Source organism: Rhinolophus sinicus, linkage group LG02 (assembly GCF_036562045.2).
Source record: "Rhinolophus sinicus isolate RSC01 linkage group LG02, ASM3656204v1, whole genome shotgun sequence".
Lineage (NCBI taxonomy): Eukaryota > Metazoa > Chordata > Mammalia > Chiroptera > Rhinolophidae > Rhinolophus > Rhinolophus sinicus.
Window position 1 is genome coordinate 159,298,673 of NC_133752.1, and position 576,716 is coordinate 159,875,388.

Below are 576,716 nucleotides of genomic sequence, written 5' to 3' on the forward strand. Positions count from 1 at the left end.
AATTAGAGTTATCACAGACAATAGGCTCAGAATAAGAACTTAAGGCTTTGAATGTAACCAGAAATGAGATCTAAAATGTGAAGGGGGAAAAAAATACCCTGTTTCCACAAAGTAGACAAGAAAAAGTAAAACATAATTGCAACCTTGCACAAGTATTTTTGATATAAAGTTTCCAGAAGGCAGCAATGAATCATTAATGACCCTGCAGTACTATAAAGTTTGTAGTTTCCTTTATATACTTATGACTACAAGTATTCTTTAAAAAAATCCAAATGTATATCTATATATGGGGACAGGGCACATTTAAAAGGCTAGTTCTTAAAAAGCATTTGGCAATTTTAAAAAATTGGGGTGTTTAAAAAATTGGGGTAGGTCACCCAGTGAAGGTAAGTACACCAAACTGTATGTAGCATTGAACTTCGTGAAAGATGAAATGAAGCTTCATAAAGTAGTGCAGATGTGCTTTAATTGTTTCACCATCCATACGCTTTGCAAAATGCTTTTGATAGTTATTTAAATCCAAGAAACAATGCCCACTTCCCCCACACACATACTTTCTCTTCCGTATACTGAGCAATGAGTTACATTATCACTTCTAGAAGTTAATTCCTATGTCCTTGTGGCTAGGGGAATTCATATTAAAATTTCAGTATAAAAACATACCCTGAAGAGTTTTATTGCTTGCATACACGACAGCATTGCAGATACCCTTATTACAAAAGTGGCTGGTGGCATTTTACCTTATTGAGTCCCACTTAAAACCTGGAGATAAGTCTGCACTACATTTCATACTTAATATACCAAATGGTAGACTTCCAATAAAGCAAAATTTAAGTTTAAAAAACTGGAATGCTTTATAGTGAACAGCAGTTTTTATCAAAGAAGTATTTTTTTAAGTGTGGAGGAAGGGCACTTTAAAGAAAAGATAACCTGGGAAGCACCAAATTAAAGAAAATAAAGCATAACACCCATATGGAATGTGGGTTTTAATAGGAAAGCAAGCAATTATTTCTTTTAGGTTCAATTTGTCATGACTGTTTAGGTGTCTCAGAAAGCAAAAGGCATAGATTGTTCTTGTAACCAATCACACTTTGAGGTCTTTTGGTTTAGTTGAGTGTTTACTAAACGGCTGACTAAGAGTATTCCTTTGCTTTACTCTGAGTAAAAGCATTAGTGATTCTTTAATAATAAACAGGTAAGGCTGCTTCATTGCTTTTTTTTGTGCTTAACTAAAGAACATGGGGTGACTATGAAGATGGTGACTGGATAAACAAATTCTCTTCTTACAATACCATTTCTAATTTTTAAAACAAATTAAAGATAACATTAAGAGCATGATAATAAATATTCTGTTCACATGAGTATCCTTTCAATATTCTAAATTAAATGACATTGACATTTATTGAGCCAAAACTTGAGTGTGTCCATGTTACTTCCATTCCAGGAGAAGCACTTACTGGGAGGGAAAGTATAGTTGACTTGCTGTTCAGAACAGTTTCAAAAAAAATTTGGCCCATAAATCTTCTACTTGGCCCTTACATTTCAATTGTTCTATACAGATTTACAAGTCAACTTCCCCTGATAATCATTCTCCATTTTTATTGCTTCTCTTTTCTTGAGATTAAGAAAAGCAAAGCATCATCTATAGCTATAGTTCAACTTTCTCAAAACCACCCATGAACACACACACACACACACACACACACACACACACACACACACAGTTGGCAACGAGAAAAGAGAAGCAATATAAAATATTTCTTAGTCTGTCCCTGATTTAATAGGAAAAGGTTACCTTTATCTCTTTTTGGCTCCAAGTATTTGGTTTAAGGTAAATGATCATGGCTGGTATTCCTTTCATGGAGGAAGGCAACCTAATCATGTCAGCCATAATTAAGTTTTTCTGTTTTTCTGCTCCTTTGGGGTGAAGAAAAATAGGAGATATTTCAAATATTTCTTAAAAGGGCCAGAATAAATGAGTGGAAATTTGAAATTCTGAATGAATCCATTCTATACTTAAGGTGTAATCCCCAAAGGCAGAAGATAGTGGGGTCATTCTTGTGGATTTCTTGATTGATGTATTAAATGTGATAATTGGGGCATAACAGGATAAATGAAAAAACAAACAACAAAAACCTAGCTCTAATTTGAGAAAAGGATTAAGCTAAATAGCCATGTGAGATTTTAATGTAAGATTTTAATTATAACTATAATATAATGAAGAGCAGCCTTCGTCACAGGAATTATATTTTGTCTATCAAGATTCCCCAGAAGGATAAAAGGGAAAAAAATGCTCAGACTCTCTTCAGTCATCTTGTACCTCCCAAAAACCTATCATTAAAATATTGGTTTTCAGTATTGCGTCTCCCACCCCCCTCTTCTTTAGTGAACGGGTTTAAAGAGTTGAGCATAAACTTCCTTTAATATCTATCCACCCCCCTCAAACAGAGGTTATCACATGTGAATTTTGTTTCATATCTGACCAAGGAATAGGCCCACACAGTTATCTTAAGTGTTAATTACATATAGTCCTCTTTTAGCCACGTTAACTGTCTTATGGAAAAGAAAAACTTTACAGTAAATGTAGTTTCCTTATGTCCCGTTTTCTGTGTGAGGTCAGGTATCTTGTATACAGTTCAGGTTTTGGTGAAATTTTTTGTGCATGCTGATATTAACTGCTGCAACAATTAGAGGATTATAAAAGACAAAATAACCTGTATGACTTGGACCATCCCAGTGGCCAAAATGCATTTTATCTCAGAATAATCAAGACTGAAGCATTAATTAAATCCTCATCTTATACTTAAATACTAGGAATTATTAGCACCTTCAAAGAGAGGCACTCTTTTAATAGGCACAGAACAAAAAAATAGTATTTTAAAAATACTGTTGGAATTCACTAATATATCCCATGCCACATAAATTACTGCTTTTTCTTATTATAAAAATATTAATACTTTTAGATGTCAATCCATTAAACATAAATCACCAAAAACATTTCTTAAGTTTAGAACATTGTTCAATTCCAAGATAAAACATGCTTTATATTTAAAAAATAAATTAGAGACAAATATGAACCTAAAGCTGAAGAGAAAAGCATATATATATATGTGTATATATATATATATATATATATATATATATACACATACATACGTATATATAATATTTAATGCTATATATACACAATTGCTATTTACTTAAGATATTTTATTCTTAGGACTATTTCTACAAAAACAATTATCTTTTCTTAGTACGTAGAAAGTTTGAACACCAACAATTTGTCCTTCTTCTTTTGTTATTAAAGGACATATATTATTTATGCTGCTTGAGCTTTATAAACTAAATTAAATAAGTTAATATAACAGCCTAAACTGTCCCTGTATTCTTTTAAACCATGGATCTATTTTGGCAACATGGAGGTATATCTTTCAAACTGTTACAAGTCCTACATGTGATAGAGAAGACATTAAAAGGTTTCTTAAATGAAAGTGGCCTATTCTAACCTGATAGTGAGACAATCAATTGATACCATTTTCTTCAAGACAAAAGTACATTTTCAAGGAATAGCTCATTCAAAACTGCTCCATTTTTCACATTATTTCCAACTTTTATCGGTAGAATGGCTCTGCACATTAATTTCACTGGAGTACATAAACGTAGGAAAATAGTGCCCTAACAGATGCAGTCATGAGCCTATATTTTTCAACATAAAGTGCTAAGAGATGAATAAGGAGAACTGGGAATGTCTTGAAGCTGTAAGTCTTCAGACCCCCACACTATGGTTGGTCCTGGAGTTCAGCAATCTGACTTTTTAGGGTCAGGATGATCGTGCAAGGTGACTGAATGCTCGTTAGGTCCTTCTGGTGTCTCACCTGTGACAGCTAAAAGGATGATTTTCAGCCACTTCTGCTTCAGTTCTTCACTGTCTGCAGCAAAGCTGTGCACAGACTTGGACTGGGTAAGTTTGAAACTGTGTGGCAGGTCTGCACTCCTTGGCATATCGTCCACAATGTAGCCCAGGAGTGGAATGGTGGCCTGGGCTCTAACATCCTAAAGAAAGAACATGGTATAGAAGAATGTGAGATGTGATAGCTTGCTATGCATGTCCTCTTGTGAGCTGGCTCCCTTAAAGCTCTTTTCCTACCACCAGGCCACACAGACTTACAAGGTGAGGTCTCTATGCACAGGAATCGTGATCCAGCACTTAGCATTGCCCCTGCACCTGAGGCCACTAACAATGTTGGCTGGATGAATTAATGGATGAGAGCTGACACTCAAACCAGCTAGGATTCATTGGCCCTACACCTCCTCCCTGTGAGGGAGCCTACTCAGCTCTTCATTCAGTGAAAAAGGAAAGAAAGGGATAGTCATCTTACTGCATAAAAGCAGCAAATGTTAATGATTCTTTCATTACCAGTTTTATTTGGTGTCTCATTCATTCCTCCATCAATTTATTTATGGACAGGAAAAAGTTATGGGAAAAACAATGAAACACAATAAAATATATACCTTGGCTTTTTAAGTTTATTTCTAACATAAAATAGTTTTACTAGCCCTTAATATCGATACAGGCTAAAAGACAACAGGTACATTTAAAATTTTATATATTTCCAGGTGAATGTATAATTGATTTAAGTGATGTTTGTTATTTAAGCACCACACAATCCGCAGCGCCAGGCACCGCTCTGGTTAGATGCTAAACCTGCATGTCTGTTGTTCCCACAGATTTATCTCAGATCCATGCACACATGGGTCTCAAAAATTTATTACTAGATAATGTTATTCTAAGGTTGCTTTAAATTCCTCTGCCTCTCAGTTTCTCTTTCAGGTATTCCTTTATCTGGGCGGTGGCAGAGGGGAGGTGGGGGTGAAAGGCTTACTATTTATTTCCTGTCATTAAAAAGGCTCCTTCTCCTTCTTGCTTCTCCCTCTGCTTCACCCCCTTCTCCCTAAGTCCTTTTCTAATTCAACTCACCTTTTTCTCAACCCCACAATGAATGGGAATGAGAAGGGGAGAATGATCCAGAGGGTGAAGAAATTATTGGCTATGAAAGGAATCAAGCAGCTTAAATAAACTTGAATTTTAGTTACTTCTTATTTTTTCAATTGCAATGAAAACAGTGAAACCATCTGAGCTCTCTTGTTCCACTGAGGCGTGATGGAAGCATTTTGAGTTCAGTGTCTGCTCGCGTCCCCCCTGTCCCTGACAACCTCTGTCCCTTTAGACAGGTGCAGTTTAGATACCTGGGGGGCACCGTACATGTACAGCACAAGAGGGTCTTGTTTGGGGATCACACACCAAGCTTTCTGCCAAGGTTTTGACTTCTCCATATACTGAAGAAAGCTGCATACCACGCTGTTTCCAGATACTTCTGCTGATTCAATCTAGAAAAATACAATGGAAAGAAAGAGTGAGAGTGAGAAAGAGAAAACAAACACAAAATGAACAAGAGAAGTGATTCAATGTAAAAAAAAAAAATTCATAAAGTACAATGTGTTTATATAAAATGTCTACTGGGATAGTCCAAAAAAAGTTCATCTACAATTATTACTTAAATACTCATCTAGATTTATTACTAGCATGAGAAAATATTTAAGCCAATTTTAAGTCTCTGTATTACCAGACCTTGAATTTAAATAAAGTTAAAATACAGTCATTTACTGACTGCTTACTATGAAGTCATTTTTCTTAGCTCTCTACATATAGTATTTCATTTCATCCTCACACCAACACCAAGAAGTTACAAATTTCATTATGTATGAGATTCAGATATGAAATAGCTTCCCCAAGATCCATAATGAAATTTAGGAACTGGTGTGCTAGGATTTGAGTCTGGATCCAGAGCCTAAACTTTTAACCACAATGCATACCAACTTCGACTATGTAAAAATGCAATAACAAAAAGGCAAATACTGACCAGCAAACTTTGTCCTGGAACCTGAGATAATTTAAACGTTTTAAAAATTACATTAACTCTTTGTAGAGCCATTTACAGTTTTCTGCTTTGCCCCCTAATAGATTATATTTATATATCTCACTGGCTAAAAGAGAACAAAAGAATTTGACGAAATGATGGTTTTTATTACACCATTATGGAAAGCAACTGGTTTGCTTCTATTTTCTATTGTTCAAATTCTCAGGGTAGTGTTATTCAGCGTCGTCCACTGAATAGTGCTGGTTTGCAAACTGTTTTGTTACTGGTTTAAGATAAAAACATGGAGAGTAAGAGGAAGCACTGAGACACTGTCATAGCAATTTGACCTTGTGATGACACCCAAGCACATGATTGTGTATTTTATAAAAATTCTGAGCTGTGATGGTTTGTAAATTAAATGGCTGGTCATCACAGAGAGTTTAAGAAGCACTGGCTGGCAAATTGCAGTCACCAGCCCACCATCTATCTTTACTTGTACTGCCTGTGAGCTAAGAACAGCTTTTACAGATGAACATTTAAAATCGATTTGCTAATTGGAAACACTAACTCTGGACTCTAATTAATGAAATGTTATCTGCCCTCCCCTCCAAAGAATTCCATTCTTCCTCTTACCATAATAAAAAATTATACTAAATTATATTTTACATTTGGCCAATAAAAATTTGTGAAAATTTGTTTTTTCTCTTGTCAAAGAAGTAATATTCTCAGTTTTGCCTCTTGGCTTGCAAAAACTAAAATAGGTTCTGTCTGGCCCCTTACAGAAAAAGTTTGTTGACCCTTAGTCTAGCACAAATAACAAAATAATTGACACAAAGCAAGTTTCAAATATGCATGCATGAGTGTGTGCTTATGCACATATACATACTTATCTTCTATTTATGGATTTCACATTGTACATTTATTTGATTAAATGTGTTAGCCTAGTAAGTAATTGATTTTTCCCCAAGTATAGGTTTTCCTGGAAATCTACCTAGAGATTTTCATTTCATAGATACAGCCTGAAACTCAGCCCTTATAACAAGTTAAATTATGTCTGTAACATCTGTTGCTGCTGTTAAGTAGTGAGGCTGTGGTCGTGGGAGCCAATGAAGCGTTTCTTTCCACCCCCTCTGCCTGAGAAAGTCCCATTTTGGTCTGCCATTCAAGTAACAGCTACATACCCTAGAATTCAGAGTTACATTTTTAGTTTGTGGGCCTATACTTTAACCTTAAATGGATCTTGAAGTTTATGATCCTTTCTCAGTTACCCGAAATGAGCTTTGTATGGCTGTAGAATGTACATGCTCAATATACGCTCATTGATTCTTAATAAACCAGTATGCCTAGGACTTTAGATACATAGAATTTTGACCATGATCTTATTCTTCACAGACTTGCCAGGCTATCTTGAACTTAGGCCTTATCATTTATTCCTTATGTTGTTAATATCTCTGGGTGTAAAACTCATTTCAGATATAAGTTGCTTTCTAGTTCTGAAGCTTAGGGGTCTGAATTTATTCCAAAACATGAGTCAAATTCACTTGTGAGACATTTCAATATTTCAATGCAGGTATAAGATCATTGTCATTGGCTATTAAATGATTTTCAGGACAATAAGTTGGAAGTTTTCCATGTAATAAAGTAATACTTTAATCTAAATTTTAATAATTCCATGCAGTGGTTTACAAAGCCAATATGATGAAACTGAGAAGAAAGCTTTTCTATGAAAAAAATATACTATAATAATTTGGGCATTAGAAGAGACAACAATTAATACTCTAATATTTGACTATAGCTACTGTCAAAAACACAATATATTTCACTCTCAAATGCATGTTGGTTTAACATAGTACTTCCCCTCTTTCTAGACAACCACGTATGGCCCCCAGATTCAGCAATATAGAACAAAAGTATGAACCTTGCTTGCCATTCTCCAAATACTAAGAAATAACCAGATATGTTATTTGTATTCTTCAGGGTCAAAAGACAATTCTATGTTCCTTGTATAAAAACCCAAATGATATCCAACATTTAATGTTTCATACCTCTAAAATTCCTTTCCTTTTCTTTTCTTCACTGTCTGTGAATCCACTTATTATTTGGTAACAGTCTTTACAAACTTTGTTCAATTTACCACCATCATACTCAAGTTGAGCTTTGTAATCAGAACACTTCCAACAAACCACCTTCAATTAGAAAAGATAATGAAGAGTGAATAATCCTATTTAAAGAATAAGATTTAAACAATAATCAGTTACAATGATAATAAATGAGAAAGAATTAAATATAAAAGGCAAATTTTTATTAGACTAAGAATATCTTCATGAACACTAGGAGTATTTATCATGGTAGTATAATGCTGTTTGTGATGGGCTCTGCTTGCTCACCTTTCTCTCTTTGGCCTGTAAAGGTGGGAGATCTTAGAAGGTTTGGTCCAGACCTTTACTCTTCATACCTCCGGATGTTTCATCAATATTCTCCCCAAATGAACTCACGATCTTCCTTGCCCTCAGTTCTCCCCTTACACCGCACCCCACCTGTTCCCCTCTCCTAGGGCTTCCTATCACAGGAGATGGGACGCCCATCTAACCAGCCATGCCCAGTCAGAAACCTAGGATCATTCCCGACGCCTTTCTACAGCTCACCCCCCGAGACTCATATTACAAAGTCCTGCTGATTTTACCTCTTAAACAGTCTTTCAATCTGTCCATTTTTCTACATCTTCCTTGTAATTACCTGAGTCCAAGCTATCAGTATCCTATCTTGGATGATTATAGCCTTGTGACTGTTCCCTGTAGTAGCATTCTTACTGGCCTCCAAGCTATTTTCCCTCCAAGCTATTTTCCAAGCAGCATCAGATGTTCTCTTAAAAATACTAATCTGATATGCTTCTCCTCTATTTAAAATCCTTCAGTCTTCCCTTTGCTCTTGGATAATTAACTTTTTTTTTTTTAAATTGGGGAATATTGGGAAACTGTGTCAAGTCATTGCTTTTCAATCTAGTTGTGGGGAGTATTGTTTTCAATCTAGTTGTGGAGGGCGCAGCTCACTGGCCCATGTGGGAATCGAACCAGCAATCTTGTTGTTAAGAGCTCACCCTCTAACCAACTGAGCCATCGGGCTGCCCCACAAATTTTTAACTATAGTCCACAAAGTCCTGCATAATCTGTCCCTGTTACTTCCTGTATCTTTAGTGGCACTGGCTTCTACAGTCCCGAAAGTACTGTGCTCCCGCCCTCTCTCATCTCTGCTTCAGTGAGTTAACTCTTGTTCATCCTTCAGATGTTGACTCAAAATTTTACTTCTTCAAGGAAGACGACTCTAACTTCCAGAATAGAGCACAGCTCTTGTCACCATGCTACTCTAAAGTTCCCTGTACTCTTTTTCATGCACTGATTACAGGTTATAATCATACACTTTTGTGATTCTTTGAATAATGTTTGTTACCTGAACTAGGCTGTAAGCTCTATGAGATTGTCCTTGTATATTTTGCTCATCAGTACACAATAAACATTTACAGAATGCCAAGGAGTGAATGACTATAATGAATAGATGCTATTTCTTAATGAATGGTATTTTCCCTAATTATTATAGGATAATTTTTTTAAATCTTCTAGTTTAAAAAAGGTATCCTCTTGCTTCTAGAAGCATATTTCCCCCCAATTTATAGTGGATAAACTCTATTTAAGAAATAAAAATATTAGTAAAACTGCTGGTTTAGGTTCACAGCGTGTAAAATTCATGATAAAAAACTATTTACTGTTTTCTCATAATTACAATGAAATTACTCTAGGATTTTGAATTAGATATGTCTGTATCTGTAAATTCCTATCAACAAATATCTTATATTCAAATCATACCATAGTATTTTGATGATCTACATTCAAATATATTTTTGTTTGTTTACAGAAGGCAAGTATGTCAGTACCTGAAATCATTTCAAGCAAACTCAATGATAGATTTTTTAAAAGTCTTATCCTGAGGGAATAAAAGATGTTTGCTATCAATTTAATTTTGAATATAAAACTGTCTCACTGAGTTGAAACTTAGGAAAAAAGAATAAATCTGTAGTGTAAGACAAATCTAAAAGAACTATTAATAAAAAATTACTGCACTTAATCATACTAATACTATATTAGACCATAACACTGCAATACTCTCCACTATGGTTACTCGTTGCTTTTTAGAGAAAATGTAATCTTCAACTTGGTTTACAAGGCTCTCCAAAGCCTGCTGCTACCTCTCTCCAGCTTCATTTTGTGCTTTTTTCCTTATCATTCTTTCCATATGAAACAACTTAAGTGCTGAAAACCTGTTACGTGCCTTCTCTAGCTTGAGTTGTGAGAGAAACATTATTGCCATTAAATGAACGAATGTGCCCTTTTAAATTTGTAATGGACACCCGCAGTCCACCTGTTTCCCTGATAGGCTTGCTTTCCCTGCTCAGAGACAACTATTTCATACTTAGCCCTCCTTCTGCAAGCCGCACCCCCCAACCTCCTGCCCCTTTCACTGTCAGCTGATGACTCTTCCTCATACTTCAGTGAAAATATACATGTCATCAGACCTAAATTCCCTCATTTTCCCCCACTAAATTAAAAACACACCGACATTTGTGCCCATCTTTACCTTTTTCCTTTCTGTTACAATGGAGGGAAGTTTCCATCAAAATCCTGAACTTCCATTCACGCTAATAGGCTCCATTATGATGAAATTGAGAAAAAAGGTTCCATCTCTTCTTTTCTCAAAGCCATCAGCTCCTTTGGTTATTATTTCTCTAACTATTTACTATGTCACACTTCAACTTATTCCTTATGCTCTTGCCACGTAACCTTCTGGCAGTCTCAGGACTAGCCCACCCTCTTTCTTACTTCAGGGCTTTTGACATACAGAGTCTCATCACCTGAACTTCTTCCCACTTCCCTTGTTGTGGTTTTTAGCTCTTTCTCACCTTTTAGGCAACAGCTGAAATACCAACCCCTCAGATAAGTCTTCATGTTTCTAGCTAAAATTGGTTCCAAAAACGCCTTCCTTACCATTACTCTCCATTTTTAACTTCTTGATTGCTTCCTTATTGCATTTACAGTAATTTGAAATGCATACTAATCCATTTACTGGACATTGGTCTACTTTCGCTATTAGACTGTAAGCTGTGTGAAGCTGGGTATCATTTTGCTTACCAGTTTTCAGGGCCCAGCACAGTGCTTTGTACACAGTTGTCACTAAAATACGTTTATCAATGAAGTGATTTACTGAATGATTTTTTGGGGTCTTTTCCAAGTACATGATTTTATAACACTTAACCTGAATGAGCAAGAAATCTCACTCACATGCCCACATGCTCGACAGTGATGCCTTCTCCTTGTCAGTGCATTGAAAGACTCTTTACATTTCATACACATTGTCACTTCATTATCTCGGATCCATCTTGGGGCTCTTTTTCCTAGCTCAGCAGTCTAAAAAGGAAAGAGAGATTCAATTTTTAATAGAAAAAAAAAACTGTCACATTCATTCATTCATTCATTCAAAGCACTTTAGTAACATTGCTCATACCATGTTCTGAAATTCTAGACCCAGGAAGAAAAGTAAAAGATTCAAAGAAGATTAAGCAGTATGCAAAGGCCCTCGGTTCTAGCATTGCAAAGAGAAAAGGCTGGAGAACAAAACGACCAGATAGATCTTTTGTAACTGCAAAGAGAAAACAGATAAAAGTTGAAAACTTAATTCAACTTACAGAAACCTCTGAATGAATGTCATTATCCTTTGCAATTGCATTTCTGAAGGTTTCGTGCCTCTGCTGGAAAGCATCGATGGTCTCCTGAAGGGCCTAAAATATAAGTAAAATTCAAAGCTCACATTAGAACATCACATACAAATTAATGAAACTACTTTATTAAATAAATATTTATGGTGGAAATCACCTTAACACTTAAATGACCTTGATCCGATGACTACAACTTGTGCACAATGCAACAATACCCTGTTTCCCTGAAAATAAGACCTAGCCTGACAATCAGCTCTAATGCGTCATTTGGAGCAAAAATTAATGTAAGATCTGGTATTATATTATATTATATTATATTATATTATATTATATTATATTATACCGGGTCTTATAGTAAAATAAGACTGGGTCTTACGTTCATTTTTTTCTCCAAAAGATGCATTAGAGCTGATTATCCAGCTAAGTCTTATTTTCGGGGAAACACGGTATGTGCATGTTTGTGTACACATATAGAGGTTACCAAAAAATGAAAATAGAAATCAGGATTACCTTGATCCATTCTTCTTTGTCTTGTTCAGAACTAAAACAAAACAAAATTAAACTGAATGCAGAGACCATTAATGAGTTACACCTGGTGAATAAAAGTATGCTTTAATGTTGTTTCAACTTTCTGGAAAATTCAGGGATGTCCAAGAAGGAGTTACAATCAAAATTAAACAGAATCTCTGGCAATTGAAAACTAAATTCTTAAACAGAATTTTAGACTATCCATTGACTTTGGTACACATAATTTTCGATGACGAGAGATACATTTAACTTCTGTTAATAAACTGCCCTGACATAAAGTTAAACAACCACCATCAAGTTGTATATAACAGGTAACTGTAGAGCTAGCATTATACTGTATATACCACTAGTCTTCCAATACACCTTTATAAAAACAGACAAAAATGTTAAAGGCTACTAGTCACAGCCCATCTTTAAAAAGATTATAATCATCCTCGAGAATCTAAAATACATTTGTATGACCTTAGGGAGCTATTGAACATTTCCTTTGATAAACAATTTAATTTTATTTTGTTAGGAGGCTTCAGGCAATACCATACCTAACCGATTATATAATAGATAAAAGCAAAACAAAAAAAATTTAATACCTGTAGGAAGGAAGTTTCACAGATTAATAATCCCCATTTAGGGAACCCAAGAAACCTTGATAATCTCTCTTCTGTTGTTCAGACACAACTCTTGGGTTTGCATATTTGGAAGTATGCTGATTTGGAAGTATTTAACAATTTTCTGTTGGGAAAAAATTTCTCTGACTATAGTCAAATCCCCTGTTTTCCTGTTAAGACAAGTTTTATTTCACCTCCCTTGCAGGTAGCTTATGTAGCTGACTGTTGTTATATACTATGCTAAAAAAATACCTCTTAGTATACTCTGGACTAAAATGTCCAATTGAGGGATTATTAAGAGAGTCAAAGAGTGGGTGGGCTCTGTTTGCATGTGTTTGGTAGGTTAGGGCTAAGTTTGAGTTCCAGCCTGAATGTCACATGACTTGATCCCACAGATATCACATACGCATGAGTCTGGCAGGAGGTGTGCTCCTGTGACACCATCTTTCCAGCAAATTTATTATTAAGTGCCATGGTGTGCTGGAATCTGTGCCTGTCAAATGGAAGAGTCTGCTTATTGTTCATCTGGGGAATCTTGGACCAAGAACTCTGGTGGTGGTGGTGGTGGTGGTGGTGGTGGTGGTGGTGGTGGTAGGCCTTCAATATTGTCCCTCAAAAAAAGATTTCTCCATACTGCTGTGCTCTGTCCCCACAAAATCAGTTCTGTTGCCCTGATAGCAGTTATTTGCTAGTTGATTTCAGCCTGTTAAATGCAAAGAAACTTGACAAATCTTTAGTGTTTTTTGTTTTACTTTCTCAGTCATGGAAGATTTTTTTAAAACTTTTTTGTTTAATTTACTTATCACTATATTTTTATATTCATTTAACAATGGAAAACCACTGAATAAAAACTTTATATAAAACAGGAATACTTTATAAGCCTTTGAATATGGAAGAGTGCACAGAGTATAAGAAGTAGTCAGTCCTGAGGCTAGCTCATTTAGCAAGAAAAGCAGAACACTTTTTTTCCCAGGTGGTCAGAAGTGAATTCTCTTTATATGTATCTAATTTGGGGTTCCATGTAATCCCTATAACATTCTACCTTTCTGGAACCACTGTTGTTTGTCCATTCTTGAGAGAGTCATTATAGACTAGATGAAAAGTAATCGCTTAATTTAGATCTTTAATTCACCATATAATCATAAATATAACTAGAGCAATGATATTAGGGGCATAAGAAATTTAAGGCAAAAGGACCACGTTTTCAATACTAATTGGAATATATCCAATATTGCATATTGGAACTCTACAAAGTGGTAACTACCTATATTTAAGAAAATTCCTCATGAATTAGCCCTTTCCTAAAAAGAAAACAGCCCAACCTGTTAATGGAGGACCAGAGTCCCCATTTAGGCAACCCAAGAAACCTTGATAATCTTTCTTCTGCTATTTAGACACACCTCTTGGATTTGCAGATTTGGAAGTATGCTGATATTTTAGAGCCAGCAGCACCTTTGTTCTTCTGCCATGAAGACTTCTATGGTGATCAGAACTATTGGTGAGGCCTTGTGGCCAGGTCCAATCACTCAGTCAACATCATACATTCTTCTCTGGGGTTTGATGACTGGGGCCCAAACCCCATCATGATAAGGTAGAAAAACCATGGTATTCAAAGCCAAGCCCTCCACCATTTTAACTCATGCTTGAAATGCCACTTTTTAACTTTTAGAGTAATCCCCTGGTTGCTCCCTCAGTAATGCCAGGCTCAGTACATATTTTCAGTGGGAAATCAAATAACTGGGTGGCTATTTCTTCAAACCTTCCCAGCCTACCCCATCTTCCACAACTGTAATTTCACCAATTCCCTGACTCCAGGGCATAGATTCCTGCTAAACTGATTTATTCTTTTGAAAGTCTGAAGTTTAAGCTTTTAGGTAGTTACTAAGCGTAAATATCCAGGATGAATTCACCTGAGCAGCCAGAACCACATGCTATTGGTGCAAAGGAAGACACGAGCTCTCTGACTTTCCATGGATTCTAGAGTATTGGAACTGTCGAGCTGGGATTGGTACTTTACACTCTGATCTGTGACTTTTTGGAGTATCCCCATTTTCGCCATGCTAGGTCTTTATGAGGATAAATGAGTGATAGTCTTCAAAAGCAATTATTTTAAAACCTGACAGCACTCTGTCTCCCAGTGGTTCATGCATGAGGTAGCTGTACTCTACCACAATGGTTCTCATGTTTTTTTTCCAAACATGGTTATGCTAGCAGACAGGATGTTAGGATTCCAATTCTTTCTCTCCCACTCAATAAAGCATATAAGAGGGGACACCCTTTCCAGAAGTCCTGGTTGCTAAAGGCCATTAGAGCCCCAAATGGCCTCCTCCATGTATCCTCCAACTGTGGCAGAAGAATCATTACCTTTTCCACCCTGCTTCCTCCAAATATTCTCTCCATCAAAGTGCCATTAAGTCCCATGAATGCAGAGCCTCTGAAGAACTGATAGTTAAAGCTTCAACTTTTAGCATGGAATAATAAGCATCAATAAACATTTGTGGAAAAAAGGAATGATGGAGGGAAAAAGGTGTAGGGGAGAACCTTTTCCTACAAGATTCAAAACTCTGGCTTGAATCTAACAACTTCATTCTCTGAGCACCTTGTAAATCTGAAGAGCAAATATAATTTACTGAATGCTTACTTGAAAACCACTATCCTAGGCACTATGGAGGAATCACAAGGGAAAACACAATTCCTGCTTTTCAAGAGCTTACATCTTTCCACTTATGTCCAACCAGATTCCCAGAGGTCTGTAGCATTCACTTGGGAAAGATCCTCAGAATTATTCTATCCTATGATTCATTCTGATGCTTTTGGAAAACTGTGTGATAGAAATGGTTCTCTTACCTGGCTTGAAGTTCTAGTGTTCTCTCTTTCCCAGATACCTGGAAAGTGTGTGGATATTCCTCATTGTGAGTCTCTATAATTTGCATTCCATCAATGCCAACCCTGGTTCGAACTGTGAATTTAGAGCCCACCAAGCTGAATCTTGGCACACAGTATAGCAACATGTTGTTGAACTGCAGGGAAGCAAAACACATATGAATAAACAAGAAAACAAAGGAGAGAGAGAAAAGTGAAGAACATTGAAAGTAGCCTTAGACAATATTCCAAGGAATTTCCAAGGACTACATTACTGTCTATGTGAGCAAAATTATTTAAATACTATATTGAGATTTTACACTTATATCAAAATTATCATATTTTAGAATTTATCGCGTATACTTCCCTTCGTTGATCCATAAATGTTTTATTGAATTTAAGTAAACCAATCATTTTGTACTATTAAAAAAATTAGGCCGGCCCGGCGGCTCAGGCAATTGCAGTGCCGTGCTCCCTAATGCTGAAGGCCGTCGGTTCGATTCCCACATGGGCCAGTGAGCTGTGCTCTCTACAGCTAAGATTGTGAACAATGGCTCCCCCTGGAGCTGAGCTGCTGTGAGCAGCTGGAGGTCGGTGTGAGCTGCTATGTGCGCTGCTGGGTACTGCCATGGGCTGCTGTGTGCTGACGTGTGCTACTGTGAGCAGCCAGTGGCCACGCTGGCTGGCAATAGTGAGTGGCCAGCAGCCATGAGTGGCTGGCAGCAAGAGCTGCCCTGAGCTGCTGACCAATGACCAGCGACCAGTGACCGACTGCCTGGCGGGGGGAAAGGGGGTGAAACGCAAGGCTCATAATACCAGCCAAGGAGCTCTGTCCTACAACTAGACTGAGAAACAATGGCTTAAAAAAAACCGGGGGGGAGGAGGGACGGGGTCAAAAAAAAAAAGTTAGTTCACTTGAATTCAGCAAGTTTATTAAGAATCAACTGAAGTTCTCAAGCTATTCTCAACCATATAAGTTGAAGTCCTCAGACAGCAAAATTTCTAATTGTTGTGTCTTCGAGAATAATTCTATAATAGCTGCTAGAGCAATATTTAGCTATTATTTTTATCAGTGTGTTTAATGTTACGTTAAAAACAGCTAAAATTATTAATTTCAATTTCATTAGAACATGTCGGGTTAGGACATTAACTTTATGTAAATAACTAAGTCACTGTTTTATATTGGCCCATATCTTGCTTAATAATTCATCATGTATGAATTAACAGAAAAGTCACCTATTTTAGCAAAGAGTCTTTAAAGATCTTTATACGATCTACTTTTAAAAATGAAAAGCTTTATTTTCCAACTGAATCCAATTATGTATTGTGCCTCATTTCTAGTCAACAATGAACAGGACCTGCTAGTCAGGCTCAAGCAATGATTTCGGGAGGGCATGGAATTCACACTGAATCTATCAAAACATGGAAAGGGATGAAAGTCTAAATACCGGGGGTGCCAAAAAAATGTATACACATGACTTGTATTCATCTTTTGTTATCGGTATATATTATTACAATTTTATTACAGCTTTTCCCTTTCTTAAAATGTGTATACATTTTTTTGGCACCCTCTGTATCTAGGTTAATTTGTAGGCAGACTCCTAAAGAAGGGCCATACCTATCTTCCTACTTCATATTTGTTTCTTGCGCTATTTCTAGAGTTACATATATTTTTCTAAGACAAGAGCAACCAGGGCCTTAAACCCTTGTGTGCGATGTGACCTTTAATGTCTCAGGATTATTATCTGTAAAAGTCACAGGTTGTTGACAGGATTAAATAAGGAAAGATGTTCTGTTCTACCAGGCCCTCTGTCTGGCTCCACACAGCCATAAAGATAAGAAATGTTGATGGATATTTAACACATGTCAACATGTCTATGTGACACCATCTCTCGTACTCATTCAGAAAGCCAATTTCTCACCAGTTGTTCCTCATATATTTTGCAACTTCCTGTAACCAGTGTCATTAAATTTCATTTCCACAACTGGATAATTAAGGGACACAAAATACATTTTTATCAGATATATCTCAGTACCACATTTTGCATCTACACTTCTGGAAGAGAACACTAATGACCTATGCCTTATTCCTAACTGTCCTCTGTAGTCTAACTATGGCGATCAGAGCCTCATTGAAAATAATCTGAGAGGTTCTCATCACCGTCCCAGCCTGATTAAGGCAACAGCTAATCTGTTACTTGCTCATGTTACCATTTCTTTCTTCTATCAAGGCCTTCTCAGGAGGCCATTTGGTGAAGGCCGTGACGGGTACAGCAGGACCTGCAGAGCCACCATCAAAATGGACAGGACTCACACTTTCAAGATAGCAACAACCACCACATTTTCTGCAAACTGAGTGACAAATGTAATGTTATGGCATAAAATTTCCAAGTTGTCCGATACTTGTACTTAAGTTCACTTTATAAAGTTCAGCAAAGTTTTGTTATTTTATAGAAACACAAGTCCACGAAAGTGGAAGTTCTTATGCATTTGCTTTGTGGAGTTATGGAGGTCAGATAAGATGCCAGACCATCTTATAAGGAATGGTATGTTTCTCTTTCCCTTTCATGCTTTCAGTATTACATTCCCCCTACTATTGTCGTCCTAAGTGGGACTTCACATTCCAAATTGTCACTAACTATATGTTAGCCTTTTATAACTCAGATCACAATTCAATGCTAATCAGTAAGTACCCTTTTTCTTCTTCCAAGAGGTGCAGGTGAGACCTCTTAAAGAATATAAAATATTGCTTACAAAGTAGAAGAGACCATATGTGTAAAGGAATTAGGTAGCTAGCTAGGCCTGTTCCCTCTGTGACCTTGCTCGAAGGTGAGACCTCTTAAAGAATATAAAATATTGCTTACAAAGTAGAAGAGACCATATGTGTAAAGGAATTAGGTAGCTAGCTAGGCCTGTTCCCTCTGTGACCTTGCTCCTGAGGTAAAGCCACCGCCACCTTCTCTCTGGATTTCCACTGGCACTGAAAAAGGAAGTTACAGCAACTATAGCACCAAGTAGATCAACTTTTCCTTTCAGTGCAGGACGTTCCTTTTTATCACATGCCCACTGTGCAGAAGTAGTTATTGACAGGCAATCTCTGGCTGGAAAGGCAAGTCTAGAAATGCTAAGCTGTGTCAAAAGCTAGAAGCAAGTCTCAACTGTATTAAAAAGTACTGGAAGGGTCCCCCTCCTTGATCTCCAGTGTTATTTAACTATTTCTTTCAAGTCTCTTAAAATATATTTATTTGATGGCAATAATTCAATTTCATGTCTCACCAGTGACTGTTTCATTCAAGTTTGTTTTAGAAAAAGCCAAAATCAGATTCTAAATATAATTAGACTTTCCAGACAAATGTAACATCCCAGAGTAGGAAATAGAAAAGTAGCCCTCTTTTTCTTTCTAGAGAGAAAAGAGAATAAAAATGGGACCTCTGAAGTTTCTACATATAAAAAAAACACCCCAAGAGGCTCTATGGGAATAATGTGCTGGTGAGAGAAGAGACTCTGTGACAAGTATAGTACTAGAGGGGGAGGATTAAAGCATGAACACTGCAGGGAATGCTTCTAAGATGGTCTTCAAATGATGAATGTGGCTTTCCTACAATTCTTGCTGTATGACTCCATTCTCCCAGGAGGCAATGGCACGATATGTTTGATAGCTTATAATAACGGGAACAAGATGGGTCCTTGCCTCAAAGTTACTATTACTGTATTTCCCCCAAGGCTCTTTGCCATCTGTCCTCCAAAAAGCTGCTTAATTTGGCTCTACGTCAAGGTATTCAACCTAAAACTATTTCCAGAATTCTCAAATGTGAAAATTAAACTAAGGCAACTGGTTAGAGAGAGTTAAAACTATAGAAACTGTAACACTAATGTGGAAGAGGGGAAAAGACTAAGCACCTAAAGGCAGGGTAAAGACAAAGGGAAGACACTGATTCCCAGGCATTTTGCCCAGAATAGTGTATTAAGCACGTCTGTTTAATCTGCATTTTTGATGCTTCATGGCCTTGCTGACACTGGAGGAACTGTCCCTCTCGATTCCTAGAGACAGCAAATGAAACCTGCAAACACACCTTTCATATGGAAACCAACCAATCCAGAGCCCACACCCCCCAGGCTCCTCTTTCATCAGGCTCTCGCTCTGAGTCAGCATTCCTCTGCCCTAATCACCCTAGGGCCAGGTCCCAGACAATAGACCCTAATTCCCAGAGTCTGATAGTTATTTACATGAGGTAATCCTAAACCTATTTCTCCTGCCCTGCCTTTTCCTTTTTCAGAAACTACAATACTACAATAAGGCTCTACTCAAGCTTTCCCTCTGCCTCATGACTCTGGTGCTTTATCATGTAGCGCTCCCCCCCCCCCCCCCATGGTTTGGCATGTCCCCTCTTTTGGGAATCTGTGAGTATAACTATCTTTGCAATGGCAATTGTCTCCTATATGGTAGCTTCACCACACCTGAAAAACAAAACCTACATTTCAAAATAAGTAGACCTCTGAACTATGACAGGACATCGAGTGTCCCTGATTTATATTTCGTTCACTTCATAACCTCGGAAAGGTGAAGTACTTCTGTTGAGCTCAAATGTAGATTTTTATAGTTAATTTGGATAATATCTATACATTTTTAAATGTTACTGAGATATAATTGATATACCATAAAATTTACCCTTTAAAAATGTTTGATTCATGGTTTTTCATTCAGGGTTTTTCAACCCTGCGCCCATTTCCTCCTCTCCACCAGCCCTAGGCAATCACTCCTTACATCCATCTTTATACATTTGCCTATTCTGGACATTTCATATAAATGGAATCATATGTGTGTGGCCTTTTGCGAACAGCTTGACACAGTGTTTTCAGTTCATCCATGTATCATGTATCAGTATTTTAGTCCTTTTTATTGCCATATAATAGTACATTGCACGAATATACCACATTTTCCTTACCCATTGATCAGTTGATGAACATTTAAGTTGTTTCCACTTTCTGGTTATTATGAATAATTTTCTTATGAACATTCATGTACAAGTTTTGTGTAGCCACATGTTTTCACTTTTCTCGAGTTATACAAACTTGGAGTAGAACTGCTGGGTCAAATGGTGACCATATGTTCTTTTTTTAAAAATGAGAATAACCCTCTGCGTGACAATTTGATCTTATAAATTTTCCTTCCAGACAACAGACACCTCGAATTCCCCCAATGACAACTCATATTACGGTGGTGAGATGATTGCTTTGCAGCAGAAATGTCAGATGTGAGTAACATCCTGAGACTGAAATGTGTGCCAGTCACTGGGCAACCTCCTTACCAATGTCTCTGTTTCTTTGCCTATAACAATCATAATAATAGCTTACATTTACTGAGCTATTACTCAATGTTAGCTTATTGTTACTCAATGTTAGCTATTACTATAATCATCATCATATCATTAGATATAAAAAGGAGATGGAATTACCAGTGACTAAAAATAAATAGCCTGGCTACCCGAAGAAGAGCTCTTACATTTGAGATAAGCCCCAGACTAATTGTCATTTCCAGGAAGTGAAGGAAGGGACAGGGCAGGCACTGACTGCAGTGAAAAGGACTATGTAGCAAACTCATGCATTTTGTTTTGTTTTTTTAACTTTTAAGTTTATTTTTGAGTGTGTTTTTCCAGGACCCATCAGCTTCAAGTCAAGTAGTTGTTTCAATCTAGTTGTGGAGGGTGCAGCTCACACTGGCCCATGCGGGGATCAAACCGGCAACCTTGGTGTTACGAGCATCATGCTCTAACCAAATGAGCTAACCGGCCACCCTAAATTCATGTACTTTTCATAAGATATTTCAGGCACAAGTTTTCCAAACTTGCTTATATATTTCTTTACACTAGAAAGATTAAAAGCAGTGCTTAGAGAGGATTAGGAAGAGAACTGTTGTCAGGAAATAGTATGCCAACAAAATATCCAGGAAATGGTACGCTTTAGCCTACAACAATGAAAGGAAAGAGAAAATCTGAAACAAGAAAAAGAGAATTCCAGAAAGCATATCATACCCCACAAACACACTGATAGCTATGATCATTATGGAAAGGTTAAACTGTCTTCAGTATGTGTTACTGAAGTAAATTACATAGGATAATTACCGAGGAAAATTAAAGAAAATACTTCCAAACAAGATTTGTGTCCTTGAAAGAACAAGTTTCAGGTACTGAGGACATTTCCTTATGTGGAATCCTGACAGTGGTGACTGTGCCAGCTTAGCTATAATTGCTTTGGTGAGCAAGCAAGCACCCTACTTGCCCAAGATGTATGTAACAATGTTTAAGAATTATTCTTACGTGATTTACCCACACTACAATACTCACTAAGAAAAGGTAGCGTTCTTGTGCTGATGTGTTCCGAGCAGCTAGTTTGAGGATCTGTCCTTCTTTTATTAGTTCATTTGAAGGATTTACAATGTCTTCTTCTTCTCCTAACATTTCATAAATCTCTAAGAGTTTCTTTAGGTTATCCTAAGAAAAGAAAAACAAAAAACAGCAAGGTCAAATATAAGGAGGTTTCACCTTAGTAGCTTTAATAATATAACAACCTCAGGGAGAACACAAATAGTTCAGAAGTAACTGGAACTAAACATAAATTTAGGTATAAAATGTATCAGTTATGAGGAAATTAAAACCTGGAAGAAAATATTATTATAGGTAACACTAACTATTTTGTAAACAATCTTTTTTGTTCATCTGTACCAATTCATTTTGATTGAAATCTGTAAATAATATTAGTCTACATTGTTGACAATTATCTAACTATAGAAGACTCCTGTCTCCTCTGAAAAACCACTTACCATTTTTCTTATTGCACTATTAGAATGGCTTGCTGCTGTAGATATAATTTCAAGTGATTCTAAATGGGGACAAAAGAAAATAAAATAAATATATGTTGTCCATACTATGCTACTAGATAACTGACACACACTATACCTGATAATAAGAAGAAATCTGGAAAAAAGAAGAAGGAAAAGAAGAAACCTGAGACCAAAGATACAAAATAAAAGCAGGGGCAATTTCCATTTACAAACTGGGTCCTTTCAAAAGTTCATTTATAAGCAGATCACTTGGAACTTAAAGGATATTTTCTCATAAATCATATACAATGATTAGGCTCATAGGTACATGTAATCCATACATGTAATCCCAAATCAACAGACACCATGTACACCAGCTTCATACCAGGCACTTTGCCAGGTGCTTTCATATATATTATGTCAATGAACTCTTATACAACCTTGAATGGAAATTCTATTAGTCCCATTTGGCAGATGAAAGAAATGGAGTGATGTGACTTGGCTAAGGTCACACAACTATGATATTAAAGAGCCACATTTGAACCTAAGTCCTCCAACTCAAATTTCTATAACATTTCAACAGTATTATTTTATTCATTTTATGAGCAAATTAACTACCAAGCATAACCCACTTTCTTTGGGAAAACACACTCGCAGTCCTAGCCTAGGTCAGGTGAAAGAGAATCTTCTGACACCAATGTGGATAGAGGGTTTTGTGGTGGGGACAGGTGGTAGCAAGAGATGGGAAATGGGAACTCTTTGGAACATGCAAGGTAGGAACTCTGGGACTGCTGGTGAAAAGCTGGGGAAGCTGAGGCCTCCTGCGCGTTCAACCCCAGGGATTGCTCTCAATCCTAAATCACGTGCTGCTCTCTTCCTTTCTTTACTATCTTGTAATTACTTGTCTGGTTAATTCTGTTATCACAACCACCTTATCGCCTCTGGACAAAATTTTCTGTCTTCTTTGTTCCACTGCTGAACGAAATGAACTTTTGTGGTTTTCTCCTTTACTTTCAGGTCTCTTAAAGAGCTTCTTTTATTTCTTTAGAAGTTTAGTGTAAGTAGCAATGGGAAACTGAAAAGAGCAATAAAATACGCTACCATATTGTTACCATTTCATTTTTGACATTGGCAACTTAGAGGAAGGCAAAGATGAGTGTGGGACAAACTGAATTTGTATTGATATTTTGGAGAACTATCCTGATATGGGCAATTCTGTGCATTCCATATAGGATCCACGGTAAAGGGAGACAAAACAAGAGGCTGGGGCCACTGCTCAGGAGACCTGTTTGAGTAGCAGTGGTGATTTCCACCTCCAATCCCACCACGAGCTCTGCCACTAAGACCAAGCACTCAGGACAAAAGAGTAGAAAGTGGAAGAAGGCGAGCAAGGAAAGTTTTCAACTGGAGAAGGAGAAAGGGGAGAAGTTCCTGTGGTCACTGATTCACGTGAATGGTGGGAGACTCAAATCAGAGCCTGTGTTCAGAGAAAGACCCAAGCTCCAAGATCAAAGATTGTGTTTTGTGCTCCTCGTCTCTAATCAAGGTTCACTTACAATAGAAGACAAGACATTATCAGGGAAAGCAGCAAGCAGCAATGCCTTAAGATTGTACACCAGTATTGTTGGTACTTGTTGAAATCTATCCCATTTCTACTTCTTAACTTTCATTCTTCCCTTAACGGCTAATTGATTTTTTTTAAAGTACCCAAGAAAGTGAAATTATTATTGAAACTCTTGAGCCTTAGAAAAGCCTTTCATTCTAATCTAATGAAAAAATAAATAAATAAAAGACAACCAGCAGAATAGGAGTCAAGTTTTCTAAGGAAAGATGTTAACCGACACTAAATAGCACCATTTTCTCTTCTGAGCAGGTAGAGCTAACCTTTGCTTAGGTTATTTTTACACAGTAACTGCCATCTTAACTTTCTTGGTCTGCATCAACCTATCTAATTACCCAGCAGCCCTAGTAATTCTGAATGGTTGTATTCTTTCTGTGACAAGGTAATTGTGTATTACTATTCTAGATGTCTCTAAGACCATAGTTTTATATTTTAGAGTTAATGATTAACATGAAACCAGCATGAGAAATGTGATTTGCATTGCTCTAAACCTGTGATTTGGGCTCAAAAATGGTTGCCTGGTTGAGGGCCTGATAACAATTTCCAGTGAGGTTATTTTCTGACACCAATATTTTACTAAAGTGGCTATGAGACCTATCTTGCGTTGGAACCACAAGACTGCGTGGCCGCTGAATTATCCCACAATGGAAAAGAGGCAGGGGAAAGCATTTACTTTTAGCATCGTTCCAGTCTGGAGAATCAGGGGGCAGTTTCCTTAGGTAGTCCTTAAGAAGCAACTCATATCGGGGAATCCGCTGGACAGGTTCTAGCATGTGATGCTGCAAAGTCAAGCTCCCACAGACCTTTTGTTTCTGTAATGAGAAAGGTTTGTAAAGAAAGATTTAAAAATTAGGTTAGCCAGTCTAAAAACACACTGAAATACGGAACTTTCATCAAGGGCAATATTTCCCTAAAAGTGTGTTCTGTGCATCACCTACATTAGGTATATCGGGGATGCTATTAAAAGTGGAAATTTTGAGCCCCATCCCAATCTATGAAACCACAATCTCTGAGCCTAGGGCCCAGGAATATGCATTTAATAATACCCCAGATTCTTTCACTAAAGGTTGACGACGACCAATCTAGTGTAAGAACAGAAAGGAAAATCAAGAAGAATATTAAGCAAGAAAATTCCAGATTGCTGTCAGCCACTTAAATTAGACACTGCAAGGGTTTGTGAGGCACATTATTAAATCACACTCCAGAGATTAAAAAAATAAAAACCCATCTTTTCAATGAGCTTCACTAAGCACAACTGTATTAAATTACTTTGGATTCAGCAGAAACTATTTCACAATAAGGCTATCATAAACGTCATTTCCTTTTAACTTAAAAAAGACTACAAAGAAGAATGACAAGATCTGAGCATTTTATTATCTGTCAGAAAATTTTAATTGTTCCTTAGGTCATGGAATTCTTTTCCGTTAGAAACCAAACTCTGTAAATAGAGCTACTTTTCTTAAGGCAAAATTGAGACAACAGCACTCACTTTCAATAAACTGTTAACATAAGAGAGGGAAACGATTACTTAAAAATAAGATGTGTTCTTTTCATATGAAACAAAGCGTGAATCTCATTAAAATATTTATTGAACTCATACCATGATCAAGGCACTGCAGGCTATAAATGTTGTATTAAGACATGATACTTCCATTTAAAGCAAACAAGAAACGAAAGGCGTCACAGAGAAGGGAGCATTTAACGTGAATTTGGACGAGGGCAGGCTGTGGGGGGAAGAGAAGTGAGGAAGACCAGGGGGCAAGTGCAGAAAGAGGGACCTTGGAGAACAGGTCCAAGACAGTGGGGGCATGAAACATGTTCAGCAAAAGGGAACAACTGAGTTTTGTTTGCAAATAATGTGTATATAGGGAAAAAGGGGATGACAAAGAAATGGTCATGTGGGGTAATAATGTCAAACTGGCTTTACACTTGCTTCATCTAATGGAGGTTTTCCTGCAGGGGACTGATATTAGAGCTGAGATCTAGTAAACTCAACCTGCCACAATATGGCTTTAGGAAGATGTGGGAAAACTAGTTTGGAAATTATTATTGTAGATCAGGAAAAGTAAAAAGGGCCCAAAATTAGCATGGAAGCCAAGGGCTAATGGCTTTCCTTAATAAACTGTAAAATTCTATAAATGTTGTAAGTTTAGCTATCTCATTTGATTTCTCTAACAAACCTATTATGTGTGTAGGCATGTATGTATGTATATACCGATATGATATACTGTATGTGTGTATTACTGACCCCAAAATTTGTACATGAAGAAACTGTGGCTCGGAGAAGTTAGGAGAGTTTTCCAAGGTCAAGTACCTATAAGCAGAAGACTAGGCTTCTAACCTAGGTCAGTTGATTCTCAATCCACCACTCCTTTCACAACCCACTCATTTCCTCATAATGTGAAGAAGACAGACATTGCAGAGACAGAATTTTAAGATTTGATAAAACAGTAATGACCACTGTCGCCAGAATCATGTAGTGAAATATCCAACAAGCTCCATGCTAAGCACCCTGTATATATTATCCACAGGCAAATATAAAGAATGAGGAAACACAAAAGGCAGCAGTCAAGGAGCAATAGTATCCCACCCCAAGAATCTTATGTGATCTAAAGAATTCCTTTTCAATCTCTAAACTTTAACAAGGGGTAGTTATTAACAATTCTGACTAGAGAATGAAACAGCGATTCCTATGGTATTATTAAAATGTATTACCCAGGTGTGGTGAAGTTAAAAAAAAATCAGGACGCATACACAAAGTGACAAAAAGTCCCTGAATAATTACGTTTCCAAAATGTCAGGGTTTATAGACAATCATTCTTTATATTCAATTATATTCATTCCAACATCTCAACCTCTGAAAGAAAGCAAGAGACATAGAACTGAATGGGAATTCAGTTTGTAAATTTATGTGGACCCTGATAAAACCAGACTCTCCTGGTCTCAAAAGCAAATGGAGAATTTACTGCTCAGTACATGGCATATGCTCAATAGTATTTTAACTTTGAAGACATGATTTTTGCAAAATTCAGAGTAGAATGGAATTTGGTTAGGTGTCTCAGATTTCTCAATCTAAATTTTAGATCTCCTAGACTACATGGTTTGTACAGAAAATTTAATTTATAGCCCCAAACAAAAGAGTCCTATTACCTGAATTTCTTCAACTACTGACTTGAACTGGGGAATACGTTCTGTCATGTTTTTAACCAATTCCATTGCGTTATCAAATCCCTTCACATATTCTCCGTACATCTTAAGAAATGGCGCCAACTTCTGAAGGATGTCACCAATTCTAGGGGTAGTTTCCCTGTATAAAATACAGAAACAAGTCATTAAGATTTCTTATAGCAAGAGTGGATTCACAGGACTTCAAATGAAGTAATCATTTCTCTACACACACCCTGTGCTTTACCACATCCATTTTGCTGTGAGATTTGTAGAGAATGAAGGAAGGTAGAGAATGAAAGGAAGTTCAGGAATGACATAGGAAAGAGAAATGCTATGGAATTCTCAAAGCTCCACGTTACCCCTAGTATCTTATCTCCACTAGTCAAAGGATAGTTTGGAGAGCAGAGATGAAATCCTTTACAGCTAAAGCTGAAAATGTATCACAACTTTTATTAGTGGTCTTTAACATAAAAATTTAGCACAAATGATTGGCTATAGCTCTGTGCAGCATTAGTATTTCAATTTAAAAGTTGAATATCAGCATTGAGTATGACTGCCGTAAGACATTATCATTTGCTATCTGCTCCTCTTACCATTCTTGCATCCGTTTCTCCAGTTCTGGCAATAGGAATTTACTATGGAAGACATTTATTGATGAAATATTAGAAAAGATTTTATTCACCATCTCTGCTGGAAATGAGCCTCGATTTGCTTCTTCCAATAGTTTGCAATAAAATACCTGAGTAAGACAATAAAACAAACATTACTTCGAATTTATTGGTTAACCACTCAGAACTGTGTTAGGCACATATTGGGTTCTTAATAACTGTTGAATGAATAGAAAAGGTCCTGGTTCAAGAAATCAGTCATTTTTGAAATGTGGGAATGAGTATATGCTTTGATTGAGAAAAACCATGAATTAGAATTAGGAAACTGAATTGAACCTAGGCTATGCCTCTTTCTGTGGATGTTAACCTTTTCTATACCATAGAATTTCCAGTTGAGGTTAACAGGATTTACCCTTTCTATCCATTGGTAAAGAGATATAAAAAACTTTACACATAATAATTGTGGTATTGTCTGCTACTGCTTTTGTTTTGAATGACTTCTTTGGCACTTGTTACATACTGCCTTCATTATCATTTTTTTGGCATAAATCTCATTTTCCCTATTAAAACTGTACACTCCTTAGGGAGGAAGGACATCATGATTTAGTCCCCACAGCAGAATGGGTAGGTGCCTAATATATATCTGGTCAGTGGATAAAAAAAAATAATATTTTGTTCTCAAGATGTTTTCTTGCCTTTTAGTAAAAAATTATAATGCATAACTTAAAACACTGATAGGAGGATAAAAAGCTATTCTCCTGCACATAATAACAGGTGTCTTAAAGATAATTTTTAAAATGTGCAGTCTTAGCTATGCTCCACTCGGGCTACTACTATACCTCTTGCCATTCTGTTAAATGGAGGCAGAAGGAGGTCTGTTCCTTCATAATGTCCAGATGGTTGTTAATTTTCTAAATCCACCTCCACTGCCTTTTCTTGGGAGGCAAGAAGAACACAAAATTATGTCCTTAGAGACTCCAATGGATAAGATATTGTAGAAATTAAGACTCTAAAATTCTAAAAGGTTAGCTACAATAGTTAAACAAGCTAATATGGCTGAAAAAAGAAAACAATTCGATAAAAGGAAAAGATACATCTCCATTATGGGAATACCTAAAAGTCTGAGTTTTGTGATCACCATGAGGAGAAAAGTTGTTTCAAATGTGCAAACTCAAAATAAGTTGATGGGCAACTTCCTCTTCTAAGAAGAGTAGTCTGTATTAGCAGACAACTTACCAACGAGTTTGGTTTTTTGTCACTAAGACAGGATTAAGAGGCCTTTGTTTTCAACACTGATTCTTATGACAGATTTCAAAACTTGCTTTGCAAATGTACATTTGAAATGATACGCAAGGCTCCACTATGATGAAAGTACAAAATGATAAAGTAGATTCACATATTTGACAAACACTTTTTGTGCAACTTTACACCAGACACTGTATTAAATGTTTCATATAAGGCTGAACAAGTGAACTCTCACAATCCGTTCTAGCCCTGTGACTGTAGCAACTCGGATCACTCACATAGGACTGACCAGCAAAGGAGCTGAACAGAATCAGTGACATTCATGTCAGCATTAGAATCACCAATCTCTTATTCAGATTTAATAGTAACATGGTACCCAGAATCACAATAAGTGGTTAAGGAACAGACTAGTGGTTAGGGTTGAAAGACACAGATAAAGGCACTTGTGACTTGTACAGAGAGTACTTCAGTCTTTCTTTACAACGTATAAAAACCTTTATACCCTAGTAAATTCACTGACAAAGCTGAAAATGTTAAAAATTTCCTTTCACTGGCCAAAGTCAGGACCTTCTTGTAGTTTCTAAAACACTTTAATTACTAAGTTAATATACAGGGCCAAAAAAATAATTATAAAAAACAAAATATTACCTGATCTAAGAGGTCAAGTCGGTTGACGTAAGCTCTTTCTGTAAGCAAAAGTTCATTGGCTATTTTGTGAAGTTTTTGCTCATCTGTCTCCTAAAAAATGGAATAGATATTCACATATTAGGAAATAAAGCTTGGGCAGTATTTCTTAAGTAATAAACACCTTACCAAATGGTTTGATAAAAACAGTTTTCTCAAGCTTCTCAGGTACACAATTCTTTTCAGCCATTAAGGAACATCCAGACAGAAATGAACATTAGAAATGAGCGATTTGCTAGATATAACCTGTGACAACTTCTTTAAATTATCACTTCTTCTTTGATCTCTGTGGCAGTTATCACTATTATCCATCTTTTCCTTGAAACATTTTTTTATCTTTTTCAGTTCTCAGACACTATACTTTCTTCATTTTTTCCCTACCTCTCTAGGGCTACTCTTCAGATACGATTTCTTCACTCTCTCAGACATCTTCTCTAATTATTAGCTCTATGCACAGAACTTTATGCTGTTGCAAAAAAATTTTCATCGTGGAAAATTTCAATCATACAGAGTGTGTCAAAAAAATGTATACACATTTTAAGAAAGGAGAAAAATACTAAAATTGTAATACTCAGTATATACCAACAAAAAAAGATGAATACAAGTCACGTTTGACGTCTACAATTATAAGAGAGGCTCAAAGTGGTTACCATCAGCATCGAGACACTTCTGATTTGGACGAGCTACTGCTTGAGCAATATTGACCAAAGTGTCCACTTGTATACATTTTTTGGCACCCCTGGTATATAAAACTAGGGAAAAGAGTAAAATGAACCCCCACGTGTCCATCACTGAGATCCAACAATTATCAATTCATTGTTAATCTTGTTTCACCTATGCTTCCACCTACCTCCTACTACCCATATTATTTTTAATTAAATCCACACTTTATTATTCAGTTTATATTTACTTAACCCTTAAATATATTTGCAGAACCTTGCTAGTTCCATGAGGATGGGAACATTTTTCCTTGTGACTGCTCCATCTCCTGTGTCTACTACAATGCTTCAATAAAACATTGGCACTCAATAAAATATTGCTGAATGAATAACAGTCTCGCATATGTAACTATTGTTGGACATTTATTACCACTTTGACATGGTGTCTGTGTAAGACCAAACTCATCTTTTGTGGGAAACCTCTATCCTACCACCATCCCCGAACTTTACCAACCTGGAAATGGTTTTATCTCTTTCTAGCTGTCTTTGGCATCTTGAATTCCTTTCAATTTAGTTCTCTACCACAAAATCCAGTCAGCTACCAACTCCTACTCATGATATTATATCTTTAGCGTCGGTCCTTTAAGTTCTCATAACAGCCACCCTGTTTTGCTTCTACCATCAACAGTTCCTTAATGCTCTCATTCTATACGTGGGATATTTCTAAAGCTCTGCTTTCCCAGATAATCCTATTTTTCATAGAAAGGAAAGCCATCAATCATCCTCCTCTCACTGACAGGATAAAATCTAGATTGCATACACCATTCATTTCAGGGCTGTTCAAACCTCATCACTTCCTCTGACTTTCTCAGTCTATCTTTACAGGCACCCTTCACTCCAAACACACTAAACTATCCACCTTTATCCAAACACGTCCCTGGCCATCCTCAAACCTTTCTTCTATTCTCTGCCTGGCATATGCTTTTGCTGTATCTCTCTACGTGTTTAAGACTTATTTTCCTTTTGATGACCCGCTGGATTTCCATTCCTTATCCATGAAGCCTTCTTTATGCAACACTGTTGGGCTTGGTCCTATTAGAATGCATTTTATATTTTATACCTAAACATCTTTTTTATTTAGAAATTCTTACCTAGGTACTTTGCTGAAATACCATTTTCACTCTAGGAGAGTATGAAGTGTAACAAGAGTTTAGTAAAAACTCCAGTACCAAAGCAGACCAAACCTACTTTAAACCAGTATTTAATTTGTGTAAATGCTACATTTTAAACTGTGTATAAAATGCTAGAAGCTGTACGACTGCTTCACTGTGTTCAGCATATACGTATGAGTATGATATCTACTTTATGCTTTATATGTAATATCCATTCTAATGTGGAAAATTACCAAGTTGCTTCTTACATCCTCACTTATATGAAGTCTTTAGGTAGAGTTATATAATACTGTTTCAGTAGTATTCAAATACTGAGCTATGCAGTCAGCAAATTCCTATAATCAGAGATAAAGCCAATAAAACCCCTTATTGTGTACGCCAGGTTGAGTATTACCGATGCCACGTATTCGTAGCCTCCTGATTAATATAGAAAACAAATACTATGAAACAGATGCAGTGTATTCCATGAAATTGAAACACTTTCAAGCAATTTTTAAACAATTACTACTTACAGAGGAGAAAGTAAATTATTTAATGAACTTAAAGTAACTTTCAACCTGTAATAAGTGAACACAAATACACAGTAAATACATGAGAAATCTTTCAACATTTCAGAGGAAGATAAAATACTATTTTATTCTACATCCTCACAGGAAATATTGACCTGCATCAACTACAAGCCATTGGTGGTTGTTTTGGTTTTCAATGCCAGATTTATTACAAACAATAGTAAAATTCACCTTTTTGGTATATGGTTTTAGGAGTTTTGATAAATGCTTATAATCATGTCCCCACCACGACCACTTCCACCACAATCAAGATATAGACCATTTCCATCGAAACTTTTCTTAGGTCTCTTTGGAGTCCACCACACTCCTCTCCCAGCACCAGGTCCTGTTCTGTCCTGTTCCCGAATGTCGTGTAAATAGAATCCGACTGTTTGTGCTTTTTTGAGTCTTGCTTCTTTCACTTATCAAAATGCATCTGAGATACTTGCCTGTTGTTATTACTACCAAGCAGTGTGTTCTATTCAAGCTCCCAGTTTTATTCTAATAGTAGTGATGTATCTTTTTGGCTTTATTCTTTTACATACGATGTTCTGATTCTAGTTCTGACAAAAGGCTTTAAAGAAAACAATCCAGCAGCATGTGTGCCATGATAATACATCTTGTATGAGTCAGAGAATTCTTTAACTACCAGGTCACATGGTCTATTATTGCTACACAATGAAGTCACCCCTGAGGCCTTCCACAACCTACAGGATCTTAGACAGGGAGCTTATGAGAAACGATATTTTGCTGACTGCAGATAATACTTTAGCTGAACGAGGCAAATTGTGGGTATCCTGGTCATATTTGTAAAATCCAAGGGGATGCCAGCCGTTATGAGCAAAAGCAATGTTCCTTTCACACAGATGGTCTTCTAATGTTAGGTCTCTGACCTTGCCAAAGCCAACATAAAGATAAGCAAAAGTAAGCTTGCTGACACAGTTTAATCACTCACATACAGGTTTGTGAAAAGTTACTAGGGATTTTGTGGTTGAGGTCAGGAAATCACTGACACATGGAGCCCTGATTTAGGTTAATCACAACATCATCATAAGAACAACTAACACTTTACTTACTGACTGCTTGTTATGTGCCAAACACTGGTGTAAGTATTTTACATAAATGACTTATCCTAACAACACCTCTATAAAATAAGTACCATTATTCTTATTCTACAGGCAGCACATATACACAACAAAACAAAAATCCCAAGGCTCAAAGAGACAAGGAAACTTGTCTGAGGTCACACAGTTAGAAGGTAACTGAATCAGATTCTAACCGGTGGTATGTGATTTTAAGTAACTATTTAGTAAATAGTTGGCTCTCACTGGAATCCTTCTTAGCAACAAAAAACCAAGACTATTAAATGCCTGCGAGTGAACAGATTAACAAAATACCAACTAGCCATTGAAAAAACAGAATGTGTTTCTTACTATGCATTTTAATTTATATATTATTTTTTCAACAAAAATTTTACTTAAAGCAGACTTTTCTGCCTTTTTAGCAATAATTCTCAGATATAGAAAAATTCAGTTATATTTGATGCAATAATATGATGGTTTCCAACTTTAAAAAAAATTAGTTTAGTTACTAAAGACTTACTTTACTGAAACTCATCTATGAGTACATTAAGGGAGAAATACATGATCCTTCTGCATGCACAGGGCTCTTATTACTTTATCAGACATTTTTAAATAACAAAGTAGTTTTAAAATTGTGGATGCATTGGGGCTTCAGCCTGATATTTTTTAAATAGAAAGCTAAATAGGTAAAGTTATATGATTTCTTACTATTTGCCACTTCGAAAACACATAACCCCTACTTTGTGCTTAGCACTTTACTAAGAAATCATTTATTCTTGTGATTCTTTGGAAAACTGTAACGGTTACACAATATTGATTTAATAAGAAAAACCTATTGGCTTCTCTTGGAAGTTAATACACAGGCTTGACTTTTCAAAATAATGATAAATATACTATTAAAAAAGCATCTTTTGATATCCCTCTATAAGATAAAGGTATTTTTTTTTACTTGCAAATACATACTGTATATGGAAAGCTGATTCTCAGAGTATTATTGCCTTAAACAATAATACATTAGAGTACACCTAAAGTACCAGAACTGAAAAAGTTAAGAAACACTCTTCTTATGATAATAGATGATATTCTCTGCTTCTGTAACTTCTCTTTGCTTAATGAATGCACTTCCTAGGCTATCACCGTGTACCTTCATACCTCCAACAACTTTTTGCAGAGATCTGTTCTGTTCTCACCGGGGTTAGTTAGGTTCAGCCTAGTTAATCGTCACTGTACCTGCTGGCTCACGAATGTGCTCAGTGTCAGTTCTGCCTCCTTATTTGCAGATGTCACCATCTTGTACAGCTCTTTTCAGACCTTTTGACATGACTCTTCCATATGGCCCGAACTGGGACAAAGAACCTCCACTGCAGTTCGCAGAGTTCATTAATAACATTGGCAGAAAGGGCTTCTGTGGAGCCAGTGAGTCATTCTTTAAAATCTTAGTGCCATACGCCCTGCCACATGCCTCAAAACCACCAAGTGGGGGAGCAGATATTTTGGAAAGAATTTCACAAATCCTAATGAACATTTACTGTTTCCTGAAGGATGCTTTAAGGGCAAAATCTTCAATTATTTTAAAAGGAATCAGACATCGGTATTATGCTCTATAGCTTCAATTACGCTTTATAACTCTTCAAAACATGTTCTCATGTGATTTTGTTTTAAGCAGGAATAGTTTTGTTCTTTTTTTTATAAAAGCACTGAATCAAAATTACTAAAACTTCTTATAGCCTTTTCCATGTATTTGAGAAATTACATTAAAAACAATATGTATATAAATTATCGGGGGTTTATAGGACCAGAAAGAATGTTCCTTGTTCCTGGGGAGTTTCTACCCTTTAAATCTGCTGTCAGTTAATTATATTCTCCCATGGAGAAAGACGATGTGGCTTTGTGTGGGCACACACGTCTCTATGCTCCCTGAAATCCATTCTTTCTTAACACGGTAAGTCAACTTAGGGAATAAACACTCGATTTTGTATCACAAGTCACGAGATGCATCAAAATTTTGATATGTCATTTTAAATGTATTTCTAGACATCAAAGTCTCCAATATGGCTCCAAGTGATAATTTAAAATTAGATTACGGTGATATGTGAATGTCACATACATAATTGGCCTACCATCTCAAAAGCTCCTTAAAATTTCTAACCTGTGTCAGACACCTGCATTTTGGTACTATTCCTCACTATACTAAGGAGCAGAGAACTCAAGTGAAACTATCACAGGTAAAAGACAGTGACAAACCCCACTATTTACTGAGTCCTTACTGTGTGCTAGGCACTATTTTACATGCTTCACATGAATTATCTAACATAATCCTTATATTACCCCCACAAAGCAGGTAGCATTATCTTTTCATTTCATAGGTGAGGAAGCTGTGTCCTAGTGAGGCTGGGTAACCTGCCCAAAGTCATACAACTAGTAAGTGACCAAGCCAGAATCAAAATCCAGGTCTGGAAAACAAAGTTCTTGCTCTGTTATAGCCTTGTAACTAAGTGAACTTCCTCTGGATTTGGGGAACAAGAAAATGAGAAAGTAAAGGAATAAAACACAGATTCTGTGTTTGATCAAGATCATGTAAAAATGCCATAAATAAGGTCATGTGGTCTCAGGGTAGATTTGCAATCAGCAAGAAATTTAATACCAGGTTCACATTACAAGAAAAAGAAAATATACAACCCAGAGACATTATTCCTTTTGCAGTACTTCATAACGGAGTTTACGCCTCAGAAGCATAGACAGTTTATTGTAGCATGATCTTTCAAGAAGCTTTGGGTGCAAAGTCTAAGCCTATTTTTTAACCCAGCACCAATATTTTTACTATCTTATGTCCTCTACACTATTTTCTCAGTTCAAAACAGGAAAATAGGTGAGTGAGAGCTCTTAACCTGAAGGTTTTAATTACATCCTTTTGAGACAAGTTGGGGAGGAAGAAACAGAGCTTGCACTGAGGAGGACAATTTGGTTACTTGCACAAGATCAGACAGGAAGTAAGTGGTAGAAAAGAGAGAACTTTGCTCTTATACTCAATTTACTATCCATTGGACTAAACGGTCCTTTGGGTTTTGCAGAAATTAAAGAGCAGACACCAAGAAGAACTTAATAAATGCAATAATAACTGAATTAACCTGTCCCAAGTCTAGGTAGAACATCAAAGAAATTAGGTCATTTATAAATATTTCCAACGATAATTGCCTGGAGTTAAAACCTTGTACATATATATGAGTGCCTTATGTGGTAATAGCCTATTTTTTTCACGCAAGAGAAATAAACAAAAATATAGGAAACCTAAGTTAAAAAAGAAGAGGCATGCAAACTTACCTCTGTGTGTCCCACAAAGGAGTACACCTCAGTTTAAAACAGAAATGATAGAAGGTACTGACTGAGATATTCAAGAGGTAGGATGTGTTAAATTTTGGATCCAATAAGGGACATATCTCAGGTCATAGGTCTATTCATCTTGACTTACAAATGAAACATCATTTTATTTTATGTTTATTTAACAAACATACAGCTAATACTATGTTTCAAGATACCGTTCTAAGATCTTTACAACTATTAAATGATCTGTGCCTTGTAACAATGCTATGAGGTGGGTATTATCTCTATTTTGCAGATGCAGAAACTGGGTACAGAGAGATTTAAGTGGCCTGCTCACAGTCACACAGCTGATAAGTGCCTGAGCGGGGATTCAAACCTAGAGAATCTGGCTCTTGAGCCTGTCTTCCTGACTGCTAGGTTACGATGTATTGTTTTCTTTTTGTTTTGTTTTTGTTTTTGTAAGCCACATACAACAACTGCTATGTTTTCACGATCTGACCTTTCCATATCTCTCACACCCACACTAAACCAATGTGAACTCCATGCACCTGACTTTCCCAAATCTTCTGGTTCATAGCAACATTCTGTTAAACCCCATCCCTGATTCCGTTATCCTCCTGTCCTCTTGGCACTGCTGACTTGTTGGTCCTAGTAGCTCACTTCCATTCCAGGTTTGGTTCTTTTCTTTTGTGAGTTCCAGGCCACTCAGCAATGCTGGAGAGACTTCTGATTGGTCTCATTACCTTTGATCTGGGCCCTCAAAGTCACAGTCACAAGTTATCAAAAGAGCTAACCTTCTCCACTGTCCTCAAGCTCCCTGACCTCTACAGACACTTCCCAAATTGACACATCCAGCAACGAGCCTCCTACTCACATCTGTGTTACACTGTGGTCTCTTTGTACCTCACTCACTGAGTTCCCGACTCTCCACCTGACTTCTCCATTTGTGCTCACAACATGCTCCTTTCAGTCATGTTCCAGAATCTTAGCTTTATCTTTGAGTTCTCCTTTCCCCCCTACCCTGTGAAGCAATAATCATTTATTTATCTTACTCCTCCTTCTCAACTGTCTCCAGTTTGTACTCACTGCAGTGCCTTGAAATAGTATATGTGCAATATAAATTCACATCATTTAATTCAATTACCCAGGTTCACTGAGCTAGTTAGCCATAACGTCCCAGTAAAGGCCTAGGTCTCCAGGTTTACCTCTAGTTCCTTATTCTAAATGATGACCATCTTCATAAGGTCACTTATACTCCCATGTCCTCCACCCTCTCAAGCCTACTGCTTCTCACAACACTGCTCTCTCTTCTTCTTTTTTCTCGCAGACAATTCATTATGTTCCCCTTTTGATTATGTTTGTGTTTTAGGGCTCAGTCCTTAACCTTCTTTCGGTTCCTACACATTTTATTTCGGCATTATTAATCATGCCCTTATGTACATCCTCTTACATTCTTATCTCCTTTCCTGAGCTCCAGATCCATATTTCCACTTGCTTAATTAATATCTCCAAATGGGTAACTTGCGGGTGCCACAAACATAGTACAAAACTAACCTAATCCACAACTCGACTCCCTCCCCTCATTCCAAGCACAATTACTTTTCTTCCTGTCTTCCACCTCAACTATTTCATTAACATGTTAGGAAAACAAGGCCTGGAGAATGACTTTAAGATGCCATATCCAAAGTCACCTACCAGGTAAGTGACGGAGCTGGACTTCGAACTCCTCTCTTTAATCTAAAAGCTTCATCCTTAACCAATAAACCATAATGTCTCCAGAATATTCCGTTTTTGGTTTAGACACCTTCACCTGGATTTCCTAGAAGTCCCACAAATTCAGTATGTCTAAATCTAATTCAACTTTTTTGCCCCTCAAATATGTTGCTCCTTCTATTTCCTTGCAGTTCAATAAACGGTATACCATCTGCCACTTCATCCAAACTAGGACTTGAACAGGATTCATCCCGTACATCTAGTCACAAGTCCTCAGCAATCTCTCTTTCTCATTCTAAAATCCTCTGCGGCAGCCAGGACCGCATCCTCTCACACCTGGACTCTGTAGTTGCTGATTATATACCTTGCTCCATCTGTTTTTCCTATTATCTGATTCATTTTTCTAAAACCCACAGATGTATAATCTAAAGTACTGCTACACTTTAATTAAGTGCCCCTGAGACCAACTAGTATTAGGCTTATGGAAAGTTTGAAATAACATGGAAAAATACGTATGTTTAATCCAACAAAACAGGATGCAGAATGACCATACATTGTGGAATCGAGTATGTTTTTAAAAAAAAAAAAAAAAAGAAAGAAAGAAAGAAAAATCAGCACGGAAAAACAAGCTGGACTGTTAAACACCAAAGCAGTTCTCTCTGGGTGGTTGAACTATGGGTGATTTTTGTATTTTCTATGCTTTGCTGCATTTTCCTGATTTTCTGTGAGAATTATTAATTTTAATTCAAACTTTCAAAAATATTTTTTAAAAGTCTCCATTGCTTTCAGGGGGTAAAAATACAATGTCGGCAATACAAACCCATGGCAATTTGTCCTGAGTTTACATTTTCTTTTTAAGCCTATCCCTCTCCTCACATTCATTTCTCTAGTCCTCTGACCTCTTATTATGAGGCCAAAAAGGACCCCCAAATATGGCATCTATCTTCTTGCCTCTGCTCATTTCCCCCACTTTCTCCCTTCCTAGACTCACTCTTCTTCCCTACCTCACCCCATTTCCAACTGCTCAGACCACCCAGCAACCTCCCATTTTTTCTTCATGCCCAATTTAACTGTTTCTCAGCAGCCTGCCCCTCAGCCAGCCCTCCTCCAGGCACAGTGGTTTCCTCATCTGTGTTTTCGAAGCACTTACTGTACCATGTTATGGTGATTTATTTATGTTTGTCTCCCCTCAGTAGACTGAGGCTGTGTAGGCGGGCCTTGTCTTATTCATGCATTTCTAGCACCTCGGAGAGTGAATCTGGCACATTGAATTTTCAAACAGAATAGTTGGTTTTTTCAGGTATAGGTTTTCCGAAGTACATTTTTTCTCACTTCTTCTTATACCTTCCCAATATACTACATAGAGTCAACACAAAATAAAGAAGTTTCTGAGTTTACCATTCAGTTTTAAGTGAATAATAAACAAAGCTATCCTCAAGACTTTTATGAATTATCCATATGGTTAGTGGGGCAACTTTTCCATGATCCTACACATGGTTTTAAAACGCCTACAACTTTAGTTGGAGCTTTCATTATAATAATCGCAACGACAAAAGGCTAATCAGTCAAGCTGTGATGGCTTAGGGACTGGCCCTGATGCCTGATGGCCAGGAGTCAACGCGGGATGAGCTGACCCCCACCCCATCAGCCTCTACACAAAAGTGCAGAAGTGGCTGATTATTATCTCACTTCTAACCGGTTACGTCTACACAAGGAACCAGTATTCCGCATATCCATTTATCAAGGTTTGACCTCTATGAGACCGTCCTAGGGTGGCGATAATGAGCGGCCCGCCATTTGCCCAGGTAGCGCAGGTGCGAACACAATTACCAGGCTCCGCGGCGGTAAAGGAAGCCGCCACTTTCAAAAAGCCCGTCTTTTCTTTCGTCCCCAGCTTATAAAAGCAGCTCAGCAGAGCCGGCCCCCGTCACCTCCTTCCTTTCCTCTCTGCTGCCTCCCTTGTGCTTGAGCATAAGCTTGATAAAATTTGTCTGGAAAATCTTTCTGCGGTTTCCTCTCGATTTCTATCTTGGGGGAGCCAAGAACCCTAACATTGGTAACAAAGCTGGATAATTTCTTTGCTGTTCTGACTTTTCACTTTCTTGGAATTAAAGCTGGGTTGGCAAGAGAAGACACGCTAAGCAGTAACTTACTATTTGTTGTCAAATCTGAGAAGACCTCAACAGTTGTCTTTAGTTTTCAAAAAGTGAACAGCAAGAAATTTAAAGCTTTACAAAAAATAAAAAAGAACTTGTTGCCCATCATAAGACACGGATAACCAAGGTAAGCATTGTTTTAACTCCCAGAAAAAATTGATACCTCCCATTATAGCCTTTCAAATGAATCAATCATTTTAAGAATTATAATTAAACTTAGTGAGGGGAATGTGACAGAAAAAGAGGAAAAGTAAGTGAACTTGGATTATAGCACTGGTTTTCTAGTCACGATTTGTATCTGAATTTGATTCTCTGTCATATTTTTCCCTAGGAGATGATTATCTTTTTAATTTTTATTTGACTATGTTCAAAAGTTATAAACCCTCAAGCCTTATATAATAAATAAAATGGTAATTTAAAAACCAGAAATAACCAGCAAATAAACATTTTAGTTAAAAAGAAAATGCTTCTATAAATCTCTACTTTGTAGACACCTCCTTCTTCATCTATCCCCCACTTTATTATATAATTTCATTTTTAGTGAAATGAGAAACTTTTAAAAAAATCTGTTTCCAGGGAGTGATGTAATCAGTATGGTGACATAGGTTGTTCCTGACTTCACTCCCCACCTACAAGGAAGAAAAGCGAACAACGATTCAAAAACAAGACACCCCCGAGAGAACCCTAGAATGCCAGGCTGAGGCAGAAAGCAACCCCTGGACCAGAGAGACCCAAGACAGGCTGCATTAGAGCGGTGGCATGGCAGTACTGAAAACAGCTTGCCACATGCCTTTGATTTCACTGAGAGTCCATCTGCCACTGCATTCAATAATGATTCCCCCAAAAAATGTGGAAGAAAAAGGAGAAAGAAGACAAATAGCAGAAGATTGGGATGAAATGCAAGAGTGTTGCCCAGCACGTGTAGTCCAGAATCTGGCCTGGTACTAGGTTACTTCTAGTCATGAAGTCAAAGCCTGACAATACAACTAAATCCCTTTTCCTGTAGGCAATGAACTGAGTACAATGTAGTTCACTCAGCATAATTACGGATATAGGTTTAGGAAAAAGTCTTTGATATGAAAGTAAAAGCCAAAGATCCTAGGGCAATTTATATTTTAAAAAAGTTTTGGACCAGGGACTTGAATTAAAAAAAAAGGGGGGGGGGGGAATCTTGCTTATACACAGTTAATTTATTTGTAAAAATTCAATACCTTCCTGGGGGGTGTGAAGAAAGAAGAAAATGGCAAGAAATCAGAGACTTTGGGGAGATTTCTTACACTGAGGAAAATATCTAAATCTATTTTGGTATTATATTTTATCAGGTATGAAATCATCCCAGGGGGTATTTTAACTCTACATAATAAAATTACTCTGATACAAAAATCTGTTTCTGTTATTGCCTTAATAAAACCGCTATTATTAGAGTTTTAATACATTGCTACTCTGATCTTATATTGCCAATAACAGAGATTTGTTATTTACATAAACTTTAGTCTTAAAAAGCTCACATCTACACACATTTATATTTGGATTGTTGTATGAAATATAGAGGAAAATATGAAATCTCAGAAAAACCTACCAATACAACCCACTAAAATATATACTAGACATTAAAAGGCTCATGAAAACTAACACAATCTATGAATGCAGCATTCCATATTAGTGCATTTCTACTAAAGTTTACCACCTATAAAGCCTACAAATCTGAGAAAGGGGGACCACAGTTAATGAAATTCATTCTAAAATGTACTGACCCATTTACCCAAGTCTCCTAATATAGTTTAAACTATTTATGATAATCCAATTTATCATGCCAAGCAGGAGTTCTATGCTATTACAACACCCTTCCCCACATCCCCAAGTATGGATGCGGGCCAGGCACATGTGTGCACCCTCAGAAGACAGTCCTTTGCCTCCACCTTCCCTGGAACTTACAGGTTTTAACATGTTTCCTTACAGCAACATGTCTCCTTTAGTAGATTTCAATCCTTTAATCTGCTCTAATACGTGATTAACTTTAATTTAAAGATGCTGTTCACACCTTGGGTGGTGAGGGATAAAGGCATCACAAAGTGTTCATTTTCCTTTGGTTCTGAGGTGGTGTTTTTTTTTGTTGTTGTTTTTTTAATTTGCTTATTTTGAGGTTTCTGGGTAGATTCTAGGTGCTGTAAAATGTTTAAACATTAGAAAAGTGTAGCATCACTAAAGTATAGTAGAGACAATAATAGTTTCAATGAGCTAGGTATTCTTTACCTTTTACGTGGTAAAAATAACAGTACTCATCGTTGAAAGAGATTCTTGATCAAACTACATCGGATAATCAGTGAAACAGTTACACAAGCTGAGACTATTCTTAAGTTTGTTCTCAATTACTAAAAATAATTGTTCAAGATATATTTTAATATGTATCTACTTCCTGAACCATCTTTGCCACTCTGTTCTACTCCTACCTTACATCCCCCAACCCATCATTCTCCCACTCCTGGTGGGCATTTAGGAAACATCCATTTAAATTTAATTCTGGTTAAAATGAAACTTATTTAAAACTATTCTGATGTAAATTTCTTTATTGAGTTATATAATGATTGAAGTAATTTTTTTTCAATTGTCTGCATAGTGAAACTCAAATATTCCATTATGTCTTAGAAGTTGAATACATTAGTTTAAAAAGCATCCGACAATCTGAAGGGCTAAGCTAGCAAAGGAATCTACCTACATATAACAGCATAGAATCATTATATTATCACTGAAAAGGGCCTTAAGATTATACTCAGTTTATATCCTTTAACTAAAGGCACAAAGAATTTAATTGACCTGTTCAAGGTCATACTGCTATTTAGTGGACAAGTCAAAAGCAGCATTGAGATTTCCTGGTTCCAATTGTTTACTTCAGTATATTACGTAGCATTAATTTTTTTTAATGTTTTTATTCTTAAATTATGGTAAAATGTACATAACATAAAATTTACCCCCTTAACTCTAACATCTTTGTTTGCATTTTGGAACAAGGAAAGGCAAAGAACAAACATCAAAGCAACAAAGGGGAACAACATATTGTCACCACGTAGAAATTAAATCCTGACACTCCTTTTTAGATGGGACATGTAGTACGTGGATTAACAGCTCTGCAGAGAAAAACATTTTTTCTTCCCACATATAACATGTACTTCAATTCTCATTTAGGAGAAAGGCCAGCTATACTAGAATATGTTTCAGTAGTTTAATGAGAAAGCCCTATTAAGTGTCTCCCAAACCAAATAAGATTCAGCTCTAAAAATGTATACATAATACTATATGACTGAGGGGAAAAAATAGCACCCAGCAACCACAGGCATCATCCCCAACTAAAATATTTCCCTTGATAAAAACAGCTCTTACTGTTTTATAAATACTTGCTGGTGGCATCCTCCCAAAGGTAAAAGGACAGATATTAAGTAAGCGTCTTGAGTTTCTTGGTTCTAATCTTCTCTTCAGTTCTCCATGGTTCAAGCAGAGGGACACTAAAACTTAACACTCTATCAAGCTGTTTTGAGATTCACTTTGCAATGTCCTGTTTTTTGTTTTTTTTTATTATTTCAGATGTTAACAAGTTTGACATACTTTCTCTCACCCACTTCCTTACAACTATCTATTCCAGGGAACTCCCTGCTTGAACGTCAGCATTTAAAATTAATTTACTAACCTCAAGAAAATGAACCATTGGCTCTTTGTCTATGTGGAATTTTTTTTTCAGTGTCAGTAAAAAATGTATCATAAAGTGGATATTACTTTCAAGTTCAATCACTTTTTACTCTAATATTTTAGTAACAGTTCTTTTGATTTTCTGCCATGTCAGTTAAAACAGAGCACCATAAAAAAAAAAAAAACCACACACAAATTTAGGACTTGGATTTGTCACTTGCAAAATTTTCTATAATAATCAAATTTTCAATTCTAAACTCTCCTACATAGATTATTATTTATAATTGATAAGAGAGATTAAGTAATGGAAACTTTTTTCTTGTCTTCAGAGACAAACAACTATCTATTCCAGGGAACTCTACAATGATGCTTACACCACACCTTTGATCCAAGAAATTCCAAGTACTTTGTAAAAGTCATATTTATTAATATTTCCAAAGCACTACACTGACATGAATAAAGAACACAGATGCAATGGTCTTGTCACTGGAATGGTATCAAAGTTTCTGCAGTAACACAGATAAAGTATAACCACATTTCACTGGGAAATCAGAACTTTGTTAGCATGTGAGCAGAAATGCCACTCAGGTGGTTCATGGAATTACCGCCCTTTTCAGAAAGGATTTAAACTTTTAGTTTGCCCCAGTCTCACCTCTCTCTACTATAGTACTCATGGCTGCTGTATTCATTGACATTTCCCACATTTAGGCATTCATGTTTGTGACTTCCTGCATTAGGGACACAATACTGGCATGGGAGTCAGGCTCTGATTGTGATCACACCAGTTTTTCTGGGACTGTTTTTGCTTCTATAGATTAATTGATAAACTAAGGTGATTTTCAAAGAGTCTTTTAATTATAAAATTGTGTATTCATTGGAATTTTTTTTTTAATTTAGAAGCCAAGAAGTGTAATAGATATCTGCTGAATAATTTCTAAGTACTTCCATATTCATGTCCTTTCAAGAAACATTCGCTAGCACAAATTAATCTTCCAGGTCTATTTCTTTTACTAGATTAGAAATCTCAGAAAAACAAAGATTATACAATTTCCTCTTGCTTAGCCCATAAATATTAGGGATGCAGCCCTAATACCTAGAGCAACAACGAACATTTTCTTCCTATGTAAATAAAATGTTTGTGGTTTTCCTATATCAAAGTCTTCACACTGTTCCGACACTTGAAATCATAATAGGTCAACAGAAATGACTATGCAGAGAAAAAGTGAAATATCTCCTCACGGAGTAGGGGAAACACCCATTAGCAGCTGAAGCTTAAAAATTGTTCAACTGGTGGTAGGGGTGATCTGACTCATTCATTTCACCGTGCTATGAAATAGAGTTTTAAAACTGTAGTGGGATTCCGGAGGAAACAAGACAAGTGGTGTGAACACCAGGAAGCAAAAGAAAACAAGTATATGACCATGAAGCGAATGCTTAGTCTCAGAGATCAGAGGCTTAAAGAAAAGGACAGGTTAAAACCTAAAAAGAAAAGAAAAGAAAGATCCCAGTGTACTCCAGGGAGGAGAAGTCCCCCAACATCTTTCCTGCTTATTCTTCCAGTATAACACACAGCGCGACCCACCTTGGCACATCCTGGTTGATACCAGCTTTATCAAGGTTTCCATTAAATTCAAACTAGACTTGGTGCAGTCAATGATGGACTGTCTGTATGCCACGTGTATCCCTTTATAACTGACTGTGTAATGGCTGAAATTGAGAAATTGGGACAAACGTATTGAGTGGCTCTAAGGATTGCCAAGAATCCAAGATTTAATGATTACCATGGAGGCGACTGCTTAGGACAGACAGTAACTCAGCGCAAGTGTTACATTGTGGCCACAGTTGACCAGGACCTTAAACGAAGCATCAGGACGATCCCTGCAGTTCCCACCATGTACGTTTCTAACCATAGGTACAACATGGAGCCGATGCCAGATGACTATGGAGACCCGCGATTCTAATTCTTAAAAGACAAAATTTCTCTGCTTTCCTTCACCCAACTTTCTCTGTTGCTAGTTTATGAAACATGCTATAGGGTGAATTATTATTCCACTCACCCATTTGCTCTGTGATGAGCTGAGTATGGTTAAAGACACTCACTTTTTGATGTTGTTTTGGAACTAGTATTTTTGTATCACTTTAAAATTTGTTGCATCTTTTTATAAATCTGATGACTGCTCACAAAAACAAAAACAAAAATAAACAAAAACAAACAAACAAAAAACTGTACTGGAATGGTCAGTGCTTCCTCCTACTTATGAGCTAGTCTCATGCTTTACCTTCATCTCTTGGTGCTGGTCCAGCTGTTCCAATTCCAGAGGGCTCTCTCCATTTTCCCTTTCTTGTACCTTGGCTTCTGTGTCTGCGCTTTCTTCTTCCAGGAGGAGGACTGGGCCTACACTTGGAGTCCTGCAGCGACTGTCAGAAGCATTCCCAACACAGTCATTTTTTGTGGGTGACACAGGGCCCATGGTATTTTCATCTCTTTCTCCATTCACTAAGTTCAAATCGAGTAAGGGTTCTGAAGTTTGAATAGGAGTATCTGGGCTAAGAGGGGCTGTTTTATCCTCCTCACATTCCATCTGGTTTTGTGCTGCCACTACACCGTTAGCCACACAAGTCTGTACACCCTGAGTTGGCTCTGGATCATTTTCCTGCTTCTGTGGTGGGTTCTGGGAGAGGAGTCTTTGCTGAGGTGTGGTTGTCAGTCCATGCCTTCCTGGGGTTCTAGGAGCATTTAGGTTCATAGCAGAATCTTTCTTCAAATCACCATAATTTGATAATGTACTAAAAGATAAAACACAAAGGAGGTGTGAAAACATTGGCATGGACAAATTCTAGAATAAAAACAAGTTTATTTCAGCACAAAAGGGATATTTACTGAAGCCCTTTTTTCACTTTTGATGCTTTTAGAAACATAGATAAGAATATTGCAGCGCAGTTCTGTCTCACAGGATGCTAACCACACTTAAACAAACATTTCAATAAAGATGATAAGCCTGAGCTTTACCTGTATGATGAAACATTTCCTTGGGCTATTTATTAATTGTTAGTATCGACTTAGATATGAGAAATCTTTGTATTTAATAAAACCATCTTTACCCAGGATTTTCATTTTCTTAACATTTTAAAACTAAATATAGTCAGCCCTCAATTCATAAACAGGTTAGAAACCAAAAGTCATTTTTGTTTGGAAAGAGGAACACATATTCTCAAAAACTTTCTTACACATGCTGCCACAGCCTCCTCACCGACCTCTCTACTTCCACTCCGGATCCCCTCCAATCTAGTCTGCGTCAGCCACAGGGATCAAACCCTCTGAGGGCTTTCCCGCACACATCCAGGTAAACCTGGCATCCTGACCATGGCCTCCGAGCGTCTATATACTCTACCAGCCCGGCCTCATTAAATTCCATTCCTCCTCAGTCACGTGCTCTTGCCATCACTGTCTCCTCGCTGACCCCCACTCCCAATAAGCAAATGCACGTACCTCTGAGCAGCTGTTCCCTCTGCCTACAACACCCTTTTCCAAGACATTAGTGTGGCTTGCTCCTTTCCTAGCGTTCAGCTTTCTGCTCAGAGGTCACCTCAAAGAAGCTTTCCTGGATTAGTCTGTTACAGCACACTCCCCCACTGACTACACATTTTATTTTTGTTTTCTTAAAAGCCCTTATTATTACTTGACATTAGATAGAACCAGAGTAGTACGATGGAACCTAACTGCCAATATATTATAATGTTCCTGTGGAAATATTTGTACAGCATTTTAATCTAGGATTCCAGGGAGGAAAAACATCAAACTCTGGGCTGCAGTCTTGGAGAGATTCCTATGACCTAATGAGGAGAAAAGATAAATATAGACTAATACTCTGTGCGGGAGCAGAATGTGCCTGTCTTGTTCTCTGCATTGTCCCCACTTCTTGGCATAGCACTCGCCATATGGAAAGTGCTCAATAAATATTCAATGAGTAATAAATAACTGTGATTTGGATGATGATCATGGCACTAATTCAATATTAGCAGCTAACATTTATTAAGTGCCAGAACCTATACTAAGTCCTTTATACTAATTATCTTGTTTCATCCTCATAATAATTCCAAAATTGGGATCCCATAAATCGAGGCTTAGAAACTTACATAACGTGGTCAATGTCACATGGCTCACAAATGACAAAGCCCAAGTTCTGAAACCATGAAATCTGATGCTAAATCCCCTGGTCTTAACTGCACATTATAATATACTGGACCATGAAGGATGGAGTGAGGAGCAGGTGAGTTGGCTGCATACAAACATGGGAAGAAAGTGCAGGGCTCACATCGTCCCCATTGCAAGTGGAGGTCACAGGGCAGAGGGAGGTGGGGGCAGGGCGCAGCAGCAAAGGCCATGGATAACGCTGGGATGTGGGTTACATTCTTCCTTCACCCACCCTCCCAGACACTGCTGAGCTGGACTGGAGAATGGAACAGAGAATAGCAACAGATGGCAAGAAAGAAGGGACATGGTGTAGTTTAGTGCCATAGGAAGGGAAGGAAAAAACCAGTAGGGGAAAATGTCATCTACATAAAAGTTTAAGGTTGTCAAAAGAAATGAATGTGACACACTCCACCATTGACATGTGCCGTCTAGGAGAGTACACCCTTGGCCTAATAATATCCCGAGCAGTCCTTTGAGGTCTGAGTCACACTGTCCTCCTTTTCCTGGCCATCAATGTCCAGCCACCCAGTGCAATGACCCCCAGGAAACTCTCTGTACCAAACTTTGGGCTTGCTTAGGATTTTTGGAAAGGACTGTTTTGGATGAGAGGTGGGAATTTTCTGTAATAAGTGAAATCCAGGGCATATGTGTGGGGGATGAGGTAGGGAAGGAAGGTTAGTAAAAGTAATGGTTGAACCAGTAGGTATGAGATTCCTGCTGCAATGGAGCAAAACAGTTGGCCTGGCAGTGTCTTTGGGAAAATCCAACGTTCAGTTTTGTGGGGAAATGTTATTTCTTCCTAAATTCTTGAAGTCTTTCATAGGTTAAAAAGACTAGTTTCTCTTACTCTCAAAAAAAAAGAAAAAGAAAGAAAGAAAGAAAGAAAGAAAGAAAGAAAGAAAGAAAGAAAGAAAGAAAGAAAGAAAGAAAGACCATGATAAAAAAAAAATATATTAAATTAATTTGCTCCAAATCCATCCTCTAAGTCAATCATCTTAATAAAGCAGAGTTATTTAGATTATTGCAAAGAGCAATAGCATAATATGTGGATAAGGTTGTAGTACTGAGGCGTGGTCTTCTGTGACCCCACTGTAACAGACATTAGTTCTTCTTGTCAGTTTACTGTAGTAACTCAGAACCTGCCAAATCTCCCTCTGTTCTACAAAGTGCTGGTTTAAGCTGCAATAACTGGGATAAAACTCAAGAGCTACACTGCATGGACATCACGGCACAGGAAATACAAACTTCCCATTCAAGTCCTATAGACCTCATGCAACACTAACCCCTTCAGACACTTTTAGTGCAGTTCCTCCTGATAACACCTCACTAAGAACATGTAACTATCTTTTGTATTGGCAGTGGAGTCTGCCACAAGTAACGGCCTTTCTCTAGATTTGCCGAAATGCTCACTTGATATACCCTAGCTTCACTTAAAGCAAGTTTGCTTTAAAGGTCCTAAGTTATAGCAGCACACTGATCCTTAGAACCCAGCCTTCAAGCTTTGCATCAAAATATGACTTTGAATCTGTGAAGTCTGAAAGAGTACAAGAAAACTGGTATTAATAAGTGGGAAAACTGTGTGCCTTTCATGTAGGGAGGGGAATGCAAAGAGTGGGTTACCAAATTTGTGAGGTTCAGAGGACTGAGCCTTTGGAATACTGCCCCATCCAGGGGATTCAGGCTCTGGCATGCACTATAAATAGGGGTCAGGGATCCAGTGACTCCTCATATTAATGCAGTCACTGGACATGGCTCTGGAACTCTGCAAATGTGAGTGGTCACTCTGTGCAATTAAATCAACTTGCCCGGAGAAACAAAACATTTTTAAGTGGAGTTAAATATGCTAGAAAAGATGACTATACTTTAAGAGAGCAAAGGTATTAAAAATCCTTCTCAGAGGGGGAGATGTTGAAGTTTAAATAGTCACAATTCAAGTTCCCGCAGTTGATTGGGAATGAAGACAGGCTTCTGAACTAATTTTCTCCAGAACTTGCTCCTAAATGTAGTCTCATTTTAAATGAGGGACACGAGTTTTCTCATTGGGCACAATTTCCAGAAGATTTTGAAAGCATCTTGAAGCTATGATTCATTACATAAATAACAATAAATCCTGCAAATAAATAATAAAATCACCCAACGGAGACCACTCCCAAATATTACCAGAATGGAAACATGTGTCTTCAAGGATGAAAGCAAAGTTATATATACAGTTCTGTTTAATTATATACAGACTTTTGGTGACATATAAAAATTAAATGCTTCTGATAAATTTTTTTTTCAAATTCTGTTTGTCAGTGATGGGAATTCTAAGAAAAAACAATTGAGGGTCACGTAAGTAGGAAAGCAACTTATGTGAGTTTATTTTTATCTTTAAGTGAGAAATATACAGTATTTCACTCATCTAGAATATATAACCGTATCTAATAAATGTAAGACTGAATTTTAGCATGATTTTTACTATTGTCAACATCTCTTCACAATACCTAGTACAGGGGTGTGGGGAGAGGGGAAATAGGGATTGAATGGATATAGAAGACCTACATTAAATAAAGTGGGTCAGAATTCTGGGATGGGACAGGCTCACTGGACAGGCTCCATTGTAAGTGAGAAACAGACAACCCAGATACCCAGCAACCAACAGTGACCCACAAAGAGTAACACAGAGTGACATACACAGATACAGGGGAAGTAAGAGAGAGCATATCTACAGCTCTATATAGCATACAATGAAGAAGCTACACATAGGTAATGTACAGTAAGTGACAGTTCATATTAGGGTAAGATTAAATATTTTTTAAAAATCACTTTTCTAAAGGCCTACCAAACCTAATAGCAGAAGATCTATTTTTGATTTAGAAAACGTATTAACTCCATCATCTTTTTCAAAAACCAGCTTTCATCTCCCCCTTGCCTTCTCCCATTGTAAATTAGCTCTTACCTGCCTCCTTCAAAGCGACTGATGAGATCTGATACTTTACTGGATTTTTCTTTTGAGACAGGTTTAACTTCCTCCATCCTTGGTGCTGCACTAGATAAAGCTTTATGCCTGGGGGTTTGGTGTATACTGGACAAAGGTGAATTTTGCAGATGTAATGGCTTTGGAGGCACTGTAGAAAAAGAATTAACAGAGTTCAGTATTTCCTTCACACACACACACACACACACACACACACACACACACACACGAAATTTGGTACCCTGGGTATAAAAATCTTCAGCATTATCAAATTTTTATAAAGAGGTCTGTCAAATTTGTAGTGAACCTTAACCAAAGGACTTTTCTCTATCTGGACATTTACTCTGTGTCCTATAGAAATTCCATCTCCAAGATTCAGGCAGATCCTTTAATTTTAGGTCATTATAAATATGGTATTGTTAAACACCTAGGGATCTACATAGAGCTACAGAATTACAGTCTATTAGAGATAACATAGCAGTTGTTTAAAGAGAGAAAAGAAAGTGCTAACATTGAAATTAATTCCTAGGGAGACACTGTTTGCTACAAAGCACATTTTCGAATAACAGAGTGAATAACAGATATACCACAATCCAGAGCTAGTAAGTTAAACAAAAAAGCCAACAAAGCAATAACAACACTCATGTTGCATCACTATAGGATCTTCCCATTTAACCAAAGCACCTTATCTCATTTGATTTTAGATAAAATTTTTTACTTTACAGTCCTCTGAGGTAGGTCCTATCATTCACCTCTTATGTCTAAGAAGGCTTAGCGAGGTTAAGTGATTGGCCTGGGGTAAAAAGACTAATCTGATTTTACGACTAGTATCCAGACTCTGGCTCCTTTAATCATCAGCATTGCTCCTCATCATAAATCCAGCAAAAGGCAGACATAGAAGTTCCATTATTATTATCTGCTACATTAATAGCTAGCTTGCATCCATGTGCCACAAATCGTTTGCTTATTGATAAGCCCTTCATTCAATTAACAGAATAGGAACAGATTGTTTCCCAAAACACTAAAATCTACAGAACTTCCCATAATAAATGAGAAACTTTGTAGATAAGAAAATATGCCGTTAAGAGCTTAATTTACATTCTGGACAAAAGATTATAACATGTATGTGTTTTTTCTATAACCGGTTTTAACAAATCAAATAAATCATCTTTTTTTTTTTTTTAAAACCTTTCAACTCAGTTGACGGCTGCCTGATCCTCAATGGCCTAGAGCTCATCATTTCTGTGCCAGTTATCAATTCTTACAGAGAAGAAAAAATACATATATATCACAATGAGCTACAGGTGTAACAATTAATTCGCCTCATTACTTTCAACACAAATGAGAAGAAAATCACAATGAAAAAACAACATGCTTCTTTTTAAGAAAATATTATTTTCCAAGATATGCTTGGGGGGGGGGAGTGGCTAATATAGTATCTATTGGGAAGGATGGGGCTTATATAAGTGTGATATTTCTTCATTTTAAGGAACTATTTCCTGTGTAGAATAAATACATACAAAGATAGTAAACCAGGACAATATTCCACCAAAAAAAAAAATAGTTTTAAAATTAGGAGTAATTTCAACCTTCCTAACTAGAATATTCAAAGAAGGAAGTGAGTGTGTTCTTTATAATTCTGTGTGTAAAGATTGTTATAAAATAACTCACCCTAATCTACAGTTCACACAGTAAACATTTATTTATCATGTGCCAGATACTGTTAGATGTTTGAAAGACACAAAATGATACAAATCAGCCAGTCAGTTTTTCAGAGATGACTCCACCAACCTTTCCCATCTCAGTAATGCCTACCTTTTAAAATCTTTCATAACACTGTGTACTTTTTTCGAAAGTGCTATAATAATTATATGCTTATTAATTAGTAGTAAGTAGTAAATAATACATCAGCAATAAAATATTAAATACATAATAGATGTAAAACTTTCTCTTCTACAACGCTGGAATTCTGTAAGGGTAAAGAATATGTGTGTTTTGATCATAACTATGTTCCCAGTAACTACCTGCACAGTGCTTGGCAAATTTGTGAAATACATGAAGGAACTAATTAATTCCATCATCAAGGAGCTGATAGTCTAGAGCGCAGTTTAATGATGTTGATAAAGGTGGGCAAAGAGGAGCAAAGAGGAGGCATCTATTTTGGCAAGACAGACAATCCAAATGTATAGTAAAATCAGTAATACACACATTTTAAATAAGAGAGCACAAATGTTACACGAGTATGACAAAAGTCTCAAGATGGTACCTGAATGGCTCATCACAGTCTTAGAGGAAAAAAATGCATACTTTGCTCAAATATAACTGACAAGTGAAAATGATTTCTCTCTCTCTCTCTCTCTCTCTCTCTCTCTCTCACCATTTCTGATCTTTCTTTTAGGCTATGGAGGTTCAACATTTGGAAATGCTCTCAGAACATCTCCTAGGTGTCTTATCAGCACCTCCAGTTCATTATGACTAGAACAGAACTAACTACTTCTTCCCACAGCCAAAAGGATGTAAACAGGAAAATCAGTGTTCTACCTCATTAATAATTAGGGAAATGCAAATTAAATCCACAATATGATACTACTTCATCTCCATCAGATTAACCAAAAATTTTAAATCTGATAATAATGTCAGTGAGGATATAAAGCAATGTGAAATCTCATACATTTTGAGAGGAAATATAAATTAATACAACCATTAAGAACTTGACATTGCCAAAATATATATCCTACAGAAATCTTACATATCTATATTTTACAGGGTTTTTAAAAATATGTTTACTTTTTCATTAGTTCAACAAATATTTATTAACTATCAAGTGCATAGGTCAATTAAGTTCTATGCACTTGATCATATCAATGAACAAAAGGAAAGACAAGAAACCAAAAACATAGTAAATCATATATCAAAAGGTGTAAGTGCTAAGAAAAAATGGGGAGGGGTTAAAAGAACAAGATGGAGGGCATCTAGAGTGTACGCAGTAGGGAGAAAGGGCAGATTGCAGTATTAAGTAGGGTGCTCAAAATGGGCCTCTTTGAGAAATTCTGATTTGACCAAGACTTGATGGAGCTGAGGGAGTTATTTGGGGAAGAGCATTCCATCACGTAGACTAAGGAAGGCCAGTGAGACTGGAGCCAAAGGAGCAAAGGTACACAAGAGTACGTATTGAGGTCAGAGGGAGCGCCTCGTAATGTACAACCTTGTGGAGAACTGGAAAGATTTTGACTGAAAGAAGTCACGGCAGAGTTCTGAGCAGAGGAGGGACATGACATGACTTAAAGTCCAACAGCCTCATTCGGGCTACTGTGTTAAGAACGTGGGGGAGCAGGGTAGTAGAAGAGTTAGGAGGTTATTGTAAAAATTCAGGCAAGAGACAATGGTGTTTAGAAGGAGACGGTGAGAAACCTTTGGATTCCAGGTATATTTTACAAGTAGATTTCCTGATAGATTAAATGTGAGGTCTGAGAGAAAAAGAGGAGTCAAAGATGACTCTGAGACCTCTGGCCTGAACAGGAAGGATGGGATTTGTCATCCACTGACACAGTAGGTAGAGCAATTTTTGGAGGGAAGATCAGTAGTGCAATTTTGGACATGCTAAGTTTGAGATATCTAGATAGCTATAAATAAAATAGGCTCTATTACAGCCAATTATACAGACAGTACATAGAACTACACAATCTAATTATTTAAAAATTTCCAACTACTCACACTAATTAAGAATGAAAAGAGACACTAATTGCAGTTTAAGTTTGGACTAATTGCAGTTTAAGTTTCGGGATGACCACTGCATTTCAATCACTCTTATTTTACTATGAAAAACCATAGCTAGCTATATATTAATGCATTATCAGTTTATAACAAATAATACCTTAGGAATGGAACAGTACACATAGAATGCTTTACTTTAGAAGCAAATGAAAAAGGTTTGAGTACATTTACTTAAATTATACAAACAACAATGTGGCTTTCCAAGTTCATGAAACTTTTTCAAACGTTTAGGTTTAATGATTGAGAATTGACAATACATGGGTACACGGGTTTTATCAAAATAATTAACTATGGGGAATGTTGTGGATCAAAGCCTTTAGGAGAAAAAAAGAAACATTAGTTTTAATTGCTAAGAAAGTTATTTTGAGTTATGTCTAGCATGGAAGGAAATAGGACAATTAAAAGTGGCCAACGAGAAGAAAGACTTACATTTGAAGTTGCTCAGTAATTTATTTGTTTTTTTGACTGGGAGGATTGGTATGAAGTGAATAAACCATTGTTTTCTCAGGCTCTAGGGTGTTTTCCAAGGCTGAGCGGAAAATAAGCCCTAACTATTAAAGGAACCCATTTCTAAATGTACTGGACTCCAATTTAGATGGAAATGCAAGCTTACCTAATCTCTAATCTAAAATTTAGCACTTTTACCCTTTTATATACTATAATTATTTGAAAAAATTTACTTATTCGTAATTAAAAACACAAACATACACCTGATATTGTTCCAGACACATTACTACCTAATCAACACTAATAAAGTTATTCGGTATTGTCTCTCCTTTTTTAAAACTCACCAAAATAAATTGAAGCTGTGCTCTTATTAGCACTCCACATGAGAAACAATCCAACTAGATTTCATTATTAACTATTTTTAGGATCTAGACCAGAGTTTCACAAATCGCTGACATTTCAGATTGGATAATTCTTTGTTTGGGACGGGGGTGTGGGGAGGCTGACGTGTGATCTGTAGGATGTCAAGCAGATCCCCAGCCTCCAGTAGATGCCAGTAGCAACTCCCACAAGTTGTATCAAGCAAAAAGGTCTCCAGACAATACCAAAGGGCAGATTGTCTCTAGTTGAGAACCACTGGTCTAGAATACGAGTCTTCAATTAAATTAAAATTGTATAATGGCTGTTGAAGCCTCAGCAGCGTCACCATTCATAACTCGAAAGGGATTTGCACAGCAGTGGGAATAGAGATGTCATGTGAGAATCCCTCCACGGGCACAGGAGTCCCTATTGACATCCTCTTCCCTTCTCGGCCTTGGTCAGCCAGATATTCTTAAGGGTTTGGAGAAATGAAAAGTAGCTTCTCTCCACCAGAGGGTGGGGAACATTTATTACTGGTCAATAAGTCAATAAGTAGTACCCAACCTATTTGGCAGTAGACCTCACAATACCAAGATGTAGCCCCACTTCAGGGACACTGGTGTTTTTATGACACTCATTCTAAGTTGTAAACAAAGAACAGCAGAAACAAAGCAAGTGGTGCAAACGTGGTGATGGAGAAGGGATTCATTCCACAAGCATCACTGAAAGTGTGCTGCACTGTGTGCTAGGAATGGGGGGAAGCCTTAGTGCAACAGGCAGAAAAAACCCAACAGAGATGCGTCAAATATATAGTAGGTCAGATTGTAATGAATGAGAAAAAATAAAGTAGGGATGGGGAAATATGAAATGTCCGAGTTGGGGGTGGGGTTAAAATTTTAACTACGGGGGCCAGAGAAGGGCCAAAAATAAGTGAGAATATTTTGAAAAAGGAGTATAAAACACTCTATGTAATTTATTTAACACAGTCACGCCCCATAAAGCAACATTTTGGTCAATGAAGGACCGAATGTATGACTGCAGTCCCTTAAGATTAAAGTGGAGCTGAACATTTCCTATTGGCTATTGATGTTTTAGCCGCCAGGGCATCAGAGCTTATCGCATTATTCAAGTGTCTGTGGGGATGTTAGTGTACACCAAGCCACTGCACTGACAGTCCTACAGAGTATAGCACATACAATTACGTACAGTACATCATACTTGATAATGGTAATAAGCAATTGTTACTGGTTTATGTATTTACTATACTATACTTTGTATCATTATTTTAGAGGGTACTCCTTCTACTTATAAAAAAAGTTTGCTGTAAAGCAGTATGCCTTGTTATGCTGCAGGCATCACCCTCATACTTCTTGTGTTTACTGCGTTTCTTGATTGTATCATTCTCTCTTGTGCTTGATTTAATCTCATGTTGCTTTGTACAGCAAATGCCAAACAGTCTTGGAGTGTAGGAGTAATAGACTGTACCACAGAGCCTAGAGGTGTAATAGGCTAGACCATCTTGGTTTGCAAATTCACTCTATGATGTTTGCACAACAACGAAATCACCTAATAATGCATTTCTCAGAACGTATCCCCATCGTTAAGTGGCACATGGCTATAACGAGAAATAGTCCCTGTAGTTATGTAAAATTGTAGTTATGTATATATGAACCCATATTCAAATCAAGACAGGAAATAAATATGTAATTTAAGGAACAATATATTGACTTTAATATAACTACAAACAGCAAAAGCAAGGTCAAATGCTGTCTCCCCAGAGAATATGCTATTTCAGCACATAGTAGCTCAGGGAAGACACTACTATACTTTATCTCTATGAACTCTGAAAAATAATAGAGTAATGCCATGATGCTCCCCAAAAAAGGCTTTATAAATAATAAAATTCTTCCTTTTGATCTGGGCAATTACATAAAATTAAATGGCATTCATTTTTTACATTCTTACACCATTTGATTTTTGTCAGCTTGGATCTAAGGAGCAAAATGGAATTTTGTGGTTTGCAAATAAGCAGCTTAATTAAATCAAGAGCAAAACATTTCTATGTTCATATTCACACCAATGTTATAAAGAGGTGTATGGTCGAAAGAAAAGTTATAATGGACTATTCATTTGAATCACCAATTATTTCACCTTGCTTGATACCGTAGCCGTACTTCATACCACCAATATAGCTAGTAGTGAGAAAAAAAGAAAAATATCCCAAGATGTGGAAGATTCCATCTTAAATCCTTTTTAAGGGTCTCTTTCAGAAATCTTTAAAACATAAGAACTTTAACACCAGCTCTTTTATAATGCATTTTCTATAATACTTTCTTCCTTGCAAGAACAGAAAAAAAGACCAAAGCAAATACAAAATAAACCAAATAGAAATTGATTTTTCCAAAGTACAGTCATTCTACAAATTCTCAGTATTGTTTCTTGGTTGACTGTTCAGCATTACCAATGTAAATAAAACTCTATTAGGAAGAAACTACATGTTAAACAACACTGGAGCTTAGCTCTATACTGCATTTCAGAAGGCCTTGTTGTCATCAAAATTATAATTTTGTGCTCCTCAAAGTTAATACCCACTTTACTAGAAATTTATTTGTAAAAGGAAATGGTCACTGAACAAAACAATTATTCAAAGAGTTCTACCATTGTAATTGTTTTACCATTTGTTGGCTACTCCATTCCTGAATGGAGGGACACATTAATTTGTGTGATTACTTTACTAAGAAGGCTTTTCAAGTCTGGGTTCCTTAATAGTGTTGTCACCTTTTTGCTAAATCTGTTAAGCAATGTTTTGGAATGATCTGTTTCACAGATCCTCTGACAGCTAGCAAGTTATAATGCCTTCTGACAGTACTTGCAAACACATTTATTTGTTATGCATTTATCACACAAAAAGTTAAGTTAGGCCTGCTACTAAGTCAAAGATAATGCATGAAGAGACCACAGTGCTCTTCAGGGGACATGGAGCCAATTTCTGCAATATTAAAAGAACCATGAGAGAGTAATGATAAGATGTTTTGGGAGCAGAGCAAATAACTCTGTCTGAGCAGGTTCACAGACTGACTTTTCTTCTGAAAAAATAAACGCACCCAATTCCTCCCAGTTATAGCTTAAACCTTTTTCTTAGTGGCCATTATTCTTTCTGGGTAGACCTCATTGATGAACAAAGTACCCAACCTGTTAAAAGAAAATTCCTGAACAGCTGTACCTTGTGGCTTTGGACTTGCAGCCGTGTGTTTCGCTGGCGTTTTTCCATTTATTCCCTGAGCCTCTTCATCAGATACATTCTTATCATCCAATCTGGTTGTGCTCCTTTTCAAAAAAGGTGAAACTATCGTCTTTGGACAGATACTGCTGCCTGGGAGAGAGTTCAAAAAAAAAAAAAGGGCAGGTAAATGCAGAGGCGGGGCAATACGATGTCTCGTGACTTAAATTTCTTCTGACTCCATAAAACAAAACCAATCACAGTTATAAGACCAAGCCTAGAAATACTTTCTCCATGTGTGCTGGCCTTGAGAAAGTTTTCCTGGAGAAGATCTCATTCCTTGTGCTTGAGAAACCTTACAATGCATACTGACAGAGAATGCTACACGCGCATGCGCACGCACACACCCACCTCCTTTCCTTGCAGAGCCGTGGAAAGGGCAGAGTGCAGCTGCCACGCTGCAGACAAGCAGGCTAAGGAGAGGATGGGAGGGCCCTAGCGCTAATCTGTTAAAAGCTTTCCTTTCCAGCATCCAGTCAGTGAGCTACTCAAAAGAACAAAGCAGGAAAGCACCAACATGACAGCTGATATGAAGGCTCTGAGAATGGCTCAATAAGAAATGAACAAAATGAAAGAGAAATGAACAAATACACACACATACTCCTCTCACTCAGTAGCTTACTCCGACTCCAAATCAACATATATAAGCTAATACCCATGTAAAAAAAAATAAAAAAGAAGAAAAAAGAGTGGTGAGATTATATGGATAACACTCATATATTTACAACTCAGAACCCCCAAATATGCTTTAAAACACTAAAATACTCGTGCATCATGAGATAGACGGAGACGAGATTGATTTTTTTGTTTGATTTCTGACATAAGAAGTTAAATGTTGAATTTCAGAGACTTTTAAAGAAACCATATGCCAATGTGTTCTTTTTATACTCATATTAAATTTCCCTTTCATCTAGTTGACATGGTGATATTAATAACAGATTGGACCTTACTTAGGAGAAAATAAAATTTCTACCAGAGAATTCACTGTCACTAAATAAAAGTATGTCATTTAAGAAACTACAATTTGGTTAAGAAACAAAGTTTCATTTTTACAGAATCCAAATAGCTATAAAAGAGAACTATTAGAGATAAAATACGTTTATTATTCAAAACAAGAAAAGCTAATGAAACCCAATTTCTATTGAGTAAAAAATTTCCCTTTTATTTCAATTGATTATTAAATAATATTGATTTAAAAACCACACTATTACTTTATTATTTTCTGTGCTCCCCTTACAATTTATCTTGGTAAAACAAATTTTAGAAGCTATTAATTACAAGTATTGTAATTCCAAGCATTGTCTGAGAAGTTGTTAGAAACCCAGTGGTAAAGCAAAATAAAGCATACCATTCTGCTAAAATGAGCTGCCAGCTGGAATAAGCATTATTTAGCCAAATATGACAAAGGCCTTGAACGCAAGATTAATGGAAGATTATTTGACAGCATATTACTCAAATTGTAAACAGAAGAAGTAAAAGCTCAAATCTTTAAATGTGCTGTTTTATCTATCCTCTTAGAAAAACCATGTGAAGTAGGAAAAATATATCCCTAAAATCTAAGGCATATCATCTAACCACTTAGGCTTTTAGGGGCAGGAGAATGTTTGTTCCACAGTGACTCCCAAGAATGGTTTGGTAATCCTACAGGCCACCTGCTGGCCTAGTGAAGGATGGGCAAACAGTGAAAAACCACAGCTCAGCTGCAATGTGACTGACTGTAAAAAATGAGACACTGTAAAAGCAAGAATGCAGCTTTAGTGACAATTTATAGAAACAAAACTATAAAAAGTGGGCAGCTAATGGGATAAAAGAGAAAGCAAATGAAATAGAATCTTTAAAAAAAACCAGATATCTGCTACTATTAAGAGAAGAAACTGCTTTAATAATTAGCCTATTTAGAAACAAAGCATGTCTTAAATAATCATTTGAAATTGGAAACTCCATACTTAATTTCTGGATAGCAAACTTACAGGTAACAATAGGTTTTACAAGTGTCATTTATTACAGACTATCTCACATGAATGTGCTGAAAAGCCTTCAGTAAGAGATCAACTTCAAATTCACTTTCTTATAAACCCATTAAAGTCATGATTACAAATCTTTTGCTCATGACAGTAAATCCATGGCCAAAAATTTCATTTCAGATCATTGTTTAAAATCAGTCTCCAAACTTCTGCCATTATTGCATAGCATGAAAATATGGTAAAAGACAGAAAACACATTCTTAAAAAGGTTTTTTTTTAAAAAAAGTAATTACAGATATATGCAACAGAGACCATATGTGGCTGCAAAACTAAAAATATTTACTATCTTTACAGGAAAAGTTAGCTGACCACTGATCTAGATCAAACACATCTAGGTAAAGAATGTTTGCCTAAAGGAAGCATCATTTCATTAAATACTTCATCTTCTAACTTCTTGGATGCTAGCAACAAAAAGTTAAACTTCTTGCTTGTTTATGACTGACTCCGTCTACTCACTTTTGGAGATAGTTCTTATTTGGGTGCCAGTTGCATAACGGAATTGAAAGCGAAATTGTAACCAGATGGCCCACCCATTCAAAAAAATTTGTATCAGTTATAGAGGCTTTTAGATTCTAATTTATGGAGGAGAAGAACCCCAAGGAGTAATTAAACAGTTACCTTGGACATAAATACAACTAGTCACATTATATTTGCACAGGGGGAGGAATCCTGTTTTTTTCTTCAGTATTGGTAATCTTTTTAGCCTCTGGTCCTAACTAACTATTTTGAATTCCTCTGTTTGGGGTTTCTCACTTTCACTTGCTCAGTCTTATCTCCTAAAAAGAATGTCCCAGACATAGGCAAACTGCAAGGGCTCCTCAGATATTCTCAATTAATCCAGCCCCATCTTTGACTGCATTAGGCTCCCTGTTCCAACTGGAGAGGTTGCCCCTATGGCTTAACTTTCATTTATTTATCTTCTTTTGCAGGACACTTGTGAGTGGCAGATAATACCTCTGACTTTGTCTGCTATTTGCAAAACGTTTTGTTGTTCATTTTGCCAAATCATTCTTTTTTTTAGTTTCGGGTATACAAAACAATGTAATACTTAGACATTTATACCCCTCACAAAGGGATGACGCCCCTCCCCCAATCTACTGCCCCTCTGACATAGTATATAGCTATTACAATTCCATTGATTCTATCCCCTATGCTGTTCTCTACAGCCTGTGACTATATATTAAATTACAGTGGACATTCAGTATTATTCAGCTTCAGCTTCAGGTGTACGGTGCAGTGGTTAGGCGCCTACCTACACTGTCCATGAAATGGTCTCCCTAATAAGACAAGTGTCCATCAAATACCCTACAAAATCTTTACAACATTATTGATTGTATTCCCCAAACTGACTTTCATATCACCGTTTGCCAAATCATTCTTGAATGGCTCATTCACATTTTAAGGTTGGACTTATTCATTGGCTGTCTATTCGAAAGCAAGGTTCAATCAGTTCTCTGATTCTTCAGGTCTGATCTCATTCCATGGTATCCAGGACCTCAAATCGCATCTTTATGGCCTTGCTCTGGCTGTGTCTACACTGCCTCACCCATCCATAACACCTCTCCCAACTGCACCAAGTGTCTAGCCCAGAATATCTCAATGGACTCCACTCCTCAGAACAAGAGGATCTCTTAAATTTAAGAGGACAGAAGTAGTTTTCTAGGGCAGACAATCTTTTCAGTAGTACATTGTCCAGAAGTGAAGAGCTACCTTAAAAACACAAAATAACTTCATTTTGAAATAATTTTAGATTTACAGAAGAGTTGCACTCAGGTTCCTAAATTTAGCATCTTACAAAACCATGGCATAATTATCAAAACTAAGAACTTAATATTGATGCAATACTAAATCACAGATTTCATTCAGATTTTACCAATTTTTCCACAAACATCCTTTTTCTGTCACAGGATCCAATCCAAGATACCATGTTGCATTTAGTTTTCATTGTCTCCCTTAGTGTACTCCAATCTGTGAGTTAATCAGTCGTTGCTTGTCATGTGTGACCCTGGTGTTTTTAAAGATCAGGCATTTTGTAGAATGTCCCTCAAATTGGGCATACACATGCAATGGAATATTAGTCAACCTTACAAAGGAATGGAATTCTAAAGCATGCTTCAACATGAGTGACCTCCAGGCGATCGTGCTCAACAACACAAGCCAATTGAAACAAAAATACTGTACAATTCCATTTACATGAGGTACACAGAGTAGTCAAAATCAGAGACAGAACATAGAATGGTGGTTGCCAGGAACTGGAGGTGTTTGAGAATGCAAAGTTATTGTGTAATGGATACAGAGTTTCAGCTTTGCAAGATGAAAAATGTTCTGTGGATGGATGGTGGTCATGGCAGCACAACAGTGTGAATGTACTTAATGCCAATGAATTGTGCACTTAAAATGGTTAAGATGGTTAATTTTGCTGTGCACTTTTAACATAATTTTTAAATTTTTATATTAAAACTAGCATATCTCTTGCTTAATGAAATCAAGAAATATTAATACATACATTCAATCGCCTACTTAGCATCTCCACTAGTATGTCAGAGCTCTCTCACACTCTACATACCTAAATATGACTCCCTCATCTCCCAACTCTCACCCAAAACCAACTGCCTTTACCGTCTTCTCCATCTCAGTGAATGGAAACTTCATGTACGAGGAAGCATCCTCAAGTGCTCTCATTTTCTCTCACACTCCACATCCTCTTCATCAAGAAATTCTGGTGCCTGCCATCTACCACCACCACCTCCACTGCTACTATTCTGGCCTCAAGTACCATAATCTTTAACTGGATTGCAGCAAGACCCTCTACCCAGTCTCCCTGCTCTAACCCTTGTCCTTAGTACAGTTCATATTTTCAACCAGGACCAGACCGATCCCTTTTATAGCCCAAGTCTGATCATGTCACTACTGGGCTTAAAATTCTCTAATGGCTCCATATTTCACTCAGAGTAAAAATTCAGCCCTTTACAGTGGCTGACAGGCTGTGTGTGATCTGGCCTTCATCCCCTTTCCACTGACCTCAGTGCTAGGATCGCCCCCTTGCTCACTCCACTCAATCATTCTGGTTTCCTTGCCGTTCCTGCAATAGGCAAAGCACACCTCAGGGCCTCTGGGATAGCTGTTGTCAATAGGAGCTACCCTGACAACTTTACCTACCATAAGTGCTCCTCTTATATTTTACAGGTTATTTTTTCCAAAGCACTTATCACCTTCTAAGAAACTACATTATTTATTTTGTTTGTTGTTTATTGTGTGTCTTGTCTGGGAACATAGGCTCTGGGAAGGCAATGATCTTTGTTTTCTGGTGTACCCCAGGGGTATCACCTGTCACATAGTACATGCTTAATAAATATTTGTTGAACACATGAATTCTACAGACCTTAGGCAAGTTCCTCTTCCATGTGTTTACATCTTTAGTTGTTATTTCATGAGATACATTTTCTCAATTCCAACAGTAACTAAATATGTAGCTGTTTTAAAGCCCATTCCACACAAAATTTCCAACCTTTCCATCCTTATCTAAATTTCAAAACATTCAAGGTTATTTCTACACAAATTCTAAACATCCAGAAAAACACTTGTACCCAAGTGATCTCCCTTACAACTCAGATTTCTAAACATCTGGAATTGTGGACTCCAGATGTTTGTCTTAATAAAAACAGCAGCAGCCAAAAGTCCCAGCAACTGACTGAAATGTTTCCACTTAGTATGATCTGTGATTTTGTTTACATTTACTAGAGTCACTCACTAAAATGCACTATGGGCTGCCAATGTTTCTGACTCATCCTCTGCTGCTACCCTAAAATTACAAAATGTTATACAGTCAGGAAACGCATATTGCTGGAGGCCTTTAAAGTTCAAAAGCAATGTGAATTCAAAATAAGCCTTGAAGGTAGGTAACTATAGATTATTCAATATTTCTAAAGGTCCCACAGCTGAATGGCAACAATAAAATGTGTAAAAAGGCAACTGTTATCATAGCATTTTAAGCAAATGCAACAATGTATGCATGCAATGAGATAAAAGAAATGTGCAGCCTCTAAAAACACAAAAATAATTTGCTTTCAAACTAGAAATATTTATTTTATTTTGCTAAAATATTCTCCATAATTATTTACTGAATGATTTTTTTTTTTTTTTTGCTACCCAGAAGAGATGAAGAAGATAACAATAAAGTTTCCAAAGAATGCTATTGTTTGTGGTCCGGTAACAGTGTTAGATGAACTGAAACACCTTTCACTAAGCTTGTCAAAATTCCAGCTTTGAGTAGTCACTCACAGATGAGGCCCACGGTAGGAGACTACATATATTAGAATCATTATAATTTAAACGTGGACTCTAGGGGTCCGAATCCCTGCTCCTTATTTTCAGGGTGACCATTTGTTAGGCACCATGAATCCCTGCACAGAAAGTACTGGAAGTGCACACGCCATGATGACGTCTGGATTGGTGCCAAGACAGGCTTGTCAGTGTCTTCTGCTGTGCCTTGGCTCAGCATTTGTTAGAGACGGAACTCCCTCCTGAATCCCCATGTTGGGAAGGGAGCTGGAGGTAGCTCTCCCACCCTAAACCATACTGGCTGAAAGTTCCCCTTTTGGCTACATTCAACTAAGAATGTCAGTTCAAGATTACAGAAAGCTCTTACTATTTAAAGCACAAAAATTACTCTGTATCTGCAGCCGACTAGAACAGGAAGGTGGGAGTAGAGAAAAACCACAATTGATTACATGTGTTTTTCTTTGCTTACTTGCAAAAGGTGGTTCTAGTTGCCAACATCTTGAGTTGGAGGAGGTTCATAGGCAGCCTGCTGTGCTTTATCTGATACATTGTTTCTAATTTATAACAACACCCATTTCTTGGTTCCTTCTACTGCTAAGCATAACTAAGAGGAAGAAACTGTACCCTAGATTTATTTTTTTATTTTTTCTTTCCCCTTCTTCTGCCTCTTCCTCCCATTCCCATTCCGGTTCCAGCCTCTGTTCTCAGTCTAGTTGTGTAGGACACAGCTCCCTGGACCGTGTTGGTATTATGAGCCTTGCGCTTCCCCCAGCTGACACAGTCGGTCATCGGTGGGCAGCTCACAGCAGCTCACAGCAGTTCTCGCCAGCTGCCGGCCACTCACAATGGCTGCCGGCTGCTCACGCTGGCTGCCGGCCGCTCTTGGCAGCACACAGCAGCCCGCAGCATCCCAGCTCCAGGGAGAGCTGTTGTTCACAATCTTAGCCGTAGAAGGCACAGCTTACCAGCCCCTGTGGGAATCGAACCTGCCACCTTGGCGTTAGGAGCACAGCACTCCTACCACATGAGCCACCTGGCCAGGCCCTGTACCTTAGATTTATTGAAACACCCTGTATTACTGCCATGCTGGTGATGAGAAATATCCCTTAGAAGCTGCCCATCGATGCAATAAAATAACTGCTGGGTTTTGAAGCCATCATACTTTTTGTCAGAGCCTAAGATTCATTAGTGTTAAGCTTTGATATTAATGAATATACCACAATGATCTCTAAGTATATTATTGTCCAGATGGATCTGATAACTAATGTTAGATTTCCCTGATATGATCATCTGTGTCGAAGGGCAGCTCAGATGCTATGCAATGCACACCTGTGCAGCTTTCCTGGGTCCCCAGAAGCGTGCCATCTGTCTTTTTCTATGCCAGTTGTACTAGTTATTGTATATTATTAAACACTAAATATATCCTTATGGCAATTCAAATATTCTTCAGTGTACTTCAGTCATATAACTACTATTAATATCATTTGCCTAGGTTCAAATCCTGGCTTCTCCATTTACTAGCTGGGTGATTGACTTACTTTCTCTGTACTTCCATTTCCCCATCTGTAAATAAGAATCATAAGATTCATCGTAGCACCCCCTTATAAGGCCGTGAGGATTATCATTTGATTAATGCCAGTGAGGGTACTTGAACAGTAGCTGGCACATGGCAAGTGCTGTATAACTATTTGCTATTATTATTACTTATAGGACACTCAATATTTCACAATAGCAGGGCAGTGTCTCTCCTTCCAGCCTCCAGGCCTTTACTTCCTTCCTTCCTGTCTGCTTATATTTACTCTGACCACGGCCTACATTTTGGTTCACCTCCACCTCATACTTGTTTCTGCTGGTTTATTTCTCAGCACCTGCCATGTGCTTCAGTGCTCCATTCCTCCACTTTCGGGGATTCCCAACAGACTATTCTGGATAAATTTTGGCCAAATAATGACTCCTTTGCAAATTAATTCAATAATGAATTATTTACAAGTTTATGGTCTGGTATATCAACCATGATTCTTTTATTCACTAACGATGATAACAGTATTAGTAATGATAGAATGGCTGACATTTGGAGAATTTACTGATGATAATTTTAATCCCAAATGATTTATTCATATTATTCACTCTTTACCATGATTGTAAATGTGTGTCCTGGATTCCACAAACTTATTTCATTTTTTTCCTCCATTTGACATTTCTTCATTTGACATTCATCAAAATTGCTGGTTTTGACAATGAATCACTTTCAGAAAAGCACATTTAAATATGCTTATGACCACTTAAGGAAACTCAAGTATTTAATTTTAACAGCTCTCACAGTTATGCCCCCAAAGTACAAACTGTTCTGTAAGCACCGAGGATATCTAATGATGAACTACAAAGACAGTAATAAAACCTATCAGGCGTCTACTTTTTTCCACTCTTTATTTTTCCTTTTTGGTCCTACTTCAACGTATTCAGTGATAACTCCCTAATGAAAAGTGCCAGGTACTCTGTTAATTACTGGGCACAAGAGGACAAAATAAGACATCATCCTTATCTTTGTGTAATCCATGGTTTAAAGGGGGAAAGAGATGTACAGTTCCATAGTTATCTGGAAGAGCTGCCTCCCCACCCCCCCCCACCCCCTTGCTAACTGCGGTTAGGAAGCCATGGCACCTGTCCATGCACAGGCTAAGACCCTGCACTGTGGCAATGGCTGAGGGTGAAGAGGGGGCATGGCTGTGGGACACACTGAAGAGACAATCGATGGGGGGGGGGGGCTGGCTGAAGAAGGAGGGACAGAGAGGAGTAAAGGATGACTCTTATTTAGCCTCCTGGCTGACGTGACATGGAAACTGCATTTCGATTAAATAAGAATGCGAGAAGAACAGTTTTGTGTGTGATAAGTTTTAGAAGCCTGTGAAACTGTTCAGAAGGAACAGTCTGCCCTGATGGTCATTAGATAGTCATTAGGTTCAGTCATCCTTAACTCTTTTGCTGCATTAATTGGTTTCAAGCTTTTCCCCCCCAAAAATGTGTCAGAAATCCCCAAAAAACAAAAAGTTGATATTTTGACCATTTTATGCACTTAATAACAATTTGAGCTGCTTTGTGTATAAATGACATTATTTTTATGTATAAAATTTTTGGATATATTCATTTGGACATATCAGACCATCGAGGCAAAAGGGTTAACACTACCTCATTTTTCAATGTCATTGTTGAAGTTTTCAGATATATTCCCTTTGATACTTTCTTTAAAATATCATTTCATTGCCTTTTAAGGGAGGGTGGGGGAAAGCCTATTTGCCCAAGGCAAGGACAACTGTACAGAGGATCTGGTCCATTTTGTTTGTTTGTTTCTGGTCTCAGTAATTATGGGTTAAAACATTTTTCCTTCTTCCTATAAAGACTGACATCCTTAATTTTATTAATAGCAATAACAAATATCAGTTAAGTGATTAGGCTGGAGAGAGAAAAAAAGCACTTACTAAGAGAACAATTTCTGGGTGTTTGCCAGTTCCTTTAGGAGGACACAAGAGCCTAGGTGAAAAGTCACATACTGTCACCATCTTCAGGGCACACCCCACATGACCTGGGGCAACTCTTGCCAACGTGTGTTCTGTGAAACACTACGCTAGCAATAGGATTCCTTCTCTCTGCCATCCACTCCTCCCACTCCCACCCCCCCCAGACGACCATGATTCTATATGAAATATTTGTGACCTACCAAATTTACAGTTTTATCTTATACGAGTACACTCAAGATGCCCGTGGGTGTATTCGAGGCTGTGAATAGCCCTATCGTAGGAAAACATTAATTTTGAACCCAGTGTGTGCCTAGGAAACCTTTCCATTATATATTATGTCAACATCCCATGGAGCTAGTGTGTCTTGGAACACATTTTGGGAACAGCCACCCCCCAGGGACTCCTTCCCCACGTCCTGTCAGCTCTTGCCTTGGCTCTTTCCCACACTGTCCCATCTCTATTACTGGTACCTGCTCCTGACTTCCCGATAATAATCTTGGCTGCCCTCATGACCCCAGCTCTCAAGTTATGAACCGAAACTCTAACCTGCCCTTGGATTTTTGGATGTGACCCTGCTGTCCCCCGCTTCGAGGCGTCACAATCCCACAATGTTCTGACCACAAAAGCAGCACCAGGACCCGGCCCGGGATGCCTGAGTTCTGCTCTGGGAAGTCTAAACATGGAGTAGCCCCTTGGCTTAAAAAATCAGGTGAAATCACTTTCTGTAATTCTCCCAGTCCACTGTCTCTCCATTCTTTGTACGGTACCTCCTGCTTCCTCTCAGCTGCAAATCTGCAGCCTAGTAGACTTGGAGGCATACAATCTAGTAACACAGAAAAATCTCCTAAGGGATTTTCTCTTAAAGTGGTTATAAAACAGGACATACGGTGTTACAGATAATTGACAATGCAGCGAGCAGTCATATGTAGAACAGTGAGGGCAGTTTTATTTCATTGAGACAAGTGCTATAAGAATGTGTGTATTTGCTCCATTTTGCCAAAGACTCCACTCACCACATATAAGCATAGTGATCTTAAATCTAAATGAATTGAAATATCGTTTTATGAAACTAAACATACTCTGAATGTGAAAGTACAACACTGGACTTTCATTCTGTGGAGTCACAAACAGACACAACTGTTCCTTTGCTCTGTGCCCTCCCTGTGGGTTCAAACCCCAAGAAAAGGCAAAATACTTCAATTGCAAGCTAGACTTCTTTCTGAAGACTTATAAACCATATACCAACAGGGCATTATATAGGCTATGATCCCTGGGAAAAAGCAGTTTGCAAAATGGCCTTTTCTCAACTGATTTGTTCTCTATAGACACCAAGAAGAGTCTGTAGAAATGCATAGCAATGCATAGCTTCAGGCAGGCATACACTGATGGTAAGGGACATGTCCTTTGGTTACATACACCCCAAAATATTCATCCTGAATGTCACAAAAATATTAACAATCGTGATTTGGGATTTCACAGTGTTGTAAAACTTACACCATTTACAACAAATTTGCTTGCAAATACGACTACTGTTTTTACTACTTTAGTACTAATGGTAGTAATGAAAGCTAACAATATTGTTTAATCTGTGGCAAGTGTGTAAGTATTCGCTCCTCTCAAAATTCCTATGAGATAGAGGCCGGCCGGCATTTTTATGTTTATAAGAAATATGAGTAAACGAGATGAGTTAACTGACGTGGCTGATATGTGATGTCACATCTACGTATAGTTTGTAAGTACGTCTGGACAGGGACTCAGCTCATAACCCTTTGGCTTTCGCTCAGCAGGTAACCCAAGTGATTTTATCTCTGTTATAGTACAGCTCTTTGGCTCTGACCTCCTATGCTTCTATTTCAGCCAATACTGCGTAGCCAGGAGCTTCAAAATACCCCCCCACACACACACACACACGCAGTCCAATTTATGAAACATGAGATAAGAACGTGAATCTGGATTTTACAGATCAAGGCACGGTTCCAGGCTTCTTTGCCTCTTCACAGCTATGACCCTCCTTTTCATTTGCTCCTCAGCTCCTCAGATTTCTCATCTCTTTGCTCTACTGAGGCTGATGAAGTCTCTCCATTACCCACTCTGAGATGTTCTCTCTGGAAACCAATGGGCATACTCCCTTCGGTTCACTCCATGTTATTTAGTCGAGTCCTAGTCTAGTCTAGTCCACGTAGTCCTCTGGGCTACATGGCTGTCGATTCTGCTCAGCTGGACCCACACCTCTTCAAGGAGAGGTCAGAAAAGACCTCATGAGGCACTTTCACATAGCTCATACCACATTTCATCTTCAGCATCCATGAAAGATATATAGGACAGATATCCACATATTATAGTTGAAGAAAATAAGGTTGGTAAATGGGGTAAATCCAAGAGTCACACCAGGGCTTTGATTCTAAGGTCGATGCTCTTTCTCCTAAACTGCTGTTGGCCCCGTTGTCAGGCCGACTGGCGATTTGCACTGGAAATGGGTTCATGATCTGGAGCTGTATTTTCAGTATTTGTAGGGCTGTGAGGACTCATCAGTATTTGCTCCATTTTTGTCAAAGAACCACTCACCCCATACAAGTGTGATAGCAATCTTAAATCCAAATTAATTGAAATATTGTTTTGAGAAACTACACATGCTCTCTATATCATTAATAACACCCTAGTCACAAAAACAAGTTTAAAAAATACTTTGAGTTTTTAAGTAAAGTCTTAGAATCTGCTCTAGGAAATTAGGACAATAATAAGTACCCTCAGAGCAAATTAAATCTCTATTCACTTCAAGAATTCTACCAAACCCAGCAATTATAACCTGCCACAGACCTTTAAAAATTGAAGGGCATTTCTTCTCCATAGCCAGAATACATGCCAACTTTTTCCCCTAATCAAAGACTAGTTATAAGGGCATTCCCAGTTTATACGAAAAGGTACCAACTGGTAACCTTGAAAATTCAAAAGAGGGAGATTCTTTCTGATTGATGGAGAGTATGGAAAGCACTGCTATGAAAGGAGAGGTTTCTGAAACAATAAAATTAAAAAATTTTATCGACTTCATAAACTCTGAAAGAAATAAAAACAGATGTAAGAAAAGAACTTGAAGGGCAAAAGATCGGTTTTTGGTGTGTTTTTTTTCCTAAGAGCTATAGCCAACTCATTTGCTCAAGATGTCTGGTTTATAAATGAACAGAATCTTGGCTTTTTCTCTTCCTTCTACCCACGGCCAAACTATTTTCCATTTTATTCACAATAAAATTATCTGCAGATCCAGAGAGAAGAAAATCAAACTGGCCAGTGTTTCATAAGGTTGGACAAGGATGTTGCTAAAACCAACCATAATTGTTTTTAATTATCTTAGTCGCAAGCTACCAAGAACAGGCTACTGTTTCCCTTCACAAAAAGGAACACATGCTTTCCCTAAGTAAGTCCCCTGCCCTTGCTGATTTTCATTAATTTTGTAACTGCTTTTCTGTTTTATTTTTCTGAACTTGATTTATCTAAACCTGATTCCCAGCAGCTAAAACATTCCAGCCTCACACTCTCTGTAAACTGATTTCTGTGTGTCTAGTAGGTACCTACTTCATAGTGCCTACTTAAAATTACTGGCCGACGTCCACTTCTCAGCCCACTGTCCTCTAACACTTTGTTTTGCAGTTATTGACACTGTTCATGCAGGTTTCAAACTTAAATTTAGCTTCATGGCAAAGATGGAGAAAATTAACTCTACCAAGTAGGAAAAGCTCCTTAGGGCCAGCCACTCCGGCATCCTGAAAGCTAATTATTTTAGCTTTTAGTGACATGGATGCCACTGTCATCCATGGCTAGGATCAGCCAGACCTGCTGGGAGAAGCAAGGCTATGCTTATCTGGGAAGTGCATTTTTCCCCCTAGGAGAAAACAGGGTGGATTAGTAAAACTAAAGGTTGAAAGGTCAAAATTATGACATGACTTGCTTTGTGACCATGAGAAAGTTATTGAACTTCCTTATAGAGAAATTTTGACTGCTATTGTGTCATTGCTTAGGGACAGGTCACAGGTAGGTAGATATAGACCTCCGAATGCGTCTATTTGACTGGGGGCAATTTCTAAAGACACATCTGACAAAATAAAGGACTTGGTGACAGCCTCTACTCTGTCCCAACACTCTTTTTTATTTTGATAAAAATAAACTTTGTCCTTTAAGATAAACATTAATATAAACCCCATTTTCCTAAAAAATTTGATATTTAACAGCTTACAAAGTTAGACATTTGCTTTCCTTACTCCCTGCTGTGTAATCAGACCAGCAGGCCTCATATTTTTTCCCTGGCTAGATTCTAAACCAGAGGCACAATAGCATTGTGTGTTCAGCTTCTAACAGTGTAGGGGATTGTTTCGGTCATACAAAACTTAAAAAACAAATACTGCATCTAACTTATCTATTATTTCCTATATTTTTTTCTGGCTGACAGGGGAAGGAAGTTAGGAAGAAAAATAAGCCAATTCATCAACATAACCATGTTTCGAATTCTGAATTTTAAAACTAGATTACATAAGACATGTCTGGTTAGGTCTAATATGATTGCTCCTACAAAGAAAAAGTTTAACTATTTTATTCATTCAATGATGATGCCAACCTTGTTACTCCCTTGTTTAAAATCCTTTAAAGGGACTGCAAGATCATAGGGGAAACCTCTAATTTGAATAAAGGATACTTCACCCTCAGACATCAACCTATCTTCATATATATCTATTCCCAGCCATGCACCCCTCATGCTCCAGCCAAATTCCAGTTTTCTCCAGTTTTCTGTATGTTTTTGCCTGTGTTGGTTCCCTTAGCTTGATAGTCTTTAGACACATTAATAGAGTTCCAATATCACCTTTTTTTGAGGTCATTTCCTTGAATCAAATAAACAGTCAGTTGCTGCTCCTCCCTTTCCACTCTCCAAACACATACTTTATACTTCTACTATGACATTTGTCACGCGCAATCACTGCTTTTATATGTCTATGCTGGAAACAGACAAACTTTCTTGAAGTGAGGAGTATTGAAGGTTTTAGGATTGTGTCTAGTAAATACAGTTATATTTCCTGTCATTCAGCAAGTCTTGTTACCATTGCCCTGCGTCTAATAAATTAATCTATTTTGGACTAGAGAGGTATACGAAATATCTTCTTTGCTCAGTAGTCTTATTCACTACTTTGCTAATATACTCTCTAAATTAGCAACACTGATGGAAGTCAATCAAGGAAAAACTTTTATTGGGCAATGTTAAAAGAAAGGAACTGATGATATCCCATATAAATTGGCAATTCTAACAGTTCAGGTCATTAAGGGGCATATATTTACAAAAATTACAAAAATAATCATTTTCAAGCTTTGTATATTTCTTTTTACTATATACTCAAAGTAGATTTCATATTTCTAAGAAGTTGTGTGACCTAATAATGTGTCATCATCAATATTCAGATTGAGTACATTATCAGATAGCAAAAAATAGTTCACAAAATTTGACTCTTAGTTATAGAATTGTAAATGCAGGTCAATTTCCAATTATCCAGATGAATTTAGAAAGAAATTGCATGAAGTATAAATTCCATGTTTCCCCGAAAATAAGACCTAGTGCGACAAACAGCTCTAATACGTCTTTTGGAGCAAAAATTAATATAAGACCGGGTCTTATTTTACTATAATATAAGACCGGGTCTTATATTACATAATATAATATAATATCCGGTCTTATATAAGATAATATAAGATCGGGTGTAATATAATATAATATAATATAATATAATATAATATAATATAATATAATATAATATAATACCTGGTCTTATATTAATTTTTGCTCCAAAAGATGCATTAGAGCTGATTGCCCAGCTAGGTCTTATTTTTGGGGAAACACGGTATATAAATAATTCTCACACATTAATTCATATACTGGTTTTCTACCCCTTCAAATTAAGAACTACTAAAAGGAAACATTTATTTTCTTTCTTTTTCTGTCTCTATGGAAGAGTTTCAGAGTCAAATGCCTTAACTGCAGGAGGAAAAAAAACAAAAAAGAAAAACTGGTGGCGGGAGTACACTCTTAGTACAGCAAAACATCTTAAATAATTTTTCTTCATCTTGCCACAATTTTCTTCATGCAAACAAACTGTTTTCCAAATTGCTTGGGCTTACACTCCACAACTTCTCCCATCTGTTTTCTTCTCTCCCAATAGAGCCCGTAATTTGTAATCCAAAACCATTTATTGAGACCATCCATACACTTAGGTCTAATTACCCATCCTCCTTAGTCTCAATACTTTATAATTGTGATCAACTTGGCTTCTTAGACCAACGAGAAGAAACTCATTACTGAGACTCTGCTCAGCAAGGGAGGTCAGAAACTAGTAAGCATATTTATTTTTTAAAAGATAATTGAGGGGAAGAAATGGAGAACACTACAAATATTTATAATTTATTAACAGCTCTTATAGTCCTGCTCATTTAGCCTTAAATTTGCAAACAGAAAATGAGAAGTATATTCATTCATTCAATAAATATTAATGAGGTATCCAATATATGTATCAGTTACTTTTCTAGACCCTAGAGATACAGCAATGAAGCATGCAACAACATAAGAAAAGCATTTACATAACATGCTAGATGTTATAAAGTGTTATGAGGAAAATAAAGCTGAGTAAAGGAGATGGAGAGAGTGCTATTGGGTGAGGGGCTGCTATTATTTATAAGGAGTTCAAGGGAGGTGTCCCTAAACAGGTAACAGTTGAGTAGAGACATGAAGGGAGTGAGGCACAGACATATTTGGAGGATTAGCATCCGAACAAAGGATAAAACTACAAAATCCTAACAGGAGCCCAGTTGATGTGTTCAAAGGGAAATAAGATAACAACACGGATAGATGAGAATGAGCCTGGAGCATACTTGGCATTGAGGTCAGAGAGTTAAGGCAGGCAGAACAGGTAGGGCCTTGCACCTCATTGAGAGAGAGGCAGAGGCTTTGCCTCTGAGAGAGATGGAATCCACTGAAGGATTGTGAGCAGGGGAGTGACAGTGATCTGTTTTCCATTTTTAAAGGAGTATTCACGCTGCTGGGTAGAGAACAGACTTTAGGAGATCAAGGGTAGATAGGAAGCTACTAAAATAATCTAAGGAAAAGTTCAGCGCAACTTGAACCAGAATAGTCGTAGTGGAGACATTAAGGTATGGTGAGGTTGATGTCTCTTACAGCAGGCATTGTTGACAGATTGGCTATGTGTAAGGAAAAAGCTCTGTGGCGGACAGATGGCTCAGTTGGTTAGAGGGTGAGCTCTGAACAACAGGGTTGCCAGTTGGATTGCCACAGGGGCCAGTGAGCTGTGCCCTCCACAACTAGATTGAAGACAATAAGCTGCCGCTGAGCTGTTGGAGGGGCGGCTGGATGGCTCAGTTGGTTAGAGTGCAAGCTCTCAGCAACAAGGTTGCTGGTTCAATTCCTGCATGGGATGGTGGGCTGCACCCCCTGCAACTAAAGATTGAAAACGGCGACTGGATTTGGAGCTGAGCTGCACCCTCTACAACTAGATTGAAGGACAATGACTTGGAGCTGATGGGTCCTGGAGAAACACACTGTTCCCCAATATTCCCCAATAAAATTAAAAAAAGAAAAAGAAAGAAAAAAGATTCAAGGAAGACTAAGGGGTTTGGCCTGAGCATAAGAAATAACAATTGTTATATAATGACATGGAGAACACTGAGCCCACAATAACTTACTGTTATTTTTTTGTTGAAAATTAAAAAACAACTCTTGTCTGTATTCATTCTCTAAGAGGGGTAAAGAGTGGTTTTCCCCAGGCCATGTTTTAATAATCACCCTGTAAGATGACCAACTTCCACGACTAACACTATTTTTCTTCTCAAAGGTGTTTTGCTTCTGCCTGCTTCAATGTATGGCCAACCGACTACAGATCCTGGGTCAATTAGCAAAGGAAAAATACCTTAGAAGAATCTGATCCAAGCAGGGCTTCACAAGTACTGTGGTAGGGGATCAGTCAGAGAACAATGATATCGGGTGAAGACCTCTAAAAATATTATTTCAGACCTATACAAATAGCTCCCCATTTTATAAAGAAAGAGCACAGAGAGTTAAGGTGCTCTTAACTCATCAGAGGGTAGATCAGACAGGGGGCAGGGATGGAAAGGTCCTCAAGCCCCTAAGAAAAGGCCATTTTATTTTTGGAATGAATGTTTTTCATTGTCTAGGGAGAGGTGGTCAAATTTAAATCTTAATCTTGGATTGCAATTTAAGTTACATGTGGTTTGGATGAATATCATAAACCATCTTATCATCCCTGCAAAGACTGAACAATACTGTCATTCGTCACACTCTTTTTCACTGTTGAGTTTTCCTGTGCGTTTCCCTACAAGCACAGGTTTTTAAAAAAGGAAAGTTTCTTCAAGTTTTTAAAAAAGGTAAAAACTTTGCAAATAACATGTACACTAAATGTGCACATTTAAAAAATTTTCTGAAGCAACTTGGGCAATAAAATAACCCAGTTGTGTGGACAGGAAGTGCTATCATTATTAAGGTCTTTTTAGTTTGAAAACCTTAAAAGGAACTTTGAAATTCCACATCGTCGTGGACACTCACTGCAGGGCGTTTGTCCATTATCACAGAAAATTCGAGGAGCAGTTCTCCCTCCACTTGAGAGCTGCCTTCTTGGAGGGAATACTAATTCTCTTCAATCACTCCAACCTGTTTGAAGATGGAATGAGAAGGGGCAGAAGCTGTTTCTGGGAGAACTTTACTAGTGGAGGAAGAAAATACTTCTTTTTTGCCACTTTAAAAATTGTCATTATTTAGAATGCAATGGCAAACCATGCAGAGATCATACAACCCTTGAACTTTATGCAACAATAGCGGAACCCCTGCAAAGAAATTGAGGCTTCTGCCTGGATGATGGAGGAAGCCGGGGCCAGCTACTCAATCTCTAGCTACTGCTAGAGCCTGGGAATAGAGCCAGCCGAGGCTATGCAGCTGCAAAGGGAGCCTCAGCTTCGTGCTGCAGTACTGGAACCGATGCCCCCTTGAGATTCCACAAAGTGCAAGCCCCTCTAAGACCAAAAGAAGGAAGGAGTGACACCACAAGGAAGAGATGGGTAACTCGGAAGACTGACTGTTCTAAGGTACAGTTCATCTTGTTTAGCAGTGCAGACATTCTTCAGGAAGGTTTATTATTCGTGCAGTAACAAAGGGAAAATTGCTGCTCCACAAAATGAACCCATTTCAGCTTTTAAAAATATTTTTAGCAGAAATTTCCTGTCACATGATTATATTTATACCACAGTGTAACATCTCATTCCTCCTTCACACAATCAATTTCTCCTTGATAGACTGTAGAATATTGGAGGAAAAAGCAGTGGCTTAATACCACTAACAACTTTAAATAACAAATCCATGCTTGTCTCTCCCATGTTATCTTATAAGGAAAAAGGAGTCACAAGCCCCTGAACTTTGCTAAAACAAGAAAATTGGGATGGTGGAGACTTTTTTTTGTCTGTTTGAACAGAACAGCTTTCCATGCAGTAGCACTAGAAAACGATTACTCGTAAACATTTCTTAGCTTTGTTCAACACCAGTAACAGAAGAGGGGGGGAAAGGAAACTTCTGCTTTTTTCTCTACATTCCTCCCTTTGGTGACTGAATTTTCAAACTTGTCTAAATGTTACCAAGAATGAGTCAGAGAAAACAGAACTATTAAACAAATTTGTATTTCGCAAGCCCAGAAGAAGCCTCCTGGAAGAGCCAACCCCCATGAATACAGTACATAGTTTTAATGTTCAAGTTGAAAAAATAATGTGAACCTTATTAACTTTAAAACAAAACCATACTCTTCTACTTCAGTTTCCCTCAGCATGCTGTTATAAACTGACCCACACACATTGGAAATAAAAACACCAAAACCACGAGAAAGATACACTAGAAAATGAAACCACTTACCTTGATCAGTGGACATGATTTCACATATACTGATGATGAGCCTACTCGGGTTTGGTAAGAAAATATTTGGCTTTGCTCTTTTAAAGTTCATGTGATAAAAATCTCACTCCTGGCCTTCAAGCCTCTGATAGATTGGAGATCACACTCATCAGCCAGCAGCTCAGATCGGAGCACTTTCTACTTCGGGGCATTCTTAGACCTCCTTGCTCATAGACAACCTCATGCATAATATGCCACACCTCCCCAGAGGAAGGGCCGGGGCAATGTTTTTCAGGAGACCAAGTATGTGAGGATGGAGAGACTTCTATTACAGTAAAATAAACAACAATGGAGGCACATGGAAGCTTCAAATGCACTAGAAACACATTTGGGAATAGGATGGTTTATAAATTGACTAATTCCTTAACCATTAGTAATGCTCTAAAAAAGCCAACATGAAAACAGTTTGTTTCTACTTTAACTGAATCCATGCGCTGGACCAAAGAGGTTACAGATTCAGGATTCACAGGCTTAAGATGTTAAAATGTCACTTTGAATGATCTCAAGATGCTATTTTGCCAACTATGACTTTCCATTTTAATACAGTTCATTGATCTTGGTGAATTAATAGTGCGAAGTGAATAAATATCATTCATACGTTTCCTAAGGAAAGCAAGTTCTACATGTTATTTCAGAACACTGTTTCACTGGTAAAGTATTTATTCCTCATTGTTATATCTTTATAAGTTTGTATCAGTTAATCAGTACTTTAAATTTTTCTCATGGCCCTGAAAAAATGAGAAAAGGTCAATTGCAATATTTATACCATCACAATGAAGTAACTCAGATCACCCTCATGGCGGAAAATAACCTCTCCAACGCCCCCAGCCCCCTTGGTGTGTGCAGGTGCAGTGGTTCTCACATTGTAGGGTGCACCAGGTCACACATTTTAACACACATTGCCTGGTCCCATCTCCAGAGCTGAATTCAACCAGTCTGTGGTAGAGTCCCGGAATTTGCTTTTCTCACAAACTCCCACGGGATGCTGACACTGCTGCTCTGGGACTCCACCTCCAGGACCACACTAGGGGAACCACTGGGGCAGAGACTTGCTTGTTTGGAGTCTTGACTCACTGATGGCCTAAAGCTCTGGCTCAATTGCACCTGCTTAGGAATGGCTTCAAGTCCAGGCAGGAGAACAACACTCAGGATGAGGTATGAGGGGGTCTTACGTACACATTCAAATGGGACTCGGAGGAACTGCTCATCAGGATGTGGACTTATCAACTTCGGAATTTTAATAAATTTATTGGCATATTAGGCATGAACAGGTTTTACAACTAATCTAAAAAGAATAGACATTAGAGAAAAGGAGTCAAAGAAAGAGAAGAAACCTGAATTGTCTTTTATTTCCTCCACAAACCCTACCCATGTGTTTAAATTTCAGTGTGGCAGGAAAACTGTTTATATTTGATTCCAAGACCACTTAGCCTTGGCAAGTTTCAGTAATGTAGAAAGCAGAATGTTTTCCTGTCATAAAAATGCCCCAACTTCTGTGCTTCCTGAGCTTTGATAGCACTGTTTAAATTATAATCTCGGGTTTGGTTTTCAAACAAAAACGTTTTCTTTTTTTATAGTGAACGTTTACTTTATGCACCTACATTAAGCACCTTCCATTTCATTAAATCCTCACTGTAAGGTAATAATAATTTATCACTATTTTACAGAAGAGAACCACTCTTCTGTGAAAGGAATAATACAGATAAGTTAAGGAATAACAATTATTTACCATTTTGCAGAAAACTAGTGTTAAGACGTTAAAAATCTTGGTCAGTAACACTAGTGAAATAACAATCTTGAAGAAATTTAATTCACCTTTAAACAATAAATTAAGACATAATGGAATCCACTTTTGAATCTTTATAAATGAAAATCAGAAAGCCAAGACATGATTTGCAGCTAGAAAGTGATAATTAAAATAAAATGTAACTATTTTCATTGACTCTCACTGTCTACAAATGGATAATCTGCAATTATATTCAGCATCTACCACAAAATTCTAACTAAATTCCAAGCTTCCCAATAGTAGCCATGGCTCTTTCTTATAAAGTTAAACACGCACTTTCATGTGACCCAGCCATCACATTCCTAGGTACTTACTCAAGTGAAATGAATACTAACATTCACATAAAAACTGTACATGAATGTTTACAGAGGCTTTATTCATAATCACCAAAAGCTGGAAACACCCAATTGTCCCTCAATTAGCAAATGGATCAGCAAACTAAGGACATTTGCATGTGCATTAGAAAGAAGCCAACCTAAAAGGCTACATAGATATTATTCCATATGACATTCTGGAAAAGGCAAGCCTGGAGGAATGGAAAATAGATCTGAGACTGCAGGGGATACAGGGAGAGACGGACTGATTACAAAAGCGCATGACAGAATTTTCAAAGGTGATTGGACTGTTCTTTATCTTCATTGTGGTAGTGGTTACATGACTGTATGCATTTGTCAAAACACAGAATAGTACTCTAAAGAGGATGAATTTCATTGTATATAAATTATCCCTTAAATTAAAAAAAATGAGCAGCAAATTAAAGCAATTTATTCTTTAAAAAGCAAGAGACAATGAAATAAATGTTGGCTTAGATAGTATAAACTCAAAAATAAATGATTTCTGGTATATCTACTGCCTTTCTCATCATAAAAAGTAGAGATAATCACTGGTTCATTGTGTCTGTTTCCTGTGACAGATTTCTAGTCAAGACGATGGAGTTGATACACTATTCTAGCCTCATCCCGTGACCGCATCAAAATTACAACTAAATTATAGAACAGTCGCCCTGGGGAATCACCTGAAGACTAGCTAAACAGTACTCCTATAACTAAGGATATAAAGAAGTCACGTCAAGACTGAATGTCAACTGTAACTGAAAAATAAAAAACAATTTTAAAATCTTGAAGAATCCAAAAGTGACCTAATTAGCTCCCCACACAAATTCCATTTATGAACATTGAAGTTTATAACAGAATAATTAAAAGGAACTTTCAAGTACATGTTTAGGTAATGAGTAAAAGATTATTTGTCATAGATATCAGTCCTGGAAACTATTTAAAATTCATGCTGACCAACTTAAAGCTTTTCACAAAATACCCTGCGCATGGCAGACTCAACGGGCTGACACACTGCTCTTACGCTTCTCCTAGTAGCATAGGTTATTTCTTCCAAACATTCACATGGTACTGCATAAACACTTGTTTTCTCATTATATTGAACTTAGTTTACTTTTTATTAAAGCCTACCTGTATTATTCTCAAGAGACTATCATTTCTAATAGAAATAATTTAAAACAAAAATTTTACCATGCAACCGGTGCTTCCTGAATTAAAATTAATCTACAATGTTTAAAAAAAAAGGTAGGGGGGCGGGGAACAAAGTTGTCTGCAATACCATTTCTAAGTAAAGCTGCCTGGCACATCATCTGTCATGTACTTTAAAACTTCATGTACCAATAGCAAAGTTGCTTTAACAATTATTTACTACTATACATATTTTGGCAATAAAATAACAAGACAATTATACCAAGTGCATATTAGTATTTCACTTTGTCCAGATAGAACAAGGAATAGGAAAAAAATAATTTAAGTACTTCTGACGTTCAGTTACTCACTAGGGAGTAAAATTCTCAGACTGATTCTCCAATTTTGTTTAACTCGAAGGCAGTCTTCATTTTCATACTATGGAATTAATCTGAATCTGAATCCATTTTGCACTCTTTAGTCTTCTAATAACAATCTAATACAATCAAATAACAATTTGCTATTAAAATGATTCCCTCACTGGCTTAAAAAAACACATTTTAATTTCAAAAACCAACCAATTGATGCATAATTTCCATTTTGCATGTCTGCGAGCCTTTATGAAGTGAGGCCTGGAAATTCTTGAATACATGCCAGGTAAATCCTGTTGCTTGAATATTTTTGTACCAAACTATTTTTATACAGATCTTCAAAGCAAGCCTATTATCCCCGAATCTCTATTCTTTTTTTTTTTAATTTTTAATGTTTTATATTAATTCTTTAACTAGATGGTCAGTAGAAGTCCCAATCACACAGTACTGTTAAAGTAGACAGTACCCCTCAAACCAGGGTTTCTGGATGGATGATAACATAACCTTAGATTAAACTGCTGCCCATTGTGGGTTCTAATTCAATTCCATTAGTCTCTACTTTGGAAGGCCATGGAAAGCTACACAGCTTTCTAATGTCATGTGACTAGGGACTGTTTGTATATTTTAGGTATTTGATTTAGGAGAAGAAACCTTGTATCTGAAATGTCATCTAACTTTAATAATTCTCTTCCAATTAAAAATATATAATCCTAGAAAATAAAATCACTCTTTCCTTACATAAATTATGGAATTGATCCCTATGCCCCAATTTATAGCCTGTCTGATCATATCTGTATGGATTTCCTGGATCATACCACTCATTTCATATGTTCAAATAAACAGCTCGGTGGTAAACACACTTTAAGTTGATATTTCTTCTCTTTCGGCATTTCCCCCCATCATGGTCCACTCTTTTCTCTAAGTCTGGCATGACTTTTATCTAACTATTTTTTCACTAATCTCTGGTACTTGATAGTATCTAAATTCAAAGCAGAACCAAAGTTCATGGGTAAATATACTTCTTGCTTCTTCTTTAATTAAGACTGTTACTATTTTCATAGAACTTCTTTGGATTCCACTTGATCAATGTCAAGTAACCACCCTACAATGGAAGAACTATGTACATCCTATAAATAAATCACATTTGGTAGGAAATAACACCAAGGATAAATATGAGATTTCAAATTCTATAATTCTAGTCTTGCCACCACCTAGATTTCTACCTTTCCTACTCAAAACCCTTGATGAACCCATTCTTAGCTCTCATGATAGCTCCAGTAAAGGACATATACAAAGCACTTAATATCATGCTGGGGAAACAGTAGATTTTGATTTCTCTTCTCTGCTCAGTCCTTCCCGATCACAGTCCTTCTGCCTCACCCACCTCACAACAGAGTCACTCTTTAAAAATGCTTTTTCTAGCCATTTAGTGTCCTTCACCTGCATCTCTTTCATCTATACCTATCAGGACAATGTCTACCTATAAGGTTCTAGTGCTGAGGTTGCCATGTATTGTGAGCAAAATATTACTGCAATTATTGAATGGATATAGAATTTCAGTGGGGGAAAATGGAAGAATTCCAAGATGGATGGATGGTGGTGATGGTGGTAAAACAATGCGAATGTACTAATGTCACAACCATGCACTTAAAAATGCCTAAAATGGTAAATTTTATGTTATGTGTATTTTGCCACAATAAGAAAATTCTTGCAACTAGACCATTTTCCACCCTCAGTGTATGCCACCCAACCTATCCCTGCTGTGCCCCCAATCTATTTGTTCATGCTTATGAGTTCACTACATAGACTCTCTACTGCCTGTACCGTTCCTTTGCATTCTTCTCTTTCCTTGTCATGTACTCTAGATAACTGACTCCCTTGATGGCTGCAACTCCTCCACTATGCAGGAGAGTTTTAACCATCTATTTCCAGTACCAACCTGTCTTTTCAGCCTCATGCTCTCACTTCCACATGTCTAGAAACTACATCCTTCACTGGAGAGGGGAAGTTTGAACTTGAAGGATAAGTGTGATTTCATTATGCAGCAAAAGGAGGGTAAGGATTGCATTTCAGGTCTGCAGTGAGGAAATCTGGGGCAGATCTGTAAACTTCATTATAGCTTGCAGAACTGTTCGTCACTTAGCAGCTGATATATCCTCAATGGCTGCTTGTTGCACTTAGAATGAAATCTAAACGCCATGGAAGGCCTGAAGTCTCTGTGCCCTGCTTCCCTTTCTAGCCTCATGCCTTGCCACTTTTCTTTCAAATACGTTCCCAAATTATATTCCTCCTATCAATCACCAGTTTTGAGAAGGAAGTCAAGAAAAATGTTTTCTTTTCATAAATTTCCACAGGAACCTAAGTATTACTTTTTCCAACTTTGAAATAACCATGCAGCTTCCAGAAAAGGCTCCTCTGAGACCTTAAGAAAACAAAACTTAGGCTTTGCTCTTGCCAGGTCAGATAAAGGGTAAAGCACATCTAGTTACTTGCTACTAACTTGGGAGAAAAAGAGGGAGGACTTTCATTTCTATCTATTTTTGATTCACTGTCTCGTCCAGATTTCTTTTAATGACTGTCTTCCTTTCCCCAAGACCCTAATGTACAACTTGTTGGCATAACAGCAGACACTTAGGCCTTTTGTGTTGGCCCAAATATTCTTAAAGGAGAAACTCAGAATGTGGAAAGAAAAGATACCCTAACTATAACCAGTACCATCCTATCTTTGCAAATCACCCGTTTTACTTATTTCCTTCCTTTTGTCTCACAGATATTGACATACTTAAACATGCACTTTCTCTTTTTTTGAGGTAATCTCAGAAGTATATTACAGGAATAAAAAGAAAATTCTAAAGAAAGAAAGAAAATTAGTAGATCCAGATTTCAGTAAACTTTCAGAGAAAGCTTTACCTAAGTTGCTGTCTTCGTGGTAGGAAATAACATCAAGGATAAAAAGGGAATTAATTTTTTTTTTAAAAAAGCCCATTTCCATCATATGGGCCTTAATTGATAAATGGGTACTTGATAAATTATAAATTTACTTGCTTGAAATTTTCAAATTATTAGCCTAGCAATCTATATATTGTGAACTTTACCAATGATGAAACAGAAACAGGTTTCCAACATTACACCAAAGATTATAAAATGTCCATATAGTCTTTAACATTCACCACTAGAACTCAAGATAAATAATTGTATATTAGCAAACATCTCACTGTCTAAGGAGTATGGAGTATCTTTATCCTTATCCTCTACACACGGTAGCAAAGGCAAATGTATTTAGCATCTAGGCAGATAACACCAATGGGTAAGGATACAGGTTCAAAACAATATGAATTAAGACCTATAGCAAACTGGAGAATGATTTTTTTTATTTAAATTTTAAAACCCAAAAACATTGGGTGTGTCAAAGAAAATGATGAGCCATCAATTTAAGATCCCTTCTAAAATTGTTTTTTCTGTTTATTGAAAAAGAATTACTGAGCCCTTTTATGGGACGCAATACAGTACACATGGCACACTGCTAGGCATTTAGAACGTTTTCATAGAAAGTCCTGCCCATCACTTTCCTGGAGTCCCATTTTCCTTCAGCCACACTATCCTGTCCAGTTCCCATGTCCTTAAGGTCTTCACATATAACTAATCTCACTATCCCCTATGAATTTTCTTTGAATACTTATTTACAACTGTAATTAAATGAATGCTCATGAGACGTCCTTGTTTAGCATTTGTTTTCCTTACTAATGGCAAAGCTTCTGGAAAGCAAGGACCATGACTGTCCTGGTCATTATTACAGTCTCCATGCACACTGTGTCAGACACTTACTACAATCTCATTAAATGGACCCTTTCCAAGGGGTCAAAGGGAGAGCAGACAAGTAAAGTGGTGACTGACATGTGTGGCTGGGCCCTGTTACTATTACAGGTACAAGGAGGAGAGTCAGGAAAGGCTTTCTAGAACAATTATCTCTGAGCTTTTGAGGACACATCCATCTCAGTATGGAATTTGGGCATCGCAGTCCCAAGTATGTATGTATGTACGCATGTATACATACGTTAAATACAACTATTATTGCACTAAATTGTATAATCTAAAACACAAAAATAGAACTTAAAATAGGATAAGGTAAAGATAAAATATGTTTGAGACAACAATGTGTTTCAATCTTCTTTGCTTTTTAAAATCTTGGTTGAATATTTCATGATACAGCCATTTCAAAGAACAGATCTCAGTTAGTTTACTTCCATATGTGATTTTCATGATTGCCCTTGCTGAGGAAGAGTCATATTGAGAAGTACATCATTGCCTCCACTTACTAAAATAATGATATACATTTCAATATCCCATCCACCAACTATGCAAAGGTTGTCCATGAAATTCTTCTAGTACATTTCCATCTGCCTTGACGTCTTGGAAGGCGTTACTTTTTTTTTTGGAAAATGTGGTCTGAAACCTATTAAAACTATTTCAAAGTTTTTTAAGCAAGGCTGAAAAGATCTCTATTTAAGTTTGAATGTATGCACAGAAATGAGGCTTTTAAAAATAAGTTTTTTTAAAAAGATATACATATCAATTTTGGTGATAAAATTACACAATAACTGAAACATTTCCAAACAACCATTTCAAAACTGCTCTGTCCAGACTGCACTTTTCCTCCACTGGTTGCAGTTACTTTCTCACTCATTCAAATTTCAGCTTTGCCTCAGAAGGGCAGATTGTGTTTATTTTTTCAACTATATCTGCTAGGTAAGAACCTGCCAAACATGTACTGATAAGATGCTGGTCTTCAAATGAAAGGTTAGTGAATGGGGAACTTTCGTGTGTTTTTTTCTAAAAGAAAAAGACAAATTCTTTGGTGTGACAACTCATTTAAGTACTTTACCATCATATAACCTACACATGTCTGGGTGGTACAAAAGATGTTTATGCACTATGTCCAAGTAGTCCCAGCATCGCATTACCTAAGATCAGGTAATCTCCCTCAGTATAGCCAGCCAAGCCTAAACTGCCCTGGGCAGAAGGACACAGGTGAGCTTGCCATGGCCAGCTCCCATCCTACCCTCAGAATTCCTCACATGTAACTGGATATGCCAAGTGAATAAGTCCATACATAATAGGAATGCTAAGGTGCTTTTTTAAAAGCTCCTTAAGGAAAAGGTTCCAAGTTCTAGGACCTGCTTCCTGTACTCCAATGGTTCATTGTTTGCACTTCCTCGGGCACATAACCCTTCATGGACTATTGCTCTGAAGAAGACATCTTCCACAAGCAAGGTAAGTAGTGTTTATGATCCTAGGTAGTTTTTCACAGGGATCTTGTCCATTTCATCTGATAACCCTTTGATCTTCAAGTTATTCCTAAAATTAGGTAAGTCAAAAAATTGACATAAATGCTATTGTACCAACGTTAAAATTGTGATGACTGGAAAAAGTAGGCAGCATAAACAGTACATGCCACATGAAAAAAACTATAATCATCTGAAAAAAATTCTCCAGAATGATTTTAAGTTGAATTCTTCCAAAACTGTAATCATAGTATCAAGGTAAGTCCAGGCAATATGAAGACTACCTAATCCTATGGTTTGATTCTAGGATATAAATTATGATAAAGAATAATTAAGAAAATTTCATGAAATTAAGGATGCCATTACATTTTTAGCTAAAAGTAACTGTGAATAATATTGGTAAAGAAGTATTTGAAAAAGAATGTCATCCCCATAATAAAGGATAACAGTTAAAATATCACTTTTTAGCCTTGGATTAGAAAAAATGCTTTTAAATTATAAAATCAAATCCTGAAGAAACTGTCATCTCAAGCACTCCCCGTGGCAAGTACGTTGAAAAAGCCATTGAGGAAGCAAAACGGCAATGAGTATCAAGTACCAGAAAACTTCAGATCACCTAGCTCTATCTCTTTGGGCAAGCTACCTTCAAAAAAAGCTATCCACATAGAGATAAATGTAAAGTCATTTAGAACAAGGAAAAATTAGAATCAACTTAACAGCTTAACAAAACTATTTTTATAACTATATTCCCTTCCCTAAAACAAGGTCAGTCTGAAATACACAGAAACCATGAAATATGTGGTAATTTGGGAGGCCGGTTGGCTCAGTTGTTTAGAGCATATGCTCTTAACAACAGGTTGCCGGTTTGATTCCCACATTGGCCACTGTGAGCTGCACCCTCCACAACTAGATTGGAGACAACGACTTGAGCTGAGCTGCCACTGACCTGTCAGAGGGGCAGCTGGATGGCTCAGTTGGTTGGAGCATGTGCTCTTAGTAACAAGGTTGCCGGTTCGATTCCTGCATGGGAAGGTGGGCTGCACCCTCCACAACTAGATTGAGGGACAAAGACTTGACTTTTGAGCTGATGGGTCCTGGAAAAGACACACTATTACTCAATCAAATTTAAAAAAGAGAGAGAAATATGTGGTAATTTGAATGAGTTAAAGTGTTTACTACTAAATATTTAGGCAGTTTTTTGAAGTACTCAACCAAAAACACACTAGACCTAAAATTGCCCAATTTAAATTATGGTCATTTCCAGACCTATTACAGTATTGTACACTAATATTTCCAACATGTCATAGATAATGTATTCCTTAGATAAAATTATCATCTCAAACCAATGCACTAAGTTTTCCATTCCTCTCTTCATTTAAGTAATGAATTAAAGTTCTGGTATATCCATAGGTCAGAGACATTTTATTAGAGAAGAAGTTTTACTCTTAGTTATTTATAAACCATCTAATAACCACCCTGGAATTTGACATGAGAGATTTTTATTCTACTAAAATAAACTTCATTCTATTTTAAATATTAAAAGTTTGTGCTAAAAGACCACTTTATAGTTTATACATTTTGTAGTCTATAGTATGCATCAATGTAAGCATAAATGTTTAGAATAGATAACTTTTGTCAGTTTCACTATAATTACTATTGACCATTGTAGTGTTTAAAAGCCTATGCATACTCAGTGCAAATAGAAAATGCTGATGAGACTAACTTTAAAAAGGAAAATTAGTTCCACTTCCTATAACTTCTCAAAGGGCTTTTCCCACTTAACACTGCTATTTTCCTCCTTGTTTCTGAGAATAATTTAAGTTTTACTTTTGACAATTTAGTTATTACATCATATACTAATTTTGGATTAATAGCCTGTTGATTATTAAAATCAAGCTACTGGTTATAGACTGGGTTTGACTTTTTCAGTTGATTACCCTTACATTTTTTTAAATATTTTTATTTTTATTATTATTTTTTTTATTGGGGAACAGTGTGCTTCTCCAGGGCCTATCAGCTCCAAGTTGTTGTCCTTCCATCTAATTGTGGAGGGCACAGCTCACTGGCCCATGTGGGAATCAAACTGGCAACCCTATTGTTCAGAACTCGCACTCCAACCAACTGAGCCATCCGGCTGCCTCGATTACCCTTACTTTTGAAAATTTATTTGACTGCCCCTTTAAGAGTGGTACAGTAGTCCACCCTCCCCCTTATCCATGGTTTTGCTTCCCATGGTTTTGGTTATCTGGAGTCAACCATGGTCCAAAAATACTACATGGAAATTCCAGAAATAAATAATCCTTAAGTTAAATTATGTGCTATTTTGAGTATTGTGATGAAATCTCACACTGTCCTGCTTCATCCTGCCCAGGAAGTGAATCATATACTGCTAACTAAATATGAATACAAGTCATGTTTGATTTCTGCAATTACAAGAGGTGCTCAAAGTGGCTACCATCCTTTTGTGCAGCATTTCCACATTGTAGACACTACCCATTCCTTAGTCACTTAGTAACCTTCTTCTCTATCAGGTCCACTGTTGCAGTATCACAGTGCTTATGTTCAAGTAACCCGTATTTTACTTTATACTGGCTCCAAAGCCATTCACATAACTTACATTACATTATATTGTTAAAACTGTTTTATTTCATTATACTTATTGTTAATCTCTTACCATGTCTAATTTATATATTAAATTTTATCATACATATATACAAGGTCTGACAATTAGATTTGCGAACTTGTTGCAACGATATTGCTAATCTTTTTTGATATCAGAGGAATTATTCATTATGAATTTGCATCAACTGGACAAACAATTCACCAAGTTTACCATTTGGAAGTGCTGGAAAAGCTACATGAAAAAGTTAGACGACCTGAACTTTTTGCCAATAATTCATGGCTCTTGCATCACAATACACCAGCTCATATGGCCCTGTCTGTGAGGGAGTTTTTATCTGGTAAACGAATAACTATATTGGAACACCATCCCTTCTCACCTGATCTGGCCCCAATGACTTCTTTCATTACCCGAAGATAAAGGAAATGTTGAAAGGAAGACATTTTGATGACATTCAGGACATCAAGGGGAATACGACGACAGCTCTGATGGCCATCCCAGAAAAAGATTTCCAAAATTGCTTTGAAGGATGGACTAGGCACCGGTGTCAGTACATAGCTTCCCAAGGGGAGTACTTCGAAGGTGACCATAGTGATAGTCAGCAATGAGGCATGTAGCACTTTTTCTAGGATGAGTTTGCGAACTTAATTGTCTGACCTCGTATGTATAGGAAAAACATACAAGTAGTATATAAAGAGGGTGCCAAAAATATATATACACATTTTAAGAAAGGAAAAAGCTATTAAAATTTTAATATTCAACATATACTGCTAACTAAATATGAATACAAGTCATGTTTGACTTCTGCAATTACAAGAGGTGCTCAAAGTGGTTACCATCAGCATCCAGACACTTCTGATTAGGGCAAACTACTGTTTGAGCAACGCTGACCAAAGTACCCACTTATATACATTTTTTTGGCAGCCCTGGTATAGGGTTCGATACTATCTGTGGTTTCAGGCATCACCTTCCCCATGATAAGGGAGGGGCTACTATATTATACATGCTATGGTCCTCTATGGGATTTGGTCTTCACCCATCCATGGTCATTTTCATATTTGAAAGACACAAGCACGCATATATACCTACAAAAATAATTTCTGTCTACCTTTCCTTTATCCCTTCTGTTAAAATGGAGGTAGGAAGTTAATAATTATTTAATTCAGGAATAAATGCAGCTGTTGATGTTGTACCATGTATGGAAAGCAGAATATCAGTATAGTCTGGCAAAAACAGTAGGGAAAGGCAGGAAAGCAGACTTTTTACACCAGAACAAATATGTATAAAAATGGGACTTTGGTTTCTTTCAAAAATATTACCGTTGCCTTTAATTTGGTATCTCTATTGTTGGTGACACCCTTCATATTCCTCGGTGATTCTTAAACACTTTGAAGACGTCAAGAGGTGCCAGAGACATTCAGGGAATGTCTGAGTTGTGTGGATTCACAGTGAGGGCTAGAGGGACAGCCACCATTATCTGTGTGTTGAGCCTGCCTCATGTGTAACCTGTAGGAGGGGGCCTTCTTTTCTGTGTTAAACCCACCCCAAAGGGCCAAATCTGAGACCCCATTGGTCTGGTAAAATCTGTGTGTGGGCACACCACCTTGGAGACTCCCTGGGGCCCTGCAGCTCCCAGCTAGCTGGGCATTGATGGGGGCACTCTTGGCACCTGGGAGTCTGGCCCCCCCAACAAGCTGCTGGAAGCTGTACAGCAGTGGACGGCCCACAGAGGCCTGGGAAACTTGGTGGTGGATGGTCAGACCCAGCTCATGCTTCAGCCTTTCTTGGGCAGCTCTTGGAAATCTGCAGACCCAAGCAGAGTGGTGGCTGGCCGTGGTTTTCTCAGGGTGTTTTGTGGAATGGACACAGGTTTAGCACTGGTACAAGGATTAAATCTACATTAACTTTGTGAAAACCACTGGCCACATCCTGTGACTCCCTGGGAACCCACCACACCCAACTCTGGTGGCATTGCTGGGGGCACTGTCAAAACCGGGTCAAATAGCCTGGTCAGAGAACCTAAGAAGGCTCTTTCAGCAGCTGAGTCTCATGGACAGCTGACAGGTGGCAATAGGCCTAGGGCAACACTGGGCATTTTGCTAAGCTGCCCCAGGCCCACTGCTAGTGGTAGTTGGCCTTGGTTCACAGTGAGGCCACCTCCACAAGTCTCCAGGTCCAACACAGGCAACAACCAATTGCACATAGCTTTGTAGCTACTACCAGGTAGCCCCAGGCCAGTCACAGGCAAGCCTGAAACTGGCCAGCCTGGGAGCTTCTATGAGGAGGCGGCACCAGAAAAAACATACCGAGAGCCTAGCCTTAGACCACACCAGAGCACTACTCAATTAGCCCCACAAGAGGCACACCCAAAGGGGGGGGTCTCAAGAGGCACAAGAACCCACTTGGGCAAATCCCCCTCTGAAGGAGCAGCCCCCACACAGCAGTGCATACAGTGTGGGCATAGGCAGTACTTATAGTCAATCAGCCTGGGAGTCAGTCACACCTACTGATCAACCAAAAGCAATTAAGACTCAACTACAACAGGAGAATACACACAACACTCACAAGGGACATTCCAGGAACACATGCACAGGTGACCAGGGAGACTGCACCATTGGACCAAACATGGGACACCTACTACATAAGGCCATCCATCAAAAACTGAGAGACATAAAAAATCTACTTAATACATAGAAAAAATCTACTTAATACATAGAAAAAAAAATCTACTTAATACATAGAAAAGAGAGGTAACCAGAAGGAGGAAACAAATAAATATGTCTCAAATTGAAAAAAACAGGAGAAAACTCCAGAAAAAGAACTAAATGAAACAGAGGTAACCAACCTACCACAGACGGTTTAAAACACTGGTTATAAGAATGCTTAAGGAACTTAGTGAGAACTTCAATCAAGAGACAGTAAACATAAAGAAGGACATAGAAACCATTAAAAACAACCAGTCAGGAATAAAAAATACAATAGTGAAAAAATACACACTAGAAGGAATCAACAGCAGATTAGATGAAACAGAAGATCAAATCAGTGATTTAGAAGACAAGGTAGCATAAAACACCCAATCAGAATAAAAAAAGAAAAAAGAATCCAAAAAACGAGGATAGTTTAAGACATTTCTGGGACAACATGACGTGTACCAGCATTTGCATCATAGTGGTACCAGAAGGAGGAGAGAGAGAGCAAGGAACTGAAAACCTATTTCAAAAAATAATGACTGAAAATTTCCCTAACCTGAGGAAGGAAATAGATATAGAATCCAAGAAGCACACTGAGTTATAAACAAGATGAACCCAAACAGGCCCACACCAAGATACATCATAATTAAAATGCCAAAGGTTAAAGACAAAGAGAGAATCTTAAACGCAGCAAGAAAAAAACCAGTCAGTTACCTACAAGGGAGCTCCTGAAGATTGTCAGCTGATTTCTCAAAAGAAACTTTGCAGGCCAGAAGGGACTGACATGAAATATTCAAAGAGATGAAAAGCAAAGACCTACAACCAAGACAACTATACCCAGCATGGCTATCATTTAAAATTGAAGGAGAGATAAAGCACTTCCCAAAACAAAACCAAAAAAAGCTAAAGAAATTCATTACCACCAAGAGAGTATTACAAAAAATGTTAAAGTGACTTCTTTAAGAAGAAGAAAGGGGAAAACAAAAAAATAGATAAAAAATATGAATAAAATGGCAATAACTATGTACCTATCAATAATCACTTTAGGGGCAGATGGGTGGCTCAGATGGTTAGAGCGTGAGCTCTGGGCAACAGGGCTGCAGGTTCAATTCCCATATGGGTCAGCAAGCTGCGCCCTACACAACTAGAATGAAGTCAACGAGCTGCCACTGAGCTCCTGGGTGGCCAGATGGCTCAGTTGGTTGGAATGAGTGCTCTCAACCACAAGGTTGCCGAATCTACTCCCACAAGGGAAGGTGAGCTGCACCCCCTGCAACTAACAATGGTGACTGGACCTGGAGCTGAGCTGTGCCCACCACAACTAAGATTGAAAGGACAACAACTTGACTTGGGTGGAGCTGATGAGTCCTGGGAAAAACACACTACTGTTCCCCAATAAAAATAAGCCCTGGAAATACATACTGTTCCCCAATAAAGTCCTGTTCCCCTTTCCCAATAAAACAAAATCTTTAAAAAAAAATTCATGAAAGAAAAAAATCACTTTAAACATAAATGGATTAAGTGCTCCAATCAAAAGATATAGGGGGTAGTGGAATAAGAAAACAAGACCCATACATATGTTGTCTACAAGAAACCTACTTCAGATTGAAAGACACACATAGACTGAAAGTACAGGGATGGAAAAAGATATTTCATGCAAATGGAAATGAGAAAAAAGCTGCAATAGCAATACTTATATCAGGCAAAATAGACTTTAAAACAAAAACTATAATGAGACAAAAAAGGACATTACATAATTATAAAAAGATCAATCCGACAGAGGACATAACCCTAGTAAACATCTATGCACCCAACATAGGAGCACCTAAATAAATATATAAAACATATTGACTGACATAAAAGCAGAGATCAACAGTAACACAATCATAGTAGGGGACTTTAACACCTCACTGACACCAATGGACAGATCTTCCAGACAGAAAATCAACAAGAAAACAGTGCCTTAAATGACTCACTAGACCAAATGGATTTAATTGATATTTTTAGAGCATTTCACCCCAAAGCAGCAGAATGAACATTCTTTTCAAGTGCACATGGAACATTTTCCAAGGTAGACCACATGTTAGACCACAAAACAAGTCTCAATAAATTTAAGAAGATTGAAATCATATGAAGCATCCTCTCTGATCACAATGGAATGAAACTAGGAATCAATTACAAGAAGAAAACTGAAAAACATATAAACATATGTAGGCTAAATAACATACTACTAAACAATGAATGAGTTAATGATAAGATCAAGGAAGAGGTCAAAATATACCTTGAGACAAATGAAAATGAAAATGCTATGGCCCCAAATATATGGAACACAATGAAAACATTCCTAAGAGAGAAATTCAGAGCAATGCAGGCCTACATCAAGAAACAAGAAACATCTCAAATAAACAATCTAACTTGATACCTAAGGGAGCTAGAAAAAGAACAGCAAACAAAGCCTACAGTGCAAAGGAAAAAGGAAATAATAAAGATCAGAGTGGAAATAAATGAAACAGAAGCTAAAAAAAAAAAAAAGAAAAGAAAAAAATACAACATCAAGGGCACATAGAACTGGTTTTTGAAAAGATAAATAAAATTGATAAACCTTTAACCTGACTCATAAAGAAACAAAGAGAGGACCCAAATAAATAAAATTAGAAATAAAAGAGGAGTCACAACTGACACACAGAAATATAAAAAAATTTAGGAAAATACTATGATCAATTATACGCTAACAATTTGGGCACTCTGAAAGAAATGGACAAATTCCTAGAAGCATATAATCTTCCAGGGCTGAATCAAGAAGTAACAGAAAATCTGAGCTGACCAATTACAACTAATGAAATCGAATCAATAATCAATAAGCCCCCAACAACAAAAGTCCTGGACTAGATGGCTTCACAGGTGAATTTTACCAAACATTCAAAAAAGAATTAACACTTATTCTTCTCAAACTATTCCAAAAAATTCAAGAGGAAGGAAGGCTCCCAAGCTCATTCTATGAGGCCACCATTACCCTAATTCCAAAACCAGATACTGACATTATAGAAAGAAAGAAAGAAAAAAGCAAGAAAGAAAGGAAGGGAGGGAGGGAGGGAGGGAGGGAGGGAGGGAGGGAGGGAGGGAGGGATAGAGAGAGAGAGAGAAAGAAGAAAGAAAGAAAGAAAGAAAGAAAGAAAGAAAGAAAGAAAGAAAGAAAGAAAGAAAAAATTATAGACCGGTATTCCTGATGAACATACTCATAGATGCAAAAAAACCTCAACAAAATATTATCAAACAGAATTCAGCAATACATTAAAAAGATCATACACCACGATCAAGTGGGATTTGTTCCTGGTACGCAAGGTTAGCTCAATATCTGCAAATTAATCAATGTGATACACCACATAAACAAATTGAAAAAATAAAAATCATATGATTATATCAATAGATATAAAAAAGCACTTGACAAAATCTAGCATACATTTAGGATAAAAGTACTCAGCAAAGTAGAGATAGAGGGAACATATCTCAACATAATAAAGGCCATATATGGTAGACCCACAGCTAATATCATGGTCAAGGGGAAAAGCTAAAAGCATTCCCCTTAAGATCAAGAACAAGACAAGGATGTCCACTTTCACCACTTTTATTCAACAGAGTAATGGGAGCCCAAGCCACAGCAATCACACAAGAAAAAGAAATGAAAGGCATACAAATTGGAAAGGAAGAAGTAAAAGTGTCATTATTTGCAGATGACACGATACTATATAATACAGAGAATCCCAGAGAGTCCACCAAAAATCTATTAGAATTGATAAATTTAGTGATCAGGAATCAAAATTAATATTCAGAAATCGGTTACATTTTTAAATATACACCAATAATGAACTCAGAGAAATTAAGAAATCAATCCCATATACAATTGCATCAAAAAAACAAAACAAAACAAAACAAAATAAAAAAACACCTAGGAATAAATTTAACGAAGGAAGTAAAAGACCCGCACTCAGAAAATTATAAGACATTGAAGAGATAATTTAATGGCAGCATATACCATGCTTGTGGATAGGAAGAATTAATATAACTAAAATGTCCATACTACCCAAAGCAATCCATAGATTCAATGCAATCCTTATCAAAATACCAATGGCATTTTTCACAGAACTAGAATAATCCTAAAATTTATCTGGAACCATAAAAGATGCCGAATAGCCAACACAATTCTGAGAAAGAACAAAGCTGGAGGTATCCTGCTACCTGATATCAAACTATACTACAAAGCTATAGTAATCAAAACAGCATGGCATGTGCATAAAAACAGACACATAGATCAATGGAACAGAACAGAGAGCCCAGAAATAAATCCATGCTTATATGATCATTTAATCTATGACAAAGAAAGCAACTAGTATATGCACTGGAGTAAAGACAGTCTAGTCAATAAATTGTTCAGGGAAAACTGGACAGACACATGCAAAAAATGAAACTGGACCCCCTTCTTACTCCATATACAAGAATAAATTCAAAATGGATGAAAGATTTAAGTGTAAAACCTGAAACCATAAAACTCCTAGAAGAAAACAGGCAGTAAACTCTCACACATTACCCTTAGTAATATATTTACTGATATATATCTCTTTGGGCAAGGGAAACAAAAGAAAAAATAAACAAATGGGACTGCAGTGAACTAAAAAGTTTTTGCACAGCAATGGAAACCATCAACAAAACCAATCCTACTGAATATTGAAGATATTTGCCAATGATACATCTGATAAAGGGTTAATATACAAAATCTATTAAAAAATTCATACAATGCAACACCATAAAAATAATAATAATAAACAATCCAAGTAAAAAATGGGCAGAAGACCTAGGTAGGCATTTCTCCAAAGAGGACATACAAATGGCCAATAGACGTATGAAAAAATGTTCAAAATCACTAATCATCAGAGAAATGCAGATAAAAACTACACTGAGATATCATCTCACAATTGTCAGAATGGCCATCATCAAAAAAAATCAACAAACAAGTGTTGGCAAGAATGTGGAGAAAAAGGAACTGGAACTCTTGAGCACTGTTCGTGGGATTGCAAATTGGTGCAACCACTATAGAAAATAGTATGGAGTTTCCTCAAAAAATTAAAAATAGACCTACCCTTATGACCCAGCAATTTTACTCCTGGGTATTTATCCAGAGAAATCCAAAACACTAATTTGATTTCTATGTTTAGTGTGGCCCTATTTACAATAGCCAGGATACAGAAACAACCAAAATGTCCATCAATAGATGACTGGATAAAGATGTGATTGATATATATATATATATATATATATATATATATATATATATATATATACATATATATATGTATATATATGTATATATATATACACACAAATGGAATATTACTCCACCATAAAACAGAATGAAATCTTACCATTTGCGACAACATAGATGGACCTATAGTGTATTATGTTAAGTGAAATAAGTCAGACTGAGAAAGACAAATACCGTAAGATCTCACTTATATGTGGAATTAAATAACAAAATAAATGAACAAACAAAACAGACTCACACATACAGAGAACAAACTGATGGTTACAAGAGGAGATGGGAATTTGGTAGATGGGTGAAAAGGTGAAGGGATTAAGAAATACAAATTGGTAGTTACAAAATAATCACAGGGATGTGAAATACAGTATGGGGAATGTAGTCAATAATATTGTAAAACCTACGTATAGTGAGTGTTGGGTACCAGACTTATTGGGGGGATCACTTCATATATTATATAAATGTCTAACCACTACACTGTAAACCGGAAACTAACATAAAATAATACTGAATGTCAACTATCATTTAAAAAAAATAGTCACAGAGATATATAGTACAGCACAGGGAATATAGTCAATAATATTCTAATAACTGAGTATAGTGTCAGATGGATAATAGACTTACTGTGGTTATTACTTTGCGAGGTATATAATTCTCTAATTACTATGTTGTTTTGTACACCTGAAACTAATAAAACAAATGGGTAAAATAGTTCCTAGCCCCAATAACTCAATCTAGTTGGGGAGAGAGACAAGATAACAGCCTATTGCAAAATATGTTGATGACAGATAAAATCACAGCGTGCTAAAGTAATGCTGTTGGGATAAAAGCTTTACTGGAAAGATTGGTAGCTGAGCAGTGTCTTGAAGGAGTCCAATTAACACTGAAATTTTTCTCTGTCATAAAAATAAACAACCCAACATCATATAGGCACTTCTTGCCTCAACATTCACAAATGCTTCTCATGAATAGATCATAATTCACCCAGCTATTTCCCTATTGTTGAACATGTTAGTGGTTTTCATTTCTTCCCATTCCCTCTGGAGCACTCTAATGTGATATGATGTGAGAAATCATTCACTGGATCACTCAGTAACTTACTACTGGTAGATTTCTAAAATTGGGACTGTGGGATCAAGGATATGGACATTTTTAGTGCCATTGATACATATCTCAGGTATGTTCTTCTGTTTGCTTGTGTTGAGCTGTTTTCCTTTCAAAGAGTTCTTGCTTCACAGGGCATTCTGAGTAGGTAGTTAAGTCAAGTGACTTCTGTATTCTGTGGCAACATCTGATGGGACTAAGGGTAAATGCTGACCAAATCTTAGCTCACCAGAGTCTCTCTCCAGGGCATCAGTAGTTGGAACGTGTGTGTTTTTCTACTCAGCATTGGGACTAGGAAGTGGTGTAATTGAGATTTGGGGTGGCAATGTGCCATCCACACAGAGATGCAGAACACGCCAGTCTGAGGGAAAGGGAACATAACTGTCTTGGTTCCAAGCTCCTGTGAGGTTAGATGAACTTACTGTCCGTGGCTCTAGGAGATAAGTTTTTATTGTTTCTATACATCCCTCTTTTCTCTATGTTATAGTGGGATTCTTTGATTCCCTGCAACAAAATGTTCTCTAAGATAACACATATCATCAAATTGTTTCCTCAAAAGTTGTATTAATTTACACTGTCATCAAGTTACATTGTCATTTGAAGTATATAAGGGTGCCAATCCAAAATATAACAAGTCAGGAAATTTTTGCCAACGTAATAATATTTACTTCAATATTTCTCTGATTGCCAGTTATATGAAACTTTTTTCTCATGTATTAGTCATTTGTGTTTCTCCCTTTTTAAAATATCTGTTCATATTTTTTGATAATTACTAACTACCTAAATAAAGGCTTCTTAAAGACAGTAAGTCAGTTTTCTCTCGTCTCTTTGGAATTTTATCATTTCTATATGCCCCTGCTACAGCAATATTTAAGTTATATATATACAAATATATATATATATATATATATATATATATATATATATATGTACATATATGTATGTATATGTATATATATATATATATATATTTTTTTTTTTTCTTTTTTGCAATGGTTTCTAATTAAAGAAAACTGAGCATACTCATAAAAACTAAGAATATAAGATTCAAGCCAGAATGGATCAGAGTTTTAATTCCAGTTCATCATTTAATTATGAGTAAACTTGAAAATAGTATGTATCCCATAGCAAGAGCTTCATTTACTCAGTGAGGATAAATTCCACTTACCTGAAATATTTGTTAAAAATTAAATGAGATGATGAATGTACTTTGCATTGTCTGACATAAAAAAATACTAAAAGTTCATATTGCAATTACAGTAGTTGTAGTATAAGTGCATTTAAACTTGCTCGAGTTGAACTATGTTTTGCAGATATAGAAAACAGCTGTCCAAGAGCGCTCACAAACACAGGTGCAATAGTTTAAGTTGTTCAGGCAACATGACCCCAACGCTCATGTGCCCTGTAGGAGTTAAGACAGAGCTCATGAACCTTCTGTTCCCTCATATTTCGTACAGCATGGCCCCTAAACGCAAGCAAAGGGATTACTGCATCTCATGCCCAAGCAAAGAATCAGCAATCTCTTCTAACCCTGGAAAAAAAACGCACACTGGGTTGGACTTAACGAGAGAGTTGATCTCCAAAGCTATGCCTTCCTAAGGATTTCTCAAGGACTTTTTTGACTCTATGCAAGTTTTATTTTAAGTGCTGAGTTTAGAATCTAAATAACAAGAAGAAGCTATGACTTAACTATATTGTGGTGGTGATGATAGACGATGAAGATGAAAAAGAATTCACCCTGCCTTGAACATTGTTCCCTCCAAAGTTTCTACCAGTTAAACTGTCAGTTATCATTTAGACTACGAAACAGAAGATCTACTCCTTCAATGTTTACAGTTGTTCGAAGATTTCTTATTCATTACAGGACACAGTAAAAGTGTCCTTGCAAGCCAAGCTCTCCATTCTCAAATCCCGCCCCACCTTAGTCAGCTCAAGTTCTGTACCCAGCTACTGGCATTTCCCAGGCCCATCATGCCTTCCTGCTTTAGCTGCAGAAAGCAAAAATTAGACCGGAATTCCCAGCCCACCTCACCTGGACAGTCCATTCCCTGCTCCTCTGGCCCCTGCACCTCTCCTCCACAGTGACACCAATCACACGGACGCAACTGACTGGTTAACAGGTCGTTACCTGAGCACCATGAGCACAGACCACGTTCTTCATTTAGAATCTAGCAAGGGCGGGCAGACATGCGTAAACATTTGTTCTTTTGGAGATGATGAATATGTTTAAGGCGCAGATTGTGGTGATGGTTTTGTGAGTGTATATTTATCTCCAAAATTCATTAAGTTGTATGCAATACATTAAATATGTGCAGCTTTCTGTATGTCACTCATACCTCAATAATTTTTTTAAAAGTTTGTTGAATAAATGAGTGTGAGGGGTGAATGAACGAGTGTAAGGGATGAGAGAATGAATGGGAGAGATCTAAGCAACATTTATCCTATAGAGAAAAGGCTAACAGTACTCCAGACTTTCACTGCTACAGAAGCAAACACTTTAACATTCATAGGATTATTACTGATGCACCATAGAGAACATCACGATTATCATGTTTAGCACTAAATGGGTTTTTGAATATATTACTTCCTTTAATACCAATGATAAGTTCTCATAAGCAGGGAAATGGGTTTAGAGAGGTAAAGTAACTGTCCTAGACACCTCCAGGGAGCCAGTGAGATGGGGCGCCATCTAGGTCTGCTTGTGCTCCGACTCACTGTATAGAAATGCCTCCCCATGCTACCCACCAAACTCTGATTTTGATAAAGAACATGTATTCAGTATTAAGTCCTGAAAGAAAAGCAAAGGCAACGTGTAATGTGGTTTTGCAGCACTAATTGAACTAGGAATGATCCTGATGACAGGCTTTCCTCAATTTCCACCAAATAAAGTAGGGACAACACACTCCAACTGGATCACCTGGATTCTTATCATTTGTGTCTCAGCTTATATGAGGCCTCCATAGAAAAGCATTTCCTGATGACCCAATCTAAAGTTGGCTGCCCTAAAATCCCTCTTTAACACATCATATTTTGTCTTCACATACTTGTCACCGTTTGAAAAGACACTGTTCACGTATTTGTGCACTGTGTCTCCGCCCTTCAGTATGTAAGTTTCACGAAGGTCCTTGCCTACTGTGTTCTGGGCCCCAGACTCCTCACCAACAACACTGCCCAGCAGAGTAAATGTTCAATAAATATTCGATGAATGAATGCAGGATTAACACTGATAATAGTAACAAAGTCGCAGGTGCTCCCAAGTTGGAACAGGTGGGTGGGGTGAGGGGAGCAGAGGAAAGCAGGGCCGGGTAAGCAAACACAGATTGTATGTCTCCAGTAATGTCCACAGAAGAGGGTGCATTAACCCACAACAGGAATGTACTGTCCAGGTGACAAGTGTGCCCTAGAGTAGAATTACATTTGCCCTTCAGGCTGTCCTTCCTACTGCTCTGCCCCACCTGCTCTGGGCTCCATAGTCACCAATCAACATTATGATCACCATTTTACTTCCATAGACATGGATATAAAGGAGGGAACATGCAAACTAAAAGGCACAAATATCTAGCTGGCTTGGCACTTATACTTTTTTAAAACTGTAGGCATTTATAATGAGAAATAGGTCTGTTTCTTAGAACCTTGGTTATTGAGGAAATATCCTTCAAACCTGCTCTTGCTCTGGGCATACTGCAAAGCACATCTGTGAGATTTTAGAGTGACACCCAATGTTCTATTCCTCAGAAGGGTAACAGCGCAGGAAGTCCGAAAACCTTAACCCCATATCTGTGCATTTAACATGCAATACTCAGCATTAGCTGTTTCTGCAACTCAAGTTTTGTGACCCTGAACAAGTTGCTTAATTCTTATGGGCTTCAGATTCTTCTCTGTAAAATCAGAAAATTAAAATGAGAGGATCCTGACAGAGCTTTAATATATGTGAAAATAAACATCTAGCAATGTACATATAATAGGGATCTAAAAAGTCTAATAGATGCCATCTGTTTTCCTTATGGAGATACATCTTGTCTGGTGATTTCATTAATCTGAATTCTGGGCCAGGAAACTGGTAAAAAATTTTTAAAAACACAGGATTTAAGCAGACAAGGAAGAAAGGAAGGAAACAACTGACTACAGGGGAAGTCAGTAACTCCACACATTTGTTACCAAAGAACAATCAGCCCCACCGAGTGGGAGCTATTGGTAAAACAGGGAACTTTTCCAAGAATGAGATATTGCTGGACACCCTTCTACAACTCCATCAAGCCATGCCTGGGCTTTAGGTGGTGGCAACTGAGAAAGGAATGAGGGCACTGCACGAAACGGTGCCAAGGATGTGCTGCTGCCTACACAGATCCATTCATTGGCACTTTATAGAACATTTGCCTTTTTATTTTACAGGGAAACATAGGAGCAGTTGTAAAAACAGAAAAAGAGAAAGTATCTCAGAAGAAACAGCTGCTGATAGTCAAATATATGGAACACTCATATAGAGAGAAATCCTGCCAAATGCAACGACCACCTCTGAGCCACAGCTTTTGGGTGAGTGCATCGTTCACATGCACGCTTTATAGCCGTCACATCCTGTAGTTCTGTATTTTAACTAATACACAAAATGAACTCATTCTAAGCATTTCTTGAAACCACGGCAATATGGAATTGTGGGAGAGGGCAAAAAGGGGCAATTTTCAGGACATCTATTTTTAAAAGTCATGTACACTGTAAACAGCTTGAACACCGGAGACATGTGAACACAGCATCAGCAATGACGGCAGCCGCAGGTTCTCCTTCACTTCAGATCCCCGAAAATCCCATCTGTGAGACTTCAAGGTGACACTTAATGTTCTGCTCCTCAGAAGAGTAACAATGCAGGACGTCAGCAGAACTTACCCCATGTCTTTGCATTTAACACACAACACTCAACATTAGCTGTTTCTGCAACTCAAGTTTTGTGACCCTGGACAAGTTGCTTAATCTTTATGGGCTACAGATTCTTCTCTGTAAAATGAGTTAAAACAAGATGATCCTGACAGCTCAGACAGGTCATGGGCCAAGTGGATCACAATGACCAAAAGTAGCTAACTTCAAAAAATGGATTATAAATCTGTACCCCAAAAGCAAATAGACAGAAAGACTCAATTTAGAGGTTAGACAGAATGCAATAAAATATAGGAAGAAAAATGTTAAGAATTTAATAGCTATTTATTAGCCCTGTAGCCTACTTGTCTAATTATCAGTCAAGTCAGGCAGCATTCCAGCATGTGTCAAAGGGAAGAAGCAGAAAAGACTTGACTACTTGTGCTGAACTAGTGGTGGGTGGATTTGCTATCTACTCAGACTGTTAGGGATTTGAATCACTCCCAGCACTTTCTTCAGAGCTTCTGTTTTGTTCATCCATATAACACTTCGTAAGAAATAACTCTCAATAAGGGTAGCTTTACATATTTACAAACATAAATATAAACTTGCCATTTAGTAAAATCTTCAAGTTGTATTGAAGGACTGAAAAGCATCATGCCATCAAAAAGTCTGGAAAGTGGAAAGAACTCACTGACATAGAGTCTCTTTGCCCCGCCTCACAGACAAGGCCACTGAGAACCAGAAGGCAATGCTTCGTAGCAGCCTGAGAATTGAGGATGTTCTAAACTCGTTACCACAAGACGCTGGACATGGTGGTGGGTCTGACCACGGACAGTGTTTGTGAATAGAAGCGAACACCTCACCATGGGCAGTAAGAAACCCCAGGCCCCCAAACCACAGCTCTTCAAGTGAACGACACATCCCCTGACCATGCACCCCTCACCCTCAGGTACATTGCTTGGCACTGCAGGTGCTCCAGGGACCGTCTCTGCTGCCCACTCCTCTTCACCAATTTCAGAAAGGGTAACCCTAAGCTTCTTGTCAGTGGCTGGTGGAATAAAGTGTTTTCAACGTACTTTGAAAAATCTTCTGGCTTTATTATGTAATTACTTGGAAAACTTAGTCCAGGAACATACTAAGAAATATGCTTAAAAGTGAAAATGAATGACTATGTGCTGCCAATACCCATAAAACGCTGGGATAAAGTCCAACATCAACACCCACTTAAAAGCACACAGTCATAATTTTGACTCAGTAACAATAAAAAAAAAAAAAAAGATAAAGAAATTCACAAACACTAGAGAAATGTATAGATTTATCCTGCCCAGTGCAACTGCTAAGGTGACAGAATGCCAGGCACACAGATGCTCATACACTTCACACCCATTCACTCTCAGGCTTTTTCATTCAGGTTTGCTTTCACACACTCTCATTTGCTTCCAAAACTTACATTGCTTATGAACGATTGACTTTCATGGATAAAAATGTTATCCCGATACTACAAGATTAGCCTACAAATGTTTGCAAATGCTGCTAAGGAAAATTTCAGGCAGACATACACCTATTATTATTGAAAAATATGCTTTCTAAAGATAGTATATACCTAATGTCATGTTGCATATAAAAATTTTTTAAATACTAATATTAAGGTATAAAGACCAGTAAGTGCAAAAGGTAAGAATTTTAAAGTCAACTACAATTAATGTCAAGAACCCACAACTGGTAAGTCCGTCCTAAAAACCTGTTCTCGATGTAAGAACATGAGTCCTTAACCAACACAAGGTTAATATCATTTTATATTATCATGAAAAAAAGAAAATTAAACAGTCTATTAGCAATGACCTTTTCTGGCTCTCCGAGCAGACACTGGCAGGAATGTCCAAGATGACAGCTGAACAGCATAATTAGAAAGACTAAAGCTGCATAAGCAAAGCCTGTCCTTGCAATCCTTCCTATAGCAAATAAAAATGGCAGACCCAGCTAGACTCACAGAGCCCTGGCGGTTTAAATCGTAGAAAAACTTACACAAAAGAAGTATCCAGAGTATAGACAGCACTCTTTTTGTTTTTCACTTTTATATGTTAGGGCACAGTTTTGGGGAAGGGGATACAATGCTGCTTTACAAAGGACATAGAAGTCCCTTGTTTGAGCTACCAACCTCTTAACCACACAGAAAAATGTCAGTCATCCATTTGTTAGCACCAAAATCTCCTTCTACTGCTTACAATATGTACCACACATTTTAAGGGGCTGTTGAAACAGGAAAACAAAGGAAGCCCTTGAAATAGAAGCAGATCTTCCTAGCTTTGCCCCTTCCTTTATCAGCGTGCCTGCATGTCCGCCCTTAAAGCACTGTCACATTGTTTCCACATGCTCAGGCCCTTGAAACTTGTGTAAAAGCATTGCAAAATAAAACTGCATAAACGTATTTCAAAACCTGAGCTAGTGAAGGCAAGTCAGTCATGTGGGCCAGAATAATCATTAATTAAATCATAACCTACAAATGTCCCTGACCTGAGACATTTTCTTATTTGAAGAACAGACACTGAACACGTGGCCAAAGGCGTATTTCAAAAAGAATATCGGTATAATACACTCTGAGAAACCATTACAAATGATTGTCTTTTTGCCACTTTCAGGGGTCATAAAACAATTTCACAGGCACAAAATCTTTCTTTAAAGAGTAAAGAATAATTCTTTCATTTTTGCAACATTAACATGTAATTGAACGGGCATCACAGAGCAGCTTAAAATCAATACGACAGGAGTGTGTAATGCTGGAGATTTCTTCTAGAAGAGCTTATAGTTCCCTTTCCTTCAACCACATGGAGATAATGCCCCACAGCAAACATAGTACAAACTGGATACATAGTACCAGGGTTACTTACCTTATAAAAACTGAATTTATTTCTCTTGGTTAGAAGTCACAAAAGGTAGCAGTCAAACTCCCTTCATTTGTTCTTCCAGTGAGCCAAATCTAGCCTCCCATTAACCCAGTCCATTGCAGATCTTTTCACACAGCACATGCTCCCCGGCTTCCCCCAGTTCCCAGCCCAGCAAGGATAATCACATTCCGGCGGGGAGTGAACAGATGGTGGATTCCATGGTAACCAGCCCTCCTAAGGCGATTGGTAGAAGTGTGTGACTACTGCTTATTGGGTAACAATCGCTGTCTTTGTGCTCCAGCCTTGCAAATCCTAAAGGAAGGAACATATAGCCACTCACATGTGCAGGGCTTGCCTAGCAGGTGTTTGGCTATTTAAACAAGGCACTGCAGGCCAATTAAAAGCTTTCCAGCCAATCCGTCCTTCATGGTACCAAGTCCTAACATTTCAGATAGTGTCCACTGCTCACTCAAGAAGAAAGGTCACAGGAGGCTTAAACTTGACCAACAGGAAACAAAACTGGAAAGTTAACTTGAAAATTTATGATAAAGCATTCTACAAATATATCTAAGGGGCATCAGCCAAGTTGTTCTCTGATTTGCAGTTTACATCAAAAGTGAAACAGGTTTTGTATTTAGATTTTTTAAACAAAAATAATTTTCAACCTTGCAAAACTACAGTATTTTAGTGTGAAAACAACAGCTTTCAAAACAATTGTTTTTTAAGTGATGTTGATGGGATGGGGGAAAGCTATTGAATTTAAATTTTTCATTAGTGCTTTATCCAATTATAGGCTTGAAGGCGTTTGGTTATGTACTCTCTGCTGGGTTTTTCTCCCCCCCCCCCCCCAGCATCCGTGAAAGTTAAATGCTGACTCAGTAGGAAAAGAGCTTTTTCCCCCAATCCGTGGTGATCAACCAGAATAAGTCCTCAGAAGAGTGAAATGGCTGAAAACCAAATACACCACACCAAAATCAACCATTCAAGGTAAGGCACAAATGCAAAACAGATAAGCTGTAGGCACACAAAAAGGCCATCAAAATTGAATTTATAAAAGGACTAGGAAATGAAATAATTAGGACAAGCCTAAAGTGAAAACAAAACAAAACAAACATAGTAAGCTGTGACTAGATTTTTTTAGGTATTAATTGCCTCCTTATTTTGTAGTTTCCCCCTATATCTTAAATTTAGGATTTCTTTTTCTTGGCAAGAACAGAAGGGAGACACAAATATTGAAAAGAAAAAGACAAAATTATTACTTGCAGGTGATATGATTCTACTCCTAGGTGAAAAGAAAAATCAAAGAAACCAGGTAGGATATTATTTACAGTGCCAGAAGTTTCATAAAGTAGCCAAATATATCAATATACAGTAATTCCTTTATACGAGCAAAACCTACCAGAATACCAATGAAAAAAGATTTACTAACAATGGCAACAAAAAGTGTATGACACTTGGGAATAATATTATCAAGAAATGTATGTGATATATGTGGGGGGGGGGAAATGAACTCTTATTGGGAGAAATAAAAGGAAAACTAAGTGGAAAGACAATGTGATACTGGATACAAAGATCCATTTTAAATATGCCAAGCCTACCCAAAAGACTTCTAGTCTTCTAGTAAATTTATACATCTAATCTTCTAGTAAAATTTCCAATATACTTTAAAACATAAATTTAACAAAGTGACTCTGATGTTTACTTGGATTTTTTAAAAAGATGAAAATACCAGAGGAAATTCTATACGAGAGGAGTGATGGCTAAAAGCACTAATGGTACCAAATTTTAAAACGTGTTATGCCATAAATATACTGATTCATCCTGCATTTGTAACTCCAAACTCCTACATCTACCTATCGAACATCTCTCCCTAGCTGTTTAATAAACAGCTCAAACATAATATCCTCAAACAACTCCTGATTTTCTCTCCAAACCCGCTCCTCCCGAATCCTTCCTTGTTTTTGGAAATGGCAACTCCACCCTTCCAATCAACTCAGGCTAAACGCCTAGAAGTCCATCGTTGACTCTTCTCTTTCTTGGACACCTCACATCGAACCTTCATGTTGTGGACTATTCCAATCTGGCCACTTCATACCCCCTCTACCACTCCCACCTAGGCCACACCATCTCTCACCTGGATTCTCTAATAATGTCCTAATTGAACTCTCTGCTTCCCTTTTGTCCCCTAACAGGCTGTAAAACCTAAGTGGATAAAGCCAATTCTCTTCTCAACACCGACTTTCCGATTCCACTGAGAATAAAAACCCAAATCTGTATGATGGCTTAAAAAGCCCTCGCTTAACTCATCTCTTACAACCCTCTCCTGCCTTCCCTGAGCTCTCCAGGCAGAGTCTGACATTTTCTCCCCTCCTCTTCATTTTCTCAGTAACCTGGGAGGTGATGGTGTTTACCACAGGCCAGAGTCATCTGTACACATCTCCCCCTGCAGACTGTGATCCCTTCAAGGCCAGGACTGTGCCACTCTGCAGTCTGTGTTCCCAATGCCAAGCAAAGGTCCTGGCTCTCAGGAGGCACTTATCAAATCTGCTGAATGAATAACAGTGTGCTGCAGAATTTTTTATTCTAGTGCAAAGTTAGAGGCAACCTAAGAATCTAATAATAGATGAATAGTTACTCACATAAGAATGCATACAACTTGATAGACTATCATGCAGTTATTAAAAACATGGTCATAAAGACTATGTGGCAAAAGGGCAATATTGATGGTATATGAATGACAATGTACTATCACTGAGTCCCTAGTATGTGCTAGGCACTCTAATAAGCACTTTACAAATATTTAATTTAAATCTCACAGGAACTAGGAAGAACGCATTAATATCCTTATTTTTTAGATGTGGAAACTGAGACTCAGAAGTTAAGCTCTTTGCCTTATAGCTCATTGCTGAGACTAGACCCTCATGAGACCAAAGCTTAGGTCTAAGTCATTATGCTACTTAGAAAACACATCTGAACACTTACTATGAGTAAATGTTCATAAAAAGGGAAGGATTCTTGGGGAAAAAAAGCCTAGGTTACCTACCTCAAAAGTGTAAAAGCAGTTGTGAGAAATAAATATTGGTGATACGTTGCTCTCCTGTTTTCCACAATTTTAATGTCAAATGATAATTTTCTAAAAACATTATTCATTCCTCCTACAGATATTTTTCAAGGTTCCCTCTACTGTGTTCTTGGGTAGATTTACTAACTAGCAAGACCCAATATAAAAACTAAAAAGAAGCTGGCTCACAGTTTCTAGAAGATTGATCATATGAAAATTACTCAAAAAGGAAAACAACGGCAGATCTAAGACAGGCAAGAAAGCAGTGGTGACCTCTTCAGCTCCACACCTCTGAGTGCTCTGACATTGTTTCCACATGTCACACTGTAAGCCACACTGCCCACAACCTAATACCCAGGCCCCCAAAAGTAAGCAGCAGGGCATGTGACAAAGAGCCAGTAATCCCTATAAAAAGGTGTTGGAAGCAGAGTAGCCTGATAGTTTATCTTCTTCAAATATTGAGCAGGAAGCAACCTTGCCTAGAATCTGCTGTACCAACAACCATTGTGCGGCTAAGCAGTGATCCAATAACCCTAGAGTTTTGTTCTGCCTCCCCTCACCACTGAATACACCCCGTTTCATTCACCCTTACTCAGCCTGTCTCTTTTCCTTGGTAAGACGCTTCATACAAGAAGATACTTTAAGTGAGAGGTTCCCAAATGTTTTTGAATCACGGAGTCCTTAGCATCCCAGTAACTTTTTCATGATACCCCAGGCCAAGAGCAATCCCTCAAGAGCTCCACTTATTAAGTAAACAACTTAATAACTATTCTTGACCGAGTGCCTTGGCACCATTGGAAAACATAGTATAAAACAATTTCAAGAAAAATGGAAAAATGTATTCCATTCTTAACTCCCTACCACTACTTACTAATGGGATATGGGGGCCTGTTGGGCCCTGCACAGCCTCTCATGCCTTAGGTTCATATTAGATGCCTCCATCCTCATTTCCTGTTACACACTGATTTTACTAGGTACTTGCCTGTTATCACAGTAACTCACCAAAACCCCAGCTCTGCAAAACTCCGATGTTCTTGAAAGAAATACAGTATAATCTAACACTAAAACTGTGAGCCCCCTGGAGCTAATAGTTTCCATAGTGTTCAATAGATGTCTGTGTTTCCCTTGGAATTTCAAAATACCCTGCAGGTACACCCCTGTGAGTTGGCAGTGGTACCCCAGAGCAGCTAGGCACATATTTTGGGAACGATGTCTTTAAGCACTTTAGCTTTTGTGAAGCTAACGATAGAAAGACTCCCTAATTAGAAATTCAGAATCCTGGACTTTTGTCCCTGCTTAGCCAGTGGTATGACCTGGACAAACCATTTACTCTCTCTGGTCCTGTGCCGGTCAGTCCCAAAAGGAGGGAGCTCGGTTCGATCATCTCCAAAGACCTTTTCTGTTCTACAATAATAAGAATGAATGTTAGAAGACAGAGCGTTCTTTCTCATTCTTACTGGTTTCAGAGGAAAAGGAGAAAGGGCAAGAGCAACAAGGACAAGAACAAATATGTATTTCCCAGAAGGACACGGCATACTACAATTTTCTGGGTACAACCCTTAGATGTGGTGTGACAATGGTCTGAGCAGGTGTTACTGAAGCACCAGGTGAGACGGCAACTGTACCTGCACAAAGGCACCCCGTGTAGGGTGCACTTTCAGTAACAGGGCCGCCCGTTCTGCGCTTTCCACGTTCTCTTCCTACTCTTGCTGAAACTCCTTTTCAACGAATGGTTTATATGATGAAGTGACTGGAAATTGTTAGGGTTGGAGTCTGTGACAATGAAAAAGACTCAAGTTACCTATCCTAATTGGAGAGCAGATTTACCACGTAAGCCTACACAGCACCAGATTAAACAACAGAGCGAACCAGCCACAGACACTGAAACACAAAATACATCTGTAAAGAGGTGGCATTTCCTTAGATATTTTCAGTCTGTGACCATGAACTTTGTATTTTTACTTAATATGCAAGTTTTGTTTGTTTGTTGCTGTCTTTTTTTTTACTGTGACTGTTTTTTTCTTTTGCAATTCGTTTTCCTTTTGCGATGATTTACAACAAAAATGTATTTGCAGGGTACAGAGTACCTTACATGTAAAAGAAAACACATTGAGATAAATGGAACTTTGCCCAGTTTGCAGGGGGTTAAAATGATGGCGTAGAGTCTAGCCTGATTTTATGGAAGCATTTTTTAAAAAATTGCCTATCATTCCTCTATTGTGGTTAGCATTTCAGAGAAGTGCTTTCCCTTCTGGGACCTGCCCAGGTACCACACTGCAAAGAAAACAAGTGTTTGAGGAGGATAAGTCTGTGTTAGGGGGTCTCATATTAGCAGCACTTTTTCAATAAAGTCCAACTTTCAGGACTCTAAACCAGGTCTACCAATGCCCCAGGGATACTTTTTAATTAAAACTGGAAGTCAAATGAAAAAAATGGGATCCAATTCTTCACATCATTAGACTATTTGTTACTGCCTTCATTAGGGTAATATTCCCTCTCCTTCCAAATCCTTAATATTGACTCTAAAACAGAGGTGGAAGGAAATTATACAAGCATCTGGGTCCTGGTGTGCTGCCTTCCACACTCCTCATTCTTCTCCATTCTTTCAAGAAATGACTCATCCAAATTGGAATCTAGATGTTTAAATTCTTCTGTTTTGTTAAGAAAATTTATAAAATATATGAAAGTGAAGACTCTCTACAGGGAGTACACATGTACAATACAGTATATATTTATGCTAATATATTAATTACATTAATAAATATACGTATGTTACATATTTTGAGAGGATGTGACAAGGCAAAGAAGGATTAAGAACAAAGAATGTTCTATAAACAAGACTTAGGAGATTCCACAATTTTCAAACTTCCGATCTAAAATCTATAAACAAAAAAAGGAAACATTGGCTCCTTTCTCTTGATAGTTTGTAATACGTTTGAGAAACAAAGACTTTTACTTCTTGTGGGTGCGGGGAAATGGCATTAACAAGCTAAAACAGTGATACAGGTATATAGCACTAGGTAAGCAGCAAAGATACACCAATATGCCATCTTGTAAAAATTATCAAAATATCAACGTTATGAACCTCCTTTTTCATATTTTAGGGGCTGAGATCTGAATGAAAATTGTAACAGGTTTTGTACTCATAAAATCCAATGCTAAACAGCTAATCCTTGTAAATCAAAAAGTATCCAAAAGGACCAAAGCATGTAAACAACTGTTGCTTTAGACCAAATGTACACAAAGCTGTTTAGCTTAAGTTCTACAGGGTTTCCTCTGTGAGGAGAAAAAGCAATATAATGATCAACTGAACCCTTATTGTTGAAACCTAGGGATTTATTTATGGCTTCTAGTCTAGTTTTATAAAATCAATTCTCTCTAACCTAACTTTTACCTTTCTACCCCAAGTCCAAATCCCAGAAAGAGGAAAGTATTGAAAAGACAGGAGCCACGCTTTGTGGGCAAGGGTCCTTTGAGACTAGGACTGTGGCGTATCCATCGTAAACATTTGAAGGTGCCCGACTTTAAGATGTGTGTTTGACGGGATATGTATGTAGGCTGGATGGTGTGTGTATATATGAGAGTGCACAGGTGGGTGAGATGGGTGTGTGTGCGGGGGGAACATACAGAGGTGTTCTGAAAACCTTGTTATTCAGCCTGTAAATTCTATCTAAATGCTCTGGATTCTTTTTTGGGGTAACCAGAGGAAAACTGGTTGAACATGGGGCAAATCATGGTTAATTAATGCTATAAATACAGAGTCCCAAGCTCTGGGCTGGAATATTGATAAAAATTCTTGCCCCACAACTTATTAGTGGGATGAGTTCTCTGCAACAACCACTAAGCTTTGGGGCTTTCATCTAAGAAACAGGTATAGCATATTTGGCACCTTTCTCTCAAGAAAAGGTGAGATCCCATTAAGTGAATTCTCTTTGCATACCCGGCAAACTATACAGCTGTACGAAATTTTAAACATGTTTAAAAGGGGGCAGGGGTAAGCAACTGTTTACTCTTGAGCCAAGAATAACAAGGAAATGATTTCCTATCACGGAAAAAAGCTCCATTCATATTCTTGTCAAGTTGTCTAACCTTGTTCCTTTCTGTCTCGTTCACACTTCTCAAAAGATGGGAACTCTACAGGCACTGCCGCTACTTCCTCACCTCATAGCTCCTCAGCCCACCTCAGTCACACCAACACACAGCTGACCAGTGGGGACATTCTAACTGTCGAATCCTCAGCTCCCCATTTAGTCCCTGTATCCCCGGGCTTCTCGGAGCACATCTCACTTTCTTTCTTGACATACTTTCCTCCAGGGTGCCTCATGACCAACTCTCCTGGTTCTTTCTATAGGACTCTCTTCAGCGACCCCTTTCTTCATCTCTTTCTCCACCTTCTACCGCCTCCATCACATCCAATCTATCAGGTGAGATCAATTAACATTCACTGAAGAAACGTTCATGAAACGAACCACAAGTATATGTGTTTAGATGGTACATAGTAATTCACTGGCAAAATATGAAGTCATCAATTCAAACACAGGACCCCGCTGATTGAATGGAAGCTTTTAATCTTTATAAGAAAACAAGCTAAAGAATATCTTACTGAGTATATGGTTGGAAGGGGGTGAAAGTAAAGACCTTATTATCTGCTATGAGCTAGTCCCGGTAACAGTGTTGTAGGAATTTAAATACAGTGGTACCTCGAGATTTTCTAACATAATCCGTTTCGGAAGACTGTTCGAGTTCTGAAACGTTGGAAAACCGAGGTGCAGTTTCCCCATGGAAAGTCATGCAAAATGGATTAATCCGTTCCAGAGCTTTAAAATCAACCCCTAAAACTGAAAATTTAGTATGAATTTTACTACCTATTGATACCATAGGTCCATAAAATTTACGGAGTTTGTAAACCGAAATGTTCGTCAACGGAGACATCCGAAAACTGAGGTACCACTGTACTTCCCTGCCAAGGCTCATTCCTGCTTCAGGTCCCTTACACTTGCAGTTCCCTCTGCCTGAACATTTTCACCCAGATTTTCCTCTTGCTTCCACAACACACTTCATGTAAGTCTGCACTTAGATGCCACCTCCTCAGGTAGGTCTTTCCTTCCTCACAACCCTGTCTGTTTCTTTCTACTCATCCCAGTACCTTGCTCTGTTTATTGTTGTTTAATAGCACTTATCACCGCCCAACATTATATTAAACGTTTCTTTTGGACTCATTTTACATTTCTGGCTCCCACCCTTGAAGGTAAACTCCAGGAGGACGGGAGCTTTGTTTTGTTTACCGAGGAATCCCCAGTGTCCGGTAGGTGCTTGTCACAGAGGTTGAAAGAACAAAAGAATAAAAAGTGGCTATACCACTCCAACTCACCCAGGCAGTGACCGTGGAACCAGGTCATAGGCACATCTGAGCTACTGGGAGTAGGAGTGGGTGACAAGTTCTGAAATAAGTCAAGCAGCAAGTGTGCTCTCTAGTCTCAAGGAACCTATAGGCAGGAAGCTTATGTCCCAGGACTAATGAACTTTACTTATCAAGATACCACAGTTTCTCCAGGACAACAGAGTAGAGTTCAAAGAGGAGATGCTTGGCAGCCCAAGAGATACCGAAGAACCCTATAGAGCTCACTGATACACTACACTCGTATGTTTTCTGAGGGAAAACTGAAAAAGAAAGGTCCACACAGCGAGCCTGCAAATCAAGTGAAAACCATTTTTTAAATCTTTTTGCAGTGCCCTATTTCCTTGCTCTCCAGGGTGGGTGGACAATGACCACCTGTCAGCTTTGATGCTAGAGCTCCATTTACCCTAGCTATGACCGAGACTTTACCCTCATGACCTAAACCGGGCAGTCATCTAAATCCCAACACTATTCCAATGAGCTCACACCATGGAGTTTTCCTCTTGAAAGCACAACGTACAGTCAGCTGACCCAGAAGTCTATTACAGCCGGTCAGTCCATAAGCATTCAACTACATTCTCTTCATGCGTCTCCACTTTCATTGTCTGTCACTGGAGAGCAGGGCTGCTGTGCTTAGGGCAGCACCAGCTTTACATCTTTGTCAAAGCTGGAAGCAATGCTCACTCCCATACGTGCTTTAAAAAAAAAAAAAAAACTTTATAAACTAGTAATGCATATTCATTGCAAAACAATTTTTAACAGAATAAGCAAAAAGATAATTAATGTACCTTACTCTCATCACTCAGAGATAACCCCTATTAATATCTTGGGGTACTTGTTCCAGATTATTTTCTGAACATTCATTTATCTATATATATGGGTATGTTACAAATAGTTTATTTTTTTGAAAGCAATTATACATCCTGTTTTATCCTTTTATTAAAAACTATAGCAATTTCAGATATACACTCTGTTGAATATATTTCTAAGTATATTTAAAATGTGAGCTACAACTAATTTTAACTGCTAAGCTTACTCTGAGAAAAATCTCTGCTTTATTCTCGTTAACTCTTCCAAATATTTCCATTAAACAATAAAAATAACTAAATGACAAAAAAGTAACATGTTTTTGCAAATTACTGAAATAGTAGAAAATTAAAATCACCTATAAAACCACCATGTAGACATAATCGTGATTAGCATTTTCATTCATTTCCTTAAAAGCTTTTGTATAACACATATCAGGATTGGGGATTTTTCTGAATATTATACACTGTAAGAAATTTTATTAAATCATTTCAAAAGAAGAGTTTGCTTCATTTTTTTCTCAATCATGCCAGGGTAATTGGGGTTTGAGAGAAGACTTTGATATGCAGTTAAGCTACTTAACTGATTTAATAGCGGTTGGCTATGCTCAGGAACATAACTTCTATAATGGCCCAATAAATATCTGTATATTTATTTCAAGTGTCTTCAAATAAACAAAACTCTCTGCCCCAAAAGACTTGTAATCTGACTCAAAAGAGACTTTATTTTCAGCTGATGTACAGTTTTCTCCTGCAGATTGAGCTCTTCACTGTTCAGAGTCACTGTCTGACTTTCTAATAAGGCTTGCCAATAGCCTCCTAAATGCTGTTCACTTTAAAGGATTTTCAACTTAAAATCCTGAATGCTGGATCAAATCCTTGAATTTTAAGAAATATTTGGGATGCTGCAATTTAGGTCTTTCTTTAAAATCAGACAACAGAATGTTCAATAAACTATAATGCCAGGAAACAAACACACACATTGCCCTGCGTTAAAAAAAACACCACACCACAAAAACCAAATTGCCGTTGCTAGAAAGAAGGTCGATGTTATTTTTGGTTGAACTCATATAAGAAACTAGGATCAATGATTTTAAATTACAGTAGCATGCCTTGAAACATTACAGCCCACACTTCAATGCAACGTGCTTTAGATGTTCACCAAGGAAACCCTGAAGCAGTCCTAATCACATGTAGTTTCATAAACACAAGGAATTACAGCACTCTCATTTCAGTAGAGTATACACATTTTCTGAAAAGAATCAGAGAAAACCAAAGGTTCCTTAGCAAAGAAAGAAGGCAAAAAATCGTTAGATTTCTGAAGGGGAGTGAAACTCTCTACTTAGTTCTACGTCCTTCAATTCGATTCTATTTAACATTTACCAAGAATGTCCCCCACAGATCATAAAAAGAGCTTTGAAAGTTATTCCTTGTCCTCATGGACCTCACAGCCTAACACAGTAGTTCTTAGAAAGTGTGGTTCCTGGGCCAGCCGCATCTCGGCATTCTGTGTTAGAAGACTTTAAATTGAAAATTCAATTCCTTTATGTAGTAGGGCTATTCAAATTTCTATTGTTTCAGGGTTTGTTTTATTTAGTTTGTCTTTGAAAGGAATTTGTCTATGTTATCTAAGTTGTAGAATTTATCAGCATAAAGTTGTTCATAATAATCACTTATGATCTTTTTAATATCTGTAAGAATCCTGATGTTGGAACTGCCTTCTCACATTCCAGATCAGTCTTGATAGGGATATATCAATTTCTTAAACTTTTCAAGGAAACAAACTTTTGTTTCTTTTATTCTGCCTGTTCTCCATTGTGTATTTTTAACTTTTATGTTTATTACTTTTTTCCTACTTACCTTTGGTTTAATTTGCTTTTTTTCTAAATTCTTCAGGCAGAAGCTCACATCATTGATTCTAAACCTTATTGTCTTTCTAATGTAAGTATGTAAGGCTTACATGCCTGCAAAAAAGGTGCTGAGTATATTTTTACTGTTTTACAGGGCTTTTTTCAATGGCAGGAGGATATTCCAATATACATTACTTCATTATGGCCAAAACCAAAATTTTTTCATGGAATCCTTTACTTAAAAATCAAATTGGCTATCAAGAAGAACCAATGAAACAAAACAAATGAGGGGAAAAAACGGTCTCCACTCTGGTAAACTATATGTAGATTACCCATACAGAACACATCAGTTAGTGCAGCTAGAGAACTCTGATTTGAATGAATGATTCCTCTGATAGTTGTTTACAATCAAATGAGAGGGACTATCATCCAAATCTTCATAATTTTCAGTGGAAAGAAATTTATGGGAAAAGTGCAGCTAGGAAGACCTGGAAACAACACATAAACTGTTTCCATCCAGCAATGTTTCGCCATTTCCCCTTCCTTCCACTTCAGTGATACTATGTATGTCTGACAATTAAGTTTGCGAACTTGTTGCACTGCTGTTGCTAACCATTTTTTAATATTAGAGGGATTATACCTTATGAATGTGTACCAACTGGACAAACAGTTAACCAAGTTTACTATCTGGAAGCGCTGAAAAGGCTGGGTGAAAAGTTAGACGATCTGAACTTTTCACCAACAATTCGTGGCTCTTGCATCACGACAATGCACCAGGTCACACTGTCTGTGAGGGAATTTTTAGCCACTAAACAAAGAACTGTATTGGAACACCCTCCCTACTCACCTGATCTGGCCCCCAATGATTTCTTTCTTTACCTGAAAATAAAGGAACTATTGAAAGGAAGACATTTGATGACATTCAGGACATCAAGGTAATACGATGACAGCTCTGATGGCCATTCCAGAAAAAGAGTTCCAAAATTGCTTTGAAGGGTGGACTACACACTGGTGTCAGTGCATATCTTCCCAAGAAGAGTACTTCGAAGGTGACCGTAGTGATATTCAGCAGTGAGGTATGTAGCACTTTTTCTAGGATGAGTTTGTGAACTTAATTGTCTGACTTTGTATACCCCAACTGCAGTTTCCCCATTAATAAGAACATTTCCATGACTGGTAAATTCTCTATTCTTTCCTACAGTGTACACAAAGCACTATATGAGGTGATATGAGATGAAATAGGAAACATGGTCCATGCTTGAGACAGTTTAAGTAAAACTACAAAAAGAATTTGAGATGGTTCAGATCAAGGGTGCCCAAACTTTTTTCAACGTTTTTCACCAAGGGCCATATGTGGTAAAATACACAAACAGCCGGGCCACTCCCTTGAAGTGAAGTACGTATTGCCTCACCTGGTTTATTTAAGTAAACTAAATATATTTTTGGAATTTGCTGCAGGCCAATTAACAATGGATCATGGGCCGCAGTTGGCCCGTGGGCCGCACTTTGGACACTCCTGGTTTAGATTTTGGAAATGTCAAATGTCAGAATTCACAGCCAAAACCATAAAACAAAGTTGTCACCGGGAAAAGTGGGCCAAGGACAGTCTTTTCAATAAATGACGCTAAGTAAACTAGATATTCAGATGAGACAAAAAAAGTGAATCTTGACCCCTACCGTACATCTTTCTTGAAAACCAATTTCAGATGGATCATAGACCTAAATGTGAAAGGTAAAACAATAAAGCTTCTAGAAATACTATAGGAAAGCAACTTTATGACCTTTGGATAGGCAAAGGTTTTTTAAAAAAGAACACAGAGAGCTAACTATAAAGGAAAGACTGAAATTGAACATCAGTATTCAAAGGACATCACTAAGTATAAGAAAGGAAGATGTACAGGAGATAAAAAAAAACAAAAGTTGTAATTCAAAATTTGGACAAAGGACTAGACCTGGAATATATAAAGAACTCAAACAAAAATACAACCCAATTTTTTTTTTATTTTTTTTTTTATGATGGGCAAATGTTTTGATTGGGCACTTCACAAAAGAAGATTTCCAATAAGCATATAAAAGCCATTAATCATCAGAGATGTGCAAATTAAAATCACAAAACGATACCACTAGACATCTGCTATATGGCTAAAAGTGTTTAAAACCAACAGAAAGTATTAGCAAGGAAATAGAACAACTAGAATATGGAAAACTTAAGCAACATCTCCTAAATCTGAACATATGCATACCCCATACCCAATAATTCTACAAAGACATGTATAATAATGTTTATTGTACCTTTCATCATGAAAGTCAATGTCCACCAACAGCAAAATGGAAATAAAATACTATTCACAACAAAAAATATTATTGTTACAGTGTGTAATGGATAGGCCACAAACTTTGGGAACAGATGATCTTGGATTGAATTCCAATTCTGCTATTTACCATGAAAGACTAAATATGTAGATATGAGTATATAAACTTATGGAGTCTGCTTTCTCCATCCGAAAAATAGGATCATATCACCTCTCTTACAAAATTATTCTAAGGATTAGATACTATGTACATGTAACACAAAGCACTGTGTCTAATAGATGCTCAATAAATAGTAAGACTAAGATGTAGGAAATGTAACTTACATCACTTAGGATCAGTTACCAATCCCTTTTATATATAAACTCTTTTCCTGTAAAATAAAGGTAATGTTCAACCTGACCTGCCAAATAAATATATAGCATTTCTGAGTTGCCAACTCAGTCATCAGTGAAACTATCCAAGAACTAGTTCATGGCATTTTATTATTCAACTACTTCATGAACCCCCATATGCAATTGCAGCTGTCAGTTCTAAAGCTAGGGGATCAAGTGAATTGGAAAGATTAAACAAATGTGCAGGAGAAATGCCAAGAAGTGTGCAAGTGCTGGACGAAATGTCAGTTTCGTCAGGTTCAGTTACAAAGCTGATCCTCAGAGCGCTATGTGCACTGTATCGCACTCTGAAGAGCAGCATATGAAAGTGGGGAGGCCTGAAATACAAAAGAAAGAAAACGGGGGCAAAAAACACCCCCCTAGTATTACTGCAGTTTTCAGCCTAATTCTGAGTCTCCTTCAGTCTGATAAATAAATCTATTGATACTTGTCATTAGAGAATAAAATATATAGGTCCTGTAATATATTCCTTTGACTTATTTTTAATGTAAAATATATGAGTATATGTGTTTGTGTGTGTATCTGACATGTAGTAGGAACCAAGTCCTCAATTTTAAGGTTACAATAAAAATGAGAAATGATTATTTAAGTAGAACACATAACCAATAAAATTTTACTCATTTACAAAGAAAAGTCAAGATGTTAACTTGTATGACCAATCTAAACTAGCAAGGGGAAGGCAGAGGCAGGGCAAAGAAAAACATAAATCTCCTGACATCTTGCAATCAAATTTTCTGATCCAAAATAATTACTTGAAGAATAATATTCCAAACTTCCATATTTAGATTGTATATTACCCTAGCTATTTCTCCCCCATTAAAATTTATCTTCATGCCTTTATAGTTTTAAATAGAAGACTCGAAGAACTCTAAACTCAGTTCCTTTCATTCCACAAGAAAGGTCAGTATTAGATCTTGGTGCAAGTCTGTGACAAAGGGGCTCTAAACAATGGGAATTTCGAACAATAAACTTTTTCTTTTTTCTCTGACTGAATTATTGGGAGAATCTCAGGCCATATCTAATCTAGTGAAACAAACAAAAACTCTGGCCAAAGCCTTGTGAATTTGTGTTATTCAGGCACCGGTATCTTCATAGCCCACTCTGCATTTATCTTGTATGAATGGATCTAGTTTTCCATTCACACAAGGCTTTTGACATAGAAGAACCTGCCTTAGTTGGGGAAGTCCTCTTGCAGTTTCCCTCAATGTTCCACCTATTTGGAAAAGTTCTATAGATCCCACTCCAGTTTGTCTCGATGAAGAAAGCAATCCACATTTGAAAAACCTAGTACATAGGTTGTCTGCCATATAGAAGTGAAAGTTTTTTTAAAAAATGTGAGATCCACAAATGTAAACAAACATGGCACCCAACAGGTTTGTTTAAAATCCTAATTCCATATTTGTCCTTAAAATTCTTAGGTCAGGCTATTATTAGTATCTTGAATAAAGAATAAGGTAGGATTTTTTTCCCAAGGCACCTTGCAAAACAGTCTTTAAAAATGGTGGTGTTCTCAGTTATTTATAATCCAAAATCTTGAAAAATTTTCAATATCTAACAATAGAGGACATGTTAACCAAAATAAAGTACTACTTTGTGACAGAATATTACACAGCTATTAAATTTTTAGTAACATGAAATAATTTAATGTTACGTGGGAGAAAGGAAAAGCATGATTTTTAAAACTACATCTATAATATCCATGTACAATATGCAAAACAAGAGATACAAAGAGAAAAAAAACACATCAAAATGTTACCGGTAGTTATACCTGGCTGTTTAATTTCTTTCTCTACTACCCAACAAAAATTTATACTTAAAAATGTTTTTCTGATCAAAGACATTCACCTAAAACGGTTTTTTAGTTAAATATGAAAGACCACAAGAACATAAAGGCACAATGCTAGTCAGGTCAATGAGACTTCAAATTCTAATAAATCATATGTAATTTCAAGAAATCCTAAACTTGTGCATTACCAATGTACCTTGCTACTGTTTTAGAAGTAGAGAAAATTTTATCCCTGAAGAATCGGTGATCAAGAAAATATTAAGTGCAAAAATAAGTGCTAAGAAACTGGCTAAAGTATAGATCTTACATATTAGTAACAGAAAAAAAGGAAGAAAAATGAGATTAGAAACAAAGAGGAGAGAGATTGTAATAAAAAGTCTCCCACAAGAAAGGTAAACAGAGATTTCACTTAAAGCACAGCTCACTTTCTCTACTGCTGTGCTATGAATCCACAGGGAGAAACACCATTACGTCAAGTAAATCGTACGTGAGCCACGAAAATTAAAAAAAAGTACACCTTTGTGCTAAAATCATAAAACCATTCTAAACAAGAGCCATGGTAATTTTTCAATAATGATACAAATTACTTATCATTTAGTGGTAAACAAAAAGAAATTTACCAGTTACTTTATCTGTTCATATGCTTCGTATACTCAAAAATTTCAAATGTTTTTACCCTGAGATATTTCACAAATGGAAACTGTAAAAATAACAATACTTACAGCCCCCCATAAAGGATTCCTTTCAAACATCCAGCGGTGCCTTTTACTCTTCTGATTAATCATCATTTCCTGCTCATGGAGGAATTATGTGGATCTATGATTTGTGGGTAAAATCTATAGGCATTCTGTACTTAGATATCACACACACGACTTTTGTTCGACGTGGTAAGAAGTAACTAATGGGGAAGTGCAGAGCGAGGTTTCATAACTATTTCTAGCAGTGATGGAGCCTCAAAGAACTACGCAAGTAATGCATTTCAAAATTCCATGTAGATATTTCAAAATGTAGTGAGCGCTAGAATACTATGGTGGAATGGGACGGATGGGGCCAACTACATGTGCTTTTATTGTAGTTACAGCCTTTAGGTTTATAACAAACTATCCTTCAAATTTAGGTGTTAAAGGATCTTGGAAGTTTGTTTTTTTCATGGTCATTAGAAAGTCATAAGAAATACTACATAATAAAACCATGTTTAAGCTCTCCATCTCCCCCAAAGCAAATGGGCCTCTATTTCCTTCCTAGGTCATCTAGCAATCCCAAATAACTTCTTCATAAAAACACATCAAGATTTTAAAGGGCGAAAGGCACCAATGGGCAAATTTCTCATCCTTGCTATGATTATAAGAGAAAATTACTGATTAAAGTCCATGTTTTAGTTAATGTATCATATAACGTAGACTTCTCAAAACACCTAAAGGTTTATCATCACATGGATTGAATGATTATAAAATTCAAATTCTTATTTCCCTTTTACGTGCTGTACAGATACTCTAGTCAAAATAAAACTATAATGCCTGGACTCAGTTCAACTTTGCAATATCACTTCTTCTAATTACTAAGTTTCTGAAAGAAAAACAAACTGAAAATAGTATACCACCTTAAAGTACTTGAGGAAATTTTGATGTGTAAAACTAAATAAACATTTATTGTAGCTTATGATTATGAACCAACAAGTGGCATCATGGAGGAAACTACTTAGCGAAACATACTCTAAAATCACTAAGTCTTATAAACCCTCCCATTGTATGGATAAGAAAACTGAGGCCAAGAGTGTTCAGGTAGGATAGAGATAGCCATATTGACATTAGGAAGACAAGTTATATATGTTTCAAATTTTCTGAAAGATTTTTTTCAGTGCAATTTCCATGGCATTATGTTTCTAATTCAGCTCTGTCTTAAACATGCTGTCATCCAGCTTAATACTTTCACAGGGTAGTGATTTTGAGAGCTAGTAACTTGCCTGCAACAATCACTTGCTGTCAACAAATGTTACTATTACAAGCTTTAAAGCTGGTCTCTACAGAATAAGAGTATGGTAAAAAAAAAAAAAAAAAACCACACACGGCATGTTCATATAATGTGGTGGCATCTAACTGGGGGCTAATACTTTCCATACTTCACCAATCCAAGCCACCATCCTCCCCAGGTCAGCCAAAGGCTGGGGGTGTCCTCAGCAGAGTCAGGGTAGGTTTTGCACAGGAAGTGTTGGCGTATGTGCTCAGGCATGAGTGATGGAGTCAAATGAGGATTGTCAGCACTTTTGGTTCCTCTCTAGTTCAGAGGAGTAGCAGGAAACTTCAAACTGACCACTGCCAGCGAACTCTTAACTAAAACTGAAAACTACTCCACCACGCTGCCACAGTGTACAGGCAGGTCTGGAAACATACTAATGAGTATGTTGGCTCTTGTTCTAGTTTGAGCAATTTGGTAGGCAAAGATAAAGAAAAGTCATATGGAATATTTTCTGATAATTTGACATTGTACATTGTAGATTTTTATATATCTTTATAAGTAACTAACCTTTTCACAGTTTATTTAGGTATTGTGTGATGCTGCAGGGATTACACTAAAATAAAACTTCTCTCATATGTGTGCTTTTACTTTTTTAGTTTGCGATATATTTTGGTCTGCTAGATTTTATAAAAACAGATTTATTCTTCTTGGCTCTAAATGAAGTGATTTTGATCAATTTAGTCATACACATGATTAGTTAAATTTGAGAATCGCTTTAGGAACAATTATATTAATGAATTTGTTACAAAGCTAAAATTAGTACCTCCTGAAAAATATCATAATGTGGTTAAACATAAATCTTCCTAAAAGGAGAGCAAACAAAACTATTTAGCTGCTCTTAATACCACCATCATTTTATTCCAAGTCTCAATAAAATTAATATTATTATCAGTTAATTATAGCTTTATGCTTAACTTATTATGTTCCCTTCTCATAACAACCCGAACAAAAAGGTGTTATTAGCTCCATTTCATATATGGTGAAACTGAAAACTAAAGTTAAATTACTTCTCCAGAGAGTAAATGGTAGAGTCGCAATTCAAACCCTGGACCGTTTAACTTCAAAACCAGATCTCTAAAATGTAAAATGTCTGCTCATTCTCCGAAAGTTGTCTCAAAATTATTAACCTGGATGGAGTCAGAAACACTTTTACCCTATGTCTGAGTTTTCTTGTTTTTAACCCCCAAACTCAAAACCTAAAACTGTTCATGCCTGTTAAAGTAAACTTCCTCTTTCACCATCATATGACTGTTTTCATAACTAAATTCCTCAAAACTTTGAATTGAATCTACTTGTAAGCAAACAGTTTTATACATAAACTAAAATCATAGGATCATTTTAGAATATCTTATAGTCCACCCAGCAACACCTTGTTTTAACTTACTTATTGGTTATGAGAATGAGAAGAGTAAATTTGTCACTTCCTCAAGGTCACTTTGAGCCAGAAATAGATTCTGGTTTAAGGTCTGGTTACTAAACCACACTTCCTCTGCAATGGTAAGCTACCATTGGTAAGCCGGTCACTAATAAACAGAAAATAACAAGAAAAAGTATGCAATATTTAAAATACTTTTCCTGCTAATATCTCTTTCCCTTCCCTGTCCATCCCATCTATTTTGCCCATTTCCTGTACCGTATATCCTATATTGCCATCATGGAAAGAAACTGCAATGGCCTTGGCAGATGAGGAAAAAAACTTTTATTCCTATATCAAATATCAACCAAATATTTCACTTCCCCTTCTTCTTAAAATATGGGATATAGCCACAAAAATTATGATACTTTTAAAAATTGTCTTGTTTAATCCATTCCCTCTAAATTTTACTGGCACAGACTATTATCTTTTGATTTATAAATTTAAAGCAGTTCACTAAGAAATGTGTGGGTACCCGCACGTATAGCATTTGGCATCATAGAGGGTTCTGTCTAAGCAGTACTGCCAACTGACCTTTCTGTGGTGATGGAAATGTGCTGTATTTCTTCCATCTAATAAGGCAGCCACATGAGCACTGCACATGGCTTGTGTGACCAAGGAACTAAAATGGTACTTTAATTAAAATTCTAAAAGCAACCTGTGGGTAGTAGATAACACAGGACTACAGGCTGGGTATATCTTTTTAAAAAAACAAAAAACAAAAACTTCTAATTTTGAAACAGACTCACAGGAAGTTGCAAAAATAATACAGAGAGGTCCAGTTTCCCCTAATTATGTCATATTATATAACTATAGTACAATATAAAAACCAGGAAATTGACAGAGATACAATGTGTGTTCAGGTTTATGCCATCTTATCATTTGTATAAATTGGTGTAACCACTACCACAATCAGATAACTCAACGATTCCATCACCACAAAGAACTCTCTCATGCTACCCTTATCTAGTCAGCTCCAGCACCTTTCTTCCCACCAGGTTACCCCTGGCAACCACTAATGTGCTCTCTATTTCTATCATGTTGTCATCTGCAGAATGCTATATAAGTGGAATCACATAGTATGTGACATTTGAGATTGGCTTTTTTTCACTCAGCAGAATGCCCCAGAGATTCAAGTTCTTGCGTGTATCAATAGTGTGGTGCTTTTTTATGGCTGCGTAGAATTCCATACTGTGGATGGACTTCAGTTAGGTTAGTCATTCACGTTAATGAATATTGGGTTGTTTATAGCTTTCGGTTTTTACAAATAAAACTGCCACGACCATCTTACCCAGGTTTTTTTTATTTTATTTATTTTTTAAATTTATTGGGGTGACAATTGTTAGTAAAATTACATAGATTTCAGGTGTACAATTCTGTATTACATCATCTATAAATCCCATTGTGTGTTCACCACCCAGAGTCAGTTCTTCCATCACCATATATTTGATCCCCTTTACCCTCATCTCCCACCTCCCTCCCCTCTTACCCTCTGGTAACCACTAAACTATTGTCTGTGTCTATGAGTTTTTGTTTCTCATTTGTTTGTCTTGTTCTTTTGTTGTTTTTGGTTTATATACCACATATCAGTGAAATCACATGGTTCTCTGCTTTTTCTGTCTGACTTATTTCGCTCAGCATTACACTCTCAAGATCCATCCATGTTGTCACAAATGTTCCTATATCAACTTTTCTTACCACCGAATAGTATTCCATTGTGTATATATACCACAACTTCTTTATCCATTAATCTATAGAAGGACATTTTGGTTGTTTCCATGTCTTGGCCACCGTAAACAAAGCTGCAATGAACATTGGAGCACACATGTCTTTATGTATAAATGTTTTCAGATTTTTTTGGTAGATACCCAGGAGAGGGATTGCTGGGTCATATGGCAATTTGTAATTTTTTGAGGAACCTCCACATTGCCTTCCATAATGGCTGCACCAGTCTGCATTCCCACCAACAGAGTATGAGGGTTCCTTTTTCTCCATAGCTTCTCCAACAGTTGTTACTACTTGTCTTGTTGATGATAGCCATTCTGACTATTGCCCAGGTTTTAGTGTGGATTTCATTTCTCTGGGATACATGCTCAGAAGTGCAACTGACTGAGCATATGATGAGTGTCCACATGTGCTTACTCTCATTTGTCATCTCTATATCCTTTTTGGTGAAATGTGTCTTCATGTTGTTTGCCCATTTTCTAATTAAACTGAGGGTTTTTATTTTTTACTGTTGAGTTTTGAGAGTTCTTTATATATGCTCGATAGATAGAGTTCTTTGTCACATATAGGGTTTCCAAATATTTGTTCCAGTTTATAACCTGTCTTTTCACCTTTTTAACAGAATCTTTGATAGAACAAAAGTTTTAAATTTTGCTGAAATCTTATTTCTCAATTTTTTGTTTTCTGGTTCATGTTTTTAGTGACATGGCAAAGAACTTTTTGCCAAGCCCCAATTCCTCAAGATTTTTGCCTATGGTTTTTTTTAAAGTTTTACACTTAAATTGATGACCTACTTTGAGTTAACTTTTATATATATATATATATATATATATATACACACACACACACACACACACACACACACACACACACACACATATGTATATATATATAGTCTAAGGTTTAGGTTGATGTTCATTTTTTTTTCTTTGTCCATATATATCCAATTGCTTAGCACTATTTGTTGAAAAGACAAACTGTATTACTTTTGCATCTTCATCAAAAATCCGTTGGCTATGTTTGTGTGGGGTTATCTCTGGATTCTCTATTCTGCTGCATTTATCTATTTGTCTATCCTTCTGGCAATATCATAGCCTTGATTACTGTAGCTACATAATGTCTTAAAATTTGGTGGAGTGATTCTCCCCACAGTATTCTTCTTCTTCAAAACTGTTTTAGCTGTTCCAGTTACTTTGCCTTTCCACGTAAATTTTAAAATAATCTTTCCTATAACTACTAAAATCTTGCTAGAATTTTGATAGGAATTGTGTTAAACCTATATATCAACTTGGGATAACTGTATCTTTACTACACTGAGAGTTTTCCAATCCATGAACACAGTATGTCTCTCCATTTATTCAGATCTTTGATTTCTTTCATCAGTAATTCATAGTTTTCATGCGTCTATCTTTTAAAAGTAATCCAAATGATAAGCTAGAAATAGCTTGTGAATGCTACCAAAATAAAAAGTCATAGTCTGAACAAGCTTTTGAAGTCAAAATTATCTTGGACAACTAAAGTTAAAAATCAAGAATAATAAAAACGAATACATCCATTTGGGGCAAATAAGCAGATTTTACTGAAAGAGAGGCTTTACATGGTTTACAAAGAAACAAAAGAGCACCACAGGGAATTTTGCAATTAAAAGAGTAAATAGAAGAGATCGGAGGTATAAAGAAGGATAGAATAAGTACCCTCTGATTACATACAGCACTGTTTTCCTCCCTTTTTTGGATTATTATATTTATTCTATGTATCAAACCTTGCATTACATGTGCAATAATAGTGCAAGAAGAGGCCTTTAAATTATACAACTTTAAAGGTTTCTTCCATGTCCTACATTATATAATTTTATGAATTATATTTTTGAAGAGTAAGTGTAGAAATTTTGAATTTTGCTACTTTATGCATTTTACTGCTTAAATATCTATACTGGAAAAAAACAATTCTGTTGAATAGTAACTGTATATGATTATTTGGACAATTTACTAAAGCTATGGGGAAAAGTGGGCTATGAGAAAAATCAAGAGGATTGAAATTATTTAACCTAGAAATGAGAATTTTAAGTGAAAATGCCTAGAAGGTAATCAGAGAGTCATACTTACCAAAGCAAAGTGCAAGAAAATTTAAAAATATATACAAGAATACATTCTTAACAGTTGGAGTTCAAAATACTGAGGCTATAGTAGGTTGTACAAACCATGAAATAAGGGAGGTCCTACTAATGATGAGTGAAATATAGCTGTGAAGGCCTGGAAGTACCAAAATAAGTCACAGACCACACCCTGCCCCCAAATATTCTACGAATGTATAATCCAAGCTTCCAGAAAAGCATGCCCAGATTTCAAATCTGACTGAGAATGAAGAATTTGAAGACTGGAGACTGGGAAGCAAATAACATTGATCATTTTCTGTTTGCCTCTATGTCTCCCAGAATGCGTTATTTGTTCACACACAATAATTGCTTGTGGATTGATGAGTGCATACTAGGATATCCCAATGCAAATGGAATTATAATTTGCGGAGAAACACAAGATAATTTCTGAAAACCAAGAGTGTGGGCATCATTTTCTAAACTGTTGGCAAAGATATGACAGGGAAGTTGAACAGTGGGTAGAGAGTATCAAGAAAAAGCTAGAAGGATTCCTCATATAGACTCAAACAACCTGTATCATAATCAACTCATATATACTAGCCTAAATACGTCACTCCACCAGAGTTGGCAGGGTATGAGGAGAATAAAAAAGAAAAACATTAATAGAAGAGCCAAGGAGAGAGAGACAAGGAGGCAGTGTATTATGAGTCACACTTGACAACTACTCAGACGTGGAAGAGTAAAACTGAAAGCAAGTAAGGGAAATAGCAGTGGCCCAAACATTTTCACAATCAAATGAAAGAAAAAATATTCACATTATTTCAATATTGAACAAAGTATTGGTACAATCAAGATAATATACAAACAAATCCGAAAGCATGAAACCAAAGCTAAAAATAGGAACTAAAATTAAAGGTCAAAGATTTAATGTCAGTCAGATTCTATGAGTCTTAAAACTACAAGATGTATTTAAACTCCATTGAATCACTATTGTAATAGAGCAGTAACTTGATTTTTTTTCAATAGAACTCCAAATTGGATAGGGAAAAATTTACTAATATAAGTGCTTAACAAATTCAGGAAGTCATTTACTAGCCTGTGTGAGCTAACCTAAAAGATGATTCGGGTGAATAAGCAAAAGCAGAGGCAACTTCTGCGGCCATCTGTTTCATCCTCTCTTGCTAATCTGGAAACAGCTGCACACAAAAGCTCCAAATGACAGAAAACCTTGGGATTCTTTCATCCCATTATCACCCTCTGCCTTCACCACAATCATTTCTACATATATCCACAATCTGCCTTTCATTGTTCACAACTCTTGAACAGCATTTAGTCCCTATTTTAAGAATCACAGTCAACGGAAGGGGACTATTTGTCTGCATTTGATAATATACAGTAAAAAGCAATATTTACTAAACACAAACAGTTCAGTGTTAAGACGAAATAAGATATATAAATGTATTCAGATGTCCCCGTCACATACAAATCTTGGCACAAGCAAAGGTACTGAAAAGTATTATTCTGTTGACGAGAATTTTTTTTTAAATTAAATTTATTGGGGTGACAATTGTTAGTTAAATTACATAGATTTCAGGTGTACAATTCTGTATTACATCATCTATAAATCCCATTGTGTGTTCATCACCCAGAGTCAGTTCTCCTTCCATCACCATATATTTGATCCCCCGAGAAATTTTTAAGTTTAATTCTACCAAAAAAAACAAAAACAAAAGACTTCTGTCCACCAGTGAAATGAAACATTTAAAATGTCCACAAACAGATATCGATAGGCTGTTTATATGTAAATGTTTTCTTTTAAATCTCCTTCCAGAGCTTGAACCTTTCTTCAAGTGATGAACAAATTACTTTGACCAACTCATAATTTAAGCCAAGAATGCCTTTTCAGTACTACTAAAAACAAACAAACAAACAAACAAAAAAACGAACAAACCTACCTGATTAGAGAGGGTTAATAATAGCCACAAATTCTTTGTGACTATTTCCACAAAGAGGTGGGGTCTATAACTCTACCTCCTTGAATCTGGACTGGGCCTACGACTATCCAACAGCAAAGGGCAGAAATGACATTGCACCAGTTCTAGGTTAAATCTTGAAGAAGCCTGGCAACTTCTGCTTCTTCCATTTTGGAATCCAGGTGCCATACTGTGAGAAGGTATCAGAAGTGAAACCCTACTGTCATAAAAACCTAAAATATGTACTGGTGTTGGATCCAGGTGATGGTCAGAAGCTGGAAGAAGCTTGAGGAGAATGTTAATAAAGATTTGAAAAAGTGAGGAAACGTTATTGGTGGCTGAAGAAAGGGGGACTTAAGTTAAGTACTGACAGAATAATTAACAACAACCCACTGCCTGCAGTAATGTGGAAGATAGAAAGATTACTTAATGAACTCATGGATCTGACTAAGGAGAATTTCAGGAAGAATGTTGAAAGTACCAACTGGCTTGCTCAGAGGAAACATAAAGGAGTTGGACTTGATGGGTTCCAAAACAAAACTTCCTTATTTCAGCATCTTAGCAAAAGACACACAAAAGTAAAAAACAGTTCAGGGCAAAGATCAAATCCCGGGCTGCCAGTAAAATGTGGCCTCAAGGATGTGATTGTACAACCCTTAGTTGAGCCCACAAAGATTTTAGGTGGTTCCTCATAACTCTTTCCATTAGACCAGTGGTTCTAAAACTGTGTGTGTCAGATGCAGCTAGGGGTTTGTACAACCCAGATCGCCAGGCTGGATCCTCACAGTTTGATTCAGATCTAGAACAAGGTCTGACCTCTGTAGTCAGTTCCCAGGTGCTGCTTATGCTGCTGGTATGGACATCACACTTTGCAAATCATAGAGCTAGACCAAAAGGCTTTGAAGAATTTTAAGGGTACATCTTAAGGACCATCTCTACTAGACACTAGAGCTTCTAAGAATCTTCAAGGTATTTTCACACAATATTCTGACATAAAGGCAGTCCAAGCTAGAGTGAGCCCTGTCTCAAAGAGATTTGGAAATAGTTTTTATCTAATCCTGTGACCCCAAAAAGATCTCATACAAGACTTTGAGAAATGTATCACTGGAAACATTATCAGCCTGGACTGAAAAGACAGAAACAGCTCAAAATGAAAACTATCAGGGCTCTTAATCAGACAGGAAGGGGCTGTAAACATGAACCATTCATTTCTTGTGGAAAAGTAAGATTCAGAAAGCACAGCCAAGAGAGCCTAGAGGGTGGAGACAAGAGCCACAGAGAACCACCCAGGTTATAAGCTGGTCCCTAAACAAGGGACCACCAACATATAACCAGCTGGATTCTAGAACTGCCATAGATGGGGGACTGCTACATGCCTCCCGTTACCTCCTTCTTCCCCTCCCTTTAAAAAAAATAACATCTTTACTGAAATATAATTCACATACCATACGATTTAACCAAAGTTTATAATGCAAAGGTTCTTACTATAGTCACAGATACATACAACCAGTTAATTTTAGAACATTTTTTATCACCTCAAAAAGAAACCTGTACCTTTTAGTTATCATCCCCCAATACATCCATCCCCACTAGCCCTAGGAAATCACTAATCTACTTTCTGTCTGTATAAATTTGCTTATTCTGGACATTTCCTGAATATGGAATCATACAACATGCAGACTTTTGTGACTGGTTCTTTCACTTTGCACATTTTGAAGATTCGTCCATGTTGTAGTATGTATCAGTACTTCATTCCATGGTATGGATATCCTACATTTTATTTATCCACTCCTCAGTTGATGGATATTTGGGTTGTTTCCAACTTTTGGCTATTATCATGCCGTTATGCACATTCATGTACAAGTTTTGTGTGGACGTATGTTTTCCTTTTTCTCGGGTATATGCTTAGGTATGGAATTTCTGGGTCATATGGCAACTCTGTATCAGACTGTAAGACTGCTTCTAAAGTGGCTGCTGCCTCTTTCTCCCTTCCCATGAGCAGTGCATATGATTTCTCCACAGCCTCTAACATCTTTTTGAAGGGGGGTATCTGTTGCCAGTCTCCTGTCCCTCCTTATTATTCTATGTTGCATTGGGGAGGAGAGTAAGTCATTTGTTTCTTTAGTTCACAGGTATTAGTTTGAGATTAGCTGTATCGAAAGAGTTTCATCTGCACCTTGACCCGAATGAGATAAGATCCTGGACTCAAGCTAATGTAGTAATGGAGTGAGACTCAAAGGTCTTTTGTGTGGGTTAAAATGTTTTGCATGTGTGAGGCACGAGAGAGAGCACACTGTGGTAAACTGTTATTTTGGTGATGACCACCAAAGAACTACGTTTCCGAGTATTCACGTCCTTGTACAGTCCCTTCCCACATTGATTCTGAGATGGGCCTGTTACTGCTTAGCCCATTAAAATAAGGCAGAAATGATGGAGGGCCAATTCTAGGCCTATCCCTTAATGGGGTGGGCAGCATTCACTTCTTCCCTTTTGGAATGCAGATACCACAAGATGACCCAAGCAGCTCCTGGATCCCAGCTGAGCTCCTCTCCAAGCCTCAGAGGACCACAGCCATTCCAGCATCGAGCCAACTCCCCATGAAACAGAACTGCCTGGTCAACTCACAGACTCATGAGGTTATAAGTTGCTGTTTAAAGCTATTACATTTCGGGATGGTTTATTACACTGCAATAAATAACAAAAACACAGGTCTCTTTTGGTGTATTTTAAACTTCGGTTCTCTCTAGTCATGATAGGCTAGTTAGTTATGAAAAAATATAACATGCAATAACCTTTTACCCCTGAAAATTTAATGCATTTTAGCTAGGATGAACTAAACTAACATTGAAGCAAATGAAATATGACTTTTTTTTTTTTATTGGGGAAGGGGAACAGGACTTTATTGGGGAACAGTGTGTACTTCCAGGCCTTTTTTCCAAGTCTAGTTGTTGTCCTTTCAATCTTAGTTGTGGAGGGCGCAGCTCAGCTTCAAGTTGTTGTCCTTTCAGTCTTAGTTGTGGAGGGCGCAGCTCAGCTCCAGGTCCATTTGCCATTACTAGTTGCAGGGGGCGCAGCCCACCATCCCTTGCGGGAGTCAAACCGGCAACCCTGTGGTTGAGAGGATGCGCTCCAACCAACTGAGCCATCTGGGAGGCAGCTCAGCTCGAGGTGCTGTGTTCAATCTTAGTTGCAGGGGGCAGAGCCCACCATCCTTGTGGGACTCAAGGAATTGAACTGGCAACCTTGTGGTTAAGAGCCCACTGGCCCATGTGGGAATCGAACTGGCACCCTTCGGAGTTAGGAGCATGGAGCTCTAACTGCCTGAGCCACGGGCCGGCCCCTGAAATATGACTTTTCTTAGACTTTACCTTAGAGACAGATCTTAGAGCCCAAGTCACTGCTAATGACAAAACGAGAATTTTCATGTACAGCAGAAAGCAATTAGCAGCTACCCAGGCCATCATGGAGGGCTGGTCAAGGATGGAGAGCTCAGCATTAACTGAGATCTCTTGAAGCTCAGCAAGGCACACCAGGGGTACAGATAAATCTGAGGAAATGCCCAGTGCATCAAGTAAATTCACAACAGGAATTGGGAAGTCAGCAAGGGCTACACAGACATCAAGTAATCTGGGGTAATAGCTAGTGAATCCTCAAGGCACAGTCATAAGGGTTAAGATGGCAGGTCTTCCAAAGCCTCTTGTTATAGCAACCAGCAAAGATTTTTAACATCAGTAACTCCAATAAGAATTTGTAAGCTCTGCTTTCTTATGCTGACATCATTGCCATCTTTCTGCTTAGCTCCTTTAGCTTTAAAAGGCCCTCACATGTCTGATTAGTCACTGTGTCTTTCAGTCCATCCTAATGGTGGCCACTGTGGCATAAAGAGAGCCTGGACCAGGCTTCCTGCATCTCAAGAACAGGGCAATAATAGTAAATCACTGATAAGATGGTCAAATGATTCTTCTAATTTTCACAGGATAGTGCTTAGAATAGCTCCAGACACACAGTAAACTCTTACGATATTATACTATCACCATATTACATTTGATAAATTTGTTCAATTAGCAGTGTATGTGCCCTAAGAACAATGACTTTCAAGAAAAATATTTAAATAAAAGAGTATCAAATCACAAGTATATTAATAGGGAACTGGTTTAAACAAATGATAGTACAGCTGTACAGTGAAATATTATGCCACCTTAAAAGAGATAATAAATAAAATAAAGGACGAGCATTTGCAAGATTTGACGTGGAAAATTCCTAATATATATAAATGAAAAAACATACTCCCATTTAGAAAATAAGTATATACTGTTTGTATATATGCAGATATAAATCTTGTAGAAACCACCAGACTAAATAGACATCACAATTTGGGTGGGAATTTCACTTTCTACATAATATATTGCTATAGTATTTGTTGTTGTTTTTTTAAATAGTAAGTACATATGACTTTTATAATCAGAAAAACATTACTGTAAATGCACATTTAGAGCCTTCTTAAAACATAGCATGTTTTTACTTGAATTTGTTCATAGTCTTCAGTGCTCATTCTTCTTTAGCACATGAGCAGCTCAAGTCTGTTTTTAGAACAATGTCAGAAGCTGCTATATGAGCTGTTTCCTGTAACGGGCAGCTATTTTTAATTAATGAACATTTTGTTGTAAGAGTTCACTGGAAAATAAAACACCACCATTTCTGCAAGTTAAACTAAAGAAAGGCTTACTCTCTGAAACACAATGAAAGAGTTAAATTATTTAAAAAGTACTTTAAAAGGTATTAAATGGTAGGTAGTATTAAATGGTAATATAGTATTTAGTATTCAGCACTTTATTTCCACTGTGATTTTGAGATAAATGAATCTCATTTACAATTCCTCAAGGAGCAGTCTAAATTCTATGTACTTAATTTCACCTGAAAAATAATACAACATTCTTTATATAATAGTAGGCACTCAGACGTGAGCTGCGGGAAAATCAGAGGTAAGCGAGACAAACGCGAAGAATACAGAAATAAAGTAAGATTTCTTTTAAACCAGATATCTATGAAGGAACCATGTGCAAAATACTGTCCTTACACTAGGAATTAAAATTGTGGTTGCTCTATCTGAAAGTATAAATAGCAACATAATAGCCCCCTCTACTTTATTAGATTCTCCCAAAATCTGTATGAGATAATATGACTCAAAAGATAGCTGCTATATAAACAAATTATATTTTTCATCCGTCCATTTCTTCAACCCATGGATTGCACAGCCCCACAAGGAGTCCTCTGAAGAGCTGGCAGCTCAGTCAGAAAGGTGAGAATTGAACAGCTCCATGGCAGAACCAAAACTCCAAAAGTCTCACACCAAGCCACTCTCCCATGGATGGAGAAGGGATTTCCCTGTAGATCTAAGAGAAGTTTCTGAGAAGGCGCCCACTGAACTGCGCATGGTAAAAGAAGGGTTTATTGTTCTCTCGCCAAACTATAATCCTCATGACAGGTGCCCATCCATCCAATTATACTAAACTGTACACACACCCTCTTCACTTACCACTTCCCTAAATGCCTTGCATTTGTAAACTGTTTCACAATTTTAAAAGTGCTTTCTTATCCATTAATTTGAGTCAAACAGGTTATAGGATTTCTACCTAATGCATTTAGCTAAAAAATGCTGGCATTTGAGAGAAATTCTGAGGTTGGGGTGTGTTCAACATATGGTCCCCATGGAGTGGTGAGGGCTGATGTTCTCTTAAGTGGGCCTTACCTGTAGTGCACCCCATAGGGGGCTGTGATGGCTAATTCTATGTGTTAACTGCACAGTGTTTCTGGATGAGATTAATATTTAAATCAGTGAATTGTGAGCAAGCAGATTGCTCTCCATAATGTGGGTGGGCTTCATCCAGTCAGTTGACAGCCTGAATAAAACAAAAAGACCAGCCTCCCTGAGCACAGGAAAATTCTCTAGCAGACTGCCTTTGGACTTCAATCTGCGTCACCTTGTTCTCCTAGGTTTGAACCTACTGGCCCACGCTGCAGATTTGGACTTGTCAGCTTCCATAAATACATGAACCAATTCCTTATAACATACTTCGGTGCACGTGCACACACACACACACACACACACACACACACACACAAACACCCTATTCGTTCTGCTTCTCTGGAGAATCCAGACGAATACAGGGAGTCCCCTTGGGAAGTCATAGCCTTGCTAGCAGCAGTTTAATACCCACACAGGAAGAGTCATTCAGTGAGGGACAAATGGCCTCTCCTGACTGGGCACATGCCTAATCTTTCTTCCTACCAGGGTGCTCAGAAACCATGCTGTGTGGAGATACATGAATACGCCTGAGTGAATAGACCATGTTTCCCTGAAAATAAGACCTAGCCGGACAATCACTTCTAATGCATCTTTTGGAGCAAAAATTAATATAAGACCCGGTCTTATTTTACTGTAATATAAGACCCAGTACAATATAATATGATATGATATAATAAATATAATAAAATATAATTAATACAATATAATACCGGGTCTTACACTAATTTTTGCTCCAAAAGATGCATTAGAGCTGATTGTCCATCTAGGTCTTATTTTCGAGGAAACACAGTAGCCAGGCACACCTGATTATCCCTTACTTATTAGATTCCTAAGAAGAGAAATGATTCTTGAAAACAATTCATACTCTGCTCCAAGCTTTAAAACAAATTTAAAAATCAGATAATTAGATAAGTCTCAGCAATGTCTTGTTGAGGTCATTGTGGAAATGAGAGGGACAAAGGGGAGGAAAAAAAAAAAACAGACAGTGGTAAAAAGTACAATGAACACTGATTCGACACATCACACACATTATTCCCCATTACAAATGACTGAATTAGTCATGCCTGCCTCAAAATAACTCATTATTATCCAACATCAATCTAAACAGTTATGGAATTTCTCCATCCAGCTCTCACCCCCTTCACTAATATTTGCCTGGTGAAGCAAATGACCTGCTGTAAATGTGCTGCCTTGTGGTTATGTTTCATCCTAACTTCCCGCATCATGTCAGCCTGTCTCATCTTGCTGCTGTCCGATCCAGCCCGGTCCCCAGTAGGCAGCACACACAGGGTATCCCTTTACCTCCTTCTCCAGGATCTACTTTTGGCCCCTCCCACTCATCTTCCCATGAAGATGGTGCCCGTAGCCTACCCTGACCAGTTACATACACAGGGTGCCAAAACAATGTATACACATTTTAAGAAAGGAAAACTGCATAAAATTGTAATACAGAATATATACCGATAACAAAGATGAATACAAGTCACGCTTGACTTCTGCAATTACAAGAGGTGCTCAGAGTGGTTACCATCAGCGTCCAGACACTTGTGATTACATAAAACTACTGGTCAGGAACGTTGACCAAAGTGTCCACTTGTATACATTTTTTTGGCACCCTCCGGTATTGCAGTTACTTTTCTCTCACTGCCAAATCAACATTTTGCATGTAAATATTTTTAAAAAATAAGTATTTCAATCATCTTTACTTCCTCCCCTTTGCCCCTCATTTCCACAATGCATCCTGCCCTACAGCCACTATACATGTCTAGCTTTAATCCCTATCACAAACTGAAGTTGTAGGTAGAATAGCTATTATACATAATTTAGAGATGAAGAACAGAGGCAAAAAGAATAAAGTGACTTGTACAAGTTAAGACTGTAATTAAGGATAAAACTACAATTCGGACCAATTTTCTAGTAACTCTTAGTTTAATGTCTATTACACAAGGAGGCAATATAACAGTTACACTTGCTCTACCACTTATCGACCTATGACCCTCAATATTCAGCTAAACTATTGGTGGCTTGGTTTTCTCAGCTGTAAAAAATGGAATAATAATAGTATCTACCTTCACTGAGATATTGAGAAGATTTCATGAGATAAAATGTGTAAAACACTGTTGTGAACACTGCCTGGAACACAGGACGCTCTCAACAAAACTTATCCATTCTTCTTATTATTATTTAATCAGCCTTTCAATGGTTATGTAATATAAATGCTCTACTCACACTTGTCCTTTTTCTTTAATCTTTTGTAGAATCAAGACCTTCAGCTGGATGAGGCCAAATGCACTTAAGAAACTATGACTAACCCAGTGTTTATTTACATAGCATGCTTCATTGGGTCACATGTAAATAAGTGCTTAGAGAAACTTGGGACAGAAAGAAAAATCACAACTTAAAGAACATTTCTACCTGTTACGATGACTTTTTATTGGCTACGTGACATAGCCAGAAAGTGCAGAACTTTACTTAATTTTGCCTCATGGGATCACTTTATAGAACACGCACAAAGCAGTCTCAATGTGGCTACATTCTAAATCCAAGAAGCAATTCAGCGTGTGGTCCTCTTCCTTTGCCATTTTTGACCTTGGGCCTTTATTCATAACATTCAATTGCTCTGCCCACATGGATTAATGCTTCTGCAAAGAAGCAGGCAGGGGGTCAGAAGACCCGAGTTCTCATTTAAATTCTTACACAATCTTTTCAGACCTCAATGTTGCCAACAGTGATACCTCCTGTCCCCTTACTTCACAATTTCTTCAGAGCAAAAGCAGTAAAGACAACAAAGCATAACACACAGGCATTTACCACAGGCTTCCAGGTTTGCTGCATAGAGGAGAAAAAAATATTTTGGGAATGGTATCAATGTTCCTCCAAGGAACGCTTCTTAAATATCTGAAGCACAAAGTCAACAATGGGCTATGTGCCTTTAAACAGTGATGTATTTCTTGTGCTATACTCTTTACATTGTCTCCCAGAGTTCCTATTTTAATTAATATTCATCCACCACAAAGGTACTCTTGACATTGACATTTTAAATTACAAATTATAAAGGATTTTGGAAATCAAGACTTTTAGTAATAAGGGCGAGCTGGGTTGAAGCTTTACTCCTATTACGTAGCTATGTGGCTTTGAGCAAGCTAACCTTTTGAATCCTTGGGTTTTGTTTACTTGTTTGTTTTTCAGTGGTGGTGGGTGTTTTGAATAAAGAAGACACCTTTTCTCTCACAGGGTTATGAGGAGCAAATAAGATGACACATACCATGTTATGAAGAAGAACCACCAGTCAACACTGCCCCTATTCCGTCAGCAGCTGAGGCAGCGGTCTATTTCATTCAACAGTTCACACCTGAACTGCTGGAGTTGTCTCAAGTAGATTCACTAGGTGATGTGAGTTCACACAAGCCCACTGATCCAAGAACTGAACGAAATAAGGTTAAAACCCACCCTCAAAAGAAATACAGGGTGAGAGTTTTAGCAAAAACGTCAGCTGTGATTCACAGTACTTACATCGCATTTTTATTCTCACTGCCTTTAATCATCGCTATAACACAACTAAGTGTGGGTGAGCTCATGAAAATGTCAGTGCCCCCCACATACTCTTTGAAGATCAAGGTCTAGGATCCAACCTTACATCTTTCAAGAGGTATAACTTTCTCATTTTGAGTATGGCCCTGGAGGTTGCCAACCTAGAAAGTGTTCAGTTAAGATAGAAAAACAAGTTTAAAAAGAATGTTTTCTTATTATCTTTTTCTCTAAGGTAGGTGATTTTTCAAACTGTGGTCCCATCCCATGAGTGGGTCCGATAGAAAATAGCCCAGTGTATAAGCACACAGAAAGTATAAGTTTATTTCAGACACACACACACACGCAAGCACATGTACACACAGACTGTTGTACTGAGTTGTAGTTTAAAAGTTTGAAAGCCACTATTCAAAAGCATAGTTACTGACTGCTCTCCTTCTGAAAATAAGTAGAAAAGCATTGATATATTCAGTTTCCATGGTAATACTACTTCGTAAAAGTCCATTTGCTGTAACAAAGGAAAAGAAGACAGTTTAAAATGCTGGACTCTTAAGAAAGGGTTCCCTCCCACTTAAGTGCTTTGGTTCCAACCGATCATTAATATGCCCAGAAATCTAGTATTAATACATTTTCAAGACAAGAGACAATCTTATGAAAAGTTCACTAGAAAGGGGGCAGGTACAGAGGGAAAAACATTTTATTAATGCCAGGTATTGTACTAGACTATATGCCAGGCACACATCCAGGCTTCCTTTTTTTCATCCTCATAATTCTGTAAGTATCACAATGTGGTAGCTGCTGACTTTACAGTATTGCATGTTAAGTGATGACCTAATGAAGGTCATTTTCTTGTCGTCACAGGACTGGCAAATGTGGTCATTACCACCGTTGATCAGCAGTGCTTGGTTGTGGCTGAGTAGGGCCTACATTCAGGGTTATGGATAACCAGAAGGTATAATTTAGAACATCTTCCAGTCTCCATTTATTTCCATAAACAGACTGCACTCAAAACAATAGCTTAATTGCCACAAAACTGGAAATCAAGAGCAAGATCTGCCAGTGACTTGCTGTGAGATCTTGCAAAAACCTACTTCTATGGAACTCTGCATATATACAGCAAGGATGACTGTTCCTTACCTCCCTGATGACAGACATTTGCAAAGTTTCCAATGGCTAAGATTTTATGATTCATGCCTTTAAGATGACACATGCTAAGTTTTAAATTCCATCACCAGAAACTTCATCACCAGAGGTAGAACTTAAATAAATAGCAGAGAAATAAAGTCTAGGACGCCAATTCTCTCCTTGTGGCACCCTGACGGCCTCTCCCTACCTCCCACCCTGCAAGTATGGCTCACTAGGCTCCCTAGTCTTACAGGTCCGCCTACAATTCTTGCCTGTGTCTTGCCACCTAGTGGCAACAAGATTCATGTGACTAGAGCAATGCTGACTCCTGGTGTTCAAGAGACAGAAAGGTTTGGGCCATTCCCAGAGTCAACCAAGTTCTTAGCCACCAGGCAAGAACCATAGGACTCCAATATAAAATGGGGATAAGACATTCTGTAATGTTGACTAAATAGCTAAGCCCTGTGCTTGGCATATGGTGGTTGCCTTCTTTCCCATCTATCATCCTGGTTCTAGTTTCTTGAAACAATGGTGGAGAGAGGGGACCCCTGGGGAAGCTAAGTAGAGTTCCAAGCATTTTTACACTTATAAACTGTCTCCAACCTTTTGTCTATTTTTATAAATATTTGGAAACCTATTTGGATAAAAATTAGTTTTGTTTTAAATAAAAGTATATAGTGGCTTCCTCATAGATGAAAAAATTAGGCAGAAAGCAAATGCTAGTGCATGGTGGGGTTTCAATGGCATTGATTTAAAAGGTGAACAAACCCTGGAGAGAATGTGTAAATGAAAGTTAATAGCCTTGAACCAGAAAAGGGAGAGTCAAATACAGGAGAAAATAATGTGATAATAGCAATTATTACGTCCTCAAAGGTTTTGCATGCACCCTTGTATTTGACACTCATCAGGAAAGGCAAACCATGGACTAAGCATCTACAGCTGCCACATCAAAAGTGGAAAAGTAATTTTTCTACCAACTTTCCTATGACAAATATGTAGTTTTACTTTTTATTAACCACCTGATATTCTTCAGAAAAACAAATCAAAGCCCAAGCTAAAAAGGTCAGAGTGAAGACCTTTAAAAAGCCTAAAGGAAGGATAATAGGCAGGCAGAGAGCATAAACCAGGAACAAGAGATGAAGTTACTTCATTTTCAAAATGCACAACATTCTTGAAATTCACCCAGAAAGGTTTCTGTTTGCTTTATGGCATCTCTCAGTGCTTTGTGCAAATATGTGGATTCAAATTCCACTCTGCTAGCCATATAAATTCACAGCAGACAAACGACCTGGCAAAAGACCTCAAAGTAATCAGAGAAACACATGAAGAAAATGGAAGTATTACTACTGACTTCACCAGGTAAAAACCTCTTAAGCATTGTGGCATTTTTCTTCATCTTGTTAGCTTCAAAGACTGAAGAAATCACTTGAAAGCTTTTGTGACAAGCCTAGAGATATGTGAATCGTAAGGAGCCATGAAAAACTTTATCTGAATAGGGCAACAACAAAATCAGTAAACTTTGTATTTAAACCAGTTTTAGTTGCTGGAATAGGTATGTTTCCCACCCCCTAACACACACAGTCTTCTGATTCAAAATACGATCATTTCCCAAGAGAAAAATAATTTTTCCTACTGAATATTCTATTATCAAACACAAACTTGAAGAGTCAATATTAACTCTGAACATGATGAATAAGTTATGGACTCTCAGGTAGAAACAAATAAGACACATCACATATGGATTAGATGTTCAGGTAGGGTTACTATAAGTACAACTTTATAAAAAATTCACTAGTAATCTACTGGAGAAAGTGAGTTTCTTGTATTATTTATCTCGGATAACAGCATTTTCAAATGCTCAGTTACTCAATAAAAACAATATGTACAAAACCATGGGTTTTTAAGAGAACTTGGCTGAAATATTGAGTCCTTTTAGCCTCAGTTTTGCAGTCTATAAAATGGCAACATCTATGTCACAGAATTACTGTTAACATTATGTCACATAACATATACTACAAAGGAAACCACAGTCTATAGTACCTAACAGAATCTAAACAAATCCTCAAACAACCCACCCCCTTTTTGCCTTAGTTTTTCAACATCTTTCTCTAAACCAATCATGTCAAATTTTTTTTCATCATATAACCCATTAAAACTTCTTGACGCTGCACCCTAGGATATAAACATTTATAATTACTAGACACGTACCACTGTACTATTACAAAATACACAAAAACAACTTTTAATAAGATGATATAAAGATAAGATAAAACCCAGTTTTACATATTGGCATCATAGTATTTTTAATATCTCAAGGTATGACAAAACTGAAGCCAAGGTTCATACTGAACAACACTGGATGTCAATTCGTGATCATTCTGATTTTATGTTTTTGTCACCTTCTTATCCCATCTAGTTAGACAGTCATTGTTTTTGATTCATAATGTGACTCAGAATTACCAGAGGTGTTAGCTCTACTATTTACTTACTGTTCACCTGTATTGTTAGGCTTATCTCTTCAAACTGTGGTTTCTTTAAGAGAATATTTTTACACTCATGTACCACTTTGTGAGAGTTTAGTTAAAGCTAGACAATATATTCTATAAATTCACTAAGCCATGCACATAGGAATTGCAATTTTATTAAAATACTAACCACAAAGGGCAAAAAAGCCCTGCCATGCCCTCTGAGTTGTGGAACTGCCACTCTCAGGAAGCTTTGCCTACAGGGGCTAGAACATGTGATAATGTGACATTCAGACTAGGAAGTCAACATCAACATATAGAATAAGTAAGATGATTTTTCAACATATATATTAAACGTTAGTAAGACTTCAAAAAAAATAAACAGAAGTTTTAATATTTTTCTCCCAACACCTGGAATGTCTTGCATACTAGCCTAGTGTATCCACACCCTACATCACACTTGGCCTTAAACTCTTAAAACAGCCTCCTAACCAATGTCATCTTCTTCTCTCCTCCAGGCTATATCTTCTGCTTTGCTTACAACTGTTACTTTTCTAAATTATAAATCTGATTATGCTACCCAATCCCTCTCGGACATCCTCAATGGCTCTACAACTCCTCACAGGGTAAATCCAAACTGTGTAGCATGGCAGAAAAAGCCTATAGCATAAAAAGTCGAGCTCCAAAACTCATAAAATCCAGCTTCATCTCTTAGCAATGCCCACGCTATGCCTTATTCTGGAGCTACAGCAAACTGTTAGGTGTTTCCCGCACATGGTTTTGCACACCTTCATTCATTCCGCAAGCATTTATTGGCTCCCTGTTACATAGCAGGCATTGGGGAAGATAAACAACACCCTTGAAGGCCCAGTCTCCCAGCATTATAATCAAGTAAATAAAATTACAGCATAACGTGAAAAGAACTCTAACAGAAATTTATACAAAGTGTTACGAAAGTCGAGTCAGAAGATTTCTTAGCTCCATGTAGGTACCATTTCCTTCACCCAGAATATACTTACCTCTTTTAGTTTTTGTTTGATAACCTCAGTAATCCTTCAAAAATCCAGTTCAAATGTCAATTTCTACTTTAGAAACTGCCCTGGAAAGACTTGGTCACTTCTTCCCAGCAAGTCAGGTATCACTTTGTCATATTGTTATGTCCCTACTGCTATTTCATAATGACATTTTCAATTCAAATTTTGTACAAAGGTGAATCTTCAAATGTTGAAAAGCGTTGGGCAAAGCTGCAAAATAATTATTTCACCTAATGATGATTATAAAATTTTTAAAGATAAGATTAACCATCCAAGAAATATACTTGCTCTATAGGTGATACATTTTTGCAACTTTTAATGGAAGTATAGTACACATGCGGAAAATGGACATACCACGCTCAGTGAATTTTCACACACTGAGCACACTCCAGTAACCTGCACCACCCTTAGGTCTTTATAAGTCCCAGTAACTATCTGACTATTTGTATTCAGACACTAGGAAGTGATAACCTAGTATTTAACCACCAGGACTTCTTTAAACAACAACAACAACAACTCTTTCAAATATCAAACTGAGAATGCAAAGGACAGATAAATTATAGCAGGAAAATATTTTGTGAATAAATAAGATGATTTAAATTAAGTGAGTTGCATAATCAACTTTTTAGTTTCTCATATTGATCTGAGATATTGGTTTTGAAATAAATTACACTATTTTCCTGGTAATTACTTTTATATTTTTAAATGCATATGATTCCTTTTTAAAATATTTTTGTTGAGGGCGATAAATACAAATATAGAAGCATCTTTAAGTGGCTTAAATTTATTTCTTGTGACCCTTGTGATAGCGATAGTCAAACATCCCCCAAACAACCACAATTTACCAACCAAACTGATACCCTCTTTCAAATAACTATCTGCTGGCCCAGCTCTTCCTGTTGGCTAAATCCTTGAAAATTTTTAATTCTAAAGAGGCGATGACTCAAGAAATTTCAAAAGTATCATCACTCTTGTTCATAATTTCCTTCCTATCAATAGCCAGTTATACGAAGAAAGGACCAGCAATTCCAGTACAAGGCCTGGCTTGTTCTCTAAGTAGCAAAGAAACTTTAGCAAACTTTAGGCAAATCCCTTAAACTCTATGGTCTGTTTTCCTCACCTGAAGAAATAGGGAAAACATTACTAAAGAATAGGTGAATGGTTTCCCAACAAATAAGCTCCCTTCAAATTCAGTTACACCTGTGGAGTATTGCTGCTAAATCTAGAACAATGAACATAAAGTTAGAAGCCATATAATAGAGCCCTAACCCTACCATTGATTTGTTGGGTGACCTTAACTAAGTCCTGAAATCTCTGGGGCCTCACTGGTAAGAACCCTGGACGAGATCACTAATAACTGGGTGATGGAGCACTTGAAATTCATGATGCTCTTTGCAGAACATGTTCCTGTGGGATGAAATAAAATATTGATCTACCAACTGAGTTCATTGCTATCACACACAGGGGACTCTTGTGAGCAGAAAATATGACTATATTATACCTATTACAAATTAAAAAAAAAAATCACAGCTGTGAGCAAACAAGGCCACAAAAAATTGGACCTTTTGAGCTTTAATCTTAATTTGCATTCATTTGTACTTGGATAGATTTTATCTTGAATTCAGCTAGAACTTCCAAGCAGACAAAGGGCAGGAAGTGATGAAAGTTAAAAAAGACAAAATTGAGCCGAAAAATTTTAAATGAGGAAATTCCATTCATTATCTAATTAACAGGAAAGCAATCCTGTCATTATTGAATTTAATAATTGATCATTTAATTGCAATTGCGGAACTCTTCACTCCAGCCCCTGAGAGCAGAGTTAGAGGACCAAAGCTGTACACGTTCTCTAAGGTCCCTTTCAGCCCTAGGACTCTGGTTTCCACTGAAATTTGCATGTGCTTCATGCTGTTCTGGACACAAATAACAATGTAATATTTTTAAGAGTGCCAGTGTAACTTTATGATTCAGAGGGCAAATATTTTCATGCGGGTAAGTTCTTAAAATGACAAAGGACCAAGTTCCCTTAGACAGAATCCAGAAATTTTAACTACATCATGCTGCCTCCTGGAGGCCAAAGGTGCATAAAACATCTCTCTATTCATCACAATGTCTAGTGTTAACAAACATCACATATGCTCAAATACGTCTTGATAACGACCAAACAGAACATGCCCTGCTTATTTTATTATTTTAAGTGATTCTTTTTCTAATTTCTCGATAAAGATCTGTTTGCATTTAAAAGCTGAAATGGTGAGGGGAAAAGTCTACTGAAGAGATAGAGCAAATGACATAGATATTCTACTATCAGTCACAAAAATGAAATATAAATAAATGCAAATATTTAATATATATACTGTAAGTTTAAATGCAATTATCTGATAGTTTATCTTTAAATCTAAAAGGACTACACTGCTATAATAGAACCATATGTCTAAAAATAGCTCTAAGCACAGAGTAAAATTTTATCTGTAAGTATAATGTCTTATTAAACAAAATGGATAAAGGTGTTTCTCAACCCAGCAAACATTGAGAATGAACACACATGGCAAGCAACTATTGCTGGGAAATCCTTGTTCATAATATTATTGTTAAAGAATCGGTAGAAAACACTGAGATGAATAAAATTTAATTCAAGGAAGTCAAATACAATGCAACCTTCCTTACTTCTTTTTGGCTGCATGCTGCTTCATTGTGTTGGTGTAATGAAAGCTCTGGCAAGTGGGAAGTTTCAATGCATTCACACAGGGCAATTCTGCAGCAGTTACCCTGGGGATAAACATGCTCTCTAGCACAAAGAACTATTCTAAGTAGGTCAGAGCTCCCCAAACAGTATTTAGATCACCAAAACCTTCAAAAAAGACTTTAATGCTCTGTCACTTCACCCAGAAAGGAAGAAAAATACAAAGAATCACAAGATACATTGTTAGAAACAAGAACACTGAGGATTTAAAGGGCAACTATTAAAAGAGAATTGTCTGAGATTCTAAATTGGAATCTAGTCAATTCAAGATATTTACCAACAAAATACTCAGTCAAAAGCATACTTATGCTCCTGTTAAATTAAAGAAAGTAAAACTAAACTACTAGATTAGAGATACAAATAGAAATAAAAACTTGTTTAACACAATCATTTGTTATGGCCTCAGAAGCTGGAATCTATCAAATTCATATATTCTTAACACATTAGTGATAAAAAAAACACGACTTTTAAAAGTCTTATAAAAGGACTAGTGGTTAATGAAAGGGCAAAAATCAAAGATTCTGACAAGAGAAAAATTCTGAAATGTTCTAAATTAAATTACAGTGGGCTGGAGAAAAGGAGGCAGAGCAGTTAGGCTGTTAGCAGCCAGGGGCCCCCTAACAAGACAGCTCACATTCCTGAGTATATGTTGGAACCTTGAATTAACTTCCACAATTATCTGAAAAAGAGAACAGCCAGGTACCATGAATCGCAGGAACCTCCACTTGTAGTTTACACATGTACTTTCCAAACAGTTGCCCACAACCCATCCGAAGGAGCAAACACTGATACCTTACCGACTCTGCTGAGCCTGTCCCAGAACTAGCTCTGCTTCACCTTCCCACCCCTTTTATCTATAGCCAGTGCAAATTCTTTCAAAATGTCTTGAGTCTTTCTCCCTCCTTCCTGATGTATAAAAATGGTCACCAGCTCCAGGATGTCGGACATTTTGCCCTTTCCACCTGGCACTGCTGCTGGTGGTTTAGATTTCATGCCCCAGGGCCTGGTTTTTTCCTTGCTAGCAATAGCCCAATAAGCCCTTTCTTTTAAAAGACTTTCAGGCATGGAAGTTAAAAATTTTATTTAACATATTTGATAACAACCAGAACATATGAGTGTCTTATGGAGAATGCTTGAAAAGCAAATAGTACATATGTAAAACCTTAATTTTTCCTAGACTCCAAAACCAACATTGAGAGGCACAAGTGACTGTTTTTCTCATTCTTCAACAATTTCTGGCTTCCTGGGCATGCTAGACGGTGAGAAAGGGGACTAACTTTTAAAGCTATCACATCTTTTTTCCTCCATTACTCAACAGCAACCCAAGGCTTTAACGTTTACCAAGAAAACACAATGGGCCTAGAAATGTTAAATCTTCACAACTGACTATTATTTCTGTTCTTATGTCTAGATGTGACAACCTCGACATAATCATTTACTCTAAAATAAACAAGGAAGAAAATCTGCAACTTTTTTGTGTGTGTATGTGACAAGTATCCAAGTACATGTTAGCTTAAAAAGAGATAAGTTTATTCTAAAGATGGAATGGTTTCTTACAGAATCCAAATGCAAGGCTGCACCTCAATATCAGGAAACAAGAAAGCGGGGAATTGGAAGACCACAGAAACCTAGGGAGTGTCTGCTTCCGACCTCTACATCTCATTTCATGGACTATTCTTTCTCCCACAACCCACTCTGTTATTCAGTCTCCCTGGCCTACCTCACTGCTGGGAAAATTTCTGGGAGCTGAGAGACCAGAGGAAGAGGCTCACAACTCTATCATTACGTTAACAGTATATTAAAGAAACTTACATAGGAGGCAGTCCCAGGTGGCAGAAGACACCATGCATATCCTCCACACTGTGCTCAGATGCTAAGGGGTTACACAGGACAGGGCAGGATGGACAGGAGTACTGGGGAGTGACCTGCCTGATAAGGGAAAAATGCCTATCGTGCTTGCCTGAGGCAGGGCAACAGCCTATTCCACCAATCAGCACAAACCAGCTTGCTGTGGGGCATAGGGAAGGAGTCTCTGAGGGGATTTAGGGGAAGCAACCTCTGTTCTGCCTTGGATCTGGCTGGCAGGTCCAGCAACGCTTAGGCAGTGGTCACATCATGGAATAGTCTTTCTTTTACATACACATAGGCCCCGATTTCATATATTAATATGATTTTCTCAGTCCAAGACCCACATTCCTAGAAGGATAGTCTGACTGACCCAGCTAAGGTCTGCCCATTAAATCATCCATGCCCAATCAGACAGGGTACCTGAAAGCCCATCCATTTGGCAATGAATTCTTTTGTTTTTGTAGGTCAGAAAACGTCTAAAATATCTTCATTTCATCTGTAAAAATTTTTTATTAATATTTTTAATTATAGTTGACATGCAATATATTAGTTTCAGGAGTACAACATAGTGTTTCAACACTTATGTACCTTATGAAGTTGTCACTATAACAAGTCTAGTAACCACCTGTCACCATAGATAATTATTATGATATTATTGACTCTGTTCCCTATGCCTACGTTACACCTCCATGACTAATTTTATAACTGGAAGTCTGTACTTCTTAATCCTCTTCCCCTTTTCCACCTATCCCCGGGCCCCTTCCCTATTTCTTTTATTTTTGAAAGATATTTTTAGTGAGTATAAAATTCTAGGTTTATAGTTTCTTCCTTTGAGTACTTTAAAGATGCTGCTCCTTTGTTTTCTTGCTTCCATTGTTTCAGAGGAGAAATTGGCTGCCAAACAGCCTTATCTTTATCTCTCTATATGTAATGAAACCTTTTTCCTCTGGCTGTTTGAAGATTTTCTCTTTATCACTGGTTTTGAGCAATCTAAGTATGATGTGGCTCTGTGTAACTTTCTTAGTATTTCTTGTGTTCAGGTTTACTTAGCTTCTTGGATCTATGGATTTATTGTTTTTATCAAATGTGGAAATTTTTTGGCTAGTTCTTCATTTCTTTCCTGTCCCCCACCCTTTTCTTCTAATCTTCAGGGATTACAAGTATACTGTTAGGCTGCTTAAAGTTGTTCACAGCTCACTTACCTTCTTTTCACTTTTTTCCTCATTTTCTCCCTTCCCCAGGGACTCATTTTAGATAATTTCCATTATACCTAAAAGTTCGGTAATCTTTTTTCCCTGCAATGTCTAATCTGCCATTGATCCCATCTGGTATATTTTTCATCTCAGATATTGTAGTTTCTACATTTAGTTCTATTAATATTTGGGGTTTTTTTTCTACATCTCCCATATCTATATTTAACTCTTTTTAAACATGTAATACAGTTATAATAACCTGTTTTAATTACCTTCCCTGATAATTCTAAAATCTGTATTAGTTCTGAGTTGATATCAAGTGATAATTCTTCTCATTAAGGGTTCTGTTTTCCTGTTTCTTTGTATGCCTGGTAATCTTTGATTGGATGCCAGACATTGTAAATTTCACTTTGCTGAATATTGGATGTTTTTGTATTCCTATATTCTTGAGTTTTGATCCAAGATGCAGTTAGAAATTACTTGGAACACTTTGTGCCTTTTAAGTCTTGCTTTTATGATTTGTTAGGCAGGTGTAGGGCATTGTTTGGTTTGGGGCTAATTACCACCCATTATTAGTGCAAAACCATCCTGAGTATTCCACTCAAGACAGCTTTTAGAAAATATTATTTGTTATAAAATGAAATAATGAGCTCAACTCAGGCTCTTTCCAAGCAAGTTGGGCAAGTTTATTAATAAGTCTGGATACCATTTTGCTTCTCTGTAGGACAAGCATATAATTTATCAGCCAAACTAGGACACTTATCCAGGACCAATGCTAAGCACAGGGGACTCCCAGGGAGACTAGCATTATATGGAAAATGAGGATAAGTATATCTGCCTCTTTAGGTTATTGTTGAATTGTAAACAATACTTTAAAATATCTAACAGGGTTTGTCACAGAAAAAGACATCTATTTTATTAATAACTGGATACAGTTCTGTACTTTCCAGAAATCTGGAATATATCCTTCCCAAGTCTCATCCCACCTTTCCCATTTTAAATTTTACCAATCCTTCAACATCAAATTCAATATCATTTGGGGGATTCATTTCATGAACTCTTCTGTGATCATCCAAATCTAACAGTCAACTAGCAAAAAAGTAATATGATCTAAAAGACCAGATTCTAGAATGAGCTGATCAGAGAGGGAAGAAAAAAAGCAAATTTTAAACAAAGTCAAATAAAATTGAGTACTCGTAACACAGTACTCAATCTGTACAGTGGGTGGGGGGGTGTTGTGCTCTTCAAAAAGTTCTCTGTGGAGAGGATTCTGGAAAGATAGCAGAGTAGGAAGCAACAGGAATCTGAATCTGTCTCCTCACCTAGATAACAACTGCACTGGCAGAATCTGTCTGATGTAACTATTTGGAACTCTGGAGTCTGCTGACAGCTTGCAATTTCCAGAGGAAGACCAGGATGGTAAACTGTGGTTAATATAGGTCAATTGCAGCTCTTAGCACAGTAGAAGTGACCCATTTCCCACCCCACAAACACTTGGCAGGCAGCATGTACACATGTTCCTGGAGCAGCTGCACACAGCTTATGGGAACCAGGGTGGCAAAAAGGACCATGTTCTCCAAACAATGGAAAACTGTGCTTTCATTGCTGATTGCTGCTTCTGATCACAGAGTAGGACACAAAAACGGTGGCAGCCATTGTCATTATCCTTTCCATATTGCCCTCCCCTGCCAGTTGAAGTGATTTCCAGGTGATTTAAATAGTCAGAGTCCTCTTTTCTCACTTCATTTTTCAATTTTTCACCTTTCAGGAGTCAGACATTAAAGATTAGAACATTCCAAAACTACTACACATACAGAAAAATTAGAAACTGACCAGACACATGGCCACGGTAAGGCTCAGAAAAGACCTGAGATCTTCAGTTTACACCTCAGGCTGATCCTCAGCACAGAGATAGTCTCTGACAATCCAAAAAACAAAACAAAACAAAAAAACCAAATAAACCAAAACAGTAATAAACCACAGAAAATTCGGAGAAAAGGAGAATATCATTTGCTAAGTTACCAATTATTAGATTCACATGTCCAGTGTTCAAGAATGACAACAACAAATGAACAGAAAAGTATAGCTCATTCAAATGAAAAACATAAATCTATTACAAGTGTCCCTGAAAAAGACCTATGACAGATATACTAGACAAAGACTTTAAAATAAATCTAATAAAGATGCTCAAAGAACTAAAGGAAGATGTAGAGAAAGTCAAGGAAATGATGTGTGAAATATCAATGAAGAGACAGAGAACCTAAAACGATACCAAACAGAAATTCTGAAGCTGAAAAGTACAATAACTAAAATGAAAAATTCATTAGAGAGATTCAAAGGCAGATTTGAGCAGGCAGGTGAAACAATCACCAAACTTGAAGAAAGGACAATGGAAAATTTCAAGTCTGAGTATCAAAAACGAACAAACTAAAGAAAAGCAAACAAAGCCCAGTGACATGTGGGACATCATCAAGTGTACCAAAATATGCATCATGGGATTCCGGAAGTTTGAGCTGACCAGTTTTGTTGTTCTTTCTCAATACTATTGTGCTATTTGATATCCCTTGAGATTCTGTATGAATTTTAGAATGGGTTTTTCTATTTGTGCAAAAAATGTCATTGGGTTTTTGATAGAGACTGCATTGACTCTGTAGATTACTTTGGGAAGTACTGATATTTTAACATTTAAGTCTTCCAATCCAAGAACATAGGATGTATTTCCATTTATTTATGTCTTTTTAAATTTCTTTCAGCAATATTTTGTAGTTTTCATTGCACAAGTGTTTCACCTTCTTGGTTAATTCCTAAATACTTCATTCTTTTGTAAATGGAATTGTTTTCCTAATTTCCTCTTCAGTTTGTTCCCTGTTTGCATATAGAAACACAACTGAGTTTTGTATGTAGACTTTATGTCCGACTTTGCTGAATTCATTTATCAGTTCTAACAACTTTTTTTGTATGTGGAATCTTTAGGGTTTTCTACAGAGAAGATCATGTCATCTGCAAAGAGAGATAATTTACTTCTTCCTTTCCAATTTGGATGCCTTTTATTTTGAAAAAGAATAAAACTGGACAACTCACACTGACTGATTTCAAAACTTACTACAAAGCTACAGTAATCAAAGCAATGTGGTATTGGCATAAAGAGAGACATATAGACCAATGGAACAGAATAGAGAGCTCCAGAAATTAATGCTTATATACAGCGGGTGCCAAAAAAATGTATACACCTTTTAAGAATGGAAAAAACTGTATTAAAATTACGCTGATGGCAACCACTTTGAGCATGTCTTGTAATTGCAAAGGTCAAACATGACTTGTATTCATGTTTTGTTATCGGTATATATTGAGTATTACAATTTTAATACAATTTTTTTCTTTTGTAAAATGTGTATACATTTTTTTGGCACCCTTTGTATATGATCAAATGACAACTTTCCATTCAAAGGAAAAAGGATAGTTTTTTCAACAAATGGTGCTGGGAAAATTCGGTATTTACATGTAACTGAGTGAAGGTGGACCTATACCTTACAGCATATGCAAAAATTAACCTAAATGGATCAAGAACTTAAATGAAAGACCTGAAACAATAAAACTCGTAAAAGAAAACATAGAACAAAAGATTCATGACATTGGATTTGGCAATGATTTCTTGACTAAGACACAGGCAACAAAAGAAAAATAGATAAATTGAACTTCATGGAAATTAAAAAATGTTTGTGCTTCAAAAGACACTATCAAAAGAGTAAAAAGGCAATCCACATAATGGGAGAAAATATTTCCAAATCTGATAAGGAATTAATATCCAGAATATATAGAGAACGCCTAAAATAATAACAATATAACCTAATTCAAAAAATGGCAAAGGACTTGAACAGACATTTCTTAAAAAAAAAAAAACCACATAAGAATGGCCAATGAGCACACGAAAAGATGCTGAACATCACTAATCATCAAGAAAATGTAAATCAAACTACAATGTGATTCTACCTCATACCCATTAAGATGGCTACTATCAAAAAGACAGAAAAAAGTTTTAGTAAGGATCTGGAGAAACTGGGATCCTTGTGCACTTTTAATAGAAACAGTACGGCCATTGTAGAAAACAGTATGGTGGTTCCTCAAAAAATTAAAAATAGAACTACTGTATGATCCAGCAATTCCATTCCTGGGTATATACCCAAAAGAACTGAAAGCGGGGTCTTGAAGATATTTTGTACACCCATGTTCATAGCAGCATTATTCACAAATAGCTAAAACATGGAAGTAACTCAAGTGTCCATTGACAGTTGAATGAATAAGCAAAATGTAATATATACATAGAATAGAATATTTTTTCAGCCTTAAAAAGGAAATTCTGCAATATGTCATAACATGGATGAAACCTGAAGACATTATGTTAAGTGAAATTAGCCAGTCACCAAAAGACAAATACTGTATGATTCTACTTACATGAGGTACTTAAGAGTAGTCAAAATTATAAAGATAAAAAGTATACTGGTGGTTGCCAGGGGCTGAGGGAAGGGGAGAATGGGGAGTTATTGTTTAATGGGTATGGAGTTTCAGTTTTGCAAGATGAAAAGAGTTATGGGGGTGGATAGTTCTGATGATTGTACAACAATGTGATGGTATTTAATACCACTGAACCGTACACTTAAAAATGATTAAGACAGTAAAATTTATGTTATTGTGTACCACGATAAAAAAAAAAAAAAGGAGAGGGGGTAAGTTCTCGGATGTGCTGAACTGACAGGGAAGTAATAGAAAAGAATATCACAAAATCAGGAGGGAAGAAATCTTGCTATGCATATCTCCTTGAATACTTTTAATTCATTCAGGTAACTAACTGTTGTCAGTGCAATAAGGTTTCTGTTTACTTTACTTACAGTTGGTCAGGACTATGGGAAAGCTATTTTCCAGAAAGTAGTCCTAATGATTTCACAAAATAAAAGGAGGAAGAGAATAAAGAGTACCTAAGACAATGATGAACTGGAATCCAAGTGAAATTTCTCATTTGCCATGTTATAGGCAGACATAGTTCATGCATGAATAATTGTTTTAAATACAAATTATTTTAGTTCTGAGAATATAACAAGCTAAAAGTTATAAATAAGTCCCATTTCATTAAAAGTATTCAAAGCATTTAAAAAAATCTTTATGACTTAGTTATTTGTCTATATGTTGATACTTGTCAAAACTGGGTGATGGAGCTGGAGGTCATATTCTTCTCTACTTTTGCATTAATTTTGAAATTTTCCATAATAAAAAGTTAAAAAAATTATTTACTTAGTGCATTTTTTACCATAAGGTGTTAAATCACTCTGGGCGTTAAGGGTCACATGGTTCCATAGGACAACAATGAACTAGAACGAATGCAAAGCAAGGAGAACGCTCAAATGAAATAATTCACCTACCATGCGATCATTGAAGCTCTTTTTGCTTCAGGATCCCAACCTTCAAAGAACAGTAAATCTAACCAACCCAGCCAGTTGTATTTACAGTCTGACTGTACCTCACAAACTGATGTACCTACATTTGTATTGATGGCTTCTTCAGCAGCTTCCCACTTGTTTCCCCAAAATCCCATTCTTAAGACAACTGAATACATTTACTTTTGGATAAACAGTGATCTGCCCACCCATGGGTGCAACAGTGATCTCTAGATTCATTACAAAAGAGAGATCTGAATAGTGTCTGGTACATATTGACACTCAGAATTCCATAAGAAGGACCATGTACCACAGGAACAGATATAAACACTTTTTCTATAAAATGCTCCACAAATCACTGGGGAAAAAAATAGTGGAGTAGGAACTTCCCAGAAGTGTTATTTCAGGAAAGACTTAACAATGGAAAATGTAAAGAAGAAAAAAATTAAAAGAACTTTAAAGTCAACATGGTTTTTAATCAATCAGAACCTTAGGGATCAGTCAACAATTGTTCAGAGTGCCCACATTTACACAGCTTCCTCCAAAATACGTTAAGTGCACATAAGAAAAGAATGTCCAGGAAACTATATTTTCCAACAAACTGGCTTGTTTGTAAATAGTATCTCCAAAGGAATGTAGTTCAGGAAGGTAAGAAACCCTGTTATTGTTATCTGTACAACATCAGCATGACCTTAATCAGTAACTTTCTCCTAATGCATATGTGGAAAAAAAAAAAGGACATCTTTCTAAGGGATAACACAAATACCAAAAGAAACTAAAACACCAATGGTAATATCTTTATATAATTTTAAAATCAGAGCATCACAAGTTTGTGCAATATTCTAATTTACATTGCAATCCATGGTTATGAGAATTAAAAGTAGATATGTGAGATTTTTTTAAGCCAGTTCTAATATCTTTGCATTTTATGCTGCTACACATACGGCTTTACTACTTATACCTAAAATATATCATCATATATAACATTTATGTAACATACCACAAGCTGTCCAATAATGATATATTTAAGTATTGAAACAAGAATCAAAACATCCACACATAAATATATTCATTGCTATTGTAGATGAGGACAAAACAAACAAAAAGATACCTAATTAAATGAAAAAACTCTAACCAAAAAAGTGCAATTTAAGACTAAGAGAGTACAGTTACCCTATTCACAAAGCTTTACCCAAAGTAAAAGAGAAGTAAATTAGTCCTTTCATACTTGGCACACTTAAAAATAGAACCAAGCACAAGCTGAGTTAGGAGGGTGTCCACATGTGGGTCACCCTGACACAAAGTATCAGAGCCCAAGGTGGTGTGAGGACATCCGCACAGAGGGAGAGGTGGGCAACAGCGATGGGAAATTAGTTATGTACAGCGGGATCGACCAAATATATTAAGCACAACAGGAGCCAGATTTCACACTTTCAGGAAAGGAAGTTGCAATTTGGCAAGGGAAAAAACTTGAATGAATGCTGTGATGTCAGATTAGGATTGGACATATCTGTATGAACAACTCATGATTTTTAGATAGATAGATAGATAATAAGTAAATGAACATATGTATGTATATAAGTGCATACACTTATATACATACATATACGTGTATATGTATATAAGTGTATATGTAGCTGAGAAGATGTGGGAACACCCCAATAGCCATGATCATATCTAGCACCCAGATCATGGTTTCCAAATACCATTCTCCACTAAAAAGAACCTGAGCTCCTTGGAGAAATGGCTGATTCCAGGACTAGGGCAGGAAAGAACATGATGACCCTAGAACATCTTGTGCCAGCCAGAAGTGCTCAAACAATTATGGGAACTTGTCAAAAGGTAACAGAAGCCAACTTGAAAGGAAAGTATCAGATTATAACTTATTGGGAAATGATGAGTACACACTGCAATAAATGAATAAATGTAAAGTTTCATGATAAAAGAGATTTTTTAAGTCTTCAAGTACTTCCCCACAAAATACTTTGTAATTACAAAGGAAGAAATTTTACAGTAGACAAGCCTGGCAGATACCACCTTAGCCAAGTGATCAAAGTGAACAGCATCAGTAATGGGACAAAGAAAAATCACGAGTCATCTCATGATTAATAAGATGCAATTAGAAGAACCGAGAATCAGATTTGTGACATTCCTATCAATGATGCCTAACCTGAATCTAATCATGAAGAAACCGCAGACAAACACAAATTGAAGGCCATTCTACAAAAGAGCTGGCCTTTAATCTTCAGAAGTGTCAAGGTCATGAAAGTCAAGGAAAGACTAAGGCTCTGTTCCATACTACGGGAGACTAAATAAATAGGACAACTAAAAGCAATGGGTAATTCTGAATGGATCTGCTTACCAGAAAGAACATTATTAGGGCAGTTGGTAAAACTTGAATAGGGCCCAGGGAGTATATGTTGTAATCAATGTTACTTCCTGATTTTGCTGGCTGTATTATGACTATGTAGATCGATGTCCTTGTTCGTTTAAAAAATAAATGCACTAAATATTCAGGCAACTTACTATCAAATCAATAAGGAAAAAATTCTACGTACTGTATTTGCAAGTTTTTTGTACATTTGATTTTTTTTTTTTTAATTAAAAAGATAGAGGGGCCAGCCTGGTGGCTCAGGTGGTTGGAGCACCGTGCTCCTAATGCTGAGGTCGCTGGTTCGACTCCCACATGGGCCAATGAGCTGCGCCCTCTACAGCTAAGATTGAGAACAACAGCTCTCCCTAGAGCTGGGCTGCGATGAGGAGGTTGGCATAAGCTGCGGTGGCTGCTGTGGGCTGCCGTGTGCTGCCTGGAGCGGTCAGTGGCCAGTGTGAGTGGCCGGCAGCCAGCGTGAGCTGCCATGGGCTGTTGTGTGCTGCCGTGGGCTACCATGAGCAGCCCGTGGCCAGCATGAGTGGCTGGCAGCCAGGGAGAGCTGTCAGGAGCTGCTGTGAGCAGCCCACCGATGACTGACCACCGACTGCCTCCGTACAAGGCTCATACCAGCACGGGCCAGGGAGCTGTGTCCTACACACCAAGACTGAGAAACACTGGCTTGAACCAGAAGAGGGGGGCGGGGGGGGGCGGAAGAAGGGGGGTAAAAAAGACAGGGAACTCACATCCGGTGTAATTACCCTAAGCAAATTACCTGATTTTGATTTCTCTACCTCAGTCTACAAATGGAAGCAATACTGCCTATCCCCCAGGAGTATTATGAAGATTACATTACATAAAAATATGTTTAGCATACTTATTGGAAGAAAGGTTTTATTTAATAAAAAATATATTAATTTATAATCCTACTTTAGAAGTATTGTGCCTCAAGAGATGTCTTATGGTTTTAGGTTTTCCCAAGTTTTTCCTTTCATCCCTCCCACACATCCCCCCCTATAATTCAGGAAGTAATCAGGCTGCTCCCATATCCCCAGCGCCCTACTCTTCCTTCCTGTTCCCTTTACTTCCTTTCCCTTTCCCTTACTCAATGTACATTCATAAGCGTATTTCAAGACGAAGCTCAAGTACTGCTGTTCCTTTGAGCCCATATGACTCTGCTCCATCTGCTCAGACATGATGGCGCTCTTATTTGTATTCCCACTATTCCTTCTACACACATTCATCATGATTCTTCTAACATAGCACTGTGATCTCCTTCTACCATTTCTCTACTAAGAGGATGGCCTACTTGATGGCATGAACGTGAATTCATCTTAGCCACCATCATGCCTATACCAGGGCTTGGCACCTAGTAGGTGCTCAATAAATGAGTTCTGAATGAATGACTCTACCAAAGTGAATGAGCAAGTGACGGCACAAAAGGGGCATGGTTACAATTTGAGGCACCTGAATATTTGGGGACAGATCAGGCAGGCATTCACGTCTAATTTTTGCTGAACAGCTTGTTGTCTTGTAGCTGTGCTCTTTCCCTCTTAATGAGTGTTTGCCTGGTGGTTGGTTTTTTCACACACACCCTCATAAAAACACACTCTGAAAATATATACCTACTGCCTCTCCTTACACCACAAAAGAAATAGATTTTTCCAACAAATATTTGAGGGCCTGCTATACACGAGGCACCATCCTAGTATTCCAAGGTGAACAAATCAGACCCTGTGCACTGGTGGGGAGGGGCGGCATTTTTGTGAGTTGCAAACCTTACTCTGTCAAATATTTAACCAGGTTATACTTCTCTGTTTAACAGGTGAAAAACAAAGCACATCATTTAAGATAAGTGATTTGCTCTGTGTCACTGAGCAAGTTAATGGATGAGCCAGGACCAGAATGCTAAGCCTTTCAGTTATACATTTAATTCTTAGTTGTGTCAGATTATCTCCCGTATTTCAAATGGAAAGTCTCATTCAATACAACACAATAATGTAAATATCATAATGGTGTCACCTTGAATCACAAATCTAATGCTTAAAGGAAGGGCAATAAACTTTACCTCGGGGAAAGTTAAAGAATAACTTTACTAGCCTTTGTTTGAGTCATCCAACCACACCCTAGAAACTACTCATTGAGAAATATAAAGGTGATACCAAAATACGAAAGTCTGGTGGAGGAAAACAAAATTTAAAGACTTAAATTCTTCCAGTCCTGAGCCAATATCCTCTTCACTTAAAAGTAAGATGTGTGAGGGTTTATTTTCAGCCTAGTGACTCCCCCAAATGAAAACTGGGTGACTGTTTACACAAAAATAGGAACTGCACTATACAGAAGAGTTGTTAAGGATCAACAATCTAGGTGGGCAAGGGCACTGATCTGAAAGCTGATTCTTCTTATTTTCAAATTTTCATATTCTCTTCTGATCTCCACTACATAATTCATGTGGGCAGGTTTGGGGGTTTGGGGCTCACACAGATTACGCAAAGGTCTTTGCTTTATTCTTTACTTAGAATATCTCCATAGCCCAAGGCAGATAGCACACTGAACTAATAACTGCTGCTCACAACAGCCAACCTGAGCTTCCCGCTCTGAGCAGGAAGCGTGGCCCTCACTGAGCCACCTCTAAGTCCCACCTTCAGGGCCCAGATCAATGCCTCTTCCTCTGTGGGCTTCCTCTTCCTCATTGTCCCCACTGCAGGTCTCTGGGGACAGAGAGGATTCCTATGTACTCTCCGCATGGTCACTTTCTAGGTGGTGCAATAGGTATTGACGTCTCTCCACTGAGGGCAGAATCACACCTCCCACACCTCGGCCCGCAAGGGCACATGGACAAACAGCCTATAGGCGTGGCTTGTGTGGTCCACGAAGCAAACTTATATTTTTTAAATTAACTGCAACCATTAAGACATTTTATGTAAAATTCCAGTTTTTAGGCTTCTCTGCAAAAATTAGAAGTTCCACAGGCAGGAGGTCCTTACCGGAGCTATTTTGAATCTGTGTTTAACAAAGAAATTTTAGATTCTTGGAAATAACATGTATCTTATTCATGACTCAACAGTATAGCCTAACTCCTAGGGTCAACTGATGCCTCATTTTCAACATGATTGCTGACATGAGATGTAAAAGTTCAGTCCCTGAAATCCAACACATAAAGAACTATTGATGAAATGCAACAAAAATATTTTCTGACTGTCATTTTTGAGCACCCACAGAAACAACAGATTTTATTCAATAATCCTATCATGACTGTTTCCTTCAGTCCTCACCCATATAAAAAGCCATTGTACTAGGGGCAACCCCAATTTGCAAACTAATCATTCCTAAGCAATGGTCAAAGGGTAAGAATTATGTAAGGCAAAGTCAAATTTGTAAATTCCTATTTTATACTACAAAAATAGCTAAGTAAAAAGAAGAAAATCTTGATACAGGCTTTTACAAATATTAAGCATGTAGAAACTTAATTTTAAAGAGTCACATTATGAATATTCTGTATCCTTTTCAATTTGTTTTCCTTGTGAGGGCTAGACAGACTGAGCTTTCACTAAAGACTACACTGGATACCAACTTCTTTTTCTAACAAATCTCATTATGCAAGTGCAGACTGCTATCTCTCGAAGGACCTTTGACCTATCTTCACACTTCATTGGTCTCACATTTTTTTCAAGGCCAATTCACGAACACACCCAAAAGTCTTCAATGTGTACCTTAGAGGAAGGTACATATTTGCATGGGAGCGTACTCATCAATGACCCTTGTCTTCTATCTCAGTTTCCTAATAAGATATTCCAGTAAGACAACCATGTCTATTTTTCAATCACCATTTCAAATATGTTACACAATTTGGTAGAAAGCATTTAAACGATTACACATTTAGGACAGAGAGTCTTCTTAAAAGTTGCCAAAAAACCTTCTGCTAAATTCTGAAGAAATGCCACTCATTCTTTGATCCTCACCTCAGGTCCTACCTTGCTACAACAAGTACTTTTTTTTTGTTTTTTAAGATTTTATTGGGGAATGGGAACAGGACTTTATTGGGGAACAGTGTGTACTTCAGAACTTTTTTTTTTTTCAAGTCAGGTTGTTGTCCTTTCAATCTTAGTTGTGGAGGGTTCTGTTCAGCTTCAAGTTGTTGTCCTTTCAGTCTTAGTTGTGGAGGGCGCAGCTCAGCTCCAGGTCCAGTTGCCCGTTGTTAGTTGCAGGGGGTGCAGCCCACCATACCTTGTGGAGTGGAACCAGCAGCCTTGTGGTTGAGAAGACGCACTCCAACCAACTGAACCATCTGGCCACCGCGGAGCTGAGTGGCAGCTCATTGATTTATTCTAGCTGCGGAGGGTGCAGCTCGCTGGCCCATGTGGGAATCGAACCGGCAGCCTCGTTGCCCAGAGCTCACGCTCTAACCACCTGAGCCATCTGTCTGCTCAATTAAACACCTTTGACGAGAGAAAATTCCTCTGTCAAAAATCTTTGCCTAATTCAGAGTTCTATGGAGATGTATAGAAACAATCCAAAATTTTTCCATCTCAGAAATCAGCCTGTCTGTGTCACATGGGTAAATTGTATGATTTCTGAATTATATCTCAATAAAGCTGTTTTGTTTTTTTAAATCAGCCTGTCAAATTTTTTTGAAACCACAATTTATTACTTTAGTTTGGTGTTAAGACTTCTCAAATTCCGTTCCTTTTTCAAAACAGTCATCACAATCAAATGCAAAAAAAACGAACTTGAAGGCTATCCTGTTCATTTTCATTCTGGCTTTCTGATGACTACTGGTACTATGCTCTCCCAGAATAACAGATTTTCTTGACCTGATGTTCTGTTTTTCACAAACCTTTTCTCAGTGATAACAACAGGCAAACACTTTGTGGAGTGTGACAATTTACAAACAAGGATGGGGTTCTAAAGAGAAAACTTTTGCTTGAGGAAGAGCTGGGGATAGAAGGATCTGTGACCAGATCCCAGAGCTGATGGTTCAATGGACTTTGCTTAAGCAAGAGTCACAGAGGAATTTATTTATCATAAAACATACCATAAAACCAGAGAGGGCTACCAGCCAACTGCTCATAAATTTGGATCACCTAAAGTAATTATCTCAGAAAACAACTGATGCAGAGATTTTACTTATGCAGATGGCAGTGGGCAGGAACAACAGTTTGAGATACGTGTGGGTGTTTATACATGTATCTTACCATAAAGCAACAGTTCCGGAGTATGTAATCTCCTCCCTACCCTTAGAAATATTTACCTAAAAAAAAATCTACCTAAACATCCACCTAGACTAACAAGCTGCTAACCAACACCAGGAAACCATGTGCTCACACCCAAGGAAAAAAGGAGCTAGAAGACGTGAGCGCTCACACAGGGCAGGGAACACTTTATTTCTCCTCTCCTCAACGGTCCAAAGCAGTTTAGTTCCTTTTCATTTAATTAGGACAAAAAATAAGTTTCTACTATTGTGTACCTCTAAATCCCACAAACTAGAAATGTAACTTTTAGCAACATATTAACTGAATAATGAATACTGTGGTTAAGACTGTGGGCTTTACCTGAGAATGCTAAATAAGAAAGCAAGGCCTTCAGCTCCCGCTCTGGCCAGGGGAGCAAAAGCCTGGCAGATGCTCTGGCACTGTGCCCCACTGTGTCCACAAAGCTCAGCATATCCAGAGACTGGTTTCAAGAGCACCAAGTACCAATTAGGCAAGTTGCAAGTATTCTCACCCACCAGAACTTGGCATTCTACTAAGAATTATATGGCCAACCAAAGAATCTAGAAGCTTCTGTGATGTGAAGCTAAAACAATGATGTATACTTCCCTGTGTGAATCATAAAAATATTTTTCAGTACTGTAAAAGTCACAATATGGGCAACGTGAAACACGTAGAAAACAAATCCAAACACAGGCAGTTCTTGCTTCCATTCAAAAATACAAAAGTAAGACTAGAAAGTACCCAAGATGACCAAGCGGAGAGGATGGTAATTGGACATGCATCTGGTTTTAAGTTCACACCGAGTTTAAGTTCACACGTACACTACATCAGTGGTTCTCAGCCTGGGTCATTTTGACTCTCCAGGAATATTTGGCAATGTCTGGGTCTAGTGGTCACCAGGGAGGAAAGGTTAGAGTGCTGCCAAACAGGACAGTTCCCACAACAAAAAATTTCCCAGCCCAAAATGTCAATAGGGCAAACTTGACAAATCCTACACTAATCAAATACGTTGGTGATGGTCACCAGTGTCAACAGTTAAAGAAAATCCTTTGCTTACCAACGACTTTCATTTGTAGAGAACTTTAAGACCTTTTGTCTATACTGTTTCTGTTGATCTCACACAGACATAAGAGTGGGCTAACGGAAACCATAGGAGGAAAAAGAAGCCTTGTTGTCATTTAATGGCCAGAATGAATTTCTATTATGTTACACTATATACCTAGTCTGGTACATGAAGTTATAATTGAAAAACATTTTGGTTGAAATTATTAGGAAATTACACACTATTTTGCTGTCTACAGTGCTGAGCACTAAACATTTTTTAATGACAAGATTATTATTGTAAATATGCATTACTGAAATGGGTGGTATTGTAAATTTTTTCCATTTGTCATGTCAGATTGTCAGACAATTTCTGTTGTAATATCTAAAAGCACACTCTTAGAGCTACTTCCCTTCAGAGCCACTCTTGTTCCTCTCCTAATTTGACTTTTCATCTGCTGTGAACAATGAAAAAACTAAAAGCAAGCTTATTAAAGAATTTGCTGAATAAAGGCTAACGTGAATAAAGTACAGAGTTTTCAACATTATTTTATGAGCAGATATTTTTCAACTTGAGCTAATGTCCTAGTGGTTACCACTAGTACCCCCAGTCTGACCTATGTAAGTGTAGTGCTATTAGATGTTATATATTTCCAAACCATTTCCATAAAGTAAATGAGAATTTCATGTTTTCTAAGATAACAAGAAGTGGTTCAAGGACCACTCCTACATATTCCTACCTGTATCACTGGAGAGCAATAACATTCTAAAAAAAAATCATTTTCATGATGAAAAAGCATGTATCAGTAGTATATAGAATGTACATGTGATACATGGGATAACACAGTGAAATAATGTGCAATAGTAGGATTATATGTCTACAAAAGATATTTCACTTTTGTTGACGATGAAAAGACACTGGTGAAAGGCAAAACATCCAAAAGGAAAACAAGGAATTCATATGACGTGTTAATATAAGTTCACTTTGTAAGATTTTTAGGAGCAAATACAAACATCTGCAAATGTGAAATCTGCTGCTTCTACTCATATAAATATTATGGGTATCGATCTATAAGTTTTGCCACATTAATTTTATCACATATCTTCAAAAGGGCCCAGGTCAACTCTAATTACCAAAAAAATACACACAAATACCATAAAATATATATATTTGTGTGTGTGTGTTTGTGTGTGTATATACATATATACACACACATATATATATATCCAAAAAATGTATACAAATTTTAAGAAAGGAAAAAACTGTATTAAAATTGTAATACTCAATATACACCAATAACAAAAGACAAACACAAGTCACATTTGATTTCTGTAATTACAAGAGGTGCTCAAAGTGGTTACCATCAGCATCCAGACACTTCTAATTACAGCAAACTACTGCTTGAGCAATGCTGACCAAAGTGTCCACTTGTATCGCTGCACATGCCATTTCAATTTCTTCCCAAAGCACTGCCAGTGTAGCCGGTTTTCTGTGGTACACCACATCCTTTAAGGTCTCCCATAGATAGAAGTCAAAGGGTGTCAAGTCAGGAGAACATTCTTGAATTTCAAATACCACTTCAAAATAGTCTTGCACTCCTCAAACAACAACCATGCTTCCGCCATTTTCTTTGACTGTCCTGCCTGTCGCGTGGTGACGCCAGCATTCATTTGATTAACGCCATCTTTTGAGCGAACATCACACTACACATTGCTCCCGTAATTCAATTCAACTTCAAAAAGTAATACATAGATAACGTCTCTTAAATTGTGCGTGCATTTTTGGCACCCCTGGTATGTGTATGTATGTATGTATATGTACATATACATATATGTACATATACATATATACATATACATGTTTATATATGGATAAAATTTGTAGTTAGCATTTTTTGAGTACCGAATATGTAAATGTACCAAGCTTTACATGCATTACTTAATTTAATCATTCACAATCTTACAAAATAAATACTTTCATTATCCCAATTTTGTCAATAAACAGCCTTAAGGAGGTAACACAACTTGCCCAAAGCTGTAAACTAGCGGAGGCAGGATTTGAACCTAGGCCTAGCTGATTACGGAGCCAGATTTCTCAACTGGTTTAACCACACTTTTAAATGAATCTACTCCTCTCAGAACAGAAAAATTTCTGTCGTTCACCATGTCGACTGGCAAAAAATAACTCTCCAGGTAAATCCACAAGAAAAACACTTAATTCAGGAAAAAAGGAAAAAGAAACAATAACCACCACCACAGTACGGGAAACGCACACCTTGAACCCAGGGCTCCAACTGGCTCCCACATGAAGGAAAATAATGGCCTCATTCCAAGATGGCTATTCTATTTATTAGCATCCCTTCCGCTGAAGTTACCATCAAGTTCAACAGGAAGTCAGGGCTAGAGAGTCAACAGGGGGCCCAGCTCCACCCATAGTCCTCCCAGCTCCATGGTTATGCATCCCAAGATGTCAGTTCACTTTTATCAATCATTATAATTTTTAAAAATCTTATTCACTACTTCTTGACTTACAGGCAGTACACAGACAAAATTCAGTCAAAATACCATGTGGCTTCTTATCACATTATGTAGGTTTTTGAATTAGAATAAATTTGAACCTTGTGCACAAGTTAATCATATTCTAAATGTCAGTATCTTCAAAAGTTTCAAGGAATTCCCATTTTCCTAGCATAAAGCACTGAGAAGACAATTAAGTTAATTATACTCATAAAAAAAAAACCAGAGTGGGCCCAGATGCACAAAAATACTAATTTACATGAAGGAAATGACCTTCTAGAAGACAGTGTGATTAAAGCTTTCTTCTTTGAAAAGACCCAACTATTTCAAAGTAGCTAAGAAATTAACTTAGCCTAAAAAATTCTAATTACTTAAAATTTAAAACATAACTATGTATGAAAGTTACCAGGAAGGGAGAAACTATTTTAAATAACTCTGTAAAGAGCTATTTGTATTCAAATTATTACTACTTACCTGAGCCTCCCCCTTTTTCCACCACCCCCTGTCCCGCCCTGTAATTCCTGTTCAAGCCATTTCTCAGTGTTAGGAGCATGGTGCTCCAACCACCTGAGCCACCAGGCTGGCACCCTGAGCCTCATTTTTCAGTTACAGAGTAACCAACTTTTCTGTGAGTAAGGAATATCTAATGCAAGATAACAGTCAGAACAAATTACCATGGTTTAAGGTTCTCCTCCATTTAAAAAATGTAGACAGAAAGTTTTAGAATGTAGTATTAAATGAAAAGAGCTGGAAAGAGATGGCGTGTGTGACGAGCCGTAAAAACTCAAGGGTAAGTCTCAGCTTGTTATGTAGTTCAGGTTAAATATATCACAGGATAGCAAATCCCTTTACTTTGCCAATGGATTTTTTTTCCTTTTACCCCACTCCTCACCCGTAATAGAGATTTTCAAAGAAGTAACTTTGTCTCAAAGAAACAATTAACAGTAATGTAACTTCAATAGCTATAATCAAAGGATACTTTGTTACATAAAACAGATACACTTTTTAAAAAACTTTTATTTATTTAAGTGTGTTTTTCCAGGACCCATCAGCTCTAAGTCAAGTAGTTGTTTCAATCTAGTTGTGAAGGGCCCAGCTCACAGTGGCCCATGTGGGGATCGAACCGGCAACCTTGTCATTAGGAATGACTCTAACCAACTGAGCTAACCAGCTGCCCCAAACAGCTATACTTTTGAAAGCCACAGTTAAAAGCACTTTTAAATTGAATCATCTCTCAAAGTACCAAGGAAACTTATTTAAAGGAATCCTATTTTGGAAAAAGAAAGAAAGAAAGAAGGAAGGAGGGAGGGAGGGAGGGAGGGTGGGAGAGAGGGAGGGAGAGAGAGACAGAGAAAGGAAGGAAGGAAAAGAAAAGATACTGAATAAAGAAAAAATTAAGGAGGTAAGATGGTGATAAAACTTGTGTATTAGCTGTAGAACGTTTAGCAATATCCTAACCTCTCCTCCCTGGATAGCAGTAGCCCCAGACATTGCCAAACACTCCCTGAGAGTCAAAATCACCCAGGCAGAGAAACACTTGTTTAGTACAAGTGTATTTAAATTACGTATTGGACTGGCATAAAATGTGCACTTTGAAAATATAGCACTCAACACAGGAATTCATTCACTTATTCACTCAATTAGAATTTCACAAACACCCAATATGAGCCAGAAACTCTTTTAGGTGTTGGAGAAATAGTGGGGAACAAGACAGGGACAGTGCCTACTCTCATGACGCTCACGTAAAGGTTCACCTTTATGTTCAAGTGACTCAACCAATTACTGTGATGATGAAAGCTGCTCTGTACACACAGCTCTCAACCTGATGAACTGAAGGCCGCATGACAACTCTTTTCTCTCTCTTATTTATTTTTTTTGGGGGGGCAGGGGTCTCTGTTCTGTATCTTTTATCAAGTTAAGGTTTACAAGGTCTTTACTTTCCTCACATAGGAGGAAAATGACAAATTTTATTAAATTTTCCTAGTAAAGAGTGAAAAGAAATTTTAGTGGAACTCATGCTTGAAAAATGACAACTAACGTAATTAGGAAAATAAATTTATTCTTTTCTTACATTTCACAACATTTAAGGTATAATCATTGTGTCTCCTCTCTCGTGGGTCGTGAAGGAATTCATGAGTCAGGTAGAAATATAAAAGGAAGACTTATTAAAGTAAGAGGAGGGTCCACTGGGCAGAGTCCGCTGGAAACGACTGCAAACTACTGCCTCTCTACCTTATTCTTAAATCAGTTTGATCCCACACTCAGCCTCCACCTGTTCCTGTCAAGATAGCAGCCCATGGTGTTCCAGGTGCTGTGGCCATCAGTGTTCTGGCGCAAACGGCCCAGGCCTGGCACCCTCCCTGTAAGGTTTGTGCAATGCTCACCTGCACCACCTACTCCAAACACTCACCCCCACCACCTCCTTCCTTGTCTCACAGACCAGCTGCTCAGGCCTAAGTTCACAGTCTCCACACTGGGAATCCTGACTGTATCCTGCCTTTGAAAAAGAGACTGCAACAAATAAAACCCCCGCTCTCATAGGGTTTATGTGTTTCTGTGTGTACTGCAGTGGGGTTGGGAAGAAGGGGGCACAGAAAATAAGAAAAAATACAGAGTTGGATAGTGGTCAAACGAAGTAAGGAGTATGGGAGTGGAGCTTCCCATTTTAAATAAGGTGGCCAGGGAAAAGTCGCAGTGAAAAAATGTATTTAAGTAAAGATGTGGAGTGGATGAACTCAGTACTTTTTAAACACTGAAAGTAAGGCTTCAAGTGACTGAAATTTCATATTAGTCAAGGCTTCCAAGTCAACAATAAAAAGTGGTGTCATTTAGCACATGAGGAAAGAGAAAATATTAGAAGAAAAAAATTATAAAGGGAAATTATTTTCTTAACCTGTTCTTAATCTATTTTCTTAATCTATTAATCTTTTCCAAAAGTCCATAACAAAGCCTATTTTCTGAATGAGACACTCTAACATTTGCAGGAAATAACTGTAAGGAACTGGCTTAGAGACCCAAAACAAAAAATAAAAATAAAAAATCCTTTTCCACATGAAAAAGCATAAATTATAGTGGGACCCAGGTATCTCAGCCAGAAATAAACAATTAACAAAAGATCTGTGGGAATGAATATTCTGAGAGAAGGGCTTTCTAGAGCATCAGTGATACATGCAATTGCCAGTATAATTTTCCTTGTTTACAGAAATGAGCTGCCATCAAGACCCTAAAGGAGAGAAGCACCTAACTCACGCCTGCTGGCTCATCAGAGAGCTTTTGTGGCATCACATGATGTCAGCTGGCCATTGAAAATGGAGGTTATGTGAGTATCTTTAGTGTTCTAGTTTTTTCTACCTTCCCAGTGCCCACAATGTGGTTAAAGCAAATCTCCCAGGTTAACAAAAACATACAAGTTGGTCACTCAGTTCCAAAACTTGGAAACTGGCATTAGTTCTCAATGAAAATGAGCTTAAACTGGGCACCACACTGACTTCAGAACAATGATTTTCATCATTGGCAATTTCCTCCTTGTTTCCTCCTGAATCCTTCTCTTCCCCTCTTTTCACTGTTTTCATAACCAGTGGCCTGAGTTTACCACTTTCTATAAAAGGACTATAGAGGAGCTCTAATTAGCATCCTAGTCAGTTCCCTACTGCTTGCACAGTGGATAGCATCTCTGAGTATGATACCCAATTTTTTATTACACTAAGATGTTAAAAGAATGGGGGGAAAGCTATGTATAATTCTCTTAGAAAAATTAAAGTAGTTTGTCAACATATACCAGTAAAATGATGATATTGACATATTAGTATTACATATATACACATATACATGTACATGTATATGTGTATATATAGACACATTCTACTTTATGGTCATTCTTTTATAGTTCTTTGGTTTTAATGGGGTAAAAAAGGAAAGAAAGAAAGAAAGAAAGAAAGAAAGAAAGAAAGAAAGAAAGAAAGAAAGAAAGAAAGAAAGAAAGAAATGCAGTTTTGCCTGTTTTTGTAGAACATCTAAAATTAACAGGATTCTTGAAAATTAACACTATTCACATAATTTCAAAGTTTATTAGGCAACTATCACCCTGCTGATGAGATATGAGTATAATATAATGTAGCCAAACAAGTTCCTAGAAAGAGAGTAGTAGAGAGCTTGAATTAGGTATTCCCAAGAAATGTGGTTGCAGAGCAAAGATAAAAAAAAGCTATTTCTTATTTCCATTTCCAGAATCTTTTCTATGAATATGTATTTCTTGCTCCTTGGAAAAAATTTATTTTCTTCCTCACTAGTTACAGTAGCTTAGAGAGTTGCTTTTGTATTGAATACTCTGGATAAATTGGATAAAAATAGAGAAAAGTGTTTTCTCCATCACTAAAGATTAGCCATTAGGATCTTCATGTTCAGAGATGTTAAAAACTAACAATAAACATTAGAAAGTTATGGTAGATAGAAAGTACAGAAGAGCATGTGTTTGAATCTTGGTTCTGCCGGCCATGTGAACTTGGACAAAATATTTAATCTGGCTGGGCGTCTGGTTCCTGTTCTGTAAAATGGGATCATGGGTCCTATTTGTGATGAGTGAGTTTATGCACATAGAGCACTTAGGACAGTGTCTGACCAACAAAGTCAATGGTCAATAAATGATAGCTGCTATTACTATGACTTATGGTTATAATTATAATTAAGAGGGCTAAAGAAGTAAGCAAAGATATGGGAGAGATAGCCACAGATAGTATGTTTTGGGTTTAGAGGAGGGAGGTGGGGAAGTGGTTAGTCAATGTCTTCAGTTATGTAATCCGGGAATATATTTCATTATCTTTAAAATTCTTCAGAGGCAGTAAATATTGTGCAATTGTATTTTAAAATTTAGGCCAGTCTACATTTTAGTTTCACAGTTTTAAAAACATCATTAATTGAAAGAAGCATCACAATTTCAGAGATGTTTAAGTGTGAAAGTGTACATTTTAGATTTGATGAAATATATTAAAAGCTGGAAAATACAGTGTATTTCAGGTGTTAAATGTTCCAGTCTCATATTTTTCGATAAGAGCTGAAAACTAAAATCTAGCTTCTGAGCATTCCTAGTTACTGCTTCTCAGATTATTTTTAAGGCAAGCCAATTAGAAATGGGCAGAAGGACTTTTATTAGTTTTGACCTTAAAAGCCAAGCCCTAGTAAAGAGAAACAAAGACAAAGAAAAAAGCTATGACAGGAGAAAAGGAGACAGTAGGAATGGGAAATTATAAAGCTATAAAATAAACTCTTGACATGAAAGGATGCCAGAATAATCAAAACTATTAAACTAAAGTGAATATCTTAATTCTCAAAGAGAACTAGTATACTATTCCCATGCCTTCCTTTTGTACACCACTGTACAAAATTGCTACATATTCCTGATAGGAGCATGCAAATGGTGTAGACACAGCAGGAAGGCTGAGAATCACTGATATTAGAAGATTTAGTTTGCAAGCTGGGAATTACTGATCAGAAAGGGTAACATCTGACATTCTGTCTCTCTATAGCACCGCCTCTTTTTGAAAAGAACACAATTTCATTTTCTGACAGTGTTGTTGCATTGAATTATTGCATTGAAGCAAGATGTGTCAGGCTAGTGTCTTCTGTTTACTCAATACTTATTGAGCCCTTGAATGGACCTTGAGGAGCAATGGCAATGCATGACTTGAGTTGGAGACTGGTGGGCAGGTGCAATAGAAAAACAAGGGGAACTTTAGTGAAGAAATTGAGGTGGCTGGCAAAAGTGAATGCAGGAGGGAAGAAGACAAATAGTCAGGGAAAGCTAAGAGAGGGCTGACCTCAGGTCCTGACCAGGAGCTATGTGGAACATGGAAATGAGTAATTGCCACTTGAGTCACCAGGGTATCAGTGTTAAAAAGAGAAAGCAAGGGTTCCAGTCAAGATGGCAGAATAGGTAAATGCTGTGCTTACCTCTTTCACAACCACATCAAAATTACAACAAAACTACAAAACAACTATCACTGAGAATTACCTGAAGTCCAGCTGAACAAAAGTCCTATAACTAAGGACATACAGAAGAAGCCACCTCAAGACTAGTAGGAGAGGCAGAGATGCACAATGGGTTGGTCTCACACCCAAGAGCAGCAGTTAAAAATTGGGAGAGATATCTTGGCTACAGAGGTACCCCCTGAGCAGCAGGGGTTCCCAACCCCACTCCAGGCTCCCTAGTCCAGGGTTTTAGTGCCAGGGAGCGATGTCTCCACAATCAGCTATGAAAACCAGCAAGGATTGTGACTGAGTGAGATGGAAGGCAGCTGGACTCCCAGGTGTTCCTTTTATAGGGCCCATGCACAGACTTACTTGCTGAGGGACTCACTCACTCTGAGCTCCAGCACTGGGGAAGCAGCTCCAAAGGTGTTAGGGACATGTGAGGACGAACTGAATTGTCTGGCTTCAGGGTAAGGGCAGGAGGGGCAGCTTTGTCCTGAACAGAAGTGCTGGCAGACACCATTGTTCCTTTGCTGAGCCCGCACTCCACCCAGGATGAGGACACAGGACAACCTGGCTAACACCAATTATGCCACCCTTGTGATTCCCTGAGATGCTGCCTCTCCAAATTGCAGGTGCACCAAGCCACTTAAAGCGGCTTTTCCATACAAATGGCCTGTGTTAGCTCGTGCTGCGGATTTTACTAAAATCTCTCAAACCTTCACAAACCCCAAATAAGCAGCAACAAGCAGCCTCAGCATGCCCCATACCCCTTGCTAAGCAGCCTCAAGCCAGGCACTAGTGGCAGTGGGCCTTGGTTTGCAGCTTAGCGTCTCCCAGGCACAAGTGGCAACCATCTGCAGATGACTTTGTAGCTCATATTAATGGCACTGGGCATGGCACAGGCAGTAGCTGATCCTGGCCTGCACCAAGGACCCTCCCAAAAGTCCCCAGAACCAACATATCCAGAGCACCATCCCAACCACCTCTACAAATGACACACCCAAAAAGCATATTCGGCAGGCACGAGAGCCCCGCTAGAGCAAATCCTGCTCCATAGGGTCATCCCTACACAACAGTTCCTCCATGTAGTCATGGCCAGTCCTTACAACCAAGCAGCCTGAGGGTCAATCCTTTTCCCTATGGTGCAAACAGCAACCAGGGCCCAACTACAACAGGAGGGCACATATAACCGACACAAGGGACACACCTGGAGCACCTGGCTCAAGTGACAAGGGAGACTGTGCCACTGAGCCCCACAGCACACCTACTACATAAGGCCACTCTGCCAAGACCAGGAGATATAGCAGCTCTACTTACTACATAGAAACAAACACAGGGAGGCAGCCAAAATGGGGAGACAGAGAAACATGTTCCAATTTAAAAAGCAGAACAAAACTCCAGAAGAAGAACCGAACAAAATGGAGACAAGGAATCTATCAGATGCACAGTTCCACACCTTGGTTATAAGGATGCCCAATGACCTCAATGAGAATTTCAATAAAGTGACAGTAAACATAAAAATGAAAACATAAAAAGGACCAGTCAGAAATGAAGAATACAATAACTGAAATGTAGAATACACTATCGGAAACCAACAGTAGAATAGATGAAGCATAGGTTCAAATCAGCAATTTGGAAGTTAAGGTAGCAGAAAACAACCAATCAGAACAGCAAAAAAGAAAAAAGGAATCCAAAAAAATGAGGACAATTTAAGGGGTCTGCAACAACATCAAGTGTAACAACATTTACATCATAGAGGTATTAGAAGGAGGAAAGAGCAAGGGATTGAAAACCAATTTGAATAAATAATTATAGAAACTTTCCCTAACGTAGCAAAGGAAATATACATACAAGCCCAAGAAGCAGAGAGTCCGAAACAAGATGAACCCAAAGAGGCCCACACCAAGACACATTATAGTTAAAATGGCAAAGGTTAAAGACAAAGAGGGAATCTTAAAAGCAGCAAGAGAAAAGCAGTTAGTTACCGTTACCTACAAGGGAGCTCCCAAAAGACTGTCAGCTGATTTCTCAACAAAAACTTTGCAGGTCAGAAGGGATTGGCACGAAATATTCAAAGTGATGAAAAGCATGGACCTACAACCAAGATTACCCAGCAAAGCTATCACTCAGAATCCAAGGATGGATAAAGAGCTTCCCAGACAGGAAAAAGCAAAAAGAGTTCATCACCACCAAACCAGTATTACAAGAAATGTGAAGAAGAAGAAGAAGAAGAAAAAGAAGAAGAAGAAGAAGAAGAAGAAGAAGAAGAAGAAGAAGAAGAAGACGACATGAATAATAAAACGGCAATAATTACATGTCTATCAACAATTGCTTTCAATGTAAATGAATTAAGTGTTCTAATCAAAAGATAGGTGGCTGAATGGATAAGAAAACAAGACTCTTATATATGCTGCCTTCAAGAGACTCACTTAAGATCAAAATACACAAACAGACTGAAAGTAAAGGGATGGAAAAAAGATATTTCATGAAAATAGAAACAAACAAACAAAAAGCGGGGGTAGCAATACTTATATCAGATAAAATAGACTTTAAAACAAAGGCTATAACAAGAGACAAAGAAGAACCCAGTAACCCTAGATAAATACACTTCTGGGTATTTATCTGAAGAAACCCAAAACAGTACTTTGCATGGACATGTGCCTCTATATGTTCACTGCAGCATTATTTACAATGTCCAAGATATGGAGGCAACCTGGGTCTCCATCAATAGGTGACTGGATAAAGAAGACATGGTATATACTGTGTTTCCTTGAAAATAAGACCTAGGCAGACCATCAGCTCTAATGCATCTTTTGGAGCAAAAATTAAAATATAAGACCCTATATTATATTATATTATATTATATTATATTATATTACATTACTTTATATTATACTATATTATATTATATTACATTATATTATATTATAAGACCCAGTCTTATATTATATTAAAATAAGACCAGGTCTTATATTAATTTTTGTTCCAAAAGATGCATTCGAGCTGATGGTCTGGCTAGGTCTTATTTTCAGGGAAACACGGTATATACAATGGAATATTGCTCAGCTATAAAAAAGAATGAAATCTTGCCATCTGCAACAACATGGATGAAACTAGAGGGTACTGTGCTGAGTGCAATAAGTCAGAGAAAGACAGCTGCCGTATGATTTCACTTCTATGTGAAATCTAAAGAGTAAAATAAAAGAACAAACAAAACGGAAACATACTCATACACACAGACAATATTTTGATGGTTGCCAGATGGGAGGGTGTTTGGGAGGTGGGTGGAAAAAGAGGAAGGGATTCAAAACAGTAGAAACTGGTAGTTACAAATAGTTGTGAGGATTTAAAGCACAGCATAAGGAACATAGTCAATAATACTGTAATGACTATGTATGGTGTCAGATGGGTACTGGATTTATCGGGGTGATTACTTTGTAAGTTATGTAAATGTCTACTCACTATGTTGTACACCTGCAACTAACATAATATTGTATGTCAACTATTATTGAAAAATTAAAAAATTATAAAAAAAAAAATAAAGTGTTGAAAGAGGAAAAAAATCAGAAGAGGAGAAAGCCAGGCTTGATTCAGGAAACTGAGGAAGAAGGTGGTGGTACTTGTGATGCAATCAGGCTTTAGGTTGACATAAAGTGGGTGGGGCTCAAGTCAGCACGGGAGGAAAGACTGAGGAGAGAAGCCAGCAATGAAAAGCAGTTTGGTCAGGGACTAAGGGGAGGAGAAGGCTAAGCACAAAGCATTATGAATGGGGATGGGAAGACAAGTGCCTTGAACAGCTTGCACTTTGTGCAGTAAGTAACATTCTGCAGGTATAACTGTAAACAACCAATCACAATCCAATGAGATAGCAAGAGATTAGAGATACACATAAAATGCCCAACGAAACCCAGACTGTGAGGATAGTGCGTGTGTTAATCCTAACTGAAGCACTGAAAAATTGTTATTTGAATACTTCCCAAGCACTGTTCTAAGCTCTTTAAGACTATTAACTTTGTATTCTTCTAACAACTCCATGATGTAGGTAATATTTATATTTCCATTTTACAGATGAGGGAATCGAGTCAAAGAGAGCCCCGAATCACCCAGTTATGTCTAGAGAAGGTTTCAAACCCAGCCAGCGGAATTCCAGAGCCCACATTCTAAGCCATCATAGTGTGTTCTTTTCACCTTGATTTCTAGGCCCTAACACAATGTCCAACCCACAGTAACCATTCAATACTGTTGAAGGACTGAAGGATCCGTCGCTTTAGTGGGATCATAGGAGGCAAACTTTGAAGGATACAGGGATTTGAAAAGAGAACACAGATACTGGTGGAATTAATTGGCTTAGGGCTCTGAATGGAACTTAGGGGAGAAATTGTTTTTCCAACCTAGTATAGATTTCCACCTTGTGTCACCAGGATGCCGCTCCAACCAGCCGACATAGGCTTATGGGTGACCTGGAAGGTCCGAGTCAGCTATGCAGTCTTTCCCTACAGTTGGAAGCAGCACAGCCCAAAGTGTGCCCTCCTCTAACCTACAACCACTCTGAGTATTTCTCTTATACCAACACTGCCTTATATCCGATTGCTTATTATATATCACATCCCCCCTTCTAGGCTGAAAGTGACTTAAGGTCAAGGCACTTGTCTTATTCATCTTTGGGTTCCCAGTACCAGTTTTCATATCGTAAGTCAGCGATATAACAGCATTAAGGTAGCACGTTTTAGGAAAAAACATGTTTCATGTTTGTTCACTTTCTGCAGAGGAAATACAGATCACTGTTTAAAAGCTTCATTTTTCTATGGAAAGCTTTTAGTAATTATTTTTAACTAAATTTGTGTATAGTTTGATAACTTCACATACATTATACTGCACTGCACTTGAAATTATAAGCAATGACTCTTAGTATTCTTCTGCTGCGATATCTTATAATTTATTTGATTCTACACACTGATTTTTCACCTCCTAACTGTACTCATTAGCATACATTTAAAAAATACAAATAACCTTATGGGGAAGGCATTGCACTTTTTAAGGCTACAATTAAGATGTGGCCTAACACAAAATCCTGCCTGCTAGAGGCCCCAGGGGACAAGCCAGCCTTGCGCAGCTGGCTGGACATGTGGCTCAGTGAAGTCCCCAGCACAGTAGTGCAGATGGTGAAGCTGACAGTTTAATTCTGGTGAATGGGTACGTGTGTGAAAGCGGCCCAACAGCTGGGTTTGTCTTCAGTCTAGCCCTGTGTAAGTAAGGCAATAATACAAAACTGACTGTGGGCTCCCAGGATACTTGCTGGGGCTAATGTCCACTCTTGTCAACTACACTGCGAAGACAGGTGACTAATTCTATACAATGCTCTACGAACAATGCCAAATTTATTCCTAAAAACACACACAACTCCTACCGTGTGACCAATGCGTAATTAGTCCACCTGTAGTGGTTCAAATAAGACTAAATATTTGTATGAATTCAAAAGGTCCATCTCTGTACTGAGGGGTTACTGGTAAAGGTTTAACCAACAGTCACCAAATGATCATTTTTGGACAGAGTATCCCATCACCGACATCAATAACATGTAGTTGGGGAGCCATAGAAGGTTTCTGGCCATGGGAAGGGTGTGACCAATACCCAGATTTCAGAAAATTAATTGGCGGGGGGGGAGGTGTAGTAGAGTGGACAGCAACACTGCTGGTGAGAGAATGGGCCTGGAATATGACAAAGATGCCATTATGAAAAAAGGGAACCAATCAGAACTGGTGGCTGACTGGGTGGCAAGTACAGAGGTGCCAAAAAAAAGTATACACACCTTAGGAAAGGAAAAAGCTGTATTAAAATTGTAATAATATATACCGATAACAAAAGATGAATTCAAGCCACGTTTGACTTCTGCAATTACAAGAGGTGCTCAAAGTGGTTACCATCAGCGTCCAGACGCTTCTGATTACGGCTAACTACTGCTTGAGCAACGTTGACCAAAGTGTCCACTTATATATATATATTTTTTGGCACCCCCAGTAGATAACAGAGAAGAACAGATTTAAATTAACTTGGAAGCCTAACGAAAGCAAGGTTGGTACTAACTCCAAGGAATGTCAGGAGGAAGGGCTGGATTGCATCAGAAAAAGAAGTTGTAGTGTGGTGGCCTCAGGACATTCACATTTCTCAAGCAGGTCCTTGAAAATGCAGAGCAGTATACAAGATGGCCTAGAGAAGCCCAGAGTGGAGAGACCACTAAAGAATAGAGGTGGCAGGAAATAATAGAGGTTGTTGAGAAGAAAGGAGAAAAATGGGCTAGCCAGAGGAAGACACTTGGAGATCCAATGAAGAAGGAAAATCAGACCTCGGGTAATCCAGACCAAAAAAAAAAAAAAAAAGATCTTAAAAAAGATGCAAATGCCACCGAGAAATTAAGAATAAGGGCTGGAAACAGGCCTCAGGTCATTAGGCAATACTTGGGAATTGACTGTTGACTTAGAATACTGATCGGGCTTAGCAACAGAATGAGCATAAAAGGAAGTGGAGAAAAGAATAAAGAAATGGAGGCTTTATCTAGAAGTGGAGGGAAGCACATACAGTAGTTTAAGGGAGAAGTTAGGCAGTAGCTCCAGAGAATATCAAAGTTTAAACTCTAGGAAGACCTCATTTGGAGGGAAGAGAGGAGGAGAAGGGAGCGAAAGGAGGTCAGCTGAGCGCACATCAGGTACACCTGTTGGATATAAATTGTGTATTAGCATAAATTAAAGTCTACTTTCAAAGGGACAGGGTGGGGTTGAGAAACAAGAGCAAAGTAGAAAAGGCAGAGGTAGAAACTACAGTTAGGAATCAACCAGAAATGGGCAAAGTTTGCCAAAATGTACAGACGACCCAGATGGTGTGTAAACTGAGGGATGATCTATAGCATTCTTCGCCTTGTACCTGCAAATCCTGGTTGCCTGTGTTCAGGACCAAAGGTGGAGTTGCACAGTGGTTCATAAACCTGGCTGCATTCAGAATCATCTGGGACACTTGTTAAAAAAACAACTTCTTTAACCCTACCCCTGGAGATTCTGACTCATATCTAAGGTGCGGCTGGGAATTTTTAATTAGCACTCTAAGTAATTCTGATGCAGCCAGTAGGATGGCACTTGGAAACTAAGCAAATCATCAGAATTATCTGATACACTTTTCAAGCTCCAGTGCCACAATCGGTTAGTGCCACAGTACCTATATGATATACTTTTAAAAAATACAGATTCATGAGCTCCTATCCAAATCTAGTGAATCTCACTACACTCACAGCTGTAAAATTAAATGCATCATGTTTGAATCCTTTTTCAATCAACATTCCAGCAAATGCATGTAGTAAAGAATTTCAATATAACCCTGACTCGCCAGGATTGAATCCCAGTACCTGGAAGAGGTAGTGACTTGGGCAGACCCCTAATGAATGGCTATCCATTAAAAGATGACTGACTACTCATTAAACTGCTCTTGGAAGGAAACCCAAATTTAAAAAAAATAAAAACTTTTCCTGGTTCTTGTTCCTCTGAAGGACTTTCCAGTTTCAAAGTCCACCTTAAAGCAGCTACTAAGAAACATTGACAATATTGATGTATATTATCATTTTATTATAAATCTTTAGATACTTATGTAGATCATCATCTTAAATATAATGCACATTCATTCCCATCACGAGTAATATCAGCCCTAACACGTATAGACATATAGGGCATATTGTTATTGCACTGCACTTTGCCTTTCAAAGCCTTGGGGCATCTTTGAAACTAGTGTTATAAGTGTGTGAGAACTGAAGCCAGAAAGACCTGGTTCCAATCCTGCCTTTGAAAGGTAAGCTGGTTGTACAGCACTACAGGTAAGACTTTCTGAAACTTGGTCTTTTTCTTCTCTAAAATGGTAATAATACCATCTATTTTGCCGGGTTGTCATAAGAACAAGAAATGTCAGTAAAATGCATAACCTCCTGATTCAGAGCCAGCATTCAATAAGTAATTACTCTTATTGCTCGTACCCAAATCTCCACCCCCTGCCCCCCCATCAAAGATGAAATTAATCTTCTAAAAGTGCTAAGATATTGACGTAGTGTCGAAAGCCTGAGTGTTCCAGCCATGGTGGGAACTGTAAAAAGGAACTCTACTACAGAAAGCTTGCACACTATAAAATATGAAGAGTCCTTACCACAAAGCACCCAGATGCTCAATAAATAACAAAAAATATACTTTCAAGTGTACAGCTGAGATTATAAGAAGACAAAGAAGGTTCTTAAGGACAAGAGAAAAAAGAAAAATAACTTGAAACCTAAACCTAGTGGCAAAGTAATTTGTAAACGCATGCTTCCCTGGGGGCAATACCATTCCCTCCCGGAAGCTAGAGAGAGGCCAGGACCTGAGCGTGTTGATGGAGGAGAGACTTGAGCTTGAGCTTGGGAAATGGGAAAGGACAGAATCTGAGACCCAACACCAAGGTTCTACACTGAAGGAGCTACACCTTGGATAAAAAGGTTGCCTAGGAAAAATCTGCCTCCCATCAAAGCAAACTGATGAGGAAATCTGCAGACCTACATTAAGTCCAAATTAATTAATGAAGATAATGATGCTGATCTCCTCTGAGCAAGCCTAAACTCAAATTTACACTATCTCCAAGTATGGAAATGCCTGGCTAATGAAAGCGGTCTTGGGTTGAAAGTAAAAACAAACATTTTCTACAGAAAGGCATCGTCAATACAGACCTTTCAGGATTCCCATAAAACTAAGAAATAATTAAGGAAACACGCTACCTTGAATAATAGCAGAAAAAGACATTTAATAGACTTACCCCCACCCCGAAAACTTCAGATATTCAGACTATGGAAAAGGGGAAGGCATAGAAAAAGTTGAACCAAAAAATAAAAAAAGAGCACAAGATAATTTTAACCCTATTTTTTTTGTATATATATCAGCGGTGCACAAAAATGTATAGATGTTATCTTAAAATGTGTATATATTTTTTGGGCACCCTCTGTGTGTGTGTGTGCGTGTGTGTGTGTGTGTGCGTGTGTGTATGAATTTATGTCTTTTTCCATAATGGAATGATGATGATGTGCTTTATGTGATATGTGGTAAAAGCATTGCCTGGCTAACCAAATACCAATTTATAATTCCAAACAAGTTAGTAAAACTTTCTCTGCCTCAATTTCTTCAGCTGCAAAATGGGTATGATACTATACTACCTACCTATTAAGATGTTTGTGACATAAATTCACTCACATACATATTCATGTGTGTATTACACAGCAGAGTTCTTAGTATAGAAAATGCACTCCATAAATAGTAGCTGCTATAAACATTCCCAGTGTCTCCTATGTGCCAGACTCCTTGGGATACAGAGGTGGATAATGACCCCTGGTTAGGATACTATCTGGCATGCTTGTTTTGTGCCAAACACTTACCTATTTAATTGTACTTAATCCTCCCAACAATCTTATAAAGTAGTGTTATCTCCATTATCCAGATGAAGAAACTAAGAACTTCGTTAAGAGACTTGGTCCAATTCACACAGCCTGTAATGGAAGAGGAACTAGAACTTGGGTGCTACATGACCCCAAAACCTGTCTTAATTACCTCACCTCTCTGCTTCCCCTAGATGAGAAGATTCATATTCAGGTATATATGGAGGATGCAGTTGGTAGATTTTCTCTTCTCTCTCTTCTCTCTCTTCTCTCTCTTCTCTCTCTCTCTCTCTCTTTCTTTTTTTTTTGGCCAAAAAGCAGAGAACTCTAAAAATAGTGGGTTTCACAATCATACAATATAACACAACACCACTAAACTGAATTCTCTGTTAAGTTCTTGACCTCTCAGTTTTTGTTCCCCTCTTCAAAAGGGAAAGTAACAATTTGATTATGAGTAATATCCACTCTGTATGTAATGGCTCTAACTGTTGTGTATTTTCATATGTAAATAGTTTTTTAAGTATTATAGATTGGCACTTCTTGAGAGTTTAAACCTTGTTTACTTTTTTGATGAGGAGAGGATTCTACTTATATAATGATAGGTAGGTGGATGGGATTTAATAGACAGATTTGATTCAAAGAAGGAAGCAATTTGTAAAATGTTCCTACCCCACCAAATTGAATACCTGTGGTCATTCAGTAGTTTAAGACTACCTGTCAAAACACCAGATCATTCTCCAACAGATACTATAGGTTATGGCAAAGAGAAACAGCTGTACCTAAGAAGCTACAGTAATTACATTTCAACTCTGAAAATAGCAGCAAAAACTTTGAGTTCTTGTAAACAATACTGAGACAATGTAACAGATCTAGAAAAGTTGTTTCTAGATTCTCCATCTCATTAAAAAAAACAAAATGGTGTTCCGGATTTTCTCTGAATAAAAAACAAAAAAGGAAAAAAGGACTCTTTCTTCTATAAGCATAGCTGCTTCATAGAAATGATTTACAGGCTGGCACAACTCTACTGACTCCTACTTTCAGAAGGGCTCTTTTATCTTTTGCTCACCTGCTCAGTTTGAAACTAAGCAAGTGATTTTGAGTAAAATGATGTAAAAAAAAACTTGGATCCCATTACTCTCAAACTGAAAACAGCTCCCACAATTGAAAAATTAATTCAGAAATAACTTTAACACAAAGTAATGCATTTTCACTTTAAAAGGAAGAAAGCATTTTTCCATTCATTTTAGAATGAATCGTTTTAGAGATTATTTCACCAGTGTCTTCATTTTGCAGGTGAAGAAACTGAGACCTAAAGCACTGTAATTCAGTTACTTGTTACATTTTTTTCCTCACTATTTCTGCTTGATCTAATGTAGTTATAAAGTCATCATAACAGTAAGTCATCATCATATTTTTCTGCCCCATGACTACTATAGCTTCAGGACAAGGACTAGACAGAAAAATTTTACACAACCTCCAATACTCATCACATTTAAACTGTCATAACAGCTTTGCTAAACAAGAAAAGGAGTGAAAGCGAATAAAAGTATTTGTATTTCTGTTGCTTAAATAAGAGTTTTGTCTCATAACTGGTCTACATATTAGGTTGGTGCAAAAGTAATTGCGATTTAAAAAAGGTTAAAAATAATTGCAAAAACTTTTGCACCAAACTAATACAAGACATCTCTGATTATGGCATAATAAGAGTACAAAAACGGGGTGAGGGAATTTTACATAATAGAAACACAAAAAAGGGATGAGGATTTTAAAGAACAATTTTTACAAATCAAGAAAAACATGTCTCGTATGTTCTACATAGTTTCAAGTTCGTCTTGGGAGAAAGGAATGCCTTTGAAGAGCAAGGAGATGCGGGCATGAATACATCATCTTGAGGATTTTTTCCAATACTAAAATTCCATGAGAATCCAGAACTCAAAAGGCTGCATTACGGATATCTGAATTTGTCAATATGGAAACAACAATAAGAATTACATTTCTTGATATTAAGAACATGTTTCCTTGTGAGAGTCTTGCAGCTATTCACACTCAGGGTGGGAGATGAGGGTCTATTTCAAAAGGGAAAACCGAAGCACTGCTGAGAGCTGGTGAAAGGTCCTTCAACAGCCGGGCTGCCGGACCAGGTTGAACATCAGCCTCCCCCATTCACTACTCCTTCACACGGACTTGCCGATAGTAGGAATTTAGCGAAAAAAACCTTAAATTTCAGTTTTCAGAAAATGAGCATTATAATCAAACTTTTAAGAGTTGTACCTTTACTTCCGGAATTCTCTGATAACTCACCTCCAGGGCAAGCTCAACCCTAGGCGGGTTCCTGCCCAGGAAAGGTCCTTTAGGGGAAGGGACAAAATACGTAAGCAGGTAGGTGGCCAGGAGCAGCCCTCTGGAAGAATCTACCCGGCTGACTCCCTCAGCAGACCCGGCCCACCTGCAGGGCACTCGGCGTGTCCCTCACCTGCGCCAACGCCCCCATCCGCCCTGTTTCTCCCGAGGCACTTACCTAGGGCGTCCGCGGGTGCTTGGGCCCTGAAGGTGGCCGTCTCGGCCCATCGCAGTTGCGGTGGGGGCCTACTCCAGGGTCTGGGGGTGCCAGGCGGCAGGTAGGCATTGGACTTCCACCGGATCGCCACCCGCCTGAAGTTGTAGCTGCCCTCGTTCCTCGGGCTGCCGGATTCGCTCCGGGTTCCGCGCTCTCTCCCGCCCTGGTCTGGACGCAGATGCGCGCTCGGCGGGCTCCGTAAGGGCAACCCGACCCAGGGAGGTGTCGCCTGCATGGCCACGCTCGGCGCGACTCGAGACGGGCGACTCCGGGACTGCTCCGCGCCGACGCCCCTCTGCTCCAGGGTCTCCTCGGCAAGTGCCGCTTCGTCCCTTCCTTCCAGGGCCGCGCGGAGAGTTTGGCACTCGGTCTCTGCGGCGCCCGCACTCACCTAACGCCGCTTATGCAGCGGCCCGCCGGGGACTGCCTGCACCCCTTCCTCTGCAGCCAATTGCTGGAGGCCCCTGGGGCCGGGACGAGGAGTGTTTGCTGCGCCACCGCCACCGCCTCCTCCTCCGACCGAGGAAGCAGCCAAGGACGCGCTGGGCAGAGTGGAGCGCCCTGGGGCGCGGCCCCTGAGTGGGTTCGCCACTGGCGGCTCCGCCCCGCCCCGCCCCACCGCTCCGAGCTCGCCCATTGGCCGAGAGGAACCGTGCGGCACTCACCTGCGGCCGTACACCTAGGTGCTCCGAAGGTCAGCAGCGCTCACCTGTGGGACACGTACTGGCTTTAGGGGGAAAAAAAACACACAAGATAATTACAGCTTCTCTGGACTCTGCCCAAAGGCTTGCCATTCTCGCAGATCCATGATCTCGCAGATCACGCCAAGGGTCATACGTGTGTCTCAAGCCGCTGTACGGAGCCACTGATAATAATCTTACTTGTGTTATAGAGCTATCCAGTGACTTAAGTATTTCAGATAAAGAAACCAAGATGCGAAACCGACGGTGGGTCCATAGCAGTGCAGAGCTAGAATCCTTACCCGGATCTCTGCACCAAGGTCTGTCCTTACCTCACTGAATTGAATCATCTTGCCCGGAGCATCAGGCCAGAGAATGCAGACGGGGTGGGTGTGTGTGTGTGTGTGTGTGTGTGTGTGTGTGTGTGTGTAAGAGAAGAAATGGAGCTGAAAATCCACAGATTCCATCAGGCCAGAGAATGCAGACGGTGTGTGTGTGTGTGTGTGTGTGGAAGAGAAGAAATGGAGCTGAAAATCCACAGATTCCAGAAGAGTATCAAACCCTCCATCACCACGAACTTTCAGGACTTCATTAGTAATGCACTTTAGAGTCCTTTTAATTTGTCAAGTAATTTTTTAAAACATCAGCTAAATACCAAATTGAAGAAAATACATTTTTAAATTGGTTTGCTTACCTGCATTTTAAAATTTACTACTCTCTCTAGTAATGAAGAGGCTGTGTTCCAAAACCACAGAGATAGGGAGAGAAAGGACAGCTTTCCAAGTACACTAGGTCAAGCAGAAAGACTTCCCAACCATTACTTGCACCTTGGAAACCACTCCACATTTACTTAAATAGTCCTTCACCGGGGAACGTCTCCTCCAGCTTCCTGAAGTATAACCCAATCTTCCTCAAGAAATCCTTTAGGAGGTCAGTTCAACTGTCTCAGTCTCTTGGCTGTTACTCCAATAAATATGCCCCTGAGGGAAAGGAACTGCCCCCCTAATTTTTAATACATCTGCTCAGACCTTGTAAAAAGGCGCTTTTGCTCTCTTCAGATTTATTATCCCTGTATCACCTCATTGCACCTAATTATTGTTTCTCTTTCTGTGTAATTACCGTGTTACCTACTATGCCATATAGTATCGAAAATTATTTAAACTAGTTTCAAATATAAATTAACACTGAAAGGGGTTTTATCTCCATATACATAAGCTAACTATAATTTAAATGCAAATGTCTAATGTAATTTATTTGCTTCAATAAAAGGGTGGTGTTGCAATCAATAATACTGAATTAGCAACCTAGCACACAGTAACCTATGTTTAAGAGAGAAGATGCTGGCAATCTTCTCTTTTAGAGAACTGGTTACTGATGAAGCTTAAAAAACGCCCTCCCCCCAAAAAATACTTTCTCAGTACATGCTCACTCTTTCTGTAGAGAATTGCTGTAAACACACCTGTATGGGGCCAAATGTATTTTACCACAAGTATTTAAGGGCAGCAGTTTAATGCTTCCTCATTTGGATATTTTCTGTTGTTTATAGTATACATATTTCTATTTCTTTCTTGGTTCAAGTTGCTTTCATTTGCCTAATAATATATTAGTTCACATCGGTGGGTGTATTTTCAGATGGAATTTTTATAACATATATATCATCTGACATTACCTCTATTGATGTTACTGCTGCTTATTACTTTCTGATAGAAGGGACTTTGCATTTGATGACTACGTTTTGCAACATTAAATGAATGGGTCAACCGAACTTTATTTGACCTCAAGTTGACTTAGAGTACAACAAAGTATTGAATATCATCGTACATATCGTCTTCCCATATACTATTTTATTGTTTATATAGCTAGTTGGAAGTTTGTCACTAATTCATTAATACATATTGAATGGAAACTGTGCTGGGTCCTGAAATAGAGATACATACAATACACAGGTGCTTATACTTCGTATCTGTGGCAGAGACGATGTTGAACACTGACTGAATCCTGTATCATTGTCCTTGGGCACACAAGGAGACTGATTTAAACCTTCCCTTACAGTTAGGTGAGTAGCAGGGACATGTATCACCTCCAGACCTGACTTCTGCGCCCTCACAGTGAAATTCTCTACTCCTGTTCAACTGCCAGCTGGAGTGCAAAGGGGCCAGTGGAGCAACCTGGAGCCCTAGACCACGGGACAGCCATGAGATACAGAGGAGCTGCAACCCAGAATCACCCCTTTTCTGGGAATTAACATAACAACAGGAAGACTATGGGCTGATTCATGTTTCTTAAATTGTATTTTTATATTTTCCAGTGTATCAAAATTACACGCATATTGATGTCTTTTAACTCTAATTAAAATGTTTTAAATAAACATTCCATTTAATTTTATCAACATAACCAGTCTCAGATTGATCTAGTCCCTAATAAACAAAGTAAAACCAAAAAAGAATACTCAGAAGAAAAGTAGCGAATGAATAAGCTGTTTCAACTACTGATAGAACATTATTTCCCAAACTAGAATTTAATAGAAATCAACACTTTACAGCAGATTCATTCTTATTTTAATCTCACTAGAGAAAGATAAAAATGTTTACTTTAGTAATAAATTGTGTTATTTCCTCAGTAAATGAATGATAAATTTATTAGTTATTTACTTTGATGCTATCACTTCATAGGAATTTACATAGATATCATTAAAGTAAGAAAAGTCACTAAAAGGCATGAATCATGCTGACTTTGTGTAGTAGCATTAGGGGGCTAACATACAGAAGATAATTTCATAAAGACCTAATTCAAGAAGGTGATATATTTATTTTAATAGGAATGTACTAAACAGTATGATATTTTGAGTCGGTGCAAGTTGAAATTTCAGTCAAGTTTCATATACATGTGAAATCATATATATGTAGATTGTATTATTTCTAACATGCTAATTTCTCTATCTACATTTTGATCCAGTATTGCATATATAATGACCTTTGTAAGGATATATAGATACATACATACCTCTTAGAAGTTGCACAAATTTGAGGTGTCACCTGAAACTGTCACGGTATAAGTTTGGCCTTGTACTTAAACTGACCACTATTGCTCTTTCAAAGGAAGTGGTCAGTCAACGGAGTTTTAAAATCATTTGGAACTGGAAAAAAAGCAGTTACTTTTCTAAAGCACACAGTCCCTGGCACCACAGAGCCCGTAAGTCCATGAGATGAGGAGCGGAACACCGAACTTGAACCTGGCCTATCAGGAGAAGATTCCTAAAGGAAGATGAATAGCTAGCCTCGTGAAGGGGATAAAGAGTTACCCGAGTGGAAGAAACAGGACACACAACAGAGGCGGAGAGAGAACGAAGGAAAGAGACAGAGAGGCGGAGAGACAAAGTTGTGCTTCCAGGGCCATGGGAATTGAGAAATGAAGCTGCAGAAAAAGAAAGCTCAGATCATTAATGATCATGTACATCATGGTAGAGTTAGGACTTTATTCTGATGACAAGGGAATGATTTTTAAGTGTTTTGTGTAAAGAGTGATGTCATCAGGTTTGCATTTTAGCCATCACCTTAACTGTCCACATCCTTTATTTTTTTAGGCAATTAGATTTTTTAAAAACCTAATCAATCCTAAAATGTTTCATCTCAAAGAATATACTACCTCCATGACTGACTGACTGACTAAATGAATGAACAAAATATTTGGGAAATTTACTTAAATCAGGCACATGTAGGAGGTTTTAGAAAACTTTCTCTATTGCTGTGGAATAGGCCTTCACATCTTTCTGCTGCCTATAGCATGTTTTTCTGGTTTAGTTCTGGTTGTAGTGGTTTTGTTATGATTTGTTACACATCTCATACATAAATGCTGCTCATCTATCTCAGGGCAATTGCCAGGACAATTTTTTATCCTCATTTTTAAAATGAGACGATTGAGGCTTGGAGAGGTTAAATACCTTTCCAAAGTCTCAGAGCTGATAAATGCCATGGCTATAATTTGCACAAAATTCTATGCTTTGAAAAATACTTCTGCTGACATAGCCCACTTTAGAACAATTAGTTCTCCAGAATTCATGCTAATTTTTATTTCTGACTTCACTGTGAAATTTTTGAGGGCCCATATTTCTTTTTATTTTCATTTTTAAATAGATACTGTATTTCCATGTTTGAAATAGGAAAACAATATAAAGAGACATTTACTTATAGAGGAATCTGACCGCCTAACTCCCCTTTCATCCCCCCATTCCCTCCCACCAATCCTTTGCTCTTTTATAACCATTTCCATAGGTTTCCACTGTTATTTTATTGAAAACAAGAAAAATATATATATGTTCTTATTTTCTCCCCTTTTTGCATGTAAGACAGCTTACTATGTAACACGGGAGCCTATATTTTCAACGTCAATGGACTTCAATGAAGTGAATAATTTCTCCTTTGATTTATTTGGAAGAAAAGTTGATTTGAATCACTTATTAATCTTGGGCTAATAGCTCTTTTAAATGATGTAAATCTTCCTGTGACATTTGACTGACATTAGTAATCATTTAACATTTCAAAGGAAGTCAAGATATAAAGGTATCAGTAGGGTTCTTAAATTATTTTTACTTTAATATGCAGTAATTAAGATGTTTATTGCTGATGTTTTGAAAATTTAATGATTTTTATAATCTCTATAAAACTTGGTATGTACGTGAGAGTTTGGAAATTTTGAATTGAAACATATGGCTGCATTGGAATATGAGAATATTGCAAGACTGGAGTTCATAACATTTTGAATAATAGCATTAATTTGCTTTCCCCAAACATAAACACATTATTTTTTCATCTAAGCACAGAACCTGGGAAATCCACTCTTAAAAATAAAGCCCAGATTTTGAATAGCTATATTCAGCGTTGAGGTCTTAAATTATTATTTCTGCATTTTCTGGGGCAACACTGGCTTCATGGGCAGCCTGCAGACCTCTACTGTCACACAGAGTCCCGTGCTTAAGACTCCCTGCTTGGTTTAATGCTCTACTGTCACTGTCTTGAAATTCTTAATGTTTTGAACAAAGAGATATACATGTGCATTTTACACTGGGTCTCATAAATTATGTAGACAGCTGCAACATTTCTTTACTATATAACAGATGTCATTTATAGTTATGATTTATATTTGTATTGTTTTCTACATTTAAATTATATTACAAACTGCGTTTACTTTTGACACTGGCAATATTTTTTCCAGTAAGATTGATCTTCCGTGACAGTTATGTCGTCGGCGAATTATTCTGAGTTTTCTTCTTAAAGTGTTTAAGTGATAGTCGATTCATAAAATGTTTAAGGAACTCTGTCAGATGATTTCATTGTACACATTAAGTCTCCTTCAAATACAATGTTAGAGATCTAGGTTTTAGATTGACCAAGAGACAAGGATAGGAATAACCATTCACTTAAAGACCATTTTGCCCAATTAGTTGGTATTTAGTGCCTGCTGATATTGTAGTAGGTGACATTAGGTTCTATAAACTCAATTCTAGATACGTTATTTAAAAAAAGCTAAATGGCAAGGAACACACTTTAGTGAGTTCCTACAATATACTAGTCAATGAGTGTACAATAAAAACACTAAGAAAATCCCTTGCACAACTTCCCATCAATTTTGGCCTCTTTCTTACACCCAGTGAGTGGGGTTGCAGGAACCCTCCACGTTGCCCTCACAACAATGTAGTGCTAGTCAAGTTACTTGCAAAATGTAAGAATGAGAAGAGACTTTCTTGACACTCCTGGAGGCTGAGCCTGTTGTTCTAGCTTTTGAATATAACAAACTATCAGCTTTATCGCATAAGAGAAGATCAAGGACCAAATAGACTTGTAGATCCAACTTCAAAGAAAAACAATAGTTTTCAGAAGAGAAAAATCAGAGTTTTTTAGTGAAGTTTGTGCTATTATTTCTAGTGTTGTATTTATACAACAGGTAAGCAGGCAAAATTAGCTGGGTTTATGGCAATACCCATGGTGGGTTAATCTGATTCATTACAATGAGGATTGTATTAGAGGTTTTACCTCATTAGAATTTCATATAAGTCCATATTCTATCTGACGCCCCCCCTTTCCTGCCTCCTGAAATAAAATCGAGTCAAAGCAGGTAAGTCCCACAGTAGCTGATTTGCTACAACACATATTTGAAGAAGGAGCTAGGAACGTAACCTTTCTCAAAGTTGTGGGACTCTGTAATTCCTCCATATGAAGAGAACAAAGAATTCTCTCCCTAAAATAAAGCATTCTTCTTTCATTAAAATCATGTTTCTTTCAGTAAAATAACATTTCCCTTTTTTAGAACAGGTATTTCTTTCATGTTGGTACGTTGCTAATCTAATTAAGCTAAGGGTATCCTCCTGCCAAAATAACCTTTTAGTAAAAATTACAAGGAGAGATGATAAATGGAGAGAATGGGCAAAGGTGATACACATTTCTTCATAAGGAATGTGTAGAAATGTCAAAGCAAAGTGTTCAGTTTTTAGTTCAAATAAGCACTCACTTTGAATAAATATATAAATCATGTAGAAAGTCATAAACTATTTTCTTTTGTAGGTAAAAACCAAAGTGACATACAGAAAAATTATTCAAGCTAATAAAAAGTTATTATAGATGAAATGAACAAAAGATAACCAGTTTATTTACTGGAAAGAGTTATGCATTACACCATATTCAGTTGGTAACATAAACCAAGATATGAGAATTAATATATTGGCTTCAGTTATTTTCTTAGCACTGGAGTACCTTTTCCAACCGTTGAGTGTATGATCAGATTACACAAATGCAAGCACATATATAGATACTCCCATGAGACATTCACTTGGGATTGTCTACAATAGAAATTTTAAAAGGACAAGAAATAATAAATTCGTAAGAATTTTCTTGAATTTAAAATAAATGCATATGTCTTTGAGAACAAGTTTTCTTTGAAATGTGGATTGTTAAAAATAATTAGCAACAAAAGAGTTTCTTAGGTCAGTCTTTTAGTCATGTTTTATATGGTATCATTAGGTGGAAACACTTCACATCATTTAACCAACCCCAAAAGGCATAATAACAAAATTGCAAATAAATGTAGGAATAGCACAATCATTATAACAATAATCATACAGTGTAGAAATTGGGGTTGACCACTCATTACATAACTGTTATTACTGGAAAGAAATACAGTATCGGAATCATGTATGGTTCATCACATATGCATAATCATGCAAATAAAAACACTGAGTAGATTACAAAAATGTCATAAAAGATTTTCAAAGAATTGTTTAATTGACTCTAACAGTCAAACCATTGAGCTTAAAAATTTTGTGGCGATGATGTTAAAATTATTTACTTCCTCTACAGTTTGGTACACAATCATACTATGAACCCAAACAACAAAATGATTCACTCTGCATCTCCATTATCATCGAATAATGACTCATCAACAAATTGACATTTCTCTTTATAGCTATCTGATCTTTGTTTTAAAAATAGTTTTTAAAGAGAAAAACACAGCCACACTAAAACACATCAGATTTTCTTCTCAGTGTTTTCATTAGAGAACCATAATGATCAAAGAATAACTCTGAAAGAAAAAAGTTAAAATAAAAATGTGTTCTCAACCAATGTTATACAGCAATTAAACACCAATCACAGAAATAATCTGGCTCAGCAATTTATCTAGACTTCAGTTTAAATAGGACAAATTTTAAATAACTCCAGAGGAAAGGGATAAAAATACAATGAAGTTTAGAGCCATGCATTTCAATATGGAAAGGAGACCAGATAGGTAACAATCTCCTTACATTCCTAATGGAGAAATCACAAGAGAAATAAGATTTCTATAGTGTTCACTTTATGAATATGGGAAAGCTTACATGATGCAAAATATTTCATGCAAACATTTCACACTGCATACTTTTATGCACTCATACCTTTACTCTAAAGGCAGTTAATTTCTGCTCTTCTTTGTAAGTTGAATATTTTTTCTAGAAAATCCTTCATTGGAGAACATATTTTAATACTAATTATCTTTTTCAGTGATACTTTGAGTAAGGATGGAAGAGATGTCTAGACAAAATCTTTCAGATGTTAGAATGGAATCAGGTTACAAATGCAATACATCAGGGACAACGGCAGTTAATTTGGCATTTAAATAAAGATGAATTTAATTACAGACACAGCTCATCTGGGGGTATTATTATAGACAATGGAAAAGGTCACTCGGGAGCTAGATTGGTCTTGTATGTCCATAGCAATTGATTTTAAGGAAAAATTACGTCAGTATCAGCACTGATCATATTACATATCACAACTCCAGTTCAACAGCTTTTTGAAGAATTATGTTCCCTTTATTTGAAAACATATTCTTGTGAATTTTGCAATCATAAATATAAGGACTATTTTAAATCATTCTGGTTAGTAAACAAACAAACTGAAGTGTAAATTCTTAAAATTGTGAACTTTATCCTAAGAGTTCCTTTTGAATCTAGTCCTACTTTATATCTACAATATTAATGCATTTGTGGCATCCTTGGATTGAACCAGCAGAGTTGCTTACCGGAAATTGACCAGTTTCCCCTGATACGTCTTTCTGAGAAACAGATTATGTCTTTTTGCTGACTCATCCCAGTAGAAAATATATTTCTTCCTTTTCATATTTTGTAATTAACACTTGAGAATTGCAGAGAGTTTTATTTAATGCAAAATATCAGGAAATGTTCATATTCATGGTTTATTTGATCAATGCTTCATGCTTTGAAACTGAACAACATCTGGTTCAAGAATATTTTCCAAAGCATGGAAAAAGTAAATATTGTACGTTGAAGATTCTTTTAAGTAAAGATAAAGTTTGAGAGGCATTTACCCCTCTAAGGAATCATACACTTTCTATTTCTGAAGTATTCCTGAGGACATTTGTTTTTTTAGACTCTGACAATTGAAGCTTTTTATAGTAAATTACTACATTCAGGACAACTTTAAAGATATTATGAAACACAGTTACAAGAAAAAAATAGTAATCCTGTTTTATTTATTTTCTTTACCAAATATCTTGGAAAAATTAAGATTGCTGTCCTATTTTCAAGGAATAAAATACTTTATGACTAACCAGAATAACTTTATTTTTAAATGTAAAAGAATTATAGGATTACGAAATCCTAGAATTATAATACATTATCATAAGATATCTAGCCACTTAATCCCTACTATGACAACCAATATCTAATTTTAAAAATAAATCCTTATAATTATCAATTTCAATGATTAATTTTTCCACTGCTAAGAATCTTTTTCCTAGAGTTAATATAAATCTTTCACACTGAAGACTATTTTCTCAAAGTTATCCAAATTCCTCTTATTGAAACAGAATTGGATACATGAAAGGGTTCCAGTGAATCATGAGTTGGTTGGAAAGATTAACCCAAGGGTCCTGTATGCCCCTGTGCACTTAGGCCAAAGACAATTTATTGCTCCTTTTTATTTTATTTTTTAACTAAGAAAAGTCCTCAGTAGGAAAGCATTTCTGCATTCTATACTTTCCAGAATGGTAATTGTGCTTACTTTTTAAAAACTACCTGGTTACTTTGCTAAACACCCTTGCTACCATAGTTACCTTTAATTAGCCAGTATTTTTATTGTGTTTATGTAGTCTTCCCCCTCCCGCCCCCCCCCCCCGCCCCCATTTCTCTTCAACTGGTCTTACTGAGGTTTGGTTTTTTCTATTTTCACTAGTTCTTCAATTTTTCAGTTTCCTTTTGAATCATCATGTTTCTTTACAGGTACTAATTTTATCAATGCTACACATATTTATTCATTTTAAATACCTATAAATAAATGCCTACAGATACGGCTCAGTTTAAATTATACTAAATGATGCCACAGTGTAAATACATGGAATTCTCTCTTACTGCTTGCGGACTTTTGCCTAGTTTTGTGTTGAAAATTAGAAATGTATTTCCAAATTTCTATACCTTGGCAAAGTTTTGCTAAAATTTTTATACAATTGGTATTTCAAAACAGACATTTCCTCCTCTGTTGACATAAAGGAACTGAAATAAAATTCACATATAATAGACTTGATAAACTTTATATTGGAAGAAATAAATGCATTGTCTGTGACTCGGTCTTTTACCAGGTCATAAATACAGAGTAAGGGAGAAAAAATGCAATACTGCACTGTCAGTAGGCATTACTGCCTTATAGTTTCAGAGACAACACTTACTGCTGAATTCATGTACCACCAACAAGATTGATGAGATAATATAGGAAGATGTTCTGAGGGACTTTTTAAAGAAGCATATTTTCCCTCAGGCACAAACACTTTTTGTTAAAAGTCAGCTTTGCATCCATGCCACTTCTCAGGTCTAAACATATGATGCTCGAAAAAAAGGAAAAGAAAAGAAAGAGCAAGGGTAGGGGGGTGGTAGCTTCCTTTAATTGAACTCTAATATAATCCACACTGTCTCACTAACACTGGTTCCAGGCAGACACAACACCAATACAATGAAGAAAATGTTTAGGAACAGCAAGGCAACACAGGTAGGAAAGAACAGAAGGTCAGGTTACCATGACCAAGAATTCATGAAGACTTGTTTCTTTTTCTGTACTTTAACCTGACTCCTTATTTATGGTGAAGAGTTCCAACTACTCCAAGTTGCATAATAAAGGACACTGTTGAAAATAGCACTCATATAAGAACCTTAAAACCTCTTGGTTGCTTTGGTAATAGTGACCACTACTTAAAAGGTGTATGACTAATGAAAGCTCCTGTACTGTGCTTTAATGACTACCAATTGGCCGCCATCTTTGATGGACTGTTCCATTAATGTCCCACCCACTTCCACTCAATAAGGTGAGTGGCTCTTACTCGATCTCCATTGTTAGAGCCCTGCATTGTTAACTATCATTTGTGAGGATTGTTTTTGTTTTAAAGAGAAGTTACAGATATCGTTACATGAAAAGGTCAAACCATTATGGTTTTAAATAAGTTAAGGCTACCTGACCAGACAAGGAATCAGGGCTAGGAGCAATTGTGTGGGCAGCACATGATAGTTAAGGAGCCCAAGAGTGTTAGACCTTTCAGCTCAATTAGCTGTTTTCCTTGTTTGTCAGATTATGTGCAAAATAAATTTTGCTATGAAAATCCACTGCCTTAAGTCAAGTCATAAAGGTTACCCAGCAGAATCTGTAAATTAACTAGGAACATGTATTATCTCAATACAGATAATATAATGATTGTAGGCACCTGAGTGTTTGTCAAAAGTAGACAATGAGCTAAGGTTTATTATCTACTGTTTTTTTGTTTGTTTGTTTTTTTGGCAAGGAAGATTCATTATGAAAAAAACTAACAACAACAAAACATACAATTTTAATCAAAATTTGAACACTTTCTGGGTAAATTCATTAACCAAAGGCTAACTTACATCTATCTATGTATATATTTTCCCATTTGATACCTGTTAGCAGGAAAGACTCATAGTAGGACCCTGAATTTGGGAGAAGTAAAAAAAAATTCTGGCCATTAAATAAACACACCATTTTTTCCCCTTCATGTTATTTAGCTTTCTTTAACATTATCACACACACAAACACACACACAAAGGAGCAGCACCAGTGCATCTACTTGCCTGCAATTTAAAAAATTAAAGATGCCGTCAAAAGTTGAATAAGTCAATGAATCATAACATAGTCTTTCTTAGATTTACTTAATGTCCAGTGAAGTATTCTAGTTTAAAAAAAAAAAAAAATCCAGCAGTTAATGAGCTAATGATTAGAAAATAAGTGCATAAACAATATCAGTGTAGCAGCAAAATAGTTATTGTTAACATTCCGATGCACCTCATTTAACATTCTGTGCAAGAAAAATGACCAGAGTCTGGCCAATTCCAGATCTCCAACTAAATTAAAACACAATTAATTGAGCAAATTATGCTTATTTAAAAATAAATGAATTAAGTTCACCTCTCACAGAAATGATTTTTATAGACATAAATCATGTGGCAAATAAAGTACAAAATAAATATCAATGATGAAAAAATATTGGAATCAACTTCTATAGCCAAATTTGAAGTATGAGGAAAGATGATTTTACAATATATGTATTTTACATTGTCGTAAGTCTCTCTTATTCTAAGGAGGTAACACCATCCATCTGAGACACATGTGTCCTGGTCCTTTTTATTATTATTATTATTTAACTGAACTGTAGCCATTTGATTGCAGAAGTTTATCTGTACTTAGAGAAACCGTAAAACATTGGAGTCTGTGCGTTGTGTTATTCTTCTCAACTTCTTTTTGTCTTCCAAAGTGATGGGCGTTAATCCCATCATACAAGGAACAACCAAGAAGAAAACACTCGCTGGATCTTGGGCAGTATCTTGTGTGTGGCTACAGAACCGTTCATCCCAGATGTTTGTCCGCAGAAGATGAAGGCTAGGGGTAAGGAGGCTTGGAGAGACAGTGGAGAGGGGTGCACTGCGAGCTGGAATGTGGCTGCTCGTCAGGGAGAGTTATGTCAGGACTGAAAATGAAAAACATGTGTGTCAGCCAAAAACTCATTGACAAGGGTCCAGCCATACTTGAAAGGTTAGACAGACACATCATTTTCACAGAAATAAAACAAACAAACAAACAAACAAAAACCCCGAACAAAAATTTTTTTTACGGAAAATGATTTCAATCCAAAGCATGCCAAGACAACTGTGGCTTTTTAAGACTCTGGGTGGTGAATACACAATGCAATAGATAAATGATTTATTACAGAATTGTACACTTGAAACCTATATAGTTTTACTAACCAATGTCACCCCAATAAACTTAATTTAAAAAAAAACACGCACAAAAAAGAAAAAGAAAATGTGTCAGGGAAATGATACGTGAATTCCTCCTTGCGATCACTTTTTTCAATTTTTCAGTCTCGTTCCCTAGGTCTCTGGATTAATTGCAAGGTTTCTTTAGATTGGTTCTTCTCAAACTTTAATGTGTGTACGAACCACCTGGGGACCTTGGGAAAATGCAGACTCCTGTTCCAAGGTATGGGGTGGGACCTGAGAATCTGCATTTCTAAGGATCGCGCAAGGATGCGGGCGGTGCTGGACCAAGGCTTTCGAAGATTCTATCAGTTCTCTGGTAGATCCGGATGCAATAGGATAATTTGCCAGTGTAGACCTACTTTGCTCCAAGGATTCCCCCTATCTTCTTTAGCTTGGTAGTTTAAATAAGACTGTAAAGTTTTAAAGCATTTCCTATTTGTTAAGTACATTACGTAGACTTCCAAACAACCTCTGAGAGCCTCTGGTTTAAATAAATTGAGAAATGCTCAGGCTCATCGATGTGGTGAGAAATAATCCTGAAGAATAAGGAAGCAGAATTATTGAATTTCCTAAGGTAAAACTACAAGTTCATATTTGGGTTCAGATCTTTTGAAATCTAACAGGAGCAAAATCCCACCATGGGGATTTTGGAAGACACTGGCATTTTTGTAACATTCTGCTTTTCCTCTTAATATTATGGAATTCATTTCTGCCAGTAGTAGTGTTTGAGAAAAGCATTCAAGTTTCATTATTATTTATTTCTATAAATGTAGGGTGTTTTTTAAAGCTAATATTACCATTGAACTCATTAAAAGTTAACATTAAAATTTTAATCTTTGGTACTGAAATTATCCCTATGTATATATCCTCTTGAATGTTGACACAAAATCATAATTATGTAAAATACCGATCTGCTTGAGGTCACTCTTACCCCCAAAGTCTTTGAACTGTTATAAATTTAGTTGAAAAGAAGATATGCTTCTCTGTACTAGTTAGGACAACCAGTGATAAAAATTTTTCCTCTTTATTTTATTAGGTTGGTGCAAAAATAATTGCGGTTTTTGCAATTATTTTTAACCTTTTAAATCGCAATTGCTTTTGCACCAACCTAATAAAAACATGGTAGGTAAACATGGGAGACTTGGTCAGACGGCCTAGGAAACACAATAGCAGACAGACTTTCCTACAGACCCAACAGTTTTTTTTCTGTTCAATCTGTATGATTTATCTTTTTAGGGGATTAAACACATTATTCAACGTAAGTTACGGCAAGAAGCACAAGAGGAATAAGTTTTTGAAGACCCCTTATCTTCTTGGTAAAGGAAGACAAGTGTTTCTGCTTGACCAGCTGAAGTGTGTAACAGCTTAAACACAGGTTAGAACTCACTTAGCCCAACACCTTAACATTAAGTCATTCACAATAATTAAAAGTTTTTTTCAAGGTGAAGGGATTAAGAAGTACAAATTAGCAGTTACAAAATAGTCACAGGGATGGCAGTAAAGAAGAGGGAATACAGTCCATAATATTGTAACAACTATGTATGGAGTCAGGTGGATACTGGACTTATCGGGGATCACTTTGTAAGTTATATAAATGTCTAACCATTACGCTATACACCTGAAACGAATATAATATTGAATGTCAGCTATAATTAAAAAATACAAAAATTGAAAAAATTTTCCTCATTATTTCAGATTTCTTATATAAAGTGAGATTATAAATAATTTATATTATACTATTACTATTTTGAATTTTTATAAAATGCAAACACACTGCATGTTATGTGAGAGAAGCATATTTTTGGCTTACAGATTAAGAAATTATTTCTTTAATGCAAATATTTTATATGTTCTAATCATTTCAGGGATACGATGAATTTAGTTTCAGTTCTGATTGCTAAATATTTTTAGCAATAATGAATAATGAAGAATCATTCATTATTCAACCTACACCATTTTAGAGCTTACTTTGTGTAGGTAAAACCATGCTGTGAACAGTTGGCCTAGGAACTATTACAAAGATATAAAAATGGATATATATCCAGAAAGGGTTCTTTTTTTTTTTTTCCAAGTAAGCAAGTTGTTGGGGAGAAGTGCTAAATACCAAACCTCTCTACAAATATTATATCTAAGGCTGCAACACCTTAGGTATCCCTTTCATATTATGATTTCCATTGTCTATAAACAACTTTAATAATTTAGCTCTATAATGGAAATCAGTCTGTAAAAAGCACATATAAGTTCTATATTTTTAAAAATGAGAAAATGCTCTTTTATTCAAAACCATACAGCTATAGTTTCCTGGATATATGTACAAGCTATAGGAAGTATAAAAGATTTTTAAAGTGAGAAAGCAGACTGTAATCACTCAACATTCTTAGCACATTTCGTTTCTCATTTAAACAGATGTTCCTTTCCAATTCAGGGATAAAGAGTCAACATGGGTGATTTAAATACTCCCTGACTTTGTTCCTTATGTTCCTCACAGCATAACTGAAAGAGGGTGGGGGGAGGAAACGGGACATTTCCTTGTAGTGCCACTGTGTACAGTGGTGGTTAGGAAAATGGGTGCCTGAGTCATTTGGGCTCAGTTGCTTTCAGGATGGGGAACCGTGAACAAGTCATTTTACCTCCCCAAACTTCAGTTTCCTCATTTTCAAATGGGTGTAATAATTGTGCTTACCTTACAGGGTTGCAATGACTAATAAGTATAAAGAATTTAACACCTGTACATGGTAGGAATTCAAAGGTTGGCTATTGGTTAACTTTTCTGCCAGAAAGAAGTAAAAGGGCAGTAAGGACATTAAATGCAATCCACTTGGCAGCGGGCCTGGGTGGAAAGAAGCCAGTTGTATCCCAGTGACTTTGAAAAGGACAGTCTTTTTAGGTCTATATGCATTTTATCATTTCTCTGTGGACCATAATGGGGGACAATGGAAGCCTGCTCTGGACCACGGTGCCTTTACGTGGGTAGAAACTAGAAACACTGTAATTCATTAAATTGCTTTTCTTTAAAGTAAATCATCTGGGGGGAGGTAGCAAGCAATCTAAATTCAGACATCTCAGAATATATGAAACTGAGGCAGGTAACCATTCGGTCAAACTGGTTCTCAAAAAAAAAAAAAAAAGTTAGGTGAAATAAAATTCAAGTTTAAAACATTCCCCTCTAGCCTTTTCCATACTTTGCCCAAGCAACTTAGAGAACTTCTGAAAAAGGTAGATCTTGGTCTTGAGGAAGTTAGGTACTACGAACAGTTAGTCACAACATAAATGCAGAGCATGCAATGGGCCAGGACTGGGCCTCACTGTCATCATGACTTGATAGTTGAAGAAACGCAGTCTCAGCCAGCCAAAGCAATTTTCCGAGGCTACACAACTGGTAGATGTCAGAGGTGGAATTCAAACCCAAGCAATCTGACTCCAGAGCTCATTCACTCATTCCTGGAAACAGTAGGTACTGAACATGTCATGTGCCTGGCACTGTCGCAGCCCTGGGTGGGGTGACGGGTGCTTGGTGGAGAACAGGCTGTAGGTTATGAGTCCACGTTCTTCACCACTACACACATAGAATCCCATGGAGATGGGTTTAACCGTTATATTTAGTTACTTATAGAATTGAAATTACTCTACAGCTGGCAACTGTTACAATAGGGCATTTGGATGTTGGCAAAGAACTTTCTTGGAGTAAAAACCTTGTTGCTGGACGTGGCGTGAAGGGCTGGCTGAGACACCTACCAGGAGACACTGGCTTGGGGCCTGTTTAATCATATACATTTTCCTGCTAACTCAGTATCCCACTTAGACAGCTGGCTGCACAACTGCCTCAGAGACCAACTCACACTGAGGCTGTGGCTGCTGCGGTGTATCTCAGCAGCAGTTGTGGCTCCCAGCTCTCCGGCTAACCCATGGCCACATGCAGCCTGCTGCTGACATCTACTTCTCAGACATACATGGAAATACGTTTGGGCCTGTCCCTACCCAAAAGAAGCCTTGCCCTGGTAGAAGAGTAACAGATACATTGAGATGAGGAAAGAACAACATGCAGATATAAAAGCCACACCAGACTATAAAACGTTGACACCATCAGAGGCCAAACAACTGGAGATGAAGTATCACGGGACGATGACGAGGTCCTGACAGGTGCTCTGAGGCTGTGGGGACGTTCACCCAAGATCGAGTGAATTCATGATGGATTTGCAAAGCTTTCATTGGGATAGAGATTGTCAGCAAACTCTCTAGTTTAGTGTCCAGAAAGTATATAAACCTGCCTTTAAAATTCCTCAGTTAATGTCACACGAAGGGCTCTATCACTATAAATATTCTTTTTCGAATGTCAATTACAAATTTTTCTCCACCTTTCAATTTCAGTTTTAATGAGGGCATTGAATGGACAGAACACAGAAACTTTCATAAAGTTGTCTTGGAACAGACATTAGACATCCTTTATATCTTTCCTGTTTGTGTGCCTGATAATTATATTCGAAGGACAAAAGACAAACAAAAGAAAAAGTAAGCCAAACATCCTAACGATTCCAGGTTTTCTGTTTTAGAAGGTAATGACACACTGGAGTAATCCAAATATTTCCTTACACAAGGGAGCTGAAGGCAGCCTTTGGTCTACCCACCAGTGGCCAGTAAAATAAACTCTAGCTCTCTTGGATTTCCACAGGGCACGTAAGGACCTCAGGTATCCAATGTGTGTTTGTGTTGCCCACATTTGAAATAAAATGTAGCAAATATAATTATGTGTAGGAGGTTATGGGGTTGGAAAGCAGAGCTTGGGGTCTGTGGATCTGACATGCAGCTGGTTGGGGCAAGAAAGGACATCTGAATTTACCTGACAGCTGGGCAGTCTTGCCTCTCGGCTAGTTGTGGGCACTGTGGCGGTACGGAGGCAGCAGGCTGCTGACAATCTACAAGAAACTGATAAATTAGACATGTATACAAAGAGACGACAGAGTATCATGTTAGTCACAGTCACTAAAGCAGCTGCCTAAGAGATTTAGTGAGGAATGTGCATTCACACAAAACATCTGGATTAAGCTTTGTTCCCCCTCTGAATCATGCCAATAGAAAGGATAGAAACTTTTTTTCTTAAATACAATATTAAAAAATTACTGACACAAAATTAGTAGTGAGATTTCTCAAGTACATTAGGACATATGTGACCATTCATATTTGGTATTTCGACACATCTAAAAATAAAGGGCCTATTAATACTATGAAATATCTTCAAGTTCTGAACTTGAACATGATGGTAGTTACTTAGTTAGCATTTAGATCTGCTATTCCAAAGTGGAATATATTCAGATAACTGACTTTATCAGGACACATGGGCATATTCTCAATCCCATAGGTACATTGAGAAAAGCATGCAAAACAATCTTTTCCATGATTAACAGAAGAATATCGGAGAAGGAAATCATCTTTTCAGTTTTCTGAAAATAGATTTTATTTATCAAAAGCAAGAATTGTTAGCAGAAATCTTAGATTGTTTATTATATAGTAAATTGTTCATAACTTGGACTGATAGAGAAAGCTAACCTGAATGGGAAATCTACTTTTGTTCTATTTTTTCCATTTTAAAGTCGTATAAGATAACTCATACTAGGTTAACAAAGTGCTAGTTAATAAAAAAAAGTCCATGCTTTAGCTGATCAGTTACGCTAATCACCTACTCTAAGAAAGACCATGTGCTGGGTGTTCTAAAATAATCAAAGAACAGTCTGTTTACTGGTAGCAGGCTGACCATATTAGAATCACCCAAAAAGCTGGTTCTAAATGCATAGATTATATTTCCACAAAAAAGGTTTTGCAAAAAAGTTAAAATTAGTGTTAGACTTAAAAATTCAATTATTGTTAAATAATTGCAGCATTTGCTCTTGCTAACTGCTTAGACTATGTATTTGCTTATTAGCATACCTCTTTTCCCTTTATGTTATATAGATAATATTTAAGACAAATTATCACAAATTCTAGATTTGCAGCCTTGAGTTAGTGAGGCTGTACTGAAACCTACATTCTAAAGCTTGTACCTAAGTATCACATGTTCTAAAACCAGTAGGTTCTCTATTGTAACAAAACCTGCCTATAACTCCAGAATACCAAAAATTGTGAAAGTTGCTGATGCTTTTGTATAAGACACACTAAAGCTGCCCATGACGCGAAGTAGAACACAATATAAGGCAGGCTTGGTTTGAATTCTTTCAAGAGAACATCATTATTGAAGAGACCCCTTGCAAGGTGGTCTTTGTTGCAGGGTAACTTAATTATTACTTATGAATAGGAACAAGATCTGATTCTCATTTACTACTATCAGATCCACACTCAGTAAAAGTCCTCCAAATGTAACAAATATTTCCTTTTTCTCAGCTATGGGCAATTTTTTTCCTTTAATTCTTTGTTTTCCCATTTTGCAGCTTGATTAGCTCAATGATGCCCTTTTGTAGAAACTCAGAGTCTTAGAGAATGAATTCCTTTTGCTCCTTTTATCTTTCCCAACAGTTTTCCTATCTAAGTGGTAATTTAGGAATGCCTTGGACTAATTTGTTATGGCCACCAGACATGTAGTTCTGTTTCTGTTAACCAGGTGTGTGCCGTCCTCCTAGGGTGTATTTGGGTAAATGCAATGGATGCAAATGAACATGAACCCTTGGAAAACCGCCCTGGAGTCTGGCCTTATGTCTTACATTGCGTGTGTGTGTGTGTGTGTGTGTGTGTGTGTAAATGAAGCTCTTCTACAGCAGAACTTCAGCCTTTGTGTAATGGCAAGCCCTAGAATTAAACCAATTAGAGTATTTACATGGTTTAAACGTTTTTCCATATCTCACTTATATTAGAAATATTTTTTTGCCAATGCAGTCACAGATTATTATTCATTTGAAATATGTTTTGTGATAAAATTTAGAAAGCAGGTGAGCAGGATTATAAGCACTCCCTTAATTAACTGTTTAAATATGTGGTGGACATTTCTCACATTTGCGGTGGGTATCAGTTTTTTCTTCTTTAAAAGTATCATCACCTCTGGCTAATTATTCTTCTTGTTATTATTAATTGCATTTATTACTTATAAGTAATTAGCTGAGCATTATCCTTAAGACAAATTCCATAAATAAGACGGTGACAGATGAAAACAACGACATTTGAAAAATAGCTGTATTACTTGAACTTAATTGCCCTGTAAGTTCTTCTTGGGTCTGCAGCACTCCAGTCACATGCATGTCTGACCTAGCTGAACGGCCAGTGTGTGTTAGCATGTACTGTGTAAAATAGAAGGGGTGGGTTGGGAGACTGAGAAAATCTCTGAGCTCCGAGATGCTGTAAGCTTTACACAATCTCACTTCCTCTAAGAGCTGGTACCATAGACTCACTCCCGAAGGAACTAGGCCTCATCTCACTGCTTTTGAGGGCATAAAAGATTGAAAATTATATGTCTCAAGGAGGAGGTCTGCACAACCCCAGGTGCCACTGCCGTCATACGAGTCACCAAAATTTGCCTCAACCATTTAACAGTCAAGTTATTAAACTGCTATGATGTTTCTCAAACTATGTTAGGAGGTGGGGATAAAAGGAAAATGGAGGAGATATGGTTCCTGGTCAATTGAGAAAGATAAGCATATTCAACAAGCACTTACAATGACGATGACGATGGTGATGATGATGATGACAATGACACCTCACACTTACTAATTGCTTCCCATGTGCCCAGAACTGTGCAGGCACTTAATGTGCACACTCTTCTTTAACCCCGTTTTATGAATCCCAATTTAGGGATGAGAGAAGGGGGACTTAGGTTAAGAAACTTGTGAAAATTCACTAAGAGTTAGAGCTAAAATTTGAATCCAGGATACTATGGGCTGAATTCAACTTACAGACACATCACTGCATTGCTTCTTATGACAGGGAAGTGTAGGGATCTCAGAGCAGAAACAATCTAAGTGGTCAGGGAATGCTTCCTGGAGGTTGTAACATTTATGCTGTATACCTAAAAAAATGAGTTGGCTAAGAATTTCTTAGCAACTATTAACTGTTTATGTTCTCTACTAATAGTAATTAAATATTTTATAAAAACTCATATAAATATGATATTTTATAAAAATATCATATAAAAACATTTACTTGAAATGTTCAGAATTGAATTAAATAACACTGTACATTTATATTATAAGGTGATAAGCCTGAAAAATGTCACAGCATACTTCAGAGATCGTTAGTGCCTCAAGGGCAGAGATGAATACGGGATAGTATTGCTTAAAGCAGCTACAGGTCTGTCTTGATTACTAGGGAGAATACCCTTGTATGACATTCCTCCCTGAACAAAGGTCTCAAGTAGAAAGGAAGGCAGAAAAGAGAGGAATGAAGGAAGGGAATTATTTGCTGAATCACCATGATGTAATTTGTCCTAGGAACTTTATATTAGATAACTGAGCAGCACTTTGGGGTTCTTATTTTCACTATTCCTATCATGAGGAAAACAAGTATTTTTGATTTATGGGAGTACATCAAAATTTCATATATCCTGAGACCTTTTCCTTTAACATTTTTCATGATCTTTCCTTCCAGAAACAAATACAGAGTTTGGCATCACAGGAGGTGCTCCACAAACATTTATTGATTAAATTAATATATGATCACCATATATACAGAAGTGCCAAAATGTATACACATTTTAAGAGATGTTATCTACGTATTACTTTTTGAAGTTGAATTGAATTATGGTAGCAATGTGTAGTATGACGTTCGCTCAAAAGATGGCATTAATCAAATGAATGCTAACGTCACCATGCGACAGGCAGGACAAAGAAAATGGTGGAAGCATGGTTGTCATTCTTTGTGCACAAGACCATTTGAAGTGGTATTTGAAATTCGAGAACGTTGTGGAAGTACAATGATAATGAAGGCATGAATATGCAACAGAACCTCCAATACACCTAACAATTGCACGCATTCGTGATAAGTTTGAGACACATGGTACTGAGTGTGATATGCACATGGGAAGATCTAGGAGGCCTCACACCAACGTTGCCCAAGCAGTAGTTCGCTGTAATCAGAAGTGTCTGGACACTGATGGTAACCACTTTGAGCACCTCTTGTAATTGCAGAAGTCAAATGTGACTTGTATTCATCTTTTGTTATCAGTATATATTATTACAATTTTAGCACAATTTTTTCTTGTCTTAAAATGTGTATACATTTTTTTGGCACCCTTTGTATTTATTTGCCCAAGGTCACACAGCTAGGAAGTGGCAGAGCAAAGATTTAAATTTAGACTTTTCTGACGCTAAGGCTTATTTTCTACTCACTACTCTAATTGTTTCTCAAATTGACACCAGCTACCTCTAGAAAATATCAGGGTCATAAAATCAAAAAAAAATCTAAGAACTTCACCAGATAGTTGACATAGTAATTTGAAGGCAACAAATTACCTCTAAAACACAAAGCAAGAGAAAGGGTGCTGGGATGGGGATAATATCCAGTTTCTATAAAGAGGTGGCTGAAATTAATGAATTTCATTGGCAGGGAGAGAAAGCCTTGTCATGCATTTCCTCAGGCTTCTGCTATTTTTAAACTTTTCAATGCAATTTAGAAAAGTCAATGCCTTAGGGAGTCCATGAGCCCACTGGTGGCTGTTCGAAATGGGAGGGTGAGAGCCTCTCGTGAAGCACACCTCTAGGTTTGTGCTTCACACCTGGCTCAGATGACAGTGGTGGGAGTTGGAGAGGACAGAGTGGGTCAAAACTGACCTATAGAGACCATACCTGGTCAGCATGATTAGTGGTGCTGCAGGGATGGCGTCCTTGGTCCCCAGATGCTCTGGGGAAGGCAGAGCAGTAGCAATTTGTGGTCAACAGTCTCCTACAGAATGGCTCGCTCTCCAACCCCTGGTTTTCCTGACTTGAGTATTAATGCATCCCTACCATTTCATGTGATCTTATTTTCCATATCACATTTCCTTCCCTCATGACCATAAACTCTGCCAGGTGCTATGCTATGCACTTTCCCATGAAACATATCTCTGTCCCCTGAGCTTTCCTTAGGCCAAGTTTTTGCTCATTAAGACACTATTTCAACTTCCCTCATTCTTCTCCTTGCTCCCCGACCATGTTCCAGTTTGCGTACAACCTTCTAAAAATGAGGGGTCCAGAAAGGAAATCAGGTATGATAACATGTGATTGGTGAAGTGGAGTGGCAGTCTTGCCTCATCTGAGACATCCTGATTCTATTAAAACACCAGAAGCTTGGCACTTTTTTGGCAGTCACATCACACTGCGATTTCCCATGAGCTTACTTTGTTTATAGATGGTGTTATCAAGTCATGCTTCCTCCATCCTGTACTTACTGTGTCTGGAATTCCAATGCAATATTTTATATACTTTTAGCTTTATGTTTATCTCTAATAAGTCTCACCCTTTCCTACCACAAACATCTTTTAGATCCTATTCCGTCATCTAGCAGATTAACTTGTCTCTCCCCTTTCTCTTTTAAATCAGAAAATGTGATTGTTATGAGCTTGATATCTTCATCTTTATCTAATATTAGCAACTAATAATAAGGCCAGGCTAAGTAGAGACAGTATTTCATAAATATCAATCTATGATTTTGGACCCTTTGAACATGTCCAACCAATTATGAATCCAAACAATTACATTGTCATCTAGAATTTCTCTATTTGTCTAAAAAATATTATAAAATATCTGGTTAGTTGTTTGCCAAAAGTCAGATGTATTATGTTACCACTTTCCCTGGTCTTATGAGATAGAGAATGAGGGTAAGCTCAGCGTAAGTCATTCTTGATGAACTAATGCTGGTTATTGGCAATCCAACTGAACTTTTAGCAAGTTCAGTACTTTACATTGAACATACAAAACCCATCAATTTCCAGAAATTTTCCTCAGATCAGCGTCAAGGTTGTTGGTCTACAGGTCAGAGAAACTACTTTCTTTTCCATTGTATAAAAACTATACTTCCACATTTCTTCTTCTGGCACACCTAGGAATTCACCTTCTCACTTCCATATTCTATTTCTCCCTGGGACCTCTTCCCCTGTCTTTCATAAGGCCACAATTTTTCAGCCTCTTTCCTTCAACAAGAAAAGTGAGAAGGAAAGGGATATGTGCTTTCCTTTTTTTTCCTTTCTCATTTTGAAAGCGGCAACTCATATACTTACATATTGGCTGGGAAAATGGCAATTCATGACACAAAGAGTACCTTTTGGCGAGACAGTTAATATATTTGTAAACATGGTGTACTGTTTCTAAGACTGTTAAAGGAACATAGGTTTGCTAATTAAATCTACCCACTTGAACAATTGCTTGAACAATAGAATATGACATCACTATTATTTTCAAATATATATCACTTCAGAACAAAACTCTTACCTACTTGGAGTAAACAGTCAATATTCATTAAGGACCTTTCAATAAGGACCGATGATTAACTGTTAGTAGAAAATCGAAAATGTTTAATTATGGAAGCTATTAGATTAAGAATGGACAGACAGTTATGGATTGTTCTAAGAGAACTCCATAGTTAATCATCAAGGCATAGAGGCATCCTCTTTTATGTCCATAGGATAACCTTCTTTCTACTTTCTGCAAACCTAGCCAGGTTCTTCCAAAGTATTTGCCTAATTGGGATTTGGGCAATAACAGAAAAGGAAGAGCATGCAGAAGGAATGTAGAAGAGGAAAGGATGAAAAATAAGGTAACATGTAATATTTATTAAATGCTATATATACACAGACATTAGGCTAAACATTTTGCAAGCAACAGCTCTTTAAATCCTCATAAAAACTCAAAGAAATAGGTTTTGTTTTTATTTTAGAAATGAGAAACTGAGACCTAGGGAGGTGAAAAATTTATGCATGGTCACTTTCTGTATAGTTTTTATAGTGAACAAAAGCTTTTTAGTGTTCAGGGTACTCATTTGACTTTGGTTCTCATTATCCCCATGTCACAAATTAGAACACTGAGGATCAGAAGAGTTGAGTAATTTTCTGAGGGTCCCGGGAAAGAGGAACTTGAGCTCAGGGTCTGACTGACCCCATGCCCTTTCCGTAGAATGTCCCATTGAGCCTGTTAAAGACAAAATGTGTCCCCTCAAAATTCAAGTGTTGAAACACTAACCCTGTACCTTAGAAGATGACTATATTTGGAGATCAGATCTTTAAAGACATAATTAAGTTAGGGTGGACCCTGATTTCCCTATAAACAGAGATTAGTAGATATAGGACACACAGAGAGACCCAGGAAGGTATTCACACAGATAAAAGGCTATGTGAGGGCACAGTGAGAAGACAACCATCGCAAGTCAAGGACAGTGGCCTTAGGAGAGACCAAACCTGCCCACCTTGACCTTGGACTTCTAGCCTGCAGAACTGGGAGAAGATGTTTGTTGTTTAAGCCCCTCAGAGACTTTTTACTTGCTCTAGTGGAAGCAGTTATTATTCCCTCTTCCTCTACCAACAGTACCTCTTCAGTCTTAATAAACCAAGAATTTTTCTTGAATTCTTCTAAAATCTAGGCAGTCCTAGGGTTGAAATACATACATACATACATACATACATACATACATACATACATTTTAATTCAAGGAAACTCAGAGGAAAAAATATATACAGAAGGACAGAAGCGCAAATTCTAAATGAAAATCTGCACTTGAATTTCAGCAGACTTTCTTCTTAGCAAAAAATGTTTTAGAGAGATGTGAAAGTGGTCAAGCCATTAGTGTGGAAAACTAAATTGATGATAGTATGTGAAATTTGAGTAATTATGTTAGTATAAAAATATAAATTTCTCTGCACTGTGCACTGAAGTGATGACAGAAAAACTGCATAATTATTTTTTTTAAAAGCCTCCTAAATTTAGGAATTCTGGTATTTGTGAATATGACAATAGCTCAAAGGTGCTCCCCATAATTCCTGAAATAACTTCTGCGTACACTCAGGTCTTAACACGTTGCGTACGGCGGGGTTTAAATCCCTCATACCCCTCTGTTCCGGCAGGTTTTTAAAAGAAACTACTTTAAAATGCACCCTTCTCTTTAAAGCGTAAATGCTTCTATGTCATTTATTATTTTTCTATGGAATTTTTTAGGATTTACTCACCTATGATGTTAGTAATCCCTCCTGGTGTGATACTGCAGAAAGCAGCTTCCTTTGTGCAGTGGCAATGGAGAACAATGCAGCTTTGAAAACAATCCATTCTAACGCGAATGGTAGCATTGTTGCATAGCAATGCGTGATATGTTGAACATAGCAATGCATGGTAGCATTGTTGCGTAACTATGGCCAATAATATGAAAATAATTCCTTTCAACTTCCTATAACTTTGCATTGACGAGGTTACAATATGTATTTCATGAGGTATCACCGAAGAGTTAAATAAAATAATTCGGTGTTTTTCCAAAAATAACATAATTCAAAATCGCCTAAGGGATACTAAGGTTCCAAATGTTATAAACAAATCACTACAGTTCTGGAAAACTCTGTTTATTCGTACATCCACTGTTGTGAATGTAACACGTGAAATGACTCATGGGAGAAAAAATGTATCCGATTCAAAGTCACTATATTTTTAGAAAAAAAAAATAATATGAATTCTAAAAAGTGTACATATGATGCAGACTTTATTCATTAACGACATTTGCCCGTTAGATATCAACGAAACACAAATAATTCAATAAAATGTGCAAAGTAAAAAGAGTCAACAGTAAAAATGAGAATTCTCATTATCCGTCCTTAACGCATGGCTCAGAAAAAACGAAGATTCTCGTGATCCGTACGCAACGTGTTAAGTGTGGGTTTTACACAATAATCCATTTGAATGGATAATGGGTATATCACAATAATTTCCTTCCATTTGCCAATGATGTTTCTGTGGTATAATAGTATATGATCTCTTTGCCTTCCTTTTTATTCTCTCTCCTCTACGCTCCTTAACTTTTCCTCATTTCAGCCTGAGATTTAGAGACCATCAGAAAGAACTTTGTGTTTAGATCCCTGCTCCACCAACCAGTAGCTGAGGGACACTGAGGAAGTAACTTAACTGTCTGAGCCTCAATTTTTCTACCTGTTAAGTGAGGACATTAAATACCAATGTCGTAGATCAGGTGAAAGAATGTTTGTGAGAGCATGTAGCCCAGGATCCATGGATAGGAGCTAGTCAGATGACCTTGAGGTTTTCAGCTTCAAGAAACAAAAGTAGATGCCATTAACAACAGTGAAATTAAAAATGCCCAAAATAGACTAAGCAATGAAATCATTTTGACAAGCCTTTTGCTCCTATCATTACATTCATCTGAAATGCGCTCTCTTTTCTTGGTCTGTTCAGAACTAACACATTTCAGTCTTTATTCCTGACCACTCCAGAAGAAGTGTCTGCTTCCTCTAATTCCAGCACTTATCTCTGTCAGCATTTCTTGTATACAGTTATTGACGACTGCTTTCTGAGCAGTGGATCTAATTTCCTCAATCAGGCTACACAGTTGAAAGTAGAGAGGACCTTGCCTGACAATTCCTTGTTTCCCCACAGTAGTTTGCCTGGGGAATTTGCATGTGGTAAAATACTGACTTCACCTCTCTTAAAGCATCCTTGGATTTGTTGCTTTATTAGTACTTTCTAAATGCCATTTTCTGATGGATCCACTCAAAGAAGAGTTTACAATTTAGACATTCTTGTCATCACCACATTTGTCTAACAAAAGGAATAAGAAGGAGAAAATGTGAGCTGATCAAGATTTTAAAGCTAATTTAGTGATATCAGGTGATTAATTATTCTTCTTTGATAATTGTAAGACTTTCACATATACATCTTGAAAATAATTTTTAAATTGCCATTATTAAAGTGTACCAAATGACATCAATACTAAATTATTCCTCACTAAATCTACAAAATGATTAATTAGTGAATTAACAGAAAAGTTAATGGAAAGAAGCATCAAAATACATTCTCCTAGTAGGAACAACTTGAACACTTAAGTAGTCCTATAGACACCTATACACATAAGTTGAAATAACAGACATACAGAGTAGAGAATTTAGGAAAAAAAGGAAAGATTTAAGGTAGAAACATCACATAAAGAAAAATAATAAGGAGAGCATGAGATAGAAACATTTACATAAATATAAACAGTAGTTAGGAAAAGTTGAAATATTTTCAAAAATCTAATGATGAATTTAATTGTGCATTGACTAATAAAAATGGATAGTCGCGAACAACTTTTAGCACTTTATAATCAAACACATAGAGTTGGCTATCTCATCCCTTTTTGCCAAACATATCATATATCCTGTTAGTACATTAATTTCTCAGAAAGTACCCACAGATAGGACAACATCATAACTTCCAACTATTCAGGTGTTATCTGCTAATTTATGTCACCCGGCACTTCAGCCTTAACTTTACGTCAGTGCTTAACACAGCAAATCCCATTACATGTTTATACCCTTGATAGTCAATACAATCATTCATTAAAAATTTCCAGAGAACAATAGACAGAACTGTTAAAACACAAAAAAATTTCAATATAGACAATGCAAAAATATAACTAGGTAACAAATCCTTAAAACTATCTGGCTCTGCCTTTATATAATGACAACTCTATATAGTTTATCACATTTTGGTGACAAGCATTAAAATATTCTTCAGCAACGCAGAATCAAAGTGTGACTTGCTAAGGAGAGGGAGCATTTTTATATTGTTCGATGATTATAGATTAGACATAAATTTTCACAAAGCTTTCCATTTGCTGATGAATATTCATTGCCTGATGAATATCAAATGACTAGCTGGTAAAACAAAGCAATACTCATTATGTATTTTTATTTCAAACCTCGCAAAAGAGAAATACAAAAATGCCCTGCAGTGCAGTCAACTTTCTGCTTATGAACAACTTACAATTAAACAATGAGCATGTAATCAACAGCCTATGGTAGGAAGATATGGAAAGTAAAGGTGGAGAGGGTAATTAAATACAGTGGCACCAAGAGGTAAAAGTACATTTTGCTGCCAGATTCTTAAACCAATTAAACACCTTTTAGAAAATAACCTTTTGTTCAGAAATGTCCTTCCCAAGAAAAATGTCAGCTGGCACAGAGTTAACGCAAGGTGGTATGGTAGCCGGTTCTCATTAAGTAAGGTCAATAAAAAGCATGTATCAAATAAAGACCAGCTATACTGTTGAAATGTCAAAATTCATCATCATCAAAAAGAAACAAAAGAGAATTGAGTTAAATGAACTATAACCAAAAACCCACTAAAAGGATCAATTGCAAAAATGTCTCAAACAAGAAAAATATGAGACACCACTCAGTGAAATGTGTTTGATTTTCTTATTTAATTTTTTTTTCATTAAAAAAAAAAATCAACACTAGAAAATGTTCTGAGAGGTTCAGGGCATCCTCTTCTATAAAGCGATGGATCTGAAAAGTATAGGCTTTCACCAATGTCAGTTGTTTCTTGGCTTTTTTTTTTTTAAGAAAGAAGAAATACTTATAATAATGTAACCCACATTTTTTGGGGGGAAACAATTCAGAAAACCCAAAACTAAACCAAGTGTTTCAAAATGCGCCATGTCCTCATAAGCAAATTAAACCATAAGTTTAATTCAGTTAAAGGAAAAACAGTATATTTAAACATTAAGTGTTTTAAAAATCCAAGTTTATAGAACGTGCTTATTCATTTTTCAAAGAAAAAAAGTAAAGATGTACAATGACAAGCTTCCTAATGTAAAAGTATTTGACTTGTACAAATTTAATTAAAGCAATGCTGTCAGGAATAAATCTATTAAAGAAAATAAGATTCACCTACAGGTTTATAGCCAACTTACCTCTTTTTGCTTTTGATGTCAAGTAGTGCATAAAAAGAGAAAAGAATTTATGTTTAACTGATTCTACTGTCATCACATACTGGCTTATTCTATAAATACCTACGTAGACTAAATGAGTATACCATACTTGTTTTTTTAAAGGATTCTATGAATAGAAGGGGAGCCAGGACTGCCTGGAAAGCCAGAAATAGGTATTTAAGGTGAACTAAGCAGCATCCTTATTGGGATGTCTGTGCCAGGAACATGGGTACCATTTGGCCAAAGTAAATGGTAACCCTTCCTATTCTAAATTTCTAATTTCAGTTATTATGATCCAAACTGATTTTTGACTTTTATTAAGACATAATCTTAAGTGCAATGAAGAACTGACAAATGAGGCTCAGTTTAGAAAAGTAGACTGATGAACAGCATCAGAGCAGCAAAAAAGTTCTTAACATGAGGAAAGTATATATTTCCTTCAACTGAAAAAGTACGAACTTTATATGCACTCAAAGTAGGTGAAGTTAAAATGACAGTCCTGCTCTAAACCATTACCCTGCAAAATAAATGTACATGTTTTCGTATAAACCTTTAAATGCAAACACTTGAGCTTACAGAAGTTATTTCTTTTAAATAATTATTGTAAGAGCAACAATCTAGTCTACTTCTAACCTAGTTGACCTCTTAAAGAATATTCACTGACTCATGCAATTACATGAGAGACCATCGTAAGAAACAGTCCCTCCGAAGGAGATCTGATTTGTGGACTGGACACACTGAAGTGACAGAAGTAACCTATAAATCATACAGAAAAATAAAATTTGGGGAGTCCAGTAATGAGTAAAGCCAAAACAAACTTGGCCTTTACATGTACAGTTCACAAAAACTTTAAATTTGTGATATTGAGAGTATATCACTGACTGTTTGTTTTTGGCTTAAAGGACAACAAAATTAATGAGTATATGACATCTTTATGACGTTATCTTTATTTTTTACTTTACCTTTTTAAAAATAAACAATAGAAAGGGCTAAAGTCAACCATTCTGAGTTGTGTGCTTTTCCTCTTATACCTTTCAGGCATAATAAATACAAGAAAACCAAGCAAGTGTTAATAGATGACTAAAGAGAGGTGTGGAAGAAGGGCCATACAGCTGTGCAATTGAAAAATGAGAGGGTGACAGTATGCTTCACTGTTGTGTAATGAGTCCAGTGCACTGCAATTCTTTTCTCGTTGATTAACTGTACAAGTTTAATTACTAAGTCAGTTTAAGTAGGTTTAAATGCTATGGAGCTACATTTTCACTATATCATTTAAAACAAAGGAATAGGTAGTAGCAAGCGTAGGCTTTCCATGAGCATTAGCAGTACCCATCATGTGCATCACATTCACAGCCAGAACTCAGGCTGTTCCTTCAGATCCTACCCAACTTGCTCAGCACTCAGGAGACCTGCTGAACCCAGGCTTTAGCATGTAGAAGGGTTCATTCCAAACTATTTATTAATGCTCAGAAGAGTCTGGTTGGCTGCCATGTTGAAGGGTACCAGAGAAGCACTTCTGTATTAAATCAGTGGCTTCCACATCTAGTGTAACAAAATAGGTACATGTTTAGAAGCTGAAGCCCGCCAGTTTTGAAAAGGAAACCAAAGTGTTAGCATGCTGCAAGAATTCAGCATGAACTCGGAACACTGCCCTTTCTTGCCTTGTACAGTCAGTTCACAACACATAGATATTTTAAAGTGTCCAAAAAAAAAGTGTTCTGTTTATTAGACAATGGGAATTTTCCTTTTCCTTGATGGAAAGTAAACTATATGGTGCTAAGATATTTTAATATAGTTCTATTTACAAACATGGATTGTACACAATGAGCTCCAGTCTCAATCATGGAGAGAATAATTTGTATTCATAGAATCAGAGTCTCAGAGTTGGGAGAATCTCCTTCAGTATTTTTTCACTCTAGCTGCCCATAAACCTTTATAAATGCAAAGGACAGCCTACAGTTGTTAACCTAGAGATTGGCCTTGCTGGGTCCCTATTGACCTATTGTGGCTTTTTCTTATTATGTTTTTCTTAGTATTCTTTGTAGATAGAAAAAGTCCCTTTCAAAGCTGCAGTTTAAATATAACAAGCCAGAAAATGCTTATAATCAGAGGGTTTTTTTAAATTTTTATAATAGAGATTGTTATGTAGTTACAGTGAGGGCAAACAGTAGAATACAATAGACTAGTGTCAACAGATTGGGTTAACTAGTGTGAGCTTAGCACAGAAGACACTGACGGCCATTTTCCCCTGGAATACAGTGATGGAGAGGCCCCAGCTGCCCATCAGAACAGAGTACTAAAACTCTTCTTTTCATGGGAGGCTTTGGGATATGAAGGCAAGGCTTCTACCTTTAGCTACTTAAAACCACTGGGAAGTAAGAAGGTCTCGAATTGCACTGTCCAATACAGTAGCTACTAGCCAAATCTGGCTACTGAGCCCTAGAAATACGGCTAGTTCAAATTGAGCTATACTGTAAATACAAAATACATAATGAATTTCAAAGACTGAGTAATAATAACAAAACGTAAAATATCTCATTGATAATTGCTTCCAGGGGGCAGCCGGGTGGCTCAGTTGGTTAGAGAGTGGGCTCTCAACAACAAGGTTGCCAGTTCAATTCCCACATGGGATGGTAGCTGCACCACCTGCAACTAAAGATTGAAAATGGCAACTGGACTTGGAGCTGAGCTGCGCCCTCCACAACTAGATTGAAGGACAACGACTTTGACCGGATGGGCCCTGGAGAAACATACTATTCCCCAATAAAGTTTATTTTTTAAAAATTGCTTCCATTGGTTGCATTTTATAATAATAATATTATTGCTATATTGTGTTAAATAAAATATACTACTAAAATTAAGTTTACCTGTTTCTTTTTATTTTTTTCTCATGTGGCTGCTAGAGTATTTAAACTTACATATATAATTACCACATTATCTTTTTATTAATACCTCTGGTCTAGAAGGTGAAGCATTTCATAGCTGTCATTTCATTGTTAGGCAATAAATATTTCTATTCTACACATGGAAACATTTCAAGCTTTCTTAAAGAGTTCAAGTATATCTTCCTTCTCATCTGTAAATTCTGGTTAAAAATAAACAAAAAGATGAGTATTGATATAAAAAAAGCCAAGATATATTAAGTAAAAAACAAGCATGTGTAACAATGTTTGTAGTTGTGCCATTGTTGTTAATACATATATAAAAATACATATTTGTGAGTATATGTATATAGTTACATAAATTTGCTTGTATATGTAGAGAATGTTTCTGAGAGGAAACACAAGTTTGGCTTGGCACAGTGTAGCAGACAGAGCTACTTTCTATTTGTACACTCATTTCTACCTTTTGAATTTTGAACCATAATTATCTATTGAAAAAATATACTTAAAAACCATAAAGACATTTAAAAAGGAATAAGAAAAATAAAATAAGGAAAGCCTATATATATTCAAACTTTTACTATACACTACATATATTCATAAATTTTGCGCTCTAAAATAGATATTGTCTTATAATTGCCTTGGCTTGGGGGATGCATATATTAAAACAACCAAATAAAGAAACTCCAAAATGATATAGGTATGTGCTGCCTGGATTTAATAATAAGAATAGTGAATAACTGACTTTAGAAATTTCCAAATGCAATTGTTATGTAGATTTTATTACATCACCTACGTTAAATCATAATCTGAAATATACCATTTATAATACTGTACAACAGAAGAACTACCTATATACGTGATAAACAACAATGGAGCCATATATTTTGAGATAGTGTAGAAAATCTGAACTGAATACCAGGTGTCCAACAAACTGAGGACCTCCTCCTGTGTGCAAGGTACAGGGCAAGATTCTAGGGATTAAAAGCAGCTTACAGGCTCATAGAGGAATCTGATTTTAAGACAAACTGTGACTGTGGCATCTGTCATGGGACATAGAGGAGGAAGCAGCTAATTCTGCCTCGAAGAGACAAGGGATCAAAAAAGCCTTCATGATTTTTTGTGCATTTATATACACAAGGTAAAACCGGTATATATGATACATATAGCTTAACCCTTGGTAACAGAAATAAGGGGGGGGAAATCTCAAAATTCCAAAATATTTTTGTATAAAACTGGTTATCTGGATGAAAATCAAAACATTCAACAATATTGGAGGACATTTGGTATTTATCTAAGCAAAGCAAATATAGAGCTATTTGGGAAGGAGTTAGCTAAATTCCTGTATTTTTCAGTTTTCAATTAGCTATCTGTCATTACAGAGATAGACAGAATCTAATGACACATCTCTCAGATGACATTCTTCACATTGCACATTCAATTTGAGATCGTTCTATACCAAAAATTTCCTATAAAAATGAAACTGCTACTTGAAGAAATACTGAAAGAATGAAATTTAAGTGTGTTGTATGTTTCCACTGTAAAACGAATCATGACTATTCCTTAACAAGAAAGAAAACCACTCTTGTGGCACACATGATACGCTAAAATTTGCAGATTTGATGTAATTTCTAAAACTTGCATATTACATTGGAGCAAGAGAGAAAAATGTATTTCCAACATGTGGTTGGTAATTTTGAGAATTAACATTTTTTAATTAACTTTTGTTTTGGCAGATTCCAAACTCAGGGCAAAATGCTCTAGGAATGATACCCAGGGAAATGCCCAGGGAAGAACTCTATGGAAGCCACGTTAAAAGAGAATACGAGCGTAAACAATTACAGATTTCAATAGAAGATTGTTCACTCCAGCTATTTCAAGAATTGAATCCTGTGGAAAAACAAAGTATAGTGATATGGGGGAATGGATCACACAGAAATATAAAAAGCTTTTATAGGAAAAAAACATACGTTAGGGGGGAATAAAACCACTGAGGCCATCAGTTCAGAGTAAGGTCAAAGAGCATTTACTGAGTTCCTTCCATATACAAACCACTGGAGGATGAAGGAGCAAAGGCAGTTAGAGTAGGTTGTATGTACACAGGACATGCTGCCTTTCATATACAGTTAGACTTCTCTAACTTCAGACACATGTAAATATGCATACTCCTCACCATTTTGATTCTGAGTTTCTACAACTCTCATCTGCTCATTTCATTAGTGTCCGTATATATGCTGTTAGGGTGATCTTGTATAATGAAAATCTGGTCCTATTCTGAAAACTGTTAACTATGCCCACAGAATAAAGTCTGCTCTCAGTAAACTGGCCCTGTTTTCTAATCCCTGCCCACCTTTCCAGTCTCATTTCCCATCACTGCCAAGTCTTGCCCCAGTTTCTAGCCCCAAGCTCATGGCTTTCGCCCAAGTTTACCTGCTTTCCTATGAGGCATTTTTCATGACCCACACCTGCACTGCTACCTTCTGTCTATTAAGGTCACGTTTCACGACCAGTGCTCACATGTCTTCTGGGAGGATGTTCCTAATCACCATAATTCCTCTATTTCTCCCAGGGGCATCTACTAACATCATTATTTATTTGCCTATTTACCTCCCATACCAGATTATGAGTTTCTTGAAGATCACAAATGGAGTTTTATTTGAATATCGTTATATCAAGAGCTTCAAGTGCCTGACACATAGATGCTCAATATATTTTGTTAAATTTGGATGAATGAGTGAATAAGCAAATCAGTTAATGGGAAAAAAAAAAGTAGTTTTATACAAGAACATAGGCTTTACCATATAACAAACAGACAAGTAAATGTCTTACTTGTTTGAATGTAATGAAATATAAAGGCAATTTTCACTAATGAACATGTCAGTGTCTAGTGTTGATTATACATCAAAGGGGTGATTTACCTAGCTAAGGTTAACACTTTCTGTTAGCTGCTTTAAAAATCAGTAAAATCTAAAATCTAAAATTTTTTAAGATTTTAAAACAATACCATTCTTTCATACTAGTTTAGTAATGGTGTCAGAGAAGGGAGGCAGGGAAGAGACAGGGGGAGGGACAGAAAGAATTGAAATGATACAGGGAAGCAAAACATACAAGAGAAAAAACTTCTACATGGAAAATACAGTGGGAGGAGCAAATCGCTTAGGCTATTTCTTCATGAAGAGATTTCAAACCTGCTTTCTCAAGTATGAGATTTCTTGCCTATCCTGTACAAATGAAGCAGTTAGGTCTTCACTACAGAAATAACATCTCTTGCCTGTGAATTACATAGATTTCTTTTACGTATTCTGGTAGACTGATTTTAATTATTGATTAAATGTAAGATTTTATTATTCTTATGTAGGTCTAGGTCGTTAAAGCATCAAGATAAAATGTTGGCTACAAAATAACCAATTATTATTTTATGAAGGTACAGTATCTGCTGCCTGACTGCAAACTTGTTGATGACAACAGGGTCCCTTTTTGATTCAAGTTCATCAAAGCTGGCAGGCACACGTGGGAGGACACTGGAGTTTGTATGCAGAAGGAAAAAGTCAAGAACAAGGAAATCAAAAAGCCATGGCCAGAAGCAGAATTTCAGGGGCTGAGGTAGCAGAGACTGAGTCAAAGTCAGACGCAAGGATTAGAATTTTCCTCTAAATTGTTGCAAATCAATTAGTACAATGTACTAATCAATTAGCACAAAAACTTCTCCTAATTTTGAAAATCAATGCCCCACCGAGAGCTGATTCTCCAGAAACTGAGAAATTGTGCCTTGAGGAAGATGGGGTTTTCTGCTGACCACCTCACAGAAATGAAATCTATTTGAAAAGATCTCTTATATATGGTAAATAATATTTTATGTTTTGTGTCTTAAAATTTTAAATGAGATTTACATCTCTCAATTCCTCAACCAAAGGACCCAAATCAAATTAAACTAATTCCATTTTATTAATTTAATCACTTCAGTGATCCTCAATAGAAAAACCCCCTATAGTTGTTTAATAGAATGAGATATAAAATTACCTAAAAAGATATTAAAAATCTATTTCTAAATTTATTTTAGAAAAAAATGGTTATCAAAAAACATTCTGATAAATTAATAGCTAATTGCCCTTTAAAAATGATGAATATATATATATATATATATATATATATATATATATAATTACTAGCATTAAACTTTATAATCAATAACTTATAAACTCATGAATTAAAAATACTCAGAAAAATCTATTATTTCCCCTGGGTTTAAGATACTTCTTACATAGAACCTAGGATTGGATATATATGGCATAGTTTTCCTTAATGAGCTTTATAAAAGCATTTTATATAGTAAAATCATCATAAATAATGTTTACTATGTCTTACCCAATATAGTTCAGCCGAGAAAAAATAATATATAGTCAATAATGCAAATAGTTTTAGAAGCTACAATTTGTTTGTTGTAGATGTTTGGTCAGTTTCTATAGTAATTCATTTAACTGGAACTTTTTAGAAAATGCTGCTGGATTCACCTAAGAATTTATTAAGAACTAATCTGGTTGTCTGCATGATATACAATAGAAAATTCTTTGGAATATAATAACATCTTTACCTCCATCCCTCTTTTATTATTTTAATTTCAAAGAGATGGTTAAAAATGTAAGGTTTATCAATATGCTAAGTTGTCATAAAGTGGTTTTCTGGCCTATTGATGATTCTGAATTCTACATCATTTACATCGCTAATCTTGTATACAGTCGTTATATCTAAGGCCAATGACGTTTTTGGTTATTCAAAACTAAAGTATTTAAGACAACACAATAGTACTCTCATCCACGTATGTTTACCAGCCTTAGAGATGCAAGATGTGTACAGTGTGCATAAAGTAGTAGAAGTGTGTGTGGAAGTGAGAAAAATATTTTGTGGGACTGTGACTATACTGATATACCCTTTTTGACAGCAACATCAAAATGCAGGAAAAACATAAAAATGTTCATACTTTTAACTCAGTAATCTCATTCTTGCAGAAAAAACTGAATAGATGAGAAATTGAATGCATGAGGATATTCTCAGCATCATTCCATAATATAATAAATAATGAAAAACTATCTCCGTGGTTAAGAAGAAGTAGTGATTATGTGGTAACATCTGAAATAAAATTTATGATACAACCTTTTAAAACAAAAATAAGACTAGGTAGCAACATGGAAAAGTTTATGATATAATGTTAATGATTTCCACAATGTAATGACAATAATGTAAAATATTAGGTTGGTGCAAAAGTAATTGTGGTTTTTGCAATTGTTTTTAACCTTTTAAACTGCAATTACTTTTGCACCAACCTAATATATATTCATGAAAACAATGATAAAACAGTCATAAACAAAATGAAAAATTATTAGTTATATTTATTAATTTTTAATCATATTGATATAAAACCTTTTAAATTAAAATACTAGGGTTACTTATCAGTCATACCATTCTTTTCTAAGTTCTAGTAGATAATGCTACTAAATCTATCTGGCACACTAAAAAGACTTGTGGGATTTATTCAAGCTAGGTGTCCTGATGAATTATTACCATTTTGGTGATTCACAAATACTTCATGGTAATTTTGAATGGGTTCTAAAACAATAGGAAATGAGCTGTGAAAACAGAAACACCCAACAGACTTGTTGTCTTTTTTTTTTTTTTTTTTCAGGTGTACATTTGTTAGGCTGTTCCAACTTATTGTCCCTACTGACTTCCTCAAACATTCTTAAAACTTTGAACATTATATTCTGTAAATTTCCACACATCTCTTATTCCAATCAGTAGGCTGATTCATGAATCAGATAAGGAAAGTATTAGAGATCCAAAGGCTGAGGTTTCCAAAAAGGAATTAAGGTAAAATGGAAGTAAATTAGGTAGGAGGTAAAATTTAAGTAAATTAAGAGAAAAAAAAATCTGTGGCAAAGCTGAAAAACTCACAGGCTACAGTAGGGGCCAGAAGGTAACAGAAACAAGAGCAACAGGCTGGGTATAAGTCATAGGGAGTGAGGGGGGCTGTGGTCCGCTGCAAAGCTTGCCTTTTTAAAAGCAGCAACCACTACACAGCTCCAACAGGTTGCTGATATGCATGAATGCAGACCTAGGGCCGCCAGATATTCAGAATCATTCAAAGGAAGCCAGAAAGATAGATGTTCATGTGAAATCTGAGTTTCAAACTGTTGACAACTAACTTGAATTCGTTTTCATTTTTCATCTCTATGATAGCCAAAGAAGTCATTGCCCTTGGGCTTATTTTGTTTCAAAGGCTTCCTGTGTGCCACCTCTGATCTATAGTTAGCATTCAGGGACTTCTTAAAAGGATGATCTTTATTTGCAAGAAGTCACATTTTCAAGTGAGTTTCTTCATAGGAAAAAGAAAAAGAAAAATGTAAAACAGTGAAGCTAAAGTAAATTGTGAGCATATTGGTAAGCATAAATCAACAAGAACATTATAATAAGACCTAAATGTTCCTGAGGAGCAAAACCTTAGAGAATTTTAGTTTTATTTCTCTACAAGGATTGAGGAGACATTCTGAGTCACTACAAAAGGAGATTTTATTAAGATGGCTCCTTTACTGAAAGTACATTAAAAATGATAGGGACAAAATTTGACCAAGATGGAATTGCTATGAGCTACCAAATTGCAACTAGGATCCAGGTATGTGTCCTGCCTTGTGCTTGTTGCTCGTTTCCCGTTATTTATCCCATTCCTTTCAACTCTCATTTTCCATCCGTGGCTGTTGTTAAAAGGAAGTCCCTGGAGAGTCCTAAGGAATGATGGTCTGGCTGAGTAAAGGAGGAAACAGGAGGTTAAGTGTAAAGGAATTTTTACTTGAGCTGGAGGAATTTACCTGTCATCAAAGTTAGACTCTGAGGATGTGGGGTGGGCATGAGTGGTTGGAAGGAAGGGGAGAGTTGTCTATTCAACTAATCATTTGCATTACATGCACCCAAGGAAAAAATGTTTACCTGGTGGAGCCACGGTTAACCTTTTTTCCTTGCTGAGCCGGTGCCCTTGGATGAATTCACTCATGGAAGGGGGGCCCTTCAGAAGAAATGATTCTGTGGAGGTGGGATCAGGGGGAACTCTTAATAAATTCTGGAGGTAGGAAGCCCCTGAAGTCCTGGGACGGCTCTGATCACAAAGGGAAGGTGAAAATTGTCTTGCAGGAGATCCAAGAAAATACATATAGGAAACAAAAAAGTTTTACTTTAATTACCTTTCAAAGCCTCACCAGTGACAACATTATTTATATTGGCATTTGACTTTTTTAACATGTAAATCAAGATTTCTGCTAATTGTTTAGTTTCCACACCAGGATACAACCCTACTTGAAAACTGTATTGGATACTGAAAAAGAGATTTATTATAGTTAGTCAGTTTTAACTACAAATAGAAAATAATTATATTATTTGATTTCTTACTGAAAGTTCCTAAAATAAAAATTTTACCATTAACTGAAAATACAGGGTACGTAATTCAACATCCAGGACTCTGGAAAAAGGTCAGAAAATCAAGCCACTAAAAACCTTACAAGTGATTTCTTCGAGCAATGTTCACATACTAAATGAAAAAGCACAAAAACCTGCTTTTAAGAAAAAGGCTATACATATTCTATTCCATTTTACCTAAATATAAACATTTCGTTTCAGTCAGTCATCAGTTTTGGTAACATGGACAAAAGTTCCCCTAAGAGAACATATTCATATCCTTGCTCCATTAAAGAGAAGCTGGTAAATAGCACCATTACCAGAGGTACAATGACTTTTAAAATCATCACCCATGTAAAATATAGTTTTGTTCTTAATATCCACCTTTTATCTATGGATTTTTAGGTTGGAGGTAAGGGAGAGGCATATTTATGCATACAAGGAACAGCAAAAATAATGACAAGACACTTGGAAGTTATATTATGAGGTGGGGTGTGGGCGACACAAAGGAGTAAATAAACACAGTTATCAAAAAGGTTTTGATTTGGAAAAACCAACATTAGCGAGACCCATTTATCCACCCAGTTCCAGTTTTTCTCTTCCTTCCTTCCCTTCCTCCACCCTCCACAATAAGAACATATCAATTTTGCAGTTAACTAAAATCTGGCCACTGCACCATACTATAAAGATTGCTGCATGCATACCTTTTCCTCTGAGTGCCACTGCTGACCCGAATGTTGGGTGTCTGTGGGCCCTGACTATGCAGGAGGTAAGTGTCTATGGTGGGCACGGTGACTGATGCCTCCCCACTTACTTTAGGGCTGCCGATCTTGCTCTTTCCAAATTTGCCTTTGGTGCGTCGGGACTGCTCATGGTCAAACTCTAAGTCCTCCAGCCGCTGGGTCAGGGCGAGTTTTTGCTGGATAGCCATTCGTAACAAACTATTTAGAGTCTTCTTCTCATCCTCTGCAGCTGCTAACTGTCTCTGCATTTCATCCAATTGCGTGACGTATTCATCACATCTGGAACCAAAACAGAAACGTGGTCAGGGGGCCGATGGGTGGCTCAGTTGGTTAGAATGTGAGCTCTGCCGGTTAGATTCTCACATGGGCTAGCAAGCTGCGCTGTCCGCAACTAGAATGAAGACAATGAACTGCCACTGAGCTCCCCGGAGGCCGGATGGCTCAGTTAGTTGGAGCACATGCTCTCAACCACAAGGTTGCCAGTTTGACTCCTGCAAGGGATGGTGGGCTGCACCCACTGCAACTAAGATTGAACAATGGCAACTGGATTTGGAGCTGAGCTGCACCCTCCACAACTAAGATTGAAAGGACAACTTGACTTGGAGCTGATGGGTCCTGGGAAAAACACTGTTCCCCAATAAAGTGCTGTTTCCCTTCCCCACTAAAATCTTAAAAAAACAAAAAACAAACCCATGATCAGTAGAAAATCTTGGTGAAACCGAATTTGAAATTTAGGTTGAAAAGTAATGTTACTGGAATTTAGAACACTGGTCTTCGTAGAGAAGAAATGAGGTAACCTACTCTCGTAGCAAATGGGAACTAGTAGAGCAGGTTCAATAAATGATGGTTCATCTATACAATGGAGGACATGTGGGGATATTTGTAATAGGTGACATGTTAAACCCCAGGGACAGAGTTATTGTGGGGGCTGCTCACGGTGGCAGAAGAGTAAACAATAAAGTCTCAGGTGGTGTTCACAGCATCTAAGATGCACTACAATGGCTTTTTCTACTGTGTTCCATGGAGGAATGTGACAAGTTTGTTATAGGCTATGCTTGTAGCATGCAAAAGAATAATAATATCTATGAGGAAAACATTTTGTTCTTTATGTCTATAGGTTTTATTTTAATTGAGTACAGATTGCACCTGCCACTGCTTTCAGTGTGACAGATTTGCCTGGATTAGAAACCCGAATACTTTCTATGATTCCTCTCCCAGATGATAAAGCAATAAGTGCCAAAGAAAACCAAGACTTGCACAGAATTTGATACAGATATACAAGGCTGTCAGCCATCTTTGTTCAGGTTTGACACTTGTGCTGCAGCAGGAAGATCAGCTCAGTGATCTATTTTCCCCACCAAAGGTAAAAGCTGAGCACATACACAATGGGAAGGAAGAATTATTCACACAATTAGTCAGAGTTTTTTTCTGAGTCTATTTACCTGCTAAGATAATAATAACAAATACTTTTCATGCACTAGCAGATAGTTTAATGACTTTATAGAGTTATACAAAATATATTGTACAAACTCTGAAATCAGCACGAGCCTTGTGGCCTTTTAAAGAAAAAATAGACCCTGTAGTGAAAGAACTTGAGATCCGGGTGGGTCCCCATTTTCTTTAATCTTGAATGTCAAAAAGCACAGTTGGCATACCACAAGAAAATTCAGGGCTTAGTAAAATACAATGTGAATTGCAGGACCCTGGATATGTTTTAATTGGTCAGATAACAATATTTTCTTTAAAAAATACTATGGAATAAGGAAATTGTTATACCTGAAAAAACAAATTTCCATGAAAATACACTATGTAGGGGTAACAATTTCTTATATAAACTAGAATGAGACTTTAAACATCCCTTTAAAAATGTTTTGATTTTTTTTTTCAAAGAGGAAATTTCTGTTTTCTTGATTCTACACATAAGCCTGACTGATTTCTTTCATTAATGCACCATCCTCATTCTCTGTCCTGCCACCACATAGTGGCCAGAGGCATATATACTCTACTCCCCAAACTCGTATAATGTTTGGAGACCCAGAAGTCAGTTCTGCTCAGTGCCCGCACACCTATGTGGTCCCTCAGGCACCCAGCCTCCTTAACACCATCTCTAAGAGACTTAATCATGAAGTATAAGCTTGAGCCTTTCTCTCCTGACACCCAAAGAAAGCTGGGCAGATTCCTGGACTCCTATAAAACCCAACATTTTCTTTTACACTTATATCAGCTACGTGCAAATTATTTACTGAATCGGCAACTATAGCCCTAGTTATGTTTTGTGAACTTTATACTGAGTTTGCATCAGGTAAGATATATAACTGGTTTTGTTTTGGTATTGAAAAGTGACAACAAAAAAGATTACGTATTAAAAATCTCAGGATTTTGAATGCCTTGAATTAACACATTCTAAACAATCACCTGAAGTTTAAAAACACAATACAGGGGCACTTCATAATGAAACTGGTGGGGGGGAGGTAATAACTAATACTCGTCTAATTAGTTGGGCAATGTGAAGAATTTGGTGATATATATATGTTTTAGAAGTTTTCATTAAATCACAGTGTATTAAAGTAAATCATTAGTTCATATGAATATTAATCTTTATTATGATGGTATCTATCTCATATAATACTAATGATAAGCACTTTTATGTATTTTAGTCACAGAAATAAATTTCAGTGGTGATAATATAACATTTAGCTATTTTAGCAAGTAGGTTTTTTTCCCTTATTAGAAGCTTTTGGGGGGAGGGGTTCTAATTCTTTTGGGCACATAAGCTCTAGAAAAAAATATCTATTGTATTGATTTAAAAATACTTTTATGTAACAAAATTGCTTAATTCAGTACTTCCAGTAGAGGGCTCTGGAAAACAGCACAAAACGTTTTAGATTTGTCAGAGTGGAATCTCTTGTATTTTCCTTACATCTTACCCTTTAGATGGTCCATCAAATACACTCAAGATACACGAAGATGCACATGTAAATTTTTAAATTTTTTCCCCATGTACCACACTTAATCTTGCAAGAAAAACCAATTACCTTGTTGCAAACATTGCTCTCAGGGATGAGAAAGTTGCTGCATCTTCTTTCAAAGCCTTCAGTTCATTTCTAAGTTTCGTCATAGTTTCAGTCACCATTGCTTTCTCATTTTCATATTTGTTCTTGAGATTAGCTAGTGCCACCTCAGCTGTCTAAAGCAGAAAAATCATAATGCTTACAATTTTCATCAGGAAAATCTATTGTACAGATTTCTTCATGGGCCTATTACTTTCTTTCATAAAAGGAAAGTGAAATTGGTTTGGTTAAATTTTATATAAATATATATGTGTACTCTGGATATAAGGCAGTTTAATGTCAAAACATGTTGTGAATCCGTAATGTGGTTAAATTGCCCTAGAAGCCAGCTGTGAACCCGAGTCAGTACCAGGAGGCAATTATAGTAGTTCAGTAAATATTTAATGCAGATTGTTGAGAGTGTAGGATTTTCAGACATGAAGGGAGCCAAAATGAAATTTTATACAAGAAAAATTTTATCAAGGAGAAGTTAGTGAAGAAGCACAGCTTCCAATTGAGATACAATACAACTCAAATATTCTTGTGTCACCTGTGCTCTGCAGGCCTGAAACAAATAGAATAAAAGTTATAGGTCATTGCAATTTATGACACGAGTATATGACAGTCTATATTTTACGCTGAAGGAAAAGAATTAACAAAGAACCAATTTCTTTCTAAGTCTTTGCATACAGCTTCTTCAAAATGATGAATTATAGTCAAATTCAATTGTAAAACTTAATAATCAAATTTCAATAATCAGATAATCAAATAAAAATAATCAGATTTTAATAGTCAAATTTAATTCTTCACAATCTCCATAAAAGCAAAGATTCCAAAATGTTGAATGAATTGAAATGTTTGTTTGAATTTTGGATACGGGCATGTCTCAAGTTCTTGGAATTACCGTGTTTCCCCGAAAATAAGACCTAGCTAGACAATCAGCTCTAATATGTCTTTTGGAGCAAAAATTAATATAAGATCTGGTCTTATATTATATTAGATTAGATTAGATCTGGTATTATATTATATTACGTAACATTACATACATTATATCATAAAGACCCCGTCTTATAGTAAAATAAGACCGGGTCTTATATTAATTTTTACTCTAAAAGACATATTAGAGCTGATTGTCCGGCTAGGTCTTATTTTCGGGGAAACACGGTAATAGTGTTTCAATAGTGAGAACTAGCCTGACACACAGTAGGAAGCAAAAAAAATGTTGACAGAATCAACGCAAAAAATGAATGTATATTTAGGGACTACCTGTTTGATGCATAGCACATGGCATGAATATTTAAGCCAAATTGGAAACACATAAATTTTACAAACTGTTAACTACAGCTTTTCAGACTGTGTAAAAATATTTAATACTAATGAAAAATCCCTTACTAGTGAAAAATATCCATTACTAATGGGATTTTTCAGGTAGACTACCCTGGTTTTTTCACACTTCTTTTTGTGCTTGAAATGAACCACTTCAACTTTCTTACGCAAAGTGTCACATTCTACAAACAGATTCTTTTTTAATTAAAATAATGTTGGAATGGGGTAGTTTGTTCATGTTTTGATTCCAGAATAGTTTCTTATTAGTTTTGACTGAATCTAAAGTCAAATTAAAATGAGAAGTTACCCATACAAAAGTTCAATATGTCCCATAGTGCAATAACAGTTAAAACTTCAGAAGTATTATAAATACAGAAAATTATCCAGAACGCAGAGGTTGACTTGGGAAAAAGGGCCATTAAAAACTTTTTTAATTTTTTTTAATTTAGATACATATTCATTTAGGACAGATAAGTTTAAGTTGTGAAAATGTAGATGTAACAAATTTGTAAGCACGTAGAGCCACATGGTCAGTTATCCAAGGGGAGCAGAGTAGGAGGGAGTAGAGAAGCATAGATCTGAAATAAAAGTACAAAATTATTTATTATTTGTGAGAAATGCCCTCAAAGGACTCAACTTTGTTTGTGCACAGACTGTACAAAGCTTTTTTCAGAATTAAGTAATCCTAAATATCTGTAACCTATTAGATTTGCTGACATCTGCATTTGCCACATTCTCCACACACTCCCAAAGTTGACTTTCTAAATAAAAAAAAGAATTGTTTCCAGCCACAGAGACCTTCAAAATTATTCCCTGAGTACATCATCCTGTTCTGCGCCTCTCTACTTACTGTTCTTTCTGTCTGGAATTATTTCCTCCTCTTCTAGAAAACGACTCCTTACCCTTTAAAAAAACAAATTCAAGTGTAATTGCTTCTGTGAAGTTTTTTCCAACTCTTCTACGAGGCATTAGTTACTTCCTCTGCAAAGTTCCCATAACTTGGATCACAGCATGTGTAACAGCAAACTGTAATTATCTGTTTCTATTCTGACATTCCCACCAGTCTGAGTCCTCTCCGGGAGAGTAAGGACCAGGGATTAGTCTTCTTTGAATCTTTAGCATCTAGCACAGTTTAGTACATTGATGGTACTTCATAAACATTTGCTTATTTCATCGAGAGGACACTGTGCCTACAAAAAAAAAATCCTAAAGTATATTAAAAGATTCACAGAGAATGCAGAACGCCTATTTTAAAATAGAAGATTCTCTTTTTTTCCTATACCACAGAATTCTCACCTTAGCCTTAATAATTAACATTCCACAATGTCTAAATATAATGGCTGTCATCTGTAGGTACTTGAAGCTATTTATGACACATAAGCAGCACAGCAATAGACCCCACATCCTTAAAATTTAAACTAAATACATGGCTAGAAATGTGTTTTCATTCAGTTTAGTGAGCCCATGAGGGTTGTGATTCTAATATAATGCAAATGGTAACACAAACCACTGTAAAAATAAAAATTCATCCAGGAATGCTTTGTTCTCCTCTGAATTCCTATGGCACTGTTTATATAACCATTCTAAAGTGCTTGATGCGTCCTACCGTGTTTCCCCGAAAATAAGACCTAGCCAGACAATCAGCTCTAATGAGTCTTTTGGAGCAAAAATTAATATAAGACCTGGTATTATATTAATTATATTATATTATATTATATTATATTATATTATATTATATTATATTATATTATTATTATATTATATTATGAGACCCGGTCTTATATTATACTAAAATAAGACCGGGTCTTATATTAATTTTTTTTCCCAAAAAATGCATTAGAGCTGATTGTCTGGCTAGGTCTTATTTTGGGGGAAACACGGTATCTTATAAACAATTACAGGCATGTGTTGAACTCCTACTAGATTACTAGACACTTATTTTTCATCCCTACTTACTACTTGCCATGAAATATGTAATCAACGAATGCTGCTTCACAAATCAGTCTCTCTTGGCTGACCAATCATTCTTATCTATATCTTTGTGTCAGTTACGCATCTTGACATTTTTTACTGACCTAGGTTTCTACACTGTTAATATTCACCCTTCAAGAAGAAGTCAGAGAAGTTATCTGCATGGCTTGACCAAGAATGCTCAGGATATTATGTCCTTTATAAAGGTTTCTAAGTCTTACCTAATGTGGTATTAGTTATTTATAACCACTCTAAATCACTGGGTCTTTGGATTACAGCAGTGTTTATGGTAACAAATGCCTTCCTTCTGACCTCAAATTGTAGTCAGATCTCTCACAAATTGTTTATGCACCCTAATCTTTTCTATTTCTCTGACATGATGGCACAAAATGAGGTCCTATTTTTGCCCTTAGATTTATATAAACCATGTTTATAGTGCAAGCAATATTATTGCTTATGGTACAGACCTCCAAATTATATCCGTGGATTTATGGGAACTGCAGATAAAAATGCTAGAAAGCTGCACTACGGATGACGTAATAGTAATGTGGTTTTCCCTGGACAAGGGCAAAAGGAGAAGGAACTCTGAATCTGAAACTAACCCTCATTTTCTACCACTAGCCCTGCTTACGTTTGCACGAAGGTGTTTGATGCTTTGTTGTTTCTCTTTATCAACACCCCTTTTCAAAAAGCAACTTTCTCACATGTACCTTTCAAGGCTCCGTTTCCAGAGAAACTAAAGAGAGGTTAAAAATATTTTCCTGTCTATATCTCATAGCACTTCCACCCAGGTAAAGCTGGAGGGTGGAAAACAAATTCAGTCATCAAGGAGATCCAGGAATTAGTCAGGTAGGGTCATGTTATAGCATTCTTACCTATTCTAGGAGGACAAGATCCATGGTTAAGAAAAATTCTCTATTGCTTTAGCTCTGACCCAGGTGAATTAACATCCCAACTGAACCTAAATTTCAGATATTTGGTCACTGACAGAGCTAGTGCACATTCTCTAGAGAGCTCTCCTCTGTTTGCTCCAGCTAACTGCCAGTGTCTTTCTTGCTGCATCTCCCTGGTGTAAGCTGCCATGCCAACCTATTCTGCTATCCCTCCATCTCCTGTTTTCACACTCAATGACAGCTGGCATCCAGCTAAGTACCACCTGAACTGCCTTTCTATGTCTGCATGGATCTTCTCCTTTTTTCCTGCTTTAACTTCCTCACCTCCACCTAACGGGGCATAGCTATTTCATCCATTCACTCACTTAAAAATAATTCTTACATTCTGGTCTGTCACTGGGATATAGTTTGCTTCATTTCTCTGCTGACCAGGAGTCTGAACTCTCATTCTGATGATAGCAGACACTCAAAAACATTGAAGAATAAACTAGTTAAGAAAGCATTAACTAGCATGCATTATCAGTAGAATGAGATCACCTGCTTGTTGGCTTTCAGCACTGCCCTCAGTGTGGCGATCTGCTCCCGTTTGGTGCTCAGCAGCGACTTGAGCTTGAGAAACTCTTCCATTAAGGCTTCCTTGTCTTTATCGATCATGGGGGCCAGCTCCCGTGCTGCTGCTCTTTGACGAGACAGTTGCAAGGACCGGTCCACAGCTTTCTGCAGATGCTTGATTTGGTCCCGGATTATGGCATTAAGGTTGTAGATATTCATTGGCTCTTTGCGGATGTCACTTGTATCTAATACTGGAGATGATGGTGGGGCAGTAATAACAGGAGAGATGGTGGGGGTCTTGGTTGGACTTGGTTCTTTGCTGGCCTCTGTGTTTTCTTTCGTAACTGGTTCCGAGGAGGTCCTCATTTCTACTGGGGATGACACACCCCGCCTGGCTAACCGTGGAGACAAAAGTCCCCTGGGATCATCAGGACCTTTCAGGCTCCCACTACGGGTGACTCTGCTTTGCCTATAGTAATCCAGCATGACCCTGTTGGGGGTTTCATTATTACACAGACATACATGGTGGTAAAGCTGAGCTAGCTCCTCACTAAATGTAACCAATTCATCCTGGGCTGTATTAAGGGTATTGTGATTTTCGTTGGCTATGCTGGTCATCTTTTGCAACTCTTTCTCCATGTGGGCCATCTTCTCTCCACTCTCCCTGGTGGTCTTTTCAAGGCTTGTCACCTGCTCATCATACATTTGGATCTTACTCTCATACTTGGTCTTCTCTTCAGTATGGTTTTCTACAGATTTATTGTATTTCTCCTTTAAGGCTTTAATTTCAGCTTTCAAATCTATCACCTCAGTTACCGCCACTCTGTATTTGCACTCCAGGATCTCTAAGCCGTTGATGTCCACCTCGTAGTCATGGGCCTCCTCCCCTGAGTCCCGGCCCTTCTCCCCCTCCAGTTCAGACTTGAGCTCCTTGCTGTTCTGCAGGCCCCTCATGGCATTGACGTGTTCCGTGAGCCGGTGTACCCGTTCGTGCTGCTCTGTCAGTGCCCCCTTGGTGTGCTCCAGCTGTGTCTGTGACTCCTGTAGATTGGCCAGAAGAATGGCCTTTTCCCGCTCTACCTGCAATGGCAAAAAGAAAGTCTCAAAATGACTTCAATGAAATGTCATTGATGAATGGAATCCACTAGTAGGGCATATATACATTTCAAATGACTGCAGCACAGCCAATGTTCCCCCTATTTCAAAATAAATTGGAGTGTATCTTCTTATTTCAGCAGTTCCAGTAAGTCAATCAATCTAAAAGTACACCATTCTAAAAGAACTATGCTATGCATATTTATCCATCCAAATTCTCATGCATTATACAATACACTCATAGAACTTGCATGTTCTTCAAACAATCTTATTTTTATCTTTTAATGCTTTGCAGAAAACATAACATGATTTCAAGAGATAGTACTTAACATTGTCTTTATTTTCAGAGCCTTAGAGTATATCTGCTCCTTAGCTCATGTAGGATAAGTGACTGTCTCAAGGTGCCTATGAGTCATCTTTTTCCTTCCCAGAGCTTCACCCCAAAACAAGCTTAAAACTTAAGGCTTTAAGTTACTAACTACTGCTGAGAACCCTATCCCCTTAAAAACAAGCATTTAATTCCCCAAACAGACAAATACTAAATGTGATGGCTTTTAATATAAAAGTCAGAGAATATAGGGTTTTAAGTCTCAAAGAACAATTTACAGATCACTTCAATTCCTTCAGTCCCAATTAAGAATTTTTAAAATTAGTAATTAATCTGAATAACATGACAATTTCATTATTATATAGGCAGTATTATTGTATATTGAAAAATATTCAGGTCTCAGGATAAAACAGTATCTCATTAAACATATGAGTGTATACAATCTCAATGAAAATGGATTATTTCAGGAGTTTCATTGTTTTTCTTTTTCTCTTGAAAATTAAGTGAATTTGCTCTGAAAAGTCTAGACATCATTTGATTAGTATATGTGGTTACAACAGACAAAGCAACTTCCAAAAAGCCCTTTAATGGTAAAAGCCTTAAAATAAAAACAAAAATTGGACCAAACCAAAATGTCCTAAAGCTTAAGAGGCAAAAGTGTTATAATGAATGAGGTAATGCCTTTAGAAGAGTTTCAATCTGTGTGCTGCTAATTCAGATTTAACATAAACATTTTCTAAGTCTGAAAGGGTATGTCTATCAGTTTCTTCATGATAGCACCTCCAGAAAACATCAAACAGAACTTTGTCTCTTTTGTGTATGTATGCGCCACATACAGTGGTAATTTCCACACTCAATACATCTCTGGTGGAATCAGTTGAATATGGAATGGTATCTAAATTTTACACACACACACACACACACACACACACACACACACAAATACCTTTTCTAGACAATTAAGGTTGGTTTGACTTAAAAAAAACAACTGAATTATGGATAATTTTGTAAAACTCCAGCATTTTCTCAGCTACTGAGACTTACAGTACCTTAAATCGTATTTGAATTTCAGAGAGCAGTACTTAAACTATTAAAGATACATTGTACTTCAATAAATACAAAGCACTTTAAACATTAAAATTACTATGCATTTTAAGTGTACTATTTTAGTCTCCATTTATGAAGGACTTATCCAAGAGAGACTTGCTGAGTTAATTATAATTTTCTATAGTGACTAAGAATAGTTGCCTTATTTCTCATTTTACAATCTTCATCTTCTATCTGGAACTGCAGATTTTAGCTTTCATAGTAGGACTGGTTGTTTTGCCAGATAACCTGAAGGCTAAATTTGTAAACTGCTTCATCATTGTAAGTATACAGTATATCCTATTATTGTTGCTCTTATGCCCCATAGAAATTGTTTTTAATTTCACTGAAAGTTTACCTTTCAATAAATACATTTATGCATACTGATTCTTTTGTGAAGGACCAAAAAAAAGGATATCCAGAATTTGCACGTGGCCCAGCAATTCCACTCCTTGGTAACTACCCAAGAGATTTAAAACCTATGTGTACACAAAAACTTGTATATGAATGTTCATAGCAGCATTATTCATAATAGCCAAAAAGTTAAAAAAAAAACACCTCAAATCTTCATCACTGATAGGTGAATAAATAAAATGTGGTATATCCATACAATGAAATATTATTTGGCAATAAAAAGCAATGAGGTACTAATACATGTTACAACATGGATGAACCTCAAACATGCTCTGCTAAGTGAAAAAAGTCACACATAAAAGACCACACATTGTATACTTCCATCTATGTAACAGGTCCAGAATACGCAAATCTATCAAGAAATAAAGTAAATTAGTGGTCACCTGGGGTGGAGGGTTCCAGGGAAATGGGGAGTGGCTGCTAATGGGTATGTTGTTTCTTTTTTGGGGTGATCAAAATGTTCTAAAATTGGCTGTGGTGATGGTTGCACAACTCTGTGAATATACTAAAAGTTATTGGATTATATCCTTTAAATAGGTGGATTGTATGGTATATGAATTATATCTCCAGAAAGTTCTTAAGAAAATCTATGTAGATTCTTCCCCTGATTGCTGTGATTACAAATGTTCCTTTTAGGTTCACTGATATATAGTAGAAAAGTAGGCTTCTGTGAAATGCATTTGCCTACTGAACTACAAAGGTAGTCTTTAACTATAAAGCCGGTAATATTTTTTTTTAACTACTTATGTTACCAACTTTGTACTAGGAAATTGTATTTGACACATTAAATCTTAAAATCCAGGAGCAGACCGATCTTGTTTTAATTAATTTTACCCCACAAATTTTCTGTCTTTGTTAAGCACAGATAACATTTGATTTATTTGACTCTGCAGCAAGTCCACTCACTAGGTTTTTGACTTTGAGCAAATTATATAACATATTTGTGTCTCAGTTTCCCTACTGTAAAATGGGGATAATTACACTGTTTACCCCATACAGTTGCTATAATCATCAGCCAATTATATAGATAGATGGTGAGATAGATAGATAGATAGATAGATAGATAGATAGATAGATAGATAGATAGATAGATAGACGGTGTTTTCTCAAAAATAAGACCTAGCTGGACCATCAGCTTTAATGCATCTTTTGGAGCAAAAATTAATATAAGAGCTGGTCTTATTTTAATATAAGATAGGGTATAATATAATATAATATAGTATAATATAATATAATACCGAGTATAATATAATATAATACCATGTATAATATAATATAATATAATATAATATAATATAATATAATATAATATAATATAATATAATACCGGGTCTTATATTATATTGAAATAAGATCAAGTCATATTAATTTTTTCTCCAAAAGACACATTAGAGCGGATGGTCCAGCTAGGTCTTATTTTTGGGGAAACATGGTATATATATCTATATAGTTATACAGATATATAGATCTAGATAGATCTATATCTATCTATCTATATATCTATATCTATCTCTCTATATATCTATATCTATATAGAGAGAGAAAGAAAGAAACATAAACTGCTTTGAACTCTTACAGGTCATTTAGCAAATTGACCACTTACTATCATTATAGGAAAAATTAAAACTGCCTTTAACAGAATGGCTCTAAACACAATATGAATATTTCTTCCACATCTAGAGGATGTAATAAAACATCAATTTCGGCTTTACAGAAACTGTTTTCTCACATTACATGTGAGATTGTGTATGTAGTGTGTTGCTGACAAAAAAATCCAAAGAGTATTCTCCAGCTTGGTTTGACTCTCTGTGATGTGAAGTTAAACAGAGGCTATTTATCAAAAGCAAAAATTTTAGCACAAGCATAGACTCCTTTAAATAGTTAAGTAATTTAGTTTTTCCAGACAGGATCTACTTTTTTCATTCTAATAAAACTGATTAAGGTACTTGACTGTCACTGGAAAATGTCAATTATAATCTATTGGCAATAACTGAGTCTTGAGGGCACCAAAAAGCCAAAATAATTTACCCAATAATACCCTGAAAAATTTCTCTGAGTGAATAAAGAATGACACTAATTGAGCTGTTCACTCTCAAGGTCTATTTTCAAGTTTATAGGGACTCTTAGATGAATAAAACGTATTTTCTTATATGTATTTTTCATATGTATGAGCATATATGTATACAGAGGATGGCAAAAAATGTATATACATTTTAAGAAAGGAAAAAACTGTATTGAAATTGTAATACTCAATACGTACCGATAACAAAAGATGAATATAAGTCATGTGTATACATTTTTTTGGCACCCCTGGTATATCTATCTTAATTTATTTACATTTGTGTTATGTGAAAGTTAGCATAATTGGCTAAATTGAAAATATTTCTGTAATTTATTCTATACACTAGGAAGAAATATAGTTTAGTAAAATATTCACTTTGATTTGCTCTGTGAAAAAAGCTCCCCCTAATTTAGACATAGACTTACCATCCCTTGCCTTTTCCTAAGCTTGATGTATTGACTGTTTTTTTATAAAGTGAAAGTGGCAACCTTCTTGACACCTCAAAAACTGATGGTAGGTTCCAGTAATAATGGTAACATAAAATTTTGTGACCTATGCATGGCTTCATATTTACCATCTCATTCATTCTTCACAACTCTACAAAGGAGGCATGGGATGCTCACTGAGATAGAAAAACCACAGGCAGTCAGGGACATGGCTGCGGTGGAGGGGATTAAGGCGGAGACCATAACACAGCCAGAGGAAATAACTTTAATAGCTAACAAAGCCATTCAAGCTGCAGAGCCTGCCAAAACTATCAGCTCAGGTGTAAGGGGTGGCGGGGAGCCAATCAGCTTACAGAGCGCACCAAAGTTACCCGCCCAAGCCACCCAAGTACAGGAGACCAATCAGCTATGACTCAGAGACATTACAGTTCCTAGCATAGGCCTGTTGGGTAGGTGGGTGGGTGGGGGGCATTCCATTTTCAGATCCCCCCTCTCTCCTGAGAGCTTTTTCTCTTGCGCTTTACAATAAAACTGTACTGCTTAACCCTTGCCTCTCTGGTCTGCGTTCTCATTCTTCAGGTACGTGAGACCATGAATCCCGGGAACACACCAGACACTAGGATTCTATATCATCACCATGGTTACAACAGAATTATCTGCAGATTGTATACCATACAACGCTAGGGAGCAATACTTAAATTTTAGTTGTGGTAGATTTTTATATTTATTATTATCATTTCCCAGCAGATGGCAGCATGATATCCTGAGGAAGGACATCTGTTTGTTTTTTTCCTAATTCCAACACAGGCCTTGCAGAAACTTGTAATGGGGCTAATTTATTACCTTCCCCTTTATAAATGCCTTTCAGAAGTGAAGCAATTCACTAAACATTCCTGAAACCGAAGGCAGAAACAGATTTTTTTCCTTTTGTAACCACACAAGAACTTCATTTTTTAAGTATGACTTTTCCCTTAATTCAAGCTAACATTGTTCAGTCTAACAGAACTATGATTTAGTTGCTTTCTTTCAACCAGATCCTTCCACCTTTATACATACTGCACCTCCAATCCCTTAATGATTAAACCCTTAGGACAGACAGTAGGCTCTGGTCAAAGTCAAATTCAATCTTAACTACATATAATGTCGCAGGTCTTTCGACCCTGACAAAGATACAATAAGCAGACCCCAAACTAGAGCAAAATTTCTGTCAAGCTAAAGATTACATTTTGACCTCAGTTATGTTTTAGCCCTGGAACCGTGAAAGCGGAACGACCCCAACGACCATATCCTCACAACACCAGACAGGACAACTCCATGGCTGACATCAGGTCCCTGATGCAATGATCAACTATCTCCTACCCTAATTCCAACGAAGCAGAGCCCATGATCCCATTTGCTACCATGACTAATGATTTTTCCCCTATATCATCTATTCCCCACAGGCCATCAGGGAACCAGGTCTCAGAGCACCAGCTCACCTGTATCTCCTGGCTTGGTGCCAATTCCCTCAAGAAACCTCTCTTTGCTTCAAACTCCTGTTGGTGTCTCGTTTGGCTTGGATGCACTCAGGCAAAGGAACTTTAGTTCAGTAACACTTTTCAGAACCAGATTACCGTGTTTCCCTGAAATTAAGACCTAGCCGGTGCCTGTTCACCTTAGGCCAAAGTTGTCATTTGCACTATCTGGGCCACCACGTTTCCTCTGGCTAGCAGTCTGCCTTATTACACATAAGGGGCTTCTGTTAATGCTTGCAATGTATATTCTCTCTGTGCTGAACTGGATTTTTGTCATCTACTTTGAGATTAAATGCACTATATGTCTAGCTACTTTTATCTGTGGCATCACATTATTCTAAATCTAAAATGAAAAACCTCAGCACTGTCATGTGGGGTCCAATTACTCAGAACCTACTGTAATTAGATATCGCTATAGATATTGACATTGATATAAGTATTGTAAATTCCAGAAAACTTTAAGTCCAGGTCACAAATTAATAAATTCAAGAGAATTCAAGGTCAATAAAAAAAAAAAAAAAAAAAAAAAAAGACCTAGCCGGACCATCAGCTCTAATGAGTCTTTTGGAGAAAAAATTAATATAAGACCCAGTCTTATTTCAGTATAATATAAGACCCGGTATAATATAATATATAATATAATATAATATAATATAATATAATATAATATAATATATGATATAATACCAGGTCTTATATTAATTTTTGCCCCAAAAGACACATTAGAGCTGACGGTTCGGCTAGGTCTTATTTTTGAGGAAACATGGTATGCAGAACTTAATTAGGTAAAAGTCTATATGAAATTCATTGTCTCCCGGTAGCCAGGCACTCTTACCATGATTCAAATTAAATATTGTGAAAACCAAATTCTCTTTTAGCCACCAAAAAACCATGCGCAGGTAAAGTGCAAGATATGTTGACTCTTGATGTCGTATTAAAAATAAACCTTATAATAAATTAACTTCATTGGCTCTCTAGTCTTTTATGTATTCCTGCGAATCTCAGGTTTTAGTCATCATTTCTGTAGAGGTAGATAGAAATAAGTGCTGCTTGCTGTACAAATAAATGACTGCCAGAGTCTGAACAGCCTCTAATTATCCGCGATAAGCCAAGAACTTTGGAGGGATAAGCCTCAAACTTTATCACCGAACAAGCTTGTTGAACCAGATTCCTGGTTCAGTAGATTTGTGTGGAGCCCAACAATGTGCAATTCTGAGAAGCCCCCAGGTGATGAGGACAGCGGTGATGCTGTTCCTCAAACAGGATTAGCACTGGATTAAGGTATGTCAGGAAGCAAGTTGTACAATGAGATCAACTTAAACCTGGGACTTTTCACAAGACATTTGATTGGAAGATACTAAAAATGTAGTAAGGCCTGGCTTATGTTGGAATAAGAACTCCTTGTTTCAGATTTATATCTCTGCTGCATTTTTAATCATATGGTAGCCTTGCTATTAGGTTGATGCAAAAAGAATTGCGGTTTAAAAGGTTAAAAATAATTGCAAAAACTGCAATTACTTTTGCACCAACCTAATAGTTCACCCATAGAAAGTCCTTTGTGTCTTTAAAAGCGTACTGTGTGAAGTTTAACCATTGTTCTTGAAGCTATATGTAGTTTTTTGTGTGTGACGGAAAAGTCCATTTTCTGTCATTTCACTTGTGTATAATGTCTTTGAATTCTTTCGTTAGTGAGACACGTATCGAGATGCTTGCGGACTCTTCTCCCTTCATACCTTTTGGAGCGCTACGACACAAATTTCTTAAAGCAATGCAAATGAGAGATTTATCTTCAACACCTCTTCCGTTGTGTCCTTCTAAAATATTGCACCAACGTTGCTGGTTGAAGCAGCAGTATTTAAAAAAAAAAATATGGAGCTAAAATGTGAGAATAAGAAATCCCACAACGTGCTGCCTACAACCTGTTAAGAAATTCACTCTAACATCCCTAAACAAAATTCTTACCTGCATAAGTTGCTGCTTCAATTTCTGTATTTCTGAAATGTTCAGCTCACTGAATAAGTCAGAAACAGGGTGTAGAGACTCTCCTTTCCTTAAAGTGGGAGTCCGATAGTCTCCATTCAGTTTCACAAGAGGTCCATGGATATGTCCATTCATCTTGTCATCATTGTTTGGTTCACTCCCTTCCTCGGCAAACTTGAGTCCATCTACCGAAATGCTGATATGGTTATCATTGAGGGTGATGTACTGAGAAAGCTCCTTCCGCAGGTTATTCTTTTGCTCCCTTTCATTTTTCAAGGTCTCAAGGGCTTCTTCCAGTTGGTGCTCAGCAATCTCTTTCAACCGGATGGCATCTTCCAGCTGGCTGTTCAGCAGCACCGTCTCCTCCTCAAATCGCTTAATCTCATGCTTTAAGCCTTCATATTCAACCTGAATCAGACAGGATAGAGAAGATTCATAAAACTAAAATTTGGGTCTTACAAAACTGCCATTAGACACTCTATGGAACTAATCATTAAAAAAAAAATCAAAACAATAGTCTACAAAATAAGTCTAAAAAGCACATAGTATATACACCCTTACGGTAACACAGGATGGTTTCTTTACAAGACAGATATAGATATAGATATAGATATAGATATAGATATAGATATAGATATAGATATAGATATAGATAGATATAGATATATATATATAGATATAGATATAGATATAAATTCACTTCTTAGAGATGAAAAAGGTGTCTTAGAATTTCTTTTATGGATTAAAATGGTCAAAAGGGGGCACTGTTGGCCTAATAAATCAGGGATTTTTGTTTTGTTTTGTTTTATAATTGTTTATGAGCCTATTCACAACCAAGAAAAGCTGTTATCATCACTATTACTTTGTTTCATTTAATTATTAATAATGAGGACATTTTTATACCCAGAGACAAATTACTTAAAGATCACAATAAGAATATAACCTCAATAAAATATGTTTAAGAGTAAGATGAGGCAATAAAGAAAAATTTTACGTGCTTAAGGGTAGAATCTGGAATAACTGTACCAACCATTCAATAACAAATAGATAGATAGATAGATACTGTTATCAATGTATTATTCATTTGAATTACGTCAAATAAGAGCCTGTTCAAATACCCTCTTGGTCATGAAAGCCCTAGGGGGAAAGAGATCTCTACTCTAAACCAACATGCCTTCTTTGGGGCATGGCGCTTATCATATGGCACTTTTCAATAAATATTTTGTCTCCACAGCTACACTGTAATATCCTTAGAAAGAGGAAATATTTTGTATGCACGTAGGTGCCTCTCATGGTGCTTCACTATGCTTCTTCATTCTAATGTTTTCAACAGAAGTCTGCTCTGCAATAAGCATTTGCTAAATAAACTGTTGTGAATGAAAAAGTAAACTATAAAAAGTAATATGATGGAGACAGCTAATTAGCTCAGTTGGTTAGTTCTCAGTGCTCTTAACAACAAGGTTGCCAGTTCGATCCCCACATGGGCCACTGTGAGCTGTGCCCTCCACAACTAGATTAAAACAACTACTTGACTTGGAGAGGATGGGTCCTGGAAAAACACACTTAAAAAAAGAAAAAAAAATGTGTATATATATATATATATATATATATATATATATATATATATATATAATGATAAAGTCATTATATTAAATACTAATATAAGCTGTGTTTAGTTTTAAATTTATTTGCATTTATATTAAACTTATATTTTAAAAACTAAAAGATTGAGATCATGCACCATTATCATTTTCATATGTTTCTATCCTTCCCCGACAACCTTCTTCACATAATTTCAATGCAATGGCTTGTCTGGCGCACGTTAGGATAACAGTTTTGGATATAGGTTTGGCTGATGTAACAGAGACCTAAATAAGAGTAACTTAGTTGAGATAGAAGTTTGTTTCTCTCTCATGTAACAGTATGGAGATAGACAGTCAGACTAATAGATATCTCTGCTCCATGATGTCTCAGAATAAGATAGAAGGTCCCAGGCTCCTTCTATCTTATTGCGTTGCCTCCTATTCTGGTCCACAGGGTCTAAGGCGGCTTGCCATCTTGATCATGTTCCAAGCAGTGGGGCAAAGTAAGGGGCACACCCTCTCCCTTTAAGGACATGTCTCAAAGGTTGCCCATATCACTTCTCCTCATATCCCACTGGCCAATACTAGTCATAGGACACTTTGTTGCAAGGGAGGTGAAGAATATATTCTTCACTCTGGATAGCCTAGTGCATAGTTTAAAATTAGGTAATACGTGGGTGGGAGAAGGGAAGAATGGATACTGATGGACAACGAGCACTCGTTTCTATACAGCGTTAATAGAATTTCACAGGTCCATGATAGAATCATTCAAGAGTCAAATTATGGAATTCGCTTGGGATAACAGAGTGTTACGTCATGGTTTCTTCCAGGCCTGCTTATATACTATAAAGGTCATCTTCCTCCTTACCTTCTCATTGTCTTTCCCTGGACAACTCAACACATCTGGTTACCAACCTTTCCTAGTATTTCAACCAATCCCCTGACTGCCTCCAGATTGTGAGATAGCTTACACTGGTAGACATTAATTTAGTTTGCACTGTAGACCTTTTATTCTTTAATCCTTGTTAAACTGATGGGACCAGGTAAATTTTCCTGTCCCTGTATTTATTAATACCAGGGCCAGGCATGAAAAAGGTGGCTGCTTACAGGAAATACTTGCTCCTGGAAGATGAGACCCAACTAAAACTGTTTCCCCAAGACTCATGTCAAGACCCTCACTTTGTTGTACTTCCCAACTCAGAACTATTATGTCATAAACTCAGTCTATCCAAACGTGTTTCCCACCATGCAAAACCCAGTCCAGATCCTAAAATCCTATGAACACCCTTTCTTATATCTCCCATTTTGAGACAATACTAAGGATCTGTCAAGGTGGTATTTTACACAAGAGGCCTAATAAACAGCTGTGCTTCATCAACGGATTTTTCTGGTGGTCTGTTTGGGGAACTGACAGTTGACTTGACCTCTCTTATCACTGCTATTTCTTCCTGCACTTCTTTCAGATACTCTTGTTTTAAAAAGCATAAGGGTGTAAAATGCATTTATAAGGTTGGACATGATTTTATTTTGGACACAGAACCAAATCAGCACATAGAGGGAAGTGGCTAAAGTTTTCAGGCAACTCTTTGATATTCTAATATATTTCATATTTAGGATCACATTGGTTTTATTAATTATAAACCAATAATTGGTTTTATTAATTATAATAATTTTAATTTTTAGCTTCCTTTCTAAGTTGAAGATCAAATGTAAGAGAAACTTAAAAGAAAACAACAATTTATTCATTAATTCACAAGTATTTATTTAATGCCTTCTGTGGGCCAGGCTCTCTTCTAGGTGCTATATCATAGTGGAGGGAGATGGAAAATAAATAAACCAATACACAGAAACTATAAAAGAAGTAGGAAGTGCTATTTAAATAATTATTTAGAAATTAATCAATAAATAGCTAATAATAAATGAAATTTCAGAAGGAAAGAATCTTCTAGTTCTTTGAGCTAAGCATTTTACAATGCTAGTAGCTTTGCTATTTAGAGAAACATCAAACCAGACTGGAGGAGTACATTTGGTGTAAGGAGCTTCAGTACAAAGCAACATCCAGACCAGTTTTGAGGTTGAAAGCCAGCCATCATCATCTGTTTGAAACAATCTATGGTATTTGTACATAAAATATTATATTGAATACTTCATTAATCAGAAAAGAATTTATGATGGATGCTAACTCCTGTAAATAAAGGCCAACGGTAGGGGTAAAAAAAAAAACAACAAATCAGCATTTTCTTAATTGTGAGACTTGTGACACTACAGTGCACCCATTTGTCAGGGAGTAAGCCAGAATGGCCCTTTGTATGGAAAATGATTTCAAATTAATTAACTAGACACTTAACTGGGAAAATTACCATATTGCATCCAGAAAATAAAATTAAAGAGATGTATACATTTTCCTGTTTGTTTGGCTCTTTTTCAAATTTCTGAGTTAGGCATTTGCTTCCCATGTTTTAATTACTGCGGGAAGGGCATGGGTAAACTATAAACAACCATCAGCCAGACTGATGGTACAAACTCCCACAGAAACAGCATTTGGATTAATGAATGCTAACAGGGTACATTGGCAGTCTGTCAAGAATACCTAATACTGGCCTAAATTAACCTCCTGAGTAAATTGGTCTACCACATGCAGTGATGGGAGACTCTACAGTGAGGCTGTCTGGTCTGGTTACACTCCTGTTTGTGCAGAGAGCAGTGAGGATTTTCAGGAATTGGGAGTAATGACCACTTCAGATAATTGCACTTCAAGTAAATTTGCTTCAAGTCCTCTACATTCCTCATCAGTAACCAAAATAACAAACCACAGAAAAATATCCTTATTTTAAGAAGTTTCTGGGAAACATTTCTTTTAAAAGTATTTTTCTAATTTTCTACACTGTGAGCTCACAACGCATCAAATCAAAAGCTTGAATGCCAATGGTACTGAGAGCCCTCAGCACACAGTGAATCAGTGCTTAACGGGGAGGGAAGGAGGTAAAAACACATGGCGATATCCTGGTAAACCTTTTAATGGACTGAAACCACCCCCTGCACTCCTTCGAAGACAACTTGTTCCCCTTACACGCCAAAGATGAGGGCAAGCGGCAGTGATCAGAAATCAGATTTCAATTGTATCAATACCTGGATTTTTTTTTTCTTCTGGATGTTTTCCTTTCTTCTCTTCCCCCTTATATCTATCAAAACCAATGATACTTTTGTATAGAGATACCAACTTGGGAAGGGAGCAGAAGCATACATAGAGGCTGGTTTCTAAGTTTACTGAGGCCAAGTATCCTACCCTATGAGTATAGTGTGTTGAGAGGTTATAACAACGTTTAGACCAGAATAGAGGTTGTGGTTGAGGAAGCACCTTGAAAAGACTTCGAACATCCAAATCAGCTTTGCTAACTACTTGGTAGAATTGTATTCAAAAATTCATCTAAAATTACAGATTCAAGAATGCTATAACTAATAATTATAACAAACCACAATGCAAACCAATCAGGAAAATTAAGCAATTAAACTAAGCCTCACTAACAAAAACAAGAAAAACCTTTAAATGTACACATCATTTTAGTCAGGTTACAGCTGAAGAAAGAAATCAGGCATTTTCTTTTTCTTATAATTTTGCTCTTATTGATTTATATTTCAAAATTGCTTTCCATGCAGGATATAAAAGCAATTCTCAGAGAGAGAGAGAGAGAGAGAGAAGTGATTGCAAGGAGACCCTAATCTTGTAGTACAAAACAAGCTTATAAATCCAGGCATTTCATAAGTTATCAGGTTGATTACAAAACATTTGACCTATTTCGAAATAAATTAACACAGGGCTAAAGTATAAACTAAAATTCTTCTTAGCCAATGAAGCTTTATTGTAAATTATACTACTTCTAGGTTTGCCTTCTAAATCTTAGCTGAAATAGGAGGGGTGGGAAATTCCAGCACACAAATATTATAGAGAGATTAAGGCAAATTTTGACATTTTTTCCTGAGAAGAGAAGATTTAACCTTAGTGTTCAGAAGATGTGGTCCACCTGGAGTATAACGAAAAACTTCTCAAACCTTACCTGGTTCTGCTTTAACGTAGATACAAGTTTCTGCAACGTGATATTTTCTTCTTCCAGCTCTGTATAGTCCTGAAGGAGACGGGCTTCTCGGAATTTATATTCTCGTATTTCATCCTTCATCCGTATTCTCTGGAGCTCCACCATCTCATTGTTCTGTGACAATAAAATCAACAGTCAATACAAAACCGTCATTTAGTTATTTTTTAATTAATTTTTTTTAAAGGAGGGCGCAGCTCACAGTGGCCCATGCAGGGATTGAGCCGGCAACCTTGGTGTCATCAGCACCACGCTCTAACCAACTGAGCTAACAGGCCACCCCAATACAGAACTTTCTTGTTCTAGGTTTTATGAAGTGAAGATTAAAGTCTGGGTAGTAAAAAATACAGTGAAGGACACTTAATGATGGGGATATGTTTGGGACACTTGATGCGTTCTGAGAAATGTATCATTAGGCGATCTCATCATTGAGAGAACATCATAAAGTGCACTTACACAAACCTAGACGGAATAGCCTCCTACACACCTAGGCTAGATGGTACAGCCTATTCCTCCTAGGCTGCAAGCCTGTACAGCATGTGACTGTACAAAACAAAATAAGACTAAATCAAGCACATGAGAAAATGATACAATCAAGAGACACAGTAAACGTAAGATGAATGAGGCTGCTGCTGGCTTAACATAGCATGCTGTGTTACAGCAAACTTTTCTTAAAAGTAGAAAGAATACACTCTAAAGTAACAATAAAAGTGTAGTAAATGCATAAACTAGTAACATACTCATTTATTATCAAGTATTACGTACTGTACATAATTGGATGTGCTACATTTCATATAACGGAAGTACAGTAGGTTTATTTACACCAGCATTACCGCAAACACATGAGTAACGTGTGGTCCTACTGCATTAGGAGAACTATGACATCACTAGGACATCAGAGATGATAGGAATTTTTCAGCTCGATTATAATCTTATGGGACCACCATTGTACATGCGGTCCATCGTTGACAGAAATGTCATTATGAAGAAAAGACTGCACCATAATTTTGAAGCAATGATATTTCAAAATACCTGCAAAAACTGTGATGTGGTAAGAAAATACTGATCACAAAGTAACAGGTGCTGCTAATACTACCGAGGTTTGTTGTCTACATTCAAATGGGGAAAAAAGGTGAAATTTCAGTCTGAGTTTAGTGAAAATAGAGATGTAGTCATTTTTCCCATCCAAGTATACAGACCTCCTGAATTCTATCCGTAGACTCCCAGGACCCAGGTTAGGAAACTCTTCTGATTCTACTTGTCCCTTAGGCCTCAGTTCAACTGTCATCTCCTCAGAGAGGTCTTCCCCCAACAGCTACTAATATAAGGCAGCTTCCTTTGCCCTTCACTCTCCACCCCTCTGTATGCTTTATAGATCAGCATCTAGCATAGAGTAGGTACTCAAATAATTGTTGAAGGAATAGCACTACTCATTACTTGACATTGACATTGGTTATTTACTTATCTTTTATACTTTTTTACATCTATTAAATTTTCTTTTTCATCTGAATATAATGAACATTTTCTGTATTGTTCATTGATATATCCCTAATTCCTGGCACATTTTAGGCCCTTATAACCATGGAATGAATAACAAAACAATAATACAAATAGTTAAACACAAATTTTAAGAAGAATACTATTGCATGGATGGTGGCTTTTTGGCTTGCATTGTTTTGGAGTGGGGAACAAAAGGAGAATAACACACTTTGAAAAAAAAATATGCCTAATCTGTGAAATACCTAGACATCATAATTCTTCTTCACTACACAGTCCAGTGACTTGGAGGCAGAAACATTACTTCATTTCCTGCTTCTTGGACAATACTTTAAACATATGTGCTCAAAAAAGTATAAAATAAAAAATAGTAGAGTTTGGCTATAAAGTGAAATTACAATATTTCATTAAATTCTTTTATTTTGTACAAACATGAAACCATGATATTTTTTACTTCTTGAAAGATCTACTATTATATTAACTGAGTGATATATATGTATATATATTTAGTTGTCCTTATTTATATGTATAAATATATGATAAAGCCTGATAAATTGGATCCCAGTAACATATATATAAATTATAAAGAAAATGTTAAGATACAAGAGATTCTGTAAAATGTATATACATTGTAAAACACGTAATAACCAGAAGCCTAGCTCATCTACATTGAGAGTTAACCATATAATCTTATACAGTATATAGTAAGACAGTAAATAAGATAAATTTTAAGACCATGGCAAAGCTAATGAGAATCACTAACACCTCGTAGAAAAACTAATGAAAACTCCCGATGCTAATTAAGGAGAAGCCTGGCTGGGAAACTGGTTAAGTTGAAAGACTTGCTAACAATAAAACAGACATGACCCAGAGGAAGAAAACTGGTCTATTCATTTTGCTAGAAATCCTTGTTTTAAATTGCCAAAGATTAAATTCTATGGGCAATATTCTTTGCTTCCACAATAAAACTAAAAGATTTCTGCTGTTGTTTTTTGCACCACTCATCATGCATTTATCTTCTAGATTTGTTTTCTTCCTGGGGTAAGATGGTGCTGAGCTCTACTAAAAACTTCCATCAAGAATAATGAGAGTGAGAAAAATAAAGCATGAGAGAAAGGGGAGAAAACAGTGCAAACAGAGACCACCTTTGACTTTTACCTCCAGAGACCTGAGCCCCAGCTTCTCCTCAGGGGACAGGGGATTAACCTGAAATGTGTGGGATAAATTATCTTCATGATATGCACAGCACCTGAGTATAGCAGCATTCTTCAAATTTTATTTTAATTAGCACTAACAGGATTTCTTCCTGTATGAATACTAATGTCCCTCTACCACTGTCAAGGAGAAAACATAAACATGAACACTTTCTAACACACAGAGTAATATATAAAAAATAATGCCTTCCAGTTATAGGGCTCTTAGTCCTTTATAAATTATATTAATTTTTGCATTAGATCTTAATAATAGCTTGTGTGAGGTAGGTGACAGACCCTCCAGTTTATTCATCTGTAAAATGTGGATCTTAATACTTAATATTATATAGTCATTGTGAGGATTTAATGATAAAACATGGGGAAATGAGAAGGGATGCCAGACACACATAATTTATCCTAACGCAACAGAACAAGTGCTGTTAAAAAGGCTCATCCAAAAGGCTGAGGAATCGATACTCCTGGTGAATCAGGGAGAGCTTTATAAAGGATGTTACATTTGAGCAGAACCTTGAAGGACGAATAGAGTTAACTAAATGGATCAAGAGGAGGACAAGACGCTCCAGCCAGAGGGCAACTGCTGAACAAAAGCAGAGTCATATTTGTGTTGAGGGCAATGCTAAAATACCCAGAGTAACACACTCATAACATAGTAACATGCTCATTTATTATAAAGTAGTATGTACTTCAGCTAACCACAAAGCTGGAGCACAGACAGAGGGAGAGAAGAAGAGAGAAGTTCAGAAAAATCTAGAAAATTGCTCACTTTCAGCTTACGTCTACGGTTGGTGTTACTTCATACAATAAATGTTAAATTACAGACTAGTGTTGTTAACCCGTGAAGACAGTGGAAAGAACCAAACTGTTTTCAATGCTTAGAACCTTTAAAGTTCTTAACTCAGCTGTAGTTGAGCGGTCTGATGTGGTTGTAACAAAGTGACTTGAGACAGAATTTTGCAGGAAATTCTGTGAAAGAAAGGAATTAGGGGAACCAGAAAAGTCTTTTAAGCAAAGCAGCCATGTGATCAAAAGTATGCTTTGGCAAGTGACTGTTCAGAGCAGGCGGGGGGACTACAAGAAAGCCACAGGGAACTAGCCAAGCAGACGCTCCAAGGGCCAAAAGCTAAAGAAGGTGATGAGGAATGTTGAGGACTTGGTCGCGGATTAATGTGATAATAAAGGAAACAGAAAGGAGAAAAAGAGTAGAGTAAAAAAACAATGGCCTAAATAAGAATAAAAGTACCTGAACAGATTTATAAGGAAAAAACAATTTACAACGAAGTGGTAAAAGTGAGAGTTGATTATGTGTCTTACAAACAATTATAAGGAGTATTAATTTGGATAGACAAACTAGGAATTTCTGGATCTGTGAGCGGATAAAGGAAGACAGCTAGCTGCTCTTTGCCAAGTGAAGGATGTTGGAGAGTTGAAAGGACGGGGAATGAGGTACTGGCTTTCTCACTTCCTTCCCACAGAGTTGCCACTGTCAGAGAGTTCTGGCAGTTCAAGACCATAACATTTAGGTTCATTTATTTGGCCCAAAATTAACTCTCCTCTTGTTGAAGAGAGGAGTGGACAATAATTCTCCTCACCCCCACCCCTTACCAGGAATTCTCTGCACTGGGGCTAAGAATATTTGACCTTCTGTGGTTAAACAACCTGATGGACAAAGAGATATTCTTCCAAAACCACAATAAGGCAAGACCCAGTGCTCTATCAGGCAGTACTACGGGCGTCACAAGTCTTTAGGAGAACTATCAATGAAGAAAGCCAGCTATCCCGAGCACCACAGAGTCAGGCTCTCCAAAGGCAATCCAGACGTAATACCTGGGGAAATGGATAGGAAAAATAAATAGGGCAAGTTTAAAGTGTGGCTTAAAACACACATGCTGCACAAGAAAAAGGAAACATAAAGAGATTTTCTATGGCTGGCAAAGAGTAACAAAGGAGGAGAGAATTATGACTTCAGGACAGCATTTTCCATAGTGAGAGCTGCAGCAGGCTCGTTCTGCGCAGGGTTACTAAGAGTCACTCAAGCATAAATTTGGGAAATATTAGGTTAAATAAAGTTATACACTTTTTTGTTGTTATTGTTCTCAGAGCCCTTAATACTAGTGCCCACTGAGACTATGAAAGAGCAAGACATGGTATTGTGTGGTATGCATGTGGTATGCAGGTATTGACATGGTATGCATTGTGTGCTCCATTTATTTGACCACAAGACTTGCCTTTTTAAAGGAGCCTTTGAACAGACCAAATTCCACAGACCAAATTCCTGGAAAATGTTACTCTGAGACAATAGAAAATGACAGTATCCGTACAGCTGGGTGGGGTAAACCACTAACCTTCTTACAGCCCAAAGCCCAACTCCGTATGGTTTCCAACTGCTGAGGGCTGAATGGACCATCAGATTTAAATAATGACATAAAATTAAAGCAGAGGAGTGGATAGATATTTTAAAAGGGTGAGACAAGATGATCAGGTCATGATTTGCAATGAGTGAGTAATAAAGTTATAATGAAACCCAAATTCTGTAATTCTCACTCTGAGGTATACGCAAATCTTGCTCTGAAGAAAGTAGCACCATGAAGGGTTAACTATCCTAGACTGAATTTGAAGCAATACAGGCGTCTTTCCCATGGGATATCTGCCTCCATTAGAAGTCAAGGAATAGCCCATTTCACAAGCAGTTCACATTTCAATGCCTCATTTCAAACACTTATCATAAGCAAAATCTTAACAGCCACAAAAAATATCTGCCCTTTTATTGTAAACATTAAAAATAAATGGCACAAAATAAATAATATATGACTAATTTTCTTATACCCTGATTTATATTTTTTCCTTCTTTTACACATATAAAAGGACATTAAAAAAATACAGATATTATTCTAAGTAAAAGAAAAAAAACACCATATGAGATATAGATAACGTATTACAGAATTGTACACCTGAAATCTATGTAACTTTACTAATAATTGTCGCCCTAATAAACTTTAATTTAAAGAAAAAAAGCGCTTAATAAACATTTACATTGCATCTTAGTTGGGTGGAACGTGTTTTTACAGGAAAGCTTTCTGTGTAAGATTTTTTTTAAATCAACTTTCTTAAGATATAATTCACATACCTATAGTTCATCCATTAAAGGGTACAAAACTCAATGGTTTTTAATAGCCACAGAGTTGTGACCATCAGCATAATTAATTTCAGAACATCTTTATCACCTCGAAAGTAAATTTTGTACCTTTTAGCTATTGTCCTCCCCCCCATCCCCCTACCCCCCCACCCCGCCCTAGTCAGCCACTAATCTACTTTCTACTTGCCTATGTTGGACATTTCACATAAATGGAATCATATAATATGTGGTCTTTTGAGGCTGTAATATTTTATACAGTTTGGTTACTGCTGATAAAATATCTTTGTTTTCCGAAGTCTATGGACAGCTTTACTGCAGCATGAAATATATTTCACACTATATCAGCAAAGTATTGCATTGTGCTGGCATTCATCCAGCATATATCAGATCCAGTAATCGCGATATTATGTTTCACAAGGTAGCATGATCATTTACAGTTCACTCAATGGGCTGTGAGTTATATTTTATCAATAAAAATGTGACTTTATGACCTGGGTATTGTAACCTGAATACACTGATTTGTTTTGGAGTGAGCTTTTGCAGACAAAAAAATACTGGAATGTTTCTTTTTTCTATCATCAACCTTGAAGTCAGGAAACCAAGATCATTTCCCAAAATAGCCTAATTACTTTTTGCTTGATTTTTAAACTTGCTTCATTTCTTTTTTTAATTTCTCTCTTTTTAGATTGAAGATGCAAAACACCATAATGAATGACAGCTTTCTTTTCTCACTGTACCTCCGTATAACTATGAATATATATGCTGCCCTGATTACTGTAATAATATATTAAATGGAAAGGGGAAATTTAAGTAACACACTAAATAGATGTGAAATCTAGATTGTGCAATAAACATGAAGGCTGGGTTCACAAATTTTCCAGAAATTGTTTGATCACTTGCAAATATCCTTTCACTTCAGCTTCACAGACTTTACTATGACCTTGCTGCAAAGAATGATCTAACTCAAGAGATAAATAGCATCAATAGTCTCAAAATCATTGATTATGGTAAGCAATAAAATTCTAAAAGCTCCTGTCACTAGGATAACACCCTATATATAGATTTTTATTGAGAAGAGACACCATAAATGGAAAAAAGTGAACAAAAAATGGAATTAATGATATGCATTAAAGTGATTTTTTTTAAAATGGAAGTAAACATTGAAATAAAAGAAAAAGTAGAGGGATGAGAAAGGAGAGGAGATTGAAGATAAAAAGCAAGATGAGTATCATTGGAATAAAAAAGTTGAACAGAAAGGGGAGTATTAATATAATTTATAACTTGATTTAAAAGGCACAAGTTAACCCCTCAAGAGACTGAAGGTTATTAGAGACAATATTTTTGTTTATTCTTTAGGTATGTGTGTATAGTAGAGGTTGATTGATTGGTCATTCATCCATATATTTCCTAAAGCTTTTACAGCATATCTGGCCGGTCTGAACTAGCTGTTTATTTTTGTTGCTATAAAACACTTGTATTATTCAGGAAACAAAGTTTAGTACAAACAGTGGTAGTAAAGGAGAAAGCTTAAAGTAATAGTGAATATAATTACTCAAATGAAGTCTTCAATATATGGAAGAGTATCAAAAAATAATACCTTCAGAGAGGCAACTGGTTTATAAAGAGGTGGGTGATAGAGTAAAAATAGTTTTGGACATGTGCCTGAATTCAAATACTGGCTTATACCAAAAAAATTTCTGGGACTTTCAGTTTTCTTACATCTAAAAGCAGAAAAATAACTTTTCTGCTCAACTCCAGAGTTGTCAGAAATAAATGAGAAAGTATTTGCAAACTGTAATGAGCTATCATACATCTTTGTTAATAGGTCGCTTTTAAAAAGTCAGTTAAGTTTTGTAGGACTGTGTTGGAGATCCTTTAGAGAATGTTCTTTATCATTAACCATTTGAAGATTCTTTGAAAAAGCCATTCAATACATAGATATGATTCTAACTCATCTCGTGAACAATTTAAGATGAGGAAATACTAATGCCAGACCCAGAAATTATAAAAATATATACAGTGAGTAAAAATCTCACTCCCATCTTGCCTCACATCACCCTAGTTTCCACCCCGAACCCCCAACCCATTTTTCTTAGTATCTTATGTATACTTCCAGATTCCTTTGTATCTTGCACACTTGTATTTTGAACACTCATTGTCTATTAAATAAGTTTTATAGGTAAAAGCTCTTATTGTTGAAGCAAAGCAATACCTGTTACCCTGATTGTTACAGTGTTTCCAGAATCATTTCCCTATGAAGGCTTTTAATATTCTGGGAATGTGAGTACATAGGCTAACTCACATAGGAATCTAGTTGTGTATGTGCTTATTAAAATATGTTACAAACTCTGAAGTATGGATGTGTCTTAAATTAAGTGGCATTCCAATTTTCAACAATTATATTAAAAGTCTAAGAAATTCATAGATGTATCTTTCAAGTAATTATTAAAGGTAATCAATTTTTTACTTCTTATAGTCCACATTAAAGTTTTCAAAAGAACTCTCCTTACTAAGATCTTCCTGGTATCAGCTTTTCCTTTTGCTTTGAAAGAAGTAGGAACTGAACTTTGGAATCAAATAAAGAAAGGAATTTTGGTAGGAAAGGAGTGGAAAATTAGGGGAAGGCCTAGGAGTGAAATTTAAAAGTTACAAGATCCAGGTAAGAGGGAAATAGTATTAGCAAAGGATATGGACTATTGTGTAAGGTTCGGGTAACTTGCAGTTTTATGCTCATCTTCAGGAACCCTGGACATCTGTGACCAACCTTGGGCCAGGACAAAAATGGAATGGACTAACTAGTGACTTATGTGCTGTTTAAAGCCTGAAACACCCTTGACGCACTCTACTAGTTTGTCTGTATTATTTATAGAAAATGTATAGGTTGAGGTACTTGGCTTCACAGATTATATTGTCTACTTTCAGCTATATGAGCGGAGGGTATAAAAGACTTTTTTTGTAACCTTGAGACTTGGCTTCCCTGAAAATAGGCATCTTGTGTGTATCTGAACACACATCATATCCAGTGAGATTAAGAAAAGGCTCTAGAGCAGCATCAGGAAGACTCAGACCTTTGTCTGTCTGCCCGTGTTTTCTCTCTCCTGCAGTACCACATCCTTTAGTTTATCAAAGCTGAGGGGGAGCAGAATATGCCACCCCGGAATGTGCCCTTTTGGCATGTCGATTATTTCAAGCTAAAGACAATCAGGGTCCAGCAGACTCAGGAAGAGTCCCCCTTAACTGCCTAAAATAATTTAGGTAGGAGAACTGTACCAGGATGAGAGCTATTACCAGAGAATTTTTATATCAGAAAGACTTATCTGTGTGACATGGCAAACATCTGCTTACCAAACACTTGTTCTTCTCCACTTCATGTGAACTGCCTTCCTCGCTTTGAAGTCCCAGACCCCTAGCCTCTCATTCTTAGCTCAGGATGGTACATAAGCCTCAATTACTGACTTCCAGGGAGTCTTGTATTTTTATGGGGCTGCCATATGTATGAAATTTGTCTTCCTGTTAATCTGTCTTATGTCAATTTAATTATTAGATCAGCCTAGAATCTAGAAGGAAAGAAGGAAAGTTTTCTGCCCCTATACAGTGTTACATGACTATACACTTTGGAATCTTGTTGAGTCCCTTCAACGATCTGACCCTGTGTAATTGCAACTTCAGTAAAAACAAACAAAAACAAAAATTGAGGCTAGGGAAGTGGAGTGCAATCAATATGAATTCCAGCAACCATCCAGTAAGACACTACACAAAAGAGATGGTACAGCCTTATATATGTATGTATATATAAATATATTCAATAACATTTTTCCTTCTTGGCAGGTGAAGGTAAATAGATTCTAAGTCTCTGGTTTTCTCATTCTTTTATATGAAAACAACTACTTCATTGCCATTACTTATTTTACAATCACTCAGTGATCTTTTTCAATCACTGACAGTGCTATTGAAGTTGGAAACCTTGATTATTTAATGTTTTAATAAAAGTCATTTTAACCACATGCATATGACTTATCAGACACAAGAAAGAACATTCTCAATAAGAGAACGTTATGACTCAACCATATATTAACTATTATGTATTAGCAGTTGGTATTAAACATATGGTGTAAGTAGTTAAATAAAAAGAACTTGCACAATATATTTTATTACAATAATGAGTAAACTGAGGCCAAGAGAGATGAAAGAAATTGATGTAGTTCACAGAGGTAGGAAATGATAGTTCTAAGTTTTATGATGACATTATTGAGATGATAATCTGGGGATCCAGTCCCCCCAGATCCCTAAGTCTGAGCTACTATCATTAGGACACCCTGACTTAGAAACTCAGGCAGAAAGCCAAAGAAACAGACTAAAAGGAAACATACATGTGAGGAGAAAATGAAGATAATTCCTCATTTTCTGAGGCTCCAAAAAATGGAGGAGGCAGGGAGTAGTACTATGAAAACAGAGAACTAAGGGGTCACAGCCTAAAGCGCTGAGTACAGTTTTTTGGGCTCAAAGGAAGGACACTAATTCAGAGGGAAAATGGAGTGTTGGGAGATGAGACCGTGCTTTAACCCCACAGAGTACTCAGAGTTCCACATAGAAACTCAAAGGATGGCTCCCTTCCCCCAGCCCTGGGAAAGGATTTTGGAAAGCGTGAGTGAGTGTCTTCTTTTGGCACCTGATGGTGAGGGGCTCATATAGTCAGAGTGGCACTGTGAGAGCGCAGGATGGCTTCCGGCTGGTAAGCGACTGGTGTCTGTGTTGTTCCCGAAGACCCCACTGACCACACTTCACACATAGGGTCCCTCTCAGTTTGCAGAGAATAGGAGTTTTTGTACTAAACAAAGTCTAATAAGAAGGCCTTTCATAGACACACAAAGACCAATGATGTATTTTTCCCTGCCCTGAATTTCAATTAGTATCTTAGGCAACAAAATAACTATTTGTGAAGTGTCTGCATGTAGTCTGTGGGCCAAGGCCAAAGAAATATTATAAAATGTATATGAAGAATCACTACTAGACAAATGAATTCTCAGTGTGCGTGTGTGGGGGGGGGCATTTTTCATAAGAGTGTTTTGCTGGAGTTTCATATTTTTAAATATCTTGTCATAGTTATGCCTAAAAATGCCTGAAAATTATCTTTCTGTTTTACCTGTTTAACATTCAGTGAGTTAAATAGTGAGAGACAATTTGTTCCCATCCACCATTTAATTAATCAAAATATATGTGAGATATCTTTGATTCTTTGGTTGTACCTCACTTATTTAATTTCACTTCTCTCAAACTTGTATACTTTCAGTAACGCTCACATTCTCCAGAAACAACTAGACTGACAGATTTTTGAAATATGAATTTTTCAGTAAGCCAGAGCTGTTTTTTGTAAAGAAGCATCCATAACACAAATATATTATCAGTTACATTCAGATACTTAAGATACATATTATTTTATTACTATTATTTTATTTCCATCCATATATTAAAATGTTATATTCATCACTATTTTGATCTCTTTCATTAATGAATTGAGGATATAAATCTAAATAATGATATTTTAGATTACAATTGTAAATTAACAAATGACTGGCTTAAAAGAGTTAATTTTAAGTAAACATAAAATTAAATAATATTTTTTAAAAATCAAAGCGAACACTTTTAGTATATATTCCTAGTACGTTACTGACCAGTGTCTCAGCCATAAGAATTACGGTAATATCAGAAGTCAAGTTCAAAGTGTCACAAACTCAGATAATTTAAAATTTCATCTATAAAACTGTTAGAAATACTAATGATGCACTAAACATTTACCTATCATTGATAAAACATTTCTCTATCATTTTTTTATTTCTGGATAAAATCAATTTAGAAAGCTCTAAGTTTAGACTAATAAAAATGCTTTTTTGAATATGGAGAATGACCTGTTAAATTACATCTTATAGTTAGTTCCTATATAGTACCTCGGTCTGAAGAGGAATATGCTCTAAGTTTTCACAGTCTAAGAAAATACTTCACATTAAAAATAAAAACTCCTACTCCCACAGTCTAGGAGGACAGCATTCATATTTATTATATTCCTTTTAAAGAAATCATAGCAACATTTACTTTAAGTCCAAAATATTATGTATTCATAAACCTATTTCCAATATTGCATTTTAAATAAATTTGCTTTTCTAATATGATGCTCAATATTAATATATACTACTATTTAAATCTAATAACATATTAATTCTAGGGGAAAAGGAGTAAATAATGACCACTTAAAGTTGTGAACATACTATTGATCACAGGGTTTCTCAAAGTGTGGTCTTGGAACCAGCAGCATCAACAGCACATGGAAACTTGTTAACAATGCAAATTCTCAAGCCCCACCCCAGACCTACTGAATCAGGAACTCCAGCAGTCTGTTTTAACAAGCTCTTCTGATGCACACTAAATTTGACAACCATTCGTCCAAATAAGAAAATTCAACTTATAACAGTGTAAGTTCATCCAGAAAATAGTTGTTCATAGTCAGTTGGTCGTTTAGCTATTCAATGGCATCAACTGTCCAGCAATCACAAATAAGTAAGTGGGACAGACAAACAATGGAACAAAATAGAGAGCACAGAAACACTAACATTTGTATTAAAACTTAATAAACAACAGAGCTATAATTGTAGATTAGTGAGGAACAGATAGGCTAGAAGAAAATATATGAGAATCTATTTATTACTCTGCGGTAGAATTTCTCAAATAAGAAACCAAAGTGGCTTACCGTAGAGGAAAAGATTGATACGTTTAACTACATTAAAATTCAATACTTCTGTTCATCCAAATATCATTAACAATAAAGCAAATGAAAAAGTAAGCCTCTAACTAGGAATAGATATTTCTCACATGTATTGACAAAGACTTGTATTTAGTACTCATTCATTCCACAATTATTCACTGAGTGTTTATTATGTGCTGGGCACTATTCTAAGTGCCAGGGATATCGTAAACAATAACAAACAAAGGAGATCCCTGCTCTCTTAATTTACATGCCTGCATACAATAGACTTAATAAGTAAATTATATTTAAATTACAGGTAAATTATATATCTTATATATCTGTACAGAGACCCAGAGGGACAAAGTTGGGAAGATTGGGGACAAGGAGGTCTGGAGAAGAGGTGTATGGATGCTTTCATGGTAGTGATCATGGAGTAGGAAGATCTTTGTACTGAATATTAATACTTTTCAGAGAACATCTACCCAGGAAGAGACACTAAACAATCAGGTAAACACAATGACTTAGACAGTTGACACCTGCCAGCCTCTGTCACCAACCACTCTTGTGCTAACACAATGGAACCATGCAGGTGGCTAGGGAGCTCCTGTCTGAACATAATAGGATTCAAGTCTCAAGGCCGGGATTCTTGGGTCAAAGCTCTAATTTCCACAAAGCGATTGAGGTATTATTCATTAACTTCTTGCTTATTCTAAATTCTATCTTATTTGTCCTTATCTTGGATTTTGGACCACTGAGGGTCCCAAAATATCTTTTAGGTGATGTGGTTCAATTGCTGTTCTGGCAGGTGACATGAAGGAGCTCTGAAGAGTCGGGTCCTAGTTAACGAAGAAATGAATTTTTAGGATGTGGCCCTATTATCATCACACTAGATAGTCACTATGCTGAAAAGAAAATCATCTGTTATAAAATTGACAATTACCAGTAAAATTATAAATCTTTGAAAAATATTTCAGGAGTGTTTCTCAGACAAGAAAATCCTCCAGTAGATACTATGTACTTCTTTGATGAAATAACTCCCTTCCCTGTGTCCCCACCACCACTGCAGGGTTCTATTAAAATAAATTGTTTAGGTATACACAGATAGAATTATAGGACTATGACCTTGGAGGGGAAATGGCTGATTAAACAGAAATAACCTAAATAGAAATAGTCTCTGTGCTTAGATGAGGAAATCTGTATATATCATCGTTAAAAGTTTAAACCAATTTGTGAAAAGCAATGGAAGATTCTAATAGGCTATGGTTATAAGAATGGATGCACAACAACATGGAGAGAGATGACACACTTATTCACTATCCTCCTAACAAGCTATGAGGTATGTTTGGGGGCAGGTAACAAATGTACACTCTCTATACTTCAGAATGTCATTCTCCATTCTAATTCACTTGAGCAGGAAGGGATGATGGAAGAGTCTGTTCCTGAAGCAAAGTGCTGTCCAAGACTGAAAATTTGCCAAGCAGAGCCTCTTCCAAATTGAGTCACAGCAATGTAATTCAGTCAACAACAGAACCAACTACATGAACCTAAATGTCTTCGTTTATAGTTACCTTATTTTTTTCTCTTAACCAAGACAGTTGCATAAGAACTTCTGCTTTTAGCCATGATCAAGTAACAAAGAAAGGACTTAAACTTTCATGGTAAACAATTAGAAAACTGGCCAAAGTATATAAAACGGCTGTTTTCAGACATTAAACAAGCCTGTAGGTCTGTGAACTCTAGAAGGGAAACAGAAGAGCTTAGTGCTATGAACACACCAACTTTCTGCCTGGAGCCAATTCATGCGCTGCAGGTGAGGGGAGGGAAACCCAGAGGCCCAGCTGAGGTGAGGAGATGGAGTGCAGAGCTCAGGAAGTGGAAGTGGCTGGAAGTTGCAGGGTAGAATTCTGGAAAAGAGAGAGCTACATAGAAAAAGACCTCCAGAAATCTGCATAAGTGTTTCCTTGAGTCCTTCCTGTATACGAGGCTGCACATGCCTATTCTATGAAAGACATCATGCAAAACCCTGGAATCACAAAGAAATAATGGACAAGGGCACTTCCAGGGCTAACACATAATGAAGAATTTCACATTGGTGATGACTTATTTCCTTTTCTCCTCTTGATTATATCTACCAGTCTTTCACAATTTTACAATTCTTTTTAATTTCTGAATAAATTTTTTACTATAACAAAAATTAGAACTTTATCAATTCTGTATGTATTTGATTTTTTATGGAGAAGGTATTGTAGACATATAACCATTCACTCCTTTTATTAGTTCAACAAATATTCATTGAATTTCATACAAGATGTAAGAAATTGTGTAGGCTCTGTGAAAGATTACGTCAAGAGAATGAGAAGACAAGCCACAGTCTGGGAGAACAAAAGACACAGCTGATAAAGAACTCAACTCATCCCCATAATTATTTCTGGGAGTTTCCCCTAGCTGTCCTTACAGGCTCAGAAACATGTCCTGTCAAGGAATTAGCCATTTCCTTCCTCTCCTGCTCTGGCCCCTTCTGGCAATGGCCACTCCTTGGCCTCCTCTGCCTCCCAACTGGTACTAAGGGGTCTGACTGAAGCCTCTGATGATCCTGATGGCCCTTCCTGCCATATCCCACAAGGCCTTGCTGCCTGGTGATGCTGGGTACACCTGGTGCCAGCACTACTTAGGTGCTGAAACTCTTTCAGGAAACACCAGAGAAGTACTAGAATGCCCTCAGTACAAAATGGCTCAAAATGCAAAGCCTCACTTGATTCCAAGAAAACATAAAGACCCTGGTTTTCCTTCCCTTTAGTATTATTACCCTTTTCCACTTGCTTTTACAGCAATGCTGCTTGTGTCATGGTGGCTGACAGACTTTTACTTAGTGTGTCACCATCCCCATACCATCTCTCTACAACAATATGTATACTCCTATGCCACACATACACAAATGGCCTTGAGAATCCACAAAGATCTGGGCAGGAGGACCCATCCGAGTGACAAACACTTAACCAGAATTGCCCTCTGACAATGGATACATTTGTGGGTCAAGGGAAGAAAACAAGAACAGGAAGGGGTAAAATATAGAATTATATGATTATTACTACTTACACTCCGTGCCATCTAGGAGATATCTTTGTAGAAGTTTTGGATGAGTTCCTTAGCACAGGGCCTGCCACATTAGTATTCAATAAATATTTGTTTAATTAATCTATGAGATAGAAGAAACAATCCCGTGGAAATGATGTGCTTGGGCCTCCCTAGGTAATAAAGTCCCCATTCACAGCCGGCATTCTCCTACAATAGCACTCACTTACATTTGCGTTACATATTCCCCAGCCCAGCCAGGAAATTAGGATATTTTGAGTCAGAGGTCTAGTTGCCTAAAAGGTTATTTTGATTGAGACAGAAATTCAAATAAGGGAAGATTTTCCAGGGAAACTTCCAGGTACTCAAGCAGTGTAAATTTTATTTAAGACCCTCAGGCAAAAGCCCAGTAATTGCATGGGCTATCCTCCGTGAGGAAAAGCAGATACTGCTGGCCCACACAAGTTATTCTGGGCATCCTAGGAGCTTAGACAGAAATTTAGTCTAGAAACTCACCAGCAGCATTTAGAGGGAACAGGAGGCAACTGACATGATCGAGAGCAATGTCTTCAACTTATGGCCTGTGACCCAGCAGTGGTTTGTGAAATCAATTTAGAGAGTTGATTGCAGCATTTAAAAGAAAGAAAGAAAGAGAGAGAGAGAGAGAGAGAGAGAGAGAGAGAGAGAGAGAGAGAAAAGAAAGAAAGAAAGGAAGGAAGGAAGGAAGGAAGGAAGGAAGGAAGGAAGAAAGAAAACAAGTAGAATAGGGTAAAGTAGGATAGAACAGAAGAGACGGTATCAGCATTGAGGAAAGTAACAGTAAGCACTATTTCAGGAAATTTGGCTTTGGAAATGTGTATTATACTCATATGCTTATTTACTCCTGTACACAAATGTGTATACACTCATATGCATGCATGTGAGTGCTGAGTAGCAATGTAAAATGTATTGCTTATTGTGGGCTGTGTACGAAATGTTTAAAAGGCACCACTGCAGAGAAAGCAGCCAAAGATAGAGGTCATGAACTGGAGAGCGCACACCTACCTAGAGGGGCAGCTGCCACTCAGCTCCAAATGGGTCTTGCTGTAGCTTATGATTTCCAGGAGAAGCCTGAAATCTGCTTCTTTGAAATGTTATGATTTTGAAATGTCGACAACTAACTCAACTAAACAAAACAAAAAAGAAGTGCAGCACATGTATGTGTGTAGAAGACAGCCTATAGACAACCGGTTTGGGTTCTCCATCCTAGGGTAATATTCTTATAAACCTACTCTGCAGTAAGATATGTTATGGGTCATTCTCTTGATCACAAATATTTACTGCCCCTCCCTATAAGCCCCTCCCTTGTAGAAGATTATTCAATGCTTCACTGCCATCAGTCTTGGACATATGATTTGCGTTGACACATGGATGTGAGTGAAAGTAAAGTGGCTGCCACCTCTGAGCAGAAACTTGAAGAGCTTGTGTATAATCCATCACACTGTCACCTCTCTTCTCTCTGCCTGAAGATCAGCAATACCCCACAGAGGGGCTGTCCCTTCAGCCAAGTGCAAGAGTGGTGGCAATGTGGAACAGAGACACTGACCATCAGAAATAGATATGTAGCAAGAGCAAGAATTAAACCTTGTTGTTTTAAGCTACTGAGATTATTAAGATGTGTGCCACTGTAGGATAACTTAGCCTCAAGTCACCGAAACAATGATTTTCATAGATATTTTGTAATCGAGCTTATTATGTAATGTTTCCAATGATCCTTATGATAGGGTAGGTAGACAGAAATGAGCAGGAGAAGGAGAGACCTAGTCCTGTTACAAGCCCTTTGCTGTAGCTCCCACTTGGGTCAAGACCCCTTGTGCGCTCACTTAAGGTACCAATGCCTTAGCCCAGCCGGATTCCAGGCTTACACATCCCCCTAAATCAAAGGGATGAGCCAGAAAAGGGAGGAAGACATCATGCTTATCAGAGTATACATCCTGCTTATCAGGACCATTTCAGTGAGCTTTGCAAACAAATCCTAAAAAAAAAAAAAAAAATTAACAGAAACCTTGAGAACCAAAAGGGAGGACTGGGCACCTCTGCAGGAGAGGAAGAGATAAAAAGAAGGGAGAGAGGGAGGCAATTCTACCCACAGAAATAAAAGCCTTCATACAATGTAAGGAGAGACCTTTCTCCCTCTTGGAATTGGTCTGTTCCACATCTTGAAATGTATCTGCTTTTACTAATAAACTTCTTACTACCCTATACCTGCACAAAATGCTGTCTCTCAACTGAATTCTTTCCCTCGAGAAGACAAAGAACCGAGGAACATTATCACAACCTGGTAAAAATCTTTCATTAATAAATATATTGCTTTAAAAAATAGCATATCAAATGACAAATAGGCATATTCAAAGGTCCTCAATTGTATTAGTCATCAGGAAGATGTACATTAAAACCATGGCGCAATACCACTATGCACTTACTAGCTCAACTAAAGTGAAAAAAAGGGAAAATACCAAATATTGGTGAACCAAACTCTCACATATTGGGCATGTACAACCACTTTGGAAAATTGTTTGGCTGTCTCTGTTAAAGATGAACAGGCCTAGCCTGCAGCAATTCTACTTGTAGGCATATAACTAACAGAAATGCATATATACATGCCCCAAAATACATGAACAAGAATGTTCATAGCAGCTCTATTTCTAACAGCCAAATATCTCAAACAATTTCAATGTAAACTGACAATAGAATGGGAAAAAAAAAGTGTGATGTATTCATACAATGAAATATAATATATGTATATATGCATACATATATGTATCACTGATATATATGTGTATATATATATATATATATATATATGTATGTATGTATATAACATATATGTCAATGAGATGTAATTAACTCCATCCACATGCAACCCACCTGAGTAAACTGCCCAAACATGAGGTTCTATGGGATAACTTTACTAATTTACTCATTTTATTGTGGGTGGACATTTTATTGTTTTCATTTTTCTCTATTACAAACAATGTCTCCTGACTCAAAAGTGCAAAGTTTTCTAGGGTATATACCTAGGACTGGAAACACTACAATCTTAGGAACTACAGATCTTTAGCTTTACTAGGTAAGGCTAAACAGTTTTTCAAGGTGGTTGTACCAAATTATATGCCCACTTTTAACGTTTGAGAGCTCCTGTTGACCCCCATCTTCACTACCATTTGGTAATATCCATACCTTTTTTAAGCCCAGGCAGTCTTTGAAGAGATATAGGGATTCGACAAAATGCTACACAAGTTTGTATGATCACTATATCTATAGTGAGTAATAGTCAACATATTTTATATTCCAGAACAAATAAAATAATTCTATGTGTACATAGTTATATAATTTCTACTTCCCTAACAAAGTATCTGATCTTTTCTCCATAGTTTTGAAATTTCTGGAAAATTTGCATTTCTAAGCCTAGTGATGCTTAGAAAAGATTTTATACCATTAAAAAGAAATTATTAAATGCTTATTTGTGCTTGGTGCTGAACTGCACAAAGTAATTAGATGCCTGCATTTTGTTAATATTATTCAGGAAAATCAAACAAACATCGAATGAGAATCTGTTAGTGCCAGTGTTTCTTATTTTATGTAATCCTCATAACTTCCTTTTTACAGACAAGAAACAAAAGATAAGAGAAGCCTTTAATCCACAATGACAGAGTCAATTGGTGGCTGGGTCAGAATGCAAACCCAGGTCTGTCTGACTGGAAAATAACTTTATCTTCATTAACCATCACTGCCTCTTTTTACAAGTTTCCTTCTAACCTATTATTTTTTCAGTTTTTCAAAATAAAGGTAGTTTGTCTCAATTTTCACTTATCATTTGGCAAAAGGGAAATCTTACTGGGTTTAAAATCTGAAGCCCAGAGAAACTGAGTAAATCCCAGCTCTACCAACTGGGAGCACATATCATGGAGAAGTCTGGTCACAAACATTGACAAGATGCAGCTATTGGGATTAAGAACTGAAACCTCTGGCGTCAACATGACTTAGTTGTCTGTTCCAGGGAAGGTTTTGCCCACGGCAGATAAGACTGTAAACATATAATTCAATTCACTGTTTGCTTTAGGAAAATCAATTGATCTCAGACAACAAACTGCTCACCTGGGTGAAAGGCTCACATACCAAACAGTGATATGCTCACCAGGTCTCCAGTAGTCACTTTGAGCTTTAAACAGAGCTCTTGGATTCCCAGCAAACAAGTGTAAAAGGAAACAGAGAGTCATACAATTCTTTATCGGATTTTTAAAAAATATATCATTAGATGGTCAAGAGAAATACATTTCTTCACTATAACTTTTATCCCTACTGTACAGATGAAAAAACCAAGGCTTAGAAAGATTATGCGATTTACATAAGACTGAGCGTAGTGGTGAGGTCAGAATTTAAACTCAACTCTCATCTGATTTCTGAGTCCATATTTTTAAATATCACATCATACTGCTGATTAGAGTGTACAGCTTTCTAATACTTATGCAAAGGGAAGGATGAAATTTAAGAAAAATTGGAGGAGTTGGCAGATTGCATGTTACTTGGGTTATGGCCCTTGAATATCTGTCAACTGGGTTTTTGACAGGAATAGAATAACAAGTAGGCAATTGAAGGTAACCCTCTCTGATGACAGCCTCTGAAGAGTATTCTGTGCTGCAGGTTGAAGGGAGATGCATATGCTTTGGGTACCAGGCAAGCAGATGGCAAGGCTGATATTCCATTTGAAATGATGAAAAAGCCTGCTGTGATTTGATTGGCTATAGGGGTCATCTTATTTGCATAAGGGCAATGGGCAAAGAGGGACACAGAATCAAATGGTCCTTAGGAAGGGCTGTGTCATACAGAATGCTTATTAGCAGAACAAAAATTAGACTGGAAAATTCTACAAGTAGGTACAAAAATTACAAAATATAAATTGTCCTTAATTAATGAATTAATTTATTCATTAATCATTCCACAAATTAGTGAAAGTGGCAAATTTCTCCCTTATCCATTTTTTTTTTTGTAAGTACCTATTATATGCCAAGATCTGTTCTAGGATATACTGATGAACAAACTAAACCATGTCCCTACCCCTAAATGACCTTATAAATTAATACCAAAATGCCATAATTCACCTACTAAATAAACAACCTGAAAGAGTTATAAAAGCTTAATAGCTGCCAGGGCTCAGTGAAACGGGAATTCTTTGCTATTACTAATGGGAGCATAAATTGCTTTAATACTCTAGAAAAACAACACAGCTATATGTAGATCTTTTTAAAAAGACTTGTGCCATTTGATCCAGTAATTCTACATCTGGAATCTATCCTTAAGAAGTAATTCTAAATGGACTTTAAAAATATATTGGAACAGCAATGCAATAATACAACAGCTAACACTGATTCAGTGATAATGTGCCAAGTGTGTTCTCCCACGTGTGTCACATGAGGGTTCACTTCACCCTCACAACAGCCCAGGAAGTAGGTATTGCTACTATTTCCACTTAATAGATAACATATTGAGGCCCAGAGAGGATAATTCACATGCCTAATTTGTGCATAACCAGTGTTAATCCCTGGCAAATATAGAGATCAATACACTTGTAAAATCTGCACTTGGCTCTAAAAATGAAATCCAAAGCCTCTAACTTCAATTGTTTGTAAAGTGTTAAGTAATAAACTTGTAAGGAATTTTACCTACATAATACAATTTTTCTTTTGTGCATCAGCTTTATCCAACATGAAACCTTATATTGCTAGGCTGCAATAAAATTTTGTGGCAATCCAGTTTAAGAAACAAAACAAAAAAAAGATTAAGATGCCCAGGTCCTATCTACCCAAGAATAACAACTGTTTCTAGTCTGTGATTTGGAGGAATGTGTTGGGGAAAGTCTGTTTCCAAAAGCAGTTGCATAATCCTTAATCCTGCCCTCATTTCAGATAGACGTACAACTCATAGATTGTTAATTGAGAACTGATCAATTTCAGGACCACCTAAAATATCTGTTACATTAAAAAAAAGAAACATGGCATTAAGTGTTTAATAACTCTTCTCTGAGGCTGGAGAGCCAATAGGTGCCCAACTAGATGTTTCCCAGACGGCACGAATCAGGTTATGTATGTAGAGAATGTCAAGCAGGTATTTTCTGTTTTAATTCAGGCCACTATCCCGACAATAAAACAGGCCAGGTGGAGAGAAGCACTTTCCAGTACTGGAATTCACTATATATTCATTTTATCCCCCTGAACAGTCTAATAAAGGCAGACATTGCCTTATACATGCCGGTCTTTCCAGTAGTGTTTGGCACAGCATTTGCACAGAGTACCGTGTTTCCCCAAAAATAAGACCTAGCCGGACAATCAGCTCCAATGCGTCTTTTAGAGCAAAAATTAATGTAAGACCCAGTCTTATTTTACTGTAAAACCGGGTCTATAACATAATGTAATGTAATGTAATGTAATGTAATGTAATGTAATGTAATGTAATATAATACTGGGTCTTATATTAATTTTTGCTCCAAAAGATGCATTAGAGCTGATTGTCCAGCTAGGTCTTATTTTCGGGAAACACAGTAGGTGCTTAACAGAATGGTCATTCCTGAAGGAGAAATTTTGCAGCGAATTAAAATACAACACAGAATTTCCATTTCTCTTTGCCACACAGAGTCTGAAAATTGTGCTTACAAATGACTATCTGCACATACACATTGAAAGCATTTGCCAGTTCACCAGTGCTTGTCTCACTCTGAAGATTACTGGTGAATTGGCCCATTACAATAAGAGTTAGGCAGTAACACTGTCTGACCTTGGAGTGACTCATTGCGCTTCTCTGCTGACTGGCCTCAGCAGAAAAGGTGATGCAAAATAAATGAATGGGAGTACACAGAAGTAAAACGGGCATCTCCAACTCTACCTTTCTGAATCCTGTTCATTTTAAACATATCTTCTCTCACTCTGTTCTAATGGCAAGGGCCTGAAATAAATTAAGATATAACAAAGAAGTGAATACTAACCAAAGCTACATATTTATTATCTTTTATTCTTTCTTTCTTGATAGTGTAGAACATGCATTTCCAATAGGGGGTGGTATAACCCCTGTGATAGGCTGAATAACAGCCCCCACACCCACCCCAAACATTCAGGTTCTAGTACCTGGAACCTGTGAATGTTACCTTCTATGGTAACAGAGACTCTGCAGATACGATTAAGGATTTCGAGATGGAGGGATTACCCTGGATTATCTGGAGAGACCCAAAGTATAATCAGTGTCCTTACAAGAGGGAAGCAGAAGATTTGACACAGAAAAAGATGGCAGTGCAATACTGAAACAACTATGCTGTTGGCTTTGAAAGATGGAGGAAGGCCATGAATACAAGAAATGAAGTTCTAGAAGCTGGAAAAGAGTGAAAGCCAGAAGACGAAACAGATACTGCTCTAATACCTCCAGAGGGAGTAGGGCTCTGCCAACACCTTGACCTTAGCCCAGTAATCTGCTCACCTCTGGCCTCCAGAATTGTAAGAGAATAAATCTGTGTTGTTTTAAGCCACCAGGTTTGAAGCCTATTGTTATAGTAGCGATAGAAAATTAATACAGCTCCCAAGGAGTTGAGGATTTGTTCTTGGGCAAGTGAAAAAAATCTTAGATGTTACTTACAACGGTTTGTGATCCTCCCAAAGTCAACCCTATCCCACAAAATCTTGTTCCTCAGTATTTAATTTTGTGGCAATTAGAAAAATACGTCTAAAAAAGCTCCTTAAGGAGACAATAAGGAAATAAAAGGTTGTAAAACATTTCATTGGCAAGCACTGCAATGACAAAATTGATTCAAACAATGATGCAAGACTTTTATTACTCTCAAGACCCAGTTACATTATGATTAATAGTTGGGGGCAAGAGAGGTGTTATCCTGACAGCTTCTTTTATATCCTTCATTCTAACAATGAATTTTTCACCATTCAGATAAAATTTGTTGGCCACTTCTTTGTACAGGAAGCCAAATCTTACCTCATTGTTTAAAAACAATTGTAGGGATATATTGTGTACCAAAGCTCATTAGGAAATCCATTTTAATATTCCAGATCTCTTTAATGTAATGCAGGCAGTGAGGTTTTTGTATACTTTGATAGATTCAGAAGAGATGTTGAGTTACAATTTTGCTTTTTGAAAATTGTTTTAGTGAAAACAAAACGGTCCCTAAATGTAAGTATTTTTTATATTATTGATGAAGGTTACTATTTCTAAATTTAAGTATTTTTAATATTATAGAAAAAATGATGATGAGGAAGGTAATTAAGAAGGAAATATATAGCCTTTCTTGTCGGATGCATAGTATTCTACTTTAATTCAAATTAAAAGTTAACGTTTGGGTCTATTAATTGACTTAGTAACATAATTGATCTACAATATTTATTTTTTAGAGTATCTTTGTTGATTAAGCATTAAAAAGTATAATTTCAGATATATATCAAAATTCATTCTATCACTAAACTCACTCATTAATGTGCTCTTTCTGCCTTGCTCAATTACAAGTTTCCTGTAACCTTCAAAAAATTAAGTTCTGAGTTGATTGAGGTATCCTTGATTGTTAGATTAAGCTATAAATTCCCTTAGGAGAATTAAATGCCTGAACAGAATTTTAATCAGGTTAGACCTGCCAACCAGGATGTTCTTTGGAAATAGAGGTCAAGATGTAAAAAAAAGATTAAAATTGTCCACTAAGCATTCCAGCTGAAATGCTGATTGTGCATTACTATTCCTTCTACCCAGCCTGCACAGGGAGCAAAACCTGAGCTTGGGGGAGAAGAAAAAGTTTGAAACTGAATCGAGCTATTTTTAGTCCAAGAATCAATACGTACAAAATGGATTGTGCATGGATCTTTATTCTTATATTCCAAGATATAGAAAACTGGTGTTTGATCCTATTCACAAGATGGAAAAGGGAAGGGAGGGAAGTAAAGGAGAGAGAAAAGAAATCCATATATACAGAGGATACCAAAAAAATGCATACCTTTTAATTTTAAGAGATCTTAAAATGTGTATACATTTCTTTGACACCCCCCGGTATGTGTACATATATGACTTATACATATACATACATATATGTGTGTGTGTGTGTGTGTATATATATATACACACACACACATATATATATAACCAAATATATATATATATATATATATATATAATCAGTACATATTGTGTATAAAATCCACATATATATGCAGGTATATGCTAAGTATATACTGTATCAATTCTACATTTAAAAAGTAGGCTGCCTTTCACTGTTTATTATTTTTAAATCATGATAGATAACTGATAAAAACTTAATTATCCTTAAAAAAATTAAAAAGACTATGCAAAATTACTTTTAAAACAGACTTTTTATTTCACCAACGTCAGCTCCAGAGTTGCCATTTCTACAGTATGCCCCAACTATGCTGTCTCACCATGTCTAACTTTAGCTTGACCTCTCCCCTGCACTTTCCCATTTAATTTTCCATTTGTCACCGGTTTAATGACTGGCTATTACACTGGCTATTCCTGTGCAGGAAGTTGATGTAACTGTCGTATGAGGCCAGAAGTTCATGCCTCTTCTTCTAGTCTAATGCAGAAAGAAAAGAGGCACAAACAAACATAGTACAATTTTGAAGCTATGTCCAAATGATTTCTAACACCTGAATGTTAGAAATATTTACATTTTTGAAGTTTTCCCCAAAATGGTTTCCCCAAATTATTAATAAGACCTCTGCAGGTCCCTATTACCTCCCCAAAATAACCTCAAAAAGGCCAAAGATATTTTTGAATAAAAATCAAATGACATTATTTCTCACTGACAAATATAATAATCCGACTTTCCAAATCATGGAAAATTATATTTCCAACTGTTAAAAGGAGAAATGAGATGTATATGCTCCTTACTTAATCAATAGGCACAGACTCTGCGAGCTTATGGGGTTATGGCAGGCATGAGGGTGACTCTACAGATGTGTGTAATGCAACTCCTCTTTGCTCCAGTGGAAACCTGACTCTCCCGTGGGCACACTGCTTCCTCTGCAACCATCTCAAGTGTTAGCTGGAGGTGGGATGGGTCTCCCTTCTGTACCACATGGCTGCTTTCAGAGCATTCTCCCTGCCTCCTCCCTTAAAACTCCTCTGCATCAAATTTCATATCATCATGAGATTTTTTTTTGTTTTGAAGCTAATAAATGTACATTTTTTGGGGGAAAACAAATCAACAGTAGCTTTCACAGGGACAAGATGGGCAGCAGGGTGGGCACAGACACTGTCTACTGTCCATTACCAGCACTGCTTCTGTGACCTACCAAACACCACCTCATTTCCCCCTCATTTCTCCAAGGCTTTAGCTCCTGGCTCACTGTCAACATCTCCAGAACTTCTGTTCCTAATTCCTGGATTCCCAATATGCACACAGATGATCTGATTCCCGGAATTCCTTCTCTTGCAGGACTTTCTCCTCCTGCGTCAGCCACTCACTCTCGTGCTCATACTGTAGTGACTCACTCTCCAGATGGCTAGCTCACGACTTCTCTCTCCTCAAATCCCCCACACTGCCCCCATCTTCCCTCTCCGGGGCTGACCTTGCTTCCTGCTTCAGTGAGGAAACTGAGGCAGCCTGAAGAGGACTTTCAAAGACTCTTCATTCACATCTACTGATGTACTGACATCGACAGCCACATACTCTACTTTTCCAGGCATTACCATAGCTGAAACCCTTGCTCCTTTCTAAAGGCAAGCCCTCCATTTTTGTACCAGATCCCATTACTCTCTTCTTCATTCAAGGAAATCAATTGCTCTAGGCATTCTCCCCTTTTTCCTCTTAAAATGAAATTAAAATTTCCCTCCCTACTGGGTCATACCCAGCAGCAATCAGCATTCACATATGCTATTATTTCTTTCATCAAAGAAAAAAACCCGAACAACTTTCTCTTGAGCCTATTTCATCCCCTAGCTACCTCCTCCTCATTTCTTTGGTTCTCTCTGCAAACAAACCAGTTCTGGAAAAGTTGCCTCTATTCTCTGTCTTCAATTTTCATCCCTTTATTCTCTGTTAAAGCTACTCTAATCAGGCGTTTGCTTCCACCACTCCACAGAAACTTCCCTCACTGACGTGACCGATGACTGTATCTTGCTAGATACGATGGTCAATTCAGCTTCCTCATCTTGCTTGTTTATTAGCAACATTTGCACTGTTGATCACTTCCTCTGTAGATATTATTTTCTTCATTTGGCTTTTATTTTCTTTCTACCTCACTATTATTTTCAGTTTCCCCTCTTGTGCCCAACATCTCAGAGCTGAGCTGGCCCAGGACTCAGTGCCTGGGCCCCTGCTCTTTTCTATTTACACTTCCAGGATTGGTGATGTCAGCGACAAGCCTTAAATAGCATCTATCTGCTGATAATTTCAAAATTTATATTTCTGTCCCCAGCCCAGACCGTTCTACCAAATTCTAGGCCCGCATCTCCCACTACGCATTCAATATCTACACTTGGAAGCCTAATTGAAATTTAAAACTTAACATGTCTCAAAATTAACTTCTGATCTTCTCTTCTAAAACTTGTTTCATGTGAAGCCGTCCGCATTCCAATTAATGGTAATTCCATTTTTCAAGTTGGTTAAGCTAAAAACCTTGGGCTGGCGTCATCTTTTCTCCTCCATATCTCTTATTCTCTATATCCAATCCATGAGAAAGTCAATTTGGCTCCATTCTCAAAATATATTCAGAATCTGACCTCTTTTCACCACCTGAACCTGTCATCCTGGCCCACACCACCATCTTCTCATATCTGGATGCATCAGCCTCCTACTCTTATCCTTGCCTCATTAAAGTCACGTTACTCCTCTGCTCAAGAGCTTCCAATAGTTCCCACTTCACTCAAAGTAAAAGCCTAATATAAAATAATATTGCATGTCAACTGTATCTGAAAAAAAAAGAAACAATTTTTTAAAAAAGTGAAAGTCAAATCTTTTCAATGGTCTGGAAGGCCCTACACGACTCAGCTTCCTGTTACCTCTCTGACTTCATCATGACAGTGTGGTATTGGCAAAGGGAGAAACAACTAGATCAACGGAACAGAACAGAGAGTCTAGAAATAGACCCAAACAAATGTGGCCAATTGATTTGGACAAAGATGCAAAAGCATTTCAATGGAGAAAGAATAGTCTTTTCAAAAAATGGTGGGAAAATAGAACATTTATATGGCCCCCCCACAAAAAACCCTTCAACTTAAACCTCACACCTTATGTAAAAATTAACTCAAAATGGATCATAAATCTAAATTTGAAACTATAAAGCTTTTAGATAAAAATATAGGCCAAAATCTTCATGATGGGAATGCAGAGGGTTCTTAAAACTGGTATCAAAAACATAGTTCATAAAAAATGTTTTGGATACATTAGACCTCATAGAAATGAAAAACTTTGTGCTTGCAAAAGACACTTTAAAGAGAATGAAAAGGTAGGCTGAATATTGGGAGAAAACATTTGCAAATCACATATCCAACATAAGGTTTTGAATCCAGAATATATAAAGAATTCTTAAAACTTACCTAAGAAAAGTGTCAATGCAATTAAAAAATGGGCAAAAGCCTGAAACATAAACTTTACCAAGAAGAATATATACAAGGCAAATAGCAAGGAAAAGGTATTCAATATTATTAGCCATTAGGGAAATGCAAACTAAAACCACAGTGAGATACCACTACACACCTATTAGAATGGCTAAAACAAAAATACTGATAATATCAAGTGCTGAAAAGGATGAAGGGAAACTAGAACTCTTACACATTGCTAGTGGAAATGCAAAATGGTACAGCCACTCTGGAAAAATTAAATATACACTCACCACATGACCCAGAATTTCCACCCTTCTAGTTATTTACCCTAAAGAAATAAAAACTTTTGTTCATACAAAAATGTTAATGTACATGAATGTATATAACAGCTCTATTTGTAACTGCCAAAATCTAAAAATAACCCAAATGTTCTTCAATAGGTGAATCAATTAAAAAAAAAACAAAAAACTTCAGTATATCCATACAGTGAAATATTATTCAGTAATTAAAAGGAACAAACTATTGATACATGCAACAACTTAAATGAATCTCATAGTTGTTATGCTGAGAAAAAGGACCCAGTCTCAAAAGGTTACATACTGTATAATTCCATTTACATAACGTCCTTGAAAAGACAAAACTATAGTGATAGAAAATAGATGATTGGTTATCAGAGGTTGGGTGAGGGAAGGTATGACTACAAAGGAATAGCACAGCACACGGGAGGTTTTTGGGGTGATGAAACTTCTGCATCTTGATTATGGTTATGGTTACATGAATCTATCTACGTGTTAAATTCATAAAGCTATATGCCAAAACAAAATTCTATGAGCCTATAATTAATTAAACTAATCCTACAGACAAACCCATTGATGTAACTTATTTTTCCCAAAGGCACAATCAAATCACAATTATTCCAAGGTGAATCGTCTGTATAATGTTAAACTTTGCTTTCAAACCCCTGATGATGTTAACAGGGATGTTTGTTTACAGTAGGTTCAGCAAATGTTGGAAAAAAGAACTTTTCAACCAAAAGAAATATAGCTCCCTCCGGTGGAACCAATAAACCAATAAGCAGGCAGCAACATGGTGAAGGGCTAGACCACTAGAGTCACACTGCCTGGTTTAGGACACCAGCTTGACTACTTGTTGAACAATTGTTGAGCTTCTCTGCCTGACCTGTAAGAGGGGGCTAGAAACAGTACATGCTTTGTACGTTTTTTCAGAGAATTAAAAGAGATAACGAACGTAAAGTGATAAGTATCATGTTTGGCACATGGTAAGCTCTCATAAATGTTAGCTATGATATTATTATTAGTTATTTGAAACCAATTAAAAACAGTGATAACTCTTTACTGTTTCATGGTTTGCATCATTCCAGAGAGGTGTGAGATCCATTCCCAACACATATGGAGAGCAGGAGAGAAACTGAGACATGCTAGGGAAGTAGCTCTCCCTACACCGGGCCCTTACAGAATGGTAAAATCATTATGCAGTTGGAAGTGTCAGTTTCACTCAGGTATGTGTAAACACAGCTCCCAATGACCAATTATTCAGCCAGAAACATCAGCAGTTATAAGAAAAGCTTTGTTATTTACTGGATGCTTTAATTAATAGTTTAATCTTTTCCCCATGACTCAGGTCATCAGTAAGCACATTCGATGTTATACTGAGTAATAACGCAGTGACCCTTTGAGGAAACAGCCGGGTATGAAATGAAAAGCTGTTTACACTGATAGTAAGAGCACTCAGATGGCTGTCTTCTTTAAACCTACTGGCTTTTAAATATGTGTTATTTATTCTTTTGGTGCCAGGATGTCAACCATTACTTCTTGCTACTGTCAGAAGGTGCTGGGGCGTCTCTCTGTACTCCAATACATCTTTCTAATTTATTGTTTCTGTCTTGCTGTGTGTAAGTCTGACTAGCAAACTCTGATACAATAAATAACACTCACCTAGTCCTCTATTTCCTATAAAGAACTTTCATGAAAAATATTTTATCTTTATAAAAATTATGGGAGAAGACAGTTGTCATTATAATGTTTATGTAGGAAATAGTAAGTTTAATCACCCAACTAGTAAAATGGTCTAGTTAGGACGTGAATTCAAGATTTCCTGAATTCTAATTCCATACTATTACCAAACCACCTATTTATGCAATGGAAGCAAATCGATTTTTAAACAGTGGCTGAAGGGCTCTTCTTTGAATAAAGTGAGTATGTGCTGGTGGCTGAGGTCCAGGGGATCTAATCTGGCTGTTCAGATGATGTTTTCCACTTACTTAGTCACGGCAGGTACCACCTATTTGTAGTTTTAATGAGAGACTAAGATGAGTGTGGTATTACTGTACAAAATGTTATATGCTGTCTTGTCCATTTGGGCTGCTATATCAAAATACCATAAGCTGGGTGGCTCAAACAACAGACACTTATTTCTCATAGCTCTGGAAGCTGGAAGTCTAAGTTCAAAGCACCAACAGATTCTGTGTCAGGTGAGGGCCTGCTTCCTGGTTCACAGATGGCCATCTTCTCACTGTGTCCTTACATGGTAGAAGGGGCAAGGGAGCTCTCTGAGATATCTTCTGTAAGGTCACTATCCCATTCATAATGACTCACTCTCATTACCTCATCACCTCCCAAAGGCTCCACCTCCAAATATCACCACATTGGGGATTAGGGTTCAACATATGACTGTTAGAGGGACATAGACATTTGGTCTATAGTATATATTGTCTAAAACACAGCTCACTTTCTATTTCCACAGATACTAAAGATTAGAAGGAAATCATTTCTAAATATATTTAGTTGTTTCAACATTTAAAACAACCACTCATTATTGAATTTTGTTCACTGATGCTTTCCAAGCATCTGGCTCATAATAAGTAAGCACTGAAGAGACCTCTGTGGAATGAATGAACGCATGACTGCAGTTAATTCGAAAAGATGAAAACCATAAGATGAGAAACTCAAAACCTAGGTCCAACATTTCAAGTTTTCAAGGATTCCCAATAGGAGTAAACATAGTCAATAATACCATGTTTTTAAAAAGCAGACACACATTTTTAACAGACACTGGACGTCAGTCTAAGAAGGTAATAACCAGGATAGTGAGGCATCCTGAAACCATGTCACATGAGGACGTGCAAATGGATCTCGATATGTTTAGTCTGAAAAAGAGAAGACAAGATAGTTCTTTCCAAATATTTGCAGCTGTAGGGTACGGGCTAAAATTGTCAAGTGGAATAAGAAACAAACAAAAAAAAATGTATTCTCTGTTGATCCAGAGGCTAGAAATAAGGCTGGTTGGTGACAATTACACACAGTCAACTTTTCACTGAACAAAAAGGAGTTTAACAACTAGGGCTGCCAAGCAACAGGGTGGGCAGCCTGGGGAGGGAGTTGAAAGAAGGAAATGAACAGTAACTTAACATCCCCATTGTATCAGGCATTTGGCATAGGGTGTGTATATTAGTGTTATCATTTCCGTGTTGGAAGTAAGGAAAGCAAAGCCTAGAGAATAAAAGTAACTTCTCAATATCATATAGTTGGCAAATGGCACAGCTGAAATTCAGGCTTGGGGGGTAGCTAACTCCCAAAGCACGTTCTTTCAGTTTAATTTGACTCAACTAACATTATTTTTTAATGTCTGCTTTTGGCCAGGCACTGTGCTGGGTGCTGGGGATACAAAGATAAATGACAGACAAAACAAGTCTTTTCTTGAACGGTCTCACAGTTTATCTTCTCCATAGTGCTGGAAGTGTCTGGTTAAAGGCACATAACCACTCAGGGCTATTGGAAAAATAACTATTGATCTGGGTGTAGCCTGAACCAAATAATCACCAGGTACTTTCACACCCTAAAAGTTTACAGATGTGGATTCCTTATGGTGAAATAGTTATATTCCTAAAATGTCGGCTTAATAATAGATTTGTGGAAATTGAGCTACTGGTATATTATGAAATTTGCTTGTATATTCCAATAAAGGGAAAAAAATGGGAGTTTCAAACGTAATAAAAATCCTATGGATTAAGCAGCTTCTAAACTACGAAATGGCCATATGCTAATGAAATGTTACCAATAAGTCACAATTTTAGCTATTGTACTAAAGCTTCACATACTGTGCCAGAAATTTCATTAGCTTGAGGCAAGATTCAGAAGAGGGAAACAGGGCTCTTGGCAGCTACAGTGACATGGATAGGAGTGTCTAAAGCACAGCCAGGTTTTCTGAGTTCAGATCCTGGATTGTCACTTAGCACCCATGTGCTTTGAACAAGTTACTTGACCTGTCCATGACTCACATGCCCCATCAGGAAAATGAGGTGATGTAATAATAGGACCTACCTCAACAGGGCTGTATAAGGAGTCAGAAAGTTAACCCACGTAAAGAATTTAGTATAGTGCCTGACACATTGTCTGGCCGTCAAAAAACGTGTAGTTATTTGCACTTTAAGGTATAGGCTTAATCTCTACTAAAGCCAGTAATCTGCTGTACAACTCCAATTTCCTGCATGCCACCCGAAGGGGTCTACCTTCTGTGACATTTCTTTTTTACATAAACACCAATTCTGGTTAGGAATACTGGCATAATTGCAGGGCATGCTTTATAAATATTGCAGTAAATTCTGACTTACCTTACTAACGATTGAGAGTATTCAGTAGTATTAGGAGTTTCATTATCCTGTTTTATGATTTCATCAATGTGGATTGTAGTTTAATTTAGTACAAAATAAGTGTTCAATAAATATTGTCCAGCTAAATCCATTTAGGCTATCTTAGAAGATATATCCAACCTATTTCATTTCTCTATCTCCAACCTAATAGGTCTAATGTAGAACTATAGGTTGGAGATAGAAAAATGAAATTCAAACTTGTTCACTAAATATCTCTTTAGGCACTACAGTAACCTATGTGTTTGTTCTTTTTAAGCTCTCATCAAAATGATACCCATCAAGGCAACCCAAGGATTTACTTTCCCTCTATTACTGGCCTTGTAGAATTATTAATAACTCCTAATTTGATTATTTGATTTGGGTGACATGTTTTTGGGTTTTTTTACGTTTTCTTTATACTCCCTATACTTTAAAAAATTATTGAAAGCAGTCTGTCATTAAAGACACACACACACACACACACACACACACACACACACACGGTAAGACTAAATAAAACATTTAAAAAATGAGAAGTATATTTAAAAAAAATCTAGGTTTGTTTTTACAGTCAAACATAGTCCTGGATCTTTTTAACAACCAAAGCAGAAATAAAAACATCCGTAATTCCTACTGCTTTATTCATATCTCAACAGAAAGAATTTAAGGCAATAAATTCAAAGAGCTATTTGTCTAATGTTTCTTTAACTTAAGAAAGCAGATCTACATAATAAGTGACATCTTCAACAATACTTTTATGGAAGATGCAGAAAGTTATTAATCATAACAGTTTATGTTTATTATGTATTTACTATATACTAAAGCAATCTTTTACAAACACCAAGAATAAAATCCTAAAACTTTTAGCAGAGATGAGACTAGAATATTGATTTTCTAATAGTTAATTCAGAAATTTTTCTATTTTTTCCCATTATACTGCCCTATACCTACCACATACGGAGGAAAATTTGAGCTCGGAATTATATATACACATGCAGGCACATACGTACAAACATATGTGTAGAGTTCCCACAATACACATACCACATATACATACACATATACCTTTGCAGTACTAACAATCCTATTGAAATAAGAGATAAAATCTCTCAATAAATAAAAATGATTCATTAAATTATTAAAGTCACATAGCATCTGTCAAGCTGATAACTTACTCCACTTTGCATTGGTTATCCTTGTCTATTTCTCATGATCCATCGGATCATGATTTCTTTGCTTCACGATCTCCTTCCAATCACTATGCCTCAGTCAATGCCCAGAGTACAAAAATAAATAAATAAATGAAATGGAGCCTACAATAAAACCAAATCTGGAATTTTAATTAACATGAGTCATCAAAAGTCTGTATCAATATACCAAAAAACAGAATTGATTCCTTTGCTCCTTTTACAAATGTAATCAGTTCTAAATGCTAATAACAATTTTATTAGGTGCATTAAAACATGAGGCCTGGATGAAACACAGAAGCCCTTTTGGGTATAGTGATACCACTAGCTTTCAGCCCTTTGGAGAGAACATCCATAAGTACATTGTTGGCCCACTTAAAAGGCTGGGAAGCAGACAACCTGATTTTTTTCCCTTTTAGTTACTTGACAAACCTGAAGGAATACATTCATCGGCTAAATAGCCTGGGGCTATTTTAGATTAAAAATACATAAATTTAGATGTAGCAAGTTATCCTCTTACTGAAATCAACTACTGAAAATGCACAGAAATCGAAGGACGATACCAAGGGATTCATCAGGAGATTATGGTGCTTACAGCAATTCCTCAAATTGTGATATTAATAGATATTCCCCTATGATATTAATAGATACTCCCTCCCTCAGCTTTGGGCTGGCCAAAAAGTCTGAGCAGTTCTTAAAGTGTGGTCTCCAGAGTAGTAGCCACAGTACAGTATCACCTGCTGTGAACTTGTTAGAAATGCAAATTCTTGGGTTCCACTCAGACCTATCAACTCAGAACCTCTGGGGGTGGGCCCAGGACTCATGTTTTTATGAGTTCTCCAAGTGATTCTGCTGCTCACTAAAATTTGAGAATTAATCTGAATGAAGGGCTCTTCAAATTTTTTTTTCTTTGCTGCCTCACTTCATGTCTAACTTACACCCTCATTCTTAATTACCAGTTCTTGCTGCTTATTACAGATCTAGTCATTGGAAACGATGCTCTGTCAGCCACCACTGCTTTGCCTCAACAGAAAAACATCTCTGGATTCTCTGCCCTTTCCTCCATCTTCGCTGGGCTCTCCTCAGCAGCAGCTGCCTTGATTTGTTCTTCCTGTCACCATTCTCAAGTGTGTGTGCACCTGGCCCTCAAGCTACCCATGTCCCACTCTCACTACCAAATTGCCACGTGAACCTGCGGCTCATGGCTGCTGAGGTGGCCCCCGTGGATGCTTCGTGTCTCTTGCTTGCTCCAGGGTGATGGCCTAGGTCCACTTCTGAAGTGGAAGCCTGTCTCACAGGGGAAGCCTGGGGTTGGAGGGGTGAAAGGCAATTCCTTAGGAGGAAGAAGAAGAGGAGGGTCTGGTACTACAAAGGGTAAGCAAGTGACCGCCCAAAGCCAAGCACATACAGATGCATCAAATAAAGAACTGGAGAGCAGCTTTGTTTTTAACAATTGTTTGCAGTGAAGAAAAGTGAGGCATGGCGTCCTGAAAACTGTCTCATGCTCTTCATATTACTTAGTATTTAGAATCTTAGTGCTAAAAATACTAACTTCTTCGTTGGCTCTTTCCTGTCTCCCCAAGTCATACTACCATATTTGGGCCTGTCCAAAGATAATGAACTAGGTAAAGCAGAAAACTTACTGCAGATATTCATTTAGTTCACTGTAATATGGACATGTGTAAATGTAAATTATTAACTGAATTCCAATGAATTTTGGACAACTTATATCTCATAATAATGAAACCCTATTTGTAATGTCACTAATTTCAAGAAAGATATCCATGGATTACTTCTGTTATATTTCACAATATTGAACAATTTTTTCATCCTCCCTGTTTCTATTATTAAAATGCTCAGTTAATAACCCCACTTGGTAATGGGCCTGGAACCGGTCTGTCAGTCTCCACTGCACCAGTGTAAGAGTTAGAGGATATCAGCACCTCTTATGCAGCTTTCATGTCAAAAAATGGAGTAAATGATATAAGATGAAGTTTCCAGAAGTGCTCTTATAGGGGTTTGGGGGATGAAGCTGCTTTTGGCTATCTGTATCCCCAACATCACTGGCAGACTGACTCTGCCAGTCTGAAAACGAGCTGGCATGTGATGCCACTATGAGAAAGATGAGGAGAAACAGTCAATCCAGTGGAGGCCCAGGGCCTGGGGAAGGAAGGCTCCCTGACCTAATTTATACCAGCTCTAATTTACTGCCTTTTCTGCAACCAGAAAAATAGTTTATGGTTCTGCATCTACAGCTTCTGAGGTCCCTTAGGACACTCCCCCAGGGTCTCATTCCCCAGTGAAAAGAGCCCTGAGCTACTAATACCACTGTCATTTTGAATTAGTGGTGACAGAGCATTTCAGCCAACAATTCTCCACAATGTATTAAAACAGGTAAGGGCATGCGCAGGGGGTGGGGGAGAGTGCTAAGGTCACTGTATTTTTTAAACACCTTTGCAGAAGCAACAAGCCCAATTCCCAAATACTCAATAAATAAAGACTTTAATTCTTAACTATAAGAAAGAGAAAAGCTCATCTCAGAACAAGCTGCCATTTTCACTAAAAAAGCAGAAAAAGTGCTCGCATCAGTATTCTGTGCTTCTTGCTTAACACACCTCCTCTGATGAGAGAAAAAGGTTTATTCCTCTCTCCTGGAGAGAACTTTATCTTATTTCTCTGTCACACAAATCTCTCGCAGGGAATTTACCTCCTTCATATCCTGCACGACAGCTGCGAGCCTCTCATTTTCTGCCTGCACGTTCGTGACCACAGCCCGGCTCTGTTTCACTTCATTCTGCATCTCCAAGATTTTCCCCAGGTAGTAAGCTTCCTTCGATGCTGACTCCTGCAGAAGCGTTTCCTCCCGAGTCTCTCCATCCTCAGCAACTTTCCGGTGGATGGAGAAGGACTGCCCAAAAGCCTGCAGAGTATTTGAAAAGAAAAAGAGTGCACAATGAAACACAATTAAATAGACTTGGGAAAATGCTTCATTTTGCTTTATTTGTAAAAAAGAGCTATTCTCCAAGACCTCCAGAAGCAAAACATACATATTTTATGTAAGAGTCTAGCAGCTCTCATTGATGATACTTTAAATAATTCAAATCCAATTAATAAGGAAAATTAAAATTAAAAATATATATATATGATATTTTTAAATTTTATTTTTCCTTATTAATTGGATGAAATATATATATAGTTAAAGAAAACATGAAAAACATTGCTGCTTACTTTATGTTACCATTTTTTAGACAAATCCGATTAAGGAAGAGACAGTTCAGTGCTAATGAGCCCAACAAAATTCCTGTTCTCATTTTCATTCTAGAAAACAAATCTCCAAAATATTTTTTCAAGAAAGAAAATAATACTTTCATTAGCTTTTTAATACATTAGCAGTAAGGATACACCAATTATGACCAGGACCCTTAAGAGACAAAATCACCAAAAAGCATTCAAATTTCCTGGTACCACAAAAAGACATTGAAATGTAGTCACTGTATGAGAAAATATAGATGTATCTACTTATTTGTGCAGAAACTAATGAAATTCTTCAGGAGGTATGTGGGAATGGGGTAAAAAGAATGGGGGAATGAAATGAGTTACAAGGGATGTGGGGAGAATCGTGCTTTTCTGAGTACGAATGCCTTTTCAAATAGTTCTGACTCTTACAACTATAGCAATGTTTCACTTACTGCCCAAAGTAAATGATAATAAAAATGAACTTCTAGGTGTTGGAGGAACCCAAACGGAACACAGAACAAATGAACCTAGCTGTATTACAAATGAACAACATAACTACACTGAAAGAGGTAGAGAAGACAATAATCTAACCTGAATAATTTTTGCTATGTACTGTAAAACTAAAGACAAAAATAACTGTACCCAAACACTACTGTCTAGTTAGTAAATTTGTTTCTCACAGGGATTATGGGATCACAATTTTGAAATTTCTTCATATGTATACTAATTTTGAGCAAATAAGTAACTACATTAGGAATAATGAAAGCTAGGTTTCTCACTATTGGAGAAAGGAGTTTCAAATAAGGAAGGGAAGACATCTAGAAAGAAACTAGCAGTACTGGGTTGTAATCAGATGTATCAGGATGAACTTACAGTCTTTAAAAGGTAGATAGATATTCATAGACAGCCAGAAAGAGGGAGAGAGGTTATGTGTGTGTATACACAGACATGTATTTCCTAGCTCTGTCAGCTAAGAGGGCCCAGAAGCAATGAAAATACCTTACACCGAAATTTTGTTTTTAAATATCAATCTCCAATCAAAACTGGGCGTTGGAGAAATGACCGATTCTTGGGCTGGAGCAAAATTAACTTGGTATACCTTCTGTGCCAAAGAATAAGTAATAAAATGCTTTTTAAAAATGATAGGGACACTTCTTTCGGGATATAAATGTTGAGTAACTATGGTGGACACCTGAAACTAATATAATATTGTATGTGAGCTACATTTTAATAAAAATCTTAAAATAAATAAATAAATAAATAAAATGATATGTCAAGGGACACAAGTGTCTACCAGAATGGGCTCCCAATGTCCAAATGTGGATAATTTGGGCAACAAAATAAATAATTATAGTAATGAATTATAAACCATAGAATAAAATATTCAAGAGTCCACATTGATATAATAACTGCATATATGAGGAAAGAAGAAATAGCTCTCACAGTATAACTCTAATTAATAAATGTAGAAGGAGTGATGGAAATAACATAGATCACCATTGTGCAAACACCAATTAATAATTGTTGCAGGTAAGAATTACCAGTGGAATATAAAATTAATAGAACAGTATGATAAGAAACAGAATATTTGCATAGTTTTAAAGCATCTCCTCCCAAGTTACTTATTAACTCCAAAAGGAAAGATAGTAACGTTGCAGTGGAGAGACCTGTAACTGACAAAAGTTAAATCGGCAGCGATGAGACACACCAACACCATGTGCCGTCGGATACAATACATCGAGAGAGGCACACCATCACTTCTGTGGTATTCTTGCCAAAAACACATATGCCAATTCTGATCATAAAAAATAATCAAATAAACCCAAACTGGGAGACAACCTACAAAATTATTACTCTTCAAAAAGTAATAATTCAGAACTCCTCAAAAGTATTAAAGCTGGAAAAATGGGGAAAGACTCCTCCAGACTAGATGAGGTTAAGGAAATATGATAATTAAATGCACCATGGGATCCTGGACCTAAAAAAGACATTAGTAGGACAATCAGCAAAATTGAAATAAATTCTTTATATTGGTTAATATTGTATCAACGTCAATTTTGGGTTTTCATAATTATACCGTGATTATGTAAAATGTTAACATTTGAGGAAGCTGTGTATAGGGTACGTTAAATTCAGTGTAGTGTTTTTGCAACTCTTTTCCATGTCTAGAGTTATTTCAAAATAAAAATTTGAATAAGTAAGTATAGTCTCTACCCTAAAGGAGTGGAAAGATCTAATAAAATACCGGCACCTAGAGTTATAAAGAACGTATGCGTCTGCACACCAAAGGGATACTATATTCAATTAGAAGTTCTATGGCTTTATGATGTAACTTGTGATATTATTACATTTTGAAATTTAAAATGTCATAAAATGATGCTTCTGGGCTACATATATTCATAAAGAAATAAAGCTGGAATTAACATGTGAAACTCAGTTTCACCTTTGTTACAAACCTGAAGGCAGAAAAGGTATATGTTAATCATCATCAGGGACATAGCAAAAGTTAGGAGGGGACAGGATGATTTAGTGATTTTAAAGACAATCTCATACTCTTTTCCAAATTAAACTCAGAAACAGAAATTAAAAAAAAAAAAAAAGAAAAAAAACTAACCTGGAAACCCCTGTCTCAATAAACTATCTTTCTTAGAATCTCGACATGGATCAAAATCAAAAGATGATTCCTAAGCATCAACTGAAAAAGATTTTGGTATCAATGTTCATCTGTACAGAGCAAAATACTCCTGGTGTTTGGCCTGCCCAGTTACTGGACAGAGAGAAATTCTTATTTGTGTAGCCAAATTTCTACATGTGGTAAAAAGCATAGACTCATGAGGGCAGCCGGATGGCGCACTTGGCTAGAGCACAAGCTCTTAACAACAGGTTTGCTGGTTCGATTCCCACATGGGCCAGTGAGCTGCGCCCTCCACAACTAGATTGAAAGAACAACGACTTGACTTGGAGCTGATGGGCCCTGGAAAAACACACTGCTTCCCAATATTGCCCAATTGAAAAAAAAAAAGGAATTAAAAAAAAAGAAAGCATAGACTCATGAATAGATGAAAAATTATTTCTGGAGGCAATGTTTACTTTTCCATCAGAATGGTCAGATTCTGTGAAGTCAATTCTGAATGCACTACCCACTAAAAAGTGTTTGGTTACACTTGAAATCTATATAATCTTATTAACCAATGTCATCCCAATAAATTTAATATATATATTAAAAGCCTCTGGAGGGGAGAGATCTGGTAGTATATCTTCCTACAGTGAGCTGGTGAATTCTTGGCAGCCGCTCACCCTGCAAAAGAACCTTGACTATATAGTCGAGTATTAGTACAATTTAAAATTAGCATCAATTGTGTATCAAACACCTCAGCTAGCTTCTTTATCTCAACTACTTTTCTACTTCTATTAACAGAAAACTTCCACAAGGCCATTTTCCTCACTTTGCCTGAGTGAAATCAATAGGCTTAGGGAGTCTATGGCTCTCATATTATTCTCAGCACATGGGCCATGTTCTCCTGGCGGCAAGAACAACTCCTAAAGTCTTAACAGCAAAGTGAATTTATCTTTCTACCTTGATATAGTTTTAAAAATTGTATTGTGCATCCAGCACCAAAGGAAATTAAAATTTTCCAGATATATACATAGATTTTTCAAAAACAGAATCAAGAATTGAAATTGCAAATATAAAAATTTTGATGAATCCTTATTTCGTATTTATTGCAGCTTAGAAACCTTCACTGAATGTATGGTTTCAAAATTAGTTATTATTTTTGTGAAGAACTTGGTCCTTCACTGGAACTGATTTGAAAACCGTGAAAGTACGACAGGTTATCCAAGGACATTTTTACTTGAAATAGAAAAAATAACACCAATCCTGCACAGGCTACAGATGCTCAATGATCTGCATTTCCAAACCCACTGAGAACTAACACTGCTCAGAAAATATATGCATTTTTAAAAGGGAGGGTGAAGGAGAAAACACTCCTACTTTACCTAATTCCTAGTTGTCACTAACATGACAGCCAACTGACATTTATCATTTGGCTAATTGTGAAAGTTTGTTTACCAGACTTGTCTGGCTCTGCCAGCTACCTCCCCCATCCATCACCATTCCAAGTATATCCTGACAAAGCTGGGCTCAAGAGAAAAGAAACAATCTTTTTCATGCTCCAGAAGCTGCATCCTTGGCACAAATCACAGAACTAGCTTCCGTGTCTATTTATAGGCAAGCCTAGGGTAGTCATGCTTCCACTTATATTTTGTCCAGACAGCAAATTCCTTTTAGGTACTGCCAACATTTCATGGATAATTTTATTTGAAATTAATTGAGGTAAATTGACTTTTCTATACAATCTTAGAATGCATTGTGATTTTTCATCATACGTGTAGCTATAATTGTACAATATTACATTTAACATATTCCTTTTCAATGTATACCTTGTTTTCTCATTCTTCTCACATGACTCATAGTTTTTACTTTCATGTTCAGGACAATATGTTAGCTGTTAAACAGAATTTTCCTACTTATTAACCTTCAGAATGTGAAATCTAAAAGCAATAAAAGTTTGGCTAGTATATTTAATATCATTATCTTTAAAATATGTATCCTAGGCTACACAGAATTTTCATTCTTTCATCATAAAATTTATGGCAGGACAGTGGACTAGGTCACCCAAGGACATGAGACAAAATATTTTTAAATTGATACTAAAATTCATTCATTCGTTCGTTCGTTCATCTGTTCATTTAACAAGTATTTACAGAGAACTGTAACAGGCATTGCTTCAGGCACTGAGGATTCAGCAATGTTCTGAAAAAAAAAAAAATCTCTGCTATTGGGAGCATATATTCTAGTGGAACATAAATAAGCCAATAAGTATGTGGCATAATGTTGAAAAAGTTCTAAAAAGAAAACGAAAGCCAGGGTAAGAGCACAAAATAGCATTGCCCAATAGAACTTTCTGCAATGATGTATCTGTGTTGTTCAGTATGATAACCACCAGCCACTGAGCTCCTGAATTGTGACTAATGTGATCAAAGAATTGAATTTTTTAATTTTACGTAATTAATTTTAATTGCCACATATGGCTAGTGGCTACCGTGTTGCATAGACAGTGCAGGGACAGGGAGCAAGGCAGGTGGGGAGAAAGGGAGCCTCATTTAGAGAGGACAATCAGAGAAGATATCTCTCACCAGACACCTGCTCTGGGCAGATACTCGAACAAAGGAGGGAGTGAGCAGAACCTGACCTTTCCCTAGAGGAGCCAGCCTAAATTTAAGTGTTGCTAAGCAAGAATTACAGCATAGCCATGGCGCCTCTTTAAAGACTATCAGTGGCAGTTCTTTATAGTCTTGACTACAGCACTTTAAGATCTGAGTGCTTGTCAGGAAGGGAAGGGTTGGCAACTGGCTTGTCACTGAAACCCACCCCACACCCCCCAAAGGAAGACTGTACCACCTTTGAACATATAATAAACATTATTTGACCAATTATATTTCTCTGTTGCCTCAGCTACCAGGAAATTCAGCATGAAATGCTTTGTAGCAATGAACTAGAATACCTTAAGTTTCTGGTATAACTATCTCATCTTTTCTCTATAGTTTTGAGTTTTTATTGTTTTTACCCCATTGTATTGTTTTCCTTTATCTTAATCTACTTCAAATACTTTCGGAATAGAAAAAGGATATGAGTTATAATCCAATCAAATGATTTAAATAATGTTTAATTGCTATTAAGTCATAAGAAAAGTCCATTAAAAGAACGGAGTTCAAGAGTTTAATAGAACTGAAAGTTCTATTAAGAATTCATTCTCATTCCATGGACAACAATGAACCCAAGCGATCTCAAAAAAAGTACATAAAAATAGGAATAAACTAGCTAAACTTGTTAGAACTGGCTAAGAAACATTTCCCAAACCTCTATATTCCAGCCACAAAGTATCTTAGAAGGTATAACCCAATTAGAAGGGAGCACAGGAGGTAAGACAACCCAAAAGCATCCATCTGGGAGAAATCTGTTTCCATGACTCAAACATTATTAGAAGTCAAAGGTTTCCCTGATAATTAGAATCAAGCCTGATCCTTGAAAGGGTACATGTACTCACAAGAGGCAAAAGAGATTAAAAGTATGCGCTCCTGAGCTGAACTAACTCTGCCACTTACTAATTGTATGACATTGAGCAAGTTACTTAACATTCTGTGCCTCAGTTTTTTCATCTATAAAATGGGGATAATGATTTTTATGTCTAGTGTTGTTGTGAGGCTCAAAAGATAAATGTATCACTTAGAACAGTTCTTGGTACAAATATATTAAGTGCTCGATAATTGCTGGCTATTATTAGTAGGAAGAAGATGTGCTTTGGAATCACATGCATTTGGGTTTATTAAACCTTCCTCCTCTGCAATCTTCGTCAAGATTTTTACATTTCTATGTCTCAGTTACATCAATGTATAAAATGAGAATAATAACATGTACCTTAAAGGTAAGAATATACTAGCCCTGAAAGCTAAGGATATCAGGTAAGAGGTACAAAATCTACAGCAAAATGCTTTGGACACAGTAAATGTTTATTAAATATCAGTCCCCACCTGCTCTCTCCTGCCCTTTGGAAGTCTCAGATCTGACACTGGCAGGCTATTGCTTCCTCTGGTGCAAAGGTTTTCCTTAGACGTGTGCATGACTCAGGAGGCTATTCATCTCATTATGGAGAGCAGCTCCCTATTTCTGAAGCACCAAACCTCTTACCAGAAAGGGAGCTCTGACACAACTTTTTTCTTACTAAGCCATTAGAAATGCTTATGACAAACAGAAATTTCTCAAGGCATAGGTTCTACAGTTTACTTTAGCAAATAATTCAGTTTAATATTCTTTTAATGAAAATTTTCAACTCATTTTCAACTTCCCCCATTTTTTCTGGCTTTTAAGCTATCTCTTAACCAATTATAAATTCCATCCATCTGGAAAACACAGAATATTTGACTACCAACTTTTGCATTTTGGTAATCGTTTGGTTCTCATTTTGCATTTTTAAACCATCTATCATTTATCATAAAAATGAAAATTATGTATTTTTAACTTGATGAAACTGACTATAGTTTTTTCTAAAACAATCTGTCACTAACCTTAACTGATTTAATCATCATATTATGTGGCTGGCTACCAGGCATCATGCTAATGAATAACATACCATACTTTCATACTTCTTAACTAAATATTCTATGATAGCTTAGTTTAATGCCTCTGATTTTTCCAAACATAATACCTAATAGCCTATCATTCAAATACATATTTACTTAAAGCCTAGACTTTTTGTCAAACCTAGACTTGATGGTTTGTAATTGGTATGTTCTGTCTTGCTTAACAAACTCCCTTTTCAACCATTCAGAGATTTTTCTAAATTTTGTTGTCATATATTGAATATGCACTAAAGAAAATATATAACAAAAAGCACGAAAAAATAACATCCAAATGAATTTCTATAGCTTGAGAAATAGACCATGGCCCATTAGCCACAAAAGTTTCTGTCTGCCCTTCCTTGGTCCTATCTCCCTCATTGCACCCTAACCCCTCCCCAAGTAAGCACTGTCCTAAATTTTGTATATACCATTTTCTTGCTTTTCTTCATACTGTACCATATATGTATGTATTTGTAAGTAATATATTATTTAATATTATCAGTTTTTAAAATTCATCTAATGGAATCACTCCATATGCATTCGTTTGCAATTTGCTTTTTTAACTCAATTTTTAAATTCCTACACTTTATCCATTTTGTTTAGTGTAGCTGTCATTTATCTATTTCCATTGTTACAAAGTAGTCTTCTGAATAAATGTGTACCTCATGTTAATAAGATTATAATGGAGCTGAAAAACTCCTATCACCTAGTGAAGTTGTAGCCGTCAGAACATCAGAGCGCAACTCATTACTTATGTGTTTGTAGGGAAGCTGGTGTAAGCAAACCCAGTTTGCTATGTGCTATAAACGTATAGCACATACAATTACAGTAGTGGATTAGACCATCTGGGCTTGTGTAAGTGCACTCCCTGATGTTCACAGGACACTGAAATTGCCTCACGACGCACATCTCAGAACATATTCCCATTGCTAAGCAGCTCACGACTGTGATCTAGTCTGCTAACAATGGATAATTGGATTGCTTCCAGTTTTTTCCTATTACAATGTAGCTGTGAACATTCTTGTGCGTATCTCCTAGGCTAGTACTTCTTAAAATACATTTGGTGAAGGAACACTTTTATTTCCAATCCTTAGTAGACTGATGTTTTTGCTAAATACACTAAAAATACATTACTATAAGCATATGTCTACCCTATGACCCAGCCATTGCATTCCTAGGTATTATGTACCCAAGATAAACAAAAGCATGTGTCCACATAGATTTGTACACAAATATTCATAGCAGTTTTATTTGTAATAGCCAAAAACTGAAAACAACTGAAATGTCCATCAACAGGTAAATGGATAAACAAATTATGGTATATCTATACAATGGACTACTACTTGGCAATAAAAAGGAAAGAACTGCTGATACATGCAACACCATGGTAGAACTGCAGAATAATATGCTGAGCAAAAGAAGCTAGACAAGACAAGAGTGCACGCTGTAAGATTCCATTTATACGAAATTCTAGAGGAGCTAAACTTACCTATAGTGACGGATAACAGATGAGTGGTTGCCCTGGGGAAGGCGCAGGAGAATGGGGTGGTGGGAGGATTGAGGACGCAGTGTGGAGGGGCAAAAGGGAGGGTTGCAAAGGGGCACGTTATTCACTTGTAGTATGATTAATATAAACCATATTTATCTTGATGCAGACCTGTAGGAAATAATTTGCAAATCAGTGCCGGTCTCCAGATAACACTTTGAATAGTGTTACCATCAGTCACATGCGTAAGAGTTTCCCTAGCAGTGGTTCTCAGCCCCAGTGGCCCGTTAAAATCACCTGGGAAGCTTTTTAATGATGAAGACACCCAGACTCCATCTCCAAAATATTTTTTTCATCTCCAAATATTTTGAGTTAACTGACTGGGGAAAAAGATTCCCAAACATTCTTGGTTCAACGTTCACTTGGTGTCTCAATCATTTTTGCATGGCACCCCTAGGACAAAAGAAATACTGAACAATTCCGTTTACTAAAGAGTTATTAGGTCCAAACAACTTAGTAAGTCTATGGCCTAACAACATAGTAGCTATTTAAAAAACTAATGCACATAAGTTGAAAGAAAAAAATTTTTAATTTCATTCTTAAATAACCACAATTACTTACTAATGGGATGTGTGCCCCTTTGGGCACTGCACAGCTTCTCAACCCTGCAATTAGATTGGACCCTGCCACCCTCATTTCCTGTTCCACATAGATTTTTTACATGGCATCTGATTTTTATTACAGCAACCACTGAAAAATCTAGTTTTGCATACTATTGCATAATGGAAAAAAATGTAATAAATTTAACATTGAAACTGTGAACTGATCTTGAGCTAGTAGGTGATACAGTGCCAACAGACACCAAGAATCACGGTGTTTCCCTGAAACATATCCCACGTCCTCTGTGGTTTGTGGTGGTGCCCTGGGCACCTAGGTACACAATTTGGTAACCATAGTTCTGGGGTAAGGCCCAGACTAAGTATTTCTGACATGCTCATTTTGAGATTCAATGTAAGGAAGGGTTGAGGACCATGGCTCTAGGGTGTGGGCCAGGAGGTAAACGAAGGGGTTGTAATTTACACACAGCTTCAACCCTTCCTGACAAGACTGTAGGGCTCTCCAAAGTGGCTGCACTAACTCCCACGGCCACCAGCGGTGTCTAGGAGCTCCTGTGGCAACATATCCTTACTGTGGAATTTTAGACTTTCAAGTTTTTGCCACCCGGAGGAGTGTGAAATAGTATTACCAGGCAATTTTAATTTGCATTTCCTCAATTACTAATAAACGTTTCATGTTTTTATTGACCATTCACATTTTCCCTTCCAAGTAGTTTCTCCTCAAGGCGCTCTCTCATTTTCCCACAGGGTGCTTTCATTTCTTTATCAATTTGTCACTTATATGCATGGCAAATATCCTCCCCCGGGATTTATGGCTTGTTTTTTTCACTCATTTCAGTGTCTTTTGATGAAGTAAGGTCTCATTTTCTAAAGAATGGGTATTTTTTATTGTTTATTATTTTTGTCGGTCATATGTATGGCAAATATTTTCTCCCAGTTTGTGGCTTTAACCCCCACTCTTAGTGATGTCTTTTGATGAATGAATGTCCTTGATTTTAAGGTAGTCCAACGACCAATCCCGTGTTTCGGCTACTACTTTTTGCATCTCATTTAAGATCCTTTCCTCCTCCAAGGTCATAAAGCTATTTTAAATTTTCTTCCAGAAGTTTTGCCTTTTATAGTTATGTCACTTAATTCATCTTCAATTGATTTTTGTGTATGAAATAAGTACAGATCTATTTTAATTATTTTATATGAATAATCAATTTCTCTAGCACCATTAAATGAATTGCCCCTCCTTTCCCACTAATGTCAAGTGCCAAGTTGACCATAAATCAGATTGACGTAAGTGTGCCTGTTTCTAGGCTATTCCATAATGCTCCACTTATATTCATAAGGTATTGAAGTGAGGAGTAGTTCCCCTTTGAAAAAAGGGATATCATTCATCATCTAAAGCTTCTTCATTAAGTTATTTAAACTTTGAAATATCTGCATCAAACTTGATGCCATTACTAACATACACTAATGGCAATCTATTAAATGAAAATGCAATACTTTGTAGAAAAGGAGAAAATCCATATAGATTTTGAAATTTAGCCCGTGAATAGATAAAACCTAGGTTTTGTTCCTTTGTGTAAATAACATATTCAATGATTGCAGAAAATATAGGTGATCCCAAAAAGCCGAGAAACAATTACCCAATGCACCACCTCTCCTCCACCCATAACCACCATTTAGACAAGTTCAGGACCTCCACCTCTTTCCCCACCTGGGCCCCTTGCCTACTGGGCCCCTTGATGTCCTGAACACTTGTTCTTACTCGTCAGGGTTTGGGCCTCAAACCAGGATCTAGTCTTCTACCCTCGGAAACTTGTCTCAACCAAAAGGACTCCATCCACATGGCTGGCTGCCACCCATGCTTCCTCCTTAGCCCTCTCTGGTCTCTAGTTTTTCTTTTTGTTGGCAGCGTAATACATGATCATAAGAAATCTTGGGATCAAAAGTATTAGACAACCACTGTCCCCTAATTGTTGTACATAGCCAATCTTATTTCTGACGGTTTACTTCAGCCTCCTTTAGCTGGGTTAGAAGTTAGTTTCTTATTACTACAGCCACCAAGCAAAGCACAGAGACTTTAAGAATCAGCATAAGGAAATTGATGTGCTCAGCAAGCAATCTCAAAAGATCTGTCCAGAAGGAAAACTCAAATGCACATGTTATGAATATTATAAACAGAAAGAAATCCTTCAACTTTTTTAGAGAGTCTGTTTTTTCAACAAAACATGTATAAAATATAGGTAAAATATTTTTCCTGGATCTTGTCCCCCTGAATGATTTTGTCATTAAAATGTAGATCAAAGGAACTCAACTTCTTAAGTTATTATAAGGTATATTCTGTATAAAAATAATAAATTTCACATTCATTTTCCCAATTAAAAATCAAACCAATCTCCGGTAAAAAGAATAATAATAAAAAATATTTTTGCTGACTTTCCCTCCCTTCCACTTTCCTCCTTTCTGCCATCCTTCCTTCCAACAAACACTTATTGAGTGTGTATACATTTAGGTGCTAAATGACAGGAATGTCAAGGCCTCATTATACTGTATGAACTAATCGGGTGGTTTTATTTATATGCAGGTTTTGTACAAAATTAAGCCTATCCCTTTAAACATTTAAACAACAACTTGTGAAACCATTCGATTCAGCTCAAGAAAATGAACTGAAATCATCTCAGGCAGAATGACCTCACTCCAATCCCCCTAAGTAAGAGGGATCCCCCAAAGGAAATTATTCTAGTTCAGAGCTCAGAAAAGGAAAGCCTTGTTTCAGAAAAAAGAATGGTACAAAGGAGATTTTCATTCAGGAAAATGATTATCACAGTCTCTTGCCGGAGAATAAATACAGTAGGCTTTTATGAAACCTAAAGAAGAAAGTAATGAGGAAATATTTCTGATCTTGCAGTTATTAGCAAAAAACGCAGTTGTGACATGGAGTGATCAATACGACCTAGATTTTCTTAAAACTCAGTTGTGGTTAGGATGTAAGAGAATAGATCAAGTGACTTTTATCATTAATGAAGTAAGGAAAGAAAAATGTTTCTTAGACATATTGTTTCCTTTGCTCTGTATGCATGCACTTACTTTCTTATTGGTTAACAAAGTGAAGGAACCACAAATTTTGCGTGTGTCTTCTTGTCGTCATGTGAAGTAATGTGATCTTCCACTTGAGTTTTTTAAAACTGCCTCAGCCAAAAAAAACACTATTTATAATAACGAATAACAGTATTCCCTATTTTGCATACAAGTTTCCGTAACCTGCCAAAGTCGCCAGCTGTTAAGCGGCACGGCTGGGATTCCGATCCCAGAGCCTGTGCATCGACCATTCCATACTGTGTGTAGAAGAAATTAGAAATGAGGAACCTAATAAGAAGCGTTAATAAGATAACATGAAACTTTTGCTGTGAAATTATAGGAAGCTAGGAGATACTAAAATAATTTAAGCAGAGAAAGATAAGAGCTTGTGTAGGCCACACTAGAGCAAAACCATCATCTAGTTAGCTCTGCCCTAAGTTTGCTGTTATGGAAGGGACTGTGAGTTGCCTACACGATATCCACTCTTCCCTCTTCCTTAGTAAGAAATGTTGATGTTATTTGGGGTGGCAGTGTCCCCAGCTTAAAGACATTTCCTAAATTCCTTGGCTTCTAGAGGTGTTCAAGGAATTATAAGGAGATATTAAGTAGATGGAAGCCTGGGAAGCTCTTTCAAAGGGGGCTGATTCAGTTGAGAGATATACACCTTGCCATTCTATTTCCTTTCAGCTTGTAACTTGGACGTGATGACCGGAGCACTGGGAGCATCTTGTGACCAAGAGGAGGCTTTTGGCATGTACACCAGCCCTAAGGGTGGCAGGAAAGAATGGGACAGGAGCCTGGGCCCCTTGTGATCTTGGAACTGCCACACCAGCCCCGAACTACTCACCTCTGGATTTCTTTTATGTTTAAGCCACTCCTATTTGAGTTTTCTGTAAAATGTTGCTGAATCCTAATCCTAAGAGATGCAGTACCTTATATAATTTTTTAACTTTTAATTATCCTCAATACTTTCTTGCCAGAAATTTATAAGAACGCTTAACAATTTTGTTCTAATACACAATAACTTCCTTTCTGCCTCCCATTTATTCCTTACTGCAACTCATCCCTACGCTGCTGCCCTTTCATGGAGTTCGTAGCGTATTGCATGAACAGAGAAAACTGGACAATCAATAAAGGTGGAAATGAACAGTAGATACAAAAGTCAATAGCTTGCCCTGAGATGTCAAAGGGAAAGAAGATCAAGGGAAGTTAAAGTTAAGAACCTTTTCTAGAATCACAGGTCCAGTAATTGATGCAACCAGGGTTCGAACCTAAAGACTCCTTTGTAATGTTGGTTTTAAAGGAAACCACTGATAGTGAACGGCAAGAAGGAGGTGGAAGGAGCGTCCAGCTGAGGGTGACAGGTATAGCAAAGGCCTTGGAGGGAGGAGGAAGCAGGTGGATGGTTCTTATTTACAGACAGACCATCAGAAGCCATGAGAACATGGGGCCATTTTAAGAAAAGCAGACCTCGGTGCAGGACTAAGAACTAAAGGGGAAGTGTGAGATGATGAAATAAGTAGGCGTAGAGGGGCCTCTCAGCCACCAGCATGGGGAGGATGGAGGTGGGGAGACAGACTAACAAGCAGGAGCACCCAGCAATAAAGCAGGATGTTCAGATAGTCCTATCAAAGTACACAATTGCTGCTTTTTCTTATCAAGTAATTCAACATTCATCCTTGACTCTGACCTTGACAATGGAAGACTTTCAGGCTCCTCGTTATTTTGGTTTTTTTCTGTATTTTTGGAGCATTTACCAATATATATGACCCATATACCCATCCCCCAAGATACATTAAAAAGTTTGTGAGAACTATAAGGATGTTTGGTCCTCTCCATCAAATCATCATTATAAAGGACTCGGGGAAAAAGAAAATAACACATGCTTGTTACTCAGAGATTTATATTAGAGAACTACGCACAGCTAGATGATACAGGTGACAACTAGTCACAATACCTACTAGGACTTAGAGATAGCTAAGACAATAAATCATAACCCATACTGGGTGAGGCCCTTCCCTCTCTTACCTATGGCTGATCTGTATCTTGTCATCATAAAAGTGTCCAAACTGCTTTGTAACAAGTGACCATGAGACATCCAGACTTCAGAAGGTTAATTCTATATCTTGGGCATATGGACATTAATCGTGAAGCTATACATATTAACTGGCTGTCAAGAAAGCTGTCTTCATTCCCCTACGTGTGACATCCTTGGTAAAGTGCTTACATTCCTTTGTCAGTAAGAAAACATTAAAACTTTTTGATTTCTTCCTTTGGGTCTGATTGCAATAATTGGATAACCATAAGCAGTTTATTTTCTCCAAGCCAATACTAATATGAATTTTTCTTCCCTAGGCCAAAACATTTCCACCCCCACCTCTTACTCCATCAATGCATTTAACTTTTAGGGAGAAATGAGAGAAGTGGAATTTGGGATGAAGACATTAAAGATATAAGTAAAACCTCAGAAAGGAGATGTTTCGATTTGAATCACTGATAGATTTTCCTGAGGTAAGTGCAGCTCATAAACTTCTGATTAGTTATATGTGGTTGGCCTGCCAGATGTTATTGAAACCTCTACCCATCTCATACTTCTCTTTAATTTCATGCCTCACTACATCTCCGATCTGCCATTATATCCAATATCAACAAGGCAGGGATGGGGAGTAGAGGGAAAAATGAGGGGAAGGAAGGAAAGAAAATGTAACAAGCTGGTCAGTAGTGGGGTGAGGCTCAAACAGCAAGATTGTCTGCTTTTTACATTACATTGGTAATTTATTTTAATTGAAAATCAAAATCTCTTTTTCAGTCTATATCAAATGTCCCCACATCAAGACGGCTATGCCAAAGCAACAGAATGTAAATGTCACGGGACTCTTTCTCAGTGTTATTCCTTCTTAAAGCCTCAACCAGCTGCTTTCAGATCCATGGTTGAATTTCTTGAGGTAAAACTGTGAACCTTAAGGACAAAGCTTTTCCTGTCAGGCTTCATGAAGAAATAAAAGTTATAAATTTGAAAATATTTTAATTCAGCCTGAATTAAAATTAAAGCGAGAACTCATGGGTGATGAAGGTACTTAGGAACTTCAAGAAAAAAATAACTTTGGTACAGGCTATTTAAGGTCAAAAATATGAGTTAAGAAGTACTTTCAGTTGGTGGTCTTAAGAGCACATTGAACAAAGAACACTTATGCAACAGGCACAAATTTCTGCTTCAAGTTTAAACTTGCACATGCTCTGTCTCTTGTCAAACTAATAAGTAGTTGTTAAATGTTGGGGAAGTAATATCAGGGAAACTCTGTGATTTGTGATTTCAAACTGCAAAGGCTATATAGCCTGTAACCTTAAGGATATGTATGTTTGTTAGAGAAAACTGAATTTCTTAGAAAGTATATTACAGACAAATGATTGTTTACACAAAGTTGTAAACTATGTTTGGCGTAGAAAATTAATTTTGCTCACCCACCTTGTTATAATTAACCCAATGGTTATGACCTCACTGATCTTGTTATAATTAATCTCACTAGTCTCAGGCTAGTCAGGGAAACGATCTAGCCTCACATAGTAAGATAGCTTCCTCCTAATTAGATAGTAAAATAAAATAGCATTTACAGCAGATTCACTGTCAAAACCACATTGTATAATATCATTCTTTCACATACTTGTCAAGCTGTTTTTTCAGGTGAACAATATATTGTTGTAATTCGAGAGCTGTATGCCCAAATGAGTAAACTGTTTGTCCTATGACATGGATTTGCAAGAATTTTCTAAAGCAAACAGTGAAGTTATTTATTAATTTACTGTCTAGTCTTCCTGAGCAAGACTTTCCTGGAGAAAAGAGTTAAGTCATGTTGCCATAGGTGGGCTCAGTTCTGATATCTCCCATTCCACATGGGAATATAAATGGTTAAAGAGAAAAACATTTGACTGAAATTAAGGGATGTTCAACCAACCATAGAATTTTAGAGGTTGCTGAACAGCCTAAGCTCATAAATTCACTGTGGAAGAAATTGAGACCCAGAGAGTTTAAATAACCTGTCCAAATTCTTATAGCCAGTTAGTGAGAGAGCAGACAACATAATCTAGACATGTTGCTCCGAATCCAATGTCCTTTCCATTACATGACTTAGCTCTTGTTTTAAAATAGTCTTTTAAACACAGAGAAATGTAGATAGTCTTTTATAACACCTGTGAATGACTCTGGGCTCGCAAGCATCTCCACAAATGTAATTCAGAGATTTAATTAAAGGCACAGCATTTGCAAAGTTGTCAACTCTAATACATCTCACATACTTCACCATGAAGAAATTCAGAAATGAATGTGACGTCTTGTTCATTTTACATTTATTTTATTTCATTGAAGTCCACACTTATACTTTGACAAAGATGTCCATTCTACCATTTGTTCTTCTACACTCTATATTTAGAAGTTCTTAGCATGACCCCTCATGTCAACTTGTACTAGTAAAGAACTCTGGCTAAGTACTCCAATGTCACAACCATTGCCAATGAAAAACTCTATATAGAGATGTGATTACTTTCTGCTGTTCATTTTTATGGCTGTTAGTCATCTAGTGTCTAATTTAGACAGTGAAACTGAGGGTCTTTATGATGTTGATTAAGTTTAACTTTAAATCCTAGCTTTAGAATTTCTCTCTCTCTCTCTCTCTCTCTCCCTGCCCCTGAGAGACTTAGCCTTTCCCCCTGATAATCAGCACCCCCTGAGGCAGCAGAAGACAGTTGACCAGACCTGACTGATGGTCACACCGTCCTGACCTAGGCTAAAGATAGTATCTTGACCTAAGTTATGTTTCAGTTCCTGAGCCCTAGGGTGGAGTGACCCCTGGTTACTTTTCCATGAGACCAGACAGAGGGATGATGGAGCAGACCTCAGAACTGTCTTCAAGATTTGAATAAATGCTTTATTACCCTTACCTCACTTCCCACCAATCAGTTCCCAGCACGACCCGAACCCCCTAACCCATGGTGTCTTGTGATTTTGCCCTATGTAATCTGTAACCTACACACACCATGAGGGAGTCAGGTCTTTAGCATTAGCTCTCTGTCTCTGAATTGGCCAATTCAATATTAAGCTATTTTTCTTTCTATACTGAAAACTCCCGCTCGTGCATTTCTTTGGGCCAGTACGTACAGACGGACTCAAAAACGTTGGGATCCTGGTAACAACAGCATGTTGCTGTTATGTTTAGATTGCTGAGATAGTGGAAAGATTTGTAACACGTCACATAGCCAACAAGTTTCCCACTGTCTAGGCTCTGTGGTCCAATAAGGTAGCCACGAGCCACATGTGGCCACTCAAGTTTAATTAAAATTACATAAAGTTTAAAAATCAATTCTTTGGTCACATATTTGTATTTTCACAGTAGAAATGTACATGTACTTGCAGCAATCTTTAAGAGTGTGTTGTATTTGTCCACTTCGCTACAAAATGCCATCACTAATAAAGGCGCATCATTAAATAAACCAGGAAGCAAGGTTATACTGGTCAGGATAAGGTAACACAGAAACAAGGAACCATAAAATCTCAGTGTCTTAACACAACAAAGGTTCATTTGTTCTAACCCATAGTTCAAAGTAGATGTTTCTGAAGAAGGAGTTCTGAATACATCTCTGAGCAGTGATTTGGAGAGACAGGCTCCTCTGTATTAATGAGAGGGGAGGAGAAAGGAGGGGAGGCGGGGGCAGGGCAGGGCTTTGCCAGATGTTTGGGGGCTGCATCTAGAAGTCCCACACATCACTTCTCCCCATAATCCACTGGCCATAAATTGTCTCCTGGCCCCAAATAGATGAAAAGGGGTTGAGAAAGGCTATCTTCCTATAATCTCAGGAATAAAATGAAATGGTGTGGTAAGTACAAACATCTGTCTCTGCCACAGAAATCAGCCAACATTCAGATCTCATCATACAAAAAATGAGAATGTTTTTTACAGAAAGTCTCAAGATTCTGTAACTACAGTCAATTGTATCATTATTCAAAAGTATTCCTTGGCCCTCACCATGGACGAATTATACATCCCTGTCACACTGAATCCAGGCTTAGTTGCATGGCTTGTGGTGGCCCCTCTCTGATTTGGTTTGTAAAATGTGTACGGCATGACATGTGCCACTTTCAAGTTGAAGCTTTAAGATTCATTGTATGTTTCCACTGTGGGTCCCCCCCCCCCACTAAAAGACTAGTGACGCCTCAGAGAAGGGCTTTTCCTTTAGCTCATGTCTCCCAATGACAATGACATGGAACCTGCAATGGATGTATACAGCATGAGAGAAAATGTTTGTTGTTGCAAGGCCCTGAAGTTCTGGGGGCTGTTTGTTACCACAGCATAACTTAGCCTAAGCAATTAATAATGGTATCAAAACCATAGCAGTGGATGTGACTGGCTCTCCGAAGTATTATAAATCAAGAATGGGAATTGCTTCTGATTTGTGAGTAAACATTCCTGTGACTAGTAGAGAACGTGACAAAAGCAATAATGTAAATTAGGCACGATGTTGACCTTGGAATCCTTTACTTGTAAAATTACTTCCCATGTCCTAGGGAAGGGATTGTACCAGTGGCTTGAGATGGTAGAGTCCCTGCTTTCCCTGCCAGATAGTGCCGGCTGTGGAAAGAGTAGGGTTCCTGAGATTGGTTCTGCTCCTATGTTCTCCGGCACTATTAGTTCAGGCTCATGAAAGGTAAAGAGACTTCTATCTGGACAGAATTTATTCATAATAACATGTTCCTAACAACTGATTTACAAACAAATTTCTGGAATTCAACAAAGCATACTGAAAGCCACAAAGTTGGTTCTGCAAGAATGTAGTTAGTAGAAATAGAAAAGTTTAAACCAAAAGTTGGAAGAGAATTTAGCTATCTTATTTATCTACTTATTTCCAAAGTCTCAGGCAAAAGGAATCCTATAGCAAAAGGATTTCTATCATCCTCATTTTGCTTTTCTGAAGTCTAAGTTCCTTTGCTGTTATTTTAAGCAAACTCTCATCAGGTCTTCACCTAGGGTGGAATATAATCATCTTTCAAATAACATTTTAGTTATTGTCAATTACTGAATATTTAAGGCCACATAGTAGCATGAAATCAAATCAATAAATCTGTTTTCTCCTTATAAGTTACTGCATTGGATACCATCATAGAGAATTAATCACTTTACAGTAACCTAAAATGCCAGCTTCTTCAACAGTCCCGACTGACTATGAGCATCAATTTTGCTTTTTTAAAAAAGAGTAGTAAAATGGCCTAAAGGCCTGTAGAAGCATAGAGAAATGAGAAAATTAACACATTTTTCTAACCCATTGGACAAATAAAGCTCTGTGAATGATGTTCACCAAACTTCATGATAAATTATAACAACACTTTTAGTTCTCCTTCATTTCCCAAAACAATTTCTAAAATTTTTACGACTAGAAATACTACAAATCTCACATCAGTAAATATTTTCTATGTACGAAATATAGAAAAGCGCCTTTTCCTTGGAAATGAATCCTCTGCTCAGGACAGAAATTTCCATATAAGAAAAAATTAGAGGGGGCCAGCCAGGTGGCTCAGATGGTTGAAGCGCTGAGCTCCTAACGCCGAGGTCGTGGGTTTGATTCCCACATGGGCCAGTGAGCTGCTCCCTCCACAGCTAAGATTGTGAGCAACGGCTCTCCCTGGAACTGGGCTGCCTTGAGCAGCCAGAGGTCGGCATGGGCTGCCGTGGGCTGTTGTGGGCTGCTGTGCTGCTGTGAGTAGCCGGTGGCCAGTGTGGTGGCCAGCAGCTGGCGAGAGCTGCCGTGAGCTGCTGGGAATGACCGACCAGTGAATGACTGCCTCAGCCGGTGGGGAGCGCGAGGCTCATAATACCAGCATGGGCCAGGGAGCTGTCTCCTACACAACTAGACTGAGAAACAACAGCCTGAACCAGAGTGTGGTGGTGGGGGAGAGGCAGAAGAAGGGGGAAAAAATATTTAGAAAACTACAAAACAATACAGAATGTAATTGTACTACAGGAAATCAGGTTTTTCTCCTTCCCATAAAATCAAAAGGATATATTCAGATATTTACCACAACCTTTCTGAACTTGATTGATAATGAGCAGTTTCCTGTTCTACATTGACAGTCTTTAAATTCTCCTTTATTTGAAATGGAATAAATTTAAGTAGATCTAACTAGCCTATACGGCAGTTTTTTCATTTGTAGCAGCTAATTAAAAACAGCTGCAACACTAGTCTTTGTAAACAGAATGCATCTTAGAGCATATACCATCACAATTCTGCCAGACACCAAGTCTCACAATGTGAACAGAGCAGCAAATTACTTCTTCCCCAGCAATCTACCATGCAAACTTCTAGTTTTGCTTCTGCTGAATTGATGAGGTACACATAGACCTAAAAAGAAAATTTTAATTACACTCAAGTTACATAGGTCAGTGTTTTTCTGCTGGAATTGTAAAAAGTAAATTCCATTATAAACAAAAGTTGCTAAGAAAATTGAATTATATTCCAAAAGCCAATGAGTAAGAAATGTTATTTTCCAATAGAATCATTAACTTAGCTGAGTGTGAAAATGTGTTAAAATAAAATCCTTCATATAGTACATAAGATAACCAGCTGTCTTATTGCACTTATATGCATACGGTGAAGGGCTCCTGAAAGTAACTTTAAATTATTTCCAATGTTAATTAGGGAAAAAATCAAACCTAAAAGTAATTGTTTTCATTTTATAGCCAGAATTACTTTACAGCATGGCATTCAATATGACAAATTAGTAAAAAGTGGAATTTTTTCATAAACAATTCTTTAGTTCTATGTATCTTTCTAAATGTCAAAAATATTCCAAAACTCATTTCTGATTCCATTGTAAAAAGTAATATTGCATCTTCTGAATAAACATGGATTGAATACATTTATTTTTATTCCCTCCTGAAACTCCTCTAAAGCTATAGTAGGATACATTTTTAAATGTGTATGTATATAGATTGATACATACAAGAGAACATGATAGCTGGGATACACACAGATGAACAATCATTGATGTTGCAGACCTGAGAAAGTTAATGCTCCTTCATTAAGAACATTACGGTAAGAACTAGATGAGATATGTCACCAAACAAGTACCCAATAAATGCTAGCTTTATTATTAATAAAATATTTACAAAGGGTGACTTTTGGAAGACGCCATAACATTTTGAATTAGCAAGCTTGGACTAGGAGAGCAGATCTCTTGGGAGGAAAATGCAACCTGTTGAGACCAGAGTTGTGAATTATTATACCATTTTAGTCTTCTCAAGGGAACCATGTATCTACAGCAGGACAAGGGTAACCTTGCCCAGGAAATCCTTTGCAGAAGAGAATGAAGAGACACAGGGAAATTATATTTAGAAATCTGATAAAGTAAAGAAATAAAAAATCTGACCACAGGAAACATCAAGACAAAGGCTTAATGCCACAAGCGTAAGGAGAATGTGTTCTGGTGCCTATTTAAAGGCACCTGAGCCCCCTTTAGATGGAAGGCAAAGTGCTGTTGAGACTCTTCCAGAAGACATTAGAGAAGGCATCCTCCCACGAGGAAGGTTTTAAAGCAGACCTGGAAAACACGACAAGGTCTAGGCAGAAATAGTCAAGGTACTTTGGGCACAGCACTAAGCTGATTACGGAACCCAGGCACTCAGGAGCTCTGACGTCTACATCTAGACTTCATTACATTTGCCACTTCATAAGAGGAGAGAAATTCAAGTTTGGGCTCGGGCTCAGTGGATAAATAGAGCTTGGCATCTTTGTCTAGTACAGGGAAATCTTCCACATTAAGTCCTCTTTAACTCTGCTACAAAGGTATGATACTTCAGCACAATGCATATAATTTTTCTAAATCAGTATTTAGCTAAAAAAAAATAAAAAAAAAAATACCATGTTTATTTCTATAGTTTTAGTAAAATTGGCACATGGAAATCAAGAAAACAGAAATTTAGATTTCTTTATTTCTCAACCTATTGATGGGCTTCAGGACACACGACCCCAAAATATGGCGCCGTGGCATATCGAACAACTTAAGCTGAAAGACTTTGAAAAAATGGCAGGAGGAAGGTCACTCTGACCATCCTCCTTCCTCCATCTTCTCTCTTGAAAACGGCATAAAACCCTCACATGAGACATGCCCTGTGGCCTGCCTATATGGGAGGAAAAGAGCATTCTTATCTCCAAAGGTCAAGGAACACTAAGAAGAACCTGAACATACTTGCTAAGTGCCCTCCAGTTTACTACACTTACCTCACACACTCCTCAACCCAGCACACTTCTCCACAACTGTCCACTCTTTACCAAAATTCACATAAAACTACTAAGGTTTCACACTTCCTTCCGGTCTTCCTTTCCTTATGAAGTCTCCCAGACCACATAAAACTTGTATTAAATAAATTTGTATGCTCTTCTCTTGTTAATCTGACTGTCAGTTTACTTTTCAGACCCAGCCAGGAAACTTAAGAGGGTCAAAGAAAACTTTTTCCTCCCCTATACTGTTCCATCATTAGATTTTAAGCACTGGCTAGCACAGATAAAAAGAAAAACAATTTCCCTCAAGATGTGTTTTATCTGTTTTAAGGATGGATCAATATTTTTCTGTCAGGTTCAACTTTAGCTAATATAGATCGATAAATATACAAATAATACAAAGTTTCTACTTTGTAATGTATACTTCATCTTGGAATTGATTTTATCATTTATTTAAAATATAAGTACATTCTTGGAATTGTTTATGGTGGGAATGAATTGCAACCGGAATCTGGTGTAAATGGGTTTCTCCACAGAATTGCTGCATCACTTGAGGTGCGGCCTGCTGCTTCCTACAGAGGCACAAATAGATTACACAGAAAAATGCAAAGCAGGGTCTCTTCATTATATGGAATAACCCCTCTTAAAGAATGTCTTCTTGAAGATTTATTTCCATTTCAGTGGGCTTTTTAAAGAACTATGAAATACATCGTGTTCTTTTTGGTTAATATTTTACATGCTCCAAAACCTATCCCTACCAAATGTGGGAAAAGTGGCTGCTCTCTGTTAAAAGTGGAGTACTCTTTTAACTAAGGAACAGCTATTTTCCCTAAAATGAAGTGTGAAGCCCTTAAATGAAAATGTAATACAAAAGCCTCATTCACCACAGCTGGAAGGTGCTGCTGAATTGAGTGGCTCCAGGATGCCAGCCTACAGTAAGTTAACTCCGTACATTAGCATGGGCAGAGCTGCCATTTTTTTACCTACCCAACTGGTTGCCAGGCTGCTGTACAAATTTAGAGACTACTCAGAACCAACAACTGGCCACCTGCTTGACTTTAATATTGCTCAGTCATAAGAGTTTTGCTCCCGTGGTTCATCCATCAGTTAGGACATCAAGAGTAGAGGCTCCAATATGAATCAAACCAAAGTTAATGACATTTGAATCAGATACATTCCTAAATTTTGTTCTGTAAATCAGGAACTAATTTGCTGACCTAGCAAACCAATCAGTCCCCTTAACTTCAGTCCTACCCTATCTCACTTTTCTGTCCTTTTCCTAGAAACTTCAGCTTACATCCCAGCAAGAACTAGAGTCAAGCCTATGTCGTTGCAACAGGCAAGCACCAGCACTGCAGCCAAGTGAGAAGACTGACCGTGGCCTGCTGTTTTTAAAGGCTCATGCTCTAATCACATTGATGCTGAACCCATTCTCTCATACGGGTTGTGTTCAAAGGTAGTCTCTTGATATTATGAATCAGAATTATTCTGAGTTCTGAGGCTGACACGTAGTATCTTAAGAAGTGATTTGTGCCCTCAATCAGCCCACTATCTAATTAAAGGCACAACTAAATCTCTTGAAGTTATGGCTATAGCAAAAAGACTATAATTTAGGTAATACAGACTGTAAGTGCTTTAGTTAATTTATACTTCTAGAAATAACTTCTGCTGTTTTTCCCTATAAGGTTAAAAAAACAAAAAACAAAGACACCCATCCTCACAAATCATATTAGAACAGGGTCATCGGATGCACACTCTTCTGTAATCTGAATTTTCATTTAATACACATTCTAAATACACGTATATCACTATTTTTAACAGCTGCAAATAATTTCGTTAAGCTAATCATTTATAGTGTTCCCAAATGTTTATCATTACAAGTTTTTACCATATTATTTTACAAAAATATTTATACTCTTTTAAAATCATTTTCTTTTCAAAATCATATATTTTTGTTTCTGTTTTCTTCTTTTTTTTTTTTTAAACTCAACTCCTTCCACTTCTCCTTAGCCATTCCCACTCCTCCACCCAGGAAATCAGGGTTAAAATCCCAGGGGACATTTTTCAAATCTTTTCCTTTGCCTATAAGATTGTAAACAAATACACACATAATTGTTTAATTTATAATATGTATATCATACTGCATACATTTCTCAACAACTTGCTTAATTTCCACCCCTCCCCCCGCAAAAGAAAATAAAATCCCAGAAATTCCTACAGCTCAGTAAATAAGAAGCTAACTCATTCTTTTCATTACCTATATAAATCCCACGGTGTGAATTCATGATACGGAATTTATCTAACGATTCCACTACTGATGGGCTTCATATTTTTCTAGTTCTTACCATTACACAAATAATATAAAATTATCTATGTATACAAACACTTGAGTCCCGATTATTTTATTTCTGTAGGATAGATTCTATCCTTGTTTTTTTAACTGTAAAAATCTGTATTTTATTGGGATAAAATGGGTAGAAAAAGGCTACACATTAATACTGAGAAAGACAAGATTTAGCTTGAGTTTGAAACTAAACATTATGCTACTATTAATAAATACATAGAATTAAGTCTAAATAAATAGAAATCAAAGGTGTTCAAAACAGACCTACCCAGATGAGCCACTTTGGCAAATGGATTATTTTGAGCTGAAAGCACTCAAGACCCTGAGGGCTCAAGAGAAATTCTTACCACTTCATTAAAGAATTTAAATTGGGTCCTTGCCCATAAGAAGAATTATCACCAGAAATAACTTTTTATGACCTATCTATAGGGCAAGGCAAACATCTAACTACTAATCATCTGCTCTTATTGTCCTACCCTCATTTTACCTTTCTGTCTTTGAACCTTTCATGTATATGGGGTCTTTGACTCTCTCACATATGTGGGGGTTCCCGTGTGTGTGTGTGTGTGTGTGTGTGTGTGTGTGTGTGTGTAAAATTAAATTTGGTTATTTTCTGTTATTAATCTCTCATGTCAATATAATTATTAGACCAGCCAAAATAACCTAAAAGGGTAGAGGAAAATTTCTTCCTCCCCCACCAAATCTTACATGTTAGAAAGGAATAAATACACATTTAAGAAAAAACTATGCAAGTTTTTAAAAAGAGAATAATGGGAAATAACACATGCTATCTTTAAATTATTCTAATTAAAATATGAAAAGCAGAGCATTTTCTTTTCTTCCCTATTGTGAGATCTCATTACCAGAAGCCATGAACATGCAATATAAGAAACATTTCATGTATATGTAGTAAACTTTACTTTACAAGTTTAAAGTTTTAGAAAACAGTAATTGCTTTATAAAACAGGTATCTCATTAACCCTCGGATTGGTACATTTTGAAAAAGCATATGATTTCTATCATAAATTTTTTAAAGGATGGCACTTTTAATATTTGTGTCACTCATACTCCTAACTCTTTATTACTGTATACAATTCTGGTGTTTATTATACTGTTAAAATAATGACCTGATAATTAGAGTGTTATAATAATGTTACTTCAAATGGATCAAAAGACTGGATAATGTGTTGTAATTTTATATGCTAATCAAGAGTAGCGTTAATTAATACTCAAGAACTCGCCAATGTTCTGATTATGACTGTCTCAGTCGTTGACAGTATGAAATCCAATTCTTATATGGCATGAAATTCAAGAAAAATATTTTAAGGCTACTCTAACGTAAAGTAGTACCATGTATTATTAGTTTTAAAATATTTGCCAAAAAGCTTTCCCAAAAAGGTATAGTAATTCACATTTCCTCCAGTAAATATGAGTGTGTTCTTAAGTCTCACCAGCCCCTGGTATCATCACCCTTTTTGCTAATCTGATGGGTAAACAGTAGTATATCAATTTTACTTTAACATACATTTTCCTGACTAAAACTTAAGGTTGAGCCTCTTTACATATTTGTTTTCCATTTAGACTTCCTTTTCTGTAAAATCCAATTCCTATCTTTTGTCTTGTAAGATTTATTTCACGAATTACTAAAATAGTTCATCTTCAGGAAATCTATAAATATACACATAATTTATCCTGTTAACAGATAAAGGAGGAGAAGCAAGGGAAGATCATAGGAGATTCTTACAATGTATTCGGTAAAATTCAGCAACTAAGTAAAATAGAGAAAGCTTAAAACAATTTAAATATGATAAAAACTATTTACCAAAAGCAAACATCATACCAAATGGTGATGCAATAAAATTATTTCCATTAAAATCAGAAACCAGAGTGCCAAATATCCCCATCATTATTGAATATCTCAGAGGTTCTACAAGAAAATTAAATAACCAGTAAAATATTATAAGACACAATTATACACAGCAGCAAATTGTACAATTATTTAGAAAACCAAAGAAATGATATTTTAAAACTAATTTTATAGAATTTTGTAAAGTGACTTAATATCAGTAGATATTAATATGGGTACAAATCAGTAGATAACATATCTTATGACCTAGCAACTACACTCTTGGGTATTTACATGAGAACAACAAAAGCATGTCGACAAAAAGACTTGTACAAGCATGTTCAATAGCAACTTTGTTCCTAATAACAATACATTAAAAATGACTCAAACGTCCATCAACAGGTAAATAGATAAACAAAATGTGGTACATTCATACACTGAAATACTCTCAGTAGTAAAAAGGGACTACTAAGATAAACATAATAATACTGATAAACTCAAAAACCTATGCTGTGAAAGAAGCCAAAAGGGTATATCTGTATGAGTTGGTTTATATGAAATTCTAGGATACATGATACTAATCTACAATGAAAGGAATCAAAACAGTAGTTGCCTCTGAGGAGCGAAAGACAAAGGGAGTTGCTGGAGTGATAGAAGTGTTCCAAATCTTGACTGACGTAGTGGTTGGTTACACGCATGTATACATTTGTCAAAAACTCATTGAATTGCACATTTAAGGTCAGAGCATTTTATCCTATGTAAATTGTACTTCAATGTAAACTACATCTCAATCATACATCAATAAATTGGGAGGAAAAGGTTAAGAAAGGAGAAACAAGAATCCTAATACATTGCTGCTAGGATTATAAAATGGTGTAATCACTTTGGAAAGAGTTTGGTGGTTTCTCAAAAACATAAAATCAACCAGCAATTACACTCCAAGGTACCTACCCAAGAGAAATGAACACATATGTCCACACAAAAATGTGCATGTGAAGTTCATAGAAGCATTATTCATCATAGCCAAAAAGTAGAAACAATCTAAATGTCCAACAACTAATGAATGAATGGATAGACAAAATGTGGTATATCCATATAAAAGAATATTATTCAGCAGTAAAGAAATGAAGTACCAACACATGCTACAACATGGATGAACCTTAGCAACATTATGCTAAGTACAAGAAGCCATTCACAAAAGATCACATTATATGACCCCACTTATAGGAATGTCTAGAATAAGGCAATTCATTGAAACAAAAGGTAAATTAGTGTTTGCCTAGGGCAGATGGTGGGTGGGAACAGATTAACTATAAATGGACATAAGCAATCTTACTAGGATGAAAATGTTCTAAATCTGATTTATAGTGATGGTTGCACCTGTAAATTTATTAAAAATCATTGAATTGTGCCCCTCAAATGATATTTATGATATATAAAATACATGTATACTTCAGTCAAGTTATTTATTTTTTTTTAAGTTAAGGAAAAAACTAGGGAATAGTCCCAACTTATTGGGAGCAGGACTCCAAGAATGTCAACAGTTTGGTAGGTGTTAGACATACATTTAAAAAAAAGAAAAGGGAAAGTAGAGTTGATTGGTCTCCTCTTGAACTCTTTTTAAAAAAGGATATTCATTCTTTCATACATTCATTCAACCTGTTGGAATGTTGGGGATAAAATAGTAAGCATGGTAAACATGATCTACTTTGTGCTTACATTCAAAAGAGGAAACAGACCCCAAAAATGTCAACTAATAAATGCTTGCAAATAATAAGTGCTATTAAACAAATAAAGGACTAATAAAAATCAATAGCTTATCTCCATACTAATAATAACCAGGTACAAAGGGAAATTTTTTAAATTACATTAACAAAAAAAACTATAAAACATTTAAGAAAGCTACAAATCCTACATGAAGAAAACTATAAAACTCATTTAAAAAACATAAAAGATTTGGATAAATGGAAATATATTTCATGCCTGTGAATCAGAAATATACCGTGTTTCCCCAAAAATAAGACCTAGCCAGACAATCAGCTCTAACACGTCTTTTGGAGCAAAAATTAATATAAGACCCTGTCTCATTTTAGTATAAGACTGGGTCTTATATAATATAATGTAATATAATATAATATAATATAATATAATATAATATAATATAATATAATATAATACCGGGTCTTATATTAATTTTTGCTCCAAAAGACAAGTTAAAGCTGATTGTCGAGCTAGGTCTTATTTTTGGGGAAACAGGGTAATGCAATTCCAGTTAGAATCCCAATGAGGTTTTGGAGCTAAATGATTTATAATTACATATATTGAAAAATCAAAATCTGGAAATAACCAAAAAATTTATTGAAAACAAGAATAATGGAGTCTCTACTATTTTTAAATTTCTGTTAATGACAATGTTTTCAGACATTATACTGACCTAACTATAGGAAGACACTTCTGTGGAACCAGAACAAGAAACCTGAAAAAAGATATGATTATAGACAAAGATGGCAATTCATTTCATAGGACAGGATAGTTTAATTATGCTGACACAATTGGTTATCCAAGTAGAAGAAAATCAATACAGAATAATTCCTGTGTATTTAAGCTTTAATTGGAAAATATAATTTTATAATTTTAGAAGACATTTAAGAGTATTTATAGAACCTAGGGATATGGTAGACATTTTTTTGTGTAAAACAGAAAATAACAAAACTAGAAAGGGAAAAAATAAATGCATTTGACTATGTAGACATCTTACATTTTTGTAAGGCTAATAATACATAAATAAACTCAATAGAGAAACAGTACAGAGAAAAACTATTTCAAGACAAAGTGATATTATTCATAACAGACGAAGAATGCCTACAAGTTTATTGGGGGGGCGGGGACAATGAACTACGCAAAAGAAAAATGTGATGATACCTTTTTATCTTTACCATAAACAAGATTAAAATCTGTTCAAGATCATTATGTAAAAGCTGTTTTACAACTCTGGGAAGAAGCAGACTGGTGTTTTATTTTGTTTGGATTTAACACAAAAACTGTTTCTGAAAATCTTGATAACAGATCATTAGTGGAATGAGTGGAGAGGTCACATTCATTTATCCAAACCAGTATTTATTGAATTCCAAATATGTGCATGTTTCTTAGAGAAGTGTTTGATGAATACATCTGGTAACTGTATATAAGTTTATGTAATTTTTCAGAGAGGAAAACCAAAGTAAAATAAATGGCTAGTAATTTCTAGAGTTAATGAGAATTGGGTTTGCAGCGACAGATTGCTGACGTAGGGTGTTTGATCTATCTTTGAGCTACTCAATTTGTAAAAGGTGAAATTTAGCAAGTTAAAACTAGGTGGGTGGCAGGTTAGCTCAGTTGGTTAGACCGTGGAGCTAATAACACTATGGTTGCCAGTTTGATCCCCACATGGGCCACTGTGAGCTGCGCCCTCCTTAAAAATAAATAAATAAATAAATAAATAAATAAATAAATAAATAAGGCACACATTAAAAAAATTAAAAATTAAAAAAAAAAAAACCTAGGTGAGCATGACTAGGACTCTCTCTCTCTCTCTCTCTCTCTCTCTCTCTCTCTCTCCCTCCCTCCCATCCCTTCCTTCTTAGACGATTTCTTACGTCACTTCAAATTCTAAAATTCAATGCTCCACTAATCTATGTTCAAACCAATAAGACCCTTTGCCAAATTTTGGACATACAAAATACGCTGGTCCAAGAAAGTAATAATCATAATCTTTAAAGTGACACACTGCAAGTAAGGCTTCACCTACTGTAAACACAGAATCTAGCATGAGCCTTCAAATACGCTAACTCAAACTCTGCAATTTTCAAAAAGTAAAGCACAATATAGGGAAATGAACAAACAATATGCTTGTAGGAGGTAGGGAACCAGATCTTTTTATATTAAGTAATGTTTAGGCTCTTTCCCAAGAAGTATTTTTGTTCATAAGTGGTGTAGACATATTTTATTTATTGAATTTATATCCTGCCTCATTCCAAAAAGTATTTGAGGCGCTTGCAAAGAGGCATATATATAATAAAGTGGAAAGTAATAAAAAATAGAGGAAATTGGTAAAGAACAAAGAGGAAACAAATATTCCAATCCTTTTTAAAAGTCAATATCATTTCTGTAATTGTGCTTCAAAAACTAGATCAGAATTTCAGGGTGTCTAAGGAAAAGTTGGAAATAAAATCATTATATAACTTGCATTGTCAGAGGAGAGGAATTGTACTCATTCTCTAGGTAAACAGGCTTTTCTAAGGATTAAACTCAAAGATACATTTCATGGGGGGTCTTATGTGGGGAACATGTGTTCAAAGGACACATATTCTACAGTTTCATCCAAAAAAATAGTTATTTAAACCTTAAATATAATTCTAAAAGCATAACTTTTAAACATAATTTGGTGAAGGTGTTTCTTTGGGAAGCTAAAGCAACATGGGCAACTTTCCCATGATAGCTGTCCAATGACCTAGGTGATCCAAGGATAAGATAACTTGCCTACAGAAGTAGTTTCAGAAGTGTAGTTAGCAGAGAAACCTTTACTTCAAAGAGAACCTTCTGGAGAAGTCTAGTATATAAAATGGATCAAGGCAAAGCTGCACCTTTTCCTTTTTCCACTCTCCTCCTCAGAAGGCCTCAAAGGCTCCTGTGGTAGAATTCAAAAGCCACTAAACTAGAGAATAAAACTTCAAATACCTTGGGATGGTCAGTTAGCTCAGTTGGTTAGAGCGGGTGCTCTTGACAACAAGGTTGCTGGTTCAATTCCTGCATGGGATAGTGGGCTGTGCCCCCCTGCAACTAAAGATTGAAAACGGTGACTGGACTTGGAGCTGAGCTGCGCCCTCCACAACTAGATTGAGGGACAATGACTTGGAGCTGATGGGCCCTGGAGAAACACACTGTTCCCCAATATTCCCCAATTAAAACAAATAAATTAATTAAAAAATGTACCCAACTTTCTATAACAGCAAGCACATACATAGTCCCATCATGAGCCAGGCATTATTTAAAGAGAAATATATGTATACCTGCCATCTCCTTTTAACCTTCATATTATCAGAACATTATTATTTCCTTTTTAAAGTGAGGAAACTAAGTCACAAGGAAGTTACTTCCTCAAGATCAAAAAGCTAATTAGAGGTAGGACTGGCATCTGATGTAAGGAAACCAGGCTGCTAACCCTATCCCTAACCCTAACTCTAGCCCTAACCCTAACCATTACGAGACACTTTCCATGTTTCTCCTAATCACATACGACCTGGTATTAGGAAAATCCATGTCAAATAAGAATGACTCCCAGCTACTTCCCTGTTTCTGCTAAGAACCCATTGAAAGAGAAATAATTTTAAAGTCTAAGCAAAACACTAATACCGGGGTGCCAAAAGAATGACTTGTATTCATCTTTTGTTATCAGCATATATTAAGTATTACAATTTTAATACCATTTTTTCCTTTCTAAAAGTTGTATACATTTTTGGGGCACCCTCTCTCTATATATATATGAATAACCAGCAAAACTAAATCCTGTTTTATCCATTCTCCATTCTGTCATAAAGGGATCATTGCTTTTGCTATCTCAGAATAATGACAACCAGTTTATTTCTCATTTTCATTTCATTTCAGTAACACAGCTTTCCACAAATTCATGAATTAGTAGCTTAAAATATCTGATTATTTTGTGACCTAGATAACCTAGACTTGACCTGGAAAATAGAAGAAAATATTTAGAATGTAGGATGCAGAACCTGAAGCTTCCTTTTGAATAGATTGAAAACAATTTTATTATTTCTTACTATAAAAATAATGCATGTTATGGTAGGAAATTTTTAAACACAATCTAAGAAATAGAAAGTTAAAATCCATGACCCAGTGATTAACTAATGCAAACACGGTAGTGTACATCATTCCAATTTTATTTCTGTGCCAATACTAGCTACCATTTACTGGGCATTTAAAGATTGTCAGGCATCGTGCCAATCACTTATGTTTTCTTGTTTAATTTTCACAAAACCCTACAAGGCAAGTACTATTCCTGCTTGTTTGGTAACTGAGGCTGAGAGAGGTCTAGAAACTTGCCCTCCGCTGAGGGTACCCACCTAGGACTACAGGGGTCTCTCATCCTATGATCTCAGTCAGACAGGCTTCCCGTCTATAATCCTACCTTAGGCACTGTGCTGGGTACATGCTTCACAAATGTGGTTAGCTTTCATTTCCCCAGTTTTATCCCTTTGTTCATTTAAATGCGAGTTCTCTGGTTTACTTTTTTTCTTTAAGATTTTTTAAATTAAAATACAGCTAACATACAATATTATATTAGTTTCAGGTGTGCATCATAGTTATTCAACAGTACCCACCTAGCTCTATACAGTGTTATTACCACATTATTGATTTTATTCCCTATGCTAAAGAAGTGATCCCCCTGATAAGTCCAGCAACCATCTGATACTATACCATGCCATCACAATATGATTGATCTCCCCTCCCCTTTTTAAACTTTTCAATTAGAGTTGACACTCAATATTATTCTATATTAGTTTCAAGTGGATAGCATAGTGGTTAGACATTTATATAATTTAGAAAGTGGTCCCCCTAACTAGTACCACGTGGCACTATACATAGTTTTTACCATATTATTGACTATATTCCCTATACTTTACATCCCATGACTATTTTGTAACTACCAATTTGTATTTCTTAATACCTTCACCTTTTTCACCCTGCCCCCAACCCCATTCCCATCTATCACCCTCATAGATCTAATATCTATCTGGCACCATACATATTAGATTATTGACTATATTCCTTATGCTATACCCTACAACCTCACGACTACTGTGAAAAAGAACCAGTCAGAACTAAAGAATACAATAACGGAAATGAAGAACGTATTACTGGGAATCAATAGTAGGTTAGATGAAGCAGAGGATCGAACAAGTGATGTAAAAGATAAGGTAGCAGAAAACACGCAACCAGAGCAGCAAAAAGAAAAAGAATCCAAAAAATTGAGGAGCATTTAAGTGACCTCTAGGACAACATCAAGCATATCAACATTTGCATCATAGGAGCACCAGAAGGAGGAGAGAGAGAGAGCAAGGAACTGAAAACCTATTTGAAGAAGTAATGACTGAAAACTTCCCAACTCTGGTGAAGAAGATAGATATGCAAGCCCAGGAAGCGCAGAGAGACTCTGGTTTATTTTAACTCAAGATTTCTCTACTTAGGCAGTAATGATATTAGCTAAATGATTCTTTGATGTGCAACTGTCCTGTGCAATGTGATGTAGGATGTTTGGGTGTTCAGCAACATCCCTGGCCTCCCCCCACTAGGTGTCAGTAGCGTTCCCCTAGACATGACAATCAAAAATGTCTCTAGATATTTTGGGGGTGGAAGGGAAAAAAAGACCTCGATTGAAAACTATTACAGTTTAATGAACTCTGTTACAATCTTTGGAAACTCATAGTCTGATTAACATAATCTGTTCATAGAGATAGACCTTTTTCACAGAAACAATTCAGTAAAGATGATCTATAAAGAGCCCCTTCAGATTTCCTGAGTGGATTCACATGTACTTCTCTGCAGTCTCTAGGTATTCTACATCGTTTTATTGTGTTTTGTTTTTGAATAGTTGAATCCTCGCAAATTTTCAAATCAGTCAAGTTATAAATTAGCTTGAGGCTAATTGCCAAATCCTCTTGTCGAACGAATTTTGAAAGAGCAGCTCCACAAACACTACTAGACAAATCTGAACAGTCAATCCTGTTCAGATATATCTCTCCCAGTAATTCTAGTCTTTCTTCTCATAATATACTGTTTTATATTCATAAACCCAATTCATCTTTATTGCAGTTCCTCTGAGCGCTGATGTGAAATTCAAGCTCTCAAGGAATGCTTTGTCTGTCTTAATCATGGTCTCCTGTGGTGCTTTCTCAAGGGGGCAGCTCCCTCTGGTTCAGCAAAGGCAGGGAGGGCAGTGTCAGCTAATAATGCCCCTAAGACCCTAGCCATCCCATTTCACCTACCCTGTCAGGAGACACAGCTACCAGGAAGCTCATTAAAAATAATTTTGATGAAGAGTATAAATACTGACAATTAGCTCCTGTGACCTTCTAAAATCCATTTTACCTCTTGATTTTTTTTCCCTGCAGTAGTCAGATTGTTTTCTAGTGGTAATGGATTCACTTTTGTCCTTTGAGGCCCTTGAAGAACAATCTTCCTCTTTTAACTATCAGCGTGCTATTGAAGGGGATTTCTGAATGCAGGCTGCATGATCCCCCTTTGACCCTCACAATTAAGGAACAGAGACAGAGAGACAGGTTATATTTGGCTTTCTCTAATTACCTTAATTGCCTTTATAACAAATGCCAGAAAGTTTCATTTAACAACAGCGACTTTCCCAGTCCACTTACTTTCCTCCAAGCAGTGCAAATTTTGTTGTCTAAAATATTGACTGGTTTGATGTCAATAAAAAAGAGAAAAGAGACAAAAATAGATTATGAGGTAGTAAGCTTTCTTTAGTCCTTCACTTTTGAACCATCTATTCTGATTTACTTTCAGTTTACATGGTAGAAAGAAGTGAGTGTTAAGTTCACTAATGGGAATTGGTGCGTAATAGCCTGGTCATTAAAACTGGGAGGGAAAAAGTATAACAATAAATCAATACCATTGCTAAGCAAGATAAATTCTATAAATTATCAGGATAGTTAACAGAAGCTGCTAGAACAGACAAATCTGCAAACCTTAATCATTTAACTCAACCAATGTTTATTTCTCACTCAGGTAAAGTCGCAAATAGATTGGGCAGACCTCCTCCAGCCACCATCTGGAATACACCACCTCTAACTTCATTTCAGCAGCGGAAGAAAGAGATAAAGGAAACACACTGGCTCTTAACTGCCTTGGCCTGGAAGTGACACTAGTGAATTCTGTCCACAGGTGATTGTCTACAACTAATCTCAGAATCCTAACTCAACTAAAAGGGAAGCTAGGAAATGTAAGGGGCACATGGAGAATCAATGTTCAAGATATTACTACAATACTGAAGAACTAGAAACAGCAATTTTTATATTACATATAATAAAATATTATCTAGCCACTAAAATGCTTTTCAATATTCTAATATAGTCTTGAGTGAACAAGCAGGATGCCAAATTAGATATATATCATCTTTTTAAAAAGCATAAATATGCAGGGGAAAAAAAAGAAAAATATCACTCTGTTACCAACAGTTCTCTCTGTATTGTATTATTATAGGTAATTTAATGTCATTCTCTATAGACTTCGTATTGTCAAATTCTCCACAATGAGCATGTATTATGAATTTATATCAATCAAATAAAACTAGAGTATAAACCCACCTCAGTACCTTGTGCATAATAAACCCTCAATTGCCATATGAGGAAACAGGAATAACTGAACAATGAGATTTGTTACACTCTTACATGAAAATTTATTATAATGGAAAATTCAATTTTTTTTACTCAAAGAATCTCCATTTCCTATTAGGAAACAAATTTTGATGAACAAGAGTTAGAATTACAATAGGTAACATTTATTGTTCAGTTATCATTAAGCACAGTGCTAAGCATATCACATTCCTTATCTCATGTATTCCTCAAACTCATATTTGAAGAAAGCTTATGCCCATTTACAGATGTGTAAATTGGGGCACAAAGAGGGGAAAGATAATTTGTCTTCAGATAGCATGAAGTCTCTGGGGCCCATACTCTTACCCACTTCCCTGTATATGTCAATTATCTTTCGGCATTGAAAAATCTTCACCAACATTACTTTCTTCCAAAGATTACTAATGGAATGTAAACTTTTAAGCAGGCAGAATAGATAGATTGGTATTTGACATCCATTCCAACTTCTTTCTCATGAGCCTTCTTGCCAGCAGAGGCTGGGATATTATTAAAAACTGTATTTTCCAAACTCCTTGGCAGCCAGGTTTTTGAGTGATTTAGGGTCCATAAGAGACACTCCTGTGAGGATTTAGACAGGGGAAGTAAGGCCGAGGTTACAGCCATTTCTGCTATTAAGCCTGGTCAGAGACTATTTTCCTTCTCCATGACAGTGCTACAAGAGGTTGCAGTGTCTATTCCCCCATTTCATGGGTGCTGAAGGGGATGATGAGGGGCACCCATTTGCTGGTGGAAATTATAGGAGGCATGGCGTGGTTCTGGAATCAGCAACAATATGTGCATTTTCCTGATCATGGTAGAGCCTGCACTACAGCAGTAGTGGTATAACTCTGAGGCTGGTGGCTTCCCAATATTGAAAAACTGAACAAAAATCTATGCAAAGTTACAAATGCAATCAAAAAATATTCATTCAGAACCTTCAGTTTCCCACACTGTATCATACTAGGTGATAGCAATACAATGACGAGCAAAATATACATGTCCCTGCATTTAAGGAGCTTACAGCCTAGTTGGAGGAGCAGCAAATTTAAAAAAATAATGATGATACAAATAAATGTTTGTTTACAAACTCGGATTACTCTCAAAATTCTGCCTGCTTTCATTTCATCTTATTCCCTGGGCAGTGAATACCATTAGGAATTTCCTGAACTCGCATCAACTTACTGACGTTTAGTCCAGTTTATTGTTCTTAACCATTAAACTAAGGTAAGTTACAATCAGGAGTTTAGATATCAAATAAAGACAAATTGAAACCAGTAACAATGACAATGCAAAACTTTCAAGACCTTCTTCTGGCAAATGATTACAAATCAACAATTATGGTAAGTGAACGTATTCTCTCCTAAAGACAAAGAAAAAAATACGAGCCTGATGTCAGTGCTGTGGAAAACAATTGGTCATATTGACATATCGTTAATGGAGTCTATGTCTCTGGTTGACAATATTGATTTCACTAATGTTCTTTCTAGTGTCAGCTCCTTTTCATTGGTTATTTGGCATGCCATCTTTCAGCTTAGAAGGGTTACTGCTCAGCATTATGGTGGGCAATGATTTGGCAACGGATATCTACAGGCTCAGATCTTTTACCATGTGGGGGACTCAGTAAATCATGTAAAAGATTGGATTTAGGTGAGTCTGAAGACATAACGACATTCAAATCATTTTTCTCTCTGGCTCTGAACAGATTATGGGCAACACTGGGTATTACTGTATCATTAAGGCTTCCAGATAGAAGATAAAGATACTGCTTCTAGAGTCATAGAGTTAACCCATCCTATAAAAATGGTTTTTAAAAAAAAATAAATGATGTTAGATATTAATAAGGTTATGTCACAGTCTTGTTGCAAATAAAGCAAATTTAGGTAAAGCTTAAGTAAGTACAATTAAAACATCTACCTTCATTTTTTTTAACTTTTAATTGTATAAGGAGAAAAAGTAAAACTTAATATGTATATGTATGTGTGATATACAAAATTTAATTATACAAAAATGTTTCATCATTAACACGATATCTACCCATCTCAGTATCTTGTACATAATAAACCCTAAGTTGTAAAATGAATGAATGAATATGAAACACAAAAGCAATTTTAAGTGGCACCACTGTATTTTAAGATGATTCAAATTTTCATACCAGATTATAAAGATTAAAACTAATTTGAATCAGCTAGCTCTTATTACCCAAATAACCTCAATAAGAGGAGTTGTTTTTATTTTAACCATCTTTATGGAAATATTTCTAAAGTAAGCAATAGATTTTAAAATATAGCTTAGCTTTTTAAAGATAAAACTTTAATGACACAGGGAATTATAAACCTTGCCAAAAGGGGCAGGGTAAAGCGCGCTGGGAGGGATTCTCCTTGCTGCACATTCATCTGTAGGGGATTAGCCAAAAATGCCTGGTAAGGGTAGGCTTGGTTCCAGAAGAGGATCATATCCAGAGTGAGCCAATCCAGTAATTGGGACATGGTCATGGGAGGGAGAATACCGACCATTTATTGAATACAAAATATGTGCCAGACTAAGCCACATGCTATGTAAGTGTTAGATGCCTTACATACATGTTATCTAAACTCTTAACTGGGCATTATTGTCTCTTATTTGTGGGTGAGAAATCTAAGGCTCAGTGAGTTCAATACCTGCCAGGAATGGCCCAACTAGGAAATGGTAAAGCCTGGATTCAAACCTCAGCCCCTTAGGCCAAACCCATCCAATACAAGGAAAGCTCTGTGTTCAAAATGGGCAGTTGTGTGACTCCACCTAAAGGAGAACCCCAAACTGTAGGTAGAAACTAATTGCCCTATTTCCTCTCCAAGAACACAGATGACAAAATGCCTGGGAAGAATGTCAGAGCAGCAGGTAAACAGACAGGGTTGAAGCCAGAGTCTGGTCCAGGGGATGGCTAACATGGTGACTTTGGCTTGGGGACACACATACCCAGTAATAATGGAGACCCATCAAATACTGGGTCTTTGGCAGCAAGACAATTCCAGAATCCTATCTGCTAGTGAACTGATTCTGCCTAAACACTCCTTGTCAGGACTGGCTTTTGGGACCAAGTGGTCGGTGCTACATTAACAGATGAAGGACAGTAATGGCTCTAGCCAACAGGACTGGGAGGACACAGCTGACAATTCGGTTATCATACCATGACGTTACAGCAATGCCTGAAAGGGCTATTGGGATACGCAGTGTTACTGTGTCTACATTTAATTGTGTCTACATTAAATAGCCTACACCACTATGTTTTTAATAATTTTTCTCTCTTCCTTCCCTGCCAGCCGACTGGTAATCGCATTTGCTGTCAGTATGCCTGACTAACAACTTCTCTCTCCCCTTCTGTCTCTACCTGGCCTCTCCAAAAATACATATCTTACTAGCTAGTCTACATGCTAGAAAACTGGTAGACAAAACCTGTTTGATGGTGTACAAATTACATACAAATTATTGGTTCCATTCACACATTCACTCACTCAACTAACATTTCTTAAGCATTTTTAATCAAGAGCAGCAGGCCTTGTAAAAGGCCCTCGGAAAAGAAAACCAAAGACAGCAGCAGTTCCTGCATTTGAAGGGCTTATAAAACAGTGGGGATGAAGAGATGGGTACACAAACATAACGTTGCAGGACGTTACAGAGCCTATAACAGAGCTCTGCACAAGTGTGAAAGTCACACAGAGAAAAAGCAAAGCCATCACGAGAGTCATGGAGAGTTGTCCACAAATAAATTGCATCAGCTTCTCTACATATGGGGACAAGGACCAAGTCTGCCACCTTTAGAATTTAAAGGAGATGCATACTTACTAGTTGCTGAGTGCCTACTATGTGCTAGGTGTTCTTTCTACATGTTAACTCATTTAGTTCTCACAACCATCCTAATGTGTTGCTATTATTTTTATTTTCCTATTTATTTCTGAAAAACTGAGCCACAGAGAAGTAATGTGACCAAGGTCACAGCTAGTAAGTAAAGGAGCCAGGACCAAAAACCAGGCAGTCTAATTCCAAAGCCCACACTTTAACCACTTAACTATTATCATTGACCCAATCCTTAGCACATAGCAAGGCACAAAATAATTAACAGTCAAATTAAAATTAAATAAATCTTGTGACATCTGTTTTATTTGGTTAAGGACCTTCGCTTCCTTTTAGGTTCTGAAGGAACAGAGGTAGGGACGCCACCCTAGTTGACCCCAGATAAGAAGTCCACTGTCAATTCAGTGAGCAAGTATGGGACCAACTTACAAAGCAGCCGTGCTCTAGACATTAATCTCTAGGCTTGAACTCTGAAAATAATTCCTCAAACACAATGAAATGGAATAAAGTACCCTACCTACCCACAAAAATTTATTTCAATCCATATGCTGCCTAAAATACCACACCTTTGCAATACCAGTAATCAAAGAAAATTCAACAAGACACTTTTTTTATATAGCCATCTAGTATCAAAGAAGAGTAAATTTAAGAACAAGATATGAGGAGGATGTTTATAGATACGTAACAAAATCCCAAAGGGGGTTTCTGGTTAGAGGTAAAAGTTTTAAGTAAAGGCAACAATTATTATGTTTACTTTTCTTTCAGTAATAATAATAGCTACTGTGTTTCTACGAAAATAAAACCTAGCCGGACCATCAGCTCTAATACGTCTTTTGGAGCAAAAATTAATATAAGACCCGGTATTATATTTAATTATATTATATTATGTTATATTATATTATACCCGGTCTTATATTATAGTGAAATAAGACCAGGTCTTATATTAATTTTTGCTCCAAAAGACACATTAGAGCTGATGGTCCGGCTAGGTCTTATTTTTGGGGAAACACAGTAATATGTATTAAGGAATTATTACCTATCTTACATGTATGTTCTCATTTGTCCTTAAAACAATCTTCTAAAGGTATTATTATTATCCCCATTTTGCAGATGCAGAGACTGACACACAGGGAGGTTAAACTTGTCCAGGATCACACAGCCAGTCCGGGGCAGAGAGAAGATTAGGCCCAAACAGGTTGGGCTCCAGAACCCACGTTCTTAATCATGACACTGCAGTGAATTCAGTAGTCTCCCTTTATTTATGGGGATACCTTCCATGACCCCAAGTGGATGCCTGAAACCATGGATAGTACGAAATCTTATATATATATATATACACACACACACACACACACACATACATACCTATGATGAAGTTTAATTATAAATTAGGCATAGTAAGAGATTAACAAAAATAACTAATAGTGCAATAGAACAATTATAATAATACACTATAATAAAAGTTAAATGAATATGGTCTCTCTCTCCCTCTCTCCCTCTCTCTCTCTCTCTTGCAACATCTGATAACTGAGATGACTACTAAGTGACTCACGGATGATAGTGTATACAGTTTGGATACACAGGGGAAAGGGCTATTTCACACCCCAGGTGGGGCAAAGCGGGATGGCACAAAATTTCAGCACACTACTCAAAACAGTGTGCAATTTAAAATGTATGAATTGTTTGTTTCTGGAATTTTCCATTTAATACTTTGGGACTGTGGTTGACGATGGGTAACTGAAACTGTGGAAAGCAAAACCATGGATAAGGGGGGGACTATTGTATGTGAAAATGTATCTTTTTAATGTGAATAGGTGAAAAAGTAAATTTCTCAGGTGAAATTCACTAAGCTGTGGCAAATGCAGACAGGAAAAAAATGAAGATTGAGAGAACATCTAGTAAATAAACTGTCATGCTGAGAGGATAAAGAAATGGCGGCAAGGAGATTTGGGGATCAGATGGCTCCTAGCACCGTCCAACAGGTAACCTCGAGCACCCAGGAATCTTGGTTGCTTCCAGAACCAGAAAAAGTGGGGAGCACCCCTGATTTATCACTTTTAATATTTAGACATAGAATGTGTGGGCTTCCATTTGCTCTCTTGACCTATCCCCCCAAATGTTTAGGGGTGGGTCTGAAAATCTACTAATACAAACTATCCAAAAATAGTAACAAAACACCCATATTTGCACCTAACCAAAGAGGTCGGTCTGACCAATATTTCATCCCCTCTAGAGAAGGTAAACCCCTTAGCACCCACATGAGTGGACCTGGATCCTTCATTAATGTTTACATCTATATATAAAAGGCAAAAGCATAAAAAATGAAATTCCAATTGACATACAGAAGTACTTATCTCTGAAAATAAGGTTCTACCCTCAAAATGATTATAATACACAAGAGTGATTTCTAAAGCATTTCATCTGCTGAATCAATATCTAGTATTTTCAAAATGTGCCAACTAACACCCAACATTACTAGGTTTTAAGCCTATGAAAAGCAGAACTTTGGTTTAGAAAAATAATAAAACAAACATACCAGTAATTATATTCTAGGCAACTGATTTTATATTTATTAATTCATTTAGCATATGTATGCACACTTGTCTATTTCCCTCCCTTTCTACACACACACACACACACACACACACACCACCACAAATGTATTCAGATTGACGACAGTTGATTTATACAAATCCAGAGATAATCAACTTCAGCACTATTAACATTTGGGTCAGGTCATTCTTTGTTTTGGGGTGCTGTCTTGTGCATTGTAGGACATTTAGCAGCATCCAGGCCTCTAAACAATAGATACAGGTAGCAACTCTTAATTGTAACAACTAAAAATGCCTCCAGACACTGTCTGATGTTCCCCTCCCCGGGGGGGGGGGGGATGCCCAGTTAAGAACCACTGATATATTCAAATTCATTCTGTGTATGATTATATATGTAGGGGTGTGTGTATTTGTATATGTATGTATGTGTGTGTGTGTGTGTGTACGTTTCTATTATATGAGGTATAACCAAAGAATACGATGTATGCTGCTGCTGAGTGCCATCCAACGGAAAGGCTGGGATCTTCTATACAGAAAGTGGCACATCGAACCCTAGTAACAGTGTGTGACACGTTTCAATTTGTTGGGTGGAGTCAGTTGGGTGTGAGCTATGGTTGAGAAGGTGTGTTTTAAAGTCTGCCATAAATCATCCTCCATCATGACAAGGCTCCATGTCACACATCACTTCTGGTACGGCAATTTCTGTCAAATAAAAACATCACGGTGTGTCTTCATCCACCTTATTCACCGGATCTGGCACCATGCGACTTCTGACTCTTCCCCAAAGTCAAAATGACCACGAAAGATAAACATTTTTAATCGATTCAGGACATCGAGGCAGTCATGACAGCGCAACTAAAGACACTCACGAAAGAGGACTTCCAGACCTGCTTCAGAAAGTGGCAAGAATGATGGAATAAGTGTGTTAGAAGCAAGGGAGAGTATTTTGAGGGGGGTTAATGGCAATATGTCTTTTAATGTAATAATTTTTTTTATTTAAAAATTCACCGTATTGTTTGATCTCACATCATACACTGAGAGTGAGAGAGAGAGAAAATGATGTATAAATATATACATAAAAATCATATACATAGACAGATACACAAAATCCTACAAGGTAGGTTCTATTATAAACATACACATTTTACAAATGAATAGACTGGGGCACAGGCATGGATATTAAGTAACTTGCCCAAGTTCACACAGCTTAGGAAATAACAGATCCAGAATTAAACCCGCATATTTTTACTCTAGAAACCATGTTCTAAAACACTGACCTGTATACTATGTCGTAAAAACTATTTAAGGAATCAGTAATTTAAAAGTCTGAAAGAGAGTCCATTACTCTCTTTCTTGGAAGACAAAATGTACAAGACATCGCAGTATTTGATTTGATGTCTGAGAATCTGGGTTGGGTCCCGCCTCTACCCGCAGCTGACTGTGTTCCCTTAGGCAGATTATTTACAATTTTATAAACAAAGAGCTAATAATTATGCTACAGGATTATTGTGAGAATTAAATAATACACTGATTGTGAGAAGTAATCTGTAAGTCAGAGAATTAGCTTGTCTACAAAAGTATTACTTGATTTGTAAATATCAAAATTGTTTTTATAATAGCCAGTAGCATTGACTCAGTATAAAATAGTACTGTCATATTTGAGAAATTGTTTTGAGAGTTAAAATTTAAGGATTTCCTCAGATGTATTCTAGGTCACGATGTTATAGTATCAATACTATAAAATGGGTAGTAATCTTAAAATGGAAATATAATCACACACACATTAGTAAACATAGCACCTCATACACATCATAAAACACTGTCACACACTACATAACACTGAACAAAATGTCTCATACAATACACATATGTTTGTATATATACATTCATGTGTGTATATATGTACACACACACATACACACACACATATATATACACACATACATACATATAACAATTTTACAACATTTTCCCTATTTGGAGAGAATTCAAATAGTTGGAGTTTTTCCTGAATACAAGTAATTTTCAAGTAATTTACTAAAATATAAAAGCAGCCTTGACTGTTTCTAGATTGTGTCACAAGCCGTTCTCCTGATCTAAACATGTGTGTTCTGAAATACACACATCCCCTACATGTGGTAAGTAATACAGGACAAGATAAGGAATGTCATCATGGCATTATTTCAAAATGTAAACGTAAATTTTACAGGCAATTCACAGCTCTTTAGAAAAGAATAGTAAGTACCTGGAGCCCAGAACATGAAAAAAATATTGAAATTTTAGGGGAAATGATCTAGGGGCACAGTGCCAAATAACTCCCAAAATGCTGTTAACAGGATCTCCCAGAGTGCCTCATCTTGAGCCAATATCACGCTGCTGTACTTTCCTTCAGTTACTTTAAGGGCATCCTTACATTTCAGCAATGTGATAGCTGGGAACTTGAGCCCCAGCTAAGGCTGCCCTCGGTATATCCCTTTATTAATTCATCCCAGAGCTGGGATCCAGCGATGCTGAGGAGCGGAGAAGATGGCACTGTGTCCTCCCGGGCAGAGACAGGACAAGTGCAGGCAGGCACCTCACACAGAGAGATGCTTATCCCACCATTCAGAGAGAGCTGTTTGCCTGTTGCCCGAACTGCAGTACGCCTTAATAATGCATATAAAAACTCTTGGAGGAACAATCATTTTTAAGTGCAGTTTTATTGCAGAAAGCCCTGTCTGCTGTTCTTTCTTTACAAATGTCTGATAACCCACTCCTGTCACACTGACAGGACCTGCTATTTTATTTCCATCCGTTGGGGCAGACCTCAGGAGAATAGTTAGCTCTCAATTGGGCCACAACAGCAGGACTCTTTCAAGACCTCACTACATTTTAAAAGTGTTATTTGTCCACACAGACGTACAAATCACCATGGAACATCTTTTGTCAAGTATGCACTGGTCTGTAAGATTCCAAAAATAATTCCAGTTGAGTTGGCATCACTGCAACGGCTTAGTACGTCTAGCCAGGCAGCTAATTTCAGTGACCCTTTCAAGGTTATGTGTCATATAATAAAGGCTGAGAACATTTTCAACGATTTGAAGACATTGTTATAAAACCCACTTAGTATAAGCCAATATCTTAATATCTTAACAAATGTTGCTCCCAATAGCTCCTTTTACTTCAAAGCAGTTGAAATGGTAAAATAAAGCATTTTCTTTGGGTTGTTTGTTTTTTAATTTCTCAGGCATTTAGGCGTGCAAGCACATGTATAAACAAGGAAATGGACTGCTCTTGTGGTATTCTATAGCAACAACAGCAATCCCCTTGCATTTTACAAGAACTTTCTTTTCTGAGTAGAGTGAATGTTTTACAATAAACGTATCTTTAAAAAGATACTTTTAGATATTCTTATCTCAATGGAGAGGAGGACTGTATTTCTCTCTTTGAGAATCTTAAAACAATGAGTTCTTGAACTAGATACTATAGTTTAAAAAAAAATTTTTTTCTTGAAATGCTCAGGAGACTAAAGGTTGAATTTTAATTTCCATAGCTGGACAGCTGAAATTCTCCTCTTTGCATATCAATTAGGTTTAGTGGCTCATCACTCTACCTTATGGTGTTACCATCCGCAGATGGTTACTCCAAGGATGGATGCATTTCAATAACAGTTTGAAATGCCCCTGGGTAATAAAGAGTGTAAATGACTGCTGTGCGCCTTTGAAATAATGCAATCAGACTGTTAGTGGCTGATAGGGTACAGCTGTGGACAAAGTCCACACTTGCTTTTAGGACCCTGTCTGCACTGTGGATTAAAGAAATTTTAAAGTATGTTAATTAACTGGGGGAAAAAAAAAAAATAAATGTCACTCCAGATACTGAATTGTAAGAAAACTACAGCTCATTTTTAAAAATTGCATTTCAAGTAAGAAAAGCAAAAAGGTTAATTTCACAGATGCTCATCTTTCTGCCTAATTGCAGAAACAATATGGGGTAAACTGCTTGAATTAGAGGAAAACCTAAAATGGGACCACATTAGTTGGACACAGAATAAAGCAGGAGGACGTTTATCCACGATCCATCAGTATGGACATTATTTAGTGTATGATTGAGTCAGAGTACGCAGCTATGTAGACTGTGTACAGCATACTAAAAACGCTCCCAGTCTTAAGAAACTGAAAATCTACTTTGATAGAAAAGATTTCATGCATGCAAGGCAGTACACAATCAAGTTATCAGGTTATAAACAATACAGATGATAAGACCACAGGAATTTGGGGAAGAAAGAATAATAGGAGCTAAGTTCATTGGCAATGCTTGGTGAGGAAGGTTAAGGAGTTAAGGACCGCCTACTTTAATGAGGGCATTAAAGTTACAGAATGAACATGGATGTGGCAGATTAAGGAAACACTCGTTGCTTGGAGTTCAGGGCTCACATAGAGGAATAGTGAGTGATGAATGCCAGGCTAAGGACCTTGACCTTGACCTAACAGGTGTGAGCGGCTGCTGGCAAAGGAAGGATTTAAGTGGTGTTTAAAGAACTGATCTAACAGTGATGAGTAAAATGAACTGGAGGGAAGACTAGAGCAGTGATCCTTGAGCAAGGATATACATCAGAATCAGCTGGGGACCTTGCGACAGTAGACCTTGCCTTTATTTTTCAAGATTTGCAGACCACTCCGGAGACTGAGATTATTATGAAGCTCAGAGGGTATATATTTTGAAAATATTCTTCGAGAAATTCTGGTGTGATTCCTGGCTGTGAACCACTGGACCACAAGTTTTAAAAAACAAAACAAAAGCCAAAAAACAAAAACAAAAAACAAACAAACAAAAAAACCCTCTTACGAGAATACTGAAGATACTCCAGTGAGAATCTGGTCTGTTGTGGTCATAGTGATGGAAACGGAGAAGGGATTCTTCCTAGAGTCACTGCAAAAAACTAAACTCGGCTGGACTTGGTAACGGGACTCAGTGAAGGAAACAGTGTCAAAGATGAGTTCATGATATTAAGCCTACGTGAATGGGAGAATTACACTGACACTGACCAAATTATGGAAATGTTAGTAACTGGAAGACATGAAGCCACTGAGTTGTCATTCAATTGGCAACTGTATCTACAAAGTAGCTCTGTGAGAGATCAGGGCTAGAAATGTGCCTTCTCAGCACCAAAACATTGGAAAAACTTATGAAAATGAGAGAAAAAGAAGAGCAAAGGCCAATGACTGAAACTGAGGCCCTATTTATAGAGTGAGGCGATAAAGAGAATTTGGGAAACGTTGGCGTCAGAGAGGTAAGAGGACAATGAGGAGAACAGAGAGTCATGGAAGTCCAGAGAAAGAGGAATAATCTTACAATGTTAGGTCCAGAATACTCACAACTGAAAAAAATATATTATTGACTTTGCTTAAAATAAGGTCCATGATGAACTTGAAGAAGTCCATCAAAAAATCTTAAGAGTTGGGTGAGTCTTCAATTCACCCTTTGATTTCAAGCAATGGGAATCTGATAAACTTGAATTGATTTAATATTTCTGAATTTCCTGTTCTGTCCGATGGGCCTTGTTGACTCATTTAGAAAGAGCATTTTTACTACTGGAGCTTCTAGAATGTAACAGAACAATCCTCAGATCCAGGTGTCGGAGGAGCAACCAAATCTAAGCAGATGTCGCTATGCATTTCTTTGACTATATTATTACTATATAAAGTAGGTTTGATTTCTTCAAAGAAAAAAATAAAAGGTTATCATATGTGCCTACAGACTTATTCTCATGGTACTCGTATCTCTATTTTCTCGGGGCTGGGTCCCAGCAGCCATGTTTGTACACACCAATCTGTCTCCCTGGGTATAGCAAAATAGGCCAGCTGAGAAAACCTGATCCCAGGTGGGTCAATCAATTTCGCTCCCCCAGGCAGGTGCAATTGGATTTAAAAACACTAGTCTCCATGGACTGCTTAAACTGAAGACATGTAACCGCAGGAACTGGGAGCATCCATTTTCCACCATGGCCATAGGAAAAGGCAAACCAGAGGCAGGGAAGAAAGACGCAGATATGCAAGGGGAGGCAGGGATACTCGTCAACCTTAGAGTCTTTTCCCATAGTCCTCAGTCTGTGATTCATTGCGCTCTGCCTCGAATCTGCGCCTCTTCCTTCTGCTGCCTCTGCTGCCACCAGTGGCACTTCTGTTCCTTTCTCTCTGTGTCTCACAAATTCCCAGAGGGAGGATCTAATCAAGTTTGGTTAGTCATCACCCAATATGAAGTAACCATAATGTACAGTTGTAAACCTAGGGATGCCTGGGAACATGACCTTCAATTTATCTAGTCTAGTAATAAATACTATGCAATGTATTATGTTTGGTTTGGTATGTGCATGCCTCCAAATTAATAAGAGTGAAAAATGTTAAGTGATTTAGGCAAAGCTGTCCCACCATCCAATAATCATGTTGTATACAAGTAATTAATGATCTGCACCTGGTGAGCAGCTAGCCATGCAGCAAGAAGTTCCAGAACAGTCAGAAGGGCTGTCAAGGTACAAAGACCACCTAAGAAAGAAGAAGGCGAGTGACTGCTCACTGGTGGAATCTGTGCAGGTTCCGTGAGTGGCAGCTGCACGTCTGTGTTATGTGCTCTGGGGGAGGTGGACTCTGTACTCCTGTCTCGGAACATGCTACACTGTCACCTGCTTTGTGCAGAAATTTCAACTCACATAAATCTCAGTATTCTTTTACATCAAGGAAATCTTATATCTGTAGGCAAACTGCTACCATTTTTCCAACAATGCAACCACCATCTGTTCTGATGCCTACACAGAAAACCTAAGCCAGTGGATCCTGTATTTTTTTGGAGTATTTGCTGAAGTACAAAGATTCGCTGAGAAGTATGATACAATTTATAGTAAGATTACAAGGAAAGGTGGTAATGAAAATGACAGGGAAATGCTCAGCTAAAAGAGCCATACCATGAGTCTTATCTGCCTGTTTAGCTATGGAAGGGGTTCTCCTCTTTAGATTACTGTCTCTGAACAACAGTCCGCATGTTCTTATCTATTTCCTAAGATACTAGAGTACCTCTACTCCAGTGGGATATCAGAGTATCATACCCTTAACCATGTTATGGACCAACACAAGACCCCAGTGTCAGTCTGTGCAGACCTGAATTGCATAACAACAGGGGTGCCATTTCCATCCCTACTCACCAAAGTTAGGCAACACAGCAGCCCTGGAAATTACCTGTCTATAGCATGGAAAAGCAACAACGTGCATTCAGAGATGTTAACCAGCAATGCATTTGTACAGCTAAAGGGAAGCAGCTTACCTGTGTGTCTTTTCAGATTCTCATTCCCTCAGCTCGACCCCCAAGCCCAGTTCTTCTAATCCCTATCCTCATCCATGTGCCTCTCTAAAATTGAATGGGTGTCTCCTAGGATCTTCCTGTTCTACAGAGCAAACCTGAGCTAAATTCTCAAGGTCAAGAAGAAAATATGTGTTTTTGCTCTTATTTCCCTATATAAACCTTCAGACAGGCCAAAATGACCTACCAGGACCATCCAGAAATCCCAAACTGGTTACTCACTCTCCTTAGGATCACATGATCAGAATTCCTCCAAGTCAGACACGGTCGATGTTTTGCCTTTATTCTCATTTTGCATCTTTTAAACTCCAACACTAGTCTTTTTCTTGGTTCACCTAAAACATTTAAAGCTTCAATTCTGTTGTTCTACATTTCAGATCATTTTCTGGCAATGCTTCTGAGACAAAGCATTCAAATTTAGCAACTTCCAGGGAAAAAAATTATTCCGCCTTTAAAATATATAGAAACATATAAAAGGCAAACTGGGTTATTAAGTTGTGTGACTTGTGCAACAAAGTTATATGCATTAAGTTATATACAAAATACAAGAACATACAGTTGTATAAATGCTATCATTCATAGAAGACGAGCCCATCACTCCAGAGAAAATCTCTATTGATGATCAACATTGACTCCAATATTACCCGAGATCTATACTTAATATGTGTTTAGGAGCATCAAGGTTCCTTATTCAGAAGATGAGGCTCTAGAGAAATGGCCTGGCCCATGCGGTTGAGCACAAGGAGCCACGATGCACTATGGGAACAATCATGACATGCTTACCAGTGACCAGCTACTCATTTCACATTAGATATTATCTGTTTCACATCTTTACAGTTGCAGAATTAAGTGTTACTACATTAAATTTCATCATATTTAGAAAAAAATAGCAGCAACCTGTAAAAGTTCCCCGTGGAAGGCCTTATGATGATATAAAGGAGTTTCACCAAGAAAGTGGCTACCTGCCTATTTTCATGATGTTCCCTGGTAAGGTCTCTTGGCAGGTAGGGGTCATGGGCCATGGACTAGGAAATTTTATCCTGTTCCAGACTCATTCAGGCTCGGGGAGGCTCTCACACGTGAATTAAACTCACAGGAGATGGATGCACACACATGTATTTACAACAAAAATTATATAATCACCATGAGGTCAAAGAAGGACATCAGTCAGTAGGAAAATCACATTCTCTCCTCAAAGGCAAGCTCTCCAGCAACCAGCTAACCAGGCGCCAGTTGGGGGAGCACAGAAACAAAATTAACAAAACCAAAATGAGATTTGCCTGATTTGAATGGAACTGCATCAGGCCCTGAAAACCAGTATGTGTGTCGCCACAGCACAGGTCTGTCTGGAGAACTGACCACTGAGGGGCCCGGGAGGGTGCCCACTCCTGCCCAAGCACACAGTCAACATCTGCTTCTCAGATTCTCTATGTTCTCTGCCCCCTTGTTAAACATCCCTACCTCTGATTGCTACAGTCTTGAGATAGATATTAATTGTTTTTCTTAAGATTGTAGTTAAAGCTTGCTGACCTGGAGCCATTTTGTCTCTTTGAGATTTTTCCTTCTCCTTTCTGGACCCTCGTTTGTTCTATTCCTTATTTCCAAATCCATCGCAGGCCCTTCACTATCACACCCATGTACTTACTGCCTACATTCACTAAATTATTGTGTACTTATTCATGTTCCTAGAAAACCTGAAAAAGCTTTTTAAAAATTGTCGCCATAGAGACTCTAAAGAGAGGAGCCTTGAGGCAGACATTAAAAAACAAAACAAAGAAACTGAGTGAGCAGTGAGGTGAACAATAATCACAAATCATTTATCCTTAAATAACATAGAAATTCTTCTCGGTAAATCTTAACTACCAAGAAGTAGGAGGTTTAGCTGTCTGATAATTAATCAAATATCCAAAATGGTGGCTCAGGAAAACAAACAAAAAACACCACCCTACTGTCCTTTTAGTGAAATGAGAGCTGCGGATTTCAGAATTCTCTGCTTTTGTTCCTGTGAACCTCCCAAACCAGCTGCTTTCCAGTGCTGAACTTTTTTGACCTCTCTGCAGTGTTGGTCTCTTGTTCTCAAAATGCTTTAGTGCTGATTTCCATATGCTCCATTCCCCTGGTCCTCCTCCTCGCTCTCCATTTTTATCTAGGTTTCATTGCAGCTTCTTCCTCTGCCTGGAAGGGCTGTGCTTCCCAGACTCCTTCCGCAGCTCTTTTCCTTCTTTGTCTGCTTTCATCCCATCCCACTCCCGACTTCAAGAATGACTTATATACAGGGTAAGGGGGGGAGGGAGGTGGTAGAGGAGGGTAAAGGGGGTTAAATACATGAAGATGTGGAAGAACTGACTCTGGGTGGTGAACACACAATGCAATATATAGATGATGTGTTATAGAATTGTACATTTGAAACCTATATAATTTCACTAACCAATGTCACCCCAATAAAATTAATAAAAATGGGAAAAAAATTTAAAAAGAATGAATTTACAGAGTAATTTGAAACCATATGTTGCATAACCAGAGAAAGACACGTTACTGGTTCCTCACTGTTAATTTTCTTGCCTTTACTTTAGTCAATCCTAAAACTCAGAAGTCTATCTGTACCAGCCTATTCAGTGCCTCCACTCTGATAGCTTATAGTCCCTTAAATTCCATGTGTTGAAACCATTTTCTCTTCTTAGTCTCAAATCTTTCCTCCTATGCTCTCTGTTTCATTTCATGGCCTCTCCATCTACCTGCTTTCCCAAGTTGAAAATCTAGAAGCCATCATGGATCGGAGGCACTATTGGCCAATATGTAAGAGTAACTATCTAATACTAATTGTGAACAAAAATATGCAAGAGAAAATTGCAGAATTGGTTGCTAAATAAGCCTGACGAATGACTGTTAACTTACACAGATGGTGTAATTAGGAAGAAGAGTGAAAGGGAAAAATAAATGGGTTATGAGAAAGACTTTATATTTCTGTGTGTATATATATGTGTGTATGTGTATATATATATATATATATATATATATATATATATCATTTGTAATTATACATACGGCAAATTGATTAATTCCATTTTTCCTCAACTCTAAGTTCTATGAGGGCAGGACCAATAAAGTTTTGCTAATCTCTGTATGCCTAGCACCTGTATAGTGCTTCATATATAGTAATTTTTACTTTGATTTGTCTATCAAGATTGATCTTCGACAAGACTGAACTGACCTTGAGGGTCATTTATTATTTTTTAAAACCCCTTCCAAAGATTAAACAAGTTTCAGATGTCTCTGATATCAAATTTCCCCAGGAAATTGATCAGAAAGGTATGAGACAAGAAGAGAGGTCTAATGAGGATCTTTGAACTAGAAATAAAGGGACCAAAAGAAAGGAACTTCTTTGAAAGCATTCCACCCAAACACCCACTGAAGTAGAAGCTGACTCCTTAGTGTCTATTACCAAAGCTGACAACTCAGACTAGGTAAAGATAAATATTATATGACTAATTTATGAACAAGGATGAGTGTTTGTGTCTATGAATGGTCACAATGTATAAATATATACAGAAAATAGAAATCCGCTGTCTTCTGGCATTTTGTCCTAAGCCTTTCTCCCTAAAATCCTGAATTTATAGAAATAATATTTACTCCAGCCTTAAGACAAATAAAAACACTCCCTCTCCCTAACCCCTCAAATCTAACTGTTCATCCAAATTCTATCACCTTGGTCCTCTAAGATCTCGTTCAAAACCTGCTTCCTCTGTGCTTTTCACTCTGTACTCCTAATGCATTCTGCATGATATCATGTACTATGATAATAAATTATCATTAATTTATCGTCTCCATCCTCCTTACCTCTTCTAAGACCAGGAGCTATTCAAAGATTTTCAGGATCTCCGGTGGAATAACTGGGCTTAACATAGTATCTGGTAATTTAATTGGCGCTCAACAAATCATAGTCAAAATAAAGAAGAAATGGGATTTGGAAACATAAACAGGATTTTGACAGCAAAACTGAATCCTTTCATCCCTCCTACTTTGTACCGCTCCACGGACTTTTTCTCTACCATTTTTTTTTTGTTATACCCACGTCAGACAGCCTTCCTCGTGATTTCAATGAGGTGTGGCGATGGGCATCGAACGGATGCACTTGTCATTAAGGCTCCTTTACCTCCGTGTTCCTCTCGTATTCACTCAGTCCCTTAGCAGAAGCAAAGGCCAAACATGTAGGAATACCACACAAAGTGCTAAAATACACAGAGATAATATATGCACGCTGGTACTGATTAAAACATTGACGAGAATTAAAGCATACTGCTTTCAAGAAAGCTTAGGTCTCCCTCTATATAGGTCTTCGATATTACTCAACCATCAGGAGACAGCCATCTTTTTTTCTAGATAAGGGACAATGGCACTTGCTCCACCTACACTGGTTTGTGTCCTAAAAAGAAATGGATGTCCCAGTATGTGGATAAAAGAGGAGAACTCTGAGCTCTGAGATGACTGATAATGCAGTTTAGTCACTCTTGGAGGGGAGTGGGGAGCAAGTATCAAAAAGGTGAGGGACACAAAGTGATTTTGAGGAGTTTGGATTAATATCTGAATCTTAATCTGTATGAAGGAAACAGGAGTTTAAGTTCCTATTGTTAGGGTGCAAAAAATTAATAACCACAATTTTTCCTTCCACCTTCTAAATTCTTCTAGCTGGGCTAATAACCAAATCAACATGAGACAGATTAACAGGAGAAAATATTCAAAGTTCATTTTACAAATGTACTCTCAAGGGTCCATAAAAATATAAGACCCAAAGGGAAATTGGGAAGTTGAGGCTTTTATGCCATTTTGAACAAAAGAGAAGGAGGCTAAGGATCTGGGATTTCCAAGAAGTAGGCAATTCACCAGTAGAAAAGAAAAAGCAAACACATGGCAAACAAATTCCTGCTAGGCAACTGAGAAACAATGGGACACAGGGTGGAATCTAGCAGAACAGGTTTTTCATGGATCCTTCCTGTCCACCATACTTAATTCAAAATGCTAAGGTGAATATGCTAAGATTCCCTTCCTGAAGCAGGCCTTTCCATCTGAATTCCCTGAGGCAGGAAAGGGGAGGGTTAAAGGTTCTTTCTGTGTCTTTGCTTCTTAATAACCAGCTTAAAATCAACATCCCAAAAGGCACATTTTGGGGTGGCAAAATTTAGTCCCCCTCACTACACAAGACAATTAAGTTCAAGAACTCATCCTAGAAAAAGTGCTACATACCCCATTGCTGAATATCACTATGGTCACCTTTGAAGTACTCCCCTTGGAAAGCTATGCACCAATGCCAGTGCCTAGTCCACCCTTCAAACCAATTTTCAAACTCTTTTTCTGGAATGGCCCTCACAGCTGTCGTTGTATTATTCTTGAAGTCCTGAATGTCATCAAAATGTCTTCCTTTCAATATTTCCTTTATCTTCAGGTAAAGAAAGAAGTCATTGGGGGCCAGATCAGGTGAGAAGGGAGGGTGTTCCAATACAGTTCTTTGTTTACTGGCTAAAAACTCCCTCACAGACAGTGCCATGTGAGCTGGTGCATTGTCGTAATGCAAGAGCCATGAATTGTTGGTGAAAATTTCAGGTCATCTAACTTTTTCACGCAGCCTTTTCAGCACTTCCAAATGATAAACTTGGTTAACTGTCCAGCTGGTACAAATTCATAATAAATAAGCCCTCTGATATCAAAAAATGGTTAGCAACATCGTTGCAATAAGTTCATGAACTTAATTGTCAGACCTTGTATAAAGGGTTTCAGTAGGTAACATATTTTTTGACATTGTTATGTAAGTAGATAATAAATTAACCTGCCTTGATTAATGAAAGTGGTTACCAAGTGCTGTCACCATGAGTAGAATAATTTACTATAACATCTGGTGATTATTTGTTTGATCCAGATGAAGCCAAATGCTATTTGACAAAATGCTTTTGTATCTAAGAAAGTTCATTTCGTTGGTTTAAACCATAATCTTTGGCATTCACGCCTACTACAGGTTTATACCTTTGTATATTCATTTTTATTTTAGCAAAACATTTTCATGAATGGGAAAGAAGAATACTGTATTAGATTCTGCTAGCAAAAAATCCATTTATCCCACTGTGATATGCTAATACTCCCCTTGGAAAGAATCATTTATGAACTCAATCTCTATATATGCGATACAACTACTGTGGATTCAAAGATTTATTTACAGACACTAATCCAAGATTAAAGAACTAATTTTGGAAAACGTAAAATTATATGTAAGACCTGAATACAAAAGAATTTCTTAAAGAAGACACAAAAATACATGAACAACAAAGGAAACGAATGATAAATTCAATGACATTAATTACATTAAAACTGGGAATTTTATAAAAGGACATCATAAAAAAAGAGTAAAGACAAACCATTGTGTGGGAGAAGATATCTGCAACACATACAAATGGAAAGGCCTAGGATAAAGAATATATATAAAGAAATCCTATATACCATTAAAAAAAACCACCAGATAACCTAATATTTTAAATGGCTGAAGACTTAGATAGATATTTCATAAAAATAGGAAATCCCAATAAACATGAAAAGTTGTTCAATCTCACTAGTAATCAGAGAAATGCAAATTATAACTATAATAGGATACCATATATACCCATTAGATCAGCAAAATTTTTAAATTTGACAATATCCAATGATGAGGAGGACTGAGAATTCCCATACACTACTGATAGGTATATAAATTGGTATGATCACTTTGGAAAACACGATAAGGTAGAAGAGAGGTATCTTCTATGCCGCTGCCATTACGCTCATAGAAATTCATGAACACGATAAAATGTTCATAGTAGCACTGCTCATAATGAGACAGGTTAGTTAGCATGTTGTTAGGTAGACAGGGAGGTCCCTGGTGGAATGAACAAAAGACAGCCATATCCTGAAACTCCAGGTTCTGAAGTAACTCATTAACTCCAACGGAACAGATGTGATAGATAGGAGTGGGTTATTTCGTTAATCCCTTCAGGATGGGCAAACAGAACAAACCTGATAGATGAATTCCATTAGAAGCAGCCATCTCCTTTCTCCAAGCAGGCAGGGGAAAGTATAAAAGTAAGAGCTTTTGCCTCAGTCACTGGGCACCCCATTCTGGACCTCCTCCCCCTCGGGAGCTGTGACCCTTTGTTTTTAATAAACTTTCCTCTTTTATAAGTCCTTGCCTCTCCTTGGCCCGTGCTTCCACTCTTCAATTTCATGAGACACGATCCCGGAACTCAACGAAATTTTCTTTATCAATAATAGCCCCAAAAATGAAAGTAACCCGAAAGTCCATCAACCAAAGAGTAGATAAATAAATTGTGGTATAGTCATAATAGGGTAGGTAGACAGACAGAAATGAGTGGGAGGAGAAATTTAACCCCATTAGAAAGCCCCTTGCTGCAGCTCCTACTTGGGTCAAGACCCCTGGCTGCCCAGCAGGACTCCAGGCTTGCACATACCTCTAAATTAAAGAGATATGTTGTTAGAAGTCAGAAAAGCGGGGGACACTTCCTGTTTGTTAGGGCCATCAATACCTTACTAGCCCAACGGGATTCCAGGTTTTCACATCCAGGGATTCACATCCAATGGGATTTCACATCCAACGGGATTCCAGGTTTACTCATCCCCCAAAACTAAAGGGTGTGTTTACACATGCCCCTAAATCAAAGAAATGCATTGCTAAATGCCAGAGGACTAGGTACCTCAGGGGGAGAAGGAGAGATAAGAGAAGGGAGGGGGCAGGCGATTCTACCCATAGAAATAAAAGCTTGGCTGCTTTACTCTCTTGGGTCAGCCCACTCCAATGCTCGGAGTGTCCTCTCTTTTAGTAATAAACTTCTGCTGTTCATGCTGCACAAATTTCTGTCTCTTCATTGAAGTCTTTCCTTCAAGAAGAGCCGAGGTTTCAACGTCATTTTCCCTCTAACAGTCATACAATGGTGACAAGAAAAAACTTCTGAGATGTTCTAAATTAAAATTACAGCAGCCGGAGAGTGGGAGAAAGAGAACAGTTAGCCTGTTAATAGCTGTGGACCAGCTATGACAAAAGACAGCTCACATTCTTGTCTATCTATTGGAATTTAGGATTAATTTCCAGGTGGCTATTTCCCAATTATCCAAAAGAGAGAATAGCCAAGTGCCAAAGAACCCCAGGAGCCTCTGCCTCTTATTTACACATGAACTTTCCAATCCGCTCCCCACAGCCAAATCACAGGAGTGGACACTTCCTTGCAGACTCTGCTGTGCCTATCCAAGAACTAGCCCCACTTCACTTTCTCACATCCCCTTTGTCTATAGCTAATGTAAATCCTTTCAGAATGGTTTACATCTTTCTCCCCCTTACCTGATCTACAACAAATGCCTGCAAAACTCTGGGATGAGGGACATGCTGTATTTCCTACTAAGCCATGCTGCTGGGTGGTTTAGACTCCATGCCCCATGACTAGTCTTTTTGTGTGTGTTAGCAATGGCCTGATCAACCTTGTCAGGGTTTATCAATGTCAGGGTTAAACAATGGGATACTATATAGTAATGAAATAAAATAACTACTGTTACGTGCAACAACCTGGAGAATCTCACAAAATTGGTTAAACAAAACGAGTAAGGCATGAAAGACTATGTACAATATAATTCTATTCATGTCAAGTTCAAAAACAGACAAATATATGTTAAAACTATAAAAGAAAAATCAAAAATCTTATTATGACAAAATGATGGATTACCTGGGGTGGGGAAGCTGCAGTGGAGTAAGGGGCACAAAGGGAGATTCTGGCTGTTCACAAATTTTATTCCCTTCACCTGGGTGGTAGCTACATGAATAGTGGTTTTATATTATTGGTCAAAATGTGCTTCATGCTGTACTTTTTCTGAATATATGGCATATTTAAGTTTAAGATTTTTTTTTAAAGGTTATGCAGACACATAAGACTAGATATTCTGGAAAGGGGATGGGATGAAACAAAGGACAAACAAAAAACTATAATCAGGAGATAATAACTGCCATGAAGAAATAGAAAACAGGATAAGGGGAATGGGATGAGTAGAGAGGACTAGTAACATTGTAGAATCAGTGTCTCCACAGCTAAGTCTCATGGCGCACGGCTGTGGACATAGCAAAGACTGCAAATTGAATACACAGTGAAAGGTCTAACCATGCCATAGGCAAGATTTCACAAAGTCCACCAAAGATGGCTGCAGTACCACCTAAATAGGTAAGGCTCTGGCCACGTTAGACTGTTAACTGGAGAAAAGAAAGGAAAAAAGCCTGTCTATGTTTTGGATGCTTCATAAGAAAATAATTTTAATGATAAAATATTTTTTAAAGGTTTGGAAAGGTTAATAAAGTCCTCAAATTTAGTTTGAGATTTCTTTAAAGGAATGCTGCAGGAGTTACATGTGACGTGAAGGCTGTTGTAACGTGCCTTTTTTGCAGAAAAAAAATTATGCCATAAATACCAATAAACCATTTTTAATTTGAAGAATTAGTTGACCATTGTTTTTATCGACATATTTTTCACATGTTTATATAGCTCTATAAAGAATTACAATTGATCCTTTTTTATTTTCCTATTTATTATGAACTGCTGGTCCTCATTTTTAAATGAATTCATTTTGCTTTGACTTTGTCTGTATGTCAGTTGTTCTCATACAATAAAGGCTCACAAAATGGATTAAATTTTAAGCCCTCACACTCACAACTTTTTGTTTAATACACTAGGGTGAACCATGTGGAATCACAATATTCAATCATCTTTGACCTACAAAAATGGAAATTTCTTACAATTCATGCTAATATGTGACCTCCACAGTCTAAGCTGTGCCCTCCTGTCCACAGCTCAAGTTCTGCCCAGTGGGGTCGGAAGAGTTGACCATCTTGCAGAAGATGGTGAAGAGACAAATGTGTTTTTCATTATTACTTTTCTTCCCTATTTAAAAGGAATCTATCTCTTGTTCAGCAAAATGGAAAACATTTTTTTTTAAAAACTAGACTATGTTTTAGCTCTGACATTGAACAATAATTTGTTGATCACCTACCATGTGCTAGGCCCTGGAGAGACACAAAAACAAGACACGATCACGGACTCATGAAACTTACAAATAATGGAAATTTTAAAAAGTAAGAACACCAGTATGTACACGGTGGTAAGTGCTATTCAACAGTTTATCCAAAGGAGGAGTCTCTAAATCAGATTTCTTTTTGAGACATCTTTTCATACTTTTTTGGCTTAACAAAAACACAACGATTGGTCAAAAGCAGGTTGTCAGGACAATACAAAATAAATCAGAAATATAAATTCTGAATAAGCTACAAACAAGAAAATAAGGTCTTGAGTAATTCCATTTTCTTAATTTTAAGTTGGTATCTTATAAGACAGGAGTATAAGATCAGAACTTGGCCTGGTTTGAATTGTAAATCTTCCCTTTAAAGTGGCAGATGGAGCACCTCATGTTCACCGAAGGAAAGCCCGAGGCTCAAATAGGTAACCAGTTGGCAAAAGGAAAAGAAGCGTAATTGAACTTTTACCCTCTTGAAAGGTAACAGAAGACTTTGGATTTGAGACATTTTTCAAATAATTAGAAGGTAACTAGTATAAATTTCTCTAACATGTTTTCCTTTCTCAGTCAAGGAAACATGTACATTCTAAAGAAGATTTCAATCACACTGAAAAATGTAGAGTTTCCAATCACTGAACTTAAGTCATCACATTTCCTCTGCTATACACATGCTGTTATTAGTGCCTTTTTTTTCTTTTTAGTTCTGTTTCCACAAATGCCAAAACTACACACACCTAATGTAGCCATGTGAGAATGAGGAAATGCATGTAAAATTTTATTCATCCAAAGAAACTGAAACCCAACATTTTGGTTTTTGTTTGTAGATCTACTTCTTATCAACATTTAATTAAATAAATAGTCTGCTTAGAAAATAAAGATACTCCAACTATTGCACTTCTTTCAGTGGAGGTACTGACATACAATTTGATAATAAGGCAAAGGACACACACCAAAAACAGTCTGACAGAAAAGGAAAAAAATTGCTCAAATTAATTAATAATTTAAACATTCAAAACAGCATGGCAGGCCATGTCTTACTTATCTAATAAGTAAGGATTTTTGGAAAAGAAGGTAGATTTCTATTTCCTCTGTGTACAGGTTAGTAACACTTGTGACCACAAGTAAATTCAGCATTTTCATAATTTACATTTCTAATCATATATTTGCTACTATTAATAACTCCTCGGAGCAATAACAGACTTCAAAAGGTCAGACCTGAGAAGATTTCCAGCAAGAAATAAAAGAGCCATAAAATGCTTCTTGGAAAACAAAGGACCATTTTGACTTTATTTACCAGATATTTCATAGTGAAATTATGCATCGTACCAATGGAATATTATTTCTATCCTCAAATTAAATATCCCAACTTTATATTATTGCTCTTGGACCCTTTATGTACTTGGCCATGTAGTCAGAATTGAGTGCTTATGAATGTAATTACATGTTTTCATAAAAAAATGAAAGCATCATGCCATAACACACTTGCTGATAAACTGCCCATTTCTGTTGCCCCACCTTAGCTCTTTCCTTGAGTCTATTCTTTCTCACAGAATTATTCCATCAAAATAGACTAAAGACAAGAGTGCATAGTGAAATTAAAGGCAATGACATAGGAATAATGGCTTGGAGGTTGCAATAGCGGAAAAAAAGAATATGCCACTGTCTCTGGATTCTTAGACTTGTAGGATGTGGAAGAAAATGAGCAATATCTTCTACAAAGGGCTGCAGAGGAAGACATGGAAGGCAAGTCGAGGAGATGGAAAAGAATATTCTAGGAAGAGATGAAGATACAAGAAAGTTCAGAAGAGTAGGTGCAAGAAGATATAAGAAAGTTCATAGCAGACAGAAGTAGGAAGTTTGGCAGAAGCAGGTGATGGGAGGGTGAGAGAATAGAGAGCGGAGGGAGCTTTGGCTGGAGGAGGAAATACAAGGCTTTATGAAATTAAAAATAAAAGATGAATAAAGGATATTCAAATCCAATTCTAACAATTCCATTGTATAGCCTTTCTTTTTATTAGACCACACCGAGAGGCTTATAAAGATGTGGTATTCTTGATTTTTAGGCATTTAAATACTGTACTTTTATAAAATTTCTCTGCCATGGGGGAAAAAAATATCCATCTTTGCCAAAGCAGGAAGGAAGCCAGTGAACCAAGTAACTCATTGGGAGTATAATTATTAATATAAACATGAAGCATAATTTTGAACACGAGAAAAAGAAAAGCTTTTATTTAGGATAGTTTTTCATAATCTCAAGAAAGAATCCATCCAACATTCATTTTCAGGCAAACGTGTTGCTTCTTGGAAGATGCCCAGCCGATCCTGCTGTTAAATCAAGACCCATGCAGGAAAAAAATTATCCACTCCACAATAACATGGCATGTAACACAAAGGCAGTGGTACTTATCCAGCAGGGAGAAGGTTCCTTCAACACTGGACCCCCACCGGCTGACTTAATTACAGCTCAGCAAGGCGATCCGCTACAAGGACAGGCGGCCCAAAGGAAGACCGCTGAGATCCGTCCTAGAGATGGGGACAGATGGTTCTGCTGCTTCTCGTTTGGTATGAGGCCTTTTTAGAAAAATCTTAAACTGGATACATGCCAACAAGATTTTCACTACCAGTATTTTTTTTTTTAAGCCTACCATATGCTACAGTAAAAATAATCCTCAACTTGAGAGTCAATCAGCTGGTATTTATTGAGCCGTGACTAAGGGATCGGAAAAGGTCTAAAGCAGCTTACCATCTAGATTTGGAACACGGATCAAACTCTGATTTAATTTAAGGGCTTTTGTTTTTGTTTTTGTTTTTCATCACGCTGCACACAAGAAGTACAGCAGAGGCCATTAAACCTCTGCCTTAATTCTCAGAGATAATGACAAATACATAACTTACAGAAACAGAGTGAGTCTATGTTGGAAAACATGACTAAAGAATGCAATGGTGTACTGTAACCTAACTCAGCAGCAAAGGTAAGTGAATGTTGTTAAACCTTAGCAAACACAAGGCTCACAAAACAGGTAATTAGCCCCCCCCCACCATTATGAAGCTGTAATACCGTTGCCAAATAATAGCACTGTGTGAACTCTATTTTGTAAAAAATTTTAAAGAAAACGGAAACTGATCTACAAACATGCTAAAGAAGGACCAAGCCATTACTGTTCATACTGTTTTATGAAATTAATACGCATGTAGCTTTCCTGCATGCAGCAAACTCTACCTCCCTGGTCACTTTAAAGGATATTAATCAAAATTACAAAGTTTTTCTTTCTTATGTGTGAATGTACAGTAATGTCACCTAAGGAATTTAGAGTTAATTTACAATTTCCATAGCATTTATATGTATATACACATGTAAATATACACATATTCATATTTAATACTCATAATAACTCTACGAACTAAGAAAGTAGAGTTTGAATCCATATATGCAAAGCACTGGAGAACCACTTGATACATAACCAGCATTATGTAAGTCCGAGCTCTTACTTCTGCTGTTATAGTAACATTATCATTGTTGTTTTATTATTACTATTTAAAAATGCAAGTTTTGAAGTCACACTGCTTGACTCAAATTTTAGTTCCATCACTAACTAGACAAGTTACCTAATCTATTTGTGACTCAATTTTTTCATCCATATAACGAATAAAAACCCTTGGGGCCTATATAGCATGATCTAGCACTGCAAGTGAGTCAACAAAGATTCACAGGCTATTGAGGGTGTTGAAATAAGATGTATTAAATATTTGGCACAATACCCACTACGTGGTAGGCAGCAAATACAATTTAGCAATTTTTGCAATTTAAATATTTGGCTTTGGCCTCCTAGCCAGTAAATAGGAAGTATGAATTAAATCCCAGGTTTCCTGATAAAGTTTAGAGCACTTTCTACAGCCACACTGCTGGGAAACATACAAAAGACACCATTTAATCAAATAGATACAACTAAGTATAATTGTGATACTATAACAAAAAGGAACATTGGTTGCACATGCAGACACTAAGTATGAAAGGCTTTATATGACATAAAGTAACCAGATCAGATGCTCCAGTAAAACATACACCAAACACATTACCTTGTTCTCTTTTTTTTCTACTATGACTTTTTCCTTTTTGAAAAACATAGAAAAAAATATACAAGTATATCTGAGTAATAAATCACTACAATAAATATTTGAGAGTTTTACATCAGGTCACAAAAGCAAAGTAACTTGTTAATAAAACAACGTTAAAATACTAAATATTCAGTGAAAACGAGAGTCATGATAAACTAAAACTAAAACAGTATGTTAGCTCCAGGTACTAAAAGCTATTTCTGGAGCCATAAGCAAACTAAGGAATAAAGCTCCTAAATACAGAACTGGGGTATGTTTAGCAAACAACCACCTCAGTTTCTTAGAAACGCTCCCCCTGGGCACAAAGCGGTCCACATAAGTATGGATGGACATCCTTCTGAAGAGGTTAGAGGTCACAGGATGACTAGGAGGCTGGGCGTCTCGGGAAGGAAAGAAAGGGAATCTAAGGCAGAAGAAGGAAGATGCCCAGTCATTTCCCTTTTCTCTGTTTTCTTTCCCCCATCCTCAAAATGCACTCATTAATTCATTCATTCCTCAAAATGGCAAGTGCAGTGCTTGGTGGTAAAAAGTTGAGTAAGACATAAAGAATCTGGCAAAGAAAACAGACACAAAAATCAGTCATCACAGGACAGGGGTTCATTACAGTTGCCTCCGGTTTTACGGGAAAACACAGAGAGACATCAGCTCACCAGCTAACCAGCTTATCAGAGTGTGCATTTGGGGTTAAGGTGATATGACAGGTGCTCCCGTGTATACTATCTCATTCAAAAATAAACGTCAGTCCTGTTGACGGTTCCTATTCAGAAAAAGAAGAAATGCAGGCTTTGAGGTGTAAGAGGTAGAACTCAGAATGAAATTTAGGGCCCCTGAAGTCCCTATGGTCCTCCTCCAACGCCTCTACTTTCTCATTCTTGACTTTCCTCTCTCCTTTTTTGTTCTTCCTCCCTAAAAGAGCAAGAGAGTGTCAGCATCCAGATCAGAAGTCAAAACTCAAAATTCAACAAGGAAGTGGCAGAGAATGTAAATCAGGGAGGAACACAGTAAGATGATGCAGATGAGGTGGAATGGTGGGGACTGTGGCAAAGTGCAGATTTACACCCTTTCTGAAGGAGAACAACTCGCTCAGCTCCCGCCCTCGGATGTCATGCAGAAATGCGGGCCTAGGGCTTTGTGACACCTGCTAATTTTTTGAAAGAGGTCTGACATCTAGATTTTTTAACCTTATTTAAAAAAACAAAGTTCCATACATCAAATGTTTCTAAATGCCTGGGCTGGGTTCTGCCAGTGGAATGCCAATTTGCAATCTCTGCTCTAGATGAGGGATGGCCAACCTCACTAGCTGGTATTTCACCTGTAGTCGAACAAGCAAGCAGACACTGCAAAACAAACCATAGGACTGGTGTAACTTTTGTTATCAGGACTTCATTCTAACTCTGTTGTATTAATGAGACAGGCACATTTAATGACATTCACAGTGCTAAAAACCATTTAGACACCCTCTGCTCCAAATTCATCAAATGCTCAACCCACTTCCTCAATATCTGTACCAAGCAGCTTTTTGATTTCTACTTAACACATCTCCACTAACCAACAGGGCAGTCTCTCCTCGGAAGGCCTGCTAATTTTCACTCTGCTTTTAGTCTTCCATAAAGAAAGTCTTTTTTCATACTAAGTTGAGCTCTGTATCCTTGTATCTGTCACCCATTGGTTCCTGGACCATTATACCTAAGAACACAATATTCCAGGAGTGGATGGACCAACATTTATCCTCACTTTCTGGACAGCGTTTCCTTACTGCAGACCAAGATCACATCAGTTTTTTCAGGAATCTTCTTCGCTGGCCTCCCTGACCCTCGGTAACTGTAGCATGATCTACCTCTGCAAATAAGTCAATAAAGATTCATGGTAGAGGGGAAAGAAAGCTGTTATTTGTATCAGTCACATTTTTTTACTTTAACTGCAGTTTAAGGATATATTTATGCCCCAGTGTCCATGTTTCTAGAGTATACACATCACTTCCTATAAATAATTACTTTAACTCTTTAGTTTAAAAATTACTGACATCCATTTTAGTAACTGGATGGGGTGATCGTCACAAGATAATAAGAGTATATATGGCTAGTTTGTTTGATTTTATAGGAACAAAAAATGACTTAACATTTTAGCTTTGTAATAGAAACTAAGAAATATGGCTATAACCTCAATGTGTATCATGAAATGCAGCCAACTTGAGTCCAGTAAATTACATCATACCGCACAGTAACTATAGGATGATGCTTGTTTTTCCGTCAGTGATGACTCCTTTCCAAATGTGAAATGCTTTTGGCAGACACATTTTTAAACTCTTTTTAAAACAAAGCATCAAAATTGGGATCTGTGGAATTTTCAAATTCAAATAAACATGGAATAATCTCCTAAATTGCATTGTGAAATAATTTCATTGCTTCATTTTCTCGCTCCTTACCATATGATTTCTTTGTATTCTTCTTAGCTCCTTAGAAAGAAACCTAGGAGCCATCCTGATGTCTCCCTTTCATTTGCTCTCACATCCAATTAGCAAATCCTTCCACATGCATCCTGAATCAGATCATTTCTCTCCCCTATTAGATTCTCCCCCAGTTCAAGCCTCCTAACTTGGCTCGCTTCTTCTGCAGTCTGCAAAGAACTGCCAGAAGGATCTTTTTAAAACATTTATCAGATGACATGACTCCAGTGGCTGCCCATTATGCTTAAAATAAAATCCAGACTTCTTACCAGGGCTCAAGGACCTGGTTGCTGTCCACCTCTCCATCCGCCTCTCTAACATCCCCCTACCTCCCTCCCTTCAGCTTTCAGGGGTTCTAGTTGAGGGTAATACTGTGCCCGCCCCCCCGCCCCAGGGGCAGAAAGGGTTGTGTGAGAGAGTTTTTTCTTTTTATTTATTTTTTAAAAATATGAGATGCAACTGACATATAACACTGTACTCATGTTAGGGATAAAACATAATGATTTCATATATGTATATATTGTGAAATGATCACCACAATATGTTTAGTTAACGTTCATCACCACACATGGTTGCAGATTCTTTTCTCATGATGAGAACTTTTAAGATCGACTCTCTTAGCAACTTTCAAATATACAAACAGGATTGTTAACTGTAGTCACCGTGCTGTACAGTGAGAGTGTTCTGAAATCACAATGACTTGGCAGTGGGACACCACTGGCATTTAGTGGGCAGGGCCAGGGATGCTAAACATCCTGCAAGGAATCTGAGGTGCTCTACACACAGTGCCACACTGCCAAGGATCCCTGCACCCTAACACGAGTACTACCCGGGCCATTTTCACAAACACCCAGCTCATTCCAGGTTTTCCCATTCACCGTTACCTTCAGCCCGGGACACTGTGAAATCTTCTCCCACTTGCTGGTTCTCACCACTTGGGCTACCATCTCCTTTGAAAGCCCCTCATTTCTAAAACAGTCCCTCCCACTAGTGTTCCTGACAGGCTTATTCCTTTACCCTGCTTTATTTACTTTTTAGCACACATCACTATGCCAACTTATTATTTTGGTATTGTCAACCCCCTGAGGGCAAGAACTTTGTACTCCCAGCACCTAACAATGCCTGCAACATAGCAAGGGTTCAACAATAATCTGTGAAGTTAATAAATGTCTATGATAATTTTTCTTATTTAGGATTAGGAATAAAAAAAATTCAAATGACAAACTTCATTTTGAAATGTCATTTAACCATCATTTCTAGTGAAGGGGACCAAAATATTGCCATCCTAAAGCTGCCTTTTGGGATATTGATTTTATGCTGTTATTAAGAAACCAGACTCAGGAAGAACCTTTCACCCTCCCCCCTTTTCTGCCTAAGAGAAGGAAAGACCTCCTCCAGGAAGGATATTTTAGGATGTCTAATTTGAATTGAGTATGATAGTTGGGAGGGCATCTAGCAGAGGCCTGTTTACTAGGTTATCCTCTGTGTCTAACCATTTCTGGGTCGCCTAGCAAAAATTTACCTCCCATGTATATTCCACTCTTTCTCAACTACCTGCACATTGCCTACTTCCTTTGAAATATCTGGCCCCTAACCCCCTGTTCTCCTTTGTCCAAAATAACATATATAACCAATTTTACCTTACTTTCTTTGGAATTTTCATGCTTATGTGATTTCCTGTATGCACATATTAATTTCATTTTCTCCTGTTAATCTGTTTGTTTTGTTTTGTTTTGTTTTTTATTAGCCCAGCTCGAAAACTTAGAAGGTGGGAGGAAAAGTATTTTTTTTTAGCCCCCACACTAGTTATTTGTGTCCTGTGCCGAGTTTTCCTTTTTGCAATGAATTCTCAAAGACTTGTTTCTACATTCTACAACTTTTATTTTTACACAGGACAGGGAGGTTAACATAAATCTAAAATGTCCCAAGTCACAACCTTTTTCACACAATGTGAGCACAGTATTTTTGCAAACCTCAGCATAAATTTATAAATTCTTCTGGCTAATATGGTGAGTAGAGCAAGGGCAGGACTGCTTCTGGAGGCAACAATAAGCACAAGTGAGGGTGGTCCCTTTCCTTTGGGAGGAGCAACTCCTGAATCCACCAGAATAGAGGATGAGCATCACCTTTCTTCAAAAATGCTCACTAACAAATTTTCAAAACCAAGAAGAGTTGAAAAATAAAGCAACATAATTTTTTTTTAAAATCACACTTTCAGAGTGCTAAATCAAAAGTTCAAACCAGGTCTAAGAAACGGGCTAAGGGAGAAGTGATAAGCGGGGATGTATAGGATTACATCTAGATTTTAAAATATTATTTTATTTAAATATACAGAAGCATTATTTAAATATATACAAGTCTGAAGATATTTTAAAGCATGAGTATAATTTGATTCTTTCTATGTTCCAGACATATATGATCCATGCTTAGATAAGGTCTAGATTAGATACTAAATGCTAAACAGTGCTTTTCTTTGACAAATGGTATTTGGAGACTGGTATACAATTACCTATAGTTTGTATGAGATTGTTGGGAGCAAGCATTGTATTTTATATCTTAATACAGACTGCCAGATCACATTCTCAAAGTTTACAGCAATTCCTACTCCAGAAACAATGTATGAGAATGCTCACGTTGTACACACTTTCCAACACTGTATATTATCAATATGAAAATTTTTGTAAATTGATTGGTTAAAAAAAGCCAAAACTAGTCATCATTATTAATTTGCATTCAATGACTACTAAGATTGAACATTTTTGAATATGTTGATTGGTTATTTGCAAATCCTCTTCAGTTGGTCTAGTTACAGTGTTTGCCTATTTTCTACTATATCATTGTCGTTTCAATCAACTTACAGGAGGTGAACATTAGCGACAATCTTTGTAAGTCATCCAGGTTGCATTATTTTTCCAATCTATTGCTTGTATTTGACTTTTGTTTATGGTGTCTATCACATTCGTTTTTTGACATTTCTATGCAACCACATATGTGAGTTCTGCCCTTTGAGTCTAAGTTTTATATCTTGCTTAGGAAGATTTCCTTCACACTAATGTTTAATAAAGAGTCTCAGGAATTTTCTCCTAATTAGAGTTTATTCTTTAGTGATTCATTAAATCCTTGTTACTCTAGGGTAGTTAATGATGAGTGAGGGGATAAAAGAAGATGAGAAAGAAAAGCGTATGAGGAAAAAAAGGGACCGGAGAGGTCTTATTTTTTAATATTACAGAGGGTTTCTAACATGATGTATCACTGCTGAACTTTTCCTCTCCATATGTTAATGCTATGAAGAGAAAAAATGCAAATATGTTGACTTGAAAATATAATTAAACTATGAACAGAAGAAAAATTTTGTTTTAAAACTCTCTGAGCACAAATAACACTGTGAATTTTTTCTAAGTAAGAGAAACAATTACATTTTTCATAATACAAAAAGTGAAATACATAATGTAAAATGATAAAAAGAAATTAATTCCTCCTTAGGTAGTATTTCATCTGAGCCTTTTCCATAAAAGTTATAAATTTTACAAGAGTATGATGTTCTTTATACCAAAATAGACCTGTAAATTGGGAACTAGTGTGAAAATTTATTTTTTCAATGCCTGTGATAAAAGGAAAATGACCAAAGAAAGAATTTTTACAGAGCTCAAGGTAATAAGATATTTCAGATGCTTGTTTAATTTAGAAATATGCATGTGCTTGCTCAAAAGCCACAAAAGGGACTTTGAGATTACAGCGTATATTTTTTAATACTTTATGAAAAGCTATCAATATTTTCCTCCAAAGTAACTTCTTAAGAATTAGATCCATTAAGGTTTATAGTAACATCTATTTAGACAATTGAGTTCCTTTGTTGGAGCTCGCCTGCTTTTCTTATTAAAACGTACACAAAGTCTAGAACAGCCAGAATCGGACATCCAGTATCCCCTCCCTTTCTTACTTACTGGGGAGATAGAAATAAACAGTGTGATCTGCCCTTATTCACTCAATGTTTCCTTGTAAATGTTGCCATATCAAAGCAAAGAGTCAATGGGAGCAAAGAAGAAGACTTATAAAGCCAATGGCTCCTTAAGAACAAACTAGGGAGAAGTATTCCATCAGCCAGAACATACTGTAAAGCTCAAATAAGACAATGTGGTATTTGCATAGGAATGGAACAACAAACCAATGAAACTGAATAGTCCAGAAATAGGCCTATGCTTATTACAAAGCAGACATTGAAGATTAGTGGAGGAAAAAAGGACTGTTCAGTAACTGGTGGTGTTGAGATACGTGTTTATCCAATTTTATGGGGAGAAAATTATGATGAAAAATTATGGAAAACACAGAAATCAATTCCATGTAAATATAAAATGCAAACCATAAGATATTTGGAAAATAATATAATTGAATCTTTTTATGACCCTATAGTAGTAAGAAAGGCTTTCTTAAACAAGAATCAAAAAACACAATCTATCTCTTCTGGGGAATGGTCCAGCATTTGAGATACCGTCGGAGGCTGTCCTACAATACAGCCTCCAACAAAACCAGGCTGTCCCGAACCCCGGGTAATAGAATTGTTCACCTTTATACCAAGAAGGTTGGGAATACACCAAAATCTACATGTGGCATGTAGTTTGTGCTGGGAGAGCTAAAGTTCTCACTTCTGAGGTTGTCTAAAATGAAAAACTATGTCAGCAGGGCGTATGGTGGAGCCATGTGTGCTAAATGTGTCCGTGACAGGATCAAGCGTGCTTTCCTTATCAAGGAGCAGATAATCATTGTGAAAGTGTTGAAGGCACAAGCACAGAGTCAGAAAGCTAAATTAAAAACTAAGCTTTGCTGAGTAATAAAAACAATTAAAAGGTTTGTTCTGCTGTAAAAAAAAAACACCTATAAACATAAAAGAGTAACATCTCAATTAAATTAAAATTATGAAGTTCTCTTCATCAAAAGACACTCCTGAAAGAGTGAATAGACACAACCTAGGAAAAGAAATTTCTAACATCCATATATAACTGAGAAGGCTTAGTCTACAGAATACAGATATAGATGTACACTCCTACAAATCAATAGGAAAAATATAAACAACCCCAATAGAAAAATGGGCAAGACATTAGAAAAAAATTCAGTGAAGAGAAACATAAATGCCTGTAAATATTTAAGAGGATGTTTAACCTCGCTAATGGTCACAAAAATGCAAACTAAAGCTACAACAAGATACCCTTTCACATCTACCAGTGAGACAAATAATCTAAAGTTTGACAAGACAAAGTAAGGACAATGTGGAGTCAATGGGACCTTGTTCCTTGTATATTTTATTTTATTTTTTTGCTGGGGGCTCATATTTTTTTTAGAATATTATCTGTGAAGATTCTTTGTAGGCCATCACGACAATAGGGTTCTTCAAAGCAAGTTTGCAAATGCTTCTGACAGATGTCTGCATGCGTGACCAACCTGGGATCGCTCTAAATTCTAACCTTCAGGTTTCTTGGGATTTCATCCCCTCCATACACATACACGTACACACTCTCTGTGTGAACAGTCTGCAATCCTTAATTGGTGATATGAAGTCTGAGGAGAGACACCCAATTTTTCACGTGGTCCCGATGGAGGTAGGGAAGGCCAGTATATCCATTCTCCCTTACACTGAGCATGAAATCCTTTGGGGCCCGAAACTTGGGGGGTGGGGCTGGAGTTCTAGGCTTTGTCTCCTATTTCCTCTCAGTTTTATCTAATTCAGCAAATGCACTCAAAGCAACAGTCAGCTTTGATGCACTGCTTACTTTTAAGGGTTCTTGTCTTAATTCAGGTTTAGCCACTGAGCATCCTAAGAAAATTTATTCGTGTTATTTTTAATGCACGTGCTAATTTATTTAATTTATTCGTGCTAGTTTTATATTTTATTTAGCATTTTTAATTGTTCCCAGCAAAAGGGTTAGTCAGAGGTCCTAGACCACTGTACTGCCAGAATAAAGCCAAAGATCAGTTTTAAAACATAAAGCTAATTATATTGCTCTCTTGCCTTGAAACTGTCAATGCTGTCCCAATGGCATATAGAATAAAGTTTAAGCTCTTTAGCATTCCTATAAGTGGCCTGACCTGTTCAAGAGGAATAAGGGAAACTCTCCCAGAGGAGAAGCAGAATGGAGGTTGAACCTGAATCAAAGGCAACTGAAACAAAAGACAAGAGAGAGGAGAAAAATGTCAATTCATCCTAATTAGCAAAGCCAATGGGCAAGGGAATATTTAAGTCTAGTATAGAAAGAGTTCAGTATCCAACCTGTCTGGGCAGCAGGTTAGAATCAAATCAAGACGGTAGGACGTTAGTGGCTCTCAGAGCTCAGAGAGTCAAGAATCAGTGGAGTGTGTGAGAAATCAAGGTCGTCAGCAGCCCCAGCCCAACCGCATGGAAGGACAGAGGACACTGAGAACCCACACGAAAGGGGCAATTAGGCAACCTGGTCACAACTGAGGTAAGACTGGGAAGTTGTCACCCTTTAATTCAAAGGAGGCCATGAGGCTAAAACACACCAAACAGGGGGCATGGGAGCAGCTGACCTCATGTTTAGTAGCTCTCTGGTCTTGGGCATGGGACTTCCTGACCAATAGTTGGTTGGAGGTACTTCTTGCAGTGTCAGTGGACCTGGCTCTCACGGGCCATGCCTTCCTGTGGCAGACATCATTACTGTCAGCGACACCAAGGCCTTGCCTGCCAGGGACTGACAAACATCATTAGAAGACCCTTTACCATTGGGCTCCAAACCACTGGTCCACGCTCACCTCCCACTTCTCATTCTATTCCAAATACTACCTCCTGCAACACCACGGCGGCTGACAAGCAACAATCTCTCTAATCTTCCCTCCTTGGCAGGTTGTTTGCTCTTCCTGAACGACTCGGCTCCTCTCAGCTGCATGAAAAATCCCTCCTCTTTCCTTATGCCTCCTTACTTGTTGCCTTAATCAAGACATTTTCTCTGATTCTTTTAGGTTGAGTTTGCTGCCCTCTATGATGGTGTTCTGTCAAGCCCAGCCAACGATTATTTTAATATTATGATTAATTATTATTTTTATCACCATCACCTACATCATTTATCAGGTGCTTACTATTTGTCAGGAACTGCATTACATGCTTTACGTGGATTTTTGCTTTTAACACCCACAGTGATTATCTTCCTCCATTTACAGAGGAGAAAAGTGAGGTTCATAGAGGTTAAGTACCAGCCTAAGATCACATAACTACCAAAGAGATTGAAATACAGTTCATTCTAACTCAAAGCCTATGGTCTTTTGAATAAAATAGCATAATCACATTTATTCATGTCTGTTACCTCCAACAGTAAATAATTAATTTAAAGACTATGTCTTCCTCATTTTTGTATACACAGCATAATGCTTAGCATATAACTGATGCTCTCTAAATATTTAATACATAAAGAAATGAATAAATGACCAGCATTCATTTCAGGCTCTCAGGAACCACAATATCAACTGTAGCACAGAACCAGTAACACAATGTTGAAACTGTCTTTATGTCACTTTAGATTTGGCTCTTAGGCTCCAGAATAAGGGACAGAGAGTAGAGGAAAGGTAGGTAATCAGGTACAAGGAACCAGGCAAGTCAGCACAGTGTCTTTTCAAGTAAAGTAGTTTAATTAGTCAAACAAATGATGATTTTTCTAACAAGTGGTCTATTTCAAACTCTTTTCAAAATAGCCAGCTATCTTAATAATGTCATCTTTTTTTTTTTTTCTAACTGAAATTAATGCAATACCATCAACATCTATTAAACTAAACACTTGCTATGGGGAGAGAGTGGAGGTGGAAGAATACAACATATCTCACAAGCTCCCAGGTTAATTTAAACTCCTTCGCCCTGAAGGAGGTTCGAGTCTTGCTGGAATATATAGCAAGACTATCTCATTTGGGGAGAAAAATTGTAGGACGTTGTGACTCCTTTGCTCAAAACCCTCCAAATGTCTCCCACCTCACTCAGCGCAAAAGCCAAAGTTCTGGTAACAACCATCATTTAACCCCATGCTCTCACTGGTCTCATTTTCTATTCACCCCCTTCACTGAATGCCCTCCAGCAAGACGGCCTCTCTGCCATCCCTCTGAAGGAGGCTTTCACTGACTACTCTATTGAAAATAGCAACCTTTCCCCACTTCACGGGCCATCTCCCTCTTCCCTGCTCTATGTTTCTCTATACCATTTAGGCCCATCTAACATTCTATTTTACTTATTCCTTTTGTCATTGTCTCTCCTCCTCATCCCCCCAGCCCCGCAGAATGTAAGCTTCAAGAGCATTGAGATTTTTGTTGGGTTTGTTCTCTACGGTAATCTCAGCACCAAGATTTATGCCTAACACATAGGAGGCACTAAATATATCATTATTGGAAGAAAGAATGAACGAACCATGATTTGGTTTTATGCAATGACCTATCTGCTCACAGTATTTACTTTGGTGTCCATTTTCCTAATTTCTAAATCACATTGGTATCATAAATTAAAATGCAACTTAAAATTTTTTCACTTGCAATTGATCAATGATGACCAAAAATATCATTGGTCTAGAGTTCTTTTCATTCTTTTCCTGAAATGTCTTACTGAGACTATTGTCTAAAAATGTAATTGTAGTTTTGAGACCCTGGTCTAAATTCTAGCAAATAATAGTTCACATTATCCCAAACACATCAATGTGACTTGCAAAGATATGTGATTTATTTTACTAAAATAAGAAAATCACATAAAACTTGGTTGGAAATAACTACAATGATTAAGATAAAAGACCTGAGGACTCTCTCTTATTGCTCAGATTCTTAGAACCAGATCATTTAACAATAGTTAATTCTGAATTATCAATATTAATTAAGAACCTTATCAATTAGAAAAAATAATCCAAATAGTCAAGAGGTATTTATAACTGGTTTTCAAACACATTATTTCCTTTTTCTCTCTAATTGTTGCTTTTCCTTCCTAATTATATTTTCTTGAAGTTTTGAGCTTAAAGGCTCTGTGCACATACCAATATTAGCAGAAAGCCAGATTGTGATTTAAAAGGGGGAAAAATGGTGAGTTATGGATGACAAAGAGATAACCTGCAAGATGCCAGTATCTTCAGCTCAACAAAAGAAGTCACGTACAAGATTAAACTCATCCTGTCTCCATCTAGTTACCTCACACTGAGGTCAACTTCAAAAATCACCTAAAACCATCTAGAAAATGGCAAACAGTGAGGCTTATCAACAAGGCACATCCACGGTATAATATAAACCTCTTTCAGTTTCAAAAATTGATGGCTGAGGGCTCTTCAGCAGTGGCCTTTGATTCCACATTACTCAGCAGTATGCAAGAGAAAAACAAAGACCCATCATTCTGAACCTCCTATTACAGACCCGGCCAAACTGCAACAAAACATTCTTAAGGAAATTGCTACTGTTATTATGTACTTCCCATACATGTAAACAAGCTTCTTACTTTCAATTCTAAATTTAAAGATAGAACCAAGCAGATAAATATTACATTTTAGAGCAGTATTTTTTCTCTACAAAATATTTGAAACCGGTAAGCATGTATAACTAAAAAAACAAATGGAAAATAACTCCAGAAGTTGAAGATCAATCCATCAAAGCAATTGTTTTTTAATATTCTATTTCTAAATTTGTAAAGTTGGCATAAACAACTCAAACAGAGTAGAACAAAACAGGCAAAACAAAGGAGACAGACACCTTTTCAAGAAATTTTTAACAACCCTGAAGGATAAAAATTAAACGCAGTCATTTAACATACATCTTAACTAATGCAGTTATGTTTTTGATGATGTTGTTGGTTTTCTGAAAGGCTTTACAGTGTCTTCATTTCCCAAAAATAGAGAAGACAAGTAAAAAGACTGCAATTAAGGTTTACACATTAGCTCATAACTTCCCAATTTTTCTTACCAAACACTTCTGTCCCTTTCAACTCCAGAGTTGAAAGTTTCTAAGAAGGATTCTCGGCCTGGAGCACCCAAGAGGAGGGGGATTAAGTACTGAAGTGTGGGCTCCACCTCCAATGACTCTGAGTGAACTGTCCTGGAGTGAGGTCGGGCAGCAGTAGTTTTATAAATCACCCAGGTGATCCTAATGAGTAGTCTTTATTGAAAGTCACTGGATCTGACCCACTTCTCCTAAAAGAAGCCCCCAGGGGGGTAAGTAGGCCCTGCTCAGATACTTGCAATGTTGAGATGCAAAACCTCATTCAAAAAACCCAAAGTCAATTTATTACTTTATAGATGGTCATTTTTCAAACATGAATGGTTATTTTTTACAGGGCACGGTGACCTATCATTTCCCCTAATTACAGAGTTCTTTGCACTCGTCCCTCTTCCTAAAAATGACATCCCCCAATCTCCACAGGACTGGTTCCTCATCATTTAGGTGTGGGCTTCAATGTCACCTCTTGAGAGAGGCTTTTCTGAGCAGGCTTTCCCCAGCCAGTCTCCATCTCTTCACTCATGGCATTTCTCACACCTGAAGCCCGTGTGTGCTTGCAAACTGTCTCCCAGGTCTGAAATATAAACTCCATTCAGTGAGCTCCATCTTATCTGTCTTGTTCAACATTTCACCTTTAGCAAGTGGCATTTTGCTCAACATGGGAGCCATTCAATACAAACTTGTGAGTGAATAGATGAAGCAGAACAAGAAGTAATGGGCAACCTAAAGCAAAAGGAAAAACTCAGATTGGTACATAATGTAAAATAGTTGACGATGTAGATGATAAAATATTGGACTAAGTGTAAATGACAAAATATTTAATCGTGTGTGTGTGTATGTGTGTGTGTGTGTGTGTGTGTGTGTGTATGAAAACAAAGATTCTGATGCCGATTAGGGAGCTGGAAGGGCAGAATGGGGCACCCCAGGGTTGGTGGGGGTCGTGGCAGGGCAGAGCCCAACACTTGGGGCGGTGCATTAGTGGAATTAATAAATAATCAATAAACCACTAAATGGATATATGAAAAGGCAGAGATGGCCCCACGGGGCTCAGGGCAATGGGGGTATACCTGGAGACCACTCTCCTATCCTAGGGGTTTGTGGGAGGGGAGACAGAAAAGAAGTGAAGCTAGCACTCAGTCTCGGCTGGTGACTCTAAGGGCAGCCCACCTAGCAGGAGATGGCGGGTGAGCTGCTGATGGGTCTGGGGGCCATTTGAAGGTGCACAGTAAACAAAAGGGGTTGGGGAAAATAGGTTTGCAGTTTCCTGGTACGAAAATGTTTATCTTCCCCAAATAGCAGATGTCTCTGAGAATAAACGTTCATCTTTGTGAAGCATCGAAAAGAAAGAAAGAAAAATCCTGGAGGCAGTAGACCACCCCCCAACCTCAAAGCAACCACATAGCTTCAAAATGTATCAAGTTTTAAAGTTTCACTGAAACTTTCCCCAAGTTACAGATGAAGTCATCTTAAACTTTTCTCTTATGCATCAGTTTTCTTCTGAAAATCAAAACGTAAATCATAATGAAGATAAACTTTTGATACACTTTGAAAATATTCCAAATATTCAAAAGTCCTAAATACTGTCAAATGCTAAACGTTAAACGTTAAAACAGAAATATTTAACCATGTTAGAAACACGGTGATCTGGTGGTAAGGACGGGAGTGTGAAAAACAGAAACATATGAAATTACTTGGAACACCTGGAAAGATTCAGATTGGAGAGGCACCTTAGAGACCATTCGACATAAACCCCTTTCCAAGCATGAACCCTCCAAGGCAGTATTCCCAGCAAGTGGTTGGCTAGAATCTCCTTAAATTTTTTTGGTGACAGGGACCTCACTACTTACTAAAGAAGGAGGCCTCATTCCATTCTTGGAAAACTACTTGTTACTTCTTTATTTTGATCCAAAATCTAGCTCCCAGGGACCCTACTGGGCCTTGTTCTGCTCTCTGAAGCCAAGTACAAATATGTCAATGAAAACAAACACAATGAATCAGTTTTCTGACATTATAGATGTAACTAGAAAGGTAAAGTGCATCCACAGTGGAAATGAGATTGGGCCAAGTATTCAAAAGAGAACTATGAATTGTTAAAAAAACAAACAAACAACAACAAAAAACTGTGCAGGGATAAAGTACAAGTGTGAAAAAGGTGGATTTTTATGGCTGGAACTGAGTGACCAAAGTGGAAACTGATAAGAGGAAAAACGCAGAAAACAGTTAATACATATCCCTAAAGGCTAGGGGGAAATTATTGCAATTAAGCAACAGTATTCCGTACTTTGTAAAAACTAGAATGAATTTGAAAAGGACAGTTAGATAAATAAGTAGACCAGGTAACTCTAAAATACAGCATCATAGAAGTTTAGAGCTGATAACATCATAGAGATTATCTATTCCAACCTCTTAATTTTATAGACAAAGTAATTAAATCCCAGGAGAACAAGGTATGCATTGACAAAGAAGAACACTTTTGTGGAACATTTTCCTCTCTTGTACGCTCTTCTCCCCATTGCCTGCATAACACGCTAAATCTAAGATGCTGAATAAGATCCTAACCAGCAATCTCAAAACTCAACCATCACAGGGCAAAGATGGGGTGATGTAATGACCCCCAGTTGCCTGGATCATCTAGGCTTCTCGCCAAGACCCAGTATGGACAGGATGTGGCCACACGACAGGACAGGCTCTTGCCGGCCATGGAAACCAGTCACCTATTATGCTCCATCCAGCCGAAAAGACAAGAAATCAAATTCACTGCTAATTCACTCACAAAACTTTCCATTTTTTTCCTTGGTATTATCACACAGGTCTGCCACGGGACAGCCAAACACGCCATCGGTGTCTTTCACACACACCCACACCTGCGTGCTCTGTGCTGACCACCCAAGCAGAACCTGGGCACCTACCAGCTCCCCCACTCCCAGCCCCGTCAATGCTCCCGGAGGCTCTCTGGTTTTCTGCTTTAATCAGTTCCATTTACTTCACACTTTAAACATCAGTACCTTAAAATTACAGTCCTAGAAATATCTGCATTTTAAAAGGCCATACTATTAAATAAAAATCATGATGGCATGATCCCACTTTTATAAAAACAAAGAAATAAGAACAACACAAAAACCCTACGTATGAATTCATATATGTAAAGATATTGAAAAACACATATAAAAGAATACTCACCTAAGTGTTAGCAATCCAGACAGATTTGGGAGGAGAGGAAGAGGAAACTATTACTTTGTATATGACTTTATTTAACTTGCATTGTTGCCATAAACTGTCATAATTACACAATTGTAACTTTTAAAGAGCAACTAAACTCTTATGACCAAAACAAACAAACAAACAAAACATAAAAGTGCTAATGGAATTTCAAGTATCAGCCAGGAAAGGATATGCTGTTGCTCCTAGCCCACCTGACCTAACAGGTCGGGTTACCAGGCCCTCTAGGTCCTCAAGGCGCCTGCCCGGCTGCTTTGCCCATTGTTTATTAGTTTGCACATCCTTTAAGCTCAGAATGCAATCTGACTTAGTTAGTGAACATGTAGTTAAAATTGTTCTATATTACATGTTCTGGAAATTAAGTTTGAATAAAATGACAACCAACTGCATAAATTATTCATTTGTTTTATTAAACTGAGAGTTGAGTATTTGAATCTCATGCAACTTATGTCTCCCCTCAAAGAAAACATGGAGTAAAAAGACTCACACATCCTTGCCATCAACTTCACCCTCTAAAACTACTCTTCCCCCCAGGACCTTCCTTTGTGAATGGAACCACTGTCCATCCATTCTGAGATTCTCAACTCTCCTCTTTTCCTCACTTTCCACATCCAGTCATAGCCAACACCAAGTTCCATCCTACACATCCTAAATAGATCTTAGTTTTGTCCCCTCCTCACTATCCCTACGGCCTCTGAACAGCTCCAATCCACCCTCTGTGACCACACCATGACCTTCTAAACTGCAGTTCGGACAGATGTTTCACCCTCTCAGATAGTATGGTGAAGTGATAAGAAAGTAGGCTCCCACCCCAAATCAGGTTTCATCACTTACTTAGCTTCGTGGCCTCGAGAAGAATCCTTAGCCTAAGACCGGTGTACCTTCCTCTTCTGTATAATTCAAGTAATACTACCATGTAAAAGGATTATTATAAGAATTAGAGATAAGGCATGAAAAGCACCTAGTCCTAAATGGAGCTTGGTACATAGTGCACGCAATGCTTTATTATTTTTATTATTTTCTTATCTGTAAAAATTGGCAATAAGCCTCTGAGTTACTTTGAAGATTAAATGAGATAAGACCTCAGGCACCAAACACAGTTACTAAGTGTTTCCTTTCATTTCCTTTCAATGGTCTCCCATTCCCAAGACAAAATGTGCTTACTGCCACTTTCCCACTTTCATCTTCTGCCGCCTGACTTCACATATCTTTTCTTCAGCATAATTAATTAATAGTAAGACTATGCCTCTCTTCATGCCCTCCTCTCCTTCAAAGCCACATTTACAGGTGTAACCTTATGTGCGGGACAGTCCTTTATTATATATATTTCAACATGCAAGTAACTATAATATTTTCAAAATTCGAATGTAATATCTATAAAGTACAAAAGTGTATAAGGGGACAATAGGGCAGATTATTTGTAAGCATGAAATTCTGAAGAAAATCTTCAAACCATGGCTGCTGTATGTGTTCATGCAAACATGGTGAATGTGATGAAAGATTATAAAATCTTGCTAAATGATATCTAAGAAGCAACTTTGCTAGAGATGAAATGTTGAGTTGAAATAAAAAAAAGGGATGATGCAAGGTAAAGCAATTGCGTGGAAAACAAATGTGATTCAAAGTTATTATGTCTGTTGAGGATGATAAACAACCATATGCTGATATATTTTAGATGTTTTAATTAACTTTAAATAAATGGGATACATATAAATATTTCTTCTTTAAAAACAATAAGAAAAATACTAGCTTAGGTAAATAAATTAAACATTAACTTTCTATATGTTTATTCATAGATTGGAAAAGGAAGCTGGGTTTCCCCCCCAATATAATTTCATGATTAGAATTTACAGACATAAAGAAGCTAACAATCTTTCTAAATATCTGAGGGTAAAATATTAGCTCTTTAAAGATGAAGCCAGGTAATTAAATAGCTTTAATCCGGTCCCTAATGTGACAATCTCTAAAAGTATATAAGTTAAATGTTTATTTCTTAAATGATGTCACTATAGCCCTGTAAAAGTATACAGTTGTCTCCAGAAGAAGCTGTTCAACACCCAGAAAGTGCTTCTTCAGCAGCTCGTGCTCAGCCTTGGTGTCAGCTTTGAGCAAATGAGCTGAAGAGTCTTAGTCCATTGTCTACTGTAACCTAGGTGTAAAACTTCTCTAGAGTTGTCACGCGGATGTTTTCTAAAATGCTACCAGAAATGCTGAGTCATTCCTTTCTTTGGAGATCTTTTTAAACTTCACTACATTTAATATTTTAAGCATTTTCTAAGTTTAAAAAAATAACTTAAATTTAAATTTTAGGGTTGTCTTTAAATGCCTGTACATTTTCAGTTTTCCAATTATTTTAGAATAATGACTGGTCTTCAAACACTATTTTGGTCTGGGGACAGACGCAGCGCTGATTTACGCACATCCCAAACATAAAATCAGCCAGGCCCTGAACAGAACTGGCATGCGTGCCCATCACATCATTGAAAAGCAAGTATTATTAATATTTGCGAAATCATAAAGCCATGGTCAAGTATGCTTGTGGACATGTGGCTTTGTCCAGCTGTCCAAAGATAATGAAAAGGAGAACATGATGACATCAGAAGTCATCCTTTTTTCAGATCCTTAGTACTTTTCTTTGAAGTGTGTTCTCTTGGGAATAGAATTACAGCAATCATGTCGGCACGAAGCAGAGCTCTAAATGGTCTCAAGCCAGGCCAAAAAGCAATCTGGACTGAGAAAAGACACGGCTAGAAAAAAACGAATGACCTCACTATCTTGATTTTGCACATCTTCAGGCAACACTGCTCACTTGCATTACTGTCCTAACAGCACACAGCCTGGAGAGAAAGGCAGCAACTGCTGGGTTCTGGCTCTCAGAAACAAAACAACCTGTAAAGACTGAGCCATGTTACCACACTGAAAATTACTAACGTCCAAGGTGGACTTAGTACAGTATTTTTCTGTTGACATTCCCATAAACTGGTCCAATTATTTGTAAATGATTCATATTTGTTGGCAGAGCCTAAAAATAAGCCAAAGGTTTATTTTATACTTGGCTTCAGAGATATAATGCAACATCATTTACTATATATAGCTGGATATGAACAAAACTTTCTTTTGGAAAATCAGAGCACTCACAAAGTGTATTTTTCAAAAATGACTTCTGTGTGACATCATCACTGGAATATCTTCATTTGCACAATTATTTTGGATTTACTTTTTAAACAGGAAGAATTATTGAGACGGACTTAGCTCATTTAAGTAATTCTCCCAACTAAGTACACATGATATTAGTTAAATGATAAAAATAACAGGTCTCACTATCAAATAATGAAGTATAATGATTATTGTATTACCCTACTGGTGTATAATTGTATAAACCAGTCATTAGGAACCTAAAACTGAATTACGTTTATGCTAAATGCAACTCAAATCACATATGTAAACAAGTATCATTTGGTAAAAATCATCCTGATAAATTCTTATTAACCTCCTGCTATCCAGAAGAAAATATGCCTCAAAATTTTTATAGAAAAAATTATAATTGGTATTTGCATTATTCTGTATTAAGAAACCAGTATTGTACTATTCCTACAAAACACTGTTTTCTCATTTTTCCCATTATTGCTGAAGAAAGTAATACAGGTAGGTTTTAATACTAGTCACTTCCTATACTTTCTAATTTTCTTAGTCTTTCTCTGACACTAACCAATATTGATTAGTGAATGCTTGATAAAGGTATCTTCTTCCAGTATAAATTTATTATTTCATAAAATATCTATTGCACACTCACTATGTTAGGCTTTGCGTTAAAGACTTTGGATGCAAAGTAAATTAAGACAGATTCCTTGCCTAAGAGCTCATGGTCTAGTAATAGCAAGATAATTGCATTAACGTTTACTACGCAGGGAAGGGCAATGGCACAGAAGAAAACCCTAAAAGAGTTGTTTCAATGGAGCAGAGTCAGTTAACAGTTACATTCCTTTTCATTAAATTTCATTCAATTATGTCTATGTCCTTTATCAAGGAGGTGATGGCTTAACACTGACTGGTTTGTACTTCCTTGTCTTGGCAAAGCAGTGGTGATAGGGGTAGACAACATCAAAACATCTCAGCATCAAAACATCTCTGAGAATTACAATCACCATCCTGTTTCCTGACTTCACAAGGTTTAGCATAACTGAATTTAAACATATCAACCTAGGCCCTAATCTAAGTTGGAAAATACCAGTAAGTCCAGCTGTTATTAAGACATGTACGTGGTCAGACAAACATGAACTAGAAATGTACAACCGGATACACAAAAATCAGATTTCTAGGTAGGATTTTTACCATATATTTATTTTTTGGTATGTAGGCATCAGAATAAAAATAAGATGTACCTAAAAGTATAAATGCTCACCATATTATATACTAAATTAGAAGGCAAGCTGATTAGTTATATCATAATATTTTTAACGACTCAAAACAATATGCCCCTCACAAAAAAAACTGTTTGCGAACATTATAAGAAAAACATTATTGATAATATTATATACCAAACTAAAGTTAACATTTAAAATGTCTATATGCACCTAAAAATAAAGACTTGCCACAAAGAAAAGCAGTGTGTACATTTAAATTTATAACTGGTTATTTGCTACCCATAGTGCCTCAGGAATCAGATAAAACAAGACTGAATTCCTTCAATAATATGTATATTCTTATGAGTGTTTGATAGTAAATCAAAGCATATTCAGTATTTTCTTCCAATACATTAGCCAGTCTTTAAAAGAAGCCAAATATCAAAAGAGTAAAGAGGACAAGTGTCTATTTGTGATATTCCAGTTTTATAAATACAGCCATTTCAAAAAGAAGAGCCTCATTTGAAATGCACAGCGACCCACATACTTGATCTATACCACTCTTCAGACCATTGGTAGGGGAGTTAACTATTCCCTGGTCAGGGTGACCTTATAAGACTAGTGCAAGGCCCAGCCTGCCTCACTCAGGTGATGTCAAGGCAGGCAGATCACCCAGCAGAGTTGTTTTTCACCCGCAGCCAGTTGACAAGAATAACTAAAGCCAAGGAGAATCAAGATTGCCCGGCCTTTGTCAAATGGGATTGGCGGGATGTTCTAACCTTCTCTCATCAGAGTGCTTACATTCAGCAGAAGGTGGAGGAGAGGTGCCATAGATTCTACCTCCTGCAATTGTGGGTCCTCAGCACAAACCTACTTATCGCCTTGGGGATTATGGGATTGTCACTGAAACCTGGGTTTGCACTAACAGCAGTTTTCAGAAGTTTGATTTACACATTCCAACCTAGTAGAATGTCGCCTTAGAGTGCTGAGACTTCAAGACTCTTATGAATCTCCCTCCCCCACAGCCATTGCATCCCAAATTCCTGCTTATACATTCACTTCCTGGGCAATTTTCCTCTTATGGGAAAAACAATGGACTCTTTCAATCTTCTCTTATCAACAAAGGGCTCTAAGATGAAGAAACAATCCTTGCAATCGCATCCTTTCCGACTTCTTTATAAATGATGAGTGGGCGTGGGGGGGGGGCGTGGGGGGAGAACAGAGGAGGGAGTAGGTGGCACACAACTCACCTCTTTGAGCTGCTCCAGCTCCTGTTTAAGGCTGTCGTACTCAGCCTCCAGCTCGTCATACTGTTGTTTGAGAGTCAGCTTCTCCTCCAGGACCACCAGCCCGTACTCGGCAGCCTGGATCTTCTCATGGGTGGTCTCTGTGAGCTCCTTGGTCAGCCTCTCTATCTCAGTCTTATAATGGTCCACAGTCTGCAATACCTCTTCTGCGGCCATATCCCCGGTGGATGGAGGCAGGAGGCGGGGGACAGGGTGGGGGAGATGGATGCAAAGCAGGCAGGTAAGGGACAAGGAAATGGGGAGGGAAGGGTAAAAATGGAAAAGAAAAAGTGTGGCTGGGTGAACGAGCAGAGCAATGCAGCTAGCTACGCTACCCGAGAAACTGACGTGAAATGCAACATGGAGAATGCAGGGGAAAGGATCAGGGGCAAGGCGGCAGCTGCTGCCGCATGTGTCCTCTGGGCCTGCCCCTGCGTGCGGTCAGCAGCCGTGCGGCATGGCCCGGGCTGCAGCGGCCGGAGGCGGCGAGGGGCTCGGGATTCTGCTTATTCAGAGGCGCCTGGCCGCCATGTCTCCCGGGCAGCGTCACTGCGGTCTCCCCCAGGCCCCTCGCGCTTCGGCTCGCGTCTCACTCGCTCGCTCCACCTGCTCCCTCTGGCTGTGCTGCAGCCGGTGCGGAATGATGCAGTCTCGGGCCCGCTCCCTCCCTTCACGCCTGGCCGGGACACCGAGCAGGGGGCGGGGAGACGGATGGAGTCAGCGCGGGGGGAGGAAGGAAGGATCAGACGGTTACATCCCGAGGCACCTCCCGCCGGGTGCGCTGGGCGCCGCCGCTGTCAACTGCGCCCGGGGGCGCGCGGGGAGGGAGCCTCCGCCCTGCCCCGCCCGCAGTTCCTCGCAGGGCTTTGCCGGAGTGGACATCCAAGCCCGCGACAGTGCGTGGGCGCCCCTGGTCTCTCGCTAAGCTGTGAGCCCAAGCTCTGCAAACTGTCTGGAATCGGCGCCTTTCCCAAAGAAAAGCAAATAGTAACTAACGCGCTCGGGGCTCGAGCATCCTTCTCGCTGCCTGAGCTCTCAGCGTTCTTCCCGGGCCTCCGGCACCCAAACGCTGTGCTTCCAAAGCCTGCCAGGCGCGCCCCAAGGCTCCCTCTTCCGCCCCGTCTCCTTGCCTCCCCCTTCTCTCCCCTCCTTTCTCTAGCTTGGCCTGGTTCACCTCCCACTCTTAACAAATAACCTTATTGCCACGTCAGGGAAGTCTTCTCTAAAGATTGCTTGACCAAGCCCAAGCTTTCTGGAAAGAAGCCTCTAGGTGCCATTACGTATTCTATGGATTCTTCAGTAAAGGAAAACTGCATGAAATTTCCAATATATGACATCAACAATACCCTACAATAAACATGTTTCAAGTAGTAAGAGCTAATAGATCTTGAGACCATGTGCCAAGTATTCCTCTGAGTATGGTACACACATTCTCTCCCATCCTAACAACTCTTTGAGGTAGGAACCAATATCCCCAATTTACAGGTGATGAAAGATAGACACAGGGAACTTGAGTGATTTGCCCAAAGTCAGGCAACTCTGAAGTGGTAAAACCAAAATTCAATCATAACGCCAAAGCCCTGAACTGGATCATTATGTTGGCTTCACCTTCACTCATTCCGAATACAAACCCAGCATCTAAATATTAATTGCTAAAAAAAATGACCACTTTAATCAGTATGAACAGTGACAATGAAAAGTCACAAACGGAGGTCAAGGCAAAGTCAGCGAGAGAAAGACTAGAGAAGAGAGGAGAAGAGAGAACAACTAAGAAGAAAGGCAGCAATAGGAGCAAAAAGAGCAATTTCTGTGTAACTAGGAAGCTGGAGGATCAATAGACCAACGGTCTGACCAGTTCCTTGCCTCTCTCCTGGGTAGCACTTATTACACAGCTTTTTCTCAGTGGCCAGGTGTTCAACACACACACACACACACACACACACACACACACACACACAGAGACACACACACAGCTTCCTCAGTTAGAAAGCAGGACTCAACTCTCCCATCATTGTGTGCATGGTAAAGAAAAAAAGACAGTTGCTGACGGTGTGATTTCCAGTGCCTCCCAAAACAGACAAGAAAGCTCCCTTCCAGACGCTGTAATTACAACATAACATTCTGTGATAAATATAAATAGATAAATAAATAAATGGAGCAAACACTTGAAACTTGTGACCACCATGAACTCTAACCTGGCAGAGAAGGGGGGATGATAAAGACCACATCATTGCACCTACGCACTGCAGCTGGGAAGCCACACGTGTGCTCCTGTAGCATGTATCCTCTATCACAGTGGTGAATGATCATGAACTGCTGAAGAGAAAAGAAAAGAAACCTGTCATTGCAACTAGCTAAAACTGCCTTCCTCCCAGTCTGCCCCTGGCGGGCGTCCCTCCACAAAGTGTAAGCATAGCCTTTTTAAAGGGATCATGACACTTGGAGTAGATTGCCTGCGTCTCCCTTTCCTGTGGGTAGAATGAAGAAGGGAGTTTGCCTCTGTGACTTCCCTTTTTCTAAGTTCCATTGCTGCCCATTTCCTATGCTCTATCCTGTACCATTTTCTGATTGACACATTTTTGTGAATGTATTCAGTCTGACTTCATTCAGACATGTACACTATCCTAATAAGATTTTGCTTATTACAACTTTGATCCTTTCTATGTTGGTATTTAACTTGAAAAAATTAAACTTATTTCCTTATACTATACACCATACTCTTGTAGTACTGTATAGTTACATTTCTCTCTCTCATGTATATGTCATACACATCATGTATATGTAAGATATAGAGATAGAAATGTCAGTGTAGGTGTAAATACAGATAAATAAGAATAGATTTGGATAGAGATAGACATAGATATAGATGTATCAATGACAAGTATCTAGAAAATTATTTCTTAAACCATTCTTGGAAGTAGGGTTTTCTCATATTTCTTTATCCTAACAGCCTCCAATTGCTTATGGAACTTTCTCACTTACAAATATTTAGGAAAAATTGTATTTTGTGACTTAGTACCTCAAACCAACCTCTCACCAAACCAACTTTGTCAGCATAAATACTGCATTCTCTTGCTCTCAGTCATTCATTCAATTATTAAACAGATGTTTATTAAGTACCCATTATGTCCTCAGTACAATAGTAGGCACTGTGAAATCAATGACCAATGTGATGTCAATGGTCAATGGTCCCTGATCTCATGGAGCTTTTATTATGGGAGGGACAAACTAACAAAACAGACCCAAAAAACCCAAGCAACAACAAAAAGATAAGTTAATATACTAATTCCAAATTATAACATTGACAGTGGGATACAGCATGGTAGTTAAGAGTCCGCTTCCAACTTTGCCCTTTCCTGGCTGTGTGTGCTTCCATGGCCTCATTCTGAAAGAGGGGGTAATGATATAACTACTAATGAGATTGTTGTGAATAGAATAATATTTGCCACATCGGAAGCAGCATATATATTCAGTTTTTGCGTTTTTGAAGAAAAACAGGGTAAGATTTAAGCAAGTTAGAATAAGGAATTTAGGTGTTATACACCTGAAACTAATATAATGTTACATGTCAATTATATCTAAATTGTAAAAAGTATATGGTCTTTCAAAATGCAAACATTCACTGAGTTAAAAATTTCCCAAGGCAAATGAATTTCACACTACACAAGAACCAGAAGAGTCAAGATACTTCTGTTCAGCTTCTCGGCATGCATTAGAAAAATCTGTAAATAGCCCAACTAACTAAATCAGGAGCTCCCCCCATCCCCACACTGGTGTCCTAGGGCATGGTTACAGAGGATGCTCATATAAGATCATGAATAAGGGATCTAGCAAAGTCTTGTAGTGGGGCAATCAACAGTTTAATGCAAGTTCAGGAAGGAACAAGGCCCTCCCTATATCTCTATGAGAAGAAACAGGTGTAGAACCTGGGACACTGGTCATGGGCATGTTGCTATTCATGTGCAGTATATCTGATAGGGAAGGAAGGTTCAGTTCCCAAACCTCTCCTGGGCACAGAAATCTCCTCGTCCTGGACACCCTGTCTTCTTGGGCAACTCCAGGGATCAGCTTCTAGTTTTCTGAGGCCCCTGTGGAAATCCTTCTCCCCAACCTGTTTTCCCCACCTTGTCTTTATGCCACCTCACCATACTCCTACCCCCCAAACAAATCAAATCAAAACAAAACTTATTTTCTTCTTCCTGTCCCTTGATTTGATGGCTAACCAAACCTACTGTTTTATTGGACAAAGCAAATCACAGAGCTGAGCTAGAGTCACTATGGAAGGGTACTACCAAACAGCTTGGATGATGGAAAGGAAAGATTTTATGGTCACAGATAGATTTTTGCAAAACTGATTTATATATAAGCATACCTCAGAGATATTGTGCATTCAGTTCCAGACCATTGCAATAAAGCAAATATTGCAATAAAGTGAGTCACACAATTTTTTTAGTTTCCCAGTGCATATAAAAGTTAGGTTTAACCACACTGTAGTCTATTAAGTGTGTAATAGCATTATGTCTTAAAAAAGCAATGTACATACCTTAATTAAAAAATACTTTATTGGGGTGGCCAGTTGGCTCAGTTGGTTAGAATGTGGTGCTCTTAATGGCAAGGTTGCCGGTTCGATCCCCTCATGGGCCACTGTGAGCTGCGCTGTCCACAGCTAGATTGAAACAACTACTTGTCTTGCTTGGAGCTGATGGGTTCTGGAAAAACACAATTTAAAAAAAATACTTTATTGCTAAAAAATTCTAACCATCATCTGAGCCATCAGTGAGTTGTAATTTTTTTGTTGGTAGAGGGTCTTGCCTTAATGTTGATGCTGCTGAAGGAGGGGCGGCTGTGGCAATTTCTTAAACTAAGACAACAATGAAGTTTGTCGCATTGATCGAATCTTTCATGAACAGTTTCTCTGTCACATACGATGCTATTTGATAGCATTTTATACAGAGTAGAATTTCTTTCAAAATTGGAGTCAATCCTCTCAACCCTGCTGCTGCTTTATTAACTAATTATATGTAATGTTCTAAATCCTTTGTTGTCATTTCAACAAGCTTCACAGCATCTTCACCAGGAGTAGATTTCACCTCAAGAAACCATTTTTTGGCTCATCTGTAAGAAGCAACTCCTCTTCCATTAAAGTTTTTTCTTTTTTTTTTCATGAGATTATAGCATTTCAGTCACATCCTCAGGCTCCACTTCTAATTCTAGTCCTCTTGCTATTTCCACCTCATCTGCAGTTACTTCCTCCATTGAAGTCTTAAACCTCTCAAAGTCAATACTGCGGGTTGAAATCAACTTCTTCTAAATTCCCTTTAATGTTGATATTTTGACCTCTTCCCATGAATTATGAATATTCTTACTGGCATCTAAAATAGTGAATCCTTTTCAGGTTTTCAATTTACTTTGCCCAGATACATAAGCGAATCATTATCTATAGCAGCTATAGCCTTACAAAATGCGTTTCTTAAATAGTAAGACTTAAAAGTTGAAATTATTTCTTGATCTGTGGGCTGCAGAATATATGAGGTGCTAGGGATCTCCACAAAAAAAGAAATACAATAAAATAAGGAGATTCATTTTAAGGGTAAATCTAGACATACATGGTTTATATAAGAAAAAGAGAGAACACTAAATGGAAATGAAAACAAAGTTGTAAACTTCAATGAAACAATGAAAAGTCACATATAAGCACAGATTCTGTGCATCAGCCACTGTTACTTGTGCAACGCAGAGCTCCTCAGACCCCAGGGTGAAAGTCTTGAAAGGAATTCCACTTAAGTCAGGGAAGTTCACTTTAAATCATCCCATCACAGAGGACCCAGAGAAAATAACTATTCCATGCAAAGAGTTCTTTGTCCCCAAATCATCTCTACGAATTTAGGCAAACAACCATAGGCATAGAGCATTGCTTATTAGGGAATTGTAAAGGAAGTTAGTATTTGTTGAGAAAATAGTATATACCAGGTACTGTACATACTCAAATTGTTTTTGACTACATACTATGTATCTCTGAAGTATTATCCCTATTTTACAGATGATAAAACTGATGCTCATTAAGTAAAGATGTACATGTTTAACCAGCAGAGCCAGAATCTAAACCCTGGTTTGTCTTCTATAAAGTTCTCTGCTCTTCCTGGGCCTCTTCTACTTCAGACTCAGGTAGCAAGCAGACCGTCACTTTAACCCGATGCCACCTCTGACCTCAGATCGGGGCTTCCAAAGATGTGTGTAGGAAAGGAGAAGCAAGGAAGAGAAAGGTATCAAAATTTAACCTCAGAAGTCTAGTCCAGGGTTCGACAACCTTTCGTTGGAAGAGCCAGTTAGTAAACATTGTAGCTTTGGCAGGCAGCTATACGATAGTCACGACTACTCAACTTAGCCATTGTAGTGTGAAAGCAACCACAGACAATACTTAACAAATGGAGCAGCTCTGTTCCAATAAGATTGTATTTATGGACAGTGACATTTGAATTTCTTATAATTTTTCACATATCACAAAATAGACTTCTGTTTTTTTTCCCAACCATTTAAAAATATAAAAACCACTCTTGGTTCATGGGCTATACAGAAACAGGCCATTGGGCCAGATTTTGCCAACTATCTGTTTGCCAACCCCTACTCTAGTCTAAACCACTCTTTAACTAGTAACTGTTCAAGCAAACATTCTTGTTATCCAACCTTCTACAACTTTCTTCTCAGTGATCTACTTTCTTCTTTTTCCTCACTTTTACCTCATCTTTTAATGTTAATTACTAGATATTATGCCATTTAAATAACAACTCCTATGCTGACATACAAATTTATAGAAATTTAAAAAAAAATAGGGAAGTGATTATTTTCACCGCACGCAGGGGTTGAGGTTAACTCATTTAGGCACTGATAATGTATTATGGCCCAGGCAGTCGGCCTGGTTCTGGAGATAAGATTGAGTCCCAGGCTCACCAACAATAGTATAAAACTCATATGAAAGACACCAATTGAGCATTTTATCTATCAGATATGCTGAAAGCAGTGAGACATACTGCACAAATAGCTCTTTAATAAAATAAACTAAACTGATGAGTAAACGGCAAAACACAACCCCCTTTGCAGCAAATGGCTAAGAGCAATAGACCTGAGATATTTAAAGGGCTACCTAGTAACTAGGCCTAATAACCCAAGAGGATTAATGTTCAAATAACATGATTTTACTCCAACAAACACTGAATCTGATGTGCTGAAATTGTTATTACTGATGTTCCCTTTTCCTTTAAAAGCATTTTTTCTTAATTTGCTGTATTCTGCTGAGTGTATTTACTTACACATTGACACTCGTTTTTATAAGCATGAAATTCCTCCTTTGTAAGAGGAAGTCAATTGTAACAAAGCATGATTCATTTAAAAGTAACTTCATAGCAAACTTTATGAAAGGTAGGCAATCCTGCAGAGAGACATGCTTTATCTTTTGAGCTATTCACTAACAAAATATTTGACTTATAACCTCCAGCATAGCTACCATAATGAATACATCAAGAAAATGAACTAGAAGCTGCTATGTTTGCGGATTTAAGACAGTAGACATGTTGTTGTACAGCAAAGTAGGAATAGACAGTTCATTTATACACTTGTCACAGTTCTCTCTGAGAAGTGTTGTCAAAGGAAAAACAGGCTCTGAAAATGAATGAACAGGGGAGGTGCTGAATGCAAAGAAGAGCTTCACTGTATGGTATCTGGTTTCTGGCAGCAGCAGGAAATGTTCAAGCTGCCACTTGGAGATGCCTTGCCAGTGGACTGACATTTTCTGTCAGCGCTTTGTGAGGGGGTGTGAAAAGCCCCTCCCCCCCGGAATCCTTCAAGAAAAGCAATATCCTTATCACTTGTCAATGTCCTTAACAGACTATAGGATAACCTGTCAGCTAGATGGTGGTACTAAACGAATGAACACCACCCTTGAAAGGAAAAAAACAACAACAACAACAAAAACAAACAGTTTAAACAAGTGCTGGCGTGGATGCGGAGAAAAGGGAACGCTGGTGCACTGTTGGTGGGAATGCAGATTGGTGCAGCCACTATGGAAAACAGTTTGGAGGTATCTCAAAAATCTGAAAATGGAACTACCTTATGATCCAGCAATCCCACTCCTAGGTATCTATCCGGAGAAATCCAAAACTCCAATTCAAAAATCTTTATGCACTCCTATGTTTATTGCAGCACTATACACAATAGCCAAGACATGGAAACAACCGAAATGCCCATCAGTAGATGACTGGATTAAGAAACTATGGTACATTTATACAATGGAGTATTATGCAGCCATAAAGAAGAAATAAATCTTACCATTTGCAACAACATGGATGGACCTAGAGAACATTATGTTAAGTGAAATAAGTCAGAAAGAGAAAGACAAATACCATATGATCTCACTTATATGCGGAATCTAAAGAAAAGAATAAGTGAATGAACTAATCAGAGACAGTTTTGGAAACATGGAGGAAAAACAGGGGCTTGCTAGAGGGGCAGGGGGGTGGGGATAAGGGGAAGGTGAGAGGTTTTGGGAACGTACGGGGGGGATGGGGGAGGGGGGAGGGGGGTTCACACAGTGTGAGGGATATAAATGATAAACGTCTAAGTTTTAAAAAAAAAACAAAAAACCTAAGGAAGTAGATTTAAAAAACAAAACAAAAAAAAACAGTTTAGCAAAGAGTAATCAATGAAGACATTTACAGGTGTTTTTCTTAAGGTGGTAAAATGTGCCCATTACTAAGGTGTTGAGAGTGGGAGCAGTTAGAAAGCATTCTCCCACCATTTCAGTTCAACAAGACTTCTAACCAGCTAGAAGGCCTTTCATTCAACATCTCATACAAGATCACAGCGACATAGAAGGGATGTCCCACAGACTGCCTTTGCATATACTTATGTAGGAGCAGAAGGAAGGCTTAATTTGGCCATATTCCTCCAGAAGTACATTTAAAACAGGTTAAAACCTGTTTTTAATTTCTTTGAAGCAGATCACCATCTTATTTAAAAAGGAAGTATGTGACTATTTTAATGTTTATGTATGGAGTTACCTAAAAGAAATTTCAGGAATAACTCCTTAACCCATGGCAAGAAACCACTATTTCCTCCTCTTCCCCCGATGGGAGGCATCATTCATTCATTGATCATGGTCCTCATTCCTGTAATTCCATTTCAATCATTCTAACACTACTAGTTTTTCCCGAGATGCCGCTGAATTGCAATCCATTTGCTCTGACTTGTGGCAGTAACCAAGTAAATAAGTCTCCTGTAAAGAAAGATCTTTCTTTAAGAAAGCCTATGGCAGATCCTCCTATTCAGTGCCAGTGCCAAGCACGTCTAACTTGCCATCCTGCACTCTATGTGCTAGAAAACTAAGGACGCCCTTGTGGCCATAGTTACAGATATGACCCTGTGAGGAGGCAGCTGCACTGGGACCGATTGGCACTTGTGGCCGAGGCATTTGATTCTTCCAGGGCTGCTGTGGCAGAGGGTCTAAGGACCAAGCCCTAGAGTCACAGACACCCAGTGATTAAGTGTGCAAGTAGAGAAGCAGTTTCTATGTTGACAGTCCATGATGTAGTTGGGTGTTTCTTCACACTGTGCAGCATTCAAACTTGGTCCCTGGTATTCTGGGAAATTCTGTAAGCTATCCTATACCTTGAAATAAATCCCTTTCTACTTAAATGAAGTAGTAGAGTGCATTACTTTGTTTACAACTAAGAACCATGACAAATACCTGTCATGACCACCCCACCCCCATCTCCACCAAGTGCCAGGATATTCTGCGGATCCAACAGACCTAGATGTGAAAACTGGCTCTACCAATTGCTAGCCTAAAGGCCTCGGACAAGTTCCCTAACCTGTGGTTAAGTTTCTTGTGCTGTAAAAAGTGCGGGGGAAGAGGTTAATATCTACCACATTGGGCTGCAGTGAAGAGTCAGGGAAGTAAGGTATATAACATACCTGGTCTGTGTGTGTGTGTGTGTGTGTGTGTGTGGTGGGGGGGCTGACACATTGTGGGGAGGGGCTGACATATAGCACATAGTAGGTCCTCCATACAGCATTCTTTCCCACATTTAAAAATATAATGTTTCTGTCAGAGTAAATTACCCAACCATTTAGAGAAAAGTGCAGGTGCACATCCAGTGGTGGGCAGGGGAAAATATACAGCTCAAAGCTGGGACAAAAGGAAAAATAAAATGGCAAGAAAGGGCTGGACCACAAATTTGTGAATGTAAGGGTGCAGTGTTAGATGAGATAACACCTGGAAATTCATGAGACAGCGGATTGTAATGGTGGCACTAAATCTTCTATTTTGAGGTTTGGATCTTTGGTATATTTCGAATTAACAAGTGTAATTTAGCTTGGGACTTTTTGAAAGCTTTCTTTTCTTTATTCTGCTTCCTATACATTTACTATGCAGACCAGTTCCAATGTTTCTATTTACTTCAGCCCAGTGCTGACCGTGTGACTTGGGAGAGGTTTTGCATCTGTATGGGATCCACTCCTGGCTCCAACTTAAATCTACATAACATATGCAAAGGTTGCCATAACCAGTTTAACTGCTTCCCCCACCCCAAAGGAAAAAGCCAAACTCAATAGAAAATTCCACTACAGGCTGAATCAATTTACATCCTGGTTAGACAATATAAAACTTGAGTCCAGATGCAGTAGTTTGCAGTAGTTTCCAGTAGACTCTGCCCAGCTGACTTTTCTCTTACTTTAATAAATCTTCCTTCTCTGTTTCTACCTGCCTCGTGAATTCTGTCACAACCTGAGAGTGAGCAGCCACAACAGAAATAAGACCAGACTGATGTGCTAAAGGGATAAAATTAACTACAAATTAGAAATTCATGCTTCTGCAAGTAAAAGAAAACACAAATTGAGGTTTAAACAAATAATAGATAGATTTTTCTCACAAAACGAGCCCAGAAGGAGGTTGTTCCTGAGATCAGTTCATCTGCAAAATATGCCATCAGGGACTCAGCTCTCTTCCCACCCTGCTGTGCTTGGCGTGCTGACTTCTGTCCTCAAGCTTGTCATCTCAAGGTTCAGGAGGGCTGCTTCTGCTGCTCCTGCATTCCCCCAATTCAAGCCAATAAAAAGAGGGAGGAGACAAGAGCTTTCCCTTTGTGCTTTGTCTTGTTTTTCAGAAAAAGAACCCCTTCCAGGTCAGCTCTACTTCCAACTCATTTGCCAGAACTAGGTCTTGTATCTACTTTAAATAAATTATTAGCCAAGGAAAAACAATCATAGGAACACTTTAATTTTCAAAAATATCATGTTAGATGTTTAGAAAGAGAAAGCAAAACACTCCTGTTTCAAAAAAGTAGACTAAGAGTGAATTGAAGCAGTTAAATCAGTCTCTCTTTCTGCTACTTATCCCCTGGAAGTTCTTGTGCAGTGTCAAGGAGAGGAGCCTTTCTCCTAAGCAAACACAGTCCTGGCTTTGAGACGGGCTAGGAATCGAACAGTGACCCGATAGAGAGATGGTATACAGCAATTTCTGTCAAATAAAAACATTATGGTGTGTTCTCATCCACCTTATTCACCAGATCTGGCACCGTGTAACTTCTGGCTCTTCCCCAAAGTCAAAATGATTCAGGATATGGAGGCAGTTACAACAGCGCAACTAAAGACACTCATGAAAGAGGACTTCCAGAACTGCTTCAGAAAGTGGCAAGAACAATGGAATAAGTGCGTTCAAAGTGAGGGTGAGTATTTTGAGGGGGATTAATGGCAATGTGACTTTTACTGTAATATATATATATATTTTTAATTTAAACATTCATCGTATTGTTTGATCACACTTTGTACAATCGTAGGCAAAACAGATGTGGCACCTGCCCGCCTGGAATTAACTGGTTTCCCCTGAACAATTGTGGGAGACAAAATAACCACTGGCCAAGGCCACAGCTTATCAAGGCTTCAGCATCCTCTGATCTGAGAGGAAATATGAGTCCCATGTAGGGATTAAAGGTGTGCAAGACATGATCCTGTCTTCAAGGACCTAAGAGTATAAAGGAAAAGTTTTAATCAGGAGACTCTGCAGGAGACTTCTGAAGAGACAATAACCACTAACACTCAGACCATGGCAGCTTTAGGAAATCAGTGCCCCAGCCTCTCAGAGCACGTTCCCATGCTTTCACACAGGGCTGCACGACAGCTAGGGCTACACTTAGTTTAGTGCAGGGAAAGTCAACTGGAGCACCCTACACATACCACCTGCCCCCAACCTTTGCATCTTACTAGTGAGGTTTTCATAGTCTGATGTTCCTCTGGCAAACAGTGGGCATTATCTGGTCAACTGATGATCAGTATACATCAAGAACAAGAGCGCTCGTGATATATGTCATTGATAATAAAACTGTTATGCAGATGCCTACACTTCTAACAGCTGTGATCAGGGCTTTTTTCTTTGTCCAAATTCTCTGCCATGTGCCTGAAAACACTTTCCTGCCCGTGATTGTTTGCATTACTAACCCAATAATCTCAATTACAAATATGAACAGAAGTATGAAAAACAGTTCAGAAATGCAAAGTCACTCACTCAAATCACCACTTTCTCATTCCATTCACCAGAGTGTCTGTTAAAGTATATGTTATCAGGGCACATGTAACTTTCAAGTAATACTCAGTTTTCCAAGGTGGTAGAGAATTAACATGCATGATTAAAATCAACAAGCCAGGGAGAAACTTAACTAACTAATTATAATGCTGAATGACTGATTTAGTTGTTTTCATTATGTTTTTTATTGACTGCCTAGTCAGCTAGTGAGAAAAGCCTTAATTACCGGTAAAATAGCCACAGATGACATGACACAAGAAGGAAGAAAGGAAGTAAGGGTTTAGCTAACCCATGATATAGACAGCCAGTCTCTGAATTTACATTAATTAATATGCAATGCAGATGTAATTGATTATAATTCATCAAGAATTCAACACAGAATATAATTAATGTCAAATCCATGTAATAAAATCTATTTCCATTTTCAAGGATCAGCAGTATCTATTAAAAGGCAAACTTAGTAGCATTAGCAATATTCCAGAAAAAAATACAGTGTAAAATATAAATTAAAATCATATTGAAATACCATTCATCACCTATCTGTTGGCAGAACTCCAAACTTTGACATTATATTCTATTAGCAAGGTTGTGAGAAAACTAGGTTCTTTCATACATTTCTGATGGACACAGAAAATAGTTCAAGCTTGAAGTGGCCAGTTAGCTCAATTGGTTAAAGTGTGGTGCCAATGACACCAAGCTTGCCAGTTCGATCCCCACATGGGCCACTGTGAGCTGCACCCTCCTTAAAATAAATAAATAAATAAATAAATAAATAAATAAATAAATAAATGATAAAATAGTTCAAGCTTTGTAAGGGGGACTTTATCAGTATCCAACAAAGTTACAAATGCATTTTTCTTTTGGCCCAAGATTTCTACTTCTAGTAGCATATAACAAAGATACAAGTAAAAAACAAAAAACATGTGTTTATATTTGCAGAATGAACCAATGAATTCAGTGGAATATATTTGAAGGATAAAAAGAACTGTGAAACAAAATCTTGAACTTCATTCAGTATTCTTACTGTTAGTGATGATAGTAAGATATTGATCCAAATATATGTATGTTATAGACTAAAATCAGTATTTATGCTCATGATGTTAGGAACCAGAGTTTTCAACATGAGAAAAGAGATACAAGTAAGTTAAATCAAAGGTTTTTATGTAGAACACAATAATCTAAAACTTGAATTGAAAATATCAATGTATGCTCATTTCTTCCTAGTATTACCCAATGAAAAGCCCTAGAAATAATGACAACCCAAGGGAAACAAAAGAAAATGTAAGTAAATCGGACTACATCAAACTAAAACGATTTTGCACAGCAAAGGAAACCACCAACAAAACAAAAAGATAACTTGCTGATTGGAAGGACGTATTCACCAATGATATATCCAATAAAGGGTTAGTTAAGATCCAAAATTTATAAAGAACACATACAACTTAATACCAAAAAAAGCCCCAAACAACCCAATTAAAAAATGGGCAGAGGACTTGAAAAGACATTTCTCCAAAGAGGACATACAGATGGCCACCAGACATATGAAAAGATGCTTAATGTCACTAATTAAGAGAAATGCAAATCAAAACCGCCATGAGATACCACCTGGCTCCTATCAGAATGGCTATCATCAATAAATCAACAAACAACAAGTGATATTAGAACTATGGAGAAAAGGGAACCCTCATGCATTGTTGGTGGGATTGCAGACTGGTGCAGCCACCATAGAAAACAATATGCAAGTTCCTAAAAAAAGTTAAAAATAGAACTACGTTATGACCCAGCAATTTCACTTCTGGGTATTTATCTGAAGTAATCCAAAAGACTAATTCGAAAAGATATATGCACTGCTATGTTTATTGCAGCATTATTTATTTTAGCCAAGATATGGCAGCGACTTAATTGTCCATCAATAGACGAATGGATAAAAAATGTGGTACATTTACACAATGGAGTGTTACTTTGCCATAAAAAAGAATGAAATCTTACCATTTGCAACAACATGGATGAACCTAGAGGATATTATAGTAAGTGAAATAGGTCAGATAGAGAAAAGCAAATACCATATGATTTCACTCGTATGTGAAATCTGAAAAACAAAATAAATGAACAAATAAAACAGAAACAGAGTTATAGATACAGAGAACAAACTGATGGTTGCTAGACAGGAGGTGGGTTGGGGAGCTGGGTGAAAAGGTGAAGGGATTAAGAAGTACAAATTGGTAGTTACAAAACAGTCATGGGGATGTAAAGTAAAGCACAGGATATATAGTCAATAGTCAATATATTGTAATAACTATGTATATATGGTGCCAGGTGCATATTAGACTTATTGGGGGATCACTTCATAAATTATATGAATGTCTAACCACTATTCTGTACACCTGAAACTAATATAAAATAATATTGAATGTCAACTATAATTGAAAAATAAAAAATAAAATGTAAAAAAAAAATAAAATGACAACCCAGTAGCATTAAACATCCATAAAATCTAGCTTGCAGTCTTCAAGTATCATTCCTCATCTACAAAAAATCAACTAAAGCTAGTAAGTAAGTTTGGCAAAGTCACAGGATATAAGCCTATTTATTATATAAAACTTAATATGATTTCTGTATATTAGCAACAAACAACTGGAAATTGAAATTTAAAATACCGTTTACAGTAACATCCAAAACATGAAATACTTAGAAAAAAATTTAACAAAATGTGTATGAGACCCATACACTGAAAACTACAAAACATTTCTCAGAGTAACTAAAGAAGATCTAAATAAATGGGAAGATACACCATGTTTATAGATTAGAACAATCAGTATTGTTAAAATATCAATGCTCCCCAAGTTGACCTATAGATTCAATGCAATTCCAATCAAAATTCCAAGAGTCTCTTTTGTAGATATTGACAAGCTACAACTAATATGGGAATTTAAAGAATGTAAAACTTTTGAAAAAGGAAAGGTTCAAAGACTTATACTACTTGATGTCAAGACTTACCATAAACCAAGAGTAATCAAGACACTTTTATATTAGCATAAGGGAACAGAATAGAGAGTCTAGAGATAGACCTATGTATATGTGATCAATTGATTTTCCAAAATGATGCCAAGGTAATTCAATGAGGGAAGAACAGTCTTTTCAACAAATGGTGCAGGGACCACAGCATATCCATGCAGGGAGAAAAATGAACCTTAATCCTTACCTCACACTATACACAAAAATTAATTAATTCTAAATGGATCATAGACCTAAAGATAATAAAACCTAAAGATAAAAATAAAAGATAAGAAAAACATAGTGTTTCTAGAAAGCATAGGGAAAAAATATTTACAATCTTGAGGTAGTGAAAGATATCTTAGCACATAAAAAAGCAGAAACCATAAAAGAAATAATTGATATAATTGAACTTCATGAAAACATAAAACTTCTGGTCTGAGAAAAACATAATTAAGGAAATTAAATGGCAAGCCACAGACTGAGAGAAATAGTCACAATACATATGTCTGTCAAATTCTGTCAAAATTCAGTATATACATTAAAAAAAAGAAACCGTTACAACTTAATATTTGAAAAAAAAATAACCCATTATTTTTTAAATGGGTGAAGATTTGAACAGACACGTTCACCAAGAAGATATATAAATAGCCAATCAGCAAATGAAAAGATGCTCAAAATCATTAGTCATCAGTGAAATGCAAATTAAAAACCACAATGAAACACTACCATACACTCATTGAATTCCTAAAATTAAATGCATGCTCACTAAAAGGCATAAAGCCTGATCCATGTCTGGGCCAAAAAAATGTACAAGATGTGCTTGGAACAGATTGTTGTACCAGAAAGCAAAGATGCTATCAAAGGCTGATAACTGGGACACATCAAAACACACACACACAAAAAGTGAGCCAGCTTGAAGAGGCTCCCATTGGTCAAAGATGAGATGATTTGATCATTTAATAGAATTATGATTCTACCTGATTAAAATGAATTTAAAATATAAAGAGTCCTAATTATTTTTAAAGGAGAAAAAGGAAACAAATAAGACTTTTTATGGACACAATTAAAGGTGGCTGGATACCACCTCATTACTCCAAAAATTGATAATTAAAGGGAAAGAACAAATAATTTATATTGCCTTTCCAGTATTCCCTAGAAATCAAATGGCTCTACTAGATAATAGTTTTACATTAGAATTAGAAAATCAACATTTTGCGATTCCTAAGGCATCAACTCAAACAATGGTTATCAATGGATGATAAGACCATTAGGTAAAAGATTAATGGAGAACTTCATGTAATAATAGAGGGATCAGGTTGCCACCACTTGAACTCACTGATCAATCTTAGTTAGCATCCACTAAAAGTGAAACAATTAGATATTACTTGCTTTTGAATATAATGCAATATGAAACACACAGCACCACCTATGAAATAGTTTTTCAAAAACAAAACAAAACAAAACCCTTGAACATGAATCTAATCAAGCCTGAAGCCTACAGGAGATGTGGAGGATAGAGGAAAACGTTAAGGAGGAATATTCAGTCAAACCCAGAATTGAGGACATTCTACAGGGCAATTGACCTGGCTTTAAATCAAGTCAATAGCATTTTTAAAAAGGTGGTGGGCTATGATAGATTACAGGAGTCTGTGGGAAACTGAGTGTAATCTAACCTTACCGAGGAATGTCGAATGTGACTGACCATATTTACTGTCAAGCAGACGCAGTATCAAGAGCGACTATAGGAAGCATTGATAAAGAATCATAAAAGAGGACATCAAAGGAATAATGTAACAATGTAAATTGAGTAACTACTGACTGTTCCCCAACAGTAGGATGATGTATAACCACTGTAGCTTTAATCACAGATAAACAGAGATGAAAATCCCCCATAGGTTTGTAACCACCTGTGGTCAACTTGAATGCATGAAAAAAATACTTTTGATCAATGATAAACTTAGCTGATTCTATATTTATGAATGGGCATCTTTCCTTGGGTCTTAATTTCTTATTTCCCCCAAAAGTTTTAAAACATTTTTAAGAAACAAAAAAACAAATGTGGTAAGTGGACATTTCTTTTGTACCCTAATTCAAACAAACCAATAAATAAAGATATTTTCAGACACTTGGATAAACTTGAATAAAGACTTTCTATTAGAAATTTGACTATGGGTATTGGGTGATATTAAAAGATTATTGTTATTTTTAGCTCAAGGACTCCTCAAAGGTTTTGCTTCTGAACCATACTTGAGCTGCAGACTGTCTAAGATGCTTCCCTCAAAACTTCTCTCTCCCTCTCCTTCCCTCTGGGTCAGTATTGCATTAATCTGTTGTTTCTGATCACTCTCTCAGTCTGCTTCAGCTCCCTCCATATTTCCTTTTCCATGATCGTTTCCCCTAGTAAAATACCTCCTGTTGAATCACAGTTTGGCATCTACATCTCAGGGAGCCAGACTAATGGTTTTATATGCTCAATCCTGCTTCACATGCCTATGTTGGGTTCTTTCTACCATTTTCATATTTCCTTCTATTTGTGTCTTTGCAACATCCTCCAACTCCTCCATGAGGAGCAGATTTAAGATACAAAGCAGGAAGTAAATGTGCAAATATCTCTCTTTCCACTGGTATACACATAAGGTGTCCCAGCATCCATTGGCTTGGTTCTTTGTGTGTCAGTAGAAAAGGTGGTACAAATTCAAGCCATGGAAACTGGTTTATTCAAGGGCTTTGCATATGACAAAATCATATCCCTGCTGTGCCTGCAAGAGCCAGGTATCAGCCAGCCAAGAGATGTATCCAACTTTAGCCCTAGGCCTGCCCATTAAAATAATCCCCATTTATTTTACATTCAACCAGGCCCTCTAGTATAGGCAAGCATTTAAGCCTGTTACTTTTCCCCCACACTTATTACACAACTTTTAAACACAACACCGTACCATGTTTCCCCAAAAATAAGACCTAGTCGGACCATCAGCTCTAATGCATCTTTTGGAGCAAAAATTAATATGAGACCTGGTCTTATTTTAATATAATATAAGACCAGGTATAATATAAAATAATGTAATATAATATAATACCAGGTATAATATAATACCAGGTATAATATAATACCGGGTCTTATATTAATTTTTGCTCCAAAAGTCGTGTTAGAGCTGATGGTCCGGCTAGGTCTTATTTTCGAGGAAATACGGTATAACAGAATACAGGTAGTACAGATACAATCTATAATACATGTAGATTATATCCCACAGTACAGGTAAATTATTATTACAGGTAAATCTGAAATACAGCAAAATACACGTATATTCTTACTGTCCTTTTGCTTCTGGCCCCTCTAAGTACACAGCAAACAAGTCACAGCCTATCTTTTACATACAATTTCTCTCTTTACACCAACCTGGTAAAAATCTTCAAACACCAGTCTATCGTACTCTTTTGGATGCTGTAAGGTTTGAAATTACAGTCGATAGTTTCCAGAAATACACACTCTGAATCGAAATCCCAGTCCCACCTCCTCATACTTTATAAACCTTACTTTCGGGTCTGTAAATTTGGTTTACAAATTAGGTTCTTGCCTCAGAATGTTATGAGGATTAAACAAGATAACAATTGGTACTGATTGGCCTATGCACAAAGGACCATAAATGCTTATGAGTATTATTTCCATTTGACACCATGGACCAGGCATCTCCACTCACTCTTTCCTGTTCTCTACTGTTGACTCTGTTCTCAGAGAACTTTCCATGGGGAGAATCATTTCCATTTCAGGGATGCCTGGAGATAGAGCACATAGGAGGCAAGTTTACCAGATAAGGCCCTGGCTGAACAAAGTGAGAAAGTGACTTTCTTAGCAAGAGACTGGTGATGTCTCCAAGAACATCAGGGAGAGTTTCTGCTCATCTGGTACTCATTCCATTTACAAGCTGCAGTAGTCAATTCTGAGTGATTTAAGCAGATATTCAACAGATATTGCATTTCTCAGATAATTGGAGAGCTAGAGAACCATGTGCAAGTTTGAGCAGGTGCTAGAAAGTTCATCATACCTGTGATTTCTATCACTGGCTATAAAGTCCATTGCCAGTGCTTAAGTCTCATGTCTATGCACTAGAATTAACATAGGCGGGAAAATCTAGCATGTTGAGGTGGAAAGCAATCTCTGCCTCCAACTAAGACTCAGTGGAGAATTCCCCCAAAACACATGAACGAGTTCAATTGTTAAGTGGACAAAAAAACTGACAACCCTACCACCCCAAGCTTTCTTGCAAACATTTGGCAAGAAGAATTCAATGAGTAGCCATGGCTATATACAGCTATGGATAGGAAATCTGGTTACATGAAAGGTCTTCTTCAGAATCTTTCTGCATTCATTGTCCCTGTTCATTCGTATGTTTAACCTCTCCATGTTGGTTTGTCTTCTTCCGTTAATTAAAAATTTTTTAATTCTCTCCAAACATTAAAACACTTCTGTCCACCTACCATCCCTATTTTAGTTCAAGCCCATGTAATCTCTTACCTGGAAAATAGCCATAGCCTGATGTCTGATGTCTCTGCTTCTCCTCTTGTCTTCCATAAGCGCATCTGCCACAACTGTCAGATTGATCTACCGAATTAGAAATTTTTACCATATTACTTCTTTGCCTAAAACTGTTTAGACCCTCACTCTCTGTACATTAGTTAAAATTTATTCTCCCCTGTTAGCCCGCAAAGCCTTCAATGAACTGGGCTCCTCAGGTCCCTGGTTCCATCTCCTTCTTTCTCTATAATAAACCTTACCTCAGGTAATAATTAATTGCTGATGGTCCCCTGCTCACAGTTCCCCCTCTCCCAACCTTTCACTGTAAGGTTGAGAGTCTTGCTATGGCTTGTGATTGTTCTCACCTTGGAATGTCTTCGTAATTTTCTTTGCTCAGCCAATTCCTGCCCTTCTAAACCTAACTCTTTCATTGAACAGCAGCTCAGGCCTTATCAGCCCTAGAATAACTTCCCTGATCGCCTAGTCTGGGTTTAGTTCCCTTCTTATCGCTCCTAAATTGCACACACCTTGATCTTAGCATTCATTTGTTAGAATTTCTATCCATGTCTTTGCCCAACCCAAAAGACTCTTCCAAGACAGCACAGAGCTTGGCATATAACAGGTGCTTAGCAAATGTTTGCTGAACTGCACTGAAGTTATAGCAAATTCCACTGGAAGACGTAAGTATTAATTAATTGGTGGTTAATTAATATATGTTGGTTTAGGCATTGTGAAATTATTAAATGATTTGCCCCTCAAATAAAAATAATGGGAGAGTCAAGTGGTTTCAGCAGCATGCTCTTCAGTCTATTTAATTGCTCTCCTAGCTAAGAATTGTAACTACAATATATCCTCTTCTGAAGTGATTGATATGTGTGGAAACCTTATGTGATTTCAAGACTGGTTATTATAACATTAAAAATGCAAGTCATGACCTACTAAAGATTTGTTCTGCTAGTAACACTAAAATTCAAGTACTTAAAGATTCTGATAAAACTTAATACAGATACAGTGGTGAACTAGGTGAACTAATATTCCCTGCTAGTTAGCTGCTAGCAGAGATTATTAAATTGAAGATTTTTCCCTCTGCTGCCATCTTTTGGCTGAACAACAGTAGAAAGTCTTAAGAAGAAAGTAGAGAAGAAATTTTACCTTATAACACATATTCATTCCAGGCACAGGCTCAGGGTACAAAGGGATGACTCATATTCTGGGTGGGACAGAGTGGGACAGGGCAGGATATCACAAGATTTCATCACGCTACTCAGAACAGCGTGCAATTTACAACTTACAAATTGTTTATTTCTGGAATTTTCCATTTAATATTTTTGGACTGTGGTTGACAGCACATAACTAAAATTGCGGAACGCAAAACCGCAGATAAGAGGACTACTGTATACATACATGTATATTTATTGACACACACATATAAATAGATATCCCTGTGTTTGCTTCATCATTTTTATAGGGAAGGTTTTTTTACTCTAGCTCTCTATGGCAGGCAAATTGATAAAGGGAAATTCAAAACGCATAAGAAAAGTGTCAAAATATTACTTTAGTCATTCCTTTAAGTAAAAGCTCCAGCACTCCAACCTTTGCTAGGGGTTAGCAAGAGGAAAAAATATTCACCACTCACTCCCACCCCAAGCCAGCCATCCAGGCAACAGAATAATGTTGCCCTACCCAAACCCCACAGGCAACGGCATTATTCTGTGGCAGATGCTTTAGTTTCGTGAAGCTCCACGGGAATCATACTGCCCCCTAGAGGAAAATTTGGAAATTTTTGAAAGTCTTTGTTTTTTAAATTTATTGGAGTGACATTGGTTAATAAAATCATATATGTTTCAAGTGTACAGTTCTATAATACATCATCTGTATATTGCACTGTGTGTTCACCACCCAGACTCAAATCTCCATCACCATACATTTGACCCCCTTTACTCTCTTCTACATCTTGTGTTACCCCTTTCCCTCTGGTAACCATCAAATTATTGTCTGTGTCTATGAGTTTTTGTTTGTTTGTCTTGTTCATTTGTTGCTTTCAGTTTTATATTCCACATATGAGTGAAATCATATTGTTCTCGGCTTTTTCCATCTGACATATTTTGCTTAGCATGAGATTCTCAAGATCCATTCATGTTGTCGCAAATGGCAATAGATCATCTTTTCTTATGGCTGAGTACTATTCCATTGTATATATGTACCACATCTTCTTTACTCAATCATCTATTACAGGACACTTTGATTGTTAAACACACTTATATGTGGGCAAATCAATTTCGACAAAGGAGCTAAAAACAAACAATGGAGAAAAGAAACCTCTTCAATAAATGGTGCTGGGAAAACTGAAAAGCCACATGCAAAAGAATGAAACTAGACTACTATTTGTCACCATTAACAAAATTAACTCACAATGGATCAAAGACCTAAATATAAAACCTGAAGCAATAATATGCATAGAAGAAAACATAGGTACTACATTTATGAACCTTGGTCTCAGAGAGGATTTTATGAATTTGATCTCAAAGGCAAGGGAATTGAAAGCAAAAATAAATGAATTGGACTATACCAAATGAAAAAGCTTTTGCACAGCAAAAGAAACTGTCAACAAAACAAAGATGCAACCAACCAAATGGGAGAAGATATTTGGAAACAACACTTCCGATAAGGGCCTAATATCCAAAATATATGAAGAACTCAACAACAACAAAAAACAAACAATCCAACTTTAAAATGTGCAGAGGACCTGAACAGACATTTATCCCAAGAAGAAATACAAAGAGTCAACAGATATATGAAAAGATGCTCAACTTCACTAGCTACCATGTTTCCCTGAAAATAAGACCGGGTCTCATATTAATTTTTGCTCCAAAAGATGCATTAGGGCTTAAGCTCAGGGGATGTCATCCTGAAAAATCATGCTAGGGCTTATTTTCTGGTTAGGTCTTATTTTTGGGGTAACATGGTATTAGGGAAATGCAAATCAAAACCACAATGAGATACCACCTCACACCTGTTAGAATGGCTATTATCAATAAGACAAGTAATAACAAGTGTTGGAGAGGGTGTTGGGAGAAAAGGAAGCCTCATACACTTCTGGTGGGAATGTAAACTGGTACAGCCACTATGAAAAGCAGTATGGAGAGTCCTCAAAAAATTAAGAATAGAACTACCATATGATCCAGCACTCCTTCTGGGTATCTACCCAAAAAATTTGAAAACATTTATCCGTAAAGATGTATGTGACCCTATGTTCATTGCAGCACTCTTCACTGTGGCCAAGACACAAGTCTTTTTGATTGTCCCAAAGACTAGGATTTGGAAGTGGAGGGATTTGTATGGCACTACTGTCATTTAGTAGGTGAGAATCAGGGACACTAGATGTGTAGAACAGTCTCACAACGCAAAATTGTCCCTCAGCCAACATGAACTTCTGATGTCCCTTCACACATTTATGGAGGTTAAAAATATGCTTAAAATTACCTGAGCTTAAACCTCACTTTGTTTTACAAAAATGCAAAATACTTTTGCATGGTTTTACTAGACACTGAATTTTCCAGGAATGTATCCAATGTGCAATCTAAGAAAGGTTCTGCTTTACTTGGCCCAAGATTTTATTCAGTTCCTCACTATTTTGGAAAATCATTTCTCTGAAGGCAACTCTGGTTATGGTATTTGAGTTGGTGATATATCATAACTGTTTCTGTATGCATTGATGCCCATCACATTCTTATTATTTTATATAGAGGCCCACGCAGCTTACTATTCATTTTGCCTTCTAGTGTGATCATACCAAACATTTACATGTTAACTATATAGTATTTTTATAAATTTTTTTTACTACTCTTGTATTTTTTAATTTGAGCACTACATTGATTTTTTAAAAAATCTAATATGACTGGTATCCTTATAAGAAGAAGAGAAGGTACCTATAGACAGACATTCACAGGGAGAATGCCATGTGTTGATGGAGACAGTGATTGGAATGATGCATCTACAAGTCAAGGGACACCAAGGATTACTGGCAACATCAGAAGCTAAGAGAAAGGTATGGAACTTACTCTTTTCTAGAGTCTTCAAACAGAGCATGACCCTGTCAACACCTTGATTTTGAACTTCTGGCCACCAAAAGTGTGAGAAAATCAATTTCTGTTATTTAAACCAGCTAGTATCTGTGGGGAGCCATGGTTACAGCTAACTCTGAGCCTTACAGAATGGCTCAGTTTATGCTTAACCTGTTTCCTCCCTGAAGGCATTGTCTCTGCATACACCTGGAGGGTGCTTACAAGCTGCTAAGGAATGTGGTGGGAGCAGCCAGTTCCCGGACACAGAAGACTGATGGCTATTCAGGGTAATTGATAGGATAATTACTTTTGGGAGTTTCAGTGATTTCGTATCCTCTATGTAAAAGCTAAAAATTTACATTTGCTAAGGTAATGCATATTTTCTTTGTTAAGTTGCACTACTCAAACTGCATATATTGGTGAAGAAGAATAAACTCGGTGCTTCAGCATCACTGAAGACCTGCAGCATCATCATTTGTGTGAGTGTCTTTTATTTCATTCCCACTCCCCCATTTAGGTACTGATCGACTTGTGCAGCTGGCTCACCACAAGTATCAGTAGGTATATCATAAAAAGAGTGTTACAACATGTTTTTACATAAGAAGACAACATTTTACAATATTGAGCAAAACAGCCTACCTTCCCATTGTCTGAGACATTTGCATTCCGAAATAGGACTTTGGTTTTACTTTTCCATAATCAAAAGGCTCATTGAAGTGGTTTTCCTAAAACCTGAAGAGATTCCAAGTTAATACAGATTTCTCCCTCTAGTAACCATTAACTGTGTCTCATTTCCCTTTCTCCCCCTGCCTCCAGTCTTCACATATCTTGGACATCTTTCTCAGACTAGATTCCGAGTTCCTCTCTTAGAGAAACCCCTTTCCTGTTACACATTTGACTTCCTCACTAAACTGTGAAAGTGACAGGGCTAGCTTCTGTTCATTGCAGTCTCTGGTACATGGTATGTGTTCAGTAAACATTGATTGAATTAAAACTTAGGAAATGTGAACCAAAGCACCTACCTGAAGATAAGGGAAACAGACAAACTATGTATTAAGAGTTCTCAAGTACCTGTCAGAAAAATTACCCAAATATTACAAATAAGGCAAGAAAGGTGAATCGCATATTCTTTCAATATCATAGGTATCAAAGCCTACCCAAGGCTTATCAAAAAACTGTATTTGTAAAGATTCAGATGGTAAATATTTTAAGCTCTGTGGAGCTTTAGGACTTTGGGTACTCAGGTCTGCCATTGTAGAATAAAAGCAGTCACAAACAATAGGTAAAGGAATGATGTGGCTAAGTTCCAATAAAACTTTTTATTTATTTATTTATTTATTTTATTTTTACAAAATACCTGGGTTAGATTTGGCCAAAGGGTCATGGTAATGTTAAGTTTTTCCCATTATTTACAATTGATTAAAGGTCCCAAAATTAGTGAATTTACTTATTAACTCAGAGATTTTTATCTGGAAGAGATGGAGATAACTCGTTGCTGGAAAGAATATGGAAGAGATGTGAATAATTTTGGTCACCCAAAGATTTGTGGCCAACTGGACATTCATTAATCAGTACACATCCTATAAATCTTGTCCTACAAATAACCTCGCTTCTCATAGCATTGAACTGGTCATAGCATCTTTACTGTTTCCTTCATAAATCCATGAGTTAAGTAAAATTTTTGAACTGAGTTCATCTTGTATTTGCTAGAGAGTCATGATGTTACCTTTTTGAAAATTATTGTTTAGGTTCCATTGTGTAATGGTTAGCACTCTGGACTCTGAAAATTATTGTTTACATATCTATAAGTGTACAAACATAGACTCTGGTCACCAGTCTTCCCCACTGTAATATGGAGAGGATCAGTGATTATACGTGCTGCATTTCACAAATTTTGAAAAGGCTGGGTTAACATTATCAAATAGTGATGTAAAGAACTGGATCTAAATCCAACTTATTTCAAATCTTGGCAGGCCAGTGGGTGTAATAACCAAAACAGATGTCAACATGAAACCCCTTCACACACAACAATTAGGGTGAGGCTCATATTAACAATAGTTAAATTCATATTTCAAACAGTGTCGACAATTTTGAATGTTTTGACCAACATCTTATAAAATAAGTTAGATTTTTGTTATTTTTTTTCTTGTCGAGCAGTTGACAAAGAGCTTCTACTGATGTAAGAATATTTGTCAGTGCTACCATGGATTCCTGTTTGCTGGTATCTGCTCTATTAGAGTTACTTTTTAAACCATCAGCTTCTCTGTAGGAGTCTTCTAATGCCACTTGTCCATTGTGTTAAGTATAGGTTTAGTTGAAACTAGATAATATTATCTATATTTAACCAAGTACTCACAATTTGCAACATGTTTCTATTCTGAAGGGGTTCAGGGAGGAATGTCACTACAATGCGAAGCTTCTATTCTTCCCTGAGGTGACGTGTGACAGATTCCGACTAAGGAACCCAGTGCATACTGGTAGTATATTAAATATCAGTAAGTTTAAATTCTTGCTTGCATTTTCAATAAAATTAAAATGAAGTCAAAATTCTGATATTTTCTTCCTGCATTCCAGTGGTTTTTCTTGCATATTCCCGGGGTACACACAGCCCACCAGAGTATGAAAAAAGAAATGTTCTTTTCAAGTCTGACATTTATCTGTCACTAAGTGGGTGTCACCACATGGTGGCAGTCGTGTCCCACAACTGTGGGATCCATTTTGCAGGGATAATGAAACAACTTCCAAAAAGAGGAACTGTAAACAGTTAGAGGTTAGAGGACAACACTCACTTCACCACACACAGGTCCTTCTTCCTCTTGACCATTGACAATGTTGAACTTTACCTGAGCCCCGTGCTTCTAGAAAGCAGCAAAGGTAAAGAACACCTCCCTCAACCTTTTGTTTTCAGAAATTCCCTCTATTTTTTGTGTTCTAGAAAATGGCTTACTCAAAGAAGCACCCTTCCCCAGAAGACTTAGATGAAACTCACTATCCACTTTCTCATGACACCTATAATTCTTTTTTCCCCCCCCAAGTTCCAGGAAAATTTAATATAAACAGCTCAAGATAGATCTATACTCGTTTTTAAAAATGACGTTTCAAACATTTAGTCAGGAAAAGCAAATCATTACAAGAGATTAAAATCAAGCTAGCCTCAGCCTTGTCCACAGCAACATATAATGCCAAAAGTCAGTGTTCACAATGGTCTAAGAGAAAGAAAGGGCAGCCCAGGATATTATAGCCACATAAGAATGTTGTTTGATATAAAAAGTAAGAGACTTTCTTAAACTTGAGAAACCCAAGAAAACACCACCCATAAGCTCTTGCTCGTCTTCTCCTTCTCCTCCTTCTCCTTCTCCTTCTTCTTTTTTTCTTTTTAAGAATATATTAATTGTTTCATATCACTAGAGGGCTGACACTCATAATTCTTGGGATGACTCCTCTGTTTACCTCTGACAAACCTGCTTATAAGAACAGACACAGATCTTCCCACTTCCCATTCTTTGTTATAATTGATTAGCGAAGATTAGAACTATTTGCTGCCCTGAAACTACCTAACCACAGAGAAAAACATTTCCTGTTCAGCTACCTGACTGAGACTTCTGATTATAAAACAACCCAGTTGTAAATCGCCCCACTTATAGCCTATTTAACGCCGGTCTGTATAAGTCTAAGGCAAAATTAACCTTTGGAGATTCTGATCTTTGGATGTAGAATGCTCTCCTTATTGTAATAGCTTCAATAAAATCAATAGTCTTACTTGTCTATTGTTGTCTTTGTTACATGCCTTGATTCCTCCCTAAAGAAGCTTCACCTTCACCAAACCTAAGCATGTCATCCAGACAGATTACTACAAAGTCTCCCAAGAAAACCTTCTCCCAAAAGAAATAACTCCATTTTTAATAGCCAAATTTCATAGACCATATTTCTTTCTCAATATAACATTTCCAGCCAACCTTTATATTTAAAAAACTTCTGTTTATATATTTTCAACAAAATGATATGCAGGAAAAGTCTTTCATTTCAAATACTATCGATGTTTCTTCAGAGTCAGTTGTAGGTTGCACTGTATACCCTCCAAAAGATACACTGAAGTCCTAACCACTGGTACCTGTGAATATGATCTTATTTGGAAATAGGGTCTTTGAAAAGGTAATTAAAATGTAAGTTAAGATGAAGTCATACTCAAGTATGATGGTTCCTTGATCCAATATGACTGGTATCTTTATAAGAAGAAGAGAAGAGACACATAGACAGACATGCACAGGGAGAATGCCATGTGTTGATGGAGGTAGTGGTCGGAATGATGCATCTACAAGTCAAGGGACACCAAGGATTACTGGCAACATCAGAAGCAAAAGAATGGTATGGAACATATTCTTTCCTAGAGCCTTCAAAAAAAGCATGGCCCTGTCAACACCTTGATTTTGGACTTCTGGCTACCAGAACTGTGAGAAAATAAATTTCTGTTATTTAAACCATCCAGTTTGTGGTTCTTTATTATGGCAACCCTAGGAAACTAACATAGTGTCTGTGCTACAATTTTTTAAATTTGTGGAATTCATTGTCCACAAAAGAGATGCAGTACAGGACCACTATTGATGTCAAAGCAAAAATTGCACTGGATAAAATTAAACAGGCAGAGAAGACTTTATCCAAGGCTACTGCAATTGGGGAGAGAGGCCAGAACTAAGCTTGAACTCAGTTCAACTGGGATCGGGTTTTTTTAAGGGCTGGGATGAGCTAGTGGGAAGTAGTAGAGGACATGAGGGGGAAGTCAGAGGCCATCTGTATTTGCTAATTGACTTGATCCAAGGAAAAATAAATTTCTTACATCTTTATGACAAGAAATAGTTTTGCAACTTGGAGGAAAACATCTATAGGCTCCTACCTTTCCACAGAAACTGAGAGATGGGATGCTATCTCTTTTGCTGATTAGATTACCTGCCAAAGAGATGATTCCCAGGATGTTGAGAAAGACTTTCTTGGCTTATAAAACTCACAAGAGACTTTTTAAAAGATTTACATCTCAAAGACGCAGAGAAAGAATTTACAATTGTAAGTTTTCTAAAGCAAATACTCTAAGAAAAGGTCTTAGAGTCTGGAAGAAGCCTGTTGAAGTTTAGTCAGCCTGAGGAGAATATTAAAACCGTCTTGGTCAGGGGCCTTCTACAGCACAGAAGCTGTTGTTTGCTAAAAACCCAATTAATTATTTGGTGATGAAAAAACATTGTTTTAAGCATTTTATACCCAACAAGATAGTTTGGGTTTTTAAGAATTATATATACTGTGTTTCCCCGAAAATAAGAACTAGCCAGACAATCAGCTCTAATACATCTTTTGGAGCAAAAATTAATATAAGACCCAGTATTGTATTGTATTATATTATATTATATTATATTATATTATATTATATTATATTATATTATATTATATTATATTATATTATATTATATTAAAGACCCAGTCTTATATTATAGTAAAATAAGACTGGATCTTATATTAATTTTTGCTCCAAAAGACACATTAGAGCCAGTTGTCCATCTAGGTCTTATTTTCGGGGAAACATTGTAGATGTATTACTACACTTTAGTTACATGTTTAAGAAATTAGTTGAGGGCTTAGGGTTCACATAGCATAATTTTTCTTATTTAAAATAAAGTGAGAAATGGGCTTCAGATAAGCATTTTCATGCAGAACAACTGATTTTTCAATAAGAGATTACTGATGTACAGCAGGAGATGCCTGCATTTCTAACATTGTTTATATTTTTTCAGAAACCCTTGAATCATAGATATAAATTTCCTTTAAAGAATGAACTCTCTGACAGTGTTACGTAGTGCAGACCCACCACATTCAGAATCTCAAAAAAAGGCCATGTTTAATGAGCTTTCTCCCTGCATTCCCACTTCTACCCCCACTGTCATCAAGATCCAGGACAGATGGGCCATCAATTCCAAGACCCACAGCAGGACAACCCCACGGGCACATTGCCTAGGAAGTTAGGGAGTGAATAACAAACATCTGTTCTAAAATCCACAGTCCAGATCCAAAAAGGAGACAGCTGCTAGCCACACTCCCTCTAATCTAAGACAATGCTTTTAAACTGCTGATGAAAGCCAAGAATTTAAAAATAAAAACAAACAAACCAAAACACAATAGAATAGAAAATAACAGAATGCATTGCACGGCATAAGGGTAAGTACTGATTCAGTTATGTATGTATGTATGTGTGTGTATGTGTATGTATGTATGTATCCTAGGTCATAATGTAAAGTGTATTCCTTTGAGAACTGTTCTAGGAAATCCCCGATAGTTACTGGAAGGGAAGGGGAAAGGAGTCAGTTAATACTTTATGTCATACGTAACAGTAGGCCAGGCTTTGAAATCTAGTCCCACTCCCTCAGTTAACCTACCAATTGATATTACTGGTAGTCCAAATCTCTCCAGGAGTTTTTGGCTGCCCCTATCTTGGCATTTGAAACCCAAATTCATTGCATTACCACTCTCTTCTGGTTTCTCTCACCTCCTGGCAAGCAATCGCTTTCACTCACTTCTGGTAGGCCTGTAAGGAATAAAGAGGGCAGGTGAAAATAAAGAAAAAGCACACTACTCTTGTTTCTGGAAATAGATATGGACAAATAAAAATAATCTCACAGGATAAGAGAACGGATAATAATCTCAAGGGATTGGAGAACATTTTAAACCAAGATCCATCATTTTTACAAATAAGAAAAGTTATTGCCATTGGCAGTAAAGGATTTACTTGAGCTCACACAGCAATTTAGTGATAGATTTCGAGCAAGAAGCTTGGTCATCATATTTTCAGACAAGGGTTCTCTCTGCTAACTCCACACCCCCTGATAGAGAAGTGTGTGAACAGTACTGAGGTGTGGATGTTTTCATTAAATTTTGTACACTGGATTGTCTGGAAAACAGCAGGCAAATAGTGAGTGTAGCTAATATTCCTCTCCATTCTTTCTCGATTTACCTGGAGTCAAAGCATCTTGAGGGAAGAGGCTGAGTTCAATTTGACATTACTAATCATATAGCAGTTGCTTAAGTGGAGTTGGTGACTCCCAGGGGTGTTATAAGCAATGTGCTTCCATATTGTAACTTAACTGACACCTGATGGAGACTGTGTCTGCAGATTAATAAAGCACCCAAATAGAAAACAAAAGTGGTTTGAAACTTTTTGTCAATTATACCTCAATAAAGCTGGAAGAAGGAAGAGCAGGAGAGGGAGGGATTTTCTTGTCCTGAATTTCAAGACAAAATTCTACAAGGTGAATAGCCTACTGAAAATCTGGAAATGTTTCTACCTTTTTTAATGGTGAGAACATTTAAATTGTACTTCCTTAGCAGATTTCAATTATGCATATATAATACAGTGTGATCAACTATACTCACCATGCTCTACTTTAGATTCTCAAAACTTATTCATCTTATAGCTGAAAGTTTGTACCCTTGTACCAACCTCTCCCTGTTTCCCCCCATTCCTCAATCCCTGGCAAGTACTTTTCTATTCTGTTTCTATGAGTTGAATTTTTTTTCTTTTTTTAAAGATTCCACATATAAGTGATACCATGCAGTATTTTTCTTTCTCTATCTGGCTTATTTCACTCAGCATAATATCCTCTAGTTTCATCCATGTTGTTGCAAATGGTAAGACTGCCTTCTTTTGCATGGCTGAATAATATTCCATTGTATGTATATACCACATCTTCTTTCATCCATTTATCTGTTGATGGACATTTAGGCTTTTTCTATGTCTTGGATATTGTGAATAATGGTGCAATGAACACTGGGGTGCATATATCTTCTAGTTAGTGTTTTTGTTTTGCTTTGTTTTCAGGCAAATACCCATAACTGGAATTGCTGGATCATATGGTAGATCTATTTTTAATTTTTTGAGGAGCCTCCATACTGTTTTCCATATTGGCTGCACCAATTTACAAGAGTGCATAGGGTTTCTTTTTCTCCATATCTTCACCAACACTTGTTATCTCTTATCTTCTTGATTATAGCCATTCTAACAGGTGAAGTGATATCTCATTGTGGTTTTGATTTGAATTTTCCTGATGATTAGTGATGTTGAGCAATTTTTCATATACCTGTTAGCCATTTGTGTATCTTCTTTGAAAAAAATTCAGATCCTCTGTGCATTTTTTAATTGAATTAATTTAATATTAATATATTAACAACATATAAATATATATTTATTCATTTTAAATTAGCTATGTACATTTACATAGCTAATTTAACAACACTCCTTTTCTTTGATCCAAATCAAACCTTTTCTAAATTTCTTTTTACAAATAAATGTTTTGTGCAGCATAACTGGACAGAGTACAGAATCAATACTTATGGCTGATCCAATGAAAGTTGGCAGGTGGCCCCTGTCAAAATCCAGCAACTGTTAAATGTAAAACAAGATCAATATAATTGTATTTAGTAAGGGCTTATTGTGTATAGAAGAATAATTCATAAACTGGGAGTCCTCAAACCAACAGTGTTATGAAGCCCAGAGGCATGTTGATACATGACGGATTATATAGTAAAAACATGGAAGCGATTTAATCTTCATAATGATTAGTTATGCATTGGAGTTTTTCCAAATGACAGGGGATTGGTTAAAAGTGGTCATCTTATGCCATTTTTAGAAAACAATTTAGAGTTCTTTTTAAATGATTTTTCAGAGGCATTTATAAGAAACAACCCTAGTTAAGTTTCAGTTACTTTGCAGAATAAACTATAGTAGGTTTCACGCACATGGCTTAACTGGTTCTGCTGTTCAAGGAATTTTCAAGTCCAACCTCCATTTTGTATTTTATTTTAACACCTCTATTCATGTTCACTCAAAAAATTAACATAAACTCTTTCCCTTACACAATGAGCAATTAAGATAAGATACAAAGCAGCTACCCATTAAAGCATAAGCAGACCGGTTTTCAAATTAAAAGTTAATTTGCCGATGGCATTTTTCACAGAAATGGAACAATCTTAAAATTTGTATGAAACCATGAAAGACCTCGAACAGCCAAAGCAATCTTGAAAAAGAACAAAGCTAGAGGCAACACATTTCCTGACTTCAAACTACATTACAAAGCCACAGTAATCAAAACAGCATGATACTGGCATAAAAACAGACACATATCAATGGAACAGAATAGAGAGTCCAGAAAGCATATAGGTTTGTCAACCAATTTTGACCAAGAATTTCAAAGCAAACAAAAGCTTTATTGGGGGTTTTCTTAGGAATTGCAAATTTGGGAGACATAGATTTGGGTAGAGACCCAACTGTGTTCTGAGGGGGAAAGAGAAAGACAAAGTTTATAAAGACAGAAAAAAAGGGGTGCTCCCAAAGGGGTTACACAAGTCGCTTTGAAAGAGCTGTGATTGGTGTTGGCAAGCTGATCTATATCATGCTATAAATAACTAATTGCCTATGTCTATTGCTAGGTGAAAAATTTATTTTTTAACAAAGTTCAATGATGCAGTGCCAGTTTCAGGAAATGTATCATGATGTAGTCGTTTGGTTTAGCCCAGTTCAAAAGTTCAGTTTCACGTGGAGGGGGCATGTTAGCTTAGCTCTCCTGGAGGCCTCCCGGCCCTATTTTAAATTGGTCTCTTGATAATACCAAATTCATTTTGCTGTTTTTCTTTCACATGGTCAATGGATTTATGACCAAGGAGCCAAAATTATACAGTGGGGAAAGGACAGTCTCTCCATAAATGGTACTGGGAAAACTGGACAGCCACATGCAAAACAATAAAACTGGAACCCTATCTTACACCATACACAAGAATTAACCCAAAATGGATTAGACTTGAATGTAAGACCTGAAACCATAAATCTCCTAGAAGAAAACATAGGCTGTAAGCTCCTTGACATCAGACTTGGCAATGATGATTTGGATCTGACACCAAAAACAAAGGCAACAAAAGCAAAAATAAACAAGTGCGACAACATCAAATTAAAAAGCTTCTGCACAGCAAAGGAAACCATCAACAAAATGAAAAGACAACCTACTGAATGGGAGAAAATATTTGCAAATCATATCTCTGATAAGGGGTTAATATCCAAGATATAGAGAGAACTCATAAAACTCAATTACAACAACAACAACAAAACCCCCCAGAAAATCTGATTAAAAAATAGGCAGAGGGCCGGCCTGGTGGCTCAGGCGGTTAGAGCTCCATGCTCCTAACTCCGAAGGCTGCCGATTCAATTCCCACTTGGGCCAGTGGGCTCTCAACCACAAGGTTGTCAGTTCAACTACTCGAGTCCTGCAAGGGATGGTGGGCTCCACCCCCTGCAACTAAGATTGAACACGGCACCTTGAGCTGAGCTGCCGCTGAGCTTCTGGATGGCTCAGTTGGTTGGAGCACATCCTCTCAAACACAAGGTTGCCAGTTCAATTCCTCAAGTCCTGCAAGGGATGGTGGGCTGTGCCCCTTGCAACTAGCAATGACAACTGGACCTGGAGCTGAGCTGCACCTTCCACAACTAAGACTAAAAGGACAACAACGTGAAGCTGAATGGCACCCTCCACAACTAAGATTGAAAGATCAACAACTTGACTTGGAAAAAAGTCCTGGAAGTATACACTGTTCCCCAATAAAGTCCTGTTCCCCTTCCCCAAAAAATCTTTAAAACAAACAAACAAAAAAATAGGCAGAAAACCATACACAGATGGACAATAGGTACATGAAAAGGTGCTCAACATCACTAATCACCAAGGAAATGCAAATCAAAACCAAAATGAGCTATCACCTCACACCTATTAGGATAGCTACCATCAAGAAGACAAAGATAAGTGTTGGTGAGGACTCGGAGAAAAGGGAACCCTTGTGCTGCTGCTGGGAATGTAAGTTGGTGCAGCCGCTATGAACAATAGTATGGAGTTGTCTCAAAATAATTAAAAATAAAACTACTCAAAAATTAAAATTAAAACTGCCACTTCTGGGTATTTGAAACAAAAACACTAGTGAGAAAAGATATCTGCACCCCTATGTTCATTCCAGCATTATTTACAATAGCCAAGATATGAAAACAACCTCAGTGTCCACCATCCATGGATGAATGGATAAAGAAAATGTTATATATATACATATATATATATATATATATACATATATATATACATATATATATACATATATATATACACACACACATATATATATATATGAATATTATTCAGCCATGAGAAAGGATGATATCTTGCCATATGCAAAAACATGAATGGGCTTTGAGCACATTATGCTATGGGAAATAAGTTAGGCAGAGAAAAACAAAAACCATATGATCTCACCTATAACGGTAGGTGGAATCTAAAAGCAAAAAAACCCAACAAGTCATAGATACCGAGAACAGACTGGTGGTTACTAGAGTGGGCATGAGAGTGGGCAAAATGAGTAAAGGGGGTCAAAAGGTACAAACTTCCAGATACTAATAAGTCATGGGGATATAATATGGTGACTATAGTTAATAATACTGTATTGCATATTTGAAAGATGCTTAGAGATTAAATCTTAAGTTCTCATCATAAGAAAAAAAAGTCTTGTGGAGACAAATGTTAACTAGACTTAATGTGCTGATCATTTTGTAATATATACAAATATCAAATCATTATGCTGTGCACCTTAAACTACTATAATGTTATATGGCAATTACATTTCAAGTTTTTAAAAAGTTAATTTTGGAACAAATATGTGGTAATGAAAGGAGAACTGACTCTGGTTGGTGAACACACAATGGGATTTATAGATGATGTAATACAGAATTGTACACCTGAAATCTACGTAACTTTACTAACAATCGTCACCCCAATAAACTTTAATTAAAAAAATAAATTAATTAAAAAAAAGTTAATTTTGAACCATATGATGCTGAAGCAGAAGTCTTCTCACAGAGCATCTCATCCAACCTTCATTTAAGGATGAAACTCTTAGTTAATGAAAGAGCCTGAATGAGAACTCAAGTTGCCTCGTTACACATTAGTCATTGATTCACCAACTATTTATTCAGCACCAACTCTGTGCCAGACACTATGAGGTGCTGGGTAGGCAGAAGGAACAAGACAGACATGGTCCCAGCCCTTGCCAAGCTTACAGTCCAGGAGGGAAACAGACCACAAAAATTGAACAAGGAACATATGTCATAGTAAACTGAATTAAATGCTGTTATAAAGCACAAATAACAGGGTGCTTTGAGAGAATAAAAGGGGACTGCCTAAAACAGCTTGGGTGGTTAAGAAAGAGCTCATAGAAGAGGTGACATTTAAGTAGAAAACTAAAGGATGAGAAAGAGCCTGTTATGGTTGATTGGGAGAAACTTCAGGAATAGGGAAGAGCCTATGAAAACTTGAGATAAGAAAGACCCTGTATATTTTAGGACTGGAGAGAAGGCCTGAGTACTTGGAGCTTAGTGAGTAAAGGGTGCAGCTTGCTTTGTCTTTAGCTTCAATCCTCTTCCCTGAAAAGAAAGCATATGTATAGCCCAGTTAGTAAACTACATGAGAGCACAAATTCTGTGATCAAAAAAGTGGGCAGAACACCACCTAAATGAATGCCTTAGCATGTGAAGTGCTCAGAACTGTGCCTGGCTCACATAAGTTCTCAACAAATGGTGGCTTTTAAAAAGCCAAGGATGGGAAGCCTTATTCCTCCTTTCCCAACCTTCCAGGTGTTCCCTTACAGGACTCAGAGACATGTCTAGGGTTCCAAGGAACAGAGATTGATAATCAATGTACTATCACTGCTGCCTCACACAGGAAGATGAATTTCCGAAACTATGCTGTTAACAAAATCAACTTAATATAAAGAGTCTTTCTGGAGGAGACTTGATTAGTGAGGAATCCTGATTAGAAGTTACACATGGGTCTTGATTTATAGAGAATCTTTAACAAAACATAATGCTAAGAAAAATGAGCAATGTGAAGAATCTCAGATAAGGCACATTTGATGGGATAAGTGAAGTAGAAAAGGAAGGCAACCAAGAAAAGATAAATAGATGGCAAAAGGTGATCTGATCCAGTACTTCTCTAATATTCATACATAAGGATCAACCTGGAAAACTTGTGAAAACCGCATCCAGAGCTTCTGATTTAGCAGATTGGAGGTGGGTCTTGAGAATTTCCATTTCTAACATGCTCCTAGATGGTGCTGCTAGCCTGGGGTCTGCATGTTAGAATTAATCATCTCTAATAGAGGTGGGTGAGGGTTAGCTACTCCCCTGCACTTTCCCACCAGATTGCAGTGAAGGCAAGTCTGCAGCAAGCAGAACTGTAGTTGTAAACAAGTTCAGAAGTCCTGCTCTGTAGGTTTGACAAAAGACCTGCTATCTGTCCCTTTAAGTGCTCAGAGTACACCTAGCTTAACAAGTTAATTCAATTTATTAGAATAATGGTCAGCCTCAGGGGCCCCCAAATCCTCTGAACCAATGGCTGGATGTTTAGGGATCAAGATTTCGGTGCCATCCTTAGGGCTATAGGCTCCCAGAACCCTGAATTCTTGCACCCTGTTCATGCAAGAGTGGAAGCATTTTTAAAATATTTCAGCCAATCCGCATTTCTTGAATATCACTAATTGCTTTCATAAAAACCCATTTCTATTATAATACTCATTTTGATCAATTGTAAAGCCTCTGCGGTTTCAGAAATTAAGATAACTCAAGCTTTGTAGTGACTTCTAGATCACAGCCTTCCTGATTAATGTCAGAGGAGCCCCTTGGTACACTCCTCACACCTAGTTGATAGCTTAGCACACAATTATGCTAACTTCTTTGAATGACAATTACTTTGTAAAAGCCACAAGACAACAGTAAAATTCCAAAGTGAAAAATGATTTTAAATACAATTGAGGAAAGACACAATATTCACAGATTTACTAGAAAGTGGGGTATACTCTGATTTAGCTTAGCATGTGGTTGTGGCCAAGAATGATTTGGGGAAGAGGATCTCTTGAAATTCTGTGATTAAGTTTGTGTTGCAATAGAGCCTGCTCCTGCTCTTCCTCCCTCCTTTCTCACCCTCCCTGCTCCTCCCCTATAAGACATCTTTTTAAATAACCTGTGAGGTAATATGTTTGGCCATGCTATTTACAGTGCTTTATCCTGAGCCAGACAGAGTGGAGGGTCAGTTAGGTGGAGCCCCAGAGCATGAATCTGTGAGTCGGGAGGCTTATCATACGTTTATATTATCTTCCAAACAGTACAATTTTGAGATCAAAAGATGCCAAAAATAATCATAATTCTATAATTTTTGAAATATTTGTTTACTGACCAACAGATTGGTTTTATTATTTTGGTAAATCTATAAAATAAGTTAATTCCAAACTTTTTTCAAAATAATATTCTTTCTAAGGAAATAAAAAGCAAGATATATCTGCATATATTAGAGCAAACCTAAAACCTTTATGTTGATTATACAAATATTTAAAAATAACAGAAGCAAAGTAATTATTTTAGGTACATATTCACATACATAATCAGTTACTTTTTTCAGCTTTATTGAGGCATAATTGACAAAATTGTTTATATTTAAAGTGTACATTTTGATTTGACATATACATGCATTGTGAAATAATTACCACAATCAGGTTAATGAACACATCCACTACCTCACATAGTCCCCCCCTTCTTCTTTTGTGGTAAAAACACTTAAGGTCTACTCTCAGCAAACTGAAAGCACATAGCAAAGTATAGCAAAGTATAGCAAAGTATAGCAAAGTACTCTTTACTATAGTCATGATCATGCTGTATATTAGATCCCCAGAGCTTATTCATCTTATAATTGAAGGCTTACACCGTTTGGCCAGCATCTCCTCATGCCCCCATCCCTCACACCCACCTTCCTCTGGCCCTGGTAACCATCATCCTACTCTGTTTCTGTGAGTTCTACTTTTTTTTTTTTTTTTTTTTTAAGATTCCATATATAAGCGAGATCATGCAGTATTTATCTATCTCTGTCTGGCTAATTTCACTTAGCATAATGCCCTCTAGATTCATCCATGTTGTTGCAAATGGCAAGATTTCCTTTTCTCAGGACTAAATAACATTCCATTGCATATATATCTTCGTTATTCATTCATCTGTTGATGGGCAATTAGATTGTTTGCATATCTTGGCTACTGTGAAATAACGCTGTAATGAACAAATGAACATGGGGTGCAGACTCTCTTTGAGCTACTGAGTTTGTTTCCTTCAGTTATATACTGAAGTGGGATTGCTGGGTTACACAGTTTTTTGTGTGTGTTTTTTTTTCTTCTTTTCCCCTTTTTCTGCCTCTCCCCGCACTCTGGTTCAAACCGTTGTTTCTCAGTCTAGTTGAATAGGACACGGCTCCCTGGCCCATGCTAGTATTATGAGCCTTGCGCTCCCCTCACCCCCCTCCGCTGAGGCAGTCTGGCCCGACCTCCGGCTGCTCATAGCAGCCCACCTCCAGGGAGAGCCATTGTTCACAATCTTTGCTGTAGAGGGTGCAGCTCACTGGCCCATGTGGGAATCAAACCAGTGACCTCGGCATTAGGAACACAGCGCTCCAACCACCTGAGCCACCACCGGGCTGGTGCCACACAGTAGTTTTGTTTTTAATTTTTTGAGGAACTTCCATAGTGTTTTCCATAATGGCTGTACCAATTTACATTCCCACCAAGAGTATACAAGGATTCCTTTTTCTCCACATCGTTGCCAACACTCATTATCTGTTTTGCTTTTATTTTTTGGAAAATAGCTATTCTAAGATGTGTGAGGTAATATCTCATTGCAGTTTTATGTGCATTTCCTGATGATTAGTGATGTAGAACATCTTTTCATGTACTAGTTGGCCATTTGTACGTCTTCTTTGAAAACTGTTTATTCGGGTCCTTTATCCTTAGTTTCTTAACTTTATCTGAGTAAATATCATGTCACTGGCATTTTTCTGAACAAAATTTTTGGAATAATTAGTTTTTAAGCTTTTTAATAAAATTGTCTGCAATCTTCAAAGTTGTATTTCAAGGTTAATAAATTTGAAGTTGCTGATATTTTTGACTTCTCTTTCTAGACCAAGTGCTGAGGTACCTGGTAAGCACAGAGCTACTTATGCTAAATGAAGGATATTCTCAAATTCAATTTTTTTTTTTAGTGAAATGTGTTAAATTTTTGAGCCCAAAATTTTTCACAGGCCCTGTCTGTTTGTCCGCCTTTAGCCTACCCTTCTGGGGCCAATATTTTTACAAAGCAAAACGTCAAATAAGTGATCTTTATTTATGATTATTTGGATTATTTCCATTTTTATTGTTTCCACAAATTTGGATGTTGTGAAACTATCAGCCTTCTCAATTCCATTCTATTTGGTACAGTACATACATTTATCCAGTTGAAAGAAGGAGCTCCAGTTAAAGATTCTTCTTAGAAGTCAAGGTATTTTAAATAAAAATTATAGAATTTCAATATTAAATTGATTTCACTTCTCACTGTTAAGATCTTTCCATTTTTCCTTGCTTTTGTAGGGATAAATTTTAAAATCTTCCTATTTGCAAGTTTTGTATTCAATACTTACAATTTGCTAAGAGCTTTGTGAGCTGAATTTTGGGGGATTTTTGGCACTTCGTTTCTTAAATATCTTTATTAAACTTTTCTATCTCATTTTAAAGACAAGCCACTTGAATAGGACTCTCTAACCCATAGGTTCAATGCCATTATAGGACACCTGGGTGTCCTTAAAAAGTAGTTCTTATGAGGCTTAGATATTTTAAAAATTAACTAATAACAATTCTTATTTGAATTCAAATTGCCTCACCAAAATTTTGTACTTTGATTAATCTGTATATATAAAATTTCATAAATTTTTACATTTATAGCTTCTATTGCCACTGGTAGATTATTGCAGTTTTAAAATAGTTATGAATTATATGGACATCTCAACCAATCCAAGAACATTTCTGATCCATGGGTTTCTTAGTTTAACAACAATATGGTTGTACCATAAAACTATACTATCTCAAAATTTACATTTCTCAAAATTTATATTGTCAGTGTAAACCAAATCATTTTACTTCAATGCTGAACTTTTTAACTGAAACTACAATTCACAATGAAGTTAGATATTTTACTTTTGACAGAATGAGCCTCTAAAAATTTGCCTCAGTTTCATGAATTGGATAGAAAAACAAATCACACTATTATTGCAATTAATTTAAATATTCAATGACACCAATATAAAATGGACATTACTGAACTGGCTGCAACGTTCTCTTTCTGCTAAGAGAGCCAGCACATTAATGATAGCATTTTAGTTTTCACATGTGTACAAGAAAACTTAGACTGGAAAGTGAGCAAAATTCATTTAGAAGAGACATCATATGATCTAAATGGAAATCATGCTTCACAGGCTGATCAGTAAATACATTTCTGCATCTGTTACACAGTCGTCTTCAAGCACAGTCTTTTTAAAAGAACTACTAACACTGAAAGTAGATGACGATTTTTCTTCAATAAACCTGGGTCTTCTACTTTTCACGTAGTCAGTGATATTACTACAGCCACCACTGGCCATGGTAAATGTAGATAAATACTTTGTGTAATTTATACATTCATCATTAACTTTCTTCAGAAATCAAAATTCAGACAATTTTTCATTCTATGAGAATATTTTAAAAGCTTATTCTTGCTGATGGAGATTGTGGGGGGAAATTAACATACAGTATAATAAACAAATGGTTATATATTTATACAATGCGTATATATCTATATATGTAATACATATATATTTGCACATATATTTTTAAACAATATATAATAAAAGCACTAAAGCAATAGTGACCAGACTACTCTGTACACAGTGTAGCAAGATCTCTTACCTATTTTCCCTACCTATTTCATAGACAACTCACCTATTATTGGATGGCTTGGAGGATCTGTGAAATTCTTGGATGGAAGCATGGGCCGTGGCACAACTGGCAGATGTATCAAGTGGTCAGCAGTAGCAGCATCCACTTCTTCTCTCACCAACTATAAAAGTAATTACAATATCCATTATGTTACCATTTTTTTGTTATGTGTTGAGAACACTTGAGATCTCTCAGTGAATTTCAAATATACAATACATTACTATTAACTATCGTCATCATGGTGTACATTAGGTATCCAGAACTTATTCATCTTACAGTTTAAGGCTTGTACCCTTTGATCAATATCTCCCCTTTTCTGCTACCCTCCAGCCTCTGGAAACCACCATGCTACTCTATGTTACTGAGTTCAACTTTTTTTTTTAGATTGCACATGTAAATGAGATCATAAATATTTGTCTTTCCATGTCTGTCTGGTTTATTTTACTTAGCATAATATCCTCTAGTTGTCACAAATGGCTGGGTTTCCTTATTTTTTAAGGCTAAATAATATTCCAGTATATATATATATATATATATATATATATCTCCAATAATATTCCAAATATATATATATATATATATATATATATATATATATATATATATGTCACATGTTCTTTATCCATTTATCTGTTGATGTACACTTCAGTTGTTTCCATATCTTGGCTACCGTGAATAATGCTGCACTATACATAGGAGTGCAGATACGTCTTCACGATAATTATTTTATTTTCTTTGGCTATATACCAGAAGTGGAATTGTTGGATCATATTTTAGTTCTATTTTTAATTTTTTGAGGACTCCATACTGACAGATGTATGGATAGTGGCTGTACTAATTTACATTCCCACCAATAGTGTACTAGGGTTCCCCTTTCTCCATATCCTTGCCAGCGCTTGTAATCTACTGTCTTTTTGACAATAGCCATTCCAATGAGTACAGGGTGACATTTCATTGTGGTTTTTTCCTGATGATTAGTAATTTGAGAACTTCTTCATGTACCTGTTGACCATTTGTATGTCTTCTTTAAGAAAATGCCCATTCACTTCCTCTTCCTATTTTTTACTCGTGTTATTTGGTTTTTTGCTATTGAGTTGTATGAGTTCCTTATATATTTTGGAAATTAACCCCTTACCAGATGTCCATTCTACCTAAAGTGATCCGTAGATTCAGTGAAATCCTTATCAAAATTTTAATGGCATTTTTCACAAAAATAGAAAAAAAAAAACCCTAAATTTCATATGGAACCACAAAAAACCCCAAGTAGCCAAAACAATGCTGAGCAAGAAGAACAAAACTGGTGGCATCACACTTCCTGATTTCAAATTATATTACAAAGCAACAGTAACCAAAACAGTGTGGTACTGGCATAAAAACACATAGATGAATTGAACAGCATAGAGAGCCCAGAAGTAAACTCACACACATATACTAGACAACTACTTTTTGACAAAGGCACCAATAATACACAATGGGGGAAGCATAGTCTCTTTAATAATGGTGTTGGGAAAACTGGATACCCACATGCAAGAATGAAATTGGATCCTTATCTCACACCATACATAAAAGTCAACTCAAAATGGATTATAGAATTTAATGTAAGACCTGAATCTGTAAAACTCCTGGAAGAAAATATAGAGAAAGAGTTCCTTGACATTGATCTTGGCAATGGCTTTTGTTTGTTTGTTTGTTTGTTTGTTTTTGTTTTTACACCAATGCGCAGTCAACAAAAGCAAAAATAAACAAGTGAGACTACATCAAATTAAAATCTTTCTGCAAAGGAAATAATCAACAAAAGGAAAAGGCAATGAACAGAATGGGAGAAAATAGTCACAAACAGAAGCTTCTTTTCAAATGAAAAAGGACCTTGAAAGAGGGGAAGATGGCAATGATAGATTTGTTGAACTTGAAGATGTTTTCAAATGACATAGATTAAAAATTAAATGAAATAGGCTGGCCCAGTGGCTCAGGCGATAAGAGCTTCATGCTCCTAACTCCGAAGGCTGCCGGTTCAATTCCCACATGGGCTAATGGGCTCTCAACCACAAGGTTGCCAGTTTGATTCCTCGAGTCCCACAAGGGATGGTGGGCAGCGCCTCCTGCAACTAAAATTGAACACGGCACCTTGAGCTGAGCTGCCGCTGAGCTCCCAGATGGCTCAGTTGGTTGGAGCACATCCTCTCAACCACAAGGTCTCAACCACAAGGTTGCTGGTTTGACTCCCACAAGGAATGGTGGGCTGCACCCCCTGCAACTAGCAACAGCAACTGGACCTGGAGCTGAGCTGCGCCCTCCACAACTAAGATTGAAAGGACAACAAACTGACTTGGAAAAAAAGACCTGGAAGTACACATTGTTTCCAATAAAATCCTGTTCCCCTTCCCCAATAAAATCTGAAAGAAAAAAAAAATTTTTTTCTAATTAAATTAAATTGAATATATTTTGAGGCACAAAGTAATTGTTTAGCCAGTAAAATTTATTAGACAACAACCAATCCTCTCCTTCACCTTTGGTTTTATAGAATATAGCAAAAATGAGTTTTAGAGTAATAATTTAATTCAACTTCATTTTACAAACATTTACTGAGCATTTCCTAAGTGTGAAGAGCAATATAAAGAGGTAAACTAATCTTCTCTAGCCTAAAGGAGTTCCCATTTCCTGAGGGGATAGAGATACTGCCTGAAAAACTATGGCTATAATAGGATTTGAAAGGTTACGCTAATAGCATGAGTAACGTGAAATAGGATCTCAGAAGTGGGGCTCAATTACTTCTCCCTGGAATGGTTAGGAAATGCTTAACAGATGAGGTGATGATATTTGAGCTGGGCTTTGGAGTGGAATGAGTAGGATTTGCTCCATCAGCTGGAGAATCAGTAAAAGGATTTTCTAGGCAGAGGAGACATACAACGTGAGCAAGGGCCGGCAGCTCCTACATGCCAGAGCCTCATGTGTTCATATGAGGGAAGTGAGAAGTTTAACACAACTGGAACAAACAAAATATATGATAGGAGCAAGGGGGTAAGAGTAAAAACAGTTTGGTCTGTGGAAATAAACAACAGTCAACCAAGTGAGAACAGGCAAAGGCTATTTTTTTTCAGAGCTTGCTGCAGCAAGGGAGTCAGACACCATCACTTTTGTTTTGGCGGAGACTCAAAGGCAGGTGGCGGAGTGGGAAAGCTTTACAGAGGCACAAAGGGAAGACTTCAAGTATGCTCTGACATCCCTGCTTTGGTCAATAACTGCCAGCCTTCTTAATTTTTGCCCTGGCTTCCAACTAAGGACCAACCAAAGAAAACCAAATATGCTCCCCTAACCAATTACATCGGATGTTCCATTTCTGGTTAGCCAGCCTACAACTTTCCATGCCAGTTCCCTCCAATCAGAGCATACCCAAAGGCTTCCCTTTTTCCACTACCAAGCACCCCCACTCCTCTGCCTGCTTTAAATCAATTAAAATGCAAGTGGCTGACTCCCTTGCTATAGCAAGCTCTGAATAAATAGTCTTTGACTTGTTCTCATTTGAGTGGTCTTTGTTTATTTCCACACAGTCTAGTCCAATCTGCCATCTGGAACCACCTCAAGTCTTCCTCTTCAACTCTTACCTTCTCATGATAAGTTGATACCAACGATCTAAATCTCCCAAAACATACAAAATCACACTGTTTATGATGAAAAGCTTTGCAGTGTGTTTGCTGCTGCCACAGTGGATGCTCCCATCCATGCTCCTGATTCTATAGTGTGTGCCTGGCTGATTTCTAACTGTCTGAGTTTAAACACTCCAGCAATCTATAACCAATGACTGAAGTCGGTTGGTGTATAAATTCCCCAGCTCCCTCACCCCTCTATGCAACGACTGGGGGGCAGGCTTTCTGTAATGACTGCTGGAGTTCCCCAGCAGGATTATGCTCACAGTAGTAGCCGGCTTGATATCTCACTCTTTCCTTAACTACTTTGCTTTCCATCTTTGTCTCACTTCTCTATCCCCCTATCAGTGTTTCCTAGGATCATCTCCCAAATAAATTACTTGCTTTCAAATTCTTTCCTCAGGGTCTGCTTCAGTGGGAACTCAAGTGAATAAAATGTTAGACTTACAAATAACCCAAATCGCCTTCATTCTAGTAACTAGCAGCTGCAGAGAGAAGACAAACCCCCCTCACTCCCATAGATTTTCACTGATACATATCTTTTGGAAAAATAAAGAGGGAAAAATTGGTAATGCCATTTATAATTTTAAGAACAGACCTCTAGTTCATTAACATTTTCTAATAATAAATAAGTTGTATCACTCTATGCAATTATTTAAGGCTTCTGAATTAACACAAAACTAGATGTAAAAGATTTCAATGCAAATGGTTAAATACAAAATCAGTAGCAAAATAATGTGATAGTAGAATCTAATCTTTTCATGGAATGGAAGAAAACTCAACCAGAAACCTATCATTTATAGTAGATGGGGGAGTTTTATTATTAGTTAAACAAACGAGCAAATGTTTTAGCAGCTCGGGACACATTTCTTCTCTTAAAAATTATTGAGGATTCCAAAGAACTTTTATTTATGTAGTTTATATGTATCAATAGGTACTGTATTGTAAATTAAAACTAAGGACTTAAAAATATTCATTAATCCATTTTTTAAATAGCAACAATAATCACAAATAACACATTTTTATTTTTTTTAATCCCTAAACAATTTTCTCTGAGAGGCATTGTTTTACACTTGGCAAATCTCTTTGCTGTCTAGCCAACTAGAAGATAGTTGGATTCTCATATCTGCTATCTATTCAATCTGTTGTGATATACCACATGCTACACAGTCTCTGGAAAACTCCATGTTACATTCATGAGAAAATGAAAACAGCAAATAATGGCTTAGAGTTATATTGAAAATAGTTTTGACCTAGTGGAACCCCTGAAAGGATTTTAGGGATCTCCACGGTGTCTGGAGTATACTGGAAAGAACTGCTGCATTAGGAGATACACAAATCAGGAGAGCAGAGAGTAAGCATGCCATTGAACATCGTTGCGTTGCCGGACGTAGAACCTAGTCTTTCTGGTCTTGAAATCCGGTCTTTCCTCACATGATTTATATCCTCACATGATATATCCTCACATGAAAGTCGTTATATCCTCACATGAAAGTAACACCCTGCTGCTAAATGACAAGTCTGCAGCATCTGTTGCTCATAGTCTTCTGATTGCTGTTTACTGCTGCTGCACATGCACCCTGTGCTCAAGGATAGGAAGGTTCCCGCTTCTGAAACACAGAGGCTTGGGGGAAGGGAGCCGGGGAGATGAGCCAGCAACCAGCAGGGACCTAGGGAGGTGCCATCTTCAGAGCATGACTAATTTTCACGTGACTTAGGATTTTGCTGCACTGCAATCAGTCAGATGACCACATTTCTTTGGATCACAGAGAGAGGCAAGCTTCTTTGTCAGCTCAGAGCAAGACTTAGGGCACAGTATACTATGCAAAATACAGCCATAGTAGACCCAGCAAGAGTTCCTCTTTGCAAGGCACTTCATCTATTGTTCCCTTTTTAATCTTGGCTGGGCAATAGAGAAGTGATACTGTTTATGTTCTGTATCTTTCATTACAAAAGAGGCATTTTCTTTTTATTTCATTTTTTAATAAAAATTGTATATACTTAAGGTGTACAACACAATGATTTAATATACATATATATAGTAAAAGGATTACTATAGTCAAGCTAATTAAAATATCATCTCTTCACATAGTTACCATTTTTTGTCTGTGAGGAGAGCTCCTAAAATCTACTCTCTTAGCAAATTTCCAGTATTCAATAAATATTATTAATTATAGTCATAATACTAGATCTCTAGACTTACTCATACTACAGACTATAACTTTGCATCCCTTAATCAACATGTCCCCATTTCCCCAACTTCCCTACCCCTCAAACAACTAAAAATAAAACTACTATATTATCCAGCAATCCATCTTCTCGATATATGAGATTCGACAATTAAGTTCGCGAACTCATCCTAGAAAGTGTTACATACCTCATTGCTGAATGTCACTACAATCACCTTCAAAGTACTTCCCTTGGGGGGCTATGCACCGACGCCAGTGCCTAGTCCACCCTTCAAAGCAATTTTGGAACTCTTTTTCTGGAATGGCCATCAGAGCTGTTGTTGTATTATCCTTGATGTGTTGAATGTCATCAAAATGTCTTCCTTTCAATACTTCCTTTATCTTCAGGTAAAGAAAGAAGTCATTGGGGACCAGATCAGGTGAGTATGGAGGGTGTTCCAACACAGTTCTTGTTTACTGGCTAAAAACTCCCTCACAGACCAGCCATGTGAGCTGGTGCATTGTCGTGATGCAAGAGCCATGAATTGTTGGCGAAAAGTTCAGGTCATCTAACTTTTTCATGCAGCTTTTTCAGCACTTCCAAATAGTAAACTTGGTTAACTGTTTGTCCAGTTGGTACAAATTCATAATGAATAATCCCTCTGATATAAAAAAAACGTGAGCAACATTGTTGCAACAAGTTCACAAACTTAATTGTCCCACTTTATATACATTCTTTTCAAACTCATATGGAATATTTGCCAAGATAGACCCACATTCTGGGTCATAAAACACACCTTAACAAGCTTAAAATAACAGAAATCATACAATGTCTGCTCTCAGACCAAAGTGGAATTAAATTAGAAACCAATCACAGAAAGATAACTGGAAAATACCAAAATATGTGGAGATTAAACAACACACTTCTAAATAACATATTGGTTGAAGAAGAAATCTCGAGAGAAATTTAAAAATGTTTTGAACTAAATGAAACTGAAAACACAACTTATCAGATTTCTGGGAGGCAGTAAAAGTAGTGCTTAGAGGTAAACTTATAGCATTGAATGCATATATTACAAAAGAGGACAAATCCAAAATCAATAACCTAAGTTTCTACCTTAGGAAACTTGAACAAGAAGAAAAAATTAAATGCAGAGAAAACAGAAGAAAAAGAAATAATGAAAATTAGAGCACAAATCAAAATAAAATTAAAACAGAAAAATCAAAAGTTGGTTCTTTGAAAAGATCAATAAAATTGATAAGCCTCTAGCCAGGCTAACTAAGAAAAGAAAGAGGACACAAATTATTAATGTCAGAAACAAAAGAGAGAACATCACTATATATCCTATGGACATTAAAATATACTAAAGGAATACTGTGATCAATGCTATGCTCACAAAATGTATAACCTAGATGAGATGGACCAGTGGATATAATTGGCTCTTAAACGATCATGGAGACTGAGAAGTCCCATGACCTGATGTCTGCAATCTGGAGACTCAGAGTAGTGTAGTGCAGTTCAAAGCCGGTGGTGTAGTTCAAAGGCCTGAGAACCAGAGAGTCAATGATATAGATTCCCATCTGTGTCTGAAGGCCTGAGAACCAGGAGCACCAAGGGCAGAATATCAATGTCCTAACTCATGCAGTCAGGCAGAAAGCAAATTCAATCTCCCTCTGCCCTTTTGTTCTATTTGGGTCCTCAATGGGTTGGATAATTTCTTTTCACATTGGGGAGGCAAATCTTCTTTACTCAGTTCACCAATTCAAATGCTAATCTCTTTTGGAAACAGCCTCACAGATACACTCAGAAAAAATGTTTAATTAACTAATGTCAGTTAACTATTAAATAATGTAAAATTACCTATCATAGTAACATTAGAGTGTTTGTATTCTTGTAAAAAGATGGAGTAACTCATGTAGCTCTCTGGGCAGATATTGTTTCAAGCAAAGAGAACAGTCAGTGCAAAGGTCCTGGGGTAGAGTGTGCTTAGAACACTTGAGGAGCTACAGAAAAACTAGTGTGACTGGAATAAAGTAAACTTATACTGATGTCCACTGAATCCAAAACCAGGATCTTAGGGCTCTGGAAGGGGCCCTACACACAAGCTATTTGAAATAACCCAGGAATTAATCACTTACCTGTAATTGATAGGATTTTGAGTAATTTTTAATTTCTTTTGAATTTTCCAAATCTTCTACAGACTTAATCTCTTTAGAACTAGGGGATAAAACAAACTAAAAATTATGAAGTCAAACTCTTCTGTTTTTTGGGGTTTTTTTGTTGTTGTTGTTCTGTTTTTATAGTTGAAGAAACTAAAGGAAGAGAATTTATATGTCCAGATGTTGCAGAAGCTTAAATCCTGGTTGGCTTACTTCTACTTCAGGGAGTCCTGGCATCAGCATGATGAAACTGACAAGCTTATTCACTTCCTGAAGATGCTAACTGATCCAGTACCAGGACACTTTTTTTTTTTTTTTTAATATTTGGATGTTTTTATTTTTAGCATAAGCTTTTGTTCTTCTATAAGAAGTATCTCTCTGGATTCAAACCACAAATGTCAATGAATATTATTTTCATTGTGTAATCATTTAAAAGTCACCTACAAATTAAAATGTGATATAATGCACTGAAAGTTTATGATCATTTTCCACTGTTCCCATGTTCTTGTCATTCATTTCAAGTGTTTGGTACAGGTGATTTTAAGATGAAGTATTCCATGAAAATAACGTTCATGCTGGGATCATAAAATTACAGTCTTTTTAAAAAAATCTATTTTTAACTTTTGTCTTTAAGAGCTACTTTCTTCTTGCTGTTCTGACCAGTGACCTTTTTCCGTTTATCCTTCGCTTTTTCTAAGAAACATTTTGGAGTTGTACTAATGCTCTCCCTTTCCAATGGTTTCTTAATCGTCTTTTTCTTTTGTTTGCTTAGAAGTTTTTGGAAACCTTTTATGTATTCTGGTACAGGACATCCGGTCTGCTGTATAACATTGGCAATGCTTCTTAATAATGGTTTATCATCTTCAGTGAAAAATGTAGCAGCTTTTCCTTTATGCTCTGCTCTTCCAGTTCGACCTATCCTGTGGATATATTCCACTGAGCTGGTTGGAAAGTCATAATTAATCACCAAGTTCACACCTTTAAAATCAATTCCTCTGGCTAGCAAAGCTGTACAAATAAGGACCCAGATTTTTCCTGCTCTGAAGCTGTGGACTGTATTATCTCTCTGTTGCTGTGTTCTGTCTGCATGAATAATATCCACATTAATACCTTCATATATGAGCTCATGAAAAAGTTCTTTAGCCCTTTCAATGGACTGAACAAAAACAAGAACAGGTAGATTGAAACCCTTTTTAATAAGTTCTCTCACTGCTAGACGTTTTCCAGTCTCAGACCCAACAAAGAGAAACTCTTGTTCTACAGTCTCTACTGCAGAATTCCTTGCCCCAATGGATACAGTGATGACATTGTCCAGGTTAAGTTTGCACCACTGCTCGGCGTCATATGCAAAAGTTGCACTGAACATTGCTCTTCTGACCTTGAGGGATGTGCAGGCCAGGAAAATGGAAGCCAGCTGGTCCCTGAACCCAGTTTTGCCATCTTCAAACAGTTTATCTGATTCATCTACTATCAGCCATTCAACACTTGTTAAGTCTATTCCTGGAGGATCCTGTTTTAATAAATAGATTAGTCAATTTGGAGTAGTCACAAGAATATCAAACTTCTTAGATGATTTTGGTCCAAATTTCTTGGCTGCAACTGCTGCTTTGTGGATCATGTGTATCCTGAATCCTGTTCCCTCAGATATTTTTACTAACTCTCGGTGAATCTGGTTGGCAAGTTCTCATGTGGGTGATGTAATCAGGGCTCTAAAGCCTTTGTTTGTGGGCTGTTTCAGGTGCATTAATATGGGAATGCTAAAAGCCAAAGTCTTTCCAGATCCAGTAGGAGCAGAAGCCAGAAGTTCTCGACCATGCAGCATAACTGGAATGGATTGCATTTGGATTGGCGTAGGTATCTGGAAGCCTGAATCTAGAATGTTCTGAAGCAGTCGAGGATTGATTTTATGTTCCTGTTCAAGCTGCTGAAATGTAGCAATTGGGTCAGGAAGATCAGTTCCTTGAACGTGAATTTTGTGTTTATTCCGGAAGACGTTTATCTTTTCTTTTCTGAGATGCTCCAACTTTCCTGAAGTTAGTTTATTTTCTCTTTTAACTTTTTTATCTTCAATTTTTGCTTCCACAGATGATATCCACTGTATAGTAGAACCTTCTTCTTCTGAAGTAATTTCTGAACTCATCTTCTTTCTCTTTTTCTTGATCTGCTCCCTCTTCGTTTCAGTTAGGCTCTCTTCTTTTTTCTCTTCATCTTGGAGCTCTTGATGAGTTCTTGATCCTCCACACTTACCTGGGACAGACTTCTTGTTTCCAAAAAAGTCCAGTCCCTGCAGCACCTCTGGAGAATCAAAGTCATATTTCCTTTTTCCTACCTGGAATCGGGCTGCGTCCGCCGAGAAGCGCCTCACGTCGAATTTTCCAGGACTCTCTTATAAATCAGCATGCAGGCACCTAGAGGACATTGGTTAGGAGAGTAGGTCATCAAAAGTGATAAGCCAAGAAAGCAAAAAGCTACCAAAGAATCTCCTTGCCCAAAAGGATCTTTGGAATTTGATCTTGTACAAAAGAAAAGTAGAATTCCTCTAAGTCATTCTACCTAAATGTAGTCGTAGCTGACCTATAGCTATTAACTAATTTGTCTAAAACTTATCAGGACTCCAGCATAGAAAAGGAATAAGTTATTTTATTTAACACACGTTCCTATATTGAGAGAACGATTATGAAGAAAAGAACTAGGTTAAAAGTGAGTTTTAGAAATCCATTCATCTACTCCACAAGTATCTAGAGAGTGCCTCCTCTGACACTGGCACTGTGCTGTGCAGTAAACAAAATGCCTCGAGGAGCGGAGAGCCCAGTGGAAAGACAACACAGAACAAACACACAAATAATTATATACTTACCACTGAGGTAGCTAGCTGCCAGGAAGGAAAAGGCAGAATGCAAAGAAAACTATGAAAGGAAGACTTAACCTAGATCGGGATGCCTGGGGATGAGTCCGAGGAAGTGGCATTTAAGCTGAAATCTGAACAATGAGGCTTAGAAGGGCAGAAAGAAATGGAGAAGGTGGGAAGGGGGAAATTTCCCAGGACAGGGAACTGCAGGTGTGAAGACCTTGAATGTCAGAGGAATTTGGGGTGTTCCAAGAATAGAGGGAAGCTTGGGTAATGGGAAACCGTGAGAGAGATGGGGACCGCTGAGACATGAAAATTGACACAGGCATGAGCCAGAGGATGCAGTGCCTTTGATCCATATTAAGGATATTGAAAACTTATCTTTGGAGAAATAGAAAGTCACTAAAGATCTTACATAGAAGGCTGACATAATCATACTTGTACTCTACAGACATCGCTCCGAAGATGTGAAGCATCAAAGGGCAACAAATCTACCATATTCTTTTTTCACAAAGTATCACATTAAATTAAAATAACTAGGGGTATTATAAATGCAAAAGCAGAGGGAAAGTAAGAGTAAAGTCTAGTTTCTCCATTCCAAAGATGCAAATCCTTAAATTATATTTTTTTACTAGTATAATAATTTGTTACGTAATTTATAGGTACAAAGTATAAACGATTTGACATCTGTTTCCCCAATTCCTTGAACTTTCTGGATTCTAATTTAGTTTCCTAGGAAAGCGAAGGGTTAAAAGCAGAAAGTTGTTAAATTCCACACACACAAAAAACAACTTTTCAAACATGCATATTATCTTGACATCAAAAGGTACAGTAAACCAAAATTTCATTACTCTACAATATCACTTTTCATTTAAAACTTGGATAGTGTAGCACTTGAAGTTGCAGTAGACTTGGTTTCAGCAACTAGACAGATTTAATTGCTTTGGGCATGTAAATACAAGGCTCCAACAGAATTACCAGTTCTTCTGACCAAAACAAGACAAGTGGATCTTCAAAAACCTGTGAAAAAGTTTGACCTTTTGGCCTCCAGTACACAAAACAATACTTCATTCTATAAGCTGAAGTAGAAAGCAATTTTATGGATTAACTCTATCAAAGTGAAGCACATAAAAAGGGCCTAAAATAACAATATATTAATCAGGATATTAAAAAATCAAATTTCAGTTTTTCAGGGATCTTAGTTTGCCAAGAATGACCTATATATAGCTATTTGTTAATAAACTCACACAACACAAAGCTGTAATTAAGCAATGAATTTTCATTTTTCTTTCCTCAGTACTAAAAAGGAATAATTAAACTATTATTATTTGATGATAACATCTGCTAATTAGGACATATAATATTCTGAAAACCATGATTAGAAAATGTGGAAAACCAAAGAACTACAGTTAATACCGTAAGTAAAAACTCTTAATAAGAAGTATTTAATAATAATAGTTTCAAAACATACCGTTACATGGGGGGGGGGGGGAAGGTGACAACACCGAGAGAACTGGACTATGTTTCAATTGTCATTGGTTATTTTTTCACTCCTCTCTTAGTAACTAATAGAACAATAGAAAACAAACAACAAAAAAAGGATATAGACTTAAAAAACCACTAAATTAAGAGTCCTTAGTTGTTCTCCATTCCTACATCTTGGCAATACAACCTCCTCCTGTACATTTCTGAAATCTGTTCCCTAATTCCATGGGTTGCAGACCTGGACTGACCGCCTTTGCCCATTAGCTAATAGCAACCCAATTTTCCCTGGGTAATCAAGATCCATCTCCCAGCCAGTACAATGAATGATCCCTTTTCCCCTTGTTATTTCAGTGGCATGAGGAAACTAATATGGTAAGAGGGAGTATCAACTTCTAAATTAACAGAATCATGTCAGTGCTCACTAGTGGAACATTCTTTCATTGGCACTGGAACCTTCAAACCCACTCAGCCCAATGATTATGGAATGCAAAGAAAATTTTCCTTAAGTGGATTATTATGTTTAAAAGTAAAAGGCCATATAACGGACTATATTATCCAGCCATAAAAGGGACTGAAGTATTAATATATGCATAACATGGATGAACCTTGAAAACATCAGGCTAAATGAAAGGAGCCAGATTCAAAAGGCCACAAATTACATGATTTCATTCATATGAAATATCCCAAATAAGCAAATCCATAAAGGCTGAAAGTAGATTAGTGGTTACCTAGGGTTAGTGGGAGGGGGAATGGGGGGTGACTGCTATGGGTATGGGGTTTCTTTTGGAGGTGATGACAGTGTTCTGGAATTAGACAGTGGTGATGGTCACACAACTTTGTGACTATATAACTATTGAGAATTTGAAATGCTAATCTAAATTAGGATGTGCTGTACATGTAAAATACACACCAGAATTCAAAATCTCAGTACCAAAAACAGGGAATGTAAAACATCTTCTTCATTTTCATATTAATTACACATTGACAATATATTTTAAATATATGGGGTTAGATAAAACGTATTATTAAAATTAATTTACCAGTTTCTTTTTACTCGTTTTAATGTGATTGCTAGAAAAGTTAAAATTACATATATGGCTCACATTTCATTTCTGTTGGAGAACACTGAGCTAGACAATAGGCACTGTGAATACAAATACAACTAAGACAGGATCTCTGCACTCAAGGAGCTCCTAATTTGCCTAGGAATTGAGATTCATTACAATATAATGTGATCAGCACTCTTACATCAGTATAAACAATCAGCAAGCTGGTACTGTACAAAGAAAAGAACAATGGGAAAGAGTGACATGGAGAACAGGACAGAAAGAGGTCGTTCCCCTCAAAGAAAAATGGACTTGCAGGAAAGGTGTTGAATGAGGTTCTTTGCAGCCCTGTGGATTACTTGACTGATGCTGGGAGCGTTTCTAAAGCTACTTGAATGCGGTTGGAATGTAGACACAGTGTCTCTATCTGCAGTGCACACAGAGTGGTGATAGTACAGTAAGTTTTCACTTAACGACATCGATAGGCTCCTGGAAGTGCGGTAAAAGAACTTATAATGAAACCAGCTTTACCAGAGGCTAATTGATACAAACAAAAGTAGGTTCCTACAGCATCTCATCAATGTTATAACAGCATTGACCGTTGACCAAAACGACGTTATTCGAGGACCTGCTGTACTTCCCAATTGCAGCAATTACATGGGACTGATCACTAACGGGGCTTACCAGGGTATACTTAGGTAGGGTTTTAATAAAAGTGAAAGACACAGTACAGCAGGACAAAGAAAGCAAGGCAGAGAGAGACAGACTTGAGGCTACTGGGCACAGCTCCCAGGGCCCTCTGTCAGTCCCACTTTGTCTTCAGAGTGTGAACCACCAACGTAGTGAGATACTGGAGTCTCAGGGATGCTGAAGCATGAGTTTATTGAGGGGTCTTTATGACTCTGTACCAAGTAGCTAAAAGCAGGCTATGAAGCTTAACAAGGTGCATCATTGTCTATTCTCATCTTGGCCAAGGAGCCAGACTTCCAGGCTTCCCTGGAGAAAGCATAGAGCTACTAGAATCTAACAGAAAGGTCATGCTTCCATTCCCATACAAAAAAGGAACAATTTAGGGGTTAACTTAGGAAAGAAGTGTGGTAGGCAGCCGCTAGGTTGGTCCCTACCTGATAAATATTTACACCCTGGGATAACGCCCTCACCTTGAGTGTGAGCTGAAACTTTGTGACTCACTTCTAACAAACAGAAGATAGCAAAAACAGTAAGATGTCACCTCTGAGATTAAGTTACAAAAGGACTGTGACTTTCGCCTGGTGCTCTTTGTCACACTCATGTTCGATTGCTTTGAGGAAAGTCAGCTGCCATGTTGTTGGCTACCTTATGAAGAGACCAGCATGGCAAGGAATTGAAGGAGACCCCTGGCCAATGCTGGTAAGGAACTGAGGCCCTCCATCTAACAGCCTGTGAGGCCAACAGTCATGTGAGCTTGGAAGCGAATGTCACACTTTCAGATGAGAGTACAGTCCTAGCAAACACCTTGATTGCAGTCTTGTGAGGAGGCACCCAGCTAAGCCACAACCAGGTTTCTGACCCACAGGAACTGTGACGTGATAAATGTTTGTTATTTTAAGCCTTACACAGTGACAATAACTGATGCAGAACACTAACAATGAGCTTCATTCTGCAAAAGAAGCGCATGAGGATAGCACGAGTGTTCCAAATATATGAAGCTGGTTTATGGGTTGGTTGGTTTGCTTTAGAGTAAACGTTCACATCATAGTAACTTTAAAATAAACATCACTACATTTAAAATGGTTCCAAAAGTACATCTGTAGATGGTAATATAAATTAAAGTATACAAACTTAAATAAATGTAATATTAGCTATGGTATAAATAATGGTAAATGTGCAGTGTACCTGTTATTAAAATGTCAAAAAAACACACACACAAAACCCAGCATATTGCCAGAACATTAGAAGCCATAGCCATGATTCTCAAACTTCAACAATCTACTTTTGATATTGTTTTGGCACTGCATTCTTCAATGAATAAATTAATTTCATAATTTCCAGAATTAAGTCCCAAGTCTTATTTTTCAGTAGATCTTTTCACACTCGGTGTTAAATACGTGGCTCCTTTCAACTGAATAAAACATGTATGTTTGTTTTAGAGATCCATTTTGTGCAGGCTCATTCGACTGAAGGATCTCTGTGGCAGGTGACAGGTAATACTGCCTGTGTAACTGAGGGATCTTTCTGTTTAGCAGAGGCTGTAGAGCCTCTATAAGGCGATGGTAGTTTTCAGTTCCCTTTGATACTCCTTTTGATTTGGCCCAATTAAGTCTTTATTTATTATTTTTTTAAGGCATCCTCACAGCTTTCAGTAAAATCTTGAAGCAGAGTTGCAGTTTATTATGATGTCTGAAGAGTTTTGGGTCTGAGTATTTCAGACAGGAAAACCTGTGCAACTTCCAAAGGCCTCTGATTCACTGCTGTGCCTACAGATCCCTGGAGTACTATCTGAAGCATTTTGGGACCCGCAGGATCCTAATGTGATGCACATGCCAGCTCCTGTGTCTTTTCCTGCATGTCTTCAATAGCAAATTCAATTGGTGTTATCTCCTCTTTGTGAGTGACATCGACCCTTGTCTTAATATAAGGAGAAACATGAGAAATATTCAGAATGGTCTTCCACTTGAATTGTTCATGAAGTTTCCCATGGACATCATCATGTTATAATCTACTTTATACTTATTTACAGGATTAGAATTCTTGATTAGTTCAACCACATCCTCTCCAAATCTTTCTCCATAAAATCCCTCTAATCTGTGAGATAAGCTCTGCAAGTTTGGTTATTTCAGGTTCCTTGTAAACAAATTCTAAGTTCCCAAACTTGGTTCCACAAATACCAACACAAAAATAGGTGCCAAAAATCTGCTGATAATTTTGCTGAATGCTTCTTGAAATTGGTTTGTGGTATTAAATCACAAAACGAACAGGGAGGCAGTAAGGGAGGCCTTAAATAAGTTAAGGTCATGCTGACCCAGAGAGGAAAAGTTAGGTTAGAAGGAAAAGCACAAGGCCACTAGAAATTCTAAGTGCAAAGCCAAAGACAGGTGGAAGCTGAAGGACAGTCTGGGTGAGTGCACGCTGGGATTCCTCAGCAGGCATATTCTGGCCACTTGGTCCACTACTTCGAATCATGTAATGGAAATGTTCCTTGGTAAGAAATGGATTGTAATTGCAGATTCTAGTGTTTTGGATCAAATGTGAAGTAGTGTGATAATTATATTCATTCTTAGGTGCACTTTTATTGCTTAAAAGCTATTTGACCTTAAGTTATTTCTCTGTAACTCAGTTTTCTTTTATGTAAAAAAAGGACAATAGAATTGACTGGTTTATTGTGAATAATGTGAGACAATGAGTAAAGGTCAATTAATAAAGGGTGTACTTGAACCTGAGCACAACCACATACCTATCCAGAAACTTTGCTTTCACAAGATTCTCTGAAGCATCCAAGAGGAACTAAATTAAGATAATTCCCCCCATGCATAACAACTTAATGCTTTGCTCAGCCCATGCAGCCATATTATAAGTAGTATGTGATTTATATTTGATATTTTAATGTCTTAAAAATAATTAGGAACTTACAATACCACAAGGTAAGAGCCACATTTTAGATATGTAATTCAAAGCAGAGCAGGCAACTTCCCAATGACCAATGGGCTTTAACATATCTAAAATGCTGCCACAGTGACAGTATCAGTTCCCTGATCATTTGGTCCCCACAATTACAGTAGCCTGGAATCCCAAGCAAATTATTAACTTGTAGTTACACAGAGATCAGAGAGTAGGAGAGAGGGAGAAAGCAAACTGAAAGGACTTAGCAAAGGAAATGCTAAATTTCCTTTCCTACCCCTTCCAACTCTTTCAATTTGTGTCAACAATCTAGATTTCTGTTACTACTAAAAGAAAAATCTATTATATCATAGACAAATTCATCCTACTTAGGCAAAGCAAAAGGTATGACAAATTAATGAGGATACCAAATTAAACCTCAGACATTTATTTCATTAAAATTTACCCTGAAATACCAGCTCTGAAAATAATGATCTGTCTGAAAAGATGGTGGCCTGCGTACAAATTCATGACTCCACTCCTCTCTAGAATCTATGTAGGATTGACTCAACCTCTAAGAGGTGTGGGTTAACTTGTTCGAGAGTGTTGGCTTACAGGCTGGCCTCCAGGAAAAGGAGCTGGCCCTTACAAAGCTCCATGGAAACTTGGAGCTACATGCGTAAGGTAATCAATCACCAGTCAGCCTGAAGACTCCCTAAATCGCACAGGCAAGGCAGCTCTCTCAACCCTCTCAGTGGCATAACCCAGAAACAAGATTTCTCCTTCTTCTTCTCCCTCATCCACCTAACCATTGAGTCCTATTGGCGTTCTCCACCCCCCCCCGCCCCCAGAACATAGGTTAAAACTGTCCAGTGCATTTTACTTATAGCACATCTTAACTTGGACCAACTCCCATTTCAAGTTCTCAATAGCCACATATGGCTGTTGGCTACCATATTGGACAGTTAAGCTCTAGTTAATTACTTTTTGGTAACTTGTGTTATAGTATGTTTACTATGATTACAGGGCTACCAAAATGCTATCAGTTTGCATCATTCTTAATCTTCCCTAGCAATTCTTTCTTAAAAGTGTATCCATTCCCTTAATAGGGCACCTTCCCATCTTGAAGTCAGAATCTGATGTTCACTCCCAAGTTTCCTTCATAAATCTGAGGCTTTTTGGGTCCTGATGGCCTCATGACTGTTTTTGATGTGACCATCTTCATTTAAGTATATAGTTTAGGTGAAATCCTGACTCATACTCCATAATCTCTACTCCACAATCTACACATAACATAGAGGAGCTTTAACTACTTCTCCAAGTTTTACTTGTAAACATCTAGAGTTAGAAGGGAATCAACTTTGAATGCCTTACTTGAGACATGTACAAGTGTAGATTGTAATAACAAAGCAGTATTATTTGTGCTTCTATCTCTAGACTCTCCTGTTGAAGAGAACCTCAAAATAAATTAGTTGGTAAGACCAGTAGAGTTGACCACTTTCATCTAGATAAAGATAGGCAAGAAGAGGCATTAACCTGGCTGTGGTAAGGTAATATAAGGCATCCCAGTGTCAATAAGAAAACGTCTCAAGCATGTCATTCTTTTTCATCTCTCATTTAACTGCCCATAACATTTATGTCTCTAACAAATATCAACTGACATCTGGACACTTGTTTTCTCACCTCTTCTAGATTGCAGTTTCCTAAGGCGAGGAAGAACTTGTTTTTACTCACCTTTGTGGCTTCTACAGTAGCAGCGTGTTTTCCATAAGCTTCTTACATTATAGGTCTTTAACATGTGCAAATTTTATTCCAGGAAATAAGGCATATGTAACATGCCAATCAATGTTACCATTCAGATGGATTTTTCATTCTGTATTTTCGCTCTAAAATTAGCCTTCATTTATTATTGCTTTCTTTCTGTAGTCACCTCCTTGGAAGGATATACATAGTTTTCTCTCCTTCTTGCCTGAAGTTAACCTTTGAAATAAAATGTCAAAAATATTCATTGGTACCTATAGGTTCTAGCCTTAACATGTAAAAGTCACACCTAACGTGAAAACATTAATTATTAAACAATTAAGAATGAGAGCAGCCAATTCAACATTGTTAAGCATTTATATGCATCTCTAAATGCTTTATATGATTTAAGAAAAGTATTTGAAAATTAATGTTGACTTTTTGGCAATAATGCAAGACTGAACATATCCATTTAATTGTGTTTGTTCCAGAATCACCATTGTAACCACTCTAAGAGATATTTTTTTTCAATCTTAAAAACTGAGGAATTTCCAAATGTTTATCAATATTTATTCCATGAGAAATTTAAACAAATTTTAAAGTATTTTTCATTTAAAAATTAACCCATTACATGGTTATGTAAATAACATTTTTATGAAAAACAATTATCACAACAAAAAGTTTGAAAAAAAGTCTAGTGTTGTTTTGTATTTTCACAAATCTTTTAATGCCTGACTTCTTATAGGACAGCTAAATGCTCATACCTACCTGTGTTCTATTGTTGAGCTATGTTGTCTTGCTTGAAATACATTAAGAAAATACAATGTCAAATACATAACACAGCTTTTTATATGTATAAAGCAAGTGCTCTTAATAGCCTTTTCAGATAGTCATACATATTCTTTGATACTACACCAAAAGCTGACAAGCAGTTGTTTCTTACAAGTTAGTTGCAATATGGAAGCTAAACAACAAGGAAATTTTCATATTGTTCTATTAAAATCCATTGGTGTGCCTGGCTTTTTGAATGGATCTTCTTCTTTTTGAATAGATTTCTTATTGCCTTGCATTGATCATCAGAAAGTATTGGTTCACTAAATTATGCAGATCTTCCAAATATTGACATATTTTAGCACACATCCCAACATAGTGGGATGCTATCAAGCTCAGGATCTCTAGATACAAGTTTTCCAAAATCCTAATTTTTCTTGGAAACCTCAAATTTTATCATTGGCAATAAGTACTTGTATTTTCCTTGAAATGTCAGGATGAATTAGTTTGTGAAAATGTCAATGATTCATTCAAGTAAAACTGATGTTTCATGAGACTAGCTCAGTTTACAAGTCAAACATTTCCATGTGATTTTGCTTGATGAGCATCACACATCATTGCTTCTGTCTCTCTGCTTCAAATGCAGCTTGAATGCATGCAGCAGTTCTTTATGTGTACTTGCTATTTCATCACAGAATATTTAAAACACACGTACTCAAGAGCTGAGATTTAATAACGTCAACAACTTTCACTGCTTCATCAAAGATATTCTGATCCCATCAGCCCTTGCGCACCACTTTCCCCTCTCTTCCTCTGCGCTGCCTACGAAGGTGGCACTCATCTCCTACACGGTATCATGGCTGCCCTCAGACCACTCATGAAGCCCGAGATCGTCAAAAAGAGGACCAAGAAGTTTATAGGGCACCAGTCAGACCAGTATGTCAAATTTAAGTGTAAGTGGCAGAAATCTCCAAGGCATTGACAATATGGTGGGCAGAAGATTCAAGGGCCAGATCGTGATGCCCAACACTAGTCATGGGAGTAACAAGAAAACAAAGCACATGCTGTCCAGTGGGTTTCAAAAGTTCCACAATGTCAAGGAGCTTGAAGAGCTGCTGATGTGCAACAAACCTTACTGTGCTGAGATTGCTCACAACGTCTCCTCAAAGAACCACAAAGCTGTTGTGGAAAGAGCAGCCCAGCTGGCCATCACTCACCAACCCCAATGGCCAGCTGTGCAGTGAAGAAAATGAATAGTCTGCTCGTGTGCAAATTGTGTTTTAATAAAACCATAAAATTCTTCCAAAAAAAAAAAAAAAAGATATTCTGAAGTGAGAGTTGTTTTTGTTTTGTTTTGTTTTGTTTGAATTCTGAGAGTTCCCTACAGTAAAAAACACAATGGCTAATACAATGACTACTAATAGTTTGGAGCTATTGCCTTGACTGGTCCTATGGCGCCAGCAGTTTTAATCACTGCTTTTCTAACCAAATATTTTACTGATATTAAACCACCAAATACTCAAGATGAGCACAGCTGCCTTTCCTATGGAAGCATGCTGCATAATATTTTGTGAGAAGCCCAGTCTTAAGTCTTCAAAATATATATTTTTAATTGTAATAAAATACACATTAAGTTACCATTTTAAGGATTTTGAAGTGTACAGTTCAGTAGTTAAGAATGTTATCACTAGCAAAACTGAAATTATATACCAACTGAACAACTTCCAATCTCTTCCGACTCCCAGAAATGTAGTTAAGTGAGTATTCAAGATTTTATAAAAGTAACACTTTTCTAGTAGTCACAAAGTAAAACCTCAAAAGAAGTTATATTTCGCCTTCTGTGCTTTCTTGCAATTTCCTGAACTTAGTAAAAATTTTGCTGCTCTCCTGAATGAAACCTGAAAATATTTACTTGTGACAGCTTAATTAACATTTCTCCTTTTAAAAACACGGACATCAGCATCATGGCAGAGAAAGAGGACCCCTTTATATCTCTCCTTAAAATTAGAAATCAGACATCTGTAATTCAAGAGGTTCCTCTGCTCAACACACAAACATGCCTCAGAGATCCATACATTGGTACATCTGAAGGAGAGCATATTAGAATGAGTAGGGGTCGGGGGGGAGGTGGATGACAGGGATGGTGGCTACAGATGCAGTTCAGCACCTTCCACAGCCCCATCTAACTGTATAGCAGTGGAGGAGCTGGACTGTGTATGCACATATTAATATATACAGCCCGGAGGGTAAGAAGCACAGAACCACCATCCCTGCCTATGAAGCTGACGTGCTCCCCCCACATCCCATTGTGGCAGAACCTGGTAGCAGTAGCTGAGACGCATTAAATAGCACAGTGGTGCCAACCGACATTACTAATAAGGAGTTAGTGCTACAGACTCATTAACATGCATTCCTTTCCACATCCATCTTGGCAGAACCCAGTAGAAACAGCAGAGACATGGCACAGCAGGATCAGAGACCATTAGTAACAATGAGGCAGTACTGGGAGCCTGCAAACCTGGTTCCCCAACACCCACTACATCTCCCCACCACGGTGGTGGTGCCCAAGACCAAGGCAATCCAGATATAGAGGGGACACCTACCAACCTGGTGGGTACATGGAAATTTCCACAACAGAAGCAACGCAGCCCCACTTCAATCTGAGAGGCACTAGTACAGATAAAACAAAAACTTGCACTATAGCACCATCTACTGGAAAATAAAAGAACTCTACTTATCAACCTGCTGAATTAAGAGCAAAACACTATTTAAACAAGAGTTCACTACCTCAAATGTGCAGGCAGAGAAACAATCCATCAAGTACCATGAAGAAATAAGGTAACATGGTATCAAAGAAAGAAAACAAAGGCACCAGAGACAAAACTCAAGTCATGAAAGACTGATTTAAAAGATAGAGAATTGACAACTGCAGTTATGAAGAAACTCAACAAGACACACACACAAAAAAAACTCAAAAGCACAGTTCAATGAGCTCAGGAATAAAATTATTAAACAAAAAGAGTACTTTACAAAAGAGACTGAAACCATAAAAAGAACTAACAGAAATTCTGGAACTGAAAAACTCAAATGAGATGAAGAGTGTATTAAAGAACAGTGGAAATAGAACAGACTAGATGGAATAGAGAATTAGCAAGCTCAAAGATAGAAACCTAGAAATATTTCAGGTGGAAGGAGAGACAATTAAGAATTTTTAGACGATGAAAATACTCTACAAAAACTATCTGACCTCATTAGAAAAAGCCATATAAAGATAATGGGAATACCAAATGAAGAGAGGGAGATGGGAACAGAGAACCTATTCAAATAACTTATTGATCACAACTTCCCAAACCTGTGGAAGGAGCTAGACATTCAACTACAAGATTTTCTCTAAAAACCATTATATTAAAACTGTCAAAAGTTAATGACAAAGACAGAAATCCCAAGGAAGCCAAGGGGAAAAGTAACAGTAACCTACAAAGGAAACTACATCAGATTATAATCAGATTTTTCAGTAGAAACCCTAAAAACCAGTAGAATTATATGTATTCAAAATATCAAAAAGAGGAAAACCACCAGCCAAGAATAATATATCCAGCAAAGTTATGCTTTAGAATATGAAGGAGAAATAAAGGCTTTACCAGACAAAAAAAGCTAAAGGAACTTACCTCCATAATACCTGCACTACAAGTAATATTTAGAGGAGCTCTTTGACCTTAAAAAAAAAGACACGAAAAGGACAACTTGAAGCTGAACAGCACCCTCCACAACTAAGACTGAAAGGACAACAACTTGACTTGGAAAAAAGTCATGGAAGTACACACTGTTCCCCAATGAAGTCCTGTTCCCCTTCCCCAATAAAAAAAAAAAAAATCTTTAAAAGAAAAAAAGACAAAAGCATACAAAACTTTAAGATAACAGACAGAAGCAGGAAACTACACTCTAATTCAGACGAGGGTATTAAACACAACCAGAAAACAAAAGATAAAGTGGTTAATTAGGTTGGTACAAAATTGCGGTTTTTGCAATTATTTTAAAACTTTTAAACCACAATTACTTTTGCACCAACCTAACAGTAAGTCCTCATATATCAATAATCACCCTCATGTATATGGGCTGAACTTACCAATCAAATGGCAAAGTAGCAGAATGGATTAAAAACCAAGATTCAACTATTGCCTCGGAGACCTATCTTAGCACCAAAGACAAACTTAGGCTTAAAGTGAAGGGGTAGAAAATGACATTACAGGAAAATGACATCCAGGGAAAAGTGGGTGTAGCCAGACTTAACAGATTATCAGACAAAATAGATTTCAAGACAAAAAAGGTAACAAGTGACAAAGATGGGCATTTTATAATGATAAGGGAGACAACCCATCACTTATTACTATGTATGCACCCAACTGGAAGCACAAAAAAAAAAAAAAAAAAAAAAAAAGCAATTAATAGACGTAAAGGGAGAATGACAATTATACAATTGTAGGGAACATTAATACTGCACTTACACAACTAGATAATCCAGAAAGTCAACAAGGAAATACAACCTTAAATGACACATTAGACCAGATAGACTTAATTGGTATTTAGGGAACTTTCCATCCCCAAACGACAGAATACTTCTTCTCAAGTGCACATCAAACATTCCCAAGGACAGAACATTTGTTGTGACACAAAATAAGTCTCAGGGCCAGCCCAGTGGCTCAGGCGATTGGAGCACCGTGCTCCTAATGCCAAAGGCCGCCTGTTTGATTCCCACATGGGCAAGTGAGCTGCACCCTCTATAGCTAAAATTGTAAATAATTGCTCTCCCTGGAGCTGGGCTGCCGTGAGCAGCTGGAGGTTGGCGTGGACTGCTGAGTGTTGCCGTGGGATACCATGTGCCGCCATGAGCAGCTGGTGGTGTGAGCGGCCAGCAGCCAGTGTGAGCAGCCATAGGCTACTGTGTGCTGCCATTAGCAGCTGGCAGCCTGCGAGAGCTGCCGTGAGCTGCTGTTAGTGACCAACCAATGACTGGTGACCAACTGCTAGGGGGAGCGCAAGGCTCATACCAGCATAGGCCAGGGAGCTGTGCCCTACACAACTAGACTGAGAAAAAACCGGCTTGAACCGGAGTGTGGGGGGTGGAGGGGGAATGCGGAAAAAGGGAGGAAAAAACAAGTCCCAATAAATTTTAAAAGATTGAAATCATACCAAGCATATTTTCTGACCACAATGGTATAAAAGTGGAAATCAACTACAAGAAGCTGGAATGTACAGATTAAACATGTTACGGAACTACTGGGTCAAAGAAGAAATAAGAGATCAAAAAATATATAGTAAATGACAATGTCATTCCAAAATTTAAAAAAAAATTTTATTGGAGAATATTGGGGAGCAGTGTGTTTTTCCAGTATCCATCAGCTTCAAGCCAAGTTGTCGTCCTTCAATCCAGTTGTGGAGGGTGTAGCTCAGCTCCAAGTCCAGTCGTTTCCAATCTAGTTGCGGGTGGCGCAGGCCACCATTCCATCATGCAGGAATTGAACCGGCAACCTTGTTGTTAACAACTCGCGCTCTAACCAACCGAGCCATCCAGATGCAGCAAAATGGTACTAAGAGGAAAGATTATAGCAATACAGGCCTACTTCAAGTAACAAGAAAAATCTCAAATAAGCAATCTAAGACTACATTTTAAAGAACTAGAAAAAGAACAACAAATAAAGCCAAAAGTCAAGAAAATAAGGAAATAAAAAATTAGAGTGGAAATAATTAAACAAAAAGACAATAGAAAAAATTAAACAAAGAGCTGGTTCTTTAAAAAGAAAAACATAAATGACAAACCTCTAGCTAGATTCACTGAGGGAAAAGAAGACTCAAAATAAGAAATGCAAGAGAAGTTACAACTGACATCACAGAAACACAAAGGATTATACAGATTATACAAGAATAGTATGAAAGGCTATATGCCACCAAATAGGACAACTTAGAAGATATGGACAAATTCTTAGAAGCACAGCCTTCCTAGTCTGAATCATGAAGAATTGGAAAACTTAACTCATACAATCACTAGTAAGGAAATTGAAACTGTAATCAAAAATCTCCCAAAAAACAAAATTCCATAACCAAATGGAACAGAATTAAGAACCCAGAAATAAACTCATACATGTACGGACAACCTATTTTCGACAAATGTCTTCACTGGTGAATTCTACCAAATATTCAAAGAAAATTCAATACTTCTTTCTCACACTCTTCCAAAGAAATTGGAGAAGGGAATGCTCCTAACTCATTTTACAAGCCAACATTACCCTGATACCAAACAGGCAAGGATATCACAGAAAAAGAAAACTACAGGCCAATTTCTCTAATAAACAGATATAAAAATCCTCAACAATCTTGAAAAAAATATTCAACAAAATACTAACACATTAAATACAACAAATACATTAAAAGGCTATAGCACAATCAAGCGGGATTCATTCTAGGAATGCAAGGATGGTTCAACAGCTGCAAATCAATTAATGTGATAAACATTAACAAAAGATAAAAATGTATGATCATGTCAATAAATGTAGAAAAAGCATTTAACAAGACACAACATCTGTTTATGATAAAAAGTCTGAATAAACCGGATATAGAAGGAAGGTACCGCAACGTAAAGGCCATATGTGAAAAACCCTCAGTTTGATGGAGCAACTGACCTAAAATGGTTCCGCCACGTGGAACTGAACTGAAATGGTGGCCAATGCGGAGAGAGAAGTCCCCAGCCTAAGCCCCAGCCCACTTCCGCATAGCCCCCTCCAAGCTACACCCAGAGCCAATCACCAGATGACACCTACCCCTTCCCCAACTCAAGGAAGTCCCCAACCCATAAAAACCTGCTCAAAACCTTGCTGGGGCTCAGTCTTTGCGAAGGATTCCGCTGAGACGCCCGGCGTAATAAAGCTGACCCTCCTAACTCTCTGAGTGCTGCTTGGGTTCTTTTCGGTCCTGGTATCTGTAACAAGCTAACATCATACTCAACGGTGAACAACTGAAAGCTTTTCCTCCAACATCAGGAACAAGAAAAGGACACCCTCTCACTGTTATTCGACACAATACTGAAAGTCTTAACAGGAATAATTAGGCAAAAAGGAGAAATAAAAGGCATCCAAATTGGAAAGAAAGACGTAAACTGCCACTATTTGCAGATGACATGAATTCATATATAGAAAACCCTAAAGACTCCACAAAGAAACTATTAGAAAACAATGAACAAATACAGACAAAATCAATATACAAAAATCTGTTGCATTTCTGTATGCTAACAATAAAATATTAGAATGAGAAATGAAAACAATCCCATTTATGAGCACACCAAAAGGAATAAAATACCTACAAAAAAACTTAGCAAAGGAGGTGAAGGACCTATACACTAAAAACTACAAGACATTCTTGAAAGAAGTTGAAAAAACAAAGAAATGGAAAGATATTCCATGTTCATGTATTGGAGGAATTAATGTTGTTAAAGTGTCCAAATATATTACCTGCAGCAATCTACAGATTCAGAGCAATCTCTGTCAATATTCCAATGGCATTCTTCACAGAAATAGAACAGAAACTTCCCAACTTTGTACGGAATCACAAAATTCCCTGAATAGCCATTGCACTCATTAGAAGAAAAAGAACAAATCTGGAAGTATCACACTCTGACTTCAAATAATACTATACTACAAAGCTAATCAAAACAGTACGGTATTGGCAGAAAAACAGACACGCAATCCAATGGAACAGACTTAAGAACCCAGAAATAAACTCATACATATACGGGCAACCTATTCTCGACAAAGGAGCCAAGAATATAGCATGCAGAAAGTCTCTTCAATAAATGGTTGGGAATCTGAACAGCCGTATGTAAAACAATGAAATTAGACTACCTTACACTGTACATACAAGTAAAAACTAACTCAAAGTGGATTGAAGATCTGAAACAATAAAATGCATACAAGAAAACAGACACTCAGCTTATGGACACTGGTCGCGGAGGTGTTTTTGTGACTCCAAAGGCAAGGAAAACGAAAGCAAAAATAAATGAATGGGACTACATAAAAGCTTCTACACAGCAAGAGAAACCATCAAGAAAACAAAAATGCAACCTACTGAATGGGAGAAGATACTTGCAAAGGATATTTCTGGTAAGGGGCTAATATCCAAAATATGTAAAGAACTCAAAAACAACCAAAACAAAACAATCCAATTTAAAAATGGGCAAAACACCTGAATAGGCATTTTTCCAAGTAAGACATATAGATGGCCAACAAACATGAAAAGACCTTCAACACCACTAGGTATACGGGAAACGCAAATGAAAACCACAATGAGATATCACCTCATACGTTAGAATGGCTATTATCAAAAAGATAAGAAATAACAAGTATTGGAGAGGATATGGAGAAAAGGAAACTCTTGCACATTATTGGTGAGATTGTAAATATGAAAAACAGAATGGAATGAAAAACAAAAATCTAAAAATAGAACTGCCATATGCTTCAGCAATTCCTCTTCTGGATGTTTACCAAAAAAATATGAAAACACTAATTCATAAAGAAGTATGTACCCCTATATTCACTGCATTATTTACAATAGCCAAGACATGGAAACAACCTAAGTGTCCATGGACGGATTACTGGATAAAGATGTGAGACAGACACACACACAAACTACATATACACAATGTAATACTACTCAGCCATAAAAAAGATTAAATAGTGACATTTGTGACATTGCTGGATTTTGAGTATTGTTAACTGAAATAAATCAGATGGAAAAAGACAAACACTATATTTCACTCACATGAAATATGAAACAAAAAGTAACAAATGAACAAAACAAACAAAAACAAACTCAAAGATACAAAAAGAAATGTGGCCACCAGAAGGGAAGGCAAAGTGAGTCAAGGGGGTCAAATATATGGTAATGGCAGCTACATCTTGGGAGGTGAGTATGCAAGAGTACAGATGTCAAAATATATTGTACACCTGTAATTTATGTTATTAACCAATGTTACCTTGACAAATTTAAAAAGTAAAATAAAAACACCTTTCTAAAATGTATCCTGTCATGAGGGTAGGAAATCAAACACAAATCAATCCATTATGATTTCAAATATATTTTTTTAAAAAATAAATGTTTATTTCAAGTATGAAAAGTAATGTTTAAACATTATCCAAAATTCTGTTCAGTTTAACAAGTATAAAACAAGACTTTTGACAAAAAGTTTACAATTAGGTATAAAATACTTAGGAATATATTTTGACATTCACAGTAAGCACTTTTGAAAGAAAACTAAGTTTGCTAGTAAGTTTCAAAAACAAAAATACATTTGCAGTCCCAGCTAAAATAAAAAAGTCCTTAACTGAGGAATATCCTCCCTCAGAATGGATAACATTTCAAAATAACATTTAAGAATTTGTTTTAAAACATGATAAACTTGGCTCAATAATTTTGAAACTCAATACCTTATGGTTTCTTTGACAAATACCATCTACATCTGTTACCCACAAATAAGGTTCTCAGGCCATTTTAACTAATTTCATGTCACTGACATACATAACCTAAGTGGTAACCAAACTCTCTAAGACATTTTATCATAGCAATTCTGAGTATTTCCAACAAAATATTCTGAATAGAAAATGACAGAAGTTTTCTCGTGGCAATTACAGAACCATCAGAAGAACTAAAGTCTCAAAATTATTTTAAAGGACTGCTACCAAGGCTTCTGCTTCTCTTCTCCATGTACATCTTTTTATAGGTTTGAAACATTGCTTTTGAATCTTTTACTGGGTTTTGTAGTGTCTCACATCCATCTGCACTGAAGCTTCTCTTGGTGATTCTTGAATTAGTCGAAACATTATCATCTAAGGAAACAAATTTCATTTATTTACTTTATTATTACTGTTAATGTTAATAACCAATATATAATCAATTAAAATAGAGAGGGGGATTGGAAGCAGACGCTACCCCAGCTGAGCCTCTGGTAAGATCTGAGGGCTGTACAATTTTATGAAGCCCTAAGCAGAGGACTTAGGAGGGCACAGCTCACAGTGGCCCATGTGGGGATCGAACCGGCAACCTTGGTGTTATGAGCACCGAACTCTAACCAACTGAGCTAAGGAGCCACCTGAAAATGGATTTATTCTTACTGACGCTGTTTACAAATGGAAGTATATATACATTGTATATTATAGACATGGCCTCAAAATGGTCTGGACAACACTAGAAACCATTCTGACCTTCTAATTCTGCCTGCCACAAAACCAACTTAATTTCATCTACCTTTTAAAAAATGTATTTCAATGATTTTCAAAAACTTTCTCTACTTGAACTTTTCAAAATTCTTAGTAATAGTAATATAAGTCAATATATCATTCACTAGCACCAAGTGAATGGCAAAAATCATTCAGTTTTGCAAAAAAAAAAAGAGAGAGAGAGAGAGAAAGGGAAAACACACATAACCCTAACCCTAACCCTGGGATAAAAAAATCAGGGCAGAGTTAAGTTTAACAAACTATCTCTCTTTTCTGATCAAAATTATAAACTACACACACAGGACTCATACCTCTTCTTTGGGAACTGTTTTCTACTTTTATTCCTGTCTTTACTGCCCACGCCTGTTCTGCTCTACCTTTTTCCTTGCTCAATAAAAACATCATTTATCATTTGCACACTATAATAAATGTGACCTTCCTAACAATTTAAAACTAGCAATGTGAAGAGCACAAACATCAGCCAGTTGCAAACAGTGAATGGATAGTTTTAAAACTCTGGCCTTGCTATGCGTTATTCTAAGACATGCTCATACTTGTTTCATTAGACTGGTTCTGTGCGCATTAGCCTCACTATTCCTTCTTTTAATGGGCCCGTATTTTCATACTTCTGTGCATTTCTAGACTTTCAAATTCTTCTACACGTTCATTATCTTTCTTTCATAACATCAGTAATGCTAATACCTGAGATAGGTCTCTATGTTGCTTTCCATTGGATTCCGTTACTTCCTCTTCTATTATACCTTATCCTGACTGATAGTTTTATAACTTACTCCATCCACACTCCAAACTTTGCTACCAAATTTAGATGCATACTTAATTAAAATGTTTCTGTATAGCTGTTTGGAAGTTCATGACATTTGTTTTCATCCCACTTCACACAGTTTCACATTCTCGTTTCTTCATCTTGGTGTATGTTTTATCTTTCACGCTTGCTCTGAGTCGCATGAGACTTTGACAGAGCTCTGAGACTTGTACCTTGGTTTGCTCATGCTGCTGATCTCACTGTGCTTATACCCTGGTTTGTGGTATTTTTTTCATGCTTCTAAGTATCAATGTCCCACCTTCACTGTTTATCGCTCATCCTGTTTGTGATTGGTTTTATGCCTCTGTCATTTAGCTCATGCTCATCTCTGAGCCACTGTGGTCAACCTGCGCATGCATCTGTCCTCTGAATGTTTTCATATTCAGATTCCAATTATGCCTCTCACCTTCTCCGTGGGGTAATATTTATGTCTCTCTACCACCTCTATGGGGCTACATTCATATCTTTCTTGCTCCAATCTACATGCCCATTTCCATCTTTCTCATTTCTGACTGTATTCCAACTTTAAGTGTTTTTTATACTCTCAGATCCCATTTTCTGGTTGTTTTTCTGTTCTGATTAACAGTGCATTTCTCCTCCTTTGAGTCAACTTAAGTTTTTTCCTATATGCATTTTCAATGTGTATGACTCCATTTCCACTTGCATTTGTGCTTTCAGCTCGTCTCTCAACCTGTCATATTGCGCTTTTAAAAAATATGTTTCTCTTTATTGTTACTCATGGTGAAATTGTTTCTTTCCATTTTCAAGCGACTCTCAACCCTTGTCTTTACATATTCATAACCAAAACTAAGAAAAAACTCTTGAACCCTAGCTTCTAGTTCTCAATGCAAAATCCTAAAAACAAACTACATTCGTTCCACTAAATTAAATTGGACACTAAAAGCTCTGGTTTTTCTGGTTGGTCTTCAAGCCAAATCACTCCTTAGCAAAAACAAACAAACAAAACCCTAGGAATATCAGTCTCTCATCAAAATAACTCTTTTCCACACTTAATATTAAAAAACAAACAAACAAAAAACCGGTTCAAATCCCTGATATTCAGTTGCTAGTTATGTAACTTTAGTCAAATGATCTAACCTGTGTCATTGATAAAATGGGAACATCCTTGCCTACTCGGTTTTGAGGATTAAATTAATTACTTTGCAAATCATCTAATCCAGGGCTTGGCAAATAGGTTATTGCACGCAGGCCAAAGCCAGCTTATAGCCAGTTTTAGTAAATAAAGTTTAATTGCAACAGAGCCCACAGTCATTCATTTATTATTATATGGCCATTTTCTCACTCCAATATCAGAGCTGAGTATTTAGGAGAGACCCTATGATCTGCAAAACCTAGTATCTACTGTCTAGCCCTACAGAGAAAAAGTATGCCTCCCCTTATCTAACTCTGTGGTGAGAATTATTTTCTTGTTAAAAGGAAAGATATCACTGCTTCCCTCGCCGTAGCATGAGAGAAAATAGGAGAGAATGTCTTTCTACCACTCATACACAAACACTGAATCATTTAAAAATGAATATGGGGGCCGGCTCAGTGGCTCAGGCAGTTGAAGCTCCATGGTCCTAACGCCGAAGGCTGCTGGTTCAATTCCCACAAGGGCCAGTGAGCTGCGCTCTCTACAGCTAAGATTGTGAACAGCAGCTCTCCCTGGAGCTGGGCTGCCATGAGCAGCCAGAGATTGGTGTAAGCTGCTGTGTGCTGCCGTGGGCTACTGTGTGTCGCTGTGAGTGGCGGGCAGCAGGGGTGAGTGGCTGGTAGCCATCGTGAGCAGCCGGGAGCTGCTGTGAGCGGCCGACCAATGACTGGCGTCCAACTGCCTCATGGGGGGGGCGGGGGGAGAGCGCAAAGCTCATAATACCAGCATGGGCCAGGGAGCTTAGTCCTACAACTAGACTGAGAAACAATGGCCTGAACTGGAGTGGTGGGGGGAAGTGGAAGAAAGGGGGAGGAAAAAATAAAATAAATAGAAATGAATATGAATAAAAATTAAAACTTCACAATAGTTTCCTAAGTATAATCCAGTTTATACATGACAGAGTAACAGAAGTAAAATAAAAAATTAAATAGATGATAATTTTACCTATTTCTTGGTTGGCTTCTGGAATCCTTTTCTCCTCAGATGTACCTTTTAACCAGTCTTCTTTTGTACTTTTTATTCCTGAAACCATTTAAATATTCATTTTGAGATCTCTAGACATTGATACTCACTTTTAGTACTGTAATGAAGGAAAATCAGATAACCCTAAAATAATTTTAGAAGGAATATTTACATAGCATAATTCTAAAAATGGTCTGGAAAAACGCCTTCTCTCATTTGAGGTGCCTAAATACCTCCCATTAGAAAAATGAGTTGCTTTAAAAGTTCATCTTCACTATGTAGTTATGTCTCACCCACTTGGAGTGAACATCTCAAGGTATTTAAGGGCACATGATAGACTATGACATTCACATTGCCCCGACCCACTTTCAGTGCTCCCATTACATCCATGCCTAAGCATCTAGTTATAAGCACCAAGTGACATCACCAATAGTTTACAAAATGAATTTTATATTCCACTTAACCACAGATCCCTATCGCCTTCCAAGAAAATGTACCTTATTTATGGTGTAACTTTATGCACCCAAACAAAGACTCTCCGAAAAGTACAGGAGAAACTAAGATTTCCATTCAAATCCTTTAGTTTTCCAATATGGGTTTCTCAGCACAATGATTTATATATAATATCCACAACACCTAAATGTTTCCTTACTACCACAAATAACTAGTCATCTATTTTGTCGTTCCCTCCTATACTACATTGAGAACTCTTATCCTTCAGCTAATCAATAGTCAAGCTTGCCATTCTGGGTTTAGTGACCTAACAATACTACTTTCATGGTCCTCCCTTTCATGCGTAGACAGGACACGACTACCACTTTAGTGATGAGTCACCAACTGCTTCAAAGATGGTTAATAAAGTAAACCATTTAACATAGTATAAAAATATATGACTAATAATCATTACATATCTCCTAACATTTAGACCAAAATTTCAAATTCACAGGGCTTTGAAATGGCAAAGGGCTTTGAAAAGGGGAATCAACAAAAAGTAATACTCTTGAAATAATGTATACATGACACAATAAATATTTTTCACATTATAGGCATCTTGGTACAGAAGGGAATCTTTGTTTGGCAGACCTTACAATTTTATGCCTCGTCAGTTGTACAAATTTAGTACAATTTACAATACGGGGCATAATCTTAAATACTGCCCAATGAACCACTGATTTTCTGAGAAAAACAATGGCAAAATGCATTCAAGTCTTTCCTAGCTACCCAGATGGCATGAGGTGCTGCTAACCCACTTAACCTACAATGCTTTACAATGTTGCAGACACCATAAAAAAAAAACCCATACTGGACCTTGCAAGGGGGCTTGCTCCTTTCGAGGACAAGGCTGCAGATCCTTCTGGTCTTGAGCGGAGTTTGTACTTTTATTAATCAGTCCATCTGGACATAATTTAAACTGAAGCATGCTTCGTTTCTCTGTGGAATCTTTCATAGGTAAAACGCTCTTAGTTTCAACTTCCAGTCTCTTCTCTTTATTGAACTTCATGGGTAAGTTCTCAAAACATGTAAGACGAATGCTCGCCTCTTCAGTGCATTTAAATGCAACTCTGTTCAGATATTGTTTTCTTTGCGCCTTTGCTTGGGGAGATATCTGGGTGAATTCAGTTTCATTATTTATATTGTTTACATTTTCCGCTAAATTGATGTTATCAAGCGATATTTTACCAGGTTGTTTTCCACCAATTGTTCCTTTAACATTCCTCGAAATGTGTGTTTTAGACTCCTCAGAATGGTGGATTTTAAGTTTTATACCATGGCTTATACAAATATTTGCTTCTTTAGAAGTCTGTACACTGCTACTGTGTCTCTCGTTTGATTTCCCACAACTCCCTACTTGCAGAGAAAGTTTACTGGACCTCATGTATTGAGAATCACGTGGTATGTTTTTCTTTGATGCTTTGCCACTCATTGCTTCTTTATGCTTCTTCCTTTGTAAATACTCCTTCTGTGATAGAACTCTATTAATTTTAGATGAACTACCCTTAGAGCCTGAGGACTTGTTTGATACTATCTTTTCTTTAACTCTGGCTCTTTCACTTGGTGTTGACAAAAAATTACATATTTTAAATGTACCACCTCCATTTTTATTCTGCTCTTGTTTATCATATTTCATCCTCTTTATCTCTGAATGAACTATACTCGCTTTGTCTGACTTCCTTTTTTCTGAAACTTTTTGTTCAGCTTCACCTACTTTCAATTTTCTCTTTTCTGGCATTGATTGTACCAAGGAACCCTTCTTCATATGCAGATCTTTACTTTTGTTTGTCAAAAAACCCGTCTTCGCTTTTAGTGGATATGAGTTTTGTGCTATGGGCTTCCTCTGCAGACTCTCTGGAGAAAACTTTGTTTTATTGCTAGAGTGGAAAATTACCTCATGAAATTTCAGTTTTCTTTTTCTTTTGCGACTCTGCGAGGAATCTAGGTTTTTATCACCTTTAGATAAAGGTTGACCAGATAATTCTTGTTGCATCCTTAGTGGGCTGTTATGTTTTCTTTTGTATGTATCTTTTGCAGTCTTGCTTTGTTCTATTTCAGGAAAATCGTTTCTCCCATCTGGAAAAGTCAGAGCAATCTTCGGATTGTTATTTGGAGGACTAAATCCAGTCAGAACATCTCTATCAGAGGTACACTCTCCTTGCTTACAACTGTTGGTCTCCAAAGGAGAACACTGATCTTTCCCTTTTTCTTCGTTTGAAGCAGAGTTCTTGATGGAATTACACTGGCATTGGGGTACTCCTTCATAAACCATAGAAAGCCACCCCAAGGCACAGCAACCGACATCATCTTTCTCCAAATCCACTACAGAATTACAACCTTCTCCATCTGTACGCACTTGTAGGTCACACTGGCTTCCTTCTTTTGTGATAGGCTTTGCTTTCTGAGGTTCTGTCAATTGGTCTACCTCACAGGATTTATTGTCCTGTTCAGGAAATAATTCTTTCATTTGCTCCGAGTTTAATATTGTAATTTGTATTTGGTCTGGTGAGTCTTTGGAATCACAGTTGGTTTTATCACAAGTCTGATCTTTTGAGATTTGATCTGTTAATTGTTGTGCTACAGAACCTTCATGTGTGTTCACAGGTTCAATACCATAGGGAAACTCTTTTAAAAGTTCCGACAGCTGATCGTGTAAGTATAAGATGGATGTCTTACCGAGAATCTCATTTCTTGCAGGATCCTCGGCAGTGTAACTGCAGTACACATCAATGTCCTGAGAGTTACTATCTTGGTGAATAGCAGCTGATGAACACATGCCTCTCACAGTGTTTTCTTTCTTAGTGATATGCTCCAAATCGTTTTCCTCCAGAATTTCACTGTTTGATTCTGGAGGTTGCAGTGACTTTGACTGATCAGGTATTTTAAGTGAAATGTCTGTGCACTGAACAAAATTATCTTTTTGAAAACCAAAGTCTTTCTTTACAGTGACACTGTCTAATTGTTCTTGTTGTTTACTACTAATCACTTGGTGATTGAGTAGAGATTTCTGTGGCTCAACCTTTTTCACAGGGGGTGAGTTGAATATCTTTGCTATTTGGGAATTATAAGATAGATCACCTTCCACAAGAGAACAAATACTGTCAATCTGTAACATATCACTACTCATTTGCTGATCACTCACAGGATAGTGAATATCTGGTTCTGATTTGATGTGCTCTCCTTGATTGGTATTAGGTACATCTTCTGAATTACCATTAGTGGACTCATTTTGCTCGTCCTTCTGTATAAGTGGAAAAATCTTGGTACTTGTCATACTTGCTACTGCTTCATTAACTTTCAAAGTAGTAATTCTTGTATTTTCTGCCAATTGATTCTGTAAGCTACAAACACTGCCTTCTTTAATAACTGGATACATTGTTTCAGACAAAGCTTCAGATGTTATCCCTTTGACTGGCAACGTTTTCACATCTGAAAGAATTAAGGGTGATACCACAGCAACCTGAAGTTCTGCTCCCTTTGTAACAGTGGCACCTGGTGACTCATAATTCTGCACTGCCATTGACAAAGTTGTTTGTGAGCTGTTTACTATCTTATTCTGAGAATTTCCTACAAATGAAAATGGACTCTTATCAGAGATATCCACAGGCTTTGAAACATCAACTGCTGTTCTGTTGGTTCTTGACTCATTACACTGTTTGTTTTCTGTAGGTTCTAAAGGTTGCTTCTTCCACAGAGAAAGACATGTTGCTAGCAATTCCAAGGAACAGTGACTGCCACTTTTTGGAGATATTCCATGTGTTAAGGACTCACGCTCAAGACAAAAAGAACTGTCCGAAATCTTGGCATTTATATTACAAGTACTTGGAGTTTCCAAGTACAGTTGGTTACCAGTGATTTGGGAGTTGGGATTCATTTCAAAACAAAGTAGCTTAGAATCCTGAATAGTTTCGTGAACACCTTTTAATAATTTCTCCTCAATTTTATCTCCATGTGCAAGGAGACTAAGAAGTAGCCTGTTTTTATTTAGATATTTTGAAGCACATTCCTCAAAGGCTTTAGAGTGAGGAACTGAAATTGTTTCAGACTTTGATGGCACATTTTCTTCAATGTTGACAAAATTTCCTGATGAAAACTGGGTGTTATTTAATATTGCATGGGTTCTCCCATCAGTTGCTGTCTGCAAAGAAGTTGTAACTTTCAAATCATGTAATTTGTCTGGCATTGGCAACTTTTCCGAACACACAGGATTTAATAAAATGGAATTGACCTGGTTAAAATTTCTGCAATTGGTATCCTGAATGTTGGAATTTAATGTACTGTGTGTTGTATTTGTTTCTTCTGCAGTTTCCATTACTGTTGGTGGTTTATCCTCTGCAGGCTTCGAAGTAACTACGGTTACTTGTGGTCCAGACTGGATTTTGGCAGTTTGTTTCAGAGACAGTCCAGAATTTTGAGCTGATTCACTATAAGAGGTTTTAGTTGTTTTAATACAACCTGCTGCTGTCAAAAGATCTTTATTAATTTTAACTTTCCTTGCCAGTTCAGAAAATTTCTTCTTCATTTCTACTAATGTTTTAATATCCCTCGCTAACTTTTCTTTTGTGGCACTTGTGTCCAGTGCTTGATTTGAAGTTAGATTGCAAGAATCCACTCTTTCCTCTTGGTTAGTTTGAGCAAGTATCTGAACACCATCCATAGAAGATCTAATGGGTTCATTAAAAGGCTGACTGACATTAGTATTTACTTTCAAGTTACTGAAATTTCCAACTGTGCTGACATTTTCATTAAGGTTTTGCCACTGCTGTTGAAAGCCTCTGCAAAAGTCCTTCCTCATTTCAGGTACGTGTGTTTCTTGATTCTGAGGAACTTCATGCTGAGTATTTTGCAAAGGCTGGCTTGCATATCTACAGTCATAAGGAGGAGGAAGTCTTTTGTCAGTTTGAGTAACTGCATATTGAAAGGACTGTACAGTTGCAGTCTGCTTTGGCTGTAAAGTCAGTGCAGAATTTGGAGGATGACTATTTTTAACTTGTAATGATATCGGTGGCACAGGATTTTGTTTCTGAAGAGTAGGATCTTGCAAAAGGTTTTGTGAATAAATGTATTGCTTTGGTAGTCTGTAATCTTGATGAGTCATTCCATTGGATGCATACTGTTGTGCCCAGTCACCCTGTCGCTCTGATAAAGATGAATTTAGTCCCCGGTTTCCTTGATAAGTTACAGGAACTCTTGCAGGATTAGAAGGGATCATATGTACTTGCACAGAATAGGTATCTGGTGTTACAAATTGATTCTGTGGTACGTGTACCTTGGGTGTATTAGTTCCAAAACCAGTTTGTTGAGGTATAGTTGCCCCTGTATGAGAAGGCATAGAATTCCTCACTGGTGACTTCAACCATACGTTTTGTGCAACTCCTGGAGACATTTGCAAATTGTGATTCAGTTGTTTGCGTCCTTTAACATTTGAATATGTTACTCTGTCTACTGAAGTTTGTGAGGCCACAAATGTCCCACTATGCATATCAGATACAGAGATTTGTTGAGGAGTTTTATAATTTCTGAAGTTGAGGAGTGGCTGTGAGACTGGATTTGAATTACTGAGAAACATGCATGCTTCTTGGTTAGTTCCAGGATAGTTTAAAGAACTTTGAGATGGTGTGTTTATTAAAGTCGGCTCCAAAAAAGATGACGGGTTTTTAGGATATATTGGGGGTAAGGCGACACTCTCTGGTTTTGCATTCCAATTCATGGTTGATTTGATGTAGTAGCAGTGTGTTAAAAGTCAGTTCTTTTGAATGTCAGGAATCTGTAGGAAATAAAGATCTTTTATTACAAAGTCGTTTTGCCCAGATAGAACTTCGAAAAAAATTAGTTTACCTTAACACTAATGCTGACTATATCTGTAATTCCTAAAACCTCACTAGACAAATCCTCATCTTTGATTTGGTAAAGAGGAATAGCAAAGGAGGATGCAGCAATAAATATGGCAAATGTAAATAAAATTTCCAGGGTGTTTAACAGAAATCCATTCTACATAACACAGTTAGCATTTTGTTTGTTACGTTTAAGTGGTGAGTACTTTCTATTTTTATTATTGTAACTAGCTCTTTAAAAGTAACCCATGCTCCCTATTAAAAAAAAAAAAAAATGTTCAAACGTATTAGTGTCCATTCCCAGTGTCTATATACTCCCTAAGGGTATCTACTGTTACCGTCTCTTTCAGAAGATTTCTATACATAAAAAATGCTAATACATAAATAAAACCTCATCGTTTAAACAAATGGAATCCTATAAAACATTGTCTACAGTTTGCCGGTCTTTCATTTTTATACCTAGTATATCTTATCATTTTACTAGACATATAGCTACCTCATTGTCTGCATAGCATTCCACTTTTTGGGAATATCACCCTTTAACCAGTCCTCTATTATCTGAAAATGAGCACACCTTGTAAATGTATTGCATTTTGCTTTGTTGAGCCTCACAAATGTTACATTTTTTTATAAATCAAAGGCAAGAAGCTCCACAAGTAAAAAGATTACAACTCATTTTATGGTGATACTTTATTGCAGTGGTCTGTAACTGAACCGACAATATCACAGAGGTATGCCTGTATTTGGTTTTCTAAAGTATTTGCATTTATAAACTAAACTAAGTATTTGTGTATTTATGCTTTTATATTTCTGCTAACTGTTTCTGGAAATTCCTAGAAAACAATGTGTTAAAGGACATTAAAATTATTTTCATAAGCAGTGAAAAACTGACTTCCAAAAAGGATGAAATAAATTACACTCACCAACAGTATATTGACAAGTCTAACAATGGACAAATTCATAACCATAGTAAATGACAGGAGACAGAATAAACAAATGTGATTTAAACATATTAATAATACACCCAACAACTTCAGAATATACATTCTTTCCAAGTACATCGATTTTTGCCAATATTGACCACATGGCTGGACCATAAACAAATCTCAAATTTCAAGGGATTAAAATAATTCAGATAATTCACAGTGGAATTAATCTAGAAATTACAGGGAAAAGGTAAGTACAAAATTGTAAAATAACTGGGAAATAGGGAATGCACTTTAAAGAAAAAGATCTCTGGTGTCTCTTCTCTACTTATGACACGAGTCCTACTGAATTAGCGACGTACCCTTATGACTTCATTTAACATTAATTACCTCTCTAAAGGTCCTATCCCCAAATATAGTCAGTCACATTGTTGGTAAAAGCTTCAACATATAAACTGCGGCATGGGGTGGCGGTGGTCACACAATCCAGCCCGTAAAAGGTTCCCAACCCCATGTTCACATATAACTTGAAAATAATTTATGGCATTAAATAGACTTATTAAAAAAAGACTGGGAAACAATCTCCACATTCATCACAAATGAGAATAAGTTAAGCCACAGAAATGAAAGAAATAGACAGTGGAAAAAACACACACAAAATAATGCACAACAATATAGAGATTCCACAAGCCACAAATTGGCTCCTTAAAAACAATAAAAGTCATTAAGACTCTGACAACATTAATCATGAAAATATATATATTAGGAAAGGAAGCTATCACTAGACCCTATAGATATTAAAATAATAAGTATTGAGTAACTTTATCCCAGTACATTTAAAATTTAGGTGGAATGAAGAAGTTCCTAGAAAATCACACCTAACCAAGACTGACATAAGAATACTACATCTCTTTTGGAGAAATTACATCTATAATTAAGTACTTTTTCATAAAGACAACACCAGGCCCATATGACTTTATGGAGTAGTCTACGAATCATTTATGGAAGAAATAATCCAAAACAACTTCTTTTGAAGGATAAAAAAGGGGATACTTCACAGCTCATTTACTGAGTCTAGCATAACAAAAGCTGAAAAGAAGGAAAATTAAGAAGCCAATCTTAATCAGAAAGAGATGCAAAAAATCCTACACAAAATGTTAGCAAACCAAGTAGGGTGATATATGAAAGTATAATACGTCATGATCAAATTAGGTTCATTATAGGTTTGCCATTTGAAAATTAACCAAAGTAATTACATACAATAATTTTTTTAAAAGTCATGTGATCATCTCAATAGATGGAAGAACTTTGATAAAATTCCATATCCATTCATTAAAAGAACTGCATCAAACCTAGATATTTTCTTAATTTTGATAAATGGTAATTTCAAAAATTTAGACTGACAATAAGATTAAAATGCCACTATTACCCATCATTGTATCAGAGAGACTAGAAAATAATAACTGGGAAGGAAAACATAAAACTGACTTCTCATAGAGGTTATTTATGTAGAAAACGCAAAACAATCTATAGATCTTTTAGCCTATAAAGTTGTAATTTATTAAAATCCCTGGGGCAGCCGGTTGGCTCAGTGGTTAGAGTGCAGTGCTCATAACACCAAGGTCACCAGTTTGATTCCCTCATGAGCCAGTGAGCTGTGCCCTCCATAACTAGACTGAAAACCACGCCTTGACTTGGAGCTGATGGGTCCTGGAAAAACACACAGTTCCCCAATATTCCCCAATAAAAAAAAAAAAAAAAAAAAAAATCCCTGAAAACAAGGTCAGTATACAAGAAAACACCAGCAGCAATTAGGAAAAAATACGATTTTCACTACTATAAAAAAATCAAATACTTAGAAAATGAAAAATGTGCAAGACCTCTGATTAAAATGAACAAAGTGTAAGGATATGCCATCTTCAAATATTTAAAGACAATTAGGAGTATTGATTATCTCAAAATTTATCTATAAATGCAATGTAATCCAAGTAAAAATCTTGAGAGTTGTTTTTTTTTTTGGCAGAAATTTATAAGCTGATTCTAAAATTTACATGGAAATGCAAAATAAGCAAGAATAAGACACAAACTTTTGCATGTGTGAACATGTGAATTAGGACAGGCTAGATGGCAGAATAAGTTGTAGTATATTCACTAAACAAGAAAAACAAGATTGAAGTCATGTACTTTTTAAAATTAAAAACAAGTCCTAAGGAGAAAGATCTATCTATTCCTCAGAGACCTTCTCCCAGGAAAGCTCCTTAATAAGACAACTGATTGATCAGGTAGAAGTATAATACAAAGTGAAAAATCAGCACTTCTAAAGAGTTAATGCCTAAAAAATACCCCTTTATGTGAACTTGAGGCTGGGAGGCTGTTATGGATTGAACTGTGCCTGTCCCAAAATCTTATGACTGAGCCCTAACCCCCAATGTGACTGCATTTGGAGATGGGGACTTTTGGGGTGGCAATTAAGGTTACATGAAGTCATAAAGGTGGGTCCCAAACCCAACAGGACTGGTGTCCTTATAAGAGAAACACGGGATGTTATGCACACGTAACAAAAATGATGTGAGGTCACATAGTGAAGGTGGCTGTCTGCAAGCCAAGGAGAGAGACCTCAGGAGAAACATGTATCCTTGTAAATGTAATCTGCATTTACAGTGACAGAGCTGATCTTCCTCCTATCAAATCTCTAAATTAAAAATTCTTATTTCCCTTCCCTTTATTACTAGTACCAACCTCTCTGTTGAATTAGGTCATTCACACACATGGGTATGCACATATACAGATTCTAGGGTTGCAGGTATTGAAAAAAAAAAAAAGCAAATAATCTCACTGGCCCCACATTCTTCACCTCTTCACCCCACACCAGTGATAGTCTTTTAAGTTGGTTAAAAATCACAAAGTATAATAAATCAAATTTTAAATGCTTAACACCTTTAAATGTAGAAATAAAAATTATTTTTAAAATTATTTGTGCTTCCATAAAGTAAAAAATATACAGTGAAAAAATCATTAAAAAAATTAAAATGCTACATTAGAAAATATTCACTTACTGCAAAAGAGTAAGGGAGAAACATACACATGAGAAAGAGAAAACAAAAAGTAAAAACAGCAGATGTAAATCCAACTATGTCAATAATAACATTAAATCTGAAAGGATTAAACAGTCCAAAAGACAGTGGACATCAGACTAGATTTTAAAAAGCTATCTAACTATATGCTGTCTCCAACAGACACACTCTGGTTCCAACGATACAAACAGATTGAAAGTAAAGACAGAAAAAGATATGCAAAACGCAGCCAAAAGAGAGAGTGACCAAAAAAAAAAAAAAAAAGAAAAGGTAGAGTGACTACACTAATTATCAGACAAAAAAGAATTAAACAAAAAAAATGTTACTAAAGCTAAAGAAGGACCCATACACGGGTCAATCTACCAAGAGAACACAATAATTATAAACATATATGCACCTAAAAGAACATCAAAATACAAGAAACAAAAACATAAGGGAGAAACAGACATTTCATCAAGACTTCAATTCCCCACTTTCAATAATGAATAGAACTGACAGAAAAATCAACAAATAGAAGCTTTGAACAAATTATACACTCTCACATTCATTTCCAGTGGGGTTAAAGAAGACGAATTGGAGTACCTTAACTTGTAGGTCAGTGAATTGTCCATTGGTTGCCTTGTAGGTTTATGGCTCTATCCTCTCCGGCAGTTACTGTGAGCTGGATCTAATAGTCCCAGTACTTTTGTGAAATAGTGAAAGGGTCAGCAAGCACCCCAGTAATGCGAGCAGATACCACCAAACCATCAAAGGAATGGATTTTTTTTTTTTTTTAATATTTTATTGGGGAAGGGGAACAGGACTTTATTGGGGAACACTGTACTTCCAGGCCTTTTTTTTCCAAGTCAAATTGTTGTCCTTTCAATCTCAGTTGTGGAGGGCGCTGTTCAGCTTCAAGTTGTTCTTTCAGTCTTAGTTGTGGAGGGCACAGCTCAGCTCCAGGTCGTTGCCATTGCTAGTTCCAGGGGGCACAGCCCACCATCCCCTGCGGGAGTCGAACCGGCAACCTTGTGGTTGAGAGGATGCGCTCCAAACAACTGAGCCATCTGGGGGCTCAGTGGCAGCTCAGCTCAAGGTGCCGTGTTCAGTTTTAGTTGCAGGGGGCGCTGCCCACCATCGCTTGTGGGAGTCGAGGAATTGAACTGGCAACCTTGTGGTTGAGAGCCCACTGGCCCATGTGGGAATCGAACGAGCAGCCTTCGGAGTTAGGAGCATGGAACTCTAACCGCCTGAGCCACTGGGCCGGCCCCAGGACTGGATTCTTATATTCTGTTGTGGGGAATTCTCCTAGGAACATCCTTGCTATAACTGGCTATAGGTAAATTAGCAAACGCTAAATAGTGATCCTAGATATACTGTGTTTCCCCAAAAATAAGACCTAGCTGGACCATCAGCTCTAATGCATCTTCTGGAGCAAAAATTAATATAAGACCCGGTCTTATTTTTACATTAATTTTGCTCCAAAAGACGCATTAGAGCTGATGGTCTGGCTAGGTCTTATTTTCGGGGAAACACGGTCGTTCACACAAAGTTTGGCTCTACTCTGACATCATCTATCTGTCTGTAGGTTTTACAGTTCACTGAAGAGACAATACTAATATGTGCATGGTAATAACGTGGTAGTCTTCACTGGCAGGCAAGCAGCTCTCCTTGTGTGTTGACATTGATAAAGTGCTGTGGCCCAAACTGGGGGAATTCAGAGACATAATTCATATATACTCCTTTCCAAAGAGAGAATCCATGTAGGTTTCCTGTGAGTCATCATGAAAAGTCTTTTTAAATTTTGAATTTAGGAAAACATCTTGCATCCTGGAGACAGACAGGGTTTATTTTTAGGTCTGACTGTTTCAGGCTTTTAATATTGTATGATATTATTACTCTTACTCCTATGAGAAAACTGGGAATAAAGCAAGTCACTAAAAATCCAAAGTATGGGAAGTTGTGAGTAACAAGTTGTGAAATGCAAAAATCAAATTAATTTGTGAAGCAGAGGGGAAACAAAGGAAGTGAATGGCTGCAGGAGGCTATAAATCTACTATAAATCTAAGAGTGCATGCGGATTTCACATAAAAATTTCATAAAGACCTCACTATGGTTAAGAAAATACTTGTGTCACTTTTTTCATTTGAAAGTATTCTAGGGCGGCCGGTTGGCTCAGTTGGTTAGAGCACAGTGCTCATAAGACCAACGCTGCCGATTCTAATTCCCACATGGGCCAGTGAGTTGTGCCATCCACAACTAGATTGAAAACAACTTGACTTGGAGCTGATGGGTCCTGGAAAAACACACTATTCCCAAATAAAAAAATAAAAATAAAAACAAATAAGTAAAAGTATTCTATAGCCATATAATGCAAAGAATGTACTTTAACTGAAAACTTGTCAACCCAGCAGCTTCCTTTATTTATAAGTCAGCCTTACTACAAAAATTACAAAACCAAAAATCACCTAAAATCATACCTTTGAGGAATAATCAACACTAGTATCTTAAATACACATGCATGAGTATATATATCCATGAACAGAAAGAACTCTATGAAAATGGACCCATTATATTATGGCTGGCAATGGCCAGGCCTTCTATAGGCAAAATGAAATAGTAAGAAACAGAACATGAAAGGAAAAACTGCCATATCAAGAATTGTTTTATATACAAGTGTGACCGTTATTTTACCAAAGAAACTGGAACATTATTAGAGTGAAAGATAGTGCTATAAATAGCCAAAATAATAGGCATAAAAAAAGACTGTCTTGAGACAACCCGAAGATCTGTACCTAGACAATATCTCGCAGGTTTCAATAAATGTTTGTTGAATGGATAAACATTATCTGTAATTGCTGAACACCAAATTAAAGAGAAGTCCTTATTTAAACTTATAGATGGGAAAAAGTCCTGCTTCATCCTTCTTCACATCTATGCCAGCTATGGACATTATGTAATTTCACCTAAGCATTTTAGTACCTCAAAAATGCAAGACTTCTTTAAAAACTCATATATATACATATACACAGACATATACACTTATGTATGAATAACACTCTTCTCATACCTGAAAAAAAACAAAAACAAACCTGCTTTGGCATTTTTAATTGGACCTTTCCCTATGGCTTTATAAGTTCCACCTCTAATGTGTTCCACAAGCCAAAGTTTATTTAGAGCGTGTCTACAGATGTGGTTAAATTGAGGAATGCCAGCATTTTTCATTTGAAAACTCATTCGTATTGGAAAAAGCTATAGATATTTCTATTAAAAAAACAACAACAAAACCACAAACACCAACACCTCATTGTAAAAGCCACTTTTCAGTAATTCTAAAAGTATTATGATTCATTGAACCTATTCTAGCTCTGGCTTTTTGTATCATGTCATAGAAGAAATAAGGCTAATAGTCCTTGAAATAGGCTTTCAAGAATAGATTCTACATTGTACATTAATTATAAGACAACTCTAGTTCATTATTTATAATACAACTCTATAAATAATGATAGCTTAACATGTGAGAATTCACTCTATGTCAAGAACTATGCTGAATGCTCTAAACACATTCTCACATTTAACCATCACGACAAATTCATGAAGTCAAGCAGTCTTCCCTAAGTGGCGGCACCATGGCTAGCAGGGCTGGAAGTCCTATCATCACAGTTATGTTGGTTCTGCACACTTGCCATATAGTTAGAAAAGAGACGAGACGAAACGGATTCAGTGTGTTGCTTCCTCAAACAGCAAAACCATCGGTGTCCCTAGTCCCAGGAGGTGATATGGAGGTGGAGAAGACAAGGCTGCTAAGGAGCCGACTACCGCCATTGTATAGCCTGCAGCTACACCCCAAAGGGAAGGGAGGAGGTGGTCAGGTTCTGTGCTCAACTGAAACCAGGAAGACAGACAAGAAAAAAGCCGTGTGGCTATCTCTCCAGTCTGTTTATCAACTTTTGTTCTAGGAGGACTTGCAGTGCGTCCTGCCAGGGTGTGGGTCACACTGAGACTGACTGCAGCCTATGAGAAGAGAGAAGGGGACCATGGTAAAGCTGTTCACCTAGACCTCTATTCTCCTGCTTTTCATGTATCCAGCTACAAAATGTATTCAGAAGCACTGGCCAATCTATCAAATTGTACTTTCTCTTAGATAATACCGGGTCTGAGTGACTAGACTGTGCTCCCAGCAGGATGATCAGGCCTTTTGGAGGGCAGGTGACAATCGGGCTTTCCGTGTGAAGCCAGCTAAGTATGTACCAGATGGCATCACCAGTGACAGCCCCACGAAGAACAGGGTAGTGGGAAATAAAATGCTGTTTTTCCTGATTGATTAATCCAGGTATAGCGTGGGGTGCTGGTAATCCCATGCATCCCATCCTGACACTAGAGAGTTTACACTACAGTTGACCCGTAAACAAGCAGGGGTTAGGGGCAGTGACCTCCCAGCCCCCGCGTTCAGTCAAAAACCTGAGCATAACTTTCGACTCTCTAAAAACGTAACGACTTGTTGATGGAAAGCCTTACTAATAACATAAAACAACACATACTTTGTATGTTCTATTGTATACATACTATATTCTTACAACAAAGTTAGAGAAATGGTAAGAAAATCATGAACAGGAGAAAATACATTTACAGTACTATGTATTTATTGAAAACCTAAAATCCATGTATAAGTGGACCCTCACAGTTCAGAGCCATGTTGTTCACGGGTCAACTGTGGTTTGTTGTGTTTCCAGACGTGTCAAGACAAATTTCAGACCATCTTTTCTAGTTGTGTTATTCCCTAAAGTGGGAATTAAAGATCATAGAGTACACATGAAGAAGTCAGTTATCCTCGCTTGGCGGTCTGCCTAACAACTCATTTTAGAGCCCTTTAGGTACCCACATCAAGGAAACATGACCCATTAGAGGGGTGGTGGTCTCAAACATCTAGACATCTCTGACAACTGCCTCAAGTACACGATTAATGTTTACCAGGAAAGTATAAGCTATATGCAGTATTCTGTCAGAACACAAACTGTATTAGGAGTTTAAGTATCACTTATTAAAAGAGTGAGCCAATTCTGTGTTTCCTAAGAGGAAAAACATTCCTTGAGTAAAACCGATCAGCTCCTATAAAAGACACTGAAACGCCTCTGAAGAGAAATCTGATAAAAGTGTTATTCCCTGTTAGTTACCCGTTATTACAGACCACATCCCAGGGTTTACTCTGGTGGTCCCAGGTTCTGTTGAGAGGGTTGCAAGAACCTCAACAGCGCCTTTTCTTCCAAGAAAAGACTCAAGTTACTAAAATCTGCAATGAAATAGGGACGTTAATACCAAGCTTACATTAAAAAAAGAGAATATTATGAACTGTATGCCAACATATTCAATAATTTGGATAAAAAGGGCAAACCCCCTGTGATACTGGTAAGAAATATATACAGGAGGTCCTCCAATAACATCGTTTCATTATACCATTGATAAGGTGTCTTAGAAACTTAACGTTGTTTATACCAATTAACCTATGATAAAATCAGTTTCATTACAGTCATTTAAGTTGCAGCACCCTATCGACGTTAAGTTTGGACTTACCATATTTGATCTTCATCCCCGTTTCTGGCACAGAGCTTCTAAAACCCTTGTATTTTCCTAAGTGATGAGAGTAATAAAGGTGTCTTCATTTAATCAATCTTGATCACATAATAAAACCTCCAGAAAAACCCAAAAGGACAGGGTTCAGAGCTTTAGGATTAAACACATGGACATCTGAGGAGAATGGCTTGCTGGAAGAGGGCATGGAAGTCCCTTCCCACATACCTTACCCTATGCATCTCTTCCATCGGGCTGTCGATTCTATCCTTAGCAATAAACCAGTAATCTACTAAGTAAAATGTTTCTGAGTTCTGTGAGCTGCTCTAGCAAATTAATCAAATCCAAGGACGGGGTTTTGAAAACCATCATCCATAGCCAGTTGACAGGAAGTACAGGTAATAACCTGAACTTGTGACTAGCATCTGAAGTCCGAGGAGCGGGTTGTGGGACCTTCAATCTGCAGTTGGTATGTCAAAAGCACAAATAACAACATGGTCGTGTCACAGGCATCTACAGTGTGTGTGTGGTGGGCAACCTTGTGGGACTCAGCCCTTAACCTACGAAATCTGTCCCCAAATAATTGCTTGTTATTGGTGTGAGGGTAAACCTCTTTTCCCCGTACACACACATTGGAATTGGGTATAGAACCCCAAAAGACACCCCCAAAGACATACTGACCAAAACTGACTCAAGAAGATATAGGAAATCTAAATAGACCTATAAAAAGATTGCATTAACAAAAACTACCCAAAAAGAAATGGTTAGGCCCAGACGGCATTCTGGAGAATCATACCAAAAATTTAAAGATTTAAAACCAATTCTACAAACTCCTCAAAAACAGAAAAGAAGAGGGAATACTTCCCAACTCAATTCCGAGGCCAATATTACTGTAACACCAAAACCGGAAAAGAAATCACAATAAAACTACAGATCAACTTGTTATGAATATAGATGTAAAAATCCTCAACAAAATACTAGCAACCAAATAAAAATTGTATGCCATGACCAAGTGGGATGTATTTCAGCAATGCAAAATTGGTCCAACATTTTTAAAAAAAAGTCAATGTTATAGAACATATCAACAGACTAAAGGGCAAAACTCACATGATCATCTCAGCCAGTGAAGTCAAGATGTAATGTGACCGAAATTAAATGTATCTTAAAATCCGGTACCTTTCATGATAAAAACATTCAAACTAGAAAAAGGAAACTTCAACTGGATAAAAAGGCATCTATAAAAAAACACACAAAACACCCCACAGCTTACATCATACTTAATGGTGAGACTGAATGCTTTCCCTCTAAGATTAGGAAAAAGACAAGGATGTCTGTTCTTGCCACTTCTATTCACACTATACTAGAAGTTCTAGCTATGGCAGTTAGGCAAAAAAGAAAAAAGAAAAGACATCCAGACTGGAAATGAAGAAGTAAAACTATCTCTACTTGGAGATGACATCATCTTGTATATAAAAAAATTGTAAAGAATCCACTAAAAAACTAATTGAACTAACAAACTAATTTGGCTAAGTTGCCTAATACAAAGCTCAATATACAAAAACCAAATGTATTTCTCTAAAACATTTAATCTAGAAAAAAAATTTCATTTATAGTAACATCAATAAAAACTGAATAAATTTAACAAAAGTGTAAATTTTTTACTGTGAATACTACTACAAAACATTGCTAAAAGAAATTGAAGAGCTGAAAAACTGGGGGGAAGAAAACCCATCCATGGATTGGAAATTTAGTTACTACTGTTAAGGTAGCAATATTCCCCAAATTGATCTAAAGATTCAGTGTAATCCTTACCAAAATCTCATATTTTTTTGCATAAATTGAGAACCAGATCCTAAAATTCATTTTGAAAAAGAGTAAAATTAGAGGACTCATACTTCCCAATTTTAAAACTGACTAGTAGTTAAAAGAAAAACAGGCCAAAGGTGAGATCACTTGTCCCCAAGAGAGCAAACCAAGAATTAACTGCATTTTCAGCCCCTCCTAGGAGTAAAATTTAAGCTGGAATTTCCTGATCAAAGTTAGTGAGGTAATTTGCCTGATAAGACCACTGCCACCCTCCCCCCAGTTTGCTATAAAATCCTTCCATTTTGCACTTCTTTAATTTTTCATTTATAGCTGACATATAACACTATTATATTAATTTGGCATAACTTCTTGGAGCACCTCTCTATTTACTAAACGGGATGCTACCTGATTCATGAATCGTTCAATAAATCCAATTAGATCTTCAAATTTACTGTTTAATTTTACTTTTTAATACTATAAAACTACAGTAAACAATACCATGTGGTATTGATACAGGATAGACCTTTATCAATGTGATAGAAAACGAAACAAACCCTCACATTTATGGTCACTAGTAAGGAATCAGAATCCAGAAAATATAAATAACTCTTACAACTCAACAATAAAGACAACTCAAATTTAAAGTCTATAAAGGTTTTTAATAGACATTTTCCAAAATAGATATACAAATAGCAAATATGCACATGAAAGATATTTCACATCATTAATTCTCAGGGAAATGCAATCAAAACCACAGTGAGATACCACTTCAGTCACATCACTTTGACAGCTATAATAAAAAAGACAAGTGTTGGTATGGATGTGGACAAAACAGAACTCATGCATTGCTGCTGGAATATAAATGGCTCACCTACTCTGAGTAACAGTCTGATAGTTTCTTAAAGGTCAAATATCATGATAGAACAGTTCCGCTCCTAGGTATGTATACAAGAGAACTGAAAATGTATGTTCATACAAACACTTGTACCTGAATATTCACAGCACCAAAAAGTAGAAACAATACAAATGTGTGCTAACTTATGAAAGGATAAAACAAAACGTGGCATCTCTGCACAATACCTGTATTACTTGACAATAAAAAGGGGTGATGTACATATATACTTCAACATGGATGAACCTTGAAAACATTGTGCTAGGTGAGAGGAGAGCAACAAAAGACCATACACATGACTTCATCTACACAAAATATTCAGAATACACACATCTGGAAGAGACAGAAACTACATTAATAGTTGCCTGTGGATGGGTGGGTTGGGAGATAATGGGGAGTGACTGCACATGAGTACGGAGATTCGTTTTGAGGCAGGTTAGTTAGTATTGAATCAGGCAGTTAGAAATTCCTTGGTAGACTGAGCAAACACAGAACACTGAATAACTTACCCGTACCAGGGCAACTGTACCAGGGCAACCACACCAGAGCAAAAACATCATCAGTCATGCTCTGGGGCAACTAGATTTTATAAAGGTCTCCCCCAGGCTGAGCAGTACAGCAAGTCTTAGAAGCACTATCCATAAGCACAAACATTCCAGCATCCCCCTCCCAGGTAGAAATAAAGGTATATAAACACAAGCTTTTTGCCTTAGCTAATGGGCATCCAGCTTCAGGTACCCCTGCCCGTTCTGGAGCTGTAAGTCTTTGCTTGCTATAAAAAACTGTCTCCCTGTAACTCTTTGCCTCTCCTTGGTCCGTGTATCCATTTTTTGGCTCCACAAGACTATGAACCCGGCATACACTAAGGAATATCCTACATCATTTTGAGGGCCAAGAAAATATTCTAAAATTGTGATGGCTGCACAAATATACCTATATGTAAATATACTTAAAACCATTGTACATTGTAAATGGGTGAATTGAATTACATGAATATGGTATATGAATTACATCTCTTAAGCTGGTTTAAAAACACCAAACGAAAATCAAAAAACCAAACAGCATTTCCCTGTTATTAGCAGTCATGACTCACTGAGAGCCAATGAAATTTATTTATAGACTTTTGATAGAGCAACCAGAAAAAAGGCATGCAAGTTAAAACTGATTAGATAAATGAACAAAAGGCCCATGTAATAAATCTGACAGGCTCAGTGACCAAGGTAACTGTCACAGGATGATGTCATCATAAATTCCTAACTGAGCAGGTCAAGGTGGGTAGTCACGCCCCAGGCCTATGACTTCCTTAACAAAAGGTTTATCTTTGCCTTAAGCAAGCTTTGTCCATGATTGTTCTTGTGCATCTAGGTTAACAAATCTTTGAAATCCCAGAGTAATCTTTTCCAGACCCCTGGGAGGTGTAACCACCCTCAAGGGAGCACATGATCTTGTTGCCCGTATTCCATCCCTACTTACTGTAAATGTGAACTATCCTGTACCCACCAATATAAAAGAAGTATGTGTCTCTCCATTTTACTTTTTATCCAATCAGTGATTTTCCTGCCTTGCTTTCTCCAGCTTCCATAATCTAACACCAATGGATTTCATGTAATCCTCCTTACTTTCCCTCTTTTGATTCCAAATGCAGAAGAACTGGAAAATTGCCATTCTCCAGAGCATTTTCTCAGTCCATTGTTGAGACCTTGCTTCCAAGCATCTCCTCAATTTGGCTCAAATAAATTCTAATAAACTCATAAAAATTTTAATAGGTTTGGATGTTTTCATGTCAACAGATAATATACCTAGAGATACTAGGACCACCCAATGAAGGGAGGTGTGCCTGAGAATGAAGTCAAATGCTAAAATCAGAGCTCAAAGATAGTGTCTCACGTCTTTCAGACTTTCTTTCAGATGCTGGATCCAGCTAAAGCTGGACCCAGTCAAGCTACATGAACTTTTGAATTATATGAGGAAATAAATTCTTTGGGCCTTAAAAAATAATGATCTGCTTATGATTTCCACTTCTTAAAACTTAGGTGGACAATGTAAGTTTTTATTACAGTTTGCAATTTTAACCACAAGTTAATTTACAAATTAAGTCTTGTAATTTATCTTGAGAGAATCTTAGTGATTGTCATTAAATCTCTGCAATTATTGTAACTGAGCAAATGTCTCACTTGAGACATTTCCTTCAACAGGCCTGCCTCCAACATTGCTCTTCAATTTACAAGCAACACTTAGGATATTAAGAATACACATACTACATAGCTGCCTCCCAACAAAGCATTTAGAATTCTTCAAGGTCCACAAGAGTCTTTCTTTACAAAGCTTATTACAAATTAAATTTTAAGTTGCATTTCTATAAACATGGTTGGTAAATTGCTGCCTCTTTATCTCATACTTTGTCTATTTTGCAGAGTATGCCTCCAGTGGGAGGATGGAGGTGAGTGGAGAAGACCTGGCTAGAAAAAAAATCTTCTTGAAATTCACCTTTATAACACTTTTAAACAATAAGCTAGATTAATTCTCTAAACATTTATGCTCCAATTGTGTCCAAGACCTTGATAACCTAAACGGAAGAGAGCTTCTAGCGCATCACAGAAGTAATATGGAAAAGCAAAGCTTTGAGGAAAATTTGCCCTGGGTAGAGAATTAAATGGTGGCATTCTTGATTTCAAATAAGACTGCAGGTAAAAACTAGAGTCGTGTCTGGTATTTCCTTACAAAAACAGAACCTACAACAGGATCTACAGGAAAGTTTAATCAATACAAAATTGGTAAGTTGATTTAGAGCACTAATTAGCACACTGAATTTCGTGTAAGACATAGTGTTGTCTTAGGCTATAAAATATATTTCCTGTAATATGACAATAGTCAAAATTTATTGAGCACTTACTATGTGCCAGGAGCTGTTCCAAACGTGCTATATTACTACGACAATCCTATGAGGTAGGTACTACTGTTATCTCCTTTTTACAGACGAGGTAACTAAGGCAGAGAGGTTAAGTATTTCCCCAAGTTTGTATAGACAGTAAGTGATAGAGCCAAGATCTGAAGATCAGCAGTCTGATTGCACAGACCATGCTCTTAATCATTACATAAAGTTTCCTAACACTTAGTGTTTATAAGATGGTAGCCCTGGAGATGATCACTTTGGCGTTACAGGTTGGTATCACAGGAATGGTTCTTCCAGAGTTGTGCTGTGCTGCCTCCCCCCAACACCATGTGCCAGAAATACTAAAATAAAAACAATCAAACAAGAAACAGAGCATGTAGAGAATAATCTTAAGTAGACCTCTGCCTTGGTAACTTGGACCCCAGTTACATCGCCATGAAAAATCTCCTCTTCTGAATCTTGCAAAGATGAACTAGAATACTCCATGCTAAACCAGTCACATTATGTCTCCCTAAACTGTCATCAAATCCATTGTGTCCTATAGTTTAATTTTTAATCAATGCTGATTCACTTAATAATTTTGTTCCATAATAGATAAATTGGAGTAGGCTACTTAGAGAGGTGACAGACATACTTACCTTTAAATAAGAAGTTACTCTTTCATTATTGTATATGTTCCCTTTCCCTCCAAACACGTCAGTGTCCCTCCAATGTTTACTTCTTTGGTCCTAAGGACAGCAAGGAATATTGAAACATTATGTAATAATTATTTAACATAAAGTTTATGTCACTTTTATTTATATTAAATTTATAATAAAAGTACATGCTAATCTGTTTACTTGGTATGGCAATGCTGTGCAAAACTGTTACTTCTGGTTGCACCAAAAACATACTAAGTTTACTGAATTCTTAAGTGTGCAAAGTAACAAAAATAGAAACTAGATCTGGCCTAAAATACCATTCATTTTTCAACTTAGAATTCCAATTAATGTGACCTCCTCCAGATCCACTATTGTTCTTTCATCCTAAACAAAAATATTTTACTTTGGCAATTTTGTTAAGATTAGTAAGTGAATCCAACTATACAGGAAAAAAAAGTAACATTCGTGCATGTTAACGCTGAATAAAACTGAAAAGATTTACAGCTAACACATTAAGCAGAAAATCCGCAAACAAGCTATGCGACCTGCCCATTAAAACGCACCCCAAGCTCATACAATATCCCCTGCTGTTCTCTTTATTTTGAAGACAGGCACTGAAAAGTATTGCAAATAAATTGGCTTCACTGATTCTCCAAAAGCTTGCAGCTGAACTCAGGACCCTAAGGACACGTATTTAGGGAATCTGCGTCCCTCAAGAACACCTAAAACCGGTACGCATTTGTGCATTTAAAAACGCCTCTAGGAACGAACTATTGCTGAGGAACAGAAAACGTCTCTGGTACCAAGGCGTTCGCGGGCCACTTAAGAGATGCAAGCCGAGTATTTGTTTCGGGGAGGAACAGCATAATGGGGGCGGGGAGGAAGGGAACGCTTGACAAACACTAAATGCAAAACAAAGATTTTTTTTTCTTCACGCCAGCGACAGGAAATAATTAAAAACAGAAGCTACTTTTACACCCAACCGCCTAACCAAGCGACCCGTAGTTTAACAAAATGTGTCCTCGCTGACGCCACCCGCGACCTCCACAGTAAGGTAAGGCAATTTAAGGAAAACACCCGGTGAGGCGGCGCCCTCGGGCTCCAGCTCGGCGTCCGGGGCTGGCCGGAGCCAGTCCTCGCAGCGCGAGCAAGGCAGCGCACGGGACAGGCCAGCCGATCTCCGGGTGGCGGCCTGCGGGACGCGCGAGCGCGCGGGGATCCAGGCCCGGAGCCGCCCCAGCGCCCGCAGCCCGCGCGACTCCGTCCCCGCCTCAGAACAAAAGCGCTCGTCGGGCGCGCGCCCTGCCCCTGCCCGCGGGCACCTGGATTGCCCGCACCCACCACTCCGCCGGAGACCCGAGGAGGCGAATGAGGACAGCGGGGTATCCAGTCCTACACTTACCCACAGGCGCGAAACCCGGGCGGGGTAAGAGAGGAGGACCAGCCGGCCTCCCGGGCCCCAGAGTTTAAGTCAACTCCGGTCCGCCTTCAGGGGCGGGTCCAGCTGCGAGACCCGGGCTCCCGGAACAGCTGGGCCCCGCCCCAGCGGCCGCTCCGAGGCCTGCGCTGCCGCGGTCCTAGTGCGGGCCGGATAAGTAGTCGCTGCAGCCAGGCTCGCCCCCCAGTGGATCATGCCGTTGTTTGCAAAACACCTTCACTAAACCAATGGAGAAAACTTCTCGAGCAGTGAGTGATTCTCTGCCTTTAACTTGCATCGGGATAGGCCAGCCGAGCTCCGGGTGGCGCCCTGCGGGACGCGCGAGCGCGCGTGGCTTGTTAAAAAGGGATTGAAAAGCACCACCGCCTGCCTGCAAAATTATCGATTCAATAGATCCAAATTCAGTAGGGAGAACGTCCATTCAGCAGAGGAACCTTCTCAAAAAAAATAGGCCTTTTTTACAAGAGGGTTTTCATAGGAGGAAGTAACAAGAGAATCCTGTACGAGTGATTAAGAATGAGAAAAAAGAGAGATGTTTGGTTCTTGCCATAGGGAGGGCAGGATATTCCTTTGCCCTTGAGGTTCAGTTCTTGGCTCTGCCATTCACTAGACATACAACCTTGGGAAAATTACTTAACCTGTGTCTAGAGCATTAATTATGACTGATAGTTACGTCAGTCACAAAGTGACAATCATGCCAGAGCATCACGTGAAAGGTGTACCCAGCGAACGCCCTAACCAGATAACTAAAAGCAGGGTGGAGTTTGACCAGCTGGATGGCTTTATCGACTGCAGATGGGTGTACCGCACCCAGTCCTGAGCATAAAATCGGAGCTCTCTGACAGCTCATGACTCAGACCTCAACGGAGAAGCTTACAGCTGCATCTGCGTTCCTCCCAGAAGGAGCGCTTTGAAGCCTTTGCTTCCTGATGGTCTCACCCGCCAGGCCTGAGGCCCAACACTGTGTACCCCAGCACCACCAGGACTCTCTCTGAACATCGAACTCTTTCTCTCTCATCCTTCTTTCTTGAGACTCTGTTCACCTTGCTTACCCCTATTGCTTGCAAACCTGTGTGACCCTCTTGTGTGAAACCACTCTGCCTCCACTATTGGAGGCAATCCTCTAGCCAGAACCTTGGTTAATGCCCGTGGTAAACCGAGTCAGTAGGACTAAATCCATGGCTTTATTCTAATAAAATCTGACATTGTGGAAAGACACAAACGTGTGTGAGACTGCTACTTTGATAGTCACATCCCACTCACAGCAATCTGTATCTGCCCAGTTTTCCTATCTGTAAAATGAGAATAACACTAATACCTCATATGATTGCTGAGATAGTGAAATGAATTGATATATAACCTAGAGCAGATCCTGGAACATGGGCTGGTACACTTGGCTCAGATATGAGTTTTTCCAGAACCTAAGCCACACAGGTCAGCGAGCAGAAATGAACCCCAGGGAGAGGGAGTTTTGCTGCCAGAAAGTTTGATAGGGACCCCACTCCTATAGAGCCTTAGGAAGGCTTAATGCCTAGTAAGATTTAATGCCCAGGAAACTTCAAGTCTATTTGGAATAATGTTGCTGATCTCTCTACCATGTATCTTTGTTTGTGTTTGTGCTGACTTTCTCCTGTCTCCTTTAGATAAGTAAAGCTTGTCTGGTGTTCCAAAAGTTTTTGGTCTTTTCACCAATCTTAACATGCTACTGACATTTGTGAATGAAAAGAGGCTATGTAATAAATCTGACAAATTCAGTGACTGGAAGTAACCTCACAGGATGATATGATCCTAAATTCCTAATTGGACAGGTCATGGTACGTAGTCACCCCCCAGGCTTATAGAAGGTTTATCTTTGCAGTAAGCAAGCCCTGGCCATTGCTCTTGTGCATCTAGGTTAACATACCTTTGAAATGCCAAAAGTAATCCTCTTTTCCAGACATTCTTGTAACCACCCTCCAGGGAGCAGATGATCTTAACTGTCCTGTAGTTCAATTACAGAGATTTCCCTGCCATACTTTCTCCCACGTTCCTGTAATTGTACTTACATTCCCTCCTTAATTCCAAATGTATAAAAAGAACTGCAAAGCTCTCATTCTCTGGAGCATTTAATGTGTCATCAGGTTGGCTGAAATAAACAAAAATTCTCAACGGGTTTGGACATTCTTCCATTAACACATTCGTCAATATAGAAGCCTTGAGGAGTCACCAGCAAGGAGACTTGCAAAGGGTGGGCACACTATCCCGGAGTAAGTTTAATCAATGGCTGGGCTTTACATTGCCTTCTCATTCTGGCATTTACAACTCAGTGTGACAAAGAACCTTCGTCATCCGAACAGCAGGGTAATATAATATAATATAATATAATATAATATAATATAATATATATAATTAATATAATATGATATAAGGTCTTATATTAATTTTTGCTCCAAAAGACGCATTAGAGCTGATGGTCCCGCTAGGTCTTATTTTGGGGGAAACTCGGTAGCTTAAGGCTTGTTAACTCTGAAACTTATAAAACAAACATGTTTAGAAAAGTGCATGATATTATTAGCATAGCTATAGTAAGAAACTGAAAAATAACATGGAGACACTTCAAAATGGAGTCAGGACCACTATCCCAGAGGAACTATCTTGTAAGTCTTACTCCTCACATTTGGAATGTTAAAACTGGGCAAAATAACCTTTGGATTGGGCCTAAACAACTGTTTGCAAAGATAATAGGAAAGCAGCCCTGACTACCAGGCTGAAAATTAGACATTCATTATAATTAGCATCACTATGTTAGCTTATCTATACCTACAGAAATTCCTTCTATTCATGCAATTGTTCCCCTTCCCTTTTTCATAAACACCCTTTGCCTTCCTAGCCAGAACACTTGTTTGAGTTTCTTCCTGAATCAGTGCTTCCCAAAGAGGTATTCTTTTGGATTCGAATAATGTTTGTCATCTCTTATGTTGACCTTTTATTTATAACTTAACAAAATTATGCTGGCTTACAAAAGATGCGTATTATTCATTGTAAATGAATAATTGTAAGTTGTAAATGAAGTCTTTTCTTTTCTTGATTATCCCCTATATTCTGTTCCCCTTTCCTGTTAGTAATAGTTAGCTGGAGACAAGGTCACTTGAGATTGTCATGGTCGCTCATGGGTTATGAAAGAATTCACAAGGCACAAAGGGGTAGAAGTCAGAAATTTTATTTAAGAAGAGAAATACTCTCAGAGTACTTGCCAGGGGCAGAGTCTAGAGTAGACAGTTGCACTGATGAGAAGGAATATGGAAGTTTCATATTTTTCTATGCAGGACGTAGGGTGTTTGTCAGCCTACAGGGGATTATTGTTACAGTTGACTTCTGGGAACCATTCTGTTACCACAGCTAGTTAGGGGATTCAGAGCCAAGAGGTTAATTTTTAAGCTTGTTCCTCCTAACCCACAAGCTCGCTCCTGTTAACTCTACCTGTCTCATCAGAGAGTACATTCCCCAAGCCTCCCTTGCAGCTAAGTATTGTCATGATTCAGTTTTCAAAATGACATATGAGCAGAAAGAAATATTGTATGCAACATCAGCCCTAGGGAATGCCTTACCCTGAAATTCCTCTATCATTCTTCACTTGTTTGGATTGGAATGTAGAAATGTAATGGTGACACTATATCTTCTACTTTGAGATTTAAACCTCTAATATAATTTGATTCAACAAAAACTTTTTGAAAGTGTTTTTCTTTGCTTCCCTCCTTTCCTGCCAAGCCTTAATGATTCTGTTTACTATACATTTACTATGCATACCAGTTTCAATGGTTCTGTTTACTCCAGACTGTATGCACACCAGGCTCCAATGACCGTGGTTCCTCAAGAAAACCTCCAGGACACTGACTTGAAAGAAGTTTTTACATCTGCATAAGATCCACTCCTATCCCTGAAACAAACCAGCCTCTGGGAAGCGCCTTTTTCCAGGAAGTGTCTGACCAACTTCCCCTTTCTTTTGTTCGGCCTTTCCTACATGCCTATAAAACCTTTTGGCCATGCTGGGGGGCAGGCGGGAGGGCTGGCCTTTGGACAGGAGTCCCCCATCCTCTCAGAATGCTGGCATTTTTAATAAACCTGCTTTTCTTTCCATCAATCTCGCCTCTTGAGTTTTGGCTTTTTTGCAGCGAGCAGCCAGACCTTTACCTTCATGGTAACAGAAATGGTAGTCACCTGATTTCAACCACACCAAGGAAGATAATTTCCAAGATAATTCTTTCCTTTTTTTATGCCGTAAATCTCTTGGACAGTTTGGTGGAGCCAATAGACCCCTTTTTAGAATAATGCTTTGGAATGCTTAGAATAAAATATGTAAGATTACAATGGAAGTTAATTCACTATGAAAGTTATTGAAATATTCCCCCCTTCTTTCACCTCCCCCCTCACCCCACCCAGCCCCGCCGAGGAAGTTGGTAACAAGTCGTCAGTTGGCTGCTCAGCTCACAGCGGCTCACGATTGCTGCTTACAATGGCTGCTCACAATGGCTGCTGGCCAGCTCCTGGCAGCACACGGCAGCACACAACAGCCCACAGCAGCTCATAGCCCCTCAGCTCCAGGGACAGCTGTTGTTCATAATCTTAGCTGTAGAGGGCGCAGCTCATTGGCCCACGTGGAAATCGAACCGTGACCTCAGATTTAGGACCACGGCACTCCAATCACCTGAGCCACTAGGCCAGCCTCCAAAATGTTTTTTAAATAAATCTATTTCTTTATTAACACAATAAATAAGATCTAGTAGCAGATCTAATAACTTTGATTTTGAAACTGATGGACATAAATGATATTTCAAGCTTATCTACATTACTTATAATAAAAATACCTTTGATTTTTAGGGTGAAAAGTTTACTGTTAATACTGCTATGTTACTGTGGCTTTATTGCCAACACCCATAATTGAAGGAAGTCCGTAGTACATTTCAGTAACATGTTAGTGAAAATAGAGTTAATTGTTTTGCCATCCAAATTCTAGTATTCTTGAATTCGATCCATAGATGTGGTAGGCTGAATTTTGGTCCCTGTGACCTTTACCTCCTGGTGTTAGTCCATGGTTGTGTTACTTAAATATACAAGCGACTTCAGAGATAACTAAGATTAGTAATCAGCTGACCTTAATATGGGCAGATTAGCCTGGATTATCTAGGTGGACTCAGCTCAAGGAAAACATAGGAACCCTTAAAAGCAGAAGAGAAAGATAGGAGAGGAAGCCAGAGCAATGGGGCAGAGGGGCAAGTCTGAGATTGAAAGCATGAGAAGGGCTTGACTCAATGGTGCTGGCCTGAATGTGGAGGGGCCTGAATGGAAAGAAAGCATAAGAAGGAAATGAATTCTACCAACAACCTGAATGAGCTTGGAAATGAACTCTGTAAGATAATAAGTAAATGTTGTTTAAGCAGCTCAGTTTGTGGTAATGTATCATGTCAGTGTGGGGGCTAAAAAAAATTAGTACTTTTCCTCCCATCTTCAGAGTTCTAGCTGAAATAATAATCAGATTAACAGGAGAAAATCAAATTTTAATACATGCACATGGGGAATTCACATAAGCATGAAAATTCCAAAATTCAGTGAGGAAACATTGGTTATAAATGATATTTTAGACAAAGGAGAAAAGGAGGGGGGTTCTTAGATTTCAGAAGTAAGAATGGGTGATTTACAGATAGTTAAGGAAGAGTGAACACACATGGTAAGATTCTTGCTAGGCAACTCAGAATCAATGGGATGCTGGGGGGTATCTAGCTAACAAGCCACTGCCTAAAGCCCTCCTACTTACAATACTTAACTCAAATTAGGCTAAGATGAACATCCTAAGATTGCCTTCCTGAAGCAGATTTTTCTATCAGGACCTCTTGGGCAGAAAGTAGACAGGGTCAAAATTTCTTTCTGAATATTTTGTTTCTTAATAACCAGCTTAAATCAATATCCCAAAAGGCAGCTTCAGGGTGGCAAAACTTTGGTTCCCTTCATCAGCAATGGAAAACTAATATAATGGATTCCAGATTATAACACCTGCCCAAGGGAATGTTTAAGGAACAAAATGGAAGGAAACTAGATACTGAAATATCTAAAAAGACAAGCTCTCCTCAAGCCTGAACCAGCTAGACTATTACTGAGAGAAGAAGTACATGTCTATCTTTTAAAAGTTGATTAAAGCTCTGAATATGAAAGTATTAGTTTATACAAAGTGTAGAATAAGACAAGAGACACAGGACCAAGCTGTGAAAAACTCCAATGTTTAATGGCAAGGAAGGAGGAAATATCCAAAAAGACAGAAGAAAAAGTAGAAGAATGGTATCACAGAAGGCAAGGAAAGAGAATAGTTCACATGAGCAAAAAATGTTCAGTCCTGTTAAAGATCAGGTAAGAGTAAACTTGAAAATACCCTTTGGATTTGACAAAAAGGGGATAATTTGGAGACTGGAGCCTGGGAATACAGCGGACTAATGTAACGGCAAAACCAGCTCAAAATGGTCCTATCCTGTTTAACAAGATACTGAGTTGCTTTTCAGAGATAACAGACCAAAACTGCATGTCATGCAGCCAAAGCATGCTCAGAGCAGAAAACTTTGACCTCCAGCTGCACTCGGAACCAAAATCTCACATCCGCACCACCCCTCACCCCCCTACCTCCCACACACACAACCAAAGGACTGGGACATAACCAGAACTTGAACACTGTAAACCTTTCAGAAGCAAAGGGTCGGTTGTCTAGGAAGATTGAATGCTGACCCCCTTTACCATAAATAGCCAAGTTCTAAAGTCCTCCAATTAAAACTTGCCCCACGAGCACTTTGGCATACCTGTTCCCCCTAAAAGCTTTAAAAACACTTAACCTATTCCAATGAGAAAGATGGATTTGAGGCACTATTAGATTTCCCATCTTCTCAGTTGGCGCCTTCTCAGTCAATGAGCTTTTTCTTACTCCAAAATCTCATGTTTTGAGTTCTGGCCTTTCAAAGCATCAGCACATAAACTTGGGTTCAGTAACACCCAGAACATTGGATACAATCCTGAAGAAGAACAGTTGAAGTGTAGCAGAATCCAAGACCGGAGAGAACCCAACCAGCACTCAGAGAGTTAGGAGAGTCAGCTTTATTACCCCGGCGGGCTCAGCGGGATCCTTCCCAAAAGACTGAGCCTCTAGCAAGGTTTTGAGCAGGTTTTTATGGGTTGGGGACTTCCTTGAGTCAGGGAAGGGGTAGGTGTAGTCTGGTGATTGGTTCAAGGTGTGGCTTGGAGGGGGTTATGCGGAAGTGGGCTGGGGCTTAGGCTGGGGATTTCTCTCTCCGCTGGGGCCACCATTTTAGCTCAGTTCCACGTGGAAGGGAACCATTTTAAGGTCAGTTTCCCCATCAGAAGGACTTTCACAACCTGATTTCAAGACTTACAACAATCAAGAAGTCTAGTACTGGTGTAAGAATAAACCCCTAGGCAGCCAGATGACTCAGTTGGTTAGAGCGCAAGCTCTCAACAACAAGGTTGCCAGTTCGATTCCATCATGGGATGGTGGGCTGCGCCCCCTGCAACTAAAGATTGAAAACAGCAACTGGACTTGGAGCTGAGCTGTGCCCTCCACAACTACATTGAAGGACAACTACTTGGAACTGAATGGCCCTGGAGAAACACAATGTCCCCCAATAGTGCCCAATAAAATTTACTAAAAAAAAAAAAGAAGAAACCCCTAATCCATATGTACTTCAGCACTTTTCTCCATGCTCATTTAACAATATGTTAATAAATACACATATAGAGAAATTTTAGTCACCATCTAATTAAATAGCATATGGTACACACTCCCCTAATTCTTGCTTTATTCAATAGGCCATAGCAATCTCTCCAGGTCATGGAAATAGTTCTAAGTCATTTTTAATACTTACTTAAAAGTCATCCTTAAACGATTGAAATTCACTTTGTTTCTAATTTTTGCCTCTTCTAAAGAATCCACAAGTATGGAAAGCTTTGCCAGAAGGTAGATTTTTGGATTGAACTGTAACTTCAACATAACAAATATTGCCAGGTTACTTCCTTTCATTAACACCCAGAAAGTTAATCTTTTCCCTGTCATTGACAATGGGTATCAACGTCTCAATCTATGTAAAGTGATCTCATTGTTGTGTTTATTTGAACAGTCAAAAAGATCCAGTAAATTGAATTACCAACTGGAAAACAAAATTCAAGGCCAATTTGGAAAACAAAGAACAAAAAGCTTAGAATTTGGCTGCAGGGTTCAGCCATTGAGAAGGAAAATAGGCCAGCAATTCATGTGCTAAGAGTTTTGAGTTTGGAGACTGAGTATAAAACACAAAAAGCTACTAATCAACTCATTCTTTTGAATAGAAAAGTACTATTCTATTCAGATTCATGGTCAAAGGGGATAAATTTTACCACTACAAGGAACTGATTTTTAAAAAGTGTACTTCAGCCCGGTTGTGTTAGGTCTGTTCATTCTCAATGGTGATATCCCAGGTGACAGAGAATGTTGCGAGAGACACCAAAAGAATTTTCCGCACTGGTCCTCTCAGGTCCTCTTCAGCCCCTTTGGCACACAAACATAGCCCCTTCCTATCATCCCTCCATTCCTCTTGACTATCAATCAACATGACAACAATGGCTATCAATCCACAAGAATTACTCTTCTCTTTCCCAAGGACCCAACTTTGACAAACTATCCCCCAATTTAGCCAAATTTTATCTGACTCCTCCTGCTAGGATGCCTTCCTTTCACAGTTAGGTTGCTCATTTGGAACCTTCTCATACCCAGCCTTCTCCAATAAAGGTTTACGCTAACAGTGTTTTGGTCCATTTTCTAAAATTGTGGTACCTCAGTTTAAATCAGGACTGGACCCCTTGCTGCTCAGCCTGTAGCCACATCAAGAACAAAATATGCCCAAGACCTCTGGCCATGTCTCTTCAAGTTGCAGAGACTGACTGACTAAGGCTTTCACCTGATCTGCACTCCATGTTAAAATGTCACTTAGACTTTTATTCTTTTTATTGTCCATGGTGTAAGCCTCTTGATCTGATTTATTTTCATTACTCAGGGTTCTCACAGATGAGCTGAGCTCATAGTCCCAAGATGCTTATTTATTTCTTATTACTGCCTATTTATTTCTTATTTGTTCTTGTCATTTAAATATGGGCTCAAAGTTGTGGGGGGAAATAGCACTAAACATTGGAAGCTCTGGCAGGATCTTACCAATGACAATTTAGAAATGTTACCAGTAACTACGTTTTTCCTTGGTTCTTGTCCTCTTGAAGGAAAGAATTCAGTCAAGAGACAGAGTTAAGCAAGTTGCTGAAAGCAAGGTTTATTAGTAAGAAAGTACTCTGAGTGTGGAGCAGGCTGACCCGAGGGTGGGTAGCAGCTTCTCCTTACACTGTGCATGGGTTTTTATCCCTATGGGTAGAATTGTCTCCCCGCCTCCCTTTCCAGTATCTTCCTCTTTTTCTGCTGATGTGTCCCATCCTCCCTTCTTGTTTCCCAGAGTGTAAGCATGAGCTCGTCAGTATCCCATAATTTATTTAAAAAGCTCACTATAGGGAGCAAAACCACAATGTGTGGTCCTGGGAATCCGGGTAAGCAGGATGTACATCCTGATAAGCGGGATGTTTGTGACACAAACAGGGGCAAAGGCACAGGCCTCGGGTGGTCCTTAATGGTGGTCTGAACTAGGGCTAGTCCCTCTTCCTCTTGCTTGTTTCTACCTTTCGACCTACCCTAATAGAAATCAGTGGCCATTCTGAGGAATTTAGAACATGAATACGGTAATCCATTTGCGTGACACCTTACGCTAAAATGGTTGAAAGATTCCAAATATTCAATGATTAGTGATATAGGTATCTTGGTGCGTTCTCGGGATCATGATCTCACATTTGCTGAGGAATGGAAATGCATATCAGAGAGGCAATTTTAAGTAGCACACAATTTTAATGTAAAGCACAAGAGAAAAGCTCTCTGGAAAGAGGGGAGTTCCGAAAATGGAATGCCCCACAGGCTAAGCTGCACCAGGGACTATATATCCTTGAGTCTACAATCTTTAAGTTGTTTACCAGAAGCTGATTGGCCCCCTGTACCTGTGCTAGTGTCTTAGCTGACTCTGCAGTTTGATGTGGTAGCCCCTCCCACTGAGTTCCCTTCACATTTTTCTGTCAGCTATTTTGAAACTGTTTTCTTTGGTCTTGATGTCCTCCATGGCGGTCCTGTCCCTGACTGCCCACGACTTTCCCATCTCACTTTGAAACTGTTTTCCTGGGCCTTGATGTCCTCCACTGCAGTCCTGTCCCTGACTGCCTATGACTTTCTTATCTCATTGGCATTTTTACATGGGACAATTCTAAAATTGCTGCCAGTAAGGACTCCTTAGAAAATTCTAATAAAAATGTGGAGGATCTAAACTCCAACCTTAAATTCTCTTCTCCCTCTCCTGATCCAACCCTGGATTGACTTTCTTCTTAGGCCCCTGTCCTTGACTCCCTTCCCCCCTTGTTATATTCACCCTCTTCTTCCTATACCTTTCCTAGGTCCTCTTCCTTTTCCTCTATTGCTCCTTCCTAAACACACCCCTCTCGTCGGACAATTTCCCGTCATGTCTTATAACATAGTTGAAAATGACAACCAAACTTGCTAGTCTTATAACTTTATACTTTAGTCAATATCAAGTTTTCATAATCTAGTTAAGAACTTTCTAAATCCTCCTAAGGAAAAAGGTAAATTCATTGAATAATTTATAATCACTTTAAAACTTTGTAGTATGAACTCTCTGATCTCTGTCAATTAGTCCTTATGGAACCCAGAGATAGGGAAAACTCTTATATAATGTGGGAATCTTCAGTCATGCTCTCCAGACACAAAGTGTTCAAGAACTGATTCCCTCCACTTGCTGACAGCATTAGCAAATGAGGGACATAACTTCTCAAAGGATAAGCTCCACTTTTGTCAGACCAGAGTGTATTTTGTTGGTCATGACGTCATTATACAAAATGAAAAGTCTCTTTCCCTTCAGAGACTAGAAGCTCTTCATGACTTTACCAAAACAACATAATTTAGAACTATGAGTTGACACACCTGAGTTCTTGTCCTGAATAGACTCACTACCTTTGGACTTCCTAATTGTCATAAACTTTTCTTTCTATTTGTATATAGAAAATCAAGACAAACTGTAGGGGTTTTAACAAGAGCATAATAGACATCAGAGACCCATTGATTATATCCCTTTATTTGAGCCCATATCAAAAGTCTACCCACCTTGTTTTGGTGCAGTGGTAGCAGCTGCCAGTCTGGCAATTTAGCCTTAGTACATGAACTTAATCTTATAGTCCCTGATGCTATTCAAATCTTATTCTGGAATGGAAATACCTACCTAGCATTTCTATGCCCCTAGAGTTGAGATAGGGTGGGGGCAGGGCCTCCAAGAAAACCATTAACTGCCAGTCAAAGACAAAGAACCCATAAGTCAAGATGAGACAAGGAAACTGCCAGAATTGGCCAAGACTAAGACGGCAATGACATTCACTTGCAAGTAACCTCCAGACACATTATACAGTCATTATAATACATCTCCATGCTAAAGGACACACACTACCAGTGTCATGACACCTCCCGAGAAGACCATATAAGGACAAAAAAATGGGTGTATCCCAAATTTCTGGCAAAACCCACCCATTTTCTGAAACTAATAGAATATTCCTCCCCTTCATTTCAATGTAAAATACCTACCAAATAAAACATGCCACACCTCAAATTGGGGTTGTCTCTTACTCAGAGGCAACCTCTGCTCTGCCAATGAAGTAGATCTTCACTCAGCAAATGACTTTCACTTTATTTCCTGGCTCATGCTACAATTCTTTCCTGTGCAAAGTCACAGACCCTCTTTCCTACAACAGACTGCCTTCCTAAAAAATCATCACCTCTCCCCCTGCACATGTTCTATCCATTGCAGAAACACTCTAGACCCCACTGCTGCTCTTCCTCACACAATAGAAGGCAAACCTCAGAACTGTCATGAGCTTATTTGGGAATTTCTCCTGCCTCACTCTGACTTCTTTGAAACTCTTTTGGATGATTCCTATTTAAAGCTGTCTGTGGATGGCTGCTAGTTCAGAATTGAACAAGGAGACCGTCAAGCTGGACATGCTGTCACAACCCATTCAGGTTTGCTAGGATCCAACCCTCTACCAGAGGCCAAATCTGCACAGTCCTTTGCCACACAAATTTCTGTATGGTGTGGTACATAATTCATTCAAAATCAAATGTTTTGATGTAAATATTTGTTTTCTTAATTACAAATTCATCAAAAAAAAAACAAAGAAGGCACTTATTTTTGCTATTAGAGGGTCCCAAATTTCAAAATGAAAGAGGCAGCCTTTTAAAATCTGAATGCTATGGTGTGTGTTTTTCCTCCAAGTTTCAGTTTCAGACTAACGTAGGAAGAATCACAAGCAATACAAAAAGTATGATGCGTTGTACTATGTCACCTTAGCTAAGTTCAAATGAACTTTGATAGAATTTCTTTCCCTGCATGATTCTGAGTTACAGTTGACCGCACAGGAAAAATATGAGAATGTTCTGGAAGGCCTAAGTAAAGCAGCTATCTTTTTTTTTTTTCACATTGAAAATCAGTATAGGGTGCCAGGCATTGTCATGGTGAGCACAGGTTGTCACTGATCTGCTAGCTCACGGTGTGGGGATACGGTGGTAACCAGTCCACAGTTCCTCAAGCACATACCATATCTCCTTCTTCAGCTTTTCCTAGTCCTGGACCAAGAGCAGGGGTAGTTCCATGGTGGAGGGAGGGCATCAGCTTCCCCTGTAGATCAGCCAACATCATAGTTTGTCCTTGTGGTTTCCAGTTTATCCTTATGGATTCCAGTTTTTGCTCTTCCCTACTTCACATCCCTGATTGCCAGCTGGTTGACTTCAGGCCCTTCACAACACAGAAATATTCTTGTATAGACTTCTCAACCTGCTACCATAATTGTCTAAGTTTTTATGCCTCTAATAAGCCCCTTATTCTATTATTCATACTGTTTCTGTTTCTCTAATCAAACTCTGATACAAGCAGTCAGTATATTTATGCAATAAGCATCTTCTAAAGAGGAACATAAAAGTGTATTTGTAGCATTTATTGTTTGCTATGTGTCAGACATTTTGCTAACTATGACTTATCTCGTTTGATCTTTACCACAACACTATTTTACAAGTAAAGAAATTGGACTCAAAGAGATTACTCAAGGGCACAGTGCTAGAATCTGAAAAGCTGGGCAATTGAGAGTTTCTGTTTATAACCATTGTCATCCTGCCTCCTCCAAAGAGCATAAACTCTGAAAAGTAATGAATTCCCCGCACACAATGGTAATTTTTTTACCCCAGAGGTGTTTTGACTTATTCATTTTGTTTGACAAGGATCCGAACGTGCCACCCCAAAGTATGCCACTTTGGCCTAGGAATTATTTTGAGTTGAAGATGTTAAGAATCATCCCACTGAAGTAGGACATGAAGCCTAGGAAATTGACAACCCCCTCCAGGGTACAAAGTGAGGTGCTTCACTGGTTACACAAGTAACAGGTAAATGTATCCAGTACCTGCAGCTGGAGAATAACAAGAACCAGTTTCATCCAGCTCAACTGATCCCTATGACCGGAACCTGACCTCTTAGCTAATTTTAATGTCATTATAATCTCATTTACACTGCGGTTACTATGACTCCTGTCATACATCTGATGCTGTGACAGTTCTGGAGGAGCCAAATAAGGAAGAAAAATTGGAAATGGAGGGTCACGCTCAGAGGGAGGAGATGAATGAACCAGGTCAATGGAATGTTACCAATTTCCACCCCAGGAGGGACAAATACCCCTGATCATGACCTCCCGGGGTGGGGCGACTCATTCTCTGAGTTGGCCTGCACTTTCCTCTCAAGTGTGTTTTTCGTTTTCAATAAATCACTCTCGCTTTCCTGCATCTGTCTTGCTCTTGAATTCTTTCTTGTGTGGAAACAAGAATCCAGTCACCGTAGCTCTGGGCTGATTCCTCTCTTGGACACCCCTGTGAGCTTCTGGCAACACCACCACCCCCACTTACCCCCATACCACCTGGAAGAAAGAGTGATTCATTTTTCAAAAATTGTTTGGGGCAGCCAGATGGCTCAGTGGGTTAGAGTACGAGCTCTTAACAAGTTTGCTGGTTCAATTCCCACGTGGGATGGTGGGCTGCGCCCCTTGCAACTAAAGATTGAAAATGGCGACTGGACTTGGAGCTGAGCTGCGCCTTCCACAACTACATTGAAGGACAACTACTTGGAGCTGATGGGCCCTGGAGAAACACACTATCCCCCAATATTCCCCAATAAAATAAAATAAAAAAAAAAAACAAAACAATAAAAAAACAGTGATCCAACACCAAGATGAGTTTGCATAAATAAAACCTTGCTAAAACAGTCTTTATAATACATTAGTTTAACTTCTTCACAATTTATTGTCCCTTGAAGCCCAAACTCCCTTTCTTTTATTAAAAGGGTATATAAGCCCTACTTCTTTGAGTTTCATTAGTTTTCAGTGAACTCTTGCAAATAAAAAAAAATTAAATGCCTTTTTCCCCATTAATCTGTCTTTTGTTAGTTTAATTCATACACCCCTTGACAATAAACCTAAGAGGGTAAGTTTTTCCTCCCCATGTCTAAGTTAAAAAGGAATATTTTCCAAACAGAAAAATCATCTGAAGAAGTTCCTTAGATTAACAACATAGTACAGAAATGTTCATTAAATCTTCTTAGTTAAAACTTGCAAGAGACCTACTCTATCTTAATCAATTTAAAGTGTTAATTTGTCTTCCTGATAAGGTAGGAGGAAAGGTAGAAATGAACAGGAGAAGGAAGGAACCAGCCCCAGTTAGGAGGCCCCTTCTAACTACTCCTACTTGGATGGGTCACAGATATCCTGCTTTGCAGGGTATTGAAAACAAAGGTGGGCACAAACACCTTACTCAGCAGGATACTGAGAACAAGACAACATTCCGATTTAGCACCTCCGCCCCTTAGTGGGCTTTCCTAAAGAATTATAGTAAGATAATGGCCTTCACATGCTCCTAAATCAAGATATGTCATTAGAAGAAGGGAAAATGCTGGAGAGGGAGGGGAAACACCCCACTTACCAGAATGTACATCCTACTTCCAGGACCATGCATTATAGTTTGCCCTCTTTTTAATGCACTTCTCAGATAAATCTTGGGAAATTGATGGGTTCATACTTACGCCCTGGGCAACAACCTTGGGAACAAAAAGGGAGTATAGGACACGTCATCAGAAAAAGAGAAAGACACTGGACAGGGAGAGGGGGAGACAACACCCATAGAAACAAAAACTCATGTAATGTAAGGAGAGGCTGCTTCCCTCTCCTGGGTCAGCCCACTCCATGCCTCACTTTACCAATAAACTTCTTGCTGTCCAATGCTTGCACAAACTCTGTCTTTTGACTGAATTCTTTCCTTCAAGAAGACAGGAACCGAGGTAAAATGTCATTCCTAGTAACACTCCTTTTGAAAAGCCAACCACCAACTATTCATCATGTGAGGAAAAATTCTTAGGTGTGGGAGGGAATACAAACTACAAGTTTTTGTAAAAGTTGCAAGAGACCAACCTATTACATCACATATCATCAAAGAAAATGTTTGTTTGTACCAACATTTTCCTCATTCTAAAAATAATATATGCTCATAGACAATAAGAAAAATACTGAAAAATAAAATATTATTAATAGCCTATGACCCAAAAATAACTACCATTAGTATATTGGTGTTTTTCTTCCCATGATTTCTTCTCTGTGAATAGTTTTTTCTTTTTTAAGTAAGGAATAATTTAATCTGAATATAACAACATAAAAAATACAGAAAGTTTATTTCTATCCTATAGCTACTAAAAGTGAATTAGATAACATTTAAAGAAATATAGCTGTGGATACTGGAAAAGTTATACAAGGCAAGCGCTTTAACTTGATCCTTGTCAACTATAGAACTCCGTCTTCCGCAGCTTTGCCTTTTTTTCAGCATTCACCCTGACCTCCACCCCCTTCAACCCATCATTTACTCTGATATTCCCCAGTTTGCTTCAGTTTACTATTCACTTCGAGAACCTTGGAAATGTTCTTTCTTTTTGAATTTCAGCCTTATTTCAATCATCTTTCAAAATCTAGCCTCAAATTTGTATTTTATTTTTCTGTGTGTTTCTCCACTTTTTTTTATTAGTTTCAAGTGTACAAAACAACATAGTGATTAGACGTTTATATACCTCAAAAGTGATAACCCCAATTAAATCTATTACCCATCAGACACTGTACATAGTTATTATAATATTATTGACTATATTCCCTATACTGTACTATATATCCCTGTGACTATCTTTTAATTATAGTTGACATTAAATATTATCTTATATTAGCTTCAGTTTTTGTTTTCTTTAACAAGATAGTTTTATATGTCATAATATATATGTTATAACATAATTTTTGAAAATATACTTTTAATAATTGAATATTTTTTCAAGGAAAAAAGGTACCATATTTTGCTAAATCATTTCTCTAGTGGTGAACACAGAGTTCATGGATAATTGTTTTCTTTGCTTTTATTTAAATACTCCTAACCTTAAAATAAACAAGCAAGGTGAGAGGCAACAAGGGTTTATTTGAGATCCAAGAAGAATAGTAATTCTGGGAAGCACTAATGCAGGCAGAAACCCAAATAGTGTTCCCATTAGAAGCCAAGGGTTATTTCTGAGAAAAAGAATGGGAATAATTACAAGACTAGAAGGAAGGAATTTCTATGGGTGTAGATAAGCTAGGGAAGGAATTTCTATAGGTGCAGATAAGCTTACATAGTGATGCTAATTCTAAAGAATGTCTTTAATTTCAGTCTTGTAGTTATAATGTCTGCTCTCCTGCAAGCTTTGCAAATAGTGGTTTGGAATACAATGCTGCTGTAGGCCTAGTCCAAAGGTTATTTTGCCCAGTTTTAATATTCCAAATGTTTGAGGAGTTAAAATTTGCAAGGCAATTACTTTTGGATGGCAGCTCTAACTCCATTTTGAAGTGGCTTTGTTTATATTATTTTTTACATCACAATAACCTTTTTTTTTTAAACAGGACTTTTTTATAATTCAAAGGTAATGCATAAATGGTGTAAAAATTTTAATTTCCAACTTCCAACTCCAGAAATAACCACTGTTCAATTTAATTTTGTGCATACCCTTCCAGAGCCATGTCTGTGAATATGCAATTATATTAAAAGGCAAAATTTTTAAATTTGTTAGTACATGTAAATATTTTATTGAATTATGAAGGAAACAGCAGGTAAGAAAAGAGCTGATTTGAGAAACATTTGAAGAACAGTCTTACTACATGGTCAGAGGGGAAAGAAATGCCAAATAAGTTTGCTAAATTCGTTAACTTTTTTAGAGCAATAAATGCCTGTCACATTTTGGGTTAACATTTCTAACAGGTGGTAAACATCCTACGAACTTACCAAGTTTAAAGTAAACTTTTAATCTTATTGAGCAGTTATCTTTATGTACCTTCATCATATGGTGATTGTTGTTAAATATAAACTATCATTTTCCAAGAGTGTCACATTAAGCAAGCAGACTTAGTAAATGTATTTTTAAAAATCAAGCAATTATCACTTAGACTCTGTCCATGTTTGGGATAAATTAAAAAATATGTATATATTGGGGGTGGCTCGTTAGCTCAGTTGGTTAGAGCGTGGTGCTAATAACACCAAGGTTGTTGGTTCGAGTCCCGCATGGGCCACTTTGAGCTGTGCCTGCCTTAAAATATATATATACATATACATACACACACACACACACACACACACATATATATATATATATATATATATATGTGTGTGTGTGTATGTGTGTGTGTATGTATATGTATATATATATACACACACACATATAATGTACATTTAAGGTATATATTTATACACACATACCTGTTACTTCAAAATTATAAAATTACTTCCTTAAAATTTTTTTTTCTGGTAACCTCATATTTTTGTTTGTCTTTAGATTTTTAAAACTTTCTCCTCCCAAAATATTTATTATTTGATGTAATGTAAGGATCCTTTTTTCATCAAAATAGACAAAACACTACTTATTGAATAGTTTATCTTTTCTCACTGATTTGAAATGAAACTTTATGTTACTATATAATACACAGATATGTCATTGATTCAGTTTCTGAATTCTCTTCTCATTCAGGGGCCAATTTGTCTAAAACTGCTTTATTATGATAATATTTTAATAGCTTTATATTTTGACATCTGGGAGAGCATGTCCCCTATGTTTATTCTTCTATTTCAAATATATTATTTATGTGAATCTACTCTTCCAGATGTTCTTTTTTATTAAAAAATTATATTCTTTTGAACTGATAGAAGTAGAATTTTGGAGTCATTGGGTACATTCAATGTAAAACTGTTTCTCAAAGTTGTACCAGTTTACACTCCTAATAGCAGGGCATGAAGGTTTCTGGCGCTAATTCCTCACACATTTGTGGCTTTATCAACCTTTTAAACCTCAGTTATTCTGGTGAGTATACAGAAATAACTTATCGTGGCATTACGGATTATTATGGGGATTAGCACCTTTATCTGTCTATAGGCCATTTGTAATTCCTGTTTGCTATAATGCCTGTTTAAGACTTGAGCACATTTGGGGAGGGGAAATCTACCTTTTCTTCGTTTTTATTACTGTTTTAAGTTAAATTTTTGATCCATCTGGAATTAATTTTAGTGTAAGGCAAGTTGTAGGAGTTCAACTATCACTTTCCAGATGGCTAGGCACTTGTCACAAAACTACTTATTGCATAATCCACTTCAGACTATTGATAATTATAGAGTCAAATTTTGTCTATCTGTCTATCTATCTATCTATCTATCTATCTATCTATCTATCATCTATCTATTGTATATGTGTATATAAGTTATATTAAGACTTCCTTTGTATTGCATAGAATGCATAGATAAATTAGAGAACTTCCTTGGCATATTTTGTTTTTATATCAAGTCCTTCAATCCAGGAGCATTGTATGTCTCTCCATTTATTCAAATATTCTATTATGCCTTTTTATACAGTCTGATAAATTTCTTCCTAGGCAATCTAGTTTATCTTTCTGCTATAAAGATTTTTCCATTATGTTTTCTGATTTCATTTTTTCTATTAGATGGAGAAACTGAGCTAAAATGGTTCCCTGCCATGTGGAACTGACCTAAAATGGTTGCCAAAGCGGAGAGAGAAGTCCCCAGCCTAAGCCCCAGCCCACTTCCGCATAACCTCCTCCAAGCCACACCCAGAGCCAATCACCAAATGACACCTATCCCTTCCCCAACTCTAGGAAGTCCCTAACCCATAAAATCCTACTCAAAACCTTGCTAGGGGCTCAGTCTTTGGGAAGGATCCCGCTGAGCCCTCCAGGGTAATAAAGCTGACTCTCCTAACTCTCTGAGTGCCGCTTGGGTTCTTTCCAGTCCTGGTATCCGTAGCATATTGACTTTTTAAAAATTGTAGTAAAATATATACAACATAAAATTTAACATTTTAACCATTTTAGGTGTGCAATACAGTGGCATTAAGTACATGCATAATGTTGTACAACCATCACCACTATCCTCTGATTCATTCCTCTGTTGATTTTATTCCTGCCTATATACTGAAGTAGCTCTTGGTAGACAACCTCAAGTACAAAAACATTAATAACTAAAAGTTGGAAAGCATTCACAAAAGACTGTTCTCTTGTCACACATCAGCCTAGCCGATTGTCCCTCCGCGTCTTTCCTTAAGGAAAGAAGAGACTGTGCCTTTTTGGGACTTTGTTTTATCTTGATGTTTTACACCTCATGTCTCTCAATCTAGTCTCCAAAAGAGGGTTTGCAGCCAACTATGAGTAAGATTCCCCATGGGGGGAACGACTCAAGCCAAGCAGAACTGCGTGGAGACCCCTGATGAGCTGCCTTAGGAAAGATCTGGGAAGGGGCCTTGCCTCCCCTTCCCCCTGCCTGGGAAAAACCACTGCTGACTCTGGCTTTCCCCTCTCACCTGATTGTGAGAGAAGTCAAGAGAGCGATAAAGATCAAACCCTCTGCTCAGCTCAATGGAACAGTTTCGACATGTGATATATGTCCCTTAGGGAGTCGAATACCTCACCTCAGTCATCATAAGACTTTCTGCTTCGGCTGTTTGGGGACCAACATAATTGGTTTGGGTTGTCTCTATGACGTGATAAATGAGTCTCACAGACCATGTCAGAAACAACGCTACTCCCTTGTATGCTTATCAATAAAAGCTACCAGTCAGTCGATTAGGGGCTCCAGTCTTTCATGACTGTGAGACCCCCTGGCCTTCTGAGACTTAACTGCATTAAATCTCTGTTTCTTTCTTTCTTAAAAACTTAACCCAAAGCCACCCCTTCTCGCACCCTCACTGCCCGTGTTGCGCTGGACGCGATACTGTTCCATTTTTCATAAGTTAATTTTGTAACTGAGAGTTTTCCATCAAGACTAGGGCAAGGCAATGGAGGATTGGTTACTTGGGGGATTTTGATGTAATGAAGAAATAATGAATGATTCAAAAATTGTTGATCGGGAAAAGGCTGTGACAAGGCCAGACACAGGCTTTGCCCCTTAGTCTGAACTTGCTTTGTACCTAGCCAACTTGCCATTCTTTGTCTCCTGATTTTCAGCTAAGATTAGAACTCTTTGTCTCCCTGAAACTAGCTAACTAATGAGACAAACATTAGTTCCACTGACTGAGACTTTTGCTTACAAAACACCCTCAACTGTAAATCTCCCCAACTATAGCTGTTTACCCGTCCCTATAACAGTCTAAGGCAAGACCACCCTGATGAGATATTTTGATCTGAATAACATCTAATGAATAAGTCCTAACAGAAAAAGTCATGCTTAAGCAAGATAAAGCCATCTTTTCCTAAAAATTTGATTTGCCATACCCATTGCTCATTTTGCAAGATGTAGGAAGAGAAGGATGTATTTATCAGAACCACCCATAAATGATTTATCTTCTTCCTGGGGCCTAGCAAACCTCAATCATGTGAGGGGCATAAGAAATTGAAAAGTTGACTTTAGTACTCCTCGGAAATATTAACTACATCTTCAGGAATTCATCAAAAGAGATTATATTATCCAAAAATCATTAAGATGTAGCTAAACATCTTTGTGTAGCTGTCTGAGTTTGTGCTCTCTCACCCATTAGCTGTTGAACTAAGAGGCAGAGGTTGGAGTGTGTAATTGAGGCAGGTTAGTTAGTATGAAATCAGACAGTTAGAAATTCCAAACTGAGCAAAAACAGAACACTGAATAACTTACCTGTACCAGGGCAACTGTACCAGGGCAAAACTATCATCAATCATGCTCTGGGGCAAGTGGGTTTTTCAAAGGTCTCCCCCAGGCTGAGCAGCAGAGCAACTCTGAGAAATATTATATCCATAGGCACCAATATTCCAGCATCCCCCTCCCAGGTAGAAATAAAGGTATATAAACACAAGCTTTTTGCCTGAGCTAGTGGGCATCCCAGTTTCGGGTACCCCCCTCCCACTCGGGAGCTGTAACTCTTTGCTTGGTATAATAAACTATCTTCCTGTGCAACTCATTGCCTCTCCTTGGTCCGTGTATTCATTCTTCGGCTCCATAAGACTAGGAACCCAGGATACACTAAGGAACATTCTACATCATAATGAGGCATAATGTAAAGTACATACCATTTGTTCATGAATCGAAGATAAAAATCATAGTTCCAACTCTGGTAATAACTAACTAGCAAATAATTTAACCTTTGAGCATTTCAATTTTTTTCTTTAAAAAGTCAAGGAGTAGAACTAGGTGACTTCCAGGTACTTTTGCATTCCAGGACTACTGCAGGTTTATCTTTGCTTTAAGCAAGCTCTGTGCATTGTTTCTGTGAATCTAGGTTAACACACCTTTGAAAAGCCTCTTTTTCAGATCCCTCAGAAGCTTAACCATCCTGAAGATAGCACATAGTCTCGTTAACTGTCCTGTAATCCTATCTCCACCTTGGTTTCTCCCACTTTCATTTCATCTTCTTTGCATTCCCATCTTAATTCCAAATGCATAAAAGAAACTGCAAACTGTCATCTAGGAAGCATTTTTCTCAGTCTGTTGAGCTCTCCCAGACATATCCTGTTTGGCTCAAATAAAAATTTCGTACAGATGTAGACATTCTTACAGCGACAAGAACAAGTCTCTCCTGAATATGTCACATTTGAGCTGAAGACAATCAAGGCCCAAAAGGCTCAGGAAGAACTTCTACCTCCCCCTTAACTACCTAAAAGAGTTTAGATAGAGGGCCTGGTTTGGGAAGAGAACTATCACCAGAGATAACTAGGGGGAGTTAGGCAGGGCCTGTTTGTTCAACGTCTTCTCTGTGTCCCACTGTCTGCATGGTATGGCAGACTTGTTTAGCAAACATTTGCTCTAACTGAGATAGAAAAACCATAGGCAGTCAGGGACATGGCTGTGGTGGAGGGGATTAAGGCGGAGACCATAACAAAAGCCAAAGGAAATGACTTTAAAATAGCTAACAATTTCAAACTGCAGAGCCCGCCAAAGTTAACCGCCCAAGGACAGGAGACCAATCAGCTCTGACTAGAGACATTATAGTTCCTAGCATAGCCCTATTCCTGGGGGCATTCCATTTTTGGATCCCCCCCCCCCACTCTGGAGAGCTTTTATTTTGCGCTTTACAATAAAACTGTAGTGCTTAAACCTTACCTCTCCTTCCGAGTCTGTGTTCTCATTCTTCGGGTATGTGAGACCATGATCTCTGGGAACACTCCAGGATCCTATATCATAACCATGTTCTTGTAACTAGTCTTCCTTCCCTTCGAAGCCACAGACCTCTATCTCCTTCTCCTTAGCTCAGGATGGCATATAAGCCCCAGTTTCCTGACAGTCTTGAGAACCTCTTGTGTCTTTGTGGGGCTCCCATAAACACAAAATTAAATTTGTTTTTCTCCTGTTAATTTGTCTTATGTCAATGTAATTATTAGACCAGCCAACACAACCTGGAAGGGTAGAAGAAAATTTTCCTCCCCTACAATCATCATGAGGAAATTAATTGCCTCATATAACAAGAAGTCCCGAAGTAGGCTATTCTGCCTTTTAACTTAATATGACACGCACAGAATTTTTTCAGAATCTTTTGGGGAAAAGAAAACACCTTGTGATTTTGATTACACTTAGGATGTCCTAGGCAGGTCTTGGGGATTTATGCACTTTTAGGGACCATCTTAGAGTAAGCACACTAACTATGGTTACTTTTGTCCTCTAAGTTCAGAAGTAGCTATTTAAATAAAACTGCCACCTGAGTCTTCAGTCTTCTAGTCCTCCTAGGGATTTACTAAGTTCAATTGTTAGTGGCTCTTTTCATAAGACCAGTCTTTATGCTTAACAACCTCATCTTCCTAAGATCACACAAGAGGATTCCACTATTTCCAATCCACTGAATTAATACCAAATAAACAGCAGACTTCTTGGAAAAAAAATAGGATAAAAATTTGTGTTGCCCATAAGAATTAGTTTTGTCAACAAGTTAAATTCTATCAAATTTGGATCCTCAGTTACTTTTACTTGAATCTTTTGCTACATCCAATTTGTCCTTCATTTACATCAACTCTTAGTAACTCCTACTCCACTAGATAGTTTATTATCTCTCAGTTTTACTTACTCCTGTTCTAATACAGGCTTCACACTGAAACCTCACATCCCTCTCATACACCAAAACATGTGCTATGGGAGGGAAAAAAATTGACACAAACCCTGATCTCACAGAGTATGGAATTTTAGAGGAAGCAAGATATATAGACATTGTAAAAGATAATATTAATGGAACCACTTCAAAATGGAGTCGAAGCTGCCATCCCAGAAGAAATGCCTTGTAAGTCTTACTCAAACACTTGGAAGGTTAAAGCTGGGCAAAATAACTTTTAGATTGGGCTTAAAGCAGTATTTTATTCCAAACTACTATCTGCAAAGATAACAGGGAAACAAACATTATGACTACCAGACTGAAAATTAAAGACATTCTTTAGAATTAGCATCACTATGTAAGCTTATCTGCACCTATGGAAATTCCTTCCCTAGCTTATCTGCACCCATAAAAATTCCTTCCTTCTATTCATGTAATTAGTCCCTTTCCCTTCCTCATAAGTAATCCCTTTCCCTTGCCTTCACCTCCTAATCAGAACACTAATTGAGTTTCTGCCTCAATTATGTTTCCCAAATAGCTAGTCTTTTGGATCTCAAACAAATGCTTGTTACCTCTCACCTTGGCCTTTTATTTTTAGGTTAACAACATTAAGCTATAATGAACCACTATACGGAGTTACCTTGAAAATTTAATGATGAAAAGTGGAAAGTTCCTCATTTTATGCCCTGAGTAGTAAAAGATTTTTAATGTGAAAAAGTAGGAAGCACAAAGAAGACAAGGAAATTTGACAAACTATAGGGCTTTACATTTGAAAGATCTCCAAATTAAAAGACAACCTGAAAACAAAAATTTAAACATGACAAAAGCTTAATATCCTTAATACAGAGGGCTAAATATTAAAAAGTCCTTATGCTCCTTGGAGAAAGATGGACAGTTCTATAGCCATGAATAGCATTCCAGGTAATGCTCTGGAATCAATTTGCTTTTGTGAAAATGCCTTTGAAAGTGGAACAATTAGGAACAATCCAGTGTTCCTGAAAGTGAGCTAGTCAACAAGTCCTGCCTACTCTCATCTCTCTAACTAGCACAAGCCACATTTGTAAGGCTGATGTAAACCCAATCTTGCCTCTATAATTGATACAACCACTAGACAAATTCTTTCCAAGGACCTCACAAGACCAGCAGTTTGCTTTCCTCAAAGATACTGTACCGGATCAGTATAGTTACCCCTTACTTAATTAAGTGATAAATTCATCTTTTTAGTTATAGATTTTAATTGTTAGTCCCCTCTTTTGACCGAACCAGGTATAAATATGCAAAGATACAATTAGATAAATGTACAAAGGATGTGGGACAACAATTCATAAAGGAGAAAATCTAAATGCAAAAAAAAAAAAGAGGAAATGTTCAACCTTACAATGAATCAAAGATATTCAAATTAAAACATTGAGGTATCTCCCCCCCAAATACCGGGGGTGCCAAAAAAATGTATACACATGGCTTGTATTCATCATTTGTTATCAGTATATATTGAGTATTACAATTTTAATACCGTTTTTTCCTTTCTTAAAATGTGTATAATTTTTTTGCACCCTCTGTATATTAATGCTGCTAAGGGTTTACTGAAATAAACAAATTTGAAGTCTTGAAAAAACTATTTTACTGTATCTTGGGAGTTTTATTTTTAGCTCCCTCCCCCCCCCTTCCTACCCCAGAGAAAGGGTTGGAAGAAGAGGGAGAGAAAGGGAATGAGGTTAAGTGGGAGGGAAGGAAGAAGGTGGAAGGGGGGGCATGGGAGAGGAGGGGAAGGGGGAGAAAAAGAAGAAATTTCAAGAAGATAGAAGAAGCTTTAATCTTTGCTGTAATAATGGAAGCTATAAGATATACCACCATGTTTTGATGATCAAATTATAAAATGACAAGGATGAGTGAGCCAATAATAGTCTTATGTTCTTAGCACCAATAGCCCTGTTTATTTCTAATAATGCTATTTGTATTGAACTCTATTATTTTCTTGTTTTAATATAGCTATGTTGGCTTTCTTTTTGCCTAGCATAACTTTTCCCTCTATTTACTTTATATTCTATTCTTTTCTATTACTATTGTTGATTAAAGAATGTCCAGCCTATAGGAAAGTATTATAAGAGTTTATTTGAGCCAAGATATACCTCGAAGCAAGAGTTCAGCAGACTGAGAAAAATGCTTCTCAGAATGACAGTTTGCAGCTTCTTTTATATATTTGGAATTAAGTGGGGAAGGCAAGGAAGATGACATGAAAGTGGGAGAAAGCAAGGCATGGATTGGATTACAGGACAGTAACAAGATTACGTGCTCTCTTGAGGGTGGTTATGCTCATTTCAAAGCTGTGTTAACTAGATGCACCAGGAAAAAAGACATGGCTTGCTTAAGGCAAAAGTAAACCTTTTACTAAAAAGAAAAACATATGCTTGGAGGGTGACTACCCACGATGATCTTCCTAGTTATTAATTTATGATCAGATCACCTTATGATGTTACTTTCCATAGAACCCCTTTTTCATCTACGATATGTTAAAAAATAAAATTCGTCTGAGTAAATTTGAAGATCTAACTGGATTTAATTAAGCAGTTCAGGAATTTGGCAGTATCTCATCTAGCAACTAGAAGGGTGCTCCAAGAGTTATACAAAACGGAATGTTTTTGTAGGCAGAAAGAAGGTGAAACTAAGAAGTTTAGAGAGTGGATTAGGGTGAAACTAAGATATTTAAAAAGTGGATCATTTCAGGCAAGGGCACCTTCCCTTAGCGGAAGACAGGAAGTTCTATCAGGAAGACTACCTCAATAGTGTTGATCAGGAAATTCCAGACTGATTGATTAAGATCATGTTTCCGGAAGAGGTTGAACCTATACTTAGATCAGGTATTAAATCTAAGTTTGGCATCATGGGCTTATCGCATGACTATTGCCATATTGGGCCTGTGGTTTTATGTTTAACACATTCAACTGCAAAATCATAATTGGTGTCCTATGCAGGGGTTGACCAAATAGTAGGAAGATTTTATAAATGATCATCCAAGCCAGGTCACTACTGAGAATGAAAGTCAAAAGATAATAGGCATAAATTGAGACTGTGCCAAGCAATCGAGGGCATACTTAAAATGCATACTCATCAATTAAAAGTTATTTTTAACTATTAGAATGAACAAGTGTTAAAATCAATCACCTAACTACAATGCTCATCATCACCACTGAATAATTAAGAGCTTTCTGGGTATCTGCCCTTCTTCACCACAGCCCTCTTTGACTTGTTCTCCTTCCACTAAATCGATTCTATTGAAATCAGGGTGATTAATCTAGTTTAGATTCTGAACTACAAATCGGATTGCGCCAGTGTATCATTGTGATTTATAATAAGAAATATATATTTGGTCTTTGTCCACTGTTCCTGGCAAAACCCTTCTAATTTCCAATATAAGAGCCATAGGGGCATCTTTTGTTGTGATATTTAGTTGTGTTCCCCATTCGTGAAACAGCTCAAGGATAATGAAGGTAAAATGGGTGTCTTCTGTTATCCATAGAACAAGCCCCTCTCAACCACACCTGAGTTTATGTTAATGAGGCAATTCTGGAAAGCCCCAAGGTTGGGGGCTGCTTGCCAGAGAAACCAACCAAATGATTAGAAAGTTAGAACTTTCTATCTCACCCATGCCTCATCTCTGGAGAGGTGAGAAGGATTGAAGGTCGAATCAATCACCAATGGCGAATGCTTCACCCAGGCACACCTATGTAATGAAGACTGAAGTACAGAGTTTGAAGAGCTTCTAGGTTCGACACTTGGAGGTGCTGGGAGGGTGACTAGCCTAGAAAAGCCATAGCTCTGCATGCTTTTCCACTTCTCCCACACCCCTTGCCCTATATCTCTTCATCTGGCTGTTCATGCATCTTTTAATATCCCCTGTGATAAACTGGTAATCTAGAAATAAATTGTTTTCCTGAGCTCTGTGTGCTGCTCTAGAAAATTAATCAAACCCAAGGAGGAGGTGGTGGGACCCTCCATGTCAGTTGTAGAAATTTACACGTGAAAAGATCATGAGGAAAACAATACAAAATAAAATGGAGCCATGATGGTCAAACTGCTCAGTTATTAAAATCAAGTAGCTGAGGCATGATGAAGCAATTCTATTCTTGCTTTAACTAGCCTGGGAACTTAAACTTTTGAACTTTCAGTTGTGCGCCAGTGCCTGGATGTACCTAAATACCATAGATAAACTTCTGAAGGAGTTAAGAAAGAATATTCATGTGCTGGAGATGTTTACATCTCTTAGAGATAACTATTTGTCATGCTTAAGAAAGAATATTTCATTATCCAGACCACCTGGCATCCATCATCCAGACCACCGGGATATCTGGAAGATTATCATTCTGAGCCAATCCATGAACTAAGAATGCTCACGGAATATCTACCAGGTACAAATCACTAGCCTCTGGGGTTCAAAATATGAATAAGATATAATCTCTGCTCTTGAGGAGTACACAACACTCAAACTAAGTCATAAGTACAAAGCTATAGAAAGGTGTGAACAGGAATTATGACAAGTACTCGCAAAAAGCATTTTAACCCAATCAGTAGAGACTTCAGAGAGGAAGTAATGCCAGGTCTGTGCCTTAACGAATCGATAATGAATCCAAGAAGAGAAGGACACTCTTGAGAATAGAGATAAAAAAAGCATGAACAAGGCTGAAATCCAAAGACATTACAGTTTGTGGAGGAAATTGTATGTGGTTTGATGAAACTGGGGAGATGAGCATAATCCAGATTAAGAAAGGTTTTGGATTCCCTCTTAGAGTTTACCTTTAACACTTTTAGGATAGTGTGAGGAGTTATTGAAACTATCATTTACAAACATTTATTAAGCAGGATACTAATTGTTTTACATTTTTTAAGAAATTTAATGTTCTTAGCGACACAGTAAATAGACACTATTATCATCCCCATTTATCGGATGCAAAATTAAGTCTCAGAATCCTTAAGTAATTGTCCCATGACCAGGTAGCAACTACATAGAACAAGGATTTGAACAAAAGTTATTCTAACTCCAGAGGCCATGTACAAGAGCAGCACTGTGGAATAATGCCAAGCCCATACATTTTGAAGGAAAGTTACCCCCAAAATTGCCACCCATTCTTTCTGCTTTGATTTTCAAATTAGACTTTGAAGAGTCATCCTCTAGGTGTCTGAATTCTTTACTGTATGTATCTCTCCTTGGAAAAAACCACAAAAATTCCTTTCCATATGGTGTGAATTTGCTTAAGGAAACATAAATGAGAATAATACAAACACCAAATATGGGCAAATTATGTTTTACAAAATTTGTTCCCCTTCAAAGATGGTAAATGTCCCATTTAGCTTTTGCTTTTCACTTACTCCTTCATCAAGCCCTACCCTAAAGGGTTCCACTCAAATACAGTCAATGTCTGAAGACTTCAAAATAGAAAGGAAATAGAATTATAGTGTCTTAAGTGGCTATTAAGGGATCAATTTTCATCTTAAAGGAGTAAACTTCAAGTTTACTAGCTCATAAAGTCCTCTCTTAGGATTCTGTCTGGGAGAGTATTTTGGGTTAACATACCTGGTTTGAAAAAAATTAATCAGAAATGTCCTTTTAGCAATTTGTAATTTTTCTGAGTCACAAATGGAGTTTTAAGAGATGGAGAGGTCTCAAAGTTCAGAGTTAAGTCTTAGATCAAAAGCTACACTTCATGAAATTAACAGTCACAGTTTTTTTCTAATACTAAATCAGAATGAAAAATGAAGGACTCAAGATTAGTATATTCTAATGGGCACTCAAAGCTTGATTGTGATACACCACCAAATGGTAAGAATGTGGGCCTCCAAACAATAGCAAAACTTTTTTCTATGATATTCTTGCTGCTTTTTAATTTGTATTAGTATCTCTTACAACATTTACCATAGCAGTGGTGCAAACCCCAGTTAAAACACTCATTTTTCTGGCTAAAATAGAAAACAAGGAATGATTCTCCAGGACTAGCTTCAATTGTAGGTTCCTTGCTAAACTTGAACCTAGCTAACCTTTAAGGCATCTACATTGGATAACTGGAAACAGAACATGGCCTTGTCTCACACATTACATTTTTGTTTTCTTGTTTCTTTACATCCTTTATAACCCATAAAATTTCTGCTAACTACCAGAAAGGGAGAAAGAATTGAGCCATGTAATTTCTGACTGGCCCTCCAGCTGCCAGCAAATGTAGCATTCTCTTCTTTCACCTGTATTCTTGTAGTCTTACCTTAATACCCTGGACAAAGAGTTTATTATTGTACATTGGCTATTAAAATCAAGGACAGCTTGCTTGAATTGGAGTTGATGCTGTTATAGAAGATATCATAATGTATTCAGGGACTCACCTAGAAAAATTTTTATAAAGGTTTCCAACTCTGAGTCAGAGTTCAGATTGGGTACAGTCCTCTAGCCTGATGTCAGTGGGAATTATAACTTCAACAAAAAATATCCCAACGTTTTACAGTCTCTGTCTTATTTGGATCCTGGATAACAGTTATGATAACTGAAATCAACATATTTCCCTGTACTTGTGTTAAATAATTCTGGAATGAAGCATTCTTTCCTGCTTTTGTGCTAAACAATACTAGGATCAAGCAAAAATAACTTAGCTACTCTTTCTAAGAAATACTGACTCAAAAAATGAAAATATGAACCAACTAACAGATTATTCATTAAGCTTACCAGTCAATACTTGTCTTAAGAAACTCATCTCGCTCTCCTAAACAATTAAAAATTATTATGGGCACGCTTTCTATAACTCCATTACACTCCCTGCTTTTTTTTCCCCCTTTGGTGACACATATCTTCCAATAGTTTCTTTAGGAAGAGTATCTGGAAAGTATTGGTTTTTTTTCACTCTTTCCAAGACTTTATAACACTTGTTTGATAATTTGGCTGAATAGTGAGTTCTCTGTTGAAATAAATTTTCCATCAGAATTTTTAAAGCCCTGCTGTATGTACTGTCTTCTAGTTTCCTAATAATGGGGTTCAGGATGTGCTACCCCAAAATATGGTAACTCGGCATACTGAATATCTTAAACTAAAGGAGTTTGAGAAAAATAGCAGAAGTAGGAAGGTCACTCTGACCCCCCCACCATCCTTTTTCCATGGAAGCAGGAGATAAATCTGTATGAAAAGTACCATCCCCGTACCAAGAGGAAGAGAGATATTCTTATCATCATGGACAGGAAATTTAGGGCCCAGAAGGCTTTATAAACTAATATTGTTACTTCTTCATCATTTGCTGCCTGCAGCTCAAGCCCCTTCGTCTTGTCAATTCTTCACAAATTTATTGTATTTTTGCTTAAAATGTATAAAAACTTCCTGCTCTGTGGGTTTTCATTCTCTTGTGAAAGCTCCCATGTACATGTAAAAATTCTTTAAAATTTGTGTATTTTTCTTCTGTTAATCTGTCTTTGTCAGTTTAATTTTCAGATCTAGTTAAGGACACTAAGAGGGTGAAAAAAACTCTTTCATCTGTTACACCATATTGTTATTAAGAAGTCCAAAGCAATTCCAATTTGGTTATTCCTTTTTGTCTCCCGTTCCTTTTCGTCCCTTTTTCTGGGAGCTTGAGAATCTCCTCTTCTGTCCTAAATATTTTAAATTTCACAACCGTGCTTTGGTAGGAAAAATTTTAACGTGTTATGATGGACTCTTTCAATTAGAAAATTTATGTCATTCATTTCTGGGAACTTTCCTTGAATTATTTCATTGTTGATTTCTTCCCCCATTTTCCTTCCTGAAAATTCCATTATTTGGCTGCTGAACTTTTTAGACCAGTTTAACTTTTGTATCTTTTTTTCTCTTATTTCACATCTCCTTGTCATTCTGCTGTTCCTTCTGCATGACTTCCTCAATTTTATCTTTATTAAATTTTCATTTCTTACTATATTTTTAACTTCCAAAAGCTTTTCTTTGCTCTATGATTGTTCCTCTTTTAACAAAATAATGTCCTGTTTTTGTTTTAAGGATGTACTATCTTCTCTTACTTCTCTCAGGGCTGAGAAATGGAAAACTACAGATACCACAACTTGAAAAACGGTAAAACCACCCAGAAACCACAATTTGCAAAACACATAAACTATTTCAGCAATAGCTCAGCTTAAACACGTGTTCAGGAAACATAAAACCACATACATTTTCACAACCGCCTTGCCTAGCCTATCAAAGTTGTCAGAGACTCAACTCACTTGCAAAATCTGACCAATTCTTTCCTGTAGCCTTACCCTTCCTTCTTGCCCCTCCCCCAACCTTGCCAATTTCCGCCCCCAAACCACCCTTTGACTAACTCCTCCCCAACCAAACTTTATAAAAGACAAGTACCAAAGCTTTTCAGTGAGTCTATTTAACTGACTTCATTTGGCTAGTGTCTCCCTTGGCTGGCACATTTCTAATAAACTAAGCTTGATGTTTATATTGTTGTAATCATAGCAGATTTCTTTGGTGGTCTCTTCTGGGAAGCTTTGACTGAACACACATTATGTAAAGTTTTCTTTACATATTGCTTTCTCCAAGGTGTTTTTTCTGTTTGGTTTTTATCTTGCATGATAGAGAATTTCTTTAGAGTTCTGGTAATCTTTGGTTTTCTGCTAATGATTAAGAGCTTATTGGAAGTTCTGAGTACATGGAGAGCTCTTATGAATTTTGAGTTTACTGTAGGGCCATTTATATTTGTTGGGTAATCGCAAATGTCAGTTTGTCTACTTCCTCTCTCTTGGGTTGCAGAGATTTCCCCAGAGAAAGGTTTGCCAATCTCCTGCCTAAAGGGTAAATATCTGGCTGCAATAGCTTGGGGACTGAATAGTTGATGAGGGTTGTGGAACAGGAAGTGGAACTTTAGTGTGTGATTATGTAAACCTCCATTTTTACATGGTACTGTTACAGGAGTCTTGGTTCTTCTTGCCGACGCAGTGAAGAAACAAAGGTCAGCAAGCTGATTAGTATGCAAGCAGTGTTTATTAGTGATACATTCTCAGGGAAGAGAATGGGCCTAGCCAAGATGAGAGAGAGAGAGAGGAAGAGAGAGAAAGAATGCGTGGGCAAGAGAGCTGGCCCACAAGAAGGACGAGAGAGCTCTTGTCTTGAGGACTTACAGTTTGCTGGGTGGGGTGAGAGAGTTACACATTGATTTGGTGGGGGGAAAAGTGTTGCATGCTTTTCCATGGGAGGGTATGACCTCATAAGATGGGTGGAGGTCTGCTGACACAGATCCTTACCTTGCTCCAGACCACCTCTTATCATCTGTTGCTATAAAAACAGATACGTGGCTGGAGCCAGTTAATCAAAGCTAGTTATGAGCTTTTCTGTACGCACTATGGACTCCCTCCCACCCCTCCTCCTTCTCCTACATTTTCTAACTTCTACCTAATAGTACCAATGCCCTCAACTGTGCCTGCTGTTCCCCAGTCCAGAGCCTTTAATTTTTATCCTCCCCAGAGATTCCAACTTCTATTGGAGTCAGGGAAAAACAGTTATCCAGTACCATGGAGACAGGGAGAAGATGGGGGAAGAATTTGAGTCTGTGGGTGATTCTGCAATATAATCATCTCTGTTTTCTATTTTCTACACTGTTGCCATAGAATTCAGCTTTCTCAGTTCTTGTAAGTTATTTTGTAATCAGCTTGCTTTCCAGCTTCCAAAGGCTTATTATTGTTCTTCCCATCTTTGTGCCTTTGTGTCTTTTTTAAAAAATACTGCTATTGTAGTTTTAGGAAGGGAACACAATTAAATTGGTTTGTTTTATTCACCATTTTAACCCAGAATGCTTTTAATGCTTTTTGCATTAGTCTTGTGGCCTCCCATTGGCATTCTATCAGAAACACATCTGTAGTCAATAGTTTTGTAAGGGTTCACTCATTAATAGCCAAACTGTTTTTGGAACATTTGGGCAGGTCATAAGATTAAGCAATGAACTGTTTTAACTACTGAACACTGAAGTCTTTTTCAGATGCTAAATTAAATCAATGAATGGTTTAGGAAATGGATTGCAGCAGCTTCCTCTTTCAAAATTCTCCTCCTGTGAATTTTTGGAATTACAAGTCAAAAGTGTTGGAGTTTAAAGAATGAACTGGGTTTGGGGAGGGGGAGAAGAAAGGAGGGAAGAGGGAAAAGGAATAGAGGAAAAGAGGGGGGAGAAGTGAGAAGAATGACATTTTGCTTGATGAGGGTATAGGACAAGAAAAAGACTTTCCCTCCACCTTTCTAGGTTCAATAGCTGGGTCGATGAAACTGACAACAGGCAGATTAACAGGAAAAAAGGTATACAAATTTTATTTAATTTTTAATATTATGAGCACGAGGGCATCACAGGAAGAAAAAGTGAATATCCCACAAAGTAGTGAAATTTGAGAGCTTATGTACCTATATTATCTCAACAGGGGAAGGGGAGGATTAGGCCTTTTAGGGGAGAGTAAATGATTTTGAAAAATGATGAATGAGCTCTTAGAAGAAAGATGGAAGATACGATGGTTTGTAACAAAGTGTACCAGGGTGTGATATCTTCTAGACTCCTAGTCTCCTCTCCTATGATAAGAAACAATCTTACTTGGTTGATAAAAGCCCTGGGGAGGGGATTTATGACAATTGAGTTCTTTTACAGGATCTGTCTTTAGGTAGATGTCTTTAGGTAGATGAGTTTAGAGAAGCCTCTCTCTGCAATTACTATTTTTCAAATACCTTCAGCTCAAAATAATCCTTATGCCAAAGAGGCATAGTTTAGGGCAAGCTGGCCTGTCCACAGACTTTGCACGCTTGAGTCATCCATTCCAAAGCCTGGTCTTTAGTTTAAAAATTAAAATGTTAAATATACTCAAAGACGATTGAACCCAAACTCAAAATATTCAGTTATCCATTCTTTCATTACAGAATTAGTGTTCATTATGTGTCAATCTTGACACCATGAGCTGAGGATACAGAGGTCAGCCAAACAGACATAATCCTAGCCCTTATGGTGCATATGTTCTATAGACAGAGATTTCTGCTTTTATATTTGTATTTGTTACTTTGCAGTGACAAATATTACTATCAATGAGCATGTGAGATGTTACTCTGAAGGCACATTACCTGGTACTCAATCAAGTCAAACAGGTATAGAATCCTCACAGCTGTATCATACTATACTCATTCCATCACAAATTTTTATTTTGGATGAACATCGTATACCTAGAGAGGAAAATGCAAATGTAAGGTAAGTATATCTTCAAATTTACTATGTACTGCGTTTCCCCGAAAATAAGACCTAGCCAGACAATCAGCTCTAATGTGTCTTTTGGAGCAAATATTAATATAAGTCCCGGTCTTATTTTACTATAAGACTGGGTCTCATATAATATAATATAACGTAATATAATAGAATAGAATAGAATAGAATAGAATAGAATAGAATAGAATAGAATAGAATAGAATAGAATACTGGGTCTTATATTAATTTGTGCTCCAAAAGATGCATTACAGCTAATGGTCCAACAAGGTCTTATTTTCGGGGAAACAGGGTATTATCAATATGTCCTTCATAATTGCTTTAGCAATTCATAATCCCCATCATGTGCCCCACCCCCCCAGTAGTTCCTATTGTTTAAAAATTCCCCCCAAATTTTGCACTTTCCAACTTAAAACATTTTTCAACAAGGATGGGTTTAAAATTGTATGTGATTGATACTTTGATTTACATCTCCTTGATAATCAATGAAAAACTTTTCATATGTTTAGTGGTTATTTGTGTTCTCTGCTTTTGTGGTTGTATATCTACAAGAATGTAAGTTCCATGAGTACAAGAACTTTCTATCCCCAGCACCCTGAGTAATGCCTAATACATTGTAACATATTTTGTTAAATCTTTGTCAAGTATGTATATATTGATTGACTACTGTAAGAGAGGAAAAAGTTTTCCTCAACCTTCCTAGGGTGCCTCGCTGAGTCTGAAAACTAAACTGATGAAAACATATTAACAGGAAAAAAGCATACAAATGTATTTAATGTAAGTTTTATATGACACAAAGAAATGGAGATTCCCCTCTCTCCCCAAAATACCAGTTAGTTAGACCTGTGTATTTTTATGCTAGCTTCAATGAATGGACAGTCATGAAAGAAGATGGTAGGTTAAGGAATATGAGGTAATTGTGATAAACTAGGGACACTTAGCAAGACCTGTTAGGATTCTGCTGGCTCCCTCTGTCTCTGTAGATAAGGATACTTCTTTTCTCTAGGTATAAGGATACCTTTCACAGGAGGGTTTGTGACCTCTTTCAGGGAAGAAGGGCAACGAGGGCAGGAAAATTTCAGCTGAATATATTTCAGCTTAAAATATTCAAAACGCTAAGGTGCTATATGTGGGGGTAGCATGTCCTGAACTCCATCAATATTAATGACAGTTTATAGCTTATGTCCATTTTTTAATTGTCTTTTTCTTAATGATTTGTCAAATTTTAAAATTTGTTTGAATACTAATCTCTATGGATTATACGTGTAGGAAATATCTTCTCTCAATTTATGGTTTGTCTTTTCCATTTTTGAAAAAGTGACTCCTGGTGCACAGTTTTTCATTTTAATATAGCTTTCCAATTAATGTGTAAAAATTAAGGATGAGTGTTCCAAATTGCCAGGTGGCTCTAATCCTTATAGTCATTCAGGAACCCAGGTTTCTTCCACTTTGAGGCTAAGCCACCTCCAAGGACTCTGTTCCATTTGCATGGTTGAAACAGGTTGCAGCTACATCCATGTTCCAGCCAGCAGGAAAGAGTAAAAAGGAGTGTGGAGTCAGCACACATGCTTTATTAAGGGAAGGACCTTGCACTTTTAATGTCTATTCGCATTCATTTGGGGGAAACTTATTCACATAACCATGTCTAACTACTACAGAGGAAGAAGCATAGTCTCTGTCTAGGCAGCTACATGCCCACTATAGCCTTCTTCTCCTTGGAAGAAGGGGAGAAAGATTTTAAATATACAGTTGACAACTTCACCACAGGGAGCTTTCCCTCTTTTTCTATTATTTGGAAGAGTTCATATGGTTGCAGTGATCTCTTCCTTAAAGGTCAATATAATTCACATGTAAAATCTTAAGAGTCTAATATTTTTTTGCATGGGAATATTTTACATGTATGATTGAAGCACTTTACTGGTGATAGAACTATTTGGGCTTTTTATTTCTTCTTGAGTAAGCTTTGGTAAGATATTTTTTCTAAAAATGTGGCATTTTGATCTAAATCTTCAAATTTATTAGCGTAAAGTTATTTGTACAATTACTGTTTAATCATTATTTAAATATTTGCCAAATCTATTATTACAGTCCCCCTATTTTGGATCCTACTATTAATTATGTGTGGCTTCCCACACGTAATTTTCATTTTTGTTTCATCATTCTCACCAGAAGTTTGTCTGTTTTATTCATTTTATCAAATAACTAACTTTTGGCTCTGGAAATACTATTTATTGTGTCTTGGCCTTATAGTTTGTTATCTTCTGCTCTTATTTTATACACTTTTTCTACTTTATACACTTTTTTTATACTTTATACACTTTTTCAGTTGTTTTTTTCCTTAACTCCCTAAGCTCATAAATTTCCAACACTTCTTATTTCCTAATTTAAACATTTAAAACTAAAAAATTTTCTCTACATGCTGCTTTAGAAGCATCCCAGAAGTTTTGATACTTGCTATTTTTATTATCACTCAGTTTAAGATTTCTTAATTTTTATCATGATTTCTGCTTGGTTTCATGCGTTTGTTAATGGTGCACTTTTATACTATCCAATAAATTTTAGGTTACCTTTCTATTAATTTTTAATATAATTGCACTACAGTGAGAGACTATGGCCAGTACTAGGCATTGCTACCCTCCTTTCTCACTACTCTAATTCCTTTTCCTTGAACTACACCTGTCCTTAACTCTCTCTTCCTCTAGGAGAAGAGAAAGGTTTTCAGAAGGTTCCTATCTTCATCTTACATCTGGCCATTAGCCCAACTGATATGCAATATTTATCTGATCCTACTTGCATCGAGTGGAGCATAGGCTCAAATTGCAACTCATGCCTATATGGAATTTTTAGCCCACTATACAGTGCATTGCTCAAAATACTAGTAGACAGCATTTATCAAGGCTAATCATGTGCAAGGCACAGTACAAAGAATCTTATACGTATTATCTTACTTAATCATCTCAACAAGACTATGATTAACCCGCATTTTGCCAACAAGGACACTGAGGCACTGAAAAAATTAAATAACTTTCCCCAAGACACACATCTTAAAGTGGCCGCACCAAGAGAAGAATCCGGTGTTTGTCAGACACCAGAGTCTATGCTATGTAAGCACTCAAATGAGGTTTGCTAAGCAGAGAATCCCCTTTTGGTAGTCTACGGCTAAAATGAAGTTTATTGCCACTGGGTCATGCATTCACATAATATTCTTTACCATCACTTCACATAAAAAATTCAACACTTGTTTAAAACACTCAGAAATTGGAAATTATCAACCTTTTGAACTATTTCAAGCCATCAATCAAGAAACAATGTGAAGAATTACAAGATAGCTGCTATCTATCCTTAAATATCAGATGTTTTGGTGTCACATGCTTTTCTGACAAACCAACAGACACCCTCTAACCACATCCTGTTCTTAACGCTCCCTGTTAATGCTGTTAAAGTTCAAGAAAGTGTGAATTTTCTAAATTGATTAAGATAATTTGCAATCTCCCCCAAAAGTTACTTTTTGTTGTTTCTTGTCACTTAACTTTCGTTTTCCTCATTGTAAATGTCATTTTCCACAACTAATTGCATATATATTTAAATTTTTATTGCATATTTATATTCATGGGTATAGAAACTCAAAAAAATAAGAAAAAAATGAATACATATTATGGAGTACACTTTATTACTCATCTTTAAACCTGCGAATTTTTTTAGTGTTTCCTTCTTGAATTTAATGACAGCAAGCAACATTTGTAATTATCTTTTGATTTTAATTATCTACTATTTCTACCATAAAATGAAAGGAAAACTTAAAGTATATATAGTTAAAATGTAGAGCTAAAAATATTAATCATCTATATTTTATTATTGTGATAAAATATACATAACATAAAATTTGCCATTTTAAGCATTTTTAAGAATAAAATTCAGTGGCATTAAGTACACTCACAATGTTGTACAACCATCACCACTGCCCATTTTCAGAACTTTCTCATCATCCTAAATTGAAATTCTTTACCCATTAAACAATAGCTCCCTACAACTCCTCTCCTTCAGCTCCTGATAATCTCTATTCTACTTTCTGTCTCTATGAATTTGCCTATTCTAGGTGCCTCATATAAGTGGAATCAGACAATATTTGTCCTTCTGTGTCTGGCTTATTTCAATTAGTATAATGTTTTCAAGTTTTAACCATGTTACAGCATGTATCAGAATTTCATTCCTTTTTAAGGCCAAATAATATTCCATTGGATATATACCACATTTTGTTTACCTATTGATCTATTGACAGATATTTGTGCTGTTTCTACCTTTTGGCTATTGTGGATAATGCTTCTATGAACATTTGTGTGTAAGTATCTGTTTGAGTCTCTGCTTTCAATTCTCTTGGGTGTATAATAGGAGTGGAATTGCTGGGTCATGTGATAATTCTGTTTAGCTTCTTGAGGAACTTCCAAACTCTTTCCAGAGCACTGCAACATTTTATATTCTCACCAGTAATGCACAAGGGTTTCAATTTCTCCCCATACTTGGCCAGTACTTGTTATTTTCTGTTTTACCTTTGATGGTAAAGCTATCCTAGTGAGTATGAAGTGGTATCTTACTGTGGTTTAATTGTTTACATTAAAACACTTATTTGAGAGGTAAGGAAATTGAAATTCACATAGATAAATACACTTCCTCAAATACTTACAGTTAGTAGGAGGTGAAGGAGACACTAGAATTGAGGTCTCCTAACTTGAACCAGGGTTTTCTCTTTTTCACGATCTTGACTAATTGTATTATTATAATATTTTCTATCTATTTGGCTCTTTATATATTTTGTCAGACTTACATTTAGAGATAAAATAGGGTAGTGCTTATGTAGTATTAGTTTAACTATGTGAAATTGTTTTTGTAGGACAACACAATTAAGTATTAGGAATTTTGTATGGTTCAACTCAATACTGAAACACGTTTCTTTTATTGAGGATATGTTGGAGTGGGGAGCAAATTTTCAGAAGAGAGCTACAAATATTTTGAAAGAAATGTTGTTTCATAGACTTTGAAGGGTGAAGAAAGAAAACTTTTTGGATATACAGAGTAGCTTATGCTTCCTTTAAATTTGAATTGCATTATAATTCTACCCACGTATATTTAACAATATGATCAATGTATTGCCTTCTAATTCTAAAAATCTTTAAACTTGATTGTATTCTATGACATATAAACATACTTTTGATTGAATTTTAACCTTTTAACTTAACGAAGCCTCTACTGTCGCGTCCTGCACGACAAAAGTTGTGGGAAACGAGAAGGGCGGCGCAGGGTTAAGAAATACAGTAGCCAAGAATAGAGTACAAGTGGGGCCAAGGGACTCCAGCCTCAAGGACTGAGCCCCAAATCGGGCCAATGCATAGCTTTTATTGATTAACAAATGGGGAAGTAAAGCTTGTTAATCTCAAGATCTGTGAATTTCATACATAATAACAGGAAACTGATTCAAACAAATCACCCTTGCCTGCAGACAGTGGAACCAAAAGTCACAGGATGTCTTAGAAATTGTTTTAAGTACCTCCCCAAGGGACAAAACCTTTATGCTGAAATTTACTAATATGAGTAGATGGAGAGCTGATGTTATCACATCATTGAATCTCTCCCCAAGCAGGTTGTGGGAAGGAATGTAGCCACAGAGGCAGAAGCTCTCCTTAGCTGGGGGAAGGTGGGGGTCTATGCCCACCTCTATCAACCCCGTGAGTTCTCCAGATGGCCCCTATGCAACTGTGCCTGGCTTAGGTTGTTCCTTCCTTGAGGAATCTTACCCTTCATTGACTAACCAGCCATCCTTTGGGGCCAAACAGGGAGACATAAGGTGTAAGCACCAAAGTGAAGCAAAGTCCCTGAAAGGATCAGTGTCACAGACTCACCTTTCTTTAGGGGCAGGTACAAGGAGACAGACGGGCAGGCTGCTGCGTGGTAACACTCTACAATTTTCATATTCTCAGAACCACCAAATTTTTATTTATACTTAAAATGATGTATGGGAAAAAAGGGTTATTGTGCAGCAGGTCTGCAATTAATTCTCTTTTGTTATTGGGAGACACTTCTGGGGAAGAAAGAAGGGAAGAAATCTGGTCTAATTTTCTTGTGACCATTCTAGTAAATGTTCTTGGCAAAGAAGGTAATGGTACTTGCTAGTTGAAGAGCCCTTGTCTATGGAACGCTTTTGGCAGAATGTATCTATGGTTGTTTAGGGCGGCTTATGGTAACTAAACCTGGAATCTCTGAATTTATAGGAAAAGGCTTCCTGAAAAATATCATGTAAGCAATACATCTATCTGAATATAAAATGGGTGTTTCATGTCTAAAACAACTTACTAGATAAGTCTCTGGTGTGGTGTGTTTGATTTGACAATTTGGTCCTTTGCATTATCCCATTACGTGAATTTTGGATATCACGCTTAGCTTTTCTGATTCATAGCCACGTCATACGTAAGATATCGCCAAATAAATATATAAATAGGCCTTCACTCTTTAACAGCTGCATAGTATTCCATGTGTATAGGTTCATAATTTATTCGCCCAGCCTTTTACTGAAGAATGTTTCCATTCTTTTTGCTATTATGCATAGTGCTGCATTAAAGATCCTTGTTAACAGATCAACGTGCACTACTGGGAGCATATACTCATATAGGATAAATTCTTAGAAGTGGAATTCTGGTTCAAAGGACATATGCATTTTCAATTTTAGGAGCTATTACCAGTTTGTTCTCTACAGAAGTTATACATTTATATTCCTAATGACTATGTGGGAAACTAAGTGTTTCTCTATACCTTACCTCACCTTTTCTAAACCAACAGGTGAATATTTTTATATCATTTTAAGTTTGATTTGATTTTTTCTCTTATGGGTACAATTTAGCATCAAATAAACACATCTTTTTAGACATTTAATGTTTCCTTTTAGGTCTGGGACCTGGATTGGTAGTTTAGTCATACAGTATAACACATGGTAATGCTGCATTAAAAATTTTGCAGGTGTTTTATGCCTGAAATTCTCCAAAAACCCTCAATTTCAGTTCAGGTATTAATCTCCTGTTAAAACAGGCTCCTTACAGAGCAATGAAAATTATCAGCTTTTGGGTCTTAGTACAAAAGAAGATTCTGTGGGTGAGGTTAGATGGGAGGGAGGAAGAGAGTACTGCTTATGGCAGATAAGGCACTGCTCATTATAAATGCTTTCAACCAACTGGAAGCAGGAAGGATATAGGGAATAATGGGAGGTAGTTTTAGAAGTGGTAGAAAAATCATTTCATACAGTGAAGAAGAAAGTGGCATCCCAAGTTTTTAAAAGAGGCGATGGAATGGTTGAAATACATAACCAAATACTTATGTTTAATAAGATGACTTTTGGACAGTTAATGGAATTGACTATAGAATGTGTTGCTGATAATAGGGAAGCCAAACTAGATAGTTTATAAGAAGATATACACAATCTAGATGAATGATTATGCATAGGGAGAGAAAAAAAATTATCTAAAAGTAGATCATCATTGGCAGATAGTAAGTGTGATGTGTCTAGGAGACACCCAAGTGAAGATGTCAAGGAAGCAGTTGAATTTACCAACGTGGAGGTTGAAGGAAAAACTCTGGGCTGGAGATATAAATTTAAGAGTTTTCTGCATTACAGGAATATCGATATTCAAAGAGTGGGTAAAGGAGGACAAGTTCTGAAGGAGGTTGAAAAGGACTATCCAGTGGAGTAACATGGAGAAAATCAGGAGAGTATGGAGTGACAGAAGCCCGAAAGAGAGTGCTTCCAGAATGAGGAGTTGTCACCTGTGCCACGGGTTGCTGAGTTCAGAAATGTGTCCGTGAGAATTATTGTTGATCCACTTTGTCATTTCCTAGCTCAGGAACCTATGGTGATTTTGCCTTGCCAGACACATCAAACTCAAATCCCTCTGCCATTTCTTCAGTGTCCTCTATTATCTAGTTCTGTGGGTAAGTATAGTGGCTGCCTTCTAGTAGCTCATGGTCACAAGCACCCCACTGGACTGATAGGTATTCTGTCTCTTCTTAAGGAAACCAACGTGTTATTCCAGCAGGGATGAGGAGGGAAGCAGGAGAGGGTGTCGGGGGAGGTGACTCCTCCTTAGCTGATTTACTCCAACCTCTTTGTGCAGAAGCTTCCATCAAAAATGACTTTCCTCCTTTTTCAAATTGTCCTCCAGGTCTCACTTTAAGATTCACACACTGCATAAAGCTTGTTTCTTAAAAAAGTATGCCTTTTCTCCTAAACGACACTGTAAACTCTTGGAGATGCCTTCTATCTCTTTTGTATCTTTCACATACAGAACAACAGATAACAGAGATGGATCTACTATGAGGCTACTGAAACTTACGCTTGGGTAGGCCTTTTCCCAAGGCTCTGTACCTAATTTTGTAATCAAAACAGCAGGTGAATATTTGCTGATGGACTCTAAATTAACTAACTTCAAATACTTGTTGATTTATTAAGCTTTTTTTTATCCATAGAAATTTATATGAGAATTTTAATTACTGATTATATCACTCCCTTGCCCAAAAGTCTTCAATGGCTCCCCATTGCCTCTAATTAAATACAAGCCTTTAAGACCGTGTGGCTGAATTTTATGTCTCCAGCCTTATCTCCCCAAACTCTTATTTCCCCTAAACTGAACCCCTTGCTGTCACCCTGGTGTTGTTGTTCATACTGATTTCTCTGCTTGGAAAGCTGTTTTCCAGCTTCACCTCTTGACATCCTAAGATAGCTGTTAGGCCCTTGTTTTTGAAGAGACAGCCCTAGACCAACATGACCTGAAAGCTTATTAGAAATACAGAATCTCAGGCCCTGCCTCAGACCAACTGAATCAGTATCTGCATTTTAACAAATCCACAGTCAAGTTTGAGATATACTGACTTAGACCACTTCATAGGCTACTTCTTCTAAGAGTCTTAAACCTTTTAAAATCCTTATAATGAAAAATGTTTTTTTCTCTTTGAACCTTCATTCTGGCACTTGCTCTATGGGCACATCATTATGCCTTGAATCATGGCGAATTATGTACAAATCTTAGTTACCTGGTTAGCTTGTGAGCTCTCTGAAGGCAGTAACAGTGGAGTGAGTCTCATCTTAGAGATGAGTTACTGGACTTGGTATTTCTCGCGATGCCCTGCTACATCCCATACACATGTACACCTACCTAAACTTGTGTGATACTGGGGTTGTTTCCTTGATACTCAGAATTTTGCAAAGATCCAAATATAAATTGACTCTCAACTGTGCCACCTGTGGGCAGGGAAATCTATTTCAATTATTTTTTCTTAATAAAATGAGCATCTAAATGATAGGGTAAGTAGATAGATAGATAGAAATGAGCAGGAGAAGGGGAGACCTAGTGCCAGTTAGAAAGCCCCTTGCTGCAACTCCTACTTGGGTCAAGACCCCTTGCAGCGGCCCTCACTTAGCCCAGCAGGATTCCAGGCTTACATATACCTCTAGATCAAAGGGATATGTTGTTAAAAGCTAGAGCAGGGAGGAAGACATCCAGCTTATCAGAGTACACCTCCTGCTTGTCAGGACCACCAATGCCTTACTAGCCCAGCAAAATTCCAGGCTTACACATTGCCCTAAATCAAAGGGATGTGTTTACATGTGCCCCTAAATCAAAAGAATGCATTGCTAAAAGCCAGAGAAGGGGGAGAAAGAAAGATAAGGGAAGGGAGAGAGGGAGACAATTCTACCCATAGAGATAAAAACCCTCACGCAATGTAAGGAGAGGCTGCTTCGCTCCCCTGGGTCAGCCGGCTCCATGTCTCGGAGTATGCTTGCTTTATTAATAAACTTCTTATTATTCTGTGCTGCACAAACTCTGTCTCTTGACTGAATTCTTTCCTTCAAGAAGACAAGAACTGAAGTATAACGTCACTCCCGGTAACATAATGACAAAAATAAAGTAGATCCTCACCATAATTTTAACATAGATATTTTCACCATTGCCCTGCTGTTCTCAGTCAAGATTCTTTCTAAACAACAGGGTAATTGAGGAGCAAAAATATACCACACCCAGAATCACCACTGTGATGGGCTTTACTGCCTGATTAATTTTCCAGTAATCTACAGCCATTCTCTGAAACACACGTGGCTTTTGCATCAGGCAGAGAATTAAATGAAGTTGTGTTAGGAATCACCACTCTGCATCTTTCAAGTCTATGGTGGTAGCACAGATCTTTACAATTTTCACAGGGAAGCAGAATTATTTTTGGAACATGATGTTGGTGGGCTGGAGAGAGAGTTCTGGTAGTTTCCACTTGGACCTCCTTGCTATCATAGCCCTCACTCCATCAGTCAAAGAACAGTTACCAAATACTCCTTTTCCCACCATGCAGTGTAAGACTAGGGAAATAACCATAGAATGGCTCCATCAGGCCATTGGACCCCCTGGGAAACTGAGTCTGGTAAAGATTCTGTGTATCACCTGACCTCCATAAGGTCCAACTCTACCTGGTGGATTATGGTGGATTTATTTTGTTATTGTTTGGTTTTATTTTATTTTACTTTATTTACTTTGTGTCTTTAGGCATGAGCTTCAATTCCAAGCCAATATTAAATAATGCCAAAAGACATTTAACTTTTTCCAATTTACAATCACACTGGTAAGTGACCCCACTTATCTCTGGGAAAAGTCTTACTGAGGATGCACAAAACATATCTATGGATATCACATTACAGGGTTTTTCGGGGCCCTAGGTCTTAGAACTAGTTCAGTTCTAGAAACTGCAGAAGAGGCTATGAATTCCCATTGCCGTGACTTATGTTAGGTTTCTGTCCACTAGACCTAGAATATGTCAAGAAACACCTGGGTAGGCTGCCCTTGTATTTAATTCCTTAAGGGCTTGTCACCAATTATACATTGTCACATAGCTCTACAGGTCACACATCTGATTACTATTTCACCCCTGTGGGTTATTCTGATACTTGACTCACCTGTCACGAGGCGGAAGAATTGCCATACCCCTTCCACTCCTGGATCCCTTTATTCCATTTGAGATGAGGGAACTCAATTCCTTAGCAACACCCTTCATTGTTCTCCAACTGACAAAGAACAGCCAGCCACTACAGAGCTTTATAAATATGCTGATGTCTGCCTTACTAATGCATTCTGTAGTGTATTGGTGTAGGGATTGTCCTCCAGGCTCTCCCAAGGAGGTATGTAGTTTAGAGTGGCAAAGTAAGTAGATCATGCATAATAGATTCATGCCATCATGCTTGAATGTTGTTTCCCTGAGTTTTTAGACTACTTCCTCTACACTAAGTCTAGAAAGTTCAGCCATCTCCAATTGTTGGGCAATGAATTGGGTCCAAGATTCAATTAGCCAACTTAGGAGAATATTCATGCTTCTTCTAGGAGCTTGAGCCAACACATTAAATTCTCATTCACAGAGGAGCGCACCCAACTAATAACTTCAACGTAATCTAATCTTGTATTTATCATCACCTAACACCATTGGAACCAATCCCATATATGTTCTTCAGATTCCTGCCAATACAAATTGCTGAGATCCTACAATTTTTTTCATGTATAGGCTATCTCCTCGTGGGTAAAGTCCTGTATTTCCCTGTCTGGGTTATCATTATAGGTTGAATTGTGTCTCCCTAAAATTTCATGTTGAAGTCCTAACCCTCGCTTCCACAGAATGAGATCTCATTTGGAGGTATGGTCTTAATAGAGGTAAACCGTCAAAATGAGTTCATTGGAGTAGGTGCTAATCCAATGTGGCTGTTGTCCTTACAAGCACACAGGGAGAACACCATATGAACATGAAGTCAGAGATCAGGGCTATATTTCTACGAGTTAAGGGACACCAAAGACTGCCAACCACCGGAAGTTAGGTGAGAGGCATAGAACAGAGTCTCTCTCACAGTCCTCAGAAGGAACCAACTCTGCCAGTATCTTGATCTTAGTCTTCTAGCCTCCAGAACTGCGAGACAGTAAGTTTTGTTGTTTATGCCACTTAGTTTGTGGTACTTTGTTACAGCAGCCTGAGCAAACTAGAACATTTATGTTGGATCTAACTCTCATTATAGGACTAGAAAGAATGAAGGATGGTAGAGGGGGTTCAGAGAATTGTCATAATCTTGGGAGGCTACAGCCCAAGGTATAGTCATGAAAATAATTGTATGCCGGGGAAGACTAGTTTCCTCAAACAGCTAAAGAGCATCTGCCCTCTGTCAGTAGAAAAGATTTGGGGGTAGGGGTGGTTATGGGTGGGTATTCAGGATTTTGACGTTCTTAACCTCATTCATGTCAGCCAAACTGAGCCTATCCTACGTCTCAGGATCTACCTCTCACCCACATGTGCCTTCACTTTTACAAAAGAGATCCTAACAAGGTTAAATATCAGTTTTATTACAACTCTGCAATCATTAAATTTAGCTTCATCCCTCACCATACCCCACTCCTGTGCCTGATGTTTAGCTCTATTGGCTCTGCAACTTCAAAGCTGCCATAGAGGCTTCCGGATATTTCGTTCAATCAAACATCCAAAGCCTGGAATTTGTCCTTTACCCTTCATAGAGCCATCAGAAATCACCAGCTTGCCCCCCAGATCTTTGTAATTTCTACTGTCTGCAACTAAATGCCAGTGATTTGATCTCTCAATGCCTTCAACCTGCACATCATTCCATGCTATTACTGATATTTGGGCATCATTATGCCACCATATTCAGTGGATTATCAGTGTTTACTGTAGAAAGAGGGTTAGCTATTGCTCCTCAAATATGGTAGCAACTTCATCCCAGAATCCCATTCTGAAGGAGTTTCCTGGGACTACTTCTGGTACCAGTGACTGTATCCGTCAAGATCCAGTAGGAAACATTGCATGTTTAAATAGAGACATTGAAAAGAACTTCAGAAAACTATAGGTCAATTGGTTTTAAGGGTGGTAAGACAATTCAAGGGTTGGGAAACTAATGTTTTCAACAAATGGTGCTAGGATAATTGGCTCTACATGCAAAAGAATGATGTTGGACCCCTACTTCATTCTTCTTCCTCCCAGTACTCCATTTCCTTCATACAAAAAATGACTCAAACTGGATTAAAGACCTAAATGTAACAACTAAAACACTTAGAAGTAAACTTAAGTATAAATCTTCAGAACCTTGGTTTAGGCAATGCTTTCTTAGATATGACACTAAAGACAAAAGCAGCAAAAGAAATTTTGACTTCATCAAAATTAAAATTTTTGTACTTCAAAGGACACTACCAAAAAAGTAGAAAGAAAACAAAAACATTATGAGAAAATACTTGCAAATCTTATCCAGGACTAATATCCACAATATATAAAAAAACCTCTTGCAACTCAACAGTAAAAATATAAACAGCCCACTTAAAAATGGACAAAGGATCTGAATAGACATTTCTCCAAAGATATATGGCCAATATGTACAAGATGATCAACATCATTAACCATCAGCAGAATGCAAATCAACACCACAATGAGATACCACTTCAGGCTTATTACAAAGACTATAATAAAAAAGATAGATAACACATGTGGTGAAGATGTGGACAAATTAGAACTCTAATACATTACAATTGAGAACATAAAATGGTGCATCTGCTTTGGGTAACAGTCTGGCAGTTCTTCAAAAAGTTAAACATAGTTACTGTATGACCCAACAATTCCATTGCTAGATATATACCACAAAGAAAAAACAATCCACACAAAGACTTGCACACAGATGGTCATAGAAGATATTATTCATAATAACCAAAAAGTGGAAATAGCTAAAAGTGGAAATCCAACATGTGCTAAATGGGAAAGTACCATGCTAAGTGCCAGAGACCTCAAAGCAAAGACTGAGGGAAGAAGGCTGAAAATGGTGGTTTAAGCCCTCACTGCCAAGCAGAGAATGGCAGACTTAGGCACTGAGCCTAGCTGCCCCCTCCCTACCCTCCCAGAGCTCACCCCGCCCCCACCTGCCCAGGGCTAGAAGCGGAACAGTAGCAGTATCAGATCAAAAGAATAGACTATTTGCAGTTCTGAGAACTGTGGTCCACAGACAAGACTCGCAGCCCAACTGGTTCCAGCAAAGGGGAGGGAGCTGTGGAAGCAGGACTGGCTGTAGTGGTGGTGGTTGCCGCCATTATTCTGGGCCACCTCTCACAACCCACCTCACACCTGTCCCCACCTATCTGGGCGGATGCTTGCAGGAGAAAACAGAGCTGCTGAAGCACACAGGTTCTGAATCTCGTGCAGGAAGAGCTCTGGAACTTCAGAAGCTCTCCAAATCCCCCCACAGAGGTGGTGCTGTATGACCCAGGGAAACTGTTCACAGAGGAGAAGACCACCTTCCAGGAAATCCCCCCATTGTGTGAGAAGCTGGAACAATGCAGAGAAAACATAACACTACAGTGTGAGAGTATAAAAGGCTGTAGTCAGAGAGAAAATAAAACATTCTACAAACACCCACTGGAAAACAAAAGAAAGACCTCTTTCTAGCAACCTGTTGCAGAACCCACTCCTGCAGCTGTCTATGAAGAGAAATAATAAATCAGTAATTGCCATGAAGAACCAAGGCAACAAGACAGCTCAGAAAGAAAATGAAAAGTCCCCAGAAAATGAACTTAAAGATATGGAAATATGTGACTTACGTGACAGAGAATTCAAGATTGCAGTTCTTAAAAAACTCAACAAGATGCAAGAAAACATAGAAAGGCAGTTTAATGAACTCAGAAACACAATCAAAGAACAAAATGAACATTTTACCAAAGAGATTGAAATTTTAAAAAAGAACCAAATAGAATTTCTGGAGGTTAAAACTCAATAAAAGAAATGAAGAATGAAATAGCCAGCTTAGGTAGTAGAGTTGACCAGATGGAGGAAAGAATTAGTGACATCGAAGATAGAAATCTGGAAATGACACGGATGGAAGAAGAAAGAGACTTGAGACTTAAAAGATATGAAAGAACTCTACAAGAACTTTCTGACTCCATCAGAAAGAGCAATATAAGAATAATGGGCATACCAGAAGGAGAAGAAAGGGAGAAAGGAACAGAGAGTATATTCAAACAAATAGTTGATGAGAGCTTCCCAGACTTGTGGAAAGAACTGGATCCTCACATCCAAGAAGCAAATAGAACACCTAATTACCTCAACCCCAACAGGCCTTCTCCAAGGCACATTGTGTTGAAGCTGTCAAACATCAATGACAGGGGCCGGCCCGGTGGCTCAGGCGGTTAGAACTCCATGCTCTTAACTCTGAAGGCTGCCGGTTCAATTTCCACATGGGCCAGTGGGCTCTCAACCACAAGGTTGCCAGTTCAAGTCCTCGAGTCCCCCAAGGGATGGTGGGCTCTGACCCTGCAACTAAGATTGAACATGGCACCTTGAGCTGAGCTGCCGCTGAGCTCCCGGATGGCTCAGTTGGTTGGAATGCCATAAGGTTGCCGCTTCGACTCCCACAAGGGATGGTGGGCTGTGCCCCCTGCAACTAGAAAACAGCAACTGGGCCTGGTGCTGAGCTGCACCCTCCACAACTAAGACCGAAAGGACAACAACTTGACTTAGGAAAAAAGGCCTGGAAGTACACACTCTTCCCCAAGAAAGTCCTGTTCCCCTTCCCCAATAAAAATCTTTTAAAAAAACCAAACAAACAACAACAACAAAAATCAATGAAAAAGAAAGAATCCTCAAGAAAGCCAGGGAAAAGAAGATGGTAACCTACAATGGAAAGCCCATTAAAATATCATCAGATTTTTCAGCAGAATCTCTATAAGTCAGGAGGGAGTAGAACCAAATATTCAAACTATTGAAAGAGAGAAATTGTGAGCCAAGAATAATATCCAGCAAATATATCCTTAGATATGAAGGAGGAATAAAGACCTTTCCAGACATACAGAAGCTAAGGGAATTTTCTAACACATGACCTGCACTACGAGAAATACTGAAGGAGGCTATTCGACCAGCATCAACAGGGACAATTTGTGGCAACCAAAACATAAAATGGGGGAGAGTAAAGGCCTGAACTGGTATATGGGAATGAAGAAAGTAAGCATGCTGAAGAAAATGGAATACTCTAAATATCAAACTTTCTTTTACATAAACTTAATGGTAACCACTCAAAAAAAAAAAAAAAAAAAAAAAAAAAAATCCAGAACTGAAATACATAATGTAATAAAAGAAGAAACAGAGGGGAAAATCATAGAACACCACTACACAGAAATAATAGACAACAACAAAAAGGCAAAGAAACAATGGAGACACAGTCTTACCAGAAAACCAAAGACAGAATGATAGGAAATACGTATCAATAATCACCCTAAACGTAAATGAACTGAACTCACCAATAAAACAGCACAGAGTAGCAGATTGGATCAAAAAGCTAAACTCAACCATATGCTGCCTAAAAGAGACACATCTCAGCTACAAGGACAAACATAGACTCAAAGTGAAAGAGTGGGAATTGACACTCCAAGCAAATGGTATCCAGAGAAAATCAGGTGTATCCATACTGATATTAGATGAAAGAGACTTCAGGATAAAAGAGATAAAAAGAGACAAAGATGGACATTTCATAATGATAAAGGGGACTATACAATAAAAAGACATAACAGTCATCAATATTTATGCCCCCAATCAGGGAGCATCAAAATATTCCAAGCAACTACTAACAGAACTAAAGGGAAAAATTGACCAAAACACAATTATACTAGGGGACCTAAACTCATCATTGACAGCTATGGATAGATCATCCAAACAGAAAATAAATAAAAGAATATCAGCCCTAAGTGACACATTAGATGAAATGGACATAATTGACATTTATAGAGCACTTCATCCTAAAACATCAGACTATACATCAGACTATACTATACACATTTTTAAGAAAATTGAAATCATACCAAACATATTCTCTGATCACAAGGCTTTGAAATTGGATATCAACTGCAAAACGAAAGCATGAAAAACCACAAATACATGGAGATTAAACAACATACTTTTAAAGAACGACCGGGTCAAAGAAGAAATAAGAGGAGAGATCAAAAGATACATAGAAACAAATGACAATGAAAATACATCCTACCAAAATTTTTGGGATACAGAAAAAGGAGTTTTAAGAGGAAATTTATATCATTACAAGAAACAAGAAAAATCCCAGATAAATAACCTCACGTTATACCTTAAAGAACTAGAAAAAGAACAAATGAAATCCAAGGTCAGCTGAAGAAAGGAAATAATAAAAATCAGAGCAGAACTAAATGAAATAGAGAACAAAAAGACAACAGAAAAAATTAATGTGACAAAAAGCCTGTTCTTTGAAAAGATTAACAAAATTGACAAACCCTTGGCTAGCTCACTAAGATAAAAAGGGAAAAGACACTCATAAACAAAATCAGAAATGAAAGAGGGGAAGTCATGACAGATGCCACAGAAATACAAAGGATCATCCAAGAATACTATGAAGGACTATATGCAACCAAATTCAATAACCTAGAAAAAATAGACAAGTTCTTAGAAACATGTAGCCTTCCTAGGCTGAACCATGAAGAACTGAAAAATCTAAATAGACCGATCACCAGTAAGGAAATTAAATCAGTCATCCGAAACCTTCCCAAAAGCAAAAGTCCAGGACCAGATGGCTTCACTAGTGAATTCTACCAAACCTTCAAAGAGGATCTAATACCAATCCTGTTCAAACTCTTCCAAAAAATTAAAGAAGAGACAGTACTCCCTAACTCATTTTATGAGGCCAACATTACCCTGATACCAAAACATGATACGGATAACAAAAAAAAGAAAACTACAGACCAATATCTCTGATGAATACAGATGCAAAAATCCTAAACAAAATTCTAGCAAATCGAATGCAACAATACATTAAAAAATTATTCATCACGATCAGTGGGGTTCATCCCAGGGGCACAACGATGGTTCAACATCCACAGATCCATCAATGTGATACATCACATAAACAAAATAAAGGATAAAAATCATATGATTATATCAATTGATGCAGAAAAAGCATTTGACAAGATACAATATCCATTTATGGTTAAAACACTTAATAAAATAGGTACAGAAGGAAAATACCTTAACATAATAAAGGCCATATATGACAAGCCCTCAGCTAATATCATAATTAATGGTGAAAAACTGAAGTCCTTTGCTGTATATTCAGGAACACGACAGGGCTGTCCCCTGTCACCTCTGCTTTTCAACATAGTGTTGGAAGACCTCACCAGAGCAATCAGGGAAGACAAAGAAATAAAAGGCATCAAAATTGGGAATGAAGAAGTTAAACTGTCACTCTTTGCAGATGACATGATGATATATATAGAAAACCCTAAAGACTCCACCAAAAAACTATTAGAAACAAGGAACGAATACACTAAAGTTGTTGGCTACAAAATCAATGTAAAAAGTCCATTGCATTCTTACACATTAACAATGAAATCTCAGAAAAAGAAATAAAAAAACAATTCCTTTTGCAATTGCAACAAAAAGAATAAAATACCTAGGAATAAATTTAACCAAGGATGTGAAAGACCTGTATGCTGAAAGCTGTAAGACATTTAAAAAAAAAATTGTAGAAGACACAAAGATATGGAAAGACATTCTGTGCTCATGGATTGGAAGAATCAACACAGTTAAAATGGCCGTATTACCCAAAGCAATATATAGATTTAATGCAATCCCCATCAAAATCCCAATGGCATTTTTTAAAGAAATAGAATAAAAAAATCATCAGATCTGTTTGGAACCACCAAAGTCCCACAATAGCCAAAGCAATCCTAAGAAAAAAGAACAATGTTGGAGGTATCACACTCCCTGACTTTAGCTTGTACTACAGGGCAACAATAATGAAAACAGAATGGTATTGGAAGAAAAACAGACACACAGACCCATGGAATAGAATTGAGAACCCAGAAATAAACCCACAAAAATATTGACATTTTCGACAAAGAAGCAAAAAACATGCAATGGAGAAAAGACAGCCTCTTCAATAAATGGTGCTGGCAGAATTGGAAAGCCACATGCAAAACAATGAGACTGAACTGCTATCTGTCACAATGTACCAAAATTAATTCAAAATGTATCAAAGAGTTAAGCATAAGACCTGACACAATAAACTGCATAGAAGAAAACATAGGTACTAAACTTATGGACCTTGGGTTCAAAGAGCATTTTATGAATTTGACTCCAAAGACAAGGGAAGTAAAAGCTAAAATAAATGAATGGGACTATATCAAACTTAAAATCTTCTGCACAGCAAAAGAAACTATCAACAAAATAAAGAGGTAACCAACTGAATGGGAGAAGATTTTTGCAAACAGTGCCTCCGATAAGGGGCTAATATCCAAAATATACAAGGAACTCATACAACTCAACAACAAGAAAACAAACAACACAATTGAAAAATGGGCAGAGGACCTGAAGAGACATTTCTCCAAAGAGAACATACAAATGGCAAATAGACATATGAAAAAATGCTCAACATCACTAATCATCAGAGAAATGCAAATAAAAACCACAATGAGATATCACCTCACCCCAGTTAGAATGGCTATCATCAACAAGACAAATAGTAACAAGTGTTGGAGAGGCTGTGGAGGAAAAGGAAGCCTCATACAGGGTTGGTGGGAATGCAGACTGGTGCAGCCGTTATGGAAGGCAGTGTGGAGGTTCCTCAAAAAATTACGAATAGAATTACCATATGACCCAGCAATCCCTCTCCTGGGTATCTACCCAAAAAATCTGAAAACATCTATCCAGAACAACATATGTGCTCCAATGTTCATTGCAGCTTTATTTACGGTGGCCAAGACATGGAAAAAACCAAAATGTCCTTCGATAGATGAGTGGAGAAAGAAGTTGTGGTATATATACGCAATGGAATACTATTCGGCAGTAAGAAAAGAGGAAATAGGACCATTTGTGACAACATGGATGGATCTTGAGATTATAATGCTAAGCAAAATAAGTCAGACAGAAAAAGTAGAGAACCATATGATTTCACTGATATGTGATATATAAACCGAAAACAACGAAAGAACAAGACAAACAACTGAAGAACAAAAACTCAGACATGGACAATAGTTTAGGGGTTACAGAGGGTAAGGGGGGTAGGAGAAGCGGGGCTCTAGAAAAGGGTAAACGGGGTCTAATATATGGTGATGGAAAGAGAACTGACTCTGGGTGGTGAACACACAATGTGAGACATAATATATTACAGAATTGTACACTTGAAATCTATGTAACTTTACTAAAAATTGCCATCCCAATAAACTTTAATTTAAAGAAAAAAAATTAAAAAGCACAGTAAAACATATGATTAAAATGTTAAAGAGCAAACAGTACACTGGGGGAAAACATTTGCAACACTTATGATTTATATATATATATATACACACACACACATATACAGAGGGTGTCAGAAAAATGTATACATGTATTAAGAAAGGAAAAATCTGTATTAAAATTATGCTGATGGTAATTACTTTGAGCACTTCTTGTAATTGCAGAAGTCAAGTATGACTTGCAGTCACCTTTTGTTATCAGTATATATTGAGTATTACAATTTTAATACAGTTTTTTCCTTTCTTAAAATGTGTATTTTTTGCTATATCTATCTATATTTATATCTATCTATACAAAAAACAGAAAATAAAAAAGTACAATAACTTAGAAAAAATTAGCAAAAGATGTGAACCTACTATTAGCAGAAAAATAGATATTTACGGTATATATACCAATGAGGAGATGCTCAACTGCATTCATAATAAAGGAAATGCAAATTAAAACAGCAGTATACCATCTTAACTTAGATGGACAAATTCATGGTCCTAGAGAATTTGCTGTAAAAAAGACATAATTATTGGATCTATAAGTCTTTGTAGCTTCTTTGGTGGGCAACTTGGCAATATATATCAGAGCTGCAAACACAACACACTTTACATCAGCCATTACTTGTTTGCTCTCAGCACCATTCCTTACCCTTCTGCTCTTTTCTGTCTCACAGGGGTTGAGCCCTACAAACTATAGTCTCCAGGCTCCTTTGCCTACTTGCTTCAGGTATTTTCAGTCAATGGGACATACTGGCAGGAGAATGAAGAGTGAAATAGAAGGAGCTAGGATATTTCGTTTTCCTCTCTGCTTGTGGGGGGGCATTCCCAGCATTGGCTCTATCTGTCTCATGTATAATCCAGTTGCCACCAGGCAGGAAATCCTTTCCTCTATGGTCCCAGCGTCAGCCAGTTCCAGCCTCTGATCACACCACCTCTTGTCTGTCCCTCCAGCCCCTAGTGGCTTTCTGTTGTTGCTGACCTTTGAGTGGCCTATTTGCCCTTTCAGTCTCTCTTCTACCACTTTTGAAACTGACTCTTCATATTGAATTCCCTCTATTTAAAGTAACCTATGGTGGGCTTTTATCTTTCTCTCTTTCTCTCTTTCCTTCTTCCTTTCTTCCTTTTTTCCTTCCTTCCTTCCTTCCTTCCTTCCTTCCTTCCTTCCTTCCTTCCTTCCTTCCTTTCTTTCTTTCTTTCTTTCCTTCTTCCTTTCTTCCTTTCTTTGTTTTTAAACTAGATTAGAGACCTAGGTGTGAAAACAAATCTATTCAAATACGAGAAACAAACATGAGTAGATTCCTCTTTAAGTTCAGTGTAGGTAATGGCTTCCTAATTCTGACAAAATTTAGAGGTAAGAAACAAATATATTGATCAGTTTGACTACATAAAAATGTTTTAAGTTTGCATGACAAAAACGCCAGGAACAAAGTCAAAAGACAACTGACAAACTGAGAGAAAATGTTCACAATATATAACAGACAAAGGCAAGGGCAAATATACCTAATATACAAAGAACCCTCAAAAATTAAAAGAATAAAACCCAAAAACTCAATAGAAAAATGGGAAAAAGACATGATCAGACAACACACACATGCACATATTCTTTTGAACTTTCTTCCACTGAACTACATGTTCACGCACACACACACATGCACACACACACACACACACACACACACACACACACAAAGATAAAAAATGGTATTCAAAAGTATGAAAAAAGTTCAAACTCATTCTTAGGAAAATGTATGTTAAAACCTCACTGAGATATCATTTCTCAACTGGCAAAACTTAGGCTGGCAAAAATTTAACAACACATTCTGACAACACATTCTGTTAGTGAGGCTGTAGGAAATACAGTCTCAGATTACTGGTGGCAATGCACTTTGGTATGACCCTCCTAGAGGGCAATTTGGTAATACCTTACAAAACTACATATGCGCTTATCTTTCAAACCAGCAATCCCATTTCTAGGAATTTACCCTGGAGATACACCTCCAATACATTGGAAGCAACCTAAATGCCTACACTTAGGAGAGTGGTTGAATCAGCAATGGCACATTCACACAATGTAGGACTATGCAACTATAGAAAAGAACGAGGGAGATCACTATAAACTGATATACAGTGATTTCCAGAACGTGTAGTTCAGTGGAAGAAAGTTCAAAAGAACATTGATAGTATACTCCTCTTACTGTAAGAAAGAAGGGTGTATAAGAAAACACATGTTTGTGCTCTTTGAGCTAAAGAAATACAGGAAGGATAAACCAGAATCTAAACAGACTAGTTACAGGGGATGAATGGGAAAGGGGTAGAAATAAATGGAGAGAATGAGATCACAGCAGCAGGGATGAGGAAGAAGTAAGGGAGGTAAGAGCATGATGCTGGAGCTAGACTGTCTCCATTTGAATCTTGGGCTCTAGCACTTGCTATGAGCAATGCATCTGGGACACTGCCTGACAGAAAGCAAGTGCTCAACTAATACTACTTATTACTAAATCTATTCCTAAGTATTTTACAGTCTTTGTCAACTATTGTAACTGGACTATTTTGTCATTTCAATTCTAGATACTTGTTTCTAGAATTGTGACATATTGATTTCTATAACTTTTGTATATTTATCTTAAATGCAACCACTATATCAATACTTTCATTGAATTTAGTAGTTATTTTTTACTGGAGTCTTTGGGATTTTCAGGCATAAATTTTATAATCACCTAAAAGGGATTATTTTATTTTTTACAATATACTACCAGTTATTTCACCTTTTAAAATCTTATTAAATTTATCAGCAGATTTAGATAATAAAAATTATATTGATGGATAGCATCCCTACTTTGTTCCTAATTTTAATATTTTACCATATTAAAAAAAAGATGGAAATAATACAAAGGAAAAGATTGACAAATTCCATTACATTAAAATTAAAAACTCTGTTCATCAAAAGACCCCAAAAAGAAACTGAAAATACAAGTTACAAACTAGAAGAAGATATTTGGCATATATATATAATCCTGAAGAAGGATTAGAATCTAGAAAATGTAAATAACTTATACAAATAAGTAAGAAATACCAAATAACTCATGAGAAAAATGGGAGAAAGGTGGTGGGGTGGTTTGGACTTCAAGGGACAATGAACTGTGGGGTAGTGACTAGGAAACATACAGGGGAAACTAACGGAAGACAGAGATTATTTTAGCAAGGTTTTGTTTATGCAAACTCATCTCAGTGCTAATTCTCCACCTACTTCGATAAGAGTTACTCTCCACTTCCTGATCCAAGAGTAGTGGAGTCACCTTCACAAGGGGAAATTTATGTCATCCTTTTAGGCAGTGAAGGTGAGAGTGGAAAACTGTTCTGTATCTGCTGATTTTCAGTTGCCTTTAGCTCAAAATAATCCTTATCACAAAGTGGCATATTCTGGAATGGTATATCCTGATCGTCTTCAAAGGCATAAACAGACATTTCACAAAAGAACAACCAATGAAAATAAGCACAATCTCACTAGTTATCTGGAAAAGGTAAATTAAAACCATAATGAGATATAATTTTATATCTACCATATTTCAAAAAAAAACAAAACAAAACAAAAGTAAGTTCTGGCAAGTATGTGGAACAATAAGCAATTTGTATACTGCTGATCAGAGTTTAAGTTGGTGTGTTCATGTTGGAACATAATTTAGCATTACCTGGAAAAGCTGAAATAGATATGCCCAATGATTCAGCAATCCCATTGTCTGGGCACGCTCCCTAGAGAAATTTTTGCAGTTGGGAACAAAAAGTCATACAAGAATGTTCATAGCTGGATTATTTATAATAACAAACACTGGAAACTGACATATGTCCTCAAGTAGAATGGACAAATAAAGTCTGATATAAAAATATAATAAAATGTGGACAGTAGTGAAAACAAACTACATCTACATGAGTTAAAAATTGATACATTTTGCAGACATAATGTGTGGGAAAAAAAATCAGTCTGACAAAACATATATATATATGATTACACTTTTATTTAGTTAAAAATGTAAAAATAAAACTATATGCTTTAAGGATACATAAAATTTGGTTAAACTATGAAGAAAATCAAGAGAATGAAGAAAACCAAAATCAGGATGGAAATACTTTCAGGCATGATGGGGTGGGATCAGGAAGGGGCGCACTGTGTTTCAAAACTGAGTATTTCTTAACCTGACGGTAGGTGCATTGGTTTTCATTTGCTTTTATTCTCTATGTCACCGGTTCTTACAACTCAGCTGTACATTAGGATCTCAATGAAGCTTTTAAAAAAATAGGATGCCTAGTTCCCACCTCAGAGATTCTAACTTAATTGGTATGAGATCTGACAAACATTATATTAAATGGAAACACTAATTTTTGTTAAAATGTGTCACTCTGAAGATAACTGACCTCACTCATGATATTTTTAAAACTTTTTATATTAAAATAATTTTAGATTTATCACAAAGTTTCAAAAATAGTACAGAGTTCCCACAAATCTTTTTCCCAGCTTCCTCTAATGTTAACATCTTACTATAGTACAATGATCAAATCCAGGAAATTGACATTGATACAATACTATAAACTATTCTACAGCCCTTCTTTGAATATCATCAGTTTCCTCACTAATGTCCTTTCTTTGGTCCAGGATCCAGTTTAGGATCCCACATTCCATTTAGCTGTCATGTCTTAGTCTGCACTCATCTGTGACAGTTCCTTAGTTTTTGTCTTTCATGACCTTAACATTTTTAAAGAGTGCAGATTAGTTATTTTGTTAACTGTCACTCAGTTTGGTGTGTCTGATATCTTCTCATAATTAGATAGAGGTTATGCATTTTGGGCAAGAATACCACAAAAGAAGTGGCCAGATGGCTCAGTTGGTTAGAGTGTGGGCTCTCAACAATAAGGTTGCTGGTTCAATTCCCGCACGGGATGGTGGGCTGTGCCCCTGCAACTAAAGATTGAAAACTGCAACTGGACTTGGAGTTTAGCTGTGCCCTCTACAACTAGATTGAAGGACAACGACTTGGAAATGATGGGCCCTGGAGAAACACACTGTTCCCCAATGAAAAAATTGAAAAGGCTAATTAAAAAAAAAAAAGAGAATACTACAGAAGTTATGTCATGTCCTTCTCGGTGCATTATGTAAGGGACCACATTACATCAATATCTTATTCCTGGCGATGTTAAATCTGATCACTTGATTAAGGTGGTGTCTACAAATTCATTATGTTGTCAAGACTCCTTTTTCATTCTCAAAAACTCATAAATTATGAAACATGTTTGACAGTGACTATAATACACAAATAAAGAAATGCTGAATCAAAATACACGGACATAGAGATGTTTCCGTGCACAGGCACACATACATACACATATAAAAGAAAAGATACTCAACCCCATTGTATTAGTCAGTTATTGCCACAATAATACTGCATAACATAACTTACCTCCCTAAAACTTGGAGACTTATTGTTGCCTTACAGATGCCGAACCGTTTGTTCCCTGGCGCCTTTCCTGTGACATCACAAGGAAGTGTCTGGGAACACTGAGACCCGATGGAATGATATCGGTCATTCTCCCTTATCAGATGGTTTCGGGACACTGACTCCACCCTCTGGTGTGTGTGTGTGTGTGTGTGTGTGTGTGTGTGTGTGTGTGTGTGTGTGTGTTTGTGAAAGCACAGTATGTGTTGGAGCACAATGGGGACTTTCGGGAAAAACAGCAGTCAGGCACGAAACTCACAGATTGTGGAAAAAACAAGTTTTACTTCCTTGTATGATTACTAATAAAAGCTATGCTTTGGCCCGATTCAGGGCTCAGTCCTTGAGACTTGAGTCCCTTGGCCCCGCTTGCAATCTACTCTTGGCTGCTTGCTGTCTTTCTTACCCCTGCGCTGCCCCTCTTGAATCCCATAGTTCTCATTGTGCTGGATGTGACAACTTATAACAAGCTCATGGATCTTTGCAAGGGCTGGAGCAAATTTTCTCTAGGCTATAGGTTGCCTGGGTTTCGTTTTGTGCTTTTACATGAGTTCAAGTCTGTTCTACAGGTTTCTTCTATCTCTTTAGACCAGCAGTTACCTGACAGCATGTCCTTGTAAGGGATGACAGGAGCATATAAGGATAGTGTTGTCTCTTGGAGCAAGAACTGTCATACCATCCCTTCATCTCATATTTTATTAGCCAGAGTGACTTTGGATATACACTTCATCTCTAGTGGTAGGAATTGCAAAGTCACATGGCAAAGGGTGTAAAGGTAAAAAATCAAATATGTAAAGGGAGGATATGAAGGACTAAGAATAATGATCACATCTACTTCATTGACTCTAGGCTTTTTTTTTCTTTCTTTTTTTAAGTGACATAATGTTCAACATACAATATTAGCTCCAAAGTAATGAGAGAAAATGTGTGTGTCCTACAGTTAAAGGCCTCACTAAGGGGCTGTGGCTGGATTGAAAGATTACCAAAAGAACCCTCAGATAGTTAAATTGCATTTGTATAATTCAGTCATTCCTTCCTTTGTCTCCGTGGCTGATTAATTTTGACTTGAGGGTCTTCTTACTTTTTCTTGTATGTGCCTAATGCTAAAAAATTATGTACTTCCTCACCTACTTCTAACCTGATTCAAAGAAGATAATCTTGGGAATAGTGTAAATCTTGATCTTTTAAAACAAAAATGTGCATCACTTTTAAAATATACCCAATGTTATCTAAATAATAGGATTCTGACATACACCATATTCATCAAAATCAAACAAAAAAGCTCTTCTTCAATAGGTGGACATTTTATATAATTTATCTTTTCTCCTTAAACACATACTTTTCCCAAAAAATTTTTATTCTAATTTAACATATGTTGAAAAGTATTTTATTTATGATTCTATCATACTTCTCTGAGAAAAATATGCATATAAATTTAAATTACTTTAAACTTTTTATTTCTTATGATCTTAAAGTTTTAAGTATTAAATGTTTCTTCTGGATTAAGTTATTAGTAGTAAACAATTGATCACAAAATGTAAACATATTACACTTTCTAAGACATAATTATTAAACATTGTAAGAAAAATGTTCTCAGCGAACTGCAACTCTTGTTCCAGGTCCAGGGACACCTGGGAAACTGACCCTGAATTTACCTTCTTGCAACGTTAATTCCCGGAATGTTAAGATAAATGTGGAAAGGGGTGTAAACTGTGCTTTTTCCACATGAGATGCATCTGATTGTCCAGATTATTTATTGTATAATCTTTCAGTGATATGATTCAGCTGCCCTAAAGAAGAACATTAGTAAGTTACATATACCCTGAGGAACAATATGACAAATGGGGTATAAAAAGTTGATGAGCAAATAGTGTAATAGCTTCCCAAAACCAAGGTCATCTACCCTGCTATACATTTATCCTTTATAATTGAGCATGACCTATGAAATAGGAGGTCTTGGAAGCTGTGTCTAGAACACTGCAAGATCTTTTGCTAAAAGTGATGCTTGCTTGCATGCTGAATTACCTATCTTATCCCCTTTGAATAAGATAAGTAAATAGATATTAAAAACACATTATGTTTTGTTATCTTGCCATCAATCCAGATTTACAGTGGAAGTGGCAATTGATGTGAAGATCTCTAAATTCATATGGTAAAGCCTTTATGCAGTAAGAAAACAGATGGGGAATAAATAATTTTGATTATGTCAAACAAAAATGCTCCTGCACAGCAAATGAAACCATCAACAAAATGAAAACATAACCTATGAAATATGGAAGAAAATCTTTTCAAACCATATACTTAGTCAAGGGTAAATATCCAAAATATAAAAAAACTACAACTCAACAACAAAAATAACCATATTTTTAAAAACAGGCAAAGGAACTGAAGAAATATTTTTCCAAAGAAGACAAATAGTCAACAAGTATATGAAAAGGTGCCTACATCATTAATCATTAAGGAAATGCAAATCAAAACCACAATAAGATATCATCTCACAACTATTAGGATGGCTTTATCAAAAACAAAACAAAACAAAGATAAATGTTGGAGAGGATGTGGAGAAATTGAAACCCTTGTACATTGTTGTTGGGAATGTAAACTGGTATAGCCATTATGGAAAATAGTGTGGAGTTTCCTCAAAAAAACTAAAAATAAATCTATCATATGATCCAACAATCTCACTTCTGGGTATATATCCAAAGGAATTGAAATCAGGATCTCAAAGAAATACAATGTTCATTGCAGCATTATTCACAACTGCCAAGATATGGAAGCAATCTAAATGCCCATTGACTGATGAATAGATGAAGAAAACATGGTATATACATATGATGAAATATTATTCAGCCTTTAGAAAGAAGGAAATCCTTCCATTTGTGACAACATAGATGAACCTGGAGGACACTATGCTACGTGAAATAGGTCAGATGCAGAAGGACAAATATTACATGATCCTACTTATATGGGAATTATCTAAAATAGCCAAACTCATGGAAGCAGAGAATAGAATTGTGGTTGTCAGGGGCTAGTAGAAGGGGAAAACAAGAAGTATTTATCAAAGGGTAATAAAAAAAGAATTTTGATGCCTGAAAGATTGCTGACCATCATGTTGTTTAATATGGCTAACATTTTATAGCCCCATTCAAGAGCTGATCTAATGGGTGGAATTTTAAAAGCATTAATACAATTTACTAATTAATACGATTCACAGAATTGATAAAATTCAACCAGCCAGTGTTGACAAAAAGAAGCTGCTGAGGTGGGAAAGGCTAAAAATGCCAAACCATGGTTGCTACTTACAGCATTGTTGGATATGGAACCACTGACAAAGAAAAGGAAGAGAAAGAACCAAGAGCTCTAAGGCCAGTATTTGAAACAATAGTTGATCTTCATAGCTTCGCTAATGCCCTGTTGAGGACATGGAAGGACACCATAGTTATTTGCTTCACCACCAACTGAGATCCTTCACTAATCAAACTCTCCAAGGTCCCAATAAGGGTGTGTAAGTCATTATGGAAGCCCAGCATTTACAGTATGAAGAAACTGGGCCATTTTGTTGAAAAAATACCAGCAGCTGCCTAAGTAATCCTTACTGTCTTGGATACTTATATAAAACCATCAGGATGCCAACAACTTTATCATAGATACTGCAGAATGGAGCAGTTGGCATGGAATATGCATCTACAATTTGGGAACAGACTGTATCTAGAGAGTCTTTCTATCAATCCCGGACCTAACATTCCCCAATGGCTGAGTTTGTGGTCACTCCAACATAGAAGTAATATTTTATTGGAAATAAATATTTAGCGAGATGGGTCCTCTTTTGTTTGTTAGTTCATGTATCCATGGATGATTATGCCTTATTAAGAAAATGTGTGAGTCTTTGGCAATGTTGAATTTGACCTGAGCCGTGTTCTCCTAGATAACAGGCAACAGCTTACTGCCAAAAGCCACCCTTCTCCATGACTAGATAATACTAATGGATGACCCCCTTCTTTACCTATGACAAAGCCAGACACAGACCCTACAAATTCACATTCTTTGTCTCATAAATGATTAACTGTTTGCGCTGACCAATCTAAACAAAATGCCAATCATCTGACTTGACCGAATGTTAGTTAGGCTTCTCTCCTTCACCCAGCCACTTGAATTCTGGCCTTCCCTTGTGCTTAAACAAGCATTGGAATGTGGAAAAACCTCCTTAATGGCCCTTCCATAATTGCCTGACTACAAAGAAAAACTGTCCTATCCTGCCACCTACTCAGTGTGCCATCTGCTGATCCCATTCCCCATACTCTGTTCTTCTTTGTTTACTATAGTGACGTGTTCTCTCTTTTACAATATCTTCCTCTCCCTATCACAATAGTCTTTTTCTAAAGTCTCTCTTTACCTAAATCTGAATTTGTTTTTATTTGACACCTTGAGGCATAACAAGCAGATGGACATGAAAGGGCTTTATTATAGTGGTATCTATCAGTCAATTATTTGAACCCTTTCTGAAATACATGCCAATAATTACATGGTTATCAATCATCAAATGTTGGCTGTCAGCTTCTTTAGATCCTCCTTCAATTTTGTTGAAAGCAGAGAATTTGGAAATATCTGGTTTGCAAAGGATGTGTTACTGTATCATTTGATTCATTCACTTCCTTAAGAGCTGACACTGTGTTTTGAAGGGTATCCTTCCTAGGCCCTGGAGCTTTTCACTCCGCTTAACAATAAACCATAGTAGGTTTATGTAAGTGGGAAAAGAGTGGACTTAAAGGGTATCTGGAAAGGTCAGACCTGTGTAACATCCAAGAACCACCATGATGCCTAGACTACAGACAAGTTCTCAGGCACATCTCGTTTAAGAAAAAGTATATATATATAGAAGTTTGGGGAACTGGAAGCTCATTTCTTTAAGAACTAGTTGTCTCCTTCCTCTACTTTGCCAAAGCAGCCACTGTGGTCTTGCCACCTGCTAGTGTTGACAAATTGACCAACTACATGAATCAAGAAAAGAGGGGCAGACTTCAAGTTCAGATGGGGAATGGAGACAGGTACACTTTACCCTTCAGAAAGAAGGTGATGTCTAGAATAGTAATAGCTGATGACAAAAACAAAACAAAACAAAAAACTCAGTTTTCTTTTTAAAAATACCTGTAATATTACTGGAGTGGAAAAGATAAATATAATTAAATGTGAAGGGGGACTCCCAGGACCCAGGCTTTCCTCTCAAACACTTGTATAATTATTTATCTTGCAAAGACCACAGCAGTCTCAGAAATGTTCCCTGGAAAATGAAGGTAGCAAGATATCAACAATGGTACATGTCGTAGGATGTTAGCCCAACAGTCTTTCCCACAGCAAGTGTTGAACAGCAAAGGATTAAAAATGGAAGATACTGATGATCAAGATAATAATGGTTTTGTGGAAACAAGTGAAGACTACTCAAATGAGAATAAGCCAGGGCTATTTATTCTGAGAGAGTCAGCCACCATCACTTGTGTTTTGGCAGAAACTCAAAGGCAGGCAGAGGACTGGAAAGCTTTAATAGAGAAAAAAAGGGAAGGCTTCAGGTATGCCCTGATTGGAGGGTGGTGTGGGGAAGTTAGGAGGAACACCCTATGTGATTGGAGAGGGGTACAAATTTGGCTTTCTCTACATGGTCGTGGTTGTACATTGGAAGGAGGGGCAAAAATTAGGAAAGTTATCAGAGGCAAAAACTAAGAAAGCTATCAGACTATTAGTCAAGTTCTAGACATTTTGGGCCAATTGTTACTGGAGTTGTTTGGCTTCCTAGACTGTTTACTAGAGATAGCAATCTGACTTCCTACAAATATGACTTAAAGATAGTATGTTGACTTCCTAGGATGGTTATTGTAGATAATGGGTTAATTTCCTGGTCTGGTTGTTGCAGGTAGTAGGTCAGAGTTCTATTTTTATGTGTAGCTTGGTTATGGTCAGTTTGTATAGTCAGTTTCTCAGTCTAGAAACCCTAGAAATTTTTGATGTGACATGAAAGAATGACAGTAAAGTTTTTCTGGTTCTTGGAGCTCACATAGAGTAGATTTAACAATTCAGTTCTATGGTTCCAAAGTTGTAGAGAAGCAGAGAACATCATCTACTCAAAATTCTGTAGCAGGAGTATTTTGTATATTAATAATGCTGTTTGTTCATTTTTCCTTCAATTAACTTTACATTTTGCATTTACTCTCAGGATCTTTACTTTATTATTATTATTTTTTAAATTTTATTTATTTTTAAGTGTGTTTTTCCAGGACCTATCAGCTCCATGTCAAGCAGTCACTTCAATCTAGTTGTGGAGGATACAGCTCACAGTGGCCCATGTGGATTGAACTGGCAACCTTGTTGTTAAAAGCACCGTGTTCCAAACAACTGAGCTAACAGGCCGCCCCCAGGATCTCTGTTTAAATACAAAGTACAGATATGGCTTGAGGGATTATTTTATTATTGTTTTTGTTTTTACTTGGGGAGGGAGCATTTCTTTTGGTACAGGTGAGTTTGTGCAAATAGGTACATATGTATATGCAGTGAAGAATAAATTGGAAATATTTCTATTGATTGCCCTCCTTCCTGAGCAGAAACAAATGTTTACATTGGTCATGTTTTTGCCTCACAATGCCAAGAATTACTGAGAAATAAGTGCCTCGTGTTTTGAATATAAAGACATTCAAGAGTTGGTTTTAATTTGCCGTGTCAACTTTTGTTTTGTATTTGAAAAAATATTTTTCTTTCAGGTGTCTTGCTATCAGCTTGGTGCTATATGAGTAAAATATCTTTAGTCCAGTTGCCTTTGATGTACATATCCAATCAGAAATAGAATTTCTTTCACTCTTTTTCTTCCTGCTTTTCAACCTGTACATTTCCCTCTTCCATTTGTTCTCAAATAGCTTGGTCACCCTTTGCTAATATGCTTCCTGTTCTCCTATCCAGGAAGGGGTCAACAAGCTTTTCTATAAAGAGCCAATTAGCAAATATTTTAGGCCATAAAGTCTCTGATGCAACTACTCAGCAGTCCTTGTAGCATGAAAGCAGCCATAGACAATACATAAATGAATGAGTGTGGCAATATCCCAATAAAATTTTATTTCTGGATATTGAGATTTTTCTTATAATTTCCATGTGTCACAAAGTATTATTCTCCTTTTAATTTTTCCAACTATTTAAAAAGGTAAAAACTATTCTTAGCTATGGGTTGTACAAAAATAGGCAGTGGGTCAGATTTGGTTCACAGGCTATAGTTTGCCAATCACTGATCTAGACTAAGGAAGAAATAAGGTAAAATGAGTGCTTAGGCCTCTGTCTGTAAGGATTGTTCACTCTTCCTGAGTGATCACTGAGACCACCTATATCAATATAACTTAACTACTGGGATGGAGAACTGAAATACTTGCCTCAGGAAATACTCTCCAGAAAGATAAGATGAGAAATCGATAACTTCACTATGCATTTGGAAAAATTTTTTCAAAGCTAATTTTACCTAGGTAAGCAATTTGTCCATTTAGGCAAAGAGCTCTTCCATTAGGACAATAGATCAACCACCAGGAAAGAAACTTACTTATCAAGTAATAGTTTACTTACCATGACTGACTTTAAGATCCTCATCTTACTGTATCCACCAATCCTATCATATCATAAACTTTGTCCAATCCCAGTTACGTTCCCTTCTTGAAAGACACATCTAAGCCACCTGAACGCAAGACTAAAACCTTATGTACAAGGTGTGATCAAAAAATACAATGAATATTTAAATTAAAAAATAGATACGTTACAGTAAAAGACATAATTGTCATTAATCCCCCTCAAAACACCCCCCTTGCTTCGAACACACTTATCCCATTGTTCTTGCCACTTTCTGAAGCAGTTCTGGAAGTCCTTTTTCGTGAGTGTCTTTACTTCATCCTTCATCATGATAATGCTCTGTGTCACACATCGCTTCTTGTACAGCAATTTCTGTCAAATAAAAACATTACGGTGTGTCCTCATTTACCTTATTCCCCATACCTGGCACCGTGAGACTTCTGGCTCTTCCCCAAAGTAAAAATGACCATGAAAGTTATGTTTTGAACCGATTCAGGACATTGAGCAGCGACGACAGAGCAACTAAAGACACTCATGGAAAGATGACTTCCAGAACTGCTTCAGAAAGTGGCAAGAACAATGGGATAAGTGTGTTTGAAGCGAGGGGGACTAATGGCAATGTGTCTTTTACTGTAATATATTATTTTAAATTTAAACATTCACCATATTGTTTGATGACACCTCATATCTTCCTCTGACTTCACTCTTCTGAAACATTACCCAGACTCTATCAAAATAGTATTCTTCCTCACTGCAGTATGTTTAATAAATAAAGCTTTGCTATATTAACAGATTTTTCCAGTAGTCTTTTGGAAGAGTTGACAGTTGACCTGAGGAACAACAGTTCTATCCTCAATTTCTGGTTTTGTATTTCCATTGTTTTTTGGATTTCAGAATGGGCTAGTTTACATGCACTTACTAAATAATAATATGTCAACCTTATCCTGTGTCCTAACTGTTTTTACTAGCATATGCGAAGTTGTCTCTTTCTCAGCAAGGTTGAATTTATCAGTGTCCTTTTTTTTTTCAGTGTCTTTTTAAAGCAGCTTTATTGAAATATAATTCATGTAACATACAAGTCACCTATTTAAAGTATACAATTGAATGGTTTAGGGGATATTATATTATTTATTTTTAAATGCAATTAAAATATATGACATAACAGGTGTCATTTTAACAATTTTTAAGTTACACTTCAATGGCATTGATTACATTCATAATGTTGTGCCATCATTCCCACTATCTTTTTCTATAACTTTTTCATCACCTCCAACAGAAACTCTCTCAACATTAAGCAATAACTTATCCCCCTCCCTCCATGCGCTGGTAACCTCTAATCTACTATCTTTCTATAAGTTTTCCCATTCTAGGTATTTCATGTTAGTGGAATCATATAATATTTATCTTTTTGTGTCTCGCTTATTTCACTGAGAATAGTATTTTCAAGGTTCATCCATGTTATAGTACGGATCAAAATTTCCTTCCTTTTTCTAATTGAATAATATTCTATTATGTGCTTATACCACATTTTGTTTATCTATTCATCTGTTTGATGGACAGTGGATTGTTTCCACCTTTTAGCTAATGTGAATAACGCTACAATGAATATTGACTTACAAATATCTGGTTACAGCCCTGCTTTTAGTTCCTTTGGGTATATGATTATTAGTGGAATTGCTAAGGCACATGGTAGCTCTATGCTTAGCTTTCTGAGGAACTGCCAAACTGTTTTTCGTTTTGGTTCTACTATTTTACATGCCAATCAGCAATGTATAGCAATTTCTCCACATTTTCACCAACACTTGTTACTTTCCTTTTTTTTCTTAATTGTAGCCCTAAGTAAGTGCAAAGTGGTGAATGTCATTTTTAATAATAATAATAATAATAATAATGATAATAATAATAAAAGTCTTAACGTTATCCTGTAGCACTGATTGGGGTAATTAGTAAAAATGACTTTCTTCAATTGTTTAGCCAAGTACAGAATTTCATGTTGGAAATGAAATTCCCTCAGGATCTTGAAGACAATGCTAGAATACTTTTAAAATATCCTTTTTATACTTGTCCCCTTATCACCATCATCTTGGGCCCAAGATAAGAAAATGGAAAGACATGGACAAAGAATCCATTCAATAATGTGAAGACTACCCTTGTCTATATCCTGAATCATTTTGGCATATATGCTTGCAGGTTATATTTAATTTAAAAAAATACATGGTATATTCACATGGTTCAAAATGCAAAAACTACAAAAGAATATTGAATGAAAAGTTTCCTTCCCAACTCCATTAGACAGCTAGTGCCACAATAACGCTATATAAAAAAAACCCACTCAAACCCAGTGGCTCACAACAAATAGCATTTATATTTCTTACTCACTGGTCTGTGGATCAGCAGATAACTCTGCTTCAGGCTGGGGCTTGGCTTCCTGGCCTCCAAGATTCAGGTTGGGTTCATGTCTCTTCCTCATATTCTAGGGCCCATGCTGAAGAAGCAGTGCTTTTGGGGCATGTTCTTCTTTAGGCAAACGGCAGGTCTATAAGAGCCAAGTCAAACATATTTAAGGCCTCTGCTTATGTCTACCTTTAGTATTCCATTGACCAAAGCAAGTCATATGGCCAAGCCTAAGAACTATAATCTACCAACAGTAAAATGGAGAAGGAAGTGAATATTTACTGTACAATAATCGAAATTATTGTACCAACCCATCAATCACTCAATAGTTTTTCCACAGACAACTGATGTTATTGATGTTTTGTTATACTTACACTGATATCCATACAAAAGAAATTACATATATATTCTTTCTTTACTCCCTTTTAACATAAATGGTAATATTCAATATAAATTCCTAATACCTACTATAATAGGTCATCTATAATACAAATTGCAAGAGATTTGGAGCTTTCCTCTCTCCTCATTTCACTCAAGATTATTGTCCCATACAAAATTTATCATTGTGTTTTCTGCAAAAATATTTTGACTGAATACTTTAAGTTTGTCACCCACAGTGTTTTAATATTGGGGAAATTAGGGAGTCTTCACAATTGTATTTGTTGGAAAGGATAAAATTTTTTAAAGGGCAGTGTAGTGGAATGTCCAAAAGCAGAATTTTGGGGTGAGACAATTTAAGAGACGTTAAAAGACAATTTTCGGTAAGTCTGCAACACTCCTGTATGTCTAGCCCATGTGCTCCAAGTACAAGCAGGCAGCCCTGGAAAGATAGGGATTTCCCCGATCAAATCTACTTGCATTCACATATACCATGTTTCCCCGAAAATAAGATCCAGCCGGGAAACATGGTAACTAAAGATCAAAATGGTGACTCTTTCCAAGAGACTTACAGATGTCTTTCCCTAGAAATATTTACTTACATTCCAGAATCATAAATTAACATCTCTCTCTGGAAGGGAAAATGAGCAGATTTGCCAGCAGCACTATATAAAGTCATAGTCTTCTAAACTCAGACTTCATCTCCTATATTGTACCCCAAATGCATGTGTAACCTAAAGTTAGGTGCAGTCCTCTGCCCCGGCAGCGTCTAGGCTGGCTTTTTTCTTTTTGAATAAACTTACTTCCTTGCTCTCCTCATTTCAGGCTGAGTTTGTGAAGTCTTTTCACCTTTTGCCAACGACCAGGGTTAATTCCAATGACACAACATGTACTAAGGGCTGGGTAGTCAAGAGTTTTTGTAATATGCAGTGTAGGTAAAGTTGCATAAATTTCCCAGTGTGGATGTTTAATCTCCTCCTCTTCGCATTCTAAAATATAGTATCCAGGACAGCATGAAATGCTTTTCCTTCTGTGTGCTCAAAAGACCTCCAGATACACTATTTGGAGTATCTTAAATCTGACGTCAAATTTCTAGTGGATGGCTTAGGTTGGTGAACTCTCTTAAGACCTTTTCACTAAAGAGGTTGTTTATACTTCCCAGTTCAACCATGAGTTACTAGTATGACTTTAATATGTTTGGGGTTTGTTTTTAAGGATTGTACTTACAATGAGAGGTGACTGATGCATCTCTTTCTCTGGCTCAGTGATAGCTATTTGCTTTGCAGTAACTTACCTAAAATACCTTGTAGAAACTAAAAAGAAACTATCATTTTGGGGAAAAGAAACAGAAATATATTGCTTTTTAATAATTTTCACTTGAGAAAGGGTCAGGTCCTGCTAGTTAGAAATTTACTTGTTAAAAGAAAGTTAAATGTATATGATGTCAGAGGGGTAGCCTATTGGGGCGGTTTTCACTTTGTAAGGGGTGTAAATGTCTATTACATTGTTTTGTATACCTGAAACTAATTTTTAAAACAAAGAAAGTTAAATGCTTTATATCATTTAGGTCATAAAGGGTAATCTTTAACCAGTGGTATAGGAAAAAAAAGGTAGGTGTGAAGTGGGACCCAAAATTACTTTCAATATTTTAAAATGAATTTTAACATTTTTAAAAAAACTTAATTTAACATTAATTTAGCTATACAGAGTATAATATGTGCTCTGTAAATTGTTGTAAAAACCACTGTGAAATTTTTAAAATACTGTAGTGATTTTCACTAACATTTATAATGAGATAAGACCACGCTCTCCAAGCTTTCTGAATGCCAGAGATAATTTTAACTTTTCTCCTCAAACATCTGGAATGTACAACAAGAGGATGTTTGTTTCAAAAAACTGGCTCAGTAAAAAACTTCTTCTTCTGCAATATTATCTTCCTTATTTTCATTGGTGATAGCCACATTTGTGAACAAATAGAAACCCTTATGTTTTACTCAGTATTACAAACCTTTATCTGAATGCAAAAGTCTTGTTTAACTTGTATATTGCTAAAACGCATTCAAGCCCACTTCAAAGCACTTCATACATAGAGTATGAATCTGTATTTATTGGGGCTCTTTCAGTTGCAAATGACAGAAATCCAAGTCATACTAGTTTAATTACAAGAGCAATGTATTGGTTTATTACATTGATCCAAGAACTCATAATCCAAGAACTCAGCCAGTATTGCAATTTGCAATTGCTCTTGCAGACACCCTTTCTATTTCTTTTTCCCTCCATTTTTCTAATCTGTTTTCCTCTGTAAATTAGCAATGTTCTCTCTTACTACATATGAACATTTTCATCAGGACACATCTCCTCTCATCCTCATATCATCCCAACTCCAAGAGACTAATTTCCATGCTAGCTCTAGTAGATATGCCTGGTAGATATGTGTATTAGTTGATGCTTCTAAATAAATATTGACCAGAAATTTTCTGTTTTATTTATGAATTATCCCTAGAAAAGTGACTATGAGGAAACAATTCTGAGAGACTAGAGTATCTTCATGCGGAGTTGTGGTAATGTCATTTCTTTTATTTTTTAATTTTTTAAGGAGGGTACAGCTCACAGTGGCCCATGTGGGAATGAAACCAGCAACCCTGGTGTTATTAGCACCACATTCTAACCAACTGAGCTAAGCAGCTGTGGGGAAAATGTTAGGAAAATTTGCCTTCATTGGCTGATGTAAGCTTTTGTCTGTTAGCTTTTTGTTCCCTCACGTGAGAGAGTGCATGTAGGGTGATGGTTAGCTTTTGATTAGCTTTTTGTTCCTTTCTCCCCCATATGAGAGACTTGCATGTAGGGTTCCCTCACATGAGAGACTGCATGTGGGGTGATGATTAGCTTAGGATTAAGAGAATTTCTCCCTCGTCTCATTCCTGGCAGGAGAGATATGAGATGATGTTGCTTTCTGTCTGTTTTGCCCACATCAGCAGATAAAGTAGAGAAGTAAATAAGTTATATCAGAATGACGTGACAGACATGTTGCCAGGCTTTGAAAGGCCTTGGGTTGATAGTCCCAGGCAAGAACAGTAAGTATTTTTTGTCCAAATGAACTGGCCCTTCAGCCAGATAAGCAATATTTTTATCCTAATAACTGGAACTGGCCATTCCCTGAGGAGGAGGCAGGAACAAGGAGCTTGGCTCTAAGGTACACCTGAAAGAATATATAAGACAGACCTCAGTTGGCAGTATAATTTCATCACTTGTCGTTGGTGATTCTTCATCATTCTAACATTTTGGAAACTTGTATGCAACATGCAGCTTGCAACATCAGGAGACACCCTAACTTCCAGCCGTGGACCTGGTAAGGTCTGGCTGGTTCCCGATCTCTCCAGCGTTGTTCCCCACTGTTAGCCTTTTTGAGAACTTGTTAACAATTTAGAAACTTACATACAGCTTGAAGGCTGCAGCATCAGGAGATGCCCTAACATCCAGCAACAACAACAACAGCAATGGCAGCAGCAGCAGCATTCTTGAGAATTTGTTAGCATTTTGAAGACTTATATACAGCTTGCAGCTTGCAACATCAGGAGATGCCTCAGTTTTCCAGCTGCAGACCTGGCAAGGTTTTGATTCCTGATCTTTCCACTGTTGCTTCCCCACAGTTTGATGAGCTTTTGCCATCTACTGTAATAGTTGCTATACTATAAAATTTATTACTGCTTTTAGATACTTCTTATTGATGTTATTTGTGTATTTAGCCAAGTGATTTCTGATCAATAGTAAACATACGTTGAGATCTCTTAGACTTATATGTATGTATCCTCCTTTGACATGACAGTGTTATCAATGTATATAGTTTAGTCTTAACCACCTTTACTTTCTGTCATTAGCATATTCTATTAATTGCCTTTGTCTTTTGCTATTGCATATTGCTAAATAAATTGATTAGATATCGCTAAATAAATTGATTAGATATCGCTAAATAAATTGATTAGATATCGCTAAATAAATTGATTAGATATCACTAAATAAATTGATTAGTCCCACTCTAGCGTGTGCTCCTCTTTCTTTCCCCACTCGTCATTATACCAGCCATTCTGTAACGTCATTTCATTTTTTTAAATTTTTTTTAAATATTCTTTTTTTTTAATTAGTTTTAGGTGCACAAGACAAAGTGTAACGTCATTTCTTAGATCAAAGAAGTATGTATTCAACCAATGTTCACTGAATACATGCTATGTTCAAGATACTGGAAATAAAGTAGTAAAGAAGCCACTATTCTCCTTTAGAGACAAATATGAGTGATGGGTGTTAAACAATGAATGACAAAACTGTGTTAATGCTTGTGTTGGTTATTAGTGCTGCTCACTAATATATGATTCTTCTCTTCTTCTTGACACATAGGATAGAATTGAGGTTGAGTTGTACCAAGTTAATAGTTCTGGCCAATGAGATATGAAAAAAAAGTGACACGTGTCCCATTTTTGCAGATATGGAAAGGTAAATCCTAAAATTCATATGGAATTGCAAGAGGCCCTAAAGAGGTCAAAAACAATATTCAAAAAGTATTTAAAAAGAACAAAGTTGGGGGACTCATGCTTCCCAATTTTAAAACTTACTACAAAGCTATGGTACTATGGTAATCAAAACAGTGTGACGATGGTATAAAGATAGAAATATAGACAAACGGAATAGAATTGAGAATCCAGAAATAGCTCATACATTTATGGCCAACTGATTTTCAACAAGAGTCCCAAGGCCATTCAATGGGGAAAGAATAGTCTCTTCAATAAATGGGATAGAACAAGTGGATATCCATTTGCAAAAGAATGAACTGGGATCCCTACCTCATACCATATTCAAAAATTAACTTAAAATGGATTAATGACCTAAATTATAAAATTTAGCTAAAACTATAAAATTTAGAAGAAATCATGGGTTAATCTTCATGACCTCAAATTTGACAATGGAGTCTTAGATATGACACAAAAAGCACAAGCAACAAAAGAAGAAAATACATATATTGGATTTCATCAAAATAAAAACTTCTGTGCATCAAAGGACATTATCAAGAAAGTGAAAAAAGGGGCGGCCAGATGGCTCAGTTGGTTAGAGTGCGAGCTTTTAACAACAAGCTTGCCAGTTCAATTCGGGATGGTGGGCTGCGCCCCCTGCAACTAAGGTGGAAAACGGCAACTGGACTTGGAGCTGAGCTGTGCCCTTCACAACTAGATAGAAGGACAATGATTTGGAGCTGATGGGCCCTGGAGAAACACACTGTTCCCCAATATTCCCCAATCAAAAAAAAAAATGAATAAATGACCTACAAAATGTGAGAAGATATTTGCAAATCATATATCTGATAAGGGTCTTATTCCCAGAATATATAAAGAACTCCTACAACTCAATTACAAAAGACAAATAACCCAATTTAAAAACAGGCAAAGGAATTGAATAGACATTTCTCCTAAGAAGATATACAAATAGCCAACAAGCACAGGGAATGAGGCTCAACACCATTAGTCATTAGGGAAATGCAAATCAAAACCACAAAACCATGTCATATCCCCTAGGATGGCTATAATTTTTTGTAAAAAAAGGAAAATACAGGTATTGGTGAGGATGTGGAGAAATTACAACCCTCATGCATTGTTGGTGAGAATGTAAAATGGTTTGGCCACTGTGAGAAAGGATTTCATAGTTCCTCAAATAGTTCAGCATAGAATTACCATCTGACACCAAAATTCCACTCCTACATATATACCTAACAGAATTGAAAACAAAGACTCAAACACTTGCATGTTAATATTATAACAGCACTATTCACAATAGCCAAAATATCCAATCCAAATATCCATGAACAGATGAATAGATTAAAAAAATGTGTGGTATATACACATACACAATGGACTATTACTCAGCCATAAAAAGTAATGGAGTACCATTACATGCTACAATATGAATGAACCTTGAATACATCATACTAAGTGAAAGAAGCCAGACACACAAAATGTCACACATATTGCGTGATTTCATTTTTATGAAATATCCAGAATAGGTAAAGCCATTGAGACAGAAAGCAGATTGGTGATTGCTAGGGACTGGGATGTGGGGGGAATGCAGAGTAACTGCCTAGTGGGTACAGGGTTTTATTTTAGGGTGATAAAAATGTTTTTGAATTAGATAGAGCTTATGGTTGTACAACACTGTGACTGTACTAAATGCCACTACATTTTTCACTTTAAAATGATTAAGTTTACTTACATGAATATCACCTCAATTTTTTAAAAAAGTGACATGTGTCATATCCAGGATAAGCATTTAATTGTCCAATGAGAGAAACTAAAGAGCTCTCCTCCCTGATATGGCAACTGCCAATGTTCAAAACAGTAAGTACTCCATCAGCCTGGGTGACTGAATGACTAAGTGTCTAACATGAACAAAGTCTCTTGCAGAACCTTGGGAGACATGTAATTAGAATATGAAAACCTTTGTTGTTTTAAGCCACTGAGATTTTGGGATTGTTTGCCCTGCAACATAACCTCGTGTATCAAAATTGAAGAAGTGCTAGTAAGAAGTATAGGGTGTTGTGGGGTTTATGTAAGTAAGGAGCTAGACTGAGAGGATTCCTTGGGGAAGTTGCATTTGAGCTGAGCTCTGAAGGGCCAGCCAAAAAGATGGGGAAGAACATTTCAAGAAGAGAGAATGTTATGTGCCAATGCTCTGAAGTGGATGAGAATGTGGCACATTTATAAATGTGGTTCAAATTTTGAAAGTAAAGAGAACGGTATGTAGTGAACACAATAAGGTAGGAAGGGGAAGATCAGGTATGGTCTTGGAAGTCTTGTTAAATTTTTTGGTTTTTATGCTAAGAATAATAGGAAATCCAAATGGTGTTAATGAAAATAATGACAATTTAATACCTAATACCTCTTGAGCACTTATTATGTTCCAGTCACCATTCTGAGAACTTTACAAGTATTGTTACTTAATCCTCTGCAGAAACTCTATGAAGTATTATTATGATCTCCTCCTTGACACATAAAGACATTGAAACAGAGAAGTTAATGATTTTTGCCCATTTTTCACAAAATTTACAAGCGGTAGAGCCATGATTTAAAAACTAGGAAATCTAATTTTAGAGTCACAAGACATTCTATGCTTACCTTGTATCTTACTGCCTCAGACCTGGAATCACCCCATTTTTCCAATTAAAAGGCAATGATTCCTTTCAGTGGGGAATGTGGTATTTAGAAACTATGATCTGGACACCAGGTATGCTCAATGCTACTGGAGTGTCATTGCTTTTAGATTATTTCAATGAACAAAATTAGGAAGTGATATAGTTTTTAAATCATGAGTTGATATTGATATTGCCAATTCAAATTTACTATTACTGTTTTATTTGATTTTTGTATTTTATTTCACTTACACTTTTAATGTATTTTCTTATTTGCTTTATCCTATAATATGCATATACTAGTTAGGTATGGTTTTCAAAAGTCAATGTCATGAAGAACAAACAAAGAAGTGGGGTGAATGTTCTAGACAAAATGACTAAAAAGACCAGACACCCAAACATAATGCCTAAACCTTGACTGGATTCTGGCTAGGAGAGGGAAAAATAAAAAAGCAATAAAAAGCTTTGGGGACATTTGAGGAAATTTGAATATAGAGTAGATATTAGATAGTATAGAATTATAGTTAATTCTCTTGGGTGGGATAAGAGACTATGGTTATGAGGTAGATTCTCCTAAGAGATGCTTACTGAGACATTTAAAGATGAAGTGTTATTGTACCTGCAGCTGACTTTCTAATAGATAAACACACACACACAGAGAAATATACACTAAATAGAATAATTTCATTTTAAGTGAAAAAAAATGGCTGATTCCAGCTGTGGAGCAGGGAGATGTCAAATAAAGACATATCCAGATATACAGAGAGACTTAATCAGAAAGATAGACTACTGCAATAGGGAGAACACTCTGGTGTCAGAAATCTGCAGGCATCTAAAAATCAAACAGAAAAAGGCTTATCTTTTACAGGGTAGAGAAAGGGAAGCAGAGATAAGCAGAATCTTTTAAGGGGAAGCTGGATAATCAAGAGGAAAGACCAGTGGGGTCTGACAGGAAAAGGGCCTGGCTATGTCAGCCAATTCACAGGAAAACCTGATAAGGGAGTGGGGAGTGGGGGACATATTCCACTTTTGTGTGTGTTTGATTGCTCAGGCTTGGAGCCAAGCACAGTTCAGGGCCTGTAGGAAAAAGAGAAGCCTAACTAAAATCTGATCAAGACAAACCAGAGGGTAGAAAAATGAACGATTAGGAACACTGGTCAGAAAACACAATGTGAGCTTAGAATGTCTTGATGTGACCCTAAAATTAGATTCCCTAGTTTTAAATGATGCCTCCACCACTTGCAAAGTTTGTGAAAATGACACTACAACAAAAAATAACACCCATAGACATTAAAACCAATGTGACAAAATTAACAGTGATTTAATCTAGATAAAGGTCATATAGATATCCATTGTATTATTTCAATTTCCCTGTGTGTTTAAAAGATTTTTTTTTGAAAAGTTGGGGGAAAGACACCTAAAAAGACATTTTTTTCAAGAAATTTCAAGTGCTTGGGAATAAATCTAACAACAGGAGTACAAACCCTTTCTGGAGAAAATTGTAAAAGCTTATTGAGATACATTAAAGAAAACCTAAATAAGTAGAGACATACCATGTTTTGGGGCAAGAGCCAATATCTCTAAATTCTTCTAAGATTAACTTATAACTTGAAAAACTGATTCTAAAATTATTACTGAAGAACAAAGGGCCAACCACAGTCAAATACTCTGTTTTAAAAGCTATAAGATCAGCTATAAGATCTTTAAAAAATGGGTCAGTGGAACAGAAATGAGAGCCCAGAAAAAAGTCCTTTGTGTATATAGAAATATGAAAAACATTATGATAAAATGGCACTATAGATCAATGGAGAAAAAATGGCTCCTGAGTCAATGGTGCTAAAACAAAAGAGTTCTAGGTAAATTAAAGCCTTAAATATGAAAAGACAGAATTATAAAACTTTTGGAAGACAGAATATTTTAAGACTTTAAAGTAGGCAAATTGTTCTTAAATAATGCATAAAAGACACTTGACAAAGAGAAAGACTGACAAATTGAACCACATTAAAATTAAGAACATCTACTTATCAAAAGACACCATAAAGTGAAAGAAAATCTATAAACAAAAGGAAAATATCTGCAAATCATATAACTGAAAGGATTAATATCCAGGATATATAAAGAATTTCTACAAATAAAAAAGAAAAATAAATACATGGAAAAATGGGCAAAAGGTGTTTCTTAGAATAGAAACCACAAACATATGGGAAAAAAATTCAATGTTATTAAAAATGAAGGAATGAAAATTAAAAACTCAATGAGACAGCATTTCTCAGGCACTGGATTTGCAAAACATTTTTTAATCTAATGATACCAAGTATTGCTGAGGATGTAGAATAATGAGAATTTTCATACAATGTGTGTGGGAATTGGTACAACCACTTTGCACAATAGTTTTGCATTATGGAGTAAAGTTGAACGTGTGCATAACCTAAAGCTCAGTAATTCTACAACTACATCGTAACCCAAAGTTTTGCACATGAACATCAAGAGACAATACAAGAATATTCTGTAAGAGCCCATTAGCATGAGAACTTAACCTTAAGGTCAGGGTTAACAGCCCTTAGCTTAAAACAACCTAATGGTAAATTCCAGGATGTGGGCAGTTGCAGCACAGAGACCAGAAGTCCTATAGTTTATCTTGTACTCCCTAAGACTATGGAAAATTACTGAGTGCCTTAAGAACGCTATAAAAACCCTTAGCTTTAAGGGTTTGGGGTCCTTGTTAAAACCCGCTGCGTCGGGCAGAGACCGGGACCCCAGCTAGCTGGAAATAAACCTCGCTGTGTGACTTGCATTATCGTGTGTGTCCTCTGTCTGTCTGAGGGGTGGACGATTCCAGGACTTAACAATTCTAAGTAACATGGTTTGTAATAGCACCCAACTAAAATCTGCCTCATGTCAATCAACAGTAGATCTGCCTCATGTCAATCAACAATTGTTAAATTGTAGTATAATAAATGGAATAAAGCAGAAAAATTTGAATGAACCACAAATACTCACATCATATTGATAAATCTAAAAACACTTGTATGAAAGAAAGGGAGCTCAGAATACTATATATGGTAAGATCCCATTAAAAATAGGCATAATAAAACATTGTTTAGGAATGTTTAGGAATATAGTATATATATATACATATACGTATACTGTATATACATATACATATACATATACATATACATATACATATACATATACATATACATATACATATACATATACTGGGGGTGCCAAAAAAGTATATAGAAATGTACATTTTGGTCAACATTGTTCATGCAGTAGTGTCTGGATGCTGTAATCAGAAGTGAAGTGTCTGGACGCTGATGTTAACCACTTTGAGTACCTCTTGCAATTGCAGAAGTCAAACATGACTTGTATTCATCTTTTGTTATTGGTATATATTGAGTATTATGATATTAATAGTTGTTTCCTTTCTTAAAATGTATATACTTTTTTTTTTGGCACCATCTGTATGTATAGCATAAAGAAACAAAAAATAACACAAAATTCAGTCGGGGAGTATTCAATCTGAGTGAGGCACACAGCAGTCCTTTAAATAAGGTGAATATGTGCCCCAATTTGCCTGGGAAAAATTCCTGGTTTTCCATCTTGTTGTACCCTGTTCATTTAGCACACACCCTTTCACTCTCAAAAGCATCCCACTTTAAAGAAAAACATTATATGGTCATCTTCCTTAAAGATACCAGTAACATTTTATTTCTTAAGCAGAATGGGTGTTGATTATTATTAAATTGTGTGTATCTATATATGTATTATATTTATAGTTTTGTATGAATGATATTTCACAATTAAAAAGTTAAAACTGAAAACAGTGGGACAGAAAATCTACATCAAAATACAGTAGAATTGCCAGGAAGTATGAAACTCATTAAGGTTTGCCAGTCAGGTTTAGAGTTTATGAATTTAGAGTGGTACCATCATGCCTAGTTTTACTTTCTCTACTAGGGCTTGCTACTCAGGTGAAAGAAAAGAAAAAGAGTATTGGGTTTATCCAGGGTTGAAGTATTGCCAGCAAGGTATAATAAGAGGACAGGGATGAGGAGTTTGATACTTGCAACAAACCATAGCATCATGGAGCTCTTTCTTGGTTCTTCTTTGCCTCAGCTTTTAGCAATAGTCCCCAATTCTGACTCAATAGGAAATCACTTTAGCATCTTGTTATAGATGAATAGATGGTAACAGAAGCCATGAAAATTGACCAAACCTTAAAGAATTGTAGAGATAACTCAGGAGCTCTATTTGTGTCCTTTATTGTCATCTATTAATTGGATTGCTAAAAGTTTTAAAATGGTATGATGTCTTTGAAAGTTGTTAAGAGAGTAAGTAGATCCTAAGAGTTCTCATCACAAGGAACAAAAATTTTCTTTCTTTTTTTGTATCTATATGAGATGAATAGATGTTAGCTAAATTTATTATGGTAATCATTTCACAATATATATAAGTCAAGTCATTATGCTGTATACCTTAAACTTATATAATGCTATATGCCAGTGATACCTCAATGAAACTGGAAAAATTGATTTTAAAAATGTGAGAATGCACTGGCAGTGATGGCAAAACATTAAATAGCCATTGTAGAAGCATGTCTTGAAATACCCTATGTTGGCTAACTGTATCCAGAGTTGCCATACAAAACATTACATTATGAAGAGCAAGAGGTCCTGTGTTGGGTAAATGCATGAGGAAGAAAGAAACAATTAGAAAATCTCCATTAACAAACATAAAACCAAAGGAATTCCAGGGGGAAACAGTTGTCTGAACCCAACCAAAGAAGCTGACACCTGTCTTCCATCTCTCAGAGAAGAGCATCACAGGCAAGGAGATGAGGACAATGTAGGAAGGTCTTCCATCATCCCTAAAGACCCAACTGAGCCCAGACCTTGGTTTATGACCCCTTTCTAGGTTGAATATAGCTTGAGAGTCAGCAACAGTGACCCGACTGGAATCCTTCTGAAAACCTGATATTCCCTGTTTCCTACTTCAAAGAGTTTCCCAACACAGCATAGCACCTCCTTTCCAGGGTCTTCAAACTGGGATATGTACACTTGGAAAAATTTGAAGAATTTCCTGATGTAGGAGGGCACAAATAGCTTTAAAGGAAAGCAATTTCTGAGCCTCATCTTCCATTTTTACTCTCATAAAACTGACCTGCCTGGGAATACATCTAAGGTCTGCTACTATTCCAATCACCCTTCTCCCAACATACAAAATACTTCTCACCCATTCCAAAATGTATGTGGTCTGTGGAGTATGGGGGTGTGGGGCTATAAAAATGCTCTTTGAAATACAAAACAAAGGGATTATTCAACTTTATTTCATCCATATATCCACATGAGCAACTTATGCCTTGTTTATCTATTACTGCATAGAAAATTACCCCCAAACTTAGTAACTTAAAACTACAATGAACACAAGCTCCCCAGGGTCCTGACTATTGACTCATGGTGGAATGGGGCTTCATCACTAGATTGAACCATCAAGGTATGTGCAGGGAACATTGGCTTCAGAAGAGGCAAAAGCAGAAGCTTCCAGCAGGGTTTTTGTCCCTGTGGTTACATAATCAAGTCAGGTGATGTAACTGGTTAGGCTGTTGGAAAACCATCAATAAAGAAACTGACGTTAGGGCTTATCAGTGGAGATTCAGATTTTAAACATCCTAAGTTCACTGCTCTGATATTGGCCAAGAGTCAAAAATCAAACAGCAAGGACTCCTCAAAGCTGTACATTAACCTACTGTCCGTCAATACATTCCCAGTAGATGGCACTCCCTTTAAGAGCCCTTGGCCCAAATTCAACAAACTGAGTGGTTTTACACACATTACGAAAATATCTAAACACATGTAACTTGGGTTAACGTGGAGATCACTTGCTCATGACACATATTAAGTGCTCTTGGTGCTCATTATGGAGGTATTCTATAAGTATTTGTTGAGAGAGAAGAAGAAGGATAATAAAAAACAATCCTTGTAAGCCCCATTTCCCTTTCTGCTTCTACTCTTTTCATCTACTAAGCAGTTTGACTTCCTCATCTATATTGTAGTTCCACATTCAGCTGTTTGAACTTCCCCTTCCTAAAAGGGCCAGTGTAACCTTGATATCTGATCCAAACTCAGCTTTCTGATATATAGTCAGTTTCCCCCATTTGACACTGATTATATGCTCATTTAAAAAATTTCTGTATGCCTCGATGCTGGGCTCCTACTGGGTCATCTCTCAGGTCACCGCAAGATAGAAGTTAAACTTCCTACTCTAGAAGACAGAATAGACTTGATATGTCATCCCAAGTTAAAAATAAACACCACAACGTTAATATCTAAGTTCTATTTACCACTCTTTTCCTAGGCAAATAAGGTTAAAACTGCTTTGTAACCTCCAATATTTATGTAGTCCTTTTTTTTCATGACTGATTCCATTCACTTCCATATTATTTTCTTTGCAATCTGACTTTTCTCCTCAACAATTGTTTTCCCAATTCTTTGGGCATATTGAATTTCACTGTGTAACTCTTATTGATAAATAAGATTCTAGAATGATGAAAGTTCTTTTTAAGAGACCATCTGTGAAGTATGTCAATACAGCAGGTCTAGTTGCTCAGTCCTCACATTTCCAAGGCAACCTGGAACCATGAGCGACCCTTGGCCAACCTGCAGGAATGTGGTCCTCAGAATACTCTTTATGTAACTAAATGATTGATGATTTATGGTGCACACCTGGAGCAGTGTACAGTGCCATATCAGTTGGCCAATTTGCTTAGCACAAAATTCAGATTGATGACGTAGGCCTGGTTTCATTGTTGAGGTTCTGAGTTTTGGTTGTTACTACCAGTAGCATAGCATGATATGCCTATGTGACCAGTCCCCCATAAAAGCCTCACACTCTGAATCCTGAATGGGCTTCTCTGATCACAGACATCCCACTTCATGACCCTATAGTTTGCTTCTACAGAGAAAGCATGTCCTGTGTGGCTTCAGATGAGGTAGGACTCAAAATATATGTTGGAGATGATGTAATACAGAATTGTACACCTGAAATCTATGTAATTTTACTAACAATTGTCACCCCAATAAAAAAAAAATGCTTCTGATCTATGAAAACTAGAGGTTTAAAAAAAAAAAAAAACATACACAAAATACGTGTTAGATCTCTCCAGATACCACCTGATGTATGTCTTTTTTTCATTGCTTTTGTTCTGTAGCCTATGCTGAAATAAACTAGAGCTATGAGTTCAACCTGTAATGTCTCTGCTAACTAGTCACCCCATCTCTATTTAATATGTTCAGTAATGGTAAATTCACTACTTCTTGGTGGCACATGAATTGAGAAATCATTTGACCTTATCAACTATACAATGCAGTATTCCCAACTAAAACCTGAACAGAAAAGTTGAGTGATAAATAAGAATCCATTCTCTCAGATAGAGCACTATCCTTTTTCAGAATCAGAAGAGTCTCAAGTCAGTAATTATGATTTTTCATTGGAGAGTATATCTGGAAATATGATAGAAAAAAGAAATCCACTTCTAATGGCAATCATGAAAAGACAAATAATAAGAAGTGTTGGGTTGGCAGGTTAGCTCAGTTGGTTAGAACACAAGCTCTGAACAACAAGGTCACCAGTTCAATTCCATATAGGCCAGTGAGCTGCACCTTCCACAACTAGATTGAAGACAACCTCTTGAGGTGAGCTGCCGCTAAGTAACCACTGAGCAACCAGTGGGTGGCCAGATGTCTAAGTTGGTTAGAATGAGTGCTCTGAACAACCAGGTTGCCAGTTCGATTCCCACATGGGATGGTGGGTTGACCGCCCCCCCCAACTAAATTGAAAACAATGACTTGGAGCTGATGGGCCCTGGAAAAACACATTGTTCCCCAATATTCCCCAATTTAAAAAAAATTTTTTAAATAAATGAACAACAAAAAAAGAAGTGTTGGAGAGGATGCAGAGAAATGAGAACACTCATACAGCACTGATAGGAATGTAAAATGGCACAACCACTGTGGAAACAAATTGGAAAACAGTGTCAGTTCCTCAAAATGTTAAACAAGCAATTACATATGAGCCAGAAACTCCACTCGTAGATATATACCCACAAGAAATGAACACATATGTTCAAATAAAAATCTGTACCCGAAAGTTCACAGTAGCACTATTCGTCATAGCCAAAAAGTAGAAACAGCCCAAATATCCATCAACTGATTAATGGACAAATAAAATGTGATATAGCTGTACAATGAAACATTATTCAGCAATAAAAAGAAGTGAAGTAGAAGTGAGGTATTGATTCATGTTACAACCTGGATGAAGCTTGAAAACATACTAAGTGAAAGAAGCCAGTCACAAAGGACTACATAATATATGATTACATTTATATGAAATGTCTGGAATAGGTAAACTCATAGAAACAGAAAGCAGATTGGTGGTTGCCTAGAGCTTAGGTTTTGGGGGAAAATAGCAGGGACTGATTTTTGGGGAAACTAGTAGTGACTGTTAATGGATATAAGGTATCTCTTTGGGGTAATGAAAATGTTCTAAAATTGATTGTAGTGATGGTTGCACAATTTTGTAAATATACTAAAAACCATTGAATTGCACACTTTTAAATGGATGAGTTCTATAGCATGTTAAATGCACCTCTATAAAGACATTATTTTTAAAAAAGCAACCACTCGAACCTTTAGTTCATTATTTCTAAACTAATGTGTTATTATTATACTGTACTATGTATTATGAATAGTTTAGAAGCATAAATTACTCTTAAATGAAATATTTTTGAATTATATGCTGCTAGAATCACTTGCTAGTTGTCAATTTTAACTAGAGAAGACTCACAGACTCTTCATTAAAATAAGAAATCTAGCAAGGGCACAGGCTTTTTCCCATACCACACAGGAAAATGAATACGAACCAATGATCTTCTGATTTGCAGAGTAAGCTTTTAAGAATTTATACTATTTGCACATGAAGAGATATCCATTACAACATTACTAACAGGACAACAAATCATTAAGTAAAGCAACCAATCAGAATTACAAGCTTCAAGAAACGAGTTCACACAGCACATCTGCTTATTTCTGGGAGTATATGGAGTCATGGTGCCAACCCTTGGCCAAACTCTGGGAGTAAAACCCTTAGAGTTAACATAGTCATTGGTGAATGATGTTGTCTCGTGCTTCTAAGGCATTGAGAAAAGACATATCAGATTGTCAGTCTCGTTTAATACACATATCAAGATTTATCATGTGCATCTGCCTCCTGGTTTCAGGTCTGCACCATGGGCGGTCATGTAGGAGGAATGTGCCTACATGGCCAGATTCCTATAAGAACTCTGCGCCCTGAGGCCTAAGTGGCTCCCTTGGGCAGACATCTCGTCGGTGTTCCTGGGATTCGCTACTGTACCAAAAGCACATCAGTGTGACTCACAGAGGAGGGCCTGGAAGTCTGCGCCTAATCTTTCTGGATGTCACCTAGGCATATCTTTATTCTGCTGATCCTATATTATATGCTTTGTTGTAATGAACTTTCGCCATGATTATAACCTGTTGCTTATTCAAATAGGTCCTTCTAACAAATCTCCAAACTAGCTGTGCTCTTGGGACCCTCCAAGTGCAAGCATTTCTCCAAAGCTTATTTTTAAGGACATAGCAACTAAATTTCTAAGTCTTGGTAGGTTTACAAAACTTTGTTTTAAAATTATACTTCCAAGGACAGATTTGTAATAACAAGAAATACGCTGGACAGATTTATAGTAACAAGAAATATGCTGGAAATAATTATGAATATTCACACCATCTCCATATTGCACAGAAAAAAATAAATCAGTATTTTTAGTGAATATCCACCATTTCACATTTTACAAAATCAGTTATTTTGAATAAATATTATGTTGCAGAAAGCTATCTCTTCCTCTATGCTACAGGGCAGAGGGGCATATCTTTTATCTCATTCTGAGACTCCTTTTGTTAATTAAAAAGGCTTACATTGATGAAGTCAAGCTTTGGATTTTCATTAGTTAGCATTATAAGCAAAAAGAAGGCCTATGGAGATAATTTTACTGGTATAAATGCAACAAAGAATGAATAACATCTTATAATAACAGTGACATAAAGAGCATATAGCATTACTTTTCCACATTGTATGATCACATGTTTATAAATATATTAATAGAATATCACTCTATACAAATTTATAGAAATATGTGCAAATATGCCCTAAAAGTGGCTTTACCATTTTTCACACAATTTTATGTTTACATATGCTTTTCTGTAAGAGCCGACAAATTTTACTTTGATATGACAAGACAACAGGCCATGAAGTTAAGGATAATAGATTTGGGTCATAGCCAGGAAATATGAACTTAAGTTGATTTATGTATATTTATAACAAAAGGATGAAAATTTGAGGTTGTTCACCAGACTGCACAGACCTAAATTCTCTCTGAAATACAAATTTACTTTTCACAAAAGGATTTCTTTCCTGTCTAAATACAAATAAACAACATTAAATTAAAATAATTGACAGATAAGTAAAAGAAGAAGATTCCTATGTTGTTTCCTTTTGCTTTATGTTTAAAAATAAACCTTGCTGAAGAAAATAATCTCTTTTGTAGGTATAACAGGTATGTATTGAAACATTATTACACAGAACACAGTAATGACTTCCTGACCATGCCAAAATAAAACAAAATAAAAAGTGATGTGACAATACTTTATTACGAGCCAAGGAATTATTTCATAGATCAGGAATGAGGAAGGTAGTTTTTCTTCAGTTTCAAGTTCTTGCCTCTTACTGTCTTCAAGAGTTTTCCCAATTTATTTGTTTTTGTGTTTACGTATTTACTTGCTTATTTGTTTGCTTGCTTACTTACTTACTTTCCAGCTTTATTGAGATACAATTGACATGAGTTCTTCCTATTTATGAGTAAGTTGAGGTCATGTGTTTTGTTACCAGGTCAACTAGCCTACTCCAGCAGTGCTGACCCTGGGATGAAGGTTTTTCTTTGAAAGTCTATTTCCAATAGCCAGAGGTATATCTCTTGGCATTCTAAGTATAACACAAAACCCAGAAGAGATCTTTTTAAATGATAAATTTGACTACTGGGTGGTTCTTCTGTTGGTCTTGCCTGGAATCACTGATGAGGCTACAGTAATCTCTCTAAGATAGTCTCACTCATACACCTGGCACATGTGCTGGCTGTCAACTGGTGCTCCTCAGTTCATGGTCTCATCCTCCAATAGGCTAGGCTGAGTTAATTTACATGGTAGTCTCAGGGCAGCATTCTGAGAAAGCAAGAGCAGAACTACAGGACCTTTGGAGGCTGAAATTCATAAGTAATATAACATCATTTCTGCATTTTATTGGGCAAGTTATGTCATAAGACCAGCCCTAGATTCAAAAGTTAGGTGTGATGGTTAATTTTCTGTCAACTTGACTGATCTAAAGGATGCCCACACAGTTGGGAAAACATTATTTCTGGGTGTGTCTGTGAAAATATCTGTGGAAGAGATAAGCATTTGATTAGTAGATAAGTAACGAAGATATCTTTACCAGTATGGGTAAACATCATGCAATACATTGAGGGCCTTGAATAGAACAAAAAGAAAGAGTGAATTTGCTCTCTCTGCTTGAGCTGAGACATTCATCTTCTCTTGCCCTCAGGCATTGGCACTCCTGGTCCTTGAGTGTTCAGACTCAGACCAGGACTTACATCATCCATCCTCCAATTTTAGGTCTTCCATCTCAGACTAAATTACACCACTGACTTCCTTGGTTCCCCGGCTTGCAGATGGCACACCATGGGCTTCTTCACCTCCATAACCACGTGAGCCAATTCGGTATCTATATATCTATCCTATTGGTGGTTCTTTTTCTCTTGAGAACCCTGACTAATACAGTGAGGGAACAGACTCTACCTTTTCAGGAGGAGCTACAAGTAATTTGTACCTATATTTAATCCTCCATTTGTAACATAAATTTACCAATTGTTCCAATAATGTCCTTTACAGAAAAAGAAGAGTCTCTGTCCTAGAATCCAATCTAGGATCACACATTGCATTTAGTTGTCATATCTCTTCAGTCTCCTTCAGTCTGGAACAGTTCCTTAGCTTCTCTTGGTCTTTCATGACACTGACATTTTTGAATTTTGTTTTTCAATTATTTGACATTTTGTAGACTATCCTTCAATTTGGGTTTGTCTGATATTTCCTTGTGATTAGATTCAGATCATATTTTTTTGGCATAAACACTGTATAAAAGATGTTACGACCTTCTCATTACTTTACATCAGGAGGAAATGTCAGTTTATCCCATTATTGGTGGTGTTAACTTTGATCAAGCAGTGTTTCCACTGGAGAGTTACTCTTTTTCTTTTGTAATTAGTCATTTGTGTGATTATATTCTGTTAGTCATTAAACTCTGACTTACCAGTTTTAATATCAATTATTTCTAAATAAAATTGATGAAGAACACCTGACTCTAATACAAAATAGTATTGAATATGAACTATAACTGAAAAAAATAAAATTGATAGAAGAAAAAGTTTGTTAATCTTAGGTTCACATATGGTTTGCTGCTTATCAGCTATGTGGCCTTAGGCCAACTCACTGATGGCTCTGAGCCTCCTTTTCCTCATCTGTAAACTGTAGATACTACTACGTACCTCATAAGTTGTTGTGAAGATTAAAATAAGATAATATGTGTCAAGTACTTAGCAGAGTGTTTATCATCCATTTATTTAACTAGTTTTTACTGGAGTCCTTTAATTTTTAGTAGTGTGGTAGGAAGACATATGCCAAACAGTATCCTTGCCCTCCTACAGATTAGAGTCTAATCAAGAGCAGATGTTAGCAAATTTTTTCTATAAAAGACCAAAATCTAAATATTTTAGCAGCCATACAAGCAATACATAAACACATGGGTATTGCTGTGTTCCAATAAAACTTTATTTACAGAATAGGTTTTGGGGGAGGCTTGGCCCTTGGCCATACTTTGTTGATCGCTAGTCTAGAGGAAACAGAAAAACAAGTAAATGTAATTACAAACTTTCATAAGTGCTATGAAGGAAAAATATAGATATTAGGAGATTATACGATAGTGACCTTATCTTGTCTAGAATATCAGGGATAATAAAGCACAAGAAGTCACATCTACACTAAGACCTGAAAAATAGGTTGTTGTTAACTAAATATGGTGGCAGCAAACTTTCCAGGCAGAGCAAATAGGATATGTTAAGGTACTGAGGGGAAAAGTTGCATAGCATTTTTTAAGAATTCAAATAAAGCCCAGAAGGCAAAAAAGTAAGAAGAGTGATGTGAAAAGACATCTGAAAGTCTTTTAACAGATGTTTATTAATTCCTTATTAGTGCTAGGCATTGTTCTAGCTAAAAGGAATACACTAGTGAATAAGACAAATAAGGTCCCTGCCCTGATGGGGTTGACATTTGGGGAAGAGGTGGGTGTTAGAGATGGGTAATAAACAAACATACATAAATAGTTACATATTTAATAAGTAATTATGTGTATGTGCATGCACATATAAATGAGCATAATTAGATATTATATTAAGTGCTGACAAGAAAATAAATATTTTCTTCTGTGATATAAAGCAGCATGGACGGCATGGTTGGAGAAGACCTTTCGAGGAAGTAACATTTGATCTGAGACCTGAACACTGAGAAAAGGCCAAAGACATGGAAGCTGAAAGAAAAATGTTACAAAACTATGAAACAATAAAAGTAAATGCCCTGACACAATAAAGAACCAATATTAAGGAAGAAACCTAGAGGGAGCCAAATGAAGAATGATTTGAAACAAGATGGAAGAGGGAGTAGACAAAGGCCAGATCATATAGCTTTGGAGTCCTTGGTGAGAAATTTGGATTTTATTTGAAATGCACTGAAAATCTATTGCAAAGTTTTATTGAAGGGAGTTACATTTATATTTGAAAAGATTATTCTGAGCACAGTGTTATGCATGCAATAGAGGAAAACAAGACTGAAAGTTTGAAAAGTAAAAGGCTTTTGTACTAATCCAAGTGAGAGACTATGCAGCAGCTAGAAGAAGGTAGCAGCAGCATAGATGGAAGGAAAGGAACAGATTAGAGATATTTAAGAGTCAAAATTGATTGGACTTGGTGATTAATTAGATATGAGCAATAAAGGAGAAAGAGGGCCAGCCCGGTGGTTCAGGAGGTTGGAGCTCCATGCTCCTAACTCTGAAGGCTGCCGGTTTGATTCCCACATGGGCCAGTGGGCTCTCAACCACAAGGCTGATGGTTCAACTCCTCGAGTCCTCCAAGGGATGGTGGGCTGTGCCCCCTGCAACTAGCAATGGCAACTGGACCGAGAGCTGAGCTGCACCCTCCACAAACTAGACTGAAAGGACAGCAACTTGAAGCTGAATGGAACCCTCCACAACTAAGATTGAAAGGACAACAACTTGACTTGGAAAAAAGTCCAGGAAGTACACACTGTTCCCCAGTAAAGTCCTGTTCCCCTTCCCCAATAAAAAAAATAAATTTAAAATAAATAAATACATACATACATACATACATACATCATACATACATAAGAAAGATGATCCTGAGACTCCTGAAAGGAGAAATTGGGTGAATGGTGGTGCCGTTCATTGGGATATTCAAATGGATATGGTAAATATGCAGTTGAAGATAGGAGTTCAGAGATTTTATAAAACTGGGAATGTATTTGTTCATAGATGATCACTGAAGCCATGGATGTGGTTGATAATACCAAGGAAGAAAGCATGAAGTAAGAAAGGAAGCCAGAGTGGCCAAATGGCTCAGTTGGTTAGAGTGCGAGCTCTGAAAAACAGGGTTTTTGGTTCAGTTCCCACATGGGCCAGTGAGCTGTGCCCTCCACAACTAGACTGAAGACAACGAGCTGCCGCTGAGCTTCCAGAGGAGTGGCTGGATGGCTCAGTTGGTTAGAGCGTGAGCTCTCAACAACAAGGTTGCCAGTTCAATTCCCTCATGGGATGGTGGGCTGCGCTCCTTGCAACTAAAGATTGAAAAAAACAGTGACTGGACTTGGAGCTGAGCTGTGCCCTTCACAATTAGATTGAAGGACAATGACTTGGAGCTGATGAGCCCTGGAGAAACACACTGTTCCAGCAAAAAATAAAGAAACAAAGAAAGGAAGCCAACCAAAGTCTGAATCATCCGAAACTTGGATGTTTAAAGACTGGCAGAAGGGGATAAACTGATCAAGGAGCCTAAGAAGAAATGAGTACAGATGTAAGAAGAAAACCAGGAAAGCATAATGTCATCATAGAATGCTGCTGAGAGACAAGGAACATGAGGATTGAAAAGCAGCCACTGGCCAAGACTGAACTGTAATAAATCTATGGACTTTAGGTGATACAAAATAAAAGATTTTTAAAATTAAAAACGAAAAACATAATAAAACAAAAAGCAGCCACTGGATTTAAAAACAAAGTCATTGATAACCTTGGTAAGAGTCATTTTGAGGAAGAGGACAAAGCCAGATTGCAATGGCAGAGGAACAAGTGTAAGGTCACAGGGAATGTAGATGACCTTGAGAAATGCTGATATAAAAGGAGGAGTTATAGACCACAGAGTAGTCTCTCAATAAATAATAGTTTTTGTTACTACTATTTTATAGTCGTTTAATAAATTGTATAAGTACTTGGGAATTTTCACTTAAGTATTAAATTTACTTGCTTAGTCCACATTAAATTTTGCTGTTAATTTTATTTTTTAAAATATGCAATACATCCAAATGGTTCCAAATTTCCACTCTGTCCCTCAACCCCCAGTTTCTTTCCCAGAAGAAACAATGTTGTTGATGGAGGAATATTTTCCTGTGAGTCTCCAAATGATGTAGATGATGTTGGATCTGCTGGCAGTTTCTGGAAACACGGACCCAGGATATTTTATTGAAAGCAGAGTTAAAGCTCCCAAGCGGTAGGTGGTCCCAAATGGGGGTGTCCCTGTGACAGGCAAAAGCTCTTACTTTTATACCTTCCCTTGCCTATTTGGGGAAGGGAACTGTTTGAAGAAGGGAGCTGGTGCCTTCTAATGAAATTTGTCTACCAGATTTGTTCTGCTTGCCCATCCTAAAGGAATTAGCAAAGTAACCCACTCTTATCTATCAGATCTGCTCCATTTGTCAGGCCAAAAGGAATTTTATGATTAACCTCGAGGCCTTGTTATATTTTGTCCTGAAGCAAAGGAGTGATTTCGAAACCTGGAGTTTTAGGATATGGCTGCCTTTTGTTTATTCCACCAGGGACCCCCCTGTCTACCTAGGGACATGCTAACTATCCTGTATCATTGTGAGTTTAGTTACTTCATTTTTTAATAAAGCTACATGATGTTAAATAAAGAACCACAGGCCCAAAATGGCATCATTCATGCTGAAAGCCCATGACACCAAACCTAGATTTAATGCCTGATCTAATTGCAGGTTCAAGCTCTCTCAAAAACATCAGTTTAATGAAGGCCAGTACACCAAAATGGGAAAAAGTCAGTATAAGCCATGAATTAAAATAGTGTCTTCAAGTACCCAGACCTCACTGTTGTAGTATTAGTAATAATTATTATACAAATTAACACTCATTTATATAGTATTTCACAAATTACAAGATGCTTTCACAAAATTTACCTCATTTCATTCCTTCCATCCCTCCACCTCCATGGGATCGGTATCAGTCAGTAGCCTTGAAAAAAATAATCTCCCGCAAGATCAAGAGCATATAATTCATTGATGGTTCATTTTGAGTTAGTTTGCTTTCCTTCTAACAATTAGCTAAGATCCGCTACCCTAAAAGTATGGAACTTTTTAAATTTGGGGATATAGGACAAAAGTAATCTTATAGCACAGAGTATTTGGGGAAGGGACCCATACCCCAAAATTGAAGTGATAGGGTAGAATACCCCAAGAACATCAAAGGTCAAATAAAAGAGGCACTAAATGTAAGGGAAAGAGTACAGAAAGGATATCCACCTGTTTACCAAAAACAAATTGGCCCCATTCTAAAAATGTGTGCTGTAGTAGGTGGGGAAATTAATTTTCCGTGTATTTCTGTGTTCCTGCAAAGCCCCAGCCTCTTGAGCCACAGACACTTATCTGCTGTGAAGATGAGACTGTTTGTGTCCCCAGGAATATTTGCTCTTTACAGCCTTGTTGTGGAGCCATTTACTGGCATTTAAAGGGTCATAAAACTTCTCTAAAACTTCTCTATCTTACAGGGAAGAAAAGCTTTATGTTCCAGGATAGGGAATTGCTTTCCCTCCTCCCTAGAAAAAGCCCAGAAGGACTGGGAGAACTGTCCGTTTGTGTTTAGACATCAAAAGAGGAGAAAACTCTGGTTGTAATCTCAGAGGCTGTTTTCTTCTTCTCCTAGAGACAGTTTAGATAATTTAGATTCCAAAGATAATTTAGCTTCCAAACGATAAGAATCCAAGATTCTTCCCCTTCTGTTCTTAAGGAAACTTAGTTTACATTAGGGGCAAAGATGTTTCTCCCTCCTTCAAGGAGGGGAAAGAGGAATGGTCATCACTCTCTATAAACTCCAGATCCATATTGCAGAGCCCCTCTCCTACGCTGTGATCCCTCCACACATGTAGGCTTACCCTCCTAGCTCTCACTGTGGCTCGTGGGGTTAGGGGGTGCGGGGCTGGGCGGGTGGGGGAGTTGTGGGGGTAGACATTAAGGGCAGAAAGAGTTCAGAGAAAAAGGATGAAAACTAAGGAGGTGAAAGAATGCTTTGTGAAAGAAATGGGATGGAAATGGACCTTGAAGAATGAAAATGAGGTAGGTTAAGAGAGGTAAAGGTGAGCAGAAGGATCAAGGGAAGGAGAAATGCAACAAAGATTTGTGAAGTTTATGTTAAGAGGGAAATAAGTCAGTTTATGGAAAATGTAATATTTATGCAAAGGAGAAAACTCTGGGGATGTGGGGTCCACACTGTGAAGAGCTTGGAATTAGGATTTAAAGAATTTTATCCTTTATTCTGCAAAACTCAGAGACAAATTCAAGAACAGACTAGAGTTTTTAACATGCACTTGCAAAGGATACAAGTTAGTATGAAACTGGCTCACCTAATCAAGAAAATGAGAAGCATTTGTAGAAAATCACAAGGTCAGGAGATAACAGACTGTTATACAGTAGTGGACAGTTCTGACTGGATAACTTTTGGGTGCGTTTCAATAAAAAGAAAAACAAGATATTTCTGCCTTTTGGGGAAAAAAACTTTATGTCTTATCTTGTAATTCAAGGCTTTCAGAATATTCCTATTTTTTAAGGCTTGTCTTAAAGTGCAAGTCTTTTAGGAATATCAGCCTTTTCCTGGCTATGGTACAGGATGGGCTTGATTAGTCATCATAGTGGACAGGGTTAGACAAGATATCAGGGTTTTTTTCTCATATTGTATAGACTACAGAGTAAAACCTCAAATGTTTATAGGCTTCAGCAGAGCCACCAGGTATAGAGTTGGGCTGATTGTACATGTTGTGCCCTGCACAATTCTATGGTATGCTAAGTGCACAGTGCCCCCTGGAGTTATAGAATGCAAAATTCGCTCAGCCACACTTGGAAACCTAGAGGCCACCCAGGTATGTTCAGAACACTGTGGAGTTTTAACAAAACAAATTTGCAGACTATATCCGTGCTTGAAGCTCCAGTTTGGCGCCTCTGCTATAGAATGTAGAGTCAGTCAGTATTTTGTGCAGGGTAATGAGGACTGTAAAATAGATTATAGAGAAAAGAGACTGGAAAGAAAGACACCAGTCAGAAAATGATTTTAATAATCTAGAATTGAGGAAACAGGGGCCTGGCCCAGGGCCATGGTAATAAGAATAAAAATGAAGGAATTAATAGGTTTTCAGTGATAGAATTCAGATTTGATTCAGAATCAAGTCAATTCAGACAATATCCCATAAGAAAAAAAGAGAAGTCCAGAGTGATACAAGGTTTTGAATGTGGGTTGTTCTTAGGAAAATACTTGGAGAAACAATATTTACCTTTGAAACAAATTCAGATTTTAAAAAAAGATTGCTAGATTTTAGATCTCAAAAGAGTAGATTTCACATGTAAAAAAACAATTTTAGAATACAATAGTAAAAATCATGTTATGAAAGATTATGTAATACTATATAATGCTATGATTAAAAATATGTGGGGAAAAAGCAGACAAGAGGGAGGAGGAAATTGGAAAACCTATGCAAAAATGTTAACAGTGACTATCTATGAGTAATATGATTACGGGTTATAGTAATTCTCTTTATATCTATATGGAGATTCCAAAATTTTTACAGTGCATATGTTAAATTTATAATCAGAAAATTTTTTTAAATATCCTAAAGGACTTCCTTTTACATAATCCACAAATTAAATCTCCATTATTTTGTTTTTGTGGTAACCATTTGCAATAGCAAATGCTAATATGTTGTCTTTTTGGTGCAGGGAAAATAGGTCCTATTCTAAGGTGCTAGATACTAAGGCCTTGCAATCTCAAGGAGATAAATATTTAATGTTTTCAATAATGTAGATTTGTTTTAGGCATTATTTTCTAATTCAAAAATTAATTTCAAGTGTGTTAATGATCTTTTTAAAAAAGACACAGTTTTGGGGGGGAAGGGCATTAGCTATTAGCCTTTTGTGAGTTGCATTCAAGACTTAAAGCCTACCTGAGCTTATATCAAGAAAAGAAAGATTCAAGGTAAGAAGGAACAATAATGGTATCCACAATAAAAAGTAATAATGTTTATAGTACTTTAAAGTTTTTAAAAAGGGCTTCATATATATATTGATGCAAGCCTCATTTGATCTTTCAGTAAAAACTAGTATGTAACAATGGCAGGAATTTTTTTTTGACTCTATTTTGTGGAGGAGACATTGAGACTCATAGACATATAGTTTCTGGCTCAGTATCACACAGTTACTAAATAGTGAAACCAGAATTAAAATCAAAGTCTTCCATTTCCAAGTACTGTGATTTTTCCTACAGATTTCGAATGGGAAACCATGAAAGCCAGGCTTTGCCCACAGGGTTAGACCTTTCTCTGCACTGAGAGCGGAGCCTGTTAATATTACTACCTTTGCCCAGCCCTATAACCTGGTCAAGCTCCAGGATGTCACCGTGGCCCAGACTGCTCAAGCTTAGTGAAACCCAAAGTACAACAAAGGAAAATAAAAAGTGGTTAAAAGCTCTTTTGTTAAACAAACAAACAGACCAAAAACAAAACAAAACAAAAAAACACCTTTCTTTAAAGCATATTTTGACATTTTAAACTGCACAATGGTTTGCACACAAGCCTTCCTAAAATAAATATAAGAGTAAAGGTCTGAGATAAATAATGGAAATGACTGAAAAATTTATAAGTTGATCAACTTCCACAACCAGAATAATTTTTTATCTGTGAACCTTATCATAAACGGTTAAAAGGGGAGCATAACTCTCTTGGGTAACCTGAAGCAGAACTTCAAGAATCAGCTTCAGTTCTACCTGGTTGTAACTTAAAAATTAGTTTTCCCTTCATACTTCTTTTATATGATCCCATTTGGCAGTTATGCTCACCTCCTGGAAGAATTTTTCATTGTTCTGTGATCAAGGGTATTCATTTGCCTTAACTGAGACTCTACTGTTGGTCATGCAAGCGTGATTTTTCCTTTGAACACAATTTTGATTTGATACATTCTCAGATTGTTCTTCACGCATGCATGGGTTTTTTGTGTGCATCATTGTTTTCCTGCCTGGATAATTAACTTCTCACTATTTGCGTATTTGTTCATGCTTTTATGTGAACACCCATACTGCTTTGTTCCGTAAATCCTTATTGCTAGGTAACTTGGATACATTAGTACATAGCTCATCTATCACTCTGTTAATCACTTTAAGTGGTAAGCTTAAAGAAGAAGATCTTGTAAAAATGTCCAGACATGACAGTAGAGTTCATCCTCCTGCTCACAGCGAATCCCTCTAGTATTATATATCACCTTCTGCTGATGGAGTTCAGGACATGCTGCCCCCAAAATATGGCACCAGGGCACATTGAATGTTTTTAGTTGAAGAAGCTTGAGAAAACAGCAGAAGCAGGAAGGTCACTCTGACCTTACCCCTGCTCTTCTTCCTTGAAATAGGTCATAAAATCCTCATGTCAAAGGTGCCCTCCCTATACCCAGAGGAAAACAGCATCTTTATCTCCAAAGACAAAGGGACACCAAGAAGAATCCAAACAAACAGGTCTTGCTAAGTGTCCCCAGTTTACTACAATTACCTCACACTCCTCAACCTATCATATTTCTCAGGTTTAACTGTTTCTTTGAGTCTTGTGTCACACGAAACTTAAATTAAATAAATCCGTATGCTTTTCTCCTGCTAATCTGTCTCTTCAGATTAATTTTCAGACCCATCCAGGGACCTTAAGAGGGCCAAGGAAAACTTTTTCCTCCCCTCCACTGCATAATTACTTGAGACATTGCAATTTAAAACAATAAACATTTATCTCATACCACTTCAGATGGTGAGGAATCTGGGAACAGCTGAGCTGAGTGTTTCTGGCTCAGAGTATCTCATGTTGTTAGAGCCAAAATGTCAGCCAGGAGTGCAGTCATCTGACCTCGGTTCCTCACGATGTGTGCGTCTCCACAAGGGTGCTTATGTAATGGCAGCTGGCTTCCCCCAGAGTGAATGATGGGGTGGGGGGGGAGTGGAGGGGCGATTGCCACCAAGATGGATGCCACAGTGCCTTTTATATCCTCATCTGAGAGGCAACAAAGCAACAACACTTCTGCTATATTCAATTGGTCACACAGATCATCCCTGGTAGAACATGGGAGGAAACGACACAAGGGTGTGAATACCAGGAAGCCGGGATCACTGGGGGCCACCATACTTCCTTTGTATCCTTTATTATCTTCTCCCACCTCCATCAATCACTCTTTTGCTCTTATACTTTAACTACTTCCTTTTTACTAGCTCTGCCCTATTTTGGTTCTAGATACTCTGAAGCCTCACTTCGATACCTTCTTGGAGAAATAAAACCCACAAAAAACCCTTTCTAGACTATAGGTTCTGCTCTAGTTACCACTCTATCTCGAAGACTGAGTCTGCTTAAAGAGGAGTCTATGCACATCTCCTCTTTCTCACTTCCCATTTCTTAGGTCCACAACAATTTGACCTGAACCCCATCCTCTCCAATGGAACTGCAATCCCCAGGTCACCCGACTTTGCAAGGACTTCTTGGTTGAAAATTCCAACACATTTTTCAGTCCTTGCTTAATCTCTATAGCATTTGTTTTCCATGAATCTCTTTTACCTTGGCTGCTGTGACACCATTCTTCACTGGCTTTTTCCTACAACTTGTATGATTGTTTGTCAGCCTCCATTGCTGATCTTCTTCCTTTGCCTCTGTAAATTATTGGTATTCTCCACAATTCAACCCTTACCTTTTTTTTCTTGTTCTAAATGCTCTCCCTTTATAACTTCTAGACCAGTGGCTTTAGTTACCATCTGTATGCTGCCAACTGTCAAATCTAAATTCCCAGATTGGTTCTCTTTCTGGAGTTCCACACCATTATATACTAACTCCTTGTTTAAGAGTGTGAAAGCCCCACCAGTTGCTCAACTGATAGAAGTGTTGGCTCAATGTGAGGGGGTCAATTACTTTTGAGAACTTCTGATGGGAGGGTAAACTTTAATAATAATAAAAAAAAGTATTCTAAAAGAAACCTTACTTCCAAAAAGAGTTTTATCTATTTAGTACAACCCTTAGTGCAAAGGCATGATGGAATGTGGTCCCAGCAAAGGCTTCCCTCCCCTCCTAGAAGAAACCACCAATATGTCCACCAAGCCATTATTTATAATTTTAGTTCAGCATAAAGAACAGAAGGTTCACCCTGAAGTCAGTTTATGCAGAAAATGATAAATGTAAGAGCTGTACTCAGCTGCCTCATAATCAATTTCTATCTGTTAGTACCGCCTTGAGATACTTCATGATGGTTTTTCCAAGATTTGCCACATTCTCTCTCCTTCTAGACAAAAATTGCTCAACAGCTCCCTGGAATTTGAGGATTTTAGACCTAACCCTCTCCTGAACCACTGTTCTGAGAGCAAGTTCTAAAAGTCATGTCCCACCAGGTATTGTTAGCATAGACACTGACTGGTCTACATCTGTTACTTGTAGCTGCTACTACTGCATCTGTTAGTAGTAGCTGTTACTACTGCAGCTATTCCTGCGGCCTCTACCTTTCTACCATATAAATGTGCTGTGAGCAAGAGTTCGTCATGTTCAATAACATGGGAATGCCTGATCACAGGACTCCAGGCAGCAGCCTGCTGTTCGTATACTATCGTACAAGATCAGAAAGTTTTCACATGTGCACGTTGGTAGGTACCCTTCTTTAAGAACAAAACCAGATGTCAGGTGGACAGGTGTTTCCTCTTCTTCAAGCTGTGAACCATATTTTTTGCCAATGAAATCACTGGTACTGAGACCAAACGCTCAGAACTCCTAATGCTTGACTCTCCAGAGCCTCCATGCTCAGACTGATGCCAACACCTCTGTACGTCAAGCCCACCTAGGCAGAGACTGCCCAGAGCCAATCAGCAGTGCTACTACTGCTGTTCTAAGGTTTAAAACTGATCAGGGACCACAAGAAGAAACTCATGATTCACCCAAGGAAGAACATCTAAACATTGTAAAAACTTCAGGACCATGGGGGAAAAAGGCAAAATAAAATGAAGTTTTAAACAGAAAGATAAATTGAAACCAGTATGTATTGAGAAAATGCCATATCTAACAAACTTAATGCTCATCCATTATTTATGGAGCTTTAAATAGTCAGAGAGGAAGGGAGGGAGGGAGGGAGGGAGGGAGGGAGGGAGGGAGGGAGGGAGGGAGGGAGGGAGGGAGGGAGGAAAGAAAAAAATATATAAAGGGAGCTTCCTTATCAAGAAATCCATGAGAAGGGTTCATGGGTTGGTTCTGAGATACCCTGAAATGATCTTTTCAGGTTAGCCAACATTCCCTTCATCTCATAGTGCTACTTATTATTTCTTATTGGTATCCCATAAATGTACAGCTGGTGTTAATTTATACTGACATGTTTGTGTTTTTGTTATGTGGAGAGTACTTTATAGAGTCTTCGTAGTTAAGACATACTTCAGATGGTTCACTGCACAAATTACTGTGGCTGCATGTAATCTTAATGTTTTAATGAGCAACCAGGAAGAAGGCACAAAACATTTCCAATAGTATCTCTGGTACCAAGACAAACCAGGAGTATTCTGATCCTGACAGTTTTTCAAACAAACACTGGATAGTGCTGTCTTCCAGAACATAGTAGAAGCCCACAGTATGAAGATAAGCTACCAGCTATGACCTTCAAGTCCAACATAATCAAATTAGGAGGCAGAAATTCAACAGCGGAGAAGATTACAACCTCACTCCATTGATCTACTACTGAAGGCATATTATACAGTGGAACATACCGTGTTTCCCCAAAAATAAGACCGGGTCTTATATTAAGTTGTGCTCCAAAAGATGCATTAGGGCTTATGTTCAGGGGATGTCATCCTGAAAAATCATGCTAGTGCTTATTTTCCGGTTAGGTCTTATTTTCCGGGAAACATGGTAGGTGCAAAAAGAAACGTTGAGTCACTTTGAATATAGGATGTAGATAATGGTAAGCAGACTCTGATCAATGTGGTAAGTTTGGGATGGCTTTGATTACATACATTTTTTTCAAAAGTTTATTCTTATGAACTTGGTTTGAGACGTCATGACATTGGCACGAATCTAGAAGATCAACAAAACCTTCCAAGATTCTGCAAGCCTATCTAGTACCTCTGTATCCTTGACATTCTCTTGTAATACTTGAGACTGGCTGTTGAGATTGAGGTGGAGGTTGAATGTGCAGCCTGAAGAAAACTGCAAATGTTTGTATAATCTGCTGAAGGGATTTTGGAGATAAAGATGGCCCAGAACAAATAAAAAGATTGTCAAAATCTGCTGGAGGTTCACCTGAAGTTAGAAGTCATAGATTTATTGTGGCTATTGCATGCCACACCCTTTAAGTTTGTTTTCACAATTCTCATGATATCTATACATGCAAATAATTTTTGTGACTATACAGAATTTAAATCACTAAGTTAAACTTCAATAGCTAGTTAGGGTTTTGTGGTTACATAAAACAGAAAATTACTCTGGCTAATATAAGATAAAGGAATTTCATTGAAAGGATATATGAAGTTGATGAAACAAAGGGAAAGCTAATGAACAATATTTAAAGGATGAAACTAAAACATTTTCACAGGTCTCACTAATAGAAATGAATAGACTGACTTTTTAGGACACAGATGCCTATGTGAATCACTTAAAGTCTGATTTGGATCACTCCACTCCTGAGTCCAGTTCCAGAGAGAGAAACTCTGCCCTAGCAAGGGTCATATGCTTAGTTAGGGGAGAATTGGGGTGTTATTGCCAAAAGAAAAGGGATTGGATGACGGTGAACAAAAATTAGTAAGTGTCCACTGCAGATAAAATAGCAGGATTTAGATCTGAATCTGTATTTGTCAGAGGTAAAACCGAATATTGTATGTACTTTGCCAAGTTGCCTCCTAATGGGAATGGAGAAGGTAGATTGTTATTTGGGGGAGGGGGCAGTAGAAACAGAAGAGTAAACATGTATGGGAGTTGAGAATGCTGGAAATAATGATGGATGATGGGGCCTCTCAACTGAGGAAGAAAGTGAGGCCAGAAGGGGACTGGAAAACCAGGAGAACTGGAGGAACAAGGTGGTAAGACCTGAGGTGAGGACATTCCTGAGCATCTTCTGAGATAACGCCAGAAATTATACAAGGTAAACCCAGTGAGACATGTCCTGAGCAGTGGGGGTATGTCATGAAGGGTCATCAAAGAACAAATAAAGCTCCAATTGTGTTTTAGTTTCTGATGGTCAGAAGCACACTAATTATTTGTTTTATTGAAAATTTAAGCAGGAGGGAACACAGTTAATTGCCATAGCCATTCTTAAAAATAAAAGCTGTTCCAGAGATTTTATGGTTTTGTGTTGAATAAAGGAAAAATGAAAACTATATTGATTATTGTATTTGCAAACTAAGTGGAGGATATCTGAAGAATATTTTATGAATGAGCTTATTTTTCTACCCACCCCCTTTCCCAAAAGAACTGTTTTATGACTCCAGATAATTTGCTCACACAAGAATATTAACACAAGCCTAGAGGCTAAAGGTTTTAGGTGCCTAAAGATAGTCTTACTGCTAGAAGAAATTGAAAACAGGTGTGTTTATTTGCATGGTATTTAAAGGAAGGAAGATACAGCAGAGGAACTCTGCCATTTATGAAAAGAGCAGAGCACAGTTAAAATGAACCTTTGTAGAAAGGACAGGGGTGGGAGAGAAATGGGTGTGGCTATAAAAGGGCAACATGAAGGATCCTTGTGGGAATGGAAACGTTCTGTATCTTGACTGTATGGATGCCAATATCCTGGTTGCAATATTGTAGGGTTGCTCTGCAAGATGTTACCACAGGGGAAAACTACTAGGTAAAGGCTACCTGAGATCTCTCTGTATTCTTTCTCATAACTGCATGAGAATCTGTTATTACCTCAAAATAAAAAGTTTCATTGCAAAGAAAAACAACAGCAACAAGAACACACACACACACGTGAACTTCCTTAGTTATAAGGAAGAACAGTTATCTTTACCCCTTGTATTCCTATATGCAGTAACATCAGCTAGACCAGTGGTTCTCTAACCTGGCTGCACATTTATTCCCTGGGAGACCTCAAATTGCCAGAAGGGCTGAAAATCATGGAGCGTCTCCCCATCCCTCATTTACTCCTCCCCAGGGGGATAGAAGCAACTAGTTGGACACCGGAGTTGGGGAGAATAAACAGCTCAACCCTCCACCACCCTTTCTAGACCTGCATTTTGCATGGAGTGGGTCTTCTCTCCTAGCATGCTGGGAAGACTCTGTTGTTCAGCTGTGCCAGTGACTAGTGGAAAAGTCTGGGAAAAGTGTGAGTGTGTCCACTTGCCCATGCCTTCCATCAGCTTTACTAAGGTGACGTTCTGACCTTCATCTGTCTGACTCCTGTGTCTCTCTCTTGATTATTCCGACTTCAAGAGGAAAAAAGGGACAATACTACTTACAAGTGCATGCAAGAAAAGGGTTTTCAGATGATCTGATCTCTTATCCCAGACTCAGGGACCCTAGGGATTTGAC

The 576,716-nt window shown here is 37.2% G+C and overlaps 4 protein-coding genes, 1 non-coding gene and 3 pseudogenes across 18 annotated transcripts; 4 read left to right on the plus strand and 4 right to left on the minus strand.

Moving 5' to 3' along the window:
* Nucleotides 1-3,663: 3,663 nt before the first annotated feature.
* On the minus strand, nt 3,664-186,986 carry FGD4 (FYVE, RhoGEF and PH domain containing 4). Of its 6 annotated transcripts, none has more exons than XM_019736660.2 (17): nt 186,393-186,986; nt 59,111-59,260; nt 51,289-51,457; nt 46,435-46,942; nt 29,788-29,877; nt 27,880-28,025; nt 27,269-27,425; nt 24,792-24,930; nt 22,498-22,556; nt 22,022-22,168; nt 15,663-15,835; nt 12,193-12,223; nt 11,653-11,745; nt 11,249-11,374; nt 7,964-8,104; nt 5,248-5,388; nt 3,664-4,053 (listed from the first exon to the last, which is right to left on the minus strand). In XM_019736660.2, the coding sequence occupies exons 1-17, from the start codon at nt 186,664-186,666 to the stop codon at nt 3,799-3,801; spliced, it is 2,799 nt and encodes a 932-aa protein (XP_019592219.2). In that variant the 5' UTR covers nt 186,667-186,986; the 3' UTR covers nt 3,664-3,798. The 6 variants fall into 6 exon arrangements, with proteins under 6 accessions (XP_019592219.2, XP_074181943.1, XP_019592236.2 ...); XM_074325842.1 differs by lacking the exon at nt 186,393-186,986 and adding an exon at nt 150,681-150,821; XM_019736677.2 differs by lacking the exon at nt 186,393-186,986 and adding an exon at nt 123,670-123,807.
* Nucleotides 45,577-46,116, plus strand: LOC109449948 (rRNA-processing protein FCF1 homolog; annotated as a pseudogene).
* Nucleotides 186,987-196,765: 9,779 nt separating the features above from the next.
* On the minus strand, nt 196,766-433,639 carry BICD1 (BICD cargo adaptor 1). Of its 8 annotated transcripts, XM_074325844.1 has the most exons (14): nt 433,592-433,639; nt 425,232-425,310; nt 414,934-415,051; nt 403,470-403,618; nt 377,452-377,617; nt 286,988-287,200; nt 250,176-250,328; nt 244,520-244,945; nt 235,598-236,692; nt 230,856-231,007; nt 227,782-228,099; nt 226,616-226,809; nt 204,748-204,823; nt 196,766-199,618 (listed from the first exon to the last, which is right to left on the minus strand). In XM_074325844.1, exons 6-14 carry the CDS (start codon nt 287,078-287,080, stop codon nt 199,531-199,533), a joined length of 2,595 nt encoding a protein of 864 aa, XP_074181945.1. In that variant the 5' UTR covers nt 287,081-287,200; nt 377,452-377,617; nt 403,470-403,618; nt 414,934-415,051; nt 425,232-425,310; nt 433,592-433,639; the 3' UTR covers nt 196,766-199,530. The 8 variants fall into 8 exon arrangements, with proteins under 8 accessions (XP_074181945.1, XP_074181944.1, XP_019592292.2 ...); XM_074325843.1 differs by lacking the exons at nt 377,452-377,617; nt 403,470-403,618; nt 414,934-415,051; nt 425,232-425,310; nt 433,592-433,639 and adding an exon at nt 372,873-373,963; XM_019736733.2 differs by lacking the exons at nt 377,452-377,617; nt 403,470-403,618; nt 414,934-415,051; nt 425,232-425,310; nt 433,592-433,639 and adding an exon at nt 372,873-373,962 and having other exon boundaries at nt 226,616-226,781; nt 227,892-228,099.
* Nucleotides 358,578-358,934, plus strand: LOC109449996 (large ribosomal subunit protein eL34; annotated as a pseudogene).
* LOC109449699 (putative ATP-dependent RNA helicase DDX52) lies at nt 423,228-425,238 on the minus strand. Its single transcript, XM_019736226.2, is given in 1 exon segment — nt 423,228-425,238. A coding segment is annotated over 1 exon segment (1,524 nt). The 5' UTR covers nt 425,043-425,238; the 3' UTR covers nt 423,228-423,518.
* A 1,585-nt stretch (nt 433,640-435,224) lies between the features above and the next one.
* On the plus strand, nt 435,225-435,625 carry LOC109449705 (large ribosomal subunit protein eL32; annotated as a pseudogene).
* A 7,864-nt stretch (nt 435,626-443,489) lies between these two features.
* On the minus strand, nt 443,490-471,668 carry RESF1 (retroelement silencing factor 1). 2 transcript variants are annotated; one of them, XM_019736816.2, is made up of 6 exons: nt 471,077-471,668; nt 469,672-469,761; nt 463,446-463,502; nt 448,878-453,828; nt 447,552-447,629; nt 443,490-444,240 (listed from the first exon to the last, which is right to left on the minus strand). In XM_019736816.2, exons 4-6 carry the CDS (start codon nt 453,769-453,771, stop codon nt 444,074-444,076), a joined length of 5,139 nt encoding a protein of 1,712 aa, XP_019592375.2. In that variant the 5' UTR covers nt 453,772-453,828; nt 463,446-463,502; nt 469,672-469,761; nt 471,077-471,668; the 3' UTR covers nt 443,490-444,073. The 2 variants fall into 2 exon arrangements, with proteins under 2 accessions (XP_019592375.2, XP_019592367.2); XM_019736808.2 differs by lacking the exon at nt 463,446-463,502 and having other exon boundaries at nt 471,077-471,667.
* Nucleotides 471,669-488,846: 17,178 nt separating this feature from the next.
* TRNAI-AAU (transfer RNA isoleucine (anticodon AAU)) lies at nt 488,847-488,920 on the plus strand. Its single transcript has one exon. It is a non-coding gene; the product is annotated as a tRNA-Ile (tRNA).
* Nucleotides 488,921-576,716: the final 87,796 nt, after the last annotated feature.

Excerpts from the sequence above, each read along its gene's own strand:
- FGD4 (XM_019736660.2), bottom strand. The coding sequence starts at position 186,666 with ATGCAGGCGACACCTCCCTGGGTCGGGTTGCCCTTACGGAGCCCGCCG. Across the intron at positions 15,836-22,021 it reads AAGAACGCTACCTTTTCTTA|TTCAACAACATGTTGCTATA; the intron begins GTGAGTATTGTA and ends GCTTCCCTGCAG. Across the intron at positions 8,105-11,248 it reads ACTGTCGAGCATGTGGGCAT|GTGGTTTGTTGGAAGTGTTC; the intron begins GTGAGTGAGATT and ends TTCTAATTGAAG.
- BICD1 (XM_074325843.1), bottom strand. The coding sequence starts at position 373,085 with ATGGCCGCAGAAGAGGTATTGCAGACTGTGGACCATTATAAGACTGAG. Across the intron at positions 231,008-235,597 it reads TGCTGAAAGCCAACAAGCAG|ACAGCTGAGGTGGCACTAGC; the intron begins GTGATCTCATTC and ends TTTCTGCTTTAG. Across the intron at positions 226,810-227,781 it reads AGTGGCACTCAGAGGAAAAG|ACAATTTTCACCTTCCCTTT; the intron begins GTATGCATGCAG and ends ATCTCCTGCAAG.
- RESF1 (XM_019736816.2), bottom strand. The coding sequence starts at position 453,771 with ATGAATTGGAATGCAAAACCAGAGAGTGTCGCCTTACCCCCAATATAT. Across the intron at positions 447,630-448,877 it reads GGAGCAAGCCCCCTTGCAAG|GAATAAAAAGTACAAAAGAA; the intron begins GTCCAGTATGGG and ends AAATGGTTTCAG. Across the intron at positions 444,241-447,551 it reads AGAAGCCAACCAAGAAATAG|ATGATAATGTTTCGACTAAT; the intron begins GTAAAATTATCA and ends TTGTTTCCTTAG.